Genomic DNA, 535,832 nt, shown 5'->3' with positions numbered 1-535,832 from the left:
TTTTACAAGTGGGCGAATAAAAATGATTATAGACAACACAGAAGTCTTCAAAAACGAGGCCATATTTCAATTTTGACTTTTTTTATTTTGGACGATTGTTTGTCTGTGGTTTGATCGATTATTGATTTTTGTGGTTTTTTTTTTGTCGTGATCTTTGATAGTTGGGTGGATTTTGAGAAATAAAATTAATTATTTCCTTTTGCTACAAACAAAACAGTTATTAAGGACCCCTCCTTGATGTTTTCTAAAAGGCTTTTGGTGGGTTAGGTCTCAACGCAAGCCAAGCTGCCTATATAACATAGCAACCCAAATACTATACCTAGAAATAAATATCATGTTTTAAAGGTTGCCAATTATTTGGTCAGCTCGATAATTGTGCTACCTAAATTGTATAGAATATGGAGAATTATAGTTAACCCGCTATGCTTGCATTGTACTTGTCAACCTAATTGCAATTTATTACCAGTTTTACTTCAATTACTGAATTTAAACATATTTTGCTAGGGTTTGCAAGCATTTTGTAGTAAAAATCGTATATTACTCAGAAACCTAAGGATTTCTAAAAAAAATATCTAGTAATTTCTGTTTGATAGACTTTATTAAAAATAACTACCTACTTCTGCGCGGTTTCACCCACTCTGTTCGGCTCCTTTAAATCATAGCGTGATGTTTTATAACCTATAGCCGTCGTCGATAAATACATTACCCAACAAAAAAGAACTATCCAAATCAGACTAGTAGTTTCGGAGATTAGCTCGTTCAAACAAACTGACAAAACTCTTCAGCTTTATATATTGGCATAATAATATAGATATACGTAAAATTTCATATTAACTGTATACCAAAGCATGTTTAGCTGGTACTATAAATGGCTACGTACCTCTAAATAGACCTAATTTGTTCTACATTTTAAAACAATAGGCGTTACATGTAACAGTTTAAGTTTTTGCTCATTTATACCAATCCCGTTCAGTTACTCATTCGTTCACTTGGTGAACTAAATTAATTTTGTAACGTTATTTCCTGCTATTATCAAGCTGTTATTACTTTATGTCACTATTAAACTTATTTGAATTTTAAAACAGTATATAGGACAGTGTTGAGTCATTAAGATGTGTGTAGCTTAGAGATTTATTGCTATCCAGAGCTACGGACTACCTATAGGGTGGTTTTAGTCATTCTGACACTCTCTCTCGCCTCAATTAAGGTGGGAGAAGTCATTGGATAATGTTTTCCCCTACAATCATCCTCTTTAATAGTAATTGTTATAATTTGCACTTAATTATTTTAATTAAAATGTATACCTATCTTTCAAAAAAGTACTGCTTCTTAAGCAAACGTTTGAATTTTTTAATTTGTTATAATAGTGGAAGTTTTAATCTTAAGATTTATTAAATTTAAAATTGCTGATTTAAACACTTATATCTAAGTATTTTCTTTAGTTACTAACTTACTTGTCATAAAATTACGTAATGCCATTTAGTTATGTGTGTGTTCATGTCATTTATTCTATTCTCGGCAATGACCGCACATGAGTCACCGGCAGGCATGTTTTCATACTGTTGGACAAATGTTGGAATATTGGCGAATGAGAACTACCTTTTTTGTCCACCAGATGGCGCTAACCTGGTACGTCCAATCAGCGTAGCTGTCAAAAAATTAACGTCCAATAATGTGACACTTGCTACTTCTCTATTGGAGGAAATGTCGGGAGTACACACTACCGCCATCTGGTGTAGAGTTGGACAAATGTTTGGTGTGAAACAGTGTGTTCAATAATTTGGCAAACAATATTTAATATATGGACCTTTGTTAATGTTATGAGTTGTTTGCGGTTTAGTTGGGACTTAGGATATTTTTTCTTTTGTATAAAAGATTTTAATTTCAAATTAACTTTTCATGAATTAATATTCCAATTGAAAAGGTTATAAAATATTTAAAAGCAGTTGCTAGTAGAGAAAAGTAGGAACTTTAATAAATCTGTAATGATGATATAAAATATTTAATGGGTACATTAAGTATCTATAAGATAGCTGTAGTAAGTGGTGTAAGATGTTTATAACCAGCATTTTAAGGCCTAGACATACCTACATACATTCATTTACTGGTAGTTTTTAATTAAGTAGCTGTAATATTTCTTAGCTATGATTTAAGAAAGGAAATAGTAAATATCTCCGACTTTATTCATACAACTACACACGGGAGGCAATTATCTAGACTTTACAAGAAACTAATCACATTAAAAAATACGAAAAAATCACAACACCCTTTGCCCAATTTTCAACACAAAAAAAAATATAAAACGTCAAAACGAAAAAAAAAAGAAAAACCATAAACAAAACGCGTCGATTTTATTAGTCACCTGAACGACCTTGGCAACGTCACTCATAATAAAATACTGAACGACAAAATACTGAGTGGTTGACGATCAACAAGAATTACCGTACTCGGTAGCAGTAAGCATCGCCCGCATGCCATAATATCATAGAGCAGTGTATTATTACTGCATTATTGGTGACAATTTAAAACAATCTGCTGAACCAATGGGGTTAGGTCGGGTTTTCAAGTTCCAACAAGACAACGATCCGAAGCATATCCGAAGGATAACTAAACAATATTTTGGTCATTTGACGTAGTTACCGCGATTGCAATACTGTTGTAGATTTATAGCAATTTCGCGATCAACTACGCGCGTTCTGAGAAATTTGAATTTAATTCCATTCTCTTTTGGTAACGTGATTTCATTTTTTACATAAATTATAATTATAAAATTTGTTTTTCGCAATTTAAATTGGTTATGGCTTATTGACTGGTTATTAATTGAGTTTAGAATGCGGTTCGATTTTATTAGTCACCTGAACGACCTTGGCAACGTCACTCATAATAAAATACTGAACGACAAAATACTGAGTGGTTGACGATCAACAAGAATTACCGTACTCGGTAGCAGTAAGCATCGCCCGCATGCCATAATATCATAGAGCAGTGTATTATTACTGCATTATTGGTCATCATGAACCGATATTTTGTGGTCATTTGACGTAGTTACCGCGATTGCAATACTGTTGTAGATTTATAGCAATTTCGCGATCAAGTACCTACGCGCGTTCTGAGAAATTTGAATTTAATTCCATTCTCTTTCTTTTTTTGCTTTTTCGCAATTTAAATTGGTTATGGCTTATTGACTGGTTATTAATTGAGTTTAGAATGCGGTGTTTCAAAACTAAATTCAATACTTTTATTGAAATGTAAAAAGGTTCTATGAATTTTGTAGAATCGTAACTTATGCGTCATAAAATTTTTGCGTCAAATAGCATACTTAAGAAGAAAAATTAAGTATATCGTCATATTAATGAATGAAAGTACGATTATTTTGGAACATTATATTGTATTGAAAAGTCAAAATAATTTATTTTTGTTCTAGGAAACTACTAATTGTGTTCAAATTCTTTGCTGTAAATTCGTGTAAAGATGTAGTCTGCATCAAATAAAGTATAAAATACACGTTTTAATTGTAGTAAAATGTTTTTATTTTATAACCTATAACTAGTGTAAACATAAATACATTTCAAATATAAAATGTTCATGCGATAGTGTGGTGTAGAAACACGCAACCATCTTTTCATGTAACAGTCATATTGTGCAGTAAAAATGATTCTTAATTAACTTTTATTGAAGAAATAACTTAATTATTATATTTATCATTCCAGTATGAGCCAGGAAATTTGCGCACGTAGATTTTAACTACTCGTAGAAAAGTTTATATGTGACACTTATTTATGAGTCTAAGTTTACAATGAAGCTAGAATAGGAAGGAGTTAGGTAGCCGATGTTCAAAGTTATCTACTGTTCAAAAATAAGTTTGTAATTTTATTAATACGAGAAAGTTACTGAGATATTTATCTTCATAACGTTGTGCTGTTTTTAAGTCAAAACAAAAAAAAAACTGCTAAGATTGATAGCCCTTTCACATTAAAGTATTAAATAACTAATTTACTAGACCTCCCTAAGATAATTTATCCATTTATTTAAACGTTTAAAAGTTCGTGCATGTTCGTAAGCGTGAAAAATGCACAAAAAATTATTATGGATTAATAAAATTTATATTAATTTCATAAAGTGTAAAGTCGAAACATTGAGATATCCAACAAAAACGTTTATATGGTTTAAAAATGGCCGTAGGTGTTCACTGAGCAATTTATAAAAGCCGAAATACAATCGACTGTTTAAGTTTATTGATGTAATTTAAAAATATAAATCGATTATTCTGATCATTATGACAAGCGATATTTTACCCAACATGTCTATGAATGGTTGATTTTATTACTTTTATTTCAGTAATCCAGCCGATTTATGACTAAAAACCACTTTTTTATACAATGAAAGGTCATAGACATAAACAAGATTTATCCCGCCAAAAGTTTGACAGAAGAAAAAAGATGGCCGACAAACATGGTGTCTTGTTTCGTTCGAATTTTATATCATGGATTCTGACTCGTAAGAGCTTACAAGAATCAAATACGTTACAGATGTTGAATATTATTGGGAGACGAAGTAATGCAACTCGTTAAACAAACATATTGCGACCATATGATATCGTGCTGTCATTTGTGAACGTTTATTTAGGTGTGTGGGCGAGAAACAATGTTGTGTCCGTAGTTACTGCATTATTTTTGAAATGTCATTCAAATAAACGGGCGTATACAAAAAAGGATTGTCTAAAAGCGTAGGCAGATATCTGCTTTACTGTTGTTTTGTTTCATAAAAATATATCTTTATAACATAGCTGTTTTTCCAATTAAATTTTCCAATTAAGGAATTATAGTTTTTGGGATTTTACCAATTGCTAATTACAACAAAAATATAATAACGATTGTGATAATTAACCTGCAGTTATTGGTGTAGGTAGATATTTTGTTAGTTTGAGTCATCGGGCCGTAAATTAACACAATCAAAGGTTCACAAAATTGCATCCAACCTTTTTGCAAGAGAACTTTTGAATGTCAGAAGTGCTTTATTTTTTTGTTTTCCAATAATGTTTTTTGGCTTGTAGGTGTAATGCAGGAATTTTGTTTTCAATAAAAACCTGATTTGAAATTAAGAGGTCTTATAAAAAGGCCAAAGATACTGCATGATATTTTTAAACTGCCCTCTTTCGATACGAAACGAAATTTAAGATTTTATAGGTATGATAACGTGGGTAAAAATATCCGTAAGAGTGCAACATACAAGTAAAGATTGCTAAATATAACCACAATGTTGAAAAACCCATAAAAACCTTTATAAAATAAAGTAAGTGTTCTCATCAAATCGCCACATTGCCGTTCTCAAGTACAAATTGAAATGAACAAAACAAATTAATGACATTCACACAACTGAGTAAAAAATTGCGTCGAAAACAATTATATGATTACACAAACACATACAATAATGAACAAAATGAAGTGAATTACTTTTAATTGCGAAGAAAATGGCCGCCAAAATATTTACTGCAAATAAAGTTGTTAGTAAGTGAAATTGATGTGACCATCTGATTGCAATTTAGTATTTATTTAATTTGCTTACAATGTGACCAAGGAAATAAGGTGTTCAGCCAACGAGGTGTGGCCAACAATGAAGGATTATATTTTTAAGATAATTATTATAGGTAAGTACAATGTTAATATTTCAATTAATTTCTTATTGAAGATTTTTAGCAGTTGAAGTTAAACCTATAATTCAATACCAATTGAATTATTTTTAAACTAAAATAATATTATGGTAAGGTAGAATTAATGAAGCACCGAGTTTGAGAATATTATCCACAATTAATAAAAATTTGCTAACAACTTATTCAAATTTTGAACACTATGTAGGTGTAAGAGATTACCAATATTTAATTATTGCCACTACCTAATATTTTTATCTGCCAAAATATTATGCAGAAATGTCATGAGGAAAAATAATTTAGTGTTAATACTTGTTGAATAAAATATAACAGGCTAGCGTTTTAGCTTGCTATTGATATTATTGGATTATAAAAAAAAAACAACTTGATGTAATTTTTTACCTGCATATAATCGAAGCAAAAAAACATATATTTATTTGAATCAAGATATTCCACACGTAATCATGTTTTAAATGATTTAATAACGAACCACGTCAGCACCAATTAATCGTGAAGAACTCGAAGAAACTTCTACATTCCGCAACACTTCCTAACGGCCGCTGGCTAGAGATAAGAGATTCTCATAAATAATAATTAGCAGCAAGGAATCGAACCTGGGCCGTACTTTGTGACTAACGATCTTGCCTGTCGCCCGAGGCGTACAGATATTAATAACAGACAACGACCATCTGATTTATATCTTCATATGGACGACTATACTTGGTAATCATTTAAACTTGATTCGATTTAACGTAAGTACACCAATTACGACGTCTGACTCTAAGATAAATTGTCTAATTAACGTTTGTTAAAACGTAAGGAAAAACGTTGCGAATGTAAAGCGTTCCTGTTGTGTTGAACATAATGTTTTATGTTGTATTTGTAAGAGAATGCAACAACGAGTGCGTTACTCGACGGAGAGGTGTTATTAACGCGCACACATCAATCATTTACCGTTCTCCCAGAAAACGCATGTAGTAAATTCTAAAATCAGGCTACAAAAACACGCTGAGATAACTAGCTTACTTCATCTCCGACCAAAACCGAGTCACGATAAGCCTTAAGGCCGATTTTTTAAACTTAGCCCCACGGCCAAATTAAATTAATAATTCCGCGTTTACAATTTTATAATAGCCTGTGTTTTTCGTGCAACATACAACGTTATATTAAGATAAAAACATAGGTATAAGTGTGGGCGTGCGATTGTATATCTCGGAGCTATACTGTGATCACGAATTAAAAAATAACTTGGATACCACGTTCAGACTCGCACTGTTACCAAAACATTGCAACACTCATTATCCGTTTTTGGTCGGTGAAAGTGTTGGAGTCCGTTAACTGTTTAAATTAGCGGGGACATGTTTTTTTGGAGTACTGACACATATATTTTTTTCTGTTATTATTATGGAATACAATATTATTATTTTTCGTTAGTACTAAATAGATGTTGTAACTGTTATTTTGGTAGAATTACTGATATTTTTACTCGTTACATTTTCAACGAGTACTTAATCCGTTACAATTGCACATCACTATTTTAACATAAAATAAAATGTACACTACAGGATGTTTCAATTGGAAATATATGTTATTATTATACCTATTTATCAACATGTTATTTACAACGGATAAAATTTAAAAATACATGAACTAATTAAACTTTTAATTTATGACAATCTGCCATAGCAACACAGATAAGGTACGACAGCGGCATTGTGTTGTATAACATGAAACAACAAACATAACACAAAATGTCTGACGCCTGAACGTTTAAAATTAGAATGAATATCATAACATACACAGTCAGTAAGTTCAGAATTTATAGTGTACATGAGAATATGAAAAATCACCTTTTGGCAAAAACATGGCGATAAGTTAAAAGGTGAAGGAGATAATAAGGGGCAGCCGATTACGTAAGACCCCGCGATTATTTATTTGATAATACCTAATATTACATGTATTCTATTTTTATTTATTTTAGATAACACTCCATAACACTACATACGGCATAGCAACAGAGATATAAAATGTAAAAAAATAACAGGTATTATTTTCTGATATTTTTTTTTTTTAGTTACACAAAAAATATTTTTTTTGTGTTTTCTGTTATAACGGGTTAGTGTTCAGTGTTTTTTTTTTATTTCTTTGCGTAATTTTGTCCTTTATTTGTACTCGATAAGGGATTGGTAGGTATGTTAAATCGCCGTTGAGTGATAAAACATGTGACTGCTTTTATCACCAACATTGACTGTTGCTAAGCGAGTTGATAAGTACCAACAATGTTTTTTGCATTTACTACTTACCTATTTAAAATAAATCCGTTAAACAAAATTGTAAAATATTTAAATTCTACAGCCGTAATTTATTTATTAAAAAAAAACCGCAAAGTTAAACGACAAATTAATTTCAATTTCGGAAACAGAATTACTTAAGTGAAGTTATTTTCCTAAATTGTCTGTTGATAAAAATGTTGCCAAGCTAACAATTACTATTTACGGTCGATGTAATTCATTTATAAAAACATCGGCCCATTTTTTGTTACAAGTTTGGACAAAAAAAAGTTTACACAAAAACAGGCTGCGTGCGGTGGCGATTAAAGTGAACGTCTTTTTATTGTGCCACTTTTTTATCGTGGGCAACTTTTTGACTTTTATTCGAAATTGTAAATTCCATACGAATTTTATAAACGTGTGAAGAAATTCAATTGATGCTTTAAAATTTGTGTTTTCCGTCGGAAACTTTTCTTGGAAATGTTTATTTGTTCACTGTGGCTTGTCTTAATGTCTGTTAAAAAAACTTTTATAATTTAATGAAAGTATAACTCACCTATTAGTGTTGATGTTGAAAAAAAATCTAAATTTTATTTTAATTTTTCTCGATGGCACTATTTTATTTTGCGCCTGATGCTCCATTCACACTACCACTAATCGTCACTTCGTATTTTTTAATCCACAATATTAAGTACAGTTCTTCGATTTTTTATTGAAATTTTCTATTGAGAAAAACTTCAGAAAATTTTCATTAAAATTCAAAATGAAAATGTCTTTCTTCATTATTCCAATCACTATGGTAGCCGCACTAAATGTTTGAAGTTTAAAATGATAAATTGTTAAAAGATTTTATGATAACGTTGGAACTTGGAAATCTTATAAGAAGTTCCAAAACCGCTTAGGGAGCGCTGAACTCGTATGAGTTCCAAGATGTTATAAAAAAAAAAAACAATTGACGATACGTGTTCGCGCGTCGATCGTCGTCACAAGAAGAAGGCACGCATCCAACGCGAGTGTCGGCCGCGCTCGGAACCAACGGATTGTGTAAACGCGCGCCACTCGCTCGGCTGGCGTCGCGAGCGGGGGCGGACGCGCGGGGGAGGGTCGCGGGCTCTCTCGCACGCACACATCCACCCCACCGTATACCACTCCATTACTAACGTTCCTATTTTGAATACGCGACGCGCCAATCTAGCTCCTATGCGATAGCTATAGGAGCGGAGGGATGTGATGACCGAACCGCGACGTGCGACCGACATCAGTTCGTGCGTGTAGACAGAGACCGCGCTATTAATACTACGAGACGGAGAGAGACGGAAGATCATCGGTAGTTGAGCCGCGTAACGCATGTGTGTCTTTAAACGCGGGGCGATGCAATAGTGGCATAAGTGGCATAGTGTCAGACTTTGTAAGTACACGTAGCCAAGAGGAGCAGTCTTGAAAATTTAATAAAGAAGGCTCTGTTTCGTACTCTTTAATTCTGACAAATGATATCCACTAGACACGCCATGTGGCTTAAACGATCCAACTCTTCTGACATTGAAAATTATTAATTGACACGTATTCACGGATCAGTGAACATTGCTGGTTTAATTTATTCGGCATCGAAACATTTCTACTTGAGAGGTTAAATAAACAAAACTATTGTCAGTGTTAAAATGAAATTTACTATCCATGTTGTTCCATAAATTCCAATGGAAAAATAAATTTAGAAATGCTCTACTAAGTACCTACTACGGTCGAATGACTAAAACTGATCACAGATACCTACCAAAAATATTCAAATTTTTTATCTCATGAACCAGCAAACTTTGGGCAATGAAAATAAGACATCAACACGTCAAAGTTAGGAATCATCCAAAAAAAAAACAACTCGCAATAAAATTATACAAGCATATTTTTATAAATCAAACTTTAGAGGCGTATGCTATGTAAATGACGAGTTTAAAAACCTCATTCGTGTTACCTCCTCAACGTTGTTATGACGAATAAAATTTGATTATCAAATCGAGAGAGAAAATCGTTTACACAGTTGGTAAAAGGAGTACGAACACCCACACGCGAGCCCACGTTCGCAATTCAAAATTCAAATTTACGAATTTCTATTGGTTAGAGGGCATTCGAAGTGTAGTTTCGTCCAGCCAGCCAGCTTTATCATATATTTTATTCGACTGGTTTTATCTTGGTGATTTAAAAACTTGAATATTCGGTTATAGAAAATTAAGAATGATTTAGTATACATCGTAGTTTGTGGACACAGGTGTTATGGGTAATTTATTATACAGTTTCTGAGTTTCTCTGGCCAGGTCGTGTCCCTTACGGTTTCGGAGTAATAAACCTAATTAGTACAGTTAAGTATACATTTTGAAGAAAGTTGACTAATCAAGCTTATACGTTTATAACTAGGCGCGTTTTCTATTGGCAGGTAATCAGCTAACAGCTTGGATGTTTGTTCCATTAATCAGGAAAATATTTGACGTCTAAACAAAGAGTGCTATTGGTCATACATGGAGCTGTCGGTCAAACGCTTATATACTGCTGCAAGGTGCATTCAAATAAATGCCAAGTGATAAAACAGGTTAGAATAAGGAAATAAACTAGATGAAGAACTGGTTGGAGTTCTTATTTTTTATAATGATCTTGATATAACTGCAACTTGCCTTTGAAATGATGCATTCAACTGTTTTCAATGCACATGATTTTATTTTGTATGCTTTAATATACATGTTTTTAATGTCGTTCTAATTGGTTTTTACAGACTTTTTAGCGATACATGTAATGTTTTCATATTTAACCTCTGATATTTTTTTTTTCTAGTCTACAAAGCGGGTTTGTCAGTTCTTCTAAGTTAAAAAATCAAACTTTCACAGGGCTAATGTATCAAAAACTTTGAGTCGTCATCTATTTGTGAGACTTACAAACTACTCTAGAAATTTTGGAAATATAAAATGTGGTTAGTGAGCATTTTAAATGAATTGTGTGGCTCTACACAACTGAAAATTTTCTTATTTTTTACTTTACACTGATTTTTTAAGAGAAATAATTGACATCCAACAAAATGTTTGAGACAAATTTTAGACATAGAACAAAATAGACATAGTTGATTATAACTTCTAAAGAGTCAAAAGATTTTTAATCCATCATGTATCATAGGAAAAAATATATTAAATTAATTGGGCACCAAAAATAAAACTTACAACAAGAAAAAAATTTGAAAATTTTCTTGTACATTTTTTAGAATGTATCTCACAAAATACGTTGCTACACGCTAATATTTTATAACAACAAAGAAGATATTTAAAAATAAACGATTATATCACTTCTCACCTGACATCGTATCTTTGAAGATATCTCATGATAATGACATTTGTGATAGACGTAATATAAATCTTTTTATACCTACGATAACGAGGCAGATAAAAAAAAACTTTCTTCAAAATATTTCTAATGCACTTTTCCTAAAAGTAACTGTTATAATTTTGGAACAGGTATTTTTTGATACACGTCAACGTTCTTTACTATTTTATATATAGTTTCTACCATGATTTTCTGTTGCATTTTTTTAGTTTTTATCATTTTCGACTCACCTATAGGATGTTTCTGAAAAATATTTTCGTACATTTTCTATTTTAATGGAATTGTGTTTATTATTTTCGTCTTACCTATAGCGTGTTTCTAAAAAATATTTTTAAGTCCTATTTTTTTTCTAATGGCATGGTGCCTTAACAATATTAGTTAATGTCCTACACGGTAAGAAACCTCCACTCCGGACGTCAAAAGATAGCATTTTACGCTATCTTATATTATTTACTTTAGAGTTTAACTTAAGTGCATGTAAATAAAATATACGTAGTTACTACGTAGTTTAATAAAACATGCATTTTGTATTCAGATGACATTTTCATGTTGACTGCTGTCTATTTTGGCATTTACGCAACACACTGTGTGAAAATGTGGCGGACAAATATTCTTGTGATGTGATAATCTTGTTTACGACATTATAATTTACGTAGAGAAACTGTAACGCCTGCTCTACCGTTCAGAATTTAGCTTATTTCATTACCTACACATTCAGTTGCTCATGTTTTCCTTATGTCTCCATACATTTAAACAACGTTGCATTCTCAGTTTACTTGTTAACAGTCTCACAGTTATTCGAACCAATTTTCACAGATCAACAGCGGACACACGAAAAAGCGCGGCTTCGAATGCGATCATTACCAGTTTTAGCGGGAAAACGGCACAGTCATCGCTGCAAGCCGATATCGAACAAACAACACGACATCGCCACACATCGCCCTCACACAACATTTCGACGTTGTTTTCGAAGTATTTTGGCCGAATATTTACCTTGTTAAATATTTTTTTAACTTTGAACAAACACTAGCACTCGTTTCGGATTCGTTTCGTCGGACGGCCCGTCACTGTTTCGGCCGGCGTGCACGCGAACCGTATTCGCTTATTAGTCGCAATAATTAGCGGTTGTTGTTTTTGTTGGTGCGCGCCAGTGGCGACCGCTCGCGGCGCGCTTCACCACTGCAACTCGTCACATAATGCCCACTAACAACGTCTCTTTCCCCCTTTACTTCCGCACCGGCTTTTTACCGAGGGCGCAGGCGCCCCTGACATTTTTTAAACCGCGCCCATGTTTCTGTAATTTCTATCGCGGCGCGCACCTTTAATGAAAACAGCTTTTTTCGGACATTTTTTTCGCGACGTCTCTGTCTAACGGGCACGTTCGCCAACTAGCCATCCCCCTCGGTCTAACGGTCGGCGGGAGGCACTGCTCCGACGCGACGCTAGCTACGTTATATCCTCTCTTTCTAGTGACGCCGCGACGCCGGTGACGCCAATTATTTTGCCACATTCTAGAGTCTAAACGCAATTTCAAAAAATCTAATATTTGATTTTCAACCTTATCTACACCGCATAAAGTTCAAGCTCTACCGTTGCTAATGCAGTTGCGACTTTATGGTCTAATGCGAAAAGTGTAAAGTTCCGGCCATTTTTGCGATAAAAAAAATGCTTGCATGCACGTAACCACGCCTTTGTATACACACATATTGCTGTCTATTTTACTCCTTTTTTATTTTTCTCTCGCGGTCTCGCTCTCTCACGCACACACGCTTACACCGAGAAGCGAATGCTTCGGGACGCGCAGTGTCGCCGCCACCTAGCGGGCAATAGCGGAACTTCTAAGGTGAAAAAAAGGTTCGTAAACTTTCACGTTAGGGGTGGCAGCACTGAGTGAAAGGGGATGCTTTTTAAATTTAGTTCCTCTACTCGCCGCTGCGCTGCGTGCCGCGGCGGCAGATATACGACTCGGGTTTTCCGTTTCATTAAACGGGTTGCGTGCTGTTTTGCTAATTAAATCGTTTATTAATGCGACCGAGAATCAATTATAGAACCGGCCCTAAGCCGTTAAGGAAAAAATCGGTCTTGTCTACTTTAAATTTAATCAAAACAGATTTTACTTGGCAAATTAGCATTTTATTTGCTCGTGTAGCCGCGATTCCCGGCAGGGGGCGTTGGGAGCCGGTCGAGCAAACTGGATTAAGTAAGACATGGAAAGAAAAATTGCCTCTACGTTAGTTTAATGATTCGAAGCAAATAATGACATTTTGTTTACATGTTCGAGCTTGTTAATATTTCGTGTTCTGTCGTCATTATGTTTGTTGTCCCTTTATGAATTTATTGGATTCAGTAGGCTCGTATAGAGTCGTAATTTATGATATTTTAATGTGTTTTCGTTAAACTGTTTAATTTGAAACGTCGTTTACAACGTGATCAAGGTGATTAAATTTATCGCCTTTTTGTAAATGGACATATTGTGCAATCGTATTACTTTGTAAATTTTCCTTACATACTCCTTCATGTATTACATCGAAAATGTTATTACTTAAATAAATGACAGATGTGTCATTCAGAAAATCAATCTTACTTACGGTAACTTTGATTTCTCTTACAAGTAAAGCCTCAACGTCTAGTTCAGGATTTTATTTCTTCAAAATGCCTTAGACCAATTTAAAATTATGCCAAAGCAAAGTTTGCAGCTCTCAGACGTATTTAGCCCTTCAACATTATCAACAGCGTAACAATCAACTGTTCAATCAAGGTTTGCTTGGGTGGCACTTGGTTTGGATTCCACCCAAACCGCTTAGTTCTGGATCACAGTAAAAGGTTTTCAGATTTATTACAAAGCAGCAGAACTGTCCGGTCTCTGTCAAATGTTTAGGTATTCCCTTAGTCAGCTCTTACGAGATCCTCAAGACGAGTATGGATGGTGACAAATTACCTTTTTCTTTGCTATCACCATATAGCTTGAATTTGTATGAATAAAACACATCAGAATTTTAATCTCCCTACAAAACTGTACTAGATGTTACAACCAACATCGGCGTTACATTCAAAGGGTCTCAAAATTAATATTCATAGCAATGAAATACCAATTTAATGGCACATGAAATAGAATAGCAATTAGTATGAAGCAAGGCGCCAGTAGCTGATAACTGTTGAATGTTAGTTGTTAGATAAAATGAACAAATTGTTACATAAATTGTTTGGTCGCAATTTACAGGCGTGTTGTATGAAGGATAATGGTTTTGGTACTGTTGATATAGATTGTGGAATTGGTTGGTAGTCGTGGTGGAATTGTTCTGACTTTTAGTCGGTATTTGAATTCCGAAATTTTTGTGTATTTTTTTCAGATGTATCTATATGTTTGGATTTTCACTCGATGTTTAGTGTCTTTACTTTCTATTGTGGAACGTATAAACAAGCATGGTGTAAAGTGTGTAAACAGAGGATTTATTAGATTACTGGCTTTGCACACGTTGCTGTCGGTTAAAAAGTATCATATAACCCTAATCAGCTTATACCCTGTATGTAAATTTCTTTGAAATCTGTTCAGTAGTTTCAGCGTGTTTGACTAAACAAACAAATTTTCATATTTAAAAATTCAGTGTGATCTTGTTGTGGCAAAAAGACTCAAAAGTCATAAGAAATTGATATGTTACTTAACCTAACCCCGAACAAAAAAAAGAGTAAAACTAAACATAGCTGACATTTCTACCAAACCAATAAAATAGTCACTATCAGCAACAATGTACAAAGAAACAATATAACAATTAACCAAACTAACCTTGGAAACAATGCATTTAATAATATCAATCATCAGCCTGCCATACGACGCCCACAAATATATGACTTAGGTCTTAGTAATACAAGTCATACCCTAGACAAACAGCACATCAACGTACCCAAAAACGTCCCATCTCTTCATTGGAAACTCAACTTTGCTGCTCTTGGAACAGAATTGAATATTGACTAAAGTGATTGTGGAAGCTAATGGTCACAATCTGTATGAATCATTATTAATTGCATCTTTATTATAGAAATACTGTGGTTCTAGATAATTTAATGTGGCAATGGACAAATATGGCTCACAAGGGCGTCGATGACTTTGTATTATATTCTCAATGTTCATTGCGATTAAGTTTATTATTGCATTTAAATGTTATAAGTAACATCTGTTTTATATCTCTTGAAGGAGGAAGTAGGGATCAATTTGTTGCATACATACGTAGGAGGTATAGATCAAGTGCATTGTAGCATAGTATTGCACCAATATTGTGTAATGGCACTTTGATATTCCTCTTGCAATTTTGTTTTGTTTAAACTAATGTCTTAAATAAATTAATGTAAGAATCTCTTCCTATCCGCTGATGAGCAAACATGAGTTGATTACTTTAGCTAACCGATTTTCTTTTTCTTCCTGCCTTTGAGACAATACGTCTTCTTTTCCATTCTCCCCTATCAGACCCCATCATAATAATATCACAAACTCCTTTCTTTTCACTAAACCTATCCACATTATATTTAGCTATCCTCTACCATTCTATCCTTCCTATAAATTCAGCTCCCGTTTCGGTCCCATGTACCAATGATGCTCAACCAGACCAATTAAAACTAACACCAAACTCGTAATGTTCCTATCAAGAACCGTACATAGAAGCTCTGAATGCAAACAATATTGAGATTGGGACCACGTCCAATACAATTGTTTGTAAAGCCTCGTATACACTGGACAACATTTGAGGCACAGTATATAAGACGCTCAACAACTTCGTGTGATGTTGCTAGCTGGTATGCAACATGATGCACTGCTTGTTGTTTGATTCAGTGAAACATGCTGTTTAGTATCAAAAAATGTTGTCTAGTGGAAACGTGATGCACTATTATGAAAAAATGCTGCTCAAATTAACACTACTTCCTCTGGCAATTTAATGGCGACTGTTGCAAGCAAAATCAATTCTTGACGCTGTTAAATGTCACCTAGTGTACACGAGACCTAGTACACAACACGTTAGACCTAGCAATACCGGTCGCTAAGTTATTGAAACTCTAACTTAAGTTATACAATAACATTGGCAAGAATGCCTTGTTACTGTGCAGTTTACTTAGCAAGGCTGAATGAAAGTCAAGTCAAATACTTGATTGAATCCAGGCTCGGATTCATTGCGTATGCGCAGTGGTTGCTATGCAATGTAAGTCAAGGGTTCAGTAATTGCATGGAAAAACTATGTTTTAAAAAAATATCATCATATGGATCGCAGATACGTGTTGCAGATCACAGTTACGTCATCACTCATGATAAAATTAAAAAAGTGGTACTACCTGTCTTTCGATGGTGTACCTCAGGGCAAATCTTGGGTCCAAAATTTAGTTAACGAAATAAAACAAAAATATCCCCTTAACCAAATCCTAGATTCGCGCCTGACTAAAATCATTAGTTTCGTTAGTTAATTACGTTTTGTTCAAGCTTAGACTAGTGTAATTAATTCTTACAATTGATTGGCATACCGATGCAATATCAGAGTTATTCCGATAACTTCTACAGACGTTGTATCTGTCCAATATAAATTTTAATTAAGAGTATTACATGCAGTTTCGTTCGATTTTATGATGGTACTTATTTGTGCAGCGTCAAATTGAAAGGTATTGTGAACATTTAAGTGGCAGTTTCGTTGTTATAGGCTGAGATCACGACTGTCGTATCAGGACTTATGATAGTCGTTTGAGATCGATAAGTGAATACAAGACTACGCAACAGTCATAACTGCTGTTGCATTAACTACCTAAAATAATTCTAGAATACCATTTCCTTGTAGTATTTAATAATGACTGCAATGACGCGGTGGCTGGGCAACTCGTGTGATCCACAAATTGTTGTTTCGGGTCTGGGTGTCATGTGTATGTGAACTTGTATGTTTGTTAACGCATCCATGATACAGGAGAAAATCCTAGTGTAGGGCAACGTTAAAAAATATTACGCTATACCACAGAATACCACGGAAGACTTAACAGGTTACCGGGGCTCTGGGTCGAAGAATAAGAGTAGGATCGCGATGGTTTTTAGTTAGTAAGAGTCTGATACTCCTTCTCACTTGGTGAGACCAAATGCGAAAGAAGTCATAAGACTACAGCTTCAACTTAAGCTCCTAGAAGTAAAGTAGATACTTAAACTTAATCACTTTGACAAGACGTTAAAAATAGGTTTTAGTCTATAACAGTTATTGAAATATTTTATTAATTCTCGGAGTAATTGGTATGAAGTATTGTGCTATAGTTGTAGAATTGTATTGACTTTAAATTAGTGTATGATTAAGTCACCAAAGAAATTAAGTTTTCCATGTAGTTACTTTAGCCAACCATAATGAGGTTTTACAACAAGTACCTATTGCTATCTAAATACCTCAGGAGACCTGCTCAGCACAGTACAGCAAGCTTGAACAACAGCTTATCGTTAGCGGAACCAGCCCCAATCAGGCAAGTATCGACAATCCATGATTGTCGCTGATATGATCCTTAGGATCTATACAGAGTGTGCCAAATATTTAGCTCATTTATTGATAAATTGTTTGTGTTTTTGGCATTATTTTTCCTGTGTTTTGATAAGTATGTATTTTAATTATTTCGTCCAGAATTCATTTACTTAAAAAAATTAAGAGAAAAATTTAGTTCTTATTGGGATCTCCTGTAGTTCTTCTTATTTAATGCTATTATGACAAATGGAGCTGACAGGTTTTTATTTGTGTCTATGTGTATTCTTGTTTTAACCTGCATAATCGTATTGGTTACAACAAACTATCACCTAATTAGGCAACTCATAAAGAGTTCCACACCAAAATATTATCGTATTTTTAAACCCACTATCTAGTCTAACCCCTAGCTGTTCCTAATCTGCGGCAAGGTGTCCACATCCAGCCATTGTTAGTCAATAGTATTGTTACGCCACTATCTGCCTCACATTCCGCGATAGCAGTGATTGTTGATAATGAAAAGTAAACTTTACAACAACTGTTCAGTTTTTAGTCGATTTTTGGGCCTTTGTTTTGGCTAGAAAGCCGCTTTTGTTTTTGATGATGTGATGATTAGGATTCTCTGCACTAAAACTAGGTAGCTATCTTATTAACTATATTTATTATTTTCTAAATTTCACATTATAATCCTTCAATCACGAAACGTTTTAGCTATATGACAACTCCAATATGCTCACCACACTTATTCCGAGTAATGGTGTGAAGATCTTCAAAAGTTAATAATTATACTAAAAACTTTATATGACAGCTCTAAATCATACAATGAAATTTTGCACCTCTGCCTACCCCTTTAAAAGTTGTGATGATAAACAAAATATGACAACTCTAGTGCCGAGTGGTTTCAAAGTCAATTCTTTGGTTTTGTCCTTCGCGAGTATACTTAACCCGTAGCGTGTTTGACCTTGGCAAATGTACTGTCTTATGCACTGACGGTGGTGCATAAGACACTCGATGGGTTAAATACCATTAGATTAATCCGAAGGTTAATCAGAAGATGTTAATATATGTGAATACAAAAGTAACCTTCATACAGTGACCAGTCTACTCCTCACCTAAGGACCTTCAAGTAACGAACACGACGATTCAAAAGCTGAACTTCATCAGGCAGCGTACCCTCACAATCTATTATTGCGCGATAATATCGTAAGGGTAGCGGCAGACTGCCTCGGCAACATTCCGTCGCCATTCGCGAGTCATCATAACTCAATCGAACAGGGATCTTGATTGCGTTGCTGTCCGTGGATGTGGTAGGGTTAGCAGATGTTTAAGGAGTTTGGGACAATGTTTGTTACTTCTGTACTTGAAGCTAGTAAAAGATGCATTCTGTTGTTTCGTCAGTCAATAATAAATTATTTTGACTTTTCAATATAATAAAATATTCAAAAATAATGACACTTCCGTGGCAATCAAAGATTTGATGGTCTGCTTAATTTTAGATTTTTTGCCAGCTATAATATGAAAATTTAATCACGTCATAATGCACTATTGCATAAAAAATGGTTTTTTAACGTTTCAAAAATAAGTATTGGATTTACGAGTAGAAAACTGCCTATTATAGGTATCTGTCACCACACCACTTGTACTTTTTCCGCGGGTATCGTGAAAGCCAAATACAAAATGGCTTTCTACATAATAACCTGAAACTTTTTAATCTATGATCTCTAACCCGCTCATCAACATGAAGATCTACTTGACTTTACTTTGAATACAAAAAGTAAAATAATAATTAGAAACAACAAAATAGTTCTTCTTTTATCAAACTTTGATGTGATTAACCCTTGACTTCGGACTAGGCCTCACACTTGGCGGTTTTGAGAGTAAAGGTTATCTGAGGCCAATCCTACAGGGTACCTATAGTTAGATAAAGTTTGATATTATTATAATTAAAAAACTAAACTCGATAGTAATATGTGTCAGGTTCCCGGTAAAAGTTGGAGGCATATAGCCTAAAATCATAGCAGATGCAAGAGTATTTAATAAACTTTAAGAAAAATACATATATGTATAAGGTACGGTAAGGTTAATAACCTATTAAATGCTCGAAAGGTAGTTGTGACGTGTCACAATAAAAATAATTATTCATAAACTTTTTTCATAGCAAGGTTCCCTTTAAATGGAACCTTTAAAATGAATCTTCAATTATCTTTACAGCCTCCATTTTTTGACGTTAAGGCAGCATGAAAAATACTATGCTGACAACCGCATTAAAATCGGTACAGTTGAACGCGAGATAATCGCTCACAAACACAAATACAAGCAAAACAGAGAACTTACTTTTTTGAAGTCTGTCTAAAGTTAAAACAATTTCATAACACAAGTCAAACACTCAAAGTACAAAATAAATTCCACTGCAACTAAAATCTTATTTGCTCACACTACTTCAGTAGTAAACTAAACAAGTTGCATGCCTTTCCGGATTCTATCAGTGGGCACAAATCTCAGAAACCGACTTACCTAGAACAAATTTCAATGCTACTTAGTAATTGTCGCTAGTCTGCATTTGTTGACTAGGTTCAGGTATTTGTGACTAAGAAATAGACTGGAGTTCGTAGAATAGAAAATAATATACTGTAGCTAATAGTATTTATTAAAGTAGTTAATGCATGGGTATTGTTTGAAATAGACAACATTTTGGAATGAGACAAATGCAAAGTAATTGATGTGCATGGCAGAGATATGTGTCACCACTTCAGCTCTTTTCGTGGGTATTCTAAAACTCGCAACGGCTGAAATTAATGACAATCTTAATTCAAAATCTCCGAATAGATGTTGTTGATGTTGTTTTTGGAGAAACTTCAGATAACTCATGTTTGAAATCCAACAGTCAATTTAGTAGTCGTAAGGACCTAGACATTTGGCAGATACTAAGTAACAGCTCTCTGTGATAAGGATCTTGGATCTTGGTTGTAGCTATGCTACGAAGATATTATAATAGCTAAGCTGTGAAACTATGTGACCGTTTCCACTGACACTAAGCTATGTAGCTATGCAAGGAAGATACGCAGCTCCCTAGCACGCATCTTTCCTTATAAAAAACATAGCTTCGCTAAGCCCGTCTCCACCAGTGCTATGCCATGTATACTGGTTTTACTTTAATAATAGATTGGTGGAGGCCAAATCGCATCACACATTAACGTAAGGCCCTAGCACATCTCTGGTGGAAACCGAGCTACACAGTTCTGTGATAAACCTCAACATATTAAGCTGCGCTCATTACAAGATTATGACAAACGTATCTGACCAAATAAAAAGTGTCCTGTAATGGACTGTTACAGACTGATGACTTTGACTTTGACGAAGTACCATCTCATATTTTAATGCCTTCATAAAATAAAAGCTGTCAAATGTGACAGCTTTTGTCACATTAATCATGAATAAATGATACAGTCAAACATACATACAAACAAGTAACATAACATGACTATGAACATCCACATTATGCATTTGAAATGTCCATCTCAGTAACATCCGCGATGTTGCAGCCAATGTAAATGATTTCCAGGACTGAGCATGTCCAGTGTCCGTAATATGTCCATAATGGATACCCTCTCTCATTAATATTTCATGATATCCACTTGTGCGTTATCCTAATGTAGGTACAATGAATTTAATTAGCGTTTTTTTTTATAAGTCACATATATAAATAATACTCGTTATAATTTGACTATTTAGTAATCTGTCATAATGAACGACCGATTTTCTTGGTTGTTCAGTTCAAAAAAATCGGTTCAAAATAATAATTTGAATTTAAATTAGACATGTAGAAAGTATGGTTGAAAACAGACGAAAGGTAGGTATGTATACAAGGCGGATATGAATGGGATCGTTTGCTAGAGGACGACCTACCCGGACATATAGCGACCCGATTGGCGATATATTAAAGAAGGCCAAATTAAAAGTACCTTTAACTAACGAACATTTATGAGACTGATGATGACTGATGAAGCGAAAGAGGTATGTAAGTTTCGTAGCAATTGGCGTTCTATTGTCTCTGTCTGTCATGGGAGACAGGCGTGTGGTTATGTACGTATGGGTGTATCAAATTGAATAAGTATGTATCTATAACTATAAATTGTTGTCACATTCCTTACCTCTCCTTACCTGGTTGTCTTGTTTACACCGCAAAAAAGGATGATAATCTGTAACAAAGAAAAAATAAATCAGATAAACATACGTCATATTAGCTTACAGAACTAAAGAAAAACAGGCAAGAAACTACATGGTTATATTTCAACAAAATGGCTTTCCTAAATTTAAAGAAACTCTTAAACTAAGATAAAAATAATAAGTCTTTATTGCTGCCACTGGTGTTTCGGGCGTCCATTGGCGGCGGCGATTGCTTACCATCAGCTGATCCGTCTGCTCGTACCAAAAAAAACAAATCAAGTTGTCGTACCCATACATGTTAAAATTCATTACTATCACATTCTATCAACACTACCTATGTAAGTACCTTAGGCATAATTGACAAATGTCAGTTTCATAATGACTTCCAACAATTGGCTGGCACGAGCTGCAAGTTAATCGTGATGACCTGATTGCTTAACTGACTGTTTATTTTAAGCCCTGCCCCAATGAGTGAGACCTTAATTAACGCAGTAATTATAACAATGTGTTAGCTACTGTTAATGTTGGAATTAGGTTTGTTTTGTTACTGTCATGTTGTGTTTTATGTGTGTTTGTGGATTATATTTGTTATTTGTTTGAGTTGGGCTAAAACTAGTAGTTTTTTTTAGTCACTAAGAACGTTAAAAGAATGGGGTTTGGAATGGGAGGGAAGTGGAATAGAGTAGATGACAAATTTTAATTTTAATATCCGTCTTGTAGATTATTTTAAAACAGACACGTGTTTTCTATTTTCATACGGCAACAAATACTTTCGATGATATGTCGGACTAAATAGGTTTCTAATTTTTATACCCCGTCATCATCCCTTTTGTGCATGTAGTCAGTATGAGACAGGCATTAAAAACATTTGTATACACTTCCTTATTTTCAAAGAGCAAGTTCACCACTTTTAATACATACAACCATACCACACCAACAATACATACAATCTTTTTTTTTTTAAAAACGTTGCCCCACATTAGGATTTTCTCCTGTGTCGTGGGTGCGTTTACAAACATACAATTTCACATGCACATGACACCCAGACCCGAAACAACAATTTGTGGATCACACAAAGAGTTGCTCCGTGCGGGAATCGAACCCGCTACTTGTTGCACGGCAGCCAGTTGCCCAGCCACCGCGCCAACCGTGCAGTCACGTATAGATTACCTACATTAAGATTGTAGGTATACTTTTAACACAAGGGCTCATTCAGCATCGCTTGTAATTAAGCTGTAGGCCAGATCAAGTTGTATTTATTTTAGGTTCTTCAGGGCTACCACTCATATCATCATACAATAATTATACACACTTATTACTTGTTTTATGGGGGGGAGATCATTCAATTAATTCTAACGCCCTGGGCGAGGCGAGATATAGTATCAAACTCTTACTGACTAAAAACCACCACTTTACTACTCCAGTCCTTCTTCATGTTCCTAACCCTAGATATGTAAGCTGATGTTTCAACCCTAAACAACTAACTAAGTACGTCTCATCAAATTCAAACTAGTAGAAGAGATCATGAATGTCTTTATGCAAAGTGAAATATTTGATCACAATGTTGCAATGTAGTGCAGGAGTAATGAAGGCGCCATCTTGCATTGGTCTTAATTATTTAAATTATGTTGTGTTTTCTAAGAAGTAATGTGTGGTGTGTGGTCTAGCCATAAGTTTTCATCGTTGTGAGAAGGAGAGTAATTGGTGGAGCTCTGAATTTAGGTATTAAGTACTATAAGGTTCCCCTTGGTACGAGTGTGCGAGTTTAAAACTTACCAACGGCCAGACCAATGTGACATTTTTGGAGTTATAAATTATGTACTTTCTAAGATTATTTAGAAGCTGACAAATGTTGAAGGAAAACGTCGAGACAAAACGGACTTATAATTTTTAATTATAAGTTTGAAATCGCCAGCCCGCATTGAGCAGCATTGATTAAAGTTCTCAGCCACATATCGGATCCGAAAGGGATCGTAACCGTAACGCCTTTTGCCTCGCTTCAACCAGGCGTGTTCCTACCGTATGCACGTAACGATAGCGTATCAGCAGCGCCTGTACGTCAACTCGGCTACGGCTAGGCGACACCGCGCTTACGCCTCGCCGTCCCGTTCGGGAGGGGAAAGGGGCGAGGGTGGAGAAGAGATGTGAGCTCGGGTACGGAGAGACGTAAGCGCGGGTACGGAGAGACGTAAGCGCGGGGACGGAGAAACGTAAGCGCGGGGACGATGAACCGTAAGCGCGGGAATTCAAGTTCGGAGCCTGTTCCGAGGCGAGGCGATCATACGTTATTATTCCGATTAGTGTGCGTTGCAGTAGGGAGTTTAATACAAACCATTCTGAACGGCTCGAGGCGATACGGTGACGATCCCTTTCCGATCCCATATGTGTGCTGAGCCCCTAATGCTCAAATCAAACGGAGATGGTTTGTGCTCCGTGCAAGAAGTCAAAACCAAAAGTCCAAAAGTCTCTATTTTTGGTCAGCAGTGGACACTTATAGGCGGTTGATGTGATGACTATTGTTAAATAGCAGTGTGATATAGGCAGAGAATAAGAGTCAGTATGGACGAAATAAAGGACACTTGACAGGAACGTTCAGAGTCCGACAGAAGACAAGTTTATGATGATGATGATGATGAGCATGATAAACATAGGTACTTTTATTATTTCTTAGATGGACATTTTTAAAAGGGAATCTCTCGCCCAACCAATTCAATTACAATCCACCTCAGCACTCACATACCATACCTACTCCATAACCTTCAGAAGTGAGGGAGTCCTCAACATTGGAATGTATTTAATGTCAGCTGCAATATACTAGAACAACCATATTTTACACCTTCAGAGATTTATCATGCACTCTATCTTAATTCACTATGGTTGAAAATTCTAAAACAAGTTGTTTGTCAACGGCAAACCACGATATACTTTGACAACTTTATTTTTACAGCTCATGCAGACTTTTTAGTATCTTATCTCAAAGGGTTATGGTTGAAAGTCGTTTGGTGGGGAGTTTTTCAGTGGTATTGTTAGTGTGGTTATAACATAATGGTGCAAATCAGTTGTCGTGATCATGGTATTACAGTGTCGTGCAATAAATGCGTATGCAGTTGAGTAGTGAGTTTAAACTCGTGTTAGGAACTTAATAGCGTGGAATTGAGCGGTAATAATGCATTTTTAAAAGGACTACATTATTTTAGCTTTATTGTAGCGGTTTTGTCTGACAAACTTGAAATTTTTGTACTGCGAACTTCAAGCTGTCTGTCAAGTGGTAAGATTACTTGGAGCTGCGAATGCCTTAATGAGTTACCAGGGCTCCAGTTTAAAGCAGGAGTATGAACGGGATGGTTTTAGTCAGTAAGAATCTGATACTCACTTTCGTTTCACCCAAAAGCGAGAGGAGATCTTTAATGATATCTTTCTTAAAAAGTGCAAAGATTACGCCAAATATTCTCATGCAGGCAAGTGAAGTTTATTGGAGATTTTCTAAAAATTTTCATTTAGTACATGGAGTATGGAATAGACTTGTTTATTAAATCTACCACATAACGTAATTGGTATTAAATGTTTTACATTATATGCCATTGTATAATGTGCATTTCTACTCCTTCGAGGATTAAATGGCGTGACGTCATAACAGTGTCCTCTCTGTTCTATGACAAACAAAGACATATTTCTCTATAACATTCACACATACATATGTATTGAATCATACTTCTAAGTATTTATACTTGACATCATGCTGATGCTGAATCATTTAACTGCCTTCAGGAAACTGAACAAAGGAAATGGACCGTTATCTCTATAAGACGAATTAATTGTTCTTCTGCGAATCTTAAAACAGGTGTCTTATTAGGAATTTCTTTGTCTCTTCAACTTGATTGGTTTACTGGAGCACGAGGTAGATGTGTTCAGGTTCTACTCTTGCTGTGATGAGTGTCACATAAGGCATGTGGGCAAAACCCCCCAGTCCCAGTAGTCCGCAGCTCAGCTCCGGTTCGGTCATCAGTCCTACTGGGCAGTTGTATTTGCCCAGCTCCGGGTCGGTCATCAGCCTACTGGGCCCCATTTGTAGCTACCCTTGCTCGTCGTCCGTAGACCCTCAGCACATTTGACATAGACCAGCCATCAGCGCTCTCTGTTAAACCTGAACCTTCATTACTCTATTTGTAAAGAAGGCAGTAGTAGGAAGAGTTCTGCAAAGGACAACCAATGTAGACGATGATCTGACTTATGCACTGAACAGCAGATTTTACCGTCTATTCAAAGAGATCCTATTTCACACTCCCACTCATTCACCAAGGACCTTACAACTGAACCTAAAACCCCTCATTAAACAGTCAACCTTCCACCCACTAAACGTAACATCACTACTTAATAGAATATTATACGATATTATACAAAAACTAGTTACCTTCAAGGGTACGACATAATTAAAATCAGCCCACAGTGCGGCGCGTTTGTGCTTACCGGCAAATCTGTTTACTGATTAGTTATGGTATAACTTAACCACCTACATACCTAAGGTCTTTAGGCATTAACTTAGGGTTCTCTTAATACCTAACTTAATCTTAACTTAGTTATAAGAACGTTTGTGTGAATGTATGTTGGTTTGTTGCACTTGTATGCAAAAACTGTTGATTGGATTTGGATGAAATTTGGGATAGATATAGATTATGGTTTAAATTAGCTCATAGGTTACTTTTGTATAGAGCAGGCATACTTGTGGCAGAAGCTGGTACTATAAATGCAAAAGTAAGTTGGTTTGTATTATTTCTTTACGCCTTTTGACTCAGACCAATATTCTGTCAAATTTTGCATACAAAATAAAATTGAAAGTACGCAAAAGGACAGGCTAATTCATGCGGGCAAAACAGCGGATAAAAGCAAGTTATTTGTATGAGATAGTTATTTGTGTGGGTTCGTGTTTATATTAAGTAGGTAGTGTTAAACTTTAGGTCTTATGATCGGTACCTAATGTGTTTATTAAATTGTGTGTTAGTTTTGTATACATTATCTTAGTTATTTTCAAAGAGGTTGATAGAAGTATCATTACAGCGATATGAGTACATGTTTTTTGAAATGCAATAACAGAAGACAAATAGGTTTCTAAATTTTTACTACAATGAATTTAAGGATTGAAAGATTAAATAATGATAATTACATTAAAAACTTGCAGAAGTATGTCAAAACTTTAAACGATTATGACTGCACGGTTGGTGCGGTGGTTGCCGCGTATCGTGTAGCGGGTTCTACCCCACACCACTCATTGTGTGATCCACAAAGTGTTGTTTCGGGTCCGGGTGTCGTGTGTATGTGAAATGTTTGTAAACGCACTCACGATACAAGACGAAATCCTAGTGTGGGCAACGATATAAAAAAAGATATGAGAAAAAATTAGTCTCTTTTTTAAAAAGACGGAACACTAAAACTTACCCACCTATAAATGTAGAAACAAACATGCAGAACCACTCGACACAACATACCTATTTATCATTTTACCTCGCTCTATATAATCGGCGATCAAAAACCTCGGTTCTCGATAGCATCTTAAACACATCCCGTTAAATGAGATCGTGCACACGACACCAGCGTATCAACGTATCCTATTTTCAAACGATTCTCGACCTTATTTACAACACTTATTTCTGCCAGCGACTTCGCCTGATAGCTGATGTGAAAAGCCTTTTCACTTATTCTGGATTGCACGGAGTGCTGTCGCACAACGTGTAGCAGGTTCGATTCAGAGTCAACTCTTTGTGTGATCCACAAACTGTTGTTTCGCGTCTGGGTGTCATGTGTATGTGAACTTATATGTTTGTCAACGCACCCACGATACAGGAGAAAATCATGGTGTGGGTCAAAGTCCTTTTAAAAACTATAATTTAACTGAGTTAGTACTAAATTTCATTCAGATCCGTTTAGAGTAATTTTTGCGTGAAAGCAGAAAAAAAAATTGTACTGTGTAGGTACTTACTTCTATGTGTAAAACTGGCAATACATTTGTAACTCAGTGTGTTACGGGTATTCTATGTTTTATGAACGCCGCTAGGTGATATTCTGATCAAGTGAACCGTATGCATCTCATCATCTGCCCCTTATCACATAAAAATGATCATACTTCGATTGCTACTTAAAGGATCATAAGGTTAAAAATTGGTTGAAGGAATTCGACCTCGCATTTGTAAAGTAACTTATCATGCTGTTCTTACTATAATGTGTTTAGCCCTTTTAAGGTTATTTCCAGGTCCTCAACTTGCCAAGGGAATTTCGTGATCGTGAGGGTTAAAGATAAGATATACATTGTAGTAACTGCCTTGTAGGTTAAGTTGTTGCAAGTTTGTAAGTAATAGTAGTAGTAGTAAGTACGACTTTGCATACAATTTTTTTGAGGAGGGAAAATCATCCAATGACTTCTCACCACCCTGTTTTTCCTGCTTTTCGAGCCGGAGCCATGGTAACCCCTAGGCATTGCGCTTGTTTTTGGATGTTTTTTTTTTCCATATATTTACAATCGGTCCCCAGCCAAATTTGTACTAAATGACAGCTATTACAACTGTCAAGACTAAGATGTTGGGTTCGATTAGTTTGTTGTTTTTGCCTTCCTTATTAAATGCAATCAAATGAATCGTTCCTTATTTTAATGTTGGATAGAAAAATAATTTTCTTTTTATGTTAGCTCTTTGTAAAAATGAATCACGTACGAGTAGATCATCAATATGTTTATTGTTAATTAACAATAATATTAATTGTTCATAAATTATTTATTTATTGTATAATCGTCATCATAAAATCTTTATTATCAATTTCTTAGAATCGTTAATGGAAAATGTTTTTTTATTCCAAGATTATCACACACACATACACAACAACAGCCTATAAGTGGCCACTGCTGACCAAAGGCCTCTTCTCGTACGGAGAAGGTTTGAGCATTGATCACCACGCTTGCTCAGTGCGGGTTGGCGATTTCAAACTTATACTTAATTAGAAATTATAAGCTCAAGTTTCCTCACGATGCTATCCTTTACCGTTTGTCTGTGTGCCATATTTCCGGAGCTGCAGACTACCTAGCGGGTTACCGGGACTCTAGCTCAAAGAGCAGGAGTGGGAACGGGATGGTTAGAAGCCATTGGATGATTTCCCCCACTCAAAAAAGGACTACATAATTAAATCAAGAGCATGATCAAAATATCAAAATATCACTATGGATAATGGGACTAAAATTGAGGTTAGGTATACTTAATAACCACCAAACCTAACTCCTCTCTCTCCCACGGTGGAAAATAGCAACCTTAAATCGAATAAAACCATTTCCCAAAATAAGCAACGTTTTCAAACAAGTTTAAAACTAACTGTGTCGGTGACAACTGTGTATTTTCTGGTTTATTTACTTTATAACTATCTGTGAACCCGAATATGGTCCAAGACCAACTAGATGCCTAATCGACTGACTACAGTAGCTATTGTACAATGTTGTGTACGCTAGTGGTAGGGTGACCATCAAAGTCAAAGTCAAATATTTTTTTCCAATTAAACCCTGGAGCAGGTCTATTAGAGGACCCGGTGTCCCTTACAGGTGCTGAAGGTGGCCACCGGGGTGGTTTTAGTGAGGTAATAATCCCACACTCCCTAGTCTTTTATCCCCAGAAAGTTAAGCGCCTTTTGAAGATTTGCCCCCGTTATCAAAAAAGGTACTTTTGAAATGTCGACAAATAAAGAAATAAATAATAGTCTGTCAGTTCAGCTTATTAAATCAGTGATGAGCAATGATTTGGTTTCTCAATAGATATAATTCTGACATATGTCTGTCTGTCCACACATTATCATATCAAGGTTCCTTCAATAATTTAGATTTAAAAAATGTTTCTAAATATCCTAAATTCCATTTAGTCATTTGTCACCCTGTCCTATGTACCAAAGAAATTGACTATAAATATTTATTGTAACCAAAATGGCTTCAACTATCGTTACTCTTGTTCCTAAACAAGGTAAGCAGAGATATCGATACCTTGAACCAAGGATTGTTAGGGAAAGAGTAATTGAGTGGTCTCTCCTTAGAAAGTAAGTTGGAGACAGCATTGATAAGTGTATGTCGAGGTCTTAGGTTTGGTGTTCAGTGGTGCAAAATTTCGTATTTTGGTTTCAAACGTCAATTCATCAAATGTAAAAAAAAATATATATCATTGGTGGGTTGGAGCTCAAGATGTGTGTGTTAGATGATTTAAATTCTGTTAAATGATGAAAATCATTATTATCATCACATCAGCCACAATAACATCAAAATAAAGGATAAAATAAATTAAATGTTACAGGTAGATATTGAATAGTACGAGGAAAAATCGTGTGACGCAGAAAACTGCTCATGAATATCGGGCTCTTGCTTGGCTTGAAACTAGTGGAGTTTCTTGTCAAACAGCAACGTGAATAAGCTGATCCCACCCAAAACATAAATGTGAAAGGCTGCCAAGTTCAATAATATTGGAATGCTTCGCCTATAAAAGAAGTGAGATCCAAATAAGTACCAAGTTCCATACACAGACCTCAGTTAAAAATGATATAACAAGTTGGCAAGTTTTCACACACTTTGTTATAAACCTACTAAACGCAATGAGTCAAGTATATAATTTTCTATTAAAACTTGCCAAGTTATATCATTTTTAACTGAGGTCTGTGTATGGAACTTGGTACTTAGTTAGATCTCACTTCTTTTATAGAAGCATTCCAATATTATCGAACTTGGCAGCCTTTCACATTTATGTTTTGGGTGGGATTTCATTTATTTTTGTAAGGTTTATTTTCTTTTTTGCTTATTTTACTTTACTTTGATTAAATACAAACCTTCGTAACGAATTTTAGGTCGGTACGACCATTGGAAGATATAGATAATTTTTTTGTTTTAGTTCCTTAGGGGTATGAATTTACACCTTCATTATTTTTAAAACCGACTCACACTTGGCCATTTTCAGATTTTTTCCTTTACCTTGACCTAAAGACCTACCTCCATGCCAAATTTCAAGTCAATACGACCATTGGAAGTGGTCTACGTTTTTGATGAGTGAGTGAGTTCAGTCAGTGTCAGTCAGTAAGTGAGTGTATAGTAAAAATAGCGATTTTCACGTCAATATCTCAAGACCTACAATAGGTACATTAATGAAATTTTGTATTTTAGATAAGTAAGTAGTCTCGACAGATACTAGAAATTTCATAGCGTAGATAAAATAGATTTTGAGTTATGGTGGGTCGAACTTGGCCCGAAATGGTTCGTGTAATATAACCCACGGCCGTGTGTCGGTTTTTTTGCTCGAACTTGGCGGACACACTCGAAGGTTTGCTCAAAGTCAAAGTCAAAATTATTGTTTCAAATAGACCGGGAAGCGATTTTTGAACGTCAACGAAAACTAGGCCGGGTCTCTACTATTAAATTAGACATTTAACTATACCCAATGTCTAAAGCAAAGCCACTTAAGAAGGTTTACTTAAATAACAAGCAAGTTGACAATCCAGAGTTATTTCCACTCCGATTTATATGAAATTATCCGCAGAAATAAATCATATTCACCATTGCAATGTCCAATGCCCATGAGTCAACCCAACAATTGCATTGCGACCCAATCTGATTTCTATCGCCAACAAAACTATCAAACTTGATATACCGACCATTTTATCTAGACCTCCCACCCCTCTCCCCTGTCTTGACAATCTCACACAAATCGGGGTCACCCTATCAATGTCCAGGGATCTACACTAACTGGATACGTTAACTGATTTTCTGTCAGCCATAATCAAGTTATTTGTGTTAAAGTCGTTTGCAACAAGGCCCTTAACGGGTTTGGTTCCCGATTTGGTTTTAACCGAATGTCACTTGTTAAGATAATAACTGTTTATAGGAATGAAAGAGATAGCCATATATAAGAGTTTAATCTAATAATTAGCTGTTTATTGATTTATTGTGAGCTGTTCCGAGTTGATTATAAATGAATAATTGTTTTAATCTCTTTAGTATGTAAATTGGTTGCGAATTAATTATCGGATTATTATAATGTTATTAATTGATTAAATAAATATAATTAAGATATACGGCCAGGTTATTTCTTTGCTATCTGAATGGCAAACACGTTTTTTTCTTTCTTAATTAGCTTATAACTAACCGCCGTACTCAGAGTCATTTAATGGTTACTTAGCGCAGACTTTAGCATTTGTTTTCGATACAAAGGAAGAGTTTAAATAATCATTAAATGTCTCCGAGTGTAGCAGTAAGTCTTTGTTGTTTAATTTACTTTAAGTGTGGGAGATCCATGCTTCGGTTCAAATGGGCTGGCTCGACCGTAGTGATACCACGGTGTCACAGAAAACCGACGTGAAACAACGCTTGCGTTGTGTTTCGTTTTTTCCCAATCTTCCCAAACCTCGATTCCCCAACAACCCTTAAATTCCTAACCCCCAAAACGCCGACAATGCACTTGTAACGCCTCTGGTGTTTCGTGTGTCCATGGGCGGCGACGATTGCTTGCCATCAGGTGATCTGTCTGCTCGTTTACCACCTTATACCATAAAAATATAAATTCAATTTAACATTTCATTTCTATACCAGCTTGCATTACCTGTTCATTAATATAATATTTACGCCTAAAGCTCAAAACCCATGTAAGATGTAAATGCCACATGCATAGTACATTAAATGTATAGACTACCAACATCAAAATGATGTCTAATAAATGCTACTTATAAGTAATGAAATACCCAACTATTACTGTCTAAGAATAATCTAGAATAAAAATTTCTATGGCTTCAAGCCATGCACATGTCCTTAATAACAGTTCTGCTTACCATACAAGGTAAGAATGGCGTGAATATTATAAAATGTTAAACCACAATACAAGTTTGTAATCATTCAGTTTGAGTTTGATCAGTCGCCGTAGGCTGGACGCGTCTAAATTGACGAATCATCGCGTGTTTCTGTGGTTGAGTTAGGCGGCTTACATTACTCGTACTTCAAACTTTCAATAGCGTTTAGAAAACGTTTCTTCATTCATAGCACACATCTATAAAACGCATCCATAGCATGCATTTTTTTTCATAAAAAATGCATAGCTTAGCTGAGTCCGTTTCCACCAGTGTCCATGTGTATCAATAAATATGACTGGTGGAAACCAAATGCATACAGCAACGTAGCATAGCACATCTCAGGTAGAAAAGCAACCTTATACTAAGTGTAAGATCCAGTTGCTAAACAAAACCAAATGCATCGTCTGTCACTAGCCTATCCTAATAATACCAATGCATTACATAGCTGGTAGTGTACAGCTGACAACTTGATCGATGTGCAGCTTAGCTCATCCCTCAGACATGCTTTGACTGTCATAGTATCTAATATGATGTTTTCCTACAACATTATTTAATATCTACAGTCATTTAATGTTAAGTTTCTGTTTAAATACTAGATTTTTCCAGTTATTTGCTATGAAGTACGAATCCAAATATTTCTACAAGAAAATCAGTAAATCTCGCTTTATAAAAATTTTTTTATGCAGATTGCATTTTTAAAATTATTGTCCTGAGCCTAGACATGATGAGTATATGTATATCTGAAAATGCACTCACGACGAAAAAAATCGTGAAGGAGAAAAACACGTACACGACACTCCTTTATTATAATTATTTTCTTAATTTTACATTACAATACAATCGATCAAAACTCCACAAGATTGTTCTGACAGTATAATACTTAATACCCAATCACGATTGGACATAATCATTGCTCTGTATTTAAAATGTTAATGAGAACTACAGACTTGCAAATCATGTTGCATGGTGCATTCTGCATCAAGAAATCGATTCGTTTGATCCATTGATTCAGGATTACTTGCAAATTACCAACGGATTACTTGCAGTATTAATCGTAAAACAGAATGTAAGAGATGATGAATTCTTTATTGAAAGAGTTAATTTGAATTTGAAGAGGTACTGGAAATTATTTGTACGTTTTATTTACTGTGAAATTGAATATACGATTTAAATCTTTGAACATAATGTCTTTTAAATGCGTGTTTATAAGCAAGCAATCTATAAGGAACTATACAATAGAACAACTTAGTAGTACATTATTCCAATGTGACACCCATAGGTACTCTGAACTTTGTGCAGCAGTCGCGCTAACGAGCCTTCATGAATTATTATATTATTACTATTCGTTCATAAATAGTGTCATTGATAAATAACTTTAGTTTTTATAAAAACAAAACAACATTGAACGTATTATATTTTCTTAAACTTGTAACAACAACATACATCTTTTGCGAAGAAACATGTTTTAATTATCGAAAACTGATAACCAGTAATAATTCAATAGACCAATTTATTCAGAACAAACTTAAATAATGTACTTCGTAAGGGATATAATGTCAGCAATTAGTCACTTATGAAATGTAAAAATGTGGTCCCATTATGCCTCCTTGGGCGACTCCGTACGAAGCGAGTTTCTGACGCAAAACAACAAGATATTAACACGAGGCTTTTATGTCTGATACAATACACGTGCCGATTAATCTGTGACGTGGTACAAAGTAGAAGGTAAAGCAAGGTTCACAGACAACATTGTCTTTACCCATGATCGACTCTGTCAAATGCTTCTGTTAGATTTATTGTTTAATAGCGTGAGACAATCGGATTGCAAAATAATTGTTTTTCATTAGCTAAGTTGGCGTGACCGAACCAGATTATAAGGAATTCTGCTGCCGTTTCTAAAAACTTGATCTGTTAGACAAGTTGAACAATAATTGTGTCTAGATCGAGTGGGCAGGAAAATTGCTATTTTTTCCTGGTTATATCTGTGTTATGTAAGTATTTTATTGTGTTACTATTACTAAAGTAGAGCTATTGAAATTCAATGTCCTTTTTATGGTTTTACCTTCTCAGTAAAAAAATGGGATACAGTTTTACCATTTCTGTATTAATTTCTATTAGCACGAATGGGCTTTAACGACAGGAGTGATACCACGTCCTCACAACAACCGACGTGAAACATTCTCATTGTGTTGAGGTTATCGGAGGCCCAATTACATCCCTTCCTAATCCCCGATTCCTAACAACTGACTTTACATAGTCAGTTTTCATAGTCAAGTTTCAAAAGTGATTATACAAAATTTTGATTTGTATAAAAGTGCATTAAAATACAAAGTCTAGTTCATCCTCTCGAACAATAACAAGTTAATAAAAGAAATTGATTTTAAGTGTCAATTAAGTTTTATAACCGTTTTAAGTGTTTCGATTAAGTTACAAATTATTATGGACTTTGGTATTATCACAACATAACAATTGCTCATCAGGTTCATACATCTACTTATCATCACGCCACGGTTGAGTTGCACATACATTGTAACACCTATCTTTACATCAGTTATGTTATAAAGCCCTGGTAATAGGGGCGGGTTTAACGGAGCTTCGGCTCGAAAAGTAGGAGTAGGAACGAGTTGGTTTTTAGTCAGTAAGAGTCTGACACTCCCTCTCGCCTTGTCCAAAGTGAGAGAAGTCATTGGATGATTTTCCTTTCTTGAAAAAAGGCATAGTAAGCAATAATTCATTTGTCCAATTGTTTTTGTTTAATTACAGCAGCATCTATTAAAAAACGTACACATGTGACAAATCTTGTTAAGTTATTGGTAACTCAGGACTTACAAAACTGCTACAGTAGCGCCACGGATTTATGTGGAACTTTTGTAAAACTCAATTTCATATACGGAAACTAGATGTCGCTAGCAGTATGTTGTCGCCCTACAGTGGTGTGAAAGGAAAAAGTGAGACTCACCGTTGTGTCGATAGATGGCGTTGCGTTGCATGTTCGTAATATCAAATCTGTAACAACGGAAAGTAGTTGTTTCTTATTAGAATAACGAAAACGGAAAAAATAACTATTGGAATAACTTTATTCTCTACGGTTTTATGATCGGAATTGTGTTATTAGAATTAAAAAAAGTAGAATTTTTACTATCTATTTATCTTTTAGGCATAAAATGTAGCATCTCACCTGCTGTAGCCTAGGGGGGTAGCCAGAGATATACATAGTAAGCCTGATGCGATTAATCTCATATTGAACTGTTCTACTATTTTAATACCCTTTATTTTTAAATGACAAAGAATACAAACTTTTCTTTTTATATAAAAAGGTTGTATAAACGTCTACATTGTTTTAAAATAAAACTAACAATTTATTAAATAATAGCTAGCAACATAATATTTGAAGCAATTAAGAAAATTATGGGCTAGACTCGATGATGACTGTATTTGCTAGATATAATTACCTAGGTACAAGGAATTATAGTAATTATATTAGGTACCTAGGTATTGTAGATTATCTACGGTTGTTATCCGCAGACAATGTGTTTGTTATTTAGTAAAATACTCGTAGATATAACTTATTGTAAAGCTTACACTATAAATTTTTGACAAACTGTATTTTGCTGATCGTTATTGTTATAAGTTTAACTAAAAAATCGCAGTTTAGAAAAGCCTTACTAGTTTGTTGATGAAGAATCCCTTATACGTGAGTAAACCGTGATTTTTAATTAATTTAGTATTTGTCACGATAGTTATTATTAAGGGTATAAATAATATTGTTTTATTTAATCGAATCAAAAATCAAACAAAGGTACGACAGGTACTAGGCGATCGGATTGACAAAAGAAATGTTTCGTAATATTAAGTACTGAGCGATCCCTGTAGTTTTGTGACATGTTTGTATGATTTGAAATCAAGAACTATGCGATACCAAGTATTTGGTAGTAATTTTTTTATAAGTATTTAATGAAACTAATAGATGATGACAAATAGATGTTCTATTAACCTGTATTCATCGGGGCTTTTTGATGTATAAGGGTATTTTGTTAATTGATAAATATTTATATTTATTAATTAATTAAAATCACAACACGCAACTACTGTTAATTAAAGCACACTGTATTTCACAAAAAACACACCACTATAAAAAAAATTGAAAAACGTAACGGTCAAACAAGAAAATTGTGTTAGAACAAAAAAAAAAAACTAAAACGTCTATTTTATTTCTAATACAAAAAAAAAATCTTATAAGAAACTCGCAGCTGTTGCGTTCAACTATCGGGGGGTTGTTTGTACCCCCACCTTGGAAAAAATCGATGGGCGTCACCATAGGGCCATGGGGTGGTTACCCAACCCTCGGTCATTCATGGCACAGATCACGCGATGCAATTTTAAATTATAGGGTGGCCGAGTAACGTGTGTGTAATTTTTTTTTATTTTTCTTACAATTTTTTTCTTTTTTTTTCGGTTTTTTTGTGGTTTTCCGTTCCGGTAGGTGTAATTATTATCAATATGAGTTAATTATGTTTTGTTCCGTTGTTTTTTTATGTGTACTTTACTGTTTTTTTTTTTTCGGTTGTTAAAATTGTTACTGTTTTCTGTATAAGTATGCATAGTATTTTCTGTATAATAATAAGTATAGTTTAATTGTTTTTTGTTAATGGGTGTAAACGGAACGCTTCCAAACGCCGCAAACAGGTGATGGCAATAAACAAAGAGTTTAAGTTTAAAAAATTAAGAAATTTTATGTTTATTTTAAGCAATAATAGTTGTATTTTGATGCTTAAGACTGATATTGCATGAATAACACGAAAAAAAAACGAATAAAATTATAAAAAGTAGCGTTTTTCGGGAGCGTTCCATTTACACCCAGTATATCTATTACTGTAAAACTTACTGTAAACCGTTGACTGCAAACTTTACACTGTCACTTTACAGTTGTAATTACAATTTAAAGTTAGACAAGTATTACAACATCTAAGCAACAACGGCATACATCAAGAATAAATTATTCCCCTGCAGTTGCACATAATGCAGTTGCACTAATATGCAATTAAACGACAATTTTATGGACATAAGCCTATCAATAATAAGCGTTTCTTTGTCCATACTGGCAATATTATCAATTTTAATAAGCAGTAGCTGCCGTGTCGGTAGTTGAAACTGTCAGGCATTATAAATAAATTATGATATCATAATATGCATACAACATGCGTATGCGCTGTCTAACGGTGTGTGTATGCAACTTCCTTTTAAATGAATGGTTTAGTGATGTGCTGTGTTCTATTATTACGTTTGTTAAGTCAAAGTCAAATTCAAAGTCAAAGCATTTATTTTAATTAATCCTAAATTGGGCACTTTGAAACGTCAGATTGAATTGTCCGTTGGTCTGTCTGCCAGTGAAGCTAGGTGCTGCTAAATAATAATAATTGTTGATAATTTGTATTATTTTTAATTTATTCCGTTAATTTTGTCCTCGTCTGAGTTATGAGGTATGGTGCCCAAAAGACTGGCAGTTAGATAGTTAGCTTTAAGTTAATGATATATAAAATTAAAAACTGTTTTTTTAAGTGTTTATTTTCAGATTAAGTATAGCTAAATGATTAGAATTTAGAACTGAATATTATGCATTTAATATTTGTAAACTAAATGAGAAGGTATTATTATTATTATAAATCTTTTATAACGACATTGTAACAACCACATCACTACACTTACATTATGCTCCGCCTGTTGTCTGTCGAAGCCCACGTGGAATTTATAATAAATCATAAATAATAATAAATATTTATTATTATTGTTATAAACGATACTTATATTTTGTGGGTGTTTCTATGCATTCGTAATTTTAATATCATTTTATACTGACACAGCTAGTGTAAGGATTAATTATTTTGTGTCATAATAATGGGTATTATTAATGCAATACTAAAATATATTTATGTTATTAAGTATTATGAGCGGTGTTATTTATTATTATTGAGTCGGAACTATTCTAACGGGAGAGTTGAGTTACAATAATTTCAAATACTATTTTAGTCTAACAGTTTATTTAGATAGGCTAGACTTATTTAAATGTCTATTTACTATCAACTAGCTTTCTGTCAGCCCTTTCTTTATTATCATACATTTATACATAATCATTCTACCAAAAAAATAACAAAGTATATAACGAAGAACATACCTACTAAAAAAAAACGGATATCTAATCACATGCTTCCTCAATATAATAGACAGTTTTATAAAAAAAAAACTCAATTTACCGGTTGACCGGCCCCTATTTGGTAGTTTTTACCCCAAAACCTTGAGCTCTGCCCACCGCCTTTGTTATTCACCCCTGCAAAGGGGACGATTGGCCATCGCATGCAATTTTCGAAATAAAAATGCGTATAATTGTCATTACTATTTGGGAGTTAGGGGTATTGGAAAATGTTTATAAGTAGTCCCAGTACTTTCGGAGATGAGCGCGTCAAAACAAACATAGTTTACAATTTTATAATACATAGCAAAGATATTGGAATTACCTAATCAACACTGTAATTGTAGGTATATTAAAAAAGTACAAACCAAAAAATACAATAGACCTCAATAAATATATTACAAATTTAACTTATAGGTATAAGTTTTTAAACTGACTCATAAAACATACACTCCAGTTCATCCGTGATCATGGCGCTAGCAACAGTGCCGTGATATCGCAAACTCGCAAAAACTAATAAACATTGCCAAATATCCCGTTTAAAGTTCTAATGATTGAACTTATGTTTGAACGTAAAAGTGCTGAATATAAACAGTAAATAAACTCATCTAAATGTATTACAGATTGAACAAGAAACAAGAGTGCGTCTACTAATATGAACAGGGACTGTACATACTCATACAAGATATCTATTTAAATATCTAATATACAAGTAAATAGAATCAAGTGAGCACGAGTGACTCAAATAAATAACTCTTGAAGGACTTTATATATCAATTAAGTACACGTGTAGAGATATGATGTCAAGCCAATAAAAAAATACATGAGTTGCGGACTACCTAGCGGGTTTACCAGGGCTCCGGCTCGAAAAGCAGGAGTAGGAACGGGGTGGTTTTTAGTCAGTAAGAGTCTGACACTCCCTCTCATCTCGCCCAAGGTGGGAGAAGTCATCGGATGATTTCCCCCTTAACAATAAAATATGAGTTAAGTTAAGAGTGGGAACAAATAAATATTAGGATTTATTTGACTACTAACTGAAATTATTGGTTTTATCCCAATTTATATTATATAAGTATACCCAGTTACAATTTAACCTAGCCTTCAATGATAATTTCATATAAGTAGTTCAGTTATAATGTACGCTTTAATTATTTGTCATATAGTATTTGTACTAAATTATTATAGCTAACTAGATAACAAGACCTCAAGTATAACCAAAAAACAACTGAACAAAACTGTAACTATTGACACACGTTTCACCTATATCTCTACTAAACCCTTTAAAAATCAAAGCGTGAACATGAAATAACAAGCATCCAAACTTCCCGTACCAATAAATCACTCGAAAGATCAATAGCCGTATTGATCTGATCCCCAAAAGATCCCTTTACATCCAAAAGCCATAGTTAGAGCATTATTTGTCGAACAGAAAATTTGCATAGTGCATAATGACATTTGCATATTAAGTTACCAAATTTTTGCATATAAAAAGGAACTATTGTTAAGAGAGTACCTGGGTTCGGGACATGTGCAAGGTACGTAATAATAATTTTAGATTTACCCGTTTTTTAAGGGTCTTTTTAGGGTCGGGATCGCAGCATCCGAGGTAAATTTTTTAGTATTGAGTTCAGTTGTGTATTGGTTTTAGTGAGAGGATGGTCTGAGTTAGTGCAACATTATGAAGAAGATTAGATGAAGATAGTTTCTGTAAAAACGCTACAATAAGGATAAAATCATCACCAATTGACGTATACCTAATATCAGACAGTCCGAAGATGTAACTCTACCACCTTTTGTCAATCTTTCCAATCACCAATTCCCCAAAAATCCTTAAATTCCTAACCTCCAAAACCCGGCAACGCACTTGTGACGCCTCTGATGTCCATGAGGGCGGCGATTGCTTACCATCAGGTGATCCGTCTGCTCGTTTACGGGCTTATACCATAAAAAAGACGTTAGAACACAGACGCTCTCTTGGCCCATCAACTTGCCACTTCAATGCAATTGTTTTCTGCAACCCTGATGATGTCTAAATATATCTTACTAAATATTTACCAGGTATGTTCCAGTTACTTTGTTTCAGATTAGTTTATTCCTAAATATTACCTACTATGTATGTAATGTTTGTGTACCCCATGCTATTTTTATTTTGCTTCTCAAGAAAATAATCGCTATCACAAACTATTTCAATTAATAATCATTAATCGCATTCTTAATCGGGTACCGCACCCAAACCCAATACAATCCCTATCCAAAATAAAATTTATTAAAAATTCTATTTAGCCAACCCTCCAACTGCCAACGTCGGTACTCAAAGCCAGCCGTGCGAACAATCTATCTTTACCCATTCGGTTCTTTGCTCGAGACGTTAACGAACTCATACAAAACCGTATGCAAATATAAATCATGTAGTCACTAAATACAATGCCGCATTCAAATACTCAGGTGCCAAAGTGTCACAATGGTTTGTAAAAAAATCATTCACATTATTGTTGCTATAGGGTCTCGAGCGGTCCATTTAATATGCGTGTGAACGACGTACGTACTTATTAAAATGTCGCATTTATTGGTTTCTTATCCAACATTTATTTTCTTAATTCCTCTAAACACTACAAACTACACATTTTTGCAATAACTTGTATGTAACGTTTCATTGACTATGTTTCTATTAAGGCGTGATATTTTTAGAATGATCGCGTTTTGAATCGTTCTTGTATGGAATTTGCATGGCAACCGGTAGTTTTAAGTTAAAAAACCTATTTATTATGCCTTGGACTGTTGTAGTACAACTACAATGTGGATTAATTGAATCTTTATTCAATAATACAGTCATTAAAGTGTTTTTTATCTTGTGAACTAAATGTTCAAATCGATTTGTGTAACTCGATTCTATCAAGGGGTTTAATGATCTTCGTTCTATAAACTAAATAAATCTTTGGTCGGAGATTTTTTGTGGCAACGGATTCACTTTCTACGCAGGTGTTCCGAAGACTTCCTGCCCCAAAATGAAAGGGTTAACAGACAATTGTACAAGAAATAGGGGTCTAAACATCCCTTTGTTAGAAATCTCAGGTGGCGCAAACTGATGTTAGTTTTTTTTTCTTTGAATGGGTTCATGCAGGTTGAGTGAAAGTGAATCTTCGGTGCCGGTCGCGTTTGAGGGTTAGACATAATAGAACATGACATACGTGACTTCGACGTAAGAATTTGTTTTCGGTGTTTTTTTTCTTGCTTTTTTGTGATTCTGCCCTTTTGTCTGTTTTGTTCTATATCCGATTTATTTTGATCCGTGTTTTTTTGTAATTAGGTAAGTTTCCTTTTTGTATTTTTTTTTTGGTATTGTTTAGACGTTGAAGTTGATTTCCATTTTTTTTTAGTTTGACGTGAAATAACACTTGGTTCGTATTTCGTTCTATGAGTGAGGTTACTGGAGGTCCAATAACCATGAAATTTCCTAACCTCCAAAAACGGCAACGCACTTGTAGTGTTTCGGGTGTCAATGGGTGGCGGCGATTGCTTACCATCAGGTGATCCGTCTGCTCGTTTACCAGCTAATAAAAAAGACTAAGTAGACACCGTGTTTATTAACCACGTAAAACTCATAAAACTGTTCAACACATTTATATAAGTGATATTTGTTTTTAACTTACTTTTTAAACTGAAATTCTTTAGTACCAAGTTACACGAATTTTATTTCGTAATTAAAATGCTAGGACGAAACGGAATCTATGTTTAATTAATGTTCTTACGTATTCTTGATCGTTAAAATAATTCTTCTTATATCCTCAATTAATATTGAACTCTGTTAATTGGGTATTAAGTTGCATTTTTGTGTTTATTGAAAGACTACTTTTTTTGTTAAGTAACATGTAAACGACAAATAGGTAATATGGTTCTTTGTGAGTATTTAACTTTAGCAGTTTTTACATTGGTTTTACAGTTAATTTTATTACCTCGTTAATCGAGTGGTTATTGTAACTGCTATTCTGTACAACTAACTTAATAGTTTAAGTTCAATTTCGGATTTCTTAATGTATTTTTTTAAAACTGCCTAGTTGGTCGAGTGGTCTCGAGTTCGATTCCCGGGTCGGGCACAGTATTGCTGGGCATTTTTTCAGCTTTTTCGAAAATATCAGAATAATAACACGGAGCTTGGTATTGTGTCCAGTATATGACAATAGGCTAACCCCTAATACATGGCACTTATATCACAAATGGTGAAAAGTGAGTGTACATTGTACTTTGACATTAATCGCCATAATATGCACCTCTGCCCACCTCTTTGGCGATAAAAGGCGTGACGATACTTTTTTTTTAGAATTATGACTATGAATTAGTTTCTTGAGTTACAAAGAATGAAGTAAATTATGCCCCTTCATGTTAATAGTTACTGCGACTATTTAGTCGTACACGCGTGCGACAAATATCAGCTGTTGGAAGTATGACACGTTATTAGACAAGTTTTTATCATATTTTAAAACTTGTACGTGACTTTGACCAAAGATGTAAAGTTACTAAATGTGGTATGGAAATATTGAGTAATTCTCCGGGTTTTATACCATAGGTGAGCTATAACTACAGGTTCAAGCTTTAAACAGAGAGGAGTCTCATAACTGTAGGGAGGCTACTTATATAAATGTGAAGTTGTAGACAATCATGGCTGAAATCAATAATTTTGTGAATTTATTGAAAAGCAAACTAGCTCACGGACTACTTAATGCTAAGCTATCAGCGCCGTTGACAGATACCTGCAATGATGAGTTACTTATAGTCTTATTTAAGGGGAGAAAATCATTTCATGGCACGTCCATTCTTGGATGAGGAGAGGGACTGTCAGAGCCTTAGTGATTAAACACCACCCTGGTTTGAGCCAGAGTCGATAACCCATAAAGATGTCCGCAGTACCGCTCCTGGAGCCTTTTAAGGTGTATGTATCTATCTGCAGAGCATTAGCTCTGTCATATTGTGGCAAACGAGCTTTCAGTCCATCTGATGGTAAGCTAAGCATCAGCTATCGTAGTTATTGGATATTTTCAAAACTAGTGTTGTTGTTACGTCCTTTCTCTTTACCACTTCTAGTAAAAAATATCCTTGTTTTATAAAAAGAGTCGATTAAACGACTATTTATGGTGTATGACGTCACGTGACCGGTGCAACACTGTATGCTCGTTACATAGTGCATATAACATGCATATTAGAGTTAAAATTAGATATATAATTGTTATTATGTAGTAATTATATTCTGTGACTTCGCTTGTGGGAAAAAAACGTGACTGAAATAGAAGAAACAAAACGAACAGTTTTAAATAATAGAACAATAAGTTGTGAAAATTTTTTTCAAATTTTATTTTCACTAAGTTTACTGGGAACGTTTAGAAGATATGATTAGTAGTTCGATTAGTAATGATCTCTCCCTTTTATAAAATATAGGTGCCCGCGACTTCGTCCGCGTGGAATAATTATTTTAGGCATTATATTTATTTTTGCAAACAACTTTCTCAGCTTCATAAATTATAGCCGTTACCCACGGTTAATTTGTGCATTGAAAATTCGTGATAGCATTGGATTATGATTATAAGGAACAATCCACACTCATTTCTATACTATATGTGTTTCCACTGTTTTCCGGAAACCTGCGCCTATAGGTTGGGTAACCGCCACCCCGGTTTGTGTTTCAAAAATAAAATTTCTAGGGTACTTTTTAGATGGGCTCGCTACATACGCGTTATAGCTTTTTGCCATTCTACGCTGTAAACAAACGCTTTCGATGGTCAATGATCAAAAAATGTTTTACTTCTTTAGTAAGACTAAAATTTTTTTGAGTATAGCAAACAATGTCTCTCCTCCTGGCAGCGTCGTGTTTCGCACATCATGCGGCGCGGGTGAATTTTATATCGGAGTTATTTTAAAATTGTAATATCTTCTAAGATGTTTATTGAAGTTTAGTGATGTCAAAGACAATTTTGTTCACAATTAAATACTCTTAATGAACAACACATTTATTTCGATAAAGATTAATATTTTTCGTTAATACAACTCTTAACAAATAATGCATTAATTTCGACCCAGTTTGATTACCATAAAAACGATTCTAGTAAGTTAATCCTAAAAGATAGACATATACTGTCGCGGACTTTTTTTTTAGATCATTTTAAGAGGAATAATTCTTTCATACATATAATTTTCGTATCTTGAACCATTTTCGCAGCGCACGCAACGGAAGCCCTCAAGAATTAATAATTTCCCCCGTTTTGTCCACATTTTCTCTTTTATTTTTTACTCTTAATAGTTAGCCTTCCTCGGTAATTGTACTATCCAACACAAAAAGAATTATTAAAATCGGACCAGTAGTTCCGGAGATTAGCGCGTTCAAACAAACAAACAAACAAACTCTTCAGCATTATAATATTATAGTATAGATTCGATGAAAATACTGCCATAGGGTTGTTCCGAACCATGGTCTATCTTTATGGTAAAATTTCATTCAAATCAGTTCAGCTGTTTAGGGAGTCTTGACTAACAAACACTAAGACACTAATATTTTTCTACTAAAACCTTTTAAATTAAATATAAATTGTACATAGGTATAGGTTATAATTATGTAAATATAAGCTAGTTTGTGTTCAAAGTAAATTAACTCAATATTAAAATTCTATTGTAATGTAACTATGAATTAAGTTAATAATAGGTTCCTTACATAGCTTTCAATTATGTACCTAAGTATACTCTATGTCCATTGTACATATTATGTGTAAACCTGATAACTACGACATATACTTTTATGACTGTAATTTCCTTAAAAGCATGGCAAAGGCTGGGTAGATACATATTTGTCACCATCCTACCTCTTCAGGCGGGTGTCATGTGGGCAGATCTAGAGGCACAATTACCCCCCAATCCTCAAACTCCTAATCCCCAGAAAATCTCAAAATCGAAAGGTAACGCACTTGTAACGCTTCTGATGTTTCAGGTTGCCATAGGCGGCGGCGATGGATTACCATCAGGTGATCCGTCTAGTCCTTTACCAGCTTTTACCATAAAAAAAAACAGTATTATGTAGAGAAGGCCAAAAGTGAAGAGAAGAGCAGAAGTCACGATCTCTTCTTACACACTTAAAATGAGCATAGCATATCAACCTGCACCAATACGCTGAACATCTTCAATACACTTTCGACTTTATTCTATAAGCTGTAAAGTTGTAATTCAATTATCGTAATATCACAGTGCAGTATGTAGATATGCAACTAGTTTTATTAAAAAAAACTGTCCCACTTACCATAATTATAAACTGCGAACAGTTATCCAGGGGTTATTGAACTTAAGGCTTAAGTATAAAGCTGCTGTTTGACTTACGCATTACTGGTGAGAAAAAGCAGGTTCGTCAGATGCGTACATTTTATATACTGTACTTATAATATGCATGATTCGATTATTACAGAAACACAAAAATTTGTCTTAAAACTAAATTGAATACATCATGTACCAACAAATATAATATAATGAATTCATGTCCATATAACAGATTAATTCAATTAGAATGTAAACTATCCTATAATTACTAAAATTCTTCCAAAAATTCTTACTTCGGTTCTTTTATTTCACGTTTCGTATTTCACTATTTTAGGCAATGCAATTACATATTCACCTCGAAAACATCAATAGCCTCACTCGCGCCTTATTCGCGTAAGTCAACCTCAAGCCTAACCCTCAATTAATTTAAATCTCTTTACTCCTTAATAGTACTCGTTACCCATTCACAAATAATGTAAACTTTACAATAACCAAATTGAACGCGACCATAATCTCCTAAGACTTCAATCGCCTTAGGGTAGCGGCACCAATTATGGTCCCACTGAATCTATCCATAGAACCGCGCACTGTGTGGCCGTTTTTGCCATTGTGCCGATAATTTATAAATGTAATGCTTTTATTGTTTATTTACTGTTGCATTCTCGTGGCTACATTGCGGGATTCCTTGTTAGGACCGAATGAATCTACGGCATGCGAAATATCCTATAACTCTTTAGTATGCAGCTATTGTAAAAAACTGTAGACCAACCAGTCCTTATTTGTGTCCGTCTAACATTTAACTATTTTAATGGATTAGCGTTTAGAAATCGATACAGGCAACTAACTATCTATAGAGTACTTGCTGCAATGTGTTCAAGCTAACTAGTAACAAATTTATAGATATTCATCTGTTTTGTGTTCCTAACATAATAAAATACAATGGTACTAAATGTCAGTAAGGTGTACTTGTAAGTCCGCATCCTTTGGATAGACAGGAGGCCCTTAAAGTGGACAGATAGATGGACATATTGTGTGGTTGTTTGAATGGAAATTACGATACAATTAATGTGCAACTTGCCTAGGGTGCTAGTGACTAGAGACAGGTGCATTTACCCTAGCTTGTGTACAAAGATATTCAAAAACGATCCTTAAGATAAAGCATGAGTACTTTATTTTTATGTTTTAGAATATTAAAGTAATTAAAATAATGGTTACAGAGGTGTGAATGAGTGATATAGGAAGGCATTGAAAAGTATGTCCGCTTAATCTTTTATGAGATCAGTTTTTAAGGCGTATAATTTTATTGTTGCTTTTTATTCAAAACGTAATTAGATGATTGTTGGACATGGAAACTGTTTCGGTCCGGTAGTCGCAAGTAAAATTGAGTATAATATTTTAAGAGTTAGGTAAAGTATTATTGAAATTTTCGATTATGACTCAACACGAAACGTGGAGTATTATTCTACAAAAAAAAAGAAGAGTTTCGTCGCTCGTTCGTCGTTGTTTCTGAGGAACATAACAAGAAGATATAAGAATCCCAAACTCGCGACTTCTAAAGCCTCGTCTCCACTAGGAACATTTGTCGTGCGACGAGATCGTTGCGACATTGTTGACTGTGCGACAAGGAACAGTTTCAATAATGTAGCGGCGATGTCGTCTAACGTCGCCCGACATCGACCGATGTCTCCGGAGACACATGTCGCTCGACAAATGTTCCTAGTAGGGACGAGGCTTTACTCTACTATCACCCTTAAGCCTCGTATTCATGGTAAACATTTTACTTAGCAACAGTTGATGAACGTTGTTGATGAATAGCGAGAAACTTTGTTTAAACTAATATAAACTGATGTTTTCGCTCGCCGGTCAACTCCGCAACACAAGTGTTGCCCGCAATATATTTATGCAACCATATTGCTAAACAAAATGTTTACCATGAATACGAGGCTTTAAGCAAACCAATCAACAAAAGACGAAAGTCTAGAAAAACAAAACAGTAACGTCCAAAAAAAAGAAAAGCCCAAACAATCAATGACGTCACACTAATGGATCCCGAAATTTAATACTCTAGGTCTTCGTAAAGAACTGAAACACCATTTTACTTTCCCAATTTATCGTCACAGACCAAGAAGCTTAAAACAGGCCATTACTAAATTGGAAACTATCATTGCGCCCCCATATTTCAGAGTCGTAGACGGCCCGTTTCGCAGTCGTATCGTATCCGTGCCGTGCCAACATCGTAAACATGTCGAAATGAAATACTCGTTAATGTTTCGTGTATGCGAATATTTTCCGAAAACTTATGATTTTTGGCTGTGTTGCAATTTGAGTTAATATGTGACTATTTGTTTTTGTCGTTGTAGGTAAGCCTAAAATCTATTGCACACACTCAAACGGTACAGTCACACGAAATACTGTTTAAAAAAAATTAAAGAAAAATTTGATTAAAAAATATCAAATAATTACTAAGACCATTTAATAAATTCATGTCTAGGTTAGGTATAAGATATTTATATAAAGAAATTATATTTTGCCATAATTTTTGGAATGGTCCTAGTTGTCGGAAACAAAATATTAAAATATCATCGATCTGGCAAGAGTGGCTCTGTTAAACCTGAACTTTTTATACTTCGGTCTCACACTCTGTCTACCGTGACAGTTATAGCAAATACTCTTATGTATAGAAGAGGCCTATAATCCAGTAGGAACAGTGATAGGCTGTTGATGATAATTTATAACTAATTTGAACAGTTTAATGAAATAACATAAAACTGAAATGGATGGTAACGAGAACGGAGAACAGTTAAGATTAAGTCATCGTCTTTAATTATAACATCGCAGTTAGCAGTAAATAAGCAGTTAGCTTTTATGTTTTAATTTAACTAGATATGGTTCCGGTAGTATATTATATACCTAGTGTAATTTTTTATACATAAGTACTGTAGAGAACATGTATTTATAATTCATATTTTTGATACTTAACACTACATAAAAATTAAGTACCTATTAAAAGTAATGTGTTTTTAAAGTTAATTGCGATGAGATGTGCTTCAAAATAATTTTATCTTTGTCTCAAAAAAAAAAAAAAATAGAAAAATTGGTTTATTAAATACAGTAGCTAATTATATGCATTAGATTATGGACATTTTTATTACCTAGTTTCTATGTAAATTAATTTAACTCTTTAACTAAAACTAAGGAAACAAAGCGCCTATTTTACTACTGTACCATCATTTAAGTACCTACTCGATGTTATGTGACAGACAGTTTATAAATTAAAATATATGTAAGTGGCAATGCAGGTCGCTTCCAACCGGCCTATCTAGAAATCATTAGAAGAGACTTATGTTCAGCAGTGAACGTCCTATGGCTGGTATGATGGTGATAATGACGATGAAATAGTGACTACCAGAGTATGAGAAACAGGTATGTATCTATCGAATATTTTCCAGACAGAATGAGTCACCAAAACCCTTCATAAAACCCACGATATCGCCCCAATACATCACCCTAATACCTAATCCAAAACAAAAAGCTAAACTTCCAAAATAGGTATTAAATTTAGGCACCCTAACTGTATCTGGCCACCGTCGGAAATCCTGGCCAGACGATGAAAGATATTTCCAAAATGGTACTCAAATTGTTTGGTCTGAAGTCTAGAATAAAGGAGTACTAAGTTTTGAAGGGAATCGAGGGTTACCTTTTGTTTTTAAGTTTGAAAATGATTTAATTTGTAATTTTGTTTTTTGTATGGGTAGGGTTTTATTTAGATGTGGATGTTTTTGTGGCTGATGATGGTAGTACTGTTTTTTTAATGTAATATATGATTTGAACATAGGCCAGGTGGTAGAATTTGATACCTGAACAGTACTAGATGTTTGAAGGTTTTTTTTCTAAATTCGTAGGAATTTAAGGTACACATCAAGTATCTAAAAGGTCTCATCTTTAGCAGTGGCGTGACGTGCCTAGGCAAGGTAGGTAGGGTTAAAGAAATAAATATTTTTTGTTTGGCTTATTTTCCTAAAGGTGCTGCTAACTTTTGAAAGCATGCTTTACGCGAAAAAAAATAAAGTGATATTATTTGGACTTGGTAATTTTTGAAAACAATAAATATGTTATTTCTAAATCAGACATCCAACCCTCTTCTCTTGTGATCAACAAGCCAAAGCCCATTGGTAGTATTCGGACTTACTTGCGTAATTAAGTCATAATTACCTATTTCCTTATTTCCATAATGTATGCAACATCTATATATAGAGAGCACGTGCATGCATATAATAAATATGTAAATGTACTACACTTATGTACTCGTAACCTTTTATTCCTCTCTAACAACTTATACTTACTATGTATAATTTTATAAGTTATTATTGGTCATATTATGCCTATTATGTGGTACCTACGAGCCTCTGCCTTAGAAAATGTAGCCTATGCACAGCCGTGGTATTCTGGACAATAATTATATTATTACCTCTCTGCCAAATTATATTCAGATCTTCATGGGTAACGCAAAAATATTTTAGTATTTTATAATGTGTGTTGTACACTTTCGACTACGGTATAAAATAGCATGCAGTAGTCCTTTTCTGCTATATTATATAGCACAATAGTAAATTGTAGTCTTAAAAAAGCTATAATAGAATAAGTACGATAAATAAATAATAGAAACGCATGCTTCGCTCAAACTACACTAACCTTTTATATACTACCGTTTCTATAACACTGTAATTTTCCAAGTTATTATTGGTCATATGGCATGTAGTAAATATGGGCGCTACACACGATGTCACAAATCTCGATGGGCGCACAAATCATGGTATAATACGTCTGATTTGCATATCACATGAACGTTCGCGATCCACACGCACCAAATGTAGCTATGACACGACAGCACTATAGTATGCTGCGTTTTGGTAGGCGAGTTTACTTGCTTGTTTTAAGACGAGTTTAGTTACTAGCCTGCTGTGAGTATGACGGAGTTTGTTGAAACTAAGGGAGAGTGTTTTTACTGTATAAACTTAGCAACTTGCTCTTCTTTTTTAACTACGACTTTGTGGCCCTAGTTTTGCACTCAACGTCAAATTCGAAACATTTTGGTTCCTGTATCCTTTTTGATTATTGTTTCTGACATGCAATTACATTTCATATCGATGTCTAGTTTGTTTTAATCCAATATACAAATTTCTTCCTTGATTTCACACTGATCAACAGCCCAGGACAGCTCTCTTTTGCACTATAAACCTCCTAATTTCATAAAAGCATTCACATTACAATTTGTTAATATAGGAGCACCATAATATGTATATGACAAGTTCACAACTCCACTCTCCTATCAACTCGCCCTAACACTAAACGCAGCACATATACAAACTGAATACTCGAACGCGAACGTTAACGTTTAACCAGTGGGTTCCGTTCCGTGCGAGGTGAACATAAAAAGCTATTACCGGCCATGGTATGTATGTGTTTTATGGTAAGCATGTGGAGTAGGTATTAAGGAATTATTATGGGGTTGTGATTTTTATGAGTAGAATTGATGTTTCAACATGTACAAACGGAAATTTTGTTCTTCCTGAGTATTTGATTCGGTAATAAAAATGATGTCGTGTGGTCCGGATTGTAGATACTGTCTATATATGGTAGTTAGAAGTTTATTTTATTATTGTGCTGTAAAATTATTTGAAAGTCTCATGGTAGAGAATGTCATATCATTTATTTTAGAATTCAAAGAATGTTTATGTTTAGGTGAATTTAGAGTCAAATACCTATAATCTCATATAATTGAACAAACTGAAAAAGAGAAACCTATGAATAGTTTCTTCCTCGTTTTTCTCCATAGGAATCTTAACTTTAGTACGAATAAATATCTTCACTAGATGACTGACCAACAAAGCATTTTTTTTAATTATAATATTTGCTTGAACGTTGAAAAGTGCCTTCGGTATATTTGAAATAAGTAATTTTGACTTTGACTTCGAGTCATGAAATTATAACCAAAGTTCTTCATTAACGAGATCTTCATTAAAAGACATTTGATCTTTATGAATTTGTTCTGAAAACAATTGCTAAGGACTGGGTTAAGTAACCATTAAATAACGGGGCTAACTGCCGCACTCAGAGTCATTTAATGTTTACTTAAACTATTCCTTACTAACGATTTTGTTCCGAAAACAATTACTAAGGACTGGGTTAATTTACCATTAAATAATGGCGCTAAGGCCACTTCTACAACCAAGCATTTTCACATAACAATCACCCAGCCAAAACCTAATTCCTTTTTGTCACCTAGCAACATCAGACCCACTTGGAAAACAGCGTAAGCAACAATGATATTACGAATGCAGAGAAAATAAATAAAATATTCTATACCCAAGGGTACTATCGCAAAAATCACTCACACACGGGTAACGAAACAAGATTGTCGTGTGTACTTATTTCATTTCACATGTGTGTGTGATCTAAGCCTTTACTTGTGTATGTGTGCGTGATTTCTTTACGGTTGATCTGAATTTTCGCGTGTACACGTACTTTTAGACGCACACATGCATAACCCTTTAGTTAAGGGGATGTTTTGTGTTTTGTCAAAGGATTGATTGAATGGTGAAGGAGGATGCTCTGCTGTTTCAGATTTTCTTTTTTTTTGTGTTGATTTAAAGTGAAGTTTGCTTTAGTGTGTTTTAGGGATTATGTAAGTCAAGATGACTAAGTTAAGACATCGTCTTTCTAATTACAGATTATAAATCCATACTGAACTACTTATATTTAAAACATTAACATTAATTTTTCAATTAACACGTTCAAGAAAATACAACATTTTCCAAACATTTCCCCAAACAATAGACTAAACCAAAAAAAAAAAATGAAGCAGCCCCACCCTTAACAGTACGTATCCGTACATTTACAGTAGTGTGTGTAAAGGTAACTTGCACTAGTGTGACTTCTATTCAATCTTCTTACGTTCCATTTCGCAGGGACATTTGATTCCATCTCTTTCACACTTACGACAAAAGTATATTTGCATCTCTCTCTATTCCTAACGGGCTTAGAATCTTGTGATATATTGTATTGGATGGATTTTTCCTTTCTGGAAATGGAATTTCTTTTTTGACTCCGTACCTGACACGGTACGGGGTGTTCCATCAAACCAGTGTTTCCTTATTTTATTTTGTATGGAATAACTTGAATTTGATGTCGGTTTGATCGTTTAGGATATTGTTCATTAGTTCTAATGTTTATTGCCACCAATAAACATGTTCAGGTTGGTTAGAGAAGTATGCAGACGGTTTTGATTGGTGATTTCACTGTTTTTTGCGTTTTTTATTTGCACTCGTTCAGAGGGTTGAATCAATTAATGTCACAGGCTCAATACGTCTTCTCTGAAACTTGCTAACATCAGTACTTACTACCTACATTTTAAGTGTCTAATCCAAGTGTTGTAAGTTCAAATAACATCGATATAACAGTCATTAGAATAATACGAATCTTCTCGCAAACAATATTGCACTAACAACCCAGAACTGAATGTAATTGAGAAATTAAGTAAACTACATAATCACACCTTAGTTCCTTACACAGAGAGCTAAAAGAATAGACAGAAGACATAAATATAACACAAAAACGAACCATAACAGCAAATAACATAGTGCCTCACATACATACACTAGAAACAAAAGCATACGTTATTACATTATCTAAAAGAACAACATCATTAAATATGGCAGAAATAACAAACGTTGTCAGTTGACGACATGATCAAACGAAATATCTAGTTCACATTCGTAAAACAAAAGTATGTAGCGAGGTTGTCAGTAAGCAAACACACATTTCATTATGTAGCCCCAGATCGTTATACCGGGGTATAACTCAAAGGCATCACACGGCACAACAAGCGACGCTCCGTATGTCTCTCACTAAAAAAAAAACGAATAAGCTAAAAGAACGGGTACCCTTCGGGTATTCCAGAAAATTGGAGCCTCCAAAGAATATATTTTGAATTTTTATTATGTACTATTTTCTATTCCATTCCCAAGGTAACCCTTCCTTTCGCAAAGGGGTTTTGTGGAGACATTCTATCGACGAGGGTGGGTCCCCCCCTAAGGGGCATGATGCCACCCCAGCCCATCTCGTTTTACTGTGAAGGATTTACCAAGTAGCATGTGTAATATATGTGTGTATAAACATATGTATGTATGTTTGAATTATTCTTGTATGTCGCTTTAATAAGGTCATTGTTTGGCTACAGAGGTTCTCTTTGGGATTATTTTGTGTCAATTTTAAAGGGATGAAGGATGTTCGACATCGCATTATCTCGGTTCTACTTTTGTTGGGAATCTTTTAAGGAAAGTTGTGGAATATTGTTTTTGCTGTTTTGTTTGTTAATTATATTGTTTTGTGAGCGCTGTTAGACATTTTTGGGGTTATGAAAAAATGCTACGAATGCTACGAATTTCGTAGCACGCGTAGGCGAATTTTTTACCATTTAATTTTGTCTAAAAAGCGAGCCTATTGTGAAGTAAGGAGTATAACTTTATACTCTGTATTACTGTCAAGAAATTTGTAATCGAAAACCTTAATAATACTTTACCTAACCTTGGAAGTTTAAGCAAAAATCTGCCACGTCACTCGCGCGTAGCAAAACTAGCAATATAATAGAGCGTAGCTCACAAAGTCTTTAGAAATAACGAATTAATAATCGTTCCTCAAAACCCCAATTTTACAAAAACCTCCATTACAGACCTTATTAACAAAATAACTTCGTGACTAACGTAATAAAACTATGTTATTACAATTAGATAAACAATATTGCTACCAATCCCAATAATTATTAGCTCCAATGAATTGGTAGCAATAATAGCAATAACAGCAATATTGTTTGTTCCCTGTATTATTGTATCATTCGCGTAATCACGGATAATGGCGGTTCAATGAAAAATATACGATTTTATTAGTAGATATTGCTTTTCAGTTTAAGTTTTCTTGTTTTGGGATTTTGTGCCTTATTTGTTTTGGTTTAGTGACTAATTTTACTATATAGGTAGAGTTTTGTTAAAGAATATCTTATTTATTATTTGACTAAATTGTTAGTAATTCTATACTAGAGATAAAACACATATTTCATCATTTTCATGACGACCTAATTGTATACTAAAGATAAGAACACATATTTCATTATTTTCGTTCATTTGACGCGTTTAAGTTCCTTTAGGTTGAAGTTTCTCTAATAGACTTATTTCAATCACACTGAACACAACGTTAAGCTGTTACTTTAGAACACAATCATAACATCATATCATCAGTAAAATACCCAATCCTAAGGCACAATAAACCTTTTTTATACACTCAAACCTCAAAAACGCACACACACAGACACAACTCAAAAATTAATTCACGACACTCAATAATCAACAAGTGACACATTAACCCTCAAAACGCTCGCCCATTCTAATTCTTACCCCCTACCACTCATTACGTCGCGACCCGGACCTACACAACCCGAGTTTAAAATTAAATGGTATCCGGAAAACAAGGAGGGACGTACAAATGAGTATTTGAAAGCCTCCGGCGTTCGCCGTGTTTAAAAAGTCGGCAGACGAAAGACGCGGGCATAAGTAATGGGCGGTGTTATGCGATGGTTTTTAATTCTTTATTTTATAAAAATATGGGAGACGTTGTTTAATTTTAGGTTTTAAACTGTTAAATAAATAATTATCTTAAGTGTTGAAACGTATAATGTATATAAACATGAATTAATCTAATTGTTGGGGATTAGATTCCCCTACAATTCAGGTTTGCTACAAAAAATCTAGTTCAGAGTTAATTTTAAACTTTTCAAAAACGCTTTCATTTTCAGAATTTATCACCCAATGAAAACCAAAAGCACTCAGTAAAGTATGTCGGTAACAGCACACAAAACAACAGCGAAACAACCGCTCAACTATCATACAAACAAGCAAACTTCGCCCACACAGCGTTCCCAACACTTTCCCTGGAAACTCCAATCAAAGTTTACCACTTTCACTATCGCATAAAGCCATCCCAAGGCGGTATAATTAAACGTTTCATGAATGGGAGGGAGAGAAACAGCACGATAAAGAAAGAGACAGAATCGTCTGCTGTTGTACGCGTAATCAGTTTTACGGTAAGCGCAAATTACGCGGGGATGGGGTGAATTAACGCTTTTACAAGGTCGCCAGTTTAAATTGCGAACGCTTTCGGCAATCAGCTGACGGCGACGGTCGATTCGAATTTTGAATTCAAATGTGTATCGTTTGTTATTCATGTTTTGTGTTTAATTTATGTTGACCCGGTTTTTTGAGGGTTAGTGTCTTGTGTGGGTTAGGTTTTTAATTGTTATTGCTGTATTTAGTTTTAAATTGATATCAGTCGAAATGAAGTGATTTTTAACTTAATTCATTGATATGATAGAGCCTTTTAATTTCGCGATTTTGATTCAGATTAGCTGTGAAAGAGTGGAAACTATGATAGTTACAGAAGAGCTGTGACTTGTTTTTAGTTACAATAGTTTGTAAAGATTAATGTTAAATGTTATAAAATATTTTCTAAGTAAATAAGGAGCCTTCATATCATTAAATGACTCGATAGAAACAAGTACACATCCTTGTAACCCAATTAGCATGTGCTCCGAATGTCTTTCGTTACACAAATTGTAGGGCAACAATACGAAATTACACACACCGTCGGAATATCGAAACGTCTACACTCTATAATAAAAAACCAATAAAAAAAAACTTGCCAAAAGACAATTTACGCTGACTGAACGCAGTTTTTACAACGAAAAGAGCAAACCGACAAATTACAAATGGAAACAAAAAAGGGAACGACTCGCGACAAAGGAAAAAAATCGAACGCCGTGAAAATTTGAATAAGGAATCATTTCTTTTTTTTTGCTCCTATCTTTTTTTTATTCCTTTTTTTCTTCGCTGTCAATCATTTGTCTAAAGCAAGGAGGATCGCTATTTTCTTTGTTGATGGATGGGATATTTTCTTGGGGTGTGTCTCTCTAACTCAAGTGTAGTGTGTTCTGAAGTTCATATTTCATTATTTTTATCTCTCATGCGTTCGAGTTTGTATTTCAAAGCATGTTTGTTTACTCAACTGTTTACTTTATATATAAGGTTTACGTTTGACATTGCAAGACGGGTTATGACACTGTTTTTATGGGCAAATGTACGTAAACATTTTTTATGTGAATCATATAATGGTAATGAAAAGTCGTTCACTAAAAGAGGTTTTGCTTGATCGCATGATGTTTTGAATTTTGAGGGGCAAGCATACATATTTATTGTTTGTTATAACTGTTACGTATTCTTATGGGGGTTGAGCGAATATGTACTTACAGCAGATATAGGTACTCACTTGTTTCATAAATACATATCGCTATCAAATAAGTTGCCAATCACCGTGAGTTTCACCGATCGTGATAATTTAATTTAGGGCCTAAGCCTAACTAACCCAAATCAACAACCCGTAACAGACGGTTTGCCTTAATAAAGTAGATGACTAATTTTTACTTTTATATCCGTCTTTTAGATGATTTTGAAATATTAAGCAAGCAAGATTTTGTTTTCTTTCGGTAACGAATACTTTTGAAGATATATCGATTGGAAATATCGCGTGAAGTCACTTCTAGTTACGTTTTATAGGTAGAAATAATAATGCATTTGCTCCCAGTCAGCTCTTTTGACACCCACGGAAATAATGGTGACAAATAATTTTGGTCTCCGGGCACCATGTGGCTTTTTTCTTTACATATATTCTTACATCTCTATACTAATAAGACTAAATTATTAAACAGAAAGCAAAGAAAAAAAAAAGTTCTTTGATTACATCAACTGAATACGTCTAGATTGCAATAACAAGGTGATTGCAAATCTATTGATAGCATTGAAGGAGCAACCAATTAGGTATGTAATTTGAAATTGATGTCTATTCAACTGAATAGGTATCAAATTGCATTAAACCTTAATTGACTAGTATTCTTAGTTATCATACTAATATTATAAATGTGAAAGTTTGGTTGTTAGGATGTTTGTCTGTCAATAACGGGGAAACTACTCGACGGATTTTGATGAAATTTGGTCTAAGAACAGTGTATGGGCTGTCTTGGGTGATAGAATAATTTTTATCCCGGGAAAAGCGCGTAAGCCGCTGGCAAAAGCTAGTTTAGAAATACTTTATAGAGAAGTTTACCCAAAAGGTTATTTATTCAGTTAAAATTTCGTAGCGTTAAGGAAGTATGAATACACCGCGAATGGAACCGATTCCCTGGTCTAAGAAACTGTTGAGGTTCTTGTTAAGTAAGATAAAAGTAATTTAAGATTCATGAAAAATAATCTAGCAAAAGACAGCGTAACATAAGATCACCAATCACCAATAGTTCTTAAAACTGGAATAAATGGCGTCTAGTTAGGCTACAAACTCCATTCGAATGAAGTACACAACATACAAAGGTAAGGTATATAAAATACTACACCATTTACACAAACAACAAAAAATAAAGCACAAACCCTTTAAAAACACGAATAGCGAACACCAATATCCAGAATACTCGTAGTATCACCGAAAACATCAATTTCGACGTCTCTTTTCTCAACGAAATCCGTTCAGCATACTAGCTACATTTATTTACAAATCTGGGCTTATGTCACGTACGCGTAATCAAAACTGGCATATGAGCAGTAGACAACAGCACATCACAGTACCCGAAACTGTCAAACCTCCTCAGAAGACTTTCAACTTTATTACGTAAAAGATACAGTAGAAATTGTATTGGAAGTTTGTGGCTGATATGTGTAGGTTGATTTGCTTCTGTACATCGGTGTTATCCTATCTTATTGGGTAAATATGAATGCCGCTCGTCATGTAGATTGGCATGCGAACCTCATGGAAATTCTATGTTTTCTTTACCATTCACATTACTGATTCTGAAGACTCCTTTATATTTGGTTTTCTGATTTTCATCAATGCGTGTACCTACTGTTGCTATGAGAACGATTCTTTCGTGGTTTTTCTTGTTTTTCATCGATGACTGGATCTCAATTCGATCGGTGTCTTCTAATTCATCTTTATTTAACTAAGCATGAATTTCTTTCCTTTCATTTTCATATTGTATTTCATTTTCTGAATGAAAAGACGTGATAGTTATTGTTTGTGTTGCCTATTTGATGATCTTCTTTTTATAAACCTTATTTACTTTATTTTTGTGGAATTATATGCAGAATTATATTTTACTGCAAAATTGTGACTACCATCGTCATTTAAATCTTTAACCAATACAAATGTGGATATAAATCCATCAAATGCAAATGATACAATAGGTACGTTTGTATAGTAATAAAATATTACAATATAGCTATTCCTAATGATTTATTCAGCATCAAATTCTTTTGCAACCAATCATAAACAGTTTTACAGTTACAACACGTGCGAAGAATGTCATAAGATCATAAAATCAGGTGATAATAACCTTTTACAAACACTATATTACAAAAAACAGCTTTAACATATTCAGTAGTGTCTCTCTTTTGAATAACATCACCCAAGTCGTACACTGGATTATGACTTTTATTCTTATCATCATAACATCTGTAATCGATCACACTGACATGATCAGTAATCACAAATATTATGGGATGACTGTATTGAATATAAATTGTGGGCGATACATTATCTATAATAATGCCTATATACAATTATGCTATAATAGGTATTACATCACCGCTGAACACTGTTTTATGAATCATGCATAGATTCAGAATTTATGTATACGGACGATTTTTGGTAAAGAAGAAACAGATATAGAAACAAGAGGAGAAAGAAAAAACATAAAGGACAATACAGATGAATTGGAAACTTTAAGCGTAGCTCAAAAGAAAAGAAATTATGAACTAATAAAAGAGAGAAAAAGGAGGGCTAAAATTTTCTTCTGGTAAAGGCTTGAAGTCATCAAAGTGACTATGTCATTCAGAGGAAGAAGATATCATTAGACCTTTAGATCTCTGAAGACTCTGATCTCATGAAGATTTAGAGTCTATTGTAACATAGAAATGACATGAGCATACCCTTTGCTCATCATAGGAGAGCTAACCTTTGGGTAACGCTTCGGCTTTAAAAGACCCAATGGATCCTAGAAGAAGATAAGTGACTGGTGCTAGTAGACTATCAGCAGCACCTGGATCTATTCTTATATATGGTAATAGGCTGGAACCTATAGTTGGCGATAAACTAACCAAGCCTTAACCTGCCCGTCTGCACAGTCACCAGATAACCAACACACGGCGAGCACACAACGTGCTTACAAAGCTAAACTCTTAGTTACTGGGCACGTAACATGGACTCAAACCACGTTAACTCTATAATAGTACTGACTGTCTACGCTAGATGGCAGTTGCACGTACTACGACGCCGCTGAATAACGTGATCAGAATCTGAAATACCGAATCGATGGTTTTTAAAGCTCTCTTGGAATCGCGCGGCTCTTCGACAAATATAACCGAATTGTGACTGGAATAAGCGTCAATTGTTAGCGGTGGGTGCAGCTGAATATGGAATTTTGTTCGCTTGTCGTTCGTACCTAATGTTTTTTTTTTTGGTTGCCAGTTTAGAAATTCGGATGTGGAATAATATTTTTTCGGTAAACGCTGCGCGGTTTGGTCTGGTGTGCGGTTGAATGAAGCACTCTTTGCGCTCCGAAAATCAGTTTTGTATGTTTGTCGGTAGTAGATTGTATGGTATACTTATTAGGTCTTTCCTAATCTAGCATGCCTAATCTGGTGGCTAAGTTCCAAACTGCTCTGCTTCTTGAAAAGTCTCAATCAATCATCGCTTCTTAATAATAACTTAGACAATTTCGAAGTAATGTCTTTAAACCATATTCAGTAACTATCCAGAACGAGATAAAATAAAAACACAACAACGAACAACTGTGATAAACGAAAACCCCCGAAAACAGGCGAAATGATTAAAAGAAGAAAACACATTTAGGGACTCAATTATTTGCGAAACATCCTCGAATCCCAGAGGCACCATAGTTCAATATAGCACCGTATGCTAATTCACCCCAATCCGAATTTCATAACAACACCACACAGAAAAACAAGTAAAAAATCATAACACGCTTGAGTACGCGATACATTTCTTCATATCCGCCATATTCCAATGAAAAATGCTCAAAGAGTTAACTCCTCCGACCGAGGGGGGGAACTACAAATCCGATAGAACGAGACCGAGCCATAGGGGAGAACGAGACAGGAAGCTAAACCCGAAAAGATGGATGGTATACAATGTCACTGAAGATGCTGAAATTGTATATTTTATATTCAGTATAAAAAGTCTCAACATACGATATTAAAAAGGAGGAGCATTTTCTGCGTACTAGTTATACTGTAAGGAATTTAATCTTGCGGCGACATACGACGCTCTAAAGTAAAGGATTATTGGAATGTTTTCGGTATTTCTTATATTTTGTTAATATTTTCATGTTGCGAGTATATTTTTGTTTAATAAAGACGCGAGGCGGACGAACCTTTTTTTTTCTTAAAATGATGTTCGACGTGTAGGAAGTTTTTGTAATAGAATTTTTGTACGTCTCTTGTGATAGTTTTATTAAATTCTGAATAGTCTTGATCACGTCAAGTTAATGAATTATCGAAGACATATTCAAGATGCGATATTGCCATTTCTTTTGACATATTTCAGGGAAATTCAAAGCATTTTTTTGACAATTATTATGATGCGTGCTATAGATGTGGGCTTCCCTACTATCGATACATCGCATACTCGAGCTGTGCATCTTCCTCGCACAGCTACATAGCACATATCTCGTGGAACAGCACTAAATTGACTTGACTTATCTAGTGTAAACAGCTATAGTCCATAGCCATACCTAGATTATAAACGATACATAGGTATTGTACAACACAACATCATTTTACACCACTTTTCAACCCTAAAACACATTTGCCAACCAATCTAATCTCTGTAGAATCTAAAAAGTACTTGTATACCCAATCTACGCACATTCACACACTTCCTCGAAATCTATCGAAGGTTATAACCCTGTTAGCTATCAGACGCCGGTTTTAGGAAATAGCTCTATAACGGCTTATCGCTGGGGTACTTAGTACCGGGATATTTATGCCGTATCTGAAGATAGAGGTGGCTTTAAAGGGTTAGATGGTGCTGTGATGATGTTTGGCAGCCATGTTGCTATTTTTCTGTCGTTACTATGTAAGATCTATGTAAGATCGATGTTTTGAGTAACAAAAAGTAAGTATGTATTTTTTCAAGTATCTAGCTGAAATTATAAGAAAACGAAAAGTATTAAATACCCAATTGAACAATTTCAAAATTGAAAACACTAATAAGCATTGCTAATCAAATGCGCTCTGGTTAAGCACACATGTAGGAAGTACTAGCTTTCAAACCAACTTGTAAAATGAAATAAACTTCGCAACATTACAATTTTATTGAGGCCACAATAACAAAAAAACAGTCACCAAAACGTTTTTCTTCATCACCCAAACTAATACTACACACGATAATTGTTTAGAAATCACACCATGTATAGAAATTTGAATATTAAAAAAAGCATGTACCTATTGTTAGGCAAATTAGCTAGCAGATGCGAGTATATCCGCGCATACCCGCGCATTGGAAGCCCAGCTAATTGGGATGCAATTTACATCATAATAGACCTCTCTACTTATTCGTAGTTCGAAAAGTTTTTAAAACTCGTAACGAAAATTCCGAATCGGAAAATAAAATAAGGGGTTGTCGGTCGAAAGAGGTCGTAGTTAGCTTGTAGTTTTTAAAAGTTGTATTTGCATTTGTTATAAGAGTTCATTCATTTTTAGTTTGTTTTTTTAGTGCTAAGTGATATGGTAAAATGGTGAGGTTTGTATGGAAGTTAATGGTTCTTACGTGTGATTAATGAAACAAAAAGTACTTATATCAGTTTCTTAACTCCATTTTGGTCATCTCAACTCCATTTTGGTCATCATATTACATTTATTTTAAGGTATACTGATGTTGTGTCGTAGGTCTAATGCGCCCGCTTCTCATGTATGAGGTGGCGGGTTCGAAACCTACTCAGACACCACTGAGAAATGGTGACATAGTGAGAAAACCTGGGCTTATAATTTTTAATTAAGTAACTAAGTTTGAAATCGAAATGAGCAAGCGTAGAGATTAATGCTCAAACCTTTTCCATGTGATAAGAGGCTTTAGTCAGCAGTGGCCACTTGCTGATGATGATATTTCAATACATTAAAGAACCTAACAGAATACTGCGATACAGCAAAACGACCATCTAGCGATACAAACATGACCACTAACACCCCAACACCTTCCCACAATCCACAACAAAGTACAAAAGTATGATTTTTAATATAATATTCCTTGCAACGAACGAACGAAGCAATGCCTTACTTGGCGTGTTTTCTTCAAGCGGTAAAGGGAACGTTCATAAATCCTTTAGCTGAGCTGTCAACCGCATGCCTAGTGGGTACCCGTATATTACAGGGAGTAACGGATTTTTTTCCCCCGGTTTAAAGTTCCCGAGAAAATATAGTTTAGGTACTTTTTTTCTGTGTTATTAGAAGTCATTGTTTATTTTAATTGATGGCTGGTATGGTATTGGGAGATGGGGTGTTGATTTTCTTTGAATTTTTTTGTTACTAAGGTGATGATTGTTCTGCTCCATTCGAAGCTACACTTTGGAACGAGCACCTATCTTAACTGACGGACATACTATCTTTTATTTATTTCTTTATTTGCACTTTGCCATAGCAAAGTCCAGTTTCGGGGAGATCGAATGTGAACATTTTCTTTACCAACTAAAGAACTGGTTTTGCTCGTCATTGCATTGTGTCCTAATTATTATTACCATTTGTTGCTAAATAATCTTAAATTTATTGGAAGATGTATTGATTAAATAACTGGTCGTTTAAATCAAGCCTAATCTAATTCAAATACGATTAAGTCCATGAAATAGCAGGATTATCAATACCTCATGCAGAAGTAGGTACAAAGAACTCCCAAAAACAAATAGATGAATTATCAAGACATATTGTTCTTCCCTAGTAACAGCTGAAACCAATTTAATTTTTGGCAACAGTGGCACAAACAGCCAAATATCACGCCAGTAATAAAACTATCGCCACGAAACTTATGTTGTGAAACTTACAAACATGTTTTTGTTGATTCCAAACCTTTATTATATTTACTTCCGTACTCAAAGACATTTAATGGTTACCTTACCTAGTCCTTAGCAATTGTTTTTGGAACAAAATATTTCTAAAGCATAGTTTAAGTAATCATTCAATGTCTCTGAGTACGGCAGTTAGATATTTTCATTATCTTTGTATTTTTCCAACTATTGACCGGAGTTATTTAGAAAAGAACAATTGTAAAAGAAAATTAGATTATAATTAAGAATAATAATGAATTGTTGATATTGAATAAGAGACCCGGTGTGACTTGAAACTAGTCGAGCTTTCCTCTATTACTTCACGTCAGGTTATCGTACACTTTACTTAAATTAAGAGTAAATTTAAACTAATATGAATGACTATAATACCAGTATTACCAGTTTTCTCAATACGTAATTGCTCGAACAAATTCGCAACTCTAGCAAAGAATAGGTACTCGCTCTTTACTTTTAAAATTGGACGTCCATAAACCACTTTTGAATTCCGAACACACATCGGCTTCATCTTGAACTATGACGGCACATAAAAATTCACACCGTCATTATCGCGCGATTCTGTATTCAAATAAAAACGGAAACGCCACATTTTCTACACCGCACGGCGCTCGGCTGGCAATACTCCAGTGAGAAAGAGACACCACGATAGTTTGGCGCATAAAATAATGATCAATCAGAGCGGGATGACAAGCCGTTTATTGGTTCCTCCGAGTAGTTTGTGGCTATCGCGCGCGGCCAACTTCGATGTTATTTTCTTGGCACGATGTGTAAATTTTTAAGAATTATTTTTACGCTGTTTTGCGTTAAGTTATGTTTGGGTGCATTGTGGGGCGAACTTTTAGATGTATTTCAAACAGTACGCTTCCGTATTTACTGTATTAAAATACATACTGTTTTCATGAATCCTTTATACATAATACTTTTTCTAGAGTCTAGAGTCTTAAGTTTTGATGTAGAATTGTGAGGACGTATCCATTGATTGGCTTGAAAGAAATACATTGTTGTGTCGTGTCCCGAGCACTATCTTACAGCAGTCGGCACTAGATCAATACTTCGCTTTATGCCGCACATGTGTCATATGGCGCTGTGAGAGGATAACGCAGGCTGTGGAGACGGCGAAGATTATGATTTTTTTCTTTTGGTTTTTTTTTTTGATTTGGTGGAAGAAAATTTTAAGTTATTTGTTACAAACACGTGGTACGTGGCAGTTAACATATCGATTTGAAATACTAGATAGAGGAAATCTACATTTTAGAAAAAAAATGCACCTAAAACAGGTAACTAAATTACATTAACGTTTAACAAAAAAATTGTTTGGCGAAAAAAAATCGGAACCTACGATGTTTAACGAAAAAATATATTTTCCGAAAAAAACTCAATTTGTTTTTGCTCGTATGAAATTACCTTGAACTTCGAGTCAAAACCTGACCAATAAATTAGCCCCAATAGCTACCAACGTAAACCTATACACAAGAAAAACAAAAAACAATTTCCAAAAAATAATCACACACTTAAAAAAATATAACCCACAACACCAACTCCACACCTCGCAGGCTTATTCTGTGATAGATAATGTGCTACTCCCATATGCCGGGGGGAGGTAGGGGGATGTTTTGTCAAACGCCACCCAAAGAAACGAAACGTAAGGCAACACTCGATGTTTCACATCTCATACTCCTTTCCTTTCCATTCCAAGACTATTTTTTCCTTTACATAATATGAAGGTTTCAAATTTTTCCAGAATATCATTTTCTTTAGCAGTATTGGATGACGTTTTCGTAATAATTTTGTGTTGTAGGAAATTGTTTAAAGTGTATTGTTTGTGTTTTGTACCGAAGTATGGGAAGATGTTAGTTTAGGATTACTTGTAAGGGGTATGTAATTGGGATTTTGAGGCCCCTTTTTCGTTGTGAGGGTTTGTCGTGTAGCTGTTGGCAGGTTTTTTGGTTGATATTATGAAGTGAGGAATTAGTTGATGTTTTTCGTTGAAGAAAGATTCGATGTCTTGTTTCTGTGTCCAATGAAAGCCTGTATCTCGTATGCTACTGTTTTAGATTTTAATGCACAACTGAGTTAACATAACATTTTGTATCATAATTATTTAGCATACCTATGTCATGATTTAGCAAAAAAATACACTCACCTTCGCGACAATATTATTGATGAAAATTGTGATATAAAGACACTACATTTTTTCAATTTTATACATGATCTGGCTTTAAATATGCGATAAAGGATTCATTACTAATGAGCGTTTGTAATAGCGAAAGTATTCCTGACAAGATGTTTAAAGTAGGTGTTACTTTAAGTAGCTTCTGAGGTACTCTTCACCAGGTATGTTATTAACCCTATCGCAATAGCAGCAAAAGCCCTCAAGATATTAAAAAAAATAACATGGAAACAATCCAACCAAACGTCTACGAACATTTTTATGAAAATATCACCTACCTACATCTTCCTACACGAAAATGGTTTTACTGGAAAACAAAGTAAAAAAAAAAATATTCCGAAACTTCTAAAATGGGCCAAGTTTCGCGAAAGTCGTGAAATATTATTATATTTTAAGTTTACTCACAAAAATGTTCGCGTGAAGTGGCTCCGCGGAGCTAAGTCCGGTTTGTCTGTCTGTTTGCCTTCGTAGCTGTGTGTTTGTGCTGAGATTAGCGGAGAGGTAGCGGGAGCGGGTTCTTGAAAGAGATAGTTATCAATTATTATGTTATCGGCTTACTCACGCAAATATTTGATGAACAACTCGATTCGTTTCAAGCCATGCTAGAGGCTCATATTCATTATAATCCTAAAATTGATTCCAGAAAAGCTTATTCAAACTTTTACTCATAGTGTAGATGAAATAAAAATGCTGGATAGATTCATCAACCGCAAAGAAATCATCTTTATCATTTATTTCACAAAAATATCGAAGTTAAAAAAACCAAAAAATCAATGAAGTATTCGCAATTACCAAGCCAAAGTTATTGTAGCTACTTTCAGTATTTTTGGTCTCTCTTCTCACTAATTACACTCTCTACCCGCTCCGCTCACCACCATAACCTCACCGCAACCGACATACGCTTGGCGGGCAGACAAATATATTGTTGGTAAAACTTCACACCGACTCCTGGAGTGGTTTCCCAACTTTGCTACCGTAAGTTGCGCATTCGACGCTTGTGAATACGTTATTTTATTTATAACATACTTTAGGAAAAGTTTCCTTGGTATGTCAGCCATTTTTCGACTCGTATGCTGGTATTTGTTATAATTTTGACTAAGAAAAGTTTTTTGGCTCTTCCACCCTGACTGAAGTGGTTTGGAGAATAAGTTCGATGGCTTTATTTTCTGGTGGAAATATTGTGGAGCTAGTGATTGTTTGTTTAATGTCTTGGGTTTTTAGTTATTGACTTAACTATGGAAGGTTTTGGTTTCATAATGGACGCTTAGTACCTAAATGTGTCCATCAAGAAACTGTGTATCTATTAATCTACATACGGTCCCTATAGGTGCACATCATTCCGGGACAGAAGCTTTCACAAAGGGTCTTAACCAGTGAACCAACAAGTAAGTCAAGATTTTGTGTTATTACGTAAGTTAGGTGCAAAAATAAAATAAAAAATCTGAATCGTTAGCATGAAATAGTGAATCGTCAGAGTTCTAGAAAATCAGGACACTAAAAATTTCAAAAATCTACCAGCAATTTTATCTATACACCTATCGAATCGATCTAAAAAAACATTGAACAGCTATCAAAGAGTCAAACATTTAAAATATGACCCATTGAACGCGAAAAAAATGTAGAACATCCCGTACTTTTGTACGGTGACAATAAATTATATGGCACAATGCGGACAACAGTAGCATCCCTTTGAATCGAGTACCACTCAAAGGATTACGTTCGATATTCTAAAATCGTTACAATTGATTGGTTTATTTAAATAGGACTTTATTGGGTGTGCATGATGCGGCTAATGTCCTGTGATTTTGCATGTTTATGGGTGCTCTAGTTTGTAGTGGATTTGACATGTTCGCAATTAAATCCCTCATATTTCCTTTAGTCAAAATATGCTACTATATATACTCGAAGAAATGTTAAGTACTCTAATTTTATTATAACTTTCGTGAGACATACTAAATTAATTATTATGTTATCGGCTTACTCTTGTAACTGTTTGACGAGGAACTCGACTAGTTTTAGTAGCAGCGCGACAATCACCGCATCGAGTGGTGGATGCTACTCATGAATATGAGCCTCTAGTATGGCTTGAAACTAGTCGAGTTCCTCGTCAAACAGTTACGTGAGTAAGCCAATAACATAATAATTAAATGTTACTCTGTTATAATCAATACCCAAAAAATCTTTGTCTTTTAGTGTCATAAAAATACCTATTTCTCAAGTTTATCACATCTAGAAGAGACATCAACCACTTCAAACCTATTGACAACACTCTACAAAGTACACACGATACACGAATACTTTAAAAAGAAAACTTAAAACACGTATACCAGCTTGCAACTCTCCAAGAAGTATAAAATAACCTCTTCAGGGAAAGTGCATTAAAAATGAGTGCGCTAGAGCAGGACGGAGCGCTATCGACACCATCTATTCGTCCTTATCGCACGCTTCTAAGAAAATGGTTTTATGAATGAAAATTACTTTTTTCTCACACCATTTATTCAGTTCAGGGACGTTAGTTTTGTTGCCCGTTTTCTTACACGGGAATAGGTGAAAGTTGCCCGGGATTGCCTTCGGAAGTAGGGCATTGCCATTTTAAATATAACGACTTTTTTGTTCTTAAAACTATGTGGGTATGTCGGAATTTCTTTATGGTCGTGTTTGAATTTTGTTCATCCTGTAAATGTTTTGCTGTTACAGAGTGTTCTATTTAATACCAGTAATTACCAGTTGCGTTTTTTTTTTTAAATTTAAATTAGCTTTTTATATCCATTCCAAAGAGCTGTTTAACACTTCAGCTTATTATAAAACTTTATTACCAATTAAACATAATATTTTATAACTATATTTTAATGACACTTGTATTAATTAACAAAGCAGCACTTACACATATTTCTTTGAAGCCTTCAACATTTTATGATCTAATAAATAACTGACTACCAACGCTTTAATAACTCGTGTAATATAATGAATCTATTGTTTAACATTAACAAAAAACCCGTTAAATTATAATAATAACATTTTAAGACTGGATGTCGTGTAGATCTTAAACATATGCGTACGCACCCCTTTCGTTACAAAAAAAAAACACCTTTGTTATGCCACAGATAAAATATAACTACAATTTTTTACAAGGAATAATGCGCATAAATTTATCTATACATACATTAATAGAAAGGGTTTAATAGCCTATAAATCAGTATTTTAAACAATGGCTAGGCAAATTCGGTACAATAGACCCCTTGCATAGATAGACACGAGTTTTTTTTGTTGCCACAAACCCGTGAAATGTTTGTTTTGTTACTGCCGCTTGTAGTGGCTTTTTTTGCCAATTTTTTTTTCTATAACCGATACTTCGATGATTGCCTATAATGGCTTGTATTGTATTCTTTTTTAATTTGGTAAATATTTGCGAAGAACTTGTTGGAATTGTGGGTTTTTTTCAATGCGTGTAAGTGGAGACGTGACGGTTTTAATGTCGATTGATGTGATATTTGAAGTGAAGTTTGTGAAGTGTTAGTATATCGTTTTAAAAATATATTTTATTGGGAGATAGTCAGAATGATTAGACGGTAAAAATCTGTTTGAAACAAAACCCTCATCAACTGTTAATCTTAGTATTCGAAGTCAAATTCAGATTCCTTATTTCAAACACAACGAACAATAGTTTAAATAAATACTATAAACACTCTATTACTTTATGAACCACGCACAAAGCTTATAAAATAAACTAAATTAAACACAAAACCAAAATCAACCAAAATCAAAACCACTTTCCAACACTTTATAACTATAGCGGAACAAAATGAAATGCGCAAAAATCTCAAGATACCATTTCTCACAGACAACCATTTCTCATAGATACCAAACAGATACTGGGGTCAAAATGAATAGACAAGGGGTCACAAGGCCCCTAATAAGGGGTCCAAGATATCGTTACACCGGAAGGGTTTTAACGTCTGTTACAAAAGATTCCTACTTCCGCCTGATCACACGCATTGTGGTTGATAATAATTTGAAAGATAATAAGAAATGTGATCGTATCTCTATTATTAATAATAATATTTTAATAATAATAGTAAAGTTTGGTAGTTTATGAATGTTGATAGACAATGAAACGGTTGTTTAGCTATGGGTGTTCTGCTGTTTAGGGGTTTTTTTTTTTATTTTAATTAATATGCGTTTTGACGACGACATGACATTCCTTTTTTGTATCTTAAATAGAAGACTAATGTTTTTTCATAGACTTTGTCGATAATATAAACTTTCTGATGCTTTTACTTTGCACTTAAACTACCTAATTTGTTTGGTATCAGGGTGCTTTTTCGCCAGAGATGAGTTATGTAGCTATGTTACCAAGCTGTGAAACTATATGACAAGTAATATTAAATTGGGCGAGGAATCTCTTTTGTAACCACAAGACGCAAAAATACTAATAAATTAAATTAAAGAGCAAAGAATAACTGATCTCCCAGATAAAAATCAGTCCGTATCCTACCGAGGTCGATCAAAGAATGACAACTACCGGTGACACATGACAGTTAAAACGATGCGCGTACGCATCCCAAACTCAACACGACGAACCTACGTAATCCATATTAATACTGGCAATAGATCAACCCTAAGCTGAAAACTACCACACAATACCCCTTTCAAACATAAATAATAAACTAAAAATTATATGCAAATTCACGGGCTGTAAGGCTCACGAGTTTCTATTGAAGTTAACCCTTTCACTGCAGTAGGGGACTAAAATGGTAATAATTTATTCACGTGAGATAAAGGTCAGGGAATGAGGTCGCATTCAAAATTGTACAACTAAACTGTACAGACGTGTTGCTGTTGACATTTTAAGATTAAAAAAAAAATTGCAATCAAGGTTTTTAGTGTTTAGTGTCTTGTGCGCATGCGTGGTCAAGATGGCGGGTGTAGAAAGTGAATCTGTTGTTTTTTTTTTCTTATCTTGATGTTGTGAAGGTTTGTTTTTATTTTTATTTCCTTTTTTTAAAGTGTTTTAATTAGTATACTATTATAATATTAGAACTTAAAACGGGATATTTTTCATGTTTATTAATTTAATCAGTTCATCCGTGATCATGGCGCTTGCAACAGTGCCGAAATATCGGAAACTCACAAAAACTAATAAACATAGTAAATATCCCGTTTTAAGTTCTAATGATGTTACTTGTGACCATGTCAGTTTAAAAACATAGTATACTATGAGTTGTCAATATAAATAGCAAACTCCATTTTTAACTCGATAACCTTGCATCTGTTTAAAACTATGTATTGAACAGAATAGTCAATAATTTATGTTGCAACTAATGTAATTCTATTTAAAAGGTCTGTCTCGTTATCTATATATCTAAAATAACGTTTTTAAAAATTCAGTCTGATTGTTTTATGTTTATCGGAAGTCAGTTAAAATGTAAAGTGCGTCACAAGATGGACACTTCATTAATGTTAGTTACATGGTATACCAGAGCCGGATTAACCCTATCATGGGCCCTTTTTTGAGGGGGGAAAATCATTCAATGACTTCTCCCGCCTTGGGCGAGGCGGGAGGGAGTGTCAGACCCTTACTGACTAAAAACCACCCCGTTCCTACTGCTGCTTTTCAAGCCGGAGCCCCGGTAAACCCGTTAGGTAGTCTGCAGCTCCGGGGTAGTCCGCCTGCAAATACAATTTTCGAGGCCCGTTTCTTTAGTCCTACTTTAACTGATTAAATCATGTGAATCATGTGACTCTCACCGCCGTACTCAGAGTCATTTAATGATTACTTAACCCAGTCCTTAGTAATTGTTTTCGGAACAAAATGGTTACTAAGGAATAGTTTAAGTAATCATTAACTAGTCTCTGGGTGCGGCAGTCACATATTTGATAAAAAGAACTAATACTCAACAGTCTAGTCTACTTCTATTTGGAGTTTAAAAATACAAAGCACATAGTCTTTTTTCAATTCGCTGTCGTAATTTACTACTGCCTGATAGCATCCAATAAGAATATATTAGTTCTGACATTAGATACTAGATGGTTCTATATGTATAAAGTGTTAAAAGAATAGTTTTGTTGATTATCATTATCGTTCGATCCTTAAAGCTTTTTTAGCGGATTGCAGTGCAGTGGGCCCCTCGATGCTAGGGCCCTAGGCAGCCTACTCTGTCTTAAGGTTAGTCCGGCTCTGTGGTACTTTAATTATTAAAAAGGAAAATTTATAGTTTAGCCGATAACTGATGGCTATCAAGAAATTGTGTATCGTTTTAGCGATTGTTATCAGTTAAAAAGTATCGCCTTTTTCGTGTCGCGTGAGTAATGGTTACACCGACTTAGTTGTGACTGGGAAAGTATTTATTGAGCGGAAAGTACTGTCTTCGTTTAAAAAGTTAACGTTTTTTGTTCGGTGTGAGTGGGGGTCGTTTTTCTTTTGTCTTCATGTTTGTGTAGAGGCTTTAGATATTGGCTTTTAATAGGTTTTATTAGGTTATATTTATAAAGTGCGTGTCAAATGGATAGATTAGTGAAATGTTACTAATGTATAGCTTAACCCGGGTTTAGTTTTAATGGCAATGCTATTAATGAACGTAAAGGTTAGGATATTTTTTTTCATTTTTGTTTCAAAATATTTCATAAGTTAACCTTTGGAACAATATAGTATGTGCCTACAATACTATAGGTAACAGGAATTATATAATAACATAAATCTGAAATACCAATTAGGTAGCTAATAAAACTTTTATTAAAAAACTTGGGAACTGCCTTCATACATTAAAATGCGGACTTCAATTTTTTAAGTCGGGTATTATACCTAAATCCTTCTCCTAAGTCTGAAAAAATACTATACTCAAAATCGGTTCACCCAAACGCAATATAATTGCGCACAAACATACATACACACATACATGCAGGTCAAACAGAAAACCTTTTATTTTAATTCGATTATAAAAGCGTCAAACGTAACACCATTCGCAAAAGAGGGTTAAGTTTCAAGCCAAAACACACTATGACATAATTCGTACCGTTTCTTAGAATCGAGACAGAGAGAGTACTTTCATAAATTGATAAAATAAACAATATCTTAATGGAACATGTAACTCGATATATTTGTCAATACATTTTACCATATTCCTATATACTAGAGAAATATGTTCAAATTGCAAAAGCGAGACATTCGTAATGGTAACTTTACCGTTCAAATATCAACCCTAAACACTTTTGTTTCACGGTGTGTTTTCCCTTGAAGTTTATTTGTGAGTTGGGTCGTTTTGTTAAATTGTAAGTCTATACTGTTTGCACATGTTTGATCGATTGACATCGGGGGTGGGGTCCGCCATAATAATGTTACCCCCGAATCCTATAGGCTACTGTTTTGTAGTTCGTCATGTCCGGGCATTCGATAAACTATTGATTTTAAAAAGTCCCCCTTTTAAAAACTTATCCTTAACGCCGCACTCAGTCCTTAGTCCTTAGCAATTGTTTTCGGAACAAAATCTAAGGAATAGTTTAAGTAATCATTAAATGTATCCTAGTGTGACAGTTAGTTATTTAAAAGACCGCTTTAAAACTTTTTTTTTAATAACTGTCAAGTTAAAATTCATATCGGCGCTGCGTGAGTTTTTTCCTAATTAGTCAACAGCGTCATTAAAGAACAAGAAGTAGCAATTAAGATATGAAAATATACAGATATTAATGACAGAACCTGTAATAAAATACTAAGTATCCAATAAGTCAGCCATTAAATTAAATCATAAATAACAATGAAGTTAATTAACGGCTACAGGTTTGAGGCAACAAAGAGGCCAATAAAATCAAACGACCTCTGTGAATGATATGCCGTGCCATAGACAATTTAGTTTTAACAGCCGCAGCCATAAAGTCAGGGTGTACATCGATGAGTAATAAATTCTAAAATTAAAAATTCGAAATTTGAAATTCGAAATTATCGATTAATCGTCGGTAGCTATCATAGTCGATTAAACAAGGTTCTTTATTAGGTAACTTTTAAATACAAACAACTGAATAAATTTTTACGAGCACACTTTGCCGTTAAATAAATAGCTACGCGTACGATTCCCCGTTTGGTCATGCTATAAATTAACTGTGAGGTGTAAAAAATATTGACGGAGAACGGTTTTTAAAATAATTAAATGAACAACTACTTTGTTCTCACAATGTAGAGCAAGTTTATTTTGAACTACGATGATATATGATGGTGTACAACAATGTATTATTTATTTTTTAGTAATAGTTTAAGTTATAAATTACACAGTGCATCTCTATTTGCACATAAAGTCAAAGTCATTTATTTCAATTAATCCTAAATTAGGCACTTTTGAAACGTCAAATTGAATTGTCCATCAGTCTGTCTGTCTCCGCTCCAAAGTGCAGCTTCGAACGGAGAAGAAAGAAACTCCATCGTTACTCTTTAAAAAAGTACGTTTTTTTTACAATTTCTCAGATACATTATTTGATTATTTACCTATTGTACATATTTATATTAGTGTCATTTCAATGGTTTTGGTACTAAACTCACCTATTGCTAAAATGCACTGAGACATAGACTGACAGGACAATTCAATTTTGACCTGTCGTTAGTGGTTAATTAAGGATTAATTGATTTCGACTTTTCTTATCTCGACCCGAGAATCTAGTTTGAGTTTTAAATTGACATTTTGGAAAGAGCACGACTTTTATTGACAATCCGATTGGCGGACAATTCTATTTTGAGGTTTCAACAGCGCTTGTTTGTATTTCAAAAATGCCTTATAGGTCTAATTGAAATAAATCATTTGACTTGAAACTTTAAAATAAATGCTTTAAGTTTTACAATAAGTTTGACATGTTCCGTAGCCTCTTGTGTAAGTCCAATCCAGTTGCATTATGAGACAAGATATTATAACTTATTTTTATATTCAATTCAATAATTTATTCTGCAACAAAAACCTGTTTTTAAATAGCATTGTCATCAGGTTAATGCCGTTCGATCTCTGTTAAGATAATTTTAACATCAAAAATAAGTTAAACGTTTAATTTACTAGTAATTGTGATGAATAAAAAGGAGTATTAAGTATAAAAAATAATATTAAACTATATTAACTACAGTTTAAGCTTTACTTTTTAAAACAGTATAAGCATTCTTGTTGTACCAAATATCATTCGTAGCGAAAATAAGTTTTCATTTATATTTTAGCATTCAGACGTTATACTTATCATTTTTGTGACCAAATCATTCTTAACAGAAATATTACAATTCTTTAATGTTTTCGTAAAACGATACAAGTATTAGCAGCATTTTTTTTAAATAAAAAAATGTGTTTTAGTAACTACTAAAACACATTTTTTTATTAAATTTAATGTGTTTTAGTAGTTAAAAATAGAACTATTAAGTGGCAGTATAGTCCACAACGTAGGAGACTTGGTTGCTATTAAAGGAAAAAAAAACTATTACGCACAGATACTGTCCGCCAAATTCAAACTAAGAATACCAGAAAAAAAAAATTGACAGTTCAAAAATCGTGCAAAGCCGTTGGTTTACAAAGGAGTTAGCCCTATCGATTTTGTCCTCAACCCTACTCACATGTACCTCTATATATTATGTATACATGCGTCGGAGGGTCGGAAGGTAGAGGGTGGAACTATCGGCTATACGTAGGTATATAAATTATATGTCGTTCACCCCATCAATAGTATAATGTATGGAGATTCGATATTATTTTGTGATAGGTTCTGCCTTCGATTTTCTAAGTAGCTCTTTTAGATGGTAATACTGGTGCAGCGCTTTTTTAAAAAAGGTTAGATAGACTTTGCCTTGTCTATGATTTATTGTGACAGCGTTGACAGTTCTCATTTGAATTTGGAAGTGCATGAATTCGAATGTCAATTTGTAAAACAATAATAATCTATTCTTTTTTTTTTATGGTATCAATATTATAATTTATCTCTGCATGTTGTTAATAAAATTGATTTATTCTTTAACCTTAATTGGCAGTGGAGCTGCGCTTTCGAGTCAGATATTAAGCAAATTAAGTCGTTAACAGTTGACGTTTTAAATATACGAGCTTAAATCTAGTTTTAAGTTTGTACCGGTTTGTTTTAATGTTAGGTATAAAAAATGTGACTATTTTTATATTGAAAATAACTACTTTTATTTTATTAATTCGCCTATCCTATGTTTTGACAAGAAGTGGCTAAAAGCATGTAAGTAAAAACCATTTAGATTAAAAAAAATCGTTCTATATTTCGTTACTGATTCGACTGGTCCTGTTTTATTTACTACATTTCTTTTGAAATCATACTAAGACATTTTAGGTTAACTACTTATTTTTAGTTAGAAAAGTTTTTAAAGAGAGATGCACCCTCAAGAATATATGATTAGCTCCAGTTGAGCAATATTACTCTATGATTAAGTCTAATATGTGTGTTTGCCTTTTAAAAACAATTTAATAGCAAAGTATCAAAACTTGTCACAAGTGACGCTCCATAACATTGAAATAAAGAATCCATAACGTCATTATAACTGTTACAAACGCCGCCGAGCAAACCGAATTCCAATTACAAATTCTAACATTTGAAAACCGAACATTACATATACTTGTATTCAAAATAACGGCATCCGTATGCTAAATACTGACATCATACCGGCCAGTTGGAACAGAAGCAATAATTAAATCATTTTTCAACTTACAACTCAATCATCAAAATACGGTACACGACAGGTTACTACTAAATGTCACTTGTTTTAAATGACAACCAGTACGAGACCCGCCTACTGGCCGATTGATGTCATTTCGTCATTCAGCCATCATTTGTGACAAGAGTCACGCCTCTATGTCATTTTGAATACTCAATTAGTCGAAATAAAATAGCTGTTTAGTCTATGGACGGATGTGGTTCGATTTAATTTAAATAATGACAGTTGGGTGTTTTTGAAAAAGGAACTGTGAGTGTGATTTGTTCGAAGAGAGATTGTCGATGAATATTAGGTATACACCTACTTTTTATTTTTCTTTTCGGCCAAGCGTAGGCAACGTGGAAAAATCCACTATCAGCGAATTATTTAAAACGCCTACTTATATTTTTTTGTAGGCAGTTATTAGATAATAACTTTTCTTTAACGATGTCGTCAGGAGTATTGTATAAAACACGTCTTATTTAAAGAAGTAGGTGTGTACATAATTTTATTATTTTGAATACCACGTTATTTTTTTGAAGTCGTATTCAAAGTATAAAAACACAATTTTGTTAAAAAGAATAACTGAAAACGATTAAGTAACATAATCAACCGTATCTAAAAATTGTGTACTTTCAGAAAAAATCGTAGTTTTAATAAAATTATACGTATTATTTTATAATTCGTAGCAACTGGCCAACGCGTCTCAAAGTTCCCGGCAAAACTTCTCGGCTAAGTAACTCACGGAAGACTCTGTGTTTTAATCGATGTGCTTCAAAAGTAAGTCAAAGACGAAAAACTGATAATAAAAAATATAATGTCATATTCCAAAGTTCATAAAAACCGTTATAAAATCTTAAAAAGTCATTGATTAGTTAATAATGTTCTTTTCTTACCTTTACCGCAACTCGGAGCAAAGTTTTCAAGTCAAAAATTTTACCGCGGCGCGACTTTAAAAAAAGAATTGTTTTATCACAAAAAATTAAATAAAAAACAAACTAAAAAAATAAAAGAAAATTTAATCCAATAAAAACAACAGAAAAAAAATAATAACGCGTCACTCAAATACCGAACACCAGTAAAAAAATAATAATAAGAAGCAAAGACAAATTTTGGAGCGACGCGTCCCGAAGGAAATTCGAGAAAATCGTCGTCTCTATGCGGCGTACGGTGAGCGAATGTCCCGTTCAAACTACGCTACAATTTCCTCGGCGAAAACCGAATCGACTGCGCTGTGTAAGTATAGGGAAGGGTGGTTTTTCCTTCGAATTTCATAAGTATCTACCTTTCTTTATATCTAAGCGCAAGAACTACGCTCACCCCTTGAGAATACCTCGCGAGACTCGATCGCGTATCAACATCCCTACTACACCAACCGACCCCCAAAACGCCATTGTAATTTCAAATGTGTTCCAATCAGAATAAGATTCTTGTTCGAATGCATACCAAACACACATACGACCTTACAACGTAATTGAAATTTCTAGTAAGGCAACGGTAACATAGATAAAATGTATTGGGTGGTGAATAGAAATATATTTATGTATGTAGATTCGGGTGTTCGAGAGTAAGATATGGTGTGGGCTTCGTTTCACGTATGACTGTGGATCTATACGTATAGGTAGAGCGGCGGCAAAATATGAATTCTGATATGTGGCTACGTCTCACAATTTGTCACAATATGAGATATTGTATCGAGTAAGCAATATCGTTTAGACGATTTCCTTTTGTGTATCAATTCTTTTGTCTGATAGGTATTTCGCCGAGAAATAAATGAGGTCGCGTTTTATTATTTTTGTTATGATAAAAATATAAAGGTAACATCACAGAAGAGGTTCAATAGAACTAATGAGTGGAAAAATTATTAACCATCGGACGTGTTAATTTTTACGCCCAAAGGGTAGCCTCTCATGCATAAAATTATACGCTAAAATAAGTTTTACGGTTAAACGATAATGGGGATACGAAAATTCGGTTCAAAGTGACACCATCGGTTTATCAAATCGAGTAGCGATCGATTTTCAGGTCCGACGCTCCACGGGCCTCGGCCCGATGCAATGACACACATTTAAAAAGTCTTAAATAAATGCGAAATGATTCGGCAAGCAACAAGTTTCATTCATTCACGGGAAAGGGAGAAGGCAATCCAATTAGAAAGGGAAAGAGAGGAATTTAAAAAGTGAACGCCCGGAAAGTTAGGCGGGAAAGCTCCGTGCTAATAACCTGTTGCTTCCGCCGCTAAATTAAATATCAGAGCGGACCGCGCCGCACGCGAAACATCGACTATCGATACAACTCAACTAAACAACTACATGCCTCTACTATTTCAAGTTCTCGTACAAAAGACACAAAACAACCCTCGTGATCGATTTTCTTCGCATCATTCTTTTTTAGATACGGCAGTCTATACTTCGAAATTGCTTACATTTATCATTTTACTATTCATAAGCCACCCCGTCGCCGTCTGAGTATTATCTTGGAAATATCGATAAAGCTCACTTGATGCGGCTGACACCCCTACGCTTGCTTGACATGGAGCGAAAAAGAGACAACATCATCCAAAACCCGTCGCCAGAAAAAGAAAGAAGATAGTACCGCGACGAGATAAGTGTTCTAATTTATACTCAAATTGCGAACGTCGTCACAAGAACCACGTGCTAAATAACTTATTCAAATTCAGAATGTCTTAAGTGCTTTATTTTCGGCATTGATATTGAACTTTAGTGTGAGACGTCAAGGTTGAAATTAAGAATTGATATCAATTTAAGAAATATTATGTTAGAATTTTTCATTTTTGAGAAACGAATCTCCATCTGAGATGCTGTTGGGGTGGATTTTCGTTCTTAGTGGGGTTTGAATTAAGTTGATTTTTGTTTGTTGTGAAAGTTTGCAAATTAATACGTAAGATTTTAAAAGAAAGACTGTGCATACTAACTAGGGCTGTGTCAAGGTTAAATTGGTGTTTTATTACTGAGTCGGTTAGTGGGTTAACTGGTGCATTTAGGGGTGCTTGGGGAGTTACGATGCCGTGATTATGTAATTTACGTTTTGTATTTGATTAATTTTATGGGTTTTGATTGCTTTATGATTAGTTCGGAGACATTTTGCGTCGAATGGGGGTTTGTGGTTGTTATTCGTGCCGTTTGCCGAGTTAAACGATGACTAGTTGTGATTAATTGGCTATGAATGTAAGCGATTATGTTCGTTTATTGTATATTAGTTATGTTTGTTGTGATTCTGGTTTTATTGGGCTATCAATTTTCTTTTTATCTGCCTTTTTGTGGCTTCATGTATGGATTTACCTTGGTTTTAACCTAGCACCTAACGCCTATAAGATTTAGCTATCTACAAAGTATATGATTTCTTTGTCTCGAGTTCAGTATTTTAGTCCGTGGTAAGGCATAGCTTTTTTTTAATCCGTACCCTACACTAGGCTTTTCTCCTGTGTCGTGGGTACATTTACAAACATGTAAGTTCACAGACCCGTAACAACAATTCGTGGATCACACAAAGATTTGTTCCGTGAAGGAATCGGACCCGCTTCACGTAGTGCGGCATCCGGTCATCCACCCATCTCGCCTACAATGCAGTTTTCTGTTTTGAATTTATCAACAATATAATAAGTACCTTAGACCATAATGAAATTTGCAATATGACTTGTCAACTAATACCTATTTAGCATATTATGCCAAATCAAAACACATATTTTCTTTATTTTTCAAATCCGTCTTCTAGTTTTTGATTCCACCACATATAAATTTATAACTACATACTAACTACATATAATAAAACTACATAACAACTTATAAAAACGAAAAAATACGAAAATTCCGTCACGCGTAAGGTTGGTAGCAGTGTTTGTAGTAAATTTTTGACACTTGTCATGTCTGACGCATCACCAAAGAGGTGGGGTGTCTCCCCTAGCTAGGCTGTGTGGCGCAATGTCTTTGCCTCACTTTTATATTTTCACTACGCTATATTTTATGGCGTAGTGTGACGTCAGAATTTTTTTAATTATTTGCGTTCTTTTTTGCTAGTTTTTAAAGGTTTTGTAACAGTTTTCTTTTCTATAAGTTATAAGAATTAATTAATACTGTTAATTCCTGTTTAACTATGTTTTACTTACCTATGTGTAATGTCAGTTACTTTAATTGATTCTCTACCGTTGTGACTGTTACTGTGAATTAAATAAATAAATAAGAAAATGAATATGTTTGTGAATGTCATAGTTTGAATGCATACCTATGTACAGAAAGATTTCGGGAGTCCTTGGAATTTTGATATTGAAAGAAGAAAAATATTCTATTCGCCGCAATTTTTTTATGTGTTGTAAAGATATAATTAGGTATATAGTAACTACTTAGTTAACTATTTTTGTAGGTTTTAACTAACTAAAGCCCTTTTCAAGTTGTTTTACAAGATATAGGCTCATAATTAGTAATGTGGATATACATACATTTCTTTAGCTACGTTGAAATATTGTCTAAAGTTCTTTATTAACTCTATTCCCAGATTAGAAAAACTATGAAGAATGAGGTTTTCGCTTTGAAATATCTCAATAAATACTAGAACGGGGTTTGGATACGTGCCCGGGGTTTGACAATAAGCTTCACCCCCTTATAATGTGCACCCCTACCTACACCTTTAGGGAAAAGCAGGCGTCATGTTGTTTTGCTATTTTGAAAAAAGGCTCTGATGTACAATTTTGTTTGAACGCTTTGTTAGTCTCGTGTGAAGAAGAGATCGTGGTTTTTAATCTCGGTTTGGGTGAAATAATAATTGGTTGTGACAGATATTTTCATGTAAACCATTTCTCGCTATATCCGAACCTTATAAAAAAGCAATTGTTTAAACACCCACTAAACCAATAAGTGTTTTTAAACCCACAAATCCTAATGAAATCTAATCAAGCGCTTCGCTTCAAGCTTCCTTGTGCGAACTGCTAGGGAGTGGAACCCCTTGCTCGAGTCTGTGTTTCCCGATGGGTATAACCTGAGTGTCTTCAAAGCCCGAGTGAATAGGTTGCTTAAGGGCAGACGTGCTCCATCGTAGGCCGCATTATCACTTACTATCAGGTGAAATAGCGGCCAAACGTCGACCCATCGAATGTAAAAAAACCTACAATCTTTTACCATACCTACAAATAAATCCCAGCACTAATAACTAGAGTCACCAAATACATCAAATTATCGATAGCATTCCCAACCCTAGCTCGTTAGTGCACTACTCTACGTTAACTAGAGAGGCCCGTAATCGTCTAAGCATATAGTAAATAATAATTCGGTGGCCACAGAGCTGCATATTGTCGTCTAACAAGCTACCCTTGAGAGGTCGTTTCGAACTAGTGCAGTGTGGTGAACGATGAATCTAGAGTGGGGTGTATGTGACAAATTTTAAGTTGTACTTTTTTAATTCGTAGTTTTGTAGTTCATTGGTTAGTGACTTTGTAAGCTGTAGATGTAACTGAAATAAAATATTCAAGTAAGTTGTATCGGTATCTCATTTTCATAGGTATAACATTTTTAAAAGTGCTTTGAACAAAATTGATATTGAAAATCGCTTTTTGCTTGTTCAGTAAGAGAAATGTGATCAGAATTGATAACGTATGATATCTTTTCGCTGTGTACCGTATTGTGTGTGTATTTGTGTAACTCAGCCATTCTACTATTTTCCAGTTTGACGTTTTAAACCGGAGAGTGGGCTGAACTATTTAATATGACTTCTATTTAATGTAAATATTTTCTTAACGTGTGCCAAATTACTATTACTATAGGTACTGCTATAGTTCAGATAATATTTAATCATTTTTTGATAAACGAATTCGAACCTAAAAATTAATCTGTCTATCTTAATTCCCAATCACGTTTTCCAATCGTGCCCTGTCAAAGATCATGATGTTTCCATGATTTGCAATTAAATAATTAATACAACTATTAATCCCTAATATGTCTCTTTATTACTTTTAATGAAATAATTGTAAATTTATATCTATTGAAGATGAGCAATTGACACATTTACGGATTTTATCGTCGCCATTTTGTATTTCAATTGGTAGACCAGGTTATTTGTAATTATAAAATGGTAATCGTGAAGAGTTGTATTAATGAAAATAATAAAATTAGCAGTTATTCTTCACAAATAATAGGCATCATGAGATCTGAAAGTCTATATTATTGACTTGTGACTATTAATTTTTATTGGGTCAAAAAAATGACCGACAACATATAATAGTAGAAAAATCTTATAAAGACTAGCAAACCTGGCGAACTCCGTTTCACCACCAATGATTTTCCCTGTTTTCCTGCTTTTCTCTTGAATTTTTCCTGAATTTTCTTTGCTATAAACCTTTCCAACTGAAAACCGTGGAAATCGGTTCGTGCGTTCTTTAGTTATAGCATCAGGAAGGAAAACCCGACTTATTTTTATATTATAGATTCCCTTGAACGTAACAAACTACAACAATTACACACATAAACCAAGAAAAACGAAAAAAAAAAGAAAATCCGAATATATCACGAAAAAAAATACACTTACCTCCCTATTCTTTGCCAGCGGGTACGCCTGTCAAAACGAATGGGAAATATTGGAGAAAGAGTGACTGGATAACAAGCACACACACATGGGGACCAGCCGCCATCTTGGATTCATTCACTATCGGAAAATTTAGTTTACGTCAAGGAATTGAAGTCGGTATAAATTGAACGAGGGATTGTGCAAAGGGATTGTGAATTTCGTATATTTGGAAAAAAATGCTTGTTGTTAGGATTTCTTTTCTGTAATTGTGATGTTGAAAATCGTTGGCGGGATGTTAATAGAGCTTGCGCAATTAAGTAAGAAACTGTTAGTTTTGCTTAGAAGTAATAATTTTTAAGGCTATCTTTAACCATGACACTAATATCATAAATGTAAAAGGATGTTTATTTCCCAATCATGCTGAAACTCGTAAACGGATTTTGATGAAATTTGTTACAGACGGGGTATGGACTGTCTTTGGCGACAGGATACTTTTTATCCCTCAGAAACGTGAGCGAAGCCGCTGGCAGAAACTAGTTCTAATTAAGTGGACTTCTAAAACTGCCTGCGAAATATCATCACTGTAAAAGTAAAAGAATAAAAGTTTAGGATAATCTTGAAAAATACAAACGTACGGTAGATATTGCTATACATTTTTCATGTAGAAAATTCATCATTTTCATCTGATTCAGCGATTCAATACACATCTTTTTCTCCATCACCATCATCATCGAAAGCTGGAAGACATCCACTGATGGACTAAGACCCTTAATCCTCCACTTCGAACGACAGCCCACCTCTGCATCGACTAGCTCCCTGCGAGTCCGGCGATGTCATCAATCCACCTAGAATAAACCATAACCAACTAAAATACCCACAAACCAAAAAGAAAAATTAACCAAATACAAATAAACCGTCTCCGCCTAATAGTAACAACTTAATCCTTGTCACCGTATTATTAAAAATTCTAATATCTTCATTAATACACATTTATCATTTAGTAATCACGCGATTTACTAATGTAGCCCCCTTACAGTCTCGCCGAATACTAGGGAAAGTAATTTGTTAGTCGATTTAACACCGAGCCGGTTATTTTCGGTGCTCCGCTAGAAGGAGTGAAATCGGGTAGCTCCTGAAACAAATGTCTTGTATCCTTACTTGTCGTAGTGTTGGGAAGTGGTTGGAGAAAGTTTCGATATCGATATTTAATGGAGAGTATTGAAGTTAGTTTGGGTTTGAAATTGGATATTTTTAAAGAAAGAAAAACAGTTTATTTGCACCGATTACAAAAATAATAAAATGAATAATTGATAAAATAAAAGTATACACGATTTTTTATTAGGTAATGATTTTTATAAGCTATATTTTACGTTTTGATCGATTACAATAGTTTTGAAGAAACCTATATAACTGTATGTTATAATTATAGAGCATGACGTAGGTAAAATATGCAAACAATTTAACCATCCTTTAATTTGTGATTGAGAAATACCTAACTTAATTGCTGCATTGCGAATCCGATTGCTCAAATCAGACAAATGGTAGGCAACTATTTGTGTAACCTACAAATCGTACAGTCGAGTGTTTGATTGCAATTTGCAAATTTGTGCATGTGCATTGTGCACGCACCTACTTGACTGTCAATTCTAGTGCAGTCTAAACATTCAAATTGCGTATTTGTGCTAAATGCAACGGAGTGCATTCTGTGCATTGGCGAAAACGTTGAATATTTACCAAATATTTTGAATAGGTATTTAAATACCGTATTGTTCAGTTTAGTGCTTACAAACGAGAGTCTTGAGCCTAAACGCATTGTAAATAAGTCTTTAATACCAACGTCAAAAATATAATATGTAGGTTTGTGCCCAATTATCTCACGTTTGGTTGAACCGATTTTGATGCGGTTTGCAGCATAGTATTTTTCAGTCTTAGGAGAAGATTATAGGTATATTGCCCGAATTAAAAAAAAATAAGTTCGTACTTTTACTATTGAAGGCGGTTCCCGTTTTTAATAAAACAGTTTTAGCTACTATACATCATTATTAGATCATCGTTTTCCTTTTCAAAAAAGTTTATTTTATATACATGATATATTGACAATTTATCATGTCGAAAATAAAACTCAAATAAATAAAATTATTTTCACAGTACACAAATGCACGGGTAAATAGGTACTCAATTGTATGTACTATCACAAGTCAGCAGTAAATAACATATATGTAAGATACTAGAACATTCTCAGTCGACTGACTCCTGCATACTATGTACATATCGTTTGCAATCTAAATACATAATCACATAATGTAGTTAGTATGTGTTGTATGTATTACACTTACATTGCATGATGATCTCACAATGTAACTAACTGGGTTTATGTTAAACTGTTTATAACAAAAACGGTTTGGAATAAAAGTTATGAATTTATTGGTTTATATGTTCATTTAATTTTGATCGCACAGTTGGCGTGGTGGCTGGGCAACTGGCTACCGTGCAACGTGTCGCTGGTTTGATTCCCGCACGGAACAACTCTTTGTGTGATCCACAGATTGTTGTTCCGGTCTGGCTGTCATATGTATGTTTGTAAACGCACCTACGACACAGGAAAAATAGCAGCTTTTAAAAAAGAAAAGCAAATAGACTAAGCCCAGGTTTACAATTTAGACACCACTGACAAACGTGTCAGTGGCGTCTAAATTATCTTAGAAAGTACATATAACTCAGAAAAAGTCACACCGGTACTTGCCGTTGATAGGTTTCGAACCCATCTCAAACCTCCGGGCCACCTCAACGACAATAAAATGGCAGCTAATTAAAACAACCTACGCGCAAATAGCATAAACATTGCAACATGCGATCAAACTGCCTTATCATAGTCCATTAAATAAATCATTAACTGCACACTGTATGCAAATGAGGCAAAAACCGCAACACTATAGAAAGGTATCCAATAAATTAGATACAACGCGATTCTTTGATGTGCTAATTATACTACTTTATTGTTTATAGAGCCAATGATCGGTGATACGTTTAATGATTTTTAATTGCCAATGTACTGATGTACACCGGCCATATTACTATTTTATCTGTTATCTAAAAGTCGGTATCTACCGTTAAGTTTTATCTTTCTAGGTGAATAGGCTGCGGCGGGTTGGATTCATCTTTTTCTTACTTGCAATATCGGTTACATAAAGCTTGTTATTTAATCTTTTGTGGTATTCCTTTTCTTGTTTGTAATATTGATTACATTAAAGTATGTATTTATGAATAATTCAATGTTATTTATCTTCGGGGAAAATGTAATTGGGGATGATTGCCGCAGTGCGTTTGAAAAAAGCCGTGGCATATCAAGAATACTAATTATGAAGAGCAAGAGAACGAATATACACATTTTATAATATTAAATAATATTCAAGCATATTAACAATAAAAACCATTGAACAAAATACCAAAAACGTAGACAGATAATCTAAATAGAATTTTACGCCTTACTGATTTTTTAAAGGTAATCATCTAAATAGAATATTACGCGTTACCGAATTTTTATCGATACATCTCCCCGCACTACCCCATCCCTAGCACACGCGGAAACGCTCCGCGCTGGGGCGTACAATTTCAGGGCCACTACAAATGTGCACAGTTTTGTTTCTGACATTCCACCATCAATAACGTTTTTTTCCTTACAACATCAGACTTTCTTTCTTTCCTTTTATTTATTGAGCGTTCACTACTGAGTTTTACTTACTCAGTTAATGCATCAATCCGTTTGTTTGATATATTGTTACTATTAGAGTGGGGCACCCCTATTTTGTTAAGTAACTATCTTGCATGAGTTAACGTTGGAGCCATTTGGGTTTTGAGAAATGTATCTGTAAGGGTTATCGTTTAAGTTAGATCGTAGAAGTAGTAGCTATGTCAGTGTAGTAAGAACAAGTCATGCTATGTAGGTACTAAGTAAATCCCACCTACTATATACCACCGCGTATAAAACCCTTCCCGCAAGTATAAGAGACCTTAAGAGTTTACACTTTTGATAGAGACTAGATAGCAGAGCTCTCTGAAAAACCTGAACCTATTCACCCAAGATCCAAGAGTTCAACCCGCCCACAAGGCATGGAGATGGCAAACTCAACTAATGTAGATGAGTCTCTTAGTCCAGCAGTGATAAAAAACAAAACAGAATACCAATATCAAAACAATACAGTTCATATTCTTACCAACAAAAAATAATATTAATACCTATCCATTTGTTTATTGGTAAGAAGCCTATCAATGTAAAAATAATATAAGACGTAAACACTCAAGGTAACAGCAACTGATACAATGATAAAAATGAAACCTTATTTTAAAGAATATGATACATATTCGGTAATAATTATTATGTTATCGGCTTACTCACGTAACTGTTTAAGGAGGAACTCGACTAGTTTCAAGCCATGATAGACATATTCGATATTTACTTTAAAGTGAATGACTATAAGACCAAGTGCTAATTGTCGGTTGAATGGTCACAAACTCTGCTTCAAAGCAAAGAGGATACTTCCATGTTCGGGTGAAAAAATAGTATTATCTTATGATAAAGTGACGTTTATCATCATCATCTAAACTCTAAACGCTTCACACGGAAAATATAAACACATCATCAAAAAACGTAAACCTCTAAATAAAAGTTTTTCTTTAAGCTTATCATAACTCCTTACGCTTTGCAAATGATCGCATCTCGGTTTGTAGTCTATTCACCAAAAGTTCAAGTAGATGGTAATATTTACTTCGCAGTGGCTAATCGCGGTTTTAAAACAAACTTGGATCACAACTAATATTATAAGTATGTTTTTAGTTTATGTTATACCTCATTAAGCTTCAATAAATCAATCATTTTTCTTGATTTTACAACACTCAATACCACATAACAATTAGATTTAAAAAAAACATTGAAGGACTTATTAAGCTAATTTACGCAGGCAAACCTTTGTCAAAAAGCTAGTGTTATTACACATAATAATTACAATAACATCTACTCAACAGTGTATGTACGTTTTATATTGGTTTACACGCTGAGAATTTCATAGAATTCCAACGTTCGCTGACATGGAAAAATGAATAATATTAAAATACGACGGCACACAGTCGCACTTCGTCTAGTGATGGGAACGTTTGACGGATACGGTACGGATATTGTTTTGTTTTCAAATCTGTTCCGCGGTAAAACAATTAGGTATTCGATTAGGATGTATTGCATGTTTTATCCGGAAAAGTGATTGCAGTAATTTTTTCATCTAATGCAAGTTAGTAGTTTAGAGTTTAAGTTACTCATTTTATGACAATTAACATGTTAAACGGATCTAGTGACCGATGTTAGTGAAGGATATACTTTCAGTAGATTTCTATAATCTATTGTAACTTCGCAAGTCAAAGAATTAACTATAATATCAACGTATTTTACGTACCAAAAAAATCGTCATTTCTCAATATCAAGACATATTAACCTATTGTATATCAGAACGCAGATCTACGCAAGACACAATGTTTTCTATTTTGTCTCGTATACCGATACACAAGAGGTAGCTTACACATTTGTTTACTAACCACATGATCATAACAATCCTACAAGAACATCCATGCCTAAACCCAATCTACCATGTTTCCGTAGAAGAAATATTCCAAAAACGTTTTCCCCGGAACGAAGTTTGTCCACCCCTACACGACACACCGCACACACACATCAAAGTACGCTTATTCCACCGAATGTCACATTCATAGGTAAAAATTCAACATCGCGATATGACGTTACCCTTTCTTTATCAAAAACTAACACACGGACGAATATAACAAGGTTTTCTCGTGTCGATACACAAACGCACACTGTCACATCACTAGCGTCGAGACGGATATTCAACTCTATTCTGCTTTGAATAAGCTTCAGTCTGGAAAAACAGTAAATGATTTTCTTCTGACAATGGCTACGAGCTAAAATAAACTATATGCTTCTCGCTATACGGTCCATTATTCCAAAATCACGCAGACGTGGATAAGTCCTTTCGTATTACGCATGTCTAAAAATATCCGATCACCAGTTTATGCAAAAATGTACTCTTTTATAAAGCTGTAAGGGTTGAATTTAGCGTGCACAAGATTCGAATTGAAAATATCGCGTGGGTGAATTCACGAGGCAACAATAGTGTCCGAATGGGGTTGTTAGTTTTCGGCTCACTGCGCATCAGTTTCGCGCATATGTAAAGATGGCGGACTCAGAAGCCCGCGTAACGCCATTTTGCCAACATTTTTTACTTTTCCTTCAAAATTAATAAGAAAAAGTATATTTTTCTTTAATATTGAACATTATTTGATAGATTTTTTATGACTTTTTGTTATATTTTGTGATAAAGTAAAGGATGTGTGTTCGAAAGAATGGTTCGTTTGGTTTATATCTTACGTGTCATTGATTTTCAAAAAGGTGATGTGGTTAGAAAGTTGTTTTCTTACACTTTTCCATATTTTCTTTATTTTCTGTGAAATAATGTGGTAGCGTGAAGCGTATAAGATGAAGAGAACATCAGTTTTGTTTGGTCATGCATTCCGTGAAACTTTTTAATCTTTTCCTAGTGTAACTTCGCGCCATTATACCTCGAGTGGGGTAGGCCAGAATGTACTCTGCATATTCTTGTTTCTAAAGTGCATTATATAAAACGATTCAAGGAAGGACTAAATAAAATGTTTGGAAATAAATCTAGAATCTTAAATACAATACGGTTAAAATAAAAGCTCACAGAACCTATTAGATTTTAATTAGCAAATATTTTTATCAATTATTATTCCATATTATTATTATTTTTTTTTTATAAAACAAAGACTAACTCTAATTTCTTTTTGTTACAGGTTGCAGAGAAAACAAACTTCAAAAAAGCCGTTACTCTAGCTCTAAACAAAATTTTAAATAAAGAACCCTAAAACTCGACCAATTAAATTAAAGAACGGCATTAACATAAAATTTCACACCTTTACCGTTTGTAAACTAAAAAGTAACAACTATATGTATATGAAAGAAAAAGAATAAGTTGTTATAAAAATTATAAAATTACACCCTTTCCATTGTAGGTAAATTTGAATAAATTATAATCACAATACATATTCAAATTGGTTCCCAGGGTATTTTTGAGTCATCCTTTATAACAACGGGTTAAGCTTAACCCTTTCACCGCCTGTAGTTCAATTATTATTATTAGTGGCTCGAATTATCTTCATTTGTTAGTCTCGGTCCGTAAGATTTTTGGGTCACCTTAAGTAACTAAGGAATGGGTTGTTTTTTTTTTTTCGTTTTAGGTACTTGCGATTCATACCTATTTCTGCGAGTAAGTTAGTGTAGGCGGTTTTTCCTATCTATCATATTGTATAAGGTATATTTGTGATATTAGTAATTTGTGAATCACAAGCGAAATGCTTGATTTTCACAGATTATTTTTCTTTAAAGGCATTTAGCCCTATATTATGCATAACTTACTATTACTAAATTAACATCACGTTAATAACAATAACTTTTCACCAGTTATGTTATGTGGACCATAAATATACAGGACCTCCGTGCTATAAATAGATACTTTATAAAAAAAAATACTGCGTTGTGCTCAACCAGGGAATTAAATCTTATCAACAATAGCACTTGCGAATATCACATGTAGTTTAAATTCTCTAGCATAATATTTATGCACTGTGTTATCCTTAATTACTATGTTTTCTTATTTTTATAGAGCAGCGGGCGTTCAACTATTGCGGCACGTGGATTGTCTATAGCGGGCTTACAAGAACCATATTTCTAACTAAAAACTGTCATTGAAAAGGTTTTTAATACATAAAGATTGTGGATTTTTTGTAAAATTGGGCTTACTTCAACAAGAACGATATTTCTAACTAAAATTATTTTTCAAAAGGTTTTTAATACATAAAGATTGTGTTTTTTTTAATAAAAATTAACTTACAATATTATTATTTTTTACATAAAGAATAATTTTTTTATAGTTTTTTATTGATATTTCAATTCTAAACTATCATAAAAAAGTCTGTATAGTCATAGGTCTGCTAATTAAGTTTCCGTTTCCTGCTAAAGCGGAAAACTTACTTAACTACAAAATACTTGAATAAAGGCTTATAATAAAATTGTTAGTACCTTAGTACCCACTTACAAAGAAACGATTAAATGAATTAGAATACTTCAACAAAAACAACACCACCGCTACGGAAGTACATTGACTTTTTTATTTTATTTTTATTATTAATTTAACCCTCCACTCTCGATTTCTGGTCGTTTTTTCCCACTTCCTGAGCCTCACACATCTGTGCGACAAAAAATGACATACGAAGCACAAAGCACATATTATTCTAATTATGCATAGACCGACAACAACATAAAAAGTATAATAAAAAAAAGGTCGATAAAGGGTTAAACTTTTTGCTCTACGATTGAAAGTGAACACTTCTATATTATGCAAATGAAGGCGACATTTGCATTTAGTTTTTTTTTTACTAAAGAAAAATCACGCACATCTGTCGGTCCTCCATTTCCTACTTTGGCTAACGATTGTAATAGATAACCGGTTTGCCAAGCTAATGTCAACCGTTTTTTATCTTTACTAAGGCACTTATTTGCATTTTTATCTCTTGATACTCACGTTTCAATTCAACTTGGTTTATTTTCATCCTTGCACCTGTCTTTGCATAGATTAATACATTAATTAATTTAATTTAGTAATTAATACTGCAGCGACAAATAATTCGCAGTTGATTAATATTTAAACGTCTAATATATCTTGACTGCCTCGTTGGTCGAATGGTTGCAATTGCGACTGCCGGGCAAGGGGTCTCGGGTTCGATTCCCGTGTCGGGTAAAGTATTACTGATCTTTTTTCGATAATTTTCAGTAGTAGCATGGTATTTGGAATTGTGTCCGGTATATGACAATAGGCTCATCCCCTATTAAATGGGACTTATAACACAAATGGTGAAAAGTGGGTGTACATTGGCATTACGTGCCGTAATGAGCACCTTTGCCTTTTTCAATCACTTTTCCCGCCTTGGGCGAGGCAAGAGGCGAAAGGGATTGTCAGACTCTTACTAACTTAAAACCACCCTGTTCCTGGTCCTGCTTCTCTGCCTACCCCTTCGAGGATAAAAAGCGTGACGTTGCATAAAATAAAACACAACATGTGTATCACAAACTGTTTTTAAAATTTAAAAGCAACAGACGGTTATTAGAAGAATGTCGTAAAATATTAGATGCGTATCTTATTCGCGGGTATGCGCCTACAAGATGGATAGATAAAGGTAATATATCATTATAGACAATTATACTGTCACTGGTCGTATTACGGAAGTCGGATATATACGACCAACTCGTTCAAAGGGTTAAAAAACACAAATAAAGTACAAGGCAATCTAAACTCTATTCCTTAGTACCAAGGTTTAATTTCGCTTGTGTTAAGGGATTTCTTAAGACGTTTAGCCACGATATGTTTTTTTTCTAAGACCGTAGGCGATCTAACCCTTCCTTCGCTATCGTGTCAGCTTTTTCCTGTTATCTGTTTTATTGCGCGGTCTATTATTATAGACGGAAATAGCTCGAGGGTCGTTAAGACCCGTACTTAGGCGGTGTAAGTGTTAAATGCTTAGTATTTTGTGAACGTCTAAAGCTATTATTAATTGTGTAGCTTGTGTCAGTTAGACCCGTAGGGTTAGGTAGACATTGTAGGGTTAATTGTTGCGGAAGGTTAGATTATTGTCCGTCACTGAGTTTGATTCTAGGTTGTGTTCAATTATCAGGTCTTTGGTCGTACCCAGGTTCGAACTTGGCTGATTAGAGGACCTGACCTGCCTCTTATAAGTGCTAAGGGTGGCCACCGGGGTGGTTTTAGTGAGGCAAAAATCCCTCACTCCCTAGTCTTTTATGTCCAGAAAGCTAGACACCTTTTGAGGGTTTCTCCCTGTCATATAAAAAAGGTTTGAACTTGACACCCCGAGGAAATATTTTATCTGCGTTAATTTTTAGATTTTTCTCGAAATTTTTTAGATATATGTTATTTGACACAAAAATGACGTCATAAGTAGCGATCTCCTACAAAATTAATAGGTTTTGGCATTTCGATAAAACTATTGAATTTGTCTAGTTGAAAACTACTGTGTAATGTAAGACTATAAAGCTATAAGCTATTAAGGACTAAGAAGCTATAAGTAATTAAATATTATACCTATATTTTATGCCACACCTACTTTAAATATTTTATTATGACACCCTGAAACAGTGTCAAAACTCACGCAACGGCAGCCGGGAGCAAAACATTACTAGTTTGTACATAGTAATATTTATTATTTTATTTATTTATGTCTCTATCAAAGTTATTAATCATATACGGTGGCTATGTAATTGAAATAATGTAATTTGTTATTTTTAATAATGATGAATGTTTGTGTTAAATTTATTAAAACTATTTATATTTAATTAAAATATACAAATACCTAACAGTGTTGTGTTTTATTTCTTTATTGCCTTTCAATTAGGTACCTAATAATTTGAACATAAAAATATATAAAGACTTTGTGATTCTCAATGGGATAGGCAGAAGTGCATATTTTTTTATGTTTTACACATACTTTTTTCTAGTTATGTTAAGTCCTACGTAATAGGGGTATGTCTCTTGCTATACCTAAGCTTGCTATAATCCAGACACCTTGTTAAAATTGAGAATCTTTGAAAAATCATTTTTTTCTATCCATTAATCGCATGGAGACCCTTTTGAATAAAGTTACAAGTTTATTGTATTCTTATTACTCTACGAATATTTGATTTATGTGCATGTGAACTTGTACTTTTGTAAACGCACCCACGACAAAAATCATAACGTTTTTTAAAAAAAAAAAAGATTAAATCATAATCATAACAAAAAAATTAATAATACATACAATAAATGCTAAGCAGAGCTCCCATAGCAGACGAGAATACATTATATTGACAATTGGTCACAATACCAAAATCCGTAAATAAGTATTACTTTATTAAGAACCTGTAGTGAGAATTTCAAAATAGAACATTCCAATAATACGTTGACCAAACGAAAACTATATGGACTCGCATGGAAAAACAGAGGAACATTATTTAAACGCTTGAAATTACAGTAGAAAAGAAATTTAAAATATGCTACAAGAGGAAAGAAGGTGCTTAACTGTTCATACTTTTACCTGTTAAATTATAAAATCTCATATTATTGATTGCACTCATATTGCCGTACTCAGAGACATTTCATGATTAGTTTACTCACAAAGTCCGTAATCCACGCGAGTGAAACCGTGGGCAGAAGCTAGTATAATATTATAAATGCGAAAGTTTGTTTGTTTGTTCGTCAATCACGCTGAAACTACTGAACGAATTTTAATCAAATTTGGTATACAGCAGGGCAGGATAATGAACTGACTTGCGTGATGAGGATATTTTTTATTCTAAGGAACGTGGGCGAAGCCGCTGATGGAAGCTACTATATTATACTTTTCTTATTAGCAAATAAGTAAGTATCTAGTTTTCTAATTGGAAAATAAGTTTACAAAATTCTAATTGGAAAAACTATAAGTCTTATGAAACAACATAGAAATGAGTAACAAAGAGTTATTATGACGATTTTAAAAACCAAGGATTTATTGATGTTATTAAAGATACATAATTACATCTTTAATCATCTCTGATCTCTGATCTCTGATTTACATTTATCAAATTTTAAGTTTACTAATGTCTCGTAGCGACATCTATATTATGAATTTGTAAAAAGGGTTGCTTAGCAGAGGGTTGATAATGCTATAGTAATGCCATCTATTGAGGGGTTTAGCAGCTTGATGGTTTGAAAATAAAAATTGTAAGTACCTATTCTCAGTTATTAAATAAACTGTTTAGAAATTAAATTGTTCTGTATGTATTTTATTAAAAATTCCTCGATTTTTTAATATCACTTTCCCGTTTTACACAACTTTTTTGATCTTTTACACAACTTCCCACTGCCAGTTTATAAAATTTAAGGTTTAACAATTATATTATTTTTTACAATAATCATATCTATTAAAATATCCTAAAACCCTATAATATAACAAAATCCAATTAGAAAAGTTGACCAGAATTAGAACTTTCTTATTGGAACAGCTAGCGCCATCTAGTATCGAATAGACGAACTAATAGACGCGTAGGTAAAACAGTGTCCGAATGCTTCGGGACGCGCACTTCAAAATAATGAAAATTGGGTTCAAAAAGTTCATGACCTGTAGTTTCAAACTTATTTTTAAGTCTTGAAGCTTAAATAGTATTATTATAAAGTAGATTATGATAATTAAAATTGTTATACTGCCACATTTTGAGAGATCCTTGTGATTTAGTTGTCTTAGTAAGTAACTTAATTCTATATATAAGTCGATTATATTTTTTTTGTTTGTTCGAACTAAGTATTTTGTTTAGTTACTTGTTTTTAAGTGTTATTATAAGTAACTATCTTTGTATAAAAAGGAAGCAATGTTTTACCTATTTCTTAGTGAAAGATGTCAGTTTATTTTAAATTAAATGAATGAGATGAGATGCATTAAAATTTCTAGATAGTTAGAAGCTAATTGTTATCACACTAATACTTAATTATAAATGTAAAAGTTTATTTGTTTGAATGTTTGTCCGTCAATCACGTTGAAACTACTGAGATTTTGATGAAATTTGGTATACAGACAGGATATGAGCTGAATTGGGTGATAGGATACTTTTTATGCCACGGGAATTCGGACGAAGCCGCTGGCTGAAACTAGTTAATTATTAAATAATAAATCTAGACCAATCCTCATTGTTTTTATAATAATTGTTGTTGTAATAAATTGTTTTGCTTTACCTTGTAAACAATAATTATTGGTTAAGTGCTGTAGCTTAGGTACCTAATTTAGTAGTCGATGATATGAATTTCATCATTCATCATAAATTTATTTAAAATGAATAAATTACTTGTAGTAATGGTGACGACCACGAGCTAACCTAACTGACAATTTCAAAAATGAAAACCTGTTATTAACTTTGGTAGGTCTTATTGGAGACTCGGTTGCCATCGAAAAGAAAAAGAAAACTTTGGTAGGTCTTGGAATCTAAACCTAGGCGCCGTTTCTTTCTTAACATTCTTAAAGATATCATTCAATATCATATAACTATATCGTACAAACGTAACAAATCCTTACCACCTTCAAAACAAAAAAAGGTTTTGACATTAATAAAATAAAAATAAAAAAAAACAAAATCAACTTAATCAAACACACACACACTTACTTACAAAAAAAAAAACTTAAAAAAAAAAACGGAACCCCAACGAACTGTCAACGTTCGTTACACAAAAATTATAAAAAGAAAACAAAAAAAAAAGTAAAATAGTAAGTAATCAAAATTAAAATACTATGATACCGAAAATGACTTAATGATGTCAGAAAAATTAGAGACTGCCACAAATTACTAGGGTCTATGACAAGGTCCCCGTAATTATGTCGAACCTATGACGTTTTAAATTGTAAGTTGTGAGTTTAAGTCGTCAACGATGACAGTTAGTTTTTTTTTAAATTAAACTTTTTTCTACTTTTTTGTTTGTAACCGACAGAAATGTTGTAAATGTTAGGAAAGTTTATTGGAATGAAATAAATATTTCGCCTAACTTTAACTTGAACCTATTTCGCCTTGAAATTTTTCTGCGCATATTTCATAACCTCACGTCTGTCTCCCATGGGGGTAAGCAGACTCTCTACGATTATTACATACCTCTTTCGCTTTATTAACAGTACCAGACTTTTTACACATGCTAGTCGGTTAAGGGTACCTACTTTGAATTTGGCCATCTTTAATATACCGCCAATCTGGTCGACAAATTAGTGCTTACTTTTATTAAAATTCAATATTCCTTGATTTATTTCCATACCATTTTATAAAGGTAAGTTAGACCGTAAAATCTCGTGAGAGCGCCTCAAAGAGCCAGCAGACCACCACAGATGGGGCCCAGTAGGGCTGATGCCTGATCCGGAGCTGCGGACAACGTAAAAGGTTACCGGGTCTCCGGCTCAAAGCAGGATACGGAACAGGGTGGTTTTTAGTCAGTAGGAGTCTGACTCTCGCTTTGCCCAAGGCTAGAGAAGACATTGGATGATTCTCCTTCCTCATAAAAAAAGTACCGTAATATCTAACTAAACATCATATAATTGTTGTTATCTGAAAAAGGTAGAGTAAAATAAAACGAAATTTTATGTCAGCAAATTAACTATTTTTTATTGTAACAGTAAAATAGGTCAGAGAATATACAATTACGTAATGTTTATTACAATGAGTAGTAAATCTTTTATTGACATTATAATTGCTTAAAGCAATAAATTAGGAACAGTAGGCCTTTCCTAAAATATAATACAAATACAATTAGGTATAGGTAACATTATTTTTTTATTTTGTTGACGATATTTTCAGCCATGCTTCGACACTAATGGGCCGGCTCGACCGGAGTGATACCACGGCCTCACAGAAAATCGATGTGAAATAACGCTTGTGTTATGTTTCGTTGTGAGTTAGGTTACCGGAGGCCAAATTAACCACCTCCTCAATCTTCCCAAGCTACGAATTCCTAACAACACTTAATTTCCGAAACCCTAAAAGGCCGACAACGTACTTGTGACTCCTCTGGTGTTTTGGGTGTCCATTGGTCGCAACGTAATGTTTTATAGTTTATAGTCTTTCTCGATAAATGAACTATCTAACATAAAAATAATTATTTTAAATCGGATCAGTAGTTCCAGAGATAAGCGCCTTCAAATAAACTCTTTAACTTTATATATATTAGCTTAGTTATTTTTAAGGAACACAATATAAAGTCATAACAAGTTATAGCACCAATTATTATATTATTATAAAACTACATTACATAGGTAGGTACATCAATTATGTTTATACAATTGAAAACTTATTTATTACTCTATAACAACTATTAATAGATTGAACAATAAATAATTGAATAACAAATTATATTGTAAACAAACGCTATTATTTGTTTTATATTTATTTAAACTTAATATTATTACAACATTTACATATTATACCTAGGCATACCTATAAAATGATATGTAAAAATAAACACTCGAATATATTGGGCAAAGATTTATTAAAATATAATAATATAGTTAAAATCAAAATTACTCAATTAATAGTAACAAATCACAATATCACAAACTCACACATTTGGGAAAATACTGATACACAATAATCAACATTATATCCAATCCTGTAATGATGAATATCGTTTTTCCCTGACTTTCAAAATATGTCTAATAACTTAATTTATATTTATTTTCAGCCGTGATCGTTCTACTGTAAGGCAAGGGTGTCCCTAACCTCCTTCCATTCCTCTCTGTGCAGAGCTTTCTGCAGCCTTGACACCTTCTATAAGGATTTATAAGGATTTATAGAAGGTGTCAAGTTCGTTAAATCTAATAACTTCGCAAAAAAAAAACAATCAATCAACCTCATTAAAATATATCTTACCATCCATATTATTTATTACAACCAAAAATCAAGATGGAAACCAAAGAAAATAGTTTCGGTGTTGCCAGGCTACTACCCCACGACACTGGCAACCCCACCCCCAATTCGCATACCACATTGCGTGTCGCACCACTTTTGATTAAACAAAAAAAAGATGGAGTTTCGTCATGATGAAAATAAAAAAATGTCTACCCCATAGGGTGAACATCGCCACCCCCATGAACCGTTTGGGGTTGATGCGAATCGAAGAATTATAAATAAAAAAAAATCGTATATAATTGCCGCGTGGTTTATGGTAAAACAGCCATAGACAATCTTGTTTATTTTCAAATTTGTCATGGATTCGGATTTGGAATGCTAGTTAATCCTTGTTCATTTTTGCGTTGGCATTATTTTTGTTGTATGTAACCACCGTACTCAGAGTCATTGAATGATTACAATGCTATTGTTTTCGGAACAAAATCGTTATTAACTAAAATAGAATAGTTTAAGTAATCATTAAATGTCTCTAATATGAAATGTCACACCTTTTATCGTACCGTAGGTAGAGGTACACATTACGGCGCGTAATGCCCAATGTACACACAATACAAAGTCCCCTGTAATGGTGAGCCTATTGCCATATATTGGGCACAATTCCAAACTCCGTGCTACTACTGAGATTTTTTTCGAAAAACCGAAAAAGTCCCAGTACTTTGCACGACCCGTGATCGAACCCGAGACCCCTTGTCACATAGCCTTGCTTAAGAAAACCTTAGAAATTATTGTAAAAAAAACGACAAAAATCAAAAGATAACCTGAGTAAAAGATTTAAAAAAAATAAATGAAGCGATTTCTACCAATCATCGTTTACCTGTCGGGGGTCGTAACCGCCACGACCCCAGGGGGCGCGATATTTTCGACCCCCTCACTGGCACAGCACTAATGCTTGGTAATTATCAATTAGCTGGCGCGATTTTGTCTTTCTTTTTTTTTTAAAAAAAATTTTATAGAGATGTTGTCACCGAAAATTTTGCTGACTTAACCTAAACTTGTTCCACAATGTCTGTACAGACGCTATGAAATTAGAATATAGTTTCTACAAAACTAACTTAATACTAATTTGTCTAGGTCAAAACTTATCTGTAATGTGTGTTTATTATTATAATGAAAATGTGTCAATGTGAATATCAATATGACTTAACATGGAAATAGTAGATTCTCAAAGGTAGCATGACCGTAGGCTCGTTATTATTAGCCGATTAAAGAACTGTACAGTGTACAACTGTAGGCATTTTAATTTCTGCTGTTTCGATGACTTGATTGCCAAGATTATGATCATGACTCCTTTTATGTAGAAGATGCTCAATTCTCCATTAGTCCAGCATAGTATTGTCACGGGCATGTTGATGTATGTGTGATAATATGATGCTATTATTTTTAATTTAAGCAGCTCTATATAATTCCACAAGGAGAGAACGATCGGTTTGATTAGCGCCAATCTTCGCAGCGATTGAGATGTTTTAACGGAAATTTTGTTAAACGACTGGTTAACTAATTGTTTAACTTTAACCAATTTATTGGGGAACCGTTGTCTTTATTTTATTATACATGTAGCGTCGACTAGGAGCATGATTTCTTCTTTTTGAGTTGAGTAAAACAGTTTTTAAATAAAAGATGAGATGTGCTATGAAGCTATGCTACAAAGATGTAATAGCTAAGCTGTGAAATGTGACCGTTTCCACTAGATACTAAGCTATGTAGCTGTGCGAGGAAGATGCGCAGCTCGAGTTTGCAATGTATCGATAGTAGGGAAGCCATCCATAGTACGCATCCATAATTCGCATCTTTCCATATAAAAAACATGTCTTAGCTGAGTCTGTTTCCACCAGTGCTAAGCTATGTGTACTATTTGATTCACACAAAAATAGTCCATTATATCCCTATCTATAACCTAAGGCAAATTCCCCAATTTCCCTAATCAGATTACGATCTTATACTAAAAAAATAGCAACCACGAACCAATGAAAAATTAATGAAAGAACGCATCACCAAACTTATGCTAAGTATTCGATAAATCTCGCCCCCCCTCAGGCGGTTTCTTCCCAATTTATTCTTTCTCTACGTCCCTTTAATCCTGTTATTAATGGTATTTTACCTCCCCTACAGATGTGTGCCAAAACTGTCCATGGTATAAGGAGTATAAGTAGCTTTGTTTATGGGGAATTCTTATGTAGGCTCTGGAAATAGGAATTGATTAAGATGTTGCTGTTCTGAAAATGTAAGTGTGTTTGAAGTAATTTTTATAGTAAACTATAGCTTCTGTCTGCAGCTTCACTGGGGTAAGAGTAGGATAAAAATGCCTATGTATTATTCTAGTCCAGACAGTAATCTATTTACACCTGTTCGAATTGCATCCCAATTCCTTCCGCAGTTTTAATGTGACTGAGTAACAAACATATACATAAATTCACAAAATATTAGCAAAATTCAAGTAGGTATTAAAATTATTGCCTTTAACATTAATTTGTACAGATTCGTTTATTAATAGTTCTTCAGAACTTATCTATAGATAAAAAACTTACTAATCGACAAACTTACTATATGTATATTTGAGATGTATTTCTACACATGAAATAACCTCGTTTTATTAACCGACTTCCCAAAAGGAGGAGGTTCGCAATTCGACCGGTTTGTTTTTTGTTTGAAGATTTCAGATCTTTTTGGTATAATTATCATCCTTAGGAAAAGTGAAATGTTAAATATAAAGAGGCTTATAGATTAAGGCCACTTTGATTAAGACTTTTAAGATAAAATTAATCGCCTCATACACACAAAAACACAGACAGCGAACAAACAATTAAATCAGTTATCCAAACAAAAAATAACACATCAAAAAAATATAATTTGGAAACAAAAGAGAAGCACACTTGAAAACAAAGAGAAAAGGTACCTACAACATCTCATATAAAATTTATTTTCAAATAACAACCAATTTTGCCTGCTCTGACCCACCCCCGCTCGCGTTATTAGAAAAATGTATAATACAATTGTCGTCTTTCTCATACAAGGGACATTCACCCTTATGGAAAATTTATAAAGATGATTTTCCGCTGTATAAGGGGAAAGGTGGAAAAGCAAAAAAAATATACGACTGACTACTTATCAACATTGCGTTTATTGAAATGAAATATAAAGCGAGGAATGGTATAGTAAAAATTGGTCTAAAGTTGACATTGTACAGTGGGGGACAGAAAATAGAACACACTATAATTTGGTTGGTATACAAAGGTAAGCACTTTAGCACACTACATTTTTATCACAGGGTTTCAAAATATTAGTCACGGTTTTTATTTTTAGGTTAGATGACTAATTTTTATTTTAATGTCCGTCTTGTAGATTATTTTAAAACATTAGATACGTATTTTTTATTTTCTGACGGAAACAAATACTTCCGAAGATATATTGATTTAAAATATCGCACGACGTCATTTATAAGTAGGTACGTTTTATACATAGAAACAACGTATTTGCTCGACTCAGTGATCAACTGGGCGGCAATAAACTGGGCCACGTGGACCAGTTGTACAAAATTAATTATGCCTACTATTTTTGTGGCCAACTGGGCCGAACGCCCTTTGGTCTCGCGGACAAGATTTTATTATTTAATTTGCTGTGGTTAAGTGGGCCGAAAGTATCCAATACAGGCAGATACAGAGTGTTTCAGTAATTTCAAATATAATAAATATTTAATATATAACCGGTGGTCCGCAGAGAACAAAATATGGACCGGAAAATAAAAGAAACGCACAAGACAGAGGAAGAAAGCGCACTTTACTTTCGTAACGTCTGTAGATACTGTATATAAGTAAAACAAAATGGTACCCACAAAGTAAATATTTATTATATTTGAAATTACTGAAACACTCTGTATCTGCCTGTATTGGATACTTTCGGCCCACTTAACCACAGCAAATTAATTTTGTACAACTGGTCCACGTGGCCCAGTTTATTGCCGCCCAGTTGATCACTGAGTCATTTGCTCCTACTTCTAAACTTTTATCCAAGTAGAGTTATCTTATATTATGACAAAATAAAAAAATACGTGTCTAATATTTTTTCATTACCTAATTGAGGGACTAAATAGATTTCTTAATTTTCATACCCCGCCATCACCCCTATTGAAGAAATTTTTGATACAGGATACTACCAAATTGCAATAATACTACTAAATAAAACCAGTACGTTGAAAGACCAATCACCAATATTGCATAAAACGAGTAATATCAAATATCGCTCGGATCCCGGAGGACTTCACCACAAGATTGCTTTAAAGACCCCGCTGTTATCCCCATGGATATTAAAATCATAATAAATCTTCATTCATCATCAGAGCTTTTTAGTTAATCATTTGTAATTTCTTCGTTTTAGTTTGAAATTTTCGCTAGATAATAATTGGTTGGATTCAATAAATATTGTGAAACTAATAACTCAACCCAATTACTTCAATAAAATGTCCACAGTTTTATATTCCTTTAATGGGTGACCAAGATGTGGTTTTAGCTCTTCGCTACTATTTTTTTTAATCGTTGCCCCACACTAAGAGTTTCTCCTACATTTACAAACATACAAGCTCACATACACCTGACACCCAGACCCGAAACAACAATTTGTAGATTGCACAAAGAGTTGTTCCATCGAATCATATGCGGCAGTCGGTTGTCCAGCCACAGCACCAACCGTGCAGTAAAACTCTAATGAAATCATAAGAGCTTTAATTTATATGGCGATGTATTCAGTTATACTCAATATTTAAAACATATACAATTTTGTTTCTTAATACTAAAATAAATGACAAATCTTAACAAATCATATCCTAATGAGATACCTAAGGGCATTTCCAAAAAACGTCAATCGAACCATCCCCTAGCGTCGCCGAACTGAAACCACAGTGCATAATTTATTTTTTAAAAGTATACATTACACTCGGCCGCCACTGTATTCGAAGAAGGCAACACAGATTGGCCCTAGGCTGAATTTTAATAAGATGTCACTGACATAACAAGGGCCTGAGGGAAACGAAATTTTATTACAAGAGAAAGTTTATCAGGAAACAATAACATGGGAAATTACGTTCGCCATTTAATTGGGTCTAATCGACTGGGGTTTGTTCACTAATGTGATTAATTTTAAGGTAGGATTGTTTGTCTGTGCGTTGATTTAATTAATTGAAATTCAGACTACTGATTTGAATTGAGAATTGAAACTAATTTAGTGTAATAAACCGAACTCAGACTTATCTAATGGTTACTTAACCAAGTCCTTAGCGATTGTTTTCGATACAAAATCGTTACTAATGAATAGTTTAATCCTTAGGGTAACTAGTCTCTGAGTACGGTAGTTAGATTTGGATGAAATGCATACAATCAAAAACACATATAATATAATATATATTATTTAAAAAGCTATAGTTATAGAGAACTTAATACGAATTTGTTATCTAGACACACGGCAGTGTGTCCGCCAAGTTCGAGCAAAAAAACCGACACACCGGCCGTGGGTTATATTACACGAACCATTTCGGGCCAAGTTCGACCCACCTATAACTCAAAATCTATTTTATCTACGCATATGAAATTTCTAGTATCTGTCGAGATCTATAGTACTTATCTAAAATACAAAATTTCATTAATGTACCTATTGTAGATCTTGAGATATTGACGTCAGAAAATCGCTATTTTTACTATACACTCACTGACTGACTGACTGACTGACTCACCAAGTGCACTCATCAAAATAGACCACTTCCAATGGTCGTATTGACTTGAAATTTGGCATGGAGGTAGGTCTTTAGGTCAAGGTAAAGGAAAAAATCTGAAAATGGCCAAGTGTGAGTCGGTTTTAAAAATAATGAAGGTGTAAATTCATACCCCTAAGGAACTAAAACAAAAAAATTATCTATATCTTCCAATGGTCGTACCGACCTAAAATTCGTTACGAAGGTTTGTATTTAGTCAAAGTAAAGTAAAATAATAAAGAAAATTAATAAACCTTACAAAAAGTGTCAGACTCTTATGAAATCCCACCCAAAACATAAAGCTGTTCGAAAGAGCTGCCAGAGCTTCGATAATAGGTAGTCCGGAATGCTTCGCCTATAAATATGGTGTTGGAGATCTAAATAAGTACCAAGTTCCATACACAGACCTCAGTTAAAAATGATATAACTTGGCAAGTTTTAATAGAAAATTATATACTTGACTCATTGCGTTTAGTAGGTTTATAACAAAGTGTGTGAAAACTTGCCAACTTGTTATATCATTTTTAACTGAGGTCTGTGTATGGAACTTGGTACTTATTTAGATCTCACTTCTTTTATAGGCGAAGCATTCCAATATTATCGAACTTGGCAGCCTTTCACATTTATGTTTTGGGTGGGTACGATTAACGAGACCGAAATCAGATCGCGTTCGGCGTCTCTGATTGGTTGGTTAATTCGCACAGGCTAATCAGCGCGCCGAACGCGCTCTTGTTCCATCTTCATTCAACGTAAACCAAACTTGTAGTGAGGGTACAGATTATTCTAAGCTAGTTTTCAATAAATTAAATTCTAAAGATGACAACAAAAGAGTTCAAAAGTAGATCCTAAAATCAGCAAGTAAACCCGTAGATATAAGTAAGTGTATCCAAACTTTAAAAAATGATAGGGCGAAAAAAATAATCCTCAAAACATTTTTAATTTGACAGCTTAGTTCCTTAAAAGTACATTAATGTCGGGCCAATTAAGTTTTTTTTTTTTAGATTTTCGTCTGGTGACTTGCTGAGCCATTTTTTGTGTCCCCAAGTGCATTGTTAATTACAGATAATAGAGGTTTGAAGCGAAGTGACGTAACAATGACTTAATAGTTTTTAATTACAGGTTCATTATGTGTTTTAATTGTTATGTAATGGATGCTAATTGTGGGGGTGAGTTTTTAGAATGACGGGGATTATTTTTGACGAGAGGTTTGAAGATGATGTTTGGTGTTTATGTCGTTGGTGTTTTAAAAGGAGATTGGTGAGAGATATTTGGATGTTGTGTAGGTAATTTAATTTTGAAATTATAAGTGATGACACAAGGCCTTGACTGGAGTATGGGAGAGACATGGCTTTCGCCACGTATCATAAAAACCTACACGTACCGGCTCAAACTAAGCTGGCTTAATCTAAGTTTTTTTTCACTTTAGGATTTTTTTTATTTTAATCGCTCTAATCTCTTATTTCTTTACTGAAGAAAATCACCCAATAATTTCTCCCGTCTAGATTGAGGCAAGAGGGAGAGTCAGACTCTTACTAACTAAATTCCTACCCCAGCTCTTCGAGGCAGAACACCGGTAACCAGCTAGGTAGTCCACAGCTCCGATCGCTTTAGTCTCTATTTTTAACAAAATATGGTGGATGGAATAGCCCTACTTTTGTAGCCTATTGGCAGACATAAACATAATTTATCACTTAGCGAATCGTATACATATTTCCATATTTATTATATGTGTAGATGTCTCATATCTACCTATACATAAACATAAAATCCGGAGCACCATACAAGTCCACATCACCCTAATATTTATGATTTGGCGTGAATATCGATCAGAGAGGAGGTAGGGGCACAGCGAACAAGTGACGGCAAGAAGAGTAAAAATAATTTCTGTTCTACCTACCCCCGTGTTAGCAGTTAGCACGCATCCAATACTTAGAGCGACTTCACTTTTATAGGATATGTAAGGTTTTTAGATGAATGGTGGTCGTGGATTAACGTTTTGTGTTGGAATTTGGTAAATTTTGAATATATGAGTACATTTTTATAGTAAAAGCGTAGTGTTTATTTCATTGCTGTATTAAGATAAAATAGAAAAAGCTAATTGTTTGGTTTTTCAGAAGAACATGGAAAAAGCACACAAAATTAATGATTTACTTTCAAACTTAGAACTTCACTAGGCACACAAAGGTGCTAAATTGAATCATTACACACAGTAATATTATAAATACAAATTATTAAAATTTGAAATCGTTATACAATAATATTACGCTTTTCTATAGAAAAGGAATAAAATAATACCTATATACCAGTTTAATAATGATATACTTGGTCCTCATGCGTAGTATTTGCCAAGTATTTTTAAGAAAAACAAAGTCAGTACTTTTTTTACCAGCTTTACAAAATAACGCAAAATTTTACCTACACTACACCCGCTAACGCGACTTTACCACCAAACGGGGGTAGGGAGGGGACAAAATGGATTCTCGCGACATTCGGCAGCCATTACTCCGACCCTCTGTGCCACTCGCGCCCACTCTCCCCTCACAAGGCGTGTTTACTAAAAATGCGTTCAATTTTATATGCGGGCCTTTATATACGAGCTAAAATGCCTTCTTAGGCAAATAGAATAACGATGTTCTTTATTTAAATGTTTGAAAAAGAAAGTGTTTACCAAATCAGCCAATGCTTGGATTCATACGTTCTATGGGTGCAAGGGAAATTTTGTTTATATTGATTGGATATTTAGTTTTGTAGGTTGATTTTGTCGTGGCATTGTTTTACTCTAATTATGCGTTGTGAAGAGTCAAAAGAATTGAAATGATCGTCAACCTGTAACTATTCCACTAAAAGGCTCGGACTTTTTATGGAGAAGAGTTGGTCATTTATCACTACCGGCAATTCCAAACTTAGACGACATACAGTTAGTGCGAAGGCTGGGCAACCGGCTATCATGCAACGTGTAGCGGATTCGATTCCCGCACAGATCAACTCTTTGTGTGATCCACAAATTGTTGTTCCGGGTCTAAGTGTCATGTGTATGTGAATTTGTATGTTTGTAAACACACCCACGACACAGGAGAAACTCCTAGTACGGGGCAATGATTTAAAAAAAATAATAATTTATAAGTCCAAATATCCTTACCACATTGTCTTTTACCTTATTTGTACAGTATACGTATGAGTAGAGTCTAAATAAAATGAAAAACTACATCATATAACTAGGAAAAAATCACACTCTGGCTTCAAACCCACGCCCTCATGCTTGAGGAACTGACCGGTCCTCTTAATCTCCAGGTCAACAATGACACCGCATCTTCACTTTCATCTCACTTTATAATTACATATTACAATAAAATTGTAGTTTATTACATAGTATATAAACAGTAAGTTTAAGCACAAAATTATGATCACTCAAACTTGTTCTAAATTCAAAAAACATTCTAAATTTCAATTAAAGAATTCTAATTTCAAATTAACGAACACGTCTTCCACAAATCACAAACCGACACTCAATGACGTTTAACCCTTTCGCCGCGAACGGTATTTTATTTTTACCCGTTTTTTTTTTACTTACATTATTTTTATTCGAAACCAGATAATGAATTCCAGTTTTTATGCGTTACCTTTTAGACGGGACAAATTGCAGACGGTCCGTCTTATAAATATTCTAGTGATTAAATAAAGGGTAAGCACAGTGGTTCTAAAAGTTTCTCGCTCCAAACTTTATTAAGTTTATTTCGTTTTGTTTTCGTGTTATGAAAATTTACTTTAGAAGTATGACGCTTAAAGGATTACAGCAACCTACTTCTTTTGTTTGTGGGTGAAAATAATAAGTTTAATTTATAACGTCGCTTTGAGAGCTATGCAGTGCTGTTTCGTTTTTGTTTGACTTGTATCTTTTGAGATGAATGTGTAATGTTAAAAGGACGCGGTTTCAAATGTTAAAATGTTTTTTATTTATCATATTTTAAGTAAATAAATTTCATTATTTTAGTGTAGATGTACGAGAGAAGGTTCTCTTAATAATAAAGGTATTAATACATATGTTCACGTCCTAGAAAAAGTATCACATAGCATTAAGTATTCAGTTCTCATATGAATGTTTGTCATCATCATCATCAGCCTATTCTTGTCCACTGCTACTGGACATAGGCCTCTCCGATGGCACGCCAGTGAGCTCAATCTTCAACTTTATGCATCCAACCACTACCAACCACCGCCACCGTGTGGATATCGTAACTCCACCTAGCTGGAGGGTGCCCTACACTACGCTTGCCTAGACGCGGTCTCCACTCTACGTTTACCCCAACGGTCATCGGTTCTTCGACAAATGTGACCGGCCCACTGCCACTAAGAATGTTTGTAAATAAATATTATTATTGTCTGATATTTCAATATCTATAACTCATATTATAATTCCAAAAATGTTTAGAAACGGTGGCATACAGTTAATGTGAATAAAATCTCAGCGATGAATGAATGAAACCTGTTCTTTGAAAGGAACTATTTTGTAGTAAGGAGGTTGCTAATTATTTTTGGTTGAATGTTCGGTGGCAGAGATGATGAAGATATTAAACATTTATCCTCTCAGGTTGGATTCAAAGATTAGAACACGAAATCATTTGGATTTTTTCTGTCGATTGGTAAGTAAGGGACTTTATCTCTTTTTTGAATTTTTATTTTTACTAAGACTTGACAAACATGAAACGATATTTGGCCCAAACTTAGAAACCACCTTTGATAGGCAGTCAAATAATTTACCGCTAATAAAGTATCTCTCTCCGTATTTTTACTAAGACTTTCAAAAATCGAAGCTACTGGAAGATATATGGCCCAAACTAAGATCCCACCTTTGCTAGGCAGTCAAACATTGTACCAGTAATGTAGTAAAACAAAACAAAAGCCACAAATAAAGCGATTCAACTGCCTATCATTACAAGTGATCAACGTTTGACATAATTGTCGTAATTACGAAGCCTCTAAACTGTCCACGACACTTTACTTGTATTTTTATTAAGTGCTATTAATACACTTTCGATACGTACTTATTAAATGCCTTGAATAAGGTAAAAAAATATATTTATCACCTGCAAAATCGATCGAGCGAACTTTGTATTTTATTGCAGTTTCAACGTCATGTCACAGCAATATAAGTTAATTCTACAAAACGCTCACTATTTTATTTATTTTTAAGTCGCTTTTAACAAAATATTATGTCGCTTAATTACTTCGGAATACTGAACTTACTCAATTCTAATTTGTACATAAATACCTATCACTATTACATATTTTATAAACTATTTGTAGAGACAAAACTACTCTTGAAAGTGTCTTGATATTGGGTGGCGTTTGAGTATTTGATTAGTAGTTCCATATATTATAACTATAGAACATTTTTGAAAAACAAAAATCTCAGAAAATCGGACGACTTAAGACATGCAAGTCAAATAAAATATCATACAAATTACGTGAGTCACACAAAATTATCTTTATAATTTACCGGTACCTACAATCCAGAACATAACTACAACAATATAACTAACTGCACACTAATACAAAATAGTATTACATCCACACGCACATAAACCAAATAAAAAAACGCAATTTATTGTGTCAAAAACATCTGTTAAAATGAGGCCAACACAATTTAACGGATTTAAATAAAAGGCACAAAAGTTACGAACAAAAAACTGATTAACATGTGAACGCGTAACTGTTATAATTTCGCATTGTGCTCGCATAAAAATAATCACGGTCGACTCTCGAAAGAAAAAAAAAATCGTTTAAGAAAAAAATTATGCAAATGACTACCGCATCGTAAGGGTTAACGGCGAGCGAAACGAATGGTGGTGTTATTTCGGATAATTATTTTCGTATTTACACTTTTGACGAAATTTGAAAGCTGTGTTTTTCGGGTTATGTGAAATGAAACTGTTTTGTTGTTTAGGAAAAAGGTAATAATGATTTCATTTCCTGCGATAGGAATTAATGATTTTCTGTAATACATGTTTACCATAGTTAATTCGCCTTGAAGAAACATTTAAACAAACAAAAGAATACAGAGGTAAAATTACTTTACCGAAAACTTCCATATTTCTCGTTCTTCTAATCTAGCCTAGTCTGGTCTAGTCTAGGGCTTCTGGTCTAGATAAACCTAAAAGTTAAAAAGGTACGTAAACCTTTGACCATTCAATTTAAAAATCTAACGCACTATAATTTTCACTCCCATAAACATTTTAAAAATACGCCTAGTTGAATAAAAAGTATCACATTAAAACGCACTATAATTTTCGCTCGCATAAAGAAATTAAAATACTACCTCCACCTAGTTATGCCCTAAGCAGTATAGGGTTAACAATTACCGTTGTTGAATTTGTCTCAATATTATTACAAATTGCAACCTGTTTGATAATAAACGCTGCAACATTGTATTATGTATAAATAACTGGTACGTTTTTCACTTAGTATCTATTAGTACATAATTTTACATAATATTAAAGATATACTAGCTCTTTTATATGTTTCTACCTGTGTGGCCTAGTAATTAAATGTAATTTTTCATAAAAAAATACATATATTGGCCTATTCCTGTCTTTTTCTTATCTAAATCATCCAAGACTTCCACCGTTTCGGGTGAGGTGAGTATCGGACTCTTACTGACTACAAACCACCCCGTTCCTACTCCTGCTCTTCAAGCCCAAACCCCAATAACCCATCAGGTCTTCCACAGTTCGGTTTTGGTCTACTCCTAGGATAAAAATAGTATTTCTATATGAACAAACGTGATATATATGTGTATGATATTAAAGTTTGTATATTCGCTTTACTAGGTTTTCTTAAGTTAAACAAATTACATTTTATTTGTAGTGATGAATAGATTTCTTCAAATATTTTACATGTAAGAACCATTTATCTTTATGCAACAAACAAACAAATAGACTTTAATTTATCGTTGAGAAGAATTAAACAGTAACTGCGACTAACCATAATTTATAAACTGCATTTTTCCCTTAAAAGTATTAACATAGAAAAAGTATTGAAATAGACCATGAATAAAACATTTTGGCTAGAATCTCCCGTGTAATTAATGTTTTTCCCATTTAACGATGTTAAGACATGATATGCCTACAAGGACATTAATCGACTTGTCGCCAAATAGAAATTTAAAATTACAAATTAGGTATGTTTTAATTAAAGTGAGAAATAAAATATCGAGCAAAACAATGGACGCCATTTTTTCGATTTCAAATAAAAGTAATTTGTTTACGCAATGTGGATTGGTATGGTGTAGATATATGGTATTAGTTTTTTAAGGGGGAAAATCATCTAATGTATTCTCCCACCTTGGGCGAGGCGAGAGGGAGTATCAGACTCTTACTGACTAAAAACCACCCCGTTCCTACTCCTGCTTTTTTAGCCGGAGCACCGATAAACCCGCTAAGTAGTCCACAGCTCCCGATAGATATATGGTACTAAATTCTGATGATTGTCACAAAGGTGGCTTTAATAAGTTAAGAATCGAACACTTCCTCGTCATCATCATCATCATCAACACATTGCCGTTGTCCGCTTCTAGACTATAAATCAAATCTCTCGGTCTAAAATGTTTACACTTAATAGATGGATTGAATATTATAATTCAAACGCTTCAAGTTTATCACAAAGTACTTACTGCCTAGCCTCTGTTACATGCCTGCCCAGCGGATTACCGGGGCTCCGGTTCGAAAAGCAGGAGTAGGAACAGAGTGGTTTAAGTCAATAAGACCCTGACACTCTCTCTCTCTCGTCTCGTCCAACACAGGAGAAGGGGAGAAGGCATTGAATGATTTTTCCTTCTTAAAAAAAGCCTTTGTTAAAAATGTCAAAACTATGTAAAAACAATATAAAGAGAAATAATGTCAACATCACAGTCATGAGAAAATGTTCCCAGAAGACTGACAGAGTGTGACTTACTTATTTGTCTTTTAAAAACTACTCACGGAAGTAACTCTACCCATGCTCACCTTTTACCATAAATTAACATCAATCTCAAAGGGTTACTATCATTAAAATAACTTCGCAGCAAAAAAATCCATTATCTATCCATAGACACTAGATGTTGTGATTCAAATGAATTTTGTAACTGATATCCCTGAGAGCAGCATTCCATATTCAAATCAAAAGGCGACGCCATATTGTTTTTTTTTCTTGTCTTTTCAAAGTGGGACATGCATATCATTAAATGGCCTTTTTAAAACTTTTTTTTTACTTAAAAACCGGTAACGTTATGAATAATACTTTATGATTAGTTCTATTTTCAAATTGGTGCAGCTGTGCGTTGTTTTTTTTTTCGCGACATTGTTTTTTTTTTGTTTCGGAAGGATTTAAAAATGTTTGGTTTTGTGATTTCGATTTGAATATTTTTTGCATTTTGACTGCTGTAGAGTCAAAATTGTATAGCTTGTACGGAATATAAATGCAATATTTTTTATGTGTGTTAAAGTTTAAGGGTGATTTTCCACCAGAGATGTGCTATGCTACGTTGCTGTGGATGCGTTTGGCTTCAAAATAGCTTAGCTCTTGTGGAAACGGATTCATCTAAGCTATGTTTTTTATGGAAAGATGCGTGCTATGGATGCGTGCTATAGATGCGTGCTATGGATTGCTTCCCTACTATCGATACATCGCATACTCGAGCTACGCATCTTCCTCGCACAGCTATTACATCTTGCAGCGGTGAAACTTCGTAGCACAGCTAAATGTAAGACAAAATCCAACTTATAAAAATATGAACAACGAACTGTTATGAAGATAACATAACAAATTGAGTACCGTAAGCAATTTATGTCTATATTACAACAAAGAACCTTACATTAACTAAACTTCGATACACAATATCAATCAAAACTTTTTGTTCTAAAAAACTTTTAAGTCTGCACACGCAGGTTGATTTCGCCCACCACCACAGAATACCAATGAGTTAACATTTTAATTTTCAACAAAACTGCCATAGAACAAGCTCATTACAGTATCATGTGTCCTAGCTTAATGAAAGGCTAAAAAAACGTTAGGAATAAAAAGTACTATCTTAATGTCTAACACGCTCATGTTCATAAACTATTGTCGCATAAAATTAACTATTAAACGATGCATTAAAGAAGGAACCACCCCATTTCCCACACTAGAACCAGTAGCTAAATAAATTTTCAACAGACATCTGCTTACTAATTGTCTAACGAGCGGTGTGCATAAATTGCACAAAATTATTATACAAAAAAAAACCGTCACACGGCGACAAGTCTTTATTTTTTAAAAGCAATCGTCTCGAAACCTGTCGTTTCCCCAAGCTCAAGGTGTGAAATTTGCAAAAATTAAATGAATTTCTGCCTTCAAGAACGCACCTTTAAAATTATACGAAATTCGACTTACGTCCGGGGTATTTTATGTCACTTTCGCATAGCGTTTACGCGCACTTCTTACATTACGCGGCAAAGGGTTAATATGCAAATCGGCTAACCCATTTCTTACTAACCCTATAATTACAGTATTTTGCATATTATTTGATGAATAAATATTTATAAGGAAGTGAAATTGAAGAACTTTTTCATTATTAAAACTAGTTTCGTAATAAAGTGTTCGTTACTTTTTTATTTTATTCCAAAGTGCCCGGAGGTGCATGCGTGTATTTTATGCAAATAGTTGTTGGATTAAAGAAATTTCATGCGAAGATATTCCTGGGAACTTGTGATAAAGATATTTTGTATGGACATTTAATTTATTTGCATATCTAATCATTAATTTGTCATTGAATTAATTTTGCGGATAAAATGTATTTACATAACTAGTTCTCGTTATTACTTGAGTGAAAGCGTTTCTTATGATTTATTCAGAGTAATAAATATTTCAATTGAAACTCTCTCTGTTTTATGATAAGATCTAAACTGCATCAACTAAGTGCTGAGCAATTAGCTGATTATTATAATAACTCACATGTCACGGAAATCATTAATTTGTATTGCCATAATAAAGCTAACACAAACTTAAATAGACAAGCTTAAAAAAACCTCGAATACAACTTTTTAATGTAATGCTTAAAATTACAGCTCTATACCTATTTAAGAAATTATTTTTAAGAAATCTTAAACAGGATGGATTTCAGTAGACCATATTATGCGACTAAATAAACGCAAGCCATCGCAACAACATCCGAAAATCCAACTACTTAGGGCTGTCAAATCAATCGACGATATTTACTCCCAATAAAAAAGGAGGTGTCTACACTAAACTACACAATAGTTAAATACCCAAATCATATATTGACAGCCCTAATGCCAATCGACAAAAGATCGTAACTAATATCGAATGAATGGAAACCACTTGACTCGTGTTAAAAATCGATTCAATTGTTAGCTCCCTATTCGATTGTATTGTGTCATATCGATTTATTTGAGGGAACAATTCTGTTCATTGTAAAACGATCTTTTCAATTCGAATGTGTTTTTGTAATATTTTGACTTTGTGTTGCACTTGTTTGGTGTTCACGTCGCACGTGCTTTTTGAGATGGGATGAAGAAAAAAACTTAAGGAATTGATGTATTGTTTTCTAATATAAATATTTAATCAATGTTTCTTTTTAAAGAGACTTGCTATTTAATTACTGAATTATTGCTAGTGGCACGGCAAAACTTAACGTACGCATCATACACCCAGATTCAATCTCATCTTTACTAGTCAAAGCTCTCTATAACTCGAAATAGAATACTGAAATACCTACACAATTATTTACCGTTTGAGCCTAGTGGACAAGTATGTAGTTGAACTTTCCACGCTAATGTATTACACTAAGTCAAATAACTTTATTAACTAAACTAAAAATCACGGTTTACTCACGTAAATTAATGGAGAAAAGCTCTACTAGTTTCGAGTCATAGAGGGACTCTTTATCATGAGCAGCGCAGCGTAGAGTAGACTGCGCGACATCGCCGCGTGTGCTCATGATAGTTCTTATAAAAATACTTTATTAACTTCAGTAAACATGTCCAATATTTTAATTAAATAATAAATAACATCGTTCAATAAAATAATAAGTAACAAAACTACTTAAAAAAAACTTTATACGCAGCCAAACAAAAAACGACACTTTCCACTTTTATTAAATTACAATTTCGCCGAAATCCATTTAAGGGTTGCACCTGCTAATACGACAATGCGACAGTTTTTTTTTTATTATATCATAACAATAGCTCATTTTTAAAGTAATGCTGCTTTTAATTTTATTACCTACGTTGACCGGTGTCACGATGCAAATGCGTATTTAATGGTCCATCCTTAATAAATGGTTTGGGGTGAAGGAACCTGACCTTAACTGCCGAGGTGATTAAATTATATTTTTTTAAGTTTATGGAACACCCGCGACTTTGGTCGCGAGTTGATTTTTGTGGATGAATATTATATTATGAATGAGGACTTATTAGTTCGAATTTTTGATAAGGGATAACTATTAATAGTATTTTAAAATTTCAGAATATAATTTGATTAGAATTGTGATCCGATTATAATCGGAGAAAAATCTAATTGAATCGAATATGTATTTGAATATTTCTCAGTGTTGTAACTATGACGATTTGATTACGAAGTCACAAATTATTGTTGCCAGACCTGAAGCAATTATTAGTGGATCCGTTGTGGCTGCGCGATGTACGCCGGGTTATGTCCTTGTATGAGCCCCAGCATAGTTTGAAATTGATTGAGTTACCTCGATACCTGCCGTACTCACAGAGGCATGTAATGGTTACTCAACCCAGTCCATTAGAGGAATAGTCGTCCAATGACAAAGAAAGTATCAGACTCTTACTGATTAAAAACCTCCCCGTTGCTTCTCCTGCTTTTCAAGCTGGAGCCCTGGTAAACCCGCTAGGTAGTCCGCAGCTCCGGAACCCAGTCCGTTAACAAATTGCTTTCGGAACAAAACCATTACTAAGGAATATTTTAAGTAATCATTAAATGTCTCTGAGTATGGTGATAAATCATTAAGCATATTATGATGAACACAAATCACAGTTCGGTGCAGAAACAGAACACAATTATTTAAGCGCTGCACCGACCGTGCAAAGATATATCATGAAAATCTACCACCACCATCTATCCAATCACTCTTGAATCATCCAACCATTCTCGAGTTATAGACAGCGTAACTAACATGACGTTTTATTGTGCATAATAATAGATACACCTAATTATAATCTATAGGATCTTTAGAATATACAAGGAAATGCGTAATAAATACTATCTAACTCCATGCTGGAACCATCACACCGTATAAAACCACATAGTGGTTAGTAAATATGAAATTAGTGCTAAACGTGCATAAATTGATAAAAAATGCTAGATAAGGTTATTTCAATTTTCTTCGGTAATAAAACAATGCATTTAGTATGATTGAATCTATACTCTATACTGAATACTGAACTAAAAGCTGAAGAGTCTGTTTATTTGTTTGTTTATTTAAACGCGCTAATATCCGGAACTACTGGTCCGATTTGAGTAATTATTTTTGTGTTGGATAATGCATTTATTGAGCAAGGCTATAAGGTATAAATCATCATGCTATAACCAAAAAGAGCCGAACAGTGAGTAAGTGATAAATTAATAAATACGAAAGTCACGTTTCTGTCTCTTCTTTACGTCTGTATCGATTAAATTTATTTTTTGAGTTAAATAGTGCATTTATTGAAGACGGCTATAAGCTATAACACATCACACTACATTAATACTAGCAGAGCAGAGCGGGTAAAACCGCGCGAAAGTAACTAGTTATTAATAACTTCTTTCTTATTTGTATTAAATTCTATTTCCACTTGTTTGTAGCCAAACCTATATGTATACTAAATGTTTTATTGTTTAACTGGTACCTAACGAGAACTATAAAGTACGAGATTTTGACTTTGGTTCCCTTGTCATTCATTCGATTATGATGAGAGAGAGATGATGAGCTATTCTAACTCAAAAATTTTCAGTAATAAGTGCTTAGAAATACACCTGTTATTCTACTGAAAAGGTAAATACGCTTATTGCTTGAATGATCAAAACTGGAAACGCATGAATCCAATATTAAATGCATATGTGATTAATGGAAGAAAATCGAATTCATTGTTTTACTCTGAAATAAAAATGAATGGGTGTTTTTCTTTACCAAAATGTACCTATTATTACGAAATTATACTGGACTGGTTTCTCTTAACGATCAATATACCTACGTAAACCAAAATCCTTACTATTTCCATATACCTAAAGCAAATGAACAAATTCATTGCACCCCATAATCTCAGAAATTACAAGATTACAAGAACAAGAAATCGCAACTAATTGTAAATACCTCGAACGCAAGACATCAAAACATGTTCAGATCAAACAAATTTTAATCAGAAACCATTCATATTTTTAATGAATCCCGTCTTTGAAGAGCAAGCCGAGCATATGAACATCTCAGTTCCAACCGACAGTAGATATAGCGCTATCCACCTTTTGAGATATACTCATATTTATGAAAAAAAAAACACAAACGAAATTAGACAGCACCCGCACAATTATATCGAAGAGACGCACAAAAGAATAGCGAAAAAGCGGACGAAAAAAATATAAGCTTTGTTATCGAAAATTGGAAACGAAACGAATATTCGTAGGTACCTAAAAGAAGTTCGACTCCTGTTGGGGTGCATTTTTTTTTCAATCCAAACGCGTATAAAAAACACCCCTCCGTGTATGAAACATTACCCCTACGTCCAATGGAGCCGTGCCCCAAACACATCTCGCTCTCATTTTTATAAACAGATTTTTTTCTTTGCAACAGAACGGGACGGATAATCGGCTGTCACATTGGAACGGTGCTGCACTATATGAGGAAAAGAGACGGAACGAAATAAAAAGTTCGGTCTACGGATAAAGAAAGCTCAGGTATGGATAAGGGTGTGGAGGGAAGAAAAAAGGGATACGACGTGGGGTGGCGACCACCCCTCGGCGCGGTGGGGGCTGATGTTGAAGTTCTCGCCACCGCCGCTAGATGGGGGTGTAGGAGAAAAGTTTTTTTTTATTGAATTTCGGCGAGTTTTGGCATAATGATGATGGATTGTGCCGTGGCTTTCGGCTGATAAGTTTTGGCGAATTTTCCGCGGCCCGTAATGGTGTTTTGGGTCTTTTTTTAATTAGGTGCAAGTTTCTGGTACGATGCTGTCAGTTGATTGCGAGTTTGGGGTGAAGATGTATTGGGTTCTTGATTCCTATCATTATTAATTATTAGGTACGGCTTCACATCATTTTGCGAAGGAAGAGATTCAGAGGTATAGGACATTGAAGAAGTTTTTTATTAGTGTGAGACGAGTTTTAACGGCTATCTAATTTGTCAAAACTCTAAAATATTTTATCTATTACATACTATAATATTAAATCAGTATCATATATTTAGCTTATCTTCTTTAGACTCTACATTATCTTTACCAAAGTCAAAAGGTAAGGCAAAGTTTTTTCACGAACATCAAATGTTAACACGACCAAAAAAATTCACATACCTACACACCTTCCCAAAAAAATACTTCCAATTAAAATTCTAATTAAACAAAATTCTTACACGATCGCAGTATTCACATTTAAACTGGAGTTCCATTGTTTCATCTTGAAAATCACTAGAGTTTTTTGCGATTTTTTCGTCATGCGACTATTATGCGCACTAGCATCAGAATCTTTTAATTAGCGCCGCGACGAGAGCTCGCTCTCAGCCGCTAATGAGACAAGCCCTTAAACCCGTCTGCCTGTGGTTTTCCCAAATTAAGGTGTGATGTTGGTAGCTCGCTTTTTAATTTTTAGTTTCAAGTTTTGATACGTTTTTAGGGTGTAATTGGAAGTGGTGGGGATTTTTTTGAAGATCTTTTATGTAGGGGTGATTTTGTTGGGATGATAATATACTAGTTGTGATTGTAAGTAATATTCTGTTAGAAAACATAGTATATTATTAGTAAACGATATAAATATGGATTTCGTAATTCCTAACTCGAAAAGGGGCTTTTACGAAAATAACACCGCAAAATTAACACCCAAATAAAACCGAACCACCCGAATACAAACTCCAGACACCGAAAAAAAAAACATACCAATAAGAAAAAAAAACTAATATTTTTCTATTGGCGAACGACTCAACTCAAACTGAACCTTTCACAAATATCCAATTTGGGCTTCGTATAAGCAATAAATAAGAGGAAAAGGCTTCCCAGACGGTGCCTGGGAGAAAAAAAAAAAGAAAAAAAAAGAGAAAAAAGGCTACGGATCGAAGTCTCTCGTCCGTCGGATCCAATAATCCGGCCGTCTGTCCGCCCGCCTAATGTGATCGTACCCTAATGAAAAACGCTCGGACCGAATGTGTAGCCTAGTCTATGTATTGTGTTCTTGTTTATTTTAAGCTGATTGCGTCTTAAATGGTGGCTGTCAAGCTAACGTTAGTTTGTAGATTCATGATCGTTGGATTTAAAAGTGATATTGCGTTTCCAATTTCTGATTCTTAGTGAACAAAGCGGTGTCTAATAAGAAACGTTTAGTAATTCAGTACTGGGTAAAATTGTGTACAAGAGTATATTTGTTTTGGCATATACCATTTTAATGTATCTTTATAATACCATGTGCCTATATATTAAAAATTAAGGAAAAATTTTTTGTAACTACATATTTTACTTACACATATTTCAAGACATCCCACGTCATACTAGACAAATCACATAAATTCCAATTAGAAAACCCAAACAAAATCTCATATCACTACCAATAAGACGAAAAAAAATCGAGACTATGAATATGGCACCAGGCTACACGAATGTTAAAAAAGAAATCGTGAAATGGGTTTACGTTGGTAACGAAATCAACATAAATTTAGAAGAAAATTCGAAAAAAAAGATACTTACGTCGTGTTGCCAGACTGTAATTATATCGATAATTCAAAGCGGTTTCCTATATTCACTAGAAAATATATTACGTGGAGAATTTAAAAAAGTTCACTAAATTTTTTCTAATAAGTAAATGGCTTAGCTAGTTACCTATTGCCAATATTAAAATTTTATTTTTTGGATAGCCTTAGACCAAGTCTCGCCCTATATTACATGCTAGTCATAATAATACCAACGAAAGATGGGAATAGGTTAAAAAAGTAATACCTGCGTTAGTAAAAAAAAGTCTAACTACTAAAGCTCCTTCTAATACTGTCTTCTCACGTTAACAAAAGAATTCCTTTTAAAAAACAAACCCAGCTTTTTCTCAACAAAAAGTCAAGAAACGCAACTCAAAGTCTAACAGAATTCCTCACATACTTTTACCCAACTACCTACTTTTTAAAAGAAAAAAGATCGTAAAAGGAACACCAACTTTTTCCTTAAACACATTTCACCTTGAAATTTCTTCTCGAAGTGTTTTAAAGCAAACTTTTCATTGACACATCTTCATTTCGATTTCATTAGAAGAAAAACGGAGTACTTAAGAAAATCTATTCATTCAAGTTCAAGATGCTATTCGCATCTCTTTCTCGCATATTAATTCGCATATCTTCTCTTCCTTTCGGTGCGATGTTCAAGAATAGTGACGTCATAACGAGGTCGTCTCTCCGATTCACTCATTAAATAAACAAGAAAATTGTGGGGAATGTCAGTAGGATCAGTCTGCTCGAGATTGTATTTATTGGCAAAAAATAATAAATAAATCTGGTCTCCTTTTTTCAGAACTAGAAACATACTTTTGAAAAATCATTACGGATCTTATAATAACTAGTGTTAAAAAATCAATCAGTTTCTAGTTACCATAAAAAAAATAACTTATTGGAATTTAGTCCCTAATACAAGTAGCAATTTCCAATAAACATTTAGTTTTTTCTTATTTGAAATTCGAATGTTTCATCCACCTTGTAATTTTCAATTTACATCCAATCGTGTAGATGATACAATCCGAATTTCTGTTTTTCTAGCATTTTTCAAGTACTTCAAAGAATACCTTTAAAACATTATTAAAATTGGTTCAGTTGTTCTTGAGTTGAGTTCTCATAACCGAACACCTACCAGCAACCAACCGGAGCTGCGGGCTACGTAGCGGGTTTACCGGGGCTCTGCCTCGAAAAGCAGGAGTAGGAACGGGGTTGTTTTTAGTCAGTAAGAGTTTGACACTCCCTCTCGTCTCACCGAGAGCGGGAGAAGTCATTGGATGACTTTGCCACCTCAAAAAAAAAGCTACCTACGCCAAACTACACATGATGGCTGAATGTAAAAAGCGGGTATACCAAAAGTTTATTCCAAACAAAAATACATATTTTCAAAAATCCTTCAGTTGTTTTCATGAAATTCAGCATTTGTTCCTGCACTGTGGCGCGCGTTCCTCGTTTTAATTCGTAGCTCGACCCCGCTGTTCTTCATTATCTTATTACTTAGCCAACTTTGTGTAGTGCGACTGTTACGTTTTGATACTTGGTGGACTAATTGTCAAAGGTTTTAGGTTTGGTTTTGTTGGCTTTGGCTGTGTGGTTATGATGGTAATTATAATTAAGCTAGTAACTGTGGCCTTTTATTTTATTGATTTTAGAGGTTGATTACTTTTCTTTAAAGTTTTCATTCATTTCCTATTGTTATGTTGTCTTATACGTATTTATCGTGTAAAATATTTGGAAAAATGGACTAAAATGTTTTTACTACGTATTAATAAGTATGCCACCTTTAGGATCTAGACTTCTTGAGAGGTTTTCTTGCTCTTACAAATCCTAATCAGATACTTAGGTATACAAAACCTATATTATTATAGATACCAACTATACCTTTCAAACGTTTTCACAACTTTATGATAAGTAAGCAGATCCAGCATATAATCCTATATTATTATAGATACTCACCATACCTTCAAATATATTCAAAACTTGAAGACAGGAAAGTCCACCATCAGCATATAATTAAAAAATAATAATTATACAAGTACCAAGACTGCGAAATCCTTGTACAAATCTTAAGATGGTGGCTCGAACGGAGTTGTTCTAAGTGCAGACGTTAATGGACTTCTGCTTCACCTTGACCAGAGCTCTGAACTTTCAACCCAGTTCATTAGAAGTAGGTCGACACTGATAGGGTTGGGGAAGACAAAAGATTAAGATAGTCTTTTTTTTAGTAATTATATATTTTTGTTTTTGGGTGTGATTTTTACATATCCTAATCAGATACTTAGGTATGCACAACCTACATTTTTAAGAAAACCAACTATACCTTTCAAATATATTCCAAACTCGAAGACAGGAAAGTCCACCATCAGCATATAATTAAAAAAAATAATTATACAAGTATCAAGACTGTGAAATCCTTGTACAAATCTTAAGATGGTGGCTCGAACGGAGTTGTTCTAAGTGCAGACGTTAATGGACTCCTGCTTCACCTTGACCAGAGCTCTGAACTTTCAACCCAGTTCATTACAAGTAGGTCGACACAGATAGGGTTGGGGAAGACAAAAGATTAAGATATATTTTTTTATTGATTATATTTTTTTGTTTTTGGGATGATTTTTGGTCAGTACTGTTAAGAAGTCTTGTTAGAATATTTGATTGTAGGTATATTATTATTACTTTCTACTAACTTCTTACGTTCCTGTAATGTGTTCTTCTAAACTATAAACTACCCCTGTTCCAAATTTCATCTCGATCATGCTGCTGTTTTGACGTGAAGGAGTAAAAACAAACAAACACACTTGCGCATCTATGATATTAGTAACACTACTGTTAGTCGGCTAATTTTGCAAGGATCAGAATGGCACTTTCAGTTCAATCCATTCGTAATAGATCAAAATGGGTAGGATTATGAATACCTAAAAACATTTTTTTCTATCTTCATAGATTTTCTGGTTGGAGTCGACATGTGGACTTTTGACATCTGTTGTAACAAGTCAATTAGGTTGCAGGTGTGGGATCGCAAATCATCGCAAAGAAACATTTATTTCACATGCTAAAAAATAAAGTGACAAATGTACAGAGTACATGGTAGAGGACAGTATTTATTTATTTATATAATATAATAAAATATTAATATATAAAATCACGGTTTATATAATAAAATATTATCCACAATTTACATTAGTTTTTATAATAAATATCGTGAGACATACTAAATTAACTATAAAATCACGGTTTACTCACGTAAATCAGTAAAGTAGTAAAGCTTTTCTCCATTGATTTACGTGAGTAAACCGTGATTTTATAGTTAATTTAATTTGCATTAGGTTACTTATGTTATGACGTGTACTATTAGTTGGATTTATGCAACGGTTTTTATATAGAACAATTTTATCAATCAAAACCTTTACTTAGTATTTATCAGAGATAATTTTAGGGTTAAAATATTATCGTAAAAAAATAAACACCTAACATAAACGTGAAACAAAAAAACAAATCACAAAAACAAACAGATAATTTAGTTAAATAAATAAAAAAAGAAATGTGTCATGAAAATAGCATACCTAGCATGTAACGCGGTGACATCAAAGTTATTTTGCCGACGGGCGGCGAGATCAAAGCGCCGCCGTCGGCACTATCTCTTTGAACTCGCCGACCGACGGTAACGTGCATTTGGTTACTTTAGACTTAACTTTTATATTTCTTATAAAAGTACGCATTTTACTATTTTTATTTTATTTTGTTCTTATAATTTTAAATCGGTTTAAAATGGTTGGTAGGACAAAAAGGTGTAGATTGGAATGCAATGTGCGTGTTTTTAGTTTTAATTAATTATAATTATCTTTTAATTAGGATTATTTTTTAAATATTGGGCAGTAATCATAATAAGATATACTGCATAGATAATCCAATCGTTATTTTAATAAATGAAAACATTATATGTTTGCATAAATAACTTAACGAATAATAATAATAGTTCAATAATTTATTATATTTAATACGCCATAATTACTGAAAAGCTACTATTTTTTATTGTTACATATTTTTTATTGTTATATATTTTTGATTTCAGTTGGAGGTACCTAAAATAACAAACATGTCACCGTTTTATCACTGACAGGGTAAGCAAATGTGTTAAGTGCACACATTTGTTATCAGTTGCATTATCTAATCATATCAATTCTCCTAACACTTCACGAAAATATATTTAGGTTAGCTTGGTTTTGAAAATCCAAATAACCTATACTAATAAACCAAAAAATACCCAGCTTTACTTTTCCCGATACGGGAATCGAACCCGGAACCCCTTGCCTAGTAGTCGCACTTGCGACCACTTGGCTAACGAGGCAATCAATTTTAGTTACGGACACAAACAACAGACTATTTTATTTTAATATCGTATATAAAATAAAATAAGAACCAAATATAATCTTTCTATTTCTCAATAGGTACATTGTTTTATTAGTTTTCAATCTTTAGCGTAAGAAATAAGTAAATAAATACCTACTTAAAGTATATAAAAATCTTATTTCTTATATACACTATGTTTAAGGGTAAGTTATTTGCTTTCAAAACTCTTATAAAACCTATTATACAAATCTGTTGCTCTATTCTTACACAGTCTCTCAATAATACTTTGACTGACCTGTAGTTTTCTTTTGCCTGTTAGTAACTCAGTCAGCAATAACGAAACCTGTGTTTTTTATTTTATATATGTATAAGTTGGTAAACGAGCAGACGGATCACCTGACGGTAAGCAATCGCCGCTACCCATGGACACCCGAAACACCAGAGGCGTTACAATTGCGTTGCCTTTTGGGGGTTTGGAATTTAAGGTTGCTGGGAAATAAGGTTAAGAAGATTGGTAAGGCAGGTAATTGGGCCTTCGGTAATCTCACGCAAATAACGAAACATAACGCAAGTTGTTTCACGTCGGTTTTCTGTTATGTCGTGGTATCATTCCGGTCGAGCAGAAGTATGATTCTCTCACACTTATTTATTAACTTACTATATCAAACTTTCCCTAGACTTCCACAAATATTATAACATCAAAATAAGACAAAACAATTCAGGTGTTTTCCTATCACAGCTAACTTACCTAATAGGTACTACGAAACAATTTTTTTTATCCACCTCAAAAATAATTAATTCAAATCCGATTTACTATTACTATAACCCTATAAATACATTACCTAACAAAATGCCTTAAAGAAACACAAAGAAAAACCGATACCTATCCACACATTTTCTTTAACGTGAACATTGAAGTTTTAATTCGTCCCGTTTTTACAATCTACCCTTAACAAGAGCGTTATTCCTTTAGCAGAGGAAACTCCGGCCGGTATTAAAAAGAGGCCCACTCATGTGTGAACGGCACTGTATCTTCTAGAGAACAAAGGATGGGAAAAACATTCGTTTTTAGGGGCAGTGTAGACTTAAGGATATGCTAGGCGATACTGTTAAATGAAAAAAAGTTTGATTTTATTGTAACTTTCGTGAGACATACTGAATTAATTATTGTGTTATCGGCTTACTCACGTAATGTTTTGACGTGTGTCGCGAAATGCTCTTCATGAATATGAGCTTCTTGCATGGGTTGAAACTAGTCGAGTTCCTCGTCAAAACATTACGTGAAAAAAAGTTTATGGGTTTTAAAAATACATCGTAGAAACATGTGATTGGAGCCTCCTGTTAAGCAAAGAAAAACCTGTATTAGAAGATTATTGTTTTTATTTTATATTTTATGTCTTTATTATTGTAGAGGGTAACAGATAAATTTATTCATACGTTCATCGTCATTACCCTTGTCATTCTCTGCTGGATATAGACATTCTGCAATAAGTATGCTACTTTTCTCGACCGTCAGCTCTTCACATTAAGCCACTGCCAGTCTTAACAGATACATACTCGTATATTGTTCCAAAAATTGCCGTACACTAGGATTATCTCCTGTATCCCACGATACATTTGTCAGTGCGTTTATAGACATTAAATTTTACATACACATGATATCCATACCCGAAATAACAGTGAATCACACAAAGAATTGCTTCGTACAGCAATCTAATGCACTACACGTTATACAGAAGCCAGTTTGCAGCCACCAGCCACCGCACCAACCGTGTAGACTGTACATATTAAAACTTTTTAAACTATCTTCAGTATTATAGCTGATACTACACACCAACCCTTACCAGCAGGGTATCAGCAGACATAGATATACCAACGCCCTCCTTATACCGACATTGAGACGTCTTCCACATTAATACCAATACCCTATCCTTTATGTTTTTCTTTCTTTCTTTCCATTTATATTGTCTTGGATTTTCCTATGTAGCGTATTGTATTGGAATTGTATTTTTCTTTGATGAAGATGTATTTGATAAGGAAATGTTAGTTGTCAAATAAAATTGTTGTTTTTAATATTATTATAAGTACTTATAATGTTTTTCATGTAACATTTCAATCGACTGCCTCGTTTTGGGTTCGATTTTCGGCCAAAGTATTACTGGGTTGTTTTCGGGTTTTCGAAAATTTCTCAGTAGTGGCATGAAGTTTGAATTGTGTCCAGTATATGGATTGCCATATACTGGACACAATTCAAGGCTTCATTGAGGCTCACCCCGTATTACATGGGACTTGTAACACAAATGGTGATGTTGATATTAGTTTTCTGACTATATTCAGAAAATGGACTAGTTTAAAATATTTGTAAATAAGCAATGAAATGCAAAAAAATTGAACCCCATTTAACCTATAAACATAAGTAGAAAATTATTGCGAAAATCTGCAACTTATTCATTTTATAACTTGTCCTATTCTATTATCAATTCAAAAATAAAAAAAGAATAAGTGTCAACATATTTATTCCCCAAACAAAGCCTACGCTAAAAATAACAAAAAAAAAATACGCCAAGAAGGTCAATAAACGTTTAATCCAAAACAAATGTGTCTTTCACGACATATTTACCCCATGACGGGTGCTTACCCCTTAAGACTTACCCCCCGCAGGTCTTGGGGGTAAAACCCCTATTTTCTTGGTAGCAATAAATTCTACGAATGCGTGCCATTAATATCAACCCGCTTCTAATGCAATGTTTTAGCCGTTCCTGTTATTTTTTTTTTATTCTGTGTTTGTTAAATAGGTGTACTTACTTACTGTTTGTTTGGTAGGTATGTTTTTCTTTTCAAGAAAATGTATTAGGTAACTAGGTTTGTTTTACAATAGTTGGTTTATTTAGTTCTAAGATTTCTTCGTAGTTTTTGTTACTGATTCTATAAGTAGGTAGGTAGGTATGTAACCAATTATAACGTTTTAAACTCAATCGTTGAGTGGAATAGGGTATTTGCGGGATCTTCGATTTCGAAATTATCAGTATTAGTCATAAGCACATATTATAAGTATTTTATTATGCAAAAATGCCAATAATGTCTCAGCATAACTAGAATAAACTAGAGACCCTATATTTTTTAGAAACGGGGAAAAGTCATTCATTGATTTCTGCCGCCTTGGGGAGGCGAGAGAGAGTGTCAGACTCTTACTGACGAAAATCCACACCGTATTACGTTGTCCACAGCTCTGGATCGGCCATCAGCGCTACTGGGCTTCATCTATGGTGGTCTAGCTCCCTGCACTAATGATATGGGATACTTCATATACAGATTAAACCACACGAAATAAAATAGAAACCAACAAGAACCATTCAACATCATTTATTCTCAAAACCATCAGTTTTTTACCAATAAATACATTTTCATGAAAATATAACAACAGTACATTATATACTTTCTTATTTTACATACAACCTTTTTTCCTTCAAAGGAAAACGACGGAAACTTGGGACCGGAAGTTGCGCCGACCGCCACCGGAAACGGCCCGGCCTGTAAACGTTAAGAACATGTCTCATAAATCACTTTTATTATAGCTACGAAGGGTGTAAGTTGTATATAATAATGCTTATATATTAAGTTATATACTTGGTAGAACATAATGTAGGTTTCAAGTTGTTTCTTGATTTAAATCGGTTACAATGTATGTGAAGATTTAAGTGATTGAAATTATGTCACACTTGGTACAAGAGAGTGTTAGGCTCTTACTGACTAAAAACCACCTCCTTCCTACTCCTGCTTTAAACTGGAGCCCCGATAAACCCCCACAGCTCCGGAAAATCTTATTATAAAGTATACTAAATAATTTATGGATCGCCCAAAGAGTTGTTCAGTGCGAAAATCGAAACCGCTACACGTTGTCCAAATACCCAACAACCGTGCCAACCATAAACAAAGATCTCAATAAAAAAAAACATACGAAATACAATTCCACAGTTAATCAAAGACAAGGTGTGAACAAAACTGAACAAAATGTTGAAAAATAAAACAAACACACAAATTGTTTTAAATCACCACCGTTGTCGTTGTCGTTGTCGTTGTTCCGTCGCTTGCACAAACGAGACAATCGTTATTAACGATAATAAGCAACAGACTAATCGTTAATTACAGACACGAATGCAATCTTTAAGTAAATTGAGACAAAAAGAAACCGTGGGGTGTTTCAATTTGGTTCGGAGTTAAGAGAGAATGGAGGTGGTATTATTTTTTAGTTTAACGATTAGAATTAGTTTTCGGAATAGTGAGGCTTAGATATTAGGTAAGCGAAATCAATTTCATTTGTATGCTATAAAAGCCAACAACGCAAAAAAAACTGTTTGTAGAACTAGAGGGCTTAGTACGAGTATGATTTACGTTTAACGAAATCGACACGAGACCACGTTCGGCGCTCAGCGAATTACAGCGCCAAACGCGGTTTCATTTTGATTTCGTTAAACGTAAAACTAACTCGAACTAAGGCCTCTGACTTAAGTACTATTTCCGATGAGTACCAAGTCATAATTTTAATATATGTGTGTGTAGCGTAATGTATATTAGTGCCATGGATGGGGAAACTAGCCAAAACCATAGCCCATGGCATTTATTATTTTCAAACAGAAAAAAATGCCATTTTCTCGACACCGTAGACCTGCCCAGCGGGTTACCGGAACTGTGGCTCGAAAAGCAGTAGGAACGGGATGATTTTGATCAGTAACAATTAAAAATCTTTCTCTCGCTTCACCTGGGCGAGAGAAGACATTGGAAGATTTTCCACTAAAAAAAGCACCATTATTAAGTACATATATCAAATCTTCATCCCCAAATCACCAGATCTGCAACAAAAAACATAAACAAACATGATTAACTAAGTAGTATCAAGTAATACCGCATCAAAAACTCCAGTAGCTCACTTAGTGAAATCGTTAAAACTCTCCGGACGAGTAGAAATGGAATTATTAAAGACGCTTCAAGTTGTAACTAAGTTATCTTCGCCACCTGTTGATGCGCTAATTAATTCGATTTTCTTAGTACCTCCTTGCTTTTAGAGTTCCCTGAAGAAATCTTGAACGGACATTCTTCGGGTTTTTTTGGTTAGGTTAGGTTTGTTTGTTTGAATTGAACTGTAGTGGAGGTGTTTAATACGTTTTTAATTTGGATGCCTCTTTGAAAACACGAGATTTTATACTTATTTTGCTATAGTAATGAATGAATCATATAGATTATTTTACTATTTGTTTAGTTTTGTATCAGTACCCTTAGTATGAGTTTGTTTTACGTTTAAAGTATTCGAAACGAGAGTGTGTTCGCTTTGATTAGTTGGCAGACACGTATTTTGTATTTTCTTATGGAAAGAAATGCCTTCAAGGACATATCGGTTTGAAATATCGCGTGACGTCATTTCGAGGTATATTTTATGCGTATAAATGACGCTCCTACTTCTACTTTGATTCGTTTTTATCTAGGTATTGTTATCTTAAATGAAAAAAAAAAAAAATACGCGTCTCATATTTTTTCATTACCTAACTTACGGACTAAATAGATTTTTAATTTTCATACCCCGTCATCATCCCTATTATAAAAAACTGAATTTTGGTATTTAAGTCACAACTTTAATTAATATTTAACGACCAAAATGATATAGAAGGGAAACACTTTAGTTTGATTTATAACCTCCAAATCAAGGGGTTTAATATGAAAAACCTTAAAAATAATACTTAAATTTCTAACTAAAAAGCTTTCAAAAATTTAACTTTCTTAATAATGAATGTTAAAGTGATGTTTCGTGGACAAATTCGTGCAGGTGCTTTGTGGGGTCATTAAAAACGGTTTATTGCAAACATTGGCTATCGCCGCCATCTTGGGTCGCCATATTGTTTTTTAATTTATTACAGTAATTACGTCACGTTACTCGACGCAATTGATATAACAATGTAGCTGCTTTTAAAGAAAAAAAAAAGTAAAAAGTTACTTTTTTTTTTACTTTTTCGTCACATTATTGGGAAAAGTAGTATTTTTGTTACATGTCAGTTCAATTTGATGTCCTTTCGTAATTATTGTCTTAAGTGGTTAGTTCTCGTAAAATTTCATTTGTGTGACTTGATAATTATTAGGTACTCATAATTGAGATAATACTTGAACTCAGGTACTCATAATTAAGATAATACTGTCTCTGCTACTGTAATTGAAAACCTGTCTAAGACTTGTGCTACACTGTCGTTTAAAATGTTGAAACGAGGTTTTTAAGGAGGACACGTTGGTTCGGACCCTAAAATCTAAGAGAAAATATTTTAGATGATGGTGATGGTGATTGACCTTAAGACAATATTTTCGCATTAAGAGTTTATGGCGGAAATGACACTTATGATGTAGTTACAAAATTAGTTAAAAGTGTCCACATAATTTTGATGGAAGGTAAAGCAGTGCAATGCAGAAAAATCATGTCAAAGCAGTACCCTGACATATTTTTAACTTGATTTATAGGTAAGAAAAAATCTACAATATCAACTAAAATAAATATACACCTTAAAGCAATAAATAAAAATTAAAATTTTTGACTAACCGAATTATAACTGACCTTACAACACACAAAGTCACAAAACCATCTTCCTATTTTTTGTCTTTAAAAAATTCCAAGTAATTTTTCGTCATCATTCACCCGCCGGTGTACACACGTCTTTACTGACATTTCCACAACAATTACAATGTCACATTAACCTGTCAGTTTGTCAACTGTCATGGAGTCATTAGCACCATGTTTTGGCATGTCCCCACTTATCTATATAACCCTAATTGTCAGCCATTTTCATAAAGGTTACTTTCGCGTCGATCGCTTTTTTTAATTATTGCTTTTTGCTGTTTATTTTTTTTTTTTTTTGTAGTTGTGCTAAATCGATTTAGATTATTATAATTTACCTTACCTATAGTTAAAAAATTTTTTAAATTATTTTCTTTAATTATTTTTTATACACAATGAATTTGCTATGAATTTTATTAAGTTGGCTAAATAATTTGGACCAAGAGTCCATCAGCTATCTTACCAAGAGTGTGGCGATAACACTCTTGGTGGGGGTCGTGCTGAACAGACTCTGTAGATATTCGGTCCATGTATAATATTGATATTCCATCAAATCTGGTTAAAACTCAGTAAGTACCTGCCAAGTAAAATACCTTCCCTCTATTTATTTTCGAAAATATTCACCGATATTGTATATTAAAATAGTTGTCCAATAGATAATGCTGTTAAGATATGTGCATGCAATTCCAGTAAAGTGTGAACGGGTGTTTCTTTGTATAACCAACACCTTTGAATTAAATTTTTAAATATCTAACCACAAAGAACTTAAAAGGATTATTTCTATCCGTTTGTGTCGGCAAAACGATCTAATAAAATGCTGGGACAACTTGCAAATGTCGTTTTCATGCTAAATGACAGCACAGAAAAGACTATAGATAGCCAAGTATTTAAAACAGGCCATTTGAAACACCTTTTAACAAATGTCAAAATATTTTTCTTTATCTCTGAGAAATTGTTACATATACCAGGCATTTTTATGCATTAATAACACGATTTTAAGTTAAATTTAATCTTAAGAAATTAGTCAAGAAATTCTTCGCATTTTCATGTAGGTAATTTGTTGAAATGTACTGACATTTGTTTGTATGATAGAAAAAGCGGCCATAAATAGCTGACAGCTCATAAAATGCCGTTTAAAATGGCTGACACACGAAAATGAATGTCTTTGTTTACGGTCAAAAAAGTTATTCACCCTAACACAATTATCTTTAAACCTAATGAATTAACTATTTTTTTATCTTAACACATACTTTAATAGTTATCGGGGATAGTTTACAAAAAAATAACTGAATAAAACATCGCGTTAAGGTAAATTTTAAGTACCAAAAAATGATGAAGGGTCCCTTACATTTAATTAAAGGTAATTATGATTATGATATGCATTTCTGAATACTCGTTAAAGGTTGTAATTTTGTTAACAATAAAATTATGTGTAAGTACGTATATTGGCCATTAACTTGTTTAAAATATGGTTTTATATATGCTGTTGGTATGTTGAGGGTTGTATTCTTGTATAATATGTATCGTTAAACTGGTTCAGCAGACACGTTCCCTCTTAGAAGAAGTATGTGTGATAAAATCTCTAAAATATAGCTAATTATGTAGTTATTAAAAATATCATAGGATCTTGAAACATCATCTCAAATACGACGTATTGATGTATAGGTACGCTAACCGAAGCTGGTCCAAAAAGTTTGAATATATTTTTACTACAGATTTAAAATACTTATACTTAGATCAAACTGTTTGACGAGGAATCGACTAGTTTCTAGTAGAGGGAGCAAATACGTCATTTCTATGTATTAAATGTACCTAGAAGTGTCGATACAAGTATCTTCGACGACGATTTCTGTCCGTCTGTCTGTCTGTCCGTCTGTCTGTCCGTCCGTCCGTATGTCAAACGATGTTGGGCCTACAAAGTTGAAACTTTGTAGGTTGATGTGTTTCTAACTATTCGTTTTGAATAAAAATTAATAAATTTCAAAATTTAAGGGGGCCACTCCATACATGGAAGAGATTTAAAAAAAATATTTTCAGCTAACATATTGATGGGTGTCTATATAGGTCTTTAAAAAATACATTAAGGTTCTAAAGCCATCGTCAAAATCAATCGTTTGAAAAGACGCTTCCAAAGTGGAAAAATGAGTGTACCCCCCTCTAACTTTTAAAATAAGAGAGTAAAATTAAAAAAATCACCTATGCTATACATTTCAATAAAATGTTTCAACTAAAATTGGTTTGAGAGATACCATCTTCATTTTCAAAACCACAAATATAACTTTGTCGTTCATCAAAAGCACAATGTAAAACCAAGTTATTTTATAACTTTTTTCTTTAGTCGTCTACTTGCTGCTACGGAACCCTTCATGGGCGAGTCCGAGCACTCAATCCCTTTCTCTGTAATTCGTTCGACAAATAAGACCAAGCGAAATGATACAATCATAGTTTTAGATCGGTCTGGCTGAAGGTTAACAACCGAATAACTGCTTGGCAAATTAATTTTGGGTTTTTCTTACTTAAATAACATCCAAAATTTCAGCCATTGCAAAATTGGCGCCTGGCAGACCATTAAACAACATAAAAAGCCTGGCAATAAGAAATTCATGTGTACTAAATATTTCATAAAAATAACTTATTGAAATGGTTAATGATATGAACACAAATGCGATGCGCAAAGCGTAAGGTTAGGTGGTCATTTTGACCCTTAAATATTCCATTTTGTTAACGACTCGGTAACTGAACACCTGATATTATACTTAGTCTTAAAACCTTGGCAATATTTTTTAGTTTTTATTTACGATGACAGTTAATACAGTATTTTAATTAAGGATTTAGAGTAGTTTGTCAGTCAGTATGCGATTTATAACTTCCGGAGGATTATTTCAATTTTAATGTGGCCCGTTTACTGTTTAGTGGATAATTTTACTGATTACATTATTGGTGTGGTGGCTGGCAAACCGGCTGCCGCGCAACGTATAGCGGGTTCAGTTCCCGCACGAAGCAACTCAACTAACATTAATATTTGGTATAAATATTTATACCACTATATTAATATTAGTTACTGCTGAGCAAAGACTGCAATGTTTTCCATGGTAATATTTTTTGAAGAATTTACGATGACAGTTAATACAGTATTTTAATTAAGGATTTAGAGTAGTTTGTCAGTCAGTATGCGATTTATAACTTCCGGAGGATTATTTCAATTTTAATGTGGGCCGTTTAGTTTTTAGTAGATAATTTTACTGTCAAGGCGAGTGAGTGTCTACCTAAACATACGTAGGTATCAATAAATTTAAATTCCAAAATTACTATTGATAAAGACAAGAAAAGTTAAAAGAGTAACCTATGGAGTTTCTTGGTCGTTCTTCTCCATAGAAATCTACACTTTGGAACGAGCAACTAACTTCACTAGAGGACTGACCCTACAGAGATTTTTTTAGTATTATAATATCTCCGTATTTGAAATAAATAATTCTGTTGCTGTTCCCTTAAAATTATGGGTCAAATTGTACCCCATCAACAGTTTGTTAAGAAACCGATTATGAGTTAGGGTGCAACAGTGTTAATATTACAATTAACTTCTGAGTATCTTATTAATTTGCATAATATTATAATGTTTCCATTAATCCAATATTTTGGGTGCATTGGGCGGAATTTCGAATATGTTGTTGGAATAATTGTTTTAAGTGTAATTTATTATAATTTATTTATAACACTTGAGTGTTTTAATTTTTAATTGAAAGTAGTTCTGGTGGTAATTGAATTTTAAATGATTTGGTTTATAATTAACGAGATAGAGTATCCTTGTAATCTAATTTTAGAGAACAGAGAGTAAAGTTCCTTAAGAAAAGGAGGATCCTCCGACCAGGCGAGGTGATCAAGCCTGGTAAGCTTTCTGTCCAACTATTGTTCGTTGGGATTGTCTATCCATGTTTATTCGCATATAAACTTAATATATGCGATATAGGTTTATGACGTCATCCGTTGATTTGTTCGTCGATCGTCCATGTGCTACTGTTACCTATCACGCGTCGTCACATAATTATAAGTGATGATTGATGATGTTTTGAGCCATATTTTCTGTGTTATTTCTGTAGACCTAGTCTTTAAAGTATTCATTTTGTATACAAAAGCTGTTCCACTACAAACCACAATAAAACGAAAACAATAAATGTCTTACTTTTTCTTAGTAATCATAAAAAGTTGACACAAAACTCCCAAAGAAAAAACGAAACCGCACCCTAATTACGATGACCAAACCAATAATTTAAGTCCACAAACGACTTACTATTTGCCATAAAACTCACTATAAAACTATGTTTTATTTGAACTCTTAAAAACTCCAATTAATTATAGAGAGATACCAATCAGGAATCGACTGCTTAATTTAAATTTCTAACAGTAATGAGATACGCCATTACAATGGTTCCATAATGACATAATTATTTAATTTTTATGTCTTTTTTACGATACGGTCCTTTAATATTCTAATTTTGACAGTCCTGTGGCTTGTATTTATGGTTATAAAAAAGATGTGATAGTTTATGATAGTCCGACCTAGGGCTGCGGACTGCCTAGCGGGTTACCGGGGCTTCGGCTGGTTCGGTGGTTTTTAGTCAGTAAGAGTGTGATACTCCCTTGCCTCACTCAAGGCAGAAGAAGTCATTGGATGATTTTCCGCCTTCAAAAGAAAAATCACAAAGGTTCTTGCGTTGCTGTTTTTTTTTTCAGTCTGTATTTTTGATCGCTGCTGTGGATTTGTGATCTGAAACAAATAATTAATATAATTTTTAACTGAAATATATTACTTCGGTTTACCTAAACATATTACCTACAATATGTCAAGTTAAATAAAAAATATAGGTACTGTAAAGCAGAAAATGTCTTAAAATAAGAACGATAAATATGTTTCAGTCAATTTTTTTTCATTGCAATAAAAAAGTGGGTCTGAAAGCTACAAAATGTCTAATTTACACACACAACGTCTCGCCTTTTAACCCCGTAGGTGTAGGCAGAGGTGCACATACACAATAACTCTCTAATTTAATTTCTATATTTTAGAACGTATGTACATAATTTATTATCATTATTTTCTAAAAGTACTCAAGATCACAAACATAATTATCATTTCCAAAATCCAACAACGCATCGAAAATTTCGAAAAAAATAAGTAATTTTGTTATTAGAGTGACTTCACACGGAACCAGCATGTACGCCCACCAAACGTTCTACGTTCGTTCGACAACATTTTTTTTTAAACCGTTTAATTTGCATTCAACCATTTATCTGTAGGATCTGAATGGTTAATTGTGAACCAGGTTGATGTTAACCGTTGGTTGTTATCTGATAGCTAACTGTGTTAGCACGCAATGACTTAGGATGTGGTTAGACGATGGTTTTAATTTTTTTTTTTTTTTTGTTAAAAATGCGTGAATTTTTTCTTGTTGTGAGGCTAAATCCGGAAGGATTATTTTTTGAGTGTTGAAAATTTGATTAACGTGATTAGAAATTGTATGATTTAAATATATTTAGTTAGTAGATTTATTATCTATTAGTGAAAGGAAGTGTTAATAGTAAGAACAAGTTTAATTAGAATTTTTAACCGACTTAAAAAAGAGGTTGTCAATTTGACCTGTACCTATGCATGTATGTACTTATGTATGTTTGTTTGTGAACTTGTTGTATTGTTTGGCTTATTAGCCAATTTTTAACCGACCAAAACCTAACTACTCACTTAAGTATTTATGAAACTCTGCGTATCCTGTATCTAGTATAGTTTTTAGATTAGTATGGTTTTTGAAGTCGGTTTTTATAAACACAGGTTCATTATTTTTGGCTCCTTAAGATTTAATTCATTATTACTTTCCGATTTTTTTAAATAAACAACAAGCAGTAAATTTTGTGATACATTATACAAATAATTTCCTAAGGTATTGTGTACCAACGCCTTAACAAAACACGGTTTAAGTTTTTCTAAGCGCTAGTTATATTGTTATCGCGATATAACGATATATTTTAAATCGATACCGCACTGCCGACTCGATGGTTAACTCGATACATTTATTCGAAACGCGATATTATTACACAAGGGTGTTATATCCGGATTTACTTGGGTTGAGGTACAATTATTTCGAAGGAAGAAAATTGGTTGAAACTTCTGTCGTTAGTTTTTATTCATGAATCAATTGTGGTATGAAAAAAAATGTTAATCTTTATTTTTTCTGAAATATTAATCAAGACAAAACATTATTATGTTAGTTTAAGCTTTCGTAAGTCCGTTTAGTAAGTCAGGGGTGCCTAGTACACGTATCAAATCTAAATATAAATCTTTTTCCAGTCATATTATGAGTTTCATATTATCTATAAATAGCTATATACTATGCACAGTTCAGATAAAAGGAAGTAATAATTGGGCAAAGTATTTCGAGTTGGGCAAAGTACTATTGGGTTTTTTCAGTTTGTCGAAAATTCCTCAGCAATAGCACGGAGTCTGGAACATATTACACGGGACTTATAACACATATGGTGAAAAGTGGGTGTGCACCTCTGCCTACCCCTTCGGGGGAGAAAAGGTGAGCCGTTTCATTATTACTTACCTAGATATTATACACGATCAATGCACACTATAACTATCTTACATAATTATAAATTTATTACAACATTTACACCTGTATATTAAACATAAATAATAATCAATCATACTTATTCAATATCAATATAAAATAATTGATACTAGTCATAAAAAAGTTATCGAAGTAATATCATTAAGTTGTAACAGAATTACTCTACACCTGCTGATCATAGCATCGTGTATTATTATAATAGTTAAGTTATTATACTATCAATAATATGTCACTTTAATAATACACAGTTTGATAGGTAACATAATAATAAAAATGTCTAATAAAACCCGCAGAAACAAAAAAGAAACTTAATTGGGTCATTTATTAATTTTTATATTCGTAGTTTTTATAGTTTTTTAATGGAAACTACGTGAGCAATTAACAATGAAACACGAATTTGACTAATAAGTTATATAAAAAAAAAATACGTAAGTACACTATAAAAAAAAAACTTATGATAAAGTCATAATTTCCAAAGTTATGACATTTACGAGAAAAAATAGTTTCGTTGTGAATAGCTTATGGTCAGATACCATCAAAATTATTACCTATGTTAGTTCCAACCTTAATTTTCGAAACACCGTGCTTAACATTTCAATGTTTATATTATCTAATCTAAAAAAACCATGTTAAAAGAATTTAATGGCCCTTAAACGAAACGTTTTTGAATAACACACAATTAAATTAAAATAGAAAAAGTATTTAGCTTATCTTTGGCTATCTTTTATACGCTCAAACTACTCTGAAGAGACAAAGGCGATGTGTGAACGATACGATAGGTTTAAACAATAGGTATTGTATTAAAGTACTTCACAGGGTAGGGAAACTACGCATATCTATATAAAAAACTGTCAGCAATTCCAACTGTCTGTTTAATACAGAAAAAATACAAAACTACAGTCCAGAACTTTATTAAACAACAAACTGAGTGAGTGTGAACTCAGAGACATTTAATGATTACTTAACCCACTCCTTAGCAATTGCTTTCGATACAAAATCGTTACTAAGGCTACGTTTAAGTAATCATTAAATGTCTCTGAGTGCGGCAGAAAATGTCGTATCATATGAAAACCGCCATAAAAATGGCTTCCACATACTTCCGAAAAATCAATTTAAGCCCCAAAAAAACGTATCATAATTTCGCTGTTGCCACCCCACGCAGTATGATAGAGGGAAAGGGATGGTAAATATGCAATGCGTACGAAAGACAGGGATGGGAAACAAACAAAAAACTTCTACGGGAAAAAACATGGTCGCGAAAAGCTCGTAGGGGTTGATTTTAGAGTGGCACATTAGTGAACCCTACACTGAATTTGACTGGAGAAAAATGAATAATAACCACCCTCGCGGATCGGGGGTTACACTTTAACGACCATATTCGAAGATATTTTGTAAGAATACCAAAGCATATTAAAATTTTTAGTGCTCCTTATATCTTACAGATGGAATTTCTGCGACAAGAACATTATAACATAGTTTATTAAAAAGTTGTATGCAGTAAGAATCGTCAATGTCGCATAGTAATATGGTATGGTGAATCGTGCACTTACTCTGCAAATTATGTCGAGATATTTGCAGAATTTCAACTAAGTAAGTTTGTAATAAAAATTAATGTCTTGTCGTTATTAATTTTATAGTGGTTCCCCGTGGTTTTATGTTGTCGTCTGGTCTAGAAAATGGGTTTATAAGTTGAGTGCTATCAAATTCAAAAACTGTTTATTGAAATCCCTATACTATTTACTTACTTTGCTAAGAATCTTCCGTATTGTTTTAGAATTACTCTTTAAATTAAAATAATGACACCAAACTAGGAAACTAGAAAAGACAGTTTTGTCTCAGTATAAAATTAAACTTAAGTTATACGACTTAATAAATAAGATTCATATTTAAACGAATGTTTGAAATACATTTGGTCATCACACTTCATACTAATATTATAAAAGTTGGTTTGCTTGGATGAAACTACTGAACGGATTTATATGACGTTTGGTATACAGACAGGGTGTGAGCTGAGCTGACTTGGGTGATAAGATACTTTTTATCCCACAGGAACGCGGGCGAAGCTGCTGGCAGAAGCTAGTACTTTCTAAGATTCGTATTCAACTTCAACTTTCTTACGACCGATGGTATAAAATAAAAACAAAAACGAAAAGAAACAACACTTTAACCGACCTCAAAAACTGACCTACAATTTCAATTTTCACTGACTTACAACAAAAAAAAAACTACCAACCCATCATCAAAACTTACCTCATTACTAAATATTTCCCAAATCCCCCCACTTCGGCAGTCTTAATGTCAGTCTTAAGATCTAATCCTTAGCCAATATAAACAGGGTGTTCCCTTACATCGGGGATGGCGAACCCTTGGCACGCGTATCATTGATGGTACGCAGCACAATATTTCGGGCACGCCATTGATCACAGAATCTGTCCTATGCCTGTCGCTATTTTCACATATGAATAACATTAAGGATTCAGAGTTACACAAATGACTCCAGTCCAGCGTGAATTTTTAACCGACTTCCCAAAAAGGAAAAGGTTCTCAATTCGGCCGGTTATCTCAATATTATACTCACGGTCGTACTCAGAGTCCTTTAATGATTACTTAACCTAGTCCTTAGAAATTGTTATCGTTAAAAATTTAAATTCGTTATTACAACTTATTATATTGATGGCATATGTAGCAATTAAAACAGCATTCCTTTAAAAAAATGGCACGTTGTCTCGTTAAGGTTAGGCATCTCTGCCTTACATAATTCACATTGTATATTGTTATATTCTTTCAGAACATCCCAGATAATCCGTGTCTGGACATTGTCATACCATTTAATGACGTCATTATAGAAAACAGACAACTTTTCTTAGCTGCATTGTATTTAATTCCTTATACCGCTTCAAAAATGGAAAATTGAACTGTAATATCTTCGAAAAAAGGTTTGATATCAATTGTACAAATTTGTAGGAAACATGCCTATTCTTATTATATTGATGGCACATGTAGCACCTAAAACAACATTCCTTTAAGCAAATGGCACTTTGTCGCGTAAAGGTTAGTCAACTTGTAGGTCTTTTGTGGCATAATCTATAGTATCTGTATATCTGGTTTTTACTTAAAATAAAGCTTTATTTATTGGCTACAGATTACTGTAAATTTATGGTAAAAAATTAAATTAAAAAAATATATATACATATATTTTTCTAAAACTGTTGACATACGTCATAATAACGGACTGCATTACTTTAATTATTTAGTGCCATAGTAGCGTAACCCACCCTTACGTTTTTTGGCACGGAGAAAAATTACAGAAGCGTACAAAACAAGGACCCATAAGCAGTAACGGCTCCTTACGTTTATTTGGCACGAAAAAATTAAGGCTACAAAATCATAATTCGGTGTCCTATTCGCTCGTAAGTCGAGTTACAATCGTTGTGCTCATAACTTTATTGACAAAATAATGTCAAGATTATTGTAAGTAGAAATACTTTTCTTAGCAATAAACAAACTGATTTAATTTTTATGCGTTATTATTGTACTAAGCAATCTACACACTACATCGTTCCAGTTTTTCGGCACATGCAAATATGGGGATTGATAAAGCGAATGGCGAAAAAAAAAATTTTTCTTAATTTGGATTTCGCCCTAAATATTTGCAGTTATTTGTCAAGACCGCTAATTGCCTGTTATATTGGACAAAAGAGGGTGTTTGCCTGTTTATGTCTCATTAATGATGAACACCCAATTTGTTTGGTTGAGTTAAATCTTAATTTATGTGAGAATATTAATGAGGCTACTATTCTTTCGTGGATTTTCTTTATCTTATGAAAAAAGGGGAAATTTTGAAAGAAATGCTGTACGCTGAATATATGCTAGTAATTATACTGATATTTCCTAATTTGTCATCAAAGGGACAAATTAGGAAATTATTAGCCTTACTGCCATACTTAGAGACATTTAATTATTACTTAAACTATTTCTTAGTAACGATTTTGTTCCGAAAACAATTTCTAAGGACTGGGTTAAGTAACCATTAAATGACTCTGAGTACGGCAGTTATTATATTGTAACTAAGTAAGTACTTAGGGACAACGAACACCTAGAACCTATAGCTAAAGTACTTATTTTAACTTTTTGTTAGGTAAGATGATTCGGAAAAATATTGTCAATATTCTATAATTGAAACAACTAGGTAGACTAGTAGACTATCTTGAGTCTATATAGAAGAATTTCATATTTTTTCAGTCAAAACCCAAACATAACAACTCAATACAAACATTCTATAATCATTTTCAGATACCATCTATAATGAAATTTAACGATAAAAGCCGTTCCAATGGACACGGCTGCCCCATTAAATTTGCTAACAGAAAATACCCTTCCGAATATACTGAAACGCATTCCCAAAGAAATTCAATATAAGTAAGTTGAACACTCTTAAAATTCTATTTCAAATACGTACTTTGAACAAAATTGAATCGTCTTCATTTCGGTATAAAGAGCCACGCACACTAGACAACATTCGCGACATACCGACTATTCACATAAGACCCTAAACTCATATAAAATACATCCACAAAGAAGGAAAAAGTAATGCAAAGGAATCAGTACAGACTATCACGAAATTGATCTGTGATCCCTCAAGCGATAGTCGCTCTTAAAACGTGTATACTAAAGAACAGTATCCGATGGAAGCTGGTTTAGTAAATTGGTTTTTTTGGCGAATGGAATTTTAACTTTGTGGCTTGATGTGTAAGGTTTGGATTTGAGTGTGGATGGGAGCTCATATACCCCACATAAGTTAGGGCCCAAGTAATACGGATGACGATGCGAAGTTAGTGGAAAGAAAGGGGAGATGGGAAGTAGAATAACGAGGGGGTTGGGAGGTAGGGGGTGCGACTCCCCCTGTTTCGGGTTTTCAATAGATGTTAGAGTTTCACTTCCCTTACGATTTAAAACGCAGACAGGTGTAAATGTTGTATGTTCAATGTTCACGTGTGATGGTTTGCGTCGGTCCGTAATTTTGGCTCGAGTTTTGGAGACCTTATGTGACGCGATGTTTGAAAATTTTCGCACATGAGTACGCAAAGAATTATGGCGGCTTACACACATGGTGTAACGCAAACTTAAACTGGAAGGTTTACTCCAATTTTTTCTTAGTTAAAACCATTAAACACAACATGTTTTTTTTTTCAAGCACTTATAGTTTCTGTCAATTACATTATTTTTACTACTCTGTTTGCGGTGATCTAGAAATAATTAAATTTCTTCAAGTTGAACGACATCGTTCATATAAATATTAGAAATTGATCTATGAATACTGGTGATAGAAAGAGCTTTAAAAGTACCATAGTACAAGAACTTTACTGTCACATAGACCTACTCAACACTAAATACCATAACAAACAAAAAACAACCTAAGTTTACTAATCTTAAAGCTTCAAATTATATACATCCTGCAAGAAAGCAGCATATAAACGTTATGTACGTAAGATTTTCATAATATTCACTTAGGTAAGGCGAAGATATATCGCGAAATGTGTCTCAATACTAAATACCATAACAAACAAAAAACAACCTAACTTTACTAATCTTAAAGCTTCAAATCATATACATCCTGCAAGAAAGCAGCATATAAACGTTATGTACGTAAGATTTTCATAATATTCACTTAGGTAAGGCGAAGATATATCGCGAAATGTGTCTTATGATATACAACCCATCGCCACAGTGCTCCACGAAGCATTTTTCAAGACACAATCCTCCCCCGCTTTTCTGAACGTATTATTGTTTGGTGTAGGCGATAAGAGATAGCGAATTAGTCTTGGTTTTCTTCTAAATGCATTGTAAATAAAACGAAGATGATGCTGCATTTTTCTTAAATAAGATACACGGAGAAAGTCCAAAATGAGAATGACGGAGTTCTTTTAATTTGAAATCACATATACTTTGGCATACACTAACTTAAAGAACTGATCAGAGTGAGTGTGAGAGTGAGACTATGGACACAAATGACTTAAGACATCTAGAGATATCGTCTAAAGTTAGAATGCATAAGAAACTAAAGCAATGCTTATATTAACATAAAATAATTTTCATCACATAGTATTTTAGAGCAATTGAAACTAGTTTCTAACTGCATAGCAAAATACATTTCCGCGTTCTTCTTTTGTAGGTTCAAATTATGCTTGTTTTATAAAGTACAATAGACCACTGGGTACATTAGTACCAAGTACCAAAATTTGGTACATTATACCAATTGGCATATCCAATGTTTTATAAGGTACAATCTTGGTACTAAGAGATTACGAGCCCAATATTTATGCCAAACTTTAAACCATCGCTGGTCTCTCAAAACTTGTACCACCCGCCCAGCAAAGTTCGTTTTTTCTCCCCGCTCCTTGGCAGTTTTGATGCATCGCAATATTTTCGTGTCAGCCGCATACCGCGTGACGTCACATGATATATTGGTGCTCCTCCTTTACGATATTATAACAATTTTCCTCTAATATTTTTAGCTAACAGCTCTTTATATTATATATTTTTGTTGTTGATAGAAAATGTAATTACGGGAAAAAAGTTTTTAAGATGGTGTTGGTTTGTTTTGAGTTGTATTTTCTTTGGCATAGGAATAAGTCTCTTTTTTTATTCAAAATAGAGAACTGCCTTAGATTATTGTCTTCCTTTTTTAACGATAATATATTCTTCTAACTGGTTTTAGGATTATATAGAAGTTAATCGGAATGTACATAATCTATCTTAAAGTTAAAAATCTACGTTAATCTAGTCATCTTAATACTTAAAGTAAACTAAGTCTAAAACCTTAGTTTTATTCAAGAATAGTATCACAAACAAAACAAATAGTAGTACTAACCAACAAAGTCAAAGTCAAAATCATTTATTTTAAACTAGCTACTTCCGCGCGGTTTCACCCGCTCTGCTTGGCTCCTATTGGTCATAGCGTGATGTTTTATAGCCTATAGCCTTCCTCGATAAATGAACTATTTAACACAAAAAGAATTATTCAAATCGGACCAGTAGTTCTGGAGATTAGCGCGTTCAAACAAACAAACTCTTCAGCTTTATAATATTAGTATAGATAGACCAGGAAGGCACTTTTGAACGTCAAAGCAAACATAATAAAATTAAAAATATCTATCTGTCGGTCAGTCCTCTAGTGAAGGTATTTGCTCGTTTCAAAGTGTAGATTCAGTTCAAGAAACTCCATGAGGTTACTCTTTTTATCAGATTCACTATACAATTCTTGGTTATATTGTTTCGATTACTTCAACTACCATTCAAGTCTAATCTAACCTCTGTACATGTCCAAAAATCCAGACTTCTAACCATATAAACCTTACAACACTAAAAGAAAAATCCTAAACAAGCAAGCAACGTATCACAAGAGTAAAAGTGAAGACAAAAGGGAGTTTGGTAAAAAAACCGTCCTTTTTTTTAAACTTGGTAAAAAGCTCGACTTACAAAGTGTAAGGTTCAGTTCCTTGCCGGCTCATATGTATGGAAATGCGACCTAAGCGTAAAGGGGGTGGCAGAACTGCGGAAAATTTGAAAAAAAAAAGAAGTAAATCGATGTAGTATGTATAGGAATTTATTAGGGAATACGGTGGTTGGGTTTTTCGTGTGTGATTTGTGTTTTCTTTGATGTTGGATGGTCGGTTTGAGATATACGTTGAGCACTATTCTTAAATATTTCTTGTGAAACGTGAATCCTAAAATTACGTTTACATTTTTTTCTGTATTTAGGAACCTATAGGTATAGTTTTGTGTCGACTACGGCCAAATCTAGTAGATATTACTTTTCAAACAAGATAGTACTTTTTCAAAATTAAGAACCAACCCGATATTTCTTCGTAAAGATACATACATAACCTCACGCCAGTCTCCCATGGGGGTAAGCAGATTCAATGCTGCGATTCTTATAAATCTCATCTCATTTGCTTCATCAACAGTCATTAGTCTTGTCATGCATTCTCATATGTTAAAGGTTATTCGTAAAGACCTAACTACAAATACAAGATTTTTTCCCGTAAACAATAAAGATTTGCGAATACAGACCAATATCTAAGTACATATATACAGAAATACAGACTCACACACCTATAAAACATCAAAGTTTTCGTTGTAAAACTTGCAAACGAAGATATATTGTGCAAGTTCACTGTTGGGAAACTTGTGGCCACATTCACAGTCGCGGGATTATATATGTATGAGATGTTGTATGAATTTTTAGACTGCTACATGAATTAGGTGGTTTGTGAGAGGATTTTTAGGAGAAAACTAGTTTTGAAGTAATGGAAATTGCTGTGAAATTGAATGGACCTGAGACCGTCTAGGTACTTATTCTTTAGTGTCTATTTACTTTAGTATCAGAAAATGGTCAATCAGTGGATTTGAGAAGAAAATAGAAAACTACTAGATTTTTCTGTTCCTGAAAATGAACAATTACTTTTTCCAAGTAACGATTTTATTATGAAAACAGTTGCTAAGGATTAGGTTAAGTGGCCATTAAATAACTAACGCTAATTATATCTAAATTACGTCTATATCTAAAACCATCGCCATCAGCAAGTTTCCGTTCATGATTTGTTAACAAAACTTAAACCAACAGTTTAAGTACCAGTTGTTTTCTATGACCACAAAATTATAGATATCTCAATTTAACTATTTACATATAGTATCTCAAAAAGGTCAATCATCGGATTTGAGAAGAAAAACCGAAAGCCACTACATTTTCACCAGAAATGTGGTATTTATTCACCTTCATATATATATCATTTCCGGTGAAATATGTCGAAATATCATGGTACATTTTCTGTTCCTCAAAATGAACAATTCGACTATACATATTTACTTTTCCAAAAGTTCAACAACCGAAAATTTTACCCAAAAAAGAAAGTGTTCACGGTAAAAATCATCCACGTTGAAGCCACGTCTCGTCACGTAATGCATCAGCGGTAATCTTCTTACATCGTCTCAATTTCGGCGTTACCCCCCCTCCCACCGGGATTACCCCCTGCATGGACGATTTTTCTTTTTTTTATTATATCGCCGCGCCGAAGGAAATAGTCGAATAGATTGGATTTATTTATGAATTTTTCGCGGAACGAGTTTGTTTCTTTGTATTGTGTTTTTGTTTCGTGCTGAACTGTAATGGTCTATGCGTTTTTATGGTAGGTGTAGTATGTGAAAAAAGTGCAGATTTTTGACTTCTGGCCTTGGGTGAGGCGGGAGCAAACGGGTCAGACTCTTACTGACTAAAAACCACCCCATTCCGATTCTCCATGCTTTGAGCCGGAGCCCCTTTTTGGTAACCTTTTCCGTTGTCCGCAGAAAATGTTCCTAGATCTAAATGTTAATACTGTTATTTTAATGATCTAATCATTAATCAATAAATAAGAAGAAACAATCTCGTAGTTATCATAGCAGTTTGCTACGAATTAACACCGCGTTTCTTTCACCGAAATACTTAGTTTAAATTTATTTTGTTCATGTCGGTACTATGTTAGTATCTACTTATGTTTAAGATCACTTTAATCATGTGCTCGTACTCATAATGAATGTCTGATAATTTTATTACAACTTTCGTAAGACATACTAAGCAGCAGCGCGACAATCGCCGCGTCGTGTGTCGCGGAATGCTGCTCATTAATACGAGCCTCTAGCATGGCTTGAAATTAGTCGACTTCCTCGTTAAACAGTTACGTGAGTTAGCCGATAACATTTTAATGGCATAATTTAAACGATCAGACGGATCACAATATAATTAATTTGGATTTTATACAAAATCTTTCTTCGTTTACGATGTCATATTCTCGTATATTATTATGTACATATCTATTCCCAAACCACGATCCACACAAGACACAACAATCCTCCCACATTTTCCTAACACACCCTAACAAAACCAGCGAAAAAGAAAACATAATTTACTTACATCTCCGATCCAAGACATTACGCTCCTAACAAGACACAATGCTTTCGCGAAATCCTCCCTAACGGACACCGACCAGCTTAGTAAGACCTTCCCACCCTCTCTAGAACCAGTAAAAGTTGAGAGTAAAAGGAGATAAGGGGTTCTAAGTCAGGGGTCAGATTAAGTTGGTGGGTAACACAGGGCTTTGCCACCCACTAGTCAGTTATTCGGAGTGATAGATGACGTAGGCGGGGCGAATCCAATCATTATACTTGATGCATGACCGGTGGCACATCAGCGTTTCGGGATTTTCGATTTTACGTAAATTAGTTTTTCGGGTTTCGGGTTTCGGTGTGTAGTTAGTTAGTTCGGGTTTTGTTTTTTGATTAGGTTGTTTGGTAAATATTAGGGATTTGATTGGCGAATAATACGGTAGTTTCCAACTAGTTAAATTCAATACTTTTATCGAAATGTCAAAAACGATAGGAAATATAGATGGCACGTATGACGGTATCAAATTTTTACATCAAATAGCATAGTTACCTACTTTATGACAAAAATTAACTAGAAAATTTGAAAATTAGTACCTATATTGATAAGTAAAAATAATTTATTTTTGACCTACGAAACTACCCAATTGAACCTATAGGTAAGTACGTAAGAATGCTGTTACTAGTAGCAAAGAAATCAGACACTCTGAAAGAGACCCGTAGTACTTAGAATCTAACTACATGTACATAATATGGTATGTATAGTATGGTCCTCCCATACTTTTATCCTAAAAAATAAACAAATAAAATACTTACATATCAAACACTGTACACAAACGATCACTACATATTTCTTTACAATACAGTTATACAACCTATAGACATAGGTATATCTAGTAACACAACACACCTAGACCACAGTATAAAAACTAGGTTATAAACTAAAAAATAGCTTCACTAACCTTCTTCACACAACGAAACGCAAAATCAAACTGAATGTACAACAAAAAAATCACATTCACAAACATATGCACATTTTGAAAATAGAATACATTAACCCTTGAATAATTAAAAATATGCGTGAGCTCAAATAATCGCGAAGAATTAACCCTTTGCATGCAAATGAGGTTCGGATGCGAAATCACGACCGGTCTTTGATACCCAGGTGTGTTATTATTTTAAAAACAATTTGCATACGACTTGGGGATCGTATTTATGTAGCGTTTTTTAGTTGAGATGAGGTCACGTACGCCAGGCAAACCTAAGACTAGCGTTTGATTTAATATTTGTAATGAATGTAGAAGTAAAAACTTAATCAGATGTTTGTTCTTGATTAACATAATATTTTATTAAATTTACCTTCATATAAAAAAACTACACCTTTTAAAAGAACTTTCAAAACCAATGCACCCAATTCAAATACTCCTTTAACCAACACAAAAGCGGCCCCCGTAATTGGTACAAAAACAAAAATTCTCATCAGTGAATTAACCACATGTTTAACAACATCGCGACAAAAGCTCAGTGCAAGACAACGGCCATCTTAACTGACGGAAGTAGTCACAAAGAAGACGGGGTACACCTGCCAGACGTAGGGGACACGAATTTAAATTTGAATGCCCGGCGTAGAAGGGTTGAAGACATTCGCTCGTCAATGAACTTTTTCAAACTTGGAATTTCTATGCTGCCTGTTTTTTAAATTCGAATTTTAATTTTATTTTAATTCGATGTTTTTGAATATGTGTGTTTTAAGAGTAAATTAGCTAAATTTTTTTTAAAGGTTAAAAACTAAATAATTGAAATCTTAGTACGTGGGCGTGGGTGATTATCTATGACTTTACAAGACGAAACGAGTCTCGTTTGTAAAAGGGACAAATTTTTGGGAGTCAGATAAACATAAAACTAAAAATCTAATATTAAATTACTTACGAATTCAAGAGGAGTAATTATTGTAATACGACAACGATTCTAAAATTTTACACTATAAAATGTCTAAGCATCCCTGTAAGCAAACATTCACAGACTCCAAACCTCAAACATTCAGCTCCACCGATTTCAACACCCAATAAATTAATATCAATCGATACAGAATGACACCTCTTCCTTTATTACCGATCAATAATTACCATATTACAGCGAATGTTTACACAGCTTTCCATAACATGCAACCCCATCGATTACACTATAAAGGCCTAAAGGACTCATATCTCGACCTAAAGAATCCGTTCCCACGAAATCTATGAATACATTAAAAAGAAGTTTTTTATCTATTTCATTCAAATTCAGACTGGCCTTTAAGATGTTCCAAATTTGAATATAAAGTGGAAGGGTTTATTCTTCCGGGTGTCAAAATTGTTCTTCCTTATTCAAAGAATGGAATAGTAATTTGAATATCGAATTCTGAATGCATGGGATCTGTTTTGCATATTATTTCTTCGTTCGTATTTTAACTTTTCGCACAGTGGGACAAAGATGGTTTTTGGTGTGCACAATATATTGATTTTTGCCGGTCGATGCGTTACTTTTGAATGCGTAATGAGATAAAATATTTTCCCTGTGTTGTCATATTTGTATTTTGTAGTGTAATTTATTCTTGGTATTGTGTGGAGGTGACGGATGGTTTTGTTCGGTGCTACGTTCCCATGGACTTGAAAAGATAGTCTTGTAGATCAAGAAGAGAATAGGAAGATGATCTACATAATATAAAGTCAGTTGTTCTACTTAAAACTTAGGAGTATACCAACGTTTTTTACAAATTGAGCAACGATTATAGAATATGTATAATTTGATACTCAATAATAAAAAGTTGCACTTCATAAAACATTGTCTCTTAAAACTGAAAATAACAACAAGACACAAGATTAATTGCATTGATTTGAATAACAAAAGGGAATCGATAGCGAATATTATCAAACAATCGACTAAAAATAAAATAAACAATTGTCATATCATAGAGTTCGCAGATAATAAAATAAGGTTTGAATAAATTAAAAAATGTTTAAATCATTATTTATTGATTTCGCATTTGCATAATTCTAATGTGATATTTTTTGTTTAGTGTGTTTTTTGAACAAGAGTTTATTGTTGTCATTATTATTTATTACTGATGTTTGATGTGATAGGTAATCTATTTTAATTGTCATTAGTAACATAAATATTGGATGTGAAATTAAAAGGGCTTGCATACATACATTATGAAAGTAAAATGAGAGAGTAAATGACACCTGAGAACTTTAGTATAAATAAATTGTTACCTAAAATTCATTCATGTTCTTGATAGTAAGAGCGTATTTTAATAACTTAAGACTAGTGTAGTGAAACCCAATAATTAAACTATCACCATACTTAAACGCATATCGTTTTCACCGTAAAAAAATCTTTATAGGACGATTTTTGCGAAATGAATATTCCAGCAAAAAAAAATTTTAATTTAAATAAAAAATATTTTTCAGTGTAATCTTTCTTTTACAGTAAGGAAGTATTTTATAATCAGTGTCATTTCCTCCAACTATGGTATCCCGCATAGCGTAAATCGTATGCAAGCAGTATAACACGGCTTAATCGTTTGAAAGTAAGTTTTGAAATATTATCTCCCTGATAGAAATGTCTTATTGCAAGCTTCAGACTAAACGGAACCATGATCTTTAAATATTAACACGTAGAGTATATTATGATATAGGTAGTGTAAGTCTTTATATTTTATAAAAGATTTATTTATATAGTACCTGTATTTGCCTATGTTCCAAATTGCCGAACTGAAACATTTAGGTAATAGTTTTTTTACAAAATAAGAGAACCAAAGTGGAAAATAAGTGTTAAGTTCTCTTTATTAATGCATTTGTATGGATATAAAACTATTTACCTTAGTACTAATTTTCAAAATGTGCGTTTACGTGAAGTAAAAAGGTATAATTAGTATTCTAATTCTTTTATTTTATTTCATATGCTCTTTTCTAATTGCCACCGTTCAACAATATAATTAGTATAGAAAAATGATAATATAGATATCGCTTGTTTCTCATTCCACACATGTTTCATTTTACAACATAATTAAAATGGAAGAAACTATACATTTCTGTTGATTTTTTCCCAATAATTACACTTTTAATTACAGTTATTAGAAGAAATTGCACCTCTAGCTGTAATTAAAGGAAATTGATTAGTGCTGTTACGTTTTCAATTATGTAAGAGAATGCTCGATAATGCAAGGTGAAACAGCGACGAAGAAATTTCAATTATTTAGTCTACTAGTTAATTATTTAGTCTAGTTGCATGGTCACCTATTTGCGAAAATAAATATCATTTATTAATTAGTTAAATAAAAAATAAAATACAACGTTTATTATTATTATTTCCTAAAACTAATAGTAGAATTGTATATTTTAAGAGTTACATAATAATTTCTATCTGAACCAGATTTCCATTCATATTCATATTACAAGCTAAACTCAAAAAGAAACAATAATGCTTTTTTCTTCAACTCTTATTTAATGTACCATGTTTTTACTTTCACTCCAAAAAAAAAATATCAAAAACAAATCTTATCTCAAAAATAAATCAGTCGCAATAAAACATAGACCCATAGGTGCTGTCCTTACGTAATAAAAACACAAAATACAAAAAAAAACAACGCAATCGGAACTCGACTTCCGTACATTGGAGCATCATCTAACAGAAAATTAACATACGTAACCAGATGAATGGCAAACCCGCCATAATTTTTAATATTTAATTTTTTACTGTTACAAGTACCGGTTTTTCACTCTATTGTCACATTGTATAAAATATTTAAATTGAAAACAAAATCGTTGGATCGAAACAAAGAGCGCACCTTTTTGTCCCTGTGAGCATTCATTTTGAACACTGTGTGACAAATTGCGTGTTCGCTAATCTGACCTTTGTGATTGGTGTGTTAAAGTTCAATTTTAAATGTTTGTAATTTGACGTGTAAAATTAGTAATAACAGCGTTAAAATTGTATTAAGAGCATACGTATGAAATGTTTATAGGGTTGACGCCATACCTACTTATGTCATTTGAAATTGAAATTATTCAAAATAAAGATCTACTAAATAACACCATTTACTGCGAACCACTTTCTCAAATCGTATTTAGCTGATCAAAATTATTAACAGTATAAAGTTAAGAAGACGATGCTTAGCTCACGAACGTATTATCTACTACTCAAGAAAACCTACAAGATGAGAGCGAATTTCTTTTAAAAGATCGGCGACGCACCTCTGATTGCTTACCATCTGGTGACCAGTCTGCTCGATTGCTCCTTATTCCATAAAAAAACTCCTATTGTGTATAGGTACTTACTTTTCTATTAAGTATCCGAAAAAAAATCTTTACCCAGTTAATAAAAAATAATAGTATGTATTACCTAATTTACCTACATATACTACCTCACGCCTGTGTCCCATAGAGGTGGGCAGAAACTATAAGTAGAACGCCAATTGCTACGAATCTTACATACTTCTTTCGCTTCATCAACAGTCGTCAGTCTTTTCATGCATGCTCGTCGGTTAAGGGTATTTTTAATTTGGCCCTTCTTTAATCTAATTAGCGTACACATTTTAAATAGAATAAAAACAACGAAAGCATTTTTTCATTCACGCAAATTAATTAGTGATTCAAAAAATAATAAAAGTGTATTTTTAAATATGCTTCCGAATTCTTAAAACAAAACCAAATTCAAAATCAGTGTTCGAAAATAAAATAAAAAAGGTAATTTAAAAAACCCGACTGCGTTTCTTTATAACATGAAAATGAAAAAACCCTAAAACAAGAATACAAGAAAAAATTTAAGCAGTCGGGACCCATTCAAGAAACCCGTAATTCATAATATTTAGAATGGGTCCCGACTGCTTAATTTTTTCTTGTATTCTTGTTTTAGGGTTTTTTCATTTTCATGTTATAAAGAAACGCAGTCGGGTTTTTTAGTTTTTTAAATTACCTTTTTTATTTTATTTTCTTTTAGTTTTATTATTTATTATATTTTGATATATCTAGTGTCACTCTCACAGTAAATACGAATCAAACGAATCAAGCTGAAATCCATCGAATCGTTCAGGCTAGAGAGTGGACAATATTCGAATTTGGCGCCAAAAATCCGCCATTTTGATTTGTTTATTATTTTTATATATCCAGTGCCACTCTCACAGTAAATACGAATCAAACGACACCTCTCAAGCCAAAATCCATCAAGTCGTTTAGGCTAGAGAGTGAGCAATATTCGAATTTGGCGCCAAAAATCCGCCATTTTGTTTTTTTAAACATTTTTATATATCCAGTGTCACTCTCACAGTAAATACGAATCTAACGACACCTCTCAAGCCAAAATCCATCAAGCCGTTTAGGCTGCAGAGCGTGCCAAACAATTATACATACATACATACATACATACATACATACATACATACATACATACATACTCTCGAAAAACATAACCCTCCTTCTGGCGCAGTCGGGTAAAAAGAAACAAAACTACGTCAAAAATGTCGGTTAAACATTAAGGTAGTGACACACCGGTCCGTAGCGAATCGCGAACAAACATCAAGAGCTCGGAACGAATCGCCGAATCACAATAAGATGCTAATCTTTTACACCTTTAGCCTAATTTGCATATGTGTGAATATGAGCTTAACCGACTGTGCGAATAAAGTATTTGGTATAAATAGGGTGGCAATTGGCATGGTTAGTTTAGTTTTTAATTAATTCAGTTTTAGGAGTAATAGTTTAAAAAGAATTGAATATGGTAAAAGTATTCTAGCTAGTATTGATTGCTTGCATTCAAACGTGATAGTGTATTCGAATCCTAAATTAAATAAGCGCTGCTAACTACGTATCATCTGTGCAAAAATATGTCAAGTTTTGCATTACTGGCATAAAAGAGAGCATTGAGTACTTAAAACTTAATTTCTTGATTAAATCCTCTTTCCATACATTATATAAAGTTCTATCTAGCTAGATAACTAAGTATTTTAAATACTTATTGAAATTTCGAGTCAAAATTAGAAATTTTGACATCAATGCAAGTCAAACTTGGATTAAGGAGGCGTGATTTAAAAATGCGGACACCTGAAAGGCACCATGTGCTGGAAAATCAATACTAAGCTTGTCGTACGCGTGATACCAACGAAAAACTACTACAGCCACCCCAAACTCACCCCTACGTGGATTTTTCTTCACCCCCCACCCCCACCGGCTTAGGGGAGAGAGGGGCCGCAAAAAGATGCCGAGTTTTTTTCTCATTCGCGTGTGTTTTTGTTGACTAAACATTTCTCCACGTGAAAATCAACTTTCAGACTTGAAAACTAAGTTCATTTTGGAGTGGGCAATCATCTGATGTGTGTACGATTGTCATGTCGAATTTGCGATATAAATTCGATCCTAAATTGTAGGTGACAAGGTGGGGTTTCGGTTGAGGGTTCGTTATCAAAAAATGGCTCAGTAAACGTGGTATATGGGAGTTTTTCGGTCTTCGGAACGAAATTAGGGTCCGTATAACGTACGCGCGGGTGCCTAATGACATGACTTCTTATGATTTTGATGTCATGTTGCGTGTAAGATGCATTCAGTTTATTTGATTCTCCATCCAAGGGTGCGCTGATTCGTATTCCGAGCGAGAATTTCAAATTTGAATGAATTCCAAATTCGAACGGAGTCTTCCAATTGACAGCTGTCAAAATAACGGTCATTCGTTATTTTTGGTGATAATTGTGTGTCGTTTTACTTTGAAATGAAGGTCTGAGGGCGCGGGGCAGATATTTAAGTGCCTGGTTGAATTTTCTAGCTTTTTACTTTTTCTCTGCTTCCATTCTATAGGGCGAGATGTAAATCTGACGAAGATTTGGTAAAAATGGTTGAACAAGATTGTCTCAAAAACAATGATTTATGATTGATTTTGTGTACGGAACGTGGTAGTTAGCTCATCCTTATTTAAATGAACTTGATATTATAACTGACTAGCTGACCCGGCAAACTTCGTACCGCCTATGTACCGTCCCTGAACTTTCACAAATAATTCAAGGCTAAAATTTGCCAAAGCAGTCAAGCTGTTCTCAAATTTTAGTGACACTAATACACAGCAATTAATTTTTATACATAATTATAAAGATAGAGAGAAATTCAAAGACATAATACACTCACTAACATACATATAAACTTACATACCTATCATATTAAATTATGAATGAAGTCGCAGGCCATTCAGATATCATCTAACCATTTTCTAACGATAACTACAAGTACAGTACTTCGAGTAACTAATTAGCTACAGATCAGATAATTTTGAACATTATTGTGCCTACATGCCTACGCTGTGTAGTTCCACTAATTTCCGCTAGAGGTCGCCACGTAATGCGTGTCGCATTCCTACACATCTGTTCGTGTACACTTTGACGAGAAACTAGCTCTTTGATGTAGAAAGATTTTATTTTGGGACGATAGGAAAAGTAAATTATTTTATTGTAAAGGAAAGGCAATGGTGATAATTATTATAGATATTACATTTAATTATAATAATTAGGTAGCCAATAATTAATTAAACTGTCTCTTATTTGCTAAAATACATATGTAACTATAATATAGACATCATAATCAACTCAACTGTTTAGGCGTTATAATAAACAATCACACAATTTCCTTACATCTTTAAACAAGTCTTCCAGTATTTTGGACAATACATTTACATAGTCTTTTTTCGAGTCGAGAAATTATCCAATGCCTTCTCCAGCTTGTGCGAGGCGAGAGGAAGTGTCAGACTCTTACCGACTATAAACCACTCCGTTCCTACTCCTGCTTTTTGAACCGGAGCCCCGATAACTGCTAGGCAGTAAGAAGCTCCGGGTATACTTACATAGTCTAAAGACATACCCCAAATATATCGCACCTATGACGACACTAACCACCGAGTGTACTGGTCCGTCCAACTGTCCAACCAATTACAAGCGTACACAGCAATAAAGCGTCCAAATGATATTATCTGCGAATAAATCGAGACTTTATCTCGGAATCGCTCGTTAGTCAACCGAAGTGAGCGAAATGAGCGAAATGAGTGAGTCAAGTGAGCGAAGTTGCTTGTTTCAGATAACTTATTAAGCTAACTGTAGTGTTTGTTTCGTTTGTTTTTTTATGGTATGAGCCGGTAAACGAGCAGACGTATCAACTGATGGTAAGCAATCGCCGCTGCCCATGGACACCCGAAACAATAGAGGCATCACATGTTCGTTACTGGCCTTTTGGGGGTTAGGAATTTAAGGGTTGTTCGGGAATCGCTCATTGGGAAGATTGTAATATACAGTCTAATTTTAAGCTAAATTTTTAAATTACCCAATTTAATCTCTCATACATAAGACGCGATAGAATACACACTGTGTCTCACGTGGATCTGCTTTCCGCCATAACATATTAGCCTTTTTCTTTTAATGCAGTAAAACACTCTTAAAAATAATTTAGTAGGTACCTACATATTTTAAACATCAATATCTTAAAAGTACTATCAGCATAATTTTCGGTGACCACCTCAATATAGTAGCATAGGTCATTGACCTCGACTGACTGCGGTAGTTCTTGCATATAATGTTAATTTACCAGCGCTCACTGAGTGAATGTTTGGTTCTCAGTAATGGTTACTGATTAGCCATTCAATTAGCTCATTGTTCGTACACAACACCTATGCAACTTAACTTTTGTAGGGTCCACAGAATAGGTCCTTTTGATTGGTTAAAAACTATGATTGATTATTGGAATTGTGATTTTTCTGATGTATGTTGAACATATCCCTACTTAATTGTTTTATATTTAGTAGGATAGCGTTTAGCCTCCATCTCACCTGGGGCCTTAGTCTGCTATTACAATTGTGTCAGATTGGTCGATCATTGAGCAGTGTAAGAGGGACGGAGCTATACAACCTATATAACTGCGTCCCTCTTGCACTGGTCACCCTGGTGGTGAGCGATGATGTGGCTGAAGATGGAGCACGGCTACCTATGAGCACCTGTTTACTTGGGACTTGAAACTTTAACTCGAGTTTCAGTTTATTATTCAAAGAGAAAATTCTTTAATTTGGACATTACCTATAAAAATTCTATCATAGTATAATATAAATAGAAGTCTAGTTTGGTTATCATAGGTAAATACACAGAAACATTAAAAACATGATTATATCTATATCTAAATATGTGACAAGTTTCATTTAAAAATTACTTATTAATATTTTCTTTTCCAGATTACTTGGAGTTGCTGGATGCTGGTCGCTTCTGGCCGAGCCGAGCCAAAGGTCATTGGGGGGCTATGTTCAGCAGTGGACCCTTTATGGCTGCTATGACGACGACGATGATTTATTTTAACAAATCTCTTCGCAAAAATAAAACCTATAAATACAACTATAACGTCTAATTTACTACGTTGTTTTATTTCTTTCACAAATTATAAATAAAAACCTATCATAATCTACTGACGGTACTCGATAAAATCTCTTCACGGTAGCGGCCGCAGACAAAGGAATGTTCTACTGACATTACATCAGAGGCCAGAGTGGATTCAAATCACTAGCTTTATACCCTATACACAGTACACAGTACACAATCACACATACACAATAATACACACTTATACACTACGTTATTATCAACTATGTGTATCATTGATGTATAATTTTAATCATCCTGTATATAACAGCGAGTTTGTATACACTCTGTATAGTGGTGTGTTGATGGCTATGTCTGATATGTCAAGTGTATGATAAATGATAGTCTTTGGGTAAATGGATTTAAAATTAGCACGTTTACACATCATTATTGTGTTCAAGCTAGATAAAGTTTTATGTTGTACTCTGTAGAGTACATTATTAAAGGAATTGTTAATCAAAATGTCTGTCTCGTTGGTCGAGTGGTCGTTGCGACTGCCGGGTAACGGGTTTTTGGTTCGATTCCCGTGTCGAGCAATTTCTCAGTAGTAGAAAATTTCTCTGTCTGGAATGGTGTCCGGTATATGGCAATAGGCTCACCTCCTATTACATGGGACTTATACCGCAAATGGTGAAAAGTGAGTGTACATTGTACAGTGGCATTACGTATCGTAATGTGCACCTCTGCCTACCCTTTCGGGGATAAAAGGCGTAACGTTGTGTTAAGTTATCACTTAGTATTAAATTAATTATTGGTTAACCTATAATTGGAGTCTGTATCAGTCCAAAACTGATATATATTTACTGCGGGTTCCCTCTATCTGGCAGAATTTTAATGGTCCGAAATTTGTTTGGCATAACACACCTGGCAGAATCTTCTTTGAACGAATATACATATGGCATAAAAATTGTTTAATATAATTATTGTTTTGCCGAATGTTTATATATCCGAATTTACAAAGGCATATTTTTAAGATGGTAGAATTTTATTTGGCATAATTACGTTTGGCAAAGCTTAATTTTGCATAATTTTGTTTCACATAACGTTTATTTAGAGCGACGATTGTTTGGCATAATTTCACTTGGCATATTAAGAAGATGGTAGAATAAAAGTTAGTGAAGTGACAGAACCGAATCGCTGCAAAACCGACTGCACGTAGTCTTGTCTGCCCTACCCCTAGAGTGCAATTTAAAATCGCGTAGGCGCGGAGGGGCGAGGCGGCCCGCGGGCTGAGGAGCAGGCGGCTTTGCGCGAGCCGCCGCTGCTGAGGCTGGCCGGCGAAGCCGGCCAACAAGCCGAAGCTGCGGTGGTGAGCGAAAGCCGTCTGCGACGATTAGCGCGCGTGGGGCCGCCGGAGCCCCGCAGCGCCGGAGCCGTGACGGAAACCATGCTTGCTTGCATGCTGTTTGCTTGCTGCATGCTTGCTTGCATGCTGCTTGCTTGCTTGCTTGCATGCTTGCTTGCTTGCTGCTTGCTTGCTTGCTTGCTTGCTGCTTGCTGCTTGCTGCTTGCTGCTTGCTGCTTGCTGCTTGCTGCTTGCTGCTTGCTGCTTGCTGCTTGCTGCTTGCTGCTTGCTGCTTGCTGCTTGCTGCTTGCTGCTTGCTGCTTGCTGCTTGCTGCTTGCTGCTTGCTGCTTGCTGCTTGCTGCTTGCTGCTTGCTGCTTGCTGCTTGCTGCTTGCTGCTTGCTGCTTGCTGCTTGCTGCTTGCTGCTTGCTGCTTGCTGCTTGCTGCTTGCTGCTTGCTGCTTGCTGCTTGCTGCTTGCTGCTTGCTGCTTGCTGCTTGCTGCTTGCTGCTTGCTGCTTGCTGCTTGCTGCTTGCTGCTTGCTGCTTGCTGCTTGCTGCTTGCTGCTTGCTGCTTGCTGCTTGCTGCTTGCTGCTTGCTGCTTGCTGCTTGCTGCTTGCTGCTTGCTGCTTGCTGCTTGCTGCTTGCTGCTTGCTGCTTGCTGCTTGCTTGCTTGCTGCTTGTTTGCTTGCATGCTTGCTTGCTTGCTGCTTGCTGCTTGCTGCTTGCTGCTTGCTGCTTGCTTTGCTGCTTGCTGCTTGCTGCTTGCTGCTTGCTGCTTGCTGCTTGCTGCTTGCTGCTTGCTGCTTGCTGCTTGCTGCTTGCTGCTTGCTGCTTGCTGCTTGCTGCTTGCTGCTTGCTGCTTGCTGCTTGCTGCTTGCTGCTTGCTGCTTGCTGCTTGCTGCTTGCTGCTTGCTGCTTGCTGCTTGCTGCTTGCTGCTTGCTGCTTGCTGCTTGCTGCTTGCTGCTTGCTGCTTGCTGCTTGCTGCTTGCTGCTTGCTGCTTGCTGCTTGCTGCTTGCTGCTTGCTGCTTGCTGCTTGCTGCTTGCTGCTTGCTGCTTGCTGCTTGCTGCTTGCTGCTTGCTGCTTGCTGCTTGCTGCTTGCTGCTTGCTGCTTGCTGCTTGCTGCTTGCTGCTTGCTGCTTGCTGCTTGCTGCTTGCTGCTTGCTGCTTGCTGCTTGCTGCTTGCTGCTTGCTGCTTGCTGCTTGCTGCTTGCTTGCTTGCATGCATGGTTGCTTGCTGCTTGCTTGCTTGCTTGCTTGCTTGCACGCTGCATGCTTGTTTGCTTGCTTGTTGCAAGCCTACTTGCATGCTGCATGCTTGCTTACATGCTGCATGCTTGCTTGCATGCTGATATTAAAAGTATGCCAAAAGACGATTCTAACTGTGAACATTCTGAGATATGATGGTTCTACTTTTTAATTATTATGGTTATGAAATTTATGCCAAAAGACGATTCTGAAAGTGAACATTCTGCAATATGATGGTTCTACCTTTCAATTATTATGCGTATCAATTTATGCCTAAAGATGATTCTGACTTACAAAATTATGCGTTTTTAATGTATTGCAAATGATGGTATACCAAATGATTTTCTGCGAAATGAAGTTTCTGCCATGCGTTGTAATGCAAAATAAAATTATGACCAAAAAAATTCTACTAATAAAGGTAGACCCATTTACTGTACTTAATATTCTTTATAAAGAAGCTGATGGTAAACTTTTGATAAATAAATTGTTAATCGAAATGCTGCAAAATAATGTTAAAAGTTCGAAGTTCTGTTTGTTCTACACACCATAATGGGGAGTCTAAGAGACAAACGTAGCGATATTTGTGTAAATACTTAAGTATGAAGGTATGTATGGTATGTACCTACAGCAAGTAATCAGATATACCATCGTTGTAGGTAAAAAGGGCACTGAGAAAGGCACTGCCATAAGTGTAGGACAGCCATACTTCGGCCTCACAGAAAACCGACGTGAACAAACGCTTGCGTTGTGTTCTGTTGTTGCAAGAGTATATTTAGGCTTCGGTGTCCGTTTATCATTAGATGGCCCATAAACTTTATTGCTACCGATAACAGTTCAAAAAAAAACAATCTAAAAGTAACTAACCTAACCTAAGCACTATTAAAATTAAACAATAAAAATAAATACTGAACTAATTTCTTTGTATCAACACAATAATATCACTCGAATCTATATACCTATACAACACAATACCTTTTACTCTACAATAAAATCCACTTAAAAGCACTAGAGCGACTCCTGCGCACCTAACGCAATAAAAATCGATCGTTATTCGGCATAACTACCCCACCCTTTAAACTTTTAGATTTTGAAAAAAAAAACACCTTTTGTTACAAAAAGGGGTGGTGACGTTGTTAGAAAGAGATGGCATGATGTAGCAAATGTTTTTACGGAAGTATGGGGTTAGAAAGAGATGGATATAGTTTAAAAATGTTGTTGAATAATAATAGTTTTTTGTGGACGTTAAAGGTCTGCGTTGACTGTATCGATTGTGCATGTTTAGTTTTTAGAACTTGGAACTTTATAAGCAAATTGTTTGAAATTATTTTCTTACAATATTTCATCAAATAATGTCAAATTTGATACCTAATAGGGATGATGACAGTGTATGAAAATTAAAAATCTATTTAGTCCGTCAGTTAGGTAATGAAAAATTATTAGTCACGTATTTTTTTTATTTTGTCATATAAGATAACAAACAATACTTATGTAGATAAAACGAATCAATGTTTAGGAAGCAAATAATATGTTATATCTACGTATAAAACGTACCTAGACATGACCTCACGTAATATTTCAAATCGATATAAGTAATATAATATATTATCTTCAAAAGTATTTGTTTCTGTAAGAAAGTAAAAAATACGTGTCTAGTGGTTTAAAATAATCTACCAGACGAATATTAAATTACAAATTAGGCATCTACCCTATTATGACCAATAGGTATGTATAGTATTAGTATAATAATACCTTCCTAAAACACAATTAATACAAGTATAGCTACCTAAATTAAATCTTTATTAATTACCTAACACCTATCTTCAACCAAGGTTAAGATCATAAGGGAAATAGAGGTCTTATATCCAAATATCGTATGAAAACAATGTCAATTTATTCTACTAAAGTGAAATTATTCCTTTGTCTGAATAATATAATTATTATCTATTAATAAGAACAATCACACGATATTGTGCAACATTTAAATGATTTTCCAATAAACATGGAACACATTAAATTCTAATCTATTTGAAATTAGAATTGACCGCCATTTTCTTATTGGATTCTTATAAAGTACAATACATCTTCATAAAAGAGTCGAGAAATGAATATAAATGTTTTTAAACGTACGGAATAAGATGTGAGGTAGCAATTTGAACGGAAAATGAGACAGTTTACTTTAAAAGTCACGTACGACGAGCAAACACGGCATTTTCTCGAGTTAACTCCGTGATAAGAATTATACTAGTAACGCCATCTAGGCAGATACACGTGAAACATTTTTAGTCAAGGTGTTTATTTAAAAATAACTTAATAGTAGTAGCAATACGATTAAATCTAATTAAACAGTTATTTTATTTTATAATTAAATTCTAATAGTACGCATATTCAAACTTTTCACAAATTCTAATTTCTTGAGATCGCGCCACTAGCGGCATCTAGCGTCGAGTAGCAGCAACAGAAACTGTTTTACAACCATATTTGACGTTTTGTCTCCCCTCGTACGTATAGGGATTACTGTGTGTATGTGTGCGTGAGCAAAAGCGCTCGAAATTTGAAATTTAGGGTTGGGGTTCGTCGCGGACTTTGTTCGAATGTTTGAATTTTAGCGGGATTCGGTTGTTCGATTTAGAATAAAATATTACATTCACTATGAATGGCAGTTTTTATTAAATGTTTAAATTACAAAAATATGGTGAATAGGTATAGTAATAAAATTAAAATAGAAATATTTTATTACGTATCTATTTTCCTTTTTAAATAAATATATAGATTTCTACTACGGTATTTAAAGCTTTGAAGTTCGGCATTAAGTAGGTGTTATGTACTATCATTGCCCATGTTGGTATTTTATATCTCTAAGTAGTAAATACCTACTTACTGTTTTTCCTCCAAATAAAATGTTTATGTTAAAATTCACTTTTGTATCTTAGGCGGGTGGTGATTTGAATAATATTTTTTTATCATTAGTCCTTAAGTTGCGTGACCGACATGGTTCTTATTGTATAAAAACTTAGAAACATCACATTAAGGAAAAAAAATTAAGAATTTGAATTTGAGAATTTTAAATACACTCATTAAAAACAATTAGGTACCTTCATAGGTCCAGGTTTTTAATAATGTCTTATGTCGGTCACTCACTCATTGACCAACGAATGAGTTTTAAACACCAACACTGATTAAAAAGCCACCAACTACAATATACAATCTGGACTTTAAAGGAGTCTCTTTCAGATAAAGAGACCTCTGAGTTTGTATCAGCATTTCTTCTCAGAGCAGTCCGATAGGAAATGCCGGTTTCATCTAGTTATTTAAGAGATTAACGTGTAAAAGAGTTACATTGTAACCTATTTGTAAAAATACATATTATTTGTCAAAATTAAGTTAACAATGAAGGTGTAACCTATTTGCAAAAATAAATATCAATTATAAAGTCTACAATAAAGGTGAGAAATAAAAAATAAAACGTTATTTTAAGTAATTCTATTAGGGCACATGCACTGATTAAAAACCACCAACTATAATATACATTTATTAACTAAGTAACCTTAAAAATAATAAAAGCGTCAATACTTCCCAATAAGTACCTCCCTATCAACAGTCTTTTGTATTCCCTCAATAATAATCTGTTCAGTATTAAATATCAGTCTATTATGTGCTCATAATGGCCACTTATTGCCATAATGAGCGGTAAAATAATAGCCGACCTCCATAAGAGCTCTCAATGTTTATTTACTATCAAGTTTATAGTTAAAACTTTAAAATATAGTGTAGATTTATTATGATGTAGGTAAGTCTTACTCACGTAACTGTATGACGAGGCGATCCAACTAACTTCAAATCGTGTGTACTGCTTATGAGTATGAGGTTAAAATCAGAAGACTTATTTAGTGAAATACCGTACTTATAATACGGTAGTTTCCAACTAGTCAAATTCAATACTTTTATTGAAATGTCTAAAACTATAGTTTTCTATGAATTTTGTAGGACATCGCAACTTGCGATGTCATCAAATTTTTACCTCAATTACCATACTTATCTCTTAAATATGTACTTAAATACTTATTCTCAAAATATAGCTTGAAATTTAAAAAGTAAATATTATAGTCTAATTAATGAATACAAATACGATTCGTTCATTCTTTGTCAAATATGAGTCAGCCGATAAGATGATAATTATTAATTTAGTATGTCTCACGAAAGTTATAATAAAATTATTTTATACCTAAATACATTAAAAATAACTTCTTATTAATTAATAATGTTGTATATATAATTATTTTAATATATATACAACTAATTATTAGTTTCACATTTATTAATAACTGCCATTGTACCTACATAAGATATATTATCTGTAGTCATATGTTGCCACAGCACAATTACTTATTATATAAATTATTATTTTATTAATGGCAATACACAAACAACATGTTGCTTGCTGCGAAAATAATTATTTGTAGCAACAAAATGCGATGTTGTCAATTATTACAATTGAGTTTTTAAAGTTCCTATGTAATTATTTGAGATGGTAACAACATACTTCACCATAGCCGCCGGACAAATGCGCGCACGCAACTAGAAAATATTAAATTATGTGCGTTTCGTAGACTTTTGAAGTGAACTATGTATTAAGTTTGTTATTTTATTTATTTTGGTATGACACTGAACGGCGAACTGTTTAAAAATCTTACAGTTACATAATATATTAGTACGTAATTGTTATGTATCTATACCTAAACATTACTGGTTTTTTAAGGGGTGAAAAACATCCAATGTCTTCTCCCGCCTTGGGTGAAGCGAGAGGGAGTGTCAGACTCTTACTAACTAAAAACTACCCCGTTCCTACTCCTGCTTTTCGAGCCGTAGCCCCGGTAACCCGCTTGGTAGTCCGCAGCTCCGAATCAAACACATTCAAGGTACATTATAAAGTGCATCGTCTCATTTTCCAGTTCGACATTTCTTGTTTGTAATGACCGTGACCATTTTTATTTTGCCTAAAACACATTATCTACAAATCGCCAATATTTGTTATATACCCGCATTGATGACTGATTTGTATCTTTGATTTGTTTTATATTTATATTTAGGTCAAAATATAATTAGTAGCTTTAAACAGCTGAAGAATGGCAGAACAAGACTGTTCACGGTGGTTAATATTGTCCGCAACATTTTTTCATTTTGATCATTTAAAAGCTTTCTCCGAAGACTACCATCCATCCCTATCTCTTGTGATTCAAAAATATTCTAGTTACAAAAATCTATTTGCCATAATTTTAATATCAGGAGCAAATATTACCAATAAAAATAATACTTTAGCATAATTTTAATTAATAACATGAACAAGCCAGGAAACTTGAGTGTCTGCCTAATAAATATGAAATTCTTAAGTAGTATGTATGTAATGTATTTAAATTAAAATTCATTATAAAAAATACAAATGACAGTGACACGAAAAATATCCCCTAACGAACATAAACTGGGTCACACTTAACGGGCTATGAAAAAAAAAACAAAAAAAAAACACAAAAAGCTACTGGCAGGTAAATCAGATTGCAAGCGATGCATGAAAAATGACTCCGACGGAACGTAATTAAAAAAAAAACGTCCCCGACAATAGAGTTCTTAATTTAAATTCGAACGTTGCAAAAAGTAACCCTTTTGGAAAGTTACTTTTTTTTGCAAGAATGTTGTAAAAAACCCCTTCACTTTATTTTGTCACTGCTATGAAACAATACGACATGAAATTTGACTATTGCATTTCGTGATATTTTTTGATTTAAAGCTTATGTTACAATGAGAGTGGGAAGAAAATACTGCAGTCGAAAACAAAAGGTTTTTTTTGTTTTTTTCGTGCAGTTACTGATTATAATCTATACCGTGACGAGTTTATCCGATGCAGTGACAAATCTGGATTTTTATTTATTATTATTTTGTTTATTTATTCATGATGGAAAATAAAATACAGTGTAAGCCGTTTGTAAGCTTTTATGTAGCTACATTATAATAATGACAAGCTAGTTCATCGAACTTCAATCACGCTAGAATCAACTAGGTATTAATTATATTGACGTGTGAAAATGTCAAAGTGAAAATTGATTTTCCTGAATATTACTGATTAAAAATCTAATTTGAAATACCTAGGGTTGTTTGATGGATAGGCGTATAGTAAATAGGTTGTATCTTAGCAATTATTAAATCCAACGCGGTATAAGGACTACTTTGTCTATCACAAAGGATTTTTTATACAGTGAAATAACCACATTTCACCAGCTATGTTATGAGATATACGTGCCTAATAGGGACTGATCTTATTACCCCATACAGGACTCAATTCAGTACCCTGTATTCGAGTTTTCTGGCTCGAAAAAACAATTCCTGTTCCTACACCGTTCCTACTCCTGCTTTTCGAACCGGAGTCCCGGCAGCCCGCTAGGCAGATAAAACCCCCTACAGATAAAACTTGCTTAGACTTTAAAAGAGACTATGATCTCCGAGTTTGTTACTATTTTATAGCCTATTTGCAAAACAAACATCAGCTATCAATTATTTGCACATCATTTAAAACGTATATATAATACGCTCATCAGCCAATAACCCCCCCCTTTCCAATCGGCGATTGCTTACAATCAGGTGATCCGTCTGCTCGTTTACCGACTTATAGCATAAAACAAAATAAGCGGGTTGGCAACTATCGCAAACCTTTTAAAAATAATTTACCATCTTTACTGCAAAGTCTACAACAATGAAAGAATGGACTTCCTGTATCATTATTTGAGCTTATTAACAATATAGGGATATATGTACTTTACAACGCTAATCTACCCATAAAAAAGGGTATCACTTAACGGCTAGAACCACCTTGTAGGTCTCATAAAATGCTATTTCTATCTAGACTAGACTAGACAAAGATAGTACTAAAACATCTGCCTAACATGTGCGTTTAATAGCCTGAATGCTAGATTAGATGGCACGTTATATACGGCCTGTTTTTAAATCTAAATATTCAATTCTGTTTTTAAATATCTGATGCTTGTGTTGCCAGCTGCCTTTTTATTAGATTTTTACCTGATTGCAAATAAATGAGTCGACGATTTACTTGTGAAATTGTCACTTTTGTAAAAAAATATTACATTTCATTGCTGATGATGTAATTTTATATTAAAACTAGCTTCACCCGTGGTTTCGTCCGCATTTCCATGGGATAAAAAGTATCCTATCGCCCAAGTCAGCTCATACTCTGTCTGTATACCAAATTTCATCAAAATCCGTTCAGTAGTTTCGGCGTGATTGACGGACAAACATCCAATTAAACATTTTTTCACATTTATAATATTAGTGTGATTTGTAGTACACTTATCTTTTTTTCATTAGAGCCCATTTTTACAAAATTCAAATTTCACTTACCCGACACTTCCGATAAAATTATGGTATAAATATGAGAACTGTGTATAACCAAGCTTCAGTTTTTGCATATTATAAAAAAACAGCAGCCTACGTAACTGTGGGCCACCGGTGCAATTTTAAATGTGGTTTGTCTTATATGATGAGCTGAAGCGATTTTACAATTAATGTAAGCGAACCTGATCGGCGCCGAATGACGCTACTGCCAAATGGCAGCACTATCTTCTTATACTGACACCTGTCAAATGTGACAGATACAGAATTTTCGCGCGTTGGAAGATATAACTATCAGCCGGAACAATTTTATAATAAATATAATTCTTAACTTATGATAGTAGGTATGCAAAATTAAAGTGAAATAAGGAGTTTGAGTTAGAAAATTTTACAAGAAGCTTTAACATGATGAACAAAAATAACAACATATTTACAAAACTAGCTAAAACTGCCTTCAGGAAAGATGGCAAGTACGATTTATAAACACAAAGGTACCTATTTTAAAGACGTACTACTAAAATATAGACTCAAAAAAAAATGTGTAGGTACCTATAAACGAAAATTAATTCACAAACGCTACAGCTTATGCCATGAACCACACTCTACATGAGGTAGGCCGCGGTAAACATAATCAATTAGTCTTAAATTTTTACAACTCTTTTTAATATTATCGACCTTATTATTATAAAAAAGGTCGATAATATTATTATGGCTGCTTTTTACATTAATTATTATAAAATAACCTCTTGAGATTAATAATAATGTGAACCCATGCGAAGTAGTAGGCAGAATCTGACATTCATATAGTCTGGTTTTCAATAGGGTAGATGAGTAATTTTTATTTTAATGTCCGTCTTCGAAAATATTTTTATTTAAATTAATTACTAACAAGAATGGTAACTAGGAATAATTATTAATCTAAACTAAATATATTATTATATTATTATTTTTTTATATGTCCGTCTTGTAGATTGTGTTAAAATGTTAGCCACGTATTTTCTTACAGAAACAATGACTTTCGAAGATAGATCGATTTGATATATCGCGTGACGTTACTTCTTGGTACATTTTATACGTAGAAAAGACATATTTGCTCCCACAACAACACGACTAAGGAAAGAAATAAATGTAGAATAATTTTTCATTACCTAACTGGCGGACTAACTAGTTTTTTTAATTTTCAAACCCATCATCATGCCTATTGCAATTTATGTGTGTTTTGTTTATTGACAACACTGGTGGGTCAAGAAAATGCTCTAAATGGCGACCACGGATCAAAATCTAGCGTACATAGGTGACAGACGTCTCCGGGCTGATGATGATGACTATTTGTAAAGATACAATAGGTACGGTTGTTTGCAAATAGTCAAATTCAATACTTTTATAGTAATGTCAAAAACGATACAAATTATGACGACATAATTTTTTTGCGTCAAATAGCTTACTAATTTCACAAAAAAATCAAGAAAAATTTAAAAATTAAGTATGTCATCAAATTAATGAACGAAATTACGATTATATTGGATATTCCATTGTACTGAAAAGTCAAAAATAATTAATTTTTGACCCAGTAAACTACCCAATTCTATAACCCATGTTATCGTAGAAAAGTTTGAATTTGTAATTTGTAATAAAATATGATAAAATAAATGTCTCGTGTTAGATAGTGGATCACTTTTATAATAATGAAAAGATTACTAGGATTATGCATTAAACTGCATAACGAATTTAATAACGTTAAATAATTAAATATAAGTAATCACGCAATTAAATGAAACAACATACACCGCCATTTTTGTTTGCTCTGATTGCCACAGATAATTAATAGGTACACGTCCCGACTATTTCCTATTTTCCTGTGAATTTAAAACATTTGGTAATCCAATTGCCATGCGATTTTGAACCTTAACGTAAGTACATTAGGATCTAAAGCTTAATGAGATAGCTGTAAAATAAAATTAAGCTTAATATTTTTGCAAAATTAATTTTTAAATTCAATAAGCGTTGTTTTTCGATTGTAAACTTTAAATTGATTGAGATAAGATCTGTTATATGATAAATTGTCTGTAAACTACATAGGTACTTCTTTTAATAAATATATTTGTAACTGTCAAAGCGTAAAGCAAAACTACTTGTATCATAAATATCAAAAACATAATTACTTTTTACTATGATTAATTAAACACATTAAATAATAATTATTTGGTTTAGTGTAATAATTATTATCTGTTAATATATTTTAACGTTCAACTTGGGTGGCGTCTAAGTAATTAAAGGTTGCACGCTTGCATTTATAATTTTATATTTGGAGCATGGGAATAGGAATATAAGATTATATTCATCGTCATCAAACCTTTTCTTTCCGTTGCTTCTGCAAAGCAAGTTACTGAATCGGAAACGAGGTGATGCGATAGAGAATCAAAGTATTTGATATAATTTATTAACACATGAACATCACATAAAATATTAAATCTTTGACTGCCAATAGAAAACTGTTGAAGGCAAATCCTCCGCTAACGTCGGTCACCGGTGACCACCACGGCGTTCAATGTGTTAAGTAAAACTTTTTTTAGTTTAACCTGTTTATTTGTTCGGGAAAGGTCATTGCATGATTTACCCCCCCCCCCCTTAAAAGCATGGTTAGCAGTCGTTAAATGTGGTAGCTGATGATGACACATTAGATTGCGAACTTCTTAACACATACGGTACATACCTAATTGGCGTAAACTGGATAGATTTTTGTACATCCTTAACTTTGCTAAACTATACAACTTTGAGAAACTATACAACTTTGTTTGTGTCAAATTTTGAGTAGCATTCTTAACCAACAAGGGCAATTTTTACCAACTTCTATCTAAATAAACTTACTAAAACATCTTTACAGCAAACTAATATAAGTCCATCTTTTTAAACCAACGATTGCTTCATAGTAGCAATAAAATAACCCAGTAAAACCTCTCTCAATTCCCACGGCTTGACAGAAAGATTACCGTCAAAGCAATTTATTATCCACACGACAAACAATGCGCCTATTAATATTTAAGATGCAAACCAGATAAAAACTAATCATAAAATCATTTCCTTCCCGCCATCCGCCATTCAAGACCACCATTTATAAATAAAAAAAAGAAAACAATTAATTTATGTTTTTAATAAAAAATAATATGAATGACATTCTCGACTCTCATTCCGTTCCGATTTCAAAAAATCAAAACCCGTTCGGTGAGAACGGTTGCAATGACAGAACTATTTTTATTAATAGAAAAAAAATAAAAGAATGAACGAACTTTGTCTATATTTTAATTTCGGGTGAATTTGCATACGGTTTGTCCCGTGAATTATTTCTAATGAAATGTATTGAATAAATTATGAACGAGGACAATGTCTTCAAGGCGCAGGGGATGAGGAAGCTGTAATTAAAATTCGGGAGACGATAGGGTTGGCAATTTATAATTTGTAACACTTGAACGATACTTATTTTGCTGTCTGAGATATTTTTCTAAAAACAAAATATCTCAGACATCAAAATAAGTATCGTTCAAAAATGCGTGAGATCAGTGTATTCAAGTTTTTAATAGTTCAAGTTATTAATTTTAGCTAGCTGCAACTTACTGTCCTTTTTTATTATTAAAAGCTACCATTATTAAAAGCTAGCAAGTTTTATTGTTGATGCCAATTTTTGTGGTATGAACATGGCTGCTCATAAATATGAGACTCCAGCATGGCTTGAAATTAGTCGATTTCCTCGTCAAGCGATTACGTGAATAAGTCGATAACATAATAATTTATTTAGTACAATTTAACATTGAAAATATACCTCAACTTAGTTAAACTTTGCTTTGCTAACCAGACTACTTTTACCGCTTATTTGGCAAATAATGTTGCAAATAATCCTCGAAGCTACCAACCCTATATTTATAAGCAAAACACTTCACGGACTTACATCTCACTCAACCCTTTCTAATGATAATGGAAACCTGTTCCTTACTATAACAATCTTTTTTTTTGTTTCAACGTCACCTTTCCATACAGCCGGGATTGTCAACGGCAACTATTGTTACTTTCATACATTAAACAATAAACGTGAGGGTTAAAAACAGATGTGGAGCCCAAATCAGGAAATTCTCATTGTCTTAATAAAAATAAAGGTGCAAATAATTTAAATATTTTTTTAACGTTTTTATTAAAATTAGTTTTTTATTTTCTTTTTGTTTATGAAATGAAATAGCTAGTGTTGCAACTAGTGTTGCGTCGTTATGTTTTGTGAGAATATTTGACCCCCTTTTCGGACGACATTGTTTATGGTTGCAATTGTTTTTTTTTTTCGAACGGCAGTTATTTTTGTTTTATTGCGAGTTGAATTGGTTATGGTGTCGGCAGATGCGTTGGATGCCTGTTAATAGGATATTTGATACATTTTTAATTAGAAGCGATTTTTTGGGAGTATGGAAATTGTGTTATCATTATGTAAATGACTAGAAGTTTTGAAGACTTAGTGGATTAGATACAAATACCTAGTGGTCATCATCTAGCTTATCAGTAAATTGACTTAACATTTCTTATTTTTCGTATCGTTTAAAAGTGTTGGAGAGCCATGCTTCGGCATGAATGGACCGGCTCGACCGGAGTGATACCACGGCCTCACAGAAAACCGACGTGAAACAACGCTTGCGTTGTTTTAGTTATGTTCGTGAAGTTACCAGTGGACCAATTAGCCCCTTTCCCAATCCCCGATTCCCCAACAACCCTTAAAATTCCTAACTCCCAAAAGGCTGGCAACGCACTTACAACGCCTCTGGTGTTTCGCGTGTCCATAGGCGGCGACGATTGCTTACCATCAGCAGATCCGTCTGCTTGTTTATCAGCATATACCATAAAAAAAGACTTTGAAGTAGATGTAAATACCTAGTTGTCATTATCTAGCTTTACAAGTAATCCGTATCAGTAAAGAAGACCCTTCAAAGTCAAAAGTGAAAGTCAAATCATTTATTTCAATTAAACCATATACTCAGGTAAATAAATAAAAAATAATCTATTAGTCTGTCCATCAGTGAAGCTAGGTGCTTCTATCACAGTACATACCTAAATCTAGACATCAACTTTTTTTTTTTTTTTTTACATTTAATGGGTCGACGTTTGGCCGCTATAACTTCTTATTTATAGTCTCTGGCAGCACCAGAATCTTGCCCTCACGACTACGCGAATCACACATAAATCCTCGCCAATGATACAACAACACAGACAGGCAAAATAAACAGCACCACAGACCAGACATATCGGATCACTACCAACACATAAAATCAATATCGAAAAAATACATACTGAACCACACTATAACATTATAAACCTAATTTTTATACTCATAGAGTCGTGATTCGCGTGTGATGTTGTGTATATATAATGAGTATGTATATAAGAGTCGGTCTGTGTGCTAACAAATCTAATAATAACGGTAACAAGCAGTGGGGGAGTGCATCCGATTTGCGAAAAAAATATAGCATCGCGATAGGGTGTTATGTTGCGTACAGTCGCTTGGAAAATGTTTAAGTTTCTTCTTTATTAATGTTAGAAAGAGTTAAGATTTGATTGCTTATTTCTTTAGATAGAGAACGTATAGAGTTTTATTATAACTTTCATGAGATATATTATTTATTATGTTATCGGCTTACTCACGTAACTGTTTGACGAGCGAGTTGACTGAGTAGCATCGCGACAATCGCTGCGTCGTGTATCGCGGAATGCTGCTCTATATGAGCCTTAGCATGGCTTGAAACTAGTCGAGTTCTCTACTACGTAAGCCGATAACATAAAAAAATCTTGAAGACATACTAAATTAATAGAAAACAAAGTGTACTCACGCACAATGAATGCGCAGCTCTGCTCCCGAATAAGAGACCCGTTGTGACTTGAAACTAGGGCTTTTTCTTAGTTATTTTATATGAGTAACTGCCGCACTCAGAGACATTGGATGTTTACTTAAATTATTCATTATTAACGATTTTTTATCGAAAACATTTGCTAAGGACTGAGTTAAGTAACCATTAGATGACTCTGAGTGAGGCGGAAAGTACCTTTCTATTATTTCTCATGTATTTTGAAAAACTGCGGCTTACATTCTCATGTTAAAACAAACTATCATATTTAAAAAGACTTACTTAAAAATAAATCAAATTCGACATCAACAAATGTGTCCTCGCCTGTACCCAATACCCTTGGTAGGTAAAAGCCGAATTTCTTCAAAACACAGGCCCTCTTTGAAATCTCATACGCGGGAGGTACAAAGGTATACCTACTTATGTATTCTACATGATTACAGAGGGAGGGATTTTTTCCTCCTCCATCAAGATGCGATCGAATTTGAATATAAAATTTTCTATTTGTAAGAATTTTCTTGGGGTGGCTTTGTAAATAGGGGTCCAATTTGGCCTCCAGCTAAAATACGTAGTTAGTTAGATCTTTATATTTTTGTTGAGATAAGAAATTGTACTGAAAATGAGCGTTGTTCGTTATGATATTTTATTTAATTATGAAGGTAATTTAAAAAGTTAACTGATACCTTTTTTTAGTTAGGTGCTATCATGGAACAACTTCATAGCTAACCAATAGAGTCAAATGTATGATTTTTCTGTATTTCTTTCGATATTATGTGTAGTAGACAATCAAGTAGTAACTTCTGCTGGTAGACTTATGCCCGTAACACCTTCATCCAATCATGTCACAGGCTTATGGTGATCATAATATTGATCCTACCTGGTAGATGTACCTAAATTTATGAAATATAATGAAACTAATATAAAATAAATACTTGATACTTCTATATGCCTAATTCTCACGATAGGCAATTAAGCTAAACTTTATGGCCTTGCAAACTAAACGTGTATACAAAATCTATGCTGACTGCGTTAGTGGAAGATATCTCTGCTTCAAAATTTAGTTGCAAGATGTCACTTCACACACGTCTTACTACACATATGTGCATATTTTAGAAGTTAAATAGCTTGTAAAAATGGATTTACTACCGTACTCAGAATAATTTATTGGTTACTTAACCCAATACTCAGCAATTGTTTTCGATATAAAAAAGTAATAAATAAATGTCTCTGAGTACGGCAATTAGTAATCATCAAAATAGTTCTACAAATTATTTGTCACCAATTTGCTATGAAATAAAAGCATATCACAGAATCTCAGTCAACCAGTATTAAAAAAATGTATGCCATTAAACAAAAGCTATCGATTTTTCTAAATGCACCACCATACTTGTTGGGGTCTCGGGTTAAATCGCGGGGGTGATTCAATGGGGTGCGCCTACCCCTGTCCGATAGTTTATGTAAAATTTATGTGCTGTGCCAATTTGTTTGTCGTTTCGAGTTTTTAATAGGACTCGTAGTTAGCGATAGAGGCAAATGTGTTAGGAATAAAAAGAAAGATTTGTATGATTCTTCCTCGCACAGCTACATAGCTTAGTATCAGTGGAAACGGTCACATGGTTTCACAGCTTAGGTAGCATATTTCTGATAGAAAACCACCTTTATACTTGTAATCCGATGCCTGAGTAGCGCTGATGCCTGATCCGGAACTACGGACTACCTAGCGGGTTTACCGGGGCTCCGGCTCGAAAAGGAGGAGTAGGAACGGGGTGGTTTTTAGTCAGTAAGAGTCTGACACTTCCTTTCACCTCGTCCACGGCGATACATTAGATGATTTTCACCGTTTAAAAAATGGACTTGTCCTCCAAGCAGTCAGAAACCGTTAACTAGATGTTATAACTTATAGGCATATCTTATAAAATACCTACTCCTAATATCAAAAAGGATCAATCCCTCCTCATTCCCTTTCATCAAAATGACTGCAAATGACAAGAGATTTCGATCCTAATCTTCACCAAGAATTATTGTCGGCGATTGTTTTTAACGACTTTTCTTTTTATTCGAAATTTTCGGTGGATTTTTCCCGACTTCGACAATCTCGGATCTTTAATTGTTAAAGTTCATTTATAACGGTTCAATTTTGAATGACTTATTCGGTTGTTTATTGGTTTTTTTTTACAATCGTTGCGTGATTTGTGAGCAAAATTTTTTGGTGTCTAAAACCATGATAACAGTTTGCCTAAGTATTAAATTCGTCAAATGTATTTAAAACATGATGAATTACTACACCAGGGATGGCAAAAATGGTTTGCAATCCCTGTCACGCGTGCTATTGATAACACGCAGCACAGTAAGTTAGTATTTTGGCTCACATCATTGATCACAAAATCTATCCTATGCCTGTCGCTATTCAGTTATAAATAAAATAATTAGAGAATTAGAGTTACACAAATGAATTATGCTTAACGAACTACCAAAAATATTTAGGTAATTATTCCTTTGATGGCACATGTAGCACCTCAAATAACATTGTGATATTGCAAACCATAAGATAAACTTACATAGGTAAGTTACAGCTTACACCCTAAAATGTATATAAACTAGAAACAGTAACACATTATAAAGTAAATAACAAAATCTATGTATAACAAACGAAAATAGATACCGTATATAAATAGAAACTGCATTAGCGGGCTTGAAGCTCAATAATTTGGCGAATGGAGCGTTGACTATTATTTGCATTCATTATTGGGGCTTTGAGGAAAAAGAAATAATTAAACGACGAGGTCGCGTGCCAGCCTCTCTTGCTAAGATGTAGCGATAGCAAAATAAAGAGTAATCAACAATTTCATGTCTTAATTAAATGAATAAATCAAATTCAGAAGAGAACACATTAGGTATATGTACGTAAACGTAATCATTTCGGCCATAAGACTTTGCTGATCCTCCCTAGAAACTAGTTCATAAAAATATTACTTATAAATAAAAAAATTGGTATCTGATTCGGTGCGATGCAATTTGTACCTTAATATACATTTTAAGTTTAAGTATTTGTTAAATAATTATCTTGCTCTTGATACTACAGCAAAGCATAAACCAAAGTGAAAGTTTTGTAAAATTGAAATAATTTTTACAAGTCGTATTGTACCAAATCCTCACATATTCTCCAGTTTCTAACACAAATTTTATAACATATCACACTAAAAATATAAATGCGTAGGCGTGTTTGGATGTTTGTCCGTCAACCACACAAACTACTGAACGGATTTTGATAAAATTTGGTATACAGACAATACCTGACTTAGGTGATAGGATACATTTTAGCCTACGAGAACACGGGCGATGCCGCTGGCAGAAGCTAACAATATTATCTTGACTTTTTCTGCTATCCTTACTATATTTAAGACGAAAATTATTTGCCTAAACACCCCACTCTGGTACCCCCGAAATGAGCATTTCTTTTTCGTAATTTGCTGTTGCAATTATGGAAATCAAATAGGGGGCAGATCTCGGCATCTTCACATTTAATTTTGGAGGTGGAAGCCTATATTATTTTTGTATATGTTAGCTATATGTATTATGTATATTCCTGACTTACAGATTGAGTTTGGTCAAGTCTCTTCTTCAACGTCCAAGTTGAATAAGGTGTTATGTTCTTGAGTATTCAGTCCAAATTGTAGGTATATCACGCTTATTATAATTCTAGACTCTGGGTTAGCCTGAGGCTGCAGACTGCCTAGCTGTTTACAGGTGTTTACTCGAAAAGAAGGAATAGGAACGTGGTGGTTTTTAGTCAGTAAGAGTCTGACACTCACTCTCGCTCGCACGCCTCGCTCAAGGCGGTAAAAGTCACTAGATGATTTTCCCATTTAAAAAAAGACTCTGGGTAGGAAGAATAATATATCTCATCTCTTTTTCAGCAGGACTCTTTAATAAACTTGAATCTTTTCAAATCACCTGTCATATATAAAGATTGTATTAAACCTTTTTATGTAGAGGAGATCTGTAGACTAATAGTTGCTGTTTAAGATTATCTATCTCACCTCTTATTACATTGGATCTAATAACAAAACCGGTAGCTTTTATTGTATAATATAACTTTTTATTAACACAACCAAATCCAACATTCAATTAGCCCAGACTAAGATACTTTTTTATAACCTTAATCATTAAAACCCAACAAAAAATGCCTAATACCTAGATAAAAAAATATGACAACCAATAAATACTAACCAGAGATAAAGAGTTAAGATAAGTACGGGTTTTTTATGGTATAAGCTGGTAAATGAGCAGATGGATTACTTGATGGTAAGCAATCGTCGCCGCCCATGGATATCCGTAACACCAGAGGTGTTACAAGAAATATATTTCAAACCTAACACTTGGCAAAATTTGTCGCTAAGATTTTACGATGATTATTTCACTTAGTATTATTTTTTTTAACTTTGCCCAACACTCTTTGTCTCCTGTGTAGTAATTGCGCGTTTACAAAGATACAATTCATGGTCATGTATGGAGTACTGTTCTCACCTTTGGGACGGCTCGGCCAAATACCAGCTGGATGCGCTCGAACACATTGAAAGGCGTGCCAAGAGGCTCATCAATGACGATGCGCTTGTGGAGGCCCGGCTTCAAAGCCTTGAACACAGGCGCAAGGTCGCAAGCCTTTCCGTTTTTACCGGATACATTTCGGAGAGTGTGCGGGGGAATTGCACAACTTGATTCCTCCTAGTCCTTTTCATCATCGAACCACAAGACAATCGGCGAGGCGTCACCGCTTCATGGTAGATATCCCACCCACTCGCACGAAGCGCTTCGCTTCAAGCTTCCTTGTGCGAACTGCTAGGGAGTGGAACTCCTTGCCGGAGTCTGTGTTTCCTGATGGGTATAACTTGGGTGTCTTCAAGGCCCGAGTGAATAGGTTGCTTATGGGCAGACGTGCTCCACCGTAGGCCGTATCATCACTTACCATCAGGTGAGATAGCGGCCAAACGTCGACCCATTAAATGTCAAAAAAAAAAAAAAAAAAAAAAAATACACCATACACACATGACACCAAATATAGACACCTAATTAGACGTCTAAAACATCTCTATCATTAATCTCAAACAGATCATCTACAAATTCAGTTAAAAATCCATCTACCAAAGAATATAAACATCATGCTCCCTAATTAATTTCCTAGAGCGAATGAGTGAAAAAAAATTGAATTAAGGGGTGGAAAATTTTTGTCGAAACTTAAATAAAAATGCAGATAGGTGGAAGTTAGTTAACAAGAGGGGGGCATTCCGACCCCCTTTGAAGTTGGCAAAGAGCACGCGAGCGTAAGGGGCGGTGTGTACTTGGGGTGAAAAATAAGTCTCCCCCTTAAATAAGATATCAGCGAAATTGAAATTGTTGAGGCGAACATTTTTTGGTTAGTTGCTTACTTGTTTAGGTACTGGGTATCTATATATAGGTACTGATTTTCCGTTGCTTTGAAGAAAACGTATACATAAGTCGTACATCTGGGCGTTACTTTCAAGAAGGCATTCACAGAAGTTTTGTATTCTTGGCCATTTCTTTTGTATATAAAATAGAAGTCCCTTACCTTATACCGTGTAGCTCTTTAGGTTACCTTACTTTAGGTCGTAATTTATTTTATTATAACTTTTGTGAGACAGTTCCTCGTCAAACAGTTACGTGAGTAAGCCGATAACACAATAATTAACGTATTTGATTTGTCAATTTATAAGTTTATGTTCAAGGAAACAATAGAACATAGGACAAGTATCATAACTATTGACTAGCATAAAAAATTAAGCAAAACCTGTATCTGCATTGTTACTGAATGACAAAGATACTTAAATAAAGTAAAGATGCACCCTAAAATATCAAACAATCAACAATAAATAACGCAAACCTCGCCATTTATCGATCCCTTATTAAATTTGGCTCGTGCCGATTACACAATCGATTAAATGGTATCGAATCGACACCTCTATTGATCAATTCGATACTCGACTGACAAAAGATATAAAAGTTACCCCAACTTACTTATCATAAAAAAGATTGGCGACTTTTTTTTTCTTAGGAAAAAAACCTCTTAAAGTTTTTTGTTATTTAAATTTCTGCCTTTTTTGCTGCCGCCAAAAATTGATCCGACGTGTGAACCGAATTTTAATTGTGGGATCTATGGTTTTTTTTTTTTAATGTTTACCACTTAACTCGCTCACGGTAAATGTATTCTGAATTAATATTTGTGTTTCGTTTTTTTTTTTCTTAACTAGTTTACCTTTTTTTTTACCCGGTAAAAGTAAAAACGTGTGATTTTTGCTTTAAGGCCCATTTTTTGTTTTGTTTTTTTACTTTCGTTGAGAAAAGAATTGAAATTTCTTTGCTTTGCATTGCAAATTAATAATCATATTTCATGCAGATGTTTCTTTAGATACAAGACCTCTTCAGTTCATGTTAATGTTTTTGCTAAAACATTTTCTTTGTATATATTTTGATTGACGTATGAAATGTATTTAAACCCTACTTCGTATTTAAAGTAAAGAAAAAAATATTCCTTTTCTTATAAGTAAACTTAGGGACTAACCGCCGAACTCAGAGTCATTTAATGATTACTTAACCCAGTCCTTAGCAATTGTTTTCGGAACAAAATCGTTACTAAGGAATAGTTTAAGTAATCATTAAATATCTCTGAGTACTGCAATTTTTAGTGTACTTCATCATTGGCAAAAGTATCGTCCATTCCATAGAATATTGTCAGGGCATTATAAGTACATTTAATCCAAATAATATTCGTGATAAACTCAAGCATAATAATTATGACTCTACGTTTAATTTCACTCATCACTCAAAACCACCACACCACTATGCACTAAAAATCTCACCAAAAAAGTACCCATTTCGTAAGATTTTTCTGACGAACGTTAACCCTCCATTCACCGCTCAAATCCCGTTGTTTCCCATATCAACATGTTACATTAGGAACCGCTACGCCACTGGAACAGGTCCAAGAGACCGGCAGAAACCAGTTATGTAAACTTGAACTTTGCTGTTGAGGGTTATTGGAATCAGGGTTCTACAGTCGGTCTACAAATTAGTGTAGTTTTATATTTTATGGTTAAGTGTTAAAGTGAGATCGTATTTGTTTAATAATAATTGTTGTTAATATAAGGAGCTTATTTTAATGATTTTAGTCACACAGTGAGGTCGTAGTCCGGTCAAGTTTTTTTGAGTGGGTAAGATCATCCAATGACTTCTCTCGCCTTAGGGAAAGGCGAGAGGGAGTGTCAGACTCTTACTGACTAAAAAACACTCTGTTCCTACTCCTGCTTTTCGAGCCGGAGCCCCGGTAACCCACTAGGCAGTCCGCAGCTCCGGGAGTCTGGTCCAGTTGACTGTTGTTAATAATGTTTTTTTTATGTTTTCTTAAATCACTGGTAATTTACTACTAGTAGTACTAAACTACTGGTAGTTTGAAACCATTTTGTTCATTTTGGAAATGCAACTATCTAACACGCTTTTTGTTTATTTTGGAAATGCAACTATCTAACACGCTTTTTGTCTATTTTTGGAATCATAGATGCCAGCAAATTCTATTGATGATTGTCTATGATTCGATCAAATTAGGCCTACGAACATTCAATAAACATTTAAACTAGTGTTCAATTCCTTTACCAATTTATTCAGTAGTAATTTTGCTACGGAACCAAACGTACAAAACCACATACACGTTTGTTTTTTTTTCTCAGCAGTAAGTACTTACATTTGCTTGCGGTGTACAACTGGGTTCAATAGGGACTGCTTTCATAGGATCAATGGAACTTATGGAACCCGTTCCTTGTGAGAATTGTTGAGAAACCAGTTTGCCTACTTACGTAATGATCGCAGATATTATCTTGAGTAAAAATACGGTCTTTTTTAAGTTCCCGTACTTAGGAAGAAATATACTTATATTGAGTGTGCAATGAGTTTTTGTAGGACAAAAAGACCAGTTTATTTTTTAAGTAGGAAATAATTTTGTTAATCCTTGTAACATAAAATAGGGATAATGACGGGGTATGAAAATTCAAAATCTATTTAATCCGTCAGTTGGGCAATTAAATAATATTAGTCACGTATTTTTTTATTTTGTCGTATAACCGTTTAGGAGTGGGATCAAATACGTCATTTCTACGTACCTATAAAACGTAACTACAAGTAACGTCACGCGATATTTCAAATCAATATATCTTCGGAAGTATTTGTTTTCATAAGACAATGAAAAATACGTGTGTAATGTTTTAAAAATAATCTAAAACTCTTCCTGATCTTAAACCGAACTGACAATAAACAATACACTTACACATAATAGTTGATTAATTAAAAGTCCAATACTACAAATCCAATCTTTTGAATGAAATCTTTAGTTTGTTTTTAGTATCTACTACATCGTTTTCTAATAATCCAAGTAACCCACTTGTTTAAATTATAATTCTCTAAAAAAAAACATCAACAAAAACAAAAATTCTAGTTTGAAGTCCGTCAGTCGGACTCTCAAAGTCCAGTAGAACTTCAGAACGCCGTGCCGCGCCGCGCCGGGCAAAAATTCCCAACCCCTTATAAAAAAACTCGACGAAACTTTAACTTAGGTACTGCTAATTAATTAAATTGTTTTATTAAAAACTCTACGAATTGTTAATTGATTTCGAGGGTTCATTATGCGTTTGTTTTCAGGTTTTCTTTTTTTACTTTTTTTTTAATAAACACCGGTTTCTTTTGACGCGGAATTTATGACTACGAAAGGAATTAGGTATTTGTAGGAAATAGACTCTGATGTTTTCGTTATCTAGGGTTTATACTTTTTGGTATGTGATCTAGGTTACCTAGTGGGTTATCATGGCTTCGGCTTGAAAAGCGTGGACGGAATGGTTTTTAGTCAGCAAATGTCTAATACTCCCTCCCGCCACACCCAAGGCGGTTGAAATCATAGAATGATATTCTCTCCACTAAAAAAAATTACCTAAGACACTCGAGAATTAGACTAGGTTCAGCTAAATATATGCAACGTCACTCCTTGTATCCCAGAACGGGTAGGCAGCGGTACGCATTACGGCACGTAATGCCGCTATACAATGTACACCCACTTTTCACCATTTGTGTTCACATAAATATCAGCCTTAAAATTAATAATCTCTTAACTGGTTATAAATGTTTATTTCTGAAACCTTCTTGAATAATGTTACCTTAATATTTTGCTAACAAAATGCAATATCCGAAAAAAACTTGTTCAATATATCAAAATGAAACAAATAATTTGTAACTCGTATCATTTTAAATCACTTTAAACACATCAACAAAAAACCAGCACGCTGTATAATACACTTAAGTAGGTAAGTACATCACAATAAACACACACCAATACATTACATAAAAACCTCTCAGTAGAATACCATAATACAACCCCAAAAATCAATATCTATTATGTACCAATACAAACGAAAAATCAAAATCGGGGGTGAGTGATGTGCGGCAAAAAACCTCAGGGGGTGGTGTTCGACCCCTCGGGTTTTTTTCAACGTTTTTTCGACTGGGGTACGTAATCACAATGGTAAGTACATTATTATGTGCTTATTTATGGGTGCACACCCCCGGGTCGATAGTTATCGAGATGAGAAATTGTATGTATGTATGTATAAAAAGTGAACTAAATTATGTAGTAAATGATGTCTTGATTGAGTTTGTAGTTGGTTCAATTGAGGTATGATTGAAATGCAATGTTTATTTAAATGTTATTATGATTTGTATTTACTTTTTATGAACGGCCAAATCGTATCAGTGTGTATTTAGGACAGCTCGTAGTTAGTATTAGGGACTAACTGTTCCAAATAAGTATATACAGCGCGTCAATCGCCGCGTCGTGTATCGCGGAATGCTGCTCATAAAAATGAGCCTCTAGCATGGCTTGAAACTAGTCGAGTTCCTCGTCATACAGTTACGTGAGTAAGCCGATAATATAATAATTAATTTAATATGTCTTACGAAAGTTATAATAAAGTCCCAAATATACACTAATATGATTTACCACAATTCTAGGAAGGAACTAGGACAAAGAACAATTCTAAATTAGAAATTGTATCTAATAATAGTAAAAGAGGAATACAAGACCAACTCATTAATAACATATTTCACGCTATATTACCATGAATTACTATACAAGTGATAATAACATAGCTACTGTAACTACACCTTGACGCAACACTTAAAAAATAACAGTCATAATTTTACCCACATTATTTAAAGCTTATCTCTCACATAATCAATACAACTATCACACCATCTAACCCGGAAACATACAGAAAATAAACCATACAATACATCTAATCATTAAACCATCCAGACTTATTCAAAGTGAGGTAAGCAGAGTAATAATAATTAGCAGCTTTACACTCATAACTTAACTGTTATGCCGTAAACAATAAGGAGGCGTGGTTAACTTAACTGTAATTATTTCTACCTGTAACTCTATTGGTTAACACCTACCATTCGTGGTTAAGGCGTACCACGATAATTATGAAACTGTTTTTTTTATAGATTCTTATAGTGAACGGTAATGGTTGGTCTTGGTACAGTCATGGTGTTTTGTAATTAATAAAGATTAATTTATTATTGTATTGTAGTAATGTTATTAATAATAATGTGTTTCTTTTTAGTTATAGTTAGCTGATTAATGTAATGATACGCCTTGGTTATTATTTTATTTGCTCTGACAATAATTAACTACGGTATATTTAGGTAGGTAAGTAGTCTCTAGTTAGGTAATTATAAAAGCTACTTCGGTGGTTCAATGGTTACAACTATATTTGTCAAAAACATGGTTTGAAACATATGCTTTAATAAGTAACTTTAATTAATTAATGAATATTTCTTTCTTTTTAACGGCTTCCACAATCTTGAATTGCGTAAATAAAAAATGTGTAAAGAATTCAAAAGTAATTTAATCTACCAATCTCAAAAATTCTTTTTTTTAATCACACTATTATTTTGGCATTTGTCGTGGGAGCGTTTACAAACACACAAGTTCACATACACATGACACATTTGTGAATCACATAAAGAGTTGCTCCGTGCGGAAATCTAACCCGCTACACGTTGCGTGGCAGCCGGTTACCCAAACACCGCGCCAACCGTACAGTCAATTGAATCAATCGTTTTTATTTCTTTTACAATATTGTTGTATAAAGAAAAACAGTAGGTAAAGTCTACTATTTAATGCGTACTGTATATCATTTATAGATGTAAAATTGTTGATTAATTCATGACCCATCCATCCATATGACTATAAAATATATGGAAGAAAATTACTAAGAAATACTCTGTGGTTTCCAATACTTAGATGAAGTGAAAACTTGATTGTATAGTGTAGCCGATAAATTGATTTATTACAACATGCTATCTATAGTTTATGAGGATTAATGACTATGTATGTCTATTTATAATTTATGAGTTAGTACTTAATTAGTCACGTCACACTATATCAGCTTTAGGTTTGCTTTTCCACCAGAGATGTGCTATGTAGCTGTGCTACAAAGATGTAATAGCTAAGCTGTGAAACTATGTGACCGTTTCCACTGATACTAAGTTATGTAGTTATGCGAGGAAGATGCGCAGCTCAAGTATCGATAGTAGGATTCTTCACCACATAGAAGAAGAACTTTTCTCAATATTTACGTGAGTGATATTTAAATAATTCATTTTATTCTGACGAAATCTACTAATTGTCTTTCGAATTTCAGACCTACTTAATTTATGAATTAGGACTGAATTACTATAACACATAATTTTAATCACATTCCTCCAAAAGAAAATCTTATTACCAACTTAAAATAACACCTAGAAAAAACTCCTCATTTGAAAAAAAAAACCAAACCATAATTACGAAACCCCTAATTAGTAGTTTCTCAAAGTCGAAAACAGAAAACCAAAAAACCAAAAAAAAAAAAGAAACGCATCTCATTACCACATCCACACACCATATTCTGATTTAAAAAAAAGGGATCCAAGTTCTTTAACTTAACCCCTACATCGTTAAAACTTATTCCTAACTTAGGGTATAATCGACACGCGGAATGGGAATAAAAATCCTCCCTTGTGACGCAGAATCGACATGGCGCGGGTGGATCAAACATGGCGACGGGCTCTTAGCACCCTATTTTTGTATTCTTCCCTCCCTCGGCTGTATTTATGCATTACACCCCCCCCCCCCCTCTACTCGCCCCCACGTAAAAGTGCATCGAATAATACCTACGGCTCTAATGTAACCTGAATATGTCAGGTCGACTAATTGAGTGTTTATTTTTTTTTTAATATTGCGTGAGATAGAAATGAGTTTTTTTCAAGTCTGTTGTTTATGGTTGGTGGTGAAAAGATTGTTGTTTGTGTTAATTTTTGTCTTTGATCTTGGGTTTTTTTTACTATATTGCTATTTCAGTATGTGTTTTAGTTCATTGACCCCTATCCCAATAAAAACACAGCAAATAATATTTGCATTAAAGTTATCCAAATCAATAGAAAAAAATTAACATTAATGGTAATTAAAACTATGTAGAAAATGGACAGAAAACGACTGTGACAACTGCTTTTCAACACTATTTTTCTTTGTTGTTTAGTTTTAAGTTATAGTAAGTTGTAAACATTTATTTTTTACTTATTTAAGTTTTTATTCCTTGTGAATACACTTTATTTATAAACTTTTCAACACTACTTATTATATTACAAAGAAGTAAATCTTTCAAAATTAGCATCGCGTGGATATTAGCGCAGATAACATTATATTTTTTCTTTTTGCCATTAAAGAGTCCAATGGAATTGATAAACCTATTGACAATACCAAATACAATTTTAGACTCCACGCTATTACTGAAAACATCCAAAAATACATAAGAAACAAGTTTCTAAAAATAGCCCCTAGTTAGAGATTTGTATCGATGAGTGAAATAATTTAATTTTTACTCCAAAAATACCTACCTACTGGCCGATAGGTATTGGTGCCTAAAATATAATTTCTTGAGAAAAGCTATCTTTATCTATAGTCTCAGTAATCCCTGTTTTGACATTATCAGGATGAAGTAAGATGGATGTGACATTCGCTTGTATCTATGCCAGTTTAGATTTAGGATAGTACTTGAGCGAGTACTGGCAAAATACTCCGTATAAATACGTTTTAAATTGAAGCTTTTGAGCCGTTGACAATACCATTAATTTTTTTCATTCATTTATGCACTGCGTTATATTCGGATAAGTTAAATGAAATTATATTAACTTAGTAAGTTCTACCATTTGTTTTGCACGTTGCAATGTCTCTGCATTTTTCTCACATATAATATATGTATACTTGTACAGTTATTGATTAGAAAAATGTATCAGAGAAATTGTAGACATGTATTTTTTAAAAGAGTAACAAATAGAGTTTCTTTCTCATTCTTCTCTCTACTTTTACTATTCCTTAGAAAAACTAATCAGGCAAACAATTCAGTAATTTCAACAGCGTTTTATGAAACAACTGTTGTAGTATTTAGAAAATATAAAATAACCTAAAAACTATGATCCCTTTTCAAGTACCCAAACATAATTCTAATAAGATAACTCGCACAAATCCACATGCAAGTTTACTAGTGCAAGTAACTGTGGCGTGTAGTGAACGGGGCTCAAGTGAAGTCTTCACGAGGGCACGTTCACCCCTCCGGGGGGCGGTAACTGAGGGGAAGACACACCCCTCGGCTCGCGGTGCAGTAAGGGAGTAAAACCATAGTCGTATGGCCATGGGCATTAGATACTGGTGTACGATAGAATTGAAGTGTTAGTTAATATTTTGGTATCGCCTTTAATTTATTTTTAAACTTATTCAATACTTGAGTAGTTACTTCTTCTTTTTCCTTGCGGTAACTTAATTTCCCAACACATAAATGTTTGTGTACGCAAAGATTTCCTAATTTATTTTTAGGAAAGTTTTATAGACGGAAAAAAACATCAGTTAATAACAGTGACATTAAGATATCATTAACAATTAATATCTATATAACGACTGAATTACCGTAACAATTCACGAAGCTAATAATGAACACATTCAAATCAATACAGCAAGCAAACCCGCGCCCACCCACTATATCTGCTCCAGAACGTCACCGCGAGCGCTCCTTACTTCGGGGTCACCCCACGCCATTTCTTTCTCTTATTTCCCGGCTTTTTTTCGGCCGCCATTTTTGCGACGCATGCGTACTCCGAACCGCGGCATAGCATTCATCGCATCGATTTATCAGATGTTAAAAGAGTAAATAAAAATGACTATGTAAGTCTTTTTTATCTATTTTCATTGAGATTTTTCTTTAAATATGCGTATTTGTATTGGGAATTAGCTTGTCTGTGATTTTATTTCGTTTTTTTAATGGATTTGTGTTCGTTTGTATTGGTGGGCGATGGTTAGATGTGTTTTGTTAGTAACAAGTATTGAATGTCTTATTTGTTGGAAGATTTTGTAAGACACTGCGAAGTTTGAAGTCTTTGGATTGATTAGTATAGATGTTACTTGTTAAATACATTTTCCTTTTTAGCTTCACAGAAAACAAATATGAATGGTCACGTAAAACAACGCTTACGTTATGTTTCGTTTTGTAAGTGAGGTTACTAGAGGCCCAATTACCCCCCTTACCAATCCCCGATTCCCCAACAACTCAATTCCTAACCCAGAAAAGGCCAACGCACTTGTAACACCTCTGATATTTTCAGGCGGCGATTGCTTACCATAAGGTAATCCGTATGCACGTTTACCAACTTATAACATAAAAAAGTAACAAAGATTTCGACGACCATGTAATCTTTCCATCTACATACTAAGTACTTTTTTAAAATCAATAACCAATAATGAAAACCACCATGACAGGTTCCCGGTCATCATAATATAATCAAGGAGCAATTCCTTTGGTACAGGGGTGCGAAGTGTACCGTAATATCCGGTCCTACGGGTGGTAAACCGGTTCCAATCCGGTTGTGACTCAGACGCAGTTTCCGGAACGTTGAAAATAAATTAACGGGATTTTAAAACTGTTTTTTTGGGAAATTATGAAATTAGATTTGTGTAGTAATTAATGAAGTGGCTTACTGCCGTATTTAGAGACACGTAGGGATTATTTAAACTATTCTTTGGTAACGATTTTGTATCGAAATCATTTTTTTTAAACAGTAAGATTTTCTCCTGTCTTGTGGGTGCGTTTACAAATATACAAATTTACATACACATGATACCCAGACCCGAAAGAACAATTCGTGGATCACACAAAGAGTTGATCCGTGCGGGAATCGAACCCGCTACACGTTGCCCGGCCGCCAGTTACCCAATTGCTAAATACGGTTTTAAGTAACCATTAAATGACTCTGAGTACGGCAGTTAGTACTATGATTTTGCGGGGAAGATATGGGTACTTAAGTAAACCAAATTATAACTATATAAATGATAAAAAGAAGATTATTTTCATACAGAGAAGATTTTTTTATTACCAAGACTTGACTGGTACCGCAAGGCTCCTCACAACAACTCCAAGCTTCCATAGAAACCGACAACCAAACTCCTTTTCAAGGAAAACCAAACTCCCTCTCATTTCTGGAAAACAACTGGAAAAAAGTTTCCAGGAAAAAAGCCAAACAAACATTCTTTCCGCCCACATCCAAACATCCAAAAATACAGGAAAAAAAAACATACAAAATTACTCGAAAAAAAAAAACATTAAAATACTTTCGAAGGTAACAAAAAGTCTTTGAAACACACTTCAGACGCGTTACCCTTGAGGGGTTTCCAAACAGAAACCCATGGGTATTTCTTTAAGAACCCCCCTTTCGTTTGAAAGGGGTAGAAATAAAAGAAAAATGCTAAATAACCCCTTTTGAGAAGTCCGCTCGTGTGGAAGGAATTGAGGGGTTCAATTTTTCCACGTAGCTAATGTGGTTTTGGTGTTTCCTTGAGTGTAGGTATTGCTTCATTAGTACTTATAAAGACGTTGTAATATACATAAAATCTATGGATCTTAAGTCTAGAAAAGCGCTTCATGATTTGGTTTCTGATTTAATTTTTTATCTAAAACTAGATAGGCTTTTAACCGCCATCTAACCGGTGGTAAGTGATGATGCGGTCGAAGATAGAACATAGTACTTCAAACCTTTAAGAAAATAGCGGCAACGGCAACGCACCTGTAACTCCTCTGGTGTTACGGGTGTCCATGAGCGGCGCTGACCGCTTACCATTAGGTGACCTGTCTCCTCGTTTGCCCCTATTCCATAATTAGACCTAGATCGAATACGGTAAGTACCTCATACTTACTCAATATTTCAAACTGAACACTCGACTATTAGAACTGTCCTGAACAAATAACAATTTATGATATTTATTCTTTGATATGAAAGTCATGCTTCAGAAACCAAACAGCGTTGCCTCAAAATTAAGCTGTATCATCCCTCGTTTTAAACCCTGACCTTACTCAACACTTAAAATAAAGGTAGCTATTTAAACCCTATCTTTAACCATAGATTGTACCGGTAATAACCGGTTTAAATATTCGACTCAAGAAATATTACAACTTTGGAATCTAGTTATTAACTTCACTGCACGAGTGACGGAGGGATAATTGAACTACAATTAATAATAATCCTTTTTTTAATATTAATATTTATTAATTTTTCCACCATAATGGTAACTAGCGATCCACCCCAGCTTCGCATGTGTGCAATGGTGATATATTATGCATGTATCATTTAAAAGTTCCTCTTGAATCAGTCTATCTATTAAATAATCGCATCAAAATACGTTGCATAGTTTTAAAGATTTAAGAATACAAAGGGATATAGGGACAGAGAAAGGTCTTAAACTAAGCTTATATTATTATTATAACACATATAACATACTTAACCAATTTTTTAACATGTTATCAAATTATACATATTATATTAGATACCTAATAAACAGTAATAATATCGACATTGACTTTGAAAATTTCAATAAAACACCACCACACATCCCCATATAACATCACCTCAGACTAAGACCGAAAGGGTTTCGAAAAAAAAACCTCTTATAAATAAAACTTTTTAGTCAAAAACCCAGTGAAAAAGAAAATTCCACGCCGCGCCGTCTCCCTGGCGGGCCGACGCTCGCAAGATCCCTTGTGTACCCACTCTTTTCCTTATTAACAACAGGATTCTGTAGTCAGACCTAGAATATTGATACTTGTATTGAAAAATGTTAGGTTTTGCGGTGCAGACTACTAAACGGGTTTACCAGAGCTCCGGTTAGAAAAGCAGGAGTAGGAACTGGCCACCCAGTTCCTACTCCTGCAGTCAACTGGACCAGACTCCCGGAGCTGCGGACTACCTAGCGAGTTACCGAGGCTCCAGCTAGAAAAGCAGGAGTAAGAGTTTAGTCAGTAAGAGTCTGACACTCCCTCTCGCCTCGCCCAAGGCAAGAGAAGAAATTGGATGAATTTTCCCCCTTAAAAATGTTTTCCGGTTATTCATTACTTTAACTTAAAAGCCTTCTTAAAGCAATTGATAAGGGTTCTGTAAGGTTTTCTCATGAAAGCTAGACTCTAGCTCGACTCTGTTCACCGTTCTTGATAATGCGCATCTTCCTCGCACAGCTACATAACTTAGTATCAGTGGAAACGGTCACATAGTTTCACAGCTTAGCTATTACATCTTCGTAGCATAGCTACACAGCACGTCTCTGGTAAAAAAGTACACTTAATACTTTATAGGTTCACGCTTGACCGCTATCTCACCTGATGGGAAGCGACGATGCGGTCGACGATGGAGCGCGCTTACCTAGAAGTAACCTATTCACTCTTGACTTAAAGATTCCAGGGTTGTAGCCTAAAATATCTTATCCCACATGAAAATACCAAGTACCAACTCCTCATCATCGCAGTACGCAGACACCCCGTATACCATAGGCTTGTTTCTTTTTGCAAGGGGCGCAGCACCCCGTGTATAACCCAGCTAAGTGTGCGAAACCCTCAACTTGCCTCATATACTGACGTTGTCTGTATCATACTTTATTCACTATTACATATGTACATATGTTTGGAAGTTATTTGGTAGACATATATAGGTATAACTGGTTATGAAGAGGTTTATAAAGAGATCACTGATCAGAGAGACAGTTATAAGTGTTACATTTGCTGTGGAGGATGTTATTGGAGTCATTGATTCAATAAGTATCGTGAGACATACTAAATTATCTACGTGATGTCGCCGCGTCTGCACACGCAGCTCATGATGAAGAGTCCCTCTATGACTCGAAACTAGTAGAGCTTTTCTCCATTAATATAAGTAAGTAAACCGTGTTTTTTTAGTTAAACGTTGTCGGTTAAAAGGGCCTGCAAGTGCAAAGCACTTTCTTGTGACTCCTTTGGTATTGCGAGTGTCTACAGCGGCGGTGCTGTGCCGATAGCTTGGTTACCATCAGATGATTCGTGTTCTCGTAAATACATACGTATGCATAATCGCATGCCTGTCTCCTATGGAACAAGTTAAGTGCCACGTCAGTCACTGGTGACCGACTCTTAGCGGAGGATTTTCTTTCGGCAGTTAATGCTTAACTCAAAATATAAACGTAACTATCTAGAATCTATGAAGCTAGATCGCTGACTAGAACCAAACACTTGACGGAGACTTCAGGACCCTTTAATCTACCCACTAGACGTGTCTAAGTATCTGATAAATTTGCCATCGACTTCAAAAGGCCTACGCATCGCTTTGAGAGCCTGTCTCTTTGAGTCGACTATCTTGAAAGTGGTTGCTAGTTCGATTACCGAGTCAGAAGTTTTGGGCTATATTTCTATTGGGAAAATTAGTGTTTTTTTTTTTGGTTTATGAGCCTTAATTTGCACTAAAGTTTAGGCTAATATTTAGCCCTATATGATTGTATAGTAGACGTCTGACTAATAACACTTATACATATACCTAATTAAGAATTTTAATTAAACTGCCATATATTATCTCAGTAAAGAATAGCCATTAAAAGATAATTCCAAGTGCATAAAGTGAAGAAAATGAAGATGATATGTATGTATGTAATAATGATGAAAATCTAAAATTGTGTAAAATTACAGAATAGAATTTACAAATACAATTTAGACGTAACCACAACAGTATCTATGTTTGAAGATCACGTTACTCATTTTGTATAGTTCTTTAAGAAAAGATTTGAAAAGCTATCAAAAATAATTATCTAATCTAGTTTCAAATACTTTGTCCACAGAAACTCTAAAAAGTATGAAAACAAGCAGCTACCTACCTTTGTAATTAAAACCAATTATTCAGTAGACACTACATATAATAATAACAAAATATCGACTTCGGAAGTACATAGTAAAACAAACGACTTAATTTTTTATTCATAAGGTCCTGGCAGATGTGTAAGTAAAGGAAAGTTATTGCATACCCGTAGCAAGTAATTTTACAAGTTGTTTTAAATGAAAACAAGTTTTTGTAATAATATGTAAAACTTGTCCCATATAATACGTGAGTGACAAATATTGCGTTCCGGTTCTTTTTATTCTTTTGATAAAGCGTTTCAATAATAATTATTAATTAACGTGTAGACTTCCTACTATGGAGCAAGTTGTAATTGCAACTGTAGTATTCAAATTTTTCCATGCTCCGTACGGTACAAAATTGGATACTCTAGTAGGTACACCTATTACCATAACAACGCCAGCCCATGACAGTCTATTCCTGAATAATCTATGGGTCTCCTTCCTTAATCTTCAAGCTTTTTTTCAAGTAAGGAAAATCATTAAATTACTTCTCCCGCCTTGGACGAGGCGAGAGAGAGTGTCAGACTCTTACTGACTTAAAACCATACCATTCCTACTCCTGGTTTTTGAGCCGGATCCCCGGTGACCCGCTAGGTAGTCCGCAGCTAGATTAGCAATCTTCAAGCTTGACTCCGGAAACTACAATATTCAAAAGATTTTTCTCCAGAGATCAAATTAAAGAATCGATTGCTTGAGTCTAGTAAAGGCTGTTATTTATCATTTACAGAATGATATTCAAACAAAAAAGACATTCAATTTAGTAAAAATATCCGATTCCAACCATCTAATAACTTGATGTTCACACAAACAAATAAATTCCATAGTTTATTACCTTAATTTTTAATCGATACTAATCGAAATAATTTGAACAACATAATATTACCTACACTATTTAAATTCATAGGGCTAAATATGATATCCAATACAGAAAACTTTACTCTTGAATAAATTATAAACATCAATAATAATTTCGGAATTCCAACCGATCATTCGACCGAATCAAATCGATTCCCGTAGAATCGATTGGACACATACTTTCACGTCACTAATGAAGATCATTTGGCCTATTTTTTCTTAATCGAATAGTATAATATTTTGATAGATATGTAAATTGCTTTAAACAACCCCGAGTTACTATGAACAAGTATTATAAGTAGAAAACAAGTATTGTGATATATCTTTAAGACGCTTTTGAAACTATATTTTATTTTTTATAATGAACAAAGAGTAATAAGAAGTTTTGAAGTATGTATATAGTACTTAATAATGAATTTTAAAACTTATCTCTTCTCTCTATACCACTTCTTAAACCAAATAGTTCGCTTCAGGTTTTAAGCATAGGTACCTGGTTAATATGGATGATGGTTATATTTTATTAAATACTTAACACTAGTTTCTTAAGTTAATAGGTTTTTTTTTAATTATGTAATTATCTGATTTCCTTACGTGGCATAAATTACGTAAGTACCTATTACGAATACTGTTTTTGAAACTGTTTTTGAACCCAATGACTTTTCCAGAAGATTATGTTTTATGTTATTTCGATAAATTAATATAGACATTAAAACCTATTAAGAGTTTAAAGATAAAACAGCATCATTGTTATTCCGCTCCACTTATAATCGATAAAGTAATCGATACAAAACTTAATATCGATAATCGATATTAATACTCGAAATGTCACACTGACAGCGCCACTGACATCACACCTGTCGATTAATCGATTACATACTAATCGATTAGTATTTTTTTTCGAACAAAAGAAAGTCGTATGTATCGAGGTTAATCGTAGTCGCTTTTTTAAGTTTTTTTACACTTATTTAAGTGAATTTATTTGGTGTTCATTACCTATGTTGTGGTCAACTTAAATTTATTCTGGTTATGAGTTACTTACATATTGTAATTATTTTGGCCCGGTGTGACTTCATACCTTAAAAGTGGTTACGTTAATTGGTTTTTGGAAACGATGAAATATAACTATAGTAGCCACAAATTAAGTGTGTCTGGTTTATGTGGTTATGTACTAATAGGACTTTTTCTGAGTTACTTATAGGCGTATGTAGGTACGTTCTAAGAGAATTAGAAGTATATTTCTGACATTATACTTTTAAAATCCCCAACCCGCATCGAGCTAATGTGGTGATTAATGCTCAAACCTTCTCCGTGTGAGAATAGGCATTTTGTCAGCATTTTTCAACCCACTGCACAGCTCCTATAGCGTATTTTGTAGCCTTGTTCGAGAAATGCACTATCTAACACAAAAATATTTATTTAAATTGAAGCAGTAGTTCCGGAGATAAGCGCGTTCAAACAAACTAACTCTTCAGCTTTATGTATTAAGTATAAAAGTATGAATATATAGACCGCTCCTGCCAGGTCTCTATCAAACGTGTAGTCTTTTAATCAGTTTTAATTATACTCGTCAGAAGACTAAAGGTAGTAATCTATTGAAACTGAAACCATACTAAGCTTATTCAACCCTAGAAGCGGCCGTGCAGCCAAATCATAGCAAAAACCAACCTTTGGCATTTTTGCATAATTGCTTACACCTACTTATGCAAATTTAATTCGACCAAAAGAATTAAAATACCCTTTAGATAATAATATCTTCATCCCGCATCCATTCAGAGATGGGCAGGGTACCGTCAGCAAAACAATGGACCAGGAAAAATAATATTCTTCTTATAACAAAAGGACCCTAAATACGGTCAGCAAAAATAATAATTATATTCAAATAAGGGCCAGGTGTCCGATTGGACGTAAAAAACTATCAATTGTACTCAAAGTGCTTTATAGGAATTTCTTTACTGACCCTACTTAATTGAGGCGTGAAGTGTCCATTGTTTATTTCGTTTTATAGCAATTTGGGCTTTATTTTTTTAAGGGTAGGTTTAATTTTGATTGGCGATTCAATGTATTGTTTAAAATAGGTATTAAACAGTTGGAACATTAAATAGCTATTTACGATTAAGTGTGTTTTTAAGGTAATTTAATTTTGTGATAAAATTAGGCAATGTATCTTCAGATACAAAAACGTAAAATACATTATTTAAGGAATAGTTTAAAAACGTATACTCATTAACATTTTTTAAAATAAAAACTACTTTAAACTTTCTATAAAGTAACGCTTGTCTCTATATTACTTGATTTTTTTTCAAAACACTAAAAGGCAGAATGTGCCTAAATTTACCAAATACATAACGCTTTCATTATAACTAACAGTAAAACCTCAAAAAACATGCTACCAAAATTCACACAACCAAAATTTGCAAGCCGTAAAAAAACAACCGGCATTAAAAATCTGCGCGCAAATCCTGTCAAGAAAGGGTTAGTTGTCGGACAATATGACCCCTACTTATTGACATTCGCATAATTACGAGGGTTAATAGCACAGGGTCGTTTTGTCCCATTCAAGGGTCAGGTAAACAGCTGGGCCTCATTACAATGCACTTTTAATTCGTCCATGTTTGACCTCTAAAATGAGGAAGCATATTCTATAGAAATGGTATGAATGGACAAAAAACTGTTTAAAATATACTGGAGGATTATTTTGGACATCCCTTCTTGATAGAGATTGGAGATAGTGTTGATTAAAACGGGAAAAATAGACATAGTTTTTGTTGGACAGAACTGATTAATTTAATGAATAAAAACCTCCAATTTACGAATTACCTCCTCTCCAATTTTCCCAATATCCGATTCCCCAACAACTCTTAAAATTCCTAACTCCAAAAGGCCGGTAACACACTTATAACGCCTCTGGTGTTTCGGGTCTCCATGAGCGGCGGCAGTTGCTTACCATCAGGTGATCCGTCTGCTCGTTTACAGGCTTGTAACATTTAAAAAACCTATAATAAGTCCCATTCCTTAAAACCAGTGAAGCTGAAGTGGCAGTGGCGCCGGTCACGTCCCTTGTAGAACCGACAGTCGTTGAATTAAACTTAGAATACTATTCATATAGAAATTGTGCAGTGTAGTGTAAGTAAAGGTATTTACCCTCTAAATAGCTAGACTGATGATATTCATGAAAGGTACCTACTGGGAAATTGTAGTTTTAAGAAACGCTAAGCATCAACTCACTTTTTTTTTAGGGTGCTAATCATCCAATGACTTCTCCCGCCTTGGGCGAGGCGAGAGGTGTCAGACTCTTACTGACTAAAAACCACCCCGTTCCTACTCCTGCTTTTCGAGCCGGAGCCCCGGTAAACCCGCTAGGTAGTCCGCAGCTCCAAGCATCAACTCACTTGGGACCTTAAAAATGCGACTGCAAATTATGAAGTTTAAAATATCAAAAGAATAAATATTAATAATGACTTCATGAAGCTTAATGTGCATCTCATTATCAAAATTATCCCCTAGCGTCATCTACACAACTGTTTCGAAACTATAACAGCGCCCTCTAGTTTTGTACACCTGAATTGTAACAGTCATGTCGGTAGTTCCATTTGGAATTTAGAGGGGAGAAAGTACTCGAGGCAGGTCCATAGATGGCACTAGTAGTAGGTAGTATAAAGAGAATGAGGTAATATATTTTATTTGTTTTGTAAAAATACTTTAATAAAACATGTTATTACTTCAATGCACTTCCTATTATGTCATTACTTTATATGTAAAGCGAATCTGATAATAAAGTATGCAGTGTAATGTAGTGATTATCGCGGACAGGTAAGTCAACTTAAGAAAAGCTTGGTAGTTCCAGAATTAAATAACAGATGGCAGCAGCAGTATCATAATCGCATGCAAATGGTAAAAAATAAAATCAAAGTATATTTTTTATTTAATTCAAGCGAATTGTATATTTTCTTAAAAAAACTAAATAACTAAAAATATGACAAACTAGTTCTCTTACTCAAATTCAATTTCGAATCAAAAAATTCGAATTCCTTTTTCAATCCCTTTAAGCCCATAAAATACGGAAAATTATTAGACGTAGCCAAATAGAAAATACCATGAACATTTTTATCAGTGTTCAACCCCACAATATTTGTTACAGGAGGATTTTTATCAAAGCAATCCTTATTCCTTGCCTCCTGAACGGAATCACATTTCATAGCAATAAAACTATTAGGGTTTAGTAAAGCCGCAATCCAGATTGTGAAAGCCCTAATATGGCTGCAGATGACGTCACAGGGTGCCCAAAAAATATCTCCAGGTTGGAACTCGCCGCCGTTGACGTAAAAATTAACATGGCCGACTGGGGCCGCCATTCCATAGCCATCAATGTTCGTATCAATCACATCTACGAAGTCCGCATCACTTTCATCTAATCTATCATTTGGTCCTAAGTTCCGAAAGCAAGGACCAGATGGATCTAAGCCTGTTAGTCTAGATATTTTTGTTCCTGTTTGCTGTTTATAGTGTTTAGCTATGAAGCTCATGGTATGCCCTCCTAGGCTGAGTCCTACAAGTTCCAGTTTTTTGGGATTTAAGCCGTACTTTGTGAGGGTGACTAGCATTTCTGCGACGTGTTTTCCTATTGTCCGTATGTTGTTTGCGGCTCTGAAATGGAGAGAAATTTATTAGAAAATCATTGAAGTCTAAATCACTGAGATCTTAAGACTATGACTGTCAAAAAAAACTGTTGAAGCATATCCTTCGCTAGCGCTGATCACTTTTGCCCGGAAAGGCGTTTAACGCCATTGAGAACTCATATAATATCGATGATCTCGACTGGATTTATTCTTAGATACAGTATAGAAGAGTACACTATATAGACAGGAAACTTAGGGCAAATTATACCAACATTTTTATTATAACAAAGTAAAATGGTAGCTAAACAAAGGTTTATAATATTAAGGTTCAGCTTTTTGCAATAACTATCGTGAGACATACTAAATTAACTAAAAATCACACAGCCTACTCTTCTCAGTAGGCTGCGCAACGTCGAAAAGTCTCTCTGTGACTTACTCACTCAGTTAATAAAACTCACCATTAACTTACGTGAGTAAACCGTGATTTTTACTTAAATGAAAGTTTATATAATATTTATAGGGACACCTTCAGCATTTACGATGACCAAATCAAGCAAGTCACTAAACTAGTTTCTATTAAAAATCTTCACAAATACTCACACAGCATAAGCAAATGTAGTAAACGGATTTGTATCGAGTAGAAACACATTGTATCCCAATTTCTTGTACACCACCCCAATGGAGAGGGCAAAGGGATACTGCGGACTGTCCAAAAACCCTCCAACATACATCATGGTGGGTTTCCTCCAGTCTATCCAGGGGTCCTTAGCCATTTCCTTCATTTGATAGTAATTGTATTTGGTTTTCGGCCAAAGTATGGATGGCTTCCCTTGCACGTATATGGTGAGCTGTTTCAGATCTGTTGGAGATATGTACGGTGGTGTCTCTGTGCCAGGACCTGGAATGATGATGGAGAAAACTTGGTTAGAATATGCAATAGGTACTCTTGTTTCATCTCACTCATCATCTCATCGCAGTCTTCGCCTGGGGCCTTAGTCTGCTATTACAATTGTGTCAGAATGGTCGATCATTGAGCAGTGCAAGAGGGACGGAGCTATACAACCTACATAGCTGCGTCCCTCTTGCACTGCAGAGCAGCACTAGTAGACTAAGGCCCCTGGTGTCCCTACCGCTCGTGTCGTATTGCTGTGACAGAGAACATGCATGATTGTCACGTTCTATTCACACGATTGCTCCTCCTTATTTAGTGTAGATAATATATTTTATTGGATTTGTAGCCGCGCGGCAAGGGCACGGTAATTGATATTTAACTGGGCTCTTAAAGAGATAATTATTAAATAGGTGTACCTAAAACCAGCTGCTAAGTCTGAAAAGTACTATGCTGAAAACCGCATCAATATCGGTTCAGCCAAACGCGAGATAATCGCGCACAAACATGCATACATAAATACATACAAATCAAACTGATAACCTTTTTATTTAAAGCTAGTTAAAGGAGACATATTGTGTTGATTCCCAAGAAGCTTAGGATAAGGGCAGGAAGAAATACGGATGCTTTTAATAAGCCATTGTTCAGCAATAATAAACATCTGGGCGATGATGACAATACTATAGGTATGTTCAATCGAAGAGTACAGATCAAATATTGGCCAACCAAACAATGCTACTCGGTACTTCAGGGGAACCACCTGGGATCCTTGAAACACATTATTATCAACAAACAAACATACAGAAACACATGTTTGCACATCGACAGTCATGTTCTTTTTGTAAGTTAAAACAAATCATTTGGATGTGTACACGTCAGACTGCGTCATTCATCGATTGACTCTTCTCTCTACTTCTAATCCCGGCTCAAGCAAAGTATTTACTAATAGTGTAAGTACACAATCTTAAAATACACAATAATCCTATGGAGCCCTTTTTTAGGGGGTACCGAGTGCTAGACTCTTAATATCAGTCCTCCAGTAGGAAACCTCGGAGACAGAAGATAGGAGGCCGGCCGGGAGGAGTCAGTAGATTCTGCATCCCTTTAGGAACACCCCCCTTTCCAATCTTCCCAGTCCCCGATTCCCCAACAACAACTCTTAAATTCCTAACCCCCAAAAGTCCGGCAACGCACTTGTGTTTCAAGTGTCCATGGGCGGCAGGTGATTACTTAGTATCAGGTCATCCGTATGTTCGTTTACCGGCTTATTCCACAAAAAACACAATGTCACGTATGTTTGTTGTTAAACATAAAACAAATATTATTAGTAAGTCACGCGTCATTTTCGCAATACTCCACACCGCACCCAACTTGGAAGAAAAGTACAGTGCGATGACAAATGACAAACAATCCTACATGCCTACACATAAACTCATTGTTAAGTAATACTAACTGACCTTGGAAAATTGTAACTTCACGGTGGTTTACCATTAAGGGATAGACAAAGGTCTGCGATTCTAGTATTTTTACCTGATAAGCTTCTAGGTTTTTCCTACTGATTTTGGGCAATTGTTACAATTAATTCTACGCTGCTGTTTAAAGAAAGAATAAGTGAAATGTAAGCGACGAATTCGATGGATACATCGATTAATTATAAATATCGGTTTAATAATAATAATTATTCAATTTTTTTTAATGGGATTCATCCAGTCTTTTACTGTTTTAAAACCACTCGGTCCCTGCTTTTCGAGCCGAAGCCTCGGTGAACCCGCTAGAAAGTCCGCAACTCCGGATCAGGCATCTGATGATAGCATTCTATTATTTGAATACAATTTTGTTATCATCGTAGATAGATTTCCGACTCACATAAGTGTGCTCATGATTTAGGCTTAGGTTTGCTCTCTATTTTTTATAATAATTGTCAAGTTTTTATGAGTTACCTATATTCTATGCAGAAATGCAATTAAGAAAGTATGCGTGATTTTAACAAAAAGAACTAAAAGATGAGTGATCGATCTCTCCGAGTTGTGGTCGATGGATGCTCATCAGAGCCCATGACAGCTAATGCTGGAGTTCCTCAGGGGTCTGTTCTCTCTGCAACTCTATTTCTGCTGCACATTAACGATCTGCTAGTGCCCGGTATCTATGGGTATGCAGATGATAGCACAGTTGTAGAGAGATATCTGCCAGGTGCTCGTGCTAGTAAGGAGTTAATCCAGTCTGAGAGAGAGGCAATGGTAGAGCGTACGAATGTCTCACTTCAGGCAGTGTCCAAATGGGGCGAAGCCAATCTGGTGGGATTCAACGCCGCCAAAACACAAGCGTGTCTATTCACTGCTAAAAGGAGCCCATTCACCTTGGCTCCCACTTTTCGAGATGTATCCCTGGAGTGCACCGACCGCCTTCAGCTCTTGGGAGTTGAAATCTCCTCAGATCTTAACTTCGGGCGGTTCATCGAGTCCAGGGCCAGGGTGGCTGCTAAGAAACTCGGCATCCTTGCTAAGGTCCGGCGGTACTTCACACCGGGACAGCTTTTAATGCTATACAAAGCACAGGTCCGATCCTGTATGGAGTACTGCGGCCACATATGGGCAGGTGCTGCAAAGTGTCACCTGGCAACTTTGGACTCGGTGGAAAGGCGTGCGAAAAGGCTAATTGGTGATCCAGATTTGGTTAAGTCCAACCTTCAAAGCCTTGAGCACCGGCGTAGAGTGTCTAGCCTTTCGGTGTTTTACGGGTTGCTTTTCGGAGAGTGTGCGCAGGAATTACACGATCTAATTCCACCTTCCCATTTCTTTCATCGGACAACGGCGGGTATCCATCCCTACGTTGTCGAAACTTCTACGGTTCGGACTAAGCGTTTTGCTTCGTCGTTTATTCCGCGTACATCGAGGGACTGGAACAATCTGCCTGCTGCGGTTTTTCCATCGGACTACAATGTGGGTGTCTTCAAGTCTATAGAATCGAATAGGCTCTTAAGAAACTAGTGCGCCTCACCATCAACGATTACATCACTACTTACCATCAGGTGGGATGTAGTCAAGCATTAGTTTTTGTCGAATAAAAAAAAAAAAAAAAGATTAGGTAGAGACACAAAATTCTTACAAAAAATACATAATTTCACTTACAATCAGCCAAATACCCAGCAGGATATCCTTCCAGAACTTTCGAACTATACATACAAACAGCTTCACACACAAACAAAACACACAATAAATACACACTATACATTTCTATAATGCGAAAAACCCAAACAAAAATATTAAAAAAGAAAAACGCCAATATATTTGGCAAAAAACGTCGCGAAACTTACAACGTTGCAGTAAGAATGTCCAAGAAAGTCGGTAAAAATAAATTTAAAGGCGTATTCTGTTTAACTATACGCACTTAAGGTTGCAATACTGATAAACTCAACCTTGGTGTTGATAAAACTATCTCATTAAAACAATAGATAATCTTAATCTATAAGTTAACGACCATTTATTTTTATATATTGACCATACTATTTGGCCTATGTGTGTTTAAGGACTTGTTTCTGGATAGCCACTACGTATCCGATAACTTCAAATTAAGAACATAATTTGTATGCACTATCTGTCACATAAGTTTATCGAGCACTTATATGAAGGTGGTGAAACAGGCGCTGAGTGTGACAGAGCCTTGCTTCAGCACGAATGGCTCGACTGGAGTAATACCACGGCCTAAAAGACTGTTAACGTCTCTGATATTTTAGGTGTCCATCCATGACGACGAGAGGGCAGCGACGATTACTTACCATCAGGTATTCCGTGTGCTCATTTACCGGCTTATACCATGAAAAAATAATCTCTTTTTTTTCAGGGAAAATCATCCAATGACTTCTCTCGCCAGGGCAAAGCGAGAGGGAGTGTCAGACTCTTACTGACTAAAAACCACCCCGTTCCTTCTCCTGCTTGTCAAGCCGGAGCCCCGGTAAACCCGCTAGGTAGTCCGCAGCTCCGGATTAAGCATCAGCCCTATTGGGCCCCATCTGTGGTGGTCTGATGGCTCTTTCAGGCGCGCGCGGAACGCAACGGAACGGAAAAATAATCTCTAAGCTTGCACTTACAAAATAAAATTAAAACTAAAACTATATGCTTGGGTACTTACAGTCAACCAAATCTTCAGTTTCATTATCACAGAACACACCCAATATAGAAATAATAACTAGTAAAGCTGTGCTATTATTGAATAACATCTTAACCATGACTAAAGAGAAAAAGAATAATACAAAAATTAACAGATATTACGTCTACACTTGGTTGTCAACAGCCGTCAACAGCTATAATATCAATTAATACTTTGAATTCTTTACATTTATACATAATTATTATGCATTTCACAGGGTTGCGACTTTATTTTTTCTATTTTATCGTGATTGACATGTAGTATTTCTGTAGGTGAAGATGAACAGCTAATTTCGTCATCATCAACTTTAATCAGCAACTCGTGGCAGTCTTTAATAAGCAGTGGCAGCAGCGGAGATCCATAGATCTCCTCTACATAAGAGGAAAGCCATAACTTCCACGCTTAGCAATAAGGTACGAAATTTCAGTTTAAGTAAAATTTTAAGTTCAATGAAGAATCAAATGATTATTTCTAGTAGGAATCTGACACTCCCTCTCGCCTCGCCCAATGCGCCCATAGGTTCGTGTTACTGTATTATTGAACTATTTTTATTAATTTAAATAAATAAAGAATGTCTCACAGCCCTATATGGATAATCACAACAATAGATATATTATGTTTTCCTCAATAAAAGATTCCTGCATTGATGCGGGAATCTATGTTGGTATGATTCTACCTACATGTTACACAACCCGTATGTTTGACCGCATTGTTTGTTGTTCATTGTTTATTGTTTGTTGTTCATGTTCACTAGGTAACAAAATAACCTATTTACAGGACTTATAAGTCAAAGTATGTTCTCACGTTGTAAATATCAACCTAATTAATTTACAAATATAATTTTATTAAAAGTATCGGTGTGCTTAAACACAATTCCGAATTAAGTAAATACTACGCCTGATACTTTAACTTTTACACAGCACGGAACGCCGATTTATTGCTCAGTTTATTTTATCAGGAACATCTGAAAGGTAGAGAAGCTAACACTTGCAGTTTTTCTTGACCCAGAATCCAGTAAAATTATCAAATGACTTCAATTTTACCATCGCTTTAAAAATTAAGGTGCAGAATCCGTGAATAACGTGATGAATTTTAAAGAACTTACACGTGGAAAATATTTCCAAATTAATGTACCTACAACCTGATCCCAAACGTGGAAGTTGTACCGGACCGGACTACATAACGGATTTACCGGGGTTCTGGCTCGAAAGGCAGGAATAGGAACGGGGTGGTTTTTAGTCAGTAAGAGTATGACACTCCTTCTCACCTCGCCCAAGATGAGAGAAGCCATTGGATGATTTTCCGCCGTTAATATAAAGATATAAACTCGTCGACACAACTCTTGATGTTAATGATTGAAACAATAAGAAACTGGATCTCTTAAGTGAATGTAATCTTAAAACTGCGATCAACAAGTTGAGTATCGTTTAGTGCAAAAGTTCAAGGTTCCTTACCGTAGGTACTTTATTAACGAATACCTTTCGAAGTTATGAACATAATTATAATATTAGGCCGGTTCTTTTATAATGAGATAGGCATTAATAATATTAAGTAGTTTATACTTAGATCCTATTAATAATAGGCCTTCCAAAAAGCATTTATCCGAATTCTTTCTCCACCAAAAGTTTTTACCAAAATCAGGTGTAGTTGAAATAACAACGACGAATTTGGTAACGTCCTGTAGATAGAATCTATATGTCACGTTTTAGGCCAGATTATTGTTAATAACCCAGAAGGTAGAACATGACCATGTAAGATTCGTAGCAATTGGCGTTCCATTGTCTCTGTCTACCCCCATGGGAGATGGGCGTGAGGTTATGTATGTATGTAAGGTAGACCATCTGGCCTAAGTCAACTGCTGTAAGGCATCTAAGTTCTGTTACCCTAGGAGACAACCCCCACCATCTCCAAAAACCACCAGTGGTTTTGGTAGATACAACCATGAACACCGGAACACTGAAGTCCAGCGTGTCCCAGGGACATGAATAATTGTATTGGATATCTCGCAACGTAATAAATCAGAAGATATTATTAGAGGACAAGAAAAAAGGAAAGAAATTGGACATAAAATCAGATACTTACATAGTTTATAAGAACACTGCACTAATTACACACAAAAAATAGCATTCCAAGAATCAAAAACTGGGCCAATTCTTTCCACTTTCCTCACAACAAAACAGCACTCAATACACTCCGGAAAGTATAAAACCATAATGTAACATTCCTTTACAAGTAAGTACTAAAGTTGGCAAATTATATTTAATGCTTTCATAAGCTATAACCACTGACCTTAATGACATTAGGTTTCTTCTATTGTCAAAATATTTCTGTATTTCTATTTATAGGTCGTTATTGTATTGTCAGGAATGAATTTGGCGATTTTCGAAATGGTCACTTAATTTCCTAGTAAAATTGGAAGTGTTATTGTTAGATTGTGCAGTTGGTCGAGTGGTCGCAAGTGCGACTACCGGACAAGGGGTCTCGGGTTCGATTCCCGGGTCGGACAAAGTATTACTGGGCTTTTGTTCGGTTTTTCGAAAATTTCTCAGTAGTAGCACGGAGTCTGGAATGGTGTCCAGTATATGGCAATAGGCTCACCCCTTATTACATGGGATTTATAACACAAATGGTGAAAAGTGGGTGTACATTGTATAGCGGTATGCCGTGCACCTCTGCCTACCCCTTCGGGAATAAAAGGCGTGACGTTGCATGTTATTGTTAGATTGTGCAGTTGGTGTAGTGGGTAAAGCGACTGGTTGCTGTTCCAGTGTGTCGTGGTTTCGATTCAAAGATTTTTTTTTAGTTTGCTAGGTTTGCCTCTTACTCTGACATTTTCCTATGTCATGGGTCCGTTTTTAAACATACAATTTCACATACACATCACACTGTAACCCTTTCCTAGCAACTGTTCAATATTTTTTTTTAAGTTTGTTTATATATTGGTTTTTTTTTTTAGTAATGATGGAGTTTCTTTCTCGTTTTTCTCCATTGACGAACAGACTGACAGACATTTCAAATTTGACATTTCAAAAGTGCCTAATTTAGGATAAGTTAAGGTGTTTCAGGATTTAACAACACACAGAGTTGTGTATTATCTTGCGGATTTACCGGGACTCGGGGTCAAAGAGCAGAAGTAGGAACAGGGTTATTTCTTACACTCTCTCTCGCCTCATCCAACGCGGGAGAGTTTTCTCCCGATGTCATGGGAAAATTTTCCAAAAAAAAAAATGATTTTCACGACCTCATCAACCTATCTAGGAAGTAAAACAAAAGAATCTGCAAGTCAGAGATCACATACCTGACCACAGGCATCGTATCTTCATTTAATTAGAAATTCCCCAAGCCATCCCATAATACTGAAGAACGCAAATTTTCGCATCATACTGTGAAAATTAATTATAATTAAAATTTCTGAACACTGAATACTTAACGGGATTTGGTCACCTGCTTTGACCCCAAGGTTTATTTCCTTGCTTAAGCGCTTAATTGGGAGGTAACTATTTCATAGTTTCACTGTTGATGTCATGTAAACATTAATCTTTGGAATAGAATCTTAACAAAGCTATTTGGAAAATTGATAACTAAAGGATTTCCTTCACATGAACAGCCCGTAACAGCATTCTCTTCATAAGAGGATTGCCATATTTGCATCGCTTGGCAGACAGATTTAAGATTGCATTTTTAAAGGTTCAAGTTTATGCTGCACCTTTTTGACTGTGCTGAAACCCAGTCTCTACTAAATGTGTAGGTATACGTTTGGTAGAGACTGGGCTTCAGCGTGTAAATACATACATTATAACATAATTATAAAACTAATGTTTTAAAAAAATTGACGACAGTAGGACCCGTTGTCATCTTCTTCCGCAACACATCCAGAAATAAACAAAAAACTGCCCTTAAAAAGCAGGTTATACCATAATCCCTAATATTATAGTAGGGACTATTTGCAGACGGTTTGGCGATTGCAGTTGAGTTGCCCAATAAATCATACGATTTCTTTCTACTCTTAATCCAACGCCTTTCTTCTTCAATGCGTATCTGTACTTCCTATTTCATCCCTTGATTCCTAAAGACAGAAACAAGTACAACACTGAACTATTTGTTCCTGGTAAAACTACTTAAGTAATGGAAGACACCGCCTGCTTCCTTTTACTAACTGTCATTTAATAGTTACACCTCTATTACATCGTCCCATACAAAGTCACTATCAAAGGACGCGTCTTCATTTTCCTCTCATTAAAAAACGTTAAAAAATCCCGTTCCATTTTTTTTTATAACTGAGAATAATTTAGCACACGCCAACCTAGCTGAACAGCCTTCTTTTTCCATTTTATTTCCTATTTCGGTGCCTTCCCCCTCTATTTGCCGAGAAAATGGCGTCCGCGCAAACTCAGTGTTGTGTTCGAACGCGACTCGTGCGCATGTTGTCGCGTTCCACGTTTGAAAAGTAACGAAGTAACAACGAAATATCCGAATTTGTGTTTATGTGTTCCGAAATCGATTGTTGGGTTTAAGTTTATTTTAAGTTAGTGCACGAAAATGGTCCAGTGACGTGTTTTGAAATAGTTTCGGGTGATTTTTTTTTTTCGAATTAACCTGACCGTGGGCAAGTGCACGCTATTGTTTTCTTTGTTGACTTGAAGCAGCTGTCAAAATAAACGGATTATCAAGGTGAGACTATTGATTTCCGAAATGGTTCTTTTGTTTTTTTTTTCTTATTTTATTTTGTAGCGTTCAACGGTCCTTTTACTTAGTACAATCGATATATTTTCGTCGATGTCTCGCAATCGTCTCGATACAGGTTTCGTGGTTTTGTCGTGATTGCTAAAGTTTTGCGTATTATCGCGAGGTATTGAGTTAATATGTAACAAAATGATCGTTTAAGCTTTTATGGGTTGCTGTAAACTGTCGAAATACGCTTCATTTGTTGCGTGGGTGGTATTTGGTGTGTTTATTAGGGTAGAGCATGTGAACTGTTCGATGCAGAACCCAAGATGTTTGATGTTCATTTAATATGAACTCATTAAAACATTCAGGTCACGGACTTTTGTTGAAAATGTTGTTTTTAAGAACAAATATTTTAAATGCAAGATGTTGGTTTTAGTTTTTGTAAAGTTTACAAGCCCTCATTGTCGTTATGAGGTACAGTTAGCGTCAATACGAAATGTTATGGGTAAATATTTTTTATTGTCGAAAATTAGGTGAAACATGGATTTGGTTTTATGGTAATATTTATTCAAGATTTACTTAATATTCCTATTTAAAATAAACCTTATGCTATTGAAATACGAGTATTATAACAAAACATCACACTTTTAAATGCAGTTTTATATAACTGTTAAGTTAAACCATTGTGCCAAAAATTACTCAAAAATCAATTTGACTTTACAATGCAAAAGTAAACAGTCACTCATTGCATTACACGTCCATGTAATTTCACAATTATTTGTCACCTGTTTCTTAATCCACAAATCTGATACTTGCTGGTACCTATCTATAAAGTATCGTATTTGCACGTTCACATTTCGCCGTCAATTGTTATGAAACTTACTAAGCGTCAATGGCCTTAGTCGGATCTGGTTTTAGAATCATTATAATTGCATTCTTATGATGAAATCATTTAAGATTGCCATCAGGTATCAATTTTTTTCGTGTAAACTTGATATAATATGGTCTAGTAATTTATTTTTTAGTATATCTATAATATCTATTAGTGACGCTAGACTATCATAGTTTATTTTTTTTAATGAAAGTGCTTCATGCACATACCGCATAATAGGTGGACGTAATGCAGTAGACATTTTCTACCAGTCTGACCTTTAGGTGATGCAGAGGAGAGTAAATGGTGGGTGGAAGGAGTAAGCAGTGATGTTACTGATCAAAAACAGGACATAATTGCATATTGCAAAGGTTTACATTGTCATTTTACACGTACTATTATTTATTTAATGTGTCTTATTTGTTAATCTTATTCACATCTTATAGTCTAGATAAACACTGTAATCTATCAGTTTTTCAAAAATTCTCAGTAATCATTACACGGACTCTGAAAGGCATAAGTCTCGAGTTATGCCTTTCGTATCATCCCCTATTACATGGGACTTATGACAAAAATAATGAAAAGTGGGTGTACATTATAATGTGCACTTTTGTCTAGCCTTCGAGCATAAAACGCGTGACGTTGTTATCAAAACTGAAATCTAATAAGTATGATCCAATTATAATTCAACTGCTTTTATATTAAAATAATAATTAAATTCATCAACCCATAGCTAGACATAATATTTATTTGCACAACATACTAAACCTTTCTCAAAAAATATATTTTACTTTTATTCAATAAATCACGTTGACACAGTTTTAAGATTTTGATGCTAACTGTACCAATTGTTGCTCTTGTTTCACGCTTAGCCATTAATTCCGATTTTACTATAGAACATAAAAATTCACTATTTGCTCATAAAATTTAATATTGCTACCTATTTACCTACTAACATAATCCTAGGTACTGAATTTGAAATCTTGAATGCACTAAAACCGATATTGCACATTAAAACCTAATTTGCATTTTTGAGGTAATGGGATTTGCTATTTGCTGGTTTCGTACACGATTAACGTGTGCCAATTTGAGGGTTCGATTTCCAGATTCCATGAGGTAAAATACGATGTTAGATTTTTATGTTAATATTCATTAATATCTATCATCTTAAATAGGTAGAATATAAGATTATAAAAAAAAACAACGTCACGCCTTTTATCCCCGAAGGGGTAGGCAGAGATGCTCATTATGACACGTAATGCCATAAGATAAGATTATATTAATATAGTAAATATAGATAATAGAAGATATACCACCTACCGTCGTGATCAAAATTGCTTCGTTGCTAAAGTAATCTGTTAAGCAAATGTTTTCGGGGTAGGTACCTACTTACTTAAGTTTAGAAAACTATGCCTTCACAAATATACTGACCCACTATCAACTATTAAATAGCAAAAACTATATATTCCAACTCCTTCGAGGACTAAACAGGTGTTACGCTATCCTCAGATTGCTCAGTGGCTAGGAAACAGCCTTCGTAACTTCGCTCATAATTTCGCAAGGTGGATGAATCATAGCATAATTCTGTCAAGGATTATAGAGCCTCTCTCCAAGATAACATGAATGAATTCACTATTAAAGGATACATTCGTAATCTACTGTAGAATTAAACAAGTGATTTGTAAGCATGACTAAACGGTTGGTGTGGTGGCTGGGCAACTGGCTGCCGCACAAGGTGTCGCGGATTCCATTCCCACAAGGAGCAACTTTTTATGTGATCCACAAATTGTTGTTTTGGGTCTGTTTGAGTCTATTTGAACTTGAATGCTTATAAACCCACCCACGACACAGGAGAAAATCCTAGTTTGGGGCAACGACAACAAATGTTGTATCATCCCTTAGTATGTGATGATACCAGAACCACCTGTAGTCCGTCACCACCTTCTCTTCCTGTGGATGTCATCAGAGCAAATTGACAGAGCATCAGCTAGCAGCTCTCTTCGACAAATCGTTAACTACGATCTCCAACCGGCTTCTTAAGTGTGGATGGACATGGCAGCTAGAGTCTGTAGACGGCTACGTTTAGCAAGTTGTAGGAATCATTTGGCAGCCCACACTAAACAGGTACTTATTTGTAGATAAAGTGTAGTAGAGCCATGCTTGCAAAACCAAAAAAAAATTCACTATCAACTCCAAAAGTAGTTGAGAACAAACCAGACACAAAATATACGAATTATAAACTGATTGGGTCCACCCAACTCAATAACATTTTCGGCAGTACCCAACTGTAGTATCGCCACAACAGTTCTCTGCTTACCCCATTTGGACAGGTGTCGCGAAGACCGCCAGATGGTCGGTCTGCCCGCCGACCCGGAACGATGGTTACCGGACAACGGTATCTACTGTTCCCACTTAGCATTTCGTACTTTGTTTTTTTTTTATAATATTGAAAGTACTATATTTTTTATGAAGTTGGTTGTTTAGTAATGAGCATGGATTTGAGTACAATCAATATCATCATATAGTCAAGTATTGTTGTTCTGTACCCATTATCTAGTATTGTTACATTTATGACTGCTTCATTGGTCGAGTGGTCGCAAGTGCAACTGCCGGGCAAAGGGTCTCGGGTTCGATTCCCGAGAGATAAGAAATTCTTTTTGTGTTGGATAGTCCATTTGTTGAGGAAGGTTATAGACTATATAACATCACACTACAATCAACAGGAGCCGAGCAGATGGGGTGAAATCACGCGATTAAAACAATACATAATCAAGAACTAATATTTGTTCTACTCCATAACGAAAGTAGTTTAAAATTAAATACTTAATCCTCACTTTACCATACTGACCTAGGAACCTAATTCCTAGCCATAGTTTCTTGTTACCATTGAGCCATCAATCTGGCCTACTTATTTAAGATTTATTTCACATCTTTACATTAAAAATACATACATAAATGTCAAATAATAAAAGTCAGAACAACACAAAATTTATCGCTCATTTGTCTAACGAATGACGTAAATCGAAAAGTGTTCGAATTTGAATCCGATTCTACCCACACGTAAAATAATACAGAGAAAGAAATAACAAAACAATGTTGTCTTGAAATTCGTCGCAAACGCAGATACGGAGAGTATTGTTTTTTAGAAACGTCAAAAATAACGTCTCGATTTTTAGTGTTGGTGTCTCAAATATTAGTGAAAATGTAATGGACTCTACATTGCTTCCTTTATTGCTTGATCAGTTTCAAGTTTAACTGTAAAACATGAAGTCCTTTGCCCAATTGCATAGTCAGGTTATGTGTGGTCTTCAAAATATTCACGTCTTATTAGCCTCGGGTTACCCTTGAACAGCTGACGATGTCTAAGCAAACGGTATGTACTGGGTAGCTGTTCAGCTAGATAAAGTAACAATATCCATAATATGACGGATCACCTGATGGTAAGCAATCGCCGCCCCTATGGATACCCGAAATACCAGAGGTGTTACAAGTGCGTTACCGGACTGTTGGGGGTTGGGAATTTAAATGTTGGGGAATCGGAAATTGGGAAGATTGAGAAGCGGGGTAATTGGGCCTCCAGTAACCTCACTAACACAACGCAAGCGTTGTTTCACGACTATTTTCTGTGAGGCAGTAGTATCACTCCGGTCGAGCCGGCCCATTCGTGCCGCAGCATGGCTCTCCCACACTTACATACTATTGGAGAGGCTTATATCCCGCAGTGGTTGTAAAAGGCATCATACTCAACACCTACATTAACCACTCGAAACTAAAAAATACTCAAGAACACATATTTGTACATATTATGTAAAGAAAAACATATAATCTTATACACACTGAGAACAACGATATGCTAAAGAGGCGTAAATTTCGTAATTCGGCAAGCTCATAAAGAAATCGTATGGAAACCGGTCCGGGTCGGGTAGCGAAAGTATTATGTAACCGATGAGATCACCATGTGGCCGGACCATACTGCTGTTCGGAGCTAGATTGTGGACAAAACATATCATTAGCTCCTGTGTTTTTTTGTTTCTCTGAAGATGGTAGATCAAATGTTAGCACGTCACCAATTTATGTTGAAGTTTAAGAGTTTAATGTAAAAGGGGACGAACCTGTTGTAGAGTTTTATTTAGGTACTTAACTTGTAAGTTCTACGTTTTTTACTCCTACAATTTTGCAAACTAGGGCCAAGTTATAGGGCTTTTTTGGCATCGGTTAAAAAAGGTATTAAACTCATTATCAACATGAAACAAAATACTACAAAATAATGTTCGTTCGTGCCGTACTTTAAGTAAAAACAAAAAACTATGCACACACAAACATAACTTTGTAATAACACCACAAAAAATATTAACAAACAAAAGTTAAACTTCTGATTGATACGGTTAATTTACGCTTCAAACTGACTGAACAACAAATAAACATTACATTTTATGAGGAGAAACGCAAACGTATTTAATTGTAGTTTGCGTTCATATCAAGTAATATTGTAAGTGTGAAAGTTTGTCTGTTGCTTATTGCGAAAACTACTGAACGGATTTTGACAAGTTTAGCGTTCTTAACAAGCTTTGTACCCATAGTACAAGTTTGCTTTACGTTTAAAGTAATCGAAACGAGAGCTCGTTCGGCGCTCTGATTTGTTGTTTTTTTTTTTTTTAATAAGGAATTATAAGTCCAGGTTTCCTCACGAGTTTTCCTTCACCGTTTGTCATTGATGTCTAAATGATCTTAGGTAGTACATGTATATAACTCGGAAAATGTCACATTGGTACTGGCCGTTGGTAGGTTTCTAACCCGCACCCCTATGCATGAGAAAGGTCTTAAACCTCCGAGCCACCACGACATTAACAAAAACTGCACCCACAACACCAACAAAAGCGGTCATTGTCTTCATATCTCTCATCAACCGTTAATTACAACAAGCATCATCAATATTCGGCACCAAACTCTTAATTACACACGTCACTACCTAATGACGTCATTAAGACAAAGGTAACATAACTTTATTTAAAATACTGACATAACATTTGTTATGTTATGTGTGGGCGGGAGGTAGGAAGCTGATTACCGTCAGATGTCAATGTGTGTGTCACTGTACAGGTGGAAACGAAGGTTAAGGGTGCTGATTTGAATATGAAGGTTTCCACCTATGTGCTATGTAGCTAACCTACGAAGATATAATAGGTAAGCTGTGAAACTATGTGACCGTTTCCACTGATAGTGGCTGTGCGAGGAAGATGCGCAGCTCGAGTAACCTAAGTGGCTTAACTATGTGTGTGAATTCGATTGGTGGAAGCCAAACGCATCCACAGCATCGTAGTCTCTGGTGGAAAAGCACTCTAAGTAAACTGGTTAAATTCTTATTCTTAAATGAACATAATACGAAATTTTCTGAGTAAATCCAATATTGTTGCTCTTTAGTGTGAATACAATAGAAGAGTTTTAAAATCTTATATCATAACGATACGAGTATGCATGATATGTGAATTTTACTAAAATTCGAATTGAGTTACTGCTAAGAATGTTTTCATATTTCTCTGCTGAATACCCAATATTTTTAGCGAACCATTAGGTCCTAGCAATGCTAAATTATAGGTACGTTGTTTTTTCTAATGATAACGTCCATAACATCGATTTTAGCCTCAATCACCCAACTCGTTCGCCCAGTCTTGACTAAAGTGGGCCTTCTGAGAAGTAATTGTATACTGCCACTCCGTCTGTAGGTGGACAACAGTGAACAATAAAAACATTTAAGGAAATATGCATCACGTGTATGTATTTCCTTCAACAATGTTTATTGTGAGATCCAACTCAAAAAGTTTTGTTTTACACAACGAAACGTGAGAATTATTTTGGTTAACAGTTATTTTTATTATCTGCTGCTTTTTGTACAATATTTACTTGTTACAAAAACAAATTTCTTTAGTAACGGATCTTGTGATAAACTTTCGTACTGTTTCGTCAAAATGTTTCATTTTTTGTTGACGTTGATAGGTCTGCGTTTGGCCACCAACCGACTTACTGCCAGAACGGCGAAGCGAGGATGTGGCCGAGGATGAAGCACACAGACTTAGAAAGTACCTATTTACTCTGACCTTGAAAAGATCCGGGTTTCTCAGGAATAATAGAAGCCGGCATCATCATCATTTTTAAAGTTCGAAAACTTCTGTTTATGTGCATGTGTGTACTTATATAGATTTGCATGTAGTTTTCTGCACTCGAACTCATGAATCGTTAGATGGAAATGCTTGTTAAAGACTTAGTAAAACTGAATTCTCAACTGAGTCATTAGCCTGATTTGACTGTCTAATAAAAACCTATGTTTTCCAACTTAGGTATAAGTTGGAACTTCAAGTGAACCATACAGAACTACACATAGTTACTACAAACAATAATACAAGTTTCCACTAAAACAAAAACAACTTAAATTGAAAACACAAACACAGTGCCCGACCCCAAACAAACCATTAAAAAATAATTCACGAAAGTCCTCTAAGTATAACCGGTCATCCACCGAACTTTAAGAAAAATAGAACAAAAACACATGTTTTAATGTCCCAACTACCTCATAAAGATCAAAGGGAACAATATTTCAACTAACGAACAAACATAATAATATTTTTAATTTTATATTGATGTTTTGGAAAACAAGAATTTATTAACATTCCTTCTTGTAACGTAGATAATCGTTAATCTTTTTATTAATGGGTTTGTTATTATTAAAAGATTGTATAGATAATAACTAGCTTCTGCCCACGGCTTCGTTCGTTACCGTGGGATAAAAAGTGTCTTATGTGTTTTTCCAGACTATAATCTACCCCTTTTCCAAAGGAGATAGATCAAAATTGCCCCATGTGCTAAAAGTGACATCTCAAAAAAGATAAAAATGTATAAAAAAATATGGCAAATTTTGTGCACCTTCATATGGAAAAACTGCTAAGAAAAAGAATGTAATGCTATGCATATTTAACTTTTTTTTACGTTTTAGTTAGATTATGTATTATTAAGTATAAGGTATGATGGGACTGGCATACACGCGCGTGTAAAAGTCCCTAAAAATAAATAAAGAAAAATAAACTTTTTTTATACATATATGTAGCTTCGTTATAAGACGTGGGGTAAGTTTGTATGGATTGTGATCCTTATTCTTTGACGATAAAACGATAATACACTACTAAGTACTTAAATAAAAATAAAATACGTAAAGCAAACTTTAATTTAAGTACTTCTATCTCAGTTCATAATAAAATTCCACCCTTTTGTAGGTATATATTGGCAATAGTACACATTAAGTATGCAACTTGAAAGCAAATCCGAATCACACTATCAGATCGTGATCTAATTTGTTAATATCTGATAACTTGCAATAGTGGAACTACTATTAATACTTACCTTACGATCTAGCCACGAAGTCAACGTCACCGCTTTAAGATAAATTTAATAAAAATTATCTTGTACATGCTTATTCACTTGGGGCTAAGTGTCAGCTTCTGTTAATGATATTTTAATTGTATTTACTTATTTGTAATTTGTTTAAAGTGTAGAGGTCTGCATATAACAAATATGTAGTCAACACTTTTGTATAAGAAATATTTTTTAAATGAAGTGCATTACTTAAGAGCTTAAAAGCTACTACAGTATGTAATACCACTGAATTTCACCGTTTTAAACCTTTGCGCCATACTCAGAGTCGTTTCTCGGTTATTTAACCCAGGCCTTAGCAATTGTTTTGGGAACAAAATCATTACTAAGGAATAATCTTTTTGCCTCCATCCCTAGCATAGTTCTTCTCTCTTTCGTTCATATTATTTATCTTTTTATCGTCGTTCACACTTAAATTTTTCACATTTTTCACAAGACTTTCAAGAAAACTTCATAATTATCTTTGAACAGTACCTATTTATCGCCAGTTATAATTTCTTTCCAGGTTAGCATAACAAGTTAAACATTTTAAGGTTAACTTCGTTTTACTGTAAACATTTAACCGTGAGAATTGAACTTGGTAACTTCTTAAACGGCACCTTTTTAATATCCTTCATTAACCTCCACGTTATAGTGACCCGGTTAACTTTAACTGACTTATGATGCCTATAAACTTCAGTTAATTACTGTAGGATTAACTGCTAACATCATATCTCATACCGAAATGTTAGTTTGGTTATATTTTGAGTTACTCTATTTAGAGGTCTGTAGGAGAAGGGTTCAAAGTTGGAGGTGTATTTTTGACATAGTGTCTTTAAGTTCTGCAACTGAACTGGGCTGCTCACGTCTGCCATTATGTCGGACGAGCGGTGGGCACAACTAACTACTGAGTGGAGCCCGCTCAACGTACACAGACGTCGCAGCAAGCCCATAAGGAGATGGCGGGATGAACTCGACATCTATGACAAGGATTGGCCGCAAAAAGCTTTAAACAAAGAGGAGTGGAAGGAAGGTAGGGAGGCCTTTGCCCTGCAGTGGGACGATTATGGCTGAAATCTAAATCTAAATATAACCACATAGCACATCCCTGGTGGAAAACCACTCAAATACAACCCCCAATTACAGCTTCCATCTCCTGTACGTTTAATGTCAAATGTTTACGATATAAATGACACTTTCATGCACTTCTAAAACTACGGAACCATTTCTCACACAAGGTCAAATACTGCCCATTTTTCTTTCTTAATTATATTACTAAGCGTGCAGTGAAGTGTTAATGACTGCTATAGAGTAATTGTCGACTTATATCTCTTAACTATGCCTACAATTTGTCTTGCTTGTAATTTCTTTGGCCATTCATGGGAATTTAGCATGGGAAATTTTATTTTGTATGGTAATATGATGGTAACTAGGCGTTAAGGGTCATAGTTGAATGTTTATCGTGTACATAGTGAACTAAATCAAAGTAAATAGTATGGAAAATAATAGATTATTCGTATTTTTCCAGTCCAATGACCTTATCTACCTATATAAGATTTTCCATAATTTCCATTGATAAGGTTTATTTTCGCACCAACATTTTATGACATTTCGCGTCGCGGTCGCTAAAACTCAACCAACAAAACTCTAAACGATGATCGAACCCGAGACTAAATTATCTTCAAAGGCGAATTCAAATTTCACATTCTTAAAATAACGAAGTATTACTAACCAATGACCCAATATATAATTAATTCAAAATATAAAAATGCAAGGTTAACTAAAAATATTCGCATACAGATAGACTTTTAATATATTACAAGAGGTTTTCTTAATGGCATTTGTCACAGAATGCATCAAAACCAAATTAGGTGAGACAAGGCGAAACAAAATGGCGATATATATACCTATGTATAGAAGGTTGTTAGTGACATCACCCTGTATAAACAACTGTGTAGGCTTTGTCGTTAAACTTAACATTGATTTGTTTAACTTAAATAACCCAAGTTCCGGTTATTTTGCTTTGCTAAAAGGGTTTTGTAGTTTGTAAGGACCTTGTCAATGTTTTAAGTGTCTTTTTAAAAGTTTTGCAATTTTTTTTAAACATTGGCCTACACTAGGGTTTTTCTCCTGTGTTGTGGGTGCGTTTAAAAACATACAAGTTCACATGACAAACAGAAACAACAATTTCTGTTGACGATGCCTTTTCCGTCATCGAACCACAAGACAATCGGCAAAGCGCCACCGCTTCGTACTAGATATCCCACCGACTCGCACGAAGCGCTTCGCTTCAAGCTTCCTTGTGCGAACTACTAAGGAGTGGAATTCTTTGCCGGAGTCTGTGTTTCCTGAAGAATATAACCTGCGTGTCTTCAAGTCCCTAGTGAATAGGTTGCTCATGGGCAGACGTGCTGCATCATCATTACCACCGCTTTCCACCAGGCGAGACAGTGGCCAAACGTCGACCCCAAAAAAATAATAAAAAAGAGATATGCAAATTGAAGAATCTACCGCACGTTTTCCCAATAAATTCCAAGACAATACTTTTGTTTAGCAAAAACCGATTATGACCGAATTGCCAAAAATTTAATTATTTCTGTGACAGATCCCGAATTAAACCGATAATCAAAACAAGTCTCGTCATTGAATTCGTGAGGTAAATCCCCTTTACCAAATAAACTAGAACGACCTCTAAGGGCCCGTTCACACAGACGCAGTTAGTTCAGAAAGGTGTGCAAATTTTTATCACGTTGAAAACAGAGTTTTTCTTATTTATAATAAGGTTTATTTTTTAATGTGCACTGTTTTTTTCATTAAAAATGCTCGACGGCGCTTGGCATCCAACTGATCTATGTGAAATAGTTGGCGACTCCGCTGCAATCGACTCCAAGGGGATAAGAGCCATCAGACCACCACAGATGGGGCCCAGTAGGGCTGATGCCTGATCCGGAGCTGCGGACTACCTAGCGGGTTTACCGGGGCTCCAACTCGAAAAGCAGGAGTAGGAACGGGGTGGTTTTTAATTAGTAAGAGTCTGACACTCCCTCTCGCCTCGCCCAAGGCTCCCCTCACGGGAGAAGCCATTGGATGCTTTTCGCCCCTCAAAAAAAAAGCGTACCTATACGATCCGGTCTGTGTGAAAAGAAAAATGCACGCCGATGCTTTCCGAACCGGTCGGTATATGTGCACGGACCCTAAGACTAACTATAAAATGTCCATAACGAATGCTACAAGTTAATTAACAAAGTTTAATAATTAGCAAAACGAAACTTCAAAAGCTAGCAATGCAAACAAAATTAAGCTGAACGGTCTAAAGAATAAAATCTAAATTTAGAATCGTTGAAACAACATGTTGTATTTCATGAATTGCTGTAAAACCAGCCTACATGCAAGTTAGCATGTGTTCTGAATTTAATTAATCTAGAGTCATTATTTGGATTTTAATGACACGTATGTAGGTGCTATTTTTGAAAATCAAGTTTTTTAGCATGTGTTTAATCCTGGCAGTGAAAAATATAGCACAGCTTTTTAAAATGTCATTGAGTTTTACACTTCAACTGAAACTTCATTGAGTTTTAGACTTGCTAAACCCTAAATTGAACCCATTTATAAACCCATTCTATTGCCTTAATGGTATACTACTGTAATCAGAGATACACCAACAGTACAATAGATTTTTAGTTTTCTTTCCACTTATAGGTGTATTTGTAGCATGCGGTGTGCCTAAAAGCAAAAAAAAATACTTCTATAAGCGGAAAGAAAACTAAAAATCTATTGTATTGTTGGTGTAGCAGCGATATCCGCAAAGTAACGCCTGATTCTATTCTACATACATAATGTATGTACCTATTTTATTCCGAAAGCAATTCCTAAGGACTGGGTTGTAACCATTCATTTAATGGTGCGGTAGAAAGCGTCTTATGTAACAGTAAAAACTTCACAAGTAAATATTTACAATAATATATTCTGAATAAATTGACTAAACTACGTCAATAGCATAAAGTACATTTTATGTAAACATAAGATTGTTTGTTAGTACATGAATATATTTTTTATAATAGCAATAACTAGAGCCGTACTGTTGTAATGTAAATACATAATATATTTCTTAGAAAAATATACTTTACATGTTGTTAGGTATTTATTTATATACAAATGTTTAGGTAAACGTTTTTATGCCACATGTGAAAAGAACTGCTTGCGTCAAAGTTTCTTATAGATCTTTTACATAAAAAAGAGCTGAGTCCGTTTCCACCAGTGCTAAGCTATGTGTACCAATGAATATGATTGGTACAAGCTAAACGCATCCACAGCAACGTAGCATAGCACATCTCTGATGGAAAAGCACCCTTTATATGAGCACATTTCATTATGATCATCAAATGATGTATCCGGTATATGAAATGAAATAAAATTAATTGTAAATGAAATGAATTTATGAAATGACGTAAATATATTTTTGTTAATAGGCTACAAAAGAGCACTTTTACACGTAAAAAAATATTATTTAAAAAATCTAGATGAAGTGGTATATGGCATATGGTAACGCTCTATTAAATAGGACTCTCAATACAACTAGTAAATAACATAAGTATGTCACATTTAATACGTACATTTCTGCCTATACCACATTTCATTCTCACATTCCAATTAGATGTTAAAAAGGTCATACGAAGAAATTTCGATGTTTACTGCGCAAAATGCAAAACATCGTTTGTTGCAGCGAAACAACAAGATTTTACGAGTGCAGTTTATAGGTTCGGGATCGTTAGGAAATAATGAGAGTATGTACTGTAAGTCTTGTGATAATGAATCATTTGACAAATATTTCTAGGTACCTGCCTACATCATTATTGGATTTTCAAAATTCCTTGTGAGTAATAGTGCGTAGTGTGGATTCCTAGCTGGTTAGTATAAGGATGCTTTTCCACCAGAGATGTGATATACTACGTTGCTGTGAATCCGTTTGGCTTCCACCAATCATATTCATTGGTATATATAACTTAACACTGGTGGAAACGGACTCAGTTAAGATATGTTTTTTATATGGAAAGATGCGTGTTATGAATGGCTTCCTACTATCGATACATTGTATACTCAAGCTGCGCATCTTCCTCGCACAGCTACAAAACTTAGTATCAGTGGAAACGGTCACATTTTTTCACAGCTTAGCTATTAGATCTTCCTAGATGCAAAAGCACACTAATACTATTTTACTCGAAAATGCAACCCAAAGTCCCTTTGCGCTATTGCCACTCGTCACCAAAGAAACAGTCTTCAGTAGAAAAATAACAAAATATTGCCGTCCTACTTAATTTTACAAACATGTTTAAACTGCCTACTTTATTTTACTATTGGTACTACACACATCGATATACGAAATGGTACATAACAAATGTAATGATAGCCATTAATCTTTACGCAACACATATATACATACATACATACATAGGTACCGGTATGTATTGTCTGACCATTCATAGAACAAGGTGGTGATTGAAGGTGACACACTTATTAGGCAGTCCCTAATAAAATAATATAACAAAAGGTCCACTCTTCAGATTATTAAGTCTTCTATTAATTCTCCAATGGGTTTACTCTACCTTTACTTGTATCTCCCGATCTAATTGAGTCTTTAACTCATTTTGAAATTCGAATGAATGAAACAATCAACTGCTGTCTACTAAATTGTATCTGTAGCGCTTCAATCAATGGAAAAAGCGTGAGTAACCTATATTTTTCTGTAACTTTTTCCAGACAAAATAATATAGAGAAAAACGAACAAACAAATACACTTTCCTATTTATTTTTTTAACAGTGTAATTCAGATAGTCAGAACAATTAATTAGTGAACACAAAAACACCATTCAAAAAAAACTTCGGTAAAGGTTGAAACTTCTACACAATTCTGTATAGTGACCGAATGCAAGAGAACCTTCAATCGATTTGTTTGTATGTAAATATTGTGTGACACCTACACCGGCATAACCTTGCTACGTGGTCCGAATTTATTATTTTTTTATGCACTAAACATAAATGGTGTTCTGATAAAATGTGCCTACGACTTCTTGGGATTGTACAAAATTATTGTAGGTAGTTACCACGTAAGACTTGTGGTATGCATGTTAAATTACTTACAAGAAACTATATGTATTAAGACGTATTAAAAAAAAAGCATTTTGCTATAAGTTTTTCCTATTCAATCTAGACATCAACATTTAGCATCATCGTCAGCTGAATTTTAATATTGGGAATAGCCATGCTTCGGCACGAATGGGTCGGCTCGACCGGAGTTATCACGGCCTCAACGAAAACCGACGTTCAACTTGCTTGCGTTGTACAAGTGAGGTTACCGGAGGCCCAGTTTCCCCCTTCCCAATCCCCGATTCCCCAATAACCCTTTAATCCCCATAACTCTTGAACCCCCAAAAGGCCGGCAACGCACCGTAACGCCTCCTGGTGTTTCAAGTGTCCATGGGCGGCGGCGATTTTTACCACCAGGTGATACGTCTGCTCGTTTACCGGCGTAATCCATAAAAAAAGCATCATCGTCAGCTAGAATCCGTTCACTGCGTATCAAAGATCATCCTCTAAAAGGGCTTATCATTGCCATAAGTCTTCACGCGTTGCAAGCTACTAGGCGATCATAGTTAGGTTACCGAAGATTTATAGTTTCCTGGTCTCCTTTTTTGATGGGATTCATTCAATGGCTTCTCCTGCACTTTGCGAGTGGAGTGAGAAATGTCAAACTCTTACTAACAAAAGCCACCCTTTTTCTACTCCTGCTTTTCGAGCCGGAGCCTGAGTTAATCTGCTAGGTAATAGCAGCTTCAGATTTCCTAGTCCCTAACCGTCGATGGTTGTTTTACTAACATACCAGATTTCTCATTCACGTTCAATAAAAACTACAATAACACTATTTCTTAAGCTGAAAGTTTTAGTTAATATCTATACCACTTAACTTGCCCCCATGGCACCAATGAAATATTCTCTAAAAAAACTTATACATAGTTAATTTTATACTATTCACATCTATTACAATGCAAGCTTACCAAGATTTTTCTCAACAATTCGTCTTCGTCTCGATTAATCATAAAACATTTCGATTACTGATTAAATTATGAATCGATTATGCCGTGGGTGTAGTGTAGGTACATCAATGAATGGGTTAAAACAACCTTGACATAGTTGTTCAAATATGTATTCAGACACATATAACTCATCATTATTTACTCACGTGTAACGAATATACATTGTAAACTACACTTTTATAACTGAACGTTGGCGTATTTCTTGGTAGGGATTGGTAAATAGTCTTATTTTTTATTCTCGTAAAAGTTATTTAAGCTGTAATGTAGTTAGGTAACAGAGAGTAAAGTTCCCTAAGAATTTAGGAGGATTCCAACTAGGCGAGGTATCGTACCTGGCAGGCTTTCTGCCCAACAGTTGTTTGATGGGATTGTCTATTCATGTAATTCGCATGTAAACTTCACATGTGCGATGCAGGATTTATGACGTCAACCGTAATTTACTCGTCGACCGTCTATGTGCGACTTCTGTCACGCTTTCCACGGGTGTAGACGCTGATTAAGGAAAAAACGTTTTAGAGAAGCCGATTAAAGCATTTCTACACCTGAACCTTTTAAAACTATTTCCAGAACCGCAACAATTATTAATAATTTTCTCCGCAAATACTATAAATAGACAATTTATTAATGTTGAAATTACTGCACATTTATCATTTGTAAATAGTATTTACGTTATTTTATTTTATAGGATTGTTTTTACATCGGCCATAACTACGAGTAAGTAATAAAATGTGATGTTTACATTATTACACTATTTTTTATTTTTATTCAAAACATGTCGCGTCGTCAGGTTCAAGACGTCTATAAATTCAAGATGGCGACTGGAATCTAAATGTACTTTTTATATTGCAAATATTTACCTCAATAATCTTAGATAAAACTACGTTTAAAAAAACCAACTTCAACACACGTGTTAAAGTGCCAACCTCCATTTTTTAAGTCGGGAAATATACTTAAAATTCCTAAGTCTGAAAATTACCATGCCGAGAACCGCATCAAAATCGGTTCAGCCAAACGCGAGATAATTGCGAACAATCGGGGAACTCATTGCATATTATAACTACTCTCCTCGAAAAAAAAGCAGTGGATTGGCATGGGTTGTTGATGAAGATGGGGATAAATTAATACAAAAACTGACCACAGGTAAATTCTTGACCACTTATGATTGTCATATTTAAAAGGTCAAACTAAACCACAAGTCCATCCACTTCTAGCTAGTTCTAGCAATAATATATTCTTGGAAAGGCTTTAAATATTTTTTATATTAATTAATAATTAAATCAAGTTACAGGTTTCTAATAAATTGTCATCCATATTTAGTAACTTTTTTATTGTTATTTATTAAAATACAATTACAAGATCATAAAAGAATCTTTCAAGGCGATGTAATAACGAAATATACGTACACTCTACATAAATACCAAAATTGACAAAACGAAAAATATTTAACTTAGAACATACAAATTATAAATCTCTTTTCGATTTATTTTTATATGCTGCTTGTATAAACTTTGGCAGGTTACTAAATAATATCCGCGTCTTCAAATTTAAGTATATTAAGAGTAAGTATTACCCATAAAGTGTAATTTTAATTAAACTCAACAATACATGTACCTATACCTTATTTCAAAATTCCAACTTCTAGAAAATATTTTTATTAATCGCAAATTAAATAAGCCTAGCCTACTTATCTCTAAAAAAGCGACAAAAGGATGACCATAAATATTAATAAAATTGTCAAAAACCGATTAAATTAAATTGATGATATCACACGACTAAATAGTTTCGAATCTTGGATAGGTACGGCTTTTTATGCAAATATTTTAACAAACAACAAAACAAAAATTCTAGTTATCAGGTATTTTTCTAAACACATCCTTCTTCAGTTGTGATTAATCACGATTTTGCATACTAATTAACTTAAACCTGTTAGTTTTAAGTAAAAAACGTGTTAATTCTTAAGAACAAATCGTTATTTTGGGTGTTTTCTTGTCGTGATCTGACAAGATTCCTGTTAATCCTTTACTGCTTAATTAATAAAATGGAAATTGGGAACACGTTCAAAGCTGTTGTGAAGTTTAGACTACAGCCAACTTAGATATTCAAATTTGTCGATATTTGCGTTACCGGCGTTTTAGGGGTTAGCAATTTAAGGTTTGTTAGGGACACCGGGGACTGACAAACGGTGAAGGAATTAAGCATCCAGAAGATTGGAAACCTAGGGTTATAATTTCTAATATATATAATATAAATTATAAGTTTGAAATCGCCAACCTGCAATTTTTATTCGTAAATGCAATTACGATATAGGTAAAAATCCTACGAGAGGGCTAAATTATAAAGTCTTGTGGCCAATCTATCTATAGAACATTTTTCATTCGTTTTCTTATTTCTTTTGCAGAAAACAGGTGTGATCTTAAACACATTATATATTCCATAAATATAGCGAAATCAATAAAACGGTCAAGACGGATGACTCGGTCAAATCAAGTAAATACCAGATATTTGACATTTGCCTGACATTCAGATCTTGTGAACTTTTTGCATGACTTAAAAGTAGATAATTTTTGCTCGTCGTTAAAAATGTGCACTTAAGAAAACCCGCCTTGTTAATTTTAGTTGGTGGTGTCATACCTACATAGGTCAAGAAAATGTTAAAATGTTGCAATAAAATAAACATAATTTTATAGATGTGGTTAAAGAGCCATTGAATATAGCTTTTTAGGGGCACTTTTCAGTCATAAATTTAACCTCTCGTATATAAGACAACAATAGAAAACACATGTGGATCCGCGTTCAGGCACACGAAAGATTAATTCCAGAGTTAGCCTAAATATTTGATACACACGCACACGAAAGGTTAATTCCAGAGTCAGCCAAAATATCTGCTACAATCTTGCCATCTATAACAATGATGCCTTACTTCGAAACCAAAAATCGAATACAAAAATTTTATTTGTTATGATATTCTCACCACCTATTTCACGATGTTTAAGTCAAAGTATTTCTAGAATCTTCTTGAATTCTACCATTAATCTATCATTTCTATCCTTTTTTCTATAAAACCCCTGCGTCTTCACACAGGTATAGCTACACAGTCCGACCTCTTATTCTACTGTTAGTCAATCTGGACTAACAAGGACTGCACGGTTGGTGCGGTGGCTGGGCAACTGGCTGCGGCGCAACGGGTAGCGGGTTCGATTCCCGCACAGAACAACTGTGTGTGATCCAAAAATTGTTGCATTGGGCCTGGGATTCATGTGCATGTGAATATGTATGTTTATAAATGCACTCACGACCCAGGAGAAAATCCTAGTGTGGGGCAACGTTTTTTAATAAAAGAAAAGAAAAAGAATCATTTCTAAAATTTCGCAATCACCACCAATTTTTCTACAAATCCCTTCATCTCCACACTGTTATACCTATACACATATACAGGCCATTTAGTAACCTGTTCCCCACAATGTATGCTGTTGTGAACAAAACGAGCCCTGTAGGTCACACACAGGGTACGTCGAAATACGTCCTTTGGAACCGGTCCGGTCACCTCTGCGAAATGACACCATGCTTTTATGGTCCACTATCAGGTTATGTTATGTTTGAGTCACCTTTGAGATGATGTAGCTTTTAAATACGAAGTGGGACGATGTAATTTGTTTATTATTGTAATCGATAAATATATATACTGGCTGTTAACTGCTGGATTCTTCTACATAAGAGTATTATTGTAATCGATAACAATATGGACTATGCGTGGCTGTTCACTGCTGGACTATAGGATTCTTCTAACTATAAGAGTTTGTTATAAACACTAATTTTAGTACGTAAATTTAAGTTTCTCCCAAAATCACTGTAACGCCTGTAAGCCAGGATCTACAGTAGATACAACCATGAAACATCGGAACACTGACGTCCGGCGCGTCCCAGGAACGTGAATGACTGTCTTGGATCCCGCAACGAAATAAATCAGAATATATTGTTAGAGGAGATAAAAATCAAAACGATAGTTTCCACTTTCCTCGGTGAATTAATTGCAGGAGACAGAATTACTTAATCCTATAGGCACAAAGAAGACTGCACAACTGGGAGAAGCCCAGTTGCCAAGCACCACGGACATTTGACTTAAAGCTAATTGGGTCCTATGTGTGAGCTGTACTTGCTTCAAATAGTAGGTAATCATCGATTATTTGTTCTATGAACAGAAGTTCTTCTTTTTTTTTATTGAAGAACATTGTTTAAATTTAAAAGGTTTGAGTTTATCAGAGATCCCTGCTGCCCAGTCTGTCAAATGTATAGTCAATTCTTATGACGCCCGCGAGAAGTGTATACTTGATGTCATGAAAATATTCCGCTATTCGACATAAACTGTAATACAATCAACATCATAAATATCAAAACAATGCTTCTTCCAAGACAGTTAATACCTCAATCTAACCAATAACGGTGAAGATAGCGTTGATCGACCAATAACACACATTATTATGTTGACAATACCAATACCGCAACTTTACACCGTTTACTTAACTAATACAAAGTCACGCACATCAAACTATCCTAAATTGTCACATATTTTCAACTTTACGATAAAGTACTTAGGTTGAAAATCCAATAAAGAAAAGTGACAGATAAGTGCTTTCTTTTTGTGAAAGTTCTTACAGCGTTGAAAATTTGAGATAAAACTATATATGCGATATTTCAGGACGATTGCTTACGTTCTTAATAGCTAAAGCGAAAAGAGGTAACATAACATAACTAACATACTTTTTTTTGAAGGGAGAAAATCATTCAATGGTTTCTACCGCCTTGGGCGAGGCGAGAGAGTGTCAGACTCTTACTGTCTAAAAAATGTTCCTACTCCTGTTTTTCGAACCGGAGCCCCGGTAACCCGCTACGCAGTCTGCAGCAACAAACATACATACTATCACATTCATAATATTACTTGTAATATTGGTACAGATAGTCACAGCCCGCTTACCAAGTATTTACTGAGTAACGGCATATATCTCAGATAAATCTTAGTCGGTACTATTTGTTTGGCTCACTATATGACACTTGCCGTAAAGCGAGTGATTTTAACTAGATGTTAGTTGTAGGGTTAAGTTTAGAGAGATGAGCGGGATTGGGATTGTATGGTATCGAAATAACTATCGTGAGACATAGTAAATTGACTAAAATTACAGTTTACTCAAGTACATTAATGGAGAAAAGCATAGTTTCGAGTCACAGAAGGACTCTTCATCTAATTTTTTTGTTATTTTATTGTTGTTATTTTATTTATTTTCTTCCACACAGGTAAGCATCTTATAAACGGGGGAAACGCGCAGCCTACTACGTCGCCGTGTCAACGCACGTTGGTCATGATGAAGAGTCCTTCTGTGACTCGAAACTAGCAGAGCTTTTCTCCATTAAATTTACGTGAGTAAGCCGTGATTTCTTTTGCATTAGGTAATTAATGATGAGAAATTGCCAGGCGCTAAGCACACAGTCAAAGTTTAAAAAGTTAACTGGAAACATAATAATGCCACTTCAACATAGGTATGCAATATGGAGATCACTCATATGACTTAAATGAAACTACAAGTAGTAAGCGTCCACAAAAGCATAATACAATTAAATATTTCAACGAAAACAGAATATAAAACCAAAATAAATCAAGTACCTATTAAATTCTGTATGCAGCTACATGTACCTAGACTACAGAAGAGCTGCAAATAAACTCAAACTCAAAATATTTATTTGCATGTTAAGGAACACCTTATTACACAGGTCCTAATTTAAATATTATAAATACAGCTTGACGGCCTTTTTCAAGCGTTGCAAATTTGAGGGCTTACCGTAAACTACATTTACTTAACCTAGGACTTAGTATAAACTTAATAGTAGTATGTATTTCTTATATAATATGTGCTTGTTTACGAATATTACGGACATACTGTCTTTAGAAAAATCATTGTTCAATCCTTTAACTCGCTACAGTTCCCAACTTGATCTACGAAGAGTAACGGGTGATCCCGGCGCAGGCGCATTACACGGCACTATCGACAGCGTCACAGCTAGTTACGATGTGGTCGCACACACATGACGGACAGTTAAACACTAACTCTATAACACATTATGGTGTTCTATGGAGTATACAGTTTTTTATAGAATAGAGGTGTAAAGGAATAGATAAGTATATCACCTGATGGTAAGCAATCAGCCTCGGATACTCGCGCCATAGGGGGTATAAGTTCCAAAACTATATCTTTATCAACATCATCATGACTACCTAGCGGGTTTACCGGGGCTCCAGCTCGAAAAGCAGGAGTAACAACGGGGTGATTTTTAGTAAGTAAGAGTTTGATACTCCCTCTCGCCTCGCCCGAGGCAGGAGAAGGCATCGGAGTGACAGTCTACTGCTGGACTATGAGCCTTTTCTACATAAAATACTTTTTCACTATCTCCTCGCTTTACATACGGATCAGAGATTAAAGATTAAAAGATTCAGGTTTATCAGGCGGCGCTGTCTTTATTACCCGGTTTCGATCAAATGTGAACTGAGTCCCTTAATCAGCTCTTACGACAATTGCTATAAGAATAGAATTGATGACAAATATATTAATTTCATCATCTGAACCCAACTCCGTTTAACTTCGAAACTAATCGGGTATCTCCGAAACAAATGCAACACCGTTTGGTAAAAAGCTATGGAATCGAACAATCGACGCGACACCGCTATCTTACACCATAATAACAGTAGTGATCACGCGATGCAATTACTTCATAAACAAATCGTATGCGCAAGCGCCGGTATGTGTGAACTTTAGAAAAAATCGGGTTATAGGCTGTGTATTGAGAAAGGTAGATAGATATTTGTAATACAAATATCTATACAATATAGTCATCAATTTAATTTGATTTAAGTTGTTTATCAATCAATTTTCTTTTTTTCAACTTGCTTCCTCATAACAGTAATCGAAATCGAATCGAAAAGCAGGAGTAGGAACGGGGTGGTTTTTAGTCAGTAAGAGTCTGACACTCCTTCTCGCCTTGCCCAAGTCGGGAGAAGTCATTGGATGATTTTTCCCCTCAAAAAAGCCCTCAGGTTCAGTTTCATTTCAATCACCTAAACTTCTGGGACTCAGTAGTGACCCTAATCTGTTTAAGTAAAATCAAATGCCTAGACTTACAGCTTAGCAGTCTATGCTACACCGTTCCAAGAGCGAATGGCCTAAAAATCTAGTTAAACATTACCCTCCTTTGTGTCGCGCGGTCGGGTAAAAACAAAAGTTCCACAGTTACATGTGACTAAACAAATGGGTCGTATAAAGTAATGTGCACAGAGAATTGTGTTAATATGTTTTGTTTTAACAATGTAGGTAGTACATAGTAGAATTGAATGGATTATAAATAACATAACATCATGGATGTGTTTTTGGGCGAGATAAGCAGATATGTTCTTATTAAATATAGGCCAGTTAAACAGCCATAAAAAGGTTGATTCTATATCTATAGCTATTTCAGACTCCATTTTAAAATCAAAATCGTGAAACGTACTTTGCTCGGTATACTGTACCGAGTCCTATTTTTTTTATAAAAGCATTGCCCCACACTAGGTTTTTGCGTGCGTTTACAAACATACGAATTGACATTCACATGACAAAAAGTTGTTTCGTGCAGGAATCGAACCCGCTACACGTTGCGGCAGTTAGTTGCCCAACTACAGTGCCAACAAAGCAGTCAGCAGCAGAATCGATCGGGAGATTTATTAATTAGAACAAAAAATCAATATGGCTATACATTTTAAACGATTGACGTCATATGCATTCGATACTTGAGAGAGATACTTATTAATAACACGCTACACTTAATGCAATAGATCACTTAAATCAAGAAACAAATAAACATAAACGAATAACCAGTTTTGAACAAAGAAATTAATTACAACAATTCGTTATATGCACATTGTTTTTTAACCACAAACCTGAATAGTTAGTGTCATGGCCATTTAACTCCAGTTCAAGTTCAAATAACTATTTCGGTTACCATTGACGGCTTACTTGTTAACTGGACCATGTCGGTTAAATTTAACTGCGACCATAAACCATGGTGTGCCATACTTAATCTAGTTTTAATAGTGACTTGTTGGTTTTAAAGTTTTTGAAATGGTGAGTTCGTTTTAAACCTAAAGACCCATTCACCGAAGAATGTTTATACTACGTGTTCCCATATTTGTTTCAAGTTAATTCTAAAGATAGGAACAGAATTACTTGCTATTTGCATCGTTGTTAGTAGTTGAATATCTAGTGGTGAGTATTATGGGAAATATCATTGAGAATCACGCGTTAAAATTTGTAAGTTTGTTCGTCAATCACGCTGAAACTACTGAACGGAATATGATGAAATTTGGTATACAAACAGGCATGAGCTGACTTGGGTGATAGAACAGAACTTTTTATCCCACGAGACCGTGGGCAAAGCCACTGACAGAAGCCGCAGCGTCTTATTGATAAGGTGCTAAGTGTAATGAGCTATAAAAATGGCTTTTAGAAAATCGAATCACCTGAATAAGATAAAGTAGACTTAGAAATCCTACCTAATAAAAAGCAAATAGCGGTATCTAGTCTCGATCATTAAATTAAAACGATTAAAATAACGACCCATCTTATACCTAAACGTCAATAAACAACATATTTGCAAGATCATACAATTTATTCTTAGATTAATGATACATACAAAGTCAATACTAATATTATGTAGTTCCTATGTAGTTGTTGCAAACCGGTTTGATTATGATTTCCTTAATAACTTCGAGATATAAGTTCTTTGATGGAGTGACAACGTTTTTATGTTGCTAGTGTGACGCCATTCATGTAACTATTAATGGTTTAATCTATCCTATGTTATATGTTAACAAAGCCTTGGTAAGACTTTGCTAGTACGAACTAGCAAATACAGAAACTACTACACTATTAAAACTAGAAAGACAGAAGTAACTAATAACGATATTAGTTACTTCTTTAAAGAAGGTGACAGTCATATTTCCAAAAATGTAAGCTGTTTCTGGGTATTGAGGTTTAGGAAACAGTGAATAAAGTTCCCTAGCGAACGCTCGTTTCGATTACTTTTAACGTAAAGCAATCTCATACTAAGAGCACAGGAAGGAGCTATACAACCTACATAGCTCCCTCCCTCTTGCACTGCTCAATGGTCAACTATTCTGACACAATTGTAATAGCAGACTAAGGGTCCAGGTCTCCCGCATGAAGCAGGAGTAGGTAAAGGGTGGTTTTTAGTCAGTAAGAGTCAGACACTCCTCACCCAAGGCGGGAGAAGTAATTGATTTTCCTCCCTAAAAATAAAAAAGGCCTTCTCCAAAAAGAACATGATAATACACACTATGTCTTCAGAAAAATAGAGGCTTAGTGATAAAAATACTAGCCGACAAAATATCTTGTTATATTCTTTCGAAGAACCACAAGTATGAGATCATACCGAAACTAATCCATGGTGATACAACATGACACATCCATACCCTCAGTGTTGAACAACGCCGTCATAAAGCTACAGAATACTAGGAAATATTAGAGGATATCATAACCAAATTCTTGTTAATCCAATGTTGTTTACGAAGCTAATTTTCTTCAAAGATTTTCCTGTTCAATCATAAAAGACATCAATCCTTTTAACCACTGACAAATAGCGTGATAAGACAGATGGGATTTATAAGGAACTGCTTAATTGGTATGCCACTCAAAGCAAGGCTATATTTGTTTTTATTCTGTTTGGTACGATATTTGTAAGGTAATATTACTGGCGAACAATGGGTGTTAAAATTAAGTAGGTAAATTTAGTCAGGATCGGAACATATTTAAAATTAGGTGCATACACTACTTAAGTATGAAAAGAGACACCATGACAGTATTTCGTGGGTATTTTAGAAGATAAGGACAAGATCTCCTCGTTGTATTAATCGTATTTACTACTTTTAAAGTGGCTACACACGCGTTTCCATGAAATAATGTACCCCTGTTACAAATTTCATCCAGATCCCTTCAGCTGTTTTGACGTGATTGAGTAATAAACATACATACAAACACACAAACTCACAAACTTACGCATTTATAATATTAGTAAGATCAGCGGCACTCGTGGACACCCGAAACACCAGAGAAGTTACATGTTCATTGCCAACCGCTTGAGTGCCTTTTGTGCTGAGAAATGTTAAGAGAAACTCCATAAATATGAAGACAACAAATCAACACCAAAACAAAGGGGAAATCAGGACATCTAGAATTCCATTGTTTTAGACTTTCAGCCCACCCTATTAGGTTAGACAAGCGTGACGATATATCACAGGTTCGTTTCGCACGTTGGACAATAATATTTAAGTCTTTGACTGCTAATAGAAAACTGTTGAAGGCAAATCCTCCGCTAACGTCGGTCACCGGTGACCACCACGGCGTTCAATGTGTTAAAGAGATTTAGAATTTTCGAAAATTCTCAGTGAAAGCACGGAGTCTGAAATTAAACCCTTTGTATTATAGCAATAGGCTCACTTCCATCATTACGTAACCATTTATTACTAACTTCCCGTGTTTACCCATTCCTGTAGGATTTTCGAGAAATACTTGGATATAAAAAGTATCCTGTGTACGTCTCCTGGGTCTAAGCTACCTCGCCACCAATTTTTAGCAAAATCAAATTGAATTCTTGAGTTATAAATAGTATTAACAAACATAACTTTCTTTTATAGAAAGATTATATTCGCCAAAGATAAAAAATACTATATTTTGTTTGTTTTTTTCACTTTTAATGTTTCTGTAACGCAATTCGTTCTCATTTTCTAAAAGTATAATATGTGTAAATACAAATGTGAAAGTAAGTAATAATACTTATGCGCAAACATTTGCAATAACAGAAACAATTTTAATTGAAGGAATAATAAATAATTATGTTTTATTAGCTTTACGTACTTAATTGCATGTTTCACTTGAGATCTAGATATTTGGTCATATAAATTAATATGTTATCTTAACATACGTTTAGTCTGTTGTTCCGTCTAGTTGTGTGCTAATTGGTATAATGGCAATAAATCATAATGTGTCTATTGTAGCTGTCTTGACCCATAATAGACTAACGGCCCGTTCCGGTTTCAAATGAGTTCTTATCCTCCCTATTTCCCTAGTGGTACCTATTTGTATTTTTTCTTTCATAGTAGGTTTTAACTATGTCATAAGGTACAAAAATAAGAATTATCCAATTTGATATAGTCAGAAGCAGAAGTTATGCGCACATATAGGTTTTTTTTTTTAAAAAGAAAAAATCATCCCTTTACCCTAGAGCAGCCGCTCTCCAGGCTCGGGTGAGGTATGAAGGAGTGTCAGACTCATACTGACTAAAAACCACCCCGTTCCTACTCCTGCTTGTCGAGCAGGAACACTGATAAACCCGCTAGGTAGTCCGTAGCTCCGAATCACGCACATATATGTAGGTACACTACTTAAATTGAGTGGTTTTAATTTTAAAAAAAACAAAGAATAGGAACACTATTATCTTACTTCTACCTATCAGACCCAAATCATTTTAATACAAACCAAACAATACAATACACCAATTAAATTAAATATCAAAACGAAACAAAAGAAAAATAAAACTACTTCATAATAAAAATACCACCCACGACGGCAGCCGTCAGCCATATTGTCTGTCACTGTCATTTTGACAGTTCGAATGCTTACGTCATTTACTTGTCAAAAATATGACGTATGGAAAGCTGACATAATACGAGGTCATAATTGTAGTGGAAATTAATGCTTGGCTGCGTCGTTGGTCGTGTTGTGACTGCTGGAGGTCTTTGGTTTGATTCCTGACCCAGGAAAAGTATTAATCGTTCCTTCGAATGCTATGACATGAAAACCGAGTCTTGAATTTTTAACCGACTTCAAAAAATGCGGTTCTCGGTTTGTATGTATGTATGTTTGTCCGTGATTATCTTGCGAATGTCTGAACCAATTTTGATGCGGTTTCAAAAAAGTGTTTAGCAGGTTTAAGTATATCAATTTACTTCAAAAACGAAAATTTGAGGTAGTTGTTTTTAAACGTAGTTTATTGAAAAAGTATTTTAAGATCTATGATCATCATTAAGATTTTGTCAATACAAACATACATACTTTATATAGATATATCTATTTAAATAGGTGTGTTATATCAAACTTAATTTTAATTGACTCAGCCTGTCCGTTAAAGTAACTGAGGATAATTTCGTTGATGTTTGATTTATGCTTTTATTGTTGTGCAACGGTAGATTTATTTAATTATCTAGACAGCAATTTGATGAAGATAAAAAAGGTCAATGAGGTTATAAATTATTGTTCTTTAGATTTATATTATAAAAAAAACCCCTAAAACAAGAAAGTCATCGTAAAATTGAAGCAGTCGGGACCCATTCTAGAAAGCCAGCCTGTGCCAGTGCCAGTATGTGCCTTCACTAAGTCTTTATATTTAAATTGGGTCCCGACTGCTTCAATTTTACGATGACTTTCTTGTTTTAGGGGTTTTTTTTATTTTCATATTATAAAGAAACGCAGTCGGGTTTTTTAGTTTTTTAAATTACCTTTTTTATTTTATTTTCTTTTAGTTTTATTATTTTTATATTTTGATATATCTAGTGTCACTCTCACAGTAAATACGAATCAAACGACCCCTATCAAGCTGAAATCCATCGAGTCGTTCAGGCTAGAGAGTGAGCAATATTCGAATTTGGCGCCAAAAATCCGCCATTTTGATTTTTTAATATTTTGATATATCCAGTGTCACTCTCACAGTAAATACGAATCTAACGACACCTCTCAAGCCAAAATCCATCAAGCCGTTTAGGCTGTAGAGCGTGCCAAACAATTATACATACATACATACATACATACATACATACATACACTCGAAAAACATAACGCACCCTCCTTCTGTCGCAGTCGGGTAAAAAGTCAATGAGGTTATAAATTATTGTTCTTTAGATTTTTATAATACCTATTGATAACAGTGCATGTTAGGTATCGTCTGTTAAAATCAGCTAATAAAGATTGAGTAAAAAATAAAACAGTTATTTTAGTTTTTAATATTTATTTCATAAAAAGAAAAGATTACAAATGTTTTGTTAAGTATAAAGTAGAGTATATCAAAAAGATAAAAATTGCATTCATGAAAAGAAGAGAATACAAAAGTTTACAATATAAAATACATGCTGCATTATATCAAAATAAAATGCATAATATAAAAAAGTAAAAGTATACAAAAATATCTTATACTTATGCCCATCACCTTACACCTACACCACAGTATAGTAAAAATTACAAAAAAATAAACAAAAAAATCTTATTATTTTAAATTACCTAAAAATACAACCGTAACCATAGTGATTAATAATATTATCATTAATTAAATATATGAATGGTTTACAATATTGCTTATGCGCAGTCACATTTGTCGCACACAATAACACAATCTTTTTCATCCTTATACACACATACGCATTTCTTTCCATGAGTGCCAATCAACACACAACACTCCTCACACTTACAAGCTTCATCATTCAGAAAATCCTTGCACACTGATAATCCTCCATCCTTCTTGCACACACGAATGACAGGCTTTCCATGTGTCAAGATACACACACAATCTTTGTCACAGTTCTTCTCGCAGCAAGAACAGTCTTTACAGACAGTCAGTTTTCCATTAATGCAGCAAACGCAAACGCATTTTGCACCCTCAGTTGGGATGCAAGCACATTCTGGCTTGTCACACTTGCCAGAACCGTCACACTTGCAGTCATCGCAACGCACAATCTTGCCCTCACTGTTTTTGCATACACAGATGCAAGACTTGCCTTCAGTTAAGATGCAAACGCATTCAGCTTTGCTGCATTTTGGGGCAGCAGCTTCTTTGACTTCACAAGAGCAATCTTTGCATACCTTAAAGTTGCCTTTAGGAGCTTCCTTATCTTTAGGCAGCAAGTGCAATCCTTGCAAACCTTAAAGTTACCCTTCTCATCACAACAGACGCAGACGCACTTGGCCCCCTCAATTGGAATACAAACACATTCTAGCTTGTCACACTTGCCAGAGCCGTCACACTTGCAGTCATCACAGCGTACGATCTTACCCTCACTGTTCTTGCATACACAGATGCAAGACTTACCATCAGTCAAGATGCAAACGCATTCAGCCTTGCTGCATTTAGGAGCAACAGCGTCTTTGGCTTCACAAGTGCAATCCTTGCAAACCTTAAAGTTACCCTTCTCATCACAGCAGACACAAACGCAATTGGCACCCTCAGTGGGAATGCAAGCACATTCTGACTTGTCACACTTGCCAGAGCCATCACATTTGCAGTCATCGCAGCGAACTATCTTTCCGTCGCTGTTTTTGCATACACAGATGCAAGACTTGCCCTCAGTCAGAATGCAGACGCATTCAGCCTTGCTGCATTTGGGAGCAGCAACATCTTTGACTTCACAAGTGCAATCTTTGCATATTTTGAAGTTGCCTTTGTCATCACAGCAGACACAAACGCAATTGGCACCCTCAGTGGGAATGCAAGCACATTCTGACTTGTCACACTTGCCAGAACCGTCACACTTGCAGTCATCGCAACGCACAATCTTGCCCTCGCTGTTCTTGCATACGCAGATGCAAGACTTGCCCTCAGTCAGAATGCATACGCATTCAGCCTTGCTGCATTTAGGAGCAGCAGCTTCTTTGACTTCACAAGTGCAATCTTTGCATACTTTGAAGTTGCCTTTGTCATCACAGCAGACGCAGATGCACTTGGCTCCCTCAGTGGGAATGCAAGCACATTCTGACTTGTCACACTTGCCAGAACCGTCACACTTGCAGTCATCACAGCGCACAATCTTGCCGTCGCTGTTCTTGCATACACAGATGCAGGATTTACCATCAGTCAAGATGCAAACGCATTCATCCTTGCTGCATTTAGGAGCTTCATTCTCTTTAGATTCACAAGTGCAATCCTTGCATACTTTGAAGTTGCCTTTGTCATCACAGCAGACGCAGACGCACTTGGCTCCCTCAGTTGGGATGCAAGCACATTCTGGCTTGTCACACTTGCCAGAACCGTCACACTTGCAGTCATCACAGCGAATGATCTTACCCTCACTGTTTTTGCATACACAGATGCAAGACTTGCCTTCAGTTAAGATGCAAACGCATTCAGCCTTGCTGCATTTGGGAGCAGCAGCATCTTTGACTTCACAAGTGCAATCTTTGCACACCATAAAGTTACCTTTTCATCACAGCAGACGCAAACGCATTTAGCTCCCTCAGTTGGGATACAAGCACATTCTGACTTGTCACACTTGCCTGAACCGTCACACTTGCAGTCATCACAGCGCACAATCTTACCCTCGCTGTTCTTGCATACGCAGATGCAAGACTTGCCCTCAGTCAGAATGCAAACGCATTCAGCCTTGCTGCATTTAGGAGCAGCAGCATCTTTGACTTCACAAGTGCAATCCTTGCAAACCTTGAAGTTGCCTTTGTCATCACAACAGACGCAAAGACAGTTAGCTCCCTCAGTTGGGATACAAGCACATTCTGGCTTGTCACACTTGCCAGAACCGTCACACTTGCAGTCATCACAGCGGATAATCTTACCCTCACTGTTCTTGCATACGCAGATGCAAGACTTGCCCTCAGTCAGAATGCAAACGCATTCAGCCTTGCTGCATTTGGGAGCAGCAACATCTTTGACTTCACAAGTGCAATCTTTGCATACTTTGAAGTTGCCTTTCTCATCGCAGCAGACACAAACGCATTTAGCTCCTCCGGTAGGAATGCAAGCACATTCTGGCTTGTCACACTTGCCAGAACCGTCACACTTGCAGTCATCGCAACGAACAATCTTGCCCTCGCTGTTCTTGCATACACAGATGCAAGACTTGCCCTCAGTCAGAATGCAGACGCATTCAGCCTTGCTGCACTTGGGGGCAGCGACTTCTTTGACTTCACAAGTGCAATCCTTGCAAACCTTAAAATTGCCTTTGTCATCGCAACAGACACAAACGCATTTAGCACCCTCAGTTGGGATGCAAACACATTCTGGCTTGTCACACTTGCCAGAACCGTCACACTTGCAGTCATCACAGCGGATAATCTTACCCTCACTGTTCTTGCATACACAGATGCAAGACTTGCCCTCAGTCAGAATGCAGACGCATTCAGCTTTGCTGCACTTGAGAGCTTCCTTCTCTTTAGGCTCACAAGTGCAATCCTTACATACCATAAAGTTGCCCTTCTCATCGCAGCAGACGCAGACGCACTTGGCTCCCTCAGTTGGGATGCAAGCACATTCTGGCTTGTCACACTTGCCAGAACCGTCACACTTGCAGTCATCGCAACGCACAATCTTGCCCTCACTGTTCTTGCATACACAGATGCAAGACTTGCCTTCAGTTAGAATGCAAACGCATTCAGCCTTGCTGCATTTAGGAGCTTCCTTCTCTTTAGGCTCACAAGTGCAGTCCTTGCATACCTTAAAGTTGCCTTTATCATCACAGCAGACGCAGATGCACTTGGCTCCCTCAGTGGGAATGCAAGCACATTCTGACTTGTCACACTTGCCAGAACCGTCACACTTGCAGTCATCACAGCGTACGATCTTACCCTCACTGTTCTTGCATACGCAAACGCAAGACTTCCCATCAGTCAAAATGCAAACGCATTCAGTCTTGCTGCATTTAGGAGCAACAGCGTCTTTGACTTCACAAGTACAGTCCTTACATACTTTAAAGTTGCCTTTGTCATCGCAGCAGACACAAACGCATTTAGCTCCCTCAGTTGGGATGCAAGCGCATTCTAGCTTGTCACACTTACCAGAACCGTCACACTTGCAGTCATCACAACGAACAATCTTACCGTCGCTGTTCTTGCATACACAGATGCAAGACTTGCCCTCAGTCAAAATACAAACACATTCAGCCTTGCTGCACTTCAAAACTTCCTTCTCCTTAACTTCGCAAGTACAATCCTTGCAAATCTTAAAATTACCTTTCTCGTCGCAGCACACACAAACACACTCCTCACCCTCAGTCGGAATACACACACAACCTGGCTTATCACACTTGCCAGTACTATCACACACACAATCATCACATCTCACAATCATTCCCTCACCATCCTTGCATACACAGATGCAAGGTTTCCCATCCGTTATGATGCATACACAACCTTCCTTGTTGCAAATCAGGGAGTCTTTCTTCTTCGAATCGCAAGTACAATCTTTGCAGACCTTAATGTTGCCTTTTGCGTCGCAGCAGACGCACACGCATTTGGCTCCTTCGGTGGAAACGCAGACACAAGTAGCGCTGCGGCAGGTTCCAGCGCCATTACATTCGCAGAGGACTATCTTCCCATTCTTCTTGCAGACGCAGATGGTATCTTTACCGTCTGTTGGGAGACAGACGCAGCCAGGCTTGTTGCACTTCTTGAACTCCTTCTTGCATTCTTCAGCGTTGATGCAAGTGCAGTCGTCACAGGACTTGATGGTGTCTTCCTCGTCGGTGCAAATGCACAGACAAGATTTCCCGTCAGTCGGGAGGCAGATGCAAGAAGTGTCGACACACTTCCATTCGTTGTCGTCGACTTGCACGGCTTTGCAGTCAAAGCAGGGTACGATCTTGCCATCCTCGCCCTTGCTCAGGCAGAGGTAGGGTTTCCCATCAGTCGGAATGCAGACGCAGTCACTGATGGAGCAAACCATCGATTTCTTGACGGATACTTTGCAGCAAGGCATTGTTGGTTCTGGAAATAAATAACAAAAATATTATATTCACATTCACTCTTGTAGAATTCTATACAGAGGGAAGAAAATTAGACGGTTAATAAACCCATTAATTGTATTGATTCTAATTTAGCACAAAATCCGATATTTAGTGCCTATTTAGATTCAGAAGAAACACTCAGGTTAAGTACCAAGGAACTTAATCTAAGAAGGTTAAAATCTTTTTTAAATTCTTAAAATCCATACACGTATCACTATACAGGACATTGAACCCAATATAAGTGAATAAACGCAAACATATTTAAACATTACTAATTAACAGTTGCACTGATAAGGAATGCAAATTCCAAATCTAAATAACATAAAGAATAACAAAGAGGTATTATAGACAACCTTTACGATAAAACAATACAAGAACAAGCCACAACAAATAAAAACAAAAACAAAATAGAATCAAAACTTACATTTTCCAAAAGAGAATTTCTCGACAAAAACAAGAGACAAAAGACTAAAGCAATTGTTTGTTTGGAATATTACTATCAGCTCGACACGAGTAATCGGTAGCGAAGTAGTAATGGTACTGATAAGAGAGCCGCGTCTGAATTTATAATAAACAGTGTTACAAAACGTGTGCAAAAGATAGCTGCGCCGGCGCTCGCGACGAGTGCAAAGCGCGTGAGTCAGCCAATCAGGACACTAGGTACTTGGAACCTTTTGTGTGTTCGCGTTCTAGAAAACCCTTGTTGTACCGTCTGCAAAGTGCAGTGTGCAATGTAAGGGTGCGTTTTACGTCATCTGTGTGATGTAATTTCGGGGAAATAGGGGTAATTGAGTAGGTTAGAGCGTGTATGAGTCAATGAAGATTGTTGAAGGGTAGTTTTTTTCTACTTTTTTGTAAAATATGGTATTTATTTTGATGTGATTAGAGTAAACCTAAACTTGTTTTAGATGAAGAAAACACGTTCAAACTGTCGTTAGTTTAAGCATGTTTACTTGATTTCAATTAAAGGATGATATTTTTATTATATACAATGCTAACAAACATACTTTAGGTAAAGAATATCTAGATTTCTTAATTAAAACTGAAGACCAACATCTAGGCTATTCTGTAATATTGTAATTCTCACCCGTCTTTGGTTGAGATTATTCTCACAACCAATGACATGGTGGACCGCGATTGAGCTTATTTCGAATGTTTTTAATTGACAATTACAGAATAGCCTAGCGAGTCTAAAAAGACGTAAACAGGTCCATCTATAACTTTATCTTTAATTTAATCTTAAACAAAGCAAAAATTATTGTAATCATGTTTGTAATTCGCCTTGAACTAGATAGACAAATTGGTTTTAACATTTTCATTATATAAGGTGTTCTAAAATTATCTGCCGCAGCTTTAATGGAAGGTAGTGTTTGAAGATTACAATAGTGAAGCAATTCTTTACTTCGGACAAGTTAATTCAATTTTAGAACATAAAGAAGTTAAATAAACATATACTCTTCTCTGCAAAAAGTAGTTCACAAATACGCACTATGCAGCACTATCAATTGTTTTCATTGGCGAAGTGACAGAGACAGTGAAAGAGATTGCTCTTTCATAACAAATTAATACGTAGACTTTATGTATTAAAAAAGAATTACTCCTAATAATTAATATTTATCTATTATAAAAATACATATATTTTTGTGTATAAAAAAAACATACTCATAATCAATAATTCATATTTACTATTATAATTTTCAAACAACACTACCTTCCATTAAAGCCGTGGCAGATACTTTTAGAACACCTTATACACGGTGTAACAAAAAGGGGGTATACATACATATCAATTGCACGGTTTCTAGATAACATAACAAACGATACGGGAAGGGTTTTTTAAACTCATGTTTTCATGGAACGAAGTTATGAATGATTCCTATTTTTTTTATTTTTCACGCGAATCTAAATTACGTAGATAGGTACTAGGCGATCAGATTCACAGAAGAAATGTTTCGTAATTAGCGAGTGACCCCTGTAGTGTTGTGACACGTTTGTATAATTTATAAAATCAAGAACTATGCGACACCAAGTATTTGGTATTCCTTTTTTTTAAACTCATTTTAAGCTGAAACTTTGTGTAGAGATTCTATTCAACCTGTATTCTTTAGTGGTTCTTGATGTATATGGGTATTTTGTTACACGCTGTATACGTAGGTATCTAGTATTGCTAATAGGTACTATTACCATTTGGTGCCTAACACGTGGGCGATGGACCCAACCACCTTGAGGTCTAAATATGGTCTAAGTAGACTGGATCTGAAGAGCAATCGAATTCGAAATGTTTAAGGACCTTGTTAGTAAAATATTGTTGGTTTTGTTTTGACCATGGACTGAGTAATTTGATTTTTATTAGTCTATGTATGAAACCATCTAAAAATTTGTGTTTAGGTAGGACCTACTTATAGTAACTATGATGAGACATACTAAATTAACTAAAAATAACGGTTTACTCTCGTAAATATATTGAGAAAATCTCTACTAGTTTCGAGTCACGGAGGGACTCTTCCTCATAAGCAGCGTGCGTAGACTAGAATAGGCTGCGCGTGATGAATAGTCAGTCCCCTTAATTTAGGACCTACTTAGTTAATATTTTTAAGTTTACTTTTCTACTTTCTCTTATTCTTTGAACATAATAATGTTGTTATTATATAAATATATTGTTAGCAGCTTTAGCAGCACTGGTTATACTCAATATATATTGAGATACGTATACCTTTTCCATTTGAAATGCTCAACATAATGTAGTAAGAAAAAAAATACAAAATAAAAGTAATACTTTACCCTGTCATCGAACCCGGACTCTTTCACTCGACAATCTAAACTTACACACACCAGCAGTAATTGCACAGGTGCATTAGAAAATAAAAACAAATATGCAATTCAAGTACATACGTATGTAGCAGTAAAAAGAGAAATTAGACATTTGAGAGAAAGTCCGGGATCATGGTTGCAATTTATTTGCATGTTAAACTTTAACATGAGTCAATGGTAGCTATTTTGTAAATGCAAGTATTCATTTACTTAGCGTGCAAATGAGCGAGAAATTTCTCTACTTAGCAAAAACATTTATTATGTTGTACGTGTCTGTCTTGGCTTGCGGTTTCTTTAACATTACTGGCTTCTTATTTTCTTCATGATTTTCCTGTTTGTTTTAATGTAATGCTATAATTATAATACAGTCGCGTTTTACAAATAACGTTACATTAATATTACTACAATGCAATGATAAATAATAAAAAAAAATCAGAAACTGCTAGACGTATATTATATGCTGTCCATGGAATTACTGATCAAACTGCACAGTGGAGGTAATTTATTAAACATCTGAGGATGTTGATCTAATTCAGTTCAAAATTTACAACCAACTATTTTTTGTTCAACGATTCGATTTGATATTTATATAAAAACAAATTATAGTACGTATAAAAGTTTACAAAATGTGCGTAGTTTTACACTTCTTGCAATAAATAGGATGACGTGTTGTCCCCTGGCTAGCCTGTATTAAGGAGTGATATAGTACCGATCCTTATAATATAGCCACTTGAGACAAAGTATCAAGGCGCTTATTATATGTCAATTTGACAGATAGTGTCAATAGCTAATCCAGCTATCCTAACATCTCACTTTACAAGCATTACTCTCACACATACATACATATAACTATACATATGTATAGGTAATGCAAAGCCTTACGTCACTAGTTTACATAATGGACCATGTCTTCTAGCCGTCTTTTATTTATTTACTTGTTTTTACCATTAAAGGATGTTGAGTTCTTCCGTCGTGGTTTTGTAATAATGTTGCGACAGAACTAAACAAGAAATGGCTATAAAATATGAAATATATGGAAGAAACTTATCTGGTTTTTACATGTAACGTAAATGAGTTATATCATTATTGTATACAATATGTTTTTCGATTAGTCTCGCTTAATAATACGTCATTTTAAAGACGAAACTAAAGAGCCACCATTGCCGAAGAAAGGCTACAACTTTAGCAGGCTGCATTAAAAACAACAGTATTATCAAAATCTAAATAAGATACAATTAGAACGACTGTAACTACTATACTTACCAATTTACCTTCCATTCCCATTCACAGAAAATCACACAAAGCCCTAAACAAATATAATAAACAAATATCGTACTAGAAAAAGGGCTAAAGGTCTTCCCATGTTAGTCATAATGCAAAATACCCGGAACTATAATTGCACCGCGACATAAGATACGACGCAAGACGCAATTAATAAAATTGAATTTAATCTTCTACGTTTAATGTTTCAACGGAGAATTAATAAAATAGTTATTATCTACGATGTTATGACAAGCTGTAAAACTCCATTTTAATTTCATTTCGCTTTGATCCTTTCCTCTAATGCAATGTTTACATAACATTAAAAATACGTGTTATAACGAGAAATTGTAAATCTCTAATAATATCTATTTGAACTAGGAATCAAAATCCTAATTATTTGCTTAATAGTCACTTAGAAAATAACAGTTGGTTCGATTCCAACTCTTTGTGTGATCCACAAATTGTTTTATGTTCGAAAACGCACACACGATGCAAGAGAAAATAGAGATTATAGAGAGAGAGAGAGAGAGAATAGAGAGATACACAAAGCGTTCAATTACTTAATAATTAATAGGATAAATGCATAATTTTATTTAAATGGCCGTCTTGTAGATTATTTTAAAACATTAGACACGTATTTTTTATTTTCTTACGAAAATATAATGATGAACTTACCCGGAGACGAAATACCCTGAATTCGGAACACCCTTTTTGCTATCAGGGCCATGCCATATTATGTTCAACTGAAACTCTACTTTACCTACATTGTTATAAACTTCACTTTACTTAGTACCAACCTTGTTACCCACCAATCTATTATCAATACATTGTGAACTAACTATAAAGAATTTCAAGGCAACTAGCTATAATAAACTACACATTTATGTACTCAGATGATATAACAATGATCTTAATACAGTAGGTGTATAGGTACATACATAATACCTATATATAACACCTTCATAATAAATAATGTAACCTCCGTTTTAAACCTTCAGAATGTACATATATAAATGACGTAAGCCTACTCATTCATGAATGAGTAACGGCAAACAGCCATCTGATCATTATTTTTTATGTTTTTATGAGATTAAATCGTCCAATAGCTTCTCTCGCCTTATGTGAGTCAGACTCTTACTGACTAAAAAAACACCCCGTTCCTTCTCCTGCTTTAAGCCGTGGTCTGGCTCTTACTTCTGGGTCTGGTGCTGGTCGGAAGGCGAGCTACCGTTGCTTGCCGTCCGCAGACCCGCCCGAAATGTCTCCGGCGAAGGCGGGGGCGTGAAAAGGAACGTTCCCGCACTCTTCCTTCTCAGGGCCATTAATCCTGAGACAGAATTTTATCAAATTTTTTATGTGCAGCTTGTATTAAAATTCAATCTTTAGTAAACCACCAATCTATCAACAGTTTGGGCATAGTAGGTAATCTTAATATGAACTGTATTAAGTTTGAATTTAAAACGAAACCCTGCTTGAGCTAGTAGTCCAGACAGATAAGTACAAAATCCAGGCACTAACACAAACTCGTGAATTCCTTTAAACAGATTCAATCTTTAAAAAGACCTTAAACTTTCGTAATACAGTTGAAAATCTATTAATTCAATTCCTGACTCAACAACCTAATACTTCTACATTACATAGCTGACGAAACTTCCAGCCTTAGTTGCAATCCTCTTGGAACTTTCTAGATAGTTCTAGGGTTAAAAATACTTCGCAGGAAGGCCTTATAAATAAACGTACGCATGCACGATGTCTGCAGTTGATTCCATAATCCATTACATTACTTGCATAGAATGTGTACATTATTATACTAAAGTAAAATAAATGAGCTGTCAAAACGTTTGTAAGAATCATAGTATTGCTACCTACAGTTTAGTGCTATGCTGTAATTGTAAGTTTTCGGAACAAAAACGTGAGTTCTGATTTTTATTTATGATAACACGTACTAGTATTTTCTCCTGTGTCGTGGGTTAATTTGTGGATAATTCAAGAAATCTAACCCGCTATACGTTACACTGTAGCTGGTAGCGTAGTCACCGCACTAACCGTACAGTCGACTCAAGCTAGTGTGGAAGAGTCATGCTTCGGCACGAATGGACCGGCTCGACCGGAGTGATACCACGGCCTCTCAGAAAACTAACGTGAAACAACGCTTGCGTTGTGTAAATAAGGTTACCGGAAGCCCAATTACCCCTCTTCCTAATATTCCCAATCCTCGATTCCACAAAAACCCTTAAATTCCTAACCCCTAAAAGACCGGCAACGCACTTGTAACACGTCTGGTGTTTTAGGTGTCCATAGGCGGCGGCGATTGCTTACCCTCAGGTGATCCGTCTGCTCGTTTACCGGCTTATACTATAAAAATAAAACATGACGTTTTACAGAATAAACTGATGACATAAAATTATACACACGTGTACAAACATTTATTTGTTTATATACATAAATTATGAAGTAAATAAAACTTTATATCAGATGGTACCTACGTAAATGCTTTATCAAAATACTTTAGATAAACAAATTATTTGATCTAAAGACATACATACCTACGTAATACGAATGTGATATAATTTTATCAATATTATAAGAATTAGTACTATCTATATTAAATCTTTGTCTGTCTTCGCGTAATATATCGCCAAGCGGTTTTTCCCCGTAGGTAGACAGACTAGGTACTAACCGCCACACTCAGAGTTATTTAATGATTACTTTACCCAGTCTTTTTTCGGTTTTTCGAAAGTTTCTCAGTAGTAGAACGAAGTCTGGAAATATGCCCGGTATATAGCAATAGGCTCATCACCTATTACATGGGACTTACAACATAAATTGTGAAAAGTGAGTGTATACAATGGCATTACGTGTCATAATGTGCACCCCTCTGCCTACCCCTTCGGGGATTAAAGGCGTGACGATATGTAATTTACCCAGTCCTTAGCCATTTTTTTCGATACAAAATCGTTAACAAGGAATAATTTAAATTATCACTAAATGTCTCTGAGTACAGCAGTAACTGATTGAACGGGTGTGAGTTCGATTCCCTTATTGAGCAAAGTATTATTGTAATTTTCATCATTTATGTTAAACTAACTGCTGCTACCGACTTTGTCCGCGTTCCCGTGACCATGATCTATTCCTTTTTCAAATTTTATTTCGATCCCTTCAGCCATTTTGACGTAAAGGAGTAACAAACAAACATACAAACTTTTGCATTTATAATATTAGTAGGATAGTAGAATAATCTTTCTCTTTGTAATTGGGTGCAAATCTATTTCTATAAGTACACAGTAACCAAGCTTACGACTTTAAAATATTTCGCAGCCCAATAAAACTTTGCCTGACCTGGGTTACAAACCCACTAACTCTAGATGAACAGTCCCGCTACGCATTTACTTTAACTATATGTCATAAAGTACTGCTTTTTATATACTTTTTACTTGAGTATCTACTTATTAAATAATTAACAAAAATATTCTATTTTTACAGGTAATTGAATTCGAGATTTTACTACCAAAGCTTCTTCGCAAATCGGTAAGATTTAGTAATTAACATTAAGTTAATTTTAGATAATGTTACTTAATTAGTTTATAGCAAATACAAGTAATTAAAAAGGGTTATTATTTAATTTTTAAGGTTTTTTTTATTTTGGACAAAACTTTTAAAATTTATATTTACGTAAATGCTTGCGTTGTACCGACCCGGAGCTGCGGACTGCCTAACGCGTTACCGGGGCTCCGGCTCGTAAAGCTGGAGTAGGAACGGGGTGGCTTTTAGTAAGTAAGAGTCTGACACTCCCTCTCGCCACGCCTTAAGCAGGAGAAGTCGTTGAATTATTTTCGCCCGTCAAAGAAAAAACCCTTGCTAACCTAACCTAACTCACACGGCGAACCACAACGGTTCGCCGTGTGAGTTAGGTTAGGTACCAATAAACGTAAACTAACTAACAGTAGTGTTTTGGAGGTCCATGGCCAGTTAGACCCCACGACACTAAAAACCGTTAGCATTAAAATATAAATTACTTATTTAACCCAAACACCTCATTAAGTACATCTACCGCTCCAAAACCGACAAAACCGAACCAATCTAAATTAAAGACCTACCCTGTGTCGTAACTGAGGAGTGAGGTCTAGTACCCTAAGAGGTCGAGTCGTGAGGTCACGCGATGAAAGTAAGATGGCCCTAGTTATACCGTCTCCGTCACGGATCCGACCCACTTACGGCGGCACGGCGACACGGACACCAGGACTCCGCTGAATTAGAAATTAGAATAAAAAACATCAAGTCATTAAAGGAGGATCAAATGAGGTAGATAATTTAATACATACCTACAATAATGAGGTGGATGATAGACTGGGTATCTTCAAAGCCCGAGTGAATAGGTTACTTATGTGTAGACGTGCTCCATTGTGGGTCGCATCATCACTTACCATCAGAGATAGCTGCCAAACCTTGACCAGTCAAATGAAAAATAAAAGCAGGTCGCTTCCAACCGGCCTATCTTAAAGTCGTTGGAGGAGGCCTCTGTTCAGCAGTGGACGCCCTGTGGCTGATATGATGATGATCATGAGGTAGCCCTATTATTGCCAGAAATCTTGACAACACGAATTACTAACGTTTTGTTCTGGATTCCTATTGGTTGTAGAATGTGGGTCAAATTAAGTTATCTCCTAGGGCGGTACTCAAAATCGATAAGTAAAAAGTGTTCTCCAAATTGAAAACCACACTCGATTGCTTCGATAGTCATACACATCAGTTGATACTATAATAATTAAAAAAACAACCCTCTAATTTAGAAAAATCAGTTCTATCATATCAAAATAATAATTAGTCTGGTTAAGGAGAAGAAGGACACACAGGACAGTTATCAAAATGACACGTGGAATACTGCTTATCAATAGGGCTTGAAACTAGTCGAATTTTTCGTCAAACAGGGTAAATAGGTAAATCGGAAAACAAAATAATAAATATACTATGTCTCACTAAAGTTATAATAACAAAATATCACGTTTTTAAAAAATCATGCCAACTACTTTCAGCCAACACCAAATCCTGTTTCCTCACACAAAATACCTCAAAATAGTGTTGATCTCACTCGTTATTAAACGCAACAACTCAACGCATATCATTTTATGCAATGCGAATATTATGCAACAACTGTTTTACCGATAAAACTAGTCTGCACTACAGATCTAAAGCCTTTCACAACACTATTAAAATCGTTGCGACGGCGACGTTTCGCAGGAAAAACCGTTTTCCACACACACGTTGGGAAACAGTTGTTAAAAGTGGGTTTTTTTTCTCTGGTGGGAATTAGGAAAATTAATTTCTTGTTTCTCACACTTGCGTGTAAGTGGCGCTAGTGTCGTTTTGGGTCTCTTGTGACTTTGTGACAGACAGGACGATAATACATGTGTGGTAATGTTTAATGCTGTGTCTAGATTGTTTCCTGTCCTTAGTAAGTAAAACTAATTGCAAAAATAAGCCGTCAAAAGTGACATATCGATACCTTAATTGGCAAACCAGCTAACTCCACATTTTGTCAACTTTTTTTTTAACCTCGTATGAAACAAAAAAATATGAAAGAGTATTAAGTGTCTCCTCAAAAATTTACTCATATGGAGTTAGCGGGTTTGCCAATTAAGGTATCGATATGTGTTGCCACACTGAGATTCGTTTTTTAAAACTATTGATAACCTTAAAACTTTTGTTCCCAACATTTAATCTAACTCAATAACACACAATTCTTGGCTTATGGACAGTATTTTCATACATAATCCAGTTCTTTATAAAGATTATAATAAGCTATCTATTTAATTTAATTTAATTTCATTATACATACATCGACACCAGCAATTTATACTGCGCTAACTCAAAAAGCGTACTTTACAGTAGAGGCGTTTAAAGGGAAAAACGTGATAACTTTTACATTAATTAAGATACTTTTTTGAAATTTGGTATGCTTAATATTTAATTTATTCATTGTAATATCTCATATTTATATTTCCTTAATTATTTCTATGTTTTGATTTAGCGCAAGTTAGCCGTATATAAACGTAATTCATCAAAAAAATATTACATCTTATACACGTCTAACTTATGTTAGCGTAGTGTAGTACGGGACGTCGTAGTGCATGATCAATCATCTGATGCATATTTCAATATTTTATAAGGAACATGTACTTACTTACAAAAAGAATAGTCAACGTACCATTAATAAACTAATTAATACGTTAACACATAAGTATTTACTATGTAAAAGTCGCTAAGTCGTTCATTTTACAAACGAACAAGTATACACACGAACGCACTAAACTACGCTAACTATGAGTTAGTGCAGTGTTGCACGGATTTTGACCAAAGTGATCCCCGCGCAAACTCCGCTAATAATAGTTGGCGTAATATAAATCGAGTGATTTCAAAAAGTACCTTTACTTAGCGTTTTATAAGATTTGTAACTTTCTTATTTTTGCATATTTCTTCTCAATTTTTTTATGACGTATGTAAACACACATTTTAAGCAACTTGGCATAAAAAAGTTTTTTCCGAATTTCGAGTTAGCGTAGTATAAATTGCTGGTGTCGACATACTAAAGCGAGTTAACACGTGGGCAGTAAGTAATAAAGTATCAGAGGCTGCAACATCAAACCATTTCATTTTAATTCATTTGAAAAATTACCATTTTAATGAAATCTATCGTCATTTGACGCAATCTTAGAACTAGTTCTACAAGATTATTTATATATTGATCGGTTTTTATTATGAAATAGCATAATATCTACCTACATTATTATATGTTGTAAGAATTAGCTTTCCACCCAAAAAAGGTGGTTTATATTACGACATATCACATTATCACATACGATTGGTACGTTTTTATGTCTGGTATTTGGCAATAGGATAACTTTACAATAAGTTATTTATTTAGTAATAGTTAATACATACATATTAACTTAACTTTATTCATAAAAGTAAAAACTAAGTAGTACTTCAATGAGATATCATTCTGATTTCACAATTTAAATCCTATACACTACAATTTAAAATCCAATTTAACATAACAACGGAATGCACTCAAGAATTCGCTGAACAGCCCTTCGAAATACCAAAGTAAACCTCGGTATACCCTAATTACAATTTGGTATTGTAACGCGTAATCGCACGTTCGCCCACACTCTACCCTGTAATGTAACTCAAAACGCAAACCCTGTAGTTATGGTAATGCGATATGGTATCGCGAGGTTGTAGTTTGAAAATCGAAAGTAGTCTACATGTTGCGAACGAGATTGTCTGTATGTACAGTGCAATGCAAAAGTGTTTGTGAATTTAACCAATCGCAGTGAAGAAAGAGGTTCCATCTTTTAAAGAGGTTTGACTGCGTTATTACTCTAATTTAACTGTCTCGTTGGTCGAGTGGTCGCAAGTGCAACTGCCAGGCAAGGGGTCTCGGGTTCGATTCCTGAGTCGGGCAAAGTATTACTGGGTTTTTTTTCGGTATTTCGAAAAACTGATCCTCCGTGCTCACTAGGCTCACCACCACCTGATAAATAGTAGTAGTAACAGTTTTCCACAACCTTATTCAACTGTAAAAAGACCTCTACATAAAAGGTACACAAACAATGCAATTAAAAAAATACAGGAAATATTTACACAAAATACCAATGATCAAGGAAATTGCGACCAAAAACTTGTCTTTCGATCAATAAAATGCAAAATAATCGATGATTTAATCGATAAAACAAACCGAGAGTGTCTCCCAACCAGTTTGAGGATATATGTCAGACTCGGATCAGACGAAATGATGTCATTACCAGCCTTCTATATATAGTCATCCATGTTGCATGACAAGCCTTACTTGTTTCATCCATTTATGGCGTGTCGCATTTTAAATACATACATATGTTCTACAGACTTCAGCCAACGACATTGTCTGTGTTTTCGGGATAAAAAGTGGTGTATGTTTTATTTTATACTTTTATCTATCTCTCTGTCAAATTTTATGTAGGTCCGTTTAGTAGTTTTTGCGTAATAGACGCAATAAATACGCACACAACGTCACAAATTTTCTCATTTATAATATTACTATGGCTTCTGCTAGCGACTTGGCCCGCTTTCCTGTAGGATAAAAATGGTATTTGTAATATTCCAGACCATAATCTGCCCCTGTTCCAAATTTCATTTTAATCCCTTCAGCCGTTTTGACGTGAAGGAGTAACAAACAAACAAACATACAATCTGACTGTCAATTTATAATATGTTTGTAATATAGTTCGGAATAACAAACAAATTATTATTAAGATAGTTGGGTTGGCTTCTGCTAATGACTTCGATTGCTGTGCAGTTACAAAATCAATCATTTTATTTATCAACCAACAGGCCGTGACAGTCGATTACTGGACTATACTTATATGAAGATTTCGGTTTGCCATAATCTCAATTAAAAATGTTCCAAGAAAAAATCGGGTCCGGGCATTAAACCAATTGACAGTCACTGTCAAAAATAATTTCCGAAAGCTATACTTTAGCCTCTTAATGCCACGTCCTTTTATGGTGATCTCTCATAAGCCTTATTATACCAGTTATACGAAGCTTTGCATAACTTCTAGTAATCTATTGCAAATAATCGCTTTGGGACTAGATCAGACAGACATACATAAATTACGACTGTAGATTTAGATATTTATTTGCATGTGAATGAGTTGGAATTGTTGACTGTCTTATTTGGTTGGTTGAGTGAGTGCAAGTGTGACTGAAGGGATTTAGCTTTGATTCTCGGTTTGGGTAAAGCGTTTCGGGAAGAAAACACATTTTTTATGCAATAGCGGGCGAATGAATATAGCATTCGAAACGAGTAGACAGGTCACCTGATGGTAAGCGATCAGCGCCGCCCATGGACACCCGCAACACCAGACGAGAAACCGATGCGTTGCTGGCCTTTAAAAAAGAATACGCTCTTTTCTTGAAAGTTTGAAGGTCGTATTGGTTCGGAAATACCGCCGACATAAATATATTGCTGTGCGAGGCAGACAGTTTTGTGAGAAGCGCACAATTGTGGCCTGCCAACCATATATATGATGGGGATGAAAGTGCTGTCATGTAGGTCGATGGCGCAAAGACGCGGCAGATATCAGACGAAACAATTTCCCAGAGCAATAGAAACAAAGTCTGGAATTGTACTAGGGCTAATAACAAAATCAACTCAAAATTCTCTGATCTCAAAAACTAATACACAAACACGTGACAAATCGACTGTACCCCTCTTAAACAAACAGATAGAAACAGTGAAAGTGTTAACCATTGTGTACACACCGGTGACCATACATTGACCATTTAAAGACCATTTACCGACCATTACGATGTTGATGTGACGGCTCAAACAATAGACGTGCGTCGTGCGAGATGCTGAGATCTTTATCTCAGTTGGAATATATTCGTTTGATATTTGGTCTAGTAGAATAGATAATGGTGAATGGTGAGATTTGATTAGAGTTGGATTAGAAAGGGGAGTGTGTTTTGCTAGTTAAAGCATTAGTTTGATTTAATAGCAAAAGTGTAAGGATGTCATTTTAAAGTGTGGGAGAGCTCGGCTTTGGCATGAATGGGCCGGCTCGACTGGAGTCACCACGGCCACGCCACGGCCTCACAGAAAACCGACGTGAAACAACGTGCTTGCGTTGTGTGAGTGACGTGACCCTAAGCGCAATCTTCTCAATCCCCGGTTCCCCAACAATCCTTAAATTCCCAACCCCCAAAAGGCCGAAAACGCACTTGTAACGCCTGTGGTGATTCGAATGTGCGGCAACGATTGCTTACCATCAGGTGATCCCTATGCTCATTCGTCACCAATTTAAGAGTAACTAGTTTACTAATCTTTGTTATCCGCCCTAGCGTAATATATTCTTGAATCTTGAAGACATTTATATTTTATCGATTGATTTATACCATGAATAAGTGATAAGAGACAATTATTATCTGCCGTAACCACTTAATTAAGCATTTACCTTAATAACCTATCAGACCTCCATTCCTCCTCGATATTCATAGTCATTTAATTTGACAAACAAAACTAAACCATATTTACATCTTCCTAAACGCGAAAGCAAACATAATCCGCAACAGAACATTGCATCACTCCAAGGAAACAGTCCCTTTGACAGCCAACACGAAACCATTCACTCACTCTTTCCATTCTTTCCATTCACTCACTCACTCATTCAACACCGTTTCTCGCAACCCTATTGTTTGCACACAGTGACGTATGTCACTCGTGTCACTATCGTTGAAAAATACACGCAATTTGTTCGTATGTATGTCTGTCTGTGTTTATTACGTAACTATATACTTATTATGTAATTTGACTAATTATTTATGTGGGAACCTGGTGTAGCCTTGTTGTGATTTGTATGTTGCGGTTTCGTGTCCCGTTATAGTGTTTGCGGGAAAAATTGTTGGCAGGAAGATCTAAGCTGTTGGTTACACTAATTGCAGTTTTAGACTAACTCTTTATGCATAGAAAATTTTAATATAACAGAATAGAATCATGCCTTTTATGGTGAAATTATTGATTAAGAGAGCGAGTCTTATAACCTCCCTCAATTTTAAAATAAAACCCTTCGCTATTTAAATACTCTTTTAAATAAAAATTAGTAAACACTTGTGGAAGTTTTATTCAGTTGTTTGTCAGTAAGAGTCTGTCACTCCCTCTCGCCTTAGTCAAAGCGAGCGAATGGATGATCTTCCCCCATCCAAAAAAAGTGTTTGCATTTTAAAGCCAATTTTTAAGGTAGTGTAAACTGTATCACTTTATGTAAAAGTGATGACTTAAAACTCATGAGATGAAATAACTAACAATCAAACAAGACTTCACGAGAAAGTGCTAAACAATAAAAGGTAGGAAGGTGTTGATATACATTTCGTTGCGTGTACGCAGAGTAACGGTGCACATAGCAACATACGATCTAATATTCCTGGAAGGGATAGACAGAAGTGTCAAACGTATACTCACGTATTAGTAGTTAAATAGAACACTCAAAAAATGGTTAAGTTCGAGTAGGATTTTCACTAGAGAGATTTCTATAGAAACGATCTTCCGTTCGTTCGAGCGTGGCCAAAATGGTCTGATTCTTTTTTAATAAAAAAGATTACGTAGGTCTTCCGAACCTTCGATTCAGACCTAAATTCTCTGATTCTTGATTAAATTTTAATTAATTTGATTTGAAATCCTTAAAACACTACTAAATTCCACTTAGAAATCAATGTAACTAATCCTGAAATTTTACCGAGTTTTATGTTTTTATAACTCACATCTATCCTCTATAATCCCTCTATATCCTCTCTATATCCCTTCGTTATCCAACAGACTAAGACATTAATATACTCTTCACAAAGTTACACTACGCATGTCACGGCTCAATACAAAAGGCATTGCGTTACGTTGCAGACGCCATGCGCCGGCGCAGGTAACTACTCCATTACAACCAGTTCATTACGTAATTAGCTACAACTGACTGTATTGTAGGGCTTCATTATTTACATAAGAAAAACAGAGTTTACAGAGAATTTCTTAAGGCGGTATTGTTTGACAATTACATAAATACCTAAGTTAAGTAACCTAATTTTAATCTAGTGGCAATGTTTATCATTGACTGGTAGTCGCGGAAATTATGTCGGAAACCCCCAAAAGTTTTAGCATTTCAATCTTACGACATCAATATTCGTTTTTGAAAAACCAATATCTTTATTTGACAATTATGACATTTCAGTTCATAATTTATTATCTGTACGCAAAGACAACCAACCCATACAGCCAAGTTATGCCAACCATAAACAACTGTCAAAATACAGAATAAAAACCTCTTTACTTTATGAGAGCTGGCTAACAAGATTCTCACGCATGCGCGGGCAAATAATTTATTTACGGAATTAAATTCTAACGGGCATGTATCTGGGTGGAATTATTATTAATGTGCCGCAGACGGACGGACGGACAACGTCAGTTGCGAGTTAGTAGAAGCGAAATGTTATTTGTATTAAAACTAGAAACTCCTTATATTATGGCGAGAAATGTTTGAAATTATGACATGTTGCATAAATAAGAGGCTGTGCTGTGTGTTGTGTTCTGTTAGATCATAGGAAGTGGTGTTTGTTTTGAGATAATTTATTGCTTTGAAACTGTTCATAATAATATTTGTTGAGTAGGTATTTCTCTTGAGGTTAGACAGATGTGCGTCAGTCGTCGTTCTCCCAGTTGTGGAGTCTCTTTGTGCCTTAAGGCTTAAGTCATTCTGTCTCCTGCATTAAATTCACCGAGGGAAGTGGAAACTATCGTTTTCTTTTCTTCTCCTCTAATAATATCTTCTGATTTATTTCGTTGCGGGATCCAAGACAGTCATTCATGTCCCTGGGACGCGCCGGACTTCAATGTTCCGGTGTTTTCATAGTTGTATCTACTGTAGATCCTGGCTTACAGGAGTTGCAGCGGTATGGGAGGTTGTGGCGGGCTTGTCCCATTAATACTTAAAAAAAAAAAAAGATGTGCGTCACATACTTTTGCCAGTTGCATCATTAGGCTTATCATAAATCAGACTAATAAAGGGAATACTGTCGAGCTCGTGGCTTAAAAATAGTTGGCAAATAAAATAGACGATGGACCGGTTACCTAGTAAGCGAATAGCCTGCCGCTCATAACCACCCGCAACACCAGAGGAGTTATAAGTGACATGGCAGCCTTTAAAAAGGTAAAACGCTATTTTCGTGAAAATCAATGTGATACGAAGTTTGGTGTATTTTAAACCCCGAGGCTACCTAATTGCTCAGTCTTAGATCATCCACACCTCTACACACTAACACAGCAAGTGTTAAAACGACTCCACAATTAAATCAAATTAAACCGCAACAACTCAAACCAACAATTATAAAATATTTGTAAACACTAAACAGTTACTTATTTAAACGTAACTAATTACGTTACGTTACTTCCTCATACGTAGACATGAGGATACCGCACCCAGCGCTCGAGATTACATAGACTCCTAGAGTCCAGTGTACGTGTGAAAAAAACTGTTAAAATATGTCACATGTCATGAGGAAGTCCTTTTATGTAATTTTCACCTTTCCTTAGTGAACTTAATTAGATGACATAATTGATGTCTATTAGCCATGGCGTCTCTTAATTGTGTGAGGAATGATATGAATAATCTAACTGTCGTATTCTGAGACATTTAATGATTACTTAAACTATTCCTTAGTAATGATTTTGTTCCGAAAACAATTGCTAAGGACTTGGTTAAGTAACCATTAAATGACTCTAAGTACGGTGGGTAGTCGTTGGTCTAACGCAGCTGGCAGCAATGTATGTCGGATTCGATTTTTAAATAATAGACGCCTTTTAAACCTCAGTTATTGAAAAAAACTATTAATTTTAAGATTTTCAGCTTACAAACGTAGTAGTTGAACGGGGAACTCGAATAGTTTCAAGCCATACAAGGGCTTAGCATATATGCATGAGAGGTAAATTGAAAGATTTTTCCTAATAAACTGGTCACAATTTGGAAGAAAAATCTCCGGGAAAAATTCTGTATCTGAAATCTTTGGAACGCGGATGCCCTCTATGCATAATGTGGATGCTTATATTGCTCTCCAAAATATTGCCTAAAGCATTGCGTTTACAGAGTAAATACAAGTCACGTAAATCGGATAAGTGGTCCTCGAATTCTAAGTGACTATTATAAAATCGCATAGACAATATTTGTAATAATTTTTTTTTTATCACAAAATGACATTTACTGCCACACTCAGAGACATTGAAACTGTTAAACTCTGAGTACGGCGATTAGTTAAAACTAGGTCTATCTCAATGCAAAATGAGTGACCTTTTTTATCAATAATTTTAACAAAAAAACATTGATATACGAACTAAATAGGTATTCAATGAAAGACCTTGTAGCTAATATTGTAACATTTTTTTCCAAAATATGATATCACTGCAACAATAAATAGAAAAGACACCATTTTCTTTTCTAAAATTCGCAATTTTGTAACAAACAAAAAACTCCAATTTAAAATTCCGCGCAGAAAAAAAAGAACAAGTGAAAACCGCGCCAATTTCAAATTCCGAACTGTCACTTTTGAACTTTCGCCAGATCGCGTTCTGATACACGTACCGAATTACATTATTTATATCAATATTACACAGATAATCAAAGGTTCTTTAAGTAGCCATATCCGAACGCACATTTTTATAGAAAAAATTACTCAGTTATGGACATAACCACTGTCACAATAATAGGAAAGAAAGTGAATTACAAATTGAAATGGAAAGTACGGACGTGTTTGGCTACCTATAAGGAAATCATTGAATATACTCGATGTCCGGTTCAATCGATACTTCAATAGTAATGCTCTTATGAATATTGCTCGCCGCAAACGATTCTCGATTAGACATGGAGTTTATGGACACCGTTAGTTGTTTATATTGAGAATTTCTATTATATTACATTTTATACGGCATGTAGAATTGTTGTTTACTTTACAGTAGTGGATGAAACTTGAATAACACTGTTATTTATCCCACCATATTGTTTTATGTTAGGATGGTTTTAGCTGATTTTAAAGAAAGAAGAAGGTTCTTAGTTGACCTGTATACATTACAAATGTCTTTTTTTATGACGGGGTGATAGAAACGGTACCTAGCTTTTTGGGAAGACTAGAGTATGTGGAGTTTTTACCTCACTAAAACCACCCTAACCTACACACTAACCTAATGATTGTTCGCCATTATCTTCGAATTTTGATGCAGTATTTCTTCTATTTTTTTTTATATTTCAAATAAATTGTTAACATAAGAATCATCAATATGTATTTACTAATGTCGGTTCCAAAATCAACAGGCTTATTTATCATATCAACCTTGGATGCAGATATTTTTTATAAATTATTCATATTACCCGAATTAACATATAATCACTAAACAATCATACACGATTTTATACTTATAATTACCTAATCAATAAATGCCACGTAAAACAAATTCACGGAAAATCGATTCGCAATTAAAAAAACAATCATTAAATTAAAAAAAACGTGATATTTCAACGTTTTTCGTTTATTATATTAAGTTAAAACATCAATTAATAGTTATGTTTGTCACGGCCATGTTAAAAAATATTTAATTGCGATGACATTTATGAAGAATAGCATAGACAAAATGCATTACATTATCTGTGCCAGTTTTACGTTAAAAATTTAAAACGTAGTGGTTTTGTTTATTGTAAACTCAATCTTTATTTGATATTATATAGGTTTGATATTATTTAGTGAGACATACTAAATTAACTAAACATCACGGTTGATTCACGTATATTAATGACGAAGAGTCCCTCTGTGACTCGAAACTAGTAGAACTTTTCTCAATTAATATACGTCATTAATCGCGAAAATTCTCTATCTAATATTTTTGATTCCTCGACGGAGCATTTTCTTCTTTCACCGTGCAAGCGCAATCGAGTTTAAGAAATAAGTATTTGTGATTGTTAATTCCAATCCTTCTTTCAATATTGCAAAACAAAGTCCGCTGCTAGCCACACAGCGACAGTCAGTCTGTTAATACTAACCTCAAAAACCGCTATAAGGATTTTGATTCGGTTTTCACCAGTGTATAGAGTGAGTCATAGGGAAAGTATAGTTAAAGTGTGTAATTCTTGAACATTTAGGTAATGCGGGCGGAAAGTTATCTAGTTATTCTTTAAGAATTTCTTAGGGAGGACAAGGCGAGAGGGAGTGTCAGACTCTTACTGACTAAAAACCTCCCCGTTCCTACTCCTGCTCTTCGAGCCGGAGCCCCGGTAAACCCGCTAGGTAGTCCGCATTACGGAGCGGATGATGTTACAGATACGATCACTCAGTTTTTCATAAACAAACAATGTAAAATAATTTTCTAAATCTATAATATAAAAATAAGTCGGGTTTTCCTTTCTGACGCTATAACAGAACGCACGAACCGATTTCCACAGTTTTGCATTCGTTGGAATAGTCTCTGGCTCCGTGGAGTTTATAGCAAAGAAAATTTTGGAAAATTTCAAGGAAAAAGCAGGCAAACAGAGAAAATCATTGGTGGCGAAACGGAGTTCGCGGGGTTTGCTAGTGTCATATAATTTACTTACCAAACTAAGGACAAGAATCGAACCTCAAGCCCATACAACTGCCAAACCACGTACAAGCCATCACGTATGGTGTCAATGCCATTGTCGAAACACCATTACACATCCACAATCAGTCCAACACACTTGCATTGCAATAAAAACTTTAACTCTAAAGCGTTAAAGTTCAAATTACCTTAAGAGAAATAAGTGCGTTATGATTTTTAAATAGCGAATTGAATCTGTCCACTGTTCAAGGCATCTTCATTTAATTATAAACTTTATTTGCTGAGATTTAAAGACGTGTTTAGTGTGGACTTAGTAGGTGCGTTATGTTTTTTTAATAGTGAAATGTTGTTGCAATTATAGGTAGCTCGATGACCCTTAGAAGTTAGGCTATAAGTACGTTATTATCATTTTGGTAGCTTTTAGTTGTAAGTGATGTTAGTTTTAGCTTTTTCCACTAGAGATGTGTAATGTAGCTATGCTACGTAGATGTAATAGCTAAGCTGTGAAACTATGTGACCGATTCCACTGATAATAAGCTATGTAGCTGTGTGCGTAAGATGTGGTATGAAGATGCGCCGCCGCAAAGTAGCCGTGCGAGGAAGATGCGATGTATCGATAGTAGGGAAGCCATCCATAGCACGCATATTTCCATATAAAACATAGCTTAGCTGAGTCCGTTTCCACTATTAGTTAGTACTATTTTCAAATGTTTTATTGTAAGTATTGAAAAGTCGAAATAATTTTGTTTTTGGCTGACGAAAACTACCGAATTCCCCTGATAACCACTAACTCATCAAAACAGACTACTCAATCACTATACACAAATCCATCTGTCTATTTGTCCTCCAAAACCGCTCTCAACCTTCACACGTACACATATCTAGGCGAGGTGTGTCTGTCTGTTTGTCCGTACATTATGTAAGAAGCCTCTCAGTAGGTGCTAATCAAATTACGGACATAGTCGATGACACTACACTTCCTGTGCATATGTCAATATTATAAGCATTGAGTACATTCTTTACGTTATCTGTCGTTACGTATAAAAAAAACTTCTATGAGGAAGCAATGGCGGTTTGTATTTGTTTTATTGATATAATCGTTGCTATGTGAAATTGGACGACGTATGTACGACAGACGTATGGACGACGTAGAAAACACAGATTTTCTATGAAAATCCACTCCCGCCCCCGGGAGGCCGAGTGTGAACTATATTTGGGGGTCGAGTTGACACCTATGAGCAAATCTTTTTTTAGGGTTCGAGAGTGGACTAAACGGTTTTTATAACGTTAACCTGGAAACAGCGCACATCCTTTGACGCAACCATTAGGAGCGCTATAATCTATACATAATTATAATAATTTTAAGTAATTTTAAACATAGTATCGTCAAAAATTGCTAAAATCAAAAAGCCTTTTAAACTACACCCTACTGTGTACTTTAAACCTTAAGCTATGGAACATAAGATCAAAGTCCATACTACTTATTGTAACAATAAAAATACAACATTAAACCCCTTTTATAACCAACCCTGTAATCGAACCTGCGACCTCGTGGTCGGAAGTCACGCTTGCAACCACTCATAGCGGCAGCGGTTTATACTATTACTTTACAACCCACCCCCTAAGAAGGAAACACTCAACCACGACCATCAATATTATAAGCGGAAATATGCGTGTACGCAGGATGCGGTCACAAGCGCAACACTAGACTAGTGACGTTACACAGTTCCGTAACTATAACCGAAACTATCGGATATCCGATATTGAACGGTGCAACCGAATCCGATATATTTTAAGTGTTTATTTTTTTTATTTTTACAATTATGAAGTTTTACTCTACAGCGTGTCCATAAGCCTTTCCTGATTATGAACCCAATTATAGCTCGAAAGTAGTCGAACAACCTTATAAGTAAGTTGTAATTGATTTAATGTCTCACTATTTGACTCTGTTCGAATAATTCTTTACCCAAAACTAAATCTTCTATAAATAGTTGCTGTTAGTTAGTCTCGCTAAAACTCGAGAACAGCTGGACTGATTTGGCAAAATTTGCTCTCGAATTATCTGTGGAAGTCCAGGGAAGGTCTAAAAGGTGAGATTTTTTTAAGGCGATACGAAGTTTGCCGGGTCAAGTAATCTGATATAATATCCTTAGCATCCCACCTCTAGTGGAGCAGCCGTGGCGCCTATATCAATTACAACACGATACAGAAACTAGATACCTGTAATAAATCTAGATCTAAATACTTAGCACGTTGAATTATTATGTAAAGTACTTGTGTAGGTAGTGCTAGACTTGATCTAGTCTTAAATAATACTGTCATAGTTGCTCTTGGACAGATTTTTATTAAGTATGCTTTATTCACCAAAGGTAGTAATGTTTTTTTTTTATGGTATACGCCGGTGAACGAGCAGACAGATCATCTGATGGCAAGCAATCGTTGCCTGCCTTTTGGGGATTAGGAATTTTGGGACAATGCAAGCGTTGTTTCGATTTTCTATGAAGTTAGGACTTCGATACCACCAGTCTTACTTACAAATCTGTACACTTCAAACTCGACCAGAGTTTGAAGTTAAGCAAAAAAGAAATACGCAACTCTTCATAATTATTTAGTTTTTCATAAAATAAAATAATTCAATAGTACTTTACTTTGCCCATCGTAAGAATTCAATCCATAACGTTTACTTTTTCACAAAATCCTACAATCTAGACACACGGCAGTGTGTCCGCCAAGTTCGAGCAAAAAAACCGACACACCGGCCGTGGGTTATATTACACGAACCATTTCGGGCCAAGTTCGATAGTACTTTACTTTACCCATCGCGAGAATCAAATCCGTAATTTTTAAGGTAACCGCCATAAATATAGTTAACCTCCTTACCTTAACTCCTCAATGAAACCAAAAACAAATTCCATAGCCTCGCATTCCCACGCACTACAACAAAATAACTAACAAACGGTTCGAATAAAAAGTTAAATAAAAAAGTTAAACAACTCGATGGTTATCGTTTGTTCCACTGTTACCTACTTGTACATCTTTAAGTTAAAGGTCACTGTAATAGAAGTTAGTTAGTTTAAACCGTACTTTATAACTTACTGTTAATAATATGTGGTGATAGAAAATGGATTCGTATTGGTTCCAATATTTTTATGGTATAGTGGGCAAACGATCAGACTGGTCACTTGATGGTAAGCGAACAGCGCTCCCCATAGATATCCGCAACACCAGAGAAGTCACAGGTGCATTGCCAGCAATGGAGTACGCTCTTTTCTGGAAAATTTTAATGTAATGCCAATACTTAGCGATCGCCGTGGTTTAGGGCTTAGTTTTACGGTTAAAGCAAATATGGAAGCCCACATTTATTTTCAAAAAAATCTAAATATTAGCACGAGATCGGGTGATCTGTAATAGACTTACTCCACTCCACTCTACCACATAGGACACATAATTGTTAAAATCAAGTGTTGTTACAACTCTCCCTCAGTCTTGATTAAAAGGTTATGATACGAGTATTACGTTATGATACAAATATGACTATGATACAATAAATACCACCAGCAGATGTGTCGACGGATGAGACATCATACTTCAAATTCTTGTTAAAGCTAACACAAGAAAAACGCCTAAGCAGAGATGGCGTAAAATTCCCACATAAAATACATCACATTCAATATACAACTAAGATTTTTTCCCCACCTATCATTCACACAAATCTAACCCCTTTCCCCAAGAGATAGAACTCAAAATTGCCGGCTACACTAGAGATTTATGACGTTTTGTTAATAAGTGCGTCTGCGCAGGTGAATCGTGCAAAAACGCAATGAGATCACCATCGCCGTGTCATTTAGACGTGACATGTACTTCTGAAAGGCTCTCACGTTAGAAGTTAACTTTAGAAGTACCACTATGTCATTTACTTTTTAAATAATAACGGCTTCTGTCTTAAGGTGTGCCACAGAAGTGCCCGACTCATTTCGAGTCAAATCGGGACTCTTAACCATGAGTAAAACGCGCATGAATCAACGTCCTCTCTTGTAATCATATTTTGGCCCGGTAGGACTCAATACTAACCTTACACAATACGTATACGTAATTTAGGCGTAGGCAATATGGATATCATCTAGTTATATCAAAGTTATAAAGATTTTATGGTCCTTATCCCAACCTAACTTTCGTAAACTCACCTGCGTAACGGCACAAAGTCACAAATACGTGACGCACTCAGATCTGAGACTGGCATCACGATCCACGCGCGATACGCTATGATGACAGATAGAGAGAATTGAAGGTTGAATGAGTTGTTACCGGGGAATTATCGCTGATGTGACAACTGGACAGATGGTAGGGGATATCGAAGGTATGTCTGCCTATGGGAATCTGAGATTGTAATGATCGATGAGTTTAAGGCTGCGTGCTCTTGTAAGTACTGGGTTGTTTTTAATAGGCTATTTTAAGCACATTTTTGGCTGGGCAATGGTGCCAGATGTATGTTTTGATCTCTACTCATGACCAATAAATGATCTTCAAATCATTAACGTGGTGTTTAGCATCCTGGAGCTGCGGACTATCTAGCGGGTTTACCGGGGATTCGGCTCAAAGAGTAGGAGACCCGGTTGGTTAGATGGAACGTTGTTTTTAGTCAGTATTGTCTGACACTACCTCTCGCGTCGCCCAAAGTGGGAGAAGCCACTGGATGATTTTCACCCCTTAAAAGAAGTAGGAACAGGGTCATTTTTAGTCAATAAGATTCTGACACTCCCTCTCACCTCGCCCATAAAGCGAAAAGAAATGGATGATTTTCACCCCTTAAAAAAGGTGGTCTTTAGCATTGGGGTCCATAATCCATCCAGGTGAGGTGAGGTTCCTTTATATTCCAACAGTATTACATAATAGGTATAATTAATGCTATCCAAGCAAACAGACTAGTAGAAAATAAATTAAGGACACAGTCCAAGGATAGACTATCGTTAAGAATAAACTTAGATAATAATATGCTTGGTAAGAAAATACTATAATGGCCTCAAAATGGCGGTGTGGTCGTATAATAGGCTCAGAACATTGACATACATATCTAAAGCGACATCAGTTGTCGACCAGCCACGGACATCTTGAGGGTAAACATTATTCTTTTGGAGTGTGGTGCAAAGTGTGAACGAAAGCGGTATAAATATACATTAGTCCACTGGGACCGGTGGCTAAACCATGAGCTGAATACTATCTGTCACTACTTGAATATTCGTCTCAAGGATGATTGTAAGAGCCTCACTAAGAAACTGCACATTTATGACATAAGTACTACTCCTCATAAATCCACACGCTCTAAACTGTCATCAGTCATCTGACCCGGCAATAAGAGATGAAGAATAGGGCAAAGCAACCCCTTTTTTGTTGATTAGGCACATGGTCCAACAGTGAACTATCAGAGACTGTTGGTTGATATTACAAATGATCACCCATCTCTTAATAATATTTCATCGAAATCAGTTTAGTTGTTTTTGACTTACGAAGCGTCAAGACCATTAAAAATATCACGAGAACGCACCGTCAAAAGTTTACAACTTATACCGAACTCCAATATACCAGTTCCTATTAAAACAAACTCTAGGTTTCTGGTATCGGACACTTAATCATAGGTAGTGCTCGATTCAAGTACCTTAGGGCTTCCGCGTGACAGACAGACAGACCGACTCAGGACGACTGTTTGTATTGTAAAATATAAACGAGCACTGAGATTATAATATGTAACTTACAAGCACTAGTAAACTAACAGGAATGGCCGCTATTCACCAGATATGTGACAATTATCAGAGCAAACGTGGTGATTAATGCTCAAACCTAGTCAAATACGAGTTAGAGGCTTTTGGATGTGATGTCATGATTGATTTTTTTAAACGTATTTTCTCCTGTATTATGGGTGCGTTTACAAACATACAAGTTCACGTGCACATGACACCCAGACTCGAAATAACAATTTGTAGATCACACATAAAGATGCTTCGTGCGGGAATCGAACCCGCTACGCGTTTTACGGCAGCCAGTTGCCCGAGTTGCACGGTTGGCGCTGTTAATTTAAATAATCAACTGATACGAATCCCTTTAATACTTAGTGTCGACCCTAACCTATGTAGAATAACAAAGATCGATCATAGACTAGTATTAAGATCAGATGATCTAGATTTTAAGGAATTTGTACTATAACACATTCAATGCAAACGGATGTACACAACGCAGGCATAATTATGTGCGATCCAACCAATCACGGATGAGTATTTAAATGGAATGTTAATGAATATTCTGCAATGTACAGTCAGCACAGTTATTTATTGAAAAAGTCAATACAGAAAGAATTGTTTTTGGTTGACTATTATTCGTTGGTTATCTATTTTGTTGGACCGACCAATGATTACAGAAGTGACTTGAAAATATGTATACATAATTTTGTAAAATAATAATAACTTCTATCCCTATACTAAATCAAACGTATTTTTTACCTGCTTAGTAGTAGCTGTGCTGACTGTACATCGCATTGCGTTAACTAGCATGATGTTGAATGAGAATAAATAGGTATTAGCAATGAGTTTATTTAAAACTCCTAAATTATTATTTTTCTTTTGTTCTACATAATATGCAGAGCCATTCTTAGCCAGAATATTGAAATGTTACTCTTTATTTTTGTTTTTATATTTCCAAAACCAAAAACTTTAACTCTTTTTGAGATCACATACATTAACCTATAAATTGGCGAAAGCGGTAACATAAACAATCGATCTAACTCTTCCGGAAATAACATACTATGTTGTATATTATGTTAATTCAAACTGAAGTATTTAGTGCTTCCTTCTCCAACTCCGATACTATCTGCCATGTTCAATACAAACTTATTGAAACGAGTATCAACGATTTCCGTGATCGGTAAGCTTGACATCGATACAGATAATTATCTTTATCTGGATCCGTAACGAAACTGACTACTCGTTTGAGTACTCTAGGCATTTCCTAATCTGTGGCACGTGGTTGTAAATTGGTTTAATTATGTAAGGAGTTGTAAACTGGGTGCTTCTTGGTGTATTCATGGTATTTGGTCATACCTAAATATTACATCTATCCAGAGATGATTTATCAAGTTTGATTGAACAAGAGTCTTAAACAAACCTAATCTGAAACATTTCATCACTAACGAAACGTGACGAAATGATAATATTTCTTTAAAAAAATTGAAATTTCAGTTTATATTTACAAAATTATGTATTTTGTTACAGGTTCTGTTCTACCAGTCTCACGCCATATTAAAAGGTAAATAACACCATTATACCCAAAAAGAAAAGTTCGGGAAAACAATTTTATAAATACAATATCCAACTTGAAACCTTATATGCAACGTCACACCTTTTATCCCCAAAGAGGAAGGCAGAGGTGCACTTTACGTCATGTAATACCGCTATACAATGTACACTTGTCACCATTTGTGTTATAATACTGCGCACAGTGCTAACTCACTGAAAATTTTCAGAAAAACCAAAAAAAGCCTAGTAATACTTAGCTCAACCCAGGAATCGAACTCGAAACTCCTTGTCCGGCAGTCGCACGTGCGACTACGCCACCAACGAGGTAGAGCAGTAGGACAGCCTACACTACGTTTGCCTAGACGTGATCACATAATCCAAAACATGTCTACTCCAAAGCCACTGAATGAAAAAGCGACCGATTATAGAAATAATTAATTTTGAATTAGGTACATATTATATGATTATATTCTTTTGTATCTACATGGTGGTCCAACACAGACACAAAGCTAAAAGAAAGATCAATAGAAAATCGTTAGTAATGAATGCGTAATGATACAAAGATTTGAATATCATTGTTCATAATATTGAAAAGTTATCTTTAATAAAGAAAGGGGATATGTACCCTTAGTACAAGTTTGTGTTACGTTGTACGTAAACGAAACGAGAGCGCGTTCGGTGCTGATTGGCCGGCGCAAATGACCCATCCAAGAAGGCTGCCGCGGAACGTGTAGCGGTTTCGATTCCCGCAAGGAGAAAATCTTTGTATGATCCACAAATAATTGTTTCGGGTCTGGGTGTCGACGTTTAAAAAAATTTTTTCAATTTGAAAATATCCATGTAATCTGAATTCTTGATAATATAGTGATTGAAACTAATAATTATGCAATTAGGAAATTAATTATCTAACTAACGAAATATTAAGCTAGGTATGTAATTAATTTATTTACCTATTTAAAACTTTATTGCACAAACACTGTGAAATTGGCGGACTTAATGCCATGGGCATTCTTTGACAGTCAACCATTGGGTGGTGCAGAACGATGAAGTTAATTCTTCTTCAGTCTTCAAATTTACAAAATATGTATGTCTCCTTTGGTTTGACTTACATTCCACAAATATTCTTCAATACAAGACCCCCTTTAATCAATCAAAGAACCTTAAACTTATAAAAACAAAACCCTAGATCATCGACAGAAAACAAAAAAGAAAGGAACTCAAGCGCATCACTAGATTGACGTTTCAATTAAAAATCGTTTATTTCTAATTTTAAAATGACGCGTGGAGTCGATACTCTTTTGTTTGGTGGTCGGCACATCACTAGCCCTTTGTGCGAGGTGTTAGTTGTATGTGAAGTAATTATCTACGGAATATTGAGGTACAAAGCGTCGGTTATTTGTTATATTAATTAGTTTGTAATTGTAATTGCATTTAGGTGTTGTGGGTTGATTACCTACTGTGAGTTTTATATGAAAGGTTTGATCTTGTATGTTTCGGTAATTTTAATCGATTTATAACGCAAATAGTGAAAAGTGGGTTTGCTTTGTACAGTGGCATTACTTGCTCCATAGAATCATATAAAAATAAATATCGTCACGCCTGTTATCTCCGAAGTGGTTGGCAGAAGTGCATATTACGATATGTAATGCCGCTATAATTATGTACCTATAATGTACACCCACTTTTCACCATTCGTATTATAAGTCCCCTGTTACAGGGGTTGAGCCTATTGCCATATCCTGGGCACAATTCCAGGCTCCGCGCTACTACTGAATATTTTTCAAAAATCCGAAAGAAGTCCAGTAATACTTTGCCCATCCCAGGAATCGAATCCCTTGTCCGGCAGTCGCACTTACGACCGCTACATTACATAACACCTACATTTATATAATTTTGTAATTTCAACCCAAAAACTGAATGACACAATTTCATCTGCTAATTGCACCTTAACCTCGCACTATAAAATCATACTACAGGACATACTTAAACTTAACTAAATTAAGTAAAAAAAACAAACTTCCGACTCTTGAACCATGTAACTAAGTGTCGGATAGTCACAAGGTCGATTCCAAGCGTGGGAACAAATTACTATTACGTTCTAAATTAACTGGTCCAGCTAACTAGTAGTTAAATGTTGATTTTGCATTATATTTGGTTAAAATTATTCAGTAACTAGACTGTGTAGGTTTTGCCAGTGGGTCGCGTTCTTGTTGGATAGAAGATACCTTATGTGTTGTTTCATACCATAATCTACTCCTGTTCCAAATTACATCCCGATTACTTCAGCCGTTTTAACGTGAAGGAGTAACAAAGAAACATACAAACTTTCACGTTTATTACAAGTCTTTATTTAGTTTCATCTGAAATGTTTTTTTCTTTTTAATTTCGATGTTTATCTTTAATCAAATTGTAAGGTCTTGCTGACCTCTGTGGAAACTCCTGCATATACCCAGATTTAATATCTTGGTTGAGTATTATATTGTTGGAGTTAATTACATAGGACTTAGGACAACGCGAAAAGTCTGTGTAACGTTTCTGGAGAAAAAAATCAAATACTACAATATTTGCCCGATCCGAGTATCGAACCTTCTACTCAACAATCACTCTAAACTTAACTCTTCGAACGAAACAGTTAAGTTTTCTTAATTGAAAAACTAAGCTATAACTTAAAACCGATAGACACCTAAGTTCAACCTCTTAAAGCATCGTCTCATAATAGTAGCGGGTTCGGTTCCGACCCAATTCCGCTACAATCAACCACTCTACGAACACTTTAATGTTCTATTATCGACCTTAAAGTCCAGTAGTTATGGTTGGAATTAGTTTGGAACTTGATTAAAAATAGTTTACAATCTATGTTGCAGTTTGTACAATGTACAATGTGCGCGGGAGCAGGCAGGGTTGGCACGGAGTAGGAACTAGATTTATTTTATTAATTAAAATTAATATTTTTTTACCAGGTCATAAGTTGATATAATTTACACTGACATACATAGATAAAATGAAAATAAAATAAAACTAAGACTAAAATATTTAAAAATGTATATTGTAATAAGAAACATAAATTAAATAATAATATTTGCCACAGACTGCCTCATTGGTCGAGTGGCCGCAAGTGCGACTCGCGACTCAACACGCCTTTTATCCCCGAAGAGATGCAGATTACGACACGTAATGCCGATATGCAATGTAGACACACTTTTCGCCATTCATGTTAAAAGTCCCATGTAATAGGGGGTGAATCACAATTCCAGACTCCGTGTTACTACTGAGAAATTTTCGAGAAACCCAAAAAAACCAGTAATGCTTCGCCCGACCCAGGAATCGAACCCGAGACCCCTTGTCTAGCAGTCGCACTTGCTTATCGACCAACGAAGCAGTAATCAACAGATTTAAAAATGCAAAGTAAACCCAACCTAGAGTATGTCTACTTACCCCATATTACTTCAATACCATCAGAAATATAAACTCAAGTCCACCAAATATATTTTTAAATAGATCACCGATACAAAACCAGGTCCACAGTAACAACCCTAGGTAGCCCGCAGCCGCGGGGCTGTTTATCATTTCGGTCCGTTATCTCAGTGCCTAGGCACGTACCTAGGGTACCTAGGTAGTACCTAGTGTCTATACAGTGCCTAGTGCCTGCAATCCACGGGCCGCTTCACTTGTCTCAGTTTTGCAGGTGGTCAGCTCTTTGAGACCAAAGAGGTCAATGGACGGGAGATACTTTAATGTGTAACTTTTTAATCACACTTATATGTAATACTAGAGAAATTATAAATGTGGAATTTTTTTGTTTGTGTTGGTTTCGATGTTTGTCCGTCAATTACTCTGAAAGTACTGAACGATTTTTTATTAAATTTGGCATACAGATAGGGTATGAGTTGACTTGGGTGATAAGATACTTCTTATTCCACGGAAACGCGGGCGAAGCGTCTGGCGGAAGCTATTGTAATATGTAATCTGGGTGATATAATATATTATACTTATATTTATCGTCTTCTAGTACGCGTCTAGTAGTAAACACATTGAATACTGGAAGATTATTAAAAAATCTTATGGTTACTATGGTTAATAGAAACTGGTGTTTCTATTGAATAAGAACCATCAAATTAATGTTAATGTATCAACATTAACTGTCAAACATACTTTTTAATGGGGGAAAATCTTCCAATGACTTCTCCCGTCTTGGGCGAGGCAAGAGGGAGTGTCAAACTCTTACTGACTAAAAACCATCCCGTTCCTACTCCTGCTTTTCGAGCCAGAGCCCCGGAAAACCCGCTAGGTAGTCCGCAGCTCCGAATAACTGCCAAACATACTATAATATAAAAGACAAAAGCAAAAACAAGGAAATGTAATAACATTAAAAATAATAACAAAACAAGACACTTAGAGAAACTATTTCAAACTACAATAATAATTGAAACAGCACTGTATACCCCATTCTTGGCGAGTTATGGTGGGGCCACACCTTTGAGATAAGTCCATTCTATTTTATCGACTTAAATGTCAGTCGGACAAATGGACAATGAGAAAAAATATCATTAAGTATTAGTAATATAGGGAAAATTATATCCTGTATACTTACTTGGAAATGTTGATTAAGTATTTAAAGTCTTAATTCCTAAGTAGCACTTTGTTTAGTCATGACTTACGACTGTTGAGCAGATCTAATACAGGTGCTAGATTAGAAACCGCAGGCATTTATAGTATTTTTTATACATATTACTTACATATAGAGTAACACGTAAATATTTCCATGTTACTATAAGGTGTGTTCGACTGTACGGTTGACGTTGTGCCTGGGCAACTGGCTGCGCCGCAACGTGTAGCGGGTTCGATTCCCGCACGAAGCAACCCTTTGTGTGATCCACAAATTGTTGTTTCGGGAATTCGGTGTTGTGATGGAGGATAAACCAACAGTACTACACAATTCCAAACTTTAAGATATTCCTTTTAAAGAACCAACTAATTTCGTCCAACCCCAGAATCGAACCCAAAATCCCTTCACACTTCACACTAGACACATCGAAATAATCTAACTAAACAATACACATCATAAAACATGAGGAAACGATATGAACAAGCACTTATCTAAAGCCCGATGTAATGGCGATACCAATTTACATGGGCCCAATTAAAACTTACGACACACCTGCCCTAATAGCTTACTCTAAACATCTAGAACCACCCACGAGCTAACTAAGACCTAAGACTTAGGATCTAACATTCTAAGCCTAACATAATGTAAAATATTTACTTGTAAAACCTTCTCTGTACCTGTGGTTTAAGGTTGAAAGTTGAAATAGTCTAGTGTCTTAAAATTACCTTAAGACCTTTGAAAAACTAAATTTCAAAAACACTTTTAGGTACTAATATTGAGTTTAAGACTATTACTCGTCCAAATTAAAGAAAGAGCATCTCGCGTAGATAAAAGTTTTGTAATATACTTATATTACTATGTAGATTAAATTTATTGTTATATAAATATATTAGGGTTTGTCTCAAAAAAGCCATATTATATCATATTGTAGTATATAGATAAAGCTTATTTATAAATAAATCTCATCTAAATCCACCCAGCAATTTTCCACACCAAACAACACAACACACAAAACTTTCATTCAAAACCCATAGTAAGGTCAAACAATTAGAATTAAACACGAATCATTAATTTAGTTAAGGCAATTGGCACAATTTTATGCTCCCACATTAATCCGTGGCTACTGACAAACGGATTTGCGCAATTCCAAACCCATGCCGACAGTAAGGTGCGGCCTGTGTCTAACGAATTCGGGCTCTGCCACACAACCACTAGTTATGTGCGAATTTAAGTGGGTTGGTTTGTTTAATCACGAATGGATTGTCTAATAGGACTTTTTGTGACGTTAGACATCGCAAATTGACATGTAGGGTATGGTATATATTGGTATGTTTTTTTTTGTGTTGAATAGGTGATTGATTTACGTCAAATCAATAGTGTTTTTTTTTTTGTAGTAGTCATAATGCATTGTAATATTATTTAGATCCGTTTCCTGCGGGAAAAGAAACATAGTGGCAATAATTTATTTAATCTGGTGTGGAATCCAGAAGGGGAGGATTTTTGGGCCTTCGGTAACCTCACACAACGCAAGCGTTGTTTCACGACGGTTTTCCGTGAAGCCGTATCACTCCGGTCGAGCAGGCCCATTTTTCACGCATTTGTTTACCAATTTCTCCCATTTGTAATAATTAGTTTGATTACCAGCCCAAATAAATGCTTTGCTACAAATTATGTAAAACGAAAACACAACCGTTGCTCGTAATTATCAAGTCAATGATATGTTGTAAAACTTTGATCTAATTTTGATTTGACTTTGACAACATAACGACGACAAATCAAATCCTATTTAACATTCTTACACGCGATCTAATCTATTAAATTAAATAAATTCTTCGTAATAGCCTGGGGATTAAAAGGATCCGTTTAATAATGTATTGCAGGAACGAGCTGGGAATCGAACACGTGAACAAGAAGTTTCTATACAAGAACAAACTTTTTATACAAGTTCCTATACAATAAACTTCTTGGTCATGCTAAATATTATCGGGAGCTTCGCCCATGTCCCTGTGGGGTAAAAAGTGGCCTCTGTGTTAGTCCATAATCTGCCGCTATTCCAATTTCATCTCGATCCCTTCAGCCGTTTTGACAGGATTGAGTAACAAACATACATACAAACTCACAAACTTTCGTATTTATAGTAAGATTACTACTAAAACTATTTACCAATAACCTCCTTTCACAAACCGCCTGGAATTAATTACAGTTCTTCCAATTCCTACAAATATATTGAGCTAGGTTACCTAGGAATGCTATTCCTACTGTATTCTAAATTGTAATGCAGTGCTATTCCTTATTAGGTCTTTAGACATTTCAGTTACCCTTGCACCGTGACTAAGTGAATTACTAACGCTAGATAGCTTGAATTATAGTGCTAGGAACTATTTCTGTGAATGCTTAGGTTCGATTACTGTGTTGCAGTAGATTATTATGTGAAGCGTTTAAATTTTATACTATTATATGTGACATTTTTTTTAAACTTTACCCCACATTAGGAATTTCTCCTGTGTCGTGGGTGCGTTTACAAACATACAATTTCACATGCACATGACACCCAGACCCGAAACAACAATTTGTATATCACACAAAGAGTTGCTCCGTGCGGGAATCGAACCCACTACACGTTGCACGGCAGCCAGTTGCCCAGCCACCGCCCACCACGCCAACCGTGCAGTCAAAGTCACATTGGAGTGTTTATATGAAAAGGGTAATAAAAGATGCAGATTATTTTTCTATATCTATAGGTTAAATGAGTAGATTGTTTTTTATATCTTGGTACCTATTGGAAAGAATATAGGCAGAGTCTAGAAACATATTGTAGGTACTTAATTTGCCAAACGTAAACGCGGGATAAGAAGAAGTAGCCTATGTATTATTACAGATCAAAATGTACCTCTGTTGCAAATCAGTTGCCCTGTCTGTATACCAAATTTCATCAAAATCCTTATATTAACGAACAAATATCCAAACAAACAAACAAGCTCTCACATTAATAACATTAGTGTGATAGTTCTAGATTTAAGCACTGTAAATTCACCCCATCCAAGAATAATGGTTGTAATCGCAATATAATTATTCTGATTGGTTTATAACTCTGACCATTTTGATTTGACCTTAGCGTAGAAACTTGTGTAAGAAACGTACTCCATAGCTGGTCGACAGAGCAGACACTACAAGTACGTCCAAAACAATGGTCCGTAGAAAATTTGCACGCAGCGTGGTCTAAGTGATGAGAAATTACTATAAAAGCCTTAAATAATGTTTGTATGTTTATACAAAGTACATTATGTGCCATAATGAGTACCTCTGCCTACACCTTCGGGGATAAAAGGTTTGAGGTTGTTGTATGTTTATTTGTTTGTTACTTTTTCACGTCGAAACGGGTGAAGGGATCGAGATGTGATTGTGAACAGGGATAGATTATGGTTTGGAATAACAAATAGGCTTTTTCTCCCACGGAAGCAGCTGGTAAAATCTAGTATTCAGTCAATAATTTTAAAGTCGTTGAAGATAATATTTTCAAGTACCACCTTATGTTATAAATCCCATATAATAGGGGTTGACAAAATAGTATCATCGTTAGATCAACATTTACGTATTGAATCGAAATCAAATTATTGATACCAAATCATGGTCAATATCATTACCTATGGGTTTAGGATGGTTGTGATTATATGGGATGATTATGATACCGAACGTCAAATTTTAGATCTTAACAATGAACATTGATCAAAAAGTTAATGTTTGCTCCTGGGCTCCAGATGAAAAGTCTGTCAATTCACTGCATAATGTGCAATGAATTGTATTATTCACAAAATTAAATGTTTATTTCGTGTCGTCGTTTAAATTTTAAGATTCCAAATTAATAGATAATTAGTCCCGAAGATACAGGATAATTCTACTTTGGGGACTAACGATACACTTAATGATAACACTAAAATTAAACAAATTGTGTGATATACCTAGTATAAGATAATGCTTGTGAAATCCATTATTTTTATTCTTATTTTTATTTAACTCGCTTCATCCTTTAACTTGCATCGCATTCATTCATAGCAGTAAGAATTCGTGAAATGTTCGCATTGCACCGTTATGAACCACTTCCTCACGCAGCCCCGGCTACCTGCAGCCTTTGACGCTCCACGACTTAAAGATCAGGCGCTATTTATATAGTAGTAGTAGAAAATTTATTTATGTATTATTGGTATTGCGTTCTTTTACTGGGTGAACCGGTACAAAATACTACTTTGATTCGAAGCTGCGGACTACCTAGCGGGTTTACCGGAGTTCTGACAGCACGAGTAGAAATGGAGTGGTTTTTAGTCAATAAGAGTTTGATACTCCCTCTCACCTCGACCAAGGCGGGAGAAGTCATTGGATGATTTTCCCCCCTTAAAAAAATGTCGTGCAATCAATATAATATAAATATGAGCCCCTAGCGTGGCTCGAAAATAGTCGAGTTATCTCATGAAACATAATTGGAGCTACTTCATGTTCGAAACTTAAACTGCTATCTAAAGTTACCAATCAATAAACAAATAAAAAAATAAAAACTCCTAATTGTCTTTGACACGATTTCGATTCCGATTAATATCGATACAAAAAAAAAACATAGAAACAAACAATAACGTCACTCACTTTTTGTCACAAAACAAAATCAGTATAATAGGTAGGCAGGAAACTTTTTTCAATTTCAAAACTACGCACAATACGATTTATAAATCGATAAAAATATAACAAGTAATTTCACAGGTAAATAGTATCGATATGAATCGATACCTGCAATCGTTGCGTCATTAATCGACTAAGATCGGAATTCCATTGTTTCGTGCAATAATAAATTCTAAGTTGCGAACATTTTATTGGATTGTAAACTCTATTTGTAGAATGGTACGACACATAATTGATTGTGTGCACGCAAGTCGTTCAAGGTCGTAAACCTAGTTGAAATTTCGTTACACACTGCTTTATAGAATATTTTGGTGGTTGCAGATGTCGATTCTGGTTTTAATACATATCTTCGTTATTCCAAGCTATTTGTTTCAATGTAATGGGAGTAAGGTTTCTTACATACAATGTACTTGACTTGCACGGTTGGCGTGGTGGCTGCCGTGCAACGTGTCGCCGTTTCAATTCCCGCACGGAACACCTCTTTGTGTGATCCACAAATTGTTGTTTGACAAATAAACAATCTAACATCACCCCTTTCTTTGTTACAGAACGAAAAACACCAAAAAAAAAACAACGAAAAAACGATGAATTAATTCAAAAAAAGAACAGCAAGGAAATGTCACACGCGCATTAAACTGAACCAATCATGCGCATCTTTCTACCATCTTTGACAGTTTGACAAGTGACACAAAATGGCGCATAAAGTGAAGAACAACCATTATGTAGCGACGCACAGGTCGGGGATCGATTCCCCGTCGTCTGGGGGGTACATCCACCGTGCGTCCTCCAGAGAGGAGAATGACAGTCATCGGGCACCTTCGGAACGCACTCTATCTGAATATACGGTGAGTTTTTAATGTTATTTTATTATTAATGCCGTACTAGAGACATTTAATGATTACTTAAACTGCTCCGTGCGTAGAGACATTTAATGATTACTTAAACTCTTTAGTAACAATTTTGTTCCGAAAACAATTGCTTAGTAACTGGCCAGTCTTAAGACTGGGTTAAATAATTATTAAATGACTGTGAGTGCGGCGGTTAAAATATTTTCCTAATAATCTTTTAAAAGAAAATCACGATAAACTGGCACAAAGAGATGAAAGGGATATACGGATAGGACTATACAGTGAAAAATGAAATTATGAATTAGCGCTAGGTATAAAAATCAGTAAATAGGTTACAAAATAGCATTTTTAAATGTCTCAATATTTTTAAAAATAAACTAGATTTTCCTAAGAAGAAGAAACACCGTAAATACTCACAGTCACATTTAAAGTCTTATTTTCCAAAAAAAACCGAAATAATTTGTTTGTGTTTGTGTAATCAGTAGTTAAATACAAAATAATACATGCCAAACTATTTCAAAAATGTTTCAAGTACCGGCTGCAGTGTTTAGAATCGTGCAAATATCTAGTGACGTAAGCAGACATATGCTACAAATTATTTAATACTACTCCCACGCGGTTTCACTCGCTGCTCGGCACCTATTGACCGTAGCGTGATGTTTTACAACCTATAGGTTATAAGCCTTCCTCCATAAATGGACTATAAGGGGTATCCATAAAAATAATTAAGTATTCAATTCGGAGCGTTAGTTCATAGGCCGCATCATCGCTTACCACCAGGCGAGATGGTGGCCAAACGTCGACCTATCAAAGTTTAAAAAAGAACCCCCTGTTCTGCTACTTTTAACTGTAGCGTGATGTTTTATAACTTACAACCTTCCTCGATAAATGGACTATCCAACACAAAAAGAATTATTCAATTCGGACCAGTAGTTCCGGAGATTAGCGCGTCCAAACAAACAAACATTAATAAAGAGTAAAGATAGTAACAGACAGCGTAATATTTATTAGTATTTGACGGCAACATTATACTCGTACGAAAGCAGTTACTATCTATTGACAGACATGATGTACAAAACATGGAATGCTAACTAAATATCTGATTTAAAACTATTTTAGTCGCGACCGCAAGTTGCGGACGATCCGCGATTTCGTGTCAACGGACGCATAAAATAGTATGGGTGATGTAGGTGCGCGTGATTGTAATTAATTTTGGCAATATACTGGAACTATTGACATGTGTTTTATTTATGGATTTTACTATGAATCATACGCGAAATTAGTAACTAAATCTGTGTGACGGTTTTCTTATTAATATCAATAATGTGATGTAACTCAAGAATGTTCTAAAATCGTCGCGAGCGGAACTATAATTGGAAACAAACTTACTTTGTCCAAGACAGACAGACAATCCAAGACAGTTCATGCATACCGATCCGCGGAAGACTTAACGGGTTACCGGGGCTGCAGCTCAAAGAAGAGGAGTAGGAACGGGGTGGTTTTAGTCAGTAAGAGTCTGTCTGATACTGCCTCTCGCCTCACTCATTGGTTGATTTTTCCCCCTTAAAGTTCGTCAAATACTAGTTTGACTAGCCACACTTTATAATGTTTCAGTGATTTGTATAGCGGTGTATTTTACATTAGGCAAGTTATATTATTTGGTTCTTCTTCCCAGACAATGGACGAGAGGACCCGGTCACCATCAGGCGAGCACAGGAACGGCAGACGGCATCAGCACACGAACGGTTCTCCGCGAGCTGACTCCGGCTCCGATGTCTACGTCACCAGTGCAGCGTACCGACCTCCTTCAGAAATCAGGTAAGAAGATTTTTAACCGACTTCCCGAAAAGGAGGAGGTTCTCGTGTAATATTGGTTATTTTACACATTTCTTGTGTGTGTCGTATTTGTTGATGTTTTTCATGGCATCGTATTTATGAAGAACTTGCTGACCGACAAGCTTCGTACCGCCTAAAATCATTTTTTCCCAAAAAACGAAATAAACATTTTAGAAATTACAAAAGTCCTAATAATCAATTCCTATTTTTTTCGCGTAAAGCATGCGTTTAAAAGTTGGCAGCAACTTTAGGAAAATTAACGTCATCATAAGGGCCCCTAAATATGGGCTCGCTGTTATAGCATCGGTAAGACCCGTCTTTGAGGTTTAATAGACAGGACAGATAAAGTAATAGGAATATTTCCCCCATTCTACGGGGCCCCGGCAAGGTACGCTACGATACTGAAATACAGATTCCCATTAACTTCTTTCATACAACACTATTCGGTATGTCATTTCAACACCATGATATCAACAAAATCACGCATAGCAACCACCACCAAATATTTCGGCAACATGGCATGTTTTGAAGCAGTTACCTCATCCATGGTTAATCCATGGTGTTACACTATTATTCCACAGTTCAATGGCTCGTGTAGATACACCGTTACTCTATATGAATCCCGTTAAGTCCTTAAATCTTACTAATTTCGTCCAACGGCTCTCTATACGTGCCCTCTGAAACCTAGTGGGTACAGACGGGCGAAATGTAATCGCGGTTTTCATATTAAAAGAGAATACATATTCCTAATATGTTATAGTTTAGTATTTTTATTGGATAGGGAGGTAAACGAGCAGACGGATAACCTGATGGTACCTATGCTAAGCTACTGTATTATGACGGGGGACCTTCAATATGCGCTTAGCATTTTGGAAAGAAAGACTAGTGAATGAGGGATTTTTAAATCACTAAAATCACCCTAGTGGCCACCTTCAGCACCGATAAGGAGCATTGAGTCCTCTTATTAGACTTGCCCCGGAGCAATGACTGGCACAATGCCTGTTTCGGCACATCCCTAAAACGCCCGTTGACACCTAAAACACCATAAGAGATACATAAAAGCGTTTTAGCGGATTTTGAGGATTCAGAATTAAGGGGTTGGCAGGCTACAACTGTTTTGGAAACAAGACCATATCTATTATAATATGCATAATACCTTTTATGCGCCTTTACATACTTTCCGCTACAAAAAGAAAGGGCTACAAATACCTTCAAAATCTAACCACATATCCCATACACATCGACTCGTCTGCTTACCCCAGGTACTGAACAAAACATTTTCCATTAAACGTTAGGATTGATGGAAAATTGCTCAAAATGCAATTCAACGGTGCATTTATGAGTCACAGATACTGTTCCCTCGATGCAGACGTACTTTGTTGCGTATGCGCACGCATGTTACGTAGTAAGACGCACGCACATTTTCGCTACACTGCGATTGGTTAGCTCAGTTTTTTTTTTAAATAATTGTGTAATATAAGGCACTGTATGGTTTGCTTTCCGAGTGTAAATATTATGTATAATTACCGACTTTAAGTAGTATTCTGTGCTTTGGGTTACTTAGGGTAAAAAAAAAACTGTAAATTCAGATAAATAGAATTCAAACACACAAACGAAATAGCTTTCTAATACAGATATTACTTTCAAATTTAAAAAAAAAGTATAATTAGCTTGCACTGGGTACCTACCTATATAGCTTTTAAGACTTATATAGCTAGCCGAATATACAGAATTTATAACATGACCCACACTCATACAGCTAAAGAGATCAATACCCATATAAACTCCTGCGACCTAACCACAGAACCTACATCCTATATACCTATGTACCGATATCATATTTGCAACAATGTAAGAAGCCTGTATCTACACGAAATGTTCGTTTAATACGAACAAACATACAGTTAGGCTGTAAATCACTGCTCATATAATTCAACGGGGCCCGCTCCGCAGACAGCGCAATGATGTCGCGACACGGGAATCGAACCCAGGCATCTGGGCCACGATTTATTAGCTCCCATGTATTCGCGTCTCAGTTGGATCGAATGCTGTAGGTCGATCATATTCGTGCTTCGCCAGGGATGTACAATAGGGATGACGGGGTATGAAAATTAAATCTGTTGAATTCGTCAGTTAAGTAAAAAAAAATTTAGACACGTATTTTTTTTTCATATATGATAAAAATACTAGGAGTGATATACGTCATTTCTACGTATAAAACATACCTAGAAGAATGCAAATAAGGTTGGAGATTATGGCAAATCAAAGCAAGAGAGTTGAGAGAAGTAGTGTAAGTGTAGATAGAAGAGGTGCATAGTCCAGCAGTAACCTATAAAGAGCTGCTGTGTATTATGTGATTTGAGGTAATGAAATGTATATTCTGTGGATGACGATATCCTCCTATCGCTCACATGGAACTCATAACCTAACTAATATTAAATTGTATTCAACGTCACGCCTTTTCATACCCGAAGGGGTAGGCAGAGGTGAGGTGCACATTACGGCACGTAATGCAGCTATATATCATAACCTTACTGACGAAAATTTATGTTAAACATACCTAACTAATACCTCTCTGCCTACCTCTCCGAGTAATTCAAAGCACCTGTAACCAGCTCCCAATCCCAAGTTCCCAAGACTATAAAAATGATGTCATGACTTTATAAGACTCCTGACAAAAACTCCTAATTCGGTACAGCGAACAAAAAAGGTAATTTATAAGAAGTACCATACTATTATATTAGGCTGTAACGACGGTGGCAGGGTGAGACGAATTCACTATACTTTCTCCTACCTGTCCTTGGTATAGCGTGAAGATACAGGAGTTGTTCAGGGCTGTCGATGTGCATGTATTTCTAATTATTGGGAATAGTGTTTAAAAGTACCTAGTGGACTATAAGTAGCATTAATAGACATAAATTAGGAAGGATATAGCAATAATGGGGGTTGTAAAGCTCACTTTTTACCCGACTGCGCCAGAAGGAGGGTTATGTTTTTACTAGTTTGCAACTGAGACTCTTATACTTAACAGTAGCGTTTGGGCCGCAGTAGGCGATACAATTCTCTTGCGGTAGAAAAGGGTATCAGATTTTTTTAAAACTTTGTAGGACACACTAGGATTTTCTCCTGTGTGGCACCCAGACCCAGAACAATATTAGGTAATATTTTACTCAGTTTGATATCATAATATAATAAAAATTGTAAGTCCATGTTCCTATTCCTTACGTAGACATTTTACGTACAAACTGTTGCTAAAAATACATAATATCTATCTCGACTGTACCAACCCTACAACTTTATAGCGAGGTAGACAGAAGCCCATTGCTCTCTTTCGGTAATTCAATTGCATGACAAACTCCTTTGATGGCCGCCGACCGACGACGGCGTAGCGTTCCCATACATTCTTATACATACTTATTTTATTTTATCTATTTGTTGTGTAGATGAGATCTTTTGTTTCCAATTAAGACGATATTTACTTTTCATTGTATTTTTAAGGGTTATTTAGACTTGAATTAGTTTGTGTTACTAACTTTTGTTATAGGGACATAATAGGGATTATGTTATTAATAGTAATGATAACTTATAAAGAAAGTCGTTTTAATGTTAGTCCTAACAGGATTTACTTTAGATTGGTACTAAGTGCGACTGTTGGGCAAACTTTGATATCGATTCCATGGTTGTATAAATTGTTGTTACGGTTTCTTTGGTATACTAAGTGTGGGAGAGCCATATTTCGGCACGAATGAGCTCTACCGAAGTGATACCACAGCCTCACAGGAAACCGACGTGAAACAAGACTTGTGTTGTGCATGAGTTGAGTCAGGTTACCAAAGCTCCGATTAGGTACCTCCTCTCCAATATTCCTAATCCCCGATTCCCCAACAACCCTTAAATTCCTAACCCCCAAAAGTCTGGCATCGCACTTGTAACGCCTCTGGTGTTTCGGATACCGATGGGCAGCGGCGATCGCTTACCATCTGGTGATCCGTCTGCAACTGCATAAAAAAAATATTTTACACTCCCCGAAACTCGACCTAATCACACTCATCACTCGCTTAACCATCGAGATAAATCAATGTAAGCAACTGTCAAGGAAATGTCACAATCAGAATTTTAAGAAGGGTTTCCCATTAGTCAGGCAAAACATACAACAATCTTCACGCACGCTTCCCCTTTATTGAAAAGTGTGGACAAACTATTGAGCTGTTAACATTCCACCTTTTTATAACCCCCTCATTACGTCAGCAGCTATTTAACTTTTTTTCTTAACCCTTTACTGCTTACTTAAACTTTTTATACCGCTTGACACCTTATCTTTAAAATAAATATTTGATCATCACAGTGACTAAGGACTTTTTGACACATTTTTTGGTCTGGTCAACTTTCTAAACTGTCAATGAATTAACTAGAAACTTTTATAGGAATGTCCAATGGTTTTTTGTTTAGATTTAAAGTTTGTTTTGACAGTAAATGTGATGGGATTAAATTGGTCGTTGTTTAAAATTGTATTCAGCTTTGTTTGTTTAGAAAATGTTGACATTGGTAGAACATAAAGCAATTTTAACATAAGAATTTAAGTCTTTGCATTAAATCCTTTTGTCCTTGAATACTTAATCCTTTTAGCTAATTAATTTGATTGAACATACAACTTAAAAACTACAATAAAGGCTCTGTTCTAACCAATACGTCTTCAAGCACGCTTGTCAGCTTTTTATTTTAACCTTTATTAATATATCCCAATTTTTTCAGTATGTTAGTAGTAAAATGTTTATTATTATAGAACGACACACTTTACATAGTTTAGCCATATTTCAATAATAACAGCTAAAGCCAATATTGCACGCTTCAACAAGTGGTCGTCGTGACATACGTGCGCTTAGATTAAGAGCGAAGCGATGCGCGTGCGCACCGGCTTGATACACACAGCGCTGTGGAACTAATGTCGCTGTCACGTATTGAGCTGTTTGCCCTAATCGCTGTTATAATAAGAAATAATACGATGATGTATGGCTTTTGTCGAATAATGGTGCTTGCGGTGCCTATAAACCTCGTTCAGGAAGATCAGTTAGAAAAAAGAAGACTTAAGTTCTGAGTCAAATTAAAAGTACCTTTCGAAGAGCATGCATGAAAAGACTGTTGATGAAGCGAAAGAGGTATGTAAGGTTCGCAGCAATTGGGGTGCCATTGTCTCTGCCTACCCCCATGGGAGAAAGGCGTGAGGTTATGTATTGCATTGAGTTCTGTTCTGGAGTCTCGGGAATACGTACTCTTTTTAAGTATCACTTATAGGGAGACGCTACCAAAATGATAGAATTCTAAAAAAACCAAGTATTGCCATTTCTATAGAGGCCTTTCTGCCTCGCACAGCAAAACTGTAGAATGAGCTGTCATCGGTGGTATTTCCGAACCGATACGACCTTCAAACTTTCAAGAAAAGTGCGTAATCCGTTTTAAAAGTATCTATGACTCCTCTGGAGTTGCGAATATCCATATATTCATACGGGCGGCGTTGAGCGCTTACCATCAGGTGATCCATCTGCTCGTTTGCCCCCTATATCATAAAGAAAACCTAGATAGTAAAAGGTCTCTTCATGTCTGATTTCTGATGAACTTCTCACTAATTTTCTTTTCTGTTTTCTTTATAGCCGGCAGTCCCGGGCACCTCGGAGTGTATACTCTTACCGGAGCGCGGTGGCTCCCTCTGTCGCCTCTACACACAGATCCAAAGTTTCCAGAAAGGTAATGACTTTGCCATATCATTTTTACATGAAAAAGCTGATGAAATTATGTTCAATGAATGAATAGTTTACTTCTCCTGTGACCTGTCTTTCATTGAAATTAAATATAGTGGGTGAGCCATATTCGTGCTATTACTGAGAAACTTGAACGTGGACGTCTCTCGGTTAATGATGATGATGATGATGACTGAGAAACTTTCGAAAAACCGAAAAAACTAAAACCCAAACCCCAAACCAAGATTCCCACATACCCACATTTGCGACCAATTGACCAAAGACATTTACTTATAAAGCGTCTAGCTTTATAACTTTACTAGCTACTTCCGCGCGGTTTCACCCGCTCTGCTCGGCTACTATTGGTCATAGCGTGATATTTTATAGCCTATAGCCTTCCTCGATAAATGAACTATCCAACACAAAAAGAATTATTCAAATCGGACCAGTAGTTCCGGAGATTAGCGCGTTCAAACAAACAAACAAACAATCAAACAAACAAACTCTTCAGCTTTATAATATTAGTATAGATTAGTATAGATTATTTAAGTACGTCTAAGATATCCTACTGTCTGTTTCAGGCTGGAGTGAAGGTAGACGCGATGGCGGCTCCGAACCCGTTCTGCCCCAACGTGAAGGGCATGTGCTGCCTGATGCTGCTGCTGAACCTGGGCCTCATCCTCGTCACGCTGGGCTTCGTCATCGTGCTGCAGTTCTTCGAGCCATTGTTTGTATGGTAAGCTTCAACTTCTCTCATTTACGTAGATTATATCTCATGTACCATCTTCGATCTTTACTGTTTGGTTTCAGCCTAATATTTTTTAGAAAAAAATAACTAAGTACCCTAGTATCCCTTGACACTAGGGTAGTTTGTTTTTAGGGAATACGTACCTACCCTTTTAATGTATAGGGAGGTGCTGATAAAATTCTAAAAACACTAGGTGGATAATTTTCCATCTTGGGATCAAAAAAGGTTGTTTAGTATGCACAAGAGAGGTTTTTACTCACAGACCTAATAAAGTACCTAATGACCTAATAAATCTAAGTACTGCTGCCTCTTAATGTCTGATTACATATATACAACGTGTAACAAAAAGGGGTATACATATCAATTGCACGGCTTCTAGATAACATAACAAACGATACGGGAAGGGTTTTTAAACTCATCTTTTCATGGTACCAAGTTATGAATTTTTCAAATCGCGCCGCTGCGTGATTCAAAATTAGGTAGACAGGTACTAGGCGATCAGATTGACAGAAGAAATGTTTCGTAATATTAGCGAGTGACCCCTGTAGTGTTGTGACATGTTTGTATGATTTAAAATCAAGAACTATGCGATACCAAGTATTTGGTACAATTTATTTTTAAATCGTATTTTAAGCTCAAACTTCGTGTAGAGACTCTATTCAACCTGTATTCATCAGCCCTTCTTGATGTATATGGGTATTTTGTTACACGTTGTATACCTCTAGAATTCTACATACGTAATATATTTTCTACAGGGCATGATTGTACTGACTTTAATTTCTTTCTCTTCCAGGATTCTAGGCATAGTCTTCCTAATCTTCGGTTTCCTCACACTCCTGGGCAGCCTGATATATTGCGTCGTGCTATGCCGAGAGAACCCATACCCGCGGTACCCAGACGACTTCTACTGGACACATCACTGGTCGAAGACCATAGGACCGTCCGAGATCCATTATAGTGCTAGTGAAAAACAATACGTTAAGAATGGACATAGCGACAGATATAATAATAAGTATAATGGAAAATATTCTGATAGGGAAAGCGCTAAGGGTTATTCAGACCGAGAAAGTAAACTTAGTAGGTACTGAGAATCTCAATTTTTATTTTTACCCGGTCTTTAATCCAAGAAGTCTTAGTACGTGTTTAATTTACGTTTAATTTCGAGCCGGCCAATCAGAGAGTCTAACTCGCTCTCGTTTCGTTTTCGTTCAACGTAAAGCAAACTTGTACTAAGGGTGCAGACATTTACAATATTATATGATGAAGTGCTGTTTATGTCCGATTTTGGGGTTAGGTAATGTCAACAGCCTTTATAAAGATTTTTTAGTCATCATTTTTACACCAGACCAGTCGTCGGATAAAATTAATGGAGTCAAATAAATTAAAACTTGACGCAGTATGAGTAAAACAAGTTGTTTATTCTATTCTCACAATTGTTGTTATGTACCTTTGATATTGTGTTTTGTCCCGTGAATAATTTTTATCTGATTGCTCATCTGAGTTTTGTCTATGAACTCATAAAATTGTAGTCCAATATTAAGATGTAGACATTGCACCTACTTAAAAATTGTTAATTATTGAAATGGTAGACGAAAACGAAACGAGAGCGCATTCGGCGCTCTGATTGGCCAGTGCGTAATGAACTAACGAACTAACCAATCAGAACGCTAAACGCACACCGTTTCGTTTTCGTTCAACGTAAAGCAAAATCGTACTAAGTTAACTGGTTTTTTCAATAAAGTTATTAAATATGTCTGACTGTCTGTCTGTCTACAAGTCTATATAAAAATATCTACTTACTAATGTTATTAAAATGTTGTCAATAAACCATTAAAGATATATTTATTAGAATAGAACGATTATTTAGTTAATGTGTAGTAACAATGTGTACTTATCTCCATAGATTATATTATGAAAGATTTTAATTTAATGTAAATAATATGAATTAAGCATAAATACACTCAGAATTAAATGCCATATTAATTTACCCGTTAATGTAGAGTGTTTAGAGTAAGTTAGGGAACATGGAATAATAAAAAGAATATATTATTATTTGTGAATAACATAAAAATAATTTATGTAAAGTTCCCGCTTCCCGCCAAAACAATATGGCCGCGACTTAGTGCGCATAACTTTAAACAAGAGTGGTCATATTGAAGGAATTGTAAGTAAATTAATTATGTATAAGTACACTCAAAAAGTACATTAAATTATGTGTAGAAGTTTTGCACCGTACATAATGTATCTGTAGTCAAAACATGGTGGTTTTTTATAGCGAAAATTGAAGAAAAAATTAGAATATTTTGTAAAATATTATGCGCATATTTATCACTTAATCTTCTGAAAATATTGTAATTTCCACGGTGTACTCCTTCCCTGTCCAGTGTACTATATTTTTAGAATTTAAACATCTAACCTGACTTTAATCGACGGAATTAAAATATAAAATAAATAATTTTGTATAAAGTGTAACAAAATGTTTGTTTTATTTCCCCTGGCTCGCATCGATTTTCTCTGTAATAACCTCCTCTGTGGTTTTAAAAAAAACGAACTTTCAGTATCGCCTTTTTGACCCCATAAAACACTTAACTTAAGATATAAATACATTTTTTTTTTTATTATTCTGACATCGGGTGTCATACTAAAATAAATTTCGATGTGTCACCTACTATCTAGTCTCTACCCATATCTCAAACTCACTACCCACAATTCTTGCAAGCGCCTCTCCTTTTCACGACATCTACCTATTTTAATTTAGGTCTCTAGTCCAACCTTAGGCTCTTTTCAGGACGTGTCGTGTTTTTTAAAGTCGTTTCGTGATCTCTTGATTTTTATGCATATAAAATATGGTCATCAAGCGGGTTCGTCCTTTCTGGGCTAGGACCTCTAGTTTCTGAGATATTTAGATCTTTATTTCGGATAGGGATAGAATCTATTAAATAATAATACAAGAGTTTGGTGAAATTGTTCATTTATTTACAATTTATTGTTAAAATTAACAAATTATATTGAGAAATTACATTTGTAACGTAAAAATAAGGAAGTAACAATTAACTAAATTTCATTGTGTTACCCATAATGAAATATTACGATGAAAAAACTGTTCATCATAAACAAAAAAGAATTATTATAAATAGGCATGTCATAGTTTCTAAAATACTCAAGAAACAGGAATAGAGAAAGAAATAAAGAAAAAAAAAAGAAGAAACACTGGAATTTCCTTGTTACATTACAACTATTTACAGTTTGTCATAAAAAATCTATAATTATCAGTTGCTCAAAAATCTACTATAAAAAATTCCCAATGTCCTGTCTTTGAGCATGAACGTGACAGACAATTATCTACCTAATTACAAACTAATTAGGTCTAAAATTATAAATAACTATTCATTTATCGTAGCGTCTTGGCTTGCGTAACACTGCGATGACAGACGCTGTCATTATGACAAGTCGACGGTGTACATTGCGTGATTTATTTGATTTGGAAGATAAAGGTTTGGAACAAAAAGCGCAATGTATAATGTTGTAACGTCAATGTGACAGTAAGTGTTGCAACAACAGTGTTACGCAACAAGCTGCGTGTTACAACGTATTTCTCAGATCAGTCCCAGACTGCATATACTGCCAGAGTGTATAAAAATAAAGTGTTTACCACCTAGTCAATACAAATGATAAGAAAATATAACTGTTACGCCGTTTCTAACTTTACATCGTAAAGCTTAAGATTCGAAATCACGTTGTCACAATACTGTATCTGAAACAATAAGATAAAGAAAATTACATTGGACAAATTGAAAAGCTGATAAAAATTCACAACTGACAGATAACAGAAAACTGACAATAACTGAAGACAGACTTGAAAAATAACACTGACAGAAGAGGGGGAGTAAAAAATATTCGATTTGCATAAGGCCTGACATAAAAGAATAAATAGGGCTTTTACAGAAATCTTATTAATTAAATCTAAGTAAAACACTGCCCACCAAGTGACTTGATATTTTAATAAGAGCTGATAGATAATAATGCCTATCTCTAGAAGCTGAATCTTCTGGTTAAATTAGGTTTAGGTTACCAAAGTAATACTTACGGTTATTCACTCTCAGAATCGGTGAATGTGTATTTCTGTGCCGCTCTAGCTCGTGCTTGTGGACGAGGTGCTACTGCGGCTACTGCGGGTTCGCTTCCCGCGCCATCAGACTCGGACCCGCTTGATACCTTCTTTTTCAACTTCTTTTTAGGTGCTGCCTTCTTTTTTTGGTCCTGTGGATAAAAAAGAAACGTTATAAACATTATCATCAGGCTATATCTATGATAAGCTCAATAGTCAATTCTTCATATTATCTGACCGTTGCCGACTGGCACCGACCGACAAAACAGATATAAAATTAAAAATTTTGAAGGATATTATGAACGTCTTCTACTAACTTCACACAAAAAAATACTGAAAAGATCTGAATGAAACATGGTATCAATCAACTGAATCAACATCTACCTAATGTAGATTAAAGTCTGGAATACACATACATTTTATCCCAGCAACATGGCCGAATTCAGCAGAAACCAGCAAGAAATAATTTGGAAAAGAACACATCAGATGAACAATTTATGTAATACTAGCAAACCCAGCGAACTCCGTTTCGCCACCAATGATTTTCCCTGTTTTCCCGCTTTTTTCTTGAATTTTTCCTGAATTTTCTTTGCTATAAACCTCACGGAGCCCGAGACCTTTTCAACGAATGCAAAACCGTGGAAATCTGTTCGTGCGTTCTGGAGTTATAGCGTCAGGAAGGAAAACCCGACTTATTTTTATATTATAGAATATTTTGAACATACCTTTTTACTATCAAATATGCTGTCATCATCATCATCACTCATCATGTCTTTAGCTGGTCGTTTCTTAGGTTTCTCCTTCTTCTCTTCATTGAGGAGCTTCCGTTTAGGTCCTGGCTTCTTCTTGGGTGGAGACTCTGGAACCGCCTCCTCATCACTGGAGAGTACTGTCGGGTGGGGGGCACCATTGTTCTTGGCTTGTGCTTTCTCTTTCTCTTCCTTCTTTGTGTCCTCGATTAGGGAGTCGAATAGGCAATCTGGAATAATTATTTGAATTATGGTTAATGTAAATCACATCATTCATATTGTACTGTCGAAAGTATTTATGACAAAAGTAACTGTCATTTAGAAATGAATGTATTTTATAAGCAAGTGTTCCAGTTATTGTATAAAAAGTTCATTACAGAAATTATTCTATCATTTAGTTATCCATTATCCCAGACTTCAAACACTTTTTTTGGGACAAGCCCAACACAACCTCCCATTCCGCTGACTTGCTGAAAATTTCCAAAAACCAATAGGTATCTACCTCAGAAACCTCTTGACAAGCCAGAGAGCTTGGAACAGGATGGAAATACCCCTTTTACCTAGCCCAAAAAGTGACCAATAGACCAAAAAAGCACAATCAGCTTTCACCAACCTGAATCCATCTCAGCAGGTTTCTTGCCAGCGTTCTTCTTGACATTGAAATCGTCATCATCATCGTCGCTGACGGACAGAGCGCGCGGCGCCTCGCCGTCGGAGTCTATCTTGTTGTCCAACAGTTCCACGTCAGACCCTGACTCCGAATCATCTGAACCATCCTTGTATTTCTGAACCTAGAGTGGCAGAATAGAAGAATGTCAGGAACAGTTTGCAAACTAAAAATAAATAAGGAAAATTTAGCTATACATCCTGAATTTTATAAATTAAATTCAGAAGCGATTTCTGAGAAACTAGACCCTTTTAAACTACAATCTCCAATATACTTGCTAAGTGAATCTCCAGATTACGTCAAACCCCTGTTTTGTGGTCCATAGTCAAGCATTGGATTGTTGATTATGATGAAGATGTAGTGAGTCAGTACCTTAGTAGCAGCGCGCCTGGCGTTAGCTCGTTCCCTGGGCGGCGGGGGCGCAGCCTCCAGCTCCACGTCGGAGCCCGACGCTGAGGAACTGCTACCGCTGAACGTGGTGCGCTTCTGTACAACATATTCATTACCTTGTTAAGAAAACTTTTTATACCATACCTATTATTTAATTAGCTAGAATGGAATGGATGGTTCTAAACCGAACTTTATAGCGATATATTAAGATACACTTTATACTAACTTACACGCAGATATTTCCACACTCTCAGACAAGCGAAATCGAAACATCCTATGTAAATAGCTTCATACCAGGGAACTAAACTCAACATTACATGCAATAGTCGCATTTATAATCACAATGACACAAGATCATAATACCTTTAAAGTTAGTTAAAGTTCATACCTTCTTAGGTTCCTTCTTAAATGTTAGTTTACTCTGTTTCAAGCCATCAGCTGATCCTTTCTCTGGTTTCTCAGCCTTTTCAGGTTTCTCAGCCTTCTCCTTCTTGACTCGAGTCGCCTTCGGTTTCTTTTCAGCACTGATTGGACTGATGCCAGTTGGATCATCCTGTGGAAATGTCAATTGAAGTAAAATAGCTGAACACTGGCTATTGAAGAAGTCCTCGAAAAAGGACACCTCTTCTAATATGTTATGATTTTATGAATGTTACTTATTAGGGGACAATTCTATTAACATACAGTAGTCAGTAGCCACATTATAATATTTTTTAATAAGTAAGCTAACAATAACACTGTGCACCATAGAAGTTACAAATGCATTATTGATCTTTGAAAAAGAAGATATTATTAGTAGGAACATAGAATTGACTTAAAACGGTAATTTGTCAGTATATTACCCTTATAATTAAACACTTACCGGATCATATTCTTTCTTAATTTCTTTCCTAGTCTTGGCCTTCTCAGCCGCCTGGATCCTCTTGATGAGATCCTCAGAGATCTTGGGCTCCACTCGCCTGCCATTATCCGATGGTGCGATGTCCATTAGAGACTTGCGGTTCTTCTTATTGGCGTTCTGTGAATTTGAATGAAGTGAAATTGAGTTAATTCACATTAAAAAGGCTCTTTCAAATGTGAAACAATAACTCAATGTCTACCCTTAAAATACTGTCTAACTTAAAATCCCTTTGTTGGTTTCAAAGTGTAGATGTTTATTGATGAAAACCAACACAAATCAAGTCATTTAAAATTAACTCAATTCTAGCAATCATCATAGGAATTACGATTTTATATCACAAAAATTATCTCAAGAGTTCAATGTTCATATATTCATATTCATCATTAAAAATTAAAACAGTGTATTAGAATATTATGTGAATGTTACCTTTGCTTTTTCCTTCTATTTAGCATGGAATATAATATAACAAAATGTTAAATATTAATTTAAAAAACAAGAAAAATACTGTATTTCTCCTTCTGAACATTTCCCGCATTGTATTTTCGTATTTACTTGGAGCGACATGCAATATTACCTTTACTCTTTCCATCTGGTTAGCATGAACATAATAAAATAATATTTATTTATAATTCTTCATGTACATATTTAAGAAATAACAAAAAAAATATATCAAATGATCAATGCTGCTCATGAAATAAATAATGCTTTACGAAGTAATTTTTCGAGGATGCTCTCGACTAGTTTCGTGCTACTCACTGGGGGCTCATAGTTATAAGCAGCATTACTTGACGGACAAAGTTGTTAAGCGTCACATAGTTAAATAGATGTGTTATTATGTTTTAAGGTATACTCACAATAGCCTTAGTAGTCTTTTTGTTGACCGACATTTCTTCCTGTCTCTCCTTTTCTTCAACATCCTCCAATTTTATTAAGAACTCATCCAAATCTTCACGCCATAACATCGCTGCTGTTTTTGCTCTGCACAAAGAAAATGAAATGTAAGAAAGTGGCAATTTAAAGAAAATTACTCTAGAATAAATAGAGTTTATGGCACGTAATGTTGAGACTGCCTCATCGGTCAAGTGTTCGCAAGTGTGACTGCCGGACAACAGGTCTCGGGTTAGATTCCCGAACAAAGTATCACTGAGTTTTTTCGGTTTTTCGAAAAATTCTCAGTAGTAGCACGGAGTCCAGAATTGTGCCCAGTATATGGCAATAGACTCACCCCCTATTACATGGGACTTATAACGCAAATGGTGAAAAGTGGGTGTACATTAAAGTGTGAGTAATTTTTTGAGCTACATTTCAAAATGCTATATTTTCTTGAATCATAGGAAAAGGTTTGATAATAATATATGTTAGTAAATATGAAGAAAATACATACTTGAGGGCGTTAAGTTCGGATAGTTTCTGATCTCTCTGCTTGAGGAGTTCATCTTTCTTCTCCTTGGTCAGCATCCACATTGACATGCCCAGCAGGTAGTTGAACTTCTTCACTTCTTTAAGGTTCTGGAATGCTTTCTCTGTAACAAATATGTATGTTGATCTATCTAATGGCCGAATTCAATAACCAATCTCAATCTAAAATTTAGATATATAAGCATTTATACTGATTTTTTTACATTACTTGTAGAGTTTCTTTCAACATAATATTTTTTTTTATCAACAGAATATGAATTTAGATAAGTTATTAATTACAGCCTTAACTAATCCACTTTGATAAAAACCAGGCTGCTGCTCATTCTGATATAAACTGTAATCTGGATCTCCAACATGCCTGTCAATTGTTGATTCATTTTTACACCCTCATATGGTAAGCCCTTAGTAGTCAAGGGCTGTTGGAAAGTTAGATAGACAAATAATCCTATAATGTCTGTCTCTAGGCAAATGATAACACATTATTGTTCACTATAATTCCAAATATCAATTTACCTGGATCAACAGGTTTGCCCTTCTCTTGTTCAGGTTCTGGCTCATCCTCAGACTCGACGGGATCATCCTCCAATGCTGTGAGTCCCTGCATCTTACTCGCGCGCTTTTTCCATTCCGAAATAGGATCCGCGGCGTAGCCTGGGAAATAGAAAGAAATTAGTAACAAATAAATCAAGATTGATAGATACTTAGACGTAAAAGAATACTGTTATAAAATCCTTATGATAGTGATTCTAGTTTTTAGATGTCTTAGTACTATAGAAAAATTAAGAATTAAGAAGTGAATATTCCTAATGTTGTTGTGTTATTTGATTCAATGATTAAATCAAATAACACAACAACATTGATTGAAAGACTGCATGTAATGAGTTTTGATACCCTATCAAAACTCACCATAAAATGATAAGCTTTCTTAGTTTTTGTAAATTAAGAGTTTTCAAAACATTATGTACTATCTTTCTTATGTATACTTAACTTACCTCGTTTAATAAGTTCTTCAACCATGACTTTTCTCTTCTTGTTCTCTACCACGAGTCCTTTATCACACTTCTCCAGGATGAACCGCGCCTGGTTGGATAGTTTATCGGCTTCCGCCTGTAACTGCCCTTCTCTGTACTCCTTACGACGAGCGTAGTACCGAAGCCTTAGTTCGTAGAAATCACGGAGTATTTCTTCTACTTTGTCGTACCTAGACAAATATGTTTTGTTAGAAATATGTTGTACAGCATTATGGTCATAATTACTATATTTTATAAATAGGACAAGCCAAATGGCTGAATTCATATTACATTGTTATGGTATCGTGTCACCAAGGACTTCTACACACTTCTACTGGATCACAGATGGTAGCAATCTGCATAGACCACCCATCAGAGGCATTACAAGTGCATTGCTAAACTTTTGCGATCTAAGAATTTGAGGATTGGGGGGTAATTGAGCTCCAGGTAAACTCTCCCACACGACGAAAAACATCGCAAGCGTAGTTTCGCGTCGATGTTTTATTCGACGTGCGAAACAATTAAAAAGTTAAAGAGAACCAGACTGACATTGTTACTTGTTAATATCATAAATTACTTAACTCTAAAATGTTTTAACACTAAACTACTATCAATACTTACTTCTTAAGACAACTGTTGTGATCGAAAGCATTCATGCAGGTGAGTGAGATGGTGGTCTGCAACTTGAATACTTTGTGCACTCCCTCCGCCTCTACCTCCGCCAACTTGCCGGGCAGGAGACTCACCACGAACCTAACTGTAGTGTCTGTGTTGTATTCCTGAAATATAGGAGATATTAATATTAAAAACTTTGATATTGTCCGAAATCTTTGATGAAATTATTAAGAAATTATCATTCAAATCTTTCTGGTGAACATATCACAAATGTGAGTGAGAAAAGGAGTGCTATTTCTCATCAAAGTCTTTCTCAATGGCACACCACTGGCCTCGATCTTCAGCCCTTAACATCCAACCATTGCCAGCATAGCTGGAGGACCCTAACTTAATACTTGCCTTGGATGAGGTCTCCACTCCAGAACACATCTACTCATAGGTCACCAGTTCTTTGACTTAATAAAGGCATTGTCAACTTACCCTATATTCAGATATCATGGGCTTCACTTTATCTGACCCCAGCAGGGGTTCCAAGACATTCTCCTTATAATTCTGAGTCCAGGTACCGACAGGGAGCTCAGTGATCTCGATCTTTTCGCCAGGCAATATGGCGGCTTCACCAGATATGACGTATTTATCGCCGAAGCCTTCAATTGTGCCACGGAAGTTCTTGTACCAGGGATGCATCGGTTTTGGTTCCTCACCGTCTAACATTCGTCTGTGAAAGTAATACATGGTAAAGTTAGTTTAAACATAATTTGTAAGAAGTTTTAATTACTTACGTATGTATAAAAATAAGTCAAGATTTCCTTCCTGATGCTATAACTCCAGGACGCACGAACCGATTTGCATGGCTCGGCATTCGTTGGATAGATCTCGGAGTTTGTTTTGTTGGAAAGGTTTATAGCAAAGAAAATTCAGGAAAAATTCAAGAGAAAACCAGGAAAACAGGAAAAATCTTTGATGGCGAAACAGAGTTCGCCGTGTTTATAGTTACTCATGTTTTTGGAAATGCTTACAATAAAATCTTTAAACTTGTTGCGATTTCAATGCCTACCTGATATTCTCCACAATATCCCTGGGGTTGTAGTTAGGTATCTTGGTGGACCAGCCAGTGCCGATACCTTCGGCGCCGTTCACCAGCACCATAGGAATGATTGGGATGTACTGGACCGGCTCAATCTTTTGGTTATCTTCGAATTCGTGCTGGAAAATGGATTTTATTGTTAAACAACTTATCAAAATATTTATTCAATAAGATTTAGAGGTTTTTATGAGTCAGTTTAAGCACAAACCATCACTGGAAATCATATTCAGATAGTACAAATTATTTTCCATCTTGTTAGTATAATTTGAAACTTAGAGGCTAACTATAACACAGCATATTCCTGTGTTACCAAGAGTGTAAGACTGTATAGAAGCATTCATTCTGATGTTCATATTTCCTCAAGTATTCTTTAGCAATTTTTGAGACAGCATACATAAATACACACATTAATTAAAACAATTTTATCTACTTACAACAAGTAACGGGTCATCATGTGGGTGGAAGACAAGCCTCGTTAGTGGCGACATGAGCGTGAAGATGTAACGGGGGCTAGCAGAGTCCTTGCCGCCGCAGAGCCGAGTACCGAACTGACCGCGCGGCTCCAGCAGATTGATATTGTTTGACCCCACGTAGTTTTGCGCCAAATTCACTATAGTCATCGCTAGAGACTGTTCACCTGTAAAGTGAAGATTCGTTTTAGACATCTGGATGAGAAACTAAAACTAACTAAGGAAGGATAAACAACAAAAAAAAATAAATTATCCACTTTTAAATGCAATTTTTATGGAGTAGATAGATGGCGAATAGAATCCGCAACACGCATATTACCATACCAGTTACAAGTGCATTACCAGCCTTTTGGAGGTTGAGGTATTACGTTGATTTGCTGTTAGGTTGTGATAATCACATCAAATCTAATTAATCCATTCATGTGTAATGAGCATGATTCCCATATTATTTTTTCTGGGAATTCAAACTTTATCACAGACTTTTATACAGTTCATACTTCATGAACTTCATTAATCTTTTTATGAGCTTTGAAAATTGAATATGTAAGTAAAGGTTTGTTAAAAACATACTAACCATGATGGTAAGCAGAGTGTTCTGCAACGGAACCAGCCAATTGAGCCACTTTGACCTCTCGCTTATCGTTACGTTTGATGCACGTGAAGATCACCTTACGCTGGCCAGGCTTTAATCCATCAATCATAGATGGTATTGACCTGAAAGAATACAAAATTAAATAGTTATTGTCTTAGAACTGCTAAGTAACAAGATTATACAAAGTTCTCTTCTGTAGAGGAGTCCCGTAGTCCAGCAATAGACTATAATGGGCTGTTAAAAGATAAGTATACAAATACTACCCACCTTACGTTATCTCCATTAGAGAAGAGAACCAGCTCCAAATTAACGAAATCTGAGTATGTGACAGCTTTAGTATCCTTAGCATATAAATATCTCTCCGGAAGACCTATTTCCTTCCTTCGTTTCACTTCGTCCATGTGACTTGTCAGCCACTCCTTACGCTGGTCAGCACCTTTCTTTGAAAATGCCAACTCAATATGGTGGTCATCTGTGGGACCAGCATACTTGAACTTAATCCTGTGCCTTTCCATATTCTGGAAGTATTCTTTAGCCTCTTTGGATGTGGATGTACCCAAACCCTTGTAGTACTTTATATTGTATGTGTGATGGTTCTCTGTATTGTTCTTCCATTCTTCAAACTCGGGTAATGAGTAAAACGATATCTCCTTATCCTTCTTCGTAGCTTTTACGATAGGCGTAATAAATTCCTCTAGGAACGGCAGCTTCAATAGTTCTGGCCAATTGTGATGTATGAAGTTGATGATCAAACCTTTAATGTGAGATCCGTCCTGATCCTGATCAGCCATGATCATCACTTTACCGTATCTCAGTGATTTTAGATCATCTACAGAGTTGTACTTCTTTTTGTACTGGAGTCCGAGGATTTTGATCAAGTTGTTAATTTCGACGTTTTCTAATACTTGTTTGTGTGATGCATCTCTTACGTTGAGAGGTTTACCCTTCAGTGGGAAGACGCCGTAGTGATCTCGCCCGACAACACCGAGTCCTGACACAGCCAAAGATTTAGCTGAGTCTCCCTCAGTGAGGATTAAAGTACACAGATGCGCGTTCTTAGTACCAGCGTCGTTAGCGTCCTCCAGTTTTGGTATACCTTTCAGTTTGCTCTGTTTCTTACCAGATGCTTTCACTAACTCAGTCTGGGCCTTGAACTTGGCCCAAGTAAGTACAGACTCCACTAGACCAGATTTTGAAACTGCTGTTATGAATTTCTCTGAATAATTACATTTCGAACCAAAACTCTTTGCTTGAAGTGTCATGTACTCTTTAGTTTGTGAATCAAAGGTTGGGTTGACGATGAGGCAGTTAATGAACACCCACATGTGATTCTTAACTTGCACAGGTTTAATATTTACACCACCCTTATTCTTCTTCTTAATTATTTCTAGAACATTCTTAACTATACTATCGGAAACTGTATCAACATGTTTCCCGCCCTTAGTGGTAGCTATAGAGTTCACAAATGATACTTGTTGGAAGCCCTTGTCAGAGAGTGTCAATGCAAGTTCCCAACGATCATTCACTTTCTCGTAAACTACCTTCAAAGGTTGTCCATTTTCATCTTCCTTGCCTTTTATGTATAAATCTACATAGTCTTTGAACTTATTAATCTTTAACCTTTCTCCATTAAGGTACACCTTAACGCCTTGTGTAGACATGGCGATGTCGTAAGCTCGGCGGGACATCAAAGCAACAATATCATCTTCTAACTTTTCCATCTTAAACTTTGCTAAATCAGGGCTGAATATTACTTTAGTGAAGTCGTCATCTTTGCCTGCCTCCTTGACCTTAGGCTCGGAAGCTTTTGTCATGTTAGATCCCCATGTCTGTTTGAAATGTTTCTTGTACTGTTTAGATGCAGTTTCTACTGTGAACTTAGTTGAGAAAATGTTACAAAGTTTGGCACCATATCCGTTTCTGCCTCCTGTAACCTTTTCCTCTTCATCATTGTAGTTTGAGGAGGTCAGTAAATGTCCAAAGATCATAGTTGGTACAAACATTTTCTCTTCTTTATGCATAACCACAGGGATACCACATCCATTATTGTAAACTGATATAACATTCTGTTCCTGGTTGATGTCAATTTTGATTACATCCATTTTGGGGTCCCTTTGTTTGTTGTCAGCTGCATTTACTAAGATTTCGTCATAAATTTTGTATAAACCTGTAAAAATGTGTTTCATTAGATGGTGCAATCAATGACTAAGATAGAAGGGATAAAAGTATTATAGTTCTTGTACTTACCAGGCACAAAGTTCAGTTCTCTTTGCACCATGCATTCTTTGGACTTGTCAAAGACCCACATCAACTCCGTGGTCCGTTCAACAGACCCAATATAAGTGTCGGGACGTAGCAGAATGTGTTCCAATTGTGTTTTCTTTTGATAAATCTTTTCTATTGTACCTTTACCCTTAGCAGGAGCTGCGGGCGCCGGGGCCGCTTCAGCGGACCCATTCTGCGCCGCACTATTCATTTTGTTGAACATAGCCTGGAATTAGAAAATTACAAAATTATTAACAAATGAATGAATTAGATATATTTATGGATAAGGCATAAACTTTTTGGTCATAGCAAGAAGGCTTTAATTGGCATTTCTTCAGCAAGCCCTCATTCATGGTATAATGGGACTTAAAAGTTTTATTGAAGGTTGATATGTAGAGATAATCAAATAATTTTATACATTATAGCTGAAAAACAGGTGTATGATAACTATGTTATAAATAAAATGATCAGTTAATTTCAAAATTATTCAAAAAAAACAGTTGGACCCTCTGCAATGAGGGTAGTTCTAGTTCCAAAAACATGTCATTTAAGCAACTAAATCCAGGTTCAAATGCAAATTTAAATCGTTCAGTACACGGAAAATAATGCAGAATTCCAAGAACAAGGTCAAAACATGAAATGCAGCTGTTAGGACATGACAATGATACCAAACATGTTTTATTATTTTCATTTATGTTGTATCTTAGACAGAATTAAAATTCTATGTACACAAAAATGTACATTTCTATGTTCATAACTCATAACAATATATGCATCAATAACAAACTGAATAACGAATACTAAAGCCTCAAATATTAAAACAAATTCGGCCGTTACCAATTAAAATGCCGCCAAATGCATCGCTTACCTTTATATCAGCCATCTTGTTAGAGGTGCTAATAAAACGCGTGCGATCAACGCGAAATAGCGTTTGTTTTGCTACCAGAACAAAATGAGCACTAATGATGTTCGCCTGTAGAAAATAACATTTTATCTAAGTTTTATTTTGCAATTTTACAACCGCAATCTAACAACGAAGACGCCAAGAATACTAATAGACAATTTATTATTCTTTTTTAAATTGTTGATTCGACATTGTCTATGACGTATCTAGACCATGGCTGAAAAAGGAAAATTAAGACGAACCACCAAGCATAGCAAAGAATTCTTGTTCAAACTGTATTAGATCTTAGATGGTTTTATTGTAATTAATTACATTTAATGATCATAAAATTTAATGACCTGATCTCAATGACCATTTGAAAATTATTCTAGATATAATAGCATGAGGTACTAGAGTAGGACAGTTAAAAAATTATTTGTTTGTAACAATTTATTAGTGTAAAATGTCTTTCTTGCCAACTAGCAGGAAAATAAACTATTTCTATTAAAAGTAGTAAGAAAGTATTATAACAAACAATGATATTATAAGGATTTCTCCTCTTTTTATTTTATAATATCATTGATCACAAACCATTGTATAAGTATTAGCGCAAAAACCGCATAGCCAATGTTGGACATCTAGTAATATTATGGACAAAGTGACATTTATTTCCATCTGTCTCTTCTGTCGTAATCTCGCAATGTCAGTTATTATTTTAGGTTATAAAATCTTATTTTGATTTTCTTTAGAAATAAGTTACCTTAAAACATAATAAAATGTCTCTATTATCGTACGCTTCAACTGTGCTAAGGCGAGCAGCTGCCTCTAGACTCTTTACAAACTATAAAACTTGTATAAATAATACAAAAAGTGCAACTTACAGCGGTGTAGCAACCAAAACAATTCACGACGTGAATACTAACGTTATTAAAGATGTTATTCTGTTTAAGTATGAGAATCCGAAGTTTTTCATGTACATGAATATATTTGCAGTAGTCCAGTATATGTTTTGGTCGTATTTGGGTTTATTTTCATTCTCGACACTGCGTGATGCGCCGGTCGACAAATCTACTATAACAGAAGATACTCCTTGGTTTAGAAGGATAAATCTTGGAGAGAATAAGTACAGGAACACTCTCGGTACCGTCTCTATAGTTGTTGGTAAGTTTGTGTAGTAATAGATGAAATATTTTGCTTGATAAAATAATGTACAAAATAAATGGAAAATATTTTTTGGTTTTAAAATTGTTTTAAACATATACCTACTGCTAGATGTCTTTTCCTAATTAGATTATATAATACATTGACTAACTTCGTTATAGTCCTCTTTCTCTTTCTTTTCATACTTACTCACCAATTTTAACAATAAATAAATACATAATCATTTTCCTCCGTCTATCCTCTTTGTCAACACAATTTTATTTTATTTATTCACAAACAACAATTTGTTTTTGCAGGAGCCGGATCTCTGTTCATGATCTGGATGTACACTCTCCGTTCCGTTCGCTATCTAATCCTGAACAAAGGTGGAAGGCAGTTAACATTCGTCACATACACACCTTTCGGTAGAAACAGGATGATGACTGTCCCTTTAGAAAACGTCTGCTGCAAAGAGTCAAGGAATATTGCTAAAGTACAATTACCGCTGAAAATTAAAAATAGATGGATGCATTATATGTTAGACATGAGGGGAGAGTTCAAAAACCCTCTGCTTTTCGACTCAACTGCGGGATTGTTGAGGAAATGGTGAAGTTTCATAGTTTTTAGTGTTGTAATTGCTTTTGTATTTATTGTAAAGTGTAAATATAGATTTAATGTGTAATGAGTGTTGTTTTTATTTTAATTTATTATGTTCATTTGTGGATATTTTAATTCACATAACCTAAGAGAAGGCAAGTTTAACGAGATCGAAACGAGTGCGTTCGACGCTTTGATTGGTTGGTTAATTCGCGCCGGTCAATCAGAACACCGAACGCATTCTCATGTCGTTATCGATCAATGTAAAGCAAACTCGTACTAAGGGTACCGTTTTCCTCACTTCTTGCCTATAATCTCCCAAAGTCGTGTGTAGATACAGCCAGATTTTACCACATATACTAGTTCTCAGCAGTAGAACGAGATTTTGATTGCTATATTATAGAATCATCTATAATTCTCAACAGAATTTGATCAACATAGCAAATCCAACCTTACGTCGAAAGAATAAGGCACATTTTACTATAAAAGGGAAAGTAAGAAATCTAATCAGTGTCTAAAGCAATACCGTCAGTTCAGATTAATTCTCTTATGAGTTAACTTTGCAGTTGCACTAAAGTAAAGTAGTGACCCTAACCCGGATTTGCGGCCTGCCTAGTGGGTTATTGCGGTTTCGGCTCGTAAACCGGGAGTAGGAACGGGGTGGTTTGTCGTCAGTAAGAGTCTGACACAATCCCTCTTGGCTAGCATAAGCGTGAAGTCATTGGATGATTTTCCACCCACAAAAAAACGGATTTACAGTCATGCGGGATTTAGACTTTGCCCAGCAGTCTTCAACAACAAAAATAAAACAACCTGTAAGATTTATCAGAAAAATCTTTATTATTTGTTTATAATTATATTAACGGAAATACGTCGTCTCGTCTCAACACAAAAATAAAGAAGTACAATCAATAACAAAAAATAAAATTCTTTTTTTTTATTTACAACGCCGATTTTATCTTTTACATGGTAAATGCAAATATTGTATACTTTATTTGTGTATTCAATCTTTTGACCAGCCAATATCACTACCAAACGCCTACGCTATATTTGCACCTACCATAAACAATAAAAAAGTAAATAATAAAAATGAAAGTCTTTTCAATATCGTAGACAAGTCATTTTACATCAACTTAATGAGATACATTAGGGTTATTTTGCACTTGCAACACAATACATTCCACATTTAAAATTATGTACATAGATGCCATGAAACTAAGAATTTGTAACTCTATATTAATCCTCACGCTATGTCATTGTGAGCTATATACTAAGCGGGTATTCCATCAACTTGCCTGGCCGCAAGCAGGAACGAGTCCCTTACTAACTAACATTCTTCTACAATTTTCATTTTTCAGTCACTTCCAAGTTAGTAATTAGAAAGAGTTACGTTTATATACAAACACAGCTTCTTATTGTATTGCAAGTGTACAATAGCAAATTACCTATCACATCTAATCACCTACTGACAATTTCTGATTAATTCTACAAATGCTTTTACTAGCTTGCTACAACAAGCTAAGAAGGATCGATGGAGTCTAATATCAGATTAAAAAAATACATACACCTAGGCGAGGTACGAGTATGATTGCCTTGTGGAATTTTCATTCAAAAATCGTCTGAATTTGAGTAGGGCACGCCACGTATACATTTATTACCAGTTGGAGAAACTCGTGGTTAGAAAAATTACAAAAAATTTCTATGCCCTATCACTCAGAACTTCGAATTTACAAGTCACACTAGCGACATCTGTGACACGGAAAAAGTAATGAAAATCCAACATGGCCCTCATAATCGTGAAGAACAAAACCTCTTTAGATAAAAATTGAGTGTTATTTTTAAATACAATTAAAGTTTAAATGGAAGAAGTGACGTCATCGATCCTTGAGAACTATAAAATTAAGTACAATATTATTTCTTATTTACAATAAAGTCATAAATATTTAATGTACTATAATAATAAGTTAATGTTTAAGGCCCGCGTTGTCGCGGGAAGCAGTGTGCAAGTGGAGTTTGATTACACAATGGTCAGTGGCGTAACTATAGGGAAAAAAATGGGGGCCCCCAGCCTAACATGAACTTCCCGATTTTAATAGGCAAAAGGCACCCACTCAATAAATTTGCCATGGGCCTCGAACAATATAGTTACGCAACTGACAATAATTAAGAATATTCTGTTTTTAATCTTTTGAGCATAACGGTCGGCTATAGACTACAAACAAAATGAATAAAAAAAATCTCTTGGCTATTACCATACAGAGGCATATTCGCCCAGTTTTGGCAGTTTCTGTTTGTCGTCTATAGCCTACGGTAGCGATCAAAAGATTCGAAACCTCAAGTATGTATGAATGTCCATCATTGTGTAAAAGACCTCGGTAAGTCATCATGAGGGATGACATCAATATTAAACTGTTTTTCATGCATTGTCACACTGCATTGCAGTTACACTTACTTTCAGCTTTCCTTCATTTTCATTTAATTGTTTGTATCGTACCATAAACCTATGCTAACAATATTGTATTTATAAATCACATATTAACTATGCATATAAATAAAGATATACGTAATAAATATTTTATTTAGAAATGTTTGTACGAGAACTCAAATGTGGCTAGATATTTTATTTTAAATGTCTACGGATAAACTGTACATTTCAATCGGAAAATATTTGAAGTTATTTTTAAGATGTGTGCATTTAATTTTATATATTAAGAAGTTATCTTAAGAAAATTGAGGCGGGAATTAAATCTAGTTTTGTCCTGATATACATAAACGTAGGTCAAATGTACAGTCAGCTAAATTATTTGGTATGCAGGTAAGAAAATTAAAATTGCTTTAATATACAGATTAACCATTGGTGGGCAATAAACCGATCAATTGATTTAGCTTCGTTAAAACACATACAATTTAGTACAACAATTGTTACTGTCTCTGCACTAAATTACTTTTTATTTCCTTACTTGCATATCTAATAACTTCGCTGATTGTACATACGCATTATAGTATTTTATAAGAACATTAAAGACTTTAATATGTCACTTCATTTTGTCGTGTCAAGTCTAGTCACAAATCTGTACTCTTAGTATGAGTTTGCTTTACGTTGAACAGAAACGAGAGCGCGTACTGCGCTGTAATTGGTTGGTTTATTCTCAGCGGGCCATCAGAGCGCCGACCGCGCTCTCATTTCGATCTCGTTAAATGTAAAACCAATTCGTACTAGGTCTTCTGATCAGGTACAGTCCACCACAAAAGTGTAACTTTTAATTCAATAATTATTTTATTAGTTTACTACTCATTTGAGTGCTTGACTGTACCAGGTATATTGATAGAATTTTTAAAGTGATATTTTAGTTTATGTTAATTTTATTTTTAAGCTTAATTTTCATGGCCGCTTGGGTAAACTTAAACAAAATTAAGTACGTAAAACACGCCATAGCTTCAAAATCAAAATCAATTGTTCTTCTAACACAATTTTTAAAGAAAATTTCTATTTTCTCAATATTAAAAATGAAATAATTAAATAAATTCCCAAATATTCATGATCATACATCAGTCTATCGCTTATTTAAGTCTCAGTCATCAACAAAAACGAAAACACAATAAAAAACAAACAGAAACAAATTATTTTGTACTCAATCATATTACCAAACAAACATTTATAATCATTTCCAAAATTTTAGTCAAACGAAGTTGATGTAAAAAGGTCAAAGTCACGATTATAGTCATATCTCACATAATTTTTAGTCATTATTTGCAATTCAAGAATCATATACGTGTCATAATTTTACAATTTCGTCCAAAAACTCCTTTTTTGTTAATCCTGCCATCTAGTGACAAAATATTGAATTACACAATCGTACTGTCTCAGGCAGGAATGACAGATGTATTGTCAAGAACAGAATATTTACGTAAATAGAATTATAGCTTTAATTTATAGTACACATACCTTTTTGTTATTTTTAACAGTCAATTAAGCGCATTGGCTAAGAAACGACAGTATGACAGAGTCATTTAGTCACAATATTTGACATACTTATACATAAAATAATAATAATGGCTGAATACAATAATATTTACATTCCAGTTTAATATTATACATATTTTTATTCACTATGAATTCTACTGATTTATAAAAAACACATGTAGGTATTGTTGTGAGCAGAACATTATTTTTGGGGGGAAACTTCAGAGTCGCCATGACACTTGAAATGTCAGATGTCATTTTTACGTCAAAAACAGGTGGTCGAGGGTCAATGTCCCTATTTTTTTTAATCCTTAGCGCAATAAAATGAGCATAAGCATTTTTAAGTGCAGTTTTTTATCAAAGAATTTATACAGTTTTCCCCTATGAAACAAAAAGTAATATTCTATTTACGAGATATTAAATAGGTATAGTACAGTTAATTAATTTACATTAGCCACAAAGAGGCGAGCGTTCTGTCTTACATTTAGATCTAAAATATCCCTTTATCTAGCAGAGGCGAAGTTCACTTTATATCACATATCTCCAACTGTCATCCGTCATTTTTAAGTTCACTTATATACTCAAGAGTTCCGTTATACGACAATCTGTCACATATAGACACATATTACAGATAAATATAACATTTTCAATGAGAATTGAAGCTAAAACTTGCACTTCAACTACACTATTATTATAATAATAATAAACATTAATAAATACGGAAAAGATACGTCAAAAACATTTGAATCTGGTTTTAAAAACTATTACTTTTAACACGTGGAGAAAAATAGTCCTTTTGTAGTCTGTATTTAGTGTTCATTTTCACTTTGGCGTACCTAGGACCTAGGTACAGTGTAAGTACTGGATTCTTGAAGTACATTTCGCCAGTATGTTGGGTTGTGATAGTTTAGTACCTACGGTCGCGGCGCCGGCGTCAGTCGGATAGGTACCGGTCCGGCTGTTGATCCCGGTCGTCGTCCCGGGTGGGACTTATGCTGTCTATCTCGTCCACCTCCTCGAGATTCTTCGTGCTGGGATTGCAGAGCCTGGAATGTTGAGATTGAGGTTTTAGTGGGAAAAAGTATTTCTCCATACAGACTGAATCTGACTGGATTTGAAAATCAAACTCAAGAGGTTTGACTAGTCAAGATTGTAAGCTCTTGATCTGTGTATCAAACTGTACAGAAACAAACCATCTAAAATTCTAATATCAAGCATGACCTGGCTATTGTCTGATGGTTTTAGAAAAGATCGTGAATGTTGAACCATCACCCCTATTACATGGGACTTATAACACAAATGGTGTAAAGTGGGTGTACATTGTATAGCGGCATTACGTGTCGGAATGAGCACCTCTGCCTACTCTTAGTGGATAAAAGGCGTGACGTTGCGTTATGAATGTTGAAGAGTATGCATACCTGCACTTGCAACAGACGATGCAGGGCGCCGCCAACAAGAGGAGCGGGCTGGCCACCAACAGCAGCAGTCCGAACCCTGCGAATATTCCTACCACCTGGAAGACAAAACATAACACCATGAGTTAAAGTGCTTTTGCATATACTGGAAATAGTTGCAGACGGGGTTGTATAAAACTGTAATCGTCCGTATACATATAGAAAAACCTCAATAATACTTTGTCCTATACTATCTTACGAGAGACATATTTTTGATATTATGGAGTTAATATAAAAAATGTAAATACGCTCTGCAGGCTTTAGGGTTCCGGAGCTGTGGACAGGTTACCGGGGCTCCGGGTCAAAGCAGGAGAAGGAACGGGGTGGTTTTTAGTCAGTAAGAATCTGACACTCCCGTCTCATCCAAGGCGGGAGAAGACATTGGATGATACTCACCCCTCAAAAAAGGCGTTAGGGTTGGCAAAAGCCTGACCAATAATAAAACTGTTTTGATACAATTATTGATTTGAAATTACAAAACAGTTGTTGAGGTACATACCTGTGCACGGTGCCATAGTACAGATGCGCGTGAGTGTCCCAATTTGTTCTTGCACGGTCCCTTATCGTAGTGCCGCAACAGAAAGTCGTCCTGTAACCAAATAATTAAGTTTTTGTAAGTATTGTGTTATATCCGCAACAAGTTTCCAAACTCTGGACTACGCTATCAAAGACACTCAGAATAAGTAGACAGATGTACCCCAGTGAAAAACATTTTCATTTAAAATGTTGGCAATTCTTGTCTTGGTCCAATCTCTAATGGGTGCTTATTTCACCAGAGATGTGCTATGCGACGTTGCTGTGGATGCGTTTGGCTTCCACAAATCATATTCAGTACAGCACTGGTGGAAACGGTCTCAACTAAGCGATGTTACCTTGCACTATCCAAGTTCTAAATAACATCTACATCTAAGTCAAAATACGTGTCTTGACCGTTATTCAAGCAAAGAAAAGGCCTACTCTCGCTCAGATTAAAAAAAAAACTATGAAGCAAAGAGTCCGTCTCAATCACACGTAAATAATTGATTAAATCCGGCAAAAATCTCCGAGACAGCAATACCGAACCAAATCCAAAGGTCATGGCTTCTTTAAAGTTCACACATTTCTCATTTATTTTAAGAACCATGCTAGTTAATAGTTGTAATGGTATTTTACGAGACACAATGATTGTAGCACGCAATTTATCTCGGTCTATTAATGCAACACTAGCTTCAACAGTCCGTGACTGTCTACTGCTGGACTTCAGCTGTGGGCACAACTGTGGTTCTGTACCCTTAGTACGAGTTTGTTTTATGTTGATTGAAAAGGAAACAAGAGTGTGTTCGGCGGTGTAATGTATGAAAATCAGAGTGATGAGTACTGAACATAAAAACTTTGTTACCATCGTCGCACTAGTTAGGCAGGTTGGAGATCGCATTTTAAAATATTCTCTATTTTTATCATAATTTTCTGTAGAACATGTAACGCTTGCTGACTTGGGAGCCTTTTTGGGCATATCCTAATTAATTCATAAACAACAACACATCCCAAAACGTCAAAATCTCTCCCTCTTTCCCCTACACTACTCAAGCTTACATTAGCCAAGAACTACTTAATCCGAGAGACACTTAACCACTATCAATAAAAGAGCTTTATACCACACATTGATTAGCTGATGATTAGACAAAGGGCCAGTAAGCCACAAGTTAAAAAAACGCTAATGGCAACACGTAATTAGTAGAAACATCATTGTTTAGTGTTTAATGTTTGTGGCGCGTCGTAAATCACATCTAGCATGCGCGCTATACGTGTCAAGGGGAGTATGGCCGCCGGTGGTTTTTCTGCGGATAATTAAAAGACAAAGTATGTTTTGTTGACGGCACTAATGTCTAATGTATGTAGGACTTGTTGTACTTGTGTGAAAATGTGTGGGTACTTTGAATAGTTAGCAATGATTTGTAGGAGATAGTATTCAGTATTGCATTTGAATTGAATAATGACGCTTAGCGCCTATTTCACCACCTTCATTATAAGTACTCGATAAACTTATGTATCGTTCTTAATTCTAATTTATCTGACACATAGCAGCTATTCAGACATTGTGTAACAGGTCCTTAGTGACTCTAACAATGCAAAAGTATGAAACAATAAGTAGTAACGCTCCTTTCCGAAGGCAATGTTTTAATTCATGAGCCCGTTATTATTAAAACAATCATAATCTACCAAGAAAATTCCATAAAAATCACTAGTCACTCAGCGTATTAGTCCAAATTCCAAAAGCAACCGTATAAAATGATCCTAAAAAAACCCCACCATCCTCATTTCACACTCGAACAAATTAACATTATTAAAGCAATTAAATAGATTATGAAAAACCATGTTATCTTTATGTCATCACATCAACAATAAATAACACAATACTCACATCAAGTGAAGCCAAGCAGTACCAACAGAAGACGTGTTTGCACCGCTTGCACATCATCTGCGCGCAACCCTCATCCTTCTCAATGGGCACCCGGCACATGGGACACAGCTTGATCAGCTCGGAGTCAGGCAGCAGGGGCGCACCAGCACCGCCCATGGACGACGACGCCGCTGCAGCTTCGCAGGATAGACCTCCGTGCCACTGGAAAAGAGAGATGGAATGTAAGGAATTTGTCTTTTTTAGAAGTGTCGGCCCGTCTGTATCTGTAATACCAGAAGTTTTATGGTCTTGAGTTTCTGTTAAACTGTGTTTAGTTGCAAAGAAGATTCCAACTTCTTTTCGTTCAACGTTCGTAGCGAAAACAGATATTTTACATTTGAACTCGCAACGCGTCACGTATTTTATCCCCGCCGAAGGGGTAGGCAGAGGTGCACGTAACACCGTAATGCCGCTATACAATGTACACCCACTTTTCACCATTTATGTTATAATTACCATGCATAGGTTTGGGTGAGCCTATTGCCATATACCGGGCACAATTCCAGACTCCATGCTACTACTGAAAAATTTTCGAAAAACCGAATAAATCCCAGTAATACTTTGCCCGAGAATCGAACCCGAGACCCCTTGTCCGGCAGTTGCACTTGCAACCACTTGACCAACGAGGCACATTTGAACTCCATTTACAATTTCAAAATAATCCTAAACCAAGCCCTATTTTAGTCAATGCTACTTTACTGGGACACGAGCCAAATAAACTGGGTTAAAAAAATCTATCTAAGCCTTCTGAACACAGCAGCTTTACACGATATTTGTAGCACTAACCGAAACAACAAAGCATTACCTACATAATTTACCGAAAATCCTTTTATATAATAATAAAAGACACCTTCAAAGCCTAAAATGTTAAAGGTCAGGTCTTTTATCTATATTTGGACTTCTATTTATAAACATGTTATGTTAGAGCATTACAACAACGCTTCGACACAAAAATTACTGCACGTTTAAGTTCTCTTTTTTCCTAAATAAAAACGGAAACATTAATTAGTCTCAGCGAAATCTATTTTCGGACAAATTCGGTGTTGTTTTCGAGTCTTTAAGCGGTGCATAAAAAAGCTGAAAAAACTTATCTTGATTTGATATCTTGACAGAAGTCTCTAGAAGTAGGTAGCAGTCCGATTAAAAATAATAATTAAGGTCGCAAAATAATTAAAGCATGAATGTATGATGGATAGATTCTATGGAGTTTTATAGAAAGAAAAGGGAGGTGATGTTGTGATGTGATAGACGTAGAAAAACTTCAAGTTAGTCAACTTAGAATAAGAACAGGAACACACACAACGTCACGCCTTTTATCCTCGAAGGGGTAAGCAGAGGTGCATATTACGGCAATACCGATATACGTATACACCCTATACTTTTTAACCATTTGTGTTAAAAGACCCATGTAATTGGGATGAGCCTATTGCCATATACTGGACACGATTCCAGACTCCGTGCTACTACTGAGAAATTTTCGAAAAACTGAAAAAAAATAGCCCATTTTTCAGTTTTTCGAAAAATCGAACCCGAAACCTCTCGTCCGGCAGTCGCACTTACGACCACTCGACCAACGAGGCAGTCATTATAAGCAGGCAGCATTTATAGACAGGAAAAATATACTAGTTATTATTAAAAAATAAAATATAAGATCTCAAAACAGAGCCGCATAATACCTACTACCTAAGTTAGGTACCTAGGTAGACTAAAATTCTAGACTAAACTGCTAGACAAACACTAACGGAATGTTCTAGCTAAACCGTACAAAAGATCATATTCAGATACGTGTTTGTAAAAGATGAAAGATCTAAAAATAGTGTGAATATAAGTCTTTCAGGAGGCATTCAAAAGGACAAATCCTGGTTCAGACGACAAATCCCACCATCAAAGCGGGATAACAGCCGTTCGAAATGAAAGGATAAAGAGTTGCGCATTGAATACAAAATTATCCACGATGAAAACGGTGGCTGAGGGAGTATTACTATTTTAGTGTAACGTGGGAAAATGTTTCGTAGTATCCATCCACACTTTGAAACGAGTGTGGGAGGCATGCTTCGGCTCTAATGGGCCGGCTCGACCGGAGTGATACCACGGCCTCACAGAAAACCGACGTGAAACAAAGCTTGCATTGTGTGTGAATGAGTTTACCGAAGGCCCAATTACACCCCCTTCCCCATCCTCAATATCCCAACAACCCTTAAATTCCTACTCGGTCAAACTCGGTAACTTTTCAAATCTAGACCCATAAACATTTTTTTCGAAATCCGAGAATTGCACGAGATTTCGATTAACCACCACTTTATCGATAATTATGACTACTAAAATTTTGTGATTTATCGCCTCTGGATGAAGCATAAGCACTTAGCTTTAATTAATGCGTTTTAACAAGCTATTTAGAGCAACAATGTTACCAAATGTAAATCTTAAATTAACTGGTCGATAAGTGGATATGTATGTTCGATGCGTTCTTATATGGTTGCCAGGTAAATAGCATTGCCAAAATCAAGACTCCTTAGGCCTAAATAGTTTCGGTCAAATGTAACTCGTTTATGATGATTCACAAGACCATGTATTAGGATTTTAGACAGCCCAAAACAAAATTAAAGGTTGACTAGGTGACTAGATTTATCGCTGTACTCAGAATAATTTAATGGTTACTTAACCCAGTACTTAACAATTGTTTTCGGAACAACATCGTTACTACCGGCTGGACCAGGCCGGCACGACCGGAGTGATACCACGGCCTCGCAGAAAATCGACGTGAAACAACGGTTGTTGGTATTTCGTTGTATGAGTGAGGTTAACGGAAGCCCAATCCCTTTCCAATCTTTCCAATCCCCGATTCCGCACCACCCCAAATTCCTAACCCCAAAAGGCCGGCAACGCACTTGTAACGTCTCTGGTGTTTCAAGTGGTCATGGGCGTACGGCGATTTTAATGGTTACTTAACCCAGTCTTTAGCATGTTTTTTTTCGGAACAAAATCGCTACTAAGGAACAGTTTAAGTAACCATTAACTGTCTCTGGGTGCTGTAGTTATAAAGCCCAAAACAAAATTATATGTAGATCAATTAGATGACCAGATTTAGTTTTTTAGTTAAAATTCTTCGTTAAACTGCAGTAAGGTACAGCATTTAGTGAGCTGACCTCACCGACAGAGGGCGCATTGTCCACCACACTCGACCCATTTCTGGAGTGCGGCCATAAAAGTCGTCCACTGCTAGCAGAATAGCGCTTTACACACACAAACAAAAAGTTGAGCATTTATGTTACGTGCTATATGACATTGACATTCTAATAGTGTCATCATAGTTTGGAAAATTTGAGAACTTCCAGTGAATAAATATTTGATTTGACAATAAAAACAATTATTTTTCTAAGTCTTTTCTCAATTACTCTTCGTACTCGTCTCTTAATCAAATCCGACTGATTTAATTATCAGGATTATAGAGCAACCAACATGAGAGTTAAACTACTACACTCTATTGTTAGATTGTTAAGCTAATAAAAGTCCAAAAAAAAATATCCAACTTAACACATTTACAGCCTCAAAAATCTTAATCAAATTTAAACTTTACAAAACCTCAAAAAACAGTCCATTATCCGACAACACAAGAAAATCCTGTACTTTTCTCAGTTTGGATGGGGCCCCTGCGCTTGCAGTGGAACGCAGCACAAGCTGAACAAAGGAATTAGGTAGGGAAAGCGAAACGGCCATGTTTGTTTTTGACAATAGAGCGTGGCATGAAAAGACTTGTTCTGCCGCATTACCGGGAGTAGTTAGGTACACATGGTTACACATAAAGCTATAACAAACCAGTATAAACTGATATTTGAATTTGCGGCAAGACCATTCAAAGCGAGGTCAGGATAAACTGGATTTGTAGAGCTTGATGTGTGATGTTCCTAGGGAGGTAGCCTGTTTATGAAGTGTGGTTGGATTTCATTTAATAGAATAGAGTAGAAGGGATTATAGATGTGTGGTTTTCATGAATAGTAACTTAGATAGAAGGGGATAATCTGGAACTTCATAACACTGACATTGTTCCAACCAACAAAAGTAAAATTGAAAAACTATTTTTAGAGGAAACTAAAAGTCCAATTTATTTATTTTTTCGAAAGCGCTAATCTGGACTGCTACCGATTTGAATATTTTTTGTGTTGAATACCTAGTCCATTTATCGAGGAAAGTTAGTGGCTATAAAACATCACGCTACGACCAATAGGAAATGAGTAGAGCGGGAAACCGTGCGGAAGTAGCTGTCAGTATCTGATACCCAACAAACTTTCATATTTACACAAGTATGGAAAGTTTTGCGCACACCAGAAGTAAAATCTTAAGATGAGTACAAGAAGAAGAAATAGACATGAATAAGCAAATCAATCCCTATTGACAGCTAGTCTGTACGTGTATAATCTACAATATTGCATGCACGGCTTAAGTTCCACACTTCCACCCACTTGATTTAAATGTCATGACATTTCCTACACGTGTTCATCTCTCTAATTGGGTTTAGTAAACTAACACATGAATTCCTAGGGCTTCCATCTTGTGAAGCAATCCAGTTTATGTTGCATTTAAAGATACTACACGTGTAAAGCGGTAAGCGGTAGGAGGTAAGATATACCTTGTTTTTTAAAGAAATAAGATTAAAATGTTAATAATGTTTGATAAAATTGAGACGTTATAACGTTTGCAAGCGCATAACTTCAAAACGACGGCTTTAAATTGAATAATCCTTTAATTTTCTGGAACATGTTTATATTGTTAAGGAGACAACATTTTTACGAAAGACAGAGTCGACAAATTCTCCGGAATAGTTAAAAAAACATCTTTGCAACGCTTGAAATGGTCTCTAGATCTGCGGACTGCCTAGCGGGTTACCGAGACTCCGGCTCAAAAAGCAGGAGTAGGAACGGGGTGGTTTTTAGTCAGTAAGCGTTTGACACTCCCTTTCGCCTCGCCCAAGGTGGGAGAAGTAATTGGATGATTTTCCCCCTTATAAAAAAAGTGGTCACACAAAATGGTAACTTCCTTCCACACTTACCTCCTGATTGCACTGTGAACAGAAGTCGTGCCGGCAGGTCGGGCAATGGGCTGGGCTTGCAGCACGAACTTGCACTACTGTGTCACAGCCCACACGTGGGCAAAACGCTCGTCCCGCGTCCATCGCCACCTCTGCAAAAAGAAGAAAATATTATGTAGTATAGAAAACAAATACAAACAATGATGGGGCTTTGGGGCCAGTAGAATACCAGAGCAAGGCCCTGTCTTGCACATGCTGAACTGGTCCCATTTCACATCGTCGAATCTCTGCATAAACTGTACCTACTAACCATTGTTTTTTTTTTGCGTGTGAAATAAGTCTTTGTTTCTTTCTTTCCTTCTTTCTGATGTAGGTAAAAATATCAGTAAATCAAGTACCTAACTAAAAGGTTTTTAAGCACCAAACAAAGGTTTGAATTTGATCGTGACCTAGATTTTTTTTTTCTTTGTACTCTTTAAGGGCAGTAGACGGATCACCTAATTGTAAGCGATAACATCGTCACCCATGGGATAATGACTATCCATTTCCAACCAATGTCCAAAAAAGACGAGATCTCCATTTCTGTCCACAATCATTTGGCTTAAAATCTTAGCATCCATTGGCCCAAGTATCCACGTCAACTTGATTAATCTTATCGCAATACTGAACAGGATAAGGTGCATTTACGACATGGGTAGGTACTTGTTAAGGAAACGGAAACAACGGTCATAATGACCCCTACTTTCCTTGACTCTTGCTTCCTACAACATCATGTATCCAATGTTGTTTTTTATGACCACTCATGAACTTTAACCCTACCTCACCTTTCTCGCATATTAATCAAGTTTCAATTACAACGTAAACTGTGGGTTTTCCATTTACTTTGTTTTAAGTTAAAAGTCCGATTTTCGATTGTTGACTAAACTTTTTTTCGTTTTGGGGGAAACACAGAATTGAATCATAACAGGTATGGATGTCACTCAGTTGTGTAGATAGAGGTAAAAATATAAATTTTGAAGATGCAAACATTGATATGGAATAACCCGAAGAAATAAAAAGAAGTGCTTTAGTAGTTAGAACCCAAATGAGTAATTTGTAGGTTCCGGATTTGATCTCGACCAGCATTGTGGTAAGAGTCAAAAGGTCGTTTTTAGTTCAGGTTTTGATGGCAACTACAAATAATTTGCAATCCGCTTTAAAAACCATGATAAATTACTTAAATCATAGTATAGAAAACATATTCTCTACTTAAACCTTAAAAGTGTGGGAGAGTCATGCTTCGGCACGAATGGGCCGGCTCGATCGGAGTGATACCACGGCCTTGCAGAAAACCGTCGTGAAACAACGCTTGCGTTGTGAAAGTGAGGTTACCGGAAGCCAATTTCCCCCTAAACCCAATCGCCGAATCCCCAACAACCTTTAAATTCCTAACCCCTAAAAGGCCGGCAACGCATATGTAATGCCTCTGATGTTTCGGGTGTCAATAGGCGGCGGCAATTGCTCACCATTGAGTGATCCGTCTGCTCGTTCACCAGCTTATACCATAAAATACCTTCCCTAAAAGAACAATAATAAACTTCATAAGAAAGTAATACCTATTCTTCAAGAAAATAGAACAGAACCAAACGGTTCGAACACCAAATGCAATATGGAAATAGAAAATTCTACACTTGGAATAAAAACATCGGGCGTTGAAGAAAATATAGAACCGTGAGTTGAAGGAAATTGCTCGAGTAGTTTGAGCACTTTCAAATGTTAAAGGCACATAATGTAGGGAGCGGAATACGATTTATTGTGAATCAATTACTTGGAATAAACGTTGAAGATATTCAGACGATTTCTGTATAGATAAATGAAGTTTAGATGTTTGAATGTTTGTTGTTTAGTTAGATTACAGTTAGGAATAAGATAAAACGTCTTTTAAAAGAGAAAATGGGCAGATTTTTTGTCAAATGTGAATAAAGCCGGAGGAATAGCTGGTGTTTTTATACTTATATGACAATCTTTTAAATCGGACGATAGTTTTAGAGTCTGTTAGAAATATTATACAGAAGAGATTTTTGTCTCTGAATCTATAGTCCGATTTGAAAGACTTGTGTCACCATTTTAAAGCTTACTTATCAGGGATCACAAAGGCTTTTCATTCCAATATTTCCAAATCACTTTGAATTTCGTGCAAGTGAAGCCACAGGCTGAAAGTTAGTGTATTTAAAAAGTATTAAGAGCAAGCGGCGCGTGAGGACGAGACGATTGGATGGATTTTTGTTCCGATCAAATCCACGTTCGGATTACGGCTCAGTTTATTTGATGCCAGATTTTATTGGGAGGCTCCAATCTACGGAATTTTAGTAAATAGACGGAGTGTCATAAAATCACGCCTGATATTCCCTGAAGTGGGAGATATAGGTTTAATAAGAGTGTGCTACGAATTTGTGCAGAAGATTTTTTGCTGTCTAAATTTATCACATGAAAACTTTACAACAAACTTAAACAAATTGCGCTGGCTATTAAGAGTAAACAGCACAACCATCAAGCACATCGGACTGCCTTCATGTCTTCAATGTACTTTCAACATTATTGTTTGGTGATAAAGTCGTAAATCAATTTGAAGAAATTCGTATAGAAGGCGTTCAACCTACTCCAATCTCAATCTGTCAACATCAATCATTGGATTTTCGACGTTTTACCAAAACAATAAAGTTGAAAATATAATAAAGGAATTTCACAGAAGTAGCTTTGAACTACAGCTTAGTAAAATACTCGAAAACTTTTAAAAATAACAGCACAGACACAGGCACATTAAGCTACACAAAACCGTCACATATCTTCATTGTAATTTCAGCATTAACGTAAGGTGATAAAGTCGTAAATTGTACAATAATATGCGGTTATGGAGCGGATAATCGTTGTTTAACAGAGCGAGAGCAGTGGACGTCTGCGGCAGATGAGCGCACACGCATCACCGAGGATCGAACGGCACACAATCAGAGCATGAATGGACGGCCATGCTCAATGATTGCTTGTTTTATTTGAGAAAGTATTGAAAATGCGTTAAAAGCGTTTATGTAGGCTATTTATACGATTGTGTTTATCCTCTGCAACGTCACGCCTTTTATCCTCGAAGGGTAGGCAGAGGTGCACATTACGGCACTGTACAATGTACACCCACTTTTCATGAATTGTATTAATAAGTCCCTTGTAATAGTGGGTGAGCCTATTGCCATATACCGGACATAATTCTAGACTCCGTGATACTATTTTACACGACACGGGATTGGAACTCGAGACCCCTTGCCCGGCTGCCGCAATTGCGACCACGCCACCAACGAGGCAGTAAGCAGGTTATTTATACGATTGTGTTTATAAATATGTGATGATTGATGACGTTCATTGACTTGACACGTTTTCATTGATGCTTGTTATCTAATCAATTGATCATCCAATCTTTTTCATTCAAAACTTTCCTCATTATGAAGCGATTTCACCTTACGATGGAGATGTATCAAATAATACAACAATTTTATTATAACTTTCGTGAGACATTCTAAATTAATTATTATGTTATCGGCTTACTCACGTAACTGTTTGACGAGGAATGCTGCTCATGAATATGAGCCTCTAGCATGGCTTGAAACTAGTCGAGTTCCTCGTCAAACAGTTACGTGAGTAAGCCGATAACATAATAATCAATACAACTTTTGGTGCAATACCGAAGAGTTCGTGTTTATCACAGAATTCTGCCACTTACCATGGTTCAACCTAAACTTGAGATGCTTCTCCATGACTACCGGTTCCACCAGATCGGAGATCTCCTCCAAATTGAGCGCTGCACCCACTCTGCACCTCGCATCGGGACACGACACCTCGTACGCTCCATTGCACACTTCGAACTCAACGTACGCTTTCATACACTGCAACAAAGAAATTAAACAAATTAAGTACAACTATATACAACAAAGTATACGTTCTCCGACATCATTCATTGATATTGTCGGGACTTTAAAAGAGACCACTGAGTTTGTTTCAGCATTTCTTCTCAGAGTAGTCCGATAGGAAATGCCGGCCTCATCTAGTTATTTAAGAGATTGACGTGTAAAACAATTACATTGTAACCTATTAGCAAAAATAAATATCATTTATCATTTAATTTATTTTAACTTTAATTTACACACAACAATAAAATAATATCATAAGGTGTGAGGCGACCTTAGAATAGAGGCACCTGCGAAAACTAGCGAACCAAAACAAAAGGTTGGAGTTACTAATAGGTTTAAAGATTGATGATTCTTGGAAGATAGGATAGGACCAGATAAAAGTAAATTAAAAGACCCTAAACGGACATGCAGTTATGGAGCCTGTACATTTTGAAGTCCCACTGTAGGTTGCTAATATAAAAATTTCACAAAGATGACAATATCTCCACATAAGACCCCCAGAAGCCAGGCAACGCACTTGTAACGCCTTTGGTGTTTCGGGAGCCCATGGGCGTCAGCGATTGCTGTTTACCAGCTTACGCCATAAAAAAAAAAATGATAACATCTTGTAACAATCACTGTACAGCTACACAAAAATAGTAAGTCTGGTCGTCATTTTAGCCTTAGAATAAAATCAGTCAAAATTCATTACCTTATTTAATACCTTACACTTAGGTTATGAGTCGACATCTTTTCTCACTTAAACTATGCAAGATTGTCGTGTGATTTGTAGGCTTTTACTTATTTTGAGCTATTTTTGACCTTCGTTTACCTTGAAGTTCCTCACGTGACAGATCGATTCACGTTTCTATCTGACCTTGGTTCTAAGTTCAATGCCTTGGTAGGGCGAACTATATTTAAATTCGAAAACTAGAACTATGGTGACAAGATCTTTGACGGGTTTTTTATGACCATTTCCCATTTCCTTCGAAAACTAGAACTATGGTGACATGATCTTTGACGGGTTTTTTATGACCATTTCCCATTTCCATATTCTATTCCTTTATATAGTGAGTGGGTGAGTATTATCTGTCACTAGATCTGCATTCGCGCGGCGCATGCGATCGCCGAGAGACGCGGACGCGGACGACGCGACAGTCCGCCTCCGCTCGCCATCGCGTGATACACGAATCGCTATCTCTCATAACTGTGTTCTAATGTACCTATTTACTAAATTTACTATGTTAGTGTAACGTTTTGATGTGTGTATGAATAGACATTTACTCAAAGACTTGGATTTTATTCAATTCGCCCACAAAATCACGTAACTAACTGTTCACAAGGTTACATTTCTTTTAAATGTAAAGTAAACTCGTACTTAAGGGTACTAAAGACTAATTGACGGATATTTTGACATGTTTACCAAAAATCAAAATACATATCAGACAAGCCACAGATAAAGTAAATACGAACTTAATCATCAGCAGCATCATTAACATCAACAGTCTTTAAGTGCTCACTGCTGAGTAAAGGCCTCTCACACGGTTCACACAAACTTAATCAAACATCATGAAACAGGGGCCTACTCTAGTTCCACGAAGGAACGAAGAAACTTCACAGATTGCATACTACAATTCTATTTATTGCGAACTTTCGAAAAACTGAACGAATTAAATGAAGATAAATAAATAGGTTTTCTTATGAAATTTAAAATTAAACGCTATTTTAAGTAAGTAATTCTATTAGTAAATCAATAAAACCTATGGTCGAAGATAAAACGAAACTTCGCATTCGAGAACCGGAGTAGCCCAGCAGGTCCTTAAACCTCAGCAATGGAAAGGTAAGAGTACCTACTTATAAGGAGTACACAGTTCAACTTGAATCTTGAACACAATAGTAGTATAAGTACAGAGAAAACTCGACACAATCGTTTTATAGAAAACCATTCCTTTGTTGGTCACAGCTACGGACTTGTGGGTGAATTTTAGAAAGGGGAAAGTCGATGGTATATCTAGGTAGTATATATAGTACTTCTATGTAGCTTAACTGGAAGTAATCTGATGAAGGTGGAAACGTGGGTGCGGTAAAGATGTTATTTGTGTTTGCAACTAGATTGTCAACTAAAGAGAAAATCAAGACTTTAGTTGTTAACAGAGAAGAGACAAGTGCATCAGTGTTCATCTAAGTACTCTGTACTTTTTTATGATGGGAATATTATCCAATGACTTCTCCCGCCTTGGGTGAGGCTAGAGGGAGTGTCAGACTCTTACTGACTAAAAACCACCCCGTTCCTACTCCTGCTTTTCGAGCCGAAGCCGCAGGTAACCCGCTAGGTAGTCCGCAGCTCCGGATCAGGCATCAGCCCCACTGTGCCGAATCTGTGGTGGTCTGACTGTTAGTGACTTGATGCACTGGCTCTTTGAGGAAGTCCTCTGTACTTCTATGGAGTCACCTCCGCAACGTCTAAAATAAAAACTCGAAACTTCGACCGTCCGAGTTCTACCTATGTTGACTAGTTTAATTCAGTAAACACGAATCTAGTCAAACTGAGAGTAAAACGAATAAGAGCTCAATAAAACAACCTTCATAAATTTAGAAAAACCTTCTAGAAAGAACTATAAATATCCAACCTTTAACAATTCGCCTAAAGCAAACGATATTTTGTTTGATAAACAGAAAAATCTCATTTGATGTAATCGTACAAAACACGCGAACTCAAGTAATAAATAAATGCGAATTTGTTTGTTTGTTACCTCTTTACGCTTTATCTACTCAACCACTCGCAACGTCGCGCCTTTTATCCCCGAAGGGGTAAGCAGAGGTACTTATTACGGCATCGTGATGCCGCTATACAATGTAAACCTACTTTTCGTAATTTGTGTTATAAGTCCCATGTAATAGCGAATGAGCCTAATGCCAAATACTGGGCACAATTTCAGACACTGTGCTACTATAGAGAAATTTTCGAAAAACCGAAAAAAACTACTCATCCAATCTATTTGAAATTACGTATACACATAGTTGAGAGTATACATTAATAATTTTTCACCATGAACAAAGCCGGGTGTATCTATAAGCGAGTTGTTTGATAAAAAGTATTGTAATAAAAGTGTTTTTTTGTAAAGAAATTCGCAATTTGCATCGATCGAAGCATGTCGCGTGTGTTCAGGTATTTATAGGCTACGGGCTGCGGCCGTTATTGAGGTCGGTAGTCAAGTTGTACGAGGCTGGTTCTACGGAACCCATTATCTAGAATTCTAGATTAATCCTGTTCGGTATGAACTGTGTAGTGCAAGCTGTGCGTTTTAAAAATGGGCCCTAAATGATTTTTAGTTTTATACGTGCGTTATATTGGTAGTTTTAGGTCTTTTATGCTTAGAAATACATTCTAGAAAAGATTTAACATAATTATAACTTTCGGTTCTCAGTAGTATCTTGTGTAATTTTTAATACCTAAATGTTTGTATTGGCTTTTCCTTTTGCACCTTTTTCATATCACAGAACAACTTCTATCAGGTACTCACGGATCAATGTGAAACTCAACTCAATAAATGAGAAGATAGGATATTAATTGCTTTGAAGAGAAAAAAATCTATAACAAATGCAAACAATACCACAAGAGCAATTACATTGATACGTCAAAACGTCGCATTTTGTACTAGTTAATAATAATTAGTAATGACGATATAATTATTACCATTAGGATGCTTCTCCACCAGAGATGTACTATGTTTGTAGGTGCGGACTACCTAGCGGGTTTACCGGGGCTCCGGCTCGAAAAGCTGGAGTAGGAAGGGTGTGGTTTTTAGTCAGTAAGAGTCTGATACTCTCTCTCGCCTCGCCCAAGACGAGAGAAGGTCATTGGATGATTTACCCTCCTTAAAAAAATGCTATACCTATTGCTGTGAATCTGTTTGGCTTCCACCAGTCATATTCATTGGTACACATAGCAAAGCGCTGGTGGAAACGGACTCAGCTAAGCTATGTTTTTATATGGAAATATGCGTGCTATGGATGTGTGTTATGAATTACTTCCCTACTATCGATACGTCGCATACTCGAGGTGCGCATCTTCCTCGCACAGTTCCATAGCTTAGTATAACTGGAAACGGTCATATAGTTTCACAGCTTAGCTATTACGTTCTTCATAGCATATCTCTGGTGGGAAAACATCCTAATAGTTGTTATAACAGTAAATATTAGTAGTTTAGTAGATAATTGTGAAGTATAGCGTGTCTGCTTTCTATGGATAATGATTTAATGATGAATGATGATACAATTACCATCTTGTAAAACGCGATTGTACCACGTGTAAGAGATACGCTTGTTTTTTATTAAGGACGACGTGAAGACGCGATTATAGAAATGACTTTACTTATGAAATGTTCCTGATCTTTATTTTGCAAATATTTCTCCTCCCTATGGGGTCCAATTCCACATACATACATTCTTTAAGGGCGAGGGCGATCCCTCTCAACCTCATACCTATCTCTTTGATAACCAAAACCTTTTAAACTGTGCTATTCAATCCGCGGGTTGTCGCAAGCCCTCTTACCTATGTAGAGGAGACAAATAGTCCAACAATGGACAGCCCTATTGTACCATACATACATACATACATATCGTCACGCCTTTAATACCCGAAGGGGTAGGCAGAGGTGCACATTATGGCACGTAATGCCACTGTGTACACCCACTTTTCACAATTATTGTTGTAAGTCCCATGGTGGGGAACCTATTGCCATATACCCTATTGTAGCAACTAGCAAAATTATTGCCAAACTAAATACAAATCCAGACTCCATGCCTGATAAATTCAAAATGGTAAGTCATTTATTTATAACCTCGGTTTCCGACCACTGAACAAGAAACCACGAAGCACTCGAGAATAGGACCTAAAAGGAGTTTCCCGAATTCATGAAACGCTTTTAGATTTCGTAGAAACAAAAATATTAACTCATATCTTTTATAATAAAATTATCAGTAATCAGTAACTAAGAAATAAAACTAAAGATGGCAATGACATTGAAACTTTCGTTAAAAACAATAGCAATCTGCTTACATAATGATAATAATCAAACTGTTTATATACAATGTTTTTGTTTAATTTATATGTCAGGGTTGCCGAAGATAATTTATTTTATTCTATTCATCTTTATTATGCAGTATATTTATAATGACTATCTGTGAAGGCCCTATCAAATATTGGTTTAACGTAATCCATACATTTTCTATACACATATTTTAACGTTAATTTACATAATTTTGATTTGTCGTTCAAGTTTTTATTATTGCGGTTGACTTTTAAAGTCGATTATTTTATTATAAAACTGATGATTTTGTAAAGTTTGGAAGTAAATCTGTTTGCTTTTGTTGTGACTACGATCACTGACTGATAGGAATATTATGGAACAATATAAAAACGAAGAGAGTTCGCTTTACTTTGCGTTCTTAAAACTCATGCTTGCAAACTAACTGATACTTAAAGATATTTAATGATTTATAGCTTAATCTGTATTTCTTATTAAATGTCTTTGAGTTTTAGCTTCCTTTTTAAACGATTTTGTATCGAAAACAAGTGCTAAGGACTGGACAGTAAACATTACTATTAAATGACTCTGAGTACGGTGGTTAATATCATAAAATCAAACATACGTTTCCTTGATTTAAATCACCTATATCAGAATTAAGACTAGTTCATACAAAAAACAAAAAATAAAAAAACAATTTTAACAAAAAAACCAACTTCAAAAAATAAATATTCCAAAACAAATTAATATGCACTAAAAAGTAAAAGAAATAATTGCGTATTTTTCAACACCTTAATAGATCAACTAACTTTACTAACTCATCACACACATTATAATGTAAGTAGGTACAATTATTGTTATTTCTGGAGTCGGTGTCAGCCAACTAAGATAGGTTTGTTATTTACCTATTATCACAACAAACAGTTTTACACCAGTTGTAAGTAGGTACTCGACCACCACTCCGCCCGTGCCGTGCCCGTGCCGTGCTAGTTGTTGGCGTTTCCTAGGCTGACACCGACTCCAAAAATAACAATAATTGTACCTACTTACATTATAATGTGTGTGATGAGTTAGTAAAGTTAGTTGATCTATTAAGGTGTTGAAAAATACGCAATTATTTCTTTTACTTTTTAGTGCATATTAATTTGTTTTGGAATATTTATTTTTTGAAGTTGGTTTTTTTAAAATTGTTTTTTATTTCTTGATTTTTAGTGAATAACTTATTTGAGTATGGGTCGACCTATTAAACGCGCTGCTCATATGAGACAGCGCCGTTTAAATGAATAATATTAATATCTATCCATATTGACGCATAATTACATTATTTTCAAATGTATATTAACCTGATACCCTTACTTATGATCTGCTGAGCCGACAGCTAACAGTAACCTGTTCATAAGCTACATACATAGTCAGTTGTCAAACACACTAACAGATTAGATACCCACATAGGTATACAGTCATGTAACTCAGACAGCACATCAAGCTACCCATCATTCTATACCAGATATGCTACTATCTGTCCTGAATTTTATGGCTACTGAGAAAGATAAGCTAGTATGCATCACTTCAACGTAAACGCAGAGCTCATTCTGCTTATTTTTAAGGAGTTCCCTGGATTATCTTCCACATTTATGGTCAGACTTTAAAAACAATCATATGTAACCACACTGCCATTGTACTGTTTCAAACACAAAAAGAATTTCTCAAATCGAACTATAACTGCCAGAGATATGCATTTGTCAAACACAAAACAGATTATGCCTACATACACATGTAAATCAGACAGCACATCAAGCTACCCCTCATTCTATACCAGATATGCTACTATCTGTCCTGAAATCTATGGTTACTGAGAAAGATTAGCTAATATACATCACTTAAACTCAAACGCAGAGCACATTCTGTTCATTTTTGAGGAGTTCCCTGGATTATCTTCCACATTTATGGTCAGACTTTAAAAAAAATTATATGGGACCACACTGACATCGTACTCTTTCAAACACAAAAAGAATTTCTCAAATCGGTCTATAACTGCCGGAGATATCGATTAACATACATAAAAAAAAAAATACGGTCGAATTGAGAACCTCCTCCTTTTTTTGAAGTCGGTTAAAAAGAAAAAGGAAACCGTCAAAGCAAGATGTTATCAAGTTCATCTAAACGTTACTCACTGAGGTTATACGGTTCAGTACTAAACGCGTCTTCATCACATTTTTATGTTTTGCTAAACCATTTAATTATACAGACTCATTCCTCTTCTATTAACTAGCAATTAAACTATGATTGTCCGGCTTTGACCCGCAGTAAACAATTAAGACATTATCTAACACCAGGCTTTGTTTTCATCGACGCTAATACAGAGGCATAAAAAGAAAAAACGTGTCGAATCGGAGCCTTGACAGCAGATCAAAATCACAAACAAGGCTGTAGAAACATTATTACACAATGCGCCTTATTGCATATGAAAATATACGAATATCCTTAACAAGTTTGATTGCTAAAAATCGGCAATATTTTCCTTCAGTATATGACTAACACTTGCTTCACAAACACATAAAAGGACACGAAAAAAGGTCAACAACCGCAGGTATCCTTTTGAAGCCATTTCTTTCTTTCTTCATTACGATCATCTCCTTGGAAACGCGAAAAAGGCACGCAATAAAGGTCCTTTTGAATCCTTTCTGGCTTTTAAAGTACCAGGCTGTTATAACGCGTAGGAGGTGCGTCGTGACTTACTTGCCGGTCGTACATATACATAGATAGCTAAGTACACCGAGCTCTACATAAGGCTAAATAAAATACATGACGTAATTTTCAATGCTGTGTGCGGCACGCGGACCGGACCGGTTGTGCAAGTGTGCAGCGAGGCGGCTGCAGAAACCTCTGTACATTCGTGAGCTCCTGGTACCGGCGAATGCGTAAAGCAGGGGCGATGGTAGGCAAAACTAAAACGTGATTACTGATTACAAAGCATTATCATTTAAATAGCGTTAGTCATAAGTTTGTTTTTGCGATGACAACGTGTTAATAACTTAATAATGTGAGTGATGTGTAAGGTGTTAAGAGTTGCATTGTGATAAGTATTTCAACAATTAGTGTCATGCTATGTTTAGATTCTTTCGTAACTGGTTAATTAGTAAGGTTAGGTAAGAACACTAACTTTTTAGAATTGTCTATTTTCCGACTAAATGCAAAACATCGTTGATATAAGGCAGTTACGTTCCATATACATAGGTTAAAAGGCAACATTGTATACTTTAATAACAGAATATTTATGTAAACCTGTTATCATTTACCTGATTAAAGGGCTAACAATGATTTTACAAAGTGTTATGAGACAATGATTACAGGCATTGTGAGAGCCGTTTGCTGTTTGACGTCAATCGCTTGTCGGCTGTAATGAGATGATTGTATCATATCAGCATAAGTTTCTAACTGTTACATGCAAAGACAAGATGATTGGAGTTATTTTTAGATTGTTTATAAAGGTAGGGTAATAAGTAAACAAGAAGGTTTATATGTAAGGACCAACGTCGTCGTAGGAGCCTTTAAGGTAGGAAAATTAACCAATGACTGTCTTGGGAGAGGCGAAAAGAGACTGCCAGACTCTTGCTCTAGAGTTTTATATTCGAATTTGTCTCATTCAGAGAATTCGTGTGTAGCCCACACACGAAAAACTCTAAACTAGTGAAAGTAGTGGAATAACTTTGTAACGAATATGTCCTAAAACTGCGACCAACCAACAAGGGATGAGTAGTATTCCTCTTTTTTCAAAACGTTTGCTTAGATTACGGCAAAGCCTCTCTTTAGTAGGAGGACCTGTATTCAGCACTGTACATTATCAGGCTGATTATGATGTACCTAAGTAAAGAATTTAGGAGATTCTTCTTTCAAGAGCCAAAGGTTGACCAGGAAGACTGCACAAAAATTGCAACAACATTTTATTCTATTACTACATGGACCTCTGCCACAAAACAAAAATATACAGAAAGTGCACTCTCAGAAAGCAAACATAGGAATTTGAACCTAATAACAACAGCGCTAATGTTCCTCTGCCTACCTAGATACCAAGTAACAGACGTGAGTGAAGTATAATGCAAAACAGACAAATAAAATGAATGTTGCGGCATATTATTGCAAAATCCTAACAATTCGCAATTCTGTATTCAAGGCTAGGACCGACCGAATAGTAATGTGACCATGAATCTAATGCTAAGAACCTTATCACATGACGATTCGTGATTGTGAACGTATTTCCAACGAGTCGATTGGAAAACATTTATATGGGCGAACGAATTTTATGAAAAACTAGCAAACCCGGCGAACTCCGTTTCGCCACCCATGATTTACTCTGTTTTCTTGCTTTTCTCTTGAACTTTTCCTGAATTTTCTTTGCTATAAACCTCACGGAGCCCGAGACCTTTCCAACGAATGCTAAACCTTGCAAATCGGTTCGTGCATTCTGGAGTTATAGCGTCAGGAAGGACAACTTAGATTACTTATATCATTTTAGGAAACCAAGCAGCAGTAGTGCTGTCTTCAACCAGCTTTCCAAGCATTGAGATCTTAAGATTATGGCTAACCCTTCTTATGAGGATAGTTAAAAACTATCGATGATGAATAGGCTTGATTTCATTCGGATTTTTAAAATCGAGTATGCCAACAGTCTCACTATAAACTACCTCTTTGAACGTACAAGTGGTTTCTTGTTTGATTCTTAGGATAAGGTAGAATTCAATCAACACCTAACTGATTTCGACCACAGCGGTCAGATTGAATCGGGCAAAGTTTTTCAAAATCCTCAGTAATATTAAGGAATCTGGTATTAAGTCCGGTGTTTATCAAAAAGCCTTTTATATTTATACGCTTCACCATTAGCATTGTTGGCACGGCATTGTTTAACTTAGTCATGAGTGCTCCCATGTTGATTTAAACAAAAAGGGCTAAATTAAAAGTACCTACCCACATCTGGTGAGCCTGCATGAAGAGATTGTGGGAAGCTTACGTAACGTTGTGTATTAAGGGCAACAGTAATTAGCATGCTTGAACAAACATGTGTCTTATAGGGACCAAATTTAACCGCGCTGCTAATGTCATCAAAACGATACAAAGATTGTTGTGGATGGAGGGAAGATTGAATTTTAACCTTAAGGTTTTGTTTCGAAAGTATATTATTGCTTTGACTTTAAAATTCACACCCATGCCCATTCCATAAAATTTAATAAGTGCTCAAGTATGGCTACCATATCAGCCCCAAGATGTCCATTGCTGAATAGGCATCTATCAGCTCTGGTCAGAATGGCAAGAAAGGCTTCACAATTTCATGGGCTCATAACTATGTCCCTATATCCATATTTCCAAACCTTTAAGCGGTTTTTACGGTACTCGCACGAAGAGCATGGATGTTTTTTTTTTTTAAGGGGAAAAATCATTTCAATTCTAGGCGAGGCGAAAGGGAGTGTCAGACTCTTACTGACTAAAAATCACCCCGTTCCTACTCCTGCTTTTCGAGCCGGAGCCCCGGTAAACCCGCTAGGTAGTCCGCAGCTCCGGGCCATGGATGGTTACAAATGTTAATCTGCAGCTGTTTGTCTTGTAACCACCGGTTTAACGAGCCAGTAACTGTTAACTAAATTTAGTTTAAATAGCAAATTAAGTTAAATAAGTTATAACATTTGCATTGCCACGCTCCCTGAAATACGGTCATTTGCAATTCGCACAGCAAAAGTTACTTCTGTACTGTAAAGCGATTTGCATGCAAAAACTTTTCTACTGTAAACTTTTTTATTTATTTATGTAAAATGTGAAGCATTGTGTTGAACGTTGCTGTCCATGCAATTAGTTTTAAAACTGACGTCATGGCTTTTAATCAGGTGATGCACATGATTCAATTGTATTTCCCACTCAACAGTTATATGGAGTCCCGTATGATAGAGGGTACAGTTCCCCCATTGCTACATTTTCAGACTGTGATCTGTGGTGATCAGTATTGTGAGTCCACTCGCCCTAGCCTTTTTTTTGATGACGGGTAATCCCTCAAAAGTCGCCTAGATTGTAGTAGAGTGTAAGATTTTTACTTCACTAAAACCAGCCTAGCCTACTCACTAATTTCCAAGGGCAAAGGTTCAATTTTGGAGATCGAGACCTTTATAACATCGTTAATCTCTTTGTTCGTCAGTTTGTCTTATCCAATATGCTCCTAAACTACTGGACCAATTAAGTTGAAAGGTACAAACGGGTTAATTGCATATGTAATTATGTATTTAAATATAGATGTCTAGAGAATTTTTCCACAGCAACTTCTCTAAATTACTGACAGATAGACATATGCATCTAATTATATTATTTTGTTAGCTATCAAAACAGTATTAACTAAAATAATTATTTGAAACGAAAGCTATAATTTAGACGTCATTTTATTTGACAAAAAACAGTTTGCAAGTCGACGCTTGTATTTATTTTTTATGGCATAAGACAGATTTTGGGTTCAATTGGGTTTCTAGTAACCTCAATCACACGATGAAACACACATAAGCGTTGCTTCACGCTGGTTTTCTGTGAGACCGTGGTATCACTATGGTATAGCCCTATTCGAGCCGAAGCATTGCGAGGTATTTTAGGCAAAACGAGGCCAGTAACCATGCATAACTTTTTACACGATTTTGATAACCTTTTTTGGGATAACAAGACCGTTTATCCCGTCGGGGATTAAAAGGTTTGATATTATGTTATACAACATTGTAAAATTAATTATAATAGTGACAAAAACGTCAATATTCTGATATCTACATAATGATACTCGTATTAGCATGATGCCGGAATAATTAGCATCTCTCTATGATCGCGTGACGTTCGCGAATTAATCGTAATATGCTATTAATGATTTATTATTGTTCTTTTGTACTACGTTGTAGTATTTTACTGACAAATAACATTTTGTGAAGTCAACAGTCCGTAATTATAATGATTTGGGTTAAATTTTTAATTTATTTGTTCTGTTGTAAACTGCACGGTTTCAATATATATTTTTGTTTAAATAGGCTGAAATACATGGTTTGGGATTTATGGGATTCATTGACATAACTGGTGATTAATTTACAATTAATTATGCCGAAAACATTAGTTTTTTTTTACAAGATTCCTTTTCATATACTATAAGATTTCTAGTATGTCATAACTGAAAAAAAATCTGATGACTTCACGTTCAGAGAGTAGCGACGTAATCGACTCCTACGCATCTACATATTTCTCAGATATTGTCAAATTGTCCTTCAATTTTTTATCAGATTAACTGAATAAAAATTGACAAAGTGCATTTGTACTGGTCGCCATTGTATTTATGGTAAGTACCTAGTGTGTATGACATAAGATGAAATATTTTATAGATAAAATCCCGTATAAATTGCGAACATTTCGAAATTAAAAATTCCCAATATTACTTTACTCTTGGACTGGAGGATTATTTTATGGGATAGGACAGCAAATGAGCAGAAACGCCTTTTTTTATGGTATAAGCCGGTAAACGAACAGACGGATCACCTGATGGTAAGCAATCGCCGCCCATGGACACCCGAAACACCAGAGGAGTTACAAGTGCGTTGCCGGCCTTTTGGGGTTAGGAATTTAAGGGTTGTTCATTCAATTTAGGAATTTAAGGGAAGTGGGGTAATTGGGCCTCCGGTAACCTCACTCACACAACGCAAGCGTTGTTTCACGTCGGTTTCAAGTTCAAATGCGTTGAAACTTTGTAAGCCTTGTGGAGGGGTTGGGCATTTTGGGGTCGGAGATGGAAGATTGAATACCGAATAAGGAACTTTACTAGGTAGTCATATAGAAGAAAAAAATCAAAACAGTTTAAATATATCCATTATTTTTTTAACAACTAATAGTCAAGTGATTGTCGAATGACCTTGGGAGAATCAACGGTCATTCATTTGATGGTTGGCTGCATTTGTAGCACTAAATCATATTTCTAAACATTATACTTGCCTTGCATACATAAATACATATTTTCTACGAGTTTTAACTTCCACTATAAAGAAACAAGATTTTTTTGTCTGCTTATTTTATGGAACACGTAAACGAGCAGACGTATCACCTGATGGTAAGCAATCGCCGCCGCTCATGGACACTTGAAACACCAGAGGCGTTACAAGTGCGTTGCCGGTCTTTTGGGGGTTAGGAATTAAGGGTTGTTGGGGAATCGGGGTTTGGGAAGATTGGGATTAATTTACGCAAGAGAAGCTAGATCTTTATTTTCTTAAAGTTGAAAAGCATACTTAAATAAAGTTACTATAACATGTCGTGTAATGCCTTACATCTCGACTCGTGAGAGTCGGTATTTCGCAATCCTCCCGCCCTAAGACCCTCAAAGAAGAGGAGGATCGCGTTCCCTATCTACGTAGATAGTGATAGTAATATTATAATAGTAAAAAACAAACAATTTGTCAAACTACACTTCAACAAAAGCATTAAATCAAAATTAATGCACCAATTTGCGAATGTACCTAAATTACAAAATCTTATTTAACAAATTACATAGTAAGGTTGGTTATATAAAAATAAAGATTTATAACAACCAATAACTTAGGCAGGAAGGTCGATAACAAAACTTTGACAAGTAATATTAATTTAATGATAGTTTGTTCAGTTGCAAGTTTTAAGACACCACCCAATTTGTGTTATAAATGTACGTCTATGAATTTAGAATTTTTAGTATTTATGACTGTAAGAATAAGGGTGCAATAAGTATTGACAAACTGATTATTTATACTATTGTTTTCTAGTATAGTCGGCAAGATTCATTGTTGAAGCAAAGTTGAAATCACGAATAAAAGTAACTTGAAAATGTGCACATAACCGAATCAAGAATTTCTGTGTTAAAATTTAACACTTTGACTGCTAACAAAAATCTTTTGAAGACCAATCCTACACTATCACCCGTCACTTTTACCCCCTATGGCGTTTAATGTGTTAAGGTACAGATCCGAAAAATACCATAACAATAACCAATCAGACAGTTCATTCACCAAATAAAGCTAAAACTTAATTCTAGACTCAGAAAAGCAAGCAATTGTATGTAATGGCCTAAAAATGGAAAATAATACGTTGCCAAATAAAAATATGATCTGTTGAAACCAGGTAAGAATCTAGGTAATTTGGCACCAAAGCTAGGTTGCTACGGACGCCAGCCAAGTGGAATTGTAATCAAGGTTACATTTGATATTCAGGTACTTTACAGGTGTGGGAGATTGTAATAAAGTTAAATTGTTCACTTTATATTATGTTAATAATGTTATTTTTAGTATTGTTTGAGTCAAATAAATAGCACACGCAGTTACAAACTTAGTTATTTCAGATCTTCTTTTCCATATATCAATTTAAGTTTAAAAAATTGTTGGCAATCCACTACTGGACTATGGACTTCCTCTATATAAGAGCGTAAGAATCTCCACACTTGGTAGGGAGGACCATAGATAAAAATCTTACGAGTTTAAAGGCAGGTTTATCAGTGAGAGCCAAAGTCCAGTCTCTGTCAAATGTATATTCCTTCAATCAGCTCTTTGAACCAGCGCAAACATTTTATTTAAAGGGAGAAAATCATCTAATGACTTCTCTCGCCTTGGGCCAGGCGAGACGGAGTGTCAAATTCTTATTAACTAAAAACCGCCTCGTTCCTACTCCTGCTCTTTGAGCCGGAGCCGTGTAAACCTATGTAGGCCTATGGTATTTAAATACTTATTCTACTTCTTCCTTACGAAAGTTAAGTTTAATTTCACATCCATTTAATTGCCATCCGTCTTATCCGTTCCCATACCAAGAATAACTGACTTACTTACACTAAAACACCATTTGTAAGTAGCAACAGTATCTAGGCACAGAAACTAGGACACATATCAGGAACGACCTGGAACCGGGCGTGACCTAGATCTCAGGATAAAAGATGCAACGCTCATGTAGTCATGTTTGACCCGCGACTATGCTTCACGTCCACTTTCCTGTATAAACGGGACCAAGTTTTATGTTTTTAGACGCTTTTAAAGACGTCATTATGGTTGTGTTTGAAGATAGGTGGAGACGGGATTTGTGTGTAGTTTTTGTTGGTTATTTACTGGTATGATGATGTATATTTTATATTATAGATGTAATAATAAAAATCAATTGCTGTTCGTTATTCTCGCTAAAACTCGAAAACGGTTGGACCGATTTGGCTCATTTTGGTCTTGAATTAATTGTTCAGGAAAGGTTAAAAAGTTGAGAAAAACTATTTTTGAGGTGGTACGAAGTTTACCGTATCAACTAGTAAATTATAAAAACTATCCTATCACCCAAGTCATCTCATACCCTGTTTGAATACCAAATTTCATCAAAATCTGTTCAGTAGTTTCAAACTTCTGAACGGATCTCAACAAACAAACTTTCACGTTTATAATATCAGTGTGGTTACTGATTACTAATTACAAGGGAGTTTACAATCGAACAGCTCTGTCCAGCACTTCCAAGAGCCAAAAGTCATGATATTAACTTACATATGAATAAGGAAACAGCATCCTTGTGGTACAAGGAGCTGAGAGACAGTCCACCTGATACAATATTCAGAGGATAAGTCCGTCAATTATTCAGGCTCACCTAGTTGCTGAGTGAATTAGAACTTACTGTGCATCTTTTATTATAAAGCCGTATTTTTTGGAAAATATTGGGCTAAGAATAAAGTACAAGTATTTTGGCGCAAACAGACTTACATACTAGGATTTAGATACGAAATGAAAACCGCCATTCTCCCGTTTGACGTTTCTAATTAACGTGACCATTTATAATTTGACTTAGGTTGCTTTTCCACCAGAAAAGTATCTCTACTAGCCATCCATAGAACACATCCAAAGCACGCATCTCTTCATATAAAAAACAGTTTAGCTAAAGTCCGTTTCCACTATGCTGTGTGCTAAACTATGCGGACCTACCAATGAATATGTTTGGTGGAAGCCAAACACATCCACAGCAACGTAGCATGATCGACAATTTGGACAATTCATTTTTACAAAATGCCTTTTGCCTTTGATCTAAGGTGGAATTTGGTTACTTGCTTATTGCTTCATGAAATAAGTAGACGCAAAAAATACGACCCAATACATAAGAATTAAAGATCATATTTGACTTGTTTCTCTATAAGCAATTGAGAATGGAAACCAATGGTTTATATGATGTAATCACATCCCATAGTCATGGTTTTAAGTCACCTTCAAATATAGACGGAGTGTTAACAAATTAAGGTGTTAATTCATATGTGTATGTTATTATGGTTAATTAGCTGTACCGTGTGGAGGTTGAATATATTATGTATTTATTGTTTCAATGTAATTGTAGATATTGTATCGCTTTGTTTGTGTTTTAGTGAAAAAAAAATGTTATTTATTAAGTCAGTTTAAACTTCGGGTACTTTTCCACCAGAGATGTGCTATGAAGCTATGCTACGAGAAGTAATAGCTAAGATGGTAAACTGTGCATCGTTTCCACTGATATTAAGCTATGTAGCAGTGCGAATAAGATGCGTTGCTCGAGAATGTGATGTATCGATGGTATGGAAACCATCCATAGCACGCATCTATCCATATACAAAAAAGCTTAGCTGATTCCATTTACACCAGTGCTATGCTATGTGTACCACAGTATATGATTTGTGGAAGCCAAACGCATCCACGGTAACATAGCATAGCACATCTCTGGAGGAAAAGCACCCTTAAGTTTGTCGCTAAATGTACTCTATAACAGCAAAGAGGTTTCTTAAAATTTAAAATATTGACATTAATTGTAGGTCTAAATAACTTACCTACATTAGAAAACTACGACCACTTTGTTTTGAGAATCGATTAAAATTTCGGATTGTAGAGCATAGCAAACCAAAACTAAAGATTACGGATTGTGGGCCAGACCAAAACTACCAACTCCAAATTATCCCAAACATAGCAAAGATTGGAATAGTTATGTACTATGTGGACGAGACAAATAGTTTTATTTAGCAAACGTCTAACCGTTTACCGTAACTGTTTCGACCCAGTTCACAATAACTGCTGTAGAAGTAGCGTAGAACACACGGCTACATGGCAAGCTACACATCACCAGTTTATCATGGTCTCGCTTTCTATGATCTTCCTTCACATTCAACGTTCAAGTTATACTAGTTTGCATAGCTTGATGTTTCGCTGTATATACGTAGATATGTAGCAGTTTACTGACATACTGACAGGAGGAAAGATATTATCTATAAATGGATTTAAAAAGACAGTTGAAGCTTTTTGTGAAACACTCGTCTTGTTAGCCGTCTGGTCTGATAATCTTGGATAAGATTCCAGGGTAGATAACGAGTATTTGGAGTTTGGATTTGCACGGTACCAAATGCATGGCTATATAGCTAATGCCAATCATCACATCAACAGCCTATAAGCGGCCACTGCTTACCAAAGGCCTCTTCTCGCACGGAGAAGGTTTGAGCATTAATCATCACGAATGCTCAATGCGGGTATATGCCAAAGCACCTTCAAAAACATGGGACTTATAACAAAACTGGTGAAAACTGAGTGTTAAATTATATTATGTACAAATTGGTCAACCCTCGGGGTGATAGACAGGCGAAGTGTTATGTAAATTAGTAATAAGACCATTTAAAAATGAAAAACAAATTATCTGACCGCTAGCTAGTCACGTTTTCTAAAACGGGCCAAACAGCGACAACGACGTATCAAAAAAATTTACATAAAGTAATAAAAATATAATTGAAAAATTTTAAAAACATAAGGGCTATAAATAGCTACATAATAAGGCTATAGGCCTAGCAGAGGAGGCTATTGACCCTAAAGAGGTTCCAACAACTAGATTAGTTGATAAACCGGGGTCTACGTGATTACGTCTTAAAAAACTACGTCAATTGGTTCCAAGAATAGTTTTGGTTTTTTATGGAAATCGGGCTGACGCATGTATCACTTGTAACACCAGAAGTGTTACAAGTGCGTTATCTGCGATTAAATATTTAATGTTGTGAACTTCTTGCTTTAGGCAATAAAAGCGATAGTCCACTGCAGCTTCTACTCTAATGGATTTCCTATGCCGGTTTGCTGGTGGGTTCGAGATCAAACTTTAAATGGTCCAAGTTTATTAAAGAGCTGCTATCAGTGGTCGGTTTTTATGACATGATAGGTAAAAAATAAAATATGGTAACTGCAGGGTTGGCGCACTGGCTGTAGGGTTGCGACTTCCGCACGGACCAACTATTTGTGTGATTGACAAATTGTTGTTTCAGATCTGGGTCTGGGTGTCATATGTATGTCAACTTGTATGTTTGCAATCACACCTATGATACAGGAGGAAATCCTAGTGTGCGTGAGTGTGTGTAAAAAATGACCAATATGCGGTTGACATCTGCCTATCTCTAAAAGTCATTTCATATTTATTTATGTTTACAATAATTAAAAAAACCTACGTCAATAGTATCTAAGAATAGAAAGGAATAGTAATGAAGGGATTATAGCCAATCAGAGTCGACTTAAAATATCGATTTGTATATTTTTATCGTCTGTTACCTTGATCAAAGGTAATATTCTAATTTGTATTTATTAACTTTCATTCATCGGTTTATGAGGTTTTTACCATAATGATCCAAAATTAACTGTCCCAGAAAACTTTTTTACCGTTTTCAAATCAATTATGGTAAATTTTATGGGAAACCAAGAGTTAAAGTATATTGGTAATCTTTTCTAAGTTTTTGTTTTATTTAACCCACCCACAGTAAGTAGTGGTCTTTGATAAACCTAACTGCACCATTTTTATGGTATAAGCCATCACTGCCGCCCGTGGGCACTCGAAACACCAGTGGCATTACAAGTGCAATGTTGAAGTTATAGCAAAAGCTTTATTTTGTGTAGAGGAAGCCCATAATCCACCAACAATTACCTGTCAATATGAATTAAATTAAGGAAATATATTACAAGTGCCGCCATACTTATTTTTAATGGATTAAAAATGACGCTTGTCAGTAAACGCTATTATAATAAAAGTATCATTTACATATGACTTATTTGGGCTTCCTTAATTCCCTCAATAAAACTAAGATGGTGGTTATTTCCTCATTAAGATCTCATAAATGATATGAAAGTAGTTATCTGTGCAGACAGACAAACAAACGTTTAACACAAGTGTTAATTAAATAAACGTTCCGTTTCACTTTTTATTGAAGACTTCCTAGTTGCTTGACAAACAATACAATCATTTTGTCCAAATAAAAGGAATAAATTCATTTAAATGCGATATAAAATTATATATCAATTAATTATAGCGATAAATTGGATTGAAGTTTAAAAAAAATAATAAGACTTTTTTAAGATAATGTAAAAAAATATGATTCGGTTAATCGGTTCTAGAGTCCGTGGCACAGTCCGTGGTGTCTCAGACGTTTTTGTGGATGCGTTTGGCATCCACCAATCATATTCATTGGTACACATAGCTTAGCACTGGTGGAAACGGACTCAGCTGACCTATGTTTTATATGTATAGAAAAATGCGTGCTATGGATGGCTTCCCTACTATCGAATCATCGCATACTCGAGCTGCGCATCTTTCTCGCACATGGCTTTTTTTAAAGGGGGAAAACAACCAATGCCTTCTCCCGCCTTGGGTGAGGCGAGACATATCAGACTTTTACTGACTAAACACTACCCCGTTCCTACTCCTGCGTAGAGCCGGAGCCTCGGTTACCTTTTACGTTGTCCGCAGCTCCGGAACAGCTACATAGCTTAGCATCACAAAACTGTCATGACGAGTAGACAGCAATACACTAATATCGTGTACTAGGTCACATCTAAACCGTTTTGTAAATAAAAAGTTTAAACTTGAACTGTGAATCACTGTTAGTAGCTCTCACCTGCTAAACTTTATCTGGGACGAGTGTTTAAACAAACAACAAACACGATTTACTTATTAAATCCATACTAGAACTCTCATACTGGATAAATGTTGATAATTTCATGGTAAATAAACTATCTTCTGCCAGCGGCTTCGTCCGCGTTCCCAAGGGATAAAAAATGCTTTCACCCAAGTCAGCTTATATCCCGTCTGTATACAAGCAGGAGTAGGAACAGTCTTTTTAGTCAGTAAGAGTCTGACACTCCCTCTCGCCTCTCCCAGGGCGGGAGAAGTGATTGGATGGTTTTCACCGCTCAAAAAAAAATATCCTATCTGTATACCAAGTTAACTGATGAAAGAGTCCCATTGTGAATCGAAACTGGTAAAGTCCATTAATGTACGTTAGTAACGAACTGTGATTTATAGTTAATTTAGTCGGATTTTTAAATGAAGACGCACAATAAGTAATTAGCTACGTATATCTTTAGCGTCATCTACTTTAAAATCTTCAAAACTGACTAATATATCACAACGAACCGTGACCATTTAAAAAAAACTTTAAACAATACCTTCACCTTGAGAAGCAAAAAGGAAATATTGTATGTTAAATAATATTAAAAATGTATTATTCATAATCTCTACTGGGAAATTAAACCGCACTGCTACAAAAGTAATTAAAAATATTATAATTTTGTACTTTACATCCTTTGTACCTACATGTATAAATAGCATAAAACATAACGTCACGCTATTTTAATCCCTGAAATGGTAGACAGAGAATTAAACCTACCAACGGCAAGTACCAATGTGATATTTTCCGAGTTATATGCACTTTCTAAGATTATTTAGACACCACTGACAAACGGTGAAGAAAATGTTGTGATTCCTCACCTAGACTTATAATTTCTACACACACACACACACACAACGTCACGCCTTTTATCCCCGAAGGGGTAGGCAGAGGTGCACATGCACATTACGGCACGTAATGCCGCTATACAATGTACACCCACTTTTCACCATTTTGTGTTAAAGTCCCATGTAATAGGGGGTGAGCCTATTGCCATATCCTGGACACAATTCCAGACTCCGTGCTACCACTGAGAAATTTTTCGAAAATCCGAAAAAAGCCCAGTAATACTTTGCCCGACCCCGGAATCGAACCCGAGACCCCTTGTTCGGCAGTCGCACTTGCGACCACTCGACCAACGAGGCAGGCAGTATAATTTCTAATTATAAGTTTGAAATCGCCAAGCCGCATTAAGCAAGCGTGGTAATTAATGCTCAAACCTTCTCCGCATGAGAAGAGGCCTTTGGTCAGCAGTGGCCACTTATAGGCTGATGATGTGATGATGTTATGAATCTCATGTAATTTGGCGTGGGCCTATTGCATCTATTACCTTTTATCATACGCTGGGCGCAATTCGAACTTTACTCTGTACTGACAAATGTTGGAAATATCTATATTTTTTTAGTAAATCTGAAACCGCAAACTTGCCAATTTCAGATGCGACCATCAAATGGCAAAGAGGCAGTCATTCATCTATCCATTTAAATTCATAACTCACATACCCAGAGTATATGACAAATGACAATCTACCATCATAAGTGGAGAGAAACGACCAATATTTATTTATTTAGAAAGCTTTATGCACATAAATACATGGGTGGTCATACAATTATGTACTTATTTGCATTTTATTTAAAAAAAACATGTTTACAAATGAAGTTATCATGGCATGCCGCATCTGACTCGCGGTGAGGTCAATGACCCGTCTAGGAATAGACCGGGGCTAACCTAGAACTTGATAAAGTCACAACACGTATGCTAATAAATTAACTGTGCACTTTTTAACACTGGTAACTGCCTAGAAATGTTAATTTTCAAGTTAAACTTATAATTCGGTCGTTATCTCATTCTTCAGTTCGACAGGTGTTATTATGTCATGTACAAAACGGCTAATAGTTTTTACACGCCGCATTGATTTTGTATCTTTGATTAGTGTCATATTTGTATTTAGGTAAAAATATTTTATTTTCTTTTGAAAAATATTGTCCTACACTAGGATTTTCCTCTGTGTCGTGGGTACGTTTACAAACGTATTCACATTCACATGACACCCAGATCCGAAACAACAATTTGTGGATCACTATGTTACACGGCAGCTAGTTTCCAGCCACCGAGCCAACCGTGGGGCTATAATTTTAGATTGATTGATTATAAGGAAGAAGAATATTCAATACATTTAATAAACTAATAAAAAAAATCTAATTGAGTTGCTATCTATCGAAATGCCAAAAAATGACATTTGTGCACACATTTTCATATTTTTGCTGTCAATAAATTGCAAATTAAATTATTTTTCTGTCAAATCAACGAATAATGGTTAATGTATTTTGGATGGTAAGCACTCTGTTTAAATCTCCGAAAAATACTTATTTTATTGATGATGATGATGATAAGATATAAAATTCACAGTACTGCTTAATTAGTGAAACACAAAATAAGCTGTTTACAGTAATTAGTAGTTACATTAATACATACTTGTACTAAGAATAAATATTTATGTATTTTTAACCTTCTGATCTAATTAAATCGAAGCGTATCAGATTACATTGTTGTTGTTGTTTAGTAGTGTTGTATTTACCGGTCCGGTAAGTATTCCGTATAAACTAAGTTACTTAATAACTACAAGTTTATTAACTTAGTCGTTTAATGTATGTTATTTTAATTTACTGCCATTTCTCGTGCTTGTAGGAAGAAACCATCCTCTGATTGAAATTAGTTCGTGTTGATAACTTCGTGCTAATAAATCGGTAACATTTAACTAAAACACATGTCATTGTTAGCACATGATTAAGGGCGCCTTTCCACCAGAGATGTGCTATGTAGCTTTCCTATGAAGATGTAATAGCCGTACCGTTTCCTTTTTATAGGATAGGGAGTAAACAAGCAGACAAATCACGTGATGTGAGTGGTAGGCGCCTCTCAAAGGTCTAGGACACCCACAACAACAGACAAGATAGAAATGTACTACCAGCCCTCTTAAACATTATTCACCATTCATCCCCCTTTCTTTAAAGCCTCTATCTGATAGTATATGTAGGTATTATAATAATAAAATCTTTCTACTACTGACCTTAGTGCAGAAGGAACATCCGCAGCCGGAGATGAGGGTGACCTTATCAACGGTCGCGTCTTCTAGGCAGAGCTTGCAGTTGATGGGAGCCGCTGGCACGAAGCCACTACCGGCACCGTCCAGGGAATACCTGGGGAAATGGAAACAATACAATAAAACGGTAATTAAACAAGGTTTACTATGCAATAAATGGTTAGCCTTAACAGAGACTAGTAGGAAATATTATAGTGCACATGGGTGCAAACACAGGTGCACTCTCTGTTCCCTAGTTCCATTAAACTGGTGGCAATTAAACATGATCAGAAAGTGATGAGGCGCAGCTGATAGTATAAAAGTACACAGAATATCGATATCATTTTAAATACATCCCTTACTTTTATATGAAATTCATGCCAGGTGTGTAAATACTGTCCTACCCTGTACCCTTAGAACGAGGTTACTTTACGTTGAACGAGAACAAAACGAGAGCGCGTTTGGCGCTCTGATTGGCCGGTACGAATGAACGAACCAATAAGACCGCCGAACGCGCTCTCGTTTTAAACTCGTTGAACGTAAAACAAACTCGTACTAAGCTACTCTCTACCTCTCATAACCTGATGGTACGGCAATCCGATACGACGGGAGACTACGGTTTTAAGTGCACACCATTTCCTTTCAAAATATCAGTATCGACGTTTATTAGAAAAGCACTTTACAAAACTGTCCGACCCGAGGGATCGAACCGGAGATATCGTGATGCAGCCATGTACACAAACCATTAGACTAACGATGCAGTCGAAACAGTTACAACTTGATACTTTGATAGCTGCCTGTCAGAAGCATGTCAAGTTTTTGTCAGATCCAGGTCAGGTCAATCGCCTTGAAAGGCCATCAAATGTAAAACTGGTCTGCATTTCTAGCAGTTTCCTTGATGCATAGAACTGCTTATTTACTTATGCATGTATAGACTATAATAAATGTATATTACACCAATTTAGTCGGTAAAAGTATTTCGTGGTATGTTTTATAGACGTTTTATTGGAGTCATTGAGATTCTTGGAATATACTTTTTATTTCTTTTTCTTCGGGACTTAACCTAGGTTAGGTTTGGCATTGAATTATACCTAGATTCAGATGAATATCTGTTATTCACCATCCTTATCCATTTCGGACGGTGACAACGACATTTCCGTGTTTTTTTTTTATTTTCCTGACAAGCCGTAGATGATTTATTATCATGCTTCACTTATTCCTTTTCGAAAGTAAACTAATGTGCTATTCTTACCTGGAGCCTCCGGCACCAGCGAGTGACAGCAGCGAGGAACAACGGGAGCAGACGGAGGGCGCGCGTAGTCTATTGTGAGCCCTCATCGGCTCTGATGACTTCTCGCGATCGGTCAATGCGAGTACTGTCGAGCATTTCCGAAGACCTGGTGGAAGAGAGCAGTTATTAATTAGGTGATCTATTATATAAAAATAAGTCGGGTGATCCTTTCTGACGCTATAACTCCAGAACGAACGAACCACTACGGTTCAACGGTTTTGCATTCGTTGAGCTCCGTACGGCTCCGTGAGTGAGGTTTATAGCAAAGAAAATTCAGGAAAAAATATATAGTTAGCGACACGATGCTACAGACGTCAGTGTCATGTCACCCGACCGCGGATCAGTAATACCACTGTTATAGTTCGAAATCATCACTGCAGAGATAAGTCTTAATTACTTGTCGTGCCGACACGAAGCGACAACACGTCGATTGCTGCCGCCTCATGTCGCCCGCTTCCTCTTTCAACATGTACCTTAAAACTGTAAATCTCATCACAATTCTAACCATCTTTAACCTATCTCAAACTGTTCATTTTTCCCCCTTAATATCAACAGATGCCCTTCAAAAAACAATGAATCCCAAAAGGACCTCGAAGATATTAGTTTTTAACAAAAGCCAAGGCAAGTTGGCCGTGTTTGAATAGATTTATACTTCAATAACTTTCTATTGAGCCAGGCATTCTTGTGAGCGTAGCTAAGTTATAGAAGTCGAACGCAAATATCTTTGCGGAATAACTTTACTGTGCAGGTATTGGGTTTAAGGCTCCCTCACACAAGCGCGGTATTATCGGTCGATAATATCGCGATAGTGCGTCCCGATTCCTTGCACACAGCTGCGTTTTTATCGTCCGATATATTTCTTACAAGAGAGCGTTATTATCGCAGGTGTGTGTGCGATCATTTGCGTCCTGATACAAAACATTCTAGAACTCATATCGGAATATCACAGGACAGAGAAACGCAATGTCTTACTTCCATTGCGGCGTTATTATCGCAGCAATGTGTAACAACATGACTATCCTAATACAAAATGTACTGAAAACAGATAACGCATGCGATATTATCGACCGATAATAAAGCGCCTGTGTGGGGGAGCCTTTAATCTTGCAGTGGTTACAAGAGCTAAGTTCAGGGTTTTAGTATCACAATTTGGGTCAAAGGGAAGCTAATTAAATTACTGTTTGACTGGATAAAGTTGCTGGAAATTTAGATGCAAATAACTTGAATTGTGGCCATAATTTATGCAAGGTGGGACTTCAATGGATTAGTTATTCAGGTCCTGTGGTGATTTTAACTGTTCGATCTTTAGTATTCTTGCTTTGGAGGTATCTTAAATCTATCCAGGATCCGGGTCAATCGTCTTAACATTTATAGAGGAATTAAGTGTTGGTAAAAACATAGACTGCACGGTGGACGCATTAGCTAGGCAACTGGCTGCCGTGCAACTTGTAACGGAGTAAGTCTTCGTATGATCCACAAACAATTGTTTCGGATCTGGGTGTCATGTGTATGTGAACAAGTATGTTTGTAAACGACACAGGAGTAAATCCTAGGGCAAAGTTTTTTTTTAAACAGAGATTTAATCTTTGTGATGTTTTTATGTCAGTTATATTACCTTCCAATATGACACTGATTAATGGTACCGTTTAAAGAAGAAAGGCCGTGCTCTGAAGAAAGTTAACGACTTGAAACAAGGAAAACACCATCCATTCATGAGTCATCGGTTCCATGAAGAGTGCTATTGAATGAGTGTTACTAAGGCTTATTGTTTTGTTTTTAAACCGTAACTCCGAAATGCAGTTAACACGGTTAATTTCGCTGTATTTTGCGGTCACTCCGAATGGCTATTTTGATACAAGCGCCGATTTAAGTGTAAGACTTGTGTTTGGATTCGGAGCTGGTGGGGCTTTACCGGGGCTCTGGCTCGAAAAGCAGGAGTAGGAACGGGGTGGTTTTTAGTCAGTAAGAGTCTGACCTCGCCTCGCCCAAGGCGGAGACGATATTGGATGATTTTCCCCCCTCAAAAACAAAGTTACGTGTTTGTACCGTGTTTTAAAGATTTGGGGTGATAAATGATAATATTAAGAATCGCACAACTACATGTTGTACGATACGTAGATTATTTTGAATGAAAAACAAATAATCAATAATTATAATCAATCAAATCAATAAAAATACTCATAATTGTAATCTTCAAACACAACTATATACCTCCCAATAAAGCCGTGGCAGATTCCTTTAGAACACCTTATTATATTTCCTTAAAATCTATAACGATTCTTAATAAACCTTAATGTCGAGACAGTCAATTATGTTTTTTCTTGATGGCAACCGCATTCAATTATTAATTAGGGTCTATTTTGTCGATCATAATTTTCAAAGATGAAATGAAAATCTTAATTCAAAGGCACCTTTAATTTAATGTGAACTTCTTAGGTCTCACGTGTTTTTGGTACTAGTTTTCCTTATCAATCTATGTTTTTTTAACTTGAGCTTACACGTGCTTCATGCGTGCATATGTAGGTAGTTATTTTGCATAGAAATGGTAGCAGGTTCCCCTTGTAGTGGTTAGACATCATCTTAACACAATATTTCGGTTTTTTTTTGAGATATCCAAAGATATTTAAGAAAGAAAGAGAGATTTTTAAGAAAATAATTTCTCATGAGAACACAGTATCTCATGTTTTACACCAAAAGAATTCTGAAGAAAACCAAAATATTCACTATAATTGGCCGATAAGGAATACCACATAAAATAAGATCACGATTATAGTCGTACATACGGCACTCACCAAGCTATACAGAACCAATATAATCTGACCGTTGAAAGAGTGAAAAGATCATACAAAGCGGACCATGATAAACTGGTTTTGCATAGCTGGATGTGAAGCTATACAGCATCAGGATGTGCAGAACCTGAACAAAGGACCTTTACAAGCACTTTCGAACTTCACTTTCGAAATTGTGAAAGGTGAACTTTTGACGGTCAAATTAAAACGAATTACGATACATACGGTGAAAGAAGAAAAAGTGTACTTGAATTTATATTAAAACTGTAATTTATGTTTTAAGGGGAATGCTTGGTCAGTTTAATATAACATCGTTTTACCATTTTTTTTAAGGGGAAAATCATTCAAAGAATGCTCCCGCCTCGGGCGAGGCGACGAGTGACAGACTCTTACTGACTAGAAACCACCCCGTTCCTACTGCTGCTTTTCGAGCCGGAGCCACGATAATCCGCTAGGCAGTCCGCAGCTCCGGGTATCATTTACCCATAAGATCATAAATATCCATTTATTGAAGGTGCATGTTCATCTTTCAGACTTCAGAGATTGTCATTGTATTTTTGAAAGAAGCCTATCAAAGATGTGATTAAGTGAAAACATTTTTTTTTAATAAAAATCTTTTACCCTTCCGTTTTCAAAGCTTCCACTACTAAGAGTCCCATCTCATTTCATAAAGATAAGTAGGCCACTAGGTACGTAATGCAAATCAAGGAAAAAAAATACCCAAGAGTTTCCCGGAAATTCTATAAAACTTTCAGTGTAGGTGCTTCATCCGCGAATCCACGATTACTGAAGCTATAAGGTATTCCAGGAATCGCTGGAGGAAGACACGACACAACAAGCAATTTTACCGTCAAGATAAAAATAGATATTCGCCTTTTCGCAATCTTTTGCAGCCTGAGAGCCTAGTACCCGTTTAGCTCTCTGATTGGTTGGTTAACTTGTAGCAGCCAATCAGTACCTTTAGTACAAGTTTGCTTTACGTTTAAAGTAATCGAAACGAGAACGAGTTCGGTGCTTTGATTGGCCGGCTCGAATTAACCGACCTAAGTAGGCAAACGTCATAAACGAGTCGATCGCGTTAACGCAAAACAAACTCGCACTAAGTCTTCTGAATGAAATTCCTGTTAAAATATAATATCGTTCATATACAAACATAGCACGAAGGAGCAATATTGGAGAAAAATATAAAATTCAATCGTTTTCATGCTACACTCGTTGAAGGAGAGACAAATATTGACTGGAACGATGTTTTTTCAATTACAGTAACGTTTGTAGTCTCTGAGGGGTGAGTAAAATGATATTGTAGTACACTTTGTGTTACGATTTAATAGTGTGTGGTAGAAAGAATAGATACGGGACAATAGACATGTTTTTTTTATTTAACGTAAACAACGTATGAGTAAATTATCGTAGAGTGAGTGGTGTCTGATATATCAAGAACATGACTGAGAAAATTATAGAATAGAATGATATTATGAGAAGATAGGAGAAAAAAGTACAGCAATGCCTTATAAAAGGGAGAATGGAAGAACACAAATATGAGCTGCCCTTGATATAAATGTCTGAAGAAGAAAGTGTTTCGGGAAATCTATTATATAAAAATAAGTCGGGTTTTCCTTCCTGACGCTATAACTGATTTCCACGGTTTTGCATTTGTTGCAAAGGTCTCGGATTTCGTGAGGTTTGTAGCAAAGAAAATTCGGGAAAAAAAAAACAAGAAAAAAGCAGGACAACAATCATTGGTGGCAAAACGGAGTTCGACGGATTTGCTAGTCTCTTATAAAAGGGAGAATGGAAGAACACAAATATGAGCTGCCCTTGATATAAATGTCTGAAGAAGAAAGTGTTTCGGGAAATGCTTAGTAAAATTCAAAATCAGAAATTGAGCTCAGTGTCAATACATGATACCTAACCCGTGCTACTAAGTTAACCTCGTTTTAAATTCTTCATAAAATAACCGACGAAAAGCAGGTATGTATTACGTTGATTTGGTATCATGTCTTTTCCTATAGGGAAAACAAAAGGCGTCAGCGCGTCAACGTCATTATAAACGAAACGTCAGAAATGACGTTTATGATAATTTGTTACGTCACATATCTGTCAAAAAAACTCCTTGACGTTATTTTCACGTCACTGTTTGAGATTTTTTGCAAATATCCGCTATAATGATATTAATGGAAATACCATGTTTGTAAACGAAAGTGTCACACTGTTCTAACATTTAGGTTCATTATTAAAGTCAATTTAATTAATTTTATATCAAGGATAAATCCCATTTCATTTAATTTGTGTACTTATGTGGGTCGTTATGATATTAAGGTCCTGAATATACAAATTGTCAAGTTAAAAGGGATGGACAATATGGTTATACTAAATGTAATTTTATTTTTAGTTATTTAGAGTCGAAATTTCATAAATAAAGCTAACTGTGACTCCTCTTGTGTTGCAGGTGTCCATGGGCGGTGTTGACCGCTTACCACCAGGTGGCTTACCACTACCACTAATCAATTTTAGCATTAATCACCACGCTTACCCAATGCGGGTTGGCGATTTCAAACTTATAATTAGAAATTATAAGCTCAGGTTCCTTCACGATGTTTTCCTTCACTGTCAATGGTGTGTAAATAATCTTAGAAAGTACATATAACTTAGAAAAAGTCACATTGGTACTTGCCGTTGGTACGTTTCGAACTCGCACTCTCATGCATGACGACATACTTACATACATATTTTGATATAATAATCGATTAAAAATGTAATTAACGCCAAAAACAATGTGAAAATTGAACAACAACAAACTGCCACGGGTAGCCCGCTAATTGGCAATCACAGACCCTTGACACGTCACACAGGAGCGTGCGTTGACGACCCAATTTGGTACCAATGTGGGTAATGTATTAATAATAATATAATAATAATAATAATAAGTCCGCAAGGCAGCTAGTGGCGAGCTGTTGGGCAGTGGCGACCCCACGGACCTGACTCCCGGGAGAGGCCCTACTTTTTAACTCCGGTTGGTACTCGTGACTATCCGGAGTGGCCTCTCCTACCTCACTCTTGCCTTAATCGGCTGGTTTGAGTGGAGATTCGCAAGAGTGGAGTTGCCTTCAGCTCCACTTGGGGGAAGGACGTATCCCAGTAAGATGCTGGTAGGGGTCTTGACCGTACTTCCGGGATTGCTCTGATAGCCGTGGGATGCCTCCCCTTCCTCAAGCAGCTCAACGGATGTTGCTTCCCTTGTCGCTACATGCTAGCGGCCGTTTCCGGGGCCCACTATTGAGTTTGCGAGTCACCCCCTGCCTGTTTATCCGTATTTTTCAATATTGGTCAGGGGCAGGGGCCATAGTCCCCATAGTTAACCGGTTAACTATTCCACAGCCACCCACACCCATATCCCTATCATTTCCTTTTACCATATCTCGCAATAGTCCTGCATCAACCGGGGATTGTCCTTTGGTGTACTTCCATAGTGCATACAGGGATAATCGCCGGCTGATGTCCCCTTACATTTAGATTAAAATTGTTCAACGGGCCTCTGCGAGTTGGCTTCGGCCCCTCGTACGCCTTCCAAAGGTCCGGGACCCTGTGGTCCCGAGATTATGTAAAGAACAAACATAATAATAAAAAACTTGCAACACTAAAAAACGTCAACATATAAATTTTACACTGTTTTTATAATATTTTATTAAAACCGATTTGTACAGCAATATTCACATTAAATCATCAACAAAATCATCAAGAAATCTTTTACAATAAGAAACCTTCTACAATAAAAATCTATTAAATAAAATTTAAGAAGAAATAACAATGTACACCATGACACTGACAGGAGAAGCCAAAAATCGTTTTGATAATTATATTATATTATACTAGTGAAAAGTGAAAAATGTTGACACGAGCAAGACGATGTTACGCACACCCACCATCCCCGGACTCGTCGCTCAGCTCCGCCTCGCCGTCACCGGAACCCAACCACGAAGAACTTCCGGTGACAGTAGTTGCGTCGAGCTCGAGCGACGAATATTTCTCCCCACCGACGTCGCCACCACCTGCACGTCGGCCGAGGAGAGGCCGGCCACCGACGGGCTTGGGAGCCAGGGGTCAACAGACCCCGGGACGGGTCCCCGCTACCGGTGGTTGTGCGCGGCGCATGAAATGGTCTCAAACAATAAATGAGAACGTCATGCGCGCGTACTACGGTGCTACGGAGGGAGGAACCAACCTCACTGCGTACCGTGAAAGGATGCTGTCGATGTTTCAGGTACTCGAGCCATCCGTCAACGTCTCGGCTCAACGACTCTCGGATCAGGTGCGGGTCATCCAACGCAATCGTAGATTGGACGAGGCTGCACTTGATCGGCTACGCTCAGAAGCACTGCGCAACCGTGTCGTCCCCGCCCCACCACAAGAGGTGGCACAAACACCTATAGCGTCACAAAATGTGACACCGACCACTCCTGCCGCTGGAGTGGAGGACGACAGGGTTGAACAAGTAAGTACTCAGTGCAATGAACGACTGAGGAGTGCTTTGGAGGATGCGATTCGTGAGTATAGATTTGCTCCTTTAAAACCAAAACTGCCACGTTTGCCCATGTGTGGAAAAAATAGAGCGCTGGTAAGCGCTCTGGATTCGCTACTTAAAACATATTTTGAAAGTAGCGAAAACCTCTATGATACACACTCGATCCTGTACTGTGGGGCGGTAGCAGCTTGTCGAGTAGCTAACGTCAGATTCTCGAATCTTGACGCAGCAGTCCGACCAAAACCAGCAGTACCAGCCTGGCAGTGCAGGATTGAGCGTCGTATCAGTGAGGCCAGGGTGCTTATCGGCAAACTATCCTGCTTCAGGGAGGGCAATACTCGTCCTAGAGTGATGCGCTTTGTAAGACGTGCATTTGTGGGGACTGAAACCAGTCCTCATGAATACATGTCGCGTGTTACAGAGCGCATCGACTTCCTGAAGCAGAAAGTCTACGCATGGGCAAATCGTATCAGGCGGTACAAAAAACGAGTTGAGCGATATACTCAGAATCGCATGTTCCAAACAGATCAGAGGTGGGTATATAGAAATTGGGAACGATCCAACCAAGATGTGACTGATGGGCGGCGACCGGATGATGAAGCCACTAACACATTTTGGCGCAACATCTGGTCGGTGCCTGTTAGCCACACAGAGGATGACTGGATCTGTGATGTTGAGCGAAGGTGTGAAACTGTGCCAGAGATGGAGGAGGTGATAATCACCTCCTCTGATGTGAGCAGTGCAGCCTGTTCGGTCCCAAATTGGAAATCACCGGGGCCAGACGGGCTGCACAACTTCTGGCTCAAATGGTTCACCAGTTCACACTCTCGCTTAGCATCGCAATTCCAGGCAGCTTTAGAAGCTGGATCGTTGCCCCAATTTCTAACAACAGGCGTTACCCATCTGCTCCATAAATCAGGTAGTTCCACTGAACCCAAAAATTATAGACCAATTACATGTTTACCAACGGTCTATAAACTTCTTACATCTATTTTGAGAACAAAAATAACAAAACATATTGAAAAACATTCCATTATGTCTGTATCTCAAAATGGATGTAGGAAGGGGTCTCGTGGAACTAAGGAGCTACTCCTCATTGATATGGTTGTAAGCCAACAGGTTCGTCGGTCCCGAAAGAATTTGTCTACATGCTGGATAGATTATAAAAAGGCATATGACTCTGTGCCACATACATGGCTCATGAGGGTGCTGGAGTTGTATAAGATAGATGCAACTCTACGCGCCTTCTTGCAGTCATGTATGAGGCAATGGAGTACTGTGCTTTGCTATCCGGGATGTAGACAAATCCAAGGGAGTGAAGAACCTGTAAGGATAGTGCGAGGAATATTCCAGGGTGACAGTCTGAGCCCACTATGGTTCTGCTTGGCCTTGAATCCTCTCAGTACTTTATTAGAGGCTTCAGGGCTAGGCTATCCTTTGCGGAGAAGGGGTCTAGTCATATCCCACTTGCTTTACATGGATGACCTCAAGTTGTTTGCTCCAAATAACAAACAACTGATGGAACTACTGAAAATAACTGAAAAATTTAGTAGTTCCATCAGAATGGAATTTGGAGTAGATAAATGTGCTGTCATGCATGTGAAGCGAGGAGGGATTGTGGAATCTGAGGGTCTAGAACTCTCAGATTTCACAAAACTAAGAGCGCTCTCCGCAAATGATACTTACAAGTACCTGGGTATGTCAGAGGGATTAGGCATTAATGGACCGGACATGAAACAATCGTTACGGGAACGCTTCTTTGGCCGCCTGAATAAAGTGCTGAAAAGTTCATTATCAGGCGGAAACAAGGTGCGAGCCTATAACGGTTGGGTCATGCCGGTTCTAATGTATTCTTTTGGTATACTCAAGTGGACTCAGACTGAACTTGACACTCTGGATAGGCGAGTCCGAACACTGCTGACTGCAAATCGTATGCATCACCCTCGTTCATCGATCATGAGGTTGTACATCCCGCGGAAGTGTGGGGGTCGAGGCTTGTTAAATGCTAAGACCCTTCATAACCGTGAGGTGTGCAACCTCAGGGAATATTTCCTGAAAGTAAACGAGGGTATGCATCGAGAAGTAGCGGCAGTGGACAATGGATTCACTCCGCTATCTTTAGCAAAAGAGAACTGGCGCAAACCTGTGGTACTAAGCGTCAATGACCGCAAGGAGGTATGGCATAGCAAGGAGCTCCATGGACGCTTCTTCCGGGCCCTTCATGGACCCAGTGTAGATTTTCTGGCGTCCGTATCTTGGCTACGATTCAGTAATCTCTTTGGAGAAACTGAAGGATTTGTCTGTGCAATTATGGACGAAGTTATCCTTACGAATAACTACCGGAAATATATTATTAAGGATGGGACCGTTGACATATGTCGGGCATGTCATAGTCCTGGTGAGTCCATAAGACATATAATTTCTGGTTGTGGTCGTTTGGCTAATGGTGAATATTTGCATAGACATAATCAGGTGGCCAAGATTATCCACCAGCAACTTGCTTTGCACTACCAACTTGTTGAGTTTGAGGTTCCATACTACAAGTATGCGCCCGATCCAGTTCTCGAAAACGGCCATATCACGTTGTACTGGGATCGATCTATCATCACTGACAGGACTATTGTAGCCAACAAACCTGATATAGTGGTGATAGACCGACAAGCGCGCCGCACGATGATAATCGATATCACCATCCCTCATGACGAGAACCTCGTGAAAGCTGAAAAAGATAAACAAATAAAATATCTTGACTTGGCTCACGAGGTTGTCGACATGTGGAATGTGGATTCGGCTATCGTTGTGCCGATAGTCGTGTCGGCCAACGGTTTAATACCCAACAGCCTCGACAACCACCTTAGAAGGCTGGGGTTAGGCGGATGGATCAAGGGCCTGATGCAGAAGGCAGTACTCCTCGAAACGGCACGTATTGTGAGGAGGTTTCTGTCTTTGGAGCCCTAACCACCGGTAGCTTGGACCATGCTCCCGCTACTGGTCGGCTCCTATTTTTATATTTTTAAATGTTATTTTGTTTTTTATTTTTATAAGTAATGTTTAAAAATATAATTTTAGAGTGTTTTAAATAAATATATGGAATAATAATAATAATCATTTATTCATTTAACAAAGTGCACACTAAAATACAAAATTATTTCTTAAAATCTAAACATATGTGCTGACATTATAATTGCCTGAACTAGGTTGAACCTGTGTCTCAGGCGGAAAAAGAGCTTATATGATAATTTGACAATATAAATTAACAATCTAATATACTAATAATTAAAGAACTAACATCCATTAAAATACATATTTTTTGCTTATACCTAATACCTACATTATTTATTATTGTTTGCATCTGCAGTTTTATTTGCACACTGTAAGTAGGTTATCCGTGCGGTCATAAGACAGACTTTGCAGATAATTAAAAACACTTTTTCTGCATTTAAAGTAGTTTAGGCTATAAATACTTAGTTCACTATTTAGTTTATTATACAGAAATGGGCCTAAAAATCTAAAGAATCTATTCGTATACATATATTTAGAGGTGGAGTTTGAACTGCAAACTATATCTTTACGTCTTTTGTTAGTAATGTTAGAATTATTGTAGGAAAGCTGAGAGTGTTGTTTTAGTATTACGTGCAAGATAAATAATTGCCTTACAGTTAAAACATTGCAGGATTTATATAACTGATCTGTGGGAAAGAGGAAAGGATGGAAGTGGGCTACTTTTAAAATTGCTCTCTGGGCTCGTTCGAGGGGAAGCATTGTAGTTTTTGGTGCTCCTCCCCAAGAAGTAATACAATATGTAAGGATGGACTGACAGAGGGCCAGATAAATTTGCGTTATTAGCTTAGGGTCTGCGATTGTGCGTAGTTTTTTAAATACAAACATTAATTTCCGTACTCTAGACACCAAGCTCTCGATGTGTTGTTTAAAGGAAAGAGTATCGTCAATTATAATACCTAGGTATTTAATGTTATTTGTTTTAAGGACTTTCGGACAATGACATGAGTTGATTAAAGGATTACTACATTGATGTGCGTATAGATGGGTGTTAGTATTTTTATTTTGACTTTTGCGCATGGAAAAGTGTATAAATTTCGTTTTATCAACATTTAGGGTTAGTAGATTGCTTTTGAGCCAGTTAGTGACAACATTAAAACCTTTTTGGGCGCTCTTGTAGAGTTCATCAGTAGTTTTCGCAGTAAAAATTAGCGCTGTGTCGTCGGCGTATGAAATTATTTTGCCGTTTTCTATATCTAGATTACATAGGTCATTTATGTAGATAAGGAATAGGGTAGCGGCCAAGATGCTGCCTTGAGGCACACCAAAAGCATGATTTTTCAGGTTATCACTTATGGTCGTATCGATTCTAACGCATTGATGGCGATTATTTAAGTAATCTGCTATTAGTTTTAGCTGTGTGCCTCTTATTCCTACAGCCTCTAGTTTGTGTAAAAGCAAGGGAATTGATACAGTATCAAAAGCTTTGGCTAGGTCAATGAAGATTGCTAAGCTTTGGTTCCCCTTGCCGAGTTCTTCTGTGACGTAGTCGGTCAGGGTATGTACCGCATTTGCCGTAGATAATTTCGATCTAAATCCGAATTGCATAGGCGATAGTAGGCCGTGTTTTTCCAGGTAGTTGACTAGTCTAGTGTTAATGATTTTTTCTAGTACTTTGGATATCGAAGGAAGTATTGATATCGGTCTATAATTACTTATTAGATCTTTGTTTCCTGATTTGAAAATAGGAATTACTACTGCCTTTTTCAGAAATTCAGGAAATACGCCATTTGAGAGGCATAGACGAAATATATACGTCAACGGAGGCACCAGAATATGCTTGAACCGTTTTAGTACTTTATTGCTTATGTTATCCCAGCCAACTGCACTATCATCTTTCAGTCCTGAAATAATTCGCGTGATTTCGTAAGTATCGGGGTCAAGCATAACAAAAGATTTTACACTCACATGTTGAATGCTTGGTGATTGTATGGCTGTTGACTGGGGGATCTGTTCGGCAAGGGTTTTTCCTACGTTTACAAAAAAGTTATTTACATTGTTAGCTGACAAAAGCGGTGAAGAATCATTAGACAGTAAACTTGAGATTGATTCATGCTGTTTTGATAAATAAGTGACGTTTTTTATGTGTTTCCATAATGATTTGGTATTGTTACCTGCTTTCTGCAATTCATCCTTATCATAGTTAGTTTTTAGTCGTTTTAAGAGGTTGTTGCAAAAATTACGATATCTCTTATATGTTATTTGGAGTATCAAGTTATCAGGTGATCGCTTTGTTCTTTGATGAAGTTTGTCCCTGTGTCTAATACAACGGATGAGGCCGGGTGTGATCCAAGGTTTGATATTATGCATTTTTTTATTGTTTGTCATAATAGTTGTATTGTGTAATATTGCTTGCTGGACATTTTTTATTAAGTATGATAAAGATGCATTTGCGTCCACAGTATTATATATTGGACTAAAATCAATGTTGCGTAAATCATTTTCAAGTTTGTTTATGTTTAATTTGGACTTTGTCTGTGTTCGATTTGGCTTAGGCGGCATTAAATCTAGTGTTAGTAGGACAGCATGATGATCGGTGATCGTTGAATTAGTCACAAGTGTTATGTAATATAAACTAGATTTTATCATCATATGATCTAAGCAAGAACCACTCTGATGTGTGGGCAGAGTATGAGCAGGTAGGAACCCTAGATATGAGCAAAGGTTAAGGTAATGTTGTGTTCCTGCATCACAGTTATTAGAGCCTATGTTTATATTTAGATCACCGGTTAGTATAATGTTTTTGAAAGGAGTTAATGCTTCACAAGTCTGGTTTAAGGAATAGAGGAAGGGATCCAGGTTTCTAAAGGAAGGGGATCTATAGATAGCTAATATTGCTGTAGTATTGCCTATTTTTATAACTAAGCAGTTACATTCTTCTAGGTCTGGTTCTTCGACAGTGATCTGTAATGAGTCCTTGGCATAGACTACGACGCCGTCGTTTTGATTGTAACTTTTTTTACTACAGTAGGAGTGATATCCGGGAATAAGAGGGAGATTTCCATTGCTGTTTGATAACCAGCATTCTGTTAGCACTATTATATCACATGTCAGGTTAAGTCTATGCATGAAAATATTGAAGCTGTCTATATTCTTATATATACTACGAATATTTTGGGTTAGTACTGTTAATGAGTTTTGAAAGTCAGACAGATGTTGTTTGCAGTCTTCAACATCGCATGATTTGGTCACAGGTGAGAAACTATTATCTATTTGCGTAATTAAATTGATATCCATATTATAATAATAACTAGTTGAGAATTAGTTCCTAAGTAATGAAATATTATGTGACGCTCTTAGGCGCCTTCATAATCGATCGAGTTTATGTACCTGAATTCAGCAGCTATCCTAGCCGGGCAATCGATATCTCCGGTTTTATGGTTACCTGGTTTTTGAAGCGCAGGCACGTGGCACATTTTGGAGAGTCATTTTTCTTGGTGCATTCCTTGATTGAATGTCCCTCTTCACTACAGTGTCCGCAAACCGGGGCAGTGTTTTTGCATGATTTAGCCGCGTGACCGTACTGTTGGCAGTTGTAACATCTAGTTACTAAAGTGAAGTCTCTCACCGGGCAGGACGTCCAGTTTATAAAAACTCGATCTTGGGTGATGAGGGCTTTTCGTATGACGGCTGATACTTCTAAGATCAAGTTATGGTGGTCTGAATCTCTCCTGCCAGATTTGTGGCTCAGCTTTATTGAGGACAAAAATGTATCTCGAGTCATAGATGGGACTTTATCGACCATGTTTTGTTCAAAGATGCAGCTGTAGACCTCACTTTCTGCCATTGATGAGGGAACTCCTATTATTATTATGCGGGGCTTCCGTTTCTGTGGTTCGTCGACGGTGAGCCCTGAGTTTGCATGCTGGACAGTTTGCTTCAATTTTTCGAGGTCATCCTTGGTCTCAGTGCTGATAATCACGCCGCCATTTCGGACTTTACGGACTCCTCGGACTTTCAATTTCATTTCCTCAGGGCACACGATTTTTTGGACCAGGTTTCTCGTTTCATCGCTCGTCTTTGAGTTATCGCTCGGGTATATCGCCACTGCACTATGTTGAACTGGACGAACGAAGCTGTTGGACCCTTTTTTCACCATATCAGCAAAGGAAGTGCTTTCAGAAATTGGCTTCGTACAGGACTCTTTTATTACAGTCTTGATTTCTGTAGCTAGTTTTTCTGTCAGGTCTTGTTTTTCGTTCAGGGCTTGGAGGTAGTAGTGTGTTTGTACGGCCTTTTGTTTTAAGGACTGGTACTGCACGGCTAATTGCGCTACGTTATGTCCCACTTTTCGACAGAGGTTACTTACTCTCAATTTTTGTTCTGAGTTAAGCTTGCCTTCGGTAGTAATAGAGCAGACCTCGTTTAGGCTTTGTTCGATGGACCCCATCCAGTTTTGTAATTCGGGCGTTGAGATGGTCTCCATTTTCTCTATTGGCTCTCGGCTGGGGGTTTGGGCTAGTGGTTGTGGTGTCGGTGGTGGAGAGCGGCGCGTTAGCCCGCTTCGGTTGAAGGGGCTGCTATCCATCTAGATTTTGTGTAAAATCACCACTTGTCCATTCTTTGAAGTTCACTCAAATAAACACTCAAACAATTAGTTAATATTATATGTAGAAGGTATAAGTATGCTTAGTCACTAAAGTAGGTCACAATTAAAAATTGTCAATTTATATAAATTATTTACGTTAACGAGCACGACTGCATGCGTCTGCGTTGTCAATCAGTCTTATCTTATATCTAATGACTATACAATATACATGGCGCTTCCCTGGAGCAATAGAACCTCGTGTTCTGGTTATGATGCTTATGAGATTAACAGATTGGGTGGTAGAAAATGATTTTATTAAACTTGAGGCAAGTTTTTAAATAAACTTCCCAAAAAAATATGAGCTCATAACAAAATATAAATCACTAATAACCTATACCTATTTTATACATAGTAGATCTTGGGCCACCGACTACTAAGCTATCAGTTGGTAGACACAGTACAACATAGAGTAAAAACTTATATACAGTTAGAGTTAAAAACTTGAAGCCTATTTTAGGGAAAAAGCCTGTGGCGTTTAGGCGTGTGGGAGTAGTCCCTTCTTAGGATTTAAAGCTGCTTTCAATTTGAAACTAATTACAGCATTATACATCATAAAAGTCTATTAAAAACGTTTATTTTGAAGTCGTATTTACAATATTTTTTACGGTAATTATACAAAAAATTGTTATGATACTGAAAAATAAGATAATTTGTCGGGTGGGCGTGGCAGGGAATCAATAACACATTGCAAAAACTAAAAGTAATAATCATATAATTTGTATGTTATTTTCGTAAAATGACTAAAAAGTCTTTCGTTAATTATCATTAAAATATTTGATTTATAGATTGAATATGAAAGATATAAACACTCGTTTTCAATAAAGACCAAGTCCGAATCCTCATGGTCGACGGTGGTTGAAACATATTCAAAACCACATAATTTAATGGAAGTGGAACGTTAATTTTTTAATTATTTCAAATATGGTTGGTTCCATTTTTTTAATTACAGCACGCAATTACATAAATCAGTTATTAATTAATGAAATACTTTAAAAGCTTCGCCTTACAACCTAGTCCAGGAGCCAGTGTACAATTAATAATTTCATTAAAACGTTTTTTATTTGCTGGTAAATTACTGAACATTTTAATGTTATAGTATTTTATAGACACAAAATTTAAACATACAAAATACTTATAAATATAATACGAAACTAAGAAACTATGATATACTGACCTTCAAGTAAGGGCTGTGGTTGTGACAGCACGGAGTCCCTGGATGCAGCCCTGCGGACTGGCTTCGCTGGTCTTGCCAAGGACTTGAGCCCTCCACTCAGAATCAGTTCTAGGGCTCGTCGCCCACCGGGCCCATTCGCACCTGCTCCCATCTGTAGAAGAAAGAAACAAGTGATAATGATAAATGATAAATTATATTTATTTTTGCAAATAGGTTACAATGTAACTCTTTTACTCGTCAATCTCTTAAATAACTAGATGAGGCCGGCATTTCCTATCGGACTACTCTGAGAAGATATGCCGAAACAAACTCAGAGGTCATCTTTTAACGTCCATCTCTTTTAAAGTCCAGACAAAATCAAGGAGATCAGAAATCAGAATATATATATTTTTTTAGCTGTTATGTAAGAGTTAATTCAGTAGATACGTCGGCTATTTTCACGTTATAAAAAGTCTAGGTGTCTTCCGCATTTTTTTTATCTTATTACTCTGAGAAAAAACATTTCTTTTCAAGTCCAAGGTTAAATAAAAAATAAAGAAAAGTGCACACGCATTTCTACAGAACATTTGGCAACGTTCGCATTTTATGTACACAAGTCAATATTATACACGATTAAGATGAAAATCTGAATAAAGAAACACAGGGTTACGCAATTTTTTGCTTATTAACAAAAATATTAATGAAGACAAAATGTATATTGAAGATGTCGATAGCATTTTTTTACCTAATTAAGTATTTCTTGTGCTTTTCTGATACAAAAAAAGGTATTTAATTATTAAATACCAAAAGGTTAATAACACTGGGCTATAATAACGAAGGGCAATCGAATCATTGCCGAGTCTTAAATTCTTATTTGACCTTCGGTATCATAATAAATTGGACCTTTGTTGGGTCCCGTTCCCAGAAGGTACCTGCAAAGAGATTCAATTACTAATCCCCTATTTCGGAAAGGCTGTTCAAAGCGCAAAAAGTGAGTTATCAATAATCAAATTTATCAGAAACTCTGATGGGTTGTTATTTGTTGGATTTTGATTTGATAACGTGTTCTTCGAAAATAATTACTTTAAGTTATTTTATCAGTCAAGAGCGTGGTACCTAAGATATTTATTTAAGTTCAATGTCACATTTTTATCGCAAAATTATGATAAAGGCAAAATGATAAAATGAAATCTGGTAAGGTTTTGCATTTACAGAACCCTCAATAAAAAACGTAATTTGCCATCAAAGAATTTTAACAATAGCGGGTCGACGTACACTTTCTTTTTCAGAATTAAATTCCATTTCCAATTCAAATTCGAAATAAACAATACAAAAATCCATAAATTAAAACGAAAACAACAACAACAATATATAAAAAGTAAATTTTAATGAAAATAAACACCGGTCAAAGATCTAGAAGCTGTAAAAAGCCGCAAAAATGTTCATCACAAAGTCAAGGACAAAATTGTGACTCATATAGTTGACAAAAATCGTTTTGTCCACACGATTGTCATTTATTATTGTCTGTATATGCAAGGTACGTGAGTAATGTTAGTTTATATGGCCGGCTTGCGTGTATCGCTGCGTTAAATCAAAGTGACGTCAAAAACTTACGCACAACTTACTATGATGTTTTAATGTCATTGTAGAATCGAGTACACGCGTGCATTGACTCGAAGAACATAGATATTAATCTCAGAAAATGAAAGTAGAATCAGTACTTTCATTTTCACGAACCAATAAAATGGGATTTATATTTTTTACGCTCACTTGGTAACAATAATAAATACAAATGTATTTTTCACACTGACCGGATTTGATTAAGGTACTTGACACATTATTTGTACGTGATTATGGTTAGCACAAAAAATTACATGTAATTTGCGTCCCGGTACAACGATTGGTTCAATTACTACGATCGTGACCGTGTCATTAAAGCTTGGTTTACATATCCGATCCATCAGACTGCATTTTCAAATTTTCATGACAATTAATGTACGAATAAATATCTATAATTTACTAATAAGCAAAACCTTAGAAAAGGCCATGATCCTACCGCAATAAAAAGGCGGAAAATCTAACCTACAAACAAGAAAAAATTGTACTATTCACAAAAAAAACACCTTGACATTTCCATTTCCAACGCATCAATAACAAACCGAGCCCTACTAAGTACTTTAACAATAAACCTCTTCGCACGTGTAAATCCAGCTTATAATAAAGGCGAGTGTAAATAAACACAAAATGTACTAAGTGCCGTCAGTTTGCGCGATGCTAATGTGTACAGCTAATTGGATAAGGATTCATACCGCTCGTTTTAAGGTTACCGTGTCAGTTCCTGTTCCGTTAAAAAAGAGTAATTCTATACGACGAGGTATAATAAATATGACGTTGGTTTGTACGTGCGAAGGCCGTTGTCATGGTTGTCAGAAGTTAGAACTAAGATGACGCGGATAAAAAGTTCGCTGTCTCCGGGACTATTGTGGATTGAACAAAAGAAGATGTATTTTTTTCTAATGTGATTTTGTAGTACGTAATCTATACTAATATTATAAAACTGAAGAGTTTGTTTGATTGTTTGTTTATTTGAACGAGCTAATTTTCGGAACTACTGGTCCGATTTGAATAATTATTTTTGTGTTGAATAGTGCATTTATCGAGGAAGGCTATAGGCTATAAATCATCACGCTACGATTAATAGGAACAGAGCAGAGCGGATGAAACCGCGCGGAAGTAGCTAGTGAAGTAGATCACTAGTACAACACTTGTTTAATAAAAACAAACTACATGAGACATAATGAAATGAAGAACGAATGAAAAATTCGATTTAAAATACTTTTCAGAGCACAGTGATGTTATACTATACCTAGAGTAGGATAAAATGGTATTACAAACCACACACGAAAGTTCAGTGGAAAATAATGTTAAGTGTATTGCCACCTGCCACTCCTCACTTTGAATCAATTCCATTAAACTTCATATGAAAAATATCCACATTCATTTTACTGCTGTTCCAATGACCTGCTTCTGTTTTATTTTTAATCCAAACAGTAATAATAATAAAGGTTTAATATTCATTTCAGCAATGAGGTTTGAATGTAATGACAAAAACGGTTTTCCTCGAAGATATGATCAGTGTAAGCGGACAACTACGATTCATTTTAGTTAAGGAGATTTAAAACTAAAAGCCTACCCCAAAACCTTTAACCATCCTCACAGCAACATCTACTTATTTGTCAATAACCTAAGAGCGATCCCCAATTGTCCGCAAGTCACCAACCGTATTGACTATAGCCAACCCCTTCTTTAGACGAATTCTGTATGTAACAGAAGACGTATAAATAAATATGGTTAAATAAAAATATACATAAAAAACACTTATAATTCAAAAACAACAATAACCCTTAAATTCCTAACTCCCAAAAGGCTGACAACGCATTTGTAACGCCTCTGGTGTCCATGGGCGACAGCAATTGCTAACCATCAGGTGATCCGTCTTTTTTTTAGCGTTAGGAGTTAGGCATTTAAGGGTTGTTGTTCGGGAATGGGGATGGGGAAGATTGGGAAGGGGGAATTGGGCCTCCCGTCTACTCATTTACCGGATGATACCATAAAAAAAACACGCAGATAAAACCGTTTTGGCAATCTTGCGTGCAAGCGAGTGCCAACCCTAGTTATCATAACGGTACTGTCGCAAGCTACGTCGTTTGCTCGGGTCAGATGAATGGTGCTTACACCTACCATAAGCGAACAAACAATGCCGTGCGGTTTTCAAACTCTGGGTTTTGTACTTTGTTTGTGCGTGTGTAATGACGATGTATGTGTGTTTGTATCTCTTTCCTGCAAAATCTTTTGATTGAACGTTTTAAAACCGGCATTGCATTTGTTACTTTGTGACTCTTCTGGTGATGAATGGACACCCTTCCATGGCCTGCTGTGGAATTGTCACTCCTCTGGTGTTGCACATGTCCATGGGTGTTCTGTCTACTCGTTTACTCTGATACAAGTAAAGTAAATCTGAACTAACTTTGGCACAGAGATAGATTACCGTTTATCGTGTTTGAAAGGCTATTTTTCATCCTACTTCTAGGTATATTAAGAGGACTAGGTGGCTACTTTAGGTGGGGTAAAAATCCCACAGTCCCTACTTTTTTCCCCAAAAAAATCTAGACAGCTTTTGAATTGAAGGTTTTCCACCGTCAACAAAAAAAAACGTACACTGGTAAAACCGCTGGTAGAAGTTAGTAGTAGACAGTGAGATAAATTAAAGACCGAATGTTGATTGGTTTCTAAAGATATTTGTTTGATCCTATTTACATATAATACATATGGATTAGTATAGATTTCTTCCACTACGGAACCAAATATTTACGTGATCTAGATTCTAAAGGTAGTAGTTATTTCCAGTTTCAAGTTTCCAGACGTGATATTTATGTTAAACTTCAATCCGTAGTTCCACTAGTGTATAGTCTGTTTCCCATCTAGTTTGATACTAGTTACTAAGATTAATTTATAACAGTAAACTTACTCAACTGTATGTTTCAAATTCTATCTTATCGTCCTACAAACTCAAATCATGTTCTATCTATCTATAATATAAAAATAAGTCGGGTTTTCCTTCCTGACGCTATAACTCCAGAACGCACGAACCGATTTCCATGGTTTTGCATTTGTTGGAAAGGTCTCGAGTTCCGTGAGGTTTATAGCAAAAAAAATTTAGGAAAAAAGACATGGTGGCGAAACGGAGTTCGCCAGGTTTGCTAGTGTTCTATAGAAATGACTTACATTTTGAACTGGACTATATTTTGTTTTTTATGGGACAAGCCCGCCGCAACCTCCCAAAACCACTGCAACTCCTGTAAGCCAGGACACCATGGGTATTCTAGAATAGAAGTAATGACCAACGAACTCTACTCAGCTCAGCTTTTCTCCTCCAACAAGTAACGTTTGTAAATACGCTTGCAACTTACATAAAGTCTTGGGAACGAGATGGCATATTGAATTTGAATGTGCGTCACGTTTCTCCGAGTAACTAGATCAGAATGTCTCATCGACATCTTCGTGCATCACTTGCTTGTGCATGGATTGCACATTCATTTGTTTTACTTGACTTGTGTCCCTTGCATGACAAATTGGGTCTTTGTATACAGAGCTCCACATGAAGCTATGCGAATCCAGTATAAAATGAGCGTCGAATGTACAGAAAGATTGAGCAAAGCAAGATCATTGTATATTGGCTTATGTGGACAATTGTTATGTATGTTTTGTTTAAAGGTGCAGTGCCCTTCTTTCTTGTTATTCATGGTTTGGAAACTTAAGTATGTAGTTGTGGGTGTTATGTATGTACTGAGCGTCCTTCTTTATTTCTGTGGACAAAGAATTTTGAGCTTGAGTAAGTTTTTCTCATAATATCCCCCAGAACCTGACATATAGCACAAATGAATCTGACATTTAATTATCGTTGCAGCCATTTAAGGTACGCGTCCACAGGTCCGCATCGTACGCATCGCACGCAACGGATTTAAATTTTGTCTTGTATAGAAAATCATACACAGTTGCGTCCACTGATCCGCATCGTACGCACCGCATCATCAGCAATGCCTACATGCGATGCGTACTGATGACGTCATACGGAATGCTTACGATGCGGGCCTGTGGACGCTTACCTTTAGGAGGAATGCACTCACATAAACACGTAGCAAGATTAAAATAAAAACTCATACGTCAAGAATAACTACGTCAATATGAGAGTGACGTCTTACTTTTATAGCATAATGACGTGTACGTAAAAATAATGGAATTTACACCATATTGAGACGAATAAGTAAAACAGGTACAAAGCCGAACTGATTAAGATTCCTACCGAGACTTGTTTCCTTGCAACATTTATATGGGACGTGCGACTGCCATTGAATTCTGATGGTGTTGACGCAAAACCATGTAACATATACTAATGAATGCGCACGTGTGTTATTTGTTAATATTATAGCTTGTAGGGTGAGTTCGCCTGTGCACGGCCACCTACCAGTTGGCGTTCATTATACGGATCACCGAGTTCACTTTTTCACCGAGATTTCTTTTTCTGAGTTCTATATACTTTCGGTGGAGGAAAACATCGTGAGGAAACCTGGTCTTATAATTTCTAATTATAAGTTTGAAACCGTCAATCCGCATTGAGGAAGCGTACCGATTAATGTTCAAACCTTCTCCGTGCGAGAAGATGCCTACCAATGGTAGTAGTTTTCTTAATTCCGAGATTTTTTGAGAGCGGTGTTTAAGAGCCCATGTTACGCCGATCGTAACATGGGCGCGAACAGGCGAACTTACCCTATATTGTTTTGAATGAGATATAGAAAGCTTGGGTGGGCGATTACAATGCTGTTACTGATTCATAGAAGCCATGTATCTTGTACGTATCTAATAATTAAGAAACCTATAGCAACAATAAACACCACATTATAAAACACTTCATCATTACATACGATAATGAACCCTAACTGTTAGACGTTAGACATAAACTCTATTCAAATTGCCCTTTTGACTACTAGACTAACAAAGCCAATTAGTGTTACTATTTATAACTAACCTACCTGTAATTAGTAAATAGAAAAACGTATAATTTTCTAACATAGCAACCGGAACGTCGCGTTGCGTAACGTGTAACGTAACGCGCAAACGCTATATTTATTAAGTCGCGCATATAAACTGCCATACATACATATTTCGATCGTAGGGATTCACTTACATAAGGTCTATTTTCTATGGCTTTTTATACTAGTTTGCCACAAGCTGTTCTTTTGACTTCACTTGGCAATGTAACTAGATTTAGCTTAAGAATCTAAATGTTCATACAAAAATAATATTAGCGTATCCCTCCCGGGGCTGCGGACTACTTAGCTACCGAGGCTCCGGCTTGAAAAGCAGGAGTAGGAAAGGGGTGGTTTTTAGTCAGTAAGAGTCTGACACTCCGTCTAGCCTCGCTCAAGACGAGAGAAGCCATTGGATCATTTTCCCCTTAACAAAAAAAAGTATCCCTCAAATAATCTAATCTATAAATAAAAAATGGTTCAAACACTTGATCAAAATCGGTTCATACGTTTAGAAGCTGCAATGATACAGACGCACAAACACACAGACCCATCACTAGTAACTATGACAAGCACTCTTATTTAAAGTGTGAGTTACTCGTAAAAAAAAAAAATAATTTTAATTCACGAATTAAACCTACTACAAGTAATTTCAAAACCGTCATCCGAGTACACCCACACATTTGTACCTCTAGTTACTACCTACATTTGTAAATAAACTGCTCAAGTACACAACACCGCACTGAATGTAAATATTTACCTTTGATTTGCAATCGCCAGCCTTTACTTAACTTGAGATTCCAAGAATCTGTACTGTTGTTGAATTTTGATTTATTAATACGAGTACATTCCTTACCTAGTGAAGCACGTGTAGGTTTTGTATTTCATTTTGATAAAGGTTTATTTGATCCCGGCCTAAAGCCGGAGCCCCGGTAACCCGCTAGGTAGTCTGCAGCTCTGGGTCGGCATCAGCCTTACTAGGCCCCATCTGTGGTGGTCTGATGGCTTTTAGAGGCGCACGCCACACGTCTGCCGTCAGGTTCTGGTAGGGCGGCGAGCTACCCGTGGTCGCCATCCGCAGGCGTGAACCGTACATAATATATTTTAATCAAGAATCCAGATCAAGAGATTGATCCTTCCAAACTGATTAGCTACCTATCAACAACAAAATGTCGACCTCACCTCTGATCTATACCAACAAGATATTTCCTAGAATACTCCCTATATTTAATGTAAAACGTCCACCCACGCACTAACCAAATTCAACGAACGACTTTATATTTCCTCAAACCGTTTTGTTACACGTGGGATTTGCAATTTGATTTAAATTAGATTTAGGTAGATAACCAGCTTTTAGCTTAGCTTTTTTTTTTGAGGGGGGAATCTTCCAATGACGTCTAACGTTTTGAGCGAGGCGAGAGGGAATGTCAGACTTTTACTGACTAAAAACCACCCCGTTCCTACTCCTGTTTTTCGAGCCGGAGCCCCGGTAACCCGCTAGGCAGTCCGCAGTTTCGGCGTTTTAACTTAGCTTTATATTTAATTACCAAAATGCACAACAATCCTTGCTGTTGATAATAGTTTGTGTGCATACTGCATACAAGTTTCGGAATATTACCTATATAACTAGAAGTAATATAAAGAGGATTAGCATAATTAAATATTATCATCCTAAGAGCATTTCGGGTATGACACATGTTTGACGAGCCAATCAAACTATTATGTTACAAATCTGTAGTCTAACCTGTAAACTCTAGACTAGACGAAGCTGAATAAATCCAAAAATAACCAAAAAAATACTTCCTCATCAAATGCCAAGGATTTTGAAACGGATTATTTTTAATTCACAGCTGATGTCTTCCGTCTGGCAAATGGCCAAGAGATTAAACTCTTTCGTGATATGAGGGCACTAAGAGCAGATGTTTCGCATCCAAAAAGCTCGCATTGCGGAATTTATTCAAATAGGTAATTTCAAGTTGAATGTTTATGTACGTTGTAAATATTGGGTGCGGAATTCCGGCCAGATTTCTAGCCAGATCAAATTGGTTTAATGTAACACAAACATAGCATAATATCAAGTCATTTATTTGCATATTTGGAGAGGGCAGTTCCAGAGTATTTTGAAAACCGCAATAGCTTATCATAGGTGGATCAATATCATCAGCTCGCGACAGTCCAATGCTGGACTATGGACTTCCTCTAGATGACAGGGCTAGCCATAAACTAGCTCTACGTTAGGCAGTTGGACTTTTCCCGACTTGGGCGAGGCGAGAGGGGAGTGTCAGACTCTTAATGACTAAAAACCACCCCGTTCCTACTCCTACCCTTCGAGCCCGAACCCCGTTAAACCCGGTAGATTGTCCGCAGCTCCGGATCAGGCATCAGCCTTAATGGGCCCCATTTGGTCTGATGGCTAGTAGAGTAGGGTTAGTGACTAGTAACAAATGTGTACCACTCTGCTGTTACCACACAGAAGATAGGTAACGTGGAAGGCTATGTAAATGCATACGGAAAACAAATAACGCTGAGCGTCTCATCACAAAATTTTAATTAAATATTTATGATTAATTTCACAGTTCGTAGAAAATGTTCGTGGTGATATTTTAATGTCCTTTTTTACTGTAATTAACGTTTTCACAGAATTTCCACACGGACAGAGGAGGGACCTTTTTTCTGAAAGTATTTCGCGAAGGTCGAAGAAGGTACGTAAATTGGATTTCTTGTTCTACATTTGAATACGGGGAATTTACTTACTAAAACGCTACCTATCTACATAGTTGCTAAGATAGATTTAGTGCGTTTATGCCACCAAACAGAGAATATTTACAATGAATTATTATGTTATCGGCTTACTCACGTAACTGTTTGACGAGGAACTCGACTAGTTTCAAGCCATGACGTGAGGACATTGACGAAATTGTATGAACCTCTAGAGGTTCATACTCAGCTCAGTTTCTCGTCAAACAGATACGTGAGTAGGCCGACAACATAACTATTACTTTAGTATCTCTCACGAAGAAAAACAATATGATTGCTAAAAGATAAATATATTAAGGCAAATTTTCATTAAGCGCCAAAAATACTTATGTACATAAAACGCATTAGACCAGCTTTCTATCTACACTTAAATAACACATACTTTCCTGACATCGAAACCTCTCAACTAAACAACAATAAAGCTTAACTAACCAACAAATCAGAATTAAACTTCCCAAATTAAACAAACTGCATTAATCCCCCTACAATAAACCGCCATTAATCCCCTGTATTAAAGCAGGTTTTTATTAAAAAAGCCTTGTTTAAAACAACCATAACCTAGTTTGCGCCGGCAAATTACTAGTCGATCGATAGCACACTGGATTGACACTAAACATGACATTACCGTGCCATTTGCAATTCAAATGGGACGGAAAAAATTGAAGCTTATTGTTCCGGGTATGTCTATAGGTACCCGAGGAGTAGTTGGTGTTATTACTGAGTGATTTACTCATCGAGTCATTTAATGGTTACTTAACCCAGGCTTTAGTAATTGTTTTCGGAACAAAATCGTAACTAACATTTTTTTTTGTAAACTTTGGCGCTCACTAGGATATTCTTCTGTGTCGAGGTGCGTTTACAAACATACACATCAAGTACCCAAAACAACAATTTGAGGATCACACAAAGAGTGGCTCCGTGTGGGAATCGAACAGTCAAATACTTCAAATAATCATTAAAAATCTCTGCTTTAGTATTAGTAGATACAAATGCATTATATGTAGCATGACTCTATTTTTGAAAGTATATTTATATAATAGATATGAAACGGTGCATAGAAGCAAGCCATCCGATTCAGATACAATTTTGAGGCTGACCAAGATCCTCCGATATGAGAGACCGATCCCAGAGACAAAGTTATACTACGAACCTCTTATTAATTAGGAGCCTATGAGCTTATTACAGTAACAACCTTTCTTCTTTTGCTCGGCTGTCGGACTTATGATCACTTGTCGGCTAACTAAGCGGGACAACTATTTCTGTTTTACCATACAAATATATCTGGGTGATTCATCAACTTGTCCCACATGCCTACGGCCCATTTGAATCACCCCTATATCTGGGATAGATACCTATGTGTAGGTACGTTTGTCTTAGGTACGAAGATTACAAACAATCAGATAAGTTGCCAACTAATTATTCAATCAATCCATTAGCTGCCGTGTCGTGCAACTACTTCTAATTGGAGATGAGATGACTGCAACAATTCTGTTTACAATTCTGTTTATAAACTGAATTTCCCTTTACCATAATGTGTGACCCTTTACAGGGACGTTACGCCCATTCTCTCTATTTTCCATTGTACTATAATTCCTGGCCAATGAATGATACATTGCTCAACTCCCAAAATAAAAAAGAGAATCAAAGCAGAGAACCAAAGAAGAATAAACCAAAATCATGTTGTTTGGTTTAACACAATCCTTTGAAGAAAAAAATGCACCATCTGGCAGTATCCATGCAAACAAAAATGATCTAACAAAAGCGTGTTATAAAGAGAAGTAACAATGAATCATAAACGCAATTATCATTCGCAATTAAGTCTGCAAATCAGTAAATTGCATTCCCCAGTGACATATGATTTTAAAATATGATAAACGAGTGACTAGCGGCTATTTACAGATGACTCACTGCCTACAAGGAACGATTAAAAATATAATTTCATAGCAACGTCTCTTTCTAAACCTACTGATGAGACAGAAAAAGAAGAAGCACTAAGTAAAATAACGTAAGAAGAATAAAAGGTAGGGATTTACATGAAACTAACTTCCAATGTGATCAATCCTAGTTTTAAAACCAATAATAAACAAAATAATCCGATGCTAGTCCCCAAAATCGATGTTAAATTCCTAGATAAAAGCTATGATAAAGATAAAAGTTGGACTGGACACAGAGGCATTCTAGATTTAGATTTCCGTATACAAAATAAAATAGATCTTCACATAATCCACAGGTAATTTGGTGTACAAAAGGGTGTTATGTTAGACAAAAATAGACCTTAATTAACTACAGCTTTAAGTAAACTTTCACACACAATTTTCCAATATGGAAGTATTAGTAATGGCATTTCATCATCGCGTCATGTTTCCCTTCCGCAATGTGAAGGCTATTGTGTAAGAGATCAATAACTATGGCTAATTGAATGATATAGATAATGGCGACATAGATAATGACGGTGACAGTTCCAGGAAATATCTCCAAATTATCAGGTATAAACAAGATTCATTCAGTTTATAATAAAGATAGAAGAATTTGTGTTATTTAGGAGATTTAAGATTAGGAATGATAAATGATTTTTGGAATAGGGGGCAAACTACCAGACGGGTCAGCTGATGGTAAGCGATAAGCGCCGCCCATGGACACCAACAAAGAGGAGACTTTTAACAAAGTTCAATATTAAGAGCCTTTAAAACTCTTCCATATTTCTTAAACACAAAACATATATGAACTTTAAAAGAATGAGGAAGGAAGAATTCCATTTCGCAGTAAACGACAGATAAAAGTAAGAATTCGAAGTCAAGATACTACATCAAGAGCTAAATGCCATGACATTAAGATTTTCCTTGGGAAAAGATGCAGGTTTTCCCACCACACGACACCAAGAGACAATAATTACATTGCCATACAAGGCACAAACACGTCCCATGCTATTACAGATTTCTCAATCAACTACTAACCCAAAAAACGGCCCACGTGTCTAGAATCGCTTACCAAAGGCACTGTGATGCTACAAATTTAAAAAAAAATGTTGTAAAAGACACAACAAACACAACTTGAGTATTCTATACACGCCTTATCATACGGTTCTATCTTATAAAGTGTTGAAACAATGACATAATCAAAGAAAGCGTATGATGATCGCGATAAGACATATATATTTTCTAATTGCGATAAAGAGCATCCACGTGTGAATAATATAAGAACGGGTTTACTATTTACTTTAGTGCTTTCAGTGCAAAAATCTGGGCGGATTATGTTTTCTGGTATTAGTTAATAAGATTGTTTTTGTGTCTACATAATACATGTGCTCACGCCATTGTTTCCCAGTTGCTTTGTAGTAAGACAATGGAAGCCAATTGCTACGATCCTATACACTTCTCGTCCCCATGCGAGACGATGAAAGGTACTTGTCATTTGGGTCTCTTTGACTAATATAATTAACCCAATCTGCTCCTGCTATAAGTCGAGCCTGGAGCCCCGGTAAACCGACGGCTCCAGGTCAAATCCGCATTTTGCTCCGGATAAGAGCATCTAGCTATTTCCTACTGGGCTGTCATCTGGTTTTAAGTTGCTTGGGCTTGACGCAATGCCCTATTTTCCCAAACTCCCATATCAAACATCATTACGTCACACACTTTTTTTCTTTCATACCATTCCTCTCATATCCTTGCACAGTACATTTATTATCTTTTATTTGTTTCGCGTCTTCCTTCTCATCCATGTTTAAATTCATTACTCGATTAGTGCATAGTGTATCTAATTTGAGTTTCAAAGATGGTCAATGGTTAAAATCAATCGTAATTATTCGTAGCAGATCTTTTACCACACCAGCATTGCGGAATATCAAGCCAGAATAGATAAAGACAACAATGATCTAACCGCACGTGATATTCTGCAATAAAGCTTCAGTTTGTTTTGGGTTTACACGCATTACGATCTCGAGCTAACAATGATTACTGAATTGTATTTGACTTTTTCATTCTAAGGATGCTTTTCCACCAAAGATGTGCTATGCTACGTTGCTGTGGATGCGTTTGGCTTCCAGCCTTCCACCAATCATATTTATTGATACAAATAGTTTAGCAATGGTGGAAACGGACTCAGCTAAACTATGTTTTTTATATGGAAAGAGGTATGCTATGGAGACTTGCTATGGATGCGGGCTATGGATGGCTTCCCTACTATCGATACATCGTTTAATCGAACTGCGCATCTTCCTCGTACAGTTACATAGCTAAGTATCAGTGGAAACGTTCAAATAATTTCTCAGCTTAGCTATTACATTTTCGTAGTATAGCTACATAGCACATCTCTGGTAAAAAAACACACTAAGACCTATAAAACCACGTTTAAAAAGAGTATACTACCTATAACATGAAGTGTAACCGCAACGCAGGCTATATTAATGTAAATTATATTGTTCGGCCTTGCAAAACGATTTAGTTAACGATCGTATACACAAAGAAAATCGATCTGTAGACCCTTCATTACCCTCAATGTAAAGTGTATCATTAGCATAGAATTCACTAGAAAGCATTGAATTGAAAGAGAATATTTCATATTGAAATAGGTCTTTGAGAAAATTCCATCGAATTTCTTCCACTGACGCCCGAATACTCAAACGCTACTCAATTTTAAGTTGTACTTAAATATCGTGCTATATCTGTCATTTTATAAAGAATTGATAGTGACAGAACTACATTTGAGAGCGTCTTAAAATTGAGTAGCGTTTGAGTATTCGGGCATGAATCTATTAATAATAGACCAATATACAGAACCTCATACATACAGATACAGAATGACCTCAAATGTCAAGCAAACGTGGATAAAATCGCCATAACTCATCCTATGCGTCCCTTTAACAAGCCATAACACATGACCAATATTTTTTCACTATATCCAGCAAAAATTTCCCAAAGAACCGTCTTCGAAGGCCTTCTAACCGCCAAAATGGCGGCGTGAAAGGGCAAGGTCGGGTAAAAAGGAATTTTCAAGGGATATTTTCTGTAAGGATGACCTTCTAGGGAGTAAACAAGGATAATTATGTTGTTATCCCGAAATTTATTAGGTACGCCGTAATTTTAATATAATTTTGAGGTAACGTTATCGGGCTGTTGATTTTATTTTTAGACGTACCTTTTTTAAATTACTGGAGTAGATAAAAAGGAAAAAAAGAAGGAAGGAAAGTGCCGTGGAAAGGAAAACCTGTAGTTTTATCGCCCCATACTAAAATATCATTCAAACATTTTCTTGCCCATACATTTCATTTAACAGCACGTACTTACTTTATACCGTGCCAACAACTTTAAAACAATTGCACTCGTAGATTTTATCTCAGTGTCATAATTGTAGGCTTACCAGTTTACTACAATTCTTAAATTACGCAATAATTATACTCTACATGTATCATTTAAAATTACTTACAACTCTGTAATTATAGTACGAAAGATTCTCAAAATACAACAAGATTTTAGATACATAATTTAAAAAAGATTTTGTACAGAGCACGTTATCTTTAATTTAATTCCTCTCATCATAAAACAAATGTGACCAGTTTTACAATGCTTTAAAATACATTTACTACATTAAAATAAAAGTTTCACGATTTTACAGATAGCATTTTGTGTACCGGAGCTGCGGACTACCTAGCGGGTTTACCGGGGCTCCGCCTCGAAAAGCAGGAGTAGGATTTTACCGGTGACCAACGTTAGCGATAGGATTTGCCTTCAGTACAGTTTTTATCGGTAGTCAAAGACTTAATCAGTAAGAGTCTGACTCCTTCTTGCGTCGCCCGAGGCAAGTCATGGAATGATTTTCCCACGTAAAAAAAATGTGTTAGGAGTAAACAACAAGCTGATTTTATTATGATTCCAGTGCAGAAAACCAGCAAGAAGCATAACTTTTAACCACACAATAACAGACAAGACGGCAATGATGATGATGACGTGATGTGATTGATTGTCAAAGAAAATGAGGAAGGGGGAAATATAATTAATTCTTATTACGATAGGAGACCCATAAAACACGTAAGTGACACTTAGTATTAAAAAATAAACACTTAAAGAATTAAACAAGGAAGTTTAGACAGTCCATTAGCAGACGTTAATCCCCAAACGATATTATCTAAGCGCAAATATTTATCCGCTAAAGAAACTAGGTTTTATGATAGCAGAGTGACCGAATTCCGACACAAACACAATTCTAGTGAATTTATCTTGGATAATCTAGAATTTATTTGCTAGAAAAACCCAGGTGACAAATGAGATAATAATTCCAAAAAAATGTTTCCTTTTGAACAGTAGAGATTTCCTTGATAGAGACGACTGCCAAATCGAGAGATATTAACAAAACATTAACTCATAATAATTGTAACAAAATAACTTATTTTAGAAAAAAAGGAGCCTTCAATTTTAAATACTATACTGAAAACAGCTACAAAATTGGTTCAGTAAAACGCGAGATAATCGTACACAAACATACACACTACTCAAACTGAGAACCTCCTTTTTTAAATCGATTAAAAATATGAACACATTCAATACTTTCCCCTTTACCCAACCAGGATGAGAAAAGAAACAAACATAAAGAAGCTACACACACACATACAGCAAGACAGTTCAATACAGATTACTTAAGTAAAATAGTTACTGCGTCAAGTCTCAGAGGAAAATGGGAGAAGCCTTGTTCTGGCCTTGGAAAAGTTGGCAGGAAGCCGGACCGAAGGCCGTGACGATACGAGATTCGTAAACAGGACTAGGTCCCTGGGTGACGCAACAACTGTAGCTAGGATGAAACAATTAGATCTTGTAAATGTAGAATTGTAGATAGTACCTTGGTTTTGGATTATTTGGTTTGCGTTGTGCAAATGGAAAGACCGTTTGTATTGGATGAAGCTGATTAAATTGTAAATGTTAATTACAGTTTTAAAGCATGTGTACATATATCAAACTAACTTTCTTTTTAACTTTGCCCCACATTATGATTTTTTCCTGTGTCATGGGTGCGTTAACAAACACAACACACATACACATGACACCCTCACCCGATACAACAACTTATGGATAACATCAAGAGTTACTTCGTGCGGGAATCGAACCCGCTACACGTTGTGCGGCAGACAGTTGCCCAGCGACCGCATCAACCGTGCAGGCAAGTTGGTTGGCTGTCAAGCATAACTGGGTGGTTCCAAAATTATAAGTGTTAATGATCACTACCATAGATACATAATACCATATAATTATTCAATTATTCTAAAACATAACACAAATGATTCATGATATTATCACCAAGCAATCCTAGAGTCCAAACTAAGCATTACAAGGTCGAAAACCCCAGAAACCGTTGACCACATGATACAAACAAGACACCTTCATATGAACTTTGGAATGCACGCTTTTGAGAATCTGCTGATCATTGTCGGCCAATTCAGTTTCCAAAAAAATATTATTTAAAATATGAGAAAAACAAGTAACCACCTAAAAATAACATCGTCACTACACAGCATTGTTGTGAAGTAAAAATATTGGACTTTACACCAACAATAAACACGAACAAAATGTTTTGTTGAGAAAAACGGTTGGACATTGAATTCATTGTTTAAAACGTTTTAAAACAATACTTTTGTACTTATTGTATTTGAGAAAATAACCGTTTTTCTTTACCTTTAGAAAATAATAAAATATGTCTGGACAATTTCAGAAAAACTACGCGAAAAGTCTTATGGTCAAATACTCAAACGTCACTCAATTTTAAGATTTCTCCCCATGTAGTCCCAGATAATGAAGTGGGACTACTTTCCGTCTAGACGACAAAAAGATCAGGTTTCAGACCTTGGGGCACTTACAAAATAAACATCGATCTTTTATCTACTATAGAAATTGGCTTACCTTTTGACGGGCAATTTTCTTTTGTCACCAAAATCAAGAGAACTAGGGAATGTATTTCTGGTCATTTTGGCTTTATCTTGATTAGGTACTAAAATTCAACCAGAACCAACAGCAAATGTTGCTGTATGTTGTTTTGTTAGGCTTGAAATACATATACTTGGACGTTATAATTTTTCCATTATATCCCGACAGTTAAGTAAAATCACGAAAGAACTTGCTAAAGTGAACAAGAAAGTGCGAAACAAATGTATGGAATGTGAACCCTCAAAAGCAACATGTGCATTTTAGTCCCAAAAACACAATTTATTGAAATGACGCACCCCAAAAAGGTGAAATTGATAACCGATTGCGTCAAGAATCCACCTTTGACGTAAAATCGCTTAATATGCAACTTTTATTGAACACGTTTATTGTATTTTAAATCCAGTCGCTATTTATGTAGGGATTAGAATGCGATGAATGTAGATAAAGAGGTAATTATGTAGCTGTTGAATGTAATTCTGAATTTGATGGATATCAGGGTAAGGGGTCGGTCATTGATGCCAGAATTACTGTCGTCAATGAATGGTCTATTAGTAAAAGTGGGCGTGGTACCATTGTGAAATTTAAAACAGTAGTTTTAATGTAAAATAGGGTCATATCACCTTTTGGCTTTTGAATGGAATATTCTTGAATATTAACTTGTTGCTAACGAGGTTTTAATATTAGTGTTGATGAATTATTTCATTACCTCAAGTAGGTCCGATTTCAATCGCTAGAACTAAATCGTTTGGTTCTAGTGATTGAAATCGGATTGCCGACTCGATTTATATTCCTTTGGAGAAATTTTGTAAAAGGATCAGATATTAAAGGACTATCAATCTTTGATCTATAGCTAAATAGATACATGAATGTAAAGACATAAAGAAACTACAGCTGGTGATTGATGTCTTTTTTATGAATCGTACGTATTTATCTTTGTCTTAACCTTACCCCACACTAAGATCTTCTCCTGTGTCATGGGTGCGTTTACAAACATACAAGTTCACATACACATCACACTAAGACCCGAAACAACAATTTGTGAAATCACACAAAGAGGAATCGAAACCGCCACACGATACACGAAAGTCGGTAACCGTGCAGTCATTTACTTCTCTACCTTTTGAGCCGTCATTATCTTACTCTAATACATGTTTTTATTAGTTAGCAACAGCGGTACGTTATGTATATCAACTAGCTGTGTACATTTCACGGCCGTTCTTTGTATTCAGAGGCCTACGTTACTTGGTATCGGTTACGTCATCACTCGTCGAGTAACAAGACGGAAACAACTGTGTGGTGTAAGTAACTAATCTTATTAGGAAAGGTGTTTGTTGATTTTTGTAGTTTATGAATGGATGCGTCGGTAGAGGGCGCTCTAGACGGACATATAGAGACCAGATTGGCGATATATTAAAGAAGGGCCAAATTAAAAGTACCCTTAACCAACGAGCATGAATGAAAAGACTGATGACTGTTGATGAAGCGAAAGAGAAGCAATTGGCGGTCCATTGTCTCTGCCTACAAGTAAAGTTTTTAATATTTTGAGAAAAAATGATGAACGCTTTACTTTGCTCTTAAATACTCTTTATACGCTATATCTGTCTATTATTTTGTATTATAAAAGTGTTTTATAATTTTTGTATTTGTGTACACTGTTGAATAAATACCTACTTTCTTTCTTTCAATAGTTAATGTAACGACCTTATGCAGATCCTTGATTTTCCCAAGTCTATATTTAGCTTGCATTGCAGCTTATTAGATTGTGAAGTGTGGCTTCCTATACTTGATGGCTTATCTCTGATCCAGACAGGTAATCAGCAACGGCCTGGCTTCCACGTATTATGTAATTCCGTAATTCGCAAATCTACTTTTCACGTGCACGTTACAGTGTTAAAATAATCCTCATGTATCACGTTTGGAGATATAATATATGAATATATGGCATCATTGACAAGAAGTGAAATTATTCTGAGAACCATTTTCAAATTCTGCTGTTTTTTTTTTGGGACAAAAACATATTATCTCCACTGAAAGTCTTGCAAGAAAGGATTAAGGAGACCAACAACAAAGCATTGATAAAATGAAGCCCCATGCATCCTAAGGAGAAGAGGCATAAACAAACTGTTTACATGTCAAACTAAATAAAAAGTGTAAAAATGCTTTCCAGAGGGCTTAGTAATAGTTTGTTTTACATTGAAGGAGATCGAAACGAGAGCGCGCTTGACGCTTTGATTGGTTAGTTCACTTGGAGCCGGCCAATCAGAGTGCCGAACGCGGTCTCGTTAAACGTAATACATACTCGTACTAAGCCCTCAGATCTCAAAATTCAAGACAGTTCTTTAGTGTTTTGATTGCAGTCACTACAATCGCATCTCCATTACTAAGATATTTCAATACTTTCCAATCTAAATATAACACTAATAACTTAACAAACTTCTAAACCTAATTCCAGTTTACCTAGAAATTGCTAGACCAGTTCTGAACTATTTGGAGTTTGTTAATAAATTAATTCAAGAATTTGGTTAAATCTATTATTATAGGTATCAATTGATCCTTGACAATCTATTTTCTACACTATTGTAACAAAATCATGTACAGTAAGAGGAGGTGAATTTGCATATATTTTCCTGGTTATATTTTTAATTTATTTTAAACAACGTGTAGAGGTTTTCTTTGGTCTTCATCATGAAGTGACCTTGAGATGTCTTTCGTGATATTGAGCTTAAATTAGTGCTGTATAACAATGAATCTTTTGATGGATGAGCAAAACAGATGGTAGGTCATCTTCGGAGCTAATTGGTTTTGATCGATTCTTCTATCGGATGACAAACTCGGTGTCAAAGAAATCGATAGAGTTGCTAATTTCTACATAGTTACCTACAACCACCAGATTTCGACCACTAGGTATTCATTTTGCGTCCATGACTTAAGTGACATTGTTTACCGTTTAAAGGTAAATTAAACAATTTGATTGTCATTCTAATGACAATGAATATTCATTATCAATCGATCTAAAAAGTCCACTTGCTCGACACGTAAAAAAATGCAAGTGTCTCGATTTACGGTTAATTGAGCACCTGTCTTTTAATCCGTGTGAATGTTCAGTGGAATTTATTTCATTTGTTACTTACGTGTGTCACGCTAATGTGAATAACTTCCAATGGGTATAAAATATTACAAAAAATTACGAAACAAACGCATAACCTCACGCCTTTTATAATTATATGTATGGATAGAAGTGCACGTATTATAATCTGGACTAATAAATAAAACTGGAGTGTCGGTTTATAATATTGAAGTAACCGCTTTTTACTACATGCATATAAATATACATACGATACATACACCAAAATAATATATACTACATTTTTTGTCTGTCTATCTGTTTACTCGGGCTAATCTCTGAAATGGCTAGACCCGGCCAAACGGGAATTTTTGATCAAAACCCAGAAAGTTTACATGAACATCCCTGCATTCTCATTATCACAATAATTTACCAAACAAATAAAAAAAACCACCAATTACAAAGATTTCTCCTAAAAAAAGGTCAATTTTCAAAGATATAATGGTACAGGAACAGCTCATGAATATGGAACACCGTCCCAAGGTCAACTGAGTCACGCTCGACCCGTGATCTCATAGCCAGCTGATAAAGATAAACAAGCGGGGAGCGATAAACTATGTGTATTAGTTTACTTATTAATTATTATTTTAATTATGAGTCTATGATACTGTAACAGAGTTGGAATAAACAAGCGTTGATGGTAGATTAGAATACAGTAACTACTGCTCGGTTTCAACCCGCTGCTGATTATAGCGTGATGTTTTATAGCCTATGAGCCTTCCTTGATCCAGGAGCTGCGGACTGCCTAGCGGGTTACCGGTGCTCCGGCTCGAAAAGCAGGAGTAGGGACGGGGTAGTTTTTAGTCAGTAAGAGTCTGACACTCCCTGTCGCCTCGTCCAAGGTGGAAGAAGTCATTGGGTGATTATCCCGCTTAAAAAAATACCTCACATATTTATATAGACTAGTGGTCGCCTAGTGGTCGAAATTCGACCATATACGATTTAATTTACAATACCACTTAACATACGTTCAAGGATAATTTTTATTTAACTCAAACTCAAACAAACTCTTTTATAAAACTCTATTCATATGAGACGTCAGAATATCATCGCAATGTCTATTGATTTTGACGTTTTGTCAAATACGATCAGATACTATGCATGTGTGTGTAATGTTTTATTTATTGATTTAATGTACTTTATAAGCATTATTTTTGAAAAATATTAGCGTTCTCCACTTCTCCTACACATAAACTATAAGTGTACCAAATTTTATGCTCCTACGTCCTCGCAATTTTCGTAAAAAGCGGTCCAAAGTTTTTGCATCACGTATTAATATATAGATACCTACTAAGAATATTCTAGACTACCAAATAATATATCTAACTACAAGAATATATCTAATCCGCTGATATTTAAATAACTAAACATCTATCACCAACGATACGGCACGATGACAGAGCAAAATTTTATAAATTCGGCTCAAAAACACTTTAACACGGATACAAAAATAAAAGATCAATTTCCAAAAATATATTATTTTTACTAGGTTTTGAAACATTCAAAAACATAGATAAAGTAGAAAAAAAACAGTCGTTAAAGTTTAAAACACAGAAAACAGATTAGAAGATAAAAAATTAAAACCAAAAAATCGAAAATACGTTTTTAGAAATAAACTTCAAAATAACTATTAGATTGGAAACATTCCTTTATTGGTTTTAGAACATTCGAAAACATAGACAAAAAAATATGTAAAGACTAACGACATTATACCTACCTACTATTAAAAAATATTTTACTAAATACAAAAATAGAAGACCGAAATTCTAAAATACATATTAAATAGTAGTTTCGAAACATTTTAAAATACAGAAAAAAATAAATAAAACGCAGTCATTATACTCATTAGTAATCTTATCACCGTGTTTTGAACGTCACAGATAAAAAAACACGTTTTGTTTTTTTTTTTTAAACACCTGTTTATGTTTTCGATCTACACGAATCAGTTTTAGATATTCGTTGACTTTTTCGATTAAATCAAAGCTACTGTTACATAGATACGTGTGTTGATTATTTTCAATCATTAGAATCACAATCAGCTAATAGCCAATAATGTTTTTTTCGGCTTACTCACGTAATTATTTGACGAGGAACTCGACTAGTTTCAAGCCATGCTAGAGGCTCCAATAAAATTTAGGTCGAAAAACATAATAATTAATTTAGTATGTCTCACGAAAGTTATAATATAAAGATAACACGTTTATTGAAAACGTAGAAATATTTTCGTACACAATTCTTATAAACAAATAATTAAAATTGTCTAGTCTAGAAAATTTCTTACTCTTTCCGATTATCACAAATCAAATGGATGAATTATACACAACCACGAAATTTCGGAAAACAAACGCTTCATAACAGACAGTTACAAAACTGTTAACAATGGTCTATTTTTGTCCTGCCCACAATTCCTATCGAATAATTCCACACGAAATACTAATCGGAGCATTATGACTAACTAATAATATCAACAACGACCGGCAAGAATCTAAAAAAGAACGCGCACAAAATTGTTTTACGTCAACATAGTTATTTTAAGAATTATGCAAGGCACTTGTACTTGCAACGACATCAAAAACTTGTTTTCGCACACAAATAAAGTGCTATATTTAAGCTTGATTATAAAAATAACAATATTAAAACAATACTGAGCCGAACCCACGCAATGACGTAGGTGACTAAATGTTGTAGCTTTAATTTGTGTTTTTAATAAACTTTACCGTGTTTCTTGTTTGACTAGTTAGTGATAAAACTTGGTACACCGATTGGTAACAATCGAGTAGAATACATTTGTCAACATCCCTATTCATCCCGCGGGTATCAAAATAACCAAATAAGAGACAAGATATATTTGATAGAAACCGGGCAGTAGCGCTCTTTGATAAACCTGTATGTCTTGATCTGCAATTCAACCCAACACGCCTCCAGAGCTGCGGACCACCTAGCGGGTTGCAAAGGCTCCAGCTCAAAGGGCAGGAGTACAAACGGGGTGTTTTTAGTCAGTAAGAGTCTGACACTTCCACTGGCCTCACCCAAGGTGCCAAGGCGGGAGAAGACACTGGATGATTTTTCCCACGCAAAAAGCAACCTTAAAACTGCGATTTCCAAACCATTTCAGTATCTGATCTTTTGCAGACTTAGGTCAAAGTCCAGCAATGAGCTTATTGTTGATAATGATTATCAATCACAAGAGATAACAGACAATTAAGAGTGCACCCTTGAAAATGGGAATAACAACACTATTTTTTGTTTACCGTGACTCTGTTATTTATCTTTTCATTCAGAACTTTTAGAAGGATTGTTCCACTAATTAAAATAATCTATGTCGTTTACACTAAACTTAATTACGGACAACATTTGTAATCACATATTAACCCATATAGCATTGTAGAAACTGGTTTAACTTTAACATATATCATAACTATGTCTCTAAAACATATAAATCTTGAACTAGGTACATAATCTTTATAAATTGTGTCATTAATACTTTTTACAGTTTTTTCGAAATATCATAACAGTACTGATCTGTCTATTTTGTATGATTTATTTTGAAATTTGTAAAATGCTGTTAGTTATCTTTAGAGCTATAAATAAAATTATGACTTTTATGATAGCGCCATTAGTCAAAATAGAAAAACAAAGCTCAAACATTATTAAAAGTTAGGTATGCATAAGATTTAACTTAAAAGAGTGTTAATTTGATCAATGCTAAGAAATTTTAATCCTAACTAATCCTTTATCAAAACTGGCGAAAAACGAGCAAAATAATGGACAATTTTATCCTGTCTATCCAGTCCGGTTGTCTTTGAATTTCATTATAGTTGGTCAAAATCTCAAAATATCTTACAACATGTAAACAATATTTCATAGAAACCTTAGGCCTTATCTTAATATATTTGATTTTAACTTGGTCCAAGTTAAAATCAAATATATTAAGATTCAAAACTGAAATTAAGCCAGTTAGGATGTCAATAGTCAGGAGTGAGGAGTATGAATATCCAGAAATAACTCTATGAATAGACAACCATGACAAAAGTCAAAGTCATGGCGAGAAGCCCAAGTACAGACAGTCAATGAACATGTAAATTTTTCAGCTGACACAAAATCAACAAAGTGACGTCATCATGTTTTGTTGTATGTAACTATTTCCCCCAATCAACTTTACGATTTGCACGTCAAGATAAGGAATAGATAACCTTTGCGTTTAGTGCCGTTTACCATACTCACAGAACACTGAGGAAAACATATTAATAAATTAAATTGTATTCAGAATTCGTTAGGTATCCTACGTCGACGACAATCAATCTTCCTATACCTACAGAGGATCAAATTAAATAATAACTAAAGTAATTTATGACATACCTCATTCGGCATTCTCGATAATTGCTTAATGTGTTAATCAATCAGTGTCGGCTAATCGACATAATAATCCTGGGGTCACGTTATCACGCACTAGTGTTCACTCGAAACACATTCAGCACACCATCGAATATTACATCATTCGCACTTCACTGAGACACTGATAACTCGTTAGTATCGGTTCGCGTCGAAAAATGCGGCGATAAGAAAGTACGGGCGACCGATCACGACAACAACCCGGTGCCGAGTGCGAAGCGGCATCATGACATGATGCGCACGCGCACCAGGCGCTTCCTTGCACACGCAAAAACAAGGAATAAGTAAATTGGTACTTCAATGAATAATCTTGAAAAACGGAACGTTCCGTGTCCGTATTCCGCAGTTTCCTGATTCCGCGGAGATGTGATGAATGAGCGCGCGCGATCAACCGTGGCGCCACACCGATGTGTTTTTGCCGCGACTAGAAAGTTGACCGACCACTTCGTAGTGCCATCGTTTCGCGGTATGTGTAACGTAATACTATATACACGAATATTTTCGCATACACGTGTTTCTAACATCAAATACGTGACAAACATTCGATAGCTGGAAACATCAATAAAGATCGTTACTTAATTTAAATAGATCTGCTGATACTCGTATATATAGATCGAGATAGCGCCTTGGTTTAAGATATTTTGCAAGATTTCATTCCGTTATTAAGTGGCCATTAACCCTGAATATTAATCACAGTCACATGTTTTGGTCCAAATTGAATAGTCGTCCAATTTTAATTTTACCTTACGCTCGATATTACGACATAGACATTAAGCTTGCCTTGTCTATCTGTTCGCCAGATAAAATGTTATCTATTACTAGACACATGCAAATGCTGGCCATACCATGTGGGCTACGGAAAACCACAAGGTTTACCATCCATCTCGAAGTAGGAACGGAGTGTTTTTTGTGAGCAAGAATCTGACACACCCTCGCGCCTCATCCACGTCATTTAAAGAGATTTCCATCTTCAAAACAAAAATAAAATATACCATAAAGATCATAGAAGTGAAGTTAAGCTTATGTTCAAAACAAGTAGACGTTACTTGTATGAACAATATGAACATTAAAAGACTCTATTAAAAGAATATAAATAAGTAACTCATCACAATGAGACATTAAATAAAAAAAAACATGGAAAATTGCAAAAAGTAACACGGTACACGGTACGGTTCGCGAATTTCTAAACAGTAGGTCGAAGTATTGCTTCAAAAATATACTGTTACTCATTGTTTGCGCAGATGCCGTGAAAATGTGGTACAAACACACATACCCACCGATACTGGGACGACTATGTGAACCATGGACGCTGCCACAGTTATTCTAATTTCACGGAAACCGTTTAAACAATATTTATGGTTCTATTTTTGTTACATTACTGTTCATTTTTGGGGTTATATGGCTAGAAAGGAATCGAAGCCTTGTTACTAAGACCTCAGCGTCTAGCTGCGGACAGCGTAAAAGGTTGCCAGGGCTCCGCCTTAAAGCAGGAGAAGGAACGGGGTGGTTTTTAGTCAGTAAGAGTCTGACACTCCCTCTCGCCTCGCCCAATGCGGGAGAAGTCATTGGATGATTTTTCCCCTCAAAAAAAGACGTCGGTGCCTAACCGTTTTACTATCTGCCTGTCAGTATTACCAGATTGTATTTAAAGAACCGTAATACCTGGACAGTATGTGTTTCTATTGTTACTACAATAACAATATAACACATAAAACAACAAATATGTAGTTTTACATACTAAACAACAGATGACTTTTCACCGTTTTAATAGAAGAGAGTACGGAATACTTCGCAAGCGAATCCAACTCGCACTTGACGTGTTTTTTGCGAAGAAACCTCGCGTTATTGTTAATTTATTCCTTTAAGACTTTTACCATAAACAGTAAACAAGGAAACACATTGTTTTTTTTTTACCGTTATTGTAACACAAACATCTCGCCTTATTTTTTATTAGAAGTAAAGATTAGGTATATTACAGTTACGCCCACTTTTCACCAGTAATATTACTCACAATGTAAATATTACGTGAGACTACTACCACCATAGAACGGGCACAATTCTGTATATTATGACATAGTTTTAAAAATATAAATAACCTTAGTGAGTTTTAAAGAGTTTTGTAGTCGACTGTACCAAAAATCATTTTTCAAGCTAGGGGCCGAAATTGGACAAAGTTTGCCTGTGTTTTATATGAAAATCCACTCTCATCCACCGGGGGTCCAGTTTGCACTGTGTTTTGACACCAATGAGCAAATCTTTTTTTAAGGGCCGAGAATGGACTAAACGGATTCTTCGCTTTCAAATTCTTTCGCTTCATCAACAGTCAACAGTATTCTTGAAGTAAATAGACAGTACAGGTAAAACCTTATTTTGCGAATATGGAAATGATAAAGATACCAAATATAAATATTACTAATCAAATTGATAACACACTGATAGCATTATCAATAACATTTGATATCATTAACAACATAATATGTTGTTAGTCAGATGGTGATAATAATAGATTAAAACAACACTAACACTATTTCGTAGTTACATTTTATAAAACCTACAAGCTTCTGTAGAAATAAAGAATCGCAAGCGTTGTTTTACGGCAGTTTTCTGGGAGACCGTGGTATCAGTCCGGTCGAGCCGGTCCATACATGCATGGTTCTCCCAGACTTTGAAAAAAGTCAGAAGATAGTGAAAAGTGGTCCTTAAGCTCATTAATACAGAAATGCTCAAATATATGTGGTAGTTTTACAAAGAAAATGAATAACACCTCATCTTTATCCCAAATCTATTTGGGATCGTATCCAAACTCTATCAGATAAAAATAATAAAATGTGAAGTAGGTTTATTTCCTCTTTATTATACCGGGTTGCCATAGGTACAGATTTGTTTTATAATGATTATTCTTGGCAAAACCCCGTAAAAGGAAAACAAGCAACAAGAAACCGCGGACCGTTATAAATCAGTTACAATTTGATTATAATATTTATAATGTCTCCCTACAATCCTTCATTATTAAAAGTTCAAGGAAAACCATGCAAACAACATCCTAAACTCCATATTATGTTTATAACCATATAAAGCTGATAATACGAAATATTATTGTTACTAAAACTACGCTGAATAATCGGTTCCAGTTAATTTGCATGAGTAAACAATACAAGAATAAGTTTTATAACTAAATATAAAGGAAAATAATCCCACATAGTTGGATCTAATTGCATTAAGTCAGCAATTGTTGGTTAATTACATTCTTCAACGCAGTTGTCGTAGGTCGCTACAATTACCTAAATGAAAATAACTGCACGGCTGACGCAGCGACTACGTGACCGACTGCGGAGTCAGCGACAAGGGTTAATGTTCTTAAGAATTAACAGCTAAAGAAACTAATTCTTACCTTCTCACTATCTGTCGGTAGTGTGCCGTAGCCGTACCAACTCCTAGCTGCCTTCAGCCTGGGCTCCTCTCGAGGAGACAGCAAGCCACTGCCCCATCGGGCCAGTCCTTCGGCCACAGCTGCCACACTCGGCGTGTTCGGACTTCCATTTGGAGAGTTTGGAGTCGGCGCTGACTTCTCAGCGACAGGAGGCAACGTCGGACGAGCACAACCCGTCCGCCTCTCATAAATCCTCTTCAAAGGCTCATCTATATCCGTCTCCAACAACCCTTTCTTATCACTCCCCCTCTTAATCTCATTAACCCTCTTCGTTTCATCTTTCTGAGCACGCTTTGCTTCAGCTTCTTTCCGTTTAACACTCTCATTAGAGTCCTGACGACAAAGTAAAGCCTTTTTCAAACTCTCACTCGAGTCTTGTTTTGAGATCTGACCTTTCTTATCCGACTCCTTGCTAGCAGACTTCTTATCATCTTTGGATAGCAGTGCACGTTTGAGGCTATCAGTGGAATCTTGTTTGTTTATCAGTTTGCGAGGGCATTCTGTGTTCAGGGAGTCGGTCGTTTTCGATATGAGTAGTTTCGAGTAATCGTATGGAGCATGGTCGTTGGAAGGGGGGTTGAGTTCGAGCGACCTCCTGTTCTTGCGTTTGTCCGCTGGTGCGATCTGTGCCTTGGCGGGCAGCAGGCGGCGGGGGAGGAGGCTGCGGTGATCAGCGAGGGGAGACTCCGGTCGCAACATCTTGAGCGGCGCTACTGAACTGCCGCGTAACTGCACTCGCCTGGAACAAACAAACAAGTTTACATTAGTAACCAGTTTCAAACAAAGCGCCTCAAATGATACACAATACCCAATCTTCATCAGTTATATTCGGAGGTGAGTTCAACTATTACAATGCAATTAAAGTTATCACGACTTATTACGTAACATAAGAAAACAAACAGTTAATAATGATCATTGTAATCTCGTTAAGGCAGTGGAGACATTACCGTGTCAATACAATTAACTCAAAGTCGTTGTTCACATAAAACATTCCGTTGTGTGTCTGTCTGTATGTATGTGAATTCTTATATCACGTTATACAAGTGTGTCGGGAGCGATGTGAAATGTGTAAACACGGTCTGCGATAACACCGGGTATCTACAAAATCGTATATGAAACGTCATTTAAATTTATATCTTAGAGGTCTGGGTTATCAAGCGAGGTTTAAAGTTTACAAATACAACGTTTCATATGAATTTCAAAAGTCAACATAGGTGTGTTATTAATATGTATCCTCCTTCGTATATTATGACCTCTATATTATTTGCTGTTTTTAGCTTTCCGTCAGAGGTATTGCTTGGGTGGCATTTATACTTTTTTTCGGGTAAATAACGAAAGACATTTTTAAATCAGTGCAGTCGTTTCGGCGTCAGTTCAATACAAACAATCAAACATTATTTGTTCTTTACAACATTGATTTAAATTTAAATTTTCAATAACAAGACACTCAGCAGGTTATTGCACTTGAATCTTTTCTGAAAAACCCGTACAAATAAAACCTAGTATTTAATAAATAAATAGGTATTATTGATACGGGAATACCGAGTTGATTATGTTCAATTTAAGCCAATAATTGGAATCTTAGCGTTTACTTAAATAACAAGAATATCTTGGAATTGGTTTTAACGATAAACATAATTATAATAGGTAGTTATCAAACATAACATCATTAGGTAACTTCTGTAATTCCCCCAAGTTAAAGTTCATTTCCAATAACACAGGTTGAATCAATAATAAAAAGTACCCAATAAAAATGGAAAAAATTAAAGCAAAAGTACTAATAAAACTTTTCCTTATTCAGGGACTAACCCACAGACTCACTTATGACCATACAAACGAGGCATAGTTCATACCGATATTTGAAAAACACGTAGGACCTAATAAGTCCTTGCGAATTCCACAACGCTTCTAGGATCTCTATAGTTAGTACTATAACTGACTGGTTTTTCTTAGTATACTCTTAAGCATCATTCCAGATTCCAGATTCTTCGTATAAATTGTATTTCCAAGCTCATTATAACTAGAAACTAGAACATTCATAATCCCATTATGATACCGTGTTATTCTATAGAAACCATGTTATTTACTGACACAAAGACCGAACCGTTAACAATGGTCAGTAATGAGGACTTGGAGAAACGAGCAGCACATTATGACATAAGTTAACTTCGTGATTACAGAGTAATGACATGCAATGCAGTCCTTTGTTATGCACTTGCATTGAGAAGACTTGTAATTTAGACATTTGCTGTGGTAGTTGCTAGTCATAACGTCTGAGAGGTAGGAATAAGATTGGAGTGGATACTTCGAATCGTGAAACACCTCCAAAAACACTCCGGAGCTGAGGACTGCGTAGTGGGTAACGGGGTGGTTTTAGTCAGTAAGAGTCACAAGAGAGAGAGAGAGACAGTCCCTCTCGCCTTGTTCAAGGCTGCAGAAGACATTGGATGGTATTTCCCTCTTTAAAAAATCCTCCTAAAACGCTAGTTATAAAATCCAAAACATTGAAAATAAACACCCAACTTGTAAGTAAATTCTTTGAGAAACGGACCATTAATTCCATCAAGCCCGTCCTCAATTCGCAGAGATGCGACGATTACATTATTCACGTGAACTTTAATTAAAACACTACCCACTTGCCCTCTTCAATTGTAATCTACTAAACTTAGGAGAACATGAGCGAAACGAAATTACTGAGGCGACTGTTAACTTCTATCTTTATCTTTAATCTCCATTTTGTAGTTGTAAAGCTTTGTGAATGGATTTGTATTACAGCGAAAGGATTATAAATCTGGCACGACCTTTGTTCTATTCTTTTCGCAATGGCACTGAATAAGAAGACGCAAGTAAGGTTCATACCACGGTTTATAGATGTTTGTTTTGTTTATGAACTACATCTATAGGGTGTCCCAACAAGAACGCAAGATTTAAATTTTAAATAAAACGCAGATATTTTTAAAAAAATCGTGAAAACTTTATAATATCGTAAAGTAGAGAGGATGAGGTTATCTATGGAACAATACATCGGGCAGATGGCCGCCGCGGCTTTGCGGTACATACGCGATCTTTTGACGAAATTTTCATTGACCGTTTTCCATAAATGCTGCGGTATTTTATTAATACAGCGTCCAATTTCCTTTTAAGGCTTGAGTCGTCGTCGGCTTATTCGCATAAACCATCAACTTTAAGAAACCCAAAAGAAAAAAGTGTAATGTTGATAAATCACATGATCTAGGCGGCCAATTCTGGTCTTGAAAACGTGAAATAACACGACCGGGACATGACTGATGCAGCAATTCAATTGTTTCTCTGGCTGTATGACATGTGGCGCCATCTTGTTGAAACCACATGCCCTCCAAATCCATTTCTTCAATTCGAGGTACGAAAAAACTGGTTATCATTTTACGATACCGAACACCATCATTGACTGTTTGCGCTTGACCTGCCTCATTTTCAATCGTGTAGCGCTCCATTTTTAGTAACCTCGTACCTTATACTAACAAACAATAACACTTGTTCAAATGTCAAACAATGACACTTCGAATGCCGCCAAATTTAAATCTTGCGTTCTTGTTGGGACACCCGTTAAATTAATCACAATTCTAATCTTCTTTACTGGAGAATAAAAAGTCCAGGAGACCCAGCTCTTGATGAAGTCAAGCTGAAGAAGATTTTCAACAAGGATGCCATGGAAATAAACAACTTTCACTCTTTTGAATGCTCAGTTTTAGCAAATCCAAACGACTTTACACTTTCAGTATGCTTTTAATACATTGATGATAGATAACCCGTAACCCCTCTATATAAATCAACTTAGTAACTACAATATACTCCATCTTGATTATTCAAATCAATCTTAGGATTATAGCCAGGCTTTCTCCATTGTATGCATACCGCACAATGCAAAGGACGTGATAGATAAATAATGCTTTGACAGATTGGATGATTGATAATATATTGGTTAGAAATTAATTTAGTTTGAGAATTTGCTGGTAACAAATTATTATGTTAGATAGGATGATCCTTTTGCGATGGTGAATTTCATGATTCACGAATCACGAAGGTGTTTGTTAATGATACGGAGGAGAAGGACAGTGTACTTTACACGTTAAAAGTACACATTAGGTGCTCTTTGAAAATGACGCCAAGAAGAGGACAAAGATGCACTTACATATATGATTATATAGCATTTTTTATGGTATAAACCAGTAAGTTTAAGGGTTGTCAGGGAATCGGTGATTGGGAATTGGGGTAATTGAGTATTCTGGTAACCGTATTCACACAATGAAATACAACGTAATCGTTGTTTCACGTCGGTTTTCTATGAGGTCGTGGTATCACTCCGGTCGAGCCGGCCCATTCGTGCCGAAGCAAGGCTCTCTCATACTCGCATTCCACTTTTGATAGCTGATACGTAAACTTATAATTAAACTATAGCAAACTATGGACCTGTCTAGCATAGTGAATATGACACTGAAAGTCTCTCACCAATGAAATGGCTAAATGGGACTGAGAATGCAACAGATAGAAGCCAGTGGAGACATTTTAATGTTCTTATTTTCTGGACCTTTCTGGACTCTTCTAAATGAGGCGGGTGGAACTATATCAGCTGCTGAACTAATCATAATTACACCAGAAACGTTTTTAAGCCGATACTGACTTCTAATTACACAGCAATTTGTGTCTTCGTCTCCTTAAGATAAGGTAGATAAGGTATAACTTAATGGTGGCCGTGTGTCACAAGTGTGCTGTAACAATATAACTATGTATTATAACAGAAGTGATAAGCAGAGGCAGACGTGTCTCAAGACATGTACGGGGCAATAAATGATAGCGCATGCATTTTCAATAGAAATTGTAGATAGAACTGTTAAGGTATTCTGTAACTTTCAATTCAAAAGATCGAATTGTACTCGATCGCGGTCCTCCGTGTCATTGGTTGTGAGAATAATCTCGCCCAATAACATGCGAGAATGCAATCGAACTCACTTCAGACGTTCTAATTGATGGGTACAGAATTAGTCTAGCTACAGTTCTAACAATAAGTTTTACTGGTGATTGAAAGCGTTAAGTTATTTCATACAAACTAGCTAGGTATTTTGGTAGAATTAATGTTATCGATTGTGACCAAGCGAGGGTTTGGCAGCAGAATTCTTTACTTTATCGGAGGCCTGTGTGTGCTTCCCAAATTACCTGCCACGCTAGCCAGGTATTGCGTTTTTCACATTTTACTGGGCTTCACTGATTTATCAGTAAAGAAATTACACGTAAAAAGTAGGTATATCAAAGGTCAAAACATGTGATACCTAAGTATACTAAAAAATTAAGATAACGTATTGTTTTTGTTGAAATCTCTGGAATACTTATTAAGAGTTCTCGAGAAATTGATAAACAATCACAATCAATTTAATAACACGAACATATTTAAATGATTTGGAGGTAAGAAATTCAAATCTAGGCTTGTTTTTGAGGGGGAAAATCATCCAATGACTTCTCCCGCTTTGGACGAGGCGAGAGGGAGTGTCAGACTCTTACTGACTAAAAACCTTGCTTTTTGAGCCGGAGCCCCGATAACCTTTTACTTTGTCGGCAGCTTCGGATAAATCTAGATATTAACACGAACATTTTATCCATTAAAACATTAATAGAAAAACATACAAATAGAAAAACAGTTCTATGTTTTTCTATTAATGTCAATTAAATTGCACAACTAAATAAGTAGTTAATGAATATTCATTACAATACATTGTAAGCTCGATTTCCTTTATTATTATTTTATTTATCAACCAGTAATTAAATCAATACCTATTGCACTAATGTTTTAATCTCAACGAGAAGATAAGAGTGCTTTTCCGCCAGAGATGTACTATGTAGCTAGCTAAGCTGTGAAACTATGTGACAGTTTCCACTGATACTAAGCTATGTAGCAGTGCGAGTAAGATACATGTGCTATGAAGATGCGACGCCGCAAAGTAGCTGTGTGCAGAAGATGCGCTGCTCGACCACATTTAGACCTGAATTATGTATAAAATTGCACAATTTTGGTTTATTTACTAACTAGATGTAAGTATACTGAAAATAGATACCTCAACAATTATAGTGTTTCAAGAAGTGTATAAATAACTTATCTCCAGTACAGTGGAACTAGTACTAAAAACAGTAAAATCTTTGAACAATACTAGTACGGTTCACAAGAGTTTCGTAAACGCTTCAACAATAGACCATTACAAGAACATAGTAAAGTAATACAAGAATTAATAACTGAATTATCATGAGAAGCAATCAACTATGCTTGTTTTACATTAATTTCAACACCAGTTTTTGCACACAATTTCGCACGCACATAAAATTCTAGTTTTTACCGTCCTCAGAGCAAAATTGTAAAATAATTTCTCACATTTCACTACTCAAAGAAGATACGTACCTAATACCTATGCACCATCTTTAAAGATTCTAGGACGAGGTAGTTTCGGTTGAGCGTCATCTGTCACTCAATCTCTCAGTAAACAAGTTTTATTTATTTTTTAAAACATTGCCCCATACTTTAGTATATGGGTTTTAACCCATCCCGTTCCTACTTCTGCCCTTCGAGCCGGATCCCCGGTAAATCTGCAGCTCCGGGTCAGGCATCAGCCCTACTGGGCCCCATCTGTAGTGGTCTGATGGTTCTTTGAGGCGCGCGCGGAACGTCCAAAACGGTCCTATCCGTTAGAAAGTGTCCTCATTTTTAATGAATATCTATTGTTTGTCTGACTTCCAGCAACACCAGTAATTGTCTACTAATTAGGCATTCCTATACCGGTACCTAGTTACAGAATACAAGACATTATCTTTGTGTTACGGAAACCAGGTCAGTGGTGCAGAAAATTATCATTATTTTCGAAAAGGCTAAGTAAGTCACGATGGTATGATGAACTAGGGTTGTCAGATGGCCGGGATTTCCGGAATGTCCCGGAATTTTGTGTCCTGTCCCGTGTCCAGTAATTTTACTTTGCTGTCCCGGAATGAAAAAATAATAGTTTTTTTTTTTCACAAAAATGCAAAACTATGGCTGCAAAAGTCAAACCGAACGTTGAAACGCGCTCGCAAGTCGGGCTGCGTGATTTGAGGGGGCGGGAAGGCTGAGTTCTAGGTACCTACTTTTACAGTTTAGTCTCGGATGAGACACCAAAACTCAGATTCCGTTCGTGGCCGTAGAAATGTCCAGGAAATGATCAGTCTGGATCTGGCAACCCTATGGTGAGCACTAATCAGCATGTTTCTCAAGCTCTTACTTGGTGTAAGTGCTGTTGTTTAATGAGGAGTATTGTGTGTTTAATCTTTATCTTAGATCTTGATAGTCTCTGGGTATGTTTTTAATGTATGGAAACTAAGATACAGAACTACAAACTTTCCTACTACGAAGATGTAATAGCTAAGCTGTGAAACTATGTGACCGTTTCTACTGGTACTAAACTATGCTGTGCGAGGAAGACACACAGCTCGAGTATGCGATGTATCGATAGAAGGGAATCCATCCATAGCACGATTTTTTTCTCTCAACGAAGTACAACGAAGTTTTAGGCGCTCGAAATTGGCCATTCAGGCCAGGCTTCGAAAAAGGGATGGCACGGCCGTGCCGCTTTTTTTGCCCGACTTGGCGAGGGAACTGCCATACCCCCTGATATAAATGGTAGTAAATGCGAAAGTTTTAAAGAATATCACAACACAGGATACATTTTTTCCCGATAGTCATTCTAAATGTGATAATTTTTAACTTCATAAACCAATAATTCGCTAAAAACTGTAAACTGACCATCGAACCAGGCATCAGGTTAGGTAACTAACCGACACATCATAACTGCACACCTCACATCGCAATCAATAATGCACACGTTCCCCCGGGAGGAGTGACGTCACGCCCCCGATGACGTCACACTCGCTAGTTTTAACGGCGCCCGAATCAGTGTTGAAATATTTTTAGCTTTATTCAATGAAGCAGTCAAGAGTGATTAATTCGTTTAATCAAGAGCGTTTTATTTCAGATTCGAGAATAGAATTTCGATATTCTTTATTGATAGGTAACTAAGTAACTAATGAGTGTTTTGTTTCAGTGGCGATAAGATTGAGTAGTGGAGTTGAATGAAGTGAGCTTGACTGATTTTACTAATACGAATTTGTAGGTACTTTATTCTCCTATTTTTGTCTTTATCTTGTTCTTCAATTAGTCTGTAGCTTGTATCACAATTAAGTTTTCATTACAAGTAAATTGAAGAATTAGGTACGACTCGACTGCTTGCAACAAATACAATACGACCTTCAAAACTTAAAAAAGAGCGTGTTCCTTTTTAAAAGACCGGCAACGCGCCTGTGACTCCTCTGGTTTTGCGGATGACCATTGGCGGCGCCGATCGCTTACCATCAAGTGTCACGTCTGCTCGTTTGCCCCCTATTCCATAAAAAAACAAGCACACACAAATCAGTGATGATAGAAATATACAAACAATAGTGTACGAACCGCGGCAATACCTTTATAGATTTCATTCAATACTTTTGTTCAATTACAGAGCCAGCAAGAACAGCATCTTTTCTCAAAAAACAAAATACATAGATACCTACTCATATTTGATAAATTGTTTGATACCCCAGGACCTATTACGATGTAATATTACAATAACACCTACCTATAAAATCATAAATATTGATATAATCGTAAGTACATAATGACATGTAACAAAACAAATATGAATGCATATGTATGATATATCCACTTATTTACATACACAACACTGGTGCATGCGCACTTGCTGCCTGGCATTTTGATGAACTTAACCAGTTTTGACGCGCGCTTGGAACACAATTATAATATTAATCTTCTACACTCTGATAATATACAAGATTATCTATTATCTATTAATATTATTAAAAAAACAGGCTTAGGTGAGATAAGATGAAAGCTAAAGAACCAAAAAGGTTAGTTGGTTCATTAGAGCCGACCAATCAGAGCGCTGAACGCGGTCTTTACTTAAGACCACAGTTCCGTATAGTAAGAACTTTTGTATGACAAAAGAATATCTACAATAATTCGAACAAAACGAGCCTATTTTACACACTTGTCTTTTATCTCCAGACACAAAAATCATACCAGAAAACCGCCTCGTATATATGTAGGAACCTATAATAAAATAGTATATTTGATGGACCTATAAGCCAGCATATTTGTCACAGAAAATGATCCCACTTATACAAAAAGTCAAAAGATCTAGGTAAGGCCAAATCTAGACATCTAACAGGCAAAACCTTGAGCCAAATCGTAGACAAACAAAAATCGACCTTGTCCAGTCTTCGACAGCCTATTAAGGGATATTGAACGAATCGCGACAAAGATATGACGTCACAAGTCAGAATCACAACATATATTATCCTGTTTACATCGCCACCGTGCCAAAATGTCCACCACGACAGTTACAATATAAAAACAATCGTTTAAAAACAAACAGAGTCAAGAAATTTTAAAGGTTATATTGTCGACAAGAGAATAATATTTGTACTGACAGTTAACAATGGTATTGTAATGATAATGATACTTGCAAACGATAAAGTTAAATGTAAAATTTTGTGCAGACATAAAGAAAACGTGGAAAGGATAATGGTCAAATAGGGGAAATCTAAAACGTATCCTCTAAAGTCTGTCAGACTGTAGTTAAAACAACCATAGGTCAAGAACTATGCCTTTCTAAGGAATAAGCCGGTAAACGAGCAGACAGCTCACCTGATGGTAGGCAATCGCCGCGTTGCCAGGCTTTGGCGGTCAGGTATTTAAGGGTTGTTGGAGAATCAGGGATTGGGAATATTGGGAAGTGGGTAATTGGGCCTCCGTTAACCTCATTTACACAACGAATCCCAGAGCAACCGTTGCCGAACCATGGCTCTCCCACACACAAATGTCAATCAAGGACATCCAAAATAACCACTCAGGCTTCTATAATGAAAAAAAAATCCATAATGCCCATTATTTGATTGATGTGTTATGTGCATGAAGAACTAAAAAAATTTATAAATATTTTAAGTCGATCGATACTATAATTAAATTTGATACTTCAAAGTTTGAAAACAAATTAATTTTATAAAAGAAACTAGTTATTCCGGTTCAGTAGCATCTATCTAATACATATTATATTTAGGCTTAAGCTTTAGTATAAAAAAATCTACTTAACTAGCTAGCTTGCCATCCTCATAAATTCAATACGTCTTCTGTGTTATATTTTTGTCACTGGCAACAAATATTTGCACGTCAGTCCGCCATGTTTGTTTTGCTGTCCACTCCTACCCACGTTTCGTGTTTGAGCTTCGTAATTCGTATTGGATTTCATGGCACCAATATTTGACATTGACTTTAGATGGTATTCAATATCTTTAACTCCATTCTTATTAATTGATAAAGCAAATGGACACCCAATTTGACACGATCTTGCGAATTTGGTGTAGTCGTGCGAATATATTTTGGCGAAATATACAATGAAAACATGAGGAAAATACACAATGATGAAGCTTTAGCATATCAACGTTTATTACTTAGATATTTTTTGATTGAATCAGTCTAATTGATTGTGTTGTATAGAAAGATATTAATATTTTTATTGGAGGCGTTTTTACACAATACACGTGCTTCGATGGTTCAGGGTCCAATCGGATAAGTGGTTGTTTTTTAACATTACATCACACTTTATATGTAGCTAATTTGAAGTCTATAAAGTCAGTACACTTAGCGACCGTTGGTCATCACGTCAAACAAACACAATTTCAAACGTCTTTTATAATTACTGTCAATCCGAAATCGACTTTAAGAACTCCACTAACGATCAAGCAAGCACACTGCAGACATTCAAACTGCAAGCGGAAGAAAACTCGACTGATGGAGTCGATAGACAGTTTATTTATTCCTTTCATGAATTATGAACGAAAAAACAATCGAAAAGGCTTCAAAAAGGACCGTGATGAACATAAAAATAAACAAACAAAACCTATTATATCCATTTCCTGGAGACGGGAAAATATTTTCCAATCGAGAGTAAACAAACAATAATAATAAAAAAATATAAATTTATTATTTTCTTTTCTTCTTAAAAAAAAACATTGCTCCATAGGGTTTCCTCCTGTATCGTGAGTATGTTTACAAACATACAAGTTCACATACACATGACGCTTAGACCTGAAACAACAATTTGTGGATTACACAAAGGGTTGCTCCGTGCGGGAATCGAATCCACTACACGTAGCACGGCAGCCTCCACACCAACCGTGCTATTGTTAGTCAATCACCTAAAAATGGCTAAAGGGTTTTATATAGTGTGCTTTTAAGGTCTTACATAATTATGAGGATCTTTTACCCAGCCCTAAAGTAAACGATGCAGTCAAATCCCCTAAAAGCCAAATATCCCAAAATATGCCTTTTATTGCACTTAAATCTGGTGTCGACACTTGTCACGATACACGATTGACATCATATTTGTGTTTACCTTCTCAGTACATGTGCACTGACGTCACCGCGCACGCTTCGCACGTAGAATTAGCATAATTTATACTAGCACCTTAGCATGGCATAAATGGAGATAGGAACTGAGCCGTAATTACTGTTCTTATCTTTATTTCTTTAAAAACAGTCTGTAAATCTGATTTAAAAAGTCATGATGATGATGGTGAGGGAAAAGTCAAAGCACGTGATGAACAGATTGATGATGAGGAAGTGAAAGAGGAGAGAGGAGTGAAATTGGGACATTAACTTAAAAAGCTATGCAAAATATTTTTTATGTTATAAGCCGGTAAACGAGCAGACGGATCACCTGATGGTAAGCAATCGCCGCCGCCCATGGACACCCGAAACACCAGAGGCGTTACAAATGCGTTGTCGGCCTTTTGGGAGTTATGAATTTAAGGGTTGTTTGGAAATCGGGGATTGGGGAGTTGGGGGGGGTTATTGGGCCTCAGGTAACCTCACTCACACAACGAAACACAACGCAAGCGTTACTTCACGTCGGTTTTCTGTGAGGCCGTGGTATCACTCCGGTCGAGCCGGCCCATTCATGCCGCAGCATGACTCTCCCATACTTAAATTGTCCTTGGCGTACCAAATCAAAGTTGGGTGATTAGGTATGAAGTTCATTTTGTAATGCAAGATCAGCCTACTGATAAACACAGGGTACAATTTCAAGTATAAAATAAACACGAAGAACGATTTGTTATTTTGATTCAAATCAAACAATTTACATAATTCAAAAGTTTATTTTGAAAAGTAAAATATACAATTGAATGAATAAAAAATATTCACGTAAGTACAATCAACAAGACGGTTTAGGTATGCAGACGATAAATAAACTCCTAGCATACATACGTGACTGATAGTTGAAGCAGGATATTTTTTAAAGACAAAGAAAATCTAAAAACCATTTTAAATTAATTCAGAATGCTTAGAAAGTCATTACTCTACTTCACCGGTACATTTTACTAAACCAAACGTATGTTTAAATAATCTAAATAATCTGCATTAACATCTATGACGTCAAAAACAGATTGATAGACAGCTACAGATTACAAACTATGTATTAAGTTATAACACACCTCTTTTGGCTGAAGGTTAAAATTGAATTAATTTCGTATTGAAAATTGAATACGATTTATCCATACCAAACAATTTTTACTCCATATTTATGACGATGAGAAAAAGAAACTTGTAGATAGACTTTATTTTATAGATCTAGATAGTATAGGTAGTTCGGAACATTAGGTCACTAAACAAGATTTACAAGGCAGTCGCCAAAGAGGCGAGGTTTGCGACAATTCTATTCTCATTAACGACTTCAATAAAAAAAAACAGAATAGAATGACTAAATCAGAAGTAATAAAATACCATTTCGCTAATAAAAATCCATAAAAACGTCTCAAGCATTACTAGAAACTTGGAATAACCAATTCATTACATAAGAGGGATAGAATGAAGTTTCTAGAAAATCTTTAGTAATAGAACTTTATTATTTCCACAGTAACCCTTTTGCTACTATTATTTTATTTTATTTTATTTTCCCCCACTAAATCCAATCATTTTTATTGAACGAACGAGTCAAACGCTTTACTAAAATCTGGGCAACACTAAATCAATAGAACACTCGAAAAATAAGCCTTGAGGCATATTTGTCTAATACTAAAATGTAGTCTAGCTGCCTAAACATAAAGATTATGTATTTAGTTGGTTGTACATACATTTGTATTCGTTCTCCGTTTCCTTACAAATGTGTTTGTCAAATATCGACACGTTGGCGACCAACCTTGTTTGTTTACTGGCGATGGCGGCCCGCCCACGGTGTTTATAGTACTGTGAACTGTGATTTAGCACTGTTTCCAAAAGATTTCTGCTATAATTCTAATTTATGGGTTCTTTCAGAAGTCTGTAGAATCAATAAGTTTGCCCTTTGATGTCCTTTAAAAATGCGTGTAGATAATATTAGATTTTCACCTGATTATCAGTTTCAGAGAAAAACAGGGTTGTGTATGTATGTCATGTATGATTCATAAATTGAATTAATGATCATATCAAGAAACAGGTTATTCGAGTGTTCATAGAATTGTCATTACATTATTACGCGTTTAATTTGAATTCATGAATAGGTCTGTTGAGTAAACAAGTTCTTAGTTTTTGTTTACCTCAACATCAACATTAATTTCTCTTATTCCTACTAATCTTTAATTAAGTCCCACCTAATGTTCTTCCCTATTTCAATTCTAATTTGCCGCTTCTTTCTGACTATACGCTATTTTACTATCTCTACGTGTGTTCGTGAGTTTCATTCCCACAAAACTATCAAAATGAACGTGATTTAAAATTGAAAACATTTCCAGCCAAAAATATAAGCTGTAACATGTTTAATTTATTTAAAAGGCCATGGAGTTATGACCTGGGAGTGGATATGTATGTCTGCATGTGTGTATAAATGTAACAGTACCTATGTATGGGCGTAGCCATGTTGGGGAGAGGGTGGTAAACCCCACATTGATCCAGAAAATCGCGACCACAATTAATTGGCGGTTTTACCTACCTGTTGTAGGTTATAGTGGATATAGAAAATTAAATGGATGTGCAAACTAAACAAACTGCTATTGGTTTTGTTTCGGAATTTTCGGTAGTAGTGAAAATTATGGATATTTCTGGATTGTAACTGTGGAAATAGGTTTAACCTCTATTCCTAACACTGTCAATGGGAAAGAAAATTAACAAGTATTTAAAATATTTTCCCATGTTTTGTCCTTAACTCACATTTTTGCTTCAGCACGCATCATATAGGTTTATCATCAAACAGCACATACACATACAACAGTCTATAAGTGGCCACTGCTGACCAAAGACCGCTTCTCGCACGTCTTGAGCATTAATCACAACGCTTGCTCAATACAATTTCAAACATATAATTAAAAATTATAAGCCCAGGTTTCCTCATGATGTTTTTCTTCCTCATTTATCAGTGATATCAAAATAGTATTAGAAAGTACATATAAATCGGAAAAAAGTCATATTGGTACTAGCCGTGGCCGTTGGTAGGTTTCCCACGCCCTCATTCCTTAGAAGCGGACGTCGCATCGCATGTAGGCTGCTGATGATGCGGTCCGTACGATGCGGATCAGTGGACGCAGTTGTACGAGTTTCTATACGAGACAAACTAAAATCCGTTGCGTGTGATGCGTACGATGCGGGCCTGTGGACGCGTACCTTTAAGCCCCCGGGCCAACACTTTTTTTTAATGGGGGAAAATCATCCAATGATATCTCCCGCCTTGGGCGAGGCGGGAGGGAGTGTCAGACTCTTACTGACTAAAAACCTACTCCTGCTTTTCGAGCCGGAGCCCCGGTAAACCCGCTAGGTAGTCCGCAGCTCCGGATAATTCAAATTCTTCGTCAAATTCAACTGCTTATTAGACTATCAGACAAAGAAGTAAGTCAGAAAGATCAAGAAAGAAAACAGTACAACTTCCTGTTATACTATTTCATGGCCGAATGGAAAATATTTCGTTGAATAATATTATCGGTTGCCACGGTGGATTTAACCTAGTTATTTTGTTTATATTTAAATATAACTGGCATTGATATTGTATTTATATCCATTAAAAAAACCTTCTAAATAATAAATAAACATTCGCCTCGTGTGTATGTAAGTTATGTGTGGTCGATTGTAGGGTTGAGTACGTTTTATTGCTTTTTATTTCAAGTTAATTAGCATTTATGTGTAGCTAAAAATATCACAATGAAAGAAATTATCACGTGTGATTCGCTGTGCTGAACTGACCTATAGATTCAAGTCATAGTTCTCATTTCTGTTCTTGAAAACCAGGGCACTTACTCTTGAAACCAATTTCAATGTCAATGCAATTTCAATCCAATAAGATCTCAATAATTATTTCAATGTCAAAAAAAACTATACAATATACAACCCCAATCGTAGTTGTTAAAATGGCATTCAGAGTATGGAATACAAAGCCAAACTCAATACCATTTAGTTCATTCAATATCCATTCAATACGGATGCAATCAATGGGCGGTAATGTTGCAACTAAAAGAGTGTGACATTTAACAATATCAATGTCGATCGATCGTAATTGTATTCCAGAGTTTCGGGTGCTAAAATTTTCCATAACACCACGAATCTAAAATAGCCACAATAGTTACTATGTAACAATTATACAATTTTGTAAACAAACATTTCTCATTTATAAATACCAGTATTTCGCCTACGCACCGTTGGTTGTACGCAATCCGATCCAAAAGTTGGCAAACATATTTTCTACCTCGATCAGACGATTATCATCAATGGAGCCACTTGGGTTAAGCACCATTGTGCTTCCTACAATGACTTTAAAACTATCATGATGACGAATCAAAATAAAATGATGATGTTTACTGATGAATAAAAAACTAAACTGTATGTTAAGTTTCTCAGTAGGATTATTAAAATAGACTGATTAGTGCGTGTATGTCGTATGAATGTTCTAAGTAGGGGAATGTGTTAATTAAATTTTGTTATCTACATGCGAAACAAGGTGTTAGTTTCAACGTTTATAAATAGCTCGAGAATGGCTGGATAGATTTTCATAAGCTTTGATTTTGTTTGTATCCGGTATGAAATCAAAATGACAAATTGTAACAAACTTCTTCTTCATAATAACTATTTCCGTCTGCCAAATTAGGCTGATCAAGAAGTAGAGAACTAATCTATTAAATACTTAAACTTAGACATTCATGAATTTGTAACTAGGTACCATAAATCTAGGTTTTGGAACTGACAATTTAAGCCAACTACCTTTAGAGATTATAAGCGTCAGTGACAGACAGACAACTGATTGTGTAGGCTTAGAAACAAATCCCTTTCTAGACAATAGTTGCCAACCGTCCATTGCATTCAAAACCTTAAGACGCGAAACAAAGCCTTCAAATTCCATCAAAGCTTTTGCAAATACCTAGCCAGGCAATATTGGACCTTAACAAAGTGAACTAGAGTATTTGGGATAGCAATACATAATATTTACATAGGCAACGATGCAGTCATGTGCTAAAATAGCTTGAATCTAATTCGAGAGTCACGCTCAGTGTTTACGTTGTAGCAGACGGGGCTCTAGCCGTGTCACATTTTGGCTACACTACCCACGACTGACATTAAAGTAATCTAATCTATTTATTATGTTTCTGTGAAGCAATAGTTTGGCTAAGAAACTGTCCAATGCCAATTTTTTATGTTCGGCTAGATTATACAAACAACTCTTATGATCAGGTGGTATTAAGACGTGGATTTTTCCGTGGTTGCAATGTTTTGCTAGAGGATTTATTTTCTTTAGTACTATTGGAACTTTAAGCAATAAATCGAAGCAAAAAGGAAATGGACGAAAGTAAGGCACACCTTTTCCAATCTACGAGAAACAACCGACTCATTGTTGTTTTTTTATTTATTTATTTAAGCAGAAGTGCCCCCACTTTTCACCATTTGTGATATAAATCCTATGTAATAAGGGGTGAGTCTATTGCCATATACTGGGCACAATTCCAGACTACGTGCTACTACTGAGAAATTTTCGAAAAGCCCAGTAATTAATACTTAGCCCGAATCTGAGACCCCTTGACCGGCAGTCGCATTCAACCAACGACGCAGTCAACTCATTGTTGTAAAAGCAGAAAATATTGAATCGAAACTATCACAAAAAGATTACCACGCGACATCATCGATTTTTCACAAATTATCACCATTCAGATTAAATATAGGTATAACAATAACAATTACGCTATCAGGAATCCCGATACGTTTCCACTCAGTGCAGATAATGGCCGGTGTATCGCGCGTGTATCGATTATGCTGACTGAGCTATTTATATACGCAGCAGGTCCTCCCAGGATTCATCCCACGCCCTCCGTCTGATGCACTCTTTTACCTCTGACCTTTCACTCGAAGTTCTTAAGAAAATGAAGATCGTAGGTTCTACTTTTTTCTAGAAACATAATTAAGCTTGATTTCATAAATGTCAGCAATAGAAAAAATCTGTGAGTTTCGAAAATCAACACCACATAGAGGGTATAATAAATATTTTCTGACTTGAGGAAAAAGTTTTTCCACTGACAGGGTATGAGCTGACTTGGGTGATAGGATACTTTTTATTCCATGGAAACGCAGACAAAGCCACTGGCAGAAGCTAGTTGGAAACAAACACCTAAATGCCATCTGTTTCGTATACTAGTTTCTCATAAATAACAGTTGTTCCTAGAGTATTGCTAAATTACTTGTTCGTAATAAATAAATACATTTCGCAGGCAATTACTAGTAATATTAACCTCGAACTTAGGTTCTAGCAATATCCGATATTAATACTTTTATTGAAAGGTTGTATTCTTGGGCAGCTGTTAATTCCCTAGATAATTATTGGATGACTAACAGTTGCCATGTCCTGCAGACACGTGTAGGAATCATGTCTCCTGATATAATTTATCTAGGCGATGAGTAAAAGAAACAAAAATTTTTCGATATTACATTTTAGTGTTAAAACACAATACAATTATAATAAACAGGTATTACAATTACCTCCTTATAGGAAACCAGAACATAAAAACGACAGAATTGTCATCTTTTTTGGCGTTTATTCTGTGTCTACACTATATCAAAATCGATTCAGTGGTTTAGGCGTCAAAGCGTAACATACTGAGAGCTACTTTCGTATTAGCATATTAAAATAGAGGATGGAAAAGAACAAGAAAATATTATATTATGGCCGATAAAGACCCTAACATTGAATTTACAAATCTATACCTACTAATTAATAATTCCTGATACAATATAAATATCCCTAATTCCTAATATTCTACATTTACAAGTTCTCCTTAATATTTTAACATAATACCATTTGGTAACTATTAATAGAAGTTAATTGGACCTGTTTTACGGAACTACATAAATCGAAGCTGTAGTAATGCATATTTACCAACCAACGTTTGTATGTGTGGGTGTTAATGAGTTTTACATGACGTGGCGATGTTTCTAGTCGATTCTCTAGACATAGGAAATAGTAAAATTGTATTTAATATATTTTTATGAGCAAACGAGCAGTGGATTACTTGATGGTAAGCAATCGTGCATTTATTTTTTAGTTTCTTTTTAAGGGGGGATAATCATCGAAATACTTCTCTTGCCTAGGACAAGGCAAGAGGGAGTGTCGAGTGTCAGACTCTTACTAACTAAAAACCACCCCGTTCTTACTCCTGCTTTTCGAGCCGGAGCCCCGGTAAACCCGCTAGGCAGTCCGCAGCTCCGGGTCGTGCACGAAGTTTAAAGTGTATTGTTAACCTCTGGAAGGAGCACTGACTTGGGCTCCACTCCACAGTGTTTCCCGTCCGTTTACTATACTGGAGCCTGTTGTCAGGAGCCCATTCGAAAACATCTCTGGTCTGTGCCAAACTACTGGAAAATTATCAACTAATATTTAATAATAGCTACTATTAATTTATCACAGTTCATTTGAGTATTATAGGATCCGTAGACCATCGATATAATCCTATTAACAATTCTATTAAAAGCAAAACTAATTGATGAGAAGACAAATCCGCTTTTCAAGCCAACCATAATTTAATAGAAAACCGCTCTCGATGTGGAATAAAATTGAATCTTGATTATAAAAATAATAAAGTTCTTTTTAGAATGTACAGTTTATAGAAATGTTTATGGAAAAAGCATGTTTTTGCAGCCATTACGTCTATAATAATACTAGGAATGTATGGAACTGTGGAGGTATGAGAAATATGTCGGTTGCCATTACAATTGAATTGCAAACGACAATACATTGTTGCTATTATTTATTTTAAAATTCCACAGTTTGCATTTCAGTGTTTGTTTTACAATACCTTTGTCAATAAAGGCGGTTATAAGTACCAAGGTGATGTTTAACTCGGATTTTGTTACCTTGTAAAAGAAATAGGAGAAAACCTAGCGTGGGGGCAATATCAGACCACCACAGATGGGGCTCAGTAGGGCTGATACCTGATCCGGAGCTGCGGACTACCTAGCGGGTTTACCGGGGCCCCAACTCGAAAAGCAGGAGTAGGAACGGGGTGGTTTTTAGTCAGTAAGAGTCTCACACTCCCTTTCAAGTCATAGGATGATTTTCCCCTCTTAAGAAAAAAAGGCGTGGAGACAATACTTGATAAATGAACTATGCCTCAAAAACTCATCTTTCGCATTAAAATTATCAGTCAATATAGACAAGACGTCGTCCGCAAATCTTAAGACTTTAGTTCTATTTAAGCAAATTGATTGTTAAGCTGCACCACTTAGAAGCAGTCACGTTCAAACGAAAACTGAATTAACAAAGCCTTCAAATAGGTACTTATGGTATAAATCCCTACTTATACTATCTCTGTCTGACGTCAGTTTTCAGTATCACTCCTATCGAGCAAGACTAATGCCCAAATACGTAAACGCTACTCAATTTTAAGACGCTCTCAAATGTAGTACTGTCACTATCAATTCTTTATAAAATGACAGAGATAGCACTATATTTAAGTACAACTTAAAATTGAGTAGCGTTTGAGTATTCGGGCATATTATATGTGCGGGAGCATGGCTCTTACGTTGTCTGTAACGGTTTACATAAAAATCGGTTTAACCATGTGTGTGTTCACACCAAAAATTCCATCGACTAGGCTTGTCAGCTTCACTACCACTGGGTAACGTACCCAGAAGACTAGCAGCATTGCCACATTTAATGGCAATGCTTATTTAGTGACCGAAGAAATAGTCAACCTATATACCTAGGTAGTTTTGATGTGATATACAGATAGAATAGTCCTTGAGGAAGATCATGTTTTGGTATTTCTTCGTAGGTAGTTTCTAAACTCTGTATAGAAGGCATAATTTCACAAGGAGCAAAACAAACAGTAGGTAATCACAATTTTATCCTCATCATTAGAATTTTCTTAAACAAGGCTGAACGCATATAGGACTAACGAGTTGATCTTGAAGGAAACACTACATGTCTAGGATGATGGCTCTAAAACCAGTCAGTACCCTTAGTATGAGTTTGTTTTATGTATAAACGAGAAAGCGTTCAGCACTCTGATTGGTTAGTTTACTCGAGCCGGCCAATCAGAACGCCGAACGCGCTCTTGTTTCGATTATGTTAAACGTAAAGCAAACTCATACTAAGGTTACAGTTTACATGACCTTGGTCCGTCTTATTCGCTTTAGCGGAACGTACGTTACTTGAATACCGATAGGGTTCTTATCATTGCAGGAAAACAGGTTTAAATTACATAACCGTGTTGTTCTACCACTTACTTTGTTTGTTGCAATTTAACAGTTTAATGTTTACTTGAAACGAGGGAAAATATTTTGAATACATCCGTTAGATACAACAGAAAATTCTACCTAAAGATCTCCCTTTTTTGATGGGGAAAAGCGTGTAGTGTGTATGACACCTCGCTCTTATAACTAAGTATCGTAAGTTAGTTGTATAACACACAGAATTAAAGTGATTTATACGAACAACACGTCCTTCATTTACTCCCTAAGTCTCTAATCTTGACTTCTCCCGCTTTATGTGAACCGAGAGTGTCAGACTTTTTTAAATTCATCCAATGACTTCTCTCGCCAGGGCAAAGCGAGAGGGAGTGTCAGCTCTTTGAGGCGCGCGCGGAACGCAACGCGCCGCACGCACGGGTCTGGTTCTGGTCGGGCGGCGAGCTACCCTTGCTCGCCGTCCGCAGACCCGCACTTACGGTGGCCGGAGATCGTCGCGCGATCCCCGACGCCCGGAGTGTCTCTTGCGTCGGCTGGGGCGTGAGGAAGTTCGTTCCCTCACGCGTCCCGCCTCCTCCTTAGCTAGCATGACTGCTTCGCAGAAGGAGGAGACGGCATCCCAGTCCCCCTCGCCCCGCACCATGGCCTGAACCAAAGCCGGACGCGAGAGGTCGCCGTCGCCGATCACTTCCCTGAGGGCACGGCGGTGTTCAGCCCACGCAGGGCAGACCGCAACCGTGTGTTCCACCGTGTCCTCCGGGCGGTCTTCGCAGTGATGACACCCGGGCGTTTCCTCCCGCCCAATCAAAAACAGGAACCTACCGAAACTCCCATGTCCGGTAAGCACCTGTGTCAGGCGGTAGGTGAGGACGCCATGGCGCCTCTCTAGCCACTCCTCAAAGAGGGGACTTACCGCTGCAATGACAGCGAGCCCAGGCAATGACAGCGAGCCCAGTGTCAGACTCTTACTGACTGAAAACCACCCCGTTCCTAGTCCTGCTTCAAGTCGGGGCCTTAGTAACCCATTAAGCCATATTTGCAACTCCAAAGATGTCCGCTACAGTGGGTTTACCATAAAACATACTAGGGGTAGTTATTTCTCGAAAAGCAGAAGTAGGAACGGGGTGGTTTTTAGTCAGTAAAAGTCTGACACTCCCTCTCGCCTCGCCCAAGGCGGAAGAAATCATTGGATGATTTTCCCCCATCAAAAAAAGGGTTAGTTATTTCCTCAGTTGCTGCTGATCCCATTAAAGCTTCCTGAGTCATGAACGAAGATTTCATCTAGTTCACGTCGCGTTTGGTAATTGAAATGAAAGGATATCAAATGAAATGAAATCCGACACATTATTAATGAATCACTCGCGTTTCTCGTCATGTGAAACATTAGCTGTCGTGACTTCGCGAGCTATTAACTATTATTAGCGATTCTAAGTAGTTCGAACACTTTCTCTTTGATCCTTAACAACATTAAAACGTAAAAAAAACTATACGAGACATAAAGAATGCATGATAAATATATTTTTTCTCCAATCTATTGAATAAAGAAAGACAAGTCTGCATGGTTGGCGCAGTGCCTGAGCAACGTGTAGCAGGTTCGATTCTCGTACGGAACAATTCTGTGTGATCCGCAAAATGTTGAGTGTGTGAACTTGTATGTTTGTAAACACACCAACGAGACCACGACACAGGAGAAAATCCTAGAGTGGATAAACGTTTTTATATAAGAAATACAGTGTCAGTACGTTCAAGTCACACAGTTTTTTCCTTACACCAAAAACGTAAAGTAAATAAACTCAACCGAACGCCGCTTCCTGATTCGCCGGCCTTTTAGAAGAAAAAATATTTGTAAAGAATTCAATTTAAGTAAATAGTTACTTTGAACAACCTTCGTGTTTTTTCAAAGTCAGATACTTAGATATAGAGGCGGATAGGAGAAAAATAAAGCGATAAGTAAAATGTGTGTCACGTGCACCAAGCATGCATTTTGGTAATGACTAAATGACATTTAGATTTTATATACGTATTCTTTTTTTTACTCATAGTTTTTGAGCTTGGACATTAGCAAAGATTTAACCAGAATGCGTGAAAATGTTCGTAGATGGTGTTTAGAAAAAGTACCTATGCTAAAACATTAAGACTTTTTTGAGGGCGGTAAATTATCCAATGACTTCCTGCCTTGGGCGAGGCGAGAGGCAGTGTCAGGCTCTTACTGACTAAAACCACCTCGTTCTAAAACTACTCCTGCTTAAGGCCCAGCTCCGGTAAACCCGCTAGGTAGTCAGCAGGTCCAGAAAACATTAGTCTTATCGACTTTTCACGTCAACTCGTTAGGTCTATTAAAACCTAGGTCGAATGAGAATGTTTCCTGAAGATCGGTTATTAATTTCGGTTGTAAAAGGTTCAGGTTTATCAGAGAATGCTACTACTGTTGCTGCCTAATAGTTATTTAGCCCTTTACGAAAAGCAGGGATAGTAAATAACAAATGTTTTCTGCTCTTCCGTAACGTCACGACCTTAGAAATATGACAAAAACTCCCTACAAAAACAAAGAAAGCCTATTGAAGAAAGTAGATAATTCAAGAACTATAATACAAACGAGAGACAATAAATCTTTTGAACCGCTCTCAACATAACCTCGGCCTTAGAATATCAATCAGCCTTAATAGGGTATAGTTTGGACGTCGGATCTGCTTTCATTTGACAACAAAGACTATCTATCTAGGTCATCGGGAGAAAACTAGGTAATAGCTAAGGTGCCCTGGAAAAAACAGGTCTGATATTCCTCAATTGAAAGGGGGCTAATTGAAGTAAGAAAAACATGATACGTTTTCGGGGAATCACTCTTACGGTGATTCCCTGAAAACTGTTACCGACTCGCATTGACAAGAAACTATTAATGTCAACGATAATGAAACTTCTTTGGCATAATTACTGTTTCTACGTAACCAAATTAGATTACAAATAATCTTTATATTTCATTATATCAAGATATTTAAGTTGGTGCCAAATAAAATCACGCTATACATAGTTATAACAGCAATATCATGGCGCTTGCAACATTGCCGAAATATCGGAAACCCACAAAATCTAATAAACATCGCAAATATCCCGTTTCTAATGGTAGTTAGTATCACAAAACACTGCGGACTGTCTTGGGGGTTAACAGGGCTTCTGGCTCTGGCTGTTAAGCAGGAGTAGGAACGGGGTGGTTTTTAGTTAGTAATAGTCTGACACTCCCTCTCACCTCACTCAAGGCGGGAGAAGTCGTTGTATGAATTTCAAAAAAAGTATCACAAAACAACACTAACAATTTAAAAGATACATTTATTATAGAAGTTTTTTTCTACTTTCATAATACCCTTCACGACCTCCATTTTCACTTTCCCTTCGACCAAATTTTTCTTCGTTTTTTGGCTATACACAAACGTCTATTTATTACCATAATGACATATTGCCGTTGGCTAGTTGACAACCGTTGGCGCCGCTGTTGAATAATGGCTACAGAATTACGCATGACACTCGCACGTGTTTCGTTTCTATTACAAAGTGAAATATGCTTTTATGGTCTTTTATACATACATAATTAAATTATTATACGTACAACATACTTTGTTGCCATTTAAAAATAAATAAGTCAGTAAGTTGTCGAGTAATGATTCGAACGCATAGGAATTGTACAAATTACAAATGGTATTAGTTATTATAAGTCATTCTTTATTTATGAATGCATAATAGGAGCAAGATTGTTTGTTACGCTTTCACGTCTTAAATAGCTGAACCGTTTTCGATGAACTTTACTGTGGAGATAGATTTTTTCGCAACTATACGAGAATTCTATGATAACTACTAGTTACACTCTAAAGACAGAGCTCATGATGAATGACGTCATCAATAAATAATTAATTATTGCCTTTTTATTTTGACAACTATCAAACAAATGACAGCGTGGCCAAACATGGCCGCGGTATTACATAAGAATATTAATGACGTTTTATCTTCACGCCGTTGCGTCACTATGAGATGGAAAGTGTCATCAACGGTTACTTTCACTGCGCTTGCGCCGTGTAGCCTGTTCGTTATGGTGCTTATGTTGTTACGTTTTTTTTTTAAGTGTGTGTGGGTCTTGTCTTTGTGTGTGTATGTGGGTGTTTGGAGTAGGACGGTGGTGATGTCTTGGATGTTAATGTTAATTAATTAAATAATTTAGAGTAGTTTTTCAGAGTAAGTTAAAGTAATCAGGATAATTATATTATCGTCTTTTCTCTTCAACAATATCAAAGAATGAATGTCGTGTAGATAATAAATTATGATATATGTTTATTTAAAGTTTTTTTTTAAATACAACAATTCTTTTTTAATTGTCATTAGGTAACTACATACTGCAGTAATTTTATTTATTTCTTTAAATACAACATTGTCATCACTCATGTAAAATTTAAATTTCTGTAATCTGTTTGCATTGTAAAAAGACGGACAAACTAAATACATAAAACAGTTTTAATTGTATTTAGTGAAATTGCGTGAAAGTGGTTTGTGATTTCTAGCATTTATTTATTTGATAAGATGAATATCTTTATTAAAGTCTTACCATTATGAAGTAAAACTATTGTGAGGCGATGCCCACTCCCCCTGAAACAATTAAAATATCTCCATTACAATGCTAGAAATTCAAGATCGCATTTTTATCTGATTCTAGCAAAGCTTTTCGCAGACAATCATATGTAACTATATGCATAACTAAACTATATTCAGAATAGATGAAGCGATAAAGAAAAGACAATAGACATTGGTTTTGGAGCAGAACGAATGCTAGGACAAATAGTTAAATAATGTAGTAAACTAACAAAGACTCGGAGCTGCGGACTGTCTAGCTGCTGGACAGCCAGACACATTCAGCCGGACCAGAAGGTAACCCGCTAGACTCTAGAGAGCTACCGGGGCTCCGGCTCGAAAAGCAGGAGTAGGAACGGGGTGGTTTTTAGTCAGTAAGAGTCTGACACTCCCTCTCGGCTCGCCCAAATCGGGAGAAGCCATTGAATGATTTATTCCCTTCAAAGAAAAAATAAGCTAAGAAAACAAAAAAAAAAATAAACAACAAAAATCGAGTAATTATTATGAAAAAACTTTCCAACTATTTAAAAGACGATACGAACTTAGCGAAACTGCAATAACAGCTAGAGAAAACACAAAATGTAGTTAAAATGATTTATTCCCAAATTCTAATCGAATAGCCCTTAATTGTAGCTTGTATCAAACATCTCGATTTTAGAATCGATATGATTAATCGATTCAAATTATACACCGATCGATTCATAACTGTAAACCGAACGCTGGCCTTGAAGAATAAACTTGAACGAATAACATTTCCTACTGTGTTTTATATACGTAATGGATAAGAATTGCAAATATCTTTTGTTTTCGGATTGACTACAAAAATATGGCGAGCAGTCGTATAGGTTTAAAGCATGAAGCAAGTACAAAGAGGAGATGCCATAATGTGATTGTGTACTGTGACAAAACAAATGGGCCCTCCCCAATGATCTTATTAGTAAAAAAGTGTAATTAGATTATAAGCGCTCAGAAAGCGGCACATTAAAATGTGGACAAAACAAAACTAAAAAAGACCTCACGTGAGACCCTAATATGAGCCAATCTATAAGAAAGAAAAAATAGACAATATAATAAAAAATTAAGATGTGCCAAAAAGGTTTAAAGTGCACTAAGCTGTCTTGGTGCTAATGTGTCAATCATGCAATGTGTACCACACGAGATGATAAATACAAGAGAGATAAACTTCCAAAATTATGTTCTACACGTGTATAGTACCATCACAGTTGATTTAAACAAATAGCAACAACAATAGAGCTATTAGGGGCATTCTTTTCAAAAAACTAATTTAACTATAAAAACAACGATCATCAATCATTAATCGGTTTGTTTTTTTAATTACGTAGAATGATTAAGACGTTTTTACATCCCTACTAAATAAAGTAGTGTAGGCTGAATTGATTACGGATTGGATTGCTTGATAACCCCCATACAATTACCTAGGTACCTATAGTTTTAATGCTATTTTAAATAAAGAATTTTCTCATTAGTTCACGACAAACGGCGCCACTGGCGCGTAAAAGTCTGTCAAGATTGCTCATTGTTACACTGAGTGCAATCTAAAAACCTAATCATAATGTTTGCTGTAACACTTACATTAAATTTTTACTGTTAAAGAAAAGAGACTTTGTCGCTAGTTTTTTAAGAGCAAATTGGATCGACCTCCGGTCTTGGGGGGGAGTGATGGCGACATATGACATGACAAGTGACCGATGAAAGAAGTCACACATACGCGATCGACCAGCAAATCAACAACTGACATCATAAGTCGTACATCAGTCAAGCACGAACACCTCAGAGGATCCTCCGTTTCCTAGGGAACTTTACTCATTGTCCCCTAAACACCTACATATCACTCTTTGTTCTAAACCTACATAAACGAAGAAAGTACTCAACACTACTCATAGAAGTAACTAGAACATTCCGTGAATAACTATTAGCATCAATACTAAAAATAGTTATCGAAAACCACTTTGATCATGTCAAAGTAACAGAAAGCGAAATGGTATCAAGCCTTTACCCGCAATGTCGAGCATCGACCTCGTAAAATAAAATCGGTGAGCCACAAGGAATTGATCGCTTCAGACTTAAAAAGAAGCCGGTTGTTACTAAAATTAACTTTTAACCCACATACGGAATGAGGTTCAACGACTTACTTTTAGTTAAACACATGACGCGCACCACGGTCCAGTTTTTGTAACTGCATGCTCGGTAAGTGCACAAAAAATATATTCGTTGCTGATCGTTTCAGCTTAAATGTGTCGATAAGAATCTTTGGTGGATCAAAATAGACTTAAAGAGGTATTAAAATTAGGGCACTGTTCCATTGCTGATTTGTACTGTTGTGGGTTTTCCCAATTCATAACCACACCGCTTTAAATCCCTCAAACAGGAAGCCACAAATGCACGTTACAATTAAACATACAGTCACTCATCACTTATTCCGATAACAACTATCTAGTTTATCCTCTACCAGTTCTACCACTTCCCCCTTAGTTCCAAACATTGGTTAGAAGTCTCCAGAAACCCTTTTCTCTTCTTTAAATCAACAGTTTAAGCGCAAAAATTTATCTAGAAAATTCTATCCATCTAACTAGTAAAGTTGGTAGAAATTTTCTATAGTTAGTACCTAACTATTGTTACCTGAAGGTCTTGGCACGTACGCATAGATTTTTGCAAAACCACAAACCACATTATCATTAGGCTGGCCACACCTGTAGTTTATCCTTCATGAAAAGTTAACATTTGTTCGCTAATGCTTTAACTTGGGTCGTATTCGTTGTTGCTATGTGGAATTTAATTATGCCTCGGTCTTTGTATAGTAAAAATTCGCACAATAATGTTGTTTTTTCTGCTCGGTTGGTTCAATAGTCACAAGTGTGACGATTACGCTTGAGATCTTAGCTTCGACTCATGGATGTCATAATTAATAGCCCGTGGCAGTTTAAATCTAAGGGGGTTGCCATAATCTTTGTTTTTATGGTAGTTAGTTATAGGTCGGTAAACGAGCAGACGGATCACCCATGGACTCCCGAAACACCAGATACGTTACAAGTGCGTTGCCGGCCCTTTGAGGGTTAGAAATTTAAGGGTTGTTGGGGAATCTTAAATCTTATTTGGGTCCACATTTAAAAAAGTAACAGTAATAGTTAGTCTCTGGACTAACAATATGTTAAAAAACAGATCCTTGATCAAGAAAAGGTTGGGAACCCCTGATTTATAGATTCGTGGATCTAACAAAATCGATAAAGAATTTTTCAAAATTTTCCAGTTATGGTTTATAAAAGGCGTTATGTCATTACGTAGTAGTTATTCACAGAAGTGTTTGTTTCTTGTCGTCATTACCATGAATTGTCAAGTAGTTGAGTTGTTGATTCATGATAATGAGGGCTCTCGAATCAGTTAAGGTTTTACGTTCATTAGTTATTTTAGTAAAACTGGTAACTATGTTCGCAAAACGAGCATGTTTCTTTAACATTACAAACATTTTTAATCCGCTTTTTAGCACGGCGACATATTTCGTTTATTTAGTAAAATTATTCAATTTCTTGTCACTTCTTCTTCTTCTTCTTGTCGTTCTGTCACACATTATATTCAACCCATTTATGTTACTGCTCTGGTTTAGTTAAACTGTTTTTTGCTCATAAACTCCATGAATATAATTGAGGTGGCCCTATTGCGACTTGTAATTAAATAGGTGCCTCATCTAGACTTTGTTAGAAAACAATGACATGTAAAAGTGCTCTTTTGTAGACTATTGCACAAAAATAAATTGATTGTTTCATTGTTTGGTACCTTGGTATCATTGAAATTTACAAATTCATTGTGTTAACAGAAGAATCAGGTGAATCAGAGCGATCCAATTAACTAGTTAGTTTGGCGGAAATAAACCCTCCATTTCTAATTAAAACATTTAAAAGATACTGCACGTCATCCGTATTAATTAAAGTTAATGGTTTTCCCTAAATGAATAGCCTGGCCTTGCCAGCTGGACGTAAAGGGATTAGATTATATTATGTAAGCATTTGTTTCATTCAATACGATTGGATTGTAAACTTGGAAGAAGCTACATTTCATCTGAAGCAGAATAGAGATTGAACCTTCGAATTTGTCTTTGTGTTTTTCTCAAAGCAGTCAGATATTATAAAGTCTAATGAACTAGGTACTGAAGTCTATAGATCGTGTTAATGTATTCTGAAATGACCTTTTTATGGAATAACCCGGTAAACGATGGTAAGCAATCGCCGCCGCCCATGGACACTTGAAACACCAGAGGCGTTACAAATGCGTTGCCGGCCTTTTGGGGGTTAGCAATTTAAGGATCCTTAAGGAATCGGGGTTTGGAAAGATTGGGAAGGGCAATTGGGTCTCCGGTAACCTCACTCACACAACGAAACACAACGCAAGCGTTGTTTCACGTTGCTTTTCTGTGAAGCCTTGGTATCACTCCGGTCGTGCCGGCCTATTCGTGCCGAAGCATGGCTCTCCCATACTGACTTTTTGCGGAGAAAGACTACGGAGTGTGCTATTTTTACCACCTCGGTGGCCGCCCTCAGCACCTATATAGGGTCACTGAGTCCTCTAATTAGACCTGCTCCAGAACCCCCATGGTGCGCCTGTTGCGGCCCTAGGAAGACGTGTCTCCCATGAATCTCGCTGTCCAACTTGCACGGCAGCACGTGTCCACTGTGCTACCGTCTTCCCTGAGGCCAGCTCATTCGTACTTACAACTATTATTTATCAATGAGCTAATTAAATACCTGTCGCAAAAGAACTAAGTGCCCATTTACTTGAAATGTCATTTGAAAGACCTATTTACACATTTGCACAAGGTGTAAACAATAGGCTGAATGGTTGAATACTAAGTGTCATCGCAATTAAGCGCCTATCATGATAATGACAACTGCGCATAAAATGCCAACAATTCAATTAACTTTTATAATATTCAATTGATTAATGCATTTGTTGTGTAGTAAATAAAATTATTTTCCACGTAAACATACAGTCATGATGTGAATAGTTACTCTATAATTTAGTAATTAAAAAAAATCGTGAGATGGGCATTCAATATTGCATTTTATATAAGTACCTAATAGATAATAAAATATTGGCTTTCTCGAGATTGGTCCAATGGCCCAGTGGTTGTAATGTGCGTCTGCCGCGTAAACCACATCGGGTTCGACTTGTGAATCGGTTTGTTTTATTAAGATTATACAATACGGATGATGACGGGGTATGAACATTTAAAAACCATTTAGTCCGCCAGTTAGGTAATGAAAAAATATTAGACACGTATTTTTTAATTGCTCATATAAGACAAAAACACTTCCATAAAACGAATCAAAGTTCAGGAGTGGGAGAAATGTACCCGATTTATGGCTTTAAAGTCTATAACCATGTTGGATTTTATTAAGTACCTTACCCTACAAGGCACTCTGGTGCATAATTGGTATTACTCACATCTATCACACGAAGAAGTCGTGATGAAACAAAATTATTAATGGTGAGATGCGTCTACAACACCATACTTAAGCCATAAAATAATAATTAAATCGATAATGTTTGAGTAATTAGCAAAGTTATCCGAATCGATTTGACTCGGGTCTCGGCGAAAGTAGCTAGGGGCGGCGCCTGCGCCGGTCGCCGATACAAGTGAAAGTGGCAACGAAAGCAGAGTGCGGAAGAACTGCTTTCTTGCGTTACCCCCGACCACTTCAGTATCCTGTTTTAAACAGTACCTACTTAAGTATAAGTTATTCAATAAAATATCTGAAGTTATTTCAAACACCCTTTGTAGTGAAAAAAAAACATACCGGCCGAATTGAGAACCTACATTTAGGGATGTGGGTTCTCTAAAGAAAAACAATACATTTAGATTGAATGATAAGGTTACGATATAAAATACGAAGTGTCTAGTGTTGTATTGTTGACCGGCTGCCATACAGATGCAGCGTATCGGGGATCGATTTCCGCGTGGTACAAGTTTTTGTGATCCACAAATGAATACCAGATCTGACCTTGAGATGTAAAGAAGGTAGGTACCTATTTATTTATAACTTATTATTATCAATAAGTCTATCCTAGGTAATTAAAGACATTGATATTACCTAATTAATTATGTGACTGATTAATAACATTACCTATATATACTTCTACTGGACAAAGGGTAGGTAATTGCTAATTGCTTAATTAGAACTAGGTACACATCACAGACATGCATTCGACACATGCGCACGCGCATGCTACACAAATTAAATCATTAAGCCTAAAAACTATGCTATGTTAATAGTAGGTAATTATATATTATAGTATTTATAACAAGCATAGTAGGTATTTAGATAATTATGCCTACTATGCTTGAGTTTGTGTTTTGGTGCCTATCTGAGGAACTGGTGTCCATGACATGGGTAATATTTAGATGTAGAATTTGATAACATACCTATTTAGCAATTTTTGCAAACATATAGGTAATTTATTATAAAGTAAAGCTAAGTAGTAATTAGGTTAGTTAGTTACAATTTATTTAGCCTAGATGTTAAAATTTTAATTAGGTAATGCATTAGGTATTTAATTCTAATTATAAATATATATTTAAAATGCTAATGTTATCCTTCACATAGTTGTTCATTAAAGTTAGGTATGTAAAAATATATTTTTAAAAGCATTATTATACCTAACTAACATTATTTGTAACAGTCATTAATCATTTATTTATTTACCTATTTATTCAACATTCGTAATATTACAAACTATGTCCTAATAACAAAGATACAAAAAAAAATCTGTTGTATTTGTTATTTTTGAGTTTTATGCTGAGTAGCCTGGTATCAGCCTGGTAACCTATGTTATGCCTCTACAATATCACCAGTAAACTTAATCTTTAGCTATTTGCATCTAGCCACTGCTAACCACATGATGGATCACACACAGTAATATTATATTATCATATCTAGGAGATCAGGCCCAGAAGAAGATGGCAGGACAAACTTGACACTTATGACAAGGATTGGCTGAAGAAAGCTTTGCGAGATGAGTGGAACGAGGGTAGGGAGGCCATTGCCCTGCAGTAGGACTATCAAGGCTAATAATAAAGTAATAATAATGGGATCACACCTGGCAAGTGTGTGCATTACACTATTTTTGTCCACCCTATCTAGCAACACATTTGGTAATTTGGTTAGTTAGATGAGGTGTAAAGTATTAGGTAAATCAAATATTTTTTGTCATAATGCCATAGTTACTCAAAGTGCCAATGGCAGTCTTGGGATTGGACCTTTTTAAACACAATAGACATTCAAAATATACAGTATACACTACCATGGTTATAATAGGTAATTAACAATGAAAAAGTTTCTCATACTGATTAATGAATAAAACTAAAGGTTCCCATCCCATAGAAGACCTCTACATATTGTTTTTGCCTTGATCTTGTTCTTACCTATATGACATAGATATACCTAAACTGACCAACATACAACTGGGTTAATACAGACCCTTGGTGTGGGTTGAAACTAACTACTCAAGTAACCTAGTCAACGACACTTATCAGTGTCAAAATTTAGTTTTATATTCTCTTTGTAGACAAGCGCTAAAGTGGCATTTGGCTAAAGCCTCACGTCTATTGACGACAAGGTATGTCTAACTAAATAAACTATTATTTACGAAATTGAGTTTCCAAGTACAACAATTACCATTTCACGGTTATTTACATAAAATTATACATCAATCAGCCTGTTACAAACATTCAAATTAGTTTTTGTGAAGTGCATTAAACTTTGCTAAAAATTATTTGTCTGTAAAGATGTTAAGGTGCCCTGTTCTTTCCAACAAGATTCTTATAAGATCTTTATTATAAATATTTAAATTTACTTTAATCAAAAATACATTACCCACTAATTTCAGTTTTAAGTGTCAAACATTAATAACAAACCTACCTACTTAAATATAGCAATGGTTAACAATTATATAGTGTAAAGAAAATAATTATAAATCTCCTGATTGATTTTGATCATAGTGGTCAATCTGTCTAACTATGCAGGAGACATTATTGTGCATAAGTGTGTGTGTGTGAAGTGGTGCATATTGGTTCCCTCACTCTCTAAATCCAATGGGTGTAACCAGTGAGTGCCAGGTACAGGACCAATGGTTTTATGTGCTTTCTGAGGCATGGGACCGAAACTTCACCGAAAATCAGTTGAATATTTAAATATTTTTATCAAGCTAGCAACCATGTGTTATGGCAAAAAAATACAGTTTCTTTTTGCATATAAGGTAAGTAATTTGTTAAACATTTTGTTTTTACTCATTATACATTTTTAAATTACGTACCTACTTAATGTGAAGTACCTAGTTACCTGAATTTTTAGCATAATCAATTAATGTTTGAAGATCTGTACATCAATGCAAAACATCCTGTTATTGTTTGTTGACTTAGTTTTTGTTATTGTGTCAGAAAATGATTATTTAATTTTAAATCCTTGTTTGTGTAATCAAAGTAGGTAATTGGTTATTACAGTTGAATGTTGTGTTAAGTAATAATTTATAACTATGTATTCTTTAATCTATGCTAAAATACTAATAGGTATTATAAAGAGGAAAGATTAGTATGTGTGTTTGTAACACTCAATAAGTACTGGACGGATTTTTAACATTATCACTGATTTATAATTATAAATACATCGTCATCATCATCATAGCAGCCACAAGACATCCAACGTCCACTACTGAACATTATAATACATATTTTATCTATCCATGCGAAGCCCGGGCAGATCATATTTTTTATTTCTTGACTGACAACAAACACTGACTGATCACCAGCAACCTATACAGAGGTCAACATGTGAACTGAATAAATAATTCGTAAATATAAAAAAAAAAATTGAAAACCATTATTATAATAAAAATCTTCCGATACAAACAGGTTTTATAAGATGTTGTATTCTTACTACAGTATGTAATTAAAAAACCCATCAAAAAACTTGCATATAATTTCAAATGGTCTATAAAAGTATAATAATATGTTTAACAAGTTTTTGAATAATAAAAAATAAATTGAATATGTTTTCAATTAATGATGAATCAAGTAAAATGTTTCATTGAATTTAGGTTCTCTAATAAGATTTAGAGGTAGACCTCTTATTTATATTAAGTAAAAAAAATATTGCTGTTTGTAAGTTTCGTTAAGACGGTTGGACCGATATAGCTAATTTTAGTCTTAAATTATTTGTAGAAGTTTAAACCTTCCCTAAGGTTTAAAAATGAGAAAAAGATTTGAAAAGGTTTGCCGGATCATCAAATAAGTATTTTCCTATTATATGTTTATTCTTATTAGAATTTTACTATACAGTACCTAAAATATTATAACTTCAAGTTTTTAAATCTGGTACTTTATTTATTTATTTATAATACAATACCTAAGTCTTATACAAAATCATCAACATGTTATTTAAACTTTCTAGATAGATATAAATTGTAGGTATATAGGTATGTTATTGCCATTTAAGTCAAGTCTTGCTAAACTATATAATGAGGCAACTAATTAACTAGATCGCAGAGACGGTAAACTTTATCTATTTGTAAAGTAATTAAATGATAGATTATTGCCTACATAGATAGACTACTTACTAGTACTTATAGCACCACATCAGGCTAAGGAAAGCATCTATACAGCCACATCTGACCATAAAGCATATACAAGCAATAATAAAAAAAAAAAACATTAAAAACTAGTGTTCCTACCGGTCGTGCATCAACGTCGCAGCGACACGAACGAGCCAGCATGGCTCTCACGACGCAGGAACCGCAAACAAACACCAATACCACACTAAACACGTACTGCGTCGAGTAGATTAAACTTTACCCACCACGTTCACATCACGCACTATTTATCAATTACACTAAGAAATCTCGATCCTTTGATTATTACACAAGCCACACTTTACACAAATCACTAAAATCCGATACCTTACACAGAAACAGATTGTACACAAATAAACCACCTCCGTGAGACTACTTGCGAAATGATATGTCAACTAGCTACGTCAAACGATCTCAAGTATACAAAGACAAAACATTACAGTTTAACTAATTATTATAAGTATGTTTAAAGAACTACTTTAATTCACAAGTGAAATAGCGAAAATATCGAATGTTTTTCGTATTTTTCGATTGGAATGCCTCAAAATTTTGCGATACACAAACAAGCGAACCACCGCTTCGCGAACCTACAGAAAACTGGAACATTATCATTGCCAACCGAACAAGAAGAAAATTCTTACAGCTGACAGATTTGACATTAGTGACAACATCAGGGATGACAGAATGTACATAAAATTTCTACCAATATTACGACAAAAAATTAATATTTTTTATCCAGTCTTGTAAAAACAATTCTCATTGTTGCTGTTTTTTGGCTTGTGTATTTGGTCTATCTGGTAATACCGTAATTCTATTAATTTAAACAATAATAAAATTACTCTTCTTCTCTAAACAAATTTTTAACGACTGATAAGGTGTAAAATGATAAACGTTTCAATACGTTAACTTTATATTAATATCGGAAACTCACCAAAATGAATAAACATGGTAAATATCCCGTCATAAGTTCTAATAATAACGTTAACTTTAAACTAAATAAATAAACTTCATTCTAATTTCAATCAGAAAGTAACATTAACAAAATTATTGTCTTACACATACGTAAATAACATACCAAAAAATCAAGTGAAATAAATTTTTGAAAGCAGATTGAATTGATTTATCCTTAAAAATCACGCCGGTATTTCAAAAAATCAGTAATCATAAATGAAGTCAATGCACTTAATATGTTAAAAACTACCAATTTGGTAAGATTCTATTTACGTTATAACCCTGTCAAACGTCATGAAACTAATTTCCACAGATAATGAAATGTAATGTTATCTGTGTTAAATCTGTAATTCACATTGGCCCAAACAGAGGCGCTACAATCGTTGTAGAAATTCAATTTTATACTGATTTAATAAAATCACCAAATATCTACGTTATTATCGACGTAATTTTAAAATATGATGATATTATGGTTAGTCGAATATAAACATTCTGTCATAATGCGACATTGCGAATCCAAATTAATAATAAATGTTTATTTTTATATACTAACTATAGTAAACCATTTATCAATATTCAATAGATTCACGAACTCTACTATTTTTAGCGAAATAATTGTCAACGGCAAAAATCTATGGATTTTGTTTTCGAGTATTTCCTTGTGGTAAAAAGGTCAACGACCGAGAGGAAGGTCAGCGATTAGTTCATAGTAAGGGAATAATAAAAACACAAATAGATTTTAAATCTGTAATCACAAGTAGGAATCCGAAATATCCACATTCTATACAGGCAGTAATGTACCTAGATTACGAATTACAATTTAATAAAATACATACCTACTTCGGAATATACCTGTAGATAGTACTGGCAAATTTTAAGTTACACCTTTACAATTTTATCAACTCGCATGCTACATTCTACTTTTTTTTAATTGTTCAAAAGATCAATCAATCAGTCATCATCGAGATTTCTCATACACTAACTATACAACAAAAACATATATAACAGACTCAGTGTAATCAATTGCAAAGAAGAGGAATATGGAAAAATCATAAGTGTTACATCACAGATAAATAAAGGTGGACAGTAGCCACCCACTTTCTGCCTGTCATGTAAACCCTACCATATGTACTCCGAAATCATAACAAGAATAGCACTAGATGAGCAGTTCACAGAAAAAAGTTCTTTTTCAAAAAGTTTTAAACAATTGCCACAAATTATAATAATAAATAATTAACTAAAACAAACACAACACTATCAATTACACTCGCATGTAAGCACTCTACAATGTATGACATTGCAGGTTTCAGCATGGTCCATTCACAACATCAGTCTTACAATTTATTCAGTAGGAGTATGCTCCCGGGTAAACTGAAGGGCCCTAGTCGGGACCTGATATCTACTGCTCTTACTGCAAAGTAGTACTTGAATCCAGCCATGAATTGAGTCAAAGTACATGCCATAGGTAGAGGCAATGCTTTGACATCTCCGATCTTCTTCCATAATGTTGTACTTGGGGGACAAGACGTTTCTTGGTATGCATACAATTGGTAGCTTGCTATCTCCTCATGACAGTCTTCTTGGTAACTTTCAATTTTCCAAGATATGACTATTCCATTCTCCACTTTAGACAATTTGATTTCTGGTGCTGGTGGTAATGCTTTCCAGTTTGGTGGCTGGTACTGCTTCATTGCGTCAGGTAGAGGAGCTGGATGTCTGCCTGACGATTGTGGCCTTACATTGCTGGTCATTCTAATCGAACTACTTTGTACTCTTGCAACTGGAGGAGTAGGACCCTTAGGCCTTAAACCTGAAAAAGAAATTAACAGATAAGTGGGAATTTATAAATGATTTGCTGTCACAAACACAGTGATGATCTAATGATCATAATTAATTGACATAACATAATATTAAATTAAAACAACATACCTGGTGATCCAACAGCTTTTAGCATAATTGTCTGTCCAGGTCTAATATTCTGATTCTGCTGCCCACTAATAGGAATGTAAACCTTCCTTGGACTATTATTTACACCTACTGGATATGATTGTCTTGAAGCAGGCATCAGATTCTGAGATGGAACTACTCTAACTGGAGGTGCTGGTGATGTGCGATTGTTCACTTTTGCTGGTGGCTCATCGTCAGTTAAGTCCACTGTCACAGACATAACTCTGCTGTGTTGTCTTTTTTCACCAGGTTTTAGTGGTGAGGGATTCTTCACTCCATTTGGCATGGGAGTGCCAGTTTTCCCTGGAGTTGTTTGATTGACGACTAGAGGTATAGAACTTGGAGATTTTATAGCCGGGCTGTTGGCTGGCACTAGCCTAGGTACAGGTATATTCTGGTTACTAGGCAGTGGTTTCTGAGGCCTAGGACTACTTGTGTTTGCTGTCATTACCTTCCCAGATTGTCGGCTCGCGACTTGTGTGGGATTACTGGGACTTTGACTCTGTTGGGGCTGTGTAATAGCTTTCCTTCTCGGTGTTGTCTTTTCCATATACACTTGCATGCCCACAGACCGAGTTATTTTGAGAGGAGTAATAGGTGCGTCTGGTTTCACCTTTTTCTGTTCCTCCTGAATTGATTTTAAAACCACTTGAAGATCTAGATTTTGCTTTGTGAGCATAGTGACCTTTTTCCTGTACTCTTCAACGCCTTGAGCAACAGTTTTTAGTTTTTGTTTAATATCACTTAGGCTACTTCTGTCCACTATACTTTCTACTATTTTCAATATACAGAATTCTTCCAAATCTTCCCTTGTCATGTCAGCAATATTCTTTTTGGCTGATTTTAGAAAATTGTCAGGTATAAGGGGTAGTTCTGGTTCAATTTCCTGGATCTTTTCTATTTCTTGCTTTTCACTGATGTCAATTTCAAAAGTTGTGGAGTTTACTTGTTCCGCAGGTTTTAAATCTGAAATGTGAAAATATGGTGGTCACTTTATGATACAAAAGTTAAATTTATAGGTTACATTTATAAATATTTATGCCTATTATTTAAATTCCATTTATTGCATAAGCAATATCAAATAATATTTGAAAATAAAAAATTGTAACTAACCTTGTGATTCTTTGTTTGCAAATAAGTCACTTTCTCCAAGAGGTTTTTCGCCAGTTTCGGAATCAGTTTTACCATCAGCTTTGTCAGAGGTACCCTCCTTAACACTATTATTTACAGTTGGAGGTGTTTCAGTCTTACTTGTGTCTTCATCAATGAGCATGATGTCATCGTCATCCTCTATATTAATGCATTGTTTATCATCTTTCTCTTGAACCTTGGCAGGTTCTTTTTTTGCAGGCTCCTCATCATCATCAGACAATATATCTAGTGTATTAGATAACTTACATACAACAGGTTGTTCTACAATATTGCTAGGGGTACTAGATGTATCTTTACTTTGTTTTACAGAACTTTGTTCACATGTTTTTGGTTCTTCAATAACTTCTACATCCATGTCATCTTTTAACTCAATTGGTGCTTCATTGCTTAATGCAACAGGTTCAGTATCAGTTATTTCCACCGTCACTGGACTATTATCATCTTTTTTGTCATTTTCTGTCAAATCCACTTTTTTGGTATGTTCTGATTCTTCAGACAATACAACGTCGGGATCTTCCTTTATTTCCACTGGGTCTTCAATGACTTGTACATCATCTTTAGGACTAGGCATTGCTACTTCCACTTTTACAACTGCAGCTGTTACAGAATCAGATGCTGGTTTACTTAAATCGGCTGTGTCATCAGTATTTCCTTCAATCTTAACACATACTGCTTCAACATCATCTGTTGTCATTTCAACCTTAGTAATTGGTGATACAATCTTATCAGTATCGGATACTGGTCCAACATTATGTGTTGCAGCATCAACCTCATCAGTTACTACTTCAACTTTACAGACTGCTGCAGTATGATCAACAGATGCTATACCCTTGTTTGAAGAAGTTTCTGCAGCAGAATCTTTATTTTGGTCCTTATTGTTCACATTACTATTACTTTTACTGTCAATTACCTCCTGTTTTATTACTATCGGTTCCTTTGCACTGACAGGGGTGCTCACACTTTTTCCGTTACAGCTGTTGCTTTGAGATTCTTTTGTTACTTCGCCATTTACGACAGAGTCATTAGTTCCTTCAGTTTTTACTTTACATATCTTCGGTTCAGGATTCACTGGTTTTATTTCACTCTGTGTCTCGGGTCCAGCATCCACATCAATACTTTGTTTGTCATTTGTAATTAGGTTAACAACTTTAATGTTTTCTTTGTTTCCGTTGCAGTTATTCCCACTAAGTTGTTCGATATTGCCATTGCCAACTTTCTCAATATCGCCGATCGCAGACATATCTTTTTCTATGGCTAGACCAGGCTCCGAGTCAATAATTAATTGCATTGTTTATCATTTCCCTTTTTTGCAGAAGCTGACGCCGCACCTGAAACAGGGATAAAAATCCGATGAGTAATTTATTTTAACATTATATTCTACATACTAGTTTAGAAAATCTGTTAATTTCGTCGAGATACAGTCGAGATATAGCCACTATTTAATTAAAAAACAAATTCGTAAACTGTAAACTAACCCTAGCCGCACCATGACAGTACATTGACACTGACAGTATATTTACGATACAAGTAACGCCATCTATGAGAAACAATTCGAAACTAAAAGCACCGTCTACGCGCGCGACCGAGCAGACCCATCGAAGAGGCGCGAACGTTTCACGTCGTGATAAAGTCCATGCAGACCGTTTGGGGAACACTAGATAGTTCATTTATGATCAAGCGTAAACGACGCAGACATCACGATCCCGCATGCGCGAAACGGAACGCCGTGTTATGATCAATGGCTTCTCTTACAAAACCAAAATCAATCAAAAACCAGGAAAATATACGAATATAGCCTATAAATAAATTAGCTTCCATTTATCAGGATGAGTATGCATATTAACATATTAACAGGCACAGATAAATTTGAAAAAATCAGGAACGGTCCGAAGGGAACTTGAACTAAAAATCGAATTTCATTACTACATTTAGAACCATTCAACGTAGAACATTTGTGTAGCGTTATTTTACCAGCATCCCGCAGGCCAGGGACTAGACAAAAAAGGAGATTGTCAACCTTCCCCAAAAATAATAGCCCTCAAGGCCGGCAACGCATCTATGAATCCTCTGGTGTTGCGGGTATCCAAGGGCGGCGCTGATCACCTACCATCAGGTGACCCATCTGCCCGTTTGCCCTATTCCATAAAAAAAAGCCCTTTCCGATGAAACTAAACAAGAATTTGTTACGGATTTTTGCCGTCAAGAATGCCCACACAAATTACGAAACGTCAATACAAGACACTCTTAACAAGAAGAGACGCTCAACGATCGAAGTACTCCCGCATCAAGTTTGACAACTCGAAATGGGATCCAAGCGAAAATCCTGAGAGGATTGGTTAAGCTACGCCCTTCCGAAGACGGACGTAATCCGGCTTCGTACTAACAAAGGGCTTAGGCAGGACCAAAATATTTAAAACAATGTTGCGAAATTACGGAACATGAAAAAGTTACATAAGGCCACTGGGTCGAAGGGTTAGTTGACATTAGTTAGAACAGGTAAACCAACTTGGGATAAAACGAAATATAAAAAAATGTAGGCGGTAAAGAAATTAAAATGTTATTACAGCTTCCCATTTGGCTTCTTTGAATGATCTAATCAATATTCATGGTCTAAAAATAGCAACAAATCAGTTGCTTTGAAATAGGATGTTTTATTTTGGTCGTGCAAATTCCTAAAAAGTTTTGTTCCCAAAATCGTTTCAAATTGGTATTTAGCCTACATGGTCTGCGAATATCGCGAGTCGCCATTGACCCTGATCTATCAGGCCGTAAAATAAAGTTTTATTGGTCATTGCCCTATTAACCAACCACGGTGACGGTGAAAGAAGGATATCGTATCGATTTGGGGGAGAGAATGGATTGAGAATCCCATTCCTTTGGGGCTAAGGTCAACATTGATTTGTCAGCGCCAATAGGAAACCTTCCTCTCATCCTATTTTCACTCGGAAGATAAGACTGAAGAACCAAACACGGTAAGAAAAAAAAACTTAGCGAAGAATAAAAAAATAAAACATGTACATAATATAAACAATATTTAAAAAAATACAGATGTTCAATTCGGACTCCGGACACCTAAAGAAAAAGGACACCTTTATGTTATACAGGTGGATGCAAAATGATTTAGTGTATTTTGTGATCCATTTTTGAGGTTACCCTAATCAGTAGCCAATTACGCATACATCAATAATTTTGCATATAATTAATTCTAACTACCCAATTCGCCAAGCCTCACGGGCTTGTTTAATACATAATTCTATTTCAAATAATATGACAACTCTGTTCCATCATTGACATAATTTGACGTGAAAGCCCAATAAACAGATTCTAACTGGATGCTAAAAAGTCTAGGATGAAAATTTATCTCAATATGAATAAGTGGTTAGGTAAATTACACAGGTGCGAAAATTAACATTAAAATGTGCGTTGCTTTAACGTAAATAAGTGATTTAATATACAATGCTGATCATCGAATCAAGATGGCCGCCATCTGATGTCGAATGAAATACCAGAATAAATTCCCCACTCGCTTAGAGCCCAACTGCACCGCTGATCGCCAAATGATCAAGCGAAAGACGTGACAGACGGCTGTTGCATTCACACAATGCGTATCTAAGCCGTGTGAGAGAGAGCGAGATATAGTCCTCCAGGTCTAGCGAAATAAATGGAACGAGGTGAACGTGGAAAGCAGTATGGAGACTATTGAGCGAACCAGTGCCAACCAAAATCGATTAGTTGTATAAAATACTACGACCGATGAATGTACAAACACCATGGTTAGAAGAATAATACGCCAAAATGACTGAACTGATTTGGATAAAATTTGGTAAAGAGATAAACTGCGTTTAACCTGGAAAAAACTAAAATCTCCATTACCAGAGTCAAGAAGCCGCGAAAACGGTTAGTCCAATGATTTTCCTAGCAATTCCATAAAAAAAGGATAAAAAAAAACAAACTGAACTTAGTTGTGTTAAAATGATGACTCATCTCGAGTCGACGAAACACAACATCCTAAAAAAATACACTTATTTTAGGGATCGTTATTCATTAATATGAAAAAATACATAATACACCATGGATTTATTATCCTCGTTTTATTTTGTGTCAAAAAGGACCAAAAGTAACAAAATCGTAAAACCTTTTCTAAAGTTGTAAAATAATGATGATAAATAATTATTGATACCTGAATTACAAAAATATATTCTATGGTCAAACAGATAAATAAAAAAAATATTATGATGAATTAGTGAAAACTATATTAGACCTTGTGCCATTTACATAAAAGCTAAAATCGCTTGAATTAATTTGACAGATGTTATGAGGATATTTACCCTAATTTAAATCTATTTACATAACAACAAGAAAAACGTTGAAAAAATACAAGTTACAAGGCAGAAAGTGGGCAAAAGTTTTTTTGTATAACTATACAAAAAAAACTTTTACGGATACGGAATAAAAACATTCCAACATTAGAAAAAAAAACGTCCGCTGCACTCGTGCACATCCATGCATTTGACACAAACGTCACAGTCACGCTTGTTTATTATGTCAACTGTCGCATAGAGAATAGGTTGCTATCAAAGAAGTTTATACAAGAAAACAAATAAATAAAGAATTAACAATACTTAGATCTTTCGTCTTAATACGACGCAAAGACGTCCTAGGTACAGCAAGTTCAGCTGACCGCTTGTGACTTGACCGTCCAGGATTCCGTTGGACTGAAGTTTTAGAACTTCTGTTAATTGTTTCTTCTTTTCTTATAGGAGTTGGACGACCTGCAGGTTTCTGGTCAAAAGTCGAACCAGTAGATTCAAAGTTTTTAACCCAAGACTTAATTACACTTGCACTGGGACACTGATTAAGATCTTGCAAACCGTATTCAGACCGAAATAAGCGACGAACAACAATGCACGATCCATCATTTCTGTAGTAATTTTTTACACAAAACGCACGCTGCGAACCCGTGAAACGCTCCATCGCGATTAATTTGAATCTCCGCGACTCATCCCCACCCTCCGCTACACATACTTGATACTACAAACACAATAGGTAATGTTTTTAAAATCTTACTTCTTTCCGCTCACCCTGTAGAAGAACAGACGAGAAGAATACAAAACGTGACAGTATACGGGTGTCCGGTTCCGCGTTTGAATCAACACTGCCGCTGCTAGCAGCAGATAGAGAGAGAAGAAAATGGCGGCCACATTCTGCCGAGCATTCCCGACAGAGAGCGTCGATGAAACACGAACGGACTGAGGCATTGAGTATAGCGACACAGAGAGTTGAGTTTCGATATCGTTGTACCCACGTGGAGGCCAAAGAGCGAGATAGCAAAATTAACGTTTCAAGTAAAGGAAAAGGAAAACACGCTACTATCGGCCAGTCGCGAGCGTTGCTCCTTGGTCTACTCACTACTTAGTACTCCGTTTATTATCGTGTGCAGCGAGGTCATGTTACGTATCCGATAATGGCGGCTCATTCTCTTGCGTTCTACTTCTGTTTCTGTTTGTTATAGGATGATGTTTATGACAGCCGTTCGACAATGAGGTAGAGTAGGTAATAAAAATGCCCAATGCAACATGTTTCTTTTACATATTAGTAGGTAGGTTTTTAGTAATAAGTATCTATTTGTAGACTAGATTGTATTGTTATATAGTGCCCACGTACAAGAGAAATAAAATTCAAGATCCATTCGATCGGCTTCTGGTCGTCTAGTCGTTTGGGTTCTGTACAATTGTTGGTCTACCCTTGATGATTTTTGTTAAAATTAGCGATAAAGCTAGATAATATTAAATAGCGTCTTTAATTTAAAAGACTATAATTTAATAAAACAAAGAAAACGTGAGAAATGAGAGAAATAATATCACAAAAATAGTTCCATAACGTGAACGTGTTCGAGCAAGCGATGTTGCCGTTCATACGCTGCCAGCCGAGTCGAGTGGGTCGTTCGACTCGCTGCCGAGACCACACGATCGGAGCCGAATTCACCCGAACAGAGCTATATGTCAGTAATACGTCACTATAAAAAATAGAATGTTTTCAATGTTTGTAAAATATATGCTAAAATAATCACATATTCGCCTTGCCTTTGCCTAGGCTGAAACGAAGCAATGCCACTGATAGGCTTTGCATACGTTTAGAAGATGTATAATTTTCTCTATACACCACCCACCGTTCTAGGTTTAGTCCCATACCTATTTAGGGCACCTATCTAGACATTCCATTAAAAAACAAAAAGAAGGAAAAATCAATCCAGAATAAAAAATATGGAAAATTATTATGACATAATCTGTAGAATCTTTGCACTCGATTGTATTGAAACTGTAAGCGCGTCATTCATTACTGCTTTGGTTGTGGCATACTTAACCAGCGTGTTCGGTGAAGCGGCGATGGACGGAAAACAGTTAGTGTTTCCGACTTCCAACAAAGCAAAAAGTGGGTTAGTGTTTTTATTTCAAATAATGTGTTTCCACTTGATAATGCGAATAATAGAAAACTAAATAATAATTAATTAGAATTATCTGACAAAATGATAAATTTTTTAGTTTTATTATATTGGGTCTGGAAAAATTGCCTATTTACTATTTATACATATCTAATTATATGTATAATCTTATCGTTTTAATAATACTTATTAATGTCAACAAGTACTGATGCTAAGTTTGTACATAGTAGACGAAACCGGTGCAAATAAAGACGGCACAATGTTGAACATTCGAAATGACCTAGGTGTAAGCGAGACGGAGGAAGCTACGTCAGTCTCTCCTTGTACTGGACAATAAACAAGATGGCTGAAAAATACAATATTTTCGAAGATGTTTTTCCTTCGTTTGACAAAAATATTGAACACAAGGAAGGTGTAGAAGACCCAAGATTCTCTTGCTTCATAAAGACGAAAATGCATCATAATTCATTATCTGTTTTTGATTTTTTGCCCAACCCTACAAAACATTTATTTCTTAGAAAAATCTAAAGTAGGAAATGGATTAGAGTAAAAGTCTGGAAGATTTAATCAACAAATCAAACGTAGAGATCGAACAAGAACCTTATCATACACAGCAGAAATAGAGGTATGAGTAAGTAGAGATAGGTAACGTTATAGCAGAGTGGCAGCGCCCAGCGCCAGCGGTTTGGCAACGCTGCACAAACAAGTTCGTGACGGCTTTGCTCACCAGCCAGCATATCAATTTTGCAGTCAATGTCACTCGCTAGCCTACATGAAATAATGTTTAGGAAGTATGAAATTATGCCGGTGCCACGTCGAAATTGATACAAGCAAAGTTAGGCCAGCTAAAACAATAAGAAAATAAAACGGCTTTTTATAACATTACTATCAACGTCGGGTCATTTTACCGCGTACCAAATACCAAGTTATGCTGGTTGGTGGAATAAAGAAGTGGCGACGTTGCCATGTCTACTCGCCCGATATGAGATAAGTAGGTATAAGTAGATACTTAGGTACTTATTTGGTACCTATGCCCATCTTAGAATTATTTTGATTGAAGTTTTGAGTTTTGAATTAAGCAAATTCCGAAACTAAATTCTTAAAAAAAATAAGGAGCATAAAATTTTTTCAATGTCCTTGAAAAAAAAAATTAGGCCCCAGTCAATGACCGATCGTCCTTGAACATCAAGTCATAGAATATTTGACAGAAGAATTGGTTGTATTTTTTTTTAAGGTCAGTTGAATTTTTTCTATTCATGTCCCCTGTGAATTTGTAAACAAATAGGTAAAGCAAAACTCACCTAATAGTCTTCAGAAAAGTGCAGTCTAGCAGTAAAATAGAATGAGCGTCGTCGTGAGCGAACTCTCTCGAAGCAAAGAAGATCGTCAAATGCGAAATCGTTCGATGTGTGCGTGAAGCCACACGGTGAATGTCGATGGGCAGTGGGCGCCATTTTGTTGTGCGACGCTTCGCGAGTCGAAGCGAGTAAAAGATATGTTGTTGTCCTGCTCTGATGATGAATTTAAAAGAAGTGAACAAAATAAACAAGTTGTGTTGCAAATATTTCGTACAAATTATATTTTAGTAGAAAAGGAAATGAGGAAAATCCCCAAAATCAAATATTTTTTGATAAAACGTTTTCCTCAATTAAGTTCCACAGAAGCAGCAGAAGAATACGAACAAATCGTAACTGCGCGGAGCGCAACCCCTGCGCCCCCCCAGCCCGCGCGGCGCCGGCAGAAGGTCCACCCGCGAGCTGTGGCTGGAGCCAGACATCTGCTCATACCGGGCTGCAATGTAACGACATCTCAACTAGATGTCATTGCCACATCATCCATCATTATTGTGGTGAAAATGCCTGAAGTGATTTTTAATCATTAAGTGATATATATTTTGTAGACTTAAGGACTTGCACCGCTCCAACACAGCAATTACAATATCATTTAAATTTGAACTTTAAAGCGTATGTCCTATGATATATTTCATAACGTCAATACAAAAAACCCGACGGTGAGGAGGCAGCGCACGGTCCCCTGAGCTGTAGTTGAGACGCGCTACAAGCGCGCTGGCGCCGTGCTTGCTGCTGGCCGGCAGCGAGGCGGGCGGGCCGACCCGCCTGCCGGGCCGGCGCGGCGGTGAGGCGACTGCAAGCTTGCGACACACCGCGAGTACGCTGGCATTTTGCGGTAGCCACAAGTCGTACCGCATCCGAGCCGAGTGCTTGCTAAATGTGCCTTGACGTTAAGTCAGCCGCGCTCCGTATGTGAGGAGTGGACTCTCTGCTCACTTGTCTGTGAAGTGTACTGCCGCCAGCCGACGACCTGACTTACGGCGGCGTCGCCACTTCAAATAGTTTTTCTGAGCAATCTAATATCGACTCTACCCCGACATAATAAAGTTTAGATTCATATGTGTGTGTGCTGAATTTCTTGCCAAAACGTCGGCGAGATTATAAAGCCTTGCTGGCAATGGAAGAGAGATTTCGATCACTCGAACAGTTCCCGCCCCCAGACTCGGGGCGACCTGCTCCGGAACTGCATGGGTGCAAACATTCATATATCCGATTTCTATTCATTAATGATATTTAGTCGTAGAAAACGTTAAGGATACAGATATTTCTGTATCGCTTTTGAACTGCGAGAGAATCGTGCTCGACTCGCGAATGTCGTAAGTTCGGCAGGTATGTTCCCGCCGGAGCTGGGCAGCATCACACATCGACCTCATAAAACATTCAATCTATAAATGGCTCGGTAAATATATGACTCGGTCGCGGCTCACGGATAGCACAATCTGGTTACAAACGACTGGAACTTGTTAAAACTGGTTTAAACTGGTTGATGTATGGAGCGGACGGGTCGTCGTCTAGCCTGGCACTAACTCCGTGCACATTGTCGTAAAAGTGTCGTTAATATGGCGTCCAATCAAATCGCGATCGAACAACTTCAGCAACATTCGCGCACACTGTGCCAACATGAGAATATTTTAACACAAACGAACTTACGAATTCCAAGCGGTCGCGCGAGGTGTGCGGCACAGAAGTCCCAGTCGCCGCCTGCTGCCTGGCGGCGCACGTGTCAAGTGTCGGGGCACTCGTGTGGTGGGCTGCAGTGGTGACTGAATGTCGTGCTTGCAGCCAAAGTATTACGCTGAAGTGGTGTTTAAATGAATCTTGTATTGTAATGGAATGGTCCTTCTGTATTACAGCTAACAGCTGACTACTTTCCTGTGTAAATAAGACGTGTCACAGAACTCGGCGCTCATATCTGCATGGAATGCAAATATTAGAAGTGAGCGCCGCGCGCCGCCTTCACGTTGGAATCAAGCGCAAATAGCGCGATGCTACATCGCTACGTTGCTACGTTGCTACGGCGCTAGTTGGCTACGCCGTTACGCCGCTACGCGGCTACGAATCAACGTCTTCGCTCCAGTAATACGTCGCATTTATTTTCAATAATGAAATCAATTTTGTTTTGTCACATTCAGGTCGTACTCACATCGATGTGGATTGACAGATGTCAATCTGTACTGGATGTATATTTACGTTATCTCTGAATAACACTCGAAGGGTCCTTACTCTGCAAATGATGAAAAAATAACTTTTATTGTTGGAGAGTCTCGCTTGTATATATGTTACGGTAAGAGTGAATAATTGAAAATTATTAATAATTATCTACTATTATTAATAATTACCGAAACTCGAGGTAAAAGTGATAAATTAATCACATTTGTCGCTTATTATTAATAATTTTACCCTAGTAGTGATAAATGTAATAAGTGGCCAAGATGTTATTTTTATTTTACACGACTAACAGACATAGTAACAACTTAAAAATTAAAACCTCTAATAAATATAAGACTAATTCTGTATGAAGCTTGCGAATTTGTACATATATACAAACAACATATAGTTTAGCATAGCAACATATAGCAAACCAGTGTATCGGTGGACACGGTATTAAAGTGGCCTTCCGGCCACTTTCCGGGTTTCAGATTCGTATCCCAGAATGCCAGGTCGGCCGAAGCATACATTCGTATTATTGTCTGCTATGTATTGCTGCTCGCTCGCAGTATTATTATCAAATATTGACGCTTGCATGTATCATTCAGCGCGGAGTGCTGCCCTCGCTCGCGCCGCTCTACATATATCTACACATAGTACCGAAAGAAACAAATATTTTCCGCATCCCGTTATAAGACGTAGAGGCTGTGTGTTGTTCACTCCACTGATTAATGGCGCGATGTTGGAATGTGTAGTGTACAATAGTGTACGTATATATTATGAGCAGGAAGGATGACACTTTGCAAATAAATGGTAAATGTACCAACAAGTCGGTAGTAACCGACGGCTGCACACAGAGCCAGGCGGAGCGGTCACTTAAATAAATATCACCACTTAAGATTTGAGCCTCATCTCGCAGAAAACGCTACGCGATCCGACGGCAATAGCAGCCCTACATAATGTATGAGACGCCAAGCCCGGACGAACGACTCACCTAAAACTTTCATATGAAAAGCAACTTTAAAATGTATGTAGTAGGGTAAGTATTACATTGAGTATAAAGTAAAGACGGTCTTTTGAGCAAAGCCCAGCTGTCCGCGCGCATTGAGCGCTGAATGAATGATCGTTGCGTATTTATGAGCCGCTACTCAATCGATTGCTGCTACTCACGGGCCGACTCACCGGCTCAGGCCGGCTCGGACCGGCTCGGACCGGCTCGGACCGGCTCGGACCGGCTCGGACCGGCTTGGACCGGCTCGTGGTTGTCTCTTCTCCCAACAACTTTTAATGAACAACCGCAATTAACGTCACTTGAGACTGAAAATGACAAATACATTGTGTAACTTTACACGGAACCCGCAGCTAATGAGCGTCAGGTGTCACTGTAGCAGTGTCACGCATCATCTCTACCGTCTATAGAAATATCTAATACATTTGGATACAATTATAGACCCCGCTTTATTGTCTACTTACCTATAGAGAAATCATTTTATAACATTTTAACAACTAACCAACAACAGTGGAGGCCAAGAAGTGCACGAGGAGTACGTAATGCGAGTTATTTTAGTTTCGGGAACAATTTCGACTAAAACTCAATACGGGACGAGTGCCAATACATATGCGCCGCGTGTAGCTCGCGCGACTAATTAGCGCCGCGACGGAGCGCCAGCCGGCACACGGCACACGCGGCTGTACGAGCACGACACGGTATGTTACACGCACCGCACAATATGCTGCTCCTGCCGCGAGACTGTAACACTTTGTACACGCGTAGCCCGTAGCTCGTAGCGCGGTAACCGTAGCGGCGCCAAGCGTAGCCACGTAGTCGCGGAGCCGTAGCGCTTGCTACGCGATCACAATCTATTTAGGTTTACGCCTTTTTTAGGGTTTTATAAAATAATATATAAATATAATAAATGGTATTTAACACTTTGATGCATTAAATAAGCAGCATACGTTCTATGGTTACGAGTTATATTGTACAAATGAAACGCGTCGGTTATTGTATGCCCATTTACTACACACTTGCAGATTTACTTAATTATATTATTTGTACTCGTATTCTACGACTTTATAAATTTCTGTTGATACTAAACAAATAGAGTAGTCGGTACATTAATATGTTCGAGTTGATATGAATAAGTCACAATTAATACGTGTATGTATTAATATGGACGTGTGTACAACATCGACTGTGGTGTACACAGAGTACACGCGGAGCGGGGGCGCGGGGGCGCGGGGCGGGGGCGCGGCGGGAGGCAGGTGGACCGACCGCGTTACATATTCATGCGCTTCGCCCGGCGCACTATGAATTATTCCGACACATTATAAAACTGAGCGACGTGTTCGAGAATTTGCAAAAACTCGCGCGAACTTCGCCGAGTTCCGCCGACATGTTCCGAAGCATGAACAGTTCCAGAGAAGTGTTTCGGTTCCGGGAAGACAATGGTGAACGCGCTGTCCGCCACGAGTGGTTTATTGTCACTGTCAGGACATGGTATATTTATACTTCGCCTGCGCTCAGCTGCTACTACACTGTACGAACAGCTGCCGACAGCGCCAGGCTCCAGCCGGGCCCGCCACGCACACTGCACGTGGCCCTGTGCACGGCGCAGTACATCCAAGTCACTGCAAAACTATGACGTTAACATTACGTCACAATCTTTAGTTTCTTTCAAATCATACGAAACTTTTGAAGTTCCTATAAATCTTTGGCCTCACAGACAACCAACGTTTCGCGTTTCTACCTTCACGTGATCCTCTCTGGTCGTTTGCCCCCTCGTGGGTGACAAAATAAGAAACCTACATCATCAGGCTAAAGACGCAGGGAGTACCGGCAGTCAGCCGGCGCACGATAGCCACACAGGAGGCAGAGCGAGCGAGCACTCGACGCGTGGACACGTGTACAACTGTACATGTACATGTACATGTACAGTTGTGGCAAACAATGCGTATCGTGTGGCACCGCTAGGACAATGAGTGTGGCCGCCTCACTGTGGGAACTTCCAGCTGACGTGTGTGTGTGTGTGTGTTACTTATAACCTGTGAGCCATGAGGATACTGTGTCTGCCTGTTACATTGTAACATTCATCTTTTAAAGTCTACGTCTACGTTAGACGCGTGCACCTACCGAGGTACTTATTGTACGCACGGCTCCGTTGTTTATTACAATTGTATAAATATGTATAAGCAATATTTAGATCGGAATTTATTAATGGCGAAGATGCGAGAAAGTCGGCTTATCGCCCTCCCACGCCGAATGTAAATGTCAAGTGTGAGAAGTAGGTCGCAGCGTGGCGGGCGACACTCCGCCAGGTACATTCCGCGCCGCGACGCGAGGCCTATTATGGCAACGCGTCAGCTCGATGGTGGTTGCAGTGTACAATACATTTGTCTTCCTACGGATGTCGTAAGAGATGACTGAGGGACTACAAACTCAACAGAGCGCGCTCTCCCAACACATGATAGATGTGTGCAGTTGTGACACAGACTGCACTCCGCGGGTGAGTGCTCCCTCGGCTCTATTCACCTGCACGTGGAACACCACTCGAGTAAACAGACCGCATAGTCTCACCCCTCGGTGCCACTCGCCTTTGACAGCAGACACTTTTAAAGCGCCCTCTACCGCATGTTTTTATAATCCCCTCATTTTCCACCGCAATTAGTATTGAAAAGCAAAGCCGTTTACTCGTAGGAGCAAACGAAGTCGTACCAAAGACTATGTATATGTGTGTGTTGGTACATCACCACAAGCCCCCGCGGAGACAACATGTCTGAGTATCTGGCTGTGCATCGTGTCGCCATCGATGTAACACTTTGCCGCCGACATATCGGCAACGCATTAATATTCCGCGCGTTGTACTATAATACACAGCGGAGAGTAACATTCGGCCGTAAAATGCACGTCCTTTATGACATAAAAACGCGGCTTTCTGTGTCACTGTGAATAATTCAGATGACAAACGACGAGTAGTAACCTCTGCAGCGTGCGACCGTCGCTGTGTCGCTGTGTCGCTGTGTCGCTGTGTCGCTGTGTCGCTGTGTTCTGTGTCGCTGTGTCGCTGTGTCGCTGTGTCGCTGTGTCGCTGTGTCGCCGATACCACACTCGCCGAGTGAAAAACAAAGTAGGCAGCACGAGGTGCAGGGTAGAGGCACCACACACAGAGTACAGAGTACCGGCGAGTACACGCACTGCTGCAGGAGCGGCTGGCACCAAGCGGCAACTTGCTGGACTTTGGCTGATGTTTATTTATTTTACTATTTGATGTTTTTGACTCCAAACAAATTTGACCGACTTCATCTTAAATCAAAAATACTTTAATTACAAACACTTTGTCCCAACTCTCACTCTAACAAATTTCGTTTTAAATATTTATAATAAACTAGCTTCCGCCCGCGGCTTCGTCCGCGTCCAAGGGATAAAAAATATACCATTACCCAAGTCAAGCAAGCTCATACCCTGTCTGTACTCCACACACATCACACCACATCAAAATCTGTTCAGTAGTTTCAGCGTGAGTGACGAACAAACATCCGAACAAACAAACTGTCACATTTATAATATTAAGTGTGCTAATGTAATTAAATATTTTTTCCGTGTCAACACGCAAATAGGTACTATTCGAAATGTGCAAGCATCGAATCCGTGACACCGAGCTCAACGGCAAGAGGCGTAGCCACTGCACCGGCCGAGCAAGTATAGCAACAAAAATGAAACCAAGACTCGGGTCACAGCGCGCGGCGGCGAGCAGACACCAGCTCCAGGACCGGCGCGAGCGGCGAGCGGCGAGCGGCGAGGTCGCTCCGGCGGCTCCCGGGGGACTCGTACATTACCCGGTAACTAACTCGGCTGCCGGCTGCCACTCGCGCGCACACTCAGCAGGCTCACTCCGGCGCCACTCCACACTCGCAGACCTCCTATTGACCAGGACTAAGAACGTTCTTCGCTTATGAAGCTTCTCTGAATGGTCCACCCATGCTTTTTATGGAATAAACCGGTAACCGAGCAGACGGATCACCTGATGGTAAGCAATCGCTTCGCCTATGTACACTTGAAACACTAGGGCGTTACAATTGCGTTACTGATTTTTTGGGGGTTAGGAATTTTAGGATTGTTGGGGAATCGGAGATTAGGAAGAGTGAGAAGAAGGTTAATTGGGCCACCGGTAACCTCAGTCACACAACGCCAACGTTGTTTCAAGTCGGTTTTCTGTGAGCCCGCGGTATCAGTCCGGTCAAGCCGGCCCATTCGTGCCGAAGCATGGCTCTCCCTCACATGCTGTTATTAATATGTGACCACATAGCACATGTAGTGTTCGACAAAGTGTACCTTCTGGAGTAGTGGGTACTCCGTGGCGCGCGCCTACTTAGCGAGTTCCCTGGCGCCGGATTACCCGTGCTAGCTTAGTGCGCGCATTTACTGATCACTAACTAATGGCGCTTTACGATTTATCTCGACGATCCGATTGTAATGTACAAGGAGATGAGCTTGGAATTAACTGTTGTATTAGTAACATGCACTGTGCGTAGGTACAAGTACAACTTCCTTAGGTAAGTATGTACATTGTTTTAGGACCAATCCGTGAGGTAGTCGAGCACAGAGCGCGGCGCGGGCGGCAGCGACGTGAGTAATCCAAGTGGCCAATACTCGGCACTGCAATCCGCGCTCCCTGGAGATGTGGAATGAATCCCGCTAAGCTATTAGTCACTAGTACAGGTATTATGGCACGCACACACTCTAGGCCATTCCGTGTGTGTACACGTGTCGCCCGCGCGCTCACACACACAGGCGTGGCAAGATTTACGCGTGCAAACGACAAACGTTTGTGTAGAATTCAATTACAGCGCAAAAAGTGTGGCGGCACGTGGCGCAATACACTCCCGATGCATCCGATACACAGAGCGGCGCGGTGTCGGCGCGGTGTCGGCGCGGCGCTGTACTATTGTATATTGTCCGAGCGAAGCCGTCCCACACTGTACATGACTACCACGCCATTACATCAGATCCACCGTTCTCCATCCATCCCATGTACTGCTCGTATTGTGGGATTATTATCTGCAGAGCAGTACACTTGATCTCTGCATCATCAACAGAACATTCGATAGAGTAGAGCTGCCGCTCCTCAAACATTGCAGTAACTAGCAACTCCGTGAAGTTAAAGTATTAATTGGCTCGTTCTTGGGGTCCCAGCCACTGAATATAATTATCAGATACAATTAGAAGGAAATAACTAACACGGGACACAGAGTGCCTAGTGCGGGGCGGCTCAGAAGTATCGCTGGTGTATTGTAATATTGCTGCAACATGTTTGTAACACCTGGAGCGGCTACAGCAGGCGGCGGTACACAGGGGCGTGTCCCTGCCGTGTGATGTCGTGTGAGTGACACTCGGCGCAGTACAGTGTACGAGAGGAGTCAGTCGCGCGGTAAGTCGTGAAGGTCGCCCGCGCCGCGCGTGATATTAAACCGCACGCCGACACGCCGACACACTCGTTGTTTAACTTTTAAATGATCTTCCCAACAGGAGGTGGCACGTTTACACAATATGTATATACTACCGCGCTTGTACCGATGTAAGCACGAGACAACGACCACTGTGGGGCCTCTCTGATCAATACTCGTATGCGGAATTTAATTTACCCATTTTAATATCACATTACGGAAATCATACTACATATCTGACATCATTGACTGCACGATTGACGCGGTAGCTGGGCAACCGACTACCTTTGAACGGGTAGCGGGTTCAATTCCCGCACGGATCAACTCTACCTATGTGATCCATAATTTGTTGCTTCGGGTCCGGTTGTGACGTGTATGCGAAATTGTATGGTTATAAATGCACCCTCGACACAGGAGCAAACCCTAGTTTGGGGCACGGTTTAATAAAAACTAAATCTTTGAATTTTTAATTTAAATCGCACACTTACCAATAATTCTAACTATATTACCGGTTATAAGTTACTCATAGACTTGAGAGCTGCCTCGAGCACACACACTCACTTCGTGATATCCCTTAAGCGTTTGTTATCTAGCTACATAAATAATGTATGAAGTCACTTAAGGCGAAACCGACGACTCACCTTAAAACAATAAACTGTTGTGCGGCGAGAGTAAATCTTGGCAGAAGTTGTAGCGCCGGCTCCGCGCCACTCTCCTCCGTCTCGCGACACCGCCGGGCGTGGCCTGTACTACCTGTGGTACTACACGGTGCTATAGCTGGGTGCGTGGATTGTTTGCCGGCAAACATCAGTTTGTGGTGTTAGCTTGCGAGTTACCGCGGGGGTGGCGGAGTGGCGGGGTGGTGGGGGGGCGCTGTGTCCTCCTCCGACACTGACCACGTATTGCATTATGTAAACTTGCTGGACATCCTACTTCGTTGCTGGCGGCAAAATGTTGCGCCACACTCACTCACCTTATACTCTATGTATCATTAATGCGGACGAAACTAATCGCAATGTCAATGCAAGTTTAATCCAAAAAATCTCAATAATTGTTCAATGTCAAAAGTATACGACCCCAATCGTAGCTGTTACAATGCATTCGAAGTACGGAATATAAAGCCAAACTCCATTGCTTCATTAAATATCCACACAATAAGGATGCAATGCGCGCTAGCGTCGCAAGGTTGCAAGTCCACGGTTCGAAAGGAGATCGGCACTCTTGTTCGGAGGATTTCCTGACTACTAACTGAAATGTTTGGCTACGCCCGAGTTCTGTCGAAAAATGAATTATACAGCGTTGGATGCCTAATGTTAGTGTCAGGATTTGGGATCTCCTTTCTCAATATCAATGTCGATCGATCGGAATTGGATTCAATATCAAGCCTCCGGATAGTCGGTGTTACTGAGCTATTGCAGTAGTTTGACCGTTCCTCGACGAGTGCGAGGCGAGCGTGGCAGGGACACGCCACTAGTCGCGGGTCCGTAAGTCGGTTATGTAAAGTAGAACGCCGCGTACAATGGTAAACAGTTTTGCATATTTCAGGAAATCATCTCGTCGCCCGTCGCTTGTGGGATGCTCAAAGTAAAATGTTCCCGCGTTCAGCGGAGGCCGAGTCAGCTTGCCCCGAGCCGCGCTGCGCAGTACTAGCTACAATACGTGACACAGTGGCGCCAGTCCCAGGCAGTGCCTTTTTGTTTCGCACGATCTACACGTGTATGCACCATGCGTGTGAGCAGCGTCGACTGTAATATTACCAGTTGGATCCCATTCCTGTTATCATTTTGAGATGTATGAATAAAGGTATTGAAAGAATTAAATTTGTAATTAGTAACTAGAAGTGGTCGTTCATATATCTGTAGAAGGGTCAATTCGATACATTGAAAATATTGAAAAAATAAATAGCAGGGGGTGTTACTGGACCGATACCAAACCCAAATTGTGATTAATTTTTTTTTGTCTGTCTGTCTGTCTATATTTCGATGAAACTTGGTATAATTATACCTTATTATCCTGGGCATAAAATATAATACTTTTTATCCTGGAAAATACGTAGAAAAAAAACTAAATTTTCAGTTTTATACTAAAGAACGCGAGCTCAACAGCAGTATAGAGGTTAGCTCAATAGAGGGAATTATTATGGGCCTCGCCGTATTTGGGTCCAATAGATATTTCTAAGATGTCATTGTCAGAGTTACTCAAAATGGAGAAATAATACTTCCACGCGAAGACCGACATCCGCGCGGACGGAGTTGCGGGCGGAAGCTAGTAATAGAATAAATAGAAAATTAAGTATTTTTAGCCTAAACCACTTCACCTGTAATGAACGATTAAAAATTTGCTCCTTGCAGGAATCGAACCCGCTACTCGCATGGCAGGTAACCACTAACCGTACAGTCAAATGGGTACATTATAGTCAAATTATGTAGCAGTTACATACTAAGGAGCCGCGACATTGAGTTGGAGTTTGTTTCCACCAAGGAGGCGGTAATTCAATGGTCTTGCATTCGAAACAAAATATATAATATGTACTTGTTAGCACTGTAGGCTCTACATGTATGCATATAGTTAGGTATGTCTATATAGATAATATTCATCTTCTAAATTTAGCATTTTCCAACAAGACCTGGCGCCGAGTGCCACCTGCACTGGAGCCTCGCCGTATCTCGCTGGCACCGGCCGGTGGCCACTGCTCGCTACCGGGCTGGCTGCACCAATATACTTTGCGAATTAATTAAGGCTCGTGGAGTAGGGAGTCGGTGTGTATAACAGTTGTAACTTGTGCGCAAACAATTAGGGGCAGGCGAGTCCCCAAAGTGCAAAGCTTAATAGGATTGGAGGCACACAAAGTGTTGCGCGGCGGGTGGACTCTCGGCGGCCGCTGCAGGTACAGAAGGCGCTCGGTATTTGTCGTCGACACACAAATTAGTCGCAGTGGAGGCGCGAGTCGTGTAGCCGGCGCCCGCCACCGCGCGGGGGCGCCACCTGCCCTCCGGCGCCCTCGTTTGTGCCAATTAACGTTCAACGGTGAAAAGATTTGCTTTTCCTTTACGTGTTTCCAGGAGCGAGTTTAACGCGCCGACTGTGCGGCTGTGGCTGTGCGCGGATATCTTGAAACGGAATCCATAGCGAGTACAGCTCGTTGTGCCACGTTCCCAACTTTGCAATTAGACGTCGGCGGACAAACTGTGACCCGTTGTATACTAACGGCACCAAAGAATAATACACCATTCCTACTGCCCCCGGTAACAACATTTGGTCCACAAACGTGATTACATCAGAAACCCTTCCGCAATTACGTCTCCGCCGTACCTTTTCATTTTTTCATAAAACGAGAACATTTCTATTCCGCTGAACATAAAATACTGAAGAGTTCCCTCGTCGAAGTGAATGGTGGACAGATCTGCTGCTTACCATAACAAAAGCAAAAGGTTCCGCGTTCGAGTCCCGACGCCCACAAAACCTCAACCGGACAATACACGGAGTGACGGGGGGCATCGCTTAATGTCTCCCCTCCGTGAGAGGAAACAGAAGTACAATACCACACAACAAGTGGAAGTTACTCATTGTTTACCAAATTGTATCACAACACACACTGCGCCGTGCTGTGTGCTACAAAACTCCCATCGGAAACATTTTCATGTAATATGTTCGCGTGATGAAATCTATTATTGTGGTTTATGATTGTACACAACCTTACTAGACCAGAGTAATTCAAATACACTGAAATAGAAATTGTATGACAAGGACCCGCTTCGGGGCCATTTAAGTGTGATAATGAAATATAATCAGTAGTATATAGGTATGTGATAATATAGCCAAACGCTGGCTGTAGGTTGCAGGGACTCGTGTCTTTGACACACACACACACACACGCCGAGTGGACCTTCTATATATACGGGCGTCTCGCGAGGCGTTAGTTTTGTTTGCGTTAGCGCGCCCCCGCGCCCCGCGCCCTCGCGCCCCGCGCCCCCGCGCCTCTCGACCCTCGGTCGACTCCAATCAATGTAACTGGCCGTCGGAAATTCCCTCGATAAGTCAGTCAAGATTGGAATTTATCGACGAAGTTGTCTCCTTCGCAGTTTGTCGTCAGGCCGGAGTTCCGAACTCCTGGAGTGGACAGACTAGTCGCACTGCTCGCACTAGTCTAGTGCCGCAACAATGGCATCGAGACAGCTGCAGTACGCACAGTGCACAGTGCACAGTGCACAGTGCACGTCTCCCGACGTCACAATCTCAGCACACGACTCGCACAGCTCGAGGCACACGACTGAATAAGTAATGGGCATACCATTGTGTGTTTTATTGCGCCTGCTTACAGTACTAGGTACAACGTCATATATTTAGGAAAAATAAAATAAAGTTTATGAGGCAGTCACGTCTGCGTTGAGTGAAGCCATAAAGTGTTCCACAACTGACGACACTACACGGGACACGTGTCTGCGGAGTGCTGTGTCTAGCAGTAATGTGTCGGGGGCACAACTGTGTCTAGCAGTAATGTGTCGGGGGCACGATGCGTCTCACTGGGCGGACTCGCGTGTACATACTTACAGCCGCTACATATCTCCGGCGCTCCCATACTTTATCTACATCGGAGGGCAAGCCGTGACAAATCGCCTCACTTTAATTCGGCTGCGCGGCTCCAGCGGTAGTGTCTCCTAGCTTGCTTAAATCTCCCCACATCAAAGTGACAGCTGTAAACCTCACTCTGTCCATCCCCTATCAGTGTAATTGACATGTGTAGCCCGGTAGACGGCAGACGGCCGCAGCGGTGCTTTTTGCCTCAACTAAGTACTTAAGTAAGCGTTATATGACTTGGAATCTAAAAAAACATAAAAAAAATCTAAACATATTAAAGTCCCAGCAGTATGTAGTGCGGCGGGGGCGGCGGTGGGAGCCACTCGATATACGAGCGTGCAGGTTTACTTGGTGTCGCGACGTCGACGGCCGCGCTGCCTACTCGACAAGTACTTTGATTAGAGCATTTTACGGCGCGCTGTGCGTGGTAGTAGTAGCTGCACGTGTCGTGGAGTGGCTGGAGGCAGTGAGCGGCGGTCGATATGGCAGCGACACGCGACGTGAGTCCAGCTTCATTAATATGTACGGCGCGAGCCGGACGGCAGTAGGTGCTCGCACGCCCCGCGCCGGGTGCGGACCTGGCCGGCCGCTGTCCGACTAGCCGAGGTTTGTTGTGCGGTCAGAGCTTTGCTTACGAATCTTTCCTCTTTATTTACAAGTTACATAGTAGGTACCTACTAGCTAAAAATTCTCAAGTGAAATATTACCAAATTCGTAATTTTGTCATTTTTGAGTAAAACAATACTGTGCGATTGTTATTGTCATATTAATTAGTTTACACCCACCACACCTGCGTTACAAAAGGAAGGATCAATTATATTTGTATGTAACATATTGTTAGAACACCATTATTTTTTGTACTCGTTTATGTCGTCGTGCGTTGAAACAAAACATAGAAAATAAAATGTAAAATGTAATATGAGGAATAGCAAATCGATTCACATAACGCAATAGCAGGCGCAGCGTGCAATCACATGCACCGCGCCGCGCCACCGCGAGACGCCGCAATGTGATTTGTGAGCGACGCGACGCGACGCCCCGCGGCGCGCGGCAGCCGACGCGCGACGTCGCGGGGACATGCTCCATTGCTAGCAAATGCTGTTCGCAAGCGACGCAGTAACAACAAATATACGAGTAGTGTCATGTACCTGTACCTGCGTCTACTTACACACCAGTCGTGTGACACAAACCTGTCCCCGGCCGAGGCTGCGCTATATTCCCATTGTGGCAGGCTCGTGTCAAACTCCAGGAACTGCAAGCACTGGCCATGGCCAATCATTGAAAGTGAAACCCGGCGGCTGGAGTACTGGCGGTGGCCCACGTAGCACCGACCGACAATAGCAGCACATACACGCCGCCGCCGCTATAAACATTGATTGCTCTGCAGCCTGTTATCGCAGCGGTTAGCGTTATCGTTTGCCTGTGCAATATAACTACACACTAGTCTCCTCGCCCTACTCCACACGGTTTGACTTTGTTTAACATGCGCTTTATTTTTTTCAGTTAGTGTTGACTTATCAGTGACTAGTAGTGAGTCGGTATATACACGCGACTACACAGACGGCGACATGTACAACGGGACATTAAATAAACCACCGACTCCATACATCGGCCTCGTTTGTCGGAACACACACACACACACACACATATGTATGTATATACATGCAGCGCTCCTCGTTCCAGTCAGCTACTATTTCTTTTATTACTCGTTACTCGGGCCGCGCGCCGCGCGCCGCTCGCCTGAGGTTATTTGCTAAAAATGTTGGCGAGCTCCGAACGAGCAAACTACTGTACCAAAAAATCATAAGCAAACATTCCTACAACAACATACATTTGTGACGATAAATACGCACAGTACGGTAGTGCAAATATCGAGCCCTGTCTCAGCCGCGGCATGTGACGTCACTGGCAGCATGTTGCTCGCGCGCCTGGCACTGCTGCACGCCGTGGCCTGCCTGGACGTCCAGGTGGAGGGGGAGCTCGCCTTCGAGCTGCGCGTGCCTGGCGTGCGCAGCGGCAGGCAGGGCTGGTTCCGCGTGGACTGGGCGCGCAGCGCGGGCGCCCGGCCGCAGGAGCGGCTCAAGATGCAGGCGCGGCAGAACGTGGCGGCGGCCCCCGACGGCGAGTGCATCTACCAGTACCCTGAGAAAGAACAAGTGGACGCGCTGCTCAGTAACATGATGAACGAACTCACTAAGGCTAGTTCATTGGTGATATTGTGTCTTACTCTCATTACTTCCGTGGTGTGCTGCACAACGCAGTTACACTAAACACTACAGTCTACAGTTATATACTACACGACCCCTTTACATGTGTGTACACTTGCAACAGTGGACAATGTACATGTTTACTTAAGATGCAGTCTTATCTTCTGATGCAGTTACATCTAACTTCTTTGTAGCGTCGATTCAGGGATTGGACTTAAAGATTGTGGTTCAGAGTGGTGTAGTAGTGTACAACAACTAACCAAAAATATAAATTAAAATGCAAATAACAGTAATACGTAATGCTTGCAGGTGTTCGTGAAAGCAAACGACTTTATAAATGGCGTGGAAACGAGACGCGGGGGAACCGGGGAGACTGACGGTCCACGCCCCGCGCACACTGGGCGCATTCACTCCGGCGCAGCGATCGAACATGATGGGAACAATAATACTGAGATTACAGAGAACAATACGAAGAAGGACTGACCCGCAAGTGAAGGCAGACGTGAACAAGGACGCGCCAGACGCGCCGCCGCTCAGGAGAGACGACAGCCGGTTCAAGGTGGTAAACAAAAAGGAGAAGGCGTTCTTTGAAGTAATATACTCTAAGATGACAGAGGAGTACAGGTACATACCAGCGCTACCAGTATTACTATGTGTGTGCGACCGTCGAGCAACGTGGTGACTTTGCAGGCAGTTCTACAACCGCACGACGCGGCGCGCCGCACGCTGCACGACTAGCTGCGCGACCAGGGCGTGCAGCCGCGGGCCCGGGTGCGCGCGCATCTCGCTCAGTTCCTCGCCAACGAGCTCTCCAAGGTGCACGCCAAGCAGCTCAAGATGCTGTGCGACAAATACCAGCTCTGTTTCAATGATCTCTTGGAGTGACTCCCACGGCCACGTGTATTGCTTAGGCGCTGAATGTTTCGGCTCAATATAAAACCTTCTGTCCGCTCTTCAATTATGAAAGCGGGTCCGAGTCTGAAGAAAGCTCCACAGAATATCTGCGCGCTACAACACATGCAGTAGCTGCTGGCTGACCTCCACAATGCACAACCTGCAATGTGAGCTACTTTAACGATATTTTGAACTGTAGGTACTCGTTCTATGTTTTTCTCTTTGGCTATTATCTATACGAATATAACCCACGCCAATGGGCACAAAGGACAAGGGATGAAACCTCTCGCGTGATTGCACCTACACGCAACCATGCTAGCTGCTAGTTGCTAGCTGTCGTCCGCGACTTCCACCTACAATATGGACTTCTGGTAGAATTTAGGTTTTCGAAATAGTCTTCTCCAAGATATATCCGGCTGTAAATGAACATTCCGCTGGAGGACGTTCCCGTAAGGTTTCTTTCTGTCCTTTCCCGGGTCGCGGTTTAAAGAAGAGAGTGCCGGGATGTTAACGCCATGATTCCCGTTTCCGTAAGATTTCGGGGTAAATCTATTTTCTATCTTTTCCCAGGTTCTCACTATATCATACACCAAATTTCATTCAAATTGATTCAGTAGTTTAGAACACTGAAAGTCTCGAGATTTTAACGCCCTTGTTCCCGTTCCCGGGGAATTTCTGAGACAAAACCTATCGCACGTCCTTCTTCAAGTGTCAAATTATATCTGTACCTATACTCACCCTTTGATCGGCTCCTATTGGCCATAGCGTGATGTTTGATGCAGCGAACGTGCTATCCCTGGAACTACTGGTCTCTCTTCAATCAAGGTAAACTTCTTTTGAAATTGTTCCTGATTTTTCTGTACTATAAACCTGACGGAGCCCGAGACCTTTCCAACGAATGCAAAACCGAGGAAATCGGTTTTTGTGTTCTGGAGTCATAGCGTCAGCAAGGAAAACCCGACTAATTTTGAAAACAACACGCTACGATCGATGAGAGCCGAGCAGAGTGGGTGCAACCGCGCCAGAGTCGCTACTATTACATATTTTAATAATCGAGCGATCTTTTCAGCTGCATTTAGGACCTATATTTTTTAAATAAAATACGTTATTTTTTCTACGCTGAAAGCTTTGAATAGAAAATCTTTTCTAGCTAGCCAACTACCAGCTAGCTAAGTGTAGTAACTTTAAAAATTATTGTAATAGTAGGGTAAAGTACCCAATTATCAGCACTTTAAGGGTTAGTTCTAATTTAAGCCAATTTATTATTGTGAAAAAAGGCTTTTACCCGTTAAGGCAAATTTTAATATTTATAATATTTAATAAGGAAGACTATAATAAAAGAAAAACATGATTGACCTCTATCCAAGATTATTTAGACAAGTAAGAATAAAAAATGGGTCTGTCACCATTTACTGGCACCATCTCCACCAATTACTAGCATAGAGCAACCCAATTATCAGCACCTAAATATCACTGTTAGGAATTGCATTAAATCTGTTTTTAATTATTTTTTATATAGTTAGTAAGTAGGTAACATAATAATTACTTATAATCTAATAATACTTTTATCTGTATAAGTCGAGCAAAAAAATGTGTCACGGCCGTACCATCCTTTTCTCGAAACCATTCAGGCCAATTTCGACCGCCTATAACTTCGTTGTGGATAAATCAAGAAGCCTGAATTTTCAGATACTAAACAGGCATTGTACAAACATGGTATATTTGAATTTTCATTAAATTTTAACCATTACTTTAAGAATTATAACACGTCAAAGTTTCGAAATTTTGTCACTGACTGACAGATCATCAAAAGTATAAGGCACTTCTAACAGACATAGAAGCTTAAATTTTTTGCATAAAATTAGTATTTAGTACCTAAATCAAGGGAAAAATCAAATATTTTGTAAATTCAGTCCAGTTTTTAGATACATCAACTGCATCAATAACTTTGTAATCCTAAATGTATGGGATTACAAAGTTATTTATATAGTTACAATTTCATCACACCAATAACTTTGTTAACCCATATAAATATATGAGATTACAAAGTTATTGATGCAGTTACATTTTATTGTTTAATGGAATAATTGAATCTACAAAAAGAAGTGAGATACCATCAAAAACATTCTGTAAAAAATCCAAGTCTCGCACCTCATCAGTTTATGTACCGTAAAAAAATGTGAGATCCATGTAATACCAAGTCGGTTATTTTATTTAGTCCCTACTTAAGAGACCTTCTGTCTAAAGTTATAATGTAAATTGTTGTCATATCAATATTACATTAATTTTACGTTTTAAATAAAATACACAATACTACCTACTTTTGTTGACATTTCTCGTATTAAATTGTTTAGTCTATTTCATGGCAACGAATTACGATGGTCTATTGCACGATTACGTACGATGGCCCAGTCAATCTCTTTTTTTAACACCTTTTCGTTCAGATGTTTTTTCAGTAATCAAAATGTCTTGTAATTTGACTGGTGTTAGTAAATATTGTTGACTATCAAGATATACAAATTGCGCACTACTAAGACAATCTCCAGAAATATTATAAGTTATAACATTGTTTATTAATTGTTATAGAAGTTGTCGTAGCTTGCATACCATCTACAAAATTCTTCTGCTAATATTACTGGTAATAAAACAAAAAATAAGAAGAGAAAAAATAAATAAAAAGAAATAAGAAGAGATGATGAAATTCTAGGGAAACCAATTTATCAGCATGCTTCTGATCCAATTATCAGCACCATGCTAACATTTGGATTTTGATGGTATAAACTACTTTTACAAAACAAAATTAATTCTTTGCATAAAATAAACATAATTTAGATTAAAAAATATGAAATTTGTATTTATGTACTTTTTTCCATTTATCATCACCAGTGCTGATAATTTAGAATTTACAAAATATTCGATCCATTTATCAGCACTACGTATTTTACCAATTAATCACCAGAACCTCAAATTCTACTCTTCAGATTATCATAAAAAAATATCTTAAATATCAGAGAAATCGATAGTTTCAATATTAAATTTGTAAAAGATACGATATATCATATAATGTAAACACGTGTCCTTACCGGCGATCACAAGAAACAGGCAAAAACAGAAGAAACTGCAGGACACAAATGTTTGTTTACACAATTTCCGCCAATTTGAGGTCTCAAAGTATAATTTTCCCAATAGCAGGATTCCAAAAACATGTATTTATTTATTTATTAGTGTGGAAACCCAAATTAGTAAGTGAAAACCTTAGAATTGGTCGATTTATTCAGAGTGCTGATAATTTGGTGCAGTGCTAGCAATTGGGTAGTTGCCCCTATATGTTACGTGTGTGCGTGTGTATAGTCCACTGACGAGACACGAGACGCAGGGTGCGGCAGACCACGTGACGGTATTACATGTACTTACATGTACCTACCCCATCTTATAAGAACCCGAATACTTATGTCTAAAGATATTTAAGACTTGGACTTGACAGACAAACTTGTAATGACTGTGTTTGTGCCACGACGCACGACTCCGGGACTACACGCGTACATTAGCAGCCCACACTCGCATAGCATCACGCACACACTGACACTGAGGCTCGCTAGTCGCTCCCCGAGTAATAAAAAGTGATGAATCGCGTGACTGCCGCCACTCGACGCCACAACATATAACCAGTAGTTCCACAATAGACACAGTCTTGCAATTGTCAAGTATTATTGCTGGACGGGCCGTGGGTTTGTTCGTATTATCTCTGTATTTGGTTTGACCGGAGTGTGTCTTCTGTTAGTCTGCCTGTGTTGTGTCGTGTAGGGAGTGGGCAGGAGTCGTGCTCCGCCAGGCACATGATCAGCCAGGAGTACCGGGCGCTGCTGTGGCTGCGGGATCCGCCACGCTAGAGGGTTCATATACAGAGTGTCGCCTGCTAACCTTATCACATTATTGTAATTTTGTAAATTGTGCAGGAATTATGAATAGAAAAACCATTTTACAACAAATTTTATTAATTACTTTAAAATACTTGGTAAGTACATATAATATAAATAGGTAAACTGTAACATCGATAAAACAATATCTACTTAATTTACACAGCACGTAGTACAGGTGGCGCAGCCCTGTGTACACACACACACACACACACACACACACACACACACGGGTGTGTGTGATGTAGTGGGTCACTGAAGTACTGGTGCCAACATTGGCCTGCATGTCACACCTGCGGCCGGTCCGTGTGGATGGTCAGCATTACCACGCCACTCAGACAGATCGACAGCTCTTCATTTCCTTATACGTATGTTCGACAAAGATCTATATAGCACGAGTAGGGTACTACGAGTAGAGGTCGAGGAAGTTGCGGTGGAACCGTCTGATGCTGTCCATCATGTGCTGGAACTCCTGCCGCGGGTGCAGGATGGTGGTGCGGAAGTGGAACGTGCCCGGCAGCTGACCGAACCCGGTACCCGGCACCACGCACACTCCTGCCGACAACACAGAACATTCCCCATTAACTCTAGAAGATATAATAGGTGGGTAGGCTGAGCTTGATGATGTCAGCAGTGGACCTTCACTGGGAGATGATGAAAATGATTAGAAATTAATACGAAATAGCTTTCTTCCATTAGACAAATCAGAGGACAACCCATTGAACGTCGTCTTCCATAAATATCATACGCGTCGTAGCCTTGTACTGCAAGGCTTAAACTACAAATGAAATGAAAAAAGTTTATCTATGCCACACGAGAAGACGGAAGTACCTATATCTGCAGGAGTGAGGAGGAGGTCACGGCTGGGGTGGCGCGTCGCGCGTGTATGTCGGTAGCAGTAACCGTGTAGTTGGCGAGAGTTCGCAGTTACATCAAGCAGCACGAGTGGCGCGAAGTGGTCGCGAGTTACAGCACGTTGGCGCGGCATGTCGCGCTAATTGCCCGGCGGCCGCCATTGCCTACTGCGGCCGCTGTGCCAGTCCCGCGGGAGCCGACTGTAGCGACTACTACCACTACTAAGTACTACGCGCTACTGTGTCTCGCTGCTTCGCTACTGAATGTTCCGAGTCCTTTTAGCATAGTGTCTACGGGAGACATGATCAATTACCAACCGTTCAGCGTCACGCAAAGCATACTTTCAAATCTTGTTCAGTTGTTCTCGGGGCTTTGGATCAAAATGAAAGTTTTACACTTGGAGAAACTCCAATCTGCTTTGGAGTTGCAAACCCGATCCCGGCCTTTTGGTAAATCTATACTATCTATACTAATATTATAAAGCTGAAGAGTTTGTTTGTTTGATTGTTTGTTTGTTTATTTGAACGCGCTAATCTCCGGAACTACTGGTCCGATTTGAATAATTCTTTTTGTGTTGGATAGTGCATTTATCGAGGAAGGCTATAGGCTATAAACCATCACGCTATGACCAATAAGAGCCAAGCAGAGCGGGTGAAACCGCGCGGAAGTAGCTAGTATTTAATAAACAATAAAGCATCAGTAGACAATGCGGATTGTACAAATCCAGTTGAGCGTAATATTTGTTATAAATATTGGTCGGGTAATACAAAAAGTATGTACAAAGTAAATAGCCCAGCCGGGGTGTCGCGGGAAGTGTCGCGACACTGGCGCGCGCTGCCTTCCCTGCGCGGCCCGAGTTATACTGTCGCAGTATTGTGCTGACTCCGCGGACATTCTGCCCAGCACAGCTACATTTAATGTCCGAAGATTTATTATTTTCTTTCTCTTTGATTTCCCGAAGCTTTCCTTAAATATAATTTCCTCCTCCATCCTTTGTAATAACAATTTGCGACAATCAGATACTGCGCAGTAGCACACACGTCTAGAACATACAAATATGTAAATACGTAATATCTGAATGAAAAATGTTTCACCTGTTTCCTCCAAGAGTCGGAGACAGTAGAACTCGTCAGGACTCATGTTGAGCTCCTTGGCCGCCGCCTGCGCCGCCTCGGGTATGGTGACGCGGGGGTACGCAAACATCGAGCCCTGGAACACCACACCTTATGTAACATTACTCCGTGCTACTACACACAACAAGCAATAGAGAGCTTGCAGCAACCTACAGTTGCATCACACTAACAGTTATACATAAACTAAAGTTTCACTAACATCGATGGGGTTACAGAAATATCCAGGAATAGAGTTGAAGGTCTCATAGGCGGTCTCTGTTCTCTCGGCGAGCACGCGCTGTATATCTCCGAGTTCCTGCGCGAACAGCGGGTACGAAGGCTCGCCGGCCGCAGGCGGCTTCATCTGGAACCGAGGACATTGGTATATTAGATGCTGCGGGTGCAGGCACTGTAGGTGGCAGTGCAGGGTGTACCGACCACGCAGTCCAGGATGCACTGGCCCAGCACGGACGGGCACTGCATGACGGCGCGCGCGGTGCTGAAGGCGGCGGCCACGCGCGGCTGCAGGCGCAGCAGCTCCACGTACCCGGCGCGCAGCCCGCACTCCGCCGCCCAGCCCTTGGAGCACGTCAGGAAGCTGGCCAGCTCCATGCCGGAGTACGGCGCGCCCATCTCGTGCATCACCTTCTTAAACGAGTAAAACGGCTTGCAGACGATGTTTTCCTGGTACACCTCGTCGGCCAGCAGGAACAAGTTGTGTGTGAACGCGAACTTGATGATCTCCTCCATGTTCTGCCGAGTCAGCACCTGCACAAACAAACGTTCAATGATCATATTACGTACACGTAAACACCTCTCACAGGCAGACTGCACACTGTGTGCATGTGTGCGTGTCGTCGCTACCGGCGCTGATGTAATTAATCACGAGTGTGAGTATTTGTCGCTCGTCGTGTTTTCATTCCCGTATTTATTGTCGCAATCATCTGGCTTTAGAATAGTTTCCAATATTTGCAACGGCGGCGGTCCATCAAATTGCTCACGAGCGCCCTGAATGCCGGCTGATTAATACACGCGCGTCGCCACAAACAGCTCGCTCGATATATTCTACCAAATGTATACGTGTGCCACGTTGGACAGTTTCGGGCTATTATTGACTTTTAACACATTTTTAAAAGTTTGTTACAATACTACACTTGGTATCCACACACAACGCAAGTTGTGGACGCGTTTACAAACATAAATACATTCACATCACACCGAGACCCACAACAGGAGTTGTAGATTCACAAATATTGCTGCTTGCGGGGCTCGTAACCGCAACTCGTCATAACCGTGCAAAAAGCATTGACGTTCGGAGTTGTTAGCATGAGCGACACTGAGTGCTGGTGGCCGCTCACCTGTCCGGTGGGGTTCCCCGGGTTGATGACGACGAGCGCGCGCACGTGGCTGTGCTCGCTGGCCGCGCTCCAGCAGCGCTGCAGCTCCGAGGTCTGCAGCGCCCAGTCGTTGTCCTCGTCCAGGAAGTAGTCGGCGCGCCGCAGCCCCAGCTCCGACAGCGTGCCCGAGAACAGCGGGTACTGCGGCACCGGGATCATCACCGCTGCAACAGAACCACGTTACTCTACTGTCGCCCACTCGGCTGCTACTAGTGCCGAGGAGACAAAACTTTCAAACTCGACATTAATCGAATAATGTCATTTGGGACACCAATTCTAGAGCTTACAATAAAGATCACTTCATTTCAATCCACAATGTTTACAAGCCGCGCAGTGTGGGCCACGTACATACGGAGGTAATTAGGTAATTTAGCTAAGTTAGCTGAACGTTCGTAGTGGCTCGGCCGCTCGGCCGCTCGGCCGCTTCTGCTAAGTGTCACATTATGCTCAACTTTAATGTATTCATTTATTTGAATAAACTTCATTCACATACAGTATAAATGAACAACGTGAGCAAATCTGGCCTTTAGGAAAAAATTTACTGTCACTCGTGTTTAACACCTGCTCCACCACCTTAATGACTACGAACAGACCAAAGAAGACACAACAACAAACCGACTATTGTACATAAATGAAAAGAGGAAAATGAATGCTAAGAAGTATGTGAGACCTGGTGGTTTCCCGCCGACTGGCTCCACGAACATGGTGAGGACGGACTTGATGACGTCAGAGGCGCCGGAGCCGAGGAAGATGTCGTCGGCGCTGGCGGGCACGTGGTCGCGCGCCGCGATGTAGTGCGCCGCGCGCGCGCGCACCGCGTGCAGCCCCGCCGACGGCGAGTACGCGCCCACCGAGCTGCTCCTGCACAACACGACACACCGCCGCCGTCACATCGCTGCTGGCCGCGCTGACAGCCAACTAGTAGCACACACGTCTAGTCTTCGTCTTCAATACTTGGTAGTAATCTTTCTCGTGGCACCTACATAGTCTGCGTGTATAGCGCGTGTAAGCAGTATGTGAACATGTGTAGTGGCACGCGTGGGCACGAGGCAGGGTACGCCGACAACACAGATTAAGAGAATTAAAAACGAATCAGAACGTGCCGCCCGGCGCGGCGCCACGCTCCATCCATTTCACATAATCCTACGAGAAACAATATCATTTCGCTTCCGATAGCTGCGTCTGTTATTTGAGCATTAATATCAATTGGATTTGAAACGCTAATGCGACCCGCTGCCATAAACGTCCGACCGAATCAATCTATATCCAATCCGGATGTCAATCAATCAATCATTGGAATGATTCGGAATCAATCAGTGCGGATATTATGTAGTGCGTGGTGTAGTGCCGGCTGGGCTCCACACGCGGTGGTAATCACGCGTTGGGTAATTAGGAAGTCATTAGCGAAGGTGTTTGTCATTGGCATTAAGCAGCGCACACCCAGGGGCTGTGTGCGACTGAACATTTGTTCCCACCTCCACCAGATCCCTGGATACAGTGGGTTTGTGTGACGTGTCACAAGTACCTCGCTATGGTGAGTGGTATGTGCACAGAGAGGCATGAGGATAGTGTTATAGTGTGTGACTAGTTATGAAAAAAAAATTAAATTAAAATTTAAAAAAACCCCTGACACAAAAACTTAATTTCGCTTTAAAAAGTAAAAAATAATAAAAGAAACTTAAACTTAAAGTACCTAAGAATATACTAATAATTCTAAAAAAACGGGACCGCTCCTAACGATTATATCTACGATTTGTTCATAAGTATCACATGCTTGGTGTTAACATTAAAGTAAATTGATGTTTAAGTACTTAACTATAACGCAGAAAATAGAAATCCCACCCAAAACATAAATGTGAAAGGCTGCCAAGTTCGATAGTATTGGAATGCTTCGCCTATAAAAGAAGTGAGATCTAAATAAGTACCAAGTTCCATACACAGACCTCAGTTAAAAATGATATAACAAGTTGGCAAGTTTTCACACACTTTGTTATAAACCTACTAAACGCAATGAGTCAAGTATATAATTTTCTATTAAAACTTGCCAAGTTATATCATTTTTAACTGAGGATATAGATAATTTTTTTGTTTTAGTTCCTTAGGGGTATGAATTTACACCTTCATTATTTTTAAAACCGACTCACACTTGGCCATTTTCAGATTTTTTCCTTTACCTTGACCTAAAGACCTAGCTGTGCCCGCGACTTCGTCCGCGTGGAATAGTTATTTTAGGCATTATATTTATTTTTGCAAACAACTTTCTCAGCTTCATAAATTATAGCTGTTACCCACGGTTAATTTGTGCATTGAAAATTCGTGATAGCACTGGATTATGATTATAAGGAACAATCCACACTCATTTCTATACTATATGTGTTTCCACTGTTTTCCGGAAACCTGCGCCTATAGGTTGGGTAACCGCCACCCCGGTTTGTGTTTCAGAAATAAAATTCCTAGGGTACTTTTTAGATGGGCTCGCTACATACGCGTTATAGCAGTGATAAGTCCCCTCTTTGAAGAGTGGCTTGAGAGGCGTCACGGCGTCCTCACCTACCGCCTGACGCAGGTACTTACCGGACACGGAAGTTTCGGTTGGTACCTGTTTCGAATTCGGCGGGAGGAAACACCCGGGCGTTTCGTCTGGGTGTCGTCATTGCGAGGACCGCCCGGAAGATATGGTGGAGCATACAGTGGCGGTGTGCATTGCATGTGCTGAGCATCGCCATGTCCTTAGGGATGTGAATGGCGACGGTAACCTCTCACGTCCGGCTCTAGTTCAGGCCAAGGTGCGGAGCGAGGGGGAAAGGGACGCCGTCTCCCCTTCTGCGAAGCAGTCATCCTAGCTAAGGAGGAGGCGGAGCGCGTGAGGGAACGATCCTCATCACGCCCCAGCCGCCGCAGAAGACACTCCGGGCGTCGAGGATCGCGTGACGATCCCCGGCCACCGTAAGCGCGGGTCTGCGGACGGCGAGTAAGAGTAGCTCGTCGCCCGATCAAAACCAGACCCGTGCGTACCGTGCGTCGCGTTCTGTGCGCGCCTCAAAGAGCCAGGCCACTACAGATGGGACCCAATAGGGTTGATGCCCGATCCGGTGCTGCAGACAACGTAAAAGATTACCGGGGCCCCGGCTCAAATCAGAACGGGGTGATTTTTACACTCCTTCTCGCTTCACCCAAGGCAGGAGTAGCCAACGGATGATTTTCCCCCCTCAAAAAAAAAAAAAGAGTACTTTCTAGAACAAATGTTTTCTTTCATACATGGTGACGCAAGGTTATGAAATCCTTAAGGACCATATTTTTATACCCTATCATATTTTTATGACAATAAATTGAAGAATTGGATTTTTTTGTTTGTCAAATGTTTCAGCCGATATTATTGCACTATACGTAGAATCTGGTTGTACTTTGTTAGACAGCCACAATAAAATGTGGGCGTGTGGTAAACCGCTTTTTTGCCATTCTACGCTGTAAACAAACGCTTTCGATGGTCAATGATCAAAAAATGTTTTACTTCGTTAGTAAGACTATAATTTTTTTGAGTATAGTTACACCAGGCTCCGCGTCGTTCGCAAACAATGCCTCTCCTCCTGGCAGCGTCGTGTTTCGCACATCATGCGGCGCGGGTGAATTTTATATCGGAGTTATTTTAAAATTGTAATATCTTCTAAGATGTTTATTGAAGTTTAGTGATGTCAAAGACAATTTTGTTCACAATTAAATACTCTTAATGAACAACACATTTATTTCGATAAAGATTAATATTTTTTCGTTAATACAACTCTTAACAAATAATGCATTAATTTCGACCCAGTTTGATTACCATAAAAACGATTCTAGTAAGTTAATCCTAAAAGATAGACATATACTGTCGCGGACTTTTTTTTAGATCATTTTAAGAGGAATAATTCTTTCATACATATAATTTTCGTATCTTGAACCATTTTCGCAGCGCACGCAACGGAAGCCCTCAAGAATTAATAATTTCCCCCGTTTTGTCCACATTTTCCTTTATTTCTTCGCTCCTAATAGTTATAGCGTGATGTTTTATAGCCTATAACCTTCCTCGATAAATGGACTATCCAACACAAAAAGAATTATTCAAATCGGACCAGTAGTTCCGGAGATTAGCGCGTTCAAACAAACAAACAAACAATCAAACAATCAAACAAACTCTAAGGTTTTGTGTCGGGAGTTTTTTAAATTTTTAATTTAATTTTTTATTAGTACATACTTTTTATAGGTAGGTTAGGTTAAGTTAGGCTTAGTATATTACATATACTTACTATAATTTCGATTCTTGTTAAGGTAAATATTACATTCGAGGTCAAGCTCGTTCGCTTTTTTTTTTACTTTTACTAACTTAATTACTAGTTTTTGTTTCTATAAGTAGGCTAAAGATTACATAGGTGCAGGTATTTTTGTTAATAATAAAAAGTTAAATAAAAAATTTAATATTTTTGTATTTTATTACTTAATTTTTTTTTTTTTTTTTTTTTTAATATTATATAATTTTTGTTAGTATGAAAAAATAATATCTTTCAATGTTTTCTTTCAGTGCGGTGTCATTTGAGACCCCATCCCAGTATATTTGCAGACCTTCAGTTAATCTCCCCAATTTCACCGCCCATAACTTTAAAACGGCTCAACCGATTTTCATCAAACATGTCTAAGAACACTCGCACATAAGTCCCCTTTCATACGAAAAAAAATAAATTGAAATCACTGCATCCGTTCGGGAGTTATGATGCCACAGACAGACAGACAGACAGACAGACAGACAGACAGACAGACAGACAGACAGACAGACAGACAGACAGACAGACAGACAGACAGACAGACACGTCAAACTTATAACACCCCTCTTTTTGCGTCGGGGGTTAACAAGCCTTCGGAGCTGGCCACTGCCTCGAGTAGTGCAGCGCTGGAGTCGGTGTGATGTGGTGGTACTCACGTGCAGCCGGCCAGGATCTCGCGCGCTCTCTGCTTCACGTCGGCGGGCACGTCCGCCGAGTCGGCCAGCGCCGGACACGCCGCTAGTGCCACCACCTGCACATATATCATACGAATTCAAGATTGACATTTTCTAAATCGAAATACGCAATAATAAGTACTTTAAAGGGAATCGAACATAAGACTTGCTCAGAAGCGACTGCTCGACTACCTCAGCAGTCAGGACGTGGGAGATACACACCGATAATGGCAGCTGACTCGGCAATACATACAGAATACAGATACAGCAGCCCTATTCTGTATGCTAATAGCTACAATGATTAAGTCGAAGTTCCGATCCCTTCGTATTTCAATACGGATCTCTTCCCTTTTCGTTTCACTTTCGGAAGGCGATCAGGTCGTAAGTACTCGCTCAACATGCATGTATTCCGCCCACTGGAGGTACGACGCACTCATTACTCAATATGTCGCGTCGGCCCTTCACTACTGCTCGATGGTAGTGTCGGTGACGCAATGAGGGCTGCCCACGTGGGCTGTGGGCGGCGCATGTGGGACTGACCCTTTGCTTGCATGTGGACCGGACGTGTCGACACTCGACGCCGACGCTGCACTCACCTGCCTGATGAAGGTGATGGGCTTTTGTCCGAGGGCGTGGCAGTCCCCGATGTTGGCGCGAACTACTCGCTCGAACGGCTTCGGGACTCCCTGTCGACAACATCATGCTTCAATATAACGACAGTAGCTACACAAACGTAGAATAAAGTGTTTAATAATAAGGTACGTCGTTTGGAAACGTGGTACACACCGTCGCTGGCACGATTCCTCTCGTAACCGCCGCGGCGGAGAGGTTTTAAATCCAATCTGATAGAAGGGATGGCAGCCGTAAGTTCGTTTGATAGGTTCAGTGGAAAAACACGTAGAATATAAATTAGAGAGGAGATCAGTCCCTTGTTCAAGTCCCGCGGGGGTCGTGACAGACAAGTCACGGATTATTCCGATGGGAGTCGATTTAATATGGCGGCCATTACTCTCCGGGCCACCGAGCGTTACGTACCGCGCCACGATCTCTTCCACATCGAGCGGACCCTGGCTGTTAGACATGTCTAGTGACTTCAAGGAATTAATATACCGTTTATAACAAAAGTTAAAGGAAAATGTTAATAAAAATGGAAACAACATAGGCATTACAAAAATATTCTGTTTATGTGGAAACTAGAAAAAAACCCGCGTGTGAAGCTTTACAAGAATTCATGCATATGCAATTAAATTGATTTTATAATTGTTTATACCACACTACCAGAGAGTAAATTATATGTTGGAAGTATAAAATATACGAATACATGGATAGTGAACTAACCACATGACATTTTATACATTACTATAGTTTTGTTAGAGCGATTGAAGACATTAGATCTCTACACATGATTGTAAGTATGTAATGTGTTACACAATACAGCGCAGGGACTGCTAGACATGGACTCCAATAAAGCTGTGCTGGCCGCACGCACAGCACGATACAACGCAGGCACAGATACACCGGGTCCAATGCGGCTGTGGCATGCACTGACATATGCAGTTATTTATATTTAGTTATGATTACTAATGGAATGTAATAATAAACCTACAGCTTAAAATTATTATTATAATGGGAATAATTTAATCTTAATAAGGAAAACAATAAAGATAATAAAATGTTGTGATAATAAATAGTTCAAGGCACGAGATAAACCCGTGTGTATTCACACGCACACACACATACACACGTTAGCTGCATCACAGATTAGCGTTATTGTTGCGCCCCAGTCGAGAACAAAACAATTAATTCCTGAATCTTACAAACGTTACTTTAATTCACATAAAAGTAAACGCATTACACAAACTCCAAGTTGTAAAGCAACTTGTACCGCGGACTTCATTAAAATATAGCTGCCTTCTAAAATCCCCCGGTCTTTCTTGAGCAATTCATTACGAGTGCTCAGCGAGCAAATCCACAGTAAACGAGACTATTCATTCCATTAGATCAATAAACATGGCGGCGGGGCACCTCCGCCATGTCACTGTTGGCACTGCCAACCTACAATAAACTACAATAACTTCAACAAATCAGTCTGGTCATCTGATCGCCGACCTAGTCCGGACAACAGCATCGCTCGACACTCCGACACTCTTTAATGAAACAGTACAGTTGTTGGAGTCGACCCGCAACGTCGACTACAAGGCATATTTGTTAAGAATGTCATCTTGTTTTGGAAGAGGACTCCTGGCCACGGGGAGTGGGGGTGGTGTTCCGTCGCTCCGCGGACCCGTGCCGCACGCGCGCACAGTGACGTGGTGCGATAGTGAAGTGCTACTTACGTAGGTGTTTTACTAACATCAACTGTATATTGTAATATTTATACTAGTCTATAAGGTATACATCTATGGGCCATAGTTGCCTGATAATAAAAAAATAAAAATAATCACTAAAAAGTTATTCGTTCCAAAGGAAACAGATCGCTGCGACAATCTGCCGACTGCTGGCGGCAAGGCGAAGGACGTCAACAATACGTGGAGTATTGGACAGGTGCCCACTGGCGCCCGGCGCCGGGCTCGGCACTAGGAGACTCCGTCGAGCTATCTGATGCAGACAGACACGCGAGGTGTCGCAGCGCGGAAGGTACCGTAATAACCAGGGAACACTAGGAGCAGCCATCTTAATGCAACTGAAAAAGATAAACGCTTGACTAGACATGTTTATAATTTTATGTTTACTAGTTAAAACATATAATTATCTACATTACTAGCTAAATACTGATCTGAACCCGTTGTAGGTACTTACTACACTACAAGTTAGTTCTTCAGTTTGTTTCCGTTTTAAGCTTTCAGCACAATTTCAGTTTAAAATGAAATGTAATGTGATAATTCCAATATGTGCAACGTGCATGTTGTTCCAGGGCGCGCGGTGGAGAGTTCGATATAACAATAATCGCGCGGCGGCCTGTCCCGGCGTGCACACCAAAAACCGCATTACGTAGCTGCCACTAGCAGGCTGACGGCCCTCCCTCCGCTCCCCTGCACCCTCACCCTCATCCCTCCCTGGCGCGGTCCAGGTTTTGTGAAAACAGATTCGATAATGGAAGCACGGTACAGGAGCAAGTACTCGCTACTCAGCAACAACAGTTATTGTGAGTCGTTGGATTTATGCACGAAATGATGCGTAGACAATACTAGACATACAGTGAAGGTACATTCCGATGGTGCACAGTGCGGCACAGAGAAGGCACTCTTACTTTCCGCATTACCGTCGCACAGACTGAGTAAGCTCAACAAGTGTACCTCGCCTCGTCGCGTCGTCGCGTCGTCGCCGCGTCGCCGCCGCGTCGTGTCGCGGTCGTGACGGAAGTAATTACTGTTAGTGAATTGATTACTGGCTCGAGCTCGCGCTGCACTGAGAACGTCAAAGTGTTTCTCCTGAAACTCAAAGCTACGAGTCTCGTTACTCAGTTCCGAGCACTTCCTGTGTCGCAGCACACACTGCCACGCTGCGCACCTTTTGCTTTATTTCTATTTCGGGCTTTACAAGTGTAAACCTGCGACACTTATTTAAGGAAAGAAGTTATTTATTCAAGACGTATTCTTTTTTAAAAGGCCGGAAACGCACCTGTACCCGCTTTGGTTCATGGACAGCGGTGCTCGTTGCTCTCCTACCATCAGGTGTTCCTTCCGCTCGTTTACCTCCTATCCCATAGATATGTATCTGAATTAGCACCTCCATTGAAGTGGGTGTATTTAATAGTTGGAGGCGGTCGTGGCCGCGCGACGCATGGCGGTAAACAGTTCGTAACTGAGTTATATGAGGGTGTAGTGATGACGTCACCGTGTAGCCCCAGCCCCACGCGTGGAGCTGCTCTCGAAATCACTTCATATGTTTTATGGCTACTGTAAGTGTTATTTGTTCGCAATAACCGTTCCGGAGGTACTTGTCAACATCCGAAGATTGCGAAGTATACCTCCCCACTGGAGTCACGAGCGCAGTCGTAACTCTCGGCGTACGATATATTTGCGCTCGCTAGCTCAGCTGTGCGTCTGTTCGGTTAATCATTATAATAAATCGTCCACGCTCCCAGGTACAAACATCAGATATATCGTGACTCCCAAACTACGTGTGGGTAGTTGACTACAGTTAGGTGGTTGTCATGTACCAAGCCCAAGCTCAGTAAACGTACCCCGACCAATACTTGACGTACATCGGACAGCTGTTACTGCGGCCATGTTTGTCAATAAATACTTTCGGTTACAATACGGTGATGTAATTGTTAATACGGTTTTATAACCTGGCTCTGTTTGTTTGGGTCGAGAGTAACTTGGAATTTTACCCCGTTTTAACGTTAAGTCCGCACTACCATACAATATCTATTATAATCTATAATTTTCCGCAAATACCTTCATGATGGATATCCAACGAAAAGTATGATTGGTAGTATACAGCTCATTAAAATTGTTTAACATAAAACATATTTTAATCATCGTCATCATCATCAGCCGAGAGACGTCCACTGCTGAACAATTAAAACATATTTTGATATGTAATAATTGTTTTGATTTGTGATGCAATCAGAGTAGTGTAATCGACGCTACCCCTAAGATGACCTCCGCGACCAAATAATTTCGTATCTAGCAAACATCGTGACCGCAGCATTCCAATAACATTATGTTGTTCCTTATCAACTGTACGAATCTCCGGGTTAACGATAGCAATGTTATGTTGTTACTTTTGACTACATACAAATGAATATAACGGGTGTCCCAATAAGAACGCAAGATTTAAATTTGGCGGCATTCGAAGTATCATTGTTTGACATTTGAACACGTATTATTTTTTGTTAGTATTTTTTTTTTTTTTTTTTTTTGAGGGTGGAAAATCATCCAATGACTTCTCCCGCCTTGGGCGAGGCGAGAGGGAGTGTCAGACTCTTACTGACTAAAAACCACCCCGTTCCTACTCCTGCCCGTCGAGCCGGAGCCCCGGTAAACCCGCTAGGTAGTCCGCAGCTCCGGATTAGGCATCAGCCCTACTGGGCCCCATCTGTGGTGGTCTGATGGCTCTTTGAGGCGCGCGCAGAACGCGACGCGCCGCACGCACGGGTCTGGTTCTGGTCGGGCGGCGAGCTACCCTTGCTCACCGTCCGCAGACCCGCACTTACGGTGGCCGGAGATCGTCGCGCGATCCCCGACGCCCGGAGTGTCTCTCGCGACGGCTGGGGCGTGAGGAGGTTCGTTCTCTCACGCGCCCCGCCTCCTCCTTAGCTAGCATGACTGCTTCGCAGAAGGAGGAGACGGCATCCCAGTCCCCCTCGCTCCGCACCATGGCTTGTATCAGTGCCGGACGCGAGAGGGCGCCGTCGCCGACCACATCCCTGAGGACACGGCGGTGCTCAGCCCACGCAGGGCAGACCGCAAGCGTATGTTCCACCGTGTCCTCCGGGCGGTCTTCGCAGTGATGACACCCGGGCGTTTCCTCCCGCCCAATCAGAAACAGGAACCTACCGAAGCTTCCATTTCCGGTAAGCACCTGCGTCAGGCGGTAGGTGAGGACGCCGTGGCGCCTCTCTAGCCACTCCTCAAAGAGGGGACTTACCGCTGCAATGACAGCGAGCCCAGCCCTTGGTTGCAAGAGTCGCTGCTGCCATTCCGCCATGAGATCGCGCCGGAGCTCATCCCGCCACGCATTAATCTGGCGCGGCAGTGGAGTTTCGCCCCGGCGACGCGCGTCGGCGCGCAAACTTAAGACGCGCGCGAGCACCTTCGCCTCCAAATCCCACGGCGGGAGTCCGGCAAGGAGGTTGGCCGCCTCTCCGGAGATCGTGCGATATCCGCGGATCACTCGAATGGCCATGACCCTCTGGGACGTGAGCAGCGCCCGGGCTGGCCGCCGCATCAGGTTCGGCGCCCACACAGGGGCTCCGTAGAGGGCCATGGATCGCACGATCCCCGCGTACAACCTCCGGCAGGAGGCATTTGGCCCCCGAGGTTAGGCAGGAGCCGCTTAAGCGCAGCATTTTTTGTTAGTATAAGGTACGAGGTTAGTAAAAATGGAGCGCTACACGATTAAAAATGAGCAGGTCAAGCGCAAACAGTCAATCATGGTGTTCGGTATAATGTAAAATGATAACCAGTCTTTTCGTACCTCGAATTGAAGAAATGGATTTGGAAGGCATGTGGTTTCCACAAGATGGCTTCACATGTCATACAACCAGAGAAACAATTGAATTGCTGCATCAGTCATGTCCCGGTCGTGTTATTTCACGTTTTGGAGACCAGAATTTGCCGCCTAGATCATGTGATTTATCACCATTAGACTTTTTTATTTGGGGTTTCTTAAAGTCGATGGTTTATGCTAATAAGCCGTCGACGACTCAAGCCTTAAAAAGGAAATTGGACGCTGTAGTAATGAAATACCGCAGCATTTATGCAAAACGGTCATTGAAAATTTCATTGAAAGATCGCGTATGTTTCAGCAAACCAGCGGCAGCCATCTGCCCGATGTATTGTACCATAGATAACCTCATCCTCTCTACTTTACGATATTATAAAGCTTTCACGGTTTTTTTTAAATATCTGCGTTTTATTTCAAATTTAAATCTTGCGTTCTTGTTGGGACACCCTTTACTTACATACACCAAAATCATATTTTTTTCAATTTTTGTCTGTCTGTCTCTGAAATGGCTGGACTGATTTTGACGGGTCTTCTATTGGCAGGTAGCTGATGTACTAAGGAGTAACATAGGCTACCTATATTCTTAAAAAAAAAATCTGTCGGAAGTCAATATTGTACGCGGCCGTAGTCGCGGGCAACAGCTAGTTATAACCATATAGCAACACGGGTCACGGACATGGGACATGCAATGCACTGATTGGTACGTGTGGTCGGCCCCACCAGCAGCACCGGCAGCACCGTGTACTGAACTTATACCATGACGTAACTTTAGACGCGGTCCATGACAATAATCATGCAGCCCGACGCTGGCAAGTACAGCGCGGGGCGGGCGAGGCTGCAGGCTCGGCCTCTCCGCTCACGTGGGTAACAAGTAACAAACAGTGCGATAAATCTCCCCTTATTGGCGAGCACATGCGAGACAGCCCTGTACGAAAATATGTTTTTATTGCGGACCGCCGCGCGCCGCCCCTGACGACCAACAATGGAGCAAAAAATAATCCTACATCCACATCCACCCTGAACACAACACCCGCGTGTGGGGCGAGCAGAAGGTTCACTCGGCACGTGTCCTCTAGGAGCTCGCAGCTTCACGACTCGGGTACATGACGGACGGTGTAATCTTCCAAAACCCAGAGCTGGCTGAGTGGCGGCAGTGAATGTAGTTACCTGTGTGTCTTCTCGCTACTCTTCAATCCGCAGTAACTACGGAAATAATAATTTTGAAGCGTCCGTGAACCTTCTCAGCTGTGTTACCGCGTGCGGTCACCCCTTCCGTGTTTTTCGCGGTATCATATTACATCCCAGGATTCGCAATGTTGCCAGTCGCGTTAATTTTGTTATTTTTCAGCTCAAATTGCCTGTTCACTAGTGTTTCACGGTGTTGCCTTGTAATCTGTGTTGTTCGCTCAGAAAAAACAGAGTTTTGCTGAAATAAACTAATCAATGTTTTGCAAAGGACGCTTTGTTTTTATAATTTTCTAACCCACCGTGGGCAAGCTGTACTGGTGAGTATACTACACACCTAGTATAACCAGCAGCCGACACACTACACACAATAGAACACATTACTAGCTGAGCGATATCTAGATTGAAGTGTGAAATGTGTTTGTTTATCACGGCGCCGCGTAAAATTAACTGTCGCAATGGTATAGTTGAGTGAACGCACTCACGATGTCGATGCGGACGACACACGGACACTGCAATCACTACATGCACTGCTACATGCGTCCCTGCTGCATGCTCCCGCTGAGCAGTGTGCAATAATGTGCATAGCCACGTAGCGAAGGGTAGCATTTGCTACGGGCTACGGGCTCCGGGCCCGCGGTAAAGAGGGTCCCGCGTTATCCATTCTTCTAACACATAAACCTTACGGCACTACTGCGGCAATTATGAACTGATTTTCAAAATTCTTTATTGTTTGCTGTAAGTCTCCTTTTGTGACCATTAAGTTAATAATGTTGAATGAGTTAATGGCACCGACTTAACCTATCAGTACTTATAATCGTTATTTTTGCTGTAGTTTATACTTTTCGTTTGTTTATAGTGTTGGTTTTTGAAGTAGATTTTTTTATTCTAGCTTACAGCGTGCCTGAGAGTACATGGTTGGGAATGATCTGCACGCCTCGCTGTTTAGTTTAATCCGTACTGCAGAGAAGTTGTAAAAGATCGATGCTACGGGCTCCGCGCTACATTACAGCGTACATTACTAATGTAATTGGACGCGCTATCACAATGTTGACAACGTTGAGCTCGGAGCCTGTGAGTAACACAGCACTACTTCGATGTCTACAGCTGGAAGGCAGGAGCTGAAGGAGACATTGAAAGTGCGTGCAAATGTTAAGGACTAGGAGCGCGTTCAAATTAAACCCCAGTAAAACACACCGTGCCCTCCATCATACACAGGAGTTCACTGGAACGAGACCATGCACAGTCTTCATGGATCGCCGAAATTAATTCTCAATGAGGCATAAATGTCAGTGTGTGGCATATGTTCGCGTCCCCCATGCGTACTGTGTGTAAATAAATGATCGCGGTACGGTCACTACTGGCAGCCGCCGCCGCCCGCCGGCCGCCGCCGTGTAATTGGCCATGTTTGACAAAAGCTGCACATTACATAATCATACAAATCATCATCAGCCAGTTACTGACCTGACTGACGGACTGACAAACTGATTGACACGGAAAGAATAGCATATATACAGCATTAACAATCACGCTTGCTCGAGGCGGGTTGTTGCAATGTTTTCCATCACTGTATATCAGCGAGGAAAGACTTGCAAAAGTCACCTTGCAAGGGTAAGGTATCGAACCCGGCCGCTCGGTATTGAAAAGCGGCCAGTGTACTCTCCGGGCCAATCAGCCTTCTATTTATCTTGAGGTACGTCACAACTACACAGTTTGCGTGATTACGCTTATCTAATTTTAAATGAATAACGAAATAATATGTTATTTTTAGAACCCTGTAACGTGACCCACCTGCTGACAACTACCCAATGGAAGTATTTATTGCTAGACAAAACTAAGTAAGTTTAATTGTTATTTATATTACAAAAATCCAATCGAAGCAAATAATAGTTAAGTAGATCGGCAGCGAGGCGTACACGCGCGGGATCAGTAATGCTTATTTAGACGGGATCCAATAAGGAATAAACCTATATCACTGGTGGGCAACGTGGGCATGGAGGCTCGAGGGCCGCGACCCGAGCGCCAGATTAACCCGTAGTAACCCGTACCTGACGTTTTTATGACGGTCCCAGCGATCACACGCTATATTTTTTGTAAATCGCCCACTACGCGACCTTTACAAAAGAAACTGTTTAACTTAGGAAAGCCATTCCGATGTATTATTGAAGCGAGCTCGTGAATGCTGATGGAAACTATCGACCTTCAATCGTTCAGCAGCCGCCGCGCCGCGGGTGCAATAACCGACGAACTTGGATCCAGACTGAATGTTACCAATATCTAGACCATTCACTGAGTAGCTGCTAGGTACGTTAGGTTACCTAACTGCTAACAGTGCATATATTTTCATTCGCCCCAGAAACCCACAACGTGAATTCAACACTTAAGTACTCAAGTACTAGGAATGTGTACTTCAATTATGGAGTCATTATAATCAGGCACTTATTACAGCACAATGACGAGGACGGAACAATAGTAACTAATTACACGAATAGTTCGCTCGTTTACATTTTCATCTTGATTTTGTGCTAATGTTTGTGTTGCTATAACACATACTTCAGTGCAGTACCCACACCTTACCTAATTTATTATTATGTCCCAAAGCCCTAATAAAGGCTACGTGTGTATACCTACATAGATTCATCTCCTGACACAATGAAATGCAAGACAAATAAAATTGTACTACGTTTACATTTCATTTCTTATTTCTAAATTCCACCAACATTTTCTCACAATCTACCAGTTTCATTAACCGTAAGGAATCAATTTCACAGTTTTCCTTCGAATTTGAGACGTTAACAGCCAAACGGAGATGGTTCGAATGAAATCCTTTGAAAGTTCGGCGATAAACTTGAATGTAGGGACAACCCTTTGTTGGGGTGAAAGTGAAAACACTGCATGTAATTATAGTTGGAGACGTCGCGCCTACCTTGGCCAGCTCCCGCTCGATCTGCAGCGCGCGCTGCAGGATGGGCCCCCGCACCGCATACTCGATGTTCAGCAAGTTCTGGTTGATGTTGTCGGCCGTCAGGCTGTTGTCCAGCTTCATCTCGAGTCGGCAGTCGGCAGGCGGCGGCGATAACTTGGACGCAAGCGCAGTGCACGCAGCGACGCAGTGTACTGAGCATGCGCGGGCATTGGCGTTATTTAAACGTACCCCCGCGCCTGATCGCTCGCTGCTGGAGGCTCGGTCACGTGCTCGGGTGGCTGATGTGACAGATCAAATTCATATCTTGCAATATTACACAAATATTTAATAATCCGTTAATTATTACGCATACCATTATTTAATTGAAAACACTGCGTATAAAAAATACTGAAAAACGAAAAACAATCAAAAAGTAAAAACTGAATAGCACAGATATTTATTATTACTACTGATAGGTTACAAGTCGGTGCCACAAGGACTAAACAAAATTATTATTATATAAACCTCTATAAAGGTTTTAATTAATGATTTCGTTTTTATTTTTTCTTTTTGTTATAAGGCTACATAGACCCGGTTTGTCACTTATAATAGACAAAGGTGTAAAGTTGTAATTTGTATTGGTACAAGGTAGTTACTGCCAACCGTTGAGGAGTTCCCTCGACTGTCTGTCGGCTCCATCATCAGGTCAACTCCAAACCCTGGTTATCAAACTCTAGTATTTAAAAATCTTTATTGAAAAACATAATAGACGCATTACTCGAACCGTACAATTTTCAAAAGTTTCCTTAGGATTCCATCTTCAGATCCTGACTTGGTGAAAATGGGACGTTCTCGGGAGTAAACCCTCTAGAACAAAAAAGGAATTTAAAAAATCGGTTCACATAAAAGGCAAACAAAAAAGTAAAAAAATCAACATCCGACATAGTACCACTTCCTTTTTTTGAAGTCGATAAATTAAAAAGGTATTAAATGCAAATAGGCTTATTTAGCCTATTTGTTTATAGTAGGAACTTATTAAAGAACTATTTGTTGTCCTAAAGCAGTAATTAAATAAAAGATGTAACTATAGCACTGAACACCTGAAACTGTTGAACCTGCACTCGACAGTAACAGACAACAGTGAGTACAGCTAACGGATGTAAATACAGCAAGGCTTGTTTATTTTAGCTATTTCCACAGCATAATGTCTTACGGCATTTTGCTGTGGGGTCGGGCCGCGGATGTAGAATCAATTTTTATTTTGCAAAAGCGAGCTATTCGAGCAATATATAACTTGCCCCGTCGTGAATCTTTGAGAGAACTTTTTAAAACTATAAATATTCTTACAGTGCCTTCTCAATTCATTTACGAAAATATTATGTACGTAAGAAAAAATCAACAATTGTTTGAAAAAAGAAGCGACAGACACAATTTTAATACGAGAGGTAAAAATAAGTTGGCTATACCGCAATTCCGATTGTCCAAAGTGCAGAAATCCTTCATGGGTTTTTGTGTTAAATGTTATAATAAACTACCAACTACCACACTGAATCTGAACGAGAAAAAATTTAAATCTTGTATAAAGCGTGAACTGTGTAAACAGGCATATTATAAACTGTCAGATTATATTGAGGATAAAAATGCGTGGCAGCATGTTGGTCCGGCTCCACTGGACACTCGCTCACACTAGACAATGCTCTAATACGATCACTAGTTACACGTTAACTTAAAGTATTAATTTATTCCAATGCAGTCTAGGGATCCTGTGGCATCAAGCAGATATTTTTTTATGTGAAAGATTAAATTATATATTATTATTATTTGTATAGAAGCATTATTTCAAAATTGTAAGTGTACATATGTGGGCACTATGTTTGAAATAACCCGCTATTTTATTTTCTTTACAAATTGGTTTTATTGTCCCGTTAGTTTTGACGTATTGTAGTTACATTGTTCCTACATATATATACAATAGATAAATAGTGTATCAGAGAAATTGTAAAAAACTTCTTTTTTAAAAGAGTAACGATGGAGTTTCTTGCTCGTTCTTCTCCATTCGAAGCTACACTTTGGAACGAGCGCCTAGCTTCACTGACAGACAGACTGACGGACAATTCAATTTGACGTTTCAAAAGTGCCTTATTTAGGATTAATTGAAATAAATGCTTTGACTTTGACTTTGACTTTGAGTAAACACTCCTAGTAAGTAAATGTGTCTAAATATGACCTTATAAGGTAACCTAACCAAATAAGGCCTACCTTATTTTTATTACCGCCTAGCTCGTAGGTTTAAAATGACAATGGGCTGATAATTTCAAAATCTTATATATATTTATTAAACTTTGTAATAATGGAATCAAAATGGCTTTAGAAACAAAAATTACAATTTTGTAAACACAAATAACTAAAGTGTCACTTTGGCCTTATTGGGAACCCTATGTCTTAATAAGGCCTCAATAAAAACTAGTAAGTATTCAACTTCTTAATTATAATAAAACGTTGTCAATGCTTATAATAAATGTAATGAGATCTTATTAATTAATTTTGGTCATTATACATCAGGCTAAACGAGTTTCTCATCATGTAATACCCAAGTAACATCTTTGAAGTCATCGGTACCCCAGCATCAGTCAAACGAATGAGAATAACTTCTTGTTCTGTAGCCAATTCAGCGACCGACCTAGCTTTCGTGTAGTCGAACCACTCTTTAGATGGTGCGTACTTCTTTGGAAGTTATATCTGGCTGCAGCAGCCTACCGGGTAAAACAGGGTGCATAAAATTCGAAGGTTGAATTACTATGAAGAATTTCCCGATATCCATTCACCCCTTTTCTGTATCTATTCACCCCGTTTACCCCTTTCTACCATTTCAATAGCGTTTTCCATCTTTTGCAAAATCCATTGGCTTTCTTTTTGACAGAAGCTGGTGATCCGTTTTCTATGAAATTACTGAAAAACAGCTATGCCGTAATAAAGCCTACACGTTTTTTTTGTAGGCTTTATTAGGGCATGGCACATAGGTAAACAAAACAACGATTATATAAAATACACCGATATTATAGCTATTTCACTTATGTGAGGAGATGGCTAAAGGTATAATTGTTATACAGACAAAACACGGCACGTCGTATACTGATAAATATAAAAATACTAACAGTTTACGCTACTCGAATTTTATAAAAACTAAAGTGCGCTCCACGTCGTGATTGTTTTCGACTGTAGGTTCCAACATAATCGCGGCACGGGTTGCTTGCTGTGCTCAAATTAGTTAAGTAATGTGCATGCACACTTCTAAAAACTTTGGCGACCATTTGAAATCGGGAAGAGGGAAATTTTCAAAATAGGCTTTATTGGGGCATAGGCCTTATTTGGTTAGGTTACTATATTAGCGACCCACACGGTTACTTTAAAAATGAGTTACATATTTTTGTTGGACAATTAAAATAATTAAGTTTGGGTGTTTATATAACTGCAGAATGAAATAATTTCCCAACGACATGGACCCGTCAGGTGAAAGACCCGTCCCCACCATTTTACACGGTTGTGAGAGACAGAAACTGCTGGAAGCTGATCATCCGCTCCAAATGCAATCCTGATGCTGACCACGATCCTCAGACATGAGGGAACGACCAGAGAGAGAGAGAGAGAGGGACGCGCCCGAAGCGGACGCAAGTTGCATAGCGTCGCGTCTCCAGCCACGTAACTAACGTAATTAAGTACACGTTAAAGGAAAGTAACTTCCTAACGATGAATTTGTCTTCTTGCTATCTCATTACAACTGTACCGTTTTCTAAACTAACTCGTAATCTAACACTTTTATTGCTTTTTCTGTTAGAAAATCATGTTTTAATTTGAGACGGTAATAGAATCCAAACAAAACCTGCTTCAAATAACGACCCACGGCGTTGTTAGAATTTTCAGACCATTTAGTATTTTACAATAATTATCTATTATAAACTGGGTTCAATTCTTAAAATTATTTTACCTACTTCGTTAGATCTATTGAAGACAAAACTATTTCTTAAAGTTTTTGTGTAAAACTAAATTCAACATTAGATAATTTGATTGGTCGGTATTACAATATTGTAACTTCATACTCGGCTCTAATACCGACTCACAACTGTGATGATATTTTTGGAAATATATAAATAGTACACAAAAGCAAAATGTTTATTTTTGAATTTGACATTATTAATGGTAACTGTAATCTCTTGACATGGTTTATATTGTGTTAGGTATCTTGAAAGGTATTATTAACGTTCTACGTAACGTACTGATGTAATTTTATCGCATAAATGTTATAATTTTGAGACCAGTATTCGACTATCATTTTTAATTGAATAGTAGTTCGATTTTAACAATGTTATTTACCATTACTTTCCATTGCTTGTATTATTAGTTTTTAAGCTCTAATTCACACACAATGTAAATTGTTTTTGGAATTTAGAGATTTTATCACAGGACGTAATTAATAAATAATCTATCTACAGGTACTTGTAATAAAACTTGAAGTGTAAATTCTGTGCATTGAATATATTATAAACAATTGTAAGAGGTGTAACTAGATGGACACGGAATTTAAAATTGTGATTTAAAAAAAAATGTTTAACCTCGTAGCGGTCGTAAAAGAAGCCAAAAATCGATAATAGAATCTTGCCGCATTCTATGGGCGGTAATAGAATCAACTTATCTTTTGGATTATAGAATAACTAGCTGATGCCGCAGCTTCGCTCGTGTGGATTACGGACTTTGTGTCTTCATTTGCTAAAATTAAAGTAGCTTAAGTTACTCCTACTAAGGAGTACTGACATCAGCTACCTGCCATAACGTTAAAATTGAAGGCTGATGACACGCAGACAGACAAAAATTAAAAAAATGTTATATTCATTTGCACGCAGTAAAAAGCAGTGGCTATATCAATAATACAAACAGACACTCCAATTCTATTTATTAGTCAAGTAATGTGTTATCGAATATTGATTCATGTACTCAATGAGTGAATGCCAAAGAATACTTCTTTGATATTAATTATAAAATATAATACCTTTCATCATATACCAGCTTCTATCTATTTTTTTAAAGTAAATCCTAAGACAGCTACAACTGGCGGTACTAGGGGCGTTTACCTTATCCAGTTGCAGTTTGTTATTAATGCAGGACAATTCTTGATTTATAAACATAACAAAATGGAATGAACTAATCAAACACAGGATATATTTGCTTACCTCAGGGTTCACGAATTGTTGTCCCCGGGCTGTCTCTGATGTGTGTCAATGTGTTTGTAAACACTTAATTCACAAGAGAAAATCTTAACCTAATTAGAGGTAAAATTTACCAAAACGATAGCGCCCACGTAGGTACAGGTGCACTCTATACCTAGGCCCGGTGCACTAGATGCTAGGGGCCGAGGGCCCGAGAGTGGATTAAACGTAGAAGTACTGCTGAAATTCGGTCTGTAGTTGTTAATTTTACTCTACAATCCTTTATATTAGAATTGCTACAAGATCAACTATACAGTTCAAAACGATCAAGTAGACCACAAATGAAACAGACACCTATTTATTTGACACCATACTAATGATTTGTGTTATAAGGCAGGTCTCTTTCATTAGTGTAACTCCACATTTGCAGTACGATAGTGTGTCCAGTGCCGGCGTTAAGAGGGGGCGTGATGGGCCGATGGCCCAGGGCGACAAATTCTGGGGGCGTCAAAAACATTAAAAAGTACTACTAACACTTGATATTGCTTCCCTCAAGTAAACGCCACAATATTTTCGCCCGGGGTGTCAGTGGCCCCTACGCCGGCACTGAGTGTGTCGTGTGTCGTGTTTGGCTGCAATACTCTGTTTAGAAACCGATAATATACCTAAACCTAGTCCAATATACATGCACAGTGCGCGCACAACATAGTCTAACACATATATACATAGTACCTATAGCAAGAGTGGAGCTGGGACCACGGACGTACATATATGAGCTCACTTTTACAAACGTTCCAGACAAATGATTGCATTTTTCTAGCTCATTGTAGCAGCGAGCCGCCATCACTCCCGCCGGGCGCGACCTGCTCGCCCACTTTGTCAGAATAAGTTCCCACAAGTACTATGATAACTTCGCAAGCTAATGTCACCGCCATTCTCGCGGGCCGGCTATCAAGGACAAGGCAATCCATAGCTAATGTAGATATTAGATAATAGATACAATTAAAACATTTATTTGTGTGTGCACACCTTAATAAGCCGGGCTCCCTCGTTATCAGCGCGCGAGGTAATTCCCTCGTTATCGTTTGCTTAATTCTGCAAGAAACAATACATCTCAGCTCGAGCCGATAGACTGATGCTGTCGGCCGGTACTCCCTCGTTCCATACTTACATAGTACCTACTTGATACCCAGATAAAGAGGTTAAGCACCTACAAAGTATTTAATTGGTTATTCATCATTTTGGTTATTAGAAAAAACAGCAGATACCGCATGTCAATCATTACTGAAGCTATCAGTTGACCTAATGAATTAAGAAACAGAACACGTCTACATTACATGCATCACGGGGGGATTCACAGTTTGGCAGTGTTTTCCCTGTAGCTGACTGTAGTTGTACACAAGGAAGTGATTCTGTATATTGATGTATGTCAGCAATATTTACACGCTCTTACTGCTACGATCCTAAACAGGCAAACTGTAGATACGAGAATGTAGTTTAAGAACATGCTCGTAACAGGAAAACAGCCGGTAGATACCGGCTGCGGCTAGGTGATAACCTAGCTTAATATAGCCTTAGGTATAATTTATTTAGACATAGATAAAAAATATATCTAGGAAAATGTGAGCAAGTATACAATACCTACTCATTTCTACGGTTCTGTACCCAAAGAGTAACATCGAGACTCAAACATGCAAATACCTACACAGGTATAACAGATTTACCAAAGACAATAACATACATGTTTAGACCATTGTCACACAACAAGTGGGATATCTCACCGATATAGGAGCCTTTTGTGCGTGAGCTTGCTTTTTACATAATGTCTGTCCTTCAGATAGGCCACAAATGTCATACAATGCGGCACACAGGTGATGTGATGCAGGTACATGTGGGCATATGAATCATACTATTCCTGGGAGGCTTATTACGAGTTTGCTTTACGTTTAAAGTAAGAAATCGTAACGACAGCGCGTTCGACGCTCTGATTGGTTGGTTTATTCGAGGCGGCCAATCAGAGCGCCCAACGCGTTCTCGTTTCGATCTCGTGTCGGGTCCCGGAGGTGTCGAGTTTGTTCAGTGATCCGGATCCGGTGCGCGACCGCTGCGTGCTCGACCCGAGGCCGCGGCCCTCTCTCCACTCGGCACTCGGCGAGAGTCCGGGGGATCACAGCCTATCGCCGCATCGAGAGCCTCTTGTGCCCGCTGATAATATTACAACACTTGGTGACATTCAATACTAATTGGAAGAAACGAGATCATATTTTAATAAGTATAACCTACCTATACTTATTAATAATCATATTGTAGGTATAACCCTCTCTGCTAGAACAACATCGTTTTAATCCTATCTATTTTATTGATTTAACTTCAGTTATGTGTAATGTAGTAAGTGGAGTTACACTCTGTCAATACACGTGCACTTCCTCCAGTGTCCACCTTACGATGGGCACCTGGTACTCGTTCATTCTACTCAGTGGAGGCACCTCCAACTTGTTTTTGAGGGGGGAAAATCATTCTATGACTCCTCCTCCCGGGGCGAGGCGAGAGGGAGTGTCAGGCTCTTACTGACTAAAAACCACCCCGTTCCTACTCCTGCTTGTCGAGCCGGAGCCCCGGTAAACCCGTTAGGTAGTCCGAAGCTCCGGATCAGGCATCAGCCCTACTGGGCCCCATCTGTGGTGGTCTGATGGCTCTTTGAGGCATTCGCACGGGTGTCTCTAGCGACGGCTGGGGCGTCCCCGAGGAGGTTCGTTCCTCGCGACGGCTCACGGCGCCCCGCCTCCTCCTTAGCTAGCATGACTGCTTCGCAGAAGGAGGAGACGGCATCCCAGTGCCCCTCGCTCCGCACCATGGTCTGAACCAATGCCGGACGCGAGAGATCGCCGTCGCCGACCACATCCCTGAAGACACGGCAGTGCTCAGCCCATGCAGGACACACCGCCACCGTATGTTCCACCGTGCTTTCCTATCTTATCTCACGAAGACGTAGTCCACTTAGTAAACAATACTCTTATCTGACCAGTAGCCCATTCAGTATAGACAGCCCTACTGAGCTAGGGGTGCCCACCTATTTCATATGTTGTAAGTATCTCTTATAATACATACAGATAAGATCTAATCTATTCTGCTTATTCATAGACTGGTATCGTAGTTCTTTGTAGTTCCTCACTATACTCACGAGACAGAGCTATTTACCTTGAAAGGTTACCGGGGCTCCGGCTCAAAGCAGAAGATGGAACTCCTTCCTGCCTCACCTAAGGCGGGAGAAGACATTGGACGATTTTCCCCCATCAAAAGAATATTAAAAAAATAAAAAGTAACTACGTTGTACGTGTGTTATTATATTTTTTATTACAGCGTGAACAATATCGATAAGTACCTAGGTACCTATAAATACTTAAACGAACTAGTTGTAAGTAGTGGTGTTTATTATATATTCGTGAGTCATGAACATTTTACTGCCCTTATCAATCAGGAGAAAACATTTTTTTTTTGTTTACCTACGCAAGTAAACAATTTTATGATTGTCGTATGTAAGTACTAATATTTTTGGTTTAATGTTTTTTGTGTGTAAATTCTTTAATTTCATTTTCTACCTACAACTGTAAATATTTCAATGATTCTTGGAAGGTAACTGCAGTCGTTCAATAAACGAATGGTCGACTCACTCGGAAGTGGGTGAACAAATAACTGAACCTATTGGCACGAGCACGGAGTACCTACATCAAAACAATACGAGAACAGACCCTGGCCAAAAGTCCCTGCTAGCGCCCTCTACACATCTCGAGCATCTCGGTCCGAATTACTGCCTTGTTTGGCTTATATTGAAGCAAGATGGCGTTGATTTGATTGGCGGTGATTATCTACACATTACACTGTACATTTACTAGGTATATTGTTGTTTTTAATCAGACACTTCGTTATTTATTGCATCGCACATCTCTGGTTTCTTATCGCACAAATCTTAACAGTCAGGTCATTCGCTTTACTTCGTAATGCTTGACGTGGCTAATGCAAGAATAGGGCGTGTTGTAGTTAACTACCTTGTTATTGTACAGAACGATCATCCAATGACTTCTCAAGCCTTGGTCGAGCCAAGGCTATCTTACTGACCAAAAATCGTTCCGACTTCTGCTTTGAGCCGGAACGTCGGTAACCCGTTAGGTAGTCCGTAGCTCCGGAATTGTGACACTAATGTGGTTGTTGCTTAATTCTTAACACATAAATATTTTTGATGTGTTAGGAAGATCCTTGAGAGGAAGAGGATCCTTTTAGATATTATAATTTTTCGATTTAGTAAAAATATGTTTAGTAATTGATAGCTTTTAAACCTCGAAGCTTTATGACTTGGTAACAGCAAACAGCAATGTAGACCTACCAGCAGTAACAAACTACACTGGCCCAGGTTAGCTTGTGTTACACTGATGACTACATTTACGTAGCAGACTAGTGCTCCATGGAATAAATTAAAACAAGGAAATGCTTTGCTTTACATTTTATTCGATTTCAAGTACGCAATAACAATCACTTAACTAGTATATTAACGAAATCACATTATTTGCATTAAACGCTTTATTTCCAAGATGGAATGACTCCAATAATTTTATTGCACCGATAGACCAGAATGTCGTACATTTCAGTAGCAGTTGGTAAAGGCAAGTTTCATTTTAAGAATAAAACGAATGTTACAATAAATCATATATAAATACACAATGAATAACAATAGTCGCTTAAAGTAACAAGTATAACTGAATAAAGTATAGCTATAGTCTTTGATTATTATTTTAATTGATTGCACACAAATTAATAACAAAAGTGAGTACCGCGGTAAAAAAAATACAAAAAAGAAATGTATTGTGCTTAAAATAATTAAATACAACGCAACGTCACGCCTTTTATCATCAGAGGTACACTTTACGGCACATAATGCCGCTATACAATGTACATCCACTTTTTACCATTTATTTTATAAGTCCCATGTGTGAGCCTATTACCATATACTGGGCACTATTCCAAACTCCGTGCTACTACTGAGAAATTTTCGGAAAACCGAAAATAGGTCAGCAATACTTTGCCCGACCTGGGAATCGAACCCGAGACCCCTTTACGGCAGTCGCACTTGCGACCACTCGACCAACGAGGCAGTCAGCAATAATTAAATACAATTGCATTAATAAAATAAAACTGCATAAAAATAGTAAATACAATAGTCTGGCACAGAAGGCGACCAGCCTGAGTCGAGGTGACGCGAGTGCGGACTAGTCTATGTATGGCACTGGGTCAACCCCCACTCAATGACAATCCTATTTTCAGGAAAACATTTCAAGTCTTAACATCGAGATACATAACTCAGGAGAACAATAATAAAGATATCAGCGTAATCTCAGAGTTAGCTTGCAAATATAGTAAGTAGTATTAAATCGCAAACTACTGGTATGTCGACTACGGCGCGACGTATACACAACTTGCATACATCATACACTTGCACACATCATACAAAGTTAATATTCACCTAGCAGGAACTAGTCCTACGATTGCACATACTGACACCTTTTTACATGTTTGAAGCTGCGAAATAGTAAGTATTTCTTTCACAATTAAAGTGACCATCTTACAATTTAATAAGACAATAGCTGCACTGTTCTAAAAGTTAAGCGATTTTTTATTTAGTGCTGTTAAATATGCAATTTTGAGCAAGCGAGGTGTCGCTACAGTAATGACGACGCCTATACATCATATAGTGCGAGTTACACATGTTTCTCTAGGAATATGTCGGTAGAGGTCCAGTTCGCAGCTACAAACAGTAGTTCAGTGGTGACTAGTGACTCGTATGCTGGTGTTTAGGAGTACTCCTTGGTGAACTTCTGGTGGAAGCCCCGGAACACGTCGAGCATGTCCTGCAGCTGCTGCGGCTGCGGCAGGATGGTGGTGCGGAAGTGGTACGTGCCGGGCCGCTGCCCGAACCCAGAGCCCGGGACCACGCAGATACCTGCCACGCAGACAAAACATCATACTTGTATAAAGCTGAACACTTGAGTTTTTGTGTAAAAGTGCTAATGCTCCAGAACATCACGCATTGAATAATTATTTTTGAGTTGGACAGTACAGAAGTTTATAGGCCATAAAACAACATGTTAGCTAATGGGAGTCAATTAGCGGGCGAAACCGGGAGTAGCTATAATTAAATAAAAGAGATGTTTCAGACCACTAGATTCTTGATTTAAATTATTTCTTATACAAAATTATGCATCTATACCTGATGAGATGTTATCACCGTGGGACTAAGCTTATCGCGGTAAGACTGAGTCTTACAAAATATTTATATTTGTATTAGGCTTGTTATTAGCATATTTGTTTCCATTCTGTTTCTCTTTCTGTGTTAGTCTGTAAGGTTTTTAAAATAACTGACCGGTTTCCTCGAGCAGTTTGAATGCGTAGAAGACGTCGGGCAGCTTCTTGGCAGCGGCCGCCGCCTCGATGGCCTTGGGGGACAACTGGATGCGGGGGAACGCGTACATCGCGCCCTGGACAAAGTCAGGAACATGTATAGTCAGGTACAGTACGCGACGCAAGTACTACGGGCGACTGGTAGAGCACCGACCTGCACGACGTTACAGGAGAAGCCATCCATAGTGTTGAATGTTGCGATCATCTGGGCTCGTTTCTTCAGGGAATCCAGTATGGCCGTCTTCTCCTTGTGCCAGAGCTCGTATGAAGGCTCGCCTGGCTTCGGGGGCTTCACCTGGATATAACATTTGAAACTTAACAGACTGTCTAATTGGAAGTGATGATGTGAAGGTATGAATTTTTTTGCATAATTGCTCAGTCAGTGTGGACTTAATATATCTCTGTTGAAATGTCGTGTATAGCAGTGTAGTGTACTCACGACGCAGTCGACGGCAGTCTGTCCGAGCGTGGTGGAGCAGAGCATGGCGGAGATGGCCTTGTAGAGATGGGCCTGTACCTCGGGGTCCAGGTTACAGAGCTCCATCCAGGCGCCCCTGAGTCCACACTCGCCCACGTACCCCTTACTGATGGACATGAACGACGCTAGCTCCACTTTGTTGTACGGGGCACCCATCTCCGTCATCACCTGCACATTCATTAATTTTATTATGTGTAAGTCATTAATAATCATTAAATATATTCTTAAATATATTATAATATATTCCCTAGCATTTGCATAGCTCATTTGTTGAAAACAACCATTTAAAATATTAAGCGCTCGTTTCACCACCTTCATACAAGTTCCCGATAAACTCATGTGGCAGATAGTGCATACTAATTACATTCTAATTCAAAATTATCTGATACACATCGGCTATCCACACATTCAGAAACAAGTCCTAAATAAAATTTCAACTGATTAAATAAGCAGGCAAATAATGAAAGAGTCATGAAAACATAATAAGTGTGACGAAACAATATACAGATGTCGCGACTTGGCCGTTTACGTCTACAAACTAATTACCGCAGGCGGCAGCCGTAGCGAACTATATTTTAGACCGCGACACTCATTTCCACATAGGTGACTACTATAATTGCTACTGCAAAATCTAACAATGGAACAATGATTTTTAAAGAAATTAAAATATGTATGAGCAGGTAGCACAGTACAGACATTACACTTCTATGTTTCAAGTCGCAAGTAGGACCTCCGTACTACAAAAGTAGTTCTGTACGGAGCATTCACTTTAAATTGTCGTTTATTAACTTTTTATCAAATTGTATAATGTGTGTGAAGAGTGCGACCCACCTTCTTGAAGGAGTAGAACTTGCTGTCCTTGTCGTACACGTTGTCCTGGTAGACCTCGTCGGCGAACACGAACAGACTGTGCTTCTGGGCGAACTTTATTATGTCCTCGATGTTACTGCGGGTCAGCACCTGACACATTCAGAGTCTTTCATGTTTTGCTCAACACTTTTAATAGCTAGCCCTAGCAGCCCATCCCAATGAAGAAAATACGCAATAAAATACATTCATTGAAAACAAAACACAATTTTTTTTGTATTTACATTGTTTATGTTTAGGTACTTTTCCCCTCCGATTTTTCTATTATTTAAACTCGTGATATCTTTTGAATGGAATATCCGAATCGAATCATTTAAAAGGTGATATGAAGGTATTGAAGTAGTCTTAAATAATGATGTATTTATTTTGATAACGATCAATACCTAGGTACGAATAAAGAGCCTTTTCTATCGGGAATTAATTTATTTTTTAATAAAGGACGCTTATTGTGTTGTTGTAACTATAAAAGATGGAGACTGTCGCGACAATTTTTATAAGTACATAGATAATGATGTGTCCTGAAACATTGTATATACATCATTTTGTTCTATCATTAATAGTTCTCGCAGCGCACGCGATTGAAGGAAGTTTTTTGTTACACCTTGGATAAGATTATTCCAGTTTTATTAAGCATCCCTATTTTGAAAATGAAACTATCCTATGTCCCTCGGGAATAGAGAAGCTTGCCAACGGTGAAAGATTTTTTAAAATCGGTCTAGTAGTTTCGGAACCTATTCATTCCAAACAAACAAATAAATCAAACCTTTCCTCTTTATAATATTTTTGTATAGATGAATATGTAAAGGTCGTTAAAACACGTTAATTTTCGTTCAACTTGAACTCTTATACATATGATAAAATAGTATGGAATCCATGACAAGATAACTTTTTCCTCGCGAAGATCGGATCAGAAAGTCATATAGCTAAGTAGCTCAATCCCAAGCAACAGTGGGCAGTGTGGCAGGCAGTACAGTGCGAGTAGTGTATAGTATAGCGCGGTGTAGTGTATAGTATAGCGCGGTGTAGTGTATAGTATGGCGCGGTGTAGTGTATAGTATAGCGCGGTGTAGTGTATAGTATGGCGCGGTGTAGTGTATAGTATGGCGCGGTGTAGTGTATAGTATAGCGCGGTGTAGTGTATAGTATGGCGCGGTGTAGTGTATAGTGTAGTGTACCTGTCCGGTGGGGTTGCCGGGGTTGATGACGACGATGGCCCGCACGGTATAGTATATAGTATGGCGTGGTATGGTGTACCTGTCCGGTGGGGTTGCCGGGGTTGATGACGACGATGGCCCGCACGGTATAGTATATAGTATGGCGTGGTATGGTGTACCTGTCCGGTGGGGTTGCCGGGGTTGATGACGACGATGGCCCGCACGGTATAGTATATAGTATGGCGTGGTATGGTGTACCTGTCCGGTGGGGTTGCCGGGGTTGATGACGACGATGGCCCGCACGGTATAGTATATAGTATGGCGTGGTATGGTGTACCTGTCCGGTGGGGTTGCCGGGGTTGATGACGACGATGGCCCGCACGGTATAGTATATAGTATGGCGTGGTATGGTGTACCTGTCCGGTGGGGTTGCCGGGGTTGATGACGACGATGGCCCGCACGGTATAGTATATAGTATGGCGTGGTATGGTGTACCTGTCCGGTGGGGTTGCCGGGGTTGATGACGACGATGGCCCGCACGGTATAGTATATAGTATGGCGTGGTATGGTGTACCTGTCCGGTGGGGTTGCCGGGGTTGATGACGACGATGGCCCGCACGGTATAGTATATAGTATGGCGTGGTATGGTGTACCTGTCCGGTGGGGTTGCCGGGGTTGATGACGACGATGGCCCGCACGGCGTGCGTCTTGCTGCCGTCGGTGAAGGCGCGCTCGAGTTCGTTGATGTCGAGCGCCCAGTTGTGGTCCTCGTCCAGGTAGTAGCCGACCTGCTCCAGCCCGTACTCCGCCAGCGACGCCGAGTACAGCGGGTACTGAGGGATCGGGATCAACACCGCTGCAAAATTCCATTCATTTCATTACTTTACATTAAAACTCTTTTATTAAGCATAGTGATTTATGTGGAATCGTCTGATTTTGTCCATCCATCTAGGAAACATTATTTCTCATGTCCATGATAAAGTTACAAAAATGCTATTGTCTAAATATTTAATTATTGAAACAGACGGCCATTTGCAAACATTTTTTTTTTATGTTAAATGGGCCGACGTTTGGCCGCTACCTCGCCTGATGGTAAGTGATGATGCGGCCTACGGTGGAGCACGTCTGCCCATAATCAACCTATTCACTCGGGCTTTGAAGACACCCAGGTTATTTAGTCATCATCCCATTACACCAAGTTCCAATGTACACATTTAACACTTTTATTAAAATTGTTACGGTAAGAGTGAATAATGGAAAATTATTAATAATTATGTATTATTATTAATAATTACCAAAACTCGAGGTTAAAGTGATAAATTAATCACAGTTGTCGGTTATTATTAATAATTTTACCCTAGTAGTGATAAATGTGGCCAAGATGTTATTTTTATTTCAATTTAAACGGCAATATATTGTACTTGCACAACAAATATTTGTTGAATTCTATGATAATACTTTAATTTGTTGCATTTATAGGTGCTACAGAAGATTTACAGGCAAACCAAATATGATTGTTGATTATGATTGCTATTAGGATTCGTTTTGATTTTGTTAATGAAAAAAATAATTATTGTTTAATTTAATTTTTGTTACAATTTTATGTACCACGAAAGACTTTCTTGCATAAGTTTTATTGTGCTTTTTTTGGCGAGGTGAGAGGGAGTGTCAGACTCTTACTGACTAAAAACCACCCCGTTCCTACTCCTGCTTTTCGATCCAGAGCCCCGGTAAACTCGCTAGATAGTCCGCAGCTCCCGATTAGGCGTCAGCCCTACTGGGCCCCATCTGTGGTGGTCTGATGGCTCCGCAGCTCTGACGGGCGGTCCTCGCAGTGATGACACCCGGGCGTTTCTTCCCGCCAATTAGAAACAGGAACCTACCCAAACTCCCATGTCCGGTAAGCACCTGCGTCAGGTGGTAGGTGAGGACGCCATGGTGCCTCTCTAGCTCCTCCTCAAACAGGGGACTTACCGCTGCAATGACAGCGAACCCAGATAAATGTGCCTTAATATTCTAGTTCAGAATATGTGATTTTTTTGTCCTTTCGTTTTAAAACAAGTACAAGTAACCTTGTTTGTGTGATCTCTAATTAATATAATCGTAAGACGGTGTTTAATATTATAAATAAATACCTGCTGGTCAAAAAACATTGGGTTTATATTTATTTTATTACTTACACCAATATGTGTCGTGAATTATTAATAATTACTACTAAAAGTAATAAATTTCGATCGATTATTCACATTTACCAAATCATGCGCTTATTATTAATAATTTTGTAAAATTATTAATAATTTTCAATTAATCAGATTTACCGTAACATATGCATATTATATAATTTACAGAGATATTCAAAGATATTTTTTTGGTTTAATATAATATACGGTCGATCTTTGATGTTGTGTACACAATGGTGTTGATCTTTCAAAAAGTTTTTTGTCTTGATAACTTGTCAAAATATCGAAATTTTGTCACTGACTGACTGGCTGAGAAATAATCAAAAGTTTAAGGCACTTCTAGCAGACATAGAAGCTTCAAACTTAGAATTCTATTAGTGTTTAGTACCTACATCAAGGAAAACTAATATTTCGTAAATTCGGTCCACTTTTCTGGATAAAATCAACTGCATCAATAATGCGATTTGTAATCCTATACAAATGTATGAGATTACAAAGTTCTTTTTTCAATTCAATGTTTAATGTAATAATAATACTGGGTGTAAGGAAAACGCTCTCGAAGCCAAAAGACTTTTGCTTTATTATACGAACACAGTTTAATAACAATAACCATTCACCAAATGGTTAATGTATTAGTGATTTAGTATTTTTCAAAACCGCAATGTACAGCGTACAGAATTTAAGGTAAACGACATCGCACGCGCGCGCAATTTTCATACCTACCGTACCGCCCGCACGATCCAGCGGCGCGGCGGGCGGTACGGTGAAACACGCGCCTATTCATCCAATACGTAGGTATAGGTTGAAGCGTATTGTTTACTGTAAAACACTTACCTAGCTAAATCCTTTGCGATCGAACAAGGTGGGGCTCGAATTGTGCCCCATTCATCTCGATGCAGAGGCGGGCTCGGCGATATGTTTCCGCATGAAGACGGGGCATCAAAGTTGGGTCTTCATTAGAATGCTCACGTAACTGATTGAATACGTCTATTAGTCTTTGCCGCATTTCATCCGCACTAGAACACTCGCGGTCGAACACTCTTTCCTTAACGTATCCCCACAAAAAAAGTCTAAGGGGGTTAGATCGGGCGAACGGGGTGGCCAAGCTTGTGGCCCTAGCCTGCCGATCAACCGGTCTTCCAACATCACCGAGAGACGCTCACGGACACTTCTCACTACGTGCGGCGGGGCACCATCGTGCTGGAACCATGTATTTCGGTACTCTGCCAGCGACAACGAATCTAAAAAGTTGTCCACATGTACGTTGATCAGTTCTAGATAACGTGCTCCATCGAGTCGCTGTGGCAAAAACACTGGTCCCAGTATTTGGCCGTTATAAATTCCCGCCCAAACGTTGACGGACCATCGGGTTTGGTGCCCAGTTTGTTGGCAGGCGTATGGGTTCGTCTGTGACCACACGTGAGCGTTCCTTCTATTCCACAGACCGTTCCTTGTGAATGTCGCCTCGTCCGTCCAGATGACATGCTCAATGAACCTACTCCGTTGCTGATGGTCCACTAGCCAGCGGCAATAATTAAGACGACGCTCACGGTCACCGGGAACCAACGCATGTACTTTATGTACCTTGTACGGGCGCATTCTCTCACGCCGTAACACTTTATGCACCAGCCAGTGAGAGACGACTGATCCATTACGCCGTCGCAGCAACTTAGCAGCGCTGCGTGTGCCTAGGCGTGGATTTCGACGGACGACCTCTAAAATACGCTCCTCCGATTGTACATCAGCAAGTCGCCCACCACCTGACGCAGCGGGAGCAATCGGGCGATTTTCTAGAACTCGTTGGAATGCTGCCGTTATTATACGAGTCAGAATCAGAGGGATGCCGCACGTTTGGATGTCTTTCCCGGTAAATCCTTAATGCAAGGGAAGCATTACCCCGGGCCTCGCCTAAACACATCAACATGTTGCCGTATTCACGAGCACTGTACACGTACGGTTGTGGCATTGTTAAACAACACGAACACAAACTTAACAACACGAACACAAACTTAACAATAACTAACAAGAAACTTAACAATAACTAAAAAGAAACTTAACAATTAACTAACAATAACAACAAAACTGTAATTTTATTCTAAAAACGTAACCGGAACAAAATTAGGCGCGTCTACGTAATTCGCAAGGAAATACTGACTTTAAAACTGTTGCACGGTTGCACAAGTACCAACAGTGTTGCCAGTTTATTTTTATGTAAATAATACTTAGACGAAATAAAAAAACAAAAAATACCTTGTTGCGAGGTCTTGATTTTTACCCCATGACCTACTACTGATGAACTTGAGAAAAACTATCTTAATAGTTACTTGATTCATAATAGTTTTTGCACACTTAAGAAATAAAGAAGAAACAAATGCAAATTTTAATACAAAAATTCAAATAAAAGTGGCAACATTGCTCGAACTTCCCCGAAAAGATCTACCCGGTGGCGGCGCGGTGTCGGCGCCATCTTCTTGTTCAAAGATCAATAAATTGCAGACACTCCTCTTGCTTCCTTTGTCTGCTACTGTTTTATTCGTCTTTAATTACGTTTCTCAGTTATTTTATCTTTAATAAATTAATTAATAAAGAATCAAACTAAATGCATGAACGTGTGAAGGCTTCTTAGTAGTGAAGCAAAACGGACTAAATTGATACCTACTATCGCTACCTAACGGTACTGGACGTTAGGGATAAAACTATCTCAGTGTCACTTATACGGCATGTTGGTATGTTACTTAAGGTAAGCAAAATGTTTTGATTTGTAGTTCGTTTAGAAAGATGATTTAATGATTACATAATAATTAAATGATTGAATGATGATTAAATAATAAATCAGAATAGTGAAGTTAAAAAAGCTTAAAAACAAAAAACGAACTTACGTAAAATAATAAAACAAAATGTTAGCAGTGTAGGCATAATGCATGTTTAATCATTATTGTCACTTCTGTTTTATTTTAGGCGCGTCGGCTTGGCGCTTGACGTTTGCGTATGTAGTAGTGTAGGGCTCGCCCACGCACACATAGTCTGTACCGCTGTGCCTACTACGTGCAACAAAGTATTGCGCGGTCGAGTTAGTTGACCCGTGGCTTCACAGCTGATTGAATTAATTTACATTGCGTTTTGAAAAATAATTACTGAATATGGTTTTTTTTATTGCGATTCTATTTCTTTGTATGTATCAAAGGCTAGTGACCTAAAAAAAACCGAAAAAAAAGTGTAAAAAATTGGTTTTTTTTTCGCGTTTTTTTTGGTGCCTTCGTATCAGTAATCACCAGCACTATCGCCTGTTTTTGTTTTCGGAAGCGTTTCCCTTACACCCAGTATATGTAGGTACATAAGTACTAAGACATACCATAACGCATCGTTATGCGTCATATTGGACTATCTACAAAAACAAGTGAGATACCATCAAAACATTCTGTAAAAACAGACCTAGTCTCGCACCTCAGTTGTTCTACCGTAAAAAGTTGTGAGATCCATGTACTACCAAGTCGGTTATTTTATTTAGTCTCTACTTTCCTTCCTTCTGATCTTCTGTCTTAAATTATTACATAGATAAGTAAATTGTTATCATATCAATATTACATTTATTTTACGTTTCAAATAAAATAGATTGACTTGGCCATCGCATCAAAACAAGTATACCTACTTGTGTATACATTCTCGTATTATTGTTTAGTCTATTGCATGATTACGTGCGATGACCAAGTCGATCTATGGATCTCACTACTTTTTACGGTACATATTAGGTATTTTTACTCAATATGACTTAGGAATCGGTCATAAGATCTTATTTACCTACACAACATGGCAACTGTCAAGAGTTGACTTCTTAGATTGTGCGAACTATAGTAAAAATTTTCGCAATCATCAAAATAATTTGTTATCAATGTTAGAACAATGACGAGTGTAGATAGACTACGGTAATCTCAAATATAGCATTATATTGTCGCATGTGGTGTGATTATATAACGGAGTGCAGCCCGCGACGGGCCACAAGGTCACGCGCCGCGCGGGCCGGGCGGTGCTACACTACTACACGCGCCACGTAGCACACATATTACAGAAGGAAAGCCTTCGCAGGCCAGGCTCAACAGAAATGTGTTGACAGTCAAACATCTAAACCAAGTGAAAGAAAACTGCATAATAATGGCTGCTGCATTAATTTATTGTAGTATCCTCATCATTTGTCTCACTATACTAAACCCTCTTCAAATGGAACGAGAAGTGGACAAAGTGCAGTGTATGAAAGAGATGGACAACTTTGCCAGTCGCACTGCCTTTTAACAAAGGTAATCGATATGAATTACTTTAACCTTGAATGAATGTTATTTGCGACCCATTCCGATGTAGAACGCACGTTAGTTCTAATGTTAATATGTAAGGCATGGAACGAGAGGCACTAGTCTAATACTGGGACCTACGTCACCACACTGCAGTACTGCGACAACGTATTACACTCTAATGTGCATGACATGACTTGACCAGCCCGTGAGAGTTCACGGCTGGACTATGGACGTCCGCTACAAGAGCAATATTTCCCATAATGTTCCCGCTTGGCAGGCCAGTTGGAGATCTTAATACCTATTACATGAGATGCCTGCAATGACACACACAACTGCTGAAAACAGGACGTGAGTGCTAAGTGCACCCTCCTTTACGTAATCCTTGATATTATTTCGGATAGCATTAACGGTATTATGTTGACGTCCAGTACAGCCGGCCCGGTACGCGCGATACCTGCGCCAAACACGTTTCGTTCAATCTCAGCGAGTTGACCTTGCCTTCGTCCTCTTGTTGTCGTTTCGCGCGCGCGGAATAATTTGTCATTACTTACGTCGTGAAATCTTTATAATTACCTACACTATATAGCCTAGTTTACTGCATAATAATATATGTAGGTATAAATTGAACAGATTTTTGATAGATCCAACTTTAAAATACTCATCTCTTTGGCTGTACTTGTCATGACAGTCTACATTTATGTTATGTTCGACATGCTTTCAAAGTCTGGTTTTCCAAGTTTACAATACTGGCCTTATTGCCTATTGGAAAGAGAAAAGTGTTAGGTAACGTGGATTTAATTAGTTTCTTGCAGTATTGTATTACGGTGCCAAGTAGTTTATTTTTTTTAAGAGTTTCTCCTGTGTTACAAACATACAAGTTCACATACACATGACACCCAGACCCGGAACAAAAATATGTGGATCACACAGTTGTTCCGTGCGGAAATCGAACCCGTTACACTTTGCACGGCAGCCAGTTGCCTAGCCACCGCGCCACCCGTGCAGTCAGTCTCTAATTGTAAACTTTCCATAGAAGTACACAATAAAGACAGTACAAAGAGAATGATTAGCGATGAAGTGTACCTACCTAGTTACTATCGCCACGCGCTCGCTATCGGTGCGCTGGTGCCGACCATTAAAAACGTCAACTAATTAAGATTACATAAGTGCAATGTTAATGAACTGATATCAATACAGATCGACAGATAAATCACGATCCACTAGAAACGTGCGCACACGCAACAGATGCAATCTGCCTTCATAAATTACCTACTTACTTATCGATTACTGGACTTATTGTAACCTCAATGAAAAGTGAGGGATGACGACGTTTTACACTGCCCCACAAGCATTTGCTGCAATACTTGCAAACACCCAGCCACGGTGTTCCGTTGTGTACAATCAGCGCACTGAATAATTATAGTACCTACCTAGTCACTACGCAATATGCATGTTACCGCAGGAATAGTTGCATAATACACAACTCAGGTAGGTAGGTACTAATGTTAGTGCAGTCGGCCCGCTGCCTAACCTTGCTGTGTATTGACCGACCTTGCTATTTAATACTGGCTTGGCTCTACAAGCACTAGGAGTGTGACGGTAACTAACCGGTGTCCTTGCCGTCGATCTTGTGGTTGCAGAGCAGCTGCAGGCAGTTCTTGATCCCGCCGGACGCGCCGCCCGACAGGCAGATGTCCTGCCAGTTGGCCTTGTGGCCGTCGCGCTGCTCGATGTACTCCGCCACGTGGCGCCGGATCAGCTCGATGCCGTGCGACATCGTGTACGCGCCCACTGACTGGCCACTGTAATAGTGAATTATAACCGTTACCCATGTGCTGCCTAGTTGGTACGGTCAGTAAAAGCCTAGGTATCGGCATACATATAAGTAGTTGGTAGAAAACACTAACGCGCAAGCAGCCAGTATCCCTTTGGCCCTCTCTTTCACGTCCGATGGGTACAGGTCGCACTCCAGCAGGGTTGGATCCGACACGCAAGCGACGACCTGTGCACAGAAAAGTTTCAATGAACGATAGTCGATCGATATCCATATTATTATTATGTACCTTCTATCTAGGTACCAAATCCTGAAAATCCTAAAGGTGGCAAGGGCAGCACATTGTAGTCATGTACATATTATGTAGGCAAGTGTTGAAACTGCTAAAACATAACAATGGCTACTATTATAGCTAGAGAAACTTGTCGTCGGTCATCTACTGGACTCAATGGAATATTTCTGGCATAATGGCGACTTGTATCAAAAGTCATTCACATTTACAGGATTCGATTATCTAAAAGGCGAGCGCATTATCAATGACCTGAACGGTATTACTTGTAATGTATATTTGTTTACTATTTTATACAATCATCATTAGCAGTCACTACTACGCACTACGCATCTAGCATGCTACGTATTTACCCATTCGTTATCGGCTGACCAAGCGTGTTGATGTAATAATCAATAATTCAACTATAACCTGTCTACTTTGAAAGTTCTTTGCATGGCATAGGAATAAATATCAAACTAATGTAGTCTGGCGTGTAATCAGCCGTATGGCTATTGACACCGGGTCATTTACGTCCTCCTCAATGATAAACTACTTATTTATATATTTCCCAATATAATGTGAGTAAGCATTGATGTTACAATCTCCCAATCGAATTCCAACTAATGTTGATGGCACAACCATATGTAGGTGTTACCTGGCTGGTTACTTATCTATTTAGGTCGGTATTTTTTTGAAAGAGCAACCTCCATACCTACCCAGTTTAGTACCTACATGAAACTTTTCCACTGATTAGGTACCGTAAAACATGGCAACTTTACCATATTTTCGAACAAAAAACGAAATATATTTTTAACCATAAGACGCATAGAAACCAAAACTATATATTTATAATTGTAGTACAACTGGCTCACTTTACCGTAATCGTCATTATATACAAACACTTATTTTAGCCGTAGTAAAGAAAAAACAACATGGGTAAAGATACCAATTTTTTGGCAACTTTACCTACGCGCCGTATTCATCGTGTATTGCATATTAAAGAGTTGTTGAGGTAAAGAGGGCTTCATCTAGGACTACTTCGTATTAAAATGCAAACAATATGAGGAAATCTATAAAGATAACGGCTACACGGACAGTAGGTGAAGTTGCCACGGGTTTTTATGGTAATTTACATACAAATAATTTGTTACGCTCGGGGTTGTCAAAAAAGGAGATTTTTTTTTATGACATGCACATTTAGAAAAAAAATTAATAAACCTTAAACCTAAAGTAAAAAAAAAAACGCACAGATTTCTAACATAAATATTGTTCCCTTTTAAACTAAATTAAGTTCTAAAACTTTAAGTATTTATATTTAAAATTGTAAAAAAAGGCTACAAAATAATGTTTAATCTTTTGACTTTTTTATTTTTGACTTCACTATCTCCATAGAATTTAATTTAACATCACTTCCGTATAACTTTTATATTGTCTAGCTCCGAGTTTTCTGCAGTTTTGTTTCATGGGAGCCAAAATGGCTCCCATGAAATGGCTCTAAAACAAAAGGTATTATTAAATACATTATAACGTATCATCCAGGATATTCACTATTATGCTGTGAAATCACTCACCTGTGACAAATAATTAAGGCTCTGTAAGCACAATTTAGCAACAACTAACTTTTAACACATTTTCCCGCACTACATTGTGACGTCGGTTACTGGCATAATAGCAGTCTTGCGTCTACGCAAAATATGGTAAATATTTCCTTTTAATGTCTAAAAAATACTACTATAACAAAACAGAATTCTAGTGGGTAGATTTTTAGATAAATGAGTTTATACCGAATACCTATAGTATGGTAAAGTTGCCAAGGGTTTGGTAAAGTTGCCATAGTTTACCGGTACTCATGTTATCATGATCAGTTCGCTTGTCATTTATTTTAAAACTAGCTCTACTCTCGACGAGGTACAACTCGTTAATTAATTTGACGCGGTATGTTTTGCTGGCCTTGACAAGTCGCGGCAGATGTCCTTACCTGTCTGATGAAGGTGATGGGTTTCTGTCCCATGGCGTGAGCATCTCCGATGTTAGCTTTGATCACTCGCTTGAACGGTTTCTGTGCTCCCTGCCGACAAACAATAACCACAATAAAATTGTAAATCAATGTCAGTTCAATAACATCTTGCAATGGACGACTACCTAACCTACCTAGATTACCTAAACGCCTAAAGATCGCCAATGTATGCTTCTGTTACTAGGCATGGATTATGCAATTTTTGATTTGTATTCTATTGATAGCAAGCGTCGTTGTTGATAAAAGTAAGAATGACGTAAAACGCAATTGTATCTTGCAGAAGACACAGTCGGTAGTACTGTTGTATTGTAAATTGGACAGAGTACGCGCCCCAATAGTTACTTTGATGGAACTTTAAATATTGAAAACAAATTAGTCTTTGATCTTAAAGATTAATTTTTATTCTTACAAGTAAAAGTTGAGTTACACATGTATTATTACTTTGACTCCTTATTGTGAATAATATCCAGATAAAGTGATTAATTTATTACATTGTCTAGTGAATTTGGCATTTATATACGATTATTCATAATGACCAGTCATTATGAATAATTGCTTTTTAATCACTCTGACTGTAACAGTTACACCTATAGCTATTATATTATTATTACCTTAATTGATATAACACATAGAACCTTTAAACTGGGATGGTTACGAACATAATTTGTAAAAAATAACTTGTCAGAAGTTAGCAGGGCCCTGACTTTTTTGAATGACCAAATAGACCAAAGAAAACCAATGACTTCTCCCGCCTTCGGTGAGGCGAGACAGAATGTCAGACTCTTACTGACTAAGAAACACTCCATTCCTTTTCCTGCTTTAAGCCGGAGCCCCGGTAACCTGTTACATTGTCCACAGCTCCGGATCGGGCATCAGCCCTTCTGACGGCTCTTTGATACACGATCTGAACGCGGTGGTAAGCTGCGGGTAACTCGCACTTACAGTGGCCGGAGATCGTCACGCGATCCCCGACGCCCGGATTGTCTTCTGTGGCCGCTGGGGCGTGATGAGGATCGTTCCCGGCGACGGACGCCGCGCCGTCTCCTCTTTGCCGTTTGCGTTTTCTTCCACTGAATCCGAAACAGGTAACTATCAACCGAAACTTTCGTGTCCGGTAAGTACCTGAGTCAGGTGGTAGCTGAGGACGCCGTGGCGCCTCTCAAGCTATTTTTCAAAGAGGAGACTTACCGCTGCTATAACAGCGAGCCCGAGCAGGGCCCTGACCTAAGAAACAGTTCTCAGTAACACAGTGGCACAGTGTGCTAGTGCCGCAGGTATATGTTACAAATACCCGCCGCACTGTGACCACAATCGTTTCACACTCGGTTAACTAGCTACTGCCAGACCGGCAGCTACCGTAACATAAGAACATACCGAGATGATAGCCAGTGATGGCGCTTTGACGTGATTGAGTAACAATCATTCATACAAACTTTCTGAGCATTTAGTAGCAATAATTAATAGGACTTATTTTTCCGGATGTAATCACAGTAAGGAACGCCCGAGGGACACGGTGGCGGTGTGCCCTGCATGGGCTGAGCACCGACGTGCCCTCAAGGATGTGGTCGGCGATGGCGACCTCTCGCGTCCGGCATTGGTTCAGGCCATGGTACGGAGCGAAGGGGGACAGGGATGCCGTCTCCTCCTTCTGCGAAGCAGTCATGGTAGTTAAGGAGGAGGCGGGGCGTGTGAGGGAACGAACCTCCTCACGCCTCAGCTGTGTGACAGACACTCCGGGCGTCGGGGATCGCGCGACGATCTCTCAGTAACCACCGCCCAACCAGAACCAAACCCGTACGGCGCGTCGCATTTCGTGCGTACGGCGCGTCGCGTTCCGCGTACGTCTCAAAGAGCCGTCAGATCACCATAGACCAGTAGGGTAAATGCCTGATCCAGAGCTGCGGACTACCTAGAGGGTTTACCGGGGCTCCAGCTCGAAAAGCAAGAATAGGAACTGTCTATAGTCAGTAAGAGGCCCTCTCGCCTCGCCCAAGGCGGGAGAAACCTAGGATAATTTTCCCCCCTCAAAAAAAAAAGTCCAGGATCCCCTGCTCACTCTCGTCCACTGTTATTTACTGTTTACTGACTATTATATATTTTATTTTTGTAAATATTAGCCAATGTGAACTAACTATTCAAACTAACTATAATGTTTTCAATACAACACTGCTATTCTCATAAAAAAACCGTTCGATTTTCCCCCCACTCACTCTACCTAATATTCCACATAGCGGCCACCTAGGTTGGTACCTACCGACTGGCGTATACTTGCATTATTAATGTCATGAGGTGGCGCAGTGTGGTGCTATCGACGGGCATGCTATCACAGAGGTACAGTATTATGTGTATTGTTTCGAACCTGCTGCAGTTCTAAATACCCAGTTGTTCTACACAGTTGGATTTACTTAATGTATCTAGAGTCCTGACTGCTAATTATTAAAACTCTATTTAGGTAAAGAAGTAGATTACTATTGTAAAATTACATACATAACTAACTAGGTAAATATACCTCAGTTTGTTATCAACTGTAATTAGTTAATGTCAAGAGAATCATTATAGTTACAATGTGTAAATTTGTTCAGTTAGATACCATTCTGATTGTTCGAACATGAGGTTTTATTTGTGGGTAAATACATTATACATAAAACTATGTACATGATAATGTCGCTGGTACATCTTTATTGTAGGTATATCAAATCTGTCTGCTTCACAGTTACTGCAGCCTTTTGACTGCAGACTAGTTCTTAAACTTTGTCTTTCTTTAAAGTAAATGGTCTCTGCAAAACATAGTTCACATACACATCACCCAGACCCGAGCACAAAATTAATACATCATCACCAATCAATAGCTGGTACTTGAATTAAAATACAACAGAAAATACATTGTCTCTCGTGGATCTCTGTTCCGCAACACTACAACTGTTTAGGTTATGATACCGAATAAATTATGACTTATAAATAATCATTTATAGATATCTGTGTTAGTAATAAAGAAACTCCACAATTATTTCAGTAACTAACTAACTATATTTACTATTACTATCAAAAAATTGTGTTGGAATTGGAATAAAGAATAACTATTTTTAACACACTTTTATCTTTAGAGGTACCAATATGCCTCGATTCAATTGAGATGAGTTAAGTGAATATTTACTAATAGACCGCCCATAACTTTCTACTTAGTACCTACTTACCACAAAAATACTGAGATTTTTAGACATAATAATTGTAGGTGAGTGGTTCTATTGCTCAAAGCTAGGTAGTAGGCAGTCCGGAGCTGCAGACTACTTAGCGAGTCTACCGGGGCTCCGGCTCGAAAACCAGGAGTAGGAATGGGGTGGTTTTTAGTCAGTAAGAGTCTGACTCCCTCTCACTTTGCCCAAGGTGGAAGAAGTCATTGGATGATTACTCGTAGTAGGCAGTACTCCTAATTACTGCTTAAAGTTTACATGTAAAAAGTAACCAGAACATTTGGCTACAATGGTATAGCTATGCTATGTAAGAATAATACTTCAAATGGAGCCAGTCCAAGAGGACAGCTGTTTGAATATTTCTTTTTTTTAATATTTAGAAGCCTGTAGAATTTGTAATTGAAAGCAGAACTATTTTTCACAGTGTGATTTATGAGGAACACCTGTCCCTAGGTATGCATACATATATTTTCCTAGTGTAGGATAAGAGACACTATCACAGTTGAATTGAAGCATATTATTCTATATATACTAATAGACCCTCAAGGATGTCAGTTGACCATGACTTTATTTTTCTAAACAGCAAGAAGAAAGAAAGTAACTGTATGTTCCTGTGTTTCATGTAAATACTACATTTGATATTTACAATATTACTCTTAGAGATGACTGATTATAACCTCAATTATATGAAGCAACAAGACATGTTATAAGTGGTAACAGGAGATTTAAGTACCAATGTAAAAGGTTGTTTACTAAGTTATTTTTGTGTAAAGAGCTATATTTTATATAATTAACTAACTCAAATAAAATAAGACAAAAGTATGTTTGCATGTAGGTAGGTTAAAATAAATTCTAAATTCATGTAAGCAAGATATTTACTGGGGAGGTCATTACAAAATATTGAATCATAACAAATACCTATTTATGTTAAAGTAATGACCACAAAGGAAGTCATACTGTGTATAATAATATTATGTTGTGATGATACACTGGAGTGACACACATTAATTGTTTACAACATACCACTGGCAATTAGCAATACTCAGGAAATTTCTCAATGACATGAAACCTACTGCCTGGAACTGCCTAATATGAGCACAATTTATATATTAATATTATCATACAAATACATATAAACTAAGGGACAGAGCCATGAGACTTTCACTTTAGGTAACAATTAATCAATACTTAGGTGAGTAGGTACCTAATTATCAACAATCTATGGAGGGGTCTGTTAAAGATGCTGAAACTTACATTTAGGACCTAGTACGCTTGCTTGAACAATAAATCAAAAGAAATTAATGTATGAATATTGTCATTAGGTACTTTACGACTTAATAAACAAAAAATATACAGAACATACCTTCTCAATCTCCTTTTCTAATTCAGCGGCGCGTATGACTAGAGGTCCACGTACGGCATATTGTAATTTTTTAACGTGTGGGTTCATAGTTTCCAAAGTAAGAGCTTTTTTCTGGTCGCTCGCCATGGTTCTAATGCTAGTATGATTTCCTTGTGACTGTAGAACCGTTCCGCTTAACTCTGTCCGCACAGCTGCTCCGGACACGGACAACACGCGACTAGCGCGGCTTATCAACTTTATCTGCGACATGGTCGGCAATCAATCGGACTACTCTTACGTCACTGGTTCTGCGCACCGCAAAAATAGAGTACACAAATTAATTTCTACCTAAATCTTTAAAAATCAAAAGGTTTACAACTCACAAACACAAATGAACACTGATCACTGGGAGATATTATTTATCGCTCTTTTGCCGAGGACCGAGGAATCAATCGATACGTGCTCTCGACGACAATTTATTATAAACAAAGATCACAGTCGTGTTGCTGTTGTGAGTTCCACTGAACTGCAAATTCAATACTATTGAAGTCGTTCATATATAATACGTGTCGAAAGACTTTATTTGATGACCCCCCCTGCGGGTTATCTTTAATCATTTGGCGTTATCTGATAATAATACAGTAAAATAAAATTGAGATTACTACTATAAATTTATAATTCTCGTAATTACCTAGGTTATATTCACAGAAAACAAAAATACACTAATATTGTAAAAAATTAGGTAATCACCGGCACTGTTACGTAAAGAATTTCAATTCAATCTAACAGTATATACATAATTACGCTCATGCTACAAATAGGTATTTATGACATGATAATAATAGTAAACAAAAAAAGATTCGTCGTCTACCCGTCCCAAGTACAGTAGTGTTATCAGCCTTAATTTTTTTTACATATTTCATTTTCTTTTTATATACGACTTCTGTAAGTATCCTATTAATATTAATAAAATAATGATTTCCGTTCGTTGGAAATATTACTAGGTTATACGCGTTTGTTTATAGATATAAATTACTAAATTTGTCTATGCTGTCGCTGTCTCGTGTGTAAACCATAGACTGCGCATGGAGAAAAAAAGAAACGTCATCCTGTGGCGGCAAAATTTAAGCTGTGTGTGGTTCGGTTCTAGGAGGAGTTATTGAAATTGCGTATTTTGTGTTTTGGGAAAGTCAGTTGTAAGTGCGCGTTATCAAAATAACGCTTGCCATTTGATGCTAACTTTGTTGTATGTTGCAGATGGTTGTTATAGGTATAAAATACTTTGGTTATACAGAGTGTTCCGTAAGTCGACGTCAGTTGCGGTTGCGAAACCGGTTTGTGCGCGCGTGTATAAATACGCTGCTTGATTAAGTAGTTTCGCGATCTGTGTCTATTATAAATAAGTTTAGTCAGTTTTATTTATGTTATCAATTATGGAGACCGAAGAAGAAGAAAGTGGTGGTGATGTGGAAATATTACATAAAGAAGGAGATGTTGATAAATCTTTAGAGCCAGCAATAATACGACGAATAAATCAAATGATCAAAGAAAATGAGAAGAGATTACCTGAGAAGAGAAAAGAGAGAGAGAGTGAAATTAGCGATGATGATGACTTTATTACTGTTGATAGAAGGAGACCTAAACGATTAAGTAGAAGCTTATCAGTGGAGATACAAAATGATAAAAGGGTAGATGAAGAAAAAGATAGCGGAATAAATAATACCATACGACATGAAGTATGTGTAACTTCGTTAGAAAGTATACCTAAACAGATGGCATTAGCTAAATTGCTTAGATCGGAAAACATTAAAAATGTAACACGAATAAAATACAAAAGCTTCAATAAAGTTCTCATACAATTCAATGAAAAAAATGATGCAATCAAATTACTAGACTGCCAGAAATTTAAAGATATGGGATGTAGATGTCAGCTAATAGATGAGTTATCCCTATCCTATGGTGTTGTCAAAGGGGTGGATTTGGACTTAACTGAAACTGAATTATTGGATATATTTGAATGTAGTACCAAGGTGATATCGGTGAAGAGATTAAGACGGGTAGACTCGGAAGGTAAATGGGTTAACAGCGAATCTGTGAGAATTTGTTTTAACAACAATAATCTACCGGATTTTGTATATGCATATGATTGCCGATTTAAGGTGGAACCGTACGTTTTTCCTGTGACACAGTGTTCCGGTTGTTGGCAATTTGGACACATAATGAAGTATTGCCCAACAAAGAAAAAAATATGTCCAAAATGTGGGGGTAAACATGATAATTGCGACCCAATTAAAATATCTTGCCTTAATTGCAAGGGGAATCACTTCGTTTTAGATAAATCATGTCCTTTTTTCTTAAAAGAAAAAAATATAAGGAAAATTATGAGTATCAAACAAGTGACATATAGAAAAGCCCTCCAGCTGTTTATGCAACAACAACATGATACTATTGGATTTCATAATAACTCGAAAACTTCAATTGAAACGAATTTAACAAACGAGTCGGAAACTTTCAGTAGTGTGCTGAAGAAATCATTAAATAAACAAAGCGCAAACCTCAATTCTCCGGTTATACGAGATGAGAGTGTTAGACAAAAAGAAGCGAGTCAACAGCAAGAAGAGCCGTCTCAGTTTATATCTTTTAGCAACATTAACAATAATAAGGAAAGAAAAACTACGAAGAAAAAACAGAATAAGCATGACACAGCGATAGTAGAAGATCCAGTTTATTTTAGTTCCCAGAATGAAGAACCAAGTTACCAGAGAGATGAACAGTTAACTTACAAATTTGAATTTAAGAAATTTTTAATTAAACTAAATAAAGCATTTGTGTCAGAAGGAACTTTTGAAGATAAAATATTATTATTGTTTAAAATCATATGTGAAGAACTAAAGAAAATTGTAGTAAGTTGTTTTATGAAAGGAAATTTTCTAGATACATTTTTCAGTTTTTTAAATGGATAATAATTCATATGATAACATACGTTTAAACATATTTCAATGGAACGCACAAAGTCTACGGCCGAAACTGATATCTTTTAGGGAGCTTTTAAACCAAGAAAATATACATATAGCTATAATTAGTGAGACTTGGCTTGACCAGGAAAGTCAACTTAATGTTAGTGGTTATAATTTGTATAGAACAGATAGACTAGATTCCTATGGGGGCGTTTCAATATTTGTACACAAGTCCATTCAATCTTGTTTGAATCCAATTAATGTTACCAATTCGGGAATAGAAATAGTTAGCGTAAAATTAATGAACTGTAAAGACTTGGAATATGTTGTAAGTGTTTATTGTCCTTCATCTGTGCATACTCAACAAGCTCATTGGGATGAACTATTTGCATCTTTCACTAAAGCAGCCTTAATAGCGGGAGATTTCAATGGACACCACACTAATTGGTCGGTAAAAACAGACATGAGAGGCACACAAATTATGGATGCAGCCCTAGATAACTCATTCGTCCACCTAAATAATGGGATGGCTACACGGGTCAAATTGGTTAATGGAAGTTTGCAGCAAACTTCACCAGATGTTACATTTGTGTCTTCTGATATTGCGATCAAACTTAATTGGCAGGTGTTGAACGAAAATATTGGTAGTGATCACTTAATCATTAAAATTTCTATAAACATTACAGATAGTTTCTCTATTACTAAAAAACGAAATTATAAAAAGGCTAACTGGGTGAAATATCGTAAAACATTGACAAACAAGTTTTTTCCCTATACAGAATGTTATACAGGTAATAATCTTCAGGATATGTATAATTTTTTTGTAACGCAACTTAATTATGCGGCAGATAAACATATTCCATATATTAAATGTTGTTTTAAACCTACAAATAATTTTAAGCCAAAGAGATACTGGAACACTGAATTGTCTCGAGTAGTGGCCCAGAGGAGATTAGCACTTTCTAAGTTTCGTCGTAACCCTACCCCGGAAAATTTAAGTAAGCTCGAAGAAAAAACGAAAGAATCTCAAAAATTAATAAATAAAGCAAAGTCGTTAGATTGGCAACAATTTTGTGACTCCATTGATCAAACAGTTTCTGCACCTGAGATGTGGCGTCGGATGAAATGGATAAAAGGTTACAGGCAAACAAAAAGCCAGCCCCCTCCTGATAAACAAAAGGAACTTTTGTATTCACTTACCCCCGATTATGTAGTAAATTCTGTACCCAACTTTGTTTCAAGTAATGAAATTTTGGAATGTGGGTTTAGTATTCAAGAGCTAGAATGTTGCCTTAAAAAAAAAGATTCAGCGCCGGGCGAGGATGCGATTTCTCATTCCATGCTTTTCCATTTACCTGATGAGGCCAAACTATATTTATTAACCATATTCAATAACATTTTAAATTCTGGTATTGTACCCCATCAATGGCGAAATATTCAAGTCATTCCCATACCTAAGGCCAATAATAATAGTCTTGAGATGAAGCTCCGACCTATTTCTTTAATATCATGTGTTTGTAAGGTCTTTCACTTAATGTTGTTTAAACGGTTAGAGTGGTACACAGAAAAGAAAGGTATTCTTTCATCTCATACTGTCGGGTTCAGGAAATCTCACTCGTGTTTGGACTCAATCACCCGTTTAGTGTCTTATGTGCAAATAGGATTCTCACACAACATTCCAACTTTAGCATGTTTTCTTGACATAGAAAATGCTTACAATAATGTGTCGGTCGATTATGCTATAAACGTTTTGGACCAGCTTAAAATAGGTTCGAAGATTTGTAATTACCTTTGGTCTTTTTTAAGTGAAAGACGATTAAGGATTAAAATCAATAATAATAGTGAATCAATACTTACCAGATGGACTAATAGAGGCTTGGCCCAGGGAGATCCTCTATCCCCTTTAATTTTTAATTTAATAACTTATCGCATAGGTCAATTGGCACTCAATGTAGTTTGGTCGCAATATGCAGACGACTTCGTACTGTTTATTAGAGACAAAGATATGTATAAATGTGAAAGATATATGCAAAGTGCTCTCGATTCCATAGTTGTGTTGTTAGGTGAACTGGGATTACAATTGTCTCCTAGGAAGTCACAATACTGTGTTTTTAGTCGAGGTCGCAGAAGAATATTACCTACATTAAAAATAAATGGATGTAATTTGAGCTTTTCTGAATGTATTAAGTACTTGGGGATGTGGTTGGATAGAAGTCTTCGTTGGGGCAAGCACATTAACGAGTTAGTTGAGAAATGCTGTAAACACTTAAATATATTAAAGGTGCTTGCTGGTAGCTCCTTTGGAATTCATACAATTTATATGCGCCGGCTATATATTGCATTAATTAGAAGCCGAATGGATTATGGTTGTTTCATTTATGATAGTAGTGCGAAATCTCACACGCTTAAGTTAAACAAAGTGCAAAACCAAGCCTTAAGAATAATAGGGGCTTTATTAAAAGCTCACCTATTCATGTAATGGAAAGTGAATTACATATAAGTCCGTTATCGTTGCGAAGACAATATTTAGCATATAAATTTAGTTTGAAAATAATGTCGTGGACCGATAATGAAACAACTATTAATATTTCGGATCTTAGTGCTCTTTGTAATAGAAGTTATTGGGAAAACAAGAAAAAACCTTTACTTGTGAAAACTTACAGTGATGTTCGACATTTCAATATAAATTCTGTCCGTATTCTTAGTATGTTTAATTTAGATGTATGGGTTTCAGAAATATCTATTGGAAAAAATATTTGTGTAAATCTCGAGTGCATTCAATGTTCCAAAACTAATTGTGACCCAGGTACATTAGTGTATAATGTTTGCGCTGAATTAAACGAGAGATATAAAGGCTGGCATAGAATATTTACGGATGGGTCTAAAAGTAATCTGGGTTTAGGAGCTGCATTCTATGACAAAACCTTACAACATAAAGTGGGATTTAAAATCAATTGTGAGGATGTATCTATAATGACGCTGGAACTCATTGCAATATATCAGGCCTTATCCACTCTAGCGTCCATGGATACTATAGTATCCAAAGTGACGAGTTCTGTTTAACTCCCTCTAGTTTAAAATACGGTCTTGTTTGGTGAGTTTTGACTGATTATCTATACAGCTGAATAAATTGTTCGACGAAAAAATAAGACATGGCGTTGTAATATGCTTTGACAAACAAAATATAAATTTTTAAAGTTAGTTGACTCGTTTTTGAAGTGTTTTTGTGAGTTCCAACAATTATGTCGTAAATACTACAGTTTTGTTTAATTTATCTTGCAAGTGTTATACATCAAAATAAACTAGAAGATTTGTGCTTTACGATGATGTACAAATATCACAGTTTTAGCTGATAAATCTAGTCTAATTTTAACTTCAAACGATTGTTGTTTCGAAAAAAATGGCCGGTCTGGTGTTGGCCACTTTTAGTTTTGTTTATACATATTTTACATACTTTGCATTACAATAGTATATAAAATATCGAAATACATTTCGTAATAAGCAAAATAATACATTTTTCAAAGAGAAATATACTAAATTCATTGAAGATTCCATAATAATGTCAATGTGTTCCTCAGGTTTTTTGATGTGTAAAATTACGAGTAGTGTTTTCTTTCGATTTAATTACAATACTTAGAGTTAACCGAATATAATCATATATACATCAAAAGAAAGGGTAATGAGTCTAGTTTGTTGTAAAAATATTTTATTGATAAAATATGCAATAGTTGTGCCGTATATTCTAAAAAGGTAGAAATAATTCTGTTTTTTTTTCTGTGTTTCATGTTTAACCCGTTTTATTGTATTTTAAAGATTAACTAAAGATTTAAAAAAATCGTTAAGATTGATCAGTATTCTTCAATCTTTTTTTTGGTATTCTTTTCTTTATTCTAGGCATTACGGTTCAGTAGCTATATAGGTTTTTTGTTACGACGAACTTGCGAGTCGCGCGCCGTTCGGATGCCGTGCGCGGCTGGACGTTAGAGTGGTTATCTTACGTAATGAGTCATAACTTGAGTAAAATTGTTATTTTTTCAGATAGTAAGAGTGCCTTGCAACATGTGGCTCGATGTGTCTCTGGTCGCAGAGGTGCATCGATAGCCTATGAGATCCTTAAAACTATTAATATCATTAATAAAAGGGGTACAGAGTTAAAGTTGCAATGGGTTCCAGCACATATTGGTCTACAAGGGAACGAGGAGGCTGACTGTGCAGCCAAGTTAGCAGCAGTAGAGGGAACGGTTTTGAACTATTTACCTGATCACTGGGAATTAGTACCTAGATTTAAAACAGTATGCTTTGATGATTGGAAGAAAGTTTTTGAAAATCAATCTATACATAAAGGCATTTGGTATAAGACCATACAGAGTGAGCTTCCTCGTGTTCCTTGGTTTGATGACAGTAAATTATGTAGAAATTACATTAAATTAGCTTTTAGACTTAGATCAGGACACTTTCCATCAGCAAAATTTGCGTTTTTGATGAAAAAATCAATTTCCCCCAATTGCTCAACCTGCAACAAAATTGAAGATGTTCAGCATTTGCTGATGGAATGTGTCCGCAATAAGAATGAACGCGACTCGTTGCTGAATGAACTGAAATTAAATAGACTGGATGTAGGTTTGATTCAAAGCATTTTAGCAAACCCTAAATCAAAAGCTGCAAAAAAATTGTGTAGATTAATGTTAATTGTTCAGCAGTGAGGAGCAGATTTATAGTTTTATTTATAATTCAGTTAAGTTTTTTTTTTATAACAAATGAATTTATTATTGTTATAAGGTATGATGGGGTTGACATATCCTTGTTGGACAAAAACCCCAAAAAAATAAATAAAATAAAGATAAAAAAAAAAAAAAAAAAAGTCGACGTCCTAAAATGGCATCAAATGATCGGCAAGATTCCAACTGTTATTATAAGAAAAATATAAAAAACCTTTTAAATTACAATGACTTAGGTATGTGTGTGCTGTGCCAGTTTTTTGACTCTTGATGCTACAAATCTTTATTTATTGAAAAGTGCTTCCACACCCTAGAAGCATATTTTAAGTATGTAAACTAAATTTTATAATATATTAACTTTATACTTTAATGTGCCATGTTTCTGCGAATAAAAGATTTATTATATTTATTTAAAATTCTTTAAATTTACATTTTTAAATACTATACATAAATAAAATAAGTAATATTTAAAAATATAAAAATAGGAGCCGACCAGTAGCGGGAGCATGGTCCAAGCCACCGGTGGTTAGGGCTCCAGAGACAGAAACCTCCTCACAATACGTGCCGTTTCGAGGAGTACTGCCTTCTGCATCAGGCCCTTGATCCATCCGCCTAACTCCAGCCTCCTAAGGTGGTTGTCGAGGCTGTTGGGTATTAATCCGTTGGCCGACAATACTATCGGCACAACGATAGCCGAATCCACATTCCACATGTCGACAACCTCGTGAGCCAAGTCAAGATATTTTATTTGTTTATCTTTTTCAGCTTTCACGAGGTTCTCGTCATGAGGGATGGTGATATCGAATATCATCGTGCGACGCGCTTGTCGGTCTATCACCACTATATCAGGTTTATTGGCTACAATAGTCCTGTCAGTGATGATAGATTGATCCCAGTACAACGTGATATGGCCGTTTTCGAGAACTGGATCGGGCGCATACTTGTAGTATGGAACCTCAAACTCAACAAGTTGGTAGTGCAAAGCAAGTTGCTGGTGGATAATCTTGGCCACCTGATTATGTCTATGCAAATATTCACCATTAGCCAAACGACCACAACCAGAAATTATATGTCTTATGGATTCACCAGTACCCTTAGTACGAGTTTGCTTTACGTTTAAAGTAATCAAAGCGAGAGCGTGTTCTGCGTTCTGATTGGCCGGTTAAAATAAACCAACCAATCACAGCGCCGAACGCGCTGTCGTTTTGTAAACTTTTAAACTCATACTAAGGGTACAGGACTACGACATGCCCGACATATGTCAACGGTCCCATCCTTAATAATATATTTCCGGTAGTTATTCGTAAGGATAACTTCGTCCATAATTGCACAGACAAATCCTTCAGTTTCTCCAAAGAGATTACTGAATCGTAGCCAAGATACGGACGCCAGAAAATCTACACTGGGTCCATGAAGGGCCCGGAAGAAGCGTCCGTGGAGCTCCTTGCTATGCCATACCTCCTTTCGGTCATTGACGCTTAGTACCACAGGTTTGCGCCAGTTCTCTTTTGCTAAAGATAGTGGAGTGAATCCATTGTCCACTGCTGCTACTTCTCGATGCATACCCTCGTTTACTTTCAGGAAATATTCCCTGAGGTTGCACACCTCACGGTTATGGAGGGTCTTAGCATTTAATAAGCCTCGACCCCCACACTTCCGCGGGATGTACAACCTCATGATCGATGAACGAGGGTGATACATACGATTTGCAGTCAGCAGTGTTCGGACTCGCCTATCCAGGGTGTCAAGTTCAGTCTGAGTCCACTTGAGTATACCAAAAGAATACATCAGAACCGGCATGACCCAACCGTTATAGGCTCGCACCTTGTTTCCGCCTGATAATGAACTTATCAGCACTTTATTCAGGCGGCCAAAGAAGCGTTCCCGTAACGATTGTTTCATGTCCGGTCCATTAATGCCTAATCCCTATATAACCCGATAACTTGTAAGTATCATTTGCGGAGAGCGTTCTTAGTTTTGTGAAATCTGATAGTTCTAGACCCTCAAATTCCACAATCCCTCCTCGCTTCACATGCATGACAGCACATTTATCTACTCCAAATTCCATTCTGATGGAACTACTAAATTTTTCAGTTATTTTCAGAAGTTCAAAAATTATAGACCAATTACATGTTTACCAACGGTCTATAAACTTCTTACATCTATTTTGAGAACAAAAATAACAAAACATATTGAAAAACATTCCATTATGTTTGTATCTCAAAATGGATGTAGGAAGGGGTCTCGTGGAACTAAGGAGCTACTCCTCATTGATATGGTTGTAAGCCAACAGGTTCGACGGTCCCGAAAGAATTTGTCTACATGCTGGATAGATTATAAAAAGGCGTATGACTCTGTGCCACATACATGGCTCATGAGGGTGCTGGAGTTGTATAAAATAGATGCAACTCTACGCGCCTTCTTGCAGTCATGTATGAGGCAATGGAGTAGGTACTGTGCCTTGCTATCCGGGATGTAGACAAATCCAAGGGAGTGAAGAACCTGTAAGGATAGTGCGAGGAATATTCCAGGGTGACAGTCTGAGCCCACTATGGTTCTGCTTGGCCTTGAATCCTCTCAGTACTTTATTGGAGGCTTCAGGGCTAGGCTATCCTTTGCGGAGAAGGGGTCTAGTCATATCCCACTTGCTTTACATGGATGACCTCAAGTTGTTTGCTCCAAATAACAAACAACTGATGGAACTACTGAAAATAGATTTATTATTATTATTATGTTATAAATAAAAACCGGCCGAGTGCGAGTCGGATTCGTCCATGAAGGGTTCCGTAGCAGCAATTAAATGACATAATATAAAAGTTATATAATATATTTTTTTAATGTATCATTTCTTAAAAACTAATAATATTATCTTGTTCAAACCAACGAATTTTCGTTGAAAGTTTCTATTGAAATCTATGTATAGCCGAATCCGAAACAGGTACCTACCGAAACTTCCGTGTCCGGTAAGCACCTACGTTAGGCGGTAGGTGAGGACGCCGTGACGCCTCTCTAGCCACTCCTCAAAGAGGGGACTTACCGCTGCTATAATAGCGAACCCAAGTTTCAAGCCATGCTAGAGGCTCATATTCATGAGCAGCATACCGCGACACACGACGCGGCGTGTTGAACAATTACGTAAGCCGATACCATAATATAAAATCTATAGCATATATTTTTTTTAGATTCATTCTCTTATTTTAAAATTTAGAGGGGGGGTGGGGTGACTCACTTTTCCTCTTTGAAAGCGTCTATCTTTCAAACAATTGATTTTGACGTAAAATGGTTTTAGGAACCCTAAAGCCCTGTCCATAAAAAATTTTTTTTCAACCACTTCCATGTATTTTTTATACGAAAATCGAATAGCGTTTATCAGAATACATCAACATACAAAGTTTCAACTACGTAAGCCTAACAGTTTCGGAAATAAGTGGCTGTGACATCCGGACGGACGGACAGACAGACACACATGACGAATCTATAAGGCTGCGGTTCCACTGACGCGGAGCGGGGAGGAGAGGGTTTAGCGGTGCACGAATTGACCAATCATTATGCTCCAAATCTCCGCTCCGTTTCAATGGAAAAGATTTCGAGCTCCTCTCCGCCCCGCTCCGCGTCAGTGGAACCACAGCCTAAGGGTTCCGTTTTTTGCCATTTGGCTACAGAACCCTAAAAAGGTAGGTACCTAACAAGTGCTATAGATGCTACTGATAAAAGCAATTTTTTGTTGTTGGTGCTGCTGTTTGTGAATTTTTATGATTACGTATCAATTACGTATGATGATGATAAGTATATTCTTTTTTTTTTGAGATTAGTTAAATTTCCGCTTTGATTAGACGTTTGGGAATTCTGGACCTTCTCCCTCGTACTCATGTCACACTTTTTTAACATGCGGTGTGCAAAAAACATCTGTAAGCTGAATTAAAACTAAAATCAAATGTATTATTAGTGTAGCATGGATTTCCGCAAAGTAAAGCCTGAGGCGTTGTCCTAATAGAACGCGAATGCGCGATCATCGTAAGTTCGCGCGAATTTTACTCGTACGAACGCGCGATCAAACATATTGAACTCTATAATAGGTGTCCTAAATGACAATCGCACGACGCGGTCGCGCGACTCAAATGTTTGAAACTCTATTCGCGCGAACTTAGTTCGTACGAACGCGCGATCAAACATATTGAATTTGAATAGGTGTCCTAATTGAAATTCGTGCGGAAACATCGGAGTGGTACCGCGCCCGCGCCCCTCTCGCCCCAGCCATCCGTCGTCAAATCGCGCGAGCAAGATTCGCGTAATCGCTTATTCGCGTTCTATTAGGACAACGCCTGATTCTATTCTATATACGTTCATACTTGCCTATGTGCTCCTGCCAGTCCTGGCTGTTGTACATAGATGAACTCTTTATTTTGGCTTAGTTAATTGTCAATGTCTCATTTTACTGTCAGCCAACATATACCAAAATTTTGATCAATCTTGCCCGTGTCTAAGATTTTATATTTTTTGAATCTTTTTATGTTTTAACCGTTTTGAAGGCAATTTTAATTGGTAAATTTGTAAGTAAAGATATATTTTGGTGTATCACTACCTGCACTCGACTCGTTGTCTAATGATTGTTGTGTGACAGAATGTGGCAGAATGTGGCAGTCGACGGCGTCTCGCCGGCAGTTCCTGCCCTCGTGGTGCATAGTGATTATTCGCACCAAGTCGCAGGGATCCCTTACTTTGGAAAATTTAAACCCAAACATCATAAAGCTGCAGTATGCCGTGCGAGGACCTCTTGTCATCCGTGCTGGTGCATTGATAAAGGAGCTGGCAGGGGTAACTCCCAATTAAATGTTTTAAGTTAGACCTGCAAGAGTTGGAATTCAATAAAATGTTTAGATCCGCCGGTAGTTTCCTATATATCGCTTGTCACTAAGGATACAACTGGGCTACGTTTGACAATACAACAGGTGTAGAGTAAAACCCATCACCCTTCTTAGATTTATCAGTAGGTACCGTACCTATAGAAAACAGTTAATTTGCAGTTCAGTAGACACAATCGTTATTCTTTATTTTTACTACTTAGAATATTTTTTTTTACTACTTAGTTTGGAGTGGGTGTTCTAAATGTTACGAGTTTATTTGATATTACTATTTGTAACTATACACTATAAGTAATAATGTATCAGAGAATATGACGATGTTAAAATGATAGTTTCTACGAAGACATATCAAAATTCAAATTCAAACTCACATTCATTTATTTGCAAGAAATACATATTTTACAAAGGAAGATCTTACAGCCTAAAGTCATTGTATTTAGCCTGCAAGCAAGCGTGCAAGGTATTACATTACAAATTAATGTCACCATTATAAATTACATAATCACAATATTTGAGTTATCATAGTCAGACATATTCTTTTATAGTCATATTCTACATTTCATTATAGTCCTTTTATTATTACATATAGATCAGAAAAAAAAGAAATAAATTCCTTAATACTACAGAAACATCAGGCCTGTAGCCACTCTGTTAGTTTACTTTTGATTAGATTAGCTTGTAGTAATCTCAGTAGTTAGGTAACTTGTTATGTTTTTTAGTTTTCTAAAAAATATTTTTTAAGTATTCTCGCTCTCTTATTTTAAAAGTTAGAGGGGGGCGGGGGGGGGGGGCTCTCATTTTTCCACTTTCGAAGCGTCTATCTTCCAAACAATTGATTTTAACGAAAAATTGTTATAGGAAGCTCAATGTCTTTTTCCTCCATTGACACCAATCACGGATAGGTTCGCTGAAAAAATAAAATTGGGAATTAATTCCATATACCTATAGAGTTGTCCATTTAATTTTTAAATTTATAAATTTTGAAACAACGGGTACCAGAATTCATCAACCTCCAAAGTTTAGTTTCGGAAAGAAATGGCTGTGACATACGGGCGGACAGACGGACGTATCAAATATATGAGGGTTCCGTTTTTTGTCATTTGACTACGGAACCCTAAAAAGGCACATACTTACACTCGCACTCGTTCACGACCCAGCGCAATTGTCGCTTTAACATAGATGGGCACATGTGTCCGCCGAGTCGTAAATCAGTCATAGACGCCAGAGTGTCTACCGTGTGTAGATGAAAACAAAACAAGATGGACGCGAACGGGACATTCAATGTCAGAGCGACATTCTAGCGCAGTGTCGTGAAGGAGTGAGAGGGAAACAAATGAAATGACAAGTCAACTGCGCCCGAGTCAACTGATCGAAATAGGCTTCAGGGTTGCATAATGTCGTAAATAGTATTTATTATTTGTTTACAGGGATCTAGTAAGCCTTTCAATAAGGTCATCCTTGCAAATGTGGGAGATGCGCAAGCTATGAAACAGCAACCTATCACCTTCATCCGACAGGTGCCTCCGATTATTGTTCTACGTTGACACTTTACGTACCTACACTCTACAGTTCGCACTCACACCGATCTATCTACATAATCGATGAACATTATTACAATCATCCCCGATTTATAAACTCGGTAAATGCAGTGTAAAAGCCCCACTTGAGATTTTTTTCTCGCAACTGATTTTAAAATCTGGACACAACGTTTCCAAATTTTTCGAAAAACAAAACACGTACGGACTAATAGCCGGGATGCGTGCGTCTCGAGTGGTTCGGTTACCCCGCCCTAGGGTAGCCAACCGTACTCTAAAATAGAGTCTACGCGGGTGTCGTGCGATCGATGGTCCTTTACGGGGCGCCTATTTGGTCAGCTTGTCAGGCGTCCGACGTTGCAGAACGAAAGTCTATCGTCTGCAGCGGAAAATGGCCATCCGTATCGCACGAGGATACCGAACGGTGTCCTTTGATTCTCTATATCATGTAGGCGTACTCTGTAGCACTAAGAGAATACGCTAAAATACAGAATAAATAGAGTATGTGCATAATATATTTAACTTGTATAATATGCAAAAACTCATATGTAATCAGAATGAAAAAGTTGTCACTGTTAATATGTTGGTATCGCCAATTCCCCAAACTATACTTAAATATTCCTGAACGACAAATACAATTTCTTCAAAAACTATGAAAAATTCTTTAAAAAATATGAAATGTGCTGCAAAAAGTACAAATAATATCTGTTTAAAAGTATAAAATAAATGATACTTTTTGGTCAGTCTGTACTTTTCTTTATTAACTCCTTTAAAATCGCATATAATCAATTTGTTCTAGAAAAACTTACCAGCCCTAGCCCGCTCAGGTAATGAATACTGTAACTGTTCGGCCTAAGCAACACAATGCTTAAATAAGATTTACTCAGCTACAAAGTGACGCTTTTTAACTTTGATTTTGTATCGCTTAGGTGGTCGCCTGTGCGTCTTATCCGAATCTCATAAAGTCGGGCTCAATGCCGGCGGACGTGAAGCAGAGAGCAAAAGATATACTCAAAAGCTGCGCGTGAGTTCACGACATAATACACCGTGAAATCGTGTTTGTCTCGGTAAAATATAATTTTATTGTTAAAAAAAATAGCTACATGTCATTGCCGGGAAAGCACTAACATTTTCACGACGTGTAGTAGAAACTGAAGAGAAGAGGTAGCGCTTTATTAAAAAAAAAAACATTATTTGGAATCGACCGATGTCCCCATTACGTCACGATGTCGTCAAAGTGGACGGTGCGGTAACGTGGCCACGGCGGCATGCTGACGCGACGTCAAGATACACGGCGCTGCACGTCGACGTCTCAATGTGTTGTTAATTAGAATGACAAAAGTCGGATATATATTTCATTACAGTACGTACGTACTAATCACAGGCAATATTCTCTGCCTTTTTTTATTAAAATCACGACTAATAGGTAACGTGCCATGTTAGCACACGTCTCACGTTGTCGTCCTGACGACATCATTCAGATGTCAGATGTATTATATCATACTCAGTCATTATTAAAATATTGTAGTGGCCAGTCAGTGGGCGCGTACACGATGTCGCACGGCATCGAGCTGATCCGGCGCCACGTGGCGGAGTACATCGAGCAGCGCGACGGGCACAAGGCCAACTGGCAGGACATCTGCCTCACTGCGGGAGCCTCCAACGGTATCAAGCACGTCTTGGAACTATTCTGCAATAAAGTCGACTGCAAGCCTACCGGTCAGTACTAATATACTTGCAACTGTTATACTGCTACTGTGGAAATTATCGTTTTCTTTTTCTTCTCCTATAATAACATCTTCTGATTTGTTTCGTTGCGGGATCCAAGATAGTCATTCATTTCCCTGGGACGCGGCGGACTTCAGTGCTACGGTGTTTTCATGTTTGTATCTACTGTAGATCCTGGCTTACAGGAGTTGCAGCGGTATGGGAGGTTGTGGCGGGCTTGTCCCAAAAATAAAAAAATCTGTTATACTGCAGTGTTTTTAATGGTTGACATTATGAATAGATATCCATCCTAGAGGCTCATATTTATGAGCATTTTTTTTGAATAAGTTCCATGTATGTAGTGCCCCCCTTTAATTTGTAAACTTATAAATTCGAATAGCGGTTAACGAAATACATCAACCTACAAAGTTTCAACTATGTATGCCCAACAGTTTCAGAGATAAATGGCTTTGACATACGGACGGACGGACGGACAGACAGACAGACAGACATGACGAATCTATAAGGGTTCCGTTTTTTGCCATTTGACTACGGAACCCTAAAAATGGGAATCACCTACGTTTGCATCCGAAGTCGCTGGTAAATTTTACAACCTCCCCAGGCCGCACAGCCATATTGATTTTATATGTTAGAGTCATAGTGATTAAATTGCAATTATTCATAATGAATTAAATTTTGGAGGCTGAGTCACCCTCGTCCGTAGGAGAACACCCATAAAAATGAACCCCTACACGTGGCCTCTGGGTGGTGCTAACCATGTGACACTCTGGTGGTAGGCTTCGGCCGACGGCATTATGACCACCCACTGAGCAAAACCGTGTCGCCAAGCGGCCTAGCCGTGTTCCGCCACGATGCTCGGTGAAGCCGTATGAGAGGATGGGTCGAGATGTTTGCTCCACTATGGGTAGACCGGTCTGGCGCGTGCTGGTGTTGCTTCATCGGGTGGCCAGTCGCGGAGGGTAGCGGGATCCGAGGCACGGTGCACCGCTGGCCGACCGCAGATAGTTGGGGGCCCAATTAGCGTGCTAGCCACACGTGAAAGGCTGCTCCGCCATCTAGCGAAAAATCCCATGGATACGCCATCGTGCCGGTTGGCGACCGGACGAGAGGGCCATATCCATCGGTTATTCATGGGGGGGGCTCGGGCGTCCCCGCAGTCTCCAGGCTGGCCCCCCAATGATGTAGCTAACTGCAGTGCGCGTCTGGGGTCGCCTGTGTGGAGGAACATTTCACTGCCATCTTCTCAGCAACCTCACACTATTAACATGAGAACCAGAGCAAAGAAAAGGGTAGAACAGCGGCTGCACTCCCTCTCCCTCAAAGTGCACCTCTCAAATATTCAAGGCTTGCACTCAAATATCAACGCGGTCCATCACCACCTCGAGACCGAGAACCCCACGCTCTTGTTTCTCTCGGAGACCCAGATCAGATGTCCGTCGGACGTATCATACCTGAACTACCCAGGCTTTTCCCTGGAGCACAATTTCGTTCCCCGTGCAGGCGTATGCCTATCTATACGTCCAAGACGGCGTCTGTTACCGGCGTCTCCGAAACTTTGAGGACCCCAGTTTTTCAACCTTGTGGATACTGGTGGACACAGACATGGAGAAAATCCTCTATGCCTGTGTCTACCGGTCGCACAACGGAGATTTGGAGACGACCAGATTAGCGCAACACCTTGTGGAGATGGCGGATGCGGCTCGGCAGAGGTACCCTTCGGCCCAGTTGGTGTTACTGTGGGACTTTAACGTCCATCACCGGGAGTGGCCGTTCCCATACCAGTGCACTGACCATGCTGGGAGGGAGGTGCGTAAGCTTGCGCTGACGCTTGGCCTGACCCAGCTGGTCCATGAGGCCACAAGGGTGCCCGATGTCGACTCGCACACTGCCAACTGCTTAGACCTTCTGCTGACAACTGATCCAGACAGCTACTCGGTGACAGTTTCTTCACCCTTGGGGAGCTCTGACCACTGTCTGGTGAAATGCGTATCCACACACTCCCCGCCGGATCCTTGTCCCAGAGGATCTCGGCGGATGTGGCGGTACAAGTCAGCAGATTGGGATGGGATGCGATCTTTTTTTGCATCCTATCCTTGGCGGCCTGTCTGCTTCTCTACTAGTGACCCGTCAGCTTGTGCGGATGCCATAACGGGGGTGTTGCGTCAGGGCATGGAATACTACATTCCATTCTCGGACGCGACATATTTCGGTGGGACTCGTCCATGGTTCGATGCCGACTGCAGACGTGCTGAAGCGCGAAAGCATGCGGCATACTTGGCATGGGCGGATGAGAGGCGTCGTAGGGCTGACGACACTCTTCAGAGGAAGAGAGCCTATAACCGGGCTGCCAAGTCATGCAAAGAGGCATTGCGGATGGCTCGGTTCAACCACATTGGCCGAATAGGGAACAAACTGGCTTCTTACCCAGCGGGTAGTAAAGCATTCTGGTCCCTGGCCAAGGCGGTTGAATCGAACTTCTGCCGCCCTTCACTCCCACCTCTCCTGGGGCCTAACGGGACGCTGGCACACACCGCGGTAGAGAAAGCAAACCTGTTTGCTTCTCTATTTGCGGAATCTTCACATCTCGATACTGGTGGCGCTTTGCCTCCTTCTCTCCATAGAGTTTGCGAGACGAATATGTCAAAAATTCGTATACGACAGAAGGAGGTATATAAGACGTTGCGTAATCTCGACGTGAACAAGGCCAGTGGCCCCGACGGAATCCCAGCCGTGGTTTTAAAAACCTGTGCGCCTGAGTTGTCTCCAATCCTGACACGCCTGTTTCGACTTTCCTTGGAGACTGGCCAAGTGCCGCTTGCATGGAAGCTGGCCAACGTGCAGCCTGTGCCCAAAAAAGGTAGTCGTGCCGACCCTAATAATTACCGACCAATCTCAGTCACGTCCATACTCTGCAAGAGTATGGAACGTGTACTTAACAACAGGCTCCTGGCATACCTTGAAGGTAACGACCTCCTCAGCGATCAGCAGTATGGGTTTCGCTGCAACCGATCCACTGGGGGACTTTCTTGCGTATGCCACCCACATTTAGAGCGAGGCCATCGAGAAGCACGGGGAGGCAATAGCGGTCTCACTCGATATATCGAAGGCCTTTGACAGGGTTTGGCACGACAGCCTTATCGGCAAGCTTCCTGCATATGGACTTCCCGCTGATCTGTGCAGATGGATTGCAGACTTTTTTTTTTTTTTATGGGACATGCCGGTAATCGAGCAGACGTATTACCTGATGGTAAGCAATCGCCGCCGCCCATGGACACTTGAAACACCAGAGGCTTTACAAGTGCGTACCGGCTTTTTGGGAGTTAGGAATTTAAGGGTTGTTGTTCGGGAATGGGGATGGGGAAGATTGGGAAGGGGGAATTGGGCCTCCGGTAACCTCACTCACACAACGAAATACAACGCAAGCGTTGTTTCACGTCGGTTTTCTGTGAGGCCGTGGTATTACTCCGGTCGAGCCGGCCCATTCGTGCCGAAGCATGGCTCTCCCACACTTAAAGACTTCCTAAGGGATCGATCAATTCGAGTAGTCATTGATGGCTACTCGTCTGACCAATTTGGCATCAACGCCGGCAGGGGTCAGTACTTTCAGCAACGCTCTTTTTGCTGCACATCAACGACCTGCTTAAGCCCGGTATCTTTGGGTATGCAGATGACAGCTTAGTTGTTGAAAGGTATGTGTCCGATGCGCGGACTAGCGGAACACAGATTCAGTCTCTAAGAGAATCCATGGTCGAACGGTTGAACTCGTCCTTGAAGGCGGTCTCTGATTGGGGTGACGCCAACTTGGTCAGGTTCAACGCTACCAAAACCCAGGCGTGTCTATTCTCTGCCAAACGGAGTCAATTTCCGCTGGCTCCGACTTTCCGAAATGTATCCGTTCCAATAGCGGACCATCTTGAGCTTCTGGGCGTAACTTTATCGCCAACGCTAAACTTCGGCTCTTATATAGAGTCGAAGGCGCATCTTGCTGGTAGAAAGTTGGGTATCCTCTCGAAGGTGAGACGGTACTTCTCACCGAAACAACTGCTGAGCCTGTACCAAGCGCAGGTTCGGTCATGTATGGAGTACTGTTCTCACCTTTGGGACGGCTCGGCTAAATACCAGCTGGATGCGCTCGAACACATTGAAAGGCGTGCCAAGAAGCTCATCAATGATGATGCGCTTGTGGAGGCCCGGCTTCAAAGCCTTGAACACAGGCGCAAGGTCGCAAGCCGTTCCGTTTTTTACCGGATACATTTCGGAGAGTGTGCGGGGGAATTGCACAACTTGATTCCTCCTAGTCCTTTTCATCATCGAACCACAAGACAATCGGCGAGGCGTCGCCGCTTCATGGTAGATATCCCACCCACTTGCACGAAGCACTTCGCTTCAAGCTTCCTTGTGCGAACTGCTAGGGAGTGGAACTCCTTGCCGGAGTCTGTGTTTCCTGATGGGTATAACCTGGATGTCTTCAAGACCCGAGTGAATAAGTTGCTTATGGGCAGACGTGCTCCACCGTAGGCCGCATCATCACTTACCATCAGGTGAGATAGCAGCCAAACGTCAACTATGGAATGTAAAAAAAAAAATGACTGGTCATTATAAATAAATGCTAAATTCACTAGACAGTGTTATAAATTAATCACTTTATCTGGACATTATTCATAATAGGGAGTCCAAAATAGTCATAGTAATAATACATGTGTATCTCAAAATGTCACAAGAGCCTTACTTGTAAGAATAACTTGTAAAATTCTAATAGCGGTTACCGAAATACACCATCTTACAAAGTTTCAACTATGTAGGCCCAACAGTTTCGGAAATAAATGGCTGTGACATACGGACGGACGGACGGACGGACAGACGGACAGACGGACAGACGGACAGACAGACAGACAGACAGACAGACATGACGAATCTATAAGGGTTCCGTTTTTTGCCATTTGGCTACGGACGCTACAGTCGAAGACAAGTTTTTACATTCAATATTCTGCACTTAGGGCCTATGCACACCACGTTTTATAAACGGCCGGCAACCCGCGTCGCCGGCCGTTTTTCTCCTACAGTGCAGTCTGTTGTCGTTTGTATCGATACAAACGCGCGGCACCAGCGCGTGTGTATCGATAACACGCGCGTTTGCATCGCTTTCGTATCGCTACACACGCGTGTCTGTATCGCTACACACGCGTGTCAGGTGTGCAAAGGTCTACAGGCCGCGTCTAATTTGCGTGCGTATCGCGACTGTAGCGATACAGACGCTATACGCACGCAAGTATCGCGTCTGTATCGCTACAAACGCGCGTCGACGGCGCGTTTAAAAAACGTGGTGTGCATAGGCCCTTAGAAGCAATAGGCACTAATCTTTTAAATACTAAAAAAGGGACAGGGGATATATAAATAAAACACCAATATTAGTATGAAATATGTATTATTCATCTTGAATAATTAGGAGAATGTCATCTAACAATTGTGTAGGGGGTCGGGGTACGTATATTTTCTTGGTATCTTTCCCAACTGAGATACCATGTTATTACAGGCTGAGATGCACGCCACTGACGAATAACTGATAAAATCGCCTCATCTTCCAAGACTCTTCTGGTAATAGAGTTACTGCGACCAGTCGCCATCGTACAATTTACACAGCGATCCATGTCGTCAATATCCGATTGATAGGCTTAAATAATTGTCCAAAATAGAGAGTCAGGTAATTATTTAGAGATGCAAGATCCGTCAAAAAGTCCTTTATAAAGCCGAGGTCGTGGGGTTTAACAATAAAACATGGAAAATACGTGCGCACTCAGAACGAAACACAACGAACGAGTGTCATCTGTCAATCGGTGACTGACTGATATCAGACAGAAGTGTTGTAAAAAGTTTAAATCACAGAGTACGTTATACATAAATGATTAAATAATCATTAATGTTTTATAACTTAATTTAAGTTTTCTCGCTTCCCAGATAGAAACAAGGTACCATATTTTGTGATTTCCCTTAGAAAAAAATTACGGTTTTTTTAATATACATTTCAACTAGTTAACTGCTGGGCCCAAAAGTCCCCTTCTCCTTTATTAATTTTTATTCAAAATTCTAATAGCGGTTACCGAAATACACCATCTTACAAAGTTTCAACTATGTAGGCCCAACAGTTTCGGAAATAAATGGCTGTGACATACGGACGGACGGACGGACGGACGGACGGACGGACAGACGGATAGACGGACAGACGGACAGACGGACAGACGGACAGACGGACAGACAGACAGACAGACAGACAGACAGACAGACAGACAGACAGACATGACGAATCTATAAGGGTTCCGTTTTTTGCCATTTGGCTACGGAACCCTAAAAAAGTCTATGACAACTGTGCTGCAGATGTGCATTAAAATATCTACAATTCTTCAGCTTTCTGATAAGGTATAACATGATATGGAATAATTTGAATTCTTTGCCAAAACATTGTTGAAGTACTACAAGGTAGTAATAAGAATATCGATATTTAAGCTTCAAATTTAACTTGAGTCAGATAACAAAATAAAACAATCTAAATAGGTAACAAATGAGGTTTATTATTTATTTTTACAGTACATGTTCCACATGTCCGCCCCTGTTTCGCACACACACATAAAAATCCATATTAAAATGGCTGCTTTCTGGAGACTGTGGTATATATACGAGTAAGAAGGAAGGGCAAGTGACTGTATGGACTGATGAAGTTGTCTCGGAATTATTATTAAATGGTACGGGTTAGCGTGAAATTCGTATTCGTGTTAATATTATGTCTGGGTCAGCCATTTAGCCATCTCCTTTAATATGCTGTGCAACAAAAGTTAGTGACAGAACCGAATTGCTACAAAACCGACTCCACGTAGTCTTGTTTGTCCTACCCCCAGAGTGTAATTCAAAATCGCGTGGGGCCGCCGGAGGCCCGCAGTGCCGGAGCCATGACAGAAACCCTGCCTGCTGCAGGCTGCATATTTGTTTGCATGCTGCGCGTTTTATTACATTATCCAAGTCTTCGAAGATAGTATATAAAATTGCTAGTTAATGTGATTAATTTTGTGTCATTTGTCACTTTATCTAAATTGAGTAGACGTTATATATAATTGCTAGACAGTATATAAATTATCAACATTTATTACTTTGGCTGTAACATATATGATGAAGGCTTATGATTATGGTTGCACTAAGGCGCTTGATGATGATGAGACAGTTTTTAGTTCCTTCCGTAGTAACAAGTAGGTACTTCTGGCTGGTTTTCCAACAGATCACGCGTTTGAGCGAGGAAATTGTTATTTGTTTTGTACACATTGCAGGTATCATGATACCGATCCCGCAGTACCCGTTATATTCGGCCACGCTCACGGAGTTCGGGATAGGTCACATCCGCTACTACCTGGACGAGGACAAGGGCTGGGCGCTCGACATCAACGAGCTGGAGCGGTCCTTCACGGACGGCAGCAAGACGCACGCCGTGCGGGCCATCGTCGTCATCAACCCCGGCAACCCCACCGGACAGGTACACCATACCACGCCATACTATATACTATACCGTGCGGGCCATCGTCGTCATCAACCCCGGCAACCCCACCGGACAGGTACACCATACCACGCCATACTATATACTATACCGTGCGGGCCATCGTCGTCATCAACCCCGGCAACCCCACCGGACAGGTACACCATACCACGCCATACTATATACTATACCGTGCGGGCCATCGTCGTCATCAACCCCGGCAACCCCACCGGACAGGTACACCATACCACGCCATACTATATACTATACCGTGCGGGCCATCGTCGTCATCAACCCCGGCAACCCCACCGGACAGGTACACCATACCACGCCATACTATATACTATACCGTGCGGGCCATCGTCGTCATCAACCCCGGCAACCCCACCGGACAGGTACACCATACCACGCCATACTATATACTATACCGTGCGGGCCATCGTCGTCATCAACCCCGGCAACCCCACCGGACAGGTACACCATACCACGCCATACTATATACTATACCGTGCGGGCCATCGTCGTCATCAACCCCGGCAACCCCACCGGACAGGTACACCATACCACGCCATACTATATACTATACCGTGCGGGCCATCGTCGTCATCAACCCCGGCAACCCCACCGGACAGGTACACCATACCACGCCATACTATATACTATACCGTGCGGGCCATCGTCGTCATCAACCCCGGCAACCCCACCGGACAGGTACACCATACCACGCCATACTATATACTATACCGTGCGGGCCATCGTCGTCATCAACCCCGGCAACCCCACCGGACAGGTACACCGTGCACGTACACCCACTCACACAGGCTCACACTGCATTATGTCACACGATCGATGAAAACATTGTTCGTATGACTAGTAATGGACCGATCCTAAAAAATAAATTTTCGTTCGATAAGGTAGTCTCTAAATCTAGGAGAAATAAAAGTAAAGTTATATATACTTAAAAAAATATTTAGAGACCACTGATAATCGGTGAAGGCGAAACATGGTGAGAAAACCCGGCCTTATAATTTATAATTATAAGTTTAAAATCGCCAACCCGCATTAGCCAAACGTGGTCTTTAATGCTCAAACCTTCTGTGTATGAACAGAGGCTAATGTGTTCCATTGTCAGCAATTAACGCAGATTAAGTTTTGTTAAATAAATCACCATCGTGAGCCTCTATGTATACGATCCCTCCCTATATGCGAGTATAATACCGATTTAATATCATTTTGTCAGGTTCTGAAACGTGGTAACATTGAGGACATAATAAAGTTTGCACATAAAAAGAACTTACTTATATTCGCGGACGAAGTGTACCAGGCTAATGTGTACGACAAGGACAGTAAGTTCTTCTCCTTCAAAAAGGTGGGTGTTTCGCAGTTGACCACTACTTCTATAGATTTAGATTGGAATTAATAAAACGAGTACACGTTCTCAACTTAGTCACAAAGTCGGTAGCCACCTCGGCAATATCAAATAACGTAGTTGTAGTAGTAATATCGATGGGTGCGTTTCGTAAGTTGGTGCGTGCGCAGGTGATGACGGAGCTGGGCGCGCCGTACAGCTGCTGCGCGCTGGCGTCGTTCATGTCCATCAGCAAGGGGTACACGGGCGAGTGCGGGCTGCGCGGCGGCTGGATGGAGCTCTGCAACATGGACCCCAAAGTGCAGGAGCACCTCTACAAGGCCATGTCCGCCATGCTCTGTCCCCCCACTATCGGGCAGATCGTCTGTGATTGCGTTGTACGTTGTAATAAAAAATCTTAACTGGTATTATAAAATATTTAACTTTTACCTACTATACCCAAAACAAATAGAGTAGGGTACATCAGAGGGCAAAATTTAAAAACTCCATCAAGTTTTAAAAACGTGCGATGCATACGATGCGGGCCTGTGGACGCGTACCGTCACACTGCAGGCGTTCACAATCCGTACTATCTTCAACGTTGAGTAGCACCTTCAGGCGTGACCTGTGAACGATAGACAACTCCCATGCCTGACAACTTACGGTAGGTCATTTATCGTTATGATAAGCTCCGGAGGCCCCACATTGCTACCCTGGCTCACGCCCGACCTAGTAGTATATATAACCTATAGTAAGGACGAGATTCACAGCCATTGCAATCTACATACTGCTGGCGATCCTTCATATAGTTAGCAAAAAACTGCAGTAGATGCAACGTACACCAAATTTTCACCAGCTTTCTTAATAAAATATCATTCCCTACAGTATCAAATGCCTTACAAAAATCACAGTACGCTGCATCCACCTCCACTCCAGAGTCAACAAACGTCACCACCTGCACCATAAAGTTGAGCAAACACGTCCTGGCATGACGCCAATCGGCATTGAGCAAGCGTGGTGATTAATGCTCAAGCCTTCTCCGTGTGAGAAGAGGCCTTTGGTCAGCATTGGCCACTTATAGGCTGTTGATGATGTTCTGGTCTGAAACCATGTTGCGCATCCGACAAACGAGCACGTACTTGTCCTTGCACTGAGCACAGAATAGCTGACTCTAGCACTTTAGCGGGCGTCGACAGCACAGCCACAGTTCTATAATTACAAATATCCTGACCTGATTTCCCTTTAGGTATTGGGACAACGGGCGTCATTATTGTCGTTAATTCGTTTTGTAGTAAATTGAAGTCCGTCTGTAAGTCTGTCTGTATGAACGTGGTAACGCAAAAACAACTGGATGACTTTCTATATGGTTTTCACGAACGAAGTTTTTTCATGCAGGAGAGAGCCATCGTTCAAAACGAATCGGCTGGCTCGACTGAAGTGATAGTGACCAGTGTGATATAATGATTGCGTTATTATTTTGCTCTGTGAGTGAGCTTGTCCGAGGCCCAATCCTCACAGCCAACCCCGAATCTCTAAAAGGCCAGCAGCCAGCGACGCACTTAGGTCTAGGAAGGCTGATTTTATTGGACATGTAGGTAACTTTCAATTCGGATGTTAACAGGCAAAAACCCCTTGCTGCGGTGAGCCATCGTACGAACTGTGGGAGAAGGAGAGGTGTGCCGTACTGGACTCATTGAAAGAGCGGTCCGAGATGATCGTGCAAGCCTTCAACGGCATGAAGGGGTTCAAGTGTAACAAGGTGCAGGTAAGCGAACATAATGGCACTGGCAGACTCGTACGTTGTACGATCAGTGTGCTTATCATATTACTGTATCAACAGGGTGCAATGTACGCTTTCCCGCGCATCGAGTTATCGAGTAAAGCGGTAGAGGCTGCCAAGGCAGCAGGGAAAGCCCCAGACGTGTTCTATGCCTTCAAACTCTTGGAGGATTGTGGTAAGTCATGCAAAGTGCGAGGCGAGGGACGACTTGCCAGACGCGCGCTTTACTGGTCACCGTGTCATTCCAGGTATTTGTATAGTTCCCGGCTCCGGCTTTGGCCAGAAACCTGGCACCTACCACTTCCGCACCACCATACTGCCGCAGAAGCCCCTCCTCAAGGAGATGCTAGATACTTTCCAGAAATTCCATCAAAAATTCTCCGAGCAGTACCCATAATGGCCAGTGTTCATTTACTGTGTAAATACCTAGGTGTCAGACGGGTTTGTAACGAATTAATTTATAGAGAGATGTGCTAAGATAGGTTGCTGTGGATGCGTTTAGCTTTCACCAATAATATTCATTGGCACGCATATCACTGGTGGAAACGGACTCAACTACGCTATGTTTTTTATATGGAAGATATTTCTTACTTTTCCATCAAACGTAATTGTTCGAGTTGCGTAGTTCATGTTGGTGCCGGAGTGAAGTACACTGCCTGTGAGGAGAACACGCACTGAGTCGCATGGAAGTGTGGAGACTGCAGTCTTAATTCAGGCACTGTTCTATTGGAGCGAAGTAAATTATCTAGTCAATTGGAAGCATTGCCATTAATATATGGAGGACTGGCAAGCCATAAAACCAGAACTGTCAGCGTCAAAAATCTTCGAGATTTTGGATGTTAAGTGTCACATACCCAAAAAACATTATATGACAAGAGTGTGCGCCCTGCCAAACTCAAGGAGCCAACTGTTGCGCGATAGTCACCGCGTCGTGTACCCCGGAATGATGCTCATGAATATGTGCTGCTGGAACGGCTTGAAACTAGTCGAGTTCCTCGTCAAACAGTTACGTGAGTAAACCGAAAATTATAACAGTTGCCTTCTACAAACTATCTAATTATCTTATACTAGCTACTTCCGCGCGGTTTCACCCGCTCTGCTTAGCTCCTATTGGTCATAGCGTGATGTTTTATAGCCTATAGCCTTCCTCGATAAATGCACCATTCAACACAAAAGGAATTATTCAAATTGGACCAGTAGTTCCGGAGATTAGCGCGTTCAAACAAACAAACAAACTCTTCAGCTTTATAATATTAGTATAGATCTATAACAAAGAATTCTGGGGTTAGTAGTCGATTGGGAAGAGCGCATTGAAGCACTGTGTAAGAAAATGAGAGGTCATGTACTAACTCCAACTGTCAACTTGATGCATATAACTCGTGGGACATATCTACTAGATTAATTATTATGGTTATCGGCTTACTCACGGTAGTCAGTATGACGGCTATCAGGAGCAGTGCGACTGTCGCTGCGTCGTGTGTGGCGGAATATTGCTCATGAATGTGCGCCTTTGGCATGGCTTGATTGAAACTAGTCGAGTTCCTCGTCAAACATTTACGTGAGTAAGCTGATAAAATTAATATATTTTTAGTAGTAATTTAGCATGTCACACGCAAGTTATAATGCACCTACTCTTATTAAGATATGATATATTTTTTTGAGGTTTTGTACTGACAACGAAGTCGCTTAGGCTTCAATAACTGACACTTGTGAGTCATACTGCAAATAACATAAGATTTGAACACTCCCTCCCGTTAAATTGACGTTTAGTTCTCTATAATTATATAACCGTAAAATGTAACAGGCCAAATGAAAGACTTCGTGGGAGAAACTCTCTAACGTGTAAAGTATCTATATTCTGAGACTCTCCTCTCGAGTTTACAATGAGGTTCCAAAATAAATCGAAAATGAACTTTTCTTGCGCAAAATATTTTACTTCAATTGGTATAACATCTCGGATGACATGTACTCTATATTGGGACATTGTATTTTTATATTTTACTTATGTACGTGTTTTTGATGTTTTATTATATTGACTTTTCTTTGATTGTGTGATATTAAATATATATTTGTCATTATTTGCTTATTTATCATTCTTGATTTATACAGTTTTAAATATTTACTTATACAGAGTGTCGAGGAAATAGTACATACGACATTCTGCGATGGATGTTAGCTGGGATAAGGGATAAGGATTAATTTTTGGATTAATACGTTTGCAACAATAAATACAGGGTGTCCAGTGGCAGATTTCAAACTTTGAACAAACATAGTTTCTAAACGCAATACGTTAGAGGACTGCAAAAGACGTGTTTAGAAACGCAAATATTGCGGATTTTTTTGTAACTATGGAAAAGTAGAGTGGAGGGCACCGCGCTTTTGCCATCGAGGCGTACATTTCGAGTGGATTTTCGGTGACTGAAGCTCGCCATCTAATTAAATAATCGTTACGGTACACATTCTTTAGTGATAAAGCCCATTTTCACATCGGAGGATATGTTAATAAGCAGAATTTCCGTTATTGGGAAGCCTAAAGTAACAGTCTGGTGTGCCATGTCTGCATCTGCAATCATAGGGTCTTAATTTTTTTGAAAATGAACTTGGCCAAACTGTAACTGTAAATTCAGAGAGATATGCCCAGATGATAAATGACTTTTTCAGACTAGAACTTCAGAGTAGTCCTTCTGTCAACCGAAACACATGGTTTCAGCAGGACGGGGCTACAGCTCATGCTGCTAACGTGTCCATGAATGCAGTGCGGCAGTTATTCCGTGAACAAAACATATCCCGAAACGGTACCATACAGTGGTCACCTAGGTCACCCAATTTAAACCCATATGATTTTTTCTTATGGGGATACTTAAGATCCATGGTTTACAAGACAAATCCGAGCACTGTGATACAACTTAAAGAAAATATTCGAGCCGAAATAATCAGAATTCCCCAGTCGCTCTGTAAACGCGTTTTTGAAAACATGCGTGCTAGACTCGAAGAGTGTGTAAGACTCGAAGGCCGCCATTTGGAGAGTGTAGTTTTAAAAAAAATAAATCCGCATTAGTTAATACTAGCTTCCGCCCGCGACTCCGTCCGCGCGGATGTCGGTCTTCGCGTGGAAGTTTTATTTCTCCATTTTGAGTAACTCTGACAATGACATCTTATAAATATCTATTGGACCCAAATACGGCGAGGCCCATAATAATTAAGGAGATCCCTCTATTGAGCTACTGCTGTTGAGCTCGCGTTCTGTCATTCTACAACTGAAAAATAAAGATTTTTTTCTATGTATTTTTCCATGATATAAAGTATCCTATTTTATGACCAGGATAATAAGGTATAATTATACCAAGTTTCATCGAAATCAAACTGTTAGTTTTCACGTGATGACTGAACGTACAGACAAACAGACAGACAAACAGACAAAAAAAAATGTTAATCACATATTTGGGTTTGGTATCGATCCAGTAACACCCCCTGCTATTAATTCTTTCAATATTTTCAATGTACAGAATTTACCCTTCTATAGATTTCTTATAATATGAATGAATGAATAAATGAACGAATGAATGAGAGTTATAAACGTAAAAGTAGACAAATATAATCAGAAAGCATCAGAATGCAATCTTGATTGAACATCCAGACAGACAGACAGACAAAAAAAAATCTGCATTTTTGGCGTCAGTATCGATCACTAATCTATATATAGATTAAATTAAAATAAACGTACGGTGAATTAGAGCTGTAGTTTTTTTTACAAATTTCCAAACATTGAAATCTGCCAC

The 535,832-nt window shown here is 36.8% G+C and overlaps 13 protein-coding genes and 1 long non-coding RNA gene across 34 annotated transcripts; 5 read left to right on the top strand and 9 right to left on the bottom strand.

The window, feature by feature from the left end:
• Nucleotides 1-198,854: 198,854 nt before the first annotated feature.
• On the bottom strand, nt 198,855-204,671 carry LOC118272619 (lipase member I-like). 2 transcript variants are annotated; one of them, XM_035589234.2, is made up of 3 exons: nt 204,567-204,671; nt 200,150-200,447; nt 198,855-199,577 (listed from the first exon to the last, which is right to left on the bottom strand). In XM_035589234.2, exons 1-3 carry the CDS (start codon nt 204,661-204,663, stop codon nt 198,899-198,901), a joined length of 1,074 nt encoding a protein of 357 aa, XP_035445127.2. In that variant the 5' UTR covers nt 204,664-204,671; the 3' UTR covers nt 198,855-198,898. The 2 variants fall into 2 exon arrangements, with proteins under 2 accessions (XP_035445127.2, XP_035445126.2); XM_035589233.2 differs by lacking the exon at nt 204,567-204,671 and adding an exon at nt 203,567-203,680 and having other exon boundaries at nt 198,858-199,577.
• Nucleotides 204,672-208,965: 4,294 nt separating this feature from the next.
• On the top strand, nt 208,966-290,840 carry LOC118272455 (uncharacterized). Of its 2 annotated transcripts, XM_050693402.1 has the most exons (7): nt 208,966-209,255; nt 269,899-269,932; nt 279,745-280,041; nt 281,720-281,862; nt 287,529-287,622; nt 288,197-288,351; nt 289,157-290,840. In XM_050693402.1, the coding sequence occupies exons 3-7, from the start codon at nt 279,889-279,891 to the stop codon at nt 289,449-289,451; spliced, it is 840 nt and encodes a 279-aa protein (XP_050549359.1). In that variant the 5' UTR covers nt 208,966-209,255; nt 269,899-269,932; nt 279,745-279,888; the 3' UTR covers nt 289,452-290,840. The 2 variants fall into 2 exon arrangements, with proteins under 2 accessions (XP_050549359.1, XP_050549360.1); XM_050693403.1 differs by lacking the exon at nt 269,899-269,932.
• LOC118272505 (balbiani ring protein 3-like) lies at nt 237,979-243,014 on the bottom strand. Of its 8 annotated transcripts, none has more exons than XM_050693400.1 (7): nt 242,852-243,014; nt 241,392-242,407; nt 240,888-241,139; nt 240,384-240,635; nt 239,940-240,131; nt 239,629-239,688; nt 237,979-238,561 (listed from the first exon to the last, which is right to left on the bottom strand). In XM_050693400.1, exons 2-7 carry the CDS (start codon nt 242,397-242,399, stop codon nt 238,058-238,060), a joined length of 2,268 nt encoding a protein of 755 aa, XP_050549357.1. In that variant the 5' UTR covers nt 242,400-242,407; nt 242,852-243,014; the 3' UTR covers nt 237,979-238,057. The 8 variants fall into 8 exon arrangements, with proteins under 8 accessions (XP_050549357.1, XP_050549358.1, XP_050549350.1 ...); XM_050693401.1 differs by having other exon boundaries at nt 239,629-239,823; nt 240,075-240,131; XM_050693393.1 differs by having other exon boundaries at nt 239,940-240,635.
• A 477-nt stretch (nt 290,841-291,317) lies between the features above and the next one.
• On the bottom strand, nt 291,318-303,703 carry LOC118272495 (DNA topoisomerase 2). Its single transcript, XM_050693392.1, has 19 exons — nt 303,505-303,703; nt 302,619-302,862; nt 300,639-302,538; nt 300,354-300,493; nt 299,744-299,946; nt 299,280-299,428; nt 298,703-298,940; nt 298,229-298,386; nt 297,590-297,798; nt 297,111-297,248; nt 296,563-296,701; nt 296,033-296,156; nt 295,140-295,295; nt 294,666-294,830; nt 294,260-294,373; nt 293,834-294,011; nt 293,197-293,450; nt 292,451-292,623; nt 291,318-292,117 (listed from the first exon to the last, which is right to left on the bottom strand). Exons 1-18 carry the CDS (start codon nt 303,517-303,519, stop codon nt 292,453-292,455), a joined length of 4,695 nt encoding a protein of 1,564 aa, XP_050549349.1. The 5' UTR covers nt 303,520-303,703; the 3' UTR covers nt 291,318-292,117; nt 292,451-292,452.
• A 486-nt stretch (nt 303,704-304,189) lies between these two features.
• On the top strand, nt 304,190-305,337 carry LOC118272514 (transmembrane protein 223). The gene is made up of 2 exons (XM_035589077.2): nt 304,190-304,680; nt 304,977-305,337. Exons 1-2 carry the CDS (start codon nt 304,296-304,298, stop codon nt 305,267-305,269), a joined length of 678 nt encoding a protein of 225 aa, XP_035444970.2. The 5' UTR covers nt 304,190-304,295; the 3' UTR covers nt 305,270-305,337.
• Nucleotides 305,338-306,072: 735 nt separating this feature from the next.
• On the bottom strand, nt 306,073-426,379 carry LOC118272386 (uncharacterized). 2 transcript variants are annotated; one of them, XM_050693447.1, is made up of 12 exons: nt 425,872-426,379; nt 416,111-416,151; nt 390,693-391,470; nt 362,556-362,706; nt 346,384-346,528; nt 345,120-345,249; nt 321,889-322,051; nt 318,162-318,292; nt 313,076-313,276; nt 311,174-311,263; nt 310,639-310,733; nt 306,073-310,266 (listed from the first exon to the last, which is right to left on the bottom strand). In XM_050693447.1, exons 3-12 carry the CDS (start codon nt 391,428-391,430, stop codon nt 310,155-310,157), a joined length of 1,956 nt encoding a protein of 651 aa, XP_050549404.1. In that variant the 5' UTR covers nt 391,431-391,470; nt 416,111-416,151; nt 425,872-426,379; the 3' UTR covers nt 306,073-310,154. The 2 variants fall into 2 exon arrangements, with proteins under 2 accessions (XP_050549404.1, XP_050549402.1); XM_050693445.1 differs by lacking the exon at nt 416,111-416,151.
• Nucleotides 359,814-361,233, bottom strand: LOC118279286 (uncharacterized). Its single transcript, XM_035598937.2, has one exon. The coding sequence runs from the start codon at nt 361,217-361,219 to the stop codon at nt 360,137-360,139; it is 1,083 nt and encodes a 360-aa protein (XP_035454830.2). The 5' UTR covers nt 361,220-361,233; the 3' UTR covers nt 359,814-360,136.
• A 1,074-nt stretch (nt 426,380-427,453) lies between the features above and the next one.
• On the bottom strand, nt 427,454-437,729 carry LOC118272574 (nucleolar protein dao-5). Of its 5 annotated transcripts, none has more exons than XM_035589161.2 (4): nt 437,563-437,729; nt 429,781-431,147; nt 428,650-429,633; nt 427,454-428,530 (listed from the first exon to the last, which is right to left on the bottom strand). In XM_035589161.2, exons 2-4 carry the CDS (start codon nt 431,105-431,107, stop codon nt 428,055-428,057), a joined length of 2,787 nt encoding a protein of 928 aa, XP_035445054.2. In that variant the 5' UTR covers nt 431,108-431,147; nt 437,563-437,729; the 3' UTR covers nt 427,454-428,054. The 5 variants fall into 5 exon arrangements, with proteins under 5 accessions (XP_035445054.2, XP_035445057.2, XP_035445055.2 ...); XM_035589164.2 differs by lacking the exon at nt 437,563-437,729 and adding an exon at nt 434,901-435,082; XM_035589162.2 differs by lacking the exon at nt 437,563-437,729 and adding an exon at nt 434,887-435,081.
• A 13,489-nt stretch (nt 437,730-451,218) lies between these two features.
• LOC118272421 (uncharacterized) lies at nt 451,219-455,085 on the top strand. 2 transcript variants are annotated; one of them, XR_007707672.1, is made up of 3 exons: nt 451,219-452,978; nt 453,297-453,611; nt 453,678-455,085. XR_007707672.1 is itself a non-coding variant. In XM_050707918.1 (2 exons), exons 1-2 carry the CDS (start codon nt 452,694-452,696, stop codon nt 453,468-453,470), a joined length of 459 nt encoding a protein of 152 aa, XP_050563875.1. In that variant the 5' UTR covers nt 451,220-452,693; the 3' UTR covers nt 453,471-453,670. The 2 variants fall into 2 exon arrangements, 1 of the variants encoding a protein (XP_050563875.1); XM_050707918.1 differs by lacking the exon at nt 453,678-455,085 and having other exon boundaries at nt 451,220-452,978; nt 453,297-453,670.
• Nucleotides 455,086-457,858: 2,773 nt separating this feature from the next.
• Nucleotides 457,859-476,629, bottom strand: LOC118272420 (alanine aminotransferase 1-like). Its single transcript, XM_035588927.2, has 9 exons — nt 476,420-476,629; nt 466,728-466,817; nt 466,114-466,208; nt 461,833-462,023; nt 461,124-461,326; nt 460,204-460,533; nt 459,986-460,129; nt 459,748-459,862; nt 457,859-458,353 (listed from the first exon to the last, which is right to left on the bottom strand). Exons 1-9 carry the CDS (start codon nt 476,537-476,539, stop codon nt 458,205-458,207), a joined length of 1,437 nt encoding a protein of 478 aa, XP_035444820.2. The 5' UTR covers nt 476,540-476,629; the 3' UTR covers nt 457,859-458,204.
• Nucleotides 457,859-480,966, bottom strand: LOC126913091 (uncharacterized). Its single transcript, XR_007707671.1, has 2 exons — nt 478,626-480,966; nt 457,859-458,159 (listed from the first exon to the last, which is right to left on the bottom strand). It is a non-coding gene; the product is annotated as an uncharacterized LOC126913091 (long non-coding RNA).
• Nucleotides 480,967-486,082: 5,116 nt separating this feature from the next.
• On the bottom strand, nt 486,083-506,631 carry LOC118272351 (alanine aminotransferase 2). 3 transcript variants are annotated; one of them, XM_035588776.2, is made up of 11 exons: nt 506,301-506,631; nt 505,631-505,917; nt 501,038-501,127; nt 498,922-499,016; nt 498,623-498,816; nt 491,202-491,404; nt 489,359-489,487; nt 488,489-488,695; nt 488,204-488,344; nt 488,012-488,126; nt 486,083-487,591 (listed from the first exon to the last, which is right to left on the bottom strand). In XM_035588776.2, exons 2-11 carry the CDS (start codon nt 505,877-505,879, stop codon nt 487,443-487,445), a joined length of 1,572 nt encoding a protein of 523 aa, XP_035444669.1. In that variant the 5' UTR covers nt 505,880-505,917; nt 506,301-506,631; the 3' UTR covers nt 486,083-487,442. The 3 variants fall into 3 exon arrangements, with proteins under 3 accessions (XP_035444669.1, XP_035444670.1, XP_035444671.1); XM_035588777.2 differs by having other exon boundaries at nt 506,360-506,491; XM_035588778.2 differs by lacking the exon at nt 505,631-505,917 and having other exon boundaries at nt 506,301-506,483.
• A 297-nt stretch (nt 506,632-506,928) lies between these two features.
• Nucleotides 506,929-508,573, top strand: LOC118281278 (uncharacterized). The gene has a single exon (XM_035601872.2). The coding sequence runs from the start codon at nt 507,031-507,033 to the stop codon at nt 508,570-508,572; it is 1,542 nt and encodes a 513-aa protein (XP_035457765.2). The 5' UTR covers nt 506,929-507,030; the 3' UTR covers nt 508,573.
• Nucleotides 508,574-517,676: 9,103 nt separating this feature from the next.
• Nucleotides 517,677-534,131, top strand: LOC118272402 (alanine aminotransferase 2). Of its 4 annotated transcripts, none has more exons than XM_035588890.2 (11): nt 517,677-517,834; nt 517,906-518,099; nt 519,574-519,663; nt 520,611-520,705; nt 521,210-521,400; nt 528,723-528,925; nt 530,166-530,294; nt 530,465-530,671; nt 531,895-532,038; nt 532,114-532,228; nt 532,302-534,131. In XM_035588890.2, the coding sequence occupies exons 2-11, from the start codon at nt 517,917-517,919 to the stop codon at nt 532,448-532,450; spliced, it is 1,506 nt and encodes a 501-aa protein (XP_035444783.1). In that variant the 5' UTR covers nt 517,677-517,834; nt 517,906-517,916; the 3' UTR covers nt 532,451-534,131. The 4 variants fall into 4 exon arrangements, with proteins under 4 accessions (XP_035444783.1, XP_035444782.1, XP_035444786.1 ...); XM_035588889.2 differs by having other exon boundaries at nt 519,554-519,663; XM_035588893.2 differs by lacking the exons at nt 517,677-517,834; nt 520,611-520,705 and having other exon boundaries at nt 518,053-518,099.
• The last annotated feature ends 1,701 nt before the right edge of the window (nt 534,132-535,832 follow it).

The sequence above is a fragment of the Spodoptera frugiperda genome, chromosome 4 (genome assembly GCF_023101765.2).
Source record: "Spodoptera frugiperda isolate SF20-4 chromosome 4, AGI-APGP_CSIRO_Sfru_2.0, whole genome shotgun sequence".
Classification (NCBI taxonomy): Eukaryota; Metazoa; Arthropoda; class Insecta; order Lepidoptera; family Noctuidae; genus Spodoptera; species Spodoptera frugiperda.
This window is presented reverse-complemented; position numbering and strand designations above follow the sequence as displayed.

Bases quoted from the DNA above. Each gene is read 5' to 3' on its own strand.
- LOC118272420 (XM_035588927.2), bottom strand. From the start codon at position 476,539: ATGAAGCTGGACAACAGCCTGACGGCCGACAACATCAACCAGAACTTG. The intron at 460,534-461,123 runs GTGAGCGGCCAC...TTGTTTGTGCAG, and splicing joins CGGGGAACCCCACCGGACAG to GTGCTGACTCGGCAGAACAT. The intron at 460,130-460,203 runs GTCGGTACACCC...CCTCGGTTCCAG, and splicing joins AGTGCATCCTGGACTGCGTG to ATGAAGCCGCCTGCGGCCGG.
- LOC118272619 (XM_035589233.2), bottom strand. From the start codon at position 203,669: ATGTATAGTGTGTATTTATTGTGTGTTTTGTTTGTGTGTGAAGCTGTT. The intron at 200,448-203,566 runs GTAAGTGAAATT...TCATCATTCCAG, and splicing joins TGCTGGGTATTTGGCTGATT to GTCCTGGCACAGAGACACCA. The intron at 199,578-200,149 runs GTGAGTATTTGT...TCTCCATTTCAG, and splicing joins ACTACATTTGCTTATGCTGT to AGCCGCAAACAACATACGGA.
- LOC118272505 (XM_050693393.1), bottom strand. From the start codon at position 242,399: ATGCCTTGCTGCAAAGTATCCGTCAAGAAATCGATGGTTTGCTCCATC. The intron at 239,689-239,939 runs ATCCCAACTGAG...GAATGTGCTTGC, and splicing joins ACAAGTCAGAATGTGCTTGT to ATCCCAACTGAGGGAGCCAA. The intron at 238,562-239,628 runs GTATGCAAGGAT...GGCAACTTTAAG, and splicing joins ATGACAAAGGCAACTTCAAA to GTATGCAAAGATTGCTCTTG.
- LOC118272574 (XM_035589161.2), bottom strand. From the start codon at position 431,107: ATGCAATTAATTATTGACTCGGAGCCTGGTCTAGCCATAGAAAAAGAT. The intron at 429,634-429,780 runs GTTAGTTACAAT...TTCACATTTCAG, and splicing joins TGCAAACAAAGAATCACAAG to ATTTAAAACCTGCGGAACAA. The intron at 428,531-428,649 runs GTATGTTGTTTT...TTTCTTTTTCAG, and splicing joins AAAAGCTGTTGGATCACCAG to GTTTAAGGCCTAAGGGTCCT.
- LOC118272455 (XM_050693403.1), top strand. From the start codon at position 279,889: ATGGCGCATAAAGTGAAGAACAACCATTATGTAGCGACGCACAGGTCG. The intron at 287,623-288,196 runs GTAATGACTTTG...TGTCTGTTTCAG, and splicing joins GATCCAAAGTTTCCAGAAAG to GCTGGAGTGAAGGTAGACGC. The intron at 288,352-289,156 runs GTAAGCTTCAAC...TTTCTCTTCCAG, and splicing joins TTCGAGCCATTGTTTGTATG to GATTCTAGGCATAGTCTTCC.
- LOC118272351 (XM_035588776.2), bottom strand. From the start codon at position 505,879: ATGTCGCAGATAAAGTTGATAAGCCGCGCTAGTCGCGTGTTGTCCGTG. The intron at 489,488-491,201 runs GTACACCATACC...TGAATGTGTCAG, and splicing joins CCGGCAACCCCACCGGACAG to GTGCTGACCCGCAGTAACAT. The intron at 487,592-488,011 runs GTCAGTTATTTT...TCTGCGTGGCAG, and splicing joins CAAACTGCTCGAGGAAACCG to GTATCTGCGTGGTCCCGGGC.
- LOC118279286 (XM_035598937.2), bottom strand. From the start codon at position 361,219: ATGGAGACCATCTCAACGCCCGAATTACAAAACTGGATGGGGTCCATC.
- LOC118272421 (XM_050707918.1), top strand. From the start codon at position 452,694: ATGTTGCTCGCGCGCCTGGCACTGCTGCACGCCGTGGCCTGCCTGGAC. The intron at 452,979-453,296 runs GCTAGTTCATTG...TAATGCTTGCAG, and splicing joins TGATGAACGAACTCACTAAG to GTGTTCGTGAAAGCAAACGA.
- LOC118281278 (XM_035601872.2), top strand. From the start codon at position 507,031: ATGTTATCAATTATGGAGACCGAAGAAGAAGAAAGTGGTGGTGATGTG.
- LOC118272402 (XM_035588889.2), top strand. From the start codon at position 517,907: ATGTGGCAGAATGTGGCAGTCGACGGCGTCTCGCCGGCAGTTCCTGCC. The intron at 518,100-519,553 runs GTAACTCCCAAT...TGTCGTAAATAG, and splicing joins TGATAAAGGAGCTGGCAGGG to TATTTATTATTTGTTTACAG. The intron at 519,664-520,610 runs GTGCCTCCGATT...TGTATCGCTTAG, and splicing joins CTATCACCTTCATCCGACAG to GTGGTCGCCTGTGCGTCTTA.
- LOC118272386 (XM_050693445.1), bottom strand. The intron at 313,277-318,161 runs GTAAGTGTGGAA...TCTCTTTTCCAG, and splicing joins GTTCACAGTGCAATCAGGAG to TGGCACGGAGGTCTATCCTG. The intron at 310,734-311,173 runs GTATGTACCTCA...TTTGTCTTCCAG, and splicing joins TACTATGGCACCGTGCACAG to GTGGTAGGAATATTCGCAGG.
- LOC118272514 (XM_035589077.2), top strand. From the start codon at position 304,296: ATGTCTCTATTATCGTACGCTTCAACTGTGCTAAGGCGAGCAGCTGCC. The intron at 304,681-304,976 runs GTAAGTTTGTGT...TTGTTTTTGCAG, and splicing joins TACCGTCTCTATAGTTGTTG to GAGCCGGATCTCTGTTCATG.
- LOC118272495 (XM_050693392.1), bottom strand. The intron at 300,494-300,638 runs GTGGGTAGTATT...GTATTCTTTCAG, and splicing joins TCTAATGGAGATAACGTAAG to GTCAATACCATCTATGATTG. The intron at 298,941-299,279 runs GTAGGCATTGAA...TTACTTTCACAG, and splicing joins GATATTGTGGAGAATATCAG to ACGAATGTTAGACGGTGAGG.